This window comes from Homo sapiens, chromosome 10, assembly GCF_000001405.40.
Source record: "Homo sapiens chromosome 10, GRCh38.p14 Primary Assembly".
Lineage (NCBI taxonomy): Eukaryota > Metazoa > Chordata > Mammalia > Primates > Hominidae > Homo > Homo sapiens.
In genome coordinates, this window is record NC_000010.11 from 58,409,812 (window position 1) to 58,983,972 (window position 574,161).

Consider the following 574,161-nt stretch of genomic DNA (forward strand, 5'->3'; position numbering starts at 1 on the left):
AACACCCTTAAGCCATAAACTGGGCAACAAATTGTTTTGTGCTCATAAATTCATCTTTCTATCTGAATAAATCTGGGTGACCAGAAATTACCTCTGTTGTGGTTTTATTATAAGGATTAGAAAATGATATTGATAGCCTCATGCTCAAAGGAAGCAAAATATAAGCATCTGTGGAAGGGGCTCTTGCTTCCATAAGCAAATTTGGCAGTAGCCACGTTTCAGGGCCCTTTGAGCTTGATGTTGAAGCCAAATCACCCAGCTGGATTTTCCTCTCACAGATCCTGGAGCAGACTCAGTGAGGAGGAGGCGTTAGTTCACCTCAGGTGCTCGTTCCGTGGTCATTATATCATGGTTTCTCAGAGATTGGATCTGCTGCATCAGAATCACCTGGTGTGCTTGTTAAAAAAAAAAAAACACCAGTTCCAGAGCCCAACCCCAGACCTACTGAGTCACAATCTCTAAAGACAGATGCCTTAAATCTTCATTTTCAGCAACCATTCCAGATGATTCTCATGTTCACTAAAATTTAAAATCTACTGCACTAGAGTACATATATATGCTTCTTCCTCAGGTGAGGCTGCCCAGTTCAGGTACAGCTTGGTATCCAGTAGACTCAGGCTGAAGGCATGAGAGGCTGATGGCAAGCTGGATTAAACTGCTCACCTTTCACCCAGCAAATATTCTTTCTAGGTCCTCTTCTTAAATTATTAACCTCCAATGGTAATATAAAAATATACTGGGTTTTTTTGGTTTTGTTTTGTTTTTTTTTGTTTTTTGGTGGGTGTTATTGTTGTTTTACATATCGGGACATAGGGAGCTTGTATCTTTTTAAAGGCTGCATTGTATTCCATTGTATGACTATACCATAACTTTTTTTTTTTTTTTTTTTTTTTGAGACGGAGTCTCGCTCTGTCGCCCAGGCGGAGTGCAGTGGCGGGATCTCGGCTCACTGCAAGCTCCGCCTCCCGGGTTCACGCCATTCTCCTGACTCAGCCTCCCAAGTAGCTGGGACTACAGGCGCCCGCCACTATGCCCGGCTAATTTTTTTGTATTTTTAGTAGAGACGGGGTTTCACCGTTTTAGCCGGGATGGTCTCGATCTCCTGACCTCGTGATCCGCCCGCCTCGGCCTCCCAAAGTGCTGGGATTACAGGCATGAGCCACCGCGCCCGGCCAACCATAACTTTTTAAAAACAGGTTTCCAAACTTTTGGTATTATAGATAATGGTGCAACAAATAATCTTTTTTTAATTTTTTTCCTTTTTTAATTTTTTATTTTTATTATACTTTAAGTTCTAGGATATATGTGCAGAACGTGCAGGTTTGTTATATAGGTATACATGTGCCATGGTGGTTTGCTGCACCCATCAACCCGTCATCTAGGTTTTAAGCCCCGCATGCTTAGGTATTTGCCCTAATGCTCTCCCTTCCGTTGACCCCTACCCCACCGACAGGCCCCAGTTTGTGATGTTCCCCTCCTTGTGCCCATGTGTTCTCATTGTTCAACTCCCATTTATGAGTGAGAACATGTGGTGTTTGGTTTTCTGTTCCTGTACTAGTTTGCTGAGAATGATGGTTTCTAGCTTCATCCATGTCCCTGCAAAGGACATGACCTCATTCTTTTTTGTGGCTGCACAGTATTCCATGGAGTATATGTGCCACATTTTCTTAATCCAGTCTATCATTGATCGGCATTTGGGTTGGTTCCAAGTCTTTGCTATTGTGAAGAGTGTCACAACAAACATACGTCTGCATGTGTCCTATAGTAGAATGATTTATAATCCTTTGGGTATATACCCAGTAATGGGATTGCTGGGTCAAAGTGTATTTCTGGTTCTAGATCCTTGAGGAATTGCCACACTGTCTTCCACAATTGTTGAACTACTTTACACTCCCACCAACAGTGTAAAAGTGTTCCTATTTCTCCACATCCTCTCCAGCATCTGTTGTTTCTTGACTTTTTAATGATCTCCATTTTAACTGGTGTGAGATGGTATCTCATTGTGGTTTTGATATGCACTTCTCTAATCAGCAGTGATGATGAGCATTTTTTCTTGTGTCTGTTGGTCGCATAAATGTCTTGTTTTGAGAAGTGTCTGCTCATATCCTTCGCCCACTTTTTGATGGGGTTGTTTTTTTTTTCCTGTAAATTTGTTTAAGTTCTTTGTAGATTCTGGATATTAGCCCTTTGTCAGGTGAGTGGATTGCAACAATTTTCTCCTATTCCGTAGACTGCCTGTTCACTCTGATGCTAGTTTCTTTTGCTGTGCAGAAGCTCTTTAGTTTAATTAGATCCCATTTGTCAATTTTGGCTTTTGTTGCCATTGCTTTTGGTGTTTTAGTCATGAAGTCTTTGCCCATGCCTATGTCCTGAGTGGTATTGCCTAGGTTTTCTTCTAAGGCAAGGCAAATAATCGTATACATGTCATTTTGCACCTGTATGAACACACCTGTAAGATAAATTTCTTAAAGTGGAATGCTAGATTAGAGGTATATGGATCTGTATTTTTTTATCCATTGTGCCACGTTGCCCTCCACAATATGTGTGTAGTACATAATTTTTAAATGACTACATATTATTCTATGGTAGGGATTGCTGTAATTTGTTTAATTTATCTCTCATTTGTGAACACTGTAATCATTTCTCTATCCCACATTTATTTAGCTCTCAAAGCTATGCTATTTTATTGTACAATGACTAAACTACTCAACATGAGAGATTTGGGAGGATCTTTGTGGTCAGCTTATTATTCTTTTCATTACCACAACAACAGCACTACAAACTCTTTTTCTAAGTGTTTCTCCATCTATGATCTCACTTTTGTGGCTAGACCTCACCTCTAGCCCCTGGGAATTTCTTCTGTGAACGCAGCAGGATGACATCCCTCAAGTCAAATTCCAAAGCCTTAAAGTAGATCAGCAGATCAGGGCCCCCTAATGACTGATTACACACAGCTCTGACCCCACACTTAGCCCCGAGCTTGTTGTTTTCTGCAGCCTTTTATCCCTTCATTTTGAAGATGAGTCCATCTCTTCCCCAGTGAGAAAGCAAACAGTGGAGAGGGAGAGTGTGATGCACTTCCCCCAGGCCATGCAGAGGGCAGCATGCTCTGATCTCTGCCTTGCCTTATTTGCAAATACCTTTCCCTAGTACTAGAAGATTGAAGAGAAAGGTAGGAATGGTAACAGCTCTGGCACCTGGAAACTGCAGGTTGATCTGTACAAGCACAATATAAGTAGTTTTTGCTGAGCATCTCCAGCTTGTCATATTTTAGTTACTACTCTAGCCTCAAACTTGAATGGTTTGATACTGTTTGCCAAAGAGTTTGCAAATATTTAGAGGTTCTCAGAGATGGTGGTCTTGGGATGGAGACAATTCTCAGAAAAGAGTGCTGCAATTCCGGACATGATGGCCTTTGCTCATTAATCTACTTGGCTTCTCTAGCATGAATCCCATTAGGAATCAGAGTGAGATTGAGGGGCTATCGGAAATTAAGCCGGGCCCGGTGGCTCACGCCTGTAATCCCAGCACTTTGGGAGGCCGAGGCGGGCGGATCACCTGAGGTTGGGAGTTCGAGACCACCCTGACCAACATGGAGAAACCCCGTCTCTACTAAAAATACAAAATTAGCCAAGTGTGGTGGCACATGCCTGTAATCCCAGCTGTTCAGGAGGCTAAGGCAGGAGAATTGCTTGAACCCAGTAGGCGGAGTTTGCGGTGAGCTGGAGATCGCGCCGTTGCACTCCAGCCTCGGCAACAAGAGCGAAACTCCGTCTGAAAAAAAAAAGAAATTACTAGGCCCAGAGACCCATGAATATTTAAATCCTGCCAAAGAATAAATAGAAAAGGAAGGCATATACTGAAGGAAGGTTAGCAAAGGGAAACAAACTAACACAATAAATGTGCTTTTGACTTCCAACCCCAATAGAGACAACTCACATAAATTTGTCTACAGTGAAGCCTCTTCTAACCCACCTTCCTCCATCCAAAGATCCCAAGCCACAGTTCCAATTGGCCACAAAATGACCATGGGGGATAAAGGGGGAATAGAAAGATGTGACTGTGACTTAAACTTCTGTGAACATAGACCCTGGACCTTACCACTTTAGCAGCTTGGAAGGAAGATGAGAGAACACTCCTGTGGATGTGATATTGAGGGAAAGTGTGTTGCAAGCAGAGGAAAACGTAAGTGCACTGAGGCAGGAGCATGCTTGGCATGCCCAAGGGTCATCTCCTGATTCTTGGCTTTTATTTACTGTTTAATCTGTAACTCTGACAAGTGTTTTGTGTATCAACTGACAGCTAGAGATGTGATACTTTTAAACATTGTGACTTTCATTCCTTGGCTGTACTGGGCAATATTATATTCAGAAACAGAAACTTTGTTTGTTGACATAAAGTTATTCCCTACTGGCACTTAACATTCTGAAAATCAGTGATGTCACTCTTTTCCTAATCAACATTTATGATGGTGGTATGGTTGGGGGGACCTTGTAAAGACAGATTATAAAGAGAAGTGATATGAATAATACTGGCAATAAATTAAACGCTTTTATTGGAAGACTTCATTTGGATTCATAGTTTGTACAAATGATTCATAATTTACCATGTGCTTTCTGATCATTCCATGAACCATGAGGAATGCTTAAGACTGCCCCCACTCTGATTGTGGAAGAAAAGATAAGCTATACCTAGAGGTCTAAGTTAATAGCACCTCGGTAAAACTTGATCTGTATGGCAGTTGACCCAATCATTTGGAAGTAGTTTTGGTGCCCAGTTTGGTGGATTTTTCCTGGTTTCCATGAGGTTCAGACATCTAGAGCTATTTATCCCAGGAAACTACAGCTAGATTCATTCTCTTATGAGGCTGTTTTCACATTTCTCAAAAGTAGTTTATTCCACAAACATCAGAGGGCAGCATTTGATAGGGATTCCAAAAAGACAGAAAAGCTTGTCCACATCGGACCTGCTTGCATGCTCCACTGGGCTATGCTTTTCTCTCTCCTCTTTCCTGGTTCCATTTCTGTTTTCAAGCCAGGAAATGCCTTCACCTGTGGCTTTCCAGAAACCACTGCTCCCTTCTTCCTCATGGGACACGGTGAACTGGCTGAGGTACATGGTAGATTAGTGCTCCGCCTCCCTTCTCCCTCCTTCTTGGATGCTTTCTTGTACTACACAGGCTGGAAAGCCAAAAATTCCATGTCCTGATTTTCTTATAGTGAAGGTTCCAGATGTGGGAACCTCAGTCCATGATGAAGATCTGACAAAATCTCAGCCAACCCAACGGGGAGCTCCAGAGCAAAGATTGCTCATTAAAGAAACCCACAGAAATGGCCAGGCCCTAGTGTCCTTACTGTGCTCAGTCACTGGGTGGGGGTTACCTTGGAAGAATGCAGATTCGGCTTGAAAGTGAAGGCAGATCATGAATTCATTAACAGCTGAGGCTGCCAGCAAGTTCTTCCTTCAAGGGTGTTATGAGCAGTAAACCTCCATGGTTGCCACAATCCACCCTTGTGCTGTGTGGCTTCGTATCACCATATACACTTGCAGAGCAGCTTCTTTGGGGTCCCAGTGAGCCTCTCTTCCTAAGGGGAAACTGAGAAGAGGGAGCTTAGGGGCTCCAATTGGTATTCACTATCCCCACCTTCCCCACCCAATGTCCATTCTAAATTCCCTGCTTCCTCAGCTACCACCTCCGTGGCTTACCTACTGAGCTGACTCTAACTCCCATTCCTGAGGGGTCTGGACCCCTGATAATCACACTTTTCTCAGATCAGGATGGCTGCACTTGTCCATTCACAGTCACATCTGGATAAAGGAGTAACAGGAAGTGCCCCTGCAGATCACCTGAGTTCTGTAAATGTTCCTCTCAATTGTATAAGAAAGAGGTGTAAGCCTCACCTTTTTCTGCTGGTCAGGGCCAATGACACCTTTCAGGACAATGACTCCTGTTCTTGCCTGCTGGTCCTGAATATAAAGAGCCAAAGTGCCCAGAGGGCAGCTGAGGCTGGTAGTTTAATGGAAATCTTGCTGTGTCCCTTGGCAAGGGTGTGTCCCCTTTTGGAACTGGGACCTCTAATCCTGCAGAGCCCAGAGTTAAAGGGACAAAAAGAAAAGCCCCCTAGTGGGTCATTGAAAATGATGTTAGGTAGGGCCACTTGTGCTTCTATACCTTGGTTCCTACTGGAGACCCAGCAGCATATGGAGGTGTCTGATTCAGTATGTATACTTCATCCTATTGGATGCCTATGAGTTAGTGTTTCAGCTGTGCCTTTTTCAGAGTGTTGCCTGTGAGTTAGTGTTTCAGTTGTTTCTTTCCAGCAAATCATTTCATTACTCTAATAGGCTGGTAGTGTCTGGATGGGGCAGTATGTGATATGACCATTGGGTCTCCTGGTTATGGCTCTCACTCTCATACCTCCTTCTCTCCCATACCTTCAGTGGGTTCTCTGATCAGATGCTGTATTGTCTAGGATTCTATGACTATGGATCAGGCATTCCATAGCCAGACCCTCCAAATCTGATAAAATCCCATGCAGCTATCTTCTACTGTGATGCAGTAACAGAGAGACCCAATTAATTAATTTTATTGATGTAGATCCTGTAAAAATACAACTTAAGAGTGCAATTGGTACAAAGATAGAAACAAATCTACACATACTAGTCACCTAACTTATGACAAAAATGACACTGCTGTGCAGTGAGTGGTAATAGATGATTATGTTAATAAATGGTGCTGGTTGGGCAGGTGGTATGGCCCACACCTGTAATCCCAGCACTGTGGGAGGCCAAGGTGGGAGTATCACTTGAGGCCAGGAGTTTGAGATCAGCCCAGGGAACAAAGTGAGACCCTATGTCTACCAAAAAATGTTTAAAAATTAGATGGACATGGTGGCACACACTTGTAATACCAGCTACTTGAGACTGCAGTGAGCTATGATCATGCCACTGCACTCCAGCCTGGGAAACACAGTGAAACCTTGTCTCTAAAAAATAAATGCATACATACATACATACATACATAAAAATAAATTATGCTGGGCTGGGAGCAGTGGCTCATGCCTGTAATCCCAGCACTTTGTGAGGCCAAGGCAGGTGGATCACCTGAGGTCAGGAGTTCAAGACCAGCCTGACCAACATGGCGAAACCGCGTCTCTACTGAAAATACAAAAATTAGCCGGGCGTGGTGGTGGGCACCTGTAATCCCAGATACTTGGGAGGCTGAGGCAGGAGAATTGCTTGAACCTGGCAGAGGTTGCAGTGAGCCAAGATCGCACCATTGCACTCCAGAGCCTGGGCAATAGAGTGAGACTCTGTCTCAAAAAAAAAAAAAAAAAAAAAAAGGATGCTGGGCAACTGGATATCCACATGGAAAAAATGTATCTTGATCTTGAGCCTTCCTTACACTAAACTAAAAAAATAAATCCAGCTGGATTGTTGATCTAAATGTGAATGGTAAGACAATAAAGCTTTAGGAGAAAACAGAAAATTTCTGATACCTTGGAGTATGCAAAGATTTCTTAAAAAGACAACAAAGTACTTACCAAAAAGGAATATACTTATGAATTGGAGTTTAATAAAATTGAGAACTTATGTTTATCAAACAAACAAACCACATGGAATGTCAAAAGGCAAGCCAGGTCTAGGAGAAAATATTTGCAATGGCACCTGCTTAACAAAGGACTCCTACCCATTTATATAAAATTCTCTTATTTTCTTACAAATAAGAAAAAGAGATAACCCAACAAAAAGAGCAACAAGCAAGATTTAACAGGTGCTTTACCAAAGAGGATATCATTCATTTAATTCATTTGTTTCTGTTTATTTTCTTTTGTTTATTTACTTTTTATTTTTTATTATACTTTAAGTTCTATGGTACATATGCACAACGTACAGGTTTGTCACATATGTATACATGTGCCAAGTTGGTGTTACTGTACCTGTTAGCTCGTCATTTACATTAGGTACTTTTTTTTAAAATTATACTTTAAGTTCTAAGGTACATGTGCACAGCGTGCAGGTTAGTCACATATGTATACATGTGCCATATTGGTGTGCTGCACCCGTTGACTCGTCATTTACATTAGGTATTTCTCCTAATGCTATCCCTCCCTGCTCCCCCCACTCCACGACAGGCCCTGGTGTATGATGTTCCCCACCCTGTGTCCAAGTGTTCTCATTGTTCAATTCCCACCTATGAGTGAGAACATGTGGTGTTTGGTTTTCTCTTCTTGCGATAGTTTGCTCAGAATGATGGTTTCCAGCTTCATCCATGTCCCTACAAAGGACATAAACTCATCCTTTTTTATGGCTGCATAGTATTCCATGGTGTATATGTGCCACATTTTCTTAATCCAGTCTATCATTGATGGACATTTGGGTTGGTTGCAAGTCTTTGCTGTTGTGAACAGTGCCACAATAAACATACATGTGCAAGTGTCTTTATAGCAGCATGATTTATAATCCTTTGGGTATATACCCAGTAATGGGATTGCTGGGTCAAATGGTACTTCTAGTTCTAGATCCTTGAGGAATTGCCACACTGTCTTCCACAATGGTTGAACTAGTTTATAGTCCCATCAACAGTGTAAAAGTGTTCCTATTTCTCTGTGTCCTCTCCAGCACCTGTTGTTTCCTGACTTTTTAATGATTGTCATTCTAACTGGTGTGAGATGGTATCTCATTGTGGTTTTGATTTGCATTTCTCTGATGGCCAATGATGATGAGCATTTTTTCATGTGTCTGTTGGCTGCATAAATGTCTTCTTTTGAGAAGTGTCTGTTCACATCCTTGGCCCACTTTTTGATGGGGTTGTTTGATTTTTTTCTTGTAAATTTGTTTAAGTTCTTTGTAGATTCTGGATATTAGCCCTTCGTCAGATGGGTACATTGTAAAAATTTTCTCCCATTCTGTAGGTTGCCTGTTCACTCTGATGGTTGTTTCTTTGGCTGTGCAGAAGCTCTTTAGTTTAATTAGATCCCATTTGTCAATTTTGGCTTTTGTTGCCATTGCTTTTGGTGGTTTAGTCATGAAGTCCTTGCCCATGCCTATGTCCTGAATGGTATTGCCTAGGTTTTCTTCTAGGGTTTTTATGGTTTTAGGTCTAACATTTAAGTCTTTAATCCATCTTGAATTAATTTTTGTACAAAGTGTAGGGAAGGGATCCAGTTTCAGCTTTCTACATATGGCTAGCCAGTTTTCGCAGCACCATTTAATAAATAGGGACTCCTTTCCCCATTGCTTGTTTGTGTCAGGTTTGTCAAAGATCAGATGGTTGTAGACGTGTGGTATTATTTCCAATGGCTCTATTCTGTTCCATTGGTCTATATCTCTGTTTTGGTACCAGTACCATGCTGTTTTGGTTACTGTAGCCTTGTAGTATAGTTTGAAGTCAGATAACGTGATGCCTCCAGTTTTGTTCTTTTGGCTTAGGATTGTCTTGGCTATGCGAGCTCTTTTTTGGTTCCATATGAAATTTAAAGTGGTTTTTTTCCAATTCTGTGAAGAAAGTCATTGGTAGCTTGATGGGGATGGCATTGAATCTATAAATTAACTTGGGCAGTATGGCCATTTTCACGATATTGATTCTTCCTACCCATGAGCATGGAATATTCTTCCATTTGTTTGTGTCCTCTTTTATTTCATTGAGCAGTGGTCTGTAGTTCTCCTTGAAGAGGTCCTTCACATCCCTTGTAAGTTGAATTCCTAGGTATTTTATTCTCTTTGAAGCAATTGTGAATGGGAGTTCACTCATGATTTGGTTGTCTCTTTGTCTGTTATTGTTGTATAGGAATGCTTGTGATTTTTGCACATTGATTTTGTATCCGAGACTTTGCTGAAGTTACTTCTCAGCTTAAGGAGATTTTGGGCTGAGACAATGGGGTTTTCTAAATATACAATCATGTCATCTGCAAAAAGGGACAATTTGACTTCCTGTTTTCCTAATTGAATACCCTCTCTTTCTCCTGCCTAATTGCCCTGGCCAGAACTTCCAACACTGTGTTGAATAGGAGAGGAGGGAGAGGGCATCCCTGTCTTGTGCCAGTTTTCAAAGGGAATGCTTCCAGTTTTTGCCCATTCAGTATGATATTGGCCATGGGTTTGTCATAAATAGCTCTTATTATTTTGAGATACATCTCATCAATACCTAGTTTATTGAGAGTTTTTAGCATGAAGGCTGTTGAATTTTGTCAAAGGGCTTTTCTGTATCTATTGAGATAATCATGTGGTTTTTGTCTTTGGTTCTGTTTATATGATGAATTATGTTTATTGATTTGCGTATGTTGAACCAGCCTTGCATCCTTGGGATGAAGCCAACTTGATCGTGGTGGATAAGGTTTTTGATGTGCTGCTGGATTTGGTTTGCCAGTACTTTATGGAGGATTTTTGCATCGATGTTCATCAGGGATATTGGTCTAAAATTCCCTTTTTGGTTGTGCTCTGCCAGGCTTTGGTATCAGGATGATGCTGGCCTCATAAAATGAATTAGGGAGGATTCCCTCTTTTTCTATTGATTGGAATAGTTTCAGAAGGAATGGTACCAGCTCCTCTTTTTACCTCTGGTAGAATTTGGCTGTGAATCTGCCTGGTCTTGGACTTTTTTTGGTTGGTAGGCTATTCATTATTGCCTCAATTTCAGAACCTGCTATTGGTCTATTCAGGGATTCAACTTCTTCCTGGTTTAGTCTTGGGAGGGTGTATGTGTCGAGGAATTTACCATTTCTTCTAGATTTTCCAGTTTATTTGCATAGAGTTGTTTATAGTATTCTCTGATGATAGTTTGTATTTCTGTGGGATCAGTGGTGATATCCCCTTTATCATTTTTTATTGCATCTATTTGATTCTTCTCTCTTTTCTTCTTTATTAGTCTTGCTAGTGGTCTCTCCATTTTGTTGATCTTTTCAGAAAACCAGCTCCTGGATTCATTGATTTTTTGAAGGGTTTTTTGTGTCTCTATCTCCATCAGTTCTGCTCTGATCTTAGTTATTTCTTGCCTTCTACTAGCTTTTGAATGTGTTTGCTCTTGTTTCTCTAGTTCTTTTAATTGTGATGTTAGGGTGTCCATTTTAGATCTTTCCTGCTTTCTCTTGTGGTCATTTAGTGCTATAAATTTCCTTCTACACACTGCTTTAAATGTGTCCCAGAGATTCTGGTATGTTGTGTCTTTGTTCTCATTGGTTTCAAAGAACATCTTTATTTCTGCCTTCATTTCGTTATGTACCCAATAGTCATTCAGGAGTAGGTTGTTCAGTTTCCATGTAGTTGAGCAGTTTAGAGTGAGTTTCTTAATCCTGAGTTCTAGTTTGATTGCACTGTGGTCTGACAGACAGTTTGTTATAATTTCTGTTCTTTTACATTTGCTGAGGAGTGCTTTACTTCCAAAAATATGGTCAATTTTGGAATAAGTGTAATGTGGTGCTGTGACAAATGTATATTCTGTTGATTTGGGGTGGAGAGTTCTGTAGATGTCTATTAGGTCTGCTTGGTGCTTTCTGTCTCATTGATCTGTCTAATGTTGACAGTGGGGTGTTAAAGTCTCCCATTATTGTGTGGGAGTCTTAGTCTCTTTGTAGGTCTCTAAGGACTTGCTTTATGAATCTGGGTGCTCCTGTGTTGGGTGCATATATATTTAGGATAGTTAGCTTTTCTTGTTGAATTGATCCCTTTACCATTATGTAATGGCCTTCTTTGTCTCTTTTGATCTTTGCTGGTTTAAAGTATGTTTTATCCGAGACTAGGATTGCAACCCCTGCTTTTTTTTTGTTTTCCATTTGTTTGGTACATCTTCCTCCATCCCTTTATTTTGAGCCTATGTGTGTCTCTGCGTGTGAGATGGGTCTCCTGAATACAGCACACTGATGGGTCTTGACTCTTTATCCAGTTTGCCAGTCTGTGTCTTCTAATTGGAGAATTTAGCCCATTTACCTTTAAGGTTAATATTATTATGTGTGAATTTGATCCTGTCATTATGATGTTAGCTGGTTATTTTGCTTGTTAGTTGATGCAGTTTCTTCCTAGCACTGAGGGTCTTTACACTTTGGCATGTTTTTGCAGTGGCTGGTACCAGTTGTCCCTTTCCATGTTTAGTGCTTCCTTCAGGAGCTCTTGTAAGGCAGGCCTGGTGGTGACAAAATCTCTCAGTATTTGTTTGTCTGTAAAGGATTTTATTTCTCCTTCACTTATGAAGCTTAGTTTGGCTGGATATGAAATTCTGGGTTGAAAATTCTTTAAGATTGTTGAATATTGGTCCCCACTTCTTCTGGCTTGTAGAGTTTCTGCTGAGAGATCTGCTGTTAGTCTGATGGGCTTCCCTTTGTGGGTAACCCAATCTTTCTCTCTGGTTGCCCTTAACATTTTTTCCTTCATTTCAACCTTGGTGAATCTGACAATTATGTGTCTTGGAGTTGCTCTTCTCGAGGAGTATCTTTGTGGCATTCTCTGTATTTCCTGAATTTCAGTGTTGGCCTGCCTCACTAAGTTGGGGAAGTTCTCCTGGATAATATCCTGCAGAGTGTTTTCCAACTTGGTTCCATTCTCCCTGTCACTTTCAGATACGCCAATTAGACATAGATTTGGTCTTTTCACATAGTCCCATATTTCTTGGCGGCTTTGTTTCTTTTTACTCTTTTTTCTCTAAACTTCTCTTCTTGCTTCATTTCATTCATTTGATCTTCAATCACTGACACCCTTTCTTCCACTTGATCAAATTGGCTACTGAAGCTTGTGCATGCATCATGTAGTTCTTGTGCCATGGTTTTCAGCTCCATCAGGTCATTTAAGGACTTCTCTACACTGTTTATTCTAGTTAGCCATTCATCTAATCTTTTTTCAAGGTTTTTATCTCCTTTGTGATGGGTTCGAACATCCTCCTTTAGCTTGGAGAAGTTTGTTATTACTTATTGTCTGAAGCCTTCTTCTCTCAACTCATCAAAGTCATTCTCCGTCCATCTTTGTTCCATTGCTGGCAAGGAGCTGTGTTCCTTTGGAGGAGAAGAGGCGCTCTGATTTTTAGAATTTTCAGCTTTTCTGCTCTGGTTTCTCCCCATCTTTGTGGTTTTATCTACCTTTAGTCTTTGATGATGGTGTTGTACAGATGGGGTTTTGGCGTGGATGTCCTTTCTGTTTGTTAGTTTTCCTTCTAACAGTCAGGACCCTCAGCTGCAGGTCTGTTGGAGTTTGCTGGAGGTCCATTCCAGACCCTGTTTTTCCTGGGTATCACCAGCGGAGGCTGCAGAACAGCAAATATTGCAGAATGGCAGATGTTGATGCCTGATCCTTCTTCTGGAAGCTTCATCTCAGAGGGGCATCTGGCTGTATGAGATGTCAGTCAGCCCCTACTGGGAGATGTCTCCCAGTTAGGCTACTTGAGGGTCAGGGACCCACTTGAGGAGGCAGTCTGTCCATTCTCAGATCTCAAACTCTGTGCTGGGAGAACCACTACTCTCTTCAAAGCTGTCAGACAGGGACGTTTAAGTCTGTAGAAGTTTCTTTTGTTCAGCTATGCCCTGCCCCCAGAGGTGGAGTCTACAGAAGCAGGCAGGCCTCCTTGAGCTGCAGTGGGCTCCACCCAGTTCGAGCTTCCAGGCAGCTTTGTTTACCTACTCAATCCTCAGCAATGGTGGACACCCCTCCCCCAGCCTCGCTACTGCCTTGTAGTTTGATCTCAGACTGCTGTGCTAGCAGTTAATGAGGCTCTGTAGGCATGGGACCCTCTAAGCCAGGCACGGGATATAATCTCCTGGTGTACTATTTGCTAAGGCCATTGAAAAGCGCAGTATTAGGGTAGGAGTGTCCCAATTTTCCAGGTACCATCTGTCACGGTTTCCCTTTGCTAGGAAAGGGAATTCCCTGACCTCTTATGCTTTCTGGGTGAGACAATGCCCCACCCTGCTCCATGGGCTGCACCCACTCTCTGACAAGCCCAGGGAGATGAACACGGTACCTCAGTTGGAAATGCAGAAATCACCCGTCTTCTGTGTCGCTGATGCTGGGAGCTGAAGACTAGAGCTGTTCCTATTCAGCCATCTTGGAACCTCCCTTCTGTTTATTTTCAAATTTGAGTTTAGCTTGTTTTCTTTTTGTATTGATTTTTTAAATAACTAAAACATTAACATATTTGAAATTCAAAATTTATAGTCACAGCAAAAAACCTTTTTTTTTTTTGCAAAACTAAGCAAATATACATACATATTTTTATTCTCCTACTTTCTGACACAAAACATAGCAGCACATTATATACACTTTTTGGTACACTGCTTTTTTTCGTTTAAGGTGTTGTGGAGATTATGTCATATTAGTACATAGATATCTTCCTCATTCTTTCAAAAACCACTTTACATTCCATTGTGTGCAAAACTAAGCAAATATACATACATATTTTTATTATCCTACTTACTGACACAAAACATGGCAGCACATTATACATGCTGTTTGGTACACTGCTTTTTTTCATTTAAGGTATCATGAAGATTACATCATATTAGTACATAGATATCTTCCTCATTCTTTCAAAAACCACTTCACATTCCATTGTGTGGTTGTATTGCAGTTTATTCACCAAGACCCCTATTGATGCATATTTGGACTGTTTCCAATATTTTGTGACTGTGAGTGAGGCCACAGTGAACACCCTGGGATGTATGTTGTTTCATGTTGGTGGGGATATATTGTCTAAATACTTTCTTAGCAGTGGAGTTCCTGGATCGAAGAGTAAATGCAATTGTTTAGATATTGCTAGGTTACTCTTCATAGGAACCAAGCACTATTTTGTACTCTCTCCAGTAGTGTACAAAAGTGCCTGTTTCTCCACAGCTCCACTAACAGAGTTTATTCTCAAACTTAGATTTTTGCTAGTCTGATAGGTGAGGAATGGTAATTGCATTGTGATTTTATTTGCTTTTCTCTTGTTACAAGAAAGATTAACCATCTGTTCATATGTTTAAGGGTCATTTAATATCTTTTTCTATAAACTGCCTATTCTTATATTTCGCTCATTTTTCTATTAGAGTTTTTTTTTTTTCCTCTCCTTTTAAGAACTCTTTATATGTTAGGGAGGTAAGCCCTCTGTACTCTAGGTTGCCAATATTTTTCTGCTAATTAAGCATTTGTATTTTCACTTTACTTAGGAGATTGTTGTGATACAAATGTAATTTTTTAAAAAATATAACCTCTTTTGGGAGGCTGAGGTAGGAGAATCACCGGAGGCCAGGAGTTCACAACCAGCCTGGGCAACATTGTGAGGATTTGTTTTTACCAAAAAAAAAAAAAATAGTAATAATAGAGAAAGAGAGGAAGAGAGAAAGAAAGAAAGAAAGAAAGAAAGAAAGAAAGAAAGAAAGAAAGAAAGAAAGGAAGGAAGGTAGGTGGGAGGGAGGGAGGAAAGAAGGAAGGAAGGAAGCAGGAAGGAAGGAAGGAAGGAAGGAAAAAATTAGCCAGGTGTGGTGGTATGCACCTGTAGTTCAAACTACTCAAGAGACAAAGTGGGAGGATTGCTTGAGTCCAAAAGTCTGAGACTGGAGTGAGCCATTATTGCACCACTGCACTCCAGTCTGGGTGACAGAGAAAAACTTTGTCTCAAAAAAAAATTTTTTTTAATGTAAAAAAATTTCTCAAGTGTATTAGTCTCTTTTCACATTGCTGATAAGGACATACCCGAGACTGGGACAAAAAAGAGGTTTAATTGGACTTACAGTTCCACATGGCTGGGGAGGCCTCAGAATCATGACTGGAGGTGAAAGACACTTCTTACATGATGGGAGCAAGAGAAAATGAGGAAGAAGCAAAAGTGGAAACCCCTGATAAACCCATCAGACCTTGTGAGACTTATTCACTATCATTAGAATAGCACGGGAAAGACTGGCCCCCTGATTCAATTACCTCCTCCCGGATCTCTCGCACAACACATGGGAATTCTGGGAAATAAAATTCAAGTTGAGATTTGGGTAGGGAAACAGCCAAACCATATCATTCTGCCCCTGGCCCCTCCAAATATCATGTCCTCACATTTCAAAACCAATCATGCCTTCCCAACAGTCCCCAAAGTCTTAACTCATTTCAGCATCAGCCCAAAGTCCACAGTCCAAAGTCTCACCTGAGACAAGGCAAGTCACTTCTGCCTATCAGCCTGTAAAATCAAAAGCAATCTAATTACTTCCTAGATACAATGGGGGTACAGGTATTTAGTAAATACAGCCATTCCAAATGAGAGTAATTGGCCAAAACAAAGACGTTACAGGACCCAGGCAAGTCTGAAATCCAGCAGGGTAGTCAAATTTTAAAGCTCCAAAATGATCTCCTTTGACTCCAGGTCTCACATACAGATCATGCTGATGCAAGAGGTAGGTTCCCATGGTCTTGGGCAGCTCTGCCTCTATGGCTTTACAGGATACAGCCTCCCTCCTGGCAGCTTCCCAGGCTGGTGTTGAGTGTCCATGGCTTTTCCAGGTGCATGGTGCAAGACCATTCTGGGGTCTGGAGGACAGTGGCCCTTTTCTCAAGCTCCACTAGGCAGTGCCCCAGTAGGGACTCTATGTGGGGGCTCTGATCCCACATTTCCTTTCCACACTGCCCTAGCAGAGGTTCTCCTTGAGGGCCCCACCTCTGCAGCAAACTTTTACCTGGGCATCCAGGTGTTTCCATAAATCTTCTGAAATCTAGGCAAAGGTTCCCAAACTTCAGTTCTTGACTTCTGTGCACCCATAGGCTCAACACCACGTGGAAGCTGCCAAGGCTTGGGGCTTCCACCTTCTGAAGCCACAGCCTGAGCTGTACATTGGCCCCTTTCAGCCATGGGTGGAGTGGCTGGGACACAAGGCACCAAGTCCCTAGGCTGCACACAGCATGGGGACCCTGGACCTTGCCCACAAAACCACTTTTTCCTCCTGGGCCTCTGGGCCTGTGATGGGAGGGTCTGCCGTGAAAGTCTCTGACATGGCCTGGAGACATTTTCCCCATGGTCTTGGGGATTAACACTAGGCTCCTTGCTCCTTATGCAAATTTATACACCTGGCTTGAATTTCTCACCAGAAAATGGGTTTTTTTCTCTATCGCATAGTCAGGCTGCAAATTTTCTGACCTTTTTTGCTGAATGCCTTTAACAGTACCCAAGTCACATCTTGAATGCTTTGCTGCTTAGAAATTTCTTCTGCCAGGTACCCTAAATCATCTCTCTCAAGTTCAAAGTTCCACAAATCTCTTGGGGAGGGGCAAAATACCACCAGTCTCTTTGCTAATACATAACAAGAGTCACCTTTGCTCCAGTTCCCAATAAGTTCCTCATGTCCCTCTGAGACCACCTCAGCCTTGACCTTATTGTTCATATCATTATCGGCATTTTGGTTAAAGCCATTCAACAAGTCTCTAGGGAGTTCCAAACTTTCCCACATTTACCTGTTTTCTTCTGAGGCCTCCAAACTGATCCAACCTCTGCCTCTTATCCAGTTCCAAAGTTGCTTCCACATTTTCAGGTAACTTTTCAGCAGCACCCGACTCTACTGGTATGAATTTACTGTATCAGTTCGTTCTCTCACTGCTGATAAAGATGTTCCCGAGACTGGGACAAAAAAGATATTTAATTGGACTTACAATTCCACATGGCTGGGGAGGCCTCAGAATCATGACAGGAGGCAAAAGGCACTTCTTACATGGCAGTGGCAAGAGAAAATGAGGAAGAAGCAAAAGTGGAAACCCCTGATAAACCCATCAGATCTCGTGAGACTTATTCACTATCATGATAATAGCATGGGAAAGGCAGGCCTCCATGATTCAATTACCTCCCCCTGGGTCCCTCCCACAACACGTAGGAATTCTGGGAGATACAATTCAAGTTGAGATTTGGGTGGGAACACAGCCAAACCATATCTTCAAGTTTTTATTGTTTCCAGATTTTGAGTAATGAATTGAAAGGCCTTCCCTATTCCTAGGTTATAAAAGAATTTACCTATATTTTCTTCTAGTACTTGTATGGTTTCTTTTTTTGGCATGTAGTTATATGAATTGGAGTTTATACTGATACATGGTATGAAGTATGGATCCAGTTTTATCTTTTCTTCAAATGGTTATCCATTTGTCCCAACGTCATGTATGAAAAAGTCAATTTTTCCCACCCTCACATTACAAACTTAGTGATTTGAGATGTCACCTGTAGTACATATTAAATGTATATGTGTGTTTGAGCCTATTTAAATTTTTTTTCTTTGACATACTGATTTCATTTCTTTGGAATATATGCCCAGTAGTGGGATTGCTGGATCATATGATAGTTTTATTTTTAATTTTTTTAAAGACCATCCATAGTGTTTTCTGTAATGGCTATATTAATTTATATTCTCACCAACAATGTACAAGAGTTCCCTTTTCTCTACATTCTTGCCAGTACTTATTATCTTTCGTCTTTCTGATAGCAGCTATTCTAACAGTTGTAAAGTGATAGCTCATTGTGGTTTAATTTGCATTTCCCTGACTAGTGACATTGATCATTTTTTTTCTTTTTTTTATTATTATCCTTTAAATTCTAGGGTACATGTGCACAACATGCAGGTTTGTTACGTATGTATACATGTGCCATGTTGATGTGCTGCACCAATTATCTGTCATTTACATTAGGTATATCTCCTAATGCTATCCCTTCCCCCTCCCCACAACAGGCCCCGGTGTGTGATGTTCCCCACCCTGTGTCCAAGTGTTCTCATTGTTCAATTCCCACCTATAAGTGAGAACATGTGGTGTTTGGTTTTCTGTCCTTGCAACAGTTTGTTCAGAATGATGGTTTCCAGCTTCATCCATGTCCCTACAAAGGACATGAACTCATCCTTTTTCATGGCTCCATAGTATTCCATGGTATATATGTGCCACATTTTCTTAATCCAGTCTATCATTGATGGACATTTGGGTTGGTTCCAGGTCTTTGCTATTGTGAATAATGCTGCAATAAACATATGTGTGCATGTGTCTTTATAGCAGCATGATTTATAATCCTTTGGGTATATGCCCAGTAATGGGATTGCTGGGTCAAATGGTATTTCTAGTTCTAGATCCTTGAGGAATTGCCACACTGTCTTCCACAATGGTTGAACTAGTTTACAGTCCCAGCAACAGTGTAAAAGTGTTCCTATTGCTCTGCATCCTCTCCAGCACCTGTTGTTTCCTGACTTTTTAATGATTGTCATTCTAACTGGTGTGAGATGGTTATCTCATTGTGGTTTTGATTTGCGTTTCTCTGATGGCCAGTGTTGATGAGCATTTTTTCATGTGTCTGTTGGCTGCATAAATGTCTTCTTTTGAGAAGTATATGTTCATGTCCTTTGCCCACTTTTTGATGGGGTTGTTTGATTTTTTCTTGTAAATTTAAGTTCTTTGTAGATTCTGGATATAAGCCCTTTGTCAGATGGGTAGATTGTAAAAATTTTCTCCCATTCTGTAGATTGCCTGTTCACTCTGATGGTGGTTCTATTCTGTTCAGAAAATTCTGTTCTATTGGTCTGTCTGTCCAGTCGTGAACTATTATTATGCTAATTTAATTATAGAAGCTTTATAATATGTTTTCATATCTGATATGGCTATGCTCCCCTCCCCACCATTGCTCTTGTCTTTCTTGCTTCTTGGCTGTTCTTGCCTGTCCTTTTTTCTATGTGACTTTATTTTTTTAATTGTATAAATTTATGGGATATAAGTACAATTTTATTACATGCATAGTGGTGATGTCAGTGCTTTTAGGATATCCATCACCCAAATAACGTACTTTGTACCCATTAAGTGATTTCCAATTATCCATCCCCTTCCACTCCTTCACTCTTCTGAGTCTCCATTGTCTATCATTTCCCTCTCTACTTACATATACACCTTTTCTGGCACTCATTTATAAGTGAGAACATGCAATATTTATATTTCTGTGTCTGGCTTGTTTCATTTATGACAATGCCCTCCTGTTCCATCCAAGTTCCTGCAAAAGACATGATTTCATGTTTTTATGGCTGAATAGTACTTTATTCTTTATATATACCACATTTTCTTTATCCAGTCACCTGCTGATGGAAACTAGGTTGCTTCCATATCTTTGCTATTGTGAGTAGTTGATAAACATACAAGTGCAGGTATCTTTTTGATATATTGATTTCTCTTTCTTTGGCCAGATACTCAGTAATGAGATGGCTGGATCAAATGGTAGTTCCATTTTTAGTTCTTTGAGAAATCTCCCTACTGTTTTCTATAGAGATTTTACTAATTTACATTCCCGTCAACAGTGTATAAGCATTCCCTTTTCTCCACACCCTCCCCCAAATCTTTTATCTTTTGAATAATAGCTTCTGATTGGGGTAAGATGATATCTTATTGTGGTTTTAATTTGCATTTCTCTGATGATTAGTGACGTCAAGCATTTTTTCATATACCTGTTGGCCATTTGTATGTCTTCTTTTGAAAAAATGTCTATTTATATCCTTTGCCCACTTTTTAATGACAGTATTTGTTTTTTTTTTTCCCATTGAGTTTTTTGAGTTCCTTGTATATTCTGGATATTAGTTGCATGTAGGATAGTTTCCAAATATTTCTCTCATTCTGCAGATTATTTGTTCACTCTGTTGATTCTTTCTTTTGCTGTTCAGAAGTGTTTTCATTTAGTTATGTCCCATTTGCCTGTTTTTATTGCCTGTGCTTTTGAGGTCTTAGTCATAAATTCTTGCCTAGACCTATATCTAGAAGAATTTTCCCTAGGTTTTCTTCTAGTATTTTTATAGATTTGGGTCTTTTGTTTAAGTCTTTAATCCATCTTCAGTTGATTTTGGTATATCCATGCGACTTTAGAATAATTTTGTCTTCTTTATGAAAAATCTTATTAGCATTTTTGTTGGAATCACAATAAATAAATAAATAGGTTAACTTCGGGAGAACTAACATCTTTATGATAATGAATTTCCTTATCCAAGAATTTATTATGTGTCCCAATTATTCAAGTTTAACTTTGTGTCTTTTTGAAATGTTTTGAATTTTTCCTCATATAGGTTTTGTATGTTTCATGTTCCATTTTCTTCCTAGGTATTTTATGGTTTTTTGGTTGTTGGTTTTTTGTTTTGAAACAGGGTCTTGCTCAGTTGCCTAGGCTGGAGTGCAGTGGCATGAACATGCCTCACTGCAGCCTTGATCTCTTGGGCTCAAACAATCCTTCTGCCTCAGACTTCTGGGTAGCTGGGACTACAGGTGTGTGCCACACTTGGCTAATTTTTTTTTTTTCATAGAGATAGGGTCTTTCTTTGTTGTGCAGGCTGGTCTTGAACTCCAGGCCTTAAGTGATCCTTCTGCCTCGCCTTCCCAAAATGCTGATATTACAGGTGTGAGCTACTGCATCTGGCCTGTAGTTTTTTAAATGGGATCTTCTCTTTCATGATATATTCTAACTGGCTTACACTTGTGGATAGGAAAGCTATTGATTATTTCATTCAATATTAAATTTACTTTTTTGTTTTACTGAATTCTTTTTTATTGGTTATATATAATTTTTCATGAATGTATAGTATTGCATTATATAAAAATACTGTAAGTTAATTAACCAAACTCTTGATATTGAACATTTAGTTTTATGTGTGTGGGAGGTGGGTATGTTTTACATTTTCCCACTATTAATACAAAGATGTTTACATCCTAGTGGCTAAATATTTTTTGTTTCTTTAATAATTTCCTTATAATAGATTCCTGGAAGTGAATTTGCTGCTTCATTGGATGTCAAAACTGGAAAGCTTTAAGAAATATGTTTTGACAAATTGCCCTGGAGAGGGCTTGTACCCATTTATTCTCTAACAAGTTATGTCTGAGAAGGAACAGAGTTTAATTTTACTGGGCCAAGCAAAACATCAAGCTCATTAAAGGCCTAGGGCAATAACTTTCAGATTATTTAGTCACAGACTTTCTGTTTACAAGGAAGTTTATGTATTATATTGAATTATATGAAATTGACATTTTTGCAGGCAATATGGTTGAATATCAGCAGTTTCCTATTGTTCAACTTAACAGAAGCCTAACAGGTATAGCAAAAAAAAAAAAAAAACACAGCTGTTTTGACTGATGATGGAGTAGGGGTATTCAGAAGACCTCAGAGAAGGGCTTAAGAGCAGCTCTCTAGGCACAAAGCCCTGGGTGGGAAGGCAGGTGCGGGATCTGGGAACCCTCAGGGCTTCAGTCAGGGCGAGTGTGTGGACAAGGGTGGTGGACAGTGTGAGGGCCCTGATTGCCTGTGGGATAGGAGCTGGCAGAGAGGACAAGAACATCAACATCTGGCAAGGGAACAGGTGCTTTGGACATTTGCCTTTAACAGCAAGTCTGACCTTGCCCTTTTGTGGGATTGCAATGTCTGAGAAGCAGTACCAAGTTCCTACAGTGTCTCTGTGATGTGTGGAAAGATGTGGGTTCAATCCCAGATCAAGTATTTATTAACAATGTGACTTAGGGCAAGTTTGTAAGTTTTTCTATGAGTTAGTGTTCTTTTCTGTAAACTGTGAATAAGAATTCCTACCATATCAGTTTGTTGTTAAAATACGATGCTATGGCCGGGCATGGTGGCTCACGTCTGTAATCCCAGCACTTTGGGAGGCTGAGGCAGGGTGATCACAAGGTCAGGAATTCCAGAGCAGCCTGGCCAATATGGTGAAACCCCGTCTCTACTAAAAATGCAAAAATTAGCCTGGCGTGGTCGTGGGCGCCTGTAATTCCAGCTACTTGGGAGGCTGAGGCAGGAGAATCTCTTGAACCCGGGAAGCAGAAGTTGCAGTGAGCCCGAGATCGTGCCACTGCACTCCAGCCTGGGCAACACAGTGAGACTCCATCTCAAAAAAAAAAAAAAAAAAAGATGATGCTACAAGCTACCTTAGATACTTAAAGTATTACATAGTACACAATAGATTCTCAAAAATGTCAGTTGTAATAATAATTTCATTATCTTATATTCATTCCTTTTGCTCTCATCAAGGTTCAAAAGGACATCCAAATGTGTGTTTGTTTAGAGTTTATCTTAGGGATTCCACCTCCCTAATATGTCTGTGAACCAAGGAATAGAATAACAGTAATAATTCCTCTCATTTTGTAGAAAAGAAACTAGAGCAGCTTATTGTTTAGCTCCATGAGGACCATTAAGCACTGGGACTCATTTTTATTCTCAAAGACTCCCAGGTGAAAAAGACCTGGAAATCATCTGTTAGTTCAGGTTGAGTCTGATTTCTGATTCACATCTGCAACACTCTTGGTGAGACACGAGCAAGCCTAAGGATGGATAGCAAAACCCACAATACCCATGCCATCACGCCTCTTTCAAGGTCTCATGTAAATATTATTAATTTTTTTAACTTGTCCAAGTTCACAAAGCTAACTCTTTTTTAATGATATTTATTTTACTGCTGAGCCCTGATGGGCCTCAGAATCCTTTTCAACAAATTCTGGAAGCAGCTAATACTAAACAATTTGATCTGTCACATTGAGTTGAAATCTATGTGCTGTTCTGACCCAGCCTCTAGCCGAGAGCTAGCCAAAGGCTGGGAATGCATTTCTACTTGCAAGAGCTAGTTTCATCTCTGGAAAAACATGCTGTCTCATTTCACTTTTTAATTCCCCCAAAATATATGCATAAATGCTTAATAAAGATTTTTATAATGAATGAATAAATAAATAACTAAAGGAAAGATTTACAGAAGTGTTTCATAACTTGCCTCAGATCTCCTGGAAAATGTGTTGGTTCATCAGACATTTACTGAGAACCTATTATGTTAAGTACCATTTATGTGAGGTGATCAGGAAAGTCTGCAATGATATGACTTTTTAAGTTATGGTGAAATATACGTAACATAAAATTGACCAGTTTAACCATTTGAAAGGTACAGTTCAGTGGCATTAAGTACAATCTCACTGTTATGCAACCATCGTCCACATCCATCTCCAGAACTTATTCACGATCATAAACTGAAACTCTCAACTCATTAAACCCAAATCATCCACTATTCCATCCCCCCATCCCCTGGCAACCACTGTTCTACTTTCTGTATCTATGAATTTGACTACTCTAAGAACCTCATACGTGAATTCATGCAATATTTATCCTTTTGTTTCTGGCTTATTTTACTCAGGATAATGTCTTCAAAAGTTCATCCATATTGTAGCACATACGAGAAGATGACTTTTTAAAAAGTTTTTAATTAAAACATAACATAAAAAGTGAAAAGTGCATAACTTGCTCACAACCTGAACACATCAGGGTAAGTAGTGTCTACATAAGAAATGGAAAGTTACTAGAAGGGCAGAAGACCTCCCCATACTCCACTCCTAACCCCCGAGAATAATCTCTATCCTGACTTCTAACAGCGTAATTTTGCCTAGTTTTTAACTTTACGTAAATTAAAGCATACAGTATTTTTTTTCTATTTGCTTTTTTTGCTCAATATAATGTTTGTGGTATTCATCCATATTGTTGTGTGTAGTTATATTTCTTTCATTCTCATTGCTATACAGTATGTTATCATGTAAATATGCCACAATTTATATATCATTATATTGTTGATGGAGACTCAGGCAGTTTCTGGTTTTTTGTTAATATCAATAGTCTTGCTATGGCTAGGCATGGTGGCTCACACTTGTAATCTCAGCACTTTGGGAGGCGGAGGTGGGTGGTTCACTTGAGGCCAGGAGTTTGAGACCAGCCTGGGCAATATAGGGAGACCCTGTATCTACAAAAAATTAAAAAATTGGCCAGGTGGGCCAGGCATGGTGGCTCACACCTGTGATCCCAGCACTTTAGGAGGCTGAGGTGGGCGGATCACAAGGTCAAGAGATCAAGACCATCCTGGCCAACATGGTGAAACCCTGTCTCTACTGAAAATACAAAAATTAGCTGGGTGTGGTGGTGGGCGCCTATAGTCCCAGCTACTAGGGAGGCTGAGGCAGGAGAATCTCTTGAACCCTGGAGGAGGAGGTTGCACTGAGCCAAGATTGCGCCACTGCACTCCAGCCTGGCAACAGAGTGAGACTCCATCTCAAAAAAAAAAAAAAAATTAGCCAGTTGTGGTGGTGCACAGCTGTAGTCCTAACTACTTGGGAGACTGAAGCAGGAGGATTGCTTGAGCCCAAGAGTTTGAGACTGCAGCAAGCTGTGATTGTGCCACTGTGCTCCAGCCTGGGCAACAGAGGAAGACTCTGTCTCTATAAATAAATAAATAAATAAATAAATAGTACTGCTATGAACATTCCTGTACATGCCTTTTGGTAAACATATGAATGGATTTCTATTATATATATTATGTATATGCTATATGAATATATCATATAAATGTATATATGCATATATATATATTCAGAATTAAAAATGCTGGGTCACAGAGTATGCCTATATTAAGCTTTAATAGCTTTTCAATGTGGTTTACCATTTAGAAAGGGTCATTTAAGCTGTGGCCTGAAAAACGAAATGGAATGGAAGCTGCATTGAGATTTCCACACTAACATCTCCCTACTGCTATGACAAAAATGTGACCTTTTATAAAGTGGTTAGAGTCAAATGGGAGAAGTCCTTTGCCTCTTTTTTGCTGTGGTCTCCCAGTACACTTTAGTGTGAGGAGCCTCTGTCATTTTGGTCAGACCCAGGGAGTCAAGAGATGATGACTGATGACTCAGCCTCCTCAGCTCGGCTTCCCAGAGCTCCACTCACCACATCAGTGAGCCTGGCATGCAGGGGGAGACATAAACACAACCATGGTGTTGATATCAATCCTAGCAGAGATGTCACAAGCCAAGGTCTGGGAAGAGGAAGAATGAATCAGGATAAAACTTCAGTGGAAAAAAGACCAAGTGAGAGACTTAAAAGTCACGACTAAAGAATTGTGTAAGTAACAGTGGCAAATGACAACAAAAGGCCTCTACAGCTAAAATAATCAGTGGTACCTGTTTCAGATCCCCAGGCTTCTCTGTTTTTGGGAGGTCTTAGGATGCAGGGCTTTGCCAATTGTGTGGCCTGGGATGACAGCCAATTGATGGAAGCTGGAATTCAGGGCTTTCTTCTCAACAGAAGTTAAAGAAGGCAAAAAAAAAAAAAAAAACCCAAACAAAAAATCTGGCCACAAGTGATGTCTATCAGTGTTGTGTGGGTGTGAGAGCCTGCCCCTTTGTCTTAATAGAGAATAGAAACATACCTGAGGAGGAGCCCCAAAGGCCTGATAGGAATGGGTCATTTTGAGAAAAAGTTTCCAATGGGAAAGATAAAAATCTAGTTGTTTTGCCCTTCAATGTTTTAGAGTTTCCTCAGAGCACAGAGAAATCTTAGTTTGCTTCTCCTTAAGGTACTGCTCATAAAGTCCCGTCTTTTAAAGAAAAGGAACAGAGTGAAAAATGATTGATGCATCAAAGTGAAGTTTCCTTTTCCAAACATGTGTCCGTAAGTTGCTGATCTGGGGTCCCTTCAGAATTGCATGCTGTGTCTTTAACCCATTTCCTGTTTGGAAAAAAATGTGGCTCACTGCCAGCACAGTGTTCTTGGGGCAAACGGGAAGTGGCTTTAGGTAGCCAGACAGGTATGCAACAAACTACCTTTCATAACAATGCCTCAGGCCAGAAGGGATTGGGTCTCATGCCAAAAATATCTTTTGATTATCTTTCTTTAGTACGTACAAAAATTGAGACTTAAAAAGTATTTCAGGGCCACCATTTTAAATTTCAGTCGAATGTTCATGTTACTGATTAGAGTTGTGTCTGTAAAAAGTATTAAAGATTGAAGTGTGTTTCTATTCTGTAACAGTTGCATATGTGTGTATTCTAACAGAATTTCTTGTATGAAATAATTGTCTTTCATTTATTTGTTTCTCTTAAGAGTTCTCAAGGAAAATACAAGTTAAATTAGTTAAGAAAATTCTGATTGGTTGGGTTTCACCTACCTGCAATATTGATTTCTCTATATATATGGATAAAAGAAGTCAATTTAAATATGTTGACCCATGTGGTCCAGTTTATATGACATTCAAATAAACACAACTTTGAACACCAAGACTAATTGGAAAATAATTCAAATATTTACCAGGGACTCTTGAAGAATGTCAGAAGAATATCTAGCAGACATCCTAACAATTATTTCTGCATCTTTCTTTCTATTTCCCATCACTCTGAAGTTTTTTTTCAAAGACTTGCTCAACTCACAAAATCTCTTTCTCATCCCTGCATTGCACTCAGGGTTCTGGTCTTTTTCCTCCCTCTCTCCCAACAAAACACAAAAATAAATAAATTTGTCTCTTTATAAGATTGAAAAAAAAAATCCCAGTCTGTATCTTATCTTCCAGTTATCAGATCTTTCTACCCATTGGCCTGATTAGCTTCACAGAGTCCTGGAGACAAGCTAGCAGTCACAGAGAGGGAAGATTGTGAACCCTTATACATTCATGCTTATGGTCCCAGTTGCACAATAATTTTAAATACAATTCATACAACAGGCTATTTCCCAGTCACTAAATGACAAAACTTTCTTTGCAATAAGAGGCAAGGCCAACAGTGACCAAAATTCACATTTTTGAAGACTGGAGAAAGGCATGAGGGAAGAGGTGAAATGTGGTATAAAATGAATAACATCTTTGAGCAGAGGCGGCATTCTGCCTTAGACCCTCCTCTTCCCCTCCTCTCATGACATCACACGTGCCGATGCTTTTCCCTAGAAGCCCTATTTCTTGAAATCTGAGACCATAACCCAACAAATCATTCCCTTGAAAGTTTACTTACTTTTTGATGGTTATTTGATATGAAGAAGAAATCGAAAAGAGAGCAGAACTTCAAGGTTGAATTTGGCCATTTCCATGCTAATTCATATTGGTGCCTGAGAGTGTCCTCATTAGGATCTCATTTCTCTGTTAATGTCAAACAGTATCTGATCTCTGCCTATCCAAGGGCTGGTATGGGCTTAATGCCAGCATTTAATGCTGGAATCTAAAGCTGGGACAGGTAAGGTGCTTCGCCTGCAGCATCCAAAGATCAGAGCAGGCAGAGAGGAAGTCTAGGAGCATACACAGTAAAAACGTATAAATAATATGATTTGATAAGATACAAGCACAATAAAAAGTTAGAAAAGAAAAATACTAAATACACGTTAAATGTATACATGCTGAAGAGATTGCCAGATAAGAGTGTTTACATAGCGTAGTGGAACAAGTGAAGAAATGTTTCCTTAGAGAATAATATATTAAGAAAATGTCCATGTCACCTGTATTGGTTCAGAAAGAGTTATTTTTGAAAGCACCTGGTTGTCTTAGGATTAAACTGCCTAGCCCTTAGGGAAGGAGACAAGGGCCTGTTCATTCATTCATTAACTCATAATATATTAAAATTGTGCTTGCTATATACTAAGCACAGTATTAGGCACTAGAAATAGGGTATGGACTATGACCAACATGTTGCTTATCCTCTTGGAGCTTACAATATAACAGGGAAGATAGACCTTGGAAAGGTTATTACTCATTCAGACAATGAATGTGTGCAAAGACAGTGATGATGGAGAAATGCATGGTGCTATTGAAGGCATTATGGAAGAATATGACCAAAAAAGAGGACAGGGTCGCTTTCTTATCAGTGAATATCAGCTGAGCAATTCAGGTGCCACTGCTTCCACCTCTGGGCATGGGCTTTCTCCCTTGCTTGGAAAGAATACATTAACATCAGATTAAGCAAAGAGCTCATAAAATGCATGATGGCACACTGACCAATCAAAACATACCAAGCATTCTTTTCCAGAGGATTGGGAAAGAGATTCATTTTGAAATAATTAGCTGGCAATAGGTTCAACATGAAAAAAATAAACATTAAGCCATAATTATTTTTCAACAGAACTGGAGACTTATTCATCTACTTTCTGAAATTGTATATCTATTTCATAGCACTGGAAGCTCAATACTATGTTTAATGTTCTGAGGGTAAAAACACGATGTCTGTTTTATTTCACAACATGAATTGAAAGCGTTTGTGGGACAGGATGTTGTTTTGGTTCAATAGGTTGTTCAAGATTCCTTAGGAGTTTTATCCAGTAACTGCTTTCAGCTTTAAGAAATTAATGTTTCCATTTGGTTTTCAGATCCAAAAACTGCATAAGCAGATTTTTCTGTTTTTGATGCCTTATCCAATTGCTAGTGTGGTTTAAGGTAATCAATCATATAACTGAGAGTTAAAGAACTCTGGCTAAGAGTTTTTACACAAATAAAACTTGCATTGGTTTGATTGTGGATGGTGCTTGTTCAAGGACTGTAGGAATAGGTTGTAGTCAAACCTCAGAAATGTTCCAGATTTGCAGCCCATGCACTGGTTGGGAAGGCCATACCTTATGGTTCAGGTAAGATACAGGCAGGGCTCGTGCTAGGAAATGAGAATACCTGATGGGAACAATAAAGTTACTGATTCTCTTGGCTGCCCAGCAAGTCTCTACCTGTCCCTCATGAATCTTTCTGCCAAATTCCAGAAGGAAAAACTCTCTTTCTCTGGGATATCCAGGGAAGATGGAGGTTCCTTTCCAGCCTTCCTTTCATCACAAATTTACTAGTCATATACTGTGGCAGGCACTAACAGCACAAAGACATAAGATTATAATCCCAAAGAGCTCACTGTCTAATAAAGGAAAATTAGCATAAATAAAATACTTGCAATGCAGTATAAGTACAATGCTAGGAACATTCATGTTATATTTTCAACCAGGAGACAATGCAATTAGCAGTATCAGGATTCAGGAGAGAGAAGTGTGGCAAAGAATACTGCATAGAAGTGAACAACAAAGTGGGGAAGGGAAGGAAACCCTTCCCCAGGGTTTGTATTTAGGAATACAATGAAATTAGTCAAGGTGGTCACAGCCTATCTTCTTTCAGGACCCTTTTCCCCTTCATAGGTCTATCATGCCTATCTTCCAGTGCTCAATACTTTCCTGTTGCCCTCTAGAGGCCCAGAGTTCACCACTCTGGAGTCCTATCTACCTTGATCTGCCCTTACTCGGACCAGTATTGTCACCTGTTCTGATCTTTCTCCAAAATTTTATGCTGACTCACTGTATTAGTTTCCTTTTGTTGTGGTAACAATTACCATTAATGTAGGGCTTAAAACAGCACAATTTTTTTATCTCATTGTTTTGAAGGTCAGAAGTCTGAAATTATATCATTGGGATAAAAACCACGGTGTCGGCACAGCTGCATTCCTTTCTGGAAACTCAAGGGGAATCTATTTTCTTGTCTTTTCTAGCTCCTAGAGGCTGCCCACATTCTTTGGCTTGTGGCCCCCTCCCATCTTCAAAGCCAGCGATAGCCAGTCAAGTCCTTCTCACATTGTGTCCCCCTAGCTTTGCTTTTGCCATCACATTTTACCCTGACTCTTACACTCCCACTTCCTCTTTCACCAAGCACCCTGTGATGACATTGGGCCCAGCTGGATAATCCCGGATACTCTCTCTCTCTCTCTTTTACAGTCAGCTCATTAATAACCTCAATTCCATCTGCAACCTTAATTCTCACAGTTTCTGGGGATTAGAATGTGGTCATCTCTGGGGGTGACTGTTATTCTGCCTACTGCACCCACCTTCAATTCTACTATCAATCAAAATTTACTTGTATGTTCTTCAATGACTCCTCATTAGCTAAAAAGTGAACCTAATAATTGAACCCAAACAGAAGGTGTTAAACGGAAATATGTAGGACCTGTCCCTACTTATTCTCCTGTCCCTGTTTACATATCATGAGTCAAGCATGGTTCTCTTCTATCTGAACCCAAATGAGCCTTCAGAATCCTTTTTCACATCCTGGCAACCACTTCCTTATGACTCTCTGTGATCTCTACACCTTGCCCACCCCACTCTCCTCCTTGAGCAACTACCGATCTTTTTGTCACTATAGATTAGTTTGGAATTCCCAGAGTTTAATGTTAGTTGAATCACACAGTGTGTACTCTCACCCAAACTTCTTTCATTCAGTATAAGTAGTTCATGATTCACCCATGTGTCATTCAATAGTTCATTCATTTTGGATCAGTATTGTGAATCAATATTCCATTGTATGGATATACCACAATTTGTTTATATATTCACCTTTTGATGAACATTTGAGTTGTTTTACATTTTGGCTATTAAATATAAAGCTGCTATAAAAATTCAGGAATAAGTCTTTGAAAGGACATAAATTTCCATTTCTCTTGAGTAAATACCTAGGAATTAAATAGCTGGATATATGATATGTATATGTTTAACTTCTTAAGAAACTGTCAAAATATTTTGCAAAGTGGTTGTACCATTTTACATTCTACCTACCAGTGAATACAAATTCCAGTTTTTCTACATCCTCACCAATACTTGATAAGGTCAGTCTTTTTAATTTTAACTATTCTGATGGGTATGTATACAGTGATACCTCATTGTGGTTTTAATATGCATTTCTCTAATGGTTAATGCTGTTGAGCTTTTCATGTGCCATTTGTATATCTTCTCTGGTGAAGTGTCGGATTAAATCTTTTGCCTAATTTTTAATTGGAATGTTTTTTCTCTTATTGTTGAGTTTTGACAGTTCTTTATATGTTCCAGATACAAGTTCGTTATTAGATATAGGCTTTGCAAAGGTTTTCTCCTAGTCTGTGGCTTGCCTTTTAATTTTTGTTCTTTCATTTCATTTTCATTCTTTCATTTATAAAACAGTGTTATTCAAAGAGCAAAATGTTTTCATTTTGATGAAGTCCAATTTACCAGTGTGTTCTTTTATGAACTTTTTTGGTGTCATACCTAAGAAATCTTTGCCTTACCAAGATCATCATCATAAGTATTTCATATCTTCATTAATCTTATAAATGTTAACACTTCTAAATTTCAACTTCTGACACTTTGTTGCTAGTATATAGACGCCATGCTATTAAATTCCTCTCCATCATGTCCAGAGGCACACAATGCCTGGCTATCCCACTCTTAGTGATGTTAAATTAACCAATGAGTTTAGATAGTGTCAACATGATCTATTCATTAAAAAGGTTCTCCATCAACCTTTCACTTAATATTTTTGGACGATTCAAATTGCCTACATAAATTATTTCATTAGAGGTTCCAAGCTGTTGATTTTTTGATTCCGTTATTCTTCTTGCATTTACTAGCTGTGATTCATTTATGAAGAAATTTTCCTGGTCCCCTATTTTATTAGCCTAAAATATAGAATGTGGAAAAAGAAGTATAAATAATTGATTCTCTTTTTTACTTTATTATTTTTATAATACATATTTAATACTCTAGAAACGACTAAAAGTCGTCAATAATGTTTTATTTTTGGAATATCTTAATGAACACATGCATTTATATTTAGTTGATGTATTTCAGTTCATTGGAGCCCTTATTTTTTGGATGCTTGAATTGTCCATCTTTGGCCAGTATGAGCTCTTTCTTATTGGTCTTTTTTCAGTATGACTCTAGTAGCCATTCATAACTTTCTTGCTTTCAGGAAAGACAAGATGTCCCAGATTCATCCTGTACATTTCCTATTCTGGATATCAAATGGCTATTTCTATAAGGTGCTCTGGCTCCCGTCCTGGAGAAATGATATGAAGTGATCACAATCTACATGCTAGGGACACTAATGACTCCTGCACTCTGATTGTTTCTTTTAGTGGGGTGTATGTTCATAATCAGAACTTAGTTTTAATTCTGTCAGTTTAGCAATGTTTTTATTAATGATTAATCCTTTTTTGTGCCTTGTTTTAGGATATTTCCTTACTTGGAAGTTACAAAAATATTCTCCCATATGATGCTCTGAAAGGGTTGAATATTTTGCCTTTCCTATTTAGGGCTGTGAACTAACTGGAATTGATTTTGTTATATGGTTAGGGTTCCAGTATCATTTTCCCTCAAAATAATGCTCAACTTTTCTATAATTATTTATTGAAAGGTTCACCTATTTCTGACTTCTCTGCAGTACTATCCCTGTAGTAAATCAAATATCTTTATGTGTGTAGGTTGGTTTCTGGAGTATACATATTTTATTCTATTGGTCTATTTGCCTATCCTTGTATGAGTACCTCATTCTTTTAAGTTCTATAGCCTTTAATAAGCCTTAGTATGCAGTAGAGCCAATCTTCCAATTATAATTGTGTCTTGGCTATGCTTGGCTCTTTGTATTTTTATATATGTTAGAATTGGCTTGTCAATATCCCTCCCAAAAATCCTAAGATTTTAATTGAACTACATTGACACTAGATTAATTTGTGGGGAATTGCAATATTTATAATATTGAGTCTTCCAATCAATGTACAGTAAATTTCTATATTTGTTTAGGTCTCCTTTAATTTTCCTTGTTATAATTTTATAGTTCTTGCCATACAACTCTTGTATTACAACTCTTGCAATACAACACTTAAATTACAGTTAATTCTAGTTATGTAATATGTTTGATATTACAATAAATGGCATAATTTTTTCAATTTTGTTTTCTAAATGTTGCTTATATATAGAAATAAATTATAAATTGATTTATTTAGTAGACTTCTAAACTGAATTAATAATTTATCTGAATTATTTTGTACTTTTTATAAACATAATCATATCACCTGCAAATGATGCTATTTATATTTTGCATTTAATTTTTATATATCTTTTTTTTTACCTTGTTTTACTGTTTTGTCTAGGTTCCCTAAGGCAATGTTGACTAGAAGTGGGATAGTAACACCTTTTTTTTGTTCCTTATATCATAGAGAAAACTTTATGTCTCCTCATTAAGAACTGTTTGCTTGTGAAGTTTAAATTTTTATTTTTATTAATTTTTAGACAAAAATGATCCTCTCAATTCCTACTTTGCTAAGCTTTTCCTTTTTAATCACAAAAGAATTCAAATTTTATCTAATGGCTTTTTTTCTGCATCTATTGAATTGATTATATGATTTTTCTTTAACCTCTTAATATGGTAAATTACATTGATTAATTTTAAGTATTAAATCAACCTTGACTTGCTGGCATAGACCCTAATGATTAAATTACATACCTGGCAGGAAACAGTGGCTCATGCCTCTAATTCCAGCACTTTGGGAGGCCGAGGCGGGTGGATCACTTGAGGTCAGGGGTTCGAGACCAGCCTGGCCAACATGGTGAAACCATGTCTCTAATAAAAATACAAAAATTAGCCAGGTGTGGTGGTGGGTGCCTGTAATCCCAGCTACTCAGGGAGGCTGAGGCGGGAGAATCGCTTGAACCGTAAGGCAGAGGTTGCAGCGAGCCGAGATCATGCAATTGCACTCCAGCCTGGGTGACACAGTGAGACTGTCTCAAAAAAAAAAAAAAATTACATTACCATTTTGCTATGTTGGTTGATTCAGGTTGTCGCTTTAGTGGGATTTTAAGAGTGAGTGAAAGTAGGTTCACGTTTTCAATCTGCCATCTTTACTTCCATGTTAGTACTAAATAATTTTTTTGCCAGCTGATTTACTATATTGGCACCTTCACTCCATTCTAGTATTCCTTGCCACCTTTCTCTCTCCTAAATCCTGGTACTGCTAATTGCATTGTCTTTTGGTTGAAAATGTAACATGAATATTCCAAGCACTGTACTTATACTACATTGCAAGTATTTTATTTATGCTAATTTTCCTTTATTAGACAGTGAGCTCCTTGGGATTATAATCTTATGTCTTTGTGCTGTTAGATGCCTGCCACAGTACATGACCAGTAAATTTCTAATGAAAGGAAGGCTGGAAAGGAACCTCCATTTTCCCGGGATATATATTAAAAATCCCTTATTGCAACATCACTATTTGGCAGCTGCTAAGAATGACAGCTGCCGAATGGTGTAGAAGAATGTGTCGAAAGGCCCCATGGGGTGTGATAAATTACACTAGTATAAATCATTCTTTTTAAACTTTTAAAGCATTTTTATAATTATCCTATTTGACCCTCACAACTGAGAAATATGTAAATTAGTAGCTTTATCCCTGTTTTACACATAAGTAAACAAGGCCCAGAGAAACTAAATATTTACCTAAGACTATATGCTAGTTTGGGGCCAAATTTGGTCTAGAATTCAGGTTTCCAGATGTTTAAACCCAGGGTCTTTTTAATAGACCAGTGGTTCTCAAACTAAGGATTACTTAGGGACTGCTATTGAACAGGGATGGGAGAGAAGATAGAGGGTGAAAGATCAGGAATCTGGGCCCCCTACTCATGTTACAATTCTGCTTTTGTCTCTTCTACGTGTAAGTGTTCCATAGAATTTATCACTTGGAAAATAGCTCTCTTGCTGATAACAACACGCAGCCACTAGTCTTTAAGCACATACTTGCTTTCTGGCACCATGTGATGTTTCGGGCTTACTTTGTACATTCCGTGTCCTGGAATTGGTTTCAGCCATTTCTCCAAGGAGTTCTGGTTTCTTTAGGTGGAAATGAGATTTAGAATCCAGTATCTGGGCTCTAGGTGGGCTCGTCGCTACTGGTGCCTCATTGCTTCTAGCTCTTTACAGGAGACAGTGATAGGAAACTGCTTTTCTAAAATAAAAAATATAAAAAAAAGAAAAAAAGATAAAAGAAAAGCCTGAGTTTCTAGTAATACTTATAATTCACATGCATTACCACATGATTATTTCTTTCCTTCTCCCATTCCATTTTTGTATTTCCTTCTTCCATAGTGAAAACCCTGCTTCTCAAACACCACCACAAACAATATTTGTTCACTTCTATTCTGCAATGCACACAGTTTTTGAGCTACAACACCATACACCTGTTAAAAACAAAACTAGTAAATACAGTCAAATTTCTTTGCATTTCTCGTAATTCTTCAAAAATATTTATAATTTTATATGCTTTATTGGTGAATGTATGTGTATATATGCATATATGTTTGTGTTTGTGTATGTGTGTGTATATATATATGCATGTGTTTGTGTGTACTGAGAAAAACCTTAATTCCTGTTTATTCAGTCTCGACTTTGATCTCAACTACTCTATATAATCATTTTAATCTGTTGTTGGTTACATTTTTTTCACTTCTTTTTTGACAATAAATGCATATACACTTTTATTTTATCTTCTTTATTATTAAAGAGATAGCATATTGTATGCACACTCTATATTTTGCTTTAACTCTTAAAAATATATTTAAATTTATCAATTTACAATTTTATGTTTAGTATTCTCTTATTTTTTGTTTAAGAATTCTTTACCTGCCCAAAGATCACAAAAATTTTCCACTATATTGTCCTCTAAAATTTTTAAAAATCTTGCCTCTTACGGTTCAGCTTTTAATCTCTCTAGAGACAATTTTGTGTGTGATATGAGGGGGGTACCCATTCCATTTTTAAAATGAGTTTCCATTTATCTCATACACTTTGTCAAACAGTCTATTCTTTGCCCAGTGATATTTGGTGTCGGTTCAGCTCTACATCAAGTTTCCACACATTCATGGATCTGCTTCTGGACTTTCTATTCTGTTTTATTTGTTACTCCGTCTATTCCTGAGAAAATCTTCTGTCTAAAACTTTCAGACATATTTTTATGTTATTAACTTTCATTTTAGGTGCGGGGTACGCGTGCAGGTTTGTTATATAAATTGTGTGCCATGGAGGTTGGTGTACAGATTAGTTCATCACCCAGGTCCTCCCACACTCCACCCTCCACCCCACAATAGGCTCCAGTGTTTGTTGTTCCCTTGTGTCCATATGTATTTAATGTTTAGCTCCCACTTATAAGTGAGAACATGCAACATTTGATTTTCTGTTCCTGTGTTTGTTCACTTAGGATGATGGCCTCCAGCTCCAACTATGTTGCTGCAAAAGACACAATCTCATTATTTTTTATGGCTGTGTAGTAGTCCACAATGTATATGTCCTACAGTTTCTTTATCCAGTCCATCACTGATGGGCATTTAGGTTGATTCCATGTCTTTGCTATTGTGTATAGTGCTGTCATAAACATACACATGCATATGTCTTTATGGTAGAATAATTTATATTCCTTGGGGTATACACCCAATAATAGGATTGCTGGGTGGAATGGTAATTCTGTTTTACCTTCTTTCAGAAATCGCCCAACTGCTTTCCACAATGGCTGAAGTAATTTACATTCCCACCAGCAGTGGATAAATTCTCCCTTTTCTCCATAACCTTGTCAGCTGTCAGCAACTGTTTTTTTTCTTTCTTTTTTTTTTTTTTTTTTTACTTTTTAGTAATAGCCGTTCTGACTGGTTTGAGATGGTATCTCATTGTGGTGGTTTGATTTACATTTCTCTATATAATTAATGATGTTGATATGGTTTGGCTCTGTCCCTACCTAATCTTGTCTTGAAGTCCAAGGTGTTGCGGGAGTGACAGATGGGAGGTAATTGAATCATGGGGGCAGGTCTTTCCCTTGCTGTTCTTGCGGTAGTGGATAAGTTTCATGAGATCTGATGGTTTTATAAAGATGAGTCTCCCTGCACAAGCTCTCTTCTCTTGTCTGACCCCATGTGAGATGTACCTTTCACCTTCTGCCATGATTGTGTGTCCGGAATTGGTGGGTTCTTGGTCTCACTGACTTCCAGAATGAAGCTGCGGATCCTCGCAGTGAGTGTTACAGTTCTTAAAGATGGTGTGTCCAGAGTTTATTCCTTCTGATGTTCGGACGTGTTCAGAGTTTCTTCCTTCTGGCAGGCTCATGGTCTCGCTGGCTTCAAGAGTGAAGCTGCAAACCTTTGTGGTGAGTGTTACAGCTCTTAAGGCGGCGTGTCTGGAGTTGTTTGTTCCTCTCGTCTGGAGTTGTTCATTCCTCCCGGTGGGCTCGTGGTCTTGCTGACCTCAGGAGTGAAGCTGCAGACCTTCACGGTGAGTGCTACAGCTCATAAAGGTAGTGTGGACCCAAAGATTTACGGCAAAGAGCAAAAAAACAAAGCTTCCCCAGCGCAGCAAGAGACCCCAGCAGCTTGCCACTGTTGGCTGGGGCAGCCTGCTTTTATTTCCTTATCTGGCCCCACCCGCATCCTGCTGATTGGTCCATTTTACAGAGAGCTGATTGGTCTGTTTCATAGAGAGCTGATTGGTGTGTTTACAAACTTTGAGCTAGACACAGAGTGCTGATTGGTGTATTTACAATCCCTTAGCTAGACACAACCATTCTCCAAGTCCCCACCAGATTAGCTAGATACAGAGTGCTGATTGGTGCATTTACAAACCTTGAGCTAGACACAGAGTGCTGATTGGTGTATTTACAAACCTTGAGCTAGACACATAGTACTGATTGGTGTATTTACAATCCCTTAGCTAGACATAAAGGTTCTCCAAGTCCCCACCAGATTAGCTAGATACAGTGCTGATTGGTGCATTTACAAACCTTGAGCTAGACCCAGAGTGCTGATTGGTGTATTTACAATCCTCTAGCTAGACATAAAAGTTCTGCAGGTCCCCACTAGACTCAGGAGCCCAGCTGGCTTCACCTAGTGGATCCTGCGCAGGGGCCGAGCTGCTGGCTGGCAGAGCTGCCCGCCAGTCCCGCGCTGTGCGCCAGCACTCCTCAGTCCTTGGGCGGTCGATGGGACCCGGCGCTGCGGAGCAGGGGGCGGCACTCCTTGGGGAGGCTCCTGCTGTGCAGGAGCCCACAGCGGGGGGTGGGGCTCAGGCATGGTGGGCTGCAGGTCCCAAGCCCTGCCCCGCGGGGAGGCAGCTGAGGCCCGGTGAGAATTTGAGAGCAGTGCCAGCACTGCTGGGGGACCCGGCACACCCTCTGCAGCTGCTGGCCCGGGTGCTAAGCCCCTCACTGCCCAGGACCTGCGGCGCTGGCCTGCTGCTCTGAGTGCGGGGCCTGCTGAGCCCAGCCCACCGGGATCTCCTGCTGGCCCACAAGCACCCCATGCAGCCCCGGTTCCTGCCTGCACCTCTCCCTCCACACCTCCCCGCAAGAAGAGGGAGTCAGCTCTGGCCTCGGCCAGCCCAGAGAGGGGCTCCCACAGTGCAGCGGCGGGCTGAAGGGCCAGAGTGGAGGCTGAGGCCGAGGAGGTGCCAAGAGCGAGCCAGGGCTGCGAGGGCTGTCAGCATGCTGTCATCTCTCAATTGTGAGGCCTCCTCAGCGACATGGAACTGTAAGTCCATTAAACCTCTTTCTTTTGTAAATTGCCCAGTCTCTGGTATGTCTTTGTCAGCAGCATGAAAATACAGATGTTGAACATTTTTTCATATGCTTGTTGGTTGCATATATGTCTTCTTTTGAAAAATGTCAGACATATTTTTTAGTTCTAGAATTTCCATTTTAAACAACAGTAACTTTTTCTCTGCTGGAGGATTTTCTTCTTTAAAAAGCAGAATTAAAATTCATTATGAACATATTTTCTTCTATGCTTCTGAGGATAGTTTTAATAAAATCCTTTTCTGCTAATTCCAACATCTGTCCAGTTTCCACTGATTGATTGTCTCTGGAATATGCATCACATTATCCTATTTCTTCACATTATTCTAATTATTCTATTTTTTTCTTTATAATTTTGGATTATCCTAGACATTCTAAATGATATTTTGGATTCTGAATTCTGTTATATTCTTCTGAACAGTGCTGAATTTGCTTACAATTAACTTTGCTGGACTCTAACTTCTAACTCAGTCTACCTTGAAGGTGAAATCTTGTTTAACTCCTTTATCCTTAGCAGGCTGTTTAGGATTTGCACTACACACGCATAGCTTAGGGGTCAGCCAGAGATTTGGGCAGAGTTTATATGCAGAATTTGTGACTCTCCTTTCTGGTTGTCTCCTTTCCTGGACTTCTCCCCTCACTTTTAGCTGCTGTGGTGGTTCCCAAACTCTGTTATTTGATATTTCAAGCCACTAAGATTATAGACTTCTATTTGAGATTTAGCCAACTAATGCCTACCCTCAAATAAAGACCCATTAAAGAATAGATAACTCACCCAGTTCCATTTCCTTCATCTAAGTACAGGTCCCCCACTCCAGCTTCTGCCTGCTTTTAGTTGCTTTCCAGTTGTTCCAGGGAATTGGTTTTTTATATTTTGCCTAGATTTTTTGTGGTTATATGTGGAGAGTTAGTTTGATGGGAGCTACTGAATCATTACTGGGAGCAAATAACCTGATTATTGTATTTATTTAGCTTCTGATCAGTCTTAGATCTTGCATGACAAACGCTTACCTTATTTTAATTCTTCAGTGTCTTAGCTATTCTTGTGTAGAAGCTGAAGTCTTATCCAGTATACTTTTCTACCTCTCAGGTCCTTCTAAATGGAAGGAACTGCAAATTAGCCATACCAAAGAGAGGATATGTGGAAGAGAGGAAAGGAAGCTAAACAGCTTCCTTTCTGTGCTGTCCATAAATCCGTACCGCCAGGGATCATAACAATTTGAGGTACCACCATAATATACATATGCATGTCTGGTGTGTTTGGAGAAGGCTGTTTAAACCAGGACTGAACATTTGAGGATAAGAAGCTTGTGGTTGGGAGAAGCAACTGGGAAGTGTGGAAATGAAGACAGAGGTGAGTTAGTAGGCTACTTACTGCAGGAATCAGGTGAGATGAGAAGCTGAGCTAAAGCAACATTAATGAGAATGTAGAAAGGGACCAGATTGGAAAGATAATTAAAAATTGATAAACCGGCCAGGTGTGGGTGGCTCATGCCTATAATCCCAGCACTTTGGGAGGCTGAGGTGAGAAGATCACTTGAGCCCAGGAGTTTGAGACTAGCCTGGGTAACATAATGAAACCCTATTTCTACAAAAAATAAAAAAATTAGTTGGGTGTAGTGGCACATGCCTGTAGTCCGAGCTACTTGGAAGGCCAAGGCAGGAGAATCACTTGAGCCCGGGAGTTCGAGTCTTCAGTGAGCTGTGACTGCGCCACTGCACTTCAGCCAGGGTGAAAGAGAGAGACCTTGTCTCAAAAAACAAAACAAAATGAAAAAACAAGAAAAACTTGATAACCCCTGTGTACAGATTGAAAGAGATACTTATAAGGATAAGAAACATTTTCTCCCATCACTCAAATCACAGCAGGTGTCAACATCTTACTTCGCTGACACATGTAATAATATAGAAAGTCTAGAAAATAGAAAAAAATTATCAAAAATTCCACTATCTTTATATAACTAAAAATGTTTTATCTTCCAGGCCTTATTTAGAAACAAATGTATATGTTTTATAGCTACAACCACACACAAGTTTGAAGGTCTTCGATACATCATAATTTTGCATTATTTCTATCATCTCGCATGAATGAGCAATTTTCATCATGCTGATATCTGTAATTATGTCCTTTTAAATGTCTTACATAGTATTCCATCATTTCATACACCCCAAACTTTTAAACTATTATTCAACTTGTTGTACATTTATATTATTACAACTATAAATAATGTACCACAAACATGTTTATGTATATAGTCTTTCTCTTCTATGGGGGGTATCTCTTTAGCTGTAAGATATCCATGGTGAAAAGTAGAAACATTTAATATTGTTTTATGTATATTGATATTTAGTCACAAGAGCTCTGACATTGTAAAGCCCCAGAGTGATATGTGTGAGAATCTTTGAATTTCAGATAATTACTGAGAGAAAGGACTTTGCTTTGTAGCTCCAGGAGCTAGTACTGTGGCTAGGCATATTAGACCAGTAATAGCTGTGTTTTGAATATGTAAATCAATGATTAAATGAATGATTAATTCACTTGTCTTGTGATGAGAGTTTTAAGATGTTTCTTGCCATCTGGATGCAGTATGATTTCAAGTGTCCCCTCTGATACTGGCAAGGTCTGGAGAGCCATTAAGACAAAGAGTTTACTCCTGTGAGCTGGGTTCTACGGAAGTCTGGAATGCTGCCCTGAGAACACAATCTGCAACAGTATCTGTCTGAGATTTTTGGTTTTGTTTCCTCCACCACTATAAACCCAAGCATTTCCATGGGCTCCCTTCTGAAAAAGGGAAGGTGATATTTCCTGGCTGAAGGAGACTTTCCCATTAATGTTTTACCTCAGTGTAGCAAGCACGCTAAGCTTGGGTCAGAATGTTTGAATGTTTTGGCTCTGTTCTCTTGTGGACTTCAGAAAACAACTAAGTTCATTCTCAACTTAAACTGGATCACTGTTTTTGTTTTGTAATGATTTTTCTTGTAAAGGGAGAAAAATAATTTTGGTTCAGATCAAATTGTAAAAAAAAGTTTAAGATTTAGCTGATCAGAATAAGGCTTTTGAGATGGAGATTTTATATCAATATCATTTGTGTTTTTACTAGCACTAGTAATTACTATTTATAGCACTCTGTGCCTGTCCCTGCTCTAGTACATTTTTTTTTTACATTATTTAACTTACTTTAGTCATCTCAGCAATCCTATGAAGTAGATATTACTTTCATTTTGTAATTATCGGGAAAATGATGCTTACAGAACTTAACTCACCTGCCCATAAGCACACAGAATTGGTAACAGTCAGAATTGAAAACTAGATCTGTCTGATATCAATATGCTCACACATCCATTTGATTTTTGTTTGTTTATTTATTTATTTATTTTGAGACAGGGTCTCATTCTGTCACCCAGGCTGGAACGCAGTGGTACAATCTTGGCTCACTGAAGGCTCACAGCAACTTCCGCCGCCCAGGTTCAAGCAATTCTCCCACCTCTGCCTTCCAAGTAGCTAGGATTACAGGTGCATGCCACTCACTATGCTAGGCTAACTTTTTTTTTTTTTTTTTTTTTGGTAGAGATGGAGTTTAACCATGTTGGCCAGGCTGGTCTCGAACTCCAGACCTCAGGTGATCCGCTCACCTCAGCCTTGCAAAGTGCTGGGATTACAGGCATGAGCCACTCACACATCCATTTGAAAAGCACTTTCACATAAATTTTATTTTCTCATTCACAGTTGCAATACTGGGAAGAGGGCTGTGCTTAGTCCTGCCTGGCATAGGTAAAGACAGAGATTTACAGATTATGTGTTTTGCCATCCAAGGTCACACTGGAGAGAGTTATCAGAGTCAGGGCATAAATGAAAACCTTCTGGTCTTCATCCCGTACCCTTTCCACTCTTCTCACGGACTCCCTAGAGATTTTCTCTCTCAATCTCTCACTTTATGTTTGAGCAAATGGAAGCCCAGAATATTGCAATGATTCATCAAGGTCATACAACTAGTTAGCAAACTGATGCTAGAGGCTGGATTTTTTGCCTCCCGAGCTAGCGTCTTTTCTGTTAGGTCTATGTAGCAAACAAAACCTGATTGTTAAGGAATGTTCAATGTGAGTTACAATCCAAGCCAGGGAAGACATTAATATAGGCCATCCAGTACAGAGCCCTTCACTCATCATTTTCATTTTTAACAAATGTCCTCCCTCATTTGAGATACCCAGTTGATGTGCTCATCATCAAGTATGCACTGAAATGATGAGTATGAATGTGTCCTGCACTGGGGACCAGCCCCGAGTGGGTCCCCCATTGTCAGTATATGGAGAGTCTCAGGAATAGCAACTCTCCCTTCCTCAGTGTAGACCTCGAAACAGCCAAAGTAAATAGAATTTTCCACCTCAACAGCTGTATTTATTTTGGGCTGTTTCTCCACCTACAACGCCCATTTGCTGTTCTCAGAGCTTCTGAACCTGTTTATTTTCAACCTCCCAGAGGCAGCCAGCTGTTGTATTCCCATTTCAAGGCAAAAAGAAGTCAACATGTTCTTCTGGAGGGAAGCAACCCATTTTAAGATCTTAAAGGATATCACCCAAAGGAGAGTTTACCAGCTGTGGATATTTCCTGAGCAAGACACTATTCCTGCTCTCAAATATCTTATTCAAGTGGCTTAACAGATGTAATTGGAGACAGAGCTTGAGCGCTGAAAATTACATAGTAATATAAAAGAGCTAGGGAGCAATATGAGCTCGAGATTTAAGTGATGTCAAGTGAATGTGATTGAGCAGAGCCTCCCCATCAGTAGGCTGGATTAAGCCTATAGGAATATTTTGTTTGGGATCCAAGTTTGTTTGTGTATGTGTTTGTTTTTCAGTGAGCCAATATTTAAAAATTGAGAGACTTTACCTAAAAGTCTGATTTCTGGCTTCGTTTGAAATACCAGAAGATCTGTCAATACGTGTTTGTCCTTATTGGGGCACCAGTGGGCTGGTGTGGTGGGTGTGTTAGATAAAACACACCCTCCTCAGTTTGCCATAAGTACTCCCTATTTTCTTTCCAATGTTGAGGCCAACTCTTAGTTGCCTTGTACCTTCACAGTTGCAGTGTTGTTTTACTTATTCTCATTCACTTCAGTTTTGTGCTGGACCCCATGGGCATGTGAGTATTTCAACCCTTTTGGGGTCATTAGTGCCTTAAGGGCTGGTATGGATGTCGCCTTTGTTGAATGCCCATTATAATATAATAAGCACTGTACTAGACATGTACCTCATTTACTACTCACAGAAAACCCTACCAGGCAGACATTATCATTCTCACTTTGCAAATGGGAAAAATGAGACTCAGCAAGGGTTTGATATCAGCTAGAAGTCATCCAGTTCACGAATAGCTAGGATTCAAATGCTAGCTGGCTAATTTCCTCCTTCATAGATACTGCCTCCCAGAGAACTAGGAAGTGACAAAGTTGAGTCTTGAACTCCAGCCTAGTGAACATTCTAAAAAGTCATACTCTATCACAGGCACACATTTTGCTGTGTGCAAAGAGATAGCTAGCAAATACCTCATGATGAATCCAGAGGACCTAGAAGAAAAAAACCACTTCCACTAGGAAATGACTCAATAACCAATAATAACTTCTGAAAAGAATACACTGTAATTGTCCTTAAATTGTAGGTAGACAAACCCATCACCAAGGAGTTGGCATGTGCTTCTGGGATAGATTGAAAATTTTGGCAACAACAGGGTATTGAACTATTAGAAAATACCATTTGGGTATTTCGATGAGAAGAATGGAATCTGTGAAGATGCTAAACAAAGACCATAAATTCCATACGGTTTGGGCAGATAAAGAAGTAGTAAAACCTATATTCTAAATTCTAAGCCAACCATTCCTGGGCAGTGACCACTGGAAGCTGGACCTCAAAGCCTGAAGCCTGGATGTCAAAACCTATCACTTCCCATACAGCTCATTCTAGGTAGCAGAAATACAAAATATTTAAATGTCAGTTATTCTGTTTTATATTTTGAAAAAGAGTTTTGGAAAGTTACACAGCTTGAATTTAAATCCAGGACTTCCATTATATGCTACCTTGAAGAAAACAGATGGTAGAGAGGGGAGGGAAAGGCATTCCAGGTAGGGGATGTCATGTTAGAAAACTTCAGATTCAGCTTGGGTAGAGAAGGGAACTAAATAGCAGAGATTACAGTCTCTAAAATTTCTATCACCATGGTACATGATGACAGCAGCTACCTGTTTTATTACTTACCCTGTTACCTCAGATTGCAGATAACTGACCATGCTGGCCCTCACTGAAATTCCCAAGGGACATGTCTCTAATGACCACATGTCCCTTTTACTCTCCTTTCACCTAGCCATGGCCATTTACCCCACTTGCAAGATCCACCCTACTCCAAGGTTTTGGATCAATTCTCTTCCTGGTCAAGGTAAGTTGCAGGCTAATAGGTAAATCACAGGCCAGCTATAGGTTGAGTAATGTTTAACAGCAACAACAAAACCAAAAATAACAATTACTATAACAGTAAAAATGGTAGTTACTTTTCCTGAGCTATGTCTATGTACTAAACACTTTGCTATTAAATAAAATAATTAATTAAATAATAAATAATTTATATTCTTTACTCCATGTAATTATATCACTCTGTGAGTTATACATTATGGGGAGACAATTCTCTATGGGTCTCTTGCATTTCCGCACATCTTGTGAGTGAGGCATTCGCTCTTCTTTGTTCCAGACTTCTTTTTTTTTTTGATGGTAAGCAGTTTATTTTTTATTTATTTATTTATTTATTTATTATACTTTAAGTTCTAGGGTGCATGTGCACAACGTGCAGGTTTGTTACATATGTATACATGTGCCATGTTGGTGTGCTGCACCCATTAACTCGTCATTTACATTAGGTATATCTCCTAATGCTATCCCTCCTCCCTCCCTCCACCCCACAACAGGCCCCGGTATGTGATGTTCCCCTTCTTGTGTCCAAGTGTTCTCATTGTTCAATTGTCACTTATGAGGGAGAACATACAGTGTTCGTTTTTTTGTCTCTGTGATAGTTTGCTGAGAATGATGGTTTCCAGCTTCATCCATGTCCCTACAAAGGACATGAACTCATCCTTTTTATGGCTGCATAGTATTCCATGGTGTATATGTGCCACATTTTCTTAATCCAGTCTATCATTGATGGACATTTGGGTTGGTTCCAAGTCTTTGCTATTGTGAATAGTGCTGCAATAAACATATGTGTGCATATGTCTTTATAGCAGCATGATTTATAATCCTTTGGGTATATACCCAGTAATGGGTTGGCTGGGTCAAATGGTATTTCTAGTTCTAGATCCTTGAGGAATCGCCATACTGTCTTCCACAATGGTTGAACCAGTTTACAACCCAACCAACAATGTAAAAGTGTTCCTTTTTCTCAAACTTTAGGTTGCATCTGAAATACTAAGATACTTGTTTTAAAACGCAAAACTTCAGCCCTTATCCCTAAAAATGCTGAATCAGCAGGTCTAGGTTAGAACCAAAAATTGTTATTTAAAAAATAAGATTCCCAAGTGATTCAGGTGCATGAGGGTTGTAGAATTCTTTGAGAAGCATTGATCTATGGGGGTAAAATGAAGTTCCTTTACAAGGAACACAAGAATCCCCACTATATAGTCCTTACTTATATCTTATGCTGCCATTCCTTGTTTTGTGCTTTACATTCTAGCAACTCCTAACAGCTTTTTAACACTTTCTACTTCCATATTTTGACCACCTTTCTTCTCTACATAAACTAACTAACCTCTACTCATCCTGTAGCTCAGGTGTCTCCTCCTCCATGAAGCCTTCCGCCATCCCAAATAGGGGATATACAGTACTTCCTCTTCCCTCCTAAAGCCTTCTGTGCTTATCTCTATTATTCAGATCTACCTTTGATTAAAATTATCTGTTTATATGTCCGTCTCTACCATAAGACTATAAACTCCTTTAAGGTAGGCCATGTGTCCACTTTATCCTTATATGGGAAGACCTTTGTGGGATACTACAGTATCTAGTTTACAATAGGCATTGGGTTTCAAAATCAGTTTTTGTTGAATTAATAAAAGAATGAATAAATGGCTGAATGAATAAAGCCATTTCTTTGCAAGTAGCTTTCAGTATAAAATCTTGTTATGATATACTATTGATTTTCTTAAAAACATTGATTTCTTCTGATATAGGACCAGAAATATGAGAAAAATGGGAAAGAGCAGAAAGTTAAATTTTAGCATCATAGGGAGATTAAATAATTTACCCTGGCCAACTCTTTTTACAGATAAGGAAACTGAGGTTTAGATAGGATGAATGACTTACCCAATGTCACACAGCTTGTTAGGGGCAAAATAAGACTGGGAGTTTTTTTCTCTTGGTTCATAGTCCCAAGCTCTTCAGGCTAACCATGGTCCCTCCCTTCCACTAAATTCTGTACCTACTCAAAGCCCTACTGAAGTTTCTACCATCCTGGCTTTTCCTGAGCTCATCTGATATTGATCATGTTGGTACTTCATATTATCTGAATAACTCATATGCCATTTTTCCTTACATAAATTTGCCTTTGATATATACCCAGTATCGGAAGTATTTTTAAAAAACCTTTTGCTGTATTTATCTTTACTGTTTAGATTTTTGTTTTTATATGCTGTAAATCAAATTTGCCTCCTCATGTTGGCTGACTAATCTCTGATCAATAGATTTTTCTAGAGAATGTCTCCTTCACTAGTATTTAAGGGAGGGAAATGTGATATACTAAATAATAAACTCTCCTAGTTTTCCCAAATACATCCAAAGCACAATCATCTCCATCTGTGTTTCCTCTGTCACTTGTATAATCAGATGTGGAAAATATTTAACATCACATTGAGTCCTCCAGTTTGAATCAGTACACGTGATAAATTGCATGGGGGTGTTTCATTTGTCTTGCAACAGAAACCTTTATCTTTGCCTGGTGGCCTGACTGTAGTTTAATAAAAGAAAGGCCCTTTGAATAGATCTTGTGCAATATGAGTTCTCATCCAGGTCTATGAATAATTCATCAGGCAAGAATCTTGTTTCTGTTTATGAAATAATATTCTAAAGACCATTAAGGCTAGACCTGTGCTGTAGTCAAAAGTCCTTCTTGAGTTCCAGCTAGTGATATGCAGAAAATTATTGTTGCTACAACTCTTCAGACATATGGCTAAGTTCAAGGGAATTTGTTAACTTCTTGTGTTGCATCCAAAAGTTTCCAATTATCAACAAAAGATGGCATACCAATGCAATTACTCCTGATGTATTCCAGTTAGGGATTCTAAATAACCATAGTTGTGTGGGTGTATGTGGTCTGAAATAACAGGAATCAGTGAAAATTTCAAGTGTAAATACACCACAGAGACCACTTACATATCACAACCAGACAAACGTATCCCACTGAGCTGAATGTGCTTTCAACAGGAAGCAGGGATTTTTGGACCACCTCCCAAACCCTGATTCCCAGCCGTTGTAAACTGTTTGAGATCCATTTTGTTTCCAGTTGTGCAACAGACTTCTCCAACAGCTTATTTGCTTCATGTGTCAACAAAGTTGAAAAACAGTGCCTCTTACACAAGTTAGTCAGAAATGTATAAAGCTATTGTTAATGATGTGGTTACCACCAAACTTGGAAAAACAAATTACAGGCTGTGCCAGAGAAGCAGGCTTATCTTGCTGAGCCTTAGTATGCCTCCTTGATTCCTAGATAACTCTTATACTCATTGGTTTGGGATCTTTTTAAAGGTTATTTTTAGAGTAATTCTGCTAGCCAAGGAATAGCAAAGTAAGAAAGGGAAAAGACTTGTATAGCTTCAGGAAAACATACACTGCCTGTTTTGGAGGAAAATCATCCCTGGGGATAAGGCCAAAGGGAGATCCCTGAAGGCAAATTCTTGACCATCCAGGTCCTGTGGCCACACACACTATTACTTTTATTTATCCAAATATCAGCAGAAGCTACCAAGCCTGTAGGTGCAAGTGGCAATAATTTAGGTTTGATCTTCTTTAAGTGCAGCTCAGATCATGTCACTAAATCTTTACTGATTTTTGTCATTCATAAAATCAAGTGCAAACCCCACAGCCTGGCTCTCAGTGCCCTCCAAAAATAAATAATTCTCTAATATTATCTTCCATTAATTTAATAAAACCTTATTCCCAGGTAATCCCTGAAATAATCAGCCCATGATGGTTAATTTTATGTGTCAACTTGGCTGGGCCATGTTGATGCATATTTTAATAATTTTGAAATACGTGTTCAACATTATTCTGGATATTTTTTGTGACAGTATTTTTGAATGAGATTAACATTTAAATTTGTGGACTTTGAGTAAAGTAGACTGCTCGCCACATAACGTGGGTGGGTCTCATCCAATCAGTTGAAGGCCTGAATAGGACAAAAGACTGACTTTCTTCTGGAGGGAAATTCTGCCAATAAATGGCCTTCAGACTTGAACTGCAACATTGTCTCTTCCTGGGTCTCCAGCCCAGTGGTCTTCCCTGCAGATTTTGGACTTGCTAGCCTCCGTAATCATGTGTACCAATTCCTTAAAATACATTTCTTTCTATGTATATACATATCCTAATGGTTTTGTTTCCCTGGAGAACTGGCTAAAACATAGCCCCAGGCTTTTATGTTTTGTTGTCTTTGTTTATATGGTATTACAAACACTATTGCTAGTAATACTCTTATTGGTATTTATTGAATCTTACTATGTGCAAGGCACCATGCATTGAATTTCCACACATTGTCTCATTTAATTCTCACAACAACCTATGAGGCAAGGACATAGAGTTATTAATCAATTGCTTAAGATCATAGTACTAGTAAGTGGCAGATTAAGGGTTTTGATTTTATATGTTTCTGACACAAAAGCCCTTATTATAATGAGTTCGAAACCCCATGAGAAATTATATCTTTGAGAAAGTTAATTTTCTCTACCAGTTTTTAAAATGATATCTTAGCAACCTGTCTGATCCTCTTCCCGCTACATAGTGAACTTGTGGAGAACGGGAATCACGTCTCTGTGTTTTTGTATCCCATGCAACACCACAGTATTGTGCATAGTAAGTTTTCCATTTGTTCTAGGAAATTCTGATAACCTAAATATCAGAAGGATTCTGAAAAGAAAAACAGATTCAACCAAAAAGAGGAGTTGGTGAAGTTGGTCTCTGGCATCCCAGCCTTCTGTCTCTGTGCTCTCCTTTTCCTCTAGAGAGAACTCCCATTTCCCACGGCACTCACTGCTAGAACTCTAAGAGGCAGAGGATGCAAGGGTTCAGTGAGGGCCAAGCCATGATATGCTGGAGCCAATTTGTACCAGCTCATGAGAATCAATTACAAGCACTTTTTCTAAACTCTATATTCAATGATGTAACATTGGAAGCTTGAAATTGCCCATGTGTGAGTATTTACACCATGGAAATCAGTAAACACTACAAATCAGGGCTTCCCTCTCTCCCATCCAGAGAACTGGTTTATCATTAAACTAGTACCTGCCCAAAGAGGAGAGGGAACCATGATTCCAAAAGCCTCCTGCCTTTTCCCTGCTCCCTTTGACCTCAACTTCTGGATTCACAAAACTTTGTTAAGTGTCTTCTATAAGCGGTTGCTTTGCCAGGTGATATGAAGAATACCATGGTTAATGCCATCTGGTTCTTAGGAACTGGTTTCTCAGTGGGAAAATAACAGATACACAAATAACATGAATAATTATTGATTATCCCATTTAGTTTTTCCCTCTTATTTGTTTTGAAATTCAAAGTATGAATATTTACCCATATAAAAATGTAGAAAATGTAAGTGCCATGAGGACAGGAACTTTGACTTTTTATTACCTTTGCCGAGTGCTAGGACGGTGTGATGCATATGGTGAGTGCTAAACAGTCAATGAATAAAATTATGCATTAAAAAATGAAACGACTATATATAATAAAATGTTAGCAATGCTTATCTATACAGGACTGATAGGATTATGGCTCACTTTTCTTCCTTTCTTTTTGGTGAGGGCTTATCTGTAGTTTTCAAGTGTTTAATGATGGGCATATATTAATATTATGTTGGAAGCTGAACAAAAAATAAAAAATAACTAGAATTACATAAAGTAACCAATATTAAGTTACCAGAAGGTACATAAATATAAGCCTCACCAAAGCTAATTGCTGTGTAGTCTTCTGGGAGTGTTTCTTGAAGGAAATGAGGCTGGCGATATGTTTAAAATCCTCTTTGCTCAGAATCATTTTAAGCTACCTGTCATAGGAAAAGGACCAGGTAAAATAATTCACACTAAGGGATGACTGGCAGCCGATACTGTCATTTCTTTCAGGAGGCAGTCAGTTCACAAAAATCTAAACTAGTGAATTATGTAATACAAATCTTCCATATCTTTACTAATTTTTCATATGCTTTGTTTATCAATTACTGAGAAAAGTACATTAAAATTTCCCACTGTTGTGGTGTATTAGTCAGTCTCTTCATGTAAAGTGCTTCATTTTGTGTAACTTTTCAGGTGTATTTTCAAAGTCACTGATTTTCCCTTCAGCTGTGTCTAAACCAATATTTAAACCTTCCTTTGAGGTTCAAATTTTAATGATTAAATTTTATTTTTAGATACTTTATTTGTATTTTTTCTCTTTGTCTCATCAATGTTGATACTTCGACTACTTTTTGTGGTTTCTAAAACTTATTTTATATTTGCTATCTGATCATTTCAGCATCTGTTGTCTCAGGCTGATTTTGTAGCTTGTGATGACTTGTTTTCTAGTGCGCTTAGTGACTTTTTTAGTTGTGTACTCATATCCCTCTGGAACATCTTTGAGGCCTGTCTTTAAGTTTATTACCCAATAGATAATTGGCTTTTGCTTCTATCGGGTGTTTATGGCACCATCAACCTGAAGTCTTTTTAGCCTAATTTTTTCAGCTAGGTTTTTTTTTTTTTTTTTTTTTTTGGGCTGCTTTGGCAGTATGAGTTCTGGCTCCAGACCTGTGTGAGTTGGAAATTATCAGGGGATTTTTTTTTCTTTTATTCTGTACCATGTAGACCTAAGGCTGAGATAGCCAAGTGTTTCCACCATCTGCTTCTTCTTTTTTTTTTTAATTTGTAAGGTTTAAAAAATTTTTTTTGTGGGTATATAGCAGGTGTATATATCTATGGGGTACATGAGATGTACCCCATGTACATGCCTGTTTTGATACAGGCATGTAATGTGAACTAAGCACATCATGGAGAATGGGGTATCCATCCCCTCAAGCATTTATCCTTTGACTTACAAACAATCCAATTATACTCTTTTATTTATTTATTTATTTTGAGATGGAGTCTCACTCTGTCACCCAGGCTAGAGTGCAATGGCATGATCTTGGCTCACTGCAACCTCTGCCTCCTGGGTTCAAGCGATTCCCCTGCCTCAGCCTCCTGAATAGCTGGGATTACAGGTGTGCGCACCACGCCTGGCTAATTTTTGTATTTTTAGTAAGGACAAGGTTTCACCATGTTGGTCAGGCTGGTCTCAAACTCCTGACCTTGTGATCTGCCCACCTCGGCCTCCCAAAGTGCTGAGAATACAGGCGTGAGCCACCACGCCTGGACAATACTTTTTTATTTTAAAATGTATGATTAAGTTATGATTGACTATAGTCACCTTATTGTACTATCAAACAATAGATCTTTTTTTTTTTTTTTTAGATGGAGTCTCACTCTGTTGCCCAGGCTGGAGTGCAGTGGTGCGATCTCAACTCACCACAACCTCTGCCTCCTGGGTTCAAGCAATTCTCCTGTCTCAGCCTCCCGAGTAGCTGGGACTACAGGTGTGCGCCACCATGCCCAGCTAATTTTTTATAGTTTTAGTAGAGATGGGTTTTCACCGTGTTAGCCAGGATGGTCTCGATCTCCTGACCTCATGATCCACCCACCTCGGCCTCCCAAAATGTTGGGATTACAGGCGTGAGCCACCATGCCCAGCCAATAATAGGTCTTATTCATTGTTTCTAACTATTTTTGGTACCCATTAACCATCCCTACCTCCCCCTACAACCTCATGCTACCCTTCCCAGCCTCTGGTAACCATCTGTTTATTCTCTATGTCCGTGAGTTCAATTGATTTGATTTTAGAAATCAAATCAGTAAGTGAGTAAGTACGTGTGATATTTGTCTTTCTGTGCCTGGTTTATTTCACTTAACATAATGATGTCCAGTTCCAACTATGTTGTTGCAAATGACTGAATCTCATTTAAATGAGTAAGAACATGTGATATTTGTCTTTCTGTGCCTGGTTTATTTCACTTAACATAATGATGTCCAGTTCCATCTATATTGTTGCAAATGACTGAATCTCATTCTTCTTTATGGCTGAATAGTACTCCATTGTGTATATGTACCACATTTTCTGTATCCATTCATCTGTTAATGGGCGTTTAGGTTGCTTCCAAATCTTAATTATTGTAAACAGTGCTGCAACAAACAGGAATGCAGAGATCTCTTTGATATACTGATTTCCTCTCTTTTGGGTATATACCCAGCAATGGGATTGCTGGATCATATGTAGCTCAATTTTTAGTTTTTTTTTTTTTGAGGAACCTCCAAACTATTCTCCATAGTGTCTGTATTAACTTACATTCTCACCAACAGTGTACAAGGTTTCCTTTTCTCCACATGGTCGCCAGTATTCGTTATTGCCTGTCTTTTGGATATAAGCTACTTTAACTAGGATGAGATATCTCACTGTAGTAGTGGTAGTAGTTTTTTCACCACCCACTTCTGTGTGGTTTATCTTTCCCCTGCTTCATCCATTGACCTAATTGTCTCTTGGAGCTCCTGAATGTATTCAGTGGTCTATGGATCAACCTTCCATAATGCACTGATTTCAGGGTTTGCATTTTGTCACTTGAGCATGGGCCATTAATCCCAAGCCGTCTGCTACTAGAGACTTGTAGATGACCCCTAATAAACAATGGCTTTTGGGTTGCTTTCTGCTTTGAATGTACTCTTTCTTGTTATTTCTTTTTTTTTCCCACTAGTATAGACACACACTTAAAAATATTGATTTTATATTTTATAAAATTTTTACTTTATTGTAATAGCTTTTGGGGAACAGGTGGTTTTTTGGCTACATGGAAGAGTTGTTTAGTGGTGATTTCTGAGATTTTGGTGCACCCATCACCCGAGCAGTGTACACTGTACCTGATGGGTAGTTATTTATCCCTCACCCTCCTCTCACCCTTATCCCTGTGTCCCCCAAATCTATTATATCATTCTTATGCCTTTGTGTCCTCATATCTTAGCTCCCACTTATAAGTGAGAACATACAATATTTGTTTTACCATTCCTGAGTTACTTGACTTAGAATAATGGTCTCCAGCTCCATTCAGGTTGCTGTCAATGCCATAATTTCATTCCCTTTTATGGATGAGTAGTATTCCATGGTATATACATACCACATTTTCTTTATCCACTTATTGATTGATGGGAATTTAGGCCACTTCTGTGTTTCTGCAACTGTGAATTGTGCTGCTATAAACATGTGTGTGCAAGGGTCTTTTTCATATAATGAGTTCTTTTTGTCTGGGTAGGTACCTAGCAGTGGGATTGCTGGATCTAATTGTAGTTCTACTTTTAGTTCTTTAGGGAATCTCCATACCCTTTCTCTAGGTATGGGGCTTCCTGAGAGACAGACTGCAATGATTGTTGTTACTCTTCTGGGTCTAGCCATCCAGCAGGGCTACCAGGCTCTGGGCTTGTGCTGGGGAATATCTGCAAAGAGTCCTGTGATGTGATCCATCTTCAGGTCTCCGAGCCATGGATACTAGCACCTGATCTGGTGGAGGTGGCAGGGGAGTGAAGGAGACTCTGTGAGAATCCTTGATTGTAGATATGTTTAGTGTGCTGGTTTTCTCAAATGCTGATTTTGCTAGTAGTAAAGTTGTCATGTGGACACCCTCAGGATCTCTAGTTAGCTAGGAAGTTTCAGGCAGTTGTTTTAGCTATAGTTTTCTCCTTCCTGGACGGAAGGTTATTCTGTCATGAGTTGCTATAATGGCCTGAGTTGGTTGGCCTTCAACCAGGAGGTGGTGCTTTCAAGAGAGCACCAGCTGTGGTATTAGCAGTGGGATTTGGGTTTGCCCTAAATTGGCCAGGGGAAGTATTCTGGTTTCTCAAGCAATGGGTGGGACCATAAAGCTCCTAAGAGTTTATGTGTTTGTCTTCAGCTACCAGGGCAGGTAGAGAACTACCATTAGGTGGCGGTAGGGTTAGGCGGGTCTGTTCTCAGACTCTCCTTGGGTGGGGGTTGCCATGGCCACTGTGAGGGGTTGGGGGATAGTTCTCAGGCCAATGGGGTTATGTTCCAGAGGGCATTATGCCTGCCTCTGTTGTGTCATATAGTTTGCCACAGAAGTGGGGGATAGCTGGTAGTGAAAGGCCTCATCCAGCTCCCATGTAGTTAGTGAGGCCAGTCTTACTCCCACAGTGCCCTGCCAACAGCACTGAGTTTAGATCCAGGCAGCCTGCATGTGGAACTCAGACCTTCTCCAGGCCATAGTTTCCCCACTAAGAAGGCAAGAATGGCTTTCAGGCCTTGCCCCTCCCTTTCTGCCCACAATGTCAGCAGCAGCTCCTGCACTCATATCTGCAGCAATTCCCATTTGCCCGCACCCTGAATTCTGCTCAAGAAAATTCATGCCCAGTCAAAATTGTTACAAATTTCAGCTGGAAGATTCTTTCACCCTGTGACTCCTCCCTAATTCTGCAGGCTGCCTTCCCAAGGGCCGCTGGGAGACATAGTCAAGGATGGCTTCTCTGTACTGGAGCTGGAGACTGGAAGTTCCTACAAGGCTCTTCCCACTGCTGCTTCCACTTTTATATTTCACATGTGATATGGGTTTGCTGTGTCCTCATCCGAATCGTATCTTGAATTGTAGCTCCCATAGTTTCCACACGTTGTGGGAGGGACCCAGTGAGAGGTAATTGAATCATAGGGGCAGGTCTTTCCTGTGCTGTTCTTGTGACAGTGAATAAGTCTCATGAGACCTCCCAAGTAAGTGTCTTAAACTGAAATAAGTTTAGAAACTACAGTTAATTAAAGTTAAAGGGCTTTATTTGTGGAGAAATCTCAGAGCTTTTAATATATTCAGTGTTCTTTGTGAGTCTTTAAGGAACTAGATGGAGTGTGTAGTTTATTCCAAACTCCTTTGATCAGAGAACTCTCTTTCTGGAGGGCATTTCCAGTATCTGCTGTGCTATAGAACGCACTTTGAGAAATGTTGCTCCAAAATAATGAAATTTATTCCTCTCCTTCTGTAAACGTACACATCAAAAATTTTGAAAACACCAGAGAAACATGAAAAAGTCTTTAAACTTTATAGGAATGACTTTAAAATAAAGAAAAACAAATGGAGGTACTCAGCTTGATCATTCTTCCAATCATGTAAATTTGTCTTCAAATGACTCTTCCAATAATCACTACGACCCTCAGATGACTTATTATTACCAAGGACATTCCAAAGACAGAGTCACAGTCTACAGGGAGTGAGTTACCGAAGAGCAGTTCCCCAACTTCCTAATTTATGGGCAGCATTGTTGGTACATGTGCAAGGCTTGGAAAGGCTTTGAAGAGGCAACTCTCACTGGGAGATATATATTCAGTGATGCTAAAATCCCAAGCAGTCTCACCAAAAGGAATACATAAAAATGCTAACAGTGTCAATCATTAGGTGGTAAGATTGTGAATTATTGTTATTTTTTCTTTTAATTTATCCATACTTTTAAAAATGTCAACAGTGATTGTGTATTATTTATGAAATAAGAAAAATGTTTTTAAAAAGGAATCTTATAATCATTTAAAAGGGAAAATCCATTTTAAAAATGGAGGAATCTGAAGCTTGGAGAAAAATGAATTTTCCAAGGTCACATAGTCTGTCGGAGGTAAACTGGATTCTTGAACTCCTGACCAGGGCCCTCCTCAGAATACTCCACATTACTTCACAGTCACAGAGGAATAGCCCCTGCCAGGGCTGTTCCTTCTCAGGAAGGGAGTTGTCAAAAGAGGAGAAACATGCATCTTCTGGGTGGGTGAGCCCTTTCCCTCTTCGAACCATAGGAAGGCTGTGCTGACACTTGGACAGATTCTCCTGCTTGTGGTACAGGTTTTGCTACTATTTTTCTGGCTAGGAAATTGTCATGAAAGGAGGGAGAAGGACTTACCTTAGGAGTATGGGAGAGTTAAGTTTCCCTCAAGACACCATCCTATAATAAATGGAGCATTGTGGCTGCTATTTTTTTCCCAGGCTGCTTATTGCTGTTGAGTTCCCCTCTGCTCCCACAGAAGACAAGGAGAAGGAATGTCACAGGGGCTTGAGTATCCCTCTAGGGAAGAGTGGCTGGAACACCTAATGTGAAAGTTTGGGGAATCTTTGGCTGCTGAGGTTTGGAGATTGGGAGGTCTGTGGTGATTCTGGAACTAATTTTACAAAATAGACAATGAAGTAATTGATTGATTCACTGTTTTCCATTAAGATTGTGTTTTTGTGGTTTTTCTTGTGGAAATAAGAGCTCAGAGGGATGATGATATAACATTGGAGAAAGGATGTTGGAACCTCACCCACCTGTGTTTGCCTTCCCATGCAACTGGAGCAGTGGAAGTTAGAAAGTAGGGTATGAAAAACGACTGGAAGCAGAGATCCTCTCCCACAGAGGGGTAGAATTGGAAGACGCACTCAGAAAGCCTTACGGCCAACCTCCTCAGTTTTCATACAGGCAAACTAAATATTACAGATGGGAAAATGGTAAGTATTTAAATATTTATTGAGCATCTAGTATATGCCAAACACTGTGTTAAGCATTGAAGGTACAAGAGAAAACAACATAGATGAGTCTCTGCCTTCTGCAATGTAGAGGTCCTGAGAGGTGAAATGACAAAACAAACTCACAACAAGAATCTAGATCTCTTAGGTCTGAATTGGTGATCTTTCTTAAATTTTCCATCTAGAATACTTCAAGCACCTAGGAATTTCTATATGACTTTGGGCAACTCACTAAACATCTGTAGGCTTCAGTTTTATGAACATAAAAAAAGAAATTTGTACATTTACTCACTCATTCATTTACTAAAAATTTACTGATAACCATCTGTATTCCAGGCATAAAGCTCACCAATCTCATAAAACAGGAGCTTTTTTGCTGAGAGTAAACATCCATCTGTCAATAATTCTCTCCAAACAGTAACCAATAGGTAGCTGGAAATTCCAGAGTTAGCTGTAGTTTATTTTTTTGCCATTCAGAGTTGGCTTACTCCCTCAAGTGCCTTGAATCCGCACTTGGAGTTCTCCCTTCCTCCCTCACTTGCCTGCATTCTTCCTTTCCCTCCCTCCCTCCCTCCCTTCCCTCCCTCCCTCCTTCCCTCCCTCCCTTCCTTCCTTCCTAACTTCCTTCCTTCCTTCTTTCCTTCCTTTTTTCCCTCTCTCTGTCTTCTTTCTTTCTATCCACCCATCTTCTTTTCATTTGAAGTGTAAACCCTAACACTAGGGAATTTATTTACAAGAAGAGATTTAAAAGTCATAAAGCTATACACTTGGATTGGTACGGTTAGTATACTCTTGCTTTGTAGCTGCTCCACATTGAAACTTTTATTTATTATTCCTAAATGTGTACTTTTCCTAAGTCTCAAACTTTTATTTAACATAGGAAATGTCAATACTGGATTACATTCACTGCTGTATCAGGAAAACATGTTACTGGCATGAATCCCAAAGGGGGCAAGGGTGAGAGGAAGAAAAAGGAAAAATGCAAAATGACATGACTGATTCTTGACATGTCCAGATAAAAAGGAAGAAAAAAGTACTAGTCCTTATCAGAGCAAATAGTGTTATCTCCCAAAGTACACAAGAATTTCCAATATTAACCAACCTGTACCCTTTAGAAGACATTTTCTCATAGCTGAAGAATCACATTCATGTTGGCAGTTGATTTACAAGGGCAGGAATGTGGTTTCTTGGACCATTGCCTCATTAGAATGGAGAAAGTGTAGAAATAAATGGTGCTCATCTGTTTGTTTTTTCAGTTCACTTGCATATAATTTTTTTTTTTTTTTTTTTTTTTTAGTAGAGACGAGGTTTCACCACGTTGGTCAGGATGGTCTCAATCTCTTGACCTCATGATCCACCCGCCTCGGCCTCCCAAAGTGCTGGGATTACAGGCATGAGCCACCACGCCCGGCCCACTTGTATATAATTTTTTTCCTATCAAATTTGAGGAGATTAATGGCAGTAGTTTCTTGAAATTAGCAAAAGTTTATGGGCATACTGTGAGACACTGCATAGCAGTGCTTTCAAGGTTCTGTTTCAATAAGTGAACAAGGGGAATGTGCATGTTCTTTTTGAAGACTATTGTTGTATCAGCTCAAAGACTGACCATCTCATTGATACAGCCCTCCTGTTAAGCTGGGAGCTCTCTGCCATAGACACTGTGCATCCATTCCTGGCTAGTTGTGTGTGTGTGTGTGTGTGTGTGTGTGCGTGCAAATACAGATGGTGAATCTATGGGCTAATTTATGAAAAAGGCAGGTCCAGGCTGGAGAACAAAGCTCACTTTTGGTATTGGCAGGTTCTTGATTCTGCCATAACTTGGTTTTTCTCATGCTGGAAGCACTCCCTGGGAAACTAAATATGTATTGTTTCAGCTATTTTCCTATGGGTGGGGAAAAATGACAATTCTTTTAAATCCATTCTTCTCCAGAGCAGGAGGAGCACAACCAGGCTGTAGGCTGGGAAGAAAACTATTCTCCAGAAAATTCTACGTGGTACTTTATCTGTGTTTTTATTTATTTGTCTTATTGTCTGTATTTCCATTTACTCATGTATAAAACTGTACAGTGGTATTTCATATATTCAGTTCTTCGTGGAGTGCCACAGATAAGTACTTAATATCTCTTACCCACAAGTACTGTTACTCTACTACTACTAGGGCTACCACTGCTTCCAGGCTTCCTACAATTACTTCTCGGAGTCACTTCAGTATTGTATTTGGACACTCAACAGCTATAATACTATTTTGAGCTCCACAAACTTAACGGTGTTTTTAGAATTCTGAAACATCAAAATGTCCTCTGAAGGGTACAGGTTGGTTAATATTAGAAATTCTGATGTGTTTTGGGAGATAACACTATTTTCTGTTTCTTCACATAACAGAAAACTCAACTCAAATTGGCTTAAAAAACTAAACAGAACAACTTAGAGTTTCACTGCTGGTAATATATGAGCTAAGATAACCTGAAATCTTACCAATATAAACAAATAGAAATGCTGGATGAATTATTTCCAGAAGATTTTAAACTATGAATTCAATTTATTTAATTTTTTGTATTATTCTATTATTCAGATAATCTGTTTCATTATGGGTGAGTTTTGGCATTTTTGGTTTTCAAGGCATTTGTCCATTTTTTCTTTCTAGGTTGTCAAATTTTTGTGTGCGGAATTGCTTGTATAAGTTCTTTGTTTTTTTAATGTATGCTGGGGTCTAGGTGATATTTTCTTTTTAATTCCTGATATCAGTAGTGTATGTCTTCTTTCTTTGTCAATTTTGATACAATTTTAATTTTATTAATTTTTTAACAGAACAAGATTTTGGTTGTATTGACTTTCTCTTTTTCTGTTTTCAATTTTATTGATTTCTGCATTATTATGTTTTCCCTTCTGCTTGCATTGGGTTTATTTTGCTCTTCTTTTTGGGTTTCTCAAGGTGCTTTCTGTTAGCATTTGATGCTATAAATTCCCCGCTAGGCACTGCTTTGTCATCTGGCAAATTTTGGTATGTTTTACTTTCATTTAGTTCCAAATATTTTCTAATTTCCCTTGAGACTTCTTTAATGCATGGATTATTTAGAAGTGTGTTGTCAAGTTTTTGAGATTTCCTGTTATCTTTCTATCATCAGTTTCTAGTTTAATTCTAGTATAGTCAGAGAATAAACCTTGTATCATTTCAATTCTTTTAAATGTGTTAAACTTTATTTTATAACTCAGGATACTGTCTATCTTGGTGAATGTTCCATGTGCACTTGAAAAAAATATATATTCTGCTATTGGTCCTGGAATGTTCTAAAAATTTCAATTAGATCCAGTCAGTTGATAGTGTTTTACAGTTTATTAATATCCTTGCTGATTTTTTATTAGTTCTATCAATTACTGAGAAGGGAGAGTTGAAGCCTTTTATTATAATGAGGGATTTGTCTGCTTCTACTTTTAGTTTCATGCAACTTGAAGTTCTATTGTAAGGAGCAAACATACTTCGGATTTATTGTATCTTCTTGGTGAAATAACCCTTTTATCATTATATAGTGTCCCTCTTTATCCTTGGTAAATTATTTTGCTCTTCATTCTTCTTTCTCTGATATTAATACAGCCGCTCTAGCTTTCTTTTGTTAAAGATTTACATTGAATATGTTTTCGTATCCTTTATTTTTAACCTACCTATATCATTATGCTTGAAGTAAGTTTCTTAGAGACAGCATATAGTTGGGTCATGTTTTTCAATCCACTCTGAGAATATCCATCTTTTAGTTAGTGTTTCAATGCAGAATAATTTTGACATCTCCTCCAACCCATAATTGTGACAACCAAAAATGTCTTCAGATATTGCCAAATATATGTCCCTCTTTCCTTCCTTCTTACCTCCCTTCATCTTTCTTTCTCTTTTCTTCCTTTCCTTTCCTTTCCTTCTCTCTTTTATCAAATGCCTCTTTAGTGAAATTTCTTTTGTCAAATGCCTCTTGAGTGAAATTGCTCCAGGTTGAGAACCATTGCCCTAGCGATTTCAACATGCATCCTTAACTAGTTACAGTCTACCTTAACTAGTAATCTAATTCTACATAGAATGTAAGAATCTTATAACTTGACTCCATTTGCCCCTTTCTCTTACCTTTTTTGCTATTGTCACATATTTTACACTATGTTACATGTTCTAAGCTCCAAAAGATGCTATTGTTGTTGCTTTATTTGTTTATTTGTAGTTTCGAGACAGAGTCTTGCTGTGTTGCCCAGGCTGGAGTACAGTGGCTCAATCACAGCTCATTGCAGCCTTGACCTCCTGCCTCCTCAGCCTCCTCAGCCTCTCAAGTACCTGGGACTACAGGTACACTCCACCATGCCTGGCTAATTTTTTAGTATCTTTCCTAGAGACAGGGATTCATCATGTTGCTTAGGCTGCAATCAAACTCTGGGCTCAAACGAACCTACCTTCTCAGCCTCCCAAAGTTCTGGGATTACAGTCATGAGCCACTGTGCCTTGTTGCTTTAAATAGTTAGTATTCTTTTATATTTATTCACTGATTTATAGTCTTTTCGGTGTTTTTCATTTCCTTCTAATTTTCTGTGTTTCTAGCTCAGAAAATTTCCCTTCTGCTGGTAGAACTCCCTTTAGTACTTACTTCAATGCTGTGCAGCTAGCAACAAATTCTATTTTAATTTGAAGGAAATATTCTTACTGGTGTATAATTCTAGGTTGAGAGGTCTTGTTTGCCTTTTTGTTTTTTCATTTTAAAAATATCATGACATCGTCTCCTGATTTCCACAGTGTGTCATTTTGGGTTCCATGAGAAGCAGACACCAAGATAGGATTAAAAATATAAGAAATTTGTTCGGGGGAAATGCCTGTAAAGGATAAAAAAAGAAGGAGAGGAGTAGGCAGGGAGAACCTTCAGACACCAAGACAGGTCCAGCACCTGTGAAAGAAGACAGGTGAGGAAGGATTAGGCCAGAAGAGCCTCAGACTATCGACGGGTCTGTTAAATTCATGGCCAGGTCAGTAGAGATCTCCTGAGCCAAATTGCCTGTTAAAGAAATTCTGCATCTACCAATATAGCCTGATTTTCATACCCCCATTGAGCTAATTCATTGACTGGAAGCAGCCCAGGGGAAGTATGATTTGATATGAAAGTTTTAGTGGATCTAACAGTGCAGCAGCTGTCAATAAGATGAGCGCCCCACAGCATGATCTCTTGAAGGGAGATCTGAGGGGTGCAATTCCGTGGCTGCCACACAGTGTTTTTTTTTGTTTTTTGTTTTGTTTTGTTTTGTTTGAAGTTAGCTGTCAGTCTTATTGTAGTTCCCCTGAAGACTTGGGCTTTCCCCAGCTCTGGTTGCTTTAGAACTTGTCATTCTTTTTCAACAATTTCTACAATGTGTCCAGGTATGGTGGGTTTGTTGGTGTTACTGTTGGCATTGTACTTATTCTGCTTAGGGACTCTTGAACTTCTGGAATTGGTGGGTTTATATCTTCCATTACTATTAGAAATTTCTCAGTTGTGTGTTTTCAAATATTGCTTCTGCTCCATTCTCTCTCCTTTCTCTCCTTTGAGACTCTATTACACTTTATTAAACTGTTGGAGTATGTTCCACATTTGGACATACTCTTTCTTTCCAGTTTGGTTTTTCTCTGTGATCCAATTTGAATAGTTTCTATTGATCCGTCTTTAAATTAACTAATCCTATCATCTATATCCAGTTTGCTTTTAAACCTACCTAATTAGTTCTCAAATCCAAACATTATACTTTTCAGTTCTAAAATACCCATTTAAAAATTTGATAGAGCCCAATTATCTGTTAAAATATAATTTTCACTTTTTTTTAACATGCTTTTTGAAACTTTTTTTTAACATGCCATGGTTATTTTATTGTGCTTTTTCTCATCTCAATTCTCTTTGGGCTTGTATTTATTTTATTTTTTGATTATTATTACCTATCCTGATTGTTTTAATGTGCAGTAAATTTTGATTGCATGCTGGGCATTGGTATAAAATAACTGTAGACTTCTGATGGTATCTTCCACCAGAGAGGTATCTTTTTTTTTTCTTTTTTGTTAGGACCAGGAGCTAATTACCTCATTTCAATGGGAACTGAGTTGAAGTAGGGCTGCATTTACAATTTTAGCAAGATTCTGTCCACCCCTGGTTTATCCCTGCTTTTTAGATATAGTCTTTCCAAGCTTTTGATTGAGAGCCTGGAGTGTCTATTTCTTCTCAGCTTTAAGAAAATTTTTTCCTTTTTTAGTCTTTTTGAGACAGAGCCTTGCTCTGTCGCCCAGGCTGGAGTGCAGAGGTGCGATCTTGGCTCACTGTAACCTCCGCCTCCTGAGTTCAAGTGATTCTCATTCCTCAGCCACCTGAGTGACTGGGATTACAGGTGGCTAATCTTTGTATTTTTAGTAGAGATGGGGTTTTGCCATGACTGGTCTTTAACTCCTGGGCTCTAGTGATACACCCACTTTGGCCTCTGCAAGTGCTGGGATTACAGGCATGAGTCACTGTGCCCAGCGTCCTTCTGTACCTAGACATCATGTGGTCCTCTATAGCTCTTTTATAACTTTAACATGTTTCTTTCAATGTATTAATTTGTTACTAGTTGCTGCAGCAAGACCTTTGACCTGCTTTGACCTACTACATTCTACCTAGGAGCAGAAGTATATATAATCTGTTATTCTTACTAATAATATGGCAACAAATAGTCTTAAATATGCTTTATTTCATACAAATGCAAGTAAGGCTGTAGAAGAAATTCCTAGATCAAAAAGTATATGCATTTGTAATTTTGGCAGGTATGATAGTTAATACTGAGGGTCAACTTGATTGGATTGAAGGATACAAAGTATTGATCCTGGGTGTGTCTGTGAGGGTGTTGCCAAAGGAGATTTAATATTTGAGTCACTGGGCTGGGAAAGGGAGACCCACCCTTAATCTGGTGGGCACCATCTAATCAGCTGCCAGCGAATATAAAGCAGGAAGAAAAACGTGAAGAGGTGAGACTGGTCTAGCCTCCCAGCCTACATCTTTCTCCCGTGATGGATGCTTCCTTCCCTGGAACACTGGACTCCAAGTTCTTTAGTTTGAGACTAGGACTGGCTCTCCTTGCTCTGTAAACTTGCCAACAGCCTATTGTGTGACATGATTGTATAAGTTAATACTTAATAAACTCCCATATTTATATATGCCTACCATTTGCTTTATATATATATATAGTGGGACCTTGTGATTGTGTAAGTTAATACTTAAACTCCTATATGTGTGTGTGTATATATATATATATATATATATATATATATGCCTACCGTTTGCTCTTATATATACATCCTATTAGTTCTGTCCCTCTGGAGACCGTGACTAATACAGTAGGTGTCACCAAAACTCTCTCCTTAGAGATTATAGCAATGTATATTTCCACCAGGAATATATAACAATGCCTATTTTAACAGCAGCTTTACAAATACTGTGTGTTAACTTTTGAATGTTTGTGAGTTCAGGAGTAACATTATCAGAACTTTGCATTAAGAAGGTTAATGTAGTCATAATATGTTAGGTGGATTAGAAAAGACCAAGGACAAAAGTCACTTACCTCATAGTTTTGTCTCTGTTTCTAGTGACCTAAAAAGTGAAAGCAACTGTATTCGTGCTTGAAAACATTTCCCGAATTTTCTAATCAGGTCTCTTTTTAGCCGGAAAGTTGATGGCTCAAAGTTCTTCCACAGGTTCAGTACAGATGTTAGCAGATTTTAGTGGCTGCAGTGTAGTACATCTGTTTGTCACACCAAGCTCAGCATCTGTGTCAGGAACAGCCAGTTTTGTGATTCAAGAATAGAAGAGACAGAGATGGCTGTGGTTTCCCCTTAGGGCTCTAGCAGAGGAGACACTTTGGGGACAGTAAAGAACATGAGATGATGTTTCTGTTAAGAAGAAATCTGTTCCTGCTTCATTCTTGGTCAAAACAGCCGTAAGCCTGATAAAACAATATTGCATGCTAGTTTCAGGAATGTAACTCAGCCATTTCAGTGTTTCCTTTCCGGGTCCCTGTGGATTTCTAACCCTCACTTTAACAGTAAGGCTATATTATCCTCATTTTCTCCTGCCATCTCTCGGCTGTTTTTCTTTCTCCTGGGTTCAGTGAGTCATTTCCTCAAGTCCTCCCTGGTTTGGCTTCAAAAATTTAGGATAATCATCAAGAGCTGTCCTCTTCTCCCCTTCAGGCTTGAATTCCTCTTAGTGTTAAAGGCCTTTCACATTTCAGCGTCTGAGGTGGGTGGGCGTGAGTTAAGATCCTTTCTTAAATCTTAGCGTGTATGCTGGAGAAAGCCTAACAGATCACGAGAAAGAGGTAACAAAATGAACGTTCCAAGGAAACTGGGAGGATGTGGGGGAAGGTGCAGATTCATGCTTCATTCAAGTTGCTGATAATGAATGCATTACCAAAGTATTACACTACCAAGAGCTTCCTTTGTAATAACATGAAAAAGTCAATGCTTTGTGATAAACTTCATGTAACTTTATTTTTCTTCCTTACTAGTTGCATTTTTTTAGCTGGTATAGTTGTTAAGCACTTGACTCCTGATGTCAGATGGATCAAGGGTCAAAATCCTGCCACTACCACCTTCTAGCTATGTGACCACCCCCTGGCAGTTGTTTGACGGGCAGGTATTTTTGTCTTCTTATCTAACAATATGGGCAAGCACAATAGCATCCTCCTCATAGGACAGTAGAACAATTATATGAGGAAATCCACATAGGAAGTGCTTAATAGATTGTAGTTATTACTATTATCATTCCTATGGGAATTTAAATTGATGCCTACCATTTGCTTTTATGTTCTTCTGGGATGTTCATGTGGTAATAAATGACTAAGTCTAGATCAGGTCTTGACAAACTACAAATCTGGCCCATGCCCCGTTTTTGTAAATAAAGTTTTATGGGCACACAGCCACACCCATTTGTCTATATATTATCTATGGCTGCTTTTGCTCTACAACGTCAGTGTTGAGTAGTTGTAATAGACCATATGGCCCTGAAGGCCAAAAATATGGACTAGATGGCTCTTTATAGAAAAGTTTACCAACTCCTTGTTTGGAAAATCATACTTTTAAATTTTTCAATTAAAAAAGAAGTCATGGACATATTGTAATTCTGTGCCTCAGTTTCTCTAACTGAAAAAGGCATATATTATGCATATATTAGATGGCTCCTAAATAGGATCCATCTAGAATTGTTCGTCTATCATTTTTACGCATGGAGCCCAGGAATTTTTAATACATTTGGGCTTTCTGGTGGGTTCTTCCAAATGCTTTAATGAGAAAGAAAAAGCAGAAAGCAACCTTTAGTGACTTGAATGCCAAATATGTGAAGCTTTAATGTTTTTCTCTGAAGCCAGGTTCAGGAGATCTTGGTCACTGGGCCACTTCCTGGCTGATTTAACCATATTTCTAATTCTTTTTTTTTTTTTTTTTTTGTCTTTCAAAAAAAATCATTCTCTTTGTCTCCCCACTACCTCCTCTTCATACCACTTCCTCTCCAGGTTGGCCCCTGCCTTCTTGCCTTCCTCCAGCCTCCCTCCTTTCTCCAGTGGTTTCTTAGCTCTCCGTCCTCCCCCCAGCCAAATGTGAAGGAGAAAGTCTGCCAAGTCTCCCAGCCACTGTCAGCCTAGCTGACTGTAATGCTTCCAGCAGAACCTCCAGCTCAGGGCCCTCTGGCAGGGCCTGAACTCCAAGCAGCAGGAGGGACTAACGAGTTATAAGAAAGGGAAATACCAACAGTAATCTGCATCCTTTGAAGTTGAGGGTTGGGAAGCAGGGAAACTGAGAGATGTTTGACAATTTCCCAGGGGGTACCTGGGAAAGAGCCTGAGACTGGGGGTCAGGACTGTCTTTTCCAGCTCTGCCCCAGATTAAGTGCAGAGTCCTTGGGCTAGTCATTCATCATCCCTGAGCCTCAGTTTCTCTTTGTAAAATCAAGAAAATAATTTCTGTCCTGATTTTCCTGTAGGGCTTTCGTGATGATCATACATTTGTGATCATGTATGTGATTTATTTTTTAAATAAATATTTGATTTATATTTTTCCCATTTCAAAATTACCTCGTGCTTATGTGACAGAGGAACTTTTGTCAGTAGCATCTACCATCCTTCACAACAGAACCCCAATTTCCTTTGGGGAGTTAACTTACCACACCACTGCCTATATTTTACTGAGATGGAAAATCCAGCTGCCTGTGCCTCCTGTGGCCAAAGGTGGGCAGTCTCTTCAGCTCAACCCATGAAAGCTCGCTGCTGAGATTTTGACTTTTGAGCATATGAAATTGGGTGAGTGAAGAGGTTGGCATTCTTTTATCTTGGCAGGAATATCCCTGCCAGACTGTTCCACTGCAAGACTAGTCCTATCATTCCTGCTTTCCCGCCCCTGAAGCTGAATTGGTGTCTGCCTATTTCCAAGCCTAGTTCTCCAACTTTTGTGCAATGTTTTTAATAAATTCCCCTTTGTTTAAGTTGGCCAAATTTTTTTGTTGCTTGTAATCAAAAAACCCCAACTGACACACAAGCCTGATGTAGAGAACCATTTATAGAGCACTTATTTTGTGTGTGGAGAAGCAGATACTTTGCATACATTATTTAAATTAATCTTTACAAAAACCCTAAGAGGTGGCTGTAATTATTTCTAAATTACAAATGAGGAAACTGGGGCTCTGTGAGGCTCAATAACTTTCCCACATTTGTATGAGGAGCAAATGATAGAACTGAGTGTTGGAACCAAGGTTTGAACCAAGATGTCTTTGATTCCAAACATTTTAATATTTATGCCATGCTAAAATGATATAATAGTGGGCATTTTATTTTGCAGCCTGTGTTTTGGGATTAGGAATTTATTATGAACATCCTCATGTCAATAATATTCTTGAACAACATGATATATAATGGCAGTCTAATAGTCCATTGTTTGGATTCGCTACCATTTACCTAATCAAATTCATATTGATAGGCATTATGAAATGCACTGTAATGAATACCCTTGAACATTACATTTTGTACCTATCTCAAACTTTCTTCTGAAAATAAGTTACTGGAAGTGAAATTTCTAGGTTTAAAGCTCATGCATAATGTTAAGGTTTTTAATGTAATTGACAAATTGCCTGCCAGATAAATCTTACCAATTTTGTTCCCATTAATAGTGTGGATACCAATGTAAGCACTTTCTAAATGAAGAAAAATGCTAAAAACCTGTAAAGGGCTAATTAATTGAAGACATTCTTATTTATAGAAAAGGCAAAATGTCTTTCCAAATTACATCTATTACAATAAAATAATATATTTGGCCATAAAAAGGAATGAAATTGGCCAGGCATGGGGGCTCACACATGTAGTCACTGCAATTTGGGAAGCCAAGCCAAGAGGATCTTTAGAGAGCAGGAGTTCAAGACCAGTCTGAGCAACATAGCAAGATCCTATCTCTAAAAAAAAAAAAAAAAAAAAAAAATAGGCAGTCACAATGGCATGCACCTGTGTTCCAGCAACTTGGGAAGCTGAGGCGGAGGACAGCTGGAGCATAGGAGGTTGAAGTTAGTGAATCATGATTGCACCAGTGCACTCCAGCCTAGGCAACAGAACAAGACCGTGCCTCAAAACAAAACAAAACAGAAAAACAAACAAAGAAACAAAAGAGAAAATAAATCATGTAATTTGCAGCAACATGGATGGAACTGGAGGTCATTATGTTAAGTGAACTATGCCAGGCACAGAAAGACAAATATCACCTACTCTCCCTCATATATGCAAGCTAAAAAAGTTGATCTCATGGAGGTAGAGAGTATAATTGAATGATAGATATTAGAGGCTGAAAAAGGTGTGAGGGAGGAGGGGTGATGAACAGAGTTTGGATAATGGTTGCAGACATACAGTTAGATAGAAGGAACGAGTTCTAATGTTCATTAGCAGAGTAGGGTGACTATAGTTAACAACAATGTACTGTACATTTCAAAATAGCTAGAAGAGAGGAATTGAAATGTTCCGAATACATAGAAATGATAAATACTCAAGGTGATGGATACCCCAAATACCCTGACTTTATCATCACACATTCTATGCATGTAATAAAATATCACATGTATCCCATCAATAGATACAAATATTATGTATCAATAAAAATATTCAAAATTAAGATACAATTTGCAGTAAGATTAGTATTCAAATGTATAGGTATTGGGTTCCTATACACTTCCTAAAGAAAGGGAATTACTTTGGGCCAGGTGCAGTGGCTCATGCCTGTAATCCCAGAACTTTGGGAGGCCGAGACGGGTGGATCACCTGAGGTTGGGAGTTTGAGACCAGCCTGGCCAATATGGCGGAAACCCCATTTCTACTAAAAGTGCAAAATTAGCTGGGCGTGGTGGTGCATGCCTGTAATCCCAGCTACTCAGGAGGCTGAGGCAGGAGAATCACTTCAACCCAGGAGGCGGAGGTTGCAGTGAGCCGAGATCGCGCCATTGCACTGCATCCTGGGTAACAAGAGTGAAGCTCTGTCTAAAAAAAAAAGGGAATTACTTTGATTCCAAGGGTTTTTTTAGCAGCCAAGTCAAAGAGGGAAGCTAGAGATGATGATAGTGGTGGTGGTGGTAGTGATGATGATGATGATGATGAAGATGATAATGATGATGGAGAGGAGACAGAGGGGGAAGAGAAGGAGGAGAATCCCGTAGGGCATCTGTGGTGGTCGTGTTAGCCAGTTAGATTTACTATTTTTTTGAGACTTTGTTTTGGCATTCCTGCAGGAGACAAAAGAAAGGGAAGTTTCTCCTCAGACTTTCGGTAGCCTTGTGGTAAGAAGGCAGCTGGGCCACCCAGACTTACATATTTGAGGCAATAAACAGTGATCAAAGCAGTATGATTTCAGGGGAACAAAACTCTTCCACTCCATATACCTCCCTCTTTATTTCTCAATAAATGCACATTGGTTTCCTTTGTAAGAAGGCTACATTAAGATGCAATTTGACATCTGAAAAAGTTATACAATAAGCTATTTCCCACCATAAAAACTCTAACTGAAATTGGTTCGTAAATTTTATTCCAATCATTTAACAAAACCTAAGAGGAGGAAATACAGGACTGGACTATTTTCAAAGGGAAAAGTGAACTAGAAAAGTCACAATGATTGTGAATGGGGTAAGGGATGCTTCTAGGAAGTTTAGGAGACTTTTGAGCACCAAATGAGAGCTTGAGGCTTCAGATGGCCTGGAGTGAGCTTATAAAGAGCTATTGAAAGTGAGATATGTAATAGCAAGAAATGAAAATGAACTTTGCACTAAATGATAAGTACTAAAGATATGTTATAACAAAGCCAGTAATAGTGTTTAAAGTAAGAAGCGAGAGTTCCCCACCAATCAAACCCTCATGCGCACACACACACACACACACACACACACACATTGTATTTCATTGATTCTAGGACCCATGTTTTGCAGTTTAACATCTCTGAAACTGGAATGCGTTTGATAATCAATGGTGTGTCATGGTTAGTTGGCAGCATTTTTTTTTCTTTACTAGTGATACATAAAGAAATGGTGCATATTAAAATCTATGGTGTCTTCAATTTGAAGTGTGTATGAGAGAGAAGGGGGAAATACTGTCTTGTCATAGGAAATGTCTGGAAGTAAATTTTGATTACTTATACTATTTACCTTCCTAGTTTCTATTGTCTTCTCATTTATTCTTTTTCTTAATTTGAAAAAGGACCTTAGAGATGACTGAACTCAAAGTCTTCATTCTACTAAGGAGAAGATGGGCCTGAGGTGGTAGGTGACTGGTCCCCATCACAGGTGTTTGGGGTGTGGTGGGCCTGTGAGTATATTCAGAGCATATCTATATGTTCATTCTTTCCCAGAAATGATTTACAAATTACAGAGGGTTGGGAGCCCCAAGTGACAGGATCTGTTTGGAACTAGAAGGACCAAGAGTGATGAGGACAGAGTACTGCCCTTTGAAATGTGCTCCTTGATAACACCAACCCCAGAAAGGGAGGATGAGGGAACTGATCCTGGCCTGGGACAGCCAGTCAGTATTAGTGTGGTTTAGTTTTCCTGACTAGACGTCCTCCTTCCCTCTCTTTCCCTCCCCTCCCCTTCCCTTTCCTTCTCTTCCCTTCCCTCCCCTTCCCTTTTCTTCTCTTCCTTTCCCTCCCCTTCCTCACCTTCACTTCCCTTCCCTCTCTCACCTTCCTTTCCCTCCCTTTCTTCCTCCCCTCCTCATCCCCTCCCTTCCTCCTCCCCTTGCCTTCCTTTCCCTCTCCTCCCTCCCCTTCTCTACCCTCTACTATTCTCTCCTCTCCTCCCCTCCCCTCCCCTCCCTTTCCCTTCCCTCACCGTCCCTCCCTACCTCTCCCCTCTCCTTCCCTCCTCTGCCTTCTTCTTCTCTTTCCTTTCCTTCCTTCCACACTTTCTTCCTTCCTTCCCTTCCTCCCTCCTTCTTTCCACCTTTCAACTTTAAATGTTTGTGAGGCATGATAAGAGAGTGAATTTAATTATCCTATTGAGTGAGGAGGGTGCCCTGGCCTTCTTGGCAACAAAAAAGACACCTGTTGCCCTCTGTTCTCCCCCTACACATATGGAAATGAGTCAGAGCTGCATTATTATTTGCTACGGTTTGAACTCCTCCTCCAAAGTTTATGTGTTGAAAACTTAATCCCCAAGGCAATAGTTTTGGGAGGCAGGGCCTAATAAGAAGTGATTAAGACATAAGGGTTCTGCCTTCATGAATGGATTAATGTCGTTATCACAGGAGTGGCTTAGTTATTTGGAGGGTGGGTTTGTTATAAAAGTGAATTCTGCCTTCTCTCTTCCTCTTGCCTTCTGCCGTGGGATGGTATAGCAAGAAGGCCCTCGCCAGATGCTGGCATGTTGGTATTGGACTTCTCAGCCTCCAGAACTATGAGAAATAATTTTCTTTTCTTCATAAATTACATAGTCTGTGGTATTGTGTTATAGCAGCATTAAACAGACTAAGACAGTATTTAAGTGTAGAATTGGGTTCTAGAGGGCCTGGATGAGGCACAGTGGTTACACTTTTCCCTCCTGAAAGTCCAGAAATTGTCCTGCCTCATTTTTTTTGCTCCCTTCTAACCTCCCTTCTCTACAGTTTTCTTCTATTAAATGATAGCCTGATGATTGATCCTAAGGTCAGACTGAAATGCAGATAAAAATGTCCTCGCAATCTCTTCTCCAGTGACTCTCTTTTTTGAATGTTAGAGGGGCCATTTTAGCTGTGTGACCTTGGGAATCTCAAAATACAGTTTGCTCATCACACATAGGCACATTGAGAAGATTAAATGTGGTAATTCATGCAAAGTCTTTCCATTTCTTACTGTCAGACAAAAAACAGATATAAAAAATGTCAGCTATTTTTATTATTTTCTTGGAGTAGCACCTCTTCCCCTTTAGCAAGCATTGAATTACAATTCTTTCACCTTGATAACAAAATTTATTCTTAGAAATACTTTAATATTAGTTAATTACTGGTATTTGTGTGAATTTATGTTAACTGATATTCTCTCAATATTGTTTGCATTCCTCCATTTATTTTTGCAAAGTGTAAAGCCACTTCTCATATTGAAGGAAGTTTAATGAAGTCATTTTTTTGGGCAAATTGGTGGGGGGTAGGAAGGAGGGTCTTTTTATCCACTTTCTTTCCTACTTCCATCTTTATTTAAGGTTAATCCTATTGGCTACACAGGGATTTTTCCTGGTTCTAAGTGCTACTCTTGTGATAATCCCAGTCTTGTACACACTGATTCTACCCCTTGTTTTTCCAAAGTCTGCTCCCATTTAACTTCTCTGTTCCATTCTTGGCCTTTTTCTATTATCACCTTCTTCCTTTCCCTGGTGATAACACCCTAGCCAAGCTGCCACTCAGCTATTTCCACAGCAGACAACTCTCTCACATGCCTCAAATCCTCTTTAGTTCTCCATCCATTCAACTCTGCACATGAAAGTACACTCTTCCTTCTACTTGTGAATTCAAAAATGACTTTCATCATACAGGAGACTGTGGCAAGACAACAGTATCCAGGAGAAGGAAGCCGTAGAGTTTTTTGTATTTTTATTGCTTTTATTCTGATTATAAAAGTAATACATACTATCTTAAAAAGTTTGAACAGTATAAAAATATACAAATGAGAAAGAGAGTCAGTCTCATGCAATCTCACTTGCAAGAGGCAACCACTAATAATAGTTTGGGACACATTGGCCCAAACTTTTATTTCCTAATGGTGTTAAATGTTGAGGTATAATTAGGCATAACGGAGAAGAGTTGGTTTCCCGAAACTCTTAAAAAGTCTTTGAAAATAACCAGATCTGCTTCTAGGAATCAGCATAATACTTCCAATAAAATGTGTTCTTCCTCAAGCCAAACATTCACAATACATGAAACGAGTTCTTAATTCAATGCACTGTTTTGTTTAATAGCTACCATTGCTACAGTATTGTATCACACTATTTTCTTAATAAATAATGTGGGCTTCAGATTCTTGATAAGTCAAGCAGGTATTTGTGGCCTAATCTTGAAATTCAACTACCATTAAAAACATTATTTCTGTAAGGAAATACATACTGACAAAGTCCAGCAACGGAACTTGGAAACAGCCAATACTTACTTTCAAGTGAATGCAGCTTTCATGTAGATTTAGAGCAGATTTCACTTTCTTAGGCGGTAAAGAAAACCTAGTTGAGGACCCAGCGCTACCTCAGTTGGTTAAAACTTTCAGTAAATCATTGAACTTCATTTGGTTGCCTGGAGCTTCCTATGTAATATTATAGCAGATATCATCTCTATGCATGAACATTACATTGTAGCTAAAAATGAACACAAAAAATAATGACTTGAGAATGGAAAATGGGTCTATTGTTTTTAAAAATCCACTCAAGTTATTAAAACAAAAAGTTGATTTTAGGGCTAAAACTGGCAAAAGGAGGCACATTAAGTATAGCTGAGTTGAAAAGGCAGTGAAACTGAAAAACTGGGACCTGAGACTGTTCCACCTTGTGGTTCTTTCAAAGAACCACACAGCCTGCATCTGCATTCTCTGCATGTTGGCTATCCCTGGGGTTCATAACTTTGACTGACACATGATGATTTTGGCCAGGAGCTTTACACTGATCCTGACTTTAATGTCTCTGATATTCAGCTTCCCCAGCAAATTGAGCCAGAATTTCAAATTCTCAGGATGAAAAAAATCTGATTGGCCCAGATGGTGTCAAATATCTACCTGTTGTCTAATCAACTGTGATTAGGGATGCAGAAGAGACTGTAGGTGGGAGTAGATTCTCCTAGAAAAAGCAGTGGCAGTAATGGGCAGGACGCGGTGGCTTACATCTGTAATCACAGCACTCTGGGAGGTTGAGGCAGGTGAATCACAAGGTCAGGAGACTGAGACCATCCTGGCTAACACGGTGAAACCCCATCTCTACTAAAAATATACAAAATTAGCCAGGCGTGGTGACGGGTGCCTGTGGTCCCAGTTACTCGGGAGACTGAGGCAGGAGAATGGCGTGAACCCAGGAGGTGGAGGTTGCAGTGAGCCAAGATCGCACCACTGCACTCCAGCCTGGGCGACAGAGTGAGACTCTGTCTCAAAAAAAAAAAAAAAAAAAAAAAAAGAAAAAGAAAAAGAAAAAGCAGAGGCAGTAATGACGATGATATTTAAAATTAATACAATTTAAGAGAAAAAAAGAAACTTCATATCTCTCAGTTCTAATCCTTCTTTGGAGGCCCTTATTTTCAGTTTAATTCAATTCAACAAAACTCAAATCTCTTCAATTCTAAGACATACTTTTTCATAATTTAATGTGTCTGATATCTAGTTCTGCCTCATAATCAATGTGTTCATTTAATGATTTAATGTGGTAGTATTTCTTCTTCCCTCCTTCCCCTACAGCCAAAAACTATTATTAAACTGGTGAGGTTTTAAGACAGAGGAAATATGGTATGTATTATCAACAGGCATCAATTGCTTTCCATGGAGGATATAATTAAGGAGCCACTAGATATGGGGGTTGGTTGAAAGACAGGGAAATGTTCCAACATCTTTTTCCTACCACCCCTTAAATCGTGAACCAAAAGAAAAAGGAGGCTACATTCCTCTTCGCTTTAAAAGATGAAGTCCATTAAAGATTGTAAGGTGGTCTCAGGATTTATAGCCCTGAGAAGCAAATATTTATTTTATAGAATAATAACTATCAGTACTGACTGAGCAGGAAGTCAACACCAGAGCATGTGTGGGCACAAAATGTAGCTTCATATGCAACCAAATTCCAGGCAATTGCCTCGTCTAATTCACTCAGAATTTTTTAAAAAGAATGCTTCCTTTGAAACTGAAGTTCTTTCTACTTGGTTTCAGCCCAAAGGTGAGCATTTTTTTGAGAAGGTTAAATCTTTTCAGATGTTTTTGAGGTGCACAAAGAGGAAAAACTAAACCATTCTCTATTATGCATACTTCTAGCTTCACATTACCCAAATGGATTTGAGCTTTACTATTTTTATTCAATTTTGAGAGTCCAATGATCTGCGCAGAAAACTAGCTGATGGAAAAAAATTCATGTCAAATTAGTTCTGAAAATAGCTACTTTTATACTTGCTTAGAAGAGTAAACTTTTCAAACTATGTGAGAGGTACACTTAAGATAAGGCCTATATATAGAAACCCATCAGTTGGAAAACTGGCAGATAGAGTCTGTTAAAGTTCCAGAGAAAACTTGAATCAAGTTTAAGGAAATAGTTAACCTTTAAAGTATCAGTGGATTGGAAAAATAGAACATTTAAACTAGTAATTGAGGCTGCATAATGTATTGGTTGAGCTTTGACACTTGTATCAAGGACCAGTATGTCCTTGGTTATGTTGCTTCCCCTTTCTGTGTCTCAGATTTTATTTATAAGGTGGTCATGATAGAAGAACCTGCTTCCAAAGTCGGGGTGAGCATCAACTCAGGAATACAAATAAGACACTTAGAACCATGAATGGCACACTGTAAGCTATCAATGAATGTTTTCCACTAATTACATTGAAAACCACCTTTCAATAAAGACAAATATCATTTAATTTAGAAATAAACATTGCCATTTTAATGATCACTCCATTTTTAAACTCATTATTTTCAAACACAGTGGAACTGGTTTTCTTATTTTAGTGATTTCAAGTAATACATCAAGTCTTTCTTTGCAGCTGTTGCACATTCTCCCTGTCAAATTGGACAGACTGGACCATTTGGAAATGGGATAGTTTCTGAGTATGAGCTATTCAAAATGCGTAGTAAAAATTCCATGCTACTTATTAGATCACACATTTGGAGATATTCTCCTGACACTTGCAATGACTAAATAAAAGATGACTCATGTAAAAACTGTAGACTCTGTTGGCTCCAAGCAGCCCCAACTGGGCCCATCCATACCCCACCACCCCCACTGTTAGCCTTGCCTAAGAACCATAAAACATGGGTATCCTTGATGCTACAAGCAATTTTAAATAGCTTTATACATTTATTTTGTATGATGCTAATAATACATTCTGGGGTTTTCATTTTAAGACTGACTAGGCCATAGCTCCATGCTTATCATAAGTGACAATTTTGCAAAGTGCCTTGAAACATGGTAAACATTCAATTTGTTCAGTGTCTTAATAAAAATGAAGGGCAAATTTATACTATGAACAAATATTGATTTCCATATTATATGTGTTCCTAAAAATCATACTGTAGACTAATTTTTTATAAATAAAATATGTGTTATATTGGCTTTTCATATACTTACATTAGTATTTCTGATACTCTTCTACTTGTCTACAGACATTTAACACTTAAGGTTTAGGTGTTTCTTCCATCTTCCTATTTCACCACCTGCCAATACCTACTTCCTCCTCCAAGTCTCTGTCAAGTAGTTTATGATATGGAGACATCCCTTTTGAATTACAATAATCAGCCCTTACTCACAATTTACCCTTTGCAATTTTTTTAATTGAGAAAAAAATTTTTTTGAGACAGAGTCTCACTGTGTCACGCAGGCTGGAGTGCAGTGGTGCCATCTTAGCTCACTGCAACCTCCCACCTCCCACGCTCAAGTGATCCTCCCACTTCAGTCTCCCATGAAACTGGGACCACAGATGTGCACCACCACACCCAGATAATTTTTTATTTTTTTTGTAGAGACGGAATTTCACCGTGTTACCCAGGCTGGTCTTTATCTGCTTGCTTTGGCCTCCCAAAGTCCTAGAATTACAGGGGCCTCTTGCACATTTTAATTTCCATGTGACAGATTGTCTTTAAGTAGGAATGTACTTATAAATACATTTATTTCAACACCAAAATATAAATAGAAAAATAGAAAATAAATTTTAAAGATAAGTAATATCCCAAATGTTATAACCCCAGACTTAGTGATTTGCAACAATATCAATCCTAAGAGAAAAATTTGGGTTAAATCTCTTAAACGTAACAAGAAACCTTGTTATATTTATGACACAAAAACCAAGGTATCCATTTTCCCTTAGCACAAATAATGTGTTGGCTAGCTAAGAAGGGATGTAATTATGTGGTATACAATAAAGGGTTCCATTGATGCCAAAAACAGAAAAATGAGTGAACCCGACCAGAAATCATGTATTGGGTAAACAGCTTCCCAGACAAATGAATTTAGCTGATTTTTAAAAAAGCGTTTTGTTTTGTTTTAAATTTTCAGTTTTATGATCTTTATGGATAGATCTGAACTCTATATACATATATTTTTAATTGAAGTACATGGTTCAATATTACATATTTAATTCCATGAAATAATGTAGTTGCATGCTTGACGGAATAAATAGACGTACTTTGGGATACTACTTTCAGGACTTTACCAAGCAACTTAAAGCTAACCTTCATACTTTTTGTAAATAGGTGTTAGGGGCTGGTTGGATGACTCGTCATGAATTATGTAATTGATATCTTTAGTTTTCTTTTTTTAACTTCTCAGGAAGGAGAAAAATGTAATTTTCTTTGGTAGGAAGATGCATAATAGTTATAATTTTTAAAAATGTCTGTCTGATCATTTGGGATTATATATATGTGTGTGTGTGTGTGTGCTTAAAATTTTAAATTTAAGATAATTTACATTTTCTTAAAAGATAAAATAGAAAATACAGAGAAGCCAAAATTGTTTTAAATTTATAATCTAATCCACTCAGAGATAATCACTGTTAATTTTAATACATATACATCCAACCTCTTGCTTCCTCACATTTTTGCAATCAAGATTTTTAAAAACGGCATGTATTTATGACATAATAACATAAATATATTTCTGATAGCTGCTTCTCCAACCTACCAGTATATGGTATGGATATTTTCCCACATCACTTTATGGAAGCTTTGCCATTTCCTTTTATGGTAGGACCCAGTGAGTCACAGAAAATTGGCAGCTTTGGAGGCATCCAATTATTGTACTCCTGACGTAGACATTAGAATTGAGATGTTTTCAAAGCAGTTTTGTAAGAAGTGGATATGGATAAATGGGAGCTGGAATAGTACATTGTGCTTATAGACTAATAATGAATTGTTCTTATAGACTAATGTATGAGAAGATATAATTTTGTCTTTCAAAGGACCTTTTGAGATGGTACTAAATTCTTGCTTTAGCAGGTGAGGATGTGTTCGGTTAAATATAAATGTGAATTTCCTGTAGATAGTATGTAGTTTGGGTCTTATTTTTTAAATTCATTCAGCCACTGTACGTCTCTTGATTGGAGAGATTAATTCATTTACCTTTAAAGTAATTATGAATAGGGAAAAATTTACTATTGCCATTTTGTTGTTTTCTGTTAGTCTTGTAGTTCTTCTGTTAGTCTTTTCCTCTCTTTGTGTCTTTCTTTGAGTTTTCTAGATTTGCTTCCTTTTGTGCGATTTCTATAGGTATTCTTTGTATGTGGTTATCTTGGAGTCTATATAAAATACAGTCACAACAGTCTATGTTAAACTGATAACAACTTAAATTCAATTATAAACAAAAACTAACTTCTCTGCCCCCTACACATTTTACAACATAACATTATTGTTGTTACAGGTTTTATTTATTCATATTATGTACCTTTTAATGCATTTTTATTGTCATTTTTAATACTTTTGTCTTTTAACTTTTATACTAAAATTAAAAGTCACTTACCTACCACCATTATAGTATTATAATATTCCGTATTTATGTATTTATCTTTATCAAAGAATTTCATATTTTCTTACTATTGTGTTGCTGTTCAGCATTTTTTCATTTCAACTTGAAGAACTTTTAGCGTTTCTCATAAAGCAGCTCTAGTGGTAATTAACTCCCTCAGTTCTTGTTTTTCTGGGAAAGTCTTTATTTTTCCTTCCTTTTTGAAGGTCTGGTTTGCCAAGCATAGCACTCTTGGCAGTTTTTTCTCTCATTATTTTGAATATTAATATCTCATTGCCTTCTGGCTGGCAAGTTCTGTGCTAAAAAATCACTGATAATCTTATAGCCAATTCAATTTTCAGAAAGAAAAACAAAGCTGAACATGTTGCCCTTCCTGATTTCAAAGTACATTACAAAGCTACGGTAATGAAAACGCTATGGTACTAGCATAAAGACAGATATATAGACCAATGGAATGGAAGAGAGAGCCCAGAAATAAATCTATGCATATATGATCACCTAATCTTCAGTAAGGGTGCCAAGAGTACATAATGGGGAAAAGATAATTTATTCAATGTTGGGGAAACAGAATATCCACATGCAAAAGAAAAGAAGAAAATTATACTCTATTATATCATACTCGAAAATAAATTTAATATACCTAAAGACTTAAATATTAGACTTGAAGCTGTAAGATTCCTAGCACATGAGGAAAGCCTCATGGCATTGGCCTTGGCAATTATTTTTTGGGTAGGACAAAATACCCAAAAGCACAGGACAGGCAACAAAAGCAAAAATAAACAGTGGTACTACATCAAACTAAAATGCTTCTGGACAGTAAAGGGAACAATCAATACAGTGAAAAGACAAACTATAGAATGGGAGAAAATATTTACATAACAAATATCTGATAAGGGGTTACTCTAAAAAAAATAAGGAACTCCTATAAGTTAATAGCAAAAAAATCTAATTACCCGATTAAAAAATAGACTAAGGACTTGAATAGACATTTCTCCAAAGAAGACATGCAAATAGCTAACAGTTATATGGAAAAATGCTCACTGTCACTAATCATTAGAGGAATTCACATCAAAACCAGAATGAGATATCGCTTTACACCAGTCAGGATGGCTATTACATATATAAAAAAGACAACTAATGTTTGTGAGGATGTGGAGAAATTAAAACCCTTGTATGCTGTTTGTGGGTATGCAAATGGTACAGTTGCTATGGAAAACAGTGTGGAAATTCTTCAAAAAAGTAAAAATGGAGCTAGCATATGATCCAGCAATCCCACTTCTGAATAGTCATCCAAAATAATTAAAATTGGGATCTTGAAGAGATATTAGCACTCCCATGTTGATTTCAGGACTATTTATAATAGATGTGGAAGCAACCTAAATATTCATTGTCAGATAAATGTTTAAAGAAAATATGGTATATAGATAGAATAAAGTATGATTCAGACAAAGTAATAAAGGAAATTCTACAATATATGACTACGTGGATGAACCCAGGGGACATTAAGCTAAGTCACAGAATAAGTCACAGAATAAGTCACAGAAATATAATTACTGCATGTTTCTACTTATGTGAGGTACATAAAATAGTCAAATTTGTAGAATCAGAGTGGGATGGTGGTTGCCAGGGGCTGGCAGGAGGGGGAAATGGGAAGTTACTAATCAATGGGCATCAGGTTTCAGTTAAGTCAAGATGAATAAGTTCTAGAGATCTGCTGTACAACTTTGTACCCATCAATGACAATACTGTATTGTCACGAGAAATTTTGTTAAGGTGGTAGATCTCATGTTATCACACACACACACAGTATTTTTTTTTTTACAGATAAAACCCCTCAATTCTCCCAACTATAAATATGGTCCCCATTTGCTATTATAGTTTGCTAAAGCTGGACCAGCATTCTTCTATCCCTATGTATGATTTATACATTGACAAATCAAACAAGGCACCAGGGTCCAGTTATGAGAACAAAAACCACACTAGTTATTTTTAAAAGAAAGAATTTAATAAATGAAATTGATCAAACAGTATGACAAAAAGGGAACATTATGGTAATACATATAGATACATTCAGAGAGCAATTATGCCACCCATGATTGGGGGAACAAAGGAAAGAGGTAGATTATTAAAACCTGCAAGCTTGGGGGGGTCCTGTGAAGCTGGGAATAAAACCTCCCAGCGGTGGTGGTACCATCTTCTGAGGGCATGTGATGAGGCTGGTTCTGGCAGTGATGGAATAAGTGGGAAACCAGAAGTAGACTTTGTCACTGGGTTGAAAGGACATTGCTGGGCAGCAATGACAAGAATGGGAAGCACAAGGAAAAGAGCAAGTCCCTTCTTCCTCCTCTAATCTTCCTGTCTCTCTCTATTGAATCAATTTATAGAACCTAACAGAAGCTGCTCTCACAAAAGAGAAATGGCATTTGCAAAGCCCCAGTCCCAGTATCATAGTCCCAGTATATAAAAGGGTGGCTTGTAGCTGAGAGTCAAGAGCTTAATCCAGCACTAGTCTGCTTGGATATAAATGCAATTCCCATTTTGTACTCACAGGATGCTAAGAGAGACCTGGACATTTTTGTTTCTCTGGTTATAAGTTATTCAAAACCACAAGCAAAGAAGCCTATGAAAAAGACAAGTTGTCTAAGTAAGCATAAGTTTATGATATGCTATGTAAATGGAACATCAAAGCCTGGACAACAGCACATTCGTTTACAGCGTGGTTTTAAGCTCACTGTTGAGATCTGCTGCTCAAAATAAAAGATTCCTTTCCAAATGGTAACTGAATTATCCACTGATCTATACTTAATAAGTAAATTCAGGTGATTTGTCATAGACAAAGAGAAGTTATTTCCAAAGTTATTTTAAAAATCTTTTTGAAAAATAACTTAAAATTGAAGGACTTAATATGTAAATCCAATATTTCTAAAGCAATTGGGAAAAGGTCACATTATTTGATTTAATAATTTGAACACTTACTCTAACTCTGCATTCCACTGGACATATTTAGAACCAGCAGTAAGATGATAGTAAATGGCTGCAAAATGTGAACAGGCACCATACAACGAGGCCTATTTCTCTTTTTCTGCTTCTGTTATTTGATTCCTTTCTTGAAGTGCCTCTCCTTTTAAAGACTGTCAAAATAATGATATTAAAACCCTGAAAAAAATAATATGGTTTTGAAAAAATAAGAGAAAAGAAAAAATAAGATAAAAATTCTATTGGTTACAGGCATACTTTGTTTTATTGTTCTTTATTTTTTGCACATCAAAGATAACACATTTTTTAAAAATTGAAGATTTGTGGCAACCCTGTGCTGAGCTAGTCTATCGGCACCATTTTTCCCCCAGCATGTGCTCACTTCTTGTCTCTGTGTCACGTTTTGGGAAATCTCATAATATTTCATTATTGTTACATCTGTTGTGATGATCTGTGATCAGTAATGTTTGATGTGACTATCGTGATTGTTATGGAGCACCACAAACTGCAGCCATATAAGACAGAGAGCTTAATCAGTGAATGTTGTGTGTGTGTTTTCACTGCTCTGCTTACTGATTGTTCCTTTTCTCTCCCTCTCCTTGGGTGTCCCTGTTCCCTGCAATACAACAATATTGAAATTAGGCTAATTAGTAACCCCTCAATGGCCTCTAAATGTTCAAGTTGAAGGAATAGTCGTATGTCTCTCACTTTAAATCAAAAGCTAGAAATAGCTAAGCTTAGCTATTTCGTGTCAACAGCTAGGATAGGCCTAAAGCGAGGCCTCCTACACCAAACAGTTAGCCAAGTTGTGAATGCAAAGAAAACGTTCTTGAAGGAAATTAAAAGTGCTACTCTAGTGAAAGTACAAATGATAAGGAAGCAAGATAGCCTAATTGCTGATAGGGAGAAAGTATCAGTGGTCTGGATATAAGACCACACCAGCCACAACATTCTCTTAACCCAAAGCCTAATACAGAGTTAAGGCCCTAACTCTCTTCAAATCTTTAAAGGCTGGGAGAGGTGAGGAAGCTGCAGAAGAAAGTTTGAAGCTAGCAGAGGTTGGTTGATGAGGTTTAAGGAAAGAAGCTGTCTCTGTAACATAAAAATGCAAGATGAAACAGCAAGTGCTGATGTAGAAGCTGCAGCCAGTGATCCAGAAGATCCAGCTAAAATCATTGGTGAATGTGACTATACTAAAGAGATTTTCAATGTAGATAAAACAGTCTTCTATTGGAAGTATATGCCATCTATGACTTTCCTAGCTAGAGAAGAGAAGTTGGTGCGTGGCTTCAAAGTTTCAAGGGATAGGCAGTCTCTCTTGTTAGAGGCTAATGCAGCTGATGACTTAAAGTTGAAGCCAATGCTCATTTACTAATCCCAGGGCCCTTAAGAATTATGCAGAATCTACTCTGCCTGTGCTGTATAAATGGAACAATAAAGCCTGCATGACAGCACATCTGTCTCTAGTATGGTTTACTGAATATTTTAAGCCCACAGTTGAGACCTTGGACTAGTCCCTTCTCATACTGATATAAAGAAATGCCTGAAACTGGGTAATTTATAAAGAAAAGAGGTTTAATGGGTTCACAGTTCCACAGGCTATACACGAAACATGGCAGGGGAGGCCTCAGGAAACTTTCAATCCTGGTAGAAGGGGAAGCAGGCATGTCTTACGTGGCAGGAGCAGGAAGAAGAGAGAGAAGGGGGAGATGCTACACACTTTTAAACAATTAGATCTCATGAGAACTCACTCCTATTACAAGGAGAGCAAGAGGGAAATCTGCCCCCATGATCCAATCACCTCCCACCAGGCCCCTCTTCTAACACTGGGGATTACAATTCGACATGACATTAGGTAAGGACACAAATCCAAACCATATCAGACCTACTACTCAGAAAAAAAGATTCCTTTCAAAATATTATTGTACATTGAAGATGGCACCTGGTCACTCAAGAGTACTGATGGAGATATACAAAGAGATTAATAATGTTTTCATGACTGCAAACAACATTCATTCTGTAGTCCATGGATCAATGAGTAATTTTGACTTTCAAGTTTTAACACTTAAGAAATACATTTTGTAGGGCTAGTTGCCATAGATTGTAATTCCTCTGATGAAGCTGGGCAAAGTAAGTTGAAAGCCTTCTGGAAAGGATTTGCCATTCTAGATGCTGTTAGGAATATTCGTGATTCATGAGAGAAGGTAAAAATATCAACACTAACAGGAATTTGGAAGAAATTGATTCCAACCCTTATGGATGACTTTGAGAAGTTCAAGACTTTAGCAGAGGAGCAGATATGGTGGAAACAGCAAGAGAACTAGAATTAGAAGTGGAGCCTGAAGATGTGACTGAATTGTTGCAGTCTCGTGATAAAACTTGAACAAATGAGGAGATGCTTCTTATGGATGAGCAAATGAAGTGGTTTCATGAGATGAAATTTATTCCTGTTGAAGATTCTGTGAACATTGTTGAAATAACAACAAAAATTAAGAATATTACATAAACTTACTTGATAAAGTAGCAGTAGGATTTGAGAAGACTGATTCCAATTTTTAAAGAAGTTCTATCGGTAAAATGCTATCAAACAATATCACATGCCACATAAAAATATTTCCCGAAAGGAAGAGTCAGTCAATGCAGTAAACTTCATTGTTGTCTTATTTTCAGAAATTCCCACAGCCACCCCAACTTGTAGCAACCACCACCCTGATCAGTCAGCAGCCATTAACACTGAGGTAAGACCCTCCACCTGCAAAGAGATTGGGACTCACTAAAGGCTCAGATGATCATTAGCATTTTTTGGCAATAAAGGATTTTTTAACTAGGGTATGTAAATTTTACAAAACTGAATGCCACTTCACACTTAATATACTACAGTATAGTGTAGGCACAACTTCTGTATGCACTGGGAAACCAAAAAATGTGTGTGACTCACTTTATTGTGACATTCGCTTTATTGAGGTGCTCTGGAACCAAACCCCCAATATCTCCAAGCTATCCCTATATTTTGTACTTGAGCAGAATTCTTGATTGTTTTTTATTTTCACATTTTATTCAGCTTTGTTGGCAAGGAGAACATTAATTCATTCACTTTATTTAGTGCCTTCAGTGTGCCAACTTTGTTAAGTGCTGGGGATATAAAGATAAAGATAAATGGGATAGACCTTGCTCTAAAGGGATGTGTGATCTGATAGATGAAGATGGGTATGTATACAATAACTAAATTGTCAGAGGGGCCATGATACAATCAGGTAGACATATCGTTAATACATTAGGGAAGTGGTTAATTATGCCTTTGAGATAGGAATTGGTAGGAAAGTCTCCACTGAGGAAGTGCATCTTGTTGAGTCTTAAAAATGAGAAAATTTCTACCAAGTAGGGAGTATGCATACATAAATAGCCTCCACTGATGATTCTTCTTTCCACTACCTCTGATATGGTTTGGTTCTGTGTCCCCACCCAAATCTCACCTTGTAACTCCCATAATTCCCACATATTGTAGGAGGAACCCGGTGGGAGATGATTGAATTGTGAGGGCGAGTCTTTCCCATGCTTTTCTTGTGATAGTGAATGGGTCTCATGAGATCTGATGGTTTTAAAAATGGGAGTTGCCCTGCACAAGCTCTCTCTTTGCCTGCTGCCATCCACATAAGATGTGACCTGCTCCTCCTTGCCTTCTGCCATGATTGTGAGGCCTCCCCAGCCATGTGGAACTCTAATGCCAATTAAACCTCTTTCTTTTGTGCCCAGTCTTGGGTATGTTTTAATCAGCAGTGTGAAAACAGACTAATACACCCTCCCTTTTTTTGAGGTTCAGATATTGTATGTGGAAATGTCATAGATATTGCCTCCATTTAAGAGTAAGAACAAAACTACTGGATATCAAAGCCAAAAGAAAGAAGAAAACATTCAGAAATATGAAGATCTTTGCCAAGAAGAGCAAATTTTTATATTGTTGGTTTGAGCAATTTACTGTACTCAATTTCTTGGCATTGAAAAAAAAACAATCAAAGACAGGCTAAGCTTATGTCTGGCTTTGAGATTTTGTAATGTATCATTTCCTCTTCAGTTTAGCCAATCACAGGCTCCTGTTGAATGTTATTTTAGCCATTTTGCCTTTGGCCTTATAAAATGCAAATTATACTATGCAAAAGCAATTTTAATATAGGACTTAAATCCAGATTCCATTTGTTTTCACCAAGTACCCGCTGTAACCAGATAATATTGAACTGTGTGACTGTTGGTAGAATTTTAGCTAGGAATTAAAATGTGGCAGTAACTGAAAGATATTTAAAGAAGAAATTCAATCACAAATAATGTTGGATTTGGGTAGTGTGGATTTTTGAACGATTTCCTTGAGCATGTATTGAAAGATGGGTCTTGGAGTTTTCCTATTGATTTTCAAAAAGAAAATATCAAAGGATTTAATTTTCCTTTTTAATAAAAAAGAAGTATGTAATTTGATACCTTATTATTTTAATGAAAGACATATTACAGGTACTAATTATATTCCATTACAACTTGAGCTCCAACTAGCAAGACCTGGCTTTAGAGAAAGGGATTATATCTAGATGTTGAGATATGTTATGTTGGACTAAGAATTTAGAATAGTGATTTTTGAATAATGCTGGGCCTTCTGGAAAACATGATAATATATAGATTCTCAACAGTTTCTTTCCATCTCCCACCATAAGACTCAGATTCAAGTGGTTTGAAAAGAGTCCTGGAAATGTGCTTTTTTAAAAAATTAAAACGATATTTGGTAGACAGGGTCTTGCTCTGTCATCCAGCCTGGAGTGCAGTGGCATGATCATAGTAGCCTCAAACTCCTGGGCTCAAGTGATCTGGCTGCCTCTGTCTCCCAAGTAGCTGGGACTACAGGCATGCACAACCATACCTGGCTAATTTTTTAGTACAGACAAAGTCTTGCCATGTTGCCTAGGCTGTTGTCAATTTCCTGGGCTCAAATGATCCTCCTGCTTCAGCCTCCCAAAGTGTTAGGATTATAGGCATGAGCCACTGCACCAAGCTGACTTCTGACCTTTAGAACTGCTAAAAAATAAATTTCTGTTGTTTGAAGTCACCAAATTTCTGGTTATTTGTTACAGCAGCCACAGGAAACTAATACTACCTGGTTACCTCCCAAGGCAAAGAAAAAGCTAAACAATGTACGAGTGCTTTGTGAACTAAACTGTTATACAAATACGACATCTCTTTATTGGTCACTTTCCACAGGGATTTCTAATACCATGCACACAGCTGTTGTCATGGATCAGTCTTCATGGAAAAGACTTCAGGGGAGTTCCTGGAGCTTTCCTGTCTGATTGCATACCCTTCTCACTAATCCTTCTCTTTCCAAAACATTTTCAGTAGTGGTGTGGATATTGCTGACTGTAGCAACCCCAAAGAAAATGAGTTAGAACTACCTTAGCCAGTCTCTTCAATCTGGCAAGGAATTACTCTTCTCTTTATTACAAGATCCTATGTTAGTTCAGGATATAGAGCAGGTATTCTCAACAGCAGCAAGACTGATGTTTGGGACTGGACAATTCTTTGCTATGGGGGTGACTCTGCACATTGTATGTGTAGCAGCATCCTTGTCCTCTACCTACTAGATGCCAGTAGTACCCTCCCCAGTCATGACAATCATATATTTATCAGAATAATGCCAATTTTTCTGAGAAGCAAACTTGTCTGCCCTTCCCCCTTCTAACCAGTTCAAGAATCCCTGATTTAGAGGATGACAGGACGTGACTGGCCAAAGGTTTATCTCGTGTGACTGTGTTAGGGAAGCAGGAGTCTAGGAGATCCAGAGTGACACCATTTTAAAATCAACTTCATCTTAATACTGACAAGGCATATTCCTTCCTGGTCTTGATCAATAGTCCTGACTAGGTCATGACTATGTTTACAGCTAAGGAGAGAGTTGAAAGACACCGGCAAGGAGAAATTTCTACAACAGAAAGTCCAGGTGTCCCAACACCCATAATAATATATGCTTTCAAGATAATTATAGTTATGCTTTGATGTACTTACACACTAAGATGTCAAGGATAGATTTCTTTAAATTGATAAAGTACTAAATTTTGTCATGCTATCTGTCCATCCACCTGCAGGCACAGCTTAGTTTAGTCTTTACATAGACAAGATCCCTATATAAGAAAAACTTAAAGACAGTCCATTCCTCCTCTTGCTTTCTGAGGACGCCCTACTCTGTAATTAAGTAGCTTTCAATAAATATCCTTTCTCACTGCACTTTGCCATTTGCCTTGAATTCTTTCCTGTGCAAGATTCAAGCCTCTCTTGGGGTCTGGATCAAGACCCCTCTTTCCGGTAACAGCTCTCCTCCTGGTAGATAACCCCAGTCTCCATTCATTCATTAAGATTTGTCCTAGACGTCAACAGAGGACATATTTCCTAGTAGCCTGCTGATTCATCATGAAATTGGTCTTTTTGATAGTTTCATCAGTGTTTCTTAAATTACGATCAATATTCCATTTGTGGCAGAATCACTTGAGCTTCTTGTTGACCTGCTGAAAGAGATATCCAGGAATTTCCATTTTACATGTTTTGCAGATGATTCTTTTTTTAACTTTCTTTGATAAACACTAGTTTTGATTAACTTCAGATGCCAGGTAGATGACGTTATGTATTCTACTCTCCTGGTTCTGAAAACTGATCCCAGTTCTCCCTGACAAAGTCCTCCTTCACACTTGCTGTCAGTTGAACATCTGATTCTGGAGACCCCAGCCTAACTTCTGCCCTCATTGATATCTCAGGTTGTCTATCCTCACAGTACTGATGTTTCATCCTTCTCTCCCGTAGCATTGATGTCCTTGGATGTAAGCTCTGATTTCTGTGGATGCATTCAGAGCTCTTATGTTTGTCTCTACACAAATGAAACCTTGGCTATTCCTAATGTAGTAACTCTATCAACTCTTCCAGCTTTAACATATTTTTGTGTACATGCCTGCATCCTAAATCTTGGCCTTGTCCTACCTCTTGAGCCCTGGATACAATAGCCTAGAGGGACCAGAAATCTACAGGTATAGGCAGAGAAATGATCAACTCGAAGGAATTCAGCTCCTTCTTCAACATTCCCCATCTTGGCTGCTCAAAGAAATGTAAACATAATCTTTTCTATCTTTTTCTGCCTTGTCTCTCACACTCTATCAATTATCAAGTCCTGTGGAGTCAACCTCTTAAATATCTCTTGAATCAACCTAATTCTCTCCATCCCAACATGAGGTAATTGAATGTGCTGTTTCTCCTGCCTTTCAACAAATATGAAATACTATTAGTTGCATAATAGCCCCTCTCACTGGTAGGTTAGCCCGCAATCATGCTTCAATATTTTGTACAGAGAAAATTTATAATCTGCCATATGCAAGTTAATATGAAGATGCCGTTGATGACACAGAATACTAGAAGCTAGTATACAAAAGCACCAACTTTAACTACAGATCCAACATAATCCCTATCAAAACCCAGCTGGGTTCTTTAAAGACATTGATAAGCTGATCCTAAAATTCATATGAAAATAAAAGAGATCCAGAATAGCCAAAATAACTTCAAAAAAAGTTGGAGATCTCATATTTCCAATTACAAAACTTACTACAAACTACAGGAATTGAGACAGTGTGATACTGGCAATAAAGATGACATATAAATCAATGTAATGGAATTGAGACTTCAGATGTAAACACATATATCTGTGATCAATTGATTTTTCACAAGGGTGTCAGGATAATTCAGTAAAGAATAATCTTTTCAACAAATGGTGCTAGGACAACAGATATCCACAAATGAAAGAATGAAGCTGGACACCTATCTCACACCATACACAAACATTAACTTGAAATGCATTACAGACATCCATCAAAGAGCTAAAACTATACTTAGAAGAAAACACAGGAGGTAAATCTTCATAAACGTAGGTTTTACAATGGGCTCAGATATGACACCAAAAGGACAAGCAACAAAACAAACAGATAAACTGGATATCATCAAAATTAAAACTTTTTTCTTTTCTTTTCTTTTTTTTATGGAGACAGGGTCTCGCTCTGTCACCCAGGCTGAAGTGCAGTGGTGCAGTCTTGGCTCACTGCAACCTCCACCTTCCAGGTTCAAGTGATTCTTGTGCCTCAGCCTCCTGAGTAGCTGGGGTTACAGGCATGCACCACTATGCCCAGCTAATTTTTGTAAATTTTGTTTTCCTATTTTCTTTCTTGCACATCTTAGTTTTCTTCCTCTCGAATAACTTAAGTGTATTATTTCTGTGTCTTCTGGCATAAGTTTTGCTGCTGAAAAGCTAATGACAGTCTTATTATTTTTCCTTATAAGTGAGTTGATCTTCTTGCCTGGTAGCCCAAATAAGTCCTCTTTTTATTTAAAATACAATACTTTTGACTGGAACATGATTCAGGGTTGGCTATTCTGGGTTGATTTTCCTAGTATATAGATTTATGTCATCTTTTATTTCATTAAAGTTTTGTTCTTTTTTTTTGGTGAGACAGGGTCTCACTCTGTCACCCAGGCTGGAGTGCAACGGCACGATCAGAGCTCACTGCAGTCTCAGCCTCCTGGGCTTAAGTGATCATCACACCTCAGCCTCCTGAATAGAAATTTTTCTTAAGTTACAGTTTTTAGTGTTTGCTCTGTCCCATTGCTTTGATTTTCTTTGTCAGGGACTACCATTATACAGAAGCATCCCCACTCCCATGTTCTGTATCTACTATTTTCTCTCAAATCTTTTAAAAAAATCTTTAATTTCCTTTTCATTGAAAATATTTTTCCTCTTTCCATCTTTTACTTAAGACAGTATCCATTGTGTTTATTTGCTCTTTTGTTTCTTCCAATTTAGTGTTAATTTATTAATTTAAACTAGTTTAATTCTTTCCTGAGAAAGAATTCTTTATCCTTTCTTTCAAATCTTCATACTTTCCACTCAGATCAGACTATCCAATCCTGACTTATTTATTCTTTTATAGCTTCTATCATTAAAAAATGTCTTTTTATTTGTTTGGAAATTTAAGTTACAATTTTAATCTGTTTGGAGGGCATGCCTTTCTGTCATGTTTTTATTCTCTCTAGGGATATCTCCTCCATTATTCAATTTCTTGTTCCCTTTTTTTCATAATTCAACCTCAATCCATTTCTGTTGCTCATTTTTAAGTAAAAGTAGATTTCTTTACCAAAGAAATAAAACAAGATGGGCCTATGCTTCTAAGATTTGCTTCTCCCCTTCTTCCTCTTGTGTCTTGACCTTCTCCTACTTTTGCCCCTATTTCTTTATCCTCCTTGATTTTATCCTATTGCCAGAAGTTTCTCCTCAATAAAGATTTGACCCAGAAGAGAGCTTTGGCCTTTTAGTTTTGAGTGTTCACAGGGTCCAGATTGTTTCAGCAACAACAGTCAGAACTTATTGTCAACCACTGCACTTACCTACAAATTGGGTCCTGCAGGACTCCCACCTATTTTCAGCCGCTGTTGTCAGATTAGTTTTTTGTGCTTTCCAATGAATATCTGATGGCAAATTTGGGATTCTCCTGGATGCTGTCACCACTAGCTTCTATTCCGGAATTTGTACAGATACCTAGTTGTCTAATTTTCTTATGTATATTGTCTATGTGTTTTTGGTTTTGCAATCTATTAGGTTGGTACAAAAGTAATTGCTGTTTTTGCCATTAAAAGTAAGTGTCAAAAACTGCAATTATTTTTACATCAACCTAATAATCGTTCTGTCTGTTTTTTTGAGAGAATGGGCCAGGATTCAGGGATTTTCATAAAATACACTGCCAAACCTACCGCCACCTTCCATTATTTTTCTTTTTAGGTATATGAATATGTCTTCTTTCCTCGAGCAGATTTCTTAATTTTTCTAGTTAAGCACAAAACAGTTATTAAAAATAATAACCATTATTGAGTGCTTGCTTCAATAACCATTGTTGAGTGCTGAATGGATTAAATGTTTCATAAAATGTTCGTTAATCTTTACAAGAACTTTTGGATATAGCTATTTTATACCCATTTAAAAATAAACTGAGGTTTAGAGAAGTAAAATAATTGGTTCCAGTTTGGAGTAAGCAGATTCTAAAATGGCACCAATAATTCTTGCCTCCTTGTATTCACAGCCTTGTGTAATCCCTTCCCCTCCAGTGTGGGCTGTACCCAGTTACTTACTTCTAATGAGTAGAGTATGGAAAGTGTATGTTATGTCACTTCTGAGATTAGTTCACAAAAAGAATGCAAGTTGGGTACTCACTCTCTCTTGCTTTCTTGCCAGCTCACTCTGATGGAAGCCAGCTGCTATGCTGTGTGTTGCTCTATGGAGAGACTCAGGTAGAAGGAATTGAAGGAGGCTTTCGGCCAACAGTCAGCAAGGTACTGAGGCTTTCAGTCCAAGAGCCTATAAGGAACTGAATCCTACCAGCAACCAAGCAAGTGGCTTGAAAATGGACCCTCTCTCAGCTGAGTCTTTGAATAAGATCACAGCTCTTATTCAATATGACACCTTGATTGTAGTCTTGTTAGAGATCTTGAGCCAGTGGCACCCAGCTAAGCTGTACCTGTATTCCTGACCCATAAAACCCCACAGATAATAAATGTTTGTCATTTTAAACTGTGAATTCTTGCAGGTAATTTGTTATGGGGAAAGAGATAACAAATACACAGATCATATAAATAAAGTGGCTCAGTTGGCCTGGAACTCAGGGGATCTGATTCCAGGGTCTGTATTCTTTATCTCTGTGCAATGAAGACTTTGATTAGCCTGCACTTTTATAAGCTACTATTTCCACCACGTTGAATTTGATAGTCTTTCAGTTCTTCTTTGATTCTATTTGTTCTTCTTTGAAAGAACCTTTTCTAACCAGAAACAACCTGTTGCTGAAATGAGGTATTATTTTCCAAGTAGGCAATTTCTTTGAGTCATGGAAATTTAGGGTTAGAAGGAACTTAAAAATTCACATAGTCCAAATCAACCTTTTCCCAATTTTTACAGATGGGAAATTAGACCCAACAAAATTAAGAGCCTGGTCTAAAGTTACACAATTAGTGAAAGAATGAAGATTAAAATTCAGGTCTTCTAATATCCAGTTTAGAACCGATTGACAGCTCTACATGGCCCTAGCTCACTACCACATTGTGGACCTGGAGTAGCTTCAATTTGATTCCTATTCATTTTAGCTGTACAAAAACATAAGAATCTTGAAGGGAACAGCTGACCAGGATATTTATTTCCTTTGCTCTGAGGCTCACCTGCCCTGAAAAGAAGGGTCAACAGCCTGTGTCCAGTTGAATGACTGTTCATCTTCCAGTCCCTTAACCACAGCTCAGGATCCAACATGGCAATGAAGTTTCATATTGAGAGCCAACTCCAAATGATTTGTTTTGGCTGTTTGGACTGCTTATTGAGAAGCATTTCCTGAGCTGGAGTGGAAGAGAGCTGTGATCAGCTAGTAATGTCAGCCATAAGAGGAGGTTGGGGGTGTGGTGGAGTGCATGCCATATATTTGCCCACTGGGATTTCTGTGGATTTTGGTCCGACTCCTTCCTTTGATGACCCACTCTCTTCCTGTTATGACCCATTCTTCCCACACAAGTTGCCCAGGAAGGCTCACTCTCAAGGCTCCCTTGGCCCTAATTTCTGGAATCTTTTTCTCATTTGATGTGAGATTTAGCACACAAGTGGCATTGGTGGAATTTACCTTGTAACTGAGTGTGGTGTTAGAAACAGAGCCAGTTCTCAAATCCTTGTGGGTTGGATGCTTGTATGGCTTTGTAGTCTTTGTTTCTGGCTAGACCCAAAAATCACATTGCCAGCAGACTGTCAGTACATCAAATAAATAAATAAATAAATAATGCAGGGAGGTACAACTTTGCACATGCTTACTCTGTTGTCTTTTACAAAAACATTCCATCTTTCTCAGTCCCAGGGGGTCATGAGAATAAATTTACATGTGAGTGTTAGTCCAGAAGTAAAAGACAGGGTAAAATGCTGCTGCTGTAGATCAAAAGCACAATTAACATGTACCTTGAAATCTGGACAACTGAAAGAGCTATGGGGGGGTGGGGGGCTCAAATATCTCCATGGGTGGTAATTTCAACATTGTAGTATTGTTGTCTTTTAACCCTCTTTTTGGCAGAGTTCTATGTTAGGCAATGTTAGAATTCAAATAAGTGACTGGAAAGTGTTCATTTCCTTCTTTTATTCTTCTGCCTGCTTTTCAACTTTCTTCTTCCATATTCATCCATTTTATTTTCTTTTAGATGACCCAAATATTCCTCTATTATTACTTTTCAGCATTGAAGTGCTGAAGACCTCAATGAAAATGTTTCACTTTTCACAATATTTTTAATCAGAAGCTTATTTTATTGAAATAGTAAGAGAATTCAAGAACCCCCTCTGTTATCTAAATTTTCTTGCCCTTGCCTTCTGGAAAACACAAAACCCCTCCTCTTTTAATGGGAAAGCAACACAAACCTGAACATGACTTGATGCTTTGAGCTGTGTAATTTGAATAAGTCACTGTCTCTATATGCCTCATTTGTACCCAGGGATAAATATATGTGTGTGTGTGTCTGTGTGTGTGTGTGTGTGTGTGTGTGTGTGTGACAGACAGAGAGAGAGAGAAAGAGAGAAAGAGAAAGAGAAAGAGAGTGGAATGAGATCAGCAGTTTGAGCCCCTTTGAAACCCTGAGATTATGGGAAGGAGAAGATGAGCTAGTGAGAATTCCCCATCCTTCTTCAACCAGAGCCACTGTTACTAGTTTTGTGTAACGGCTTTCTGCATTAGAGTTAATTTGAAAGACAGTTTCTATTTTTTAAATGTGAAAACTACGTGAATCCATGAGCCTTAGGTTCCTTCTACCTCTAACATTTTACACTACCTACATGTAATCAGATGGTTCCAGGTTTACGAATGTTGTCTCTTCCTGTGTGCATGTGTTCTCATTGTTCAGTTCCCACCTATGAGTGAGAACATGTGGTGTTTGGTTTTTTGTCCTTGTGATAGTTTGCTGAGAATGATGGTTTCCAGCTTCGGAGGGGGGAGGGATAGCATTAGGAGATATACCTAATGCTAAATGATGAGTTAATGGGTGCAGCACACCAACATGGCACATGTATACATATGTAACAAACCTTCACGTTGTGCACATGTACCCTAAAACTTAAAGTATAATATAAAAAAAAAGAATGTTGTCTCTTTCAGATGTCTCTGTGTTTGACTTAGAACCATTACCATACTGCAGGTCTTCAGGCAAGTTATCCTCTCAAGGCCTTAGCTCTTCTCTTCTCTAAAATGGAGACAAGAGTTGTACCAACTTCAAAAGATTGTGGTGACAACCAAATGAGACAACTCATAGTGTCCAGCAAATTATAAATGCTCAGTAAGTGTTAGTCCTTATTATTAGTCTGAAGAAATGCTTGAATTACACATGGTAGGTTCACCTTCCTTTATTAATTTGACTTATGCTTATTTCAAATAAGCCTTCTTCTAGAACAAACTCCAAGGTCATTAAAATAGAATATCTTATATTTTGCTTCTGTTTTAACTTGACATTGCAGGGAAAATTTATTTATATGATTTTAGAGTATTCACTTAAGAGTAAAGTGATATCCAAAACATACTGCATCATATCATGGCTATGTAGATTTCTTCCCAGAAACCTTCAGTTAAAAGTTAAAATGAAAAAAATAAAGTTGAGATGAAATGAATTGTTTCTGTGGGTGATACTGTGCTGAATATCAGCTTTTTCATAAATTTTAAGCTTATATTTGCAAGATTTTATTTTTTATTTCGGTCTTTGGGTCTCAGTTTCCCGATCTGTGTAAGTCAAGGAACTGGACCAATAACTGCAGATTCAACGTTGATGATTCAAAGTTTATTTCAAGTACTGTGGCACTCTAATCAATTTGTCTCATTTCTCTGGACCTGTTTACTTAGCTGCAAACTGAGGAGAAAATGTTCTTACCTATCAGCTGCTTTTAATTATAATATTGGAGTTTTAACTCTTCTTTTCCTGTTCTTCCTCAACTAAGTTAGTATATGGTTATCTAATCATCCCAATTATAATGTATCACAAATTAATTTCTAATGTTTCCAGGTGCACAGTTAAAAGCTTGTCAACATATACTAGGCAACTGCTGGGTGCTAGAGACACAGTAATGAAAAGCCATGCTTCCTGCCTTCAGGAACTGGGACATCAGACATAGAATGATGATAATGATAAGGATGAGGATGATGATAATGACAGAGATAATAAATGTAAAGATAATTGCTTTAATAGGAATAAGTACAATATTCACTGGAGACAAAAGATCTAGAGAACCTAAATCAGCCTGGTGGCTGGGTGTTTGTGAAGGCTAGGGGAAAAAATGAGAGAGAATATTCCAAGCTGGAGGAATACTGTGTGCAAAGAGCTCAAGATGAAAAGACAGGACTAGACCAGAAATTACAAATAGTTTGGAACTGTTGAAATATGAAATGCAAAAAGAGGAGGTGGGAGAGACAAATGGGCCTGAGAGCTTTGTAAGCCATTTAATTGATTAATATCTGGACATATGTTGAGATTTTTCAAACATAATTGTAATGTTAAGGTTTTAAATTCAAATAGAAAAGCAGTTTTAATATAAGCTTCTGAAAGTATTACAAAAATACAAAAATTCAAGATCAATATTTTTGTAGGTAGCCTTGGAAGAAACAAATTCAGGGAAATGAAGAGTGCTTGGGAAAGAACACCAAACCATCTTGCTTTGAAGTGTATCCTGAGGAGTTTTTCTGTCAGATGACCACTGATTAAGGTTAGACATCTAAGGTAGATGTCAGATAACTAATCTTGTTTTGCTAAAAATCTCTTTTGGGTTTTCATATTTTGTGAACTTGAAGATTTGCTGTGATCTTAGTTATTTAAATTTTCTCAGTGATTTTTTTGTTTGAGAGCCTTACTCCATTAAAGAAAATCTATACAATTGATTACTTGGCATCTGATCTGTTCCTAGACTTCGAATGGATTGAAAAGTATTATTTTCTTGAATGAAGTGGAAAGATAAAGACAAACAGATATATATATGTATGCTCTATAAAAACAAAAAGATTGGTAAATATTCTAATTCTGGTTTGATTTTTGTAGAAAGAGCACCTGACTCAGAAGTCATGAATTCAAGGTTCTGCTATTTATTTATTATTCATTAATGATAATGATATTTATCATTATTAATAATGGTGTAATAAGCATGTATTACTTCATTTGCATTTCCAAAATTAAAGTTATACACCCATCAAATTGTTCTAGAAGACTTGTATAAAAACCAGAAGTACTGTATGCCTTCCCCCCATTTCCCATTTCCTACAGCAATGACTTCCAAAACGTTTAGCTTGATATTACTTTTGCCACTGTGTCTCCAAATAATATGCTTACATTTCTTCCTCCTGATTTTTGAAACATTTTAGCTATTATCTATTGATGTTTCCTTAAAGCAGATGAGGTTCATTTTTTTTCACCACTTCCTCCCCTTACACAAAGCCTCCACTACACACAGGCACATTTCCCAATCCCTCAAATTCCTATTCCAGATATGTCATAATTTAGGTTAGATCAATATGCATGGTTTACATTATTACAACTAAACAAATGCTAGTTACGACTCAGCCACGTTGCATACTCTGATTATTCTGAATTTTTCTGCATGTTTTGTTATACTTGGAGTTAATAATTGTCTTCTTTTTGGTACCACAGTTTTCTATGAACTGATTACTAATTTAACCACAGAGTCTTCATGAGCTGTCTCAGTATCCTCTATGTTCTTCCATTCCAAGAATTCCATTTAATCTAGAAGAAATCTCAACCCTGAGTTTTCTGACCTACTCCAATTTGAGTTCTCTTTTCATTATCATCTTGAGGAACTCTTTTGCCTCTATCATGTGCTAGCTTGCTTGTTTTCTATATTCTACATTTTCTCCTTATCTTGATTTAATCTTGTTTCGGTGGCAAGCAATCTTCAGTAGCTACCTCAGACAGGGCATAAATAAATAAAACTTTTTTTTTTTTTTGAGAATGGATTTTAGCCTTATGTTTGGTTGATAGTTTTGCGGGGTATAAACTTCTACCATGGAAATTATTTTCCACTGGGCATTGCTGCATTGCCATTTGGCTCTTGATGCTGCATTCATTTGGCAGGAGTCCTGTGTTTTCTCTGTGCCTGCATTCAAGAAGCTGAGTACTGTTGGAGAAAGTCATAGGACAAATTATAAATTTATGATTATAATTATAATTTTATAAAGTTATGATTACCAACATCAACTGGCCTCTCAACAGTGCCAACTCATCCTTTTACAGATGCAAAGGCTATATAAAAACCTCTCAACTACCAAAAGCAAACCCTACTCTCTTCAAACCTATGACTGCTCTCTTTCCCTCCTACTCTTCATAGATAACCTTGACTTTTACTCTTTTGGGAAAATACAATCCATCATATGGGAATTCCTTCCTGTTGTAAAAATGCAACCTACAAACTGACCTATATTTGTACCTATCTTGTTTACTTTCTGATGAGCTATTTGTCCTCTTATTATCTCTTGTAATCTATTCTGTTCATGCTCTCAAAACCTGATAATATTAATTCTTCTCCTTTTTGTTGAATACTCAATTTCTGCCACCTGAATCTTTTCCAGTCACTTTTAAACATGCTCAAACCTGGCAAACCATTAAATCAACCATCTAACCAACCAAACTACCAAACAACCAATGCCCACTTTATCCTTCAGCTATTGCTCCTTCCTCCCTTTCTCAGCCAAACCTTTTCCAAAGAGTTGTTGTTACTTCTCATTTCATTAGCTATACCCAGTCCTCAACCACTCCATTATGGCTTTCTTGCCAAGGTCTCAGCAATCTCATAAAAAAAATGTTGACTTCCCTTAGTAAACAAAGATGATCACACTTTCCTTTTTGTAATAGTCTTTTTCTGAGTTTACATGACACAGCTTTGTTTCTTCATTCTTCTTTCACTGCTGCTTCTATATCCTTTCACATTACACTGTCCTCTACTTGACCACTGTCAGAATTTTAAAAAGTCACATTCCTTGGTTCCCTTTTCTTCTAAGTCTCTTCTTTTTCCCTAGACAGTCTGACCCAGGTAGATGGCTAGAATTGTTACCTATAAACAAGTAACACATTTTAATCTCTAGCCAAGATTCCTTTACTGAATTCCAGACCTATTCAATTGCTAACACAACATCTCTTCTTGGAGATCTCAACATCATTTCAAACTCAAAATGCCGAATTCAACTTCATGAACTTTCTTCCATTGTGATTTTCTTTCAATATTCCCAGTTTCAGTTAATGACACCTATCTCTCTCTTATTATGTTAGCCAGAACCCTGGAGATATTCTCAACATTTCTCTTCCCATCACACTATTTCTAATTCATCACCAATCTACTTGGTGATACTTACTGTTTAAATATTTCTCAAATCCTCTCATGTCTCTCATCTTCACCACCTATGTAAGCTAGCAGCATTTATTATCTAAACTTCCCATATAGTCTCTTAATTGGTCCAACTGCTTCTATCTATCCTTGTCCCTCAGTCTGTTCTCCACACTAGAGCCATAGTCAACTTTTGAAAATGCAAATCTAAGCACATCTTTCTTTACTTACAGCCTCTATATGATTTCCTTTTATTCTAAGGATAAAGACAAAAACTCCTTAATTTGACCTATGCTGCTTACATATGCCCCCTCTTACTTATAACTCCTGCCCCAGTGAGTCCTAATTCCTTGTTTCCTTGTACCAGCTACGCTGGCCTTCTTTTAGTTCATCCAATGGGGGAATGCATACTGCCCCCTTCTGCTACAGTGTCTTTACTTGTGCTAATCTTATTGAGAGCCAATATAACTTATTGGCTAAGCATAAAGCACCTGAAGCCTAATTTTCAAGAGACTGCCTGGGTTCAAATTCTTATTCTTCAACTTAGTCGTGCAACCTTGAGCAAGTCATTTTACCTTTTGTGCCTCAGTTTCCTCAACTCTAAAATGAGGATAATTGTAGTATCTACCTTCAGGGATGTTACTATGATCAGATGATCATTTGCAGGGATGGCTCTTCCTTCCCTTGCCTAGTTAACTTCTCTTCCAACGTCTGTTCTGAGTTAGAGTCACTGTTTCGAGAAGCCTTCACTGACCTCTCTGACTGAATCCAATTACTCTATCATAGGTTTTCTCATATCTTGAGTCTCTTGTTTGTAATGCTTACTGCGGGCATGATTTTATATTTGTGATTTATTTTTTGGTCAGTATTCCTTCTCATTAGAATTTCAGCTCCAGGAGGGAGTACAGGGATGTGTCTGTCTTTGCTTACTATTCCTTGGGCTTAACAGTGCCAAGTACATAGTAGGGTCCCAATAAATATTTGTTGATAGAAAAACACAGTAAATGTCCCTGATGGAAAACAGTGGGAATGCTCCTACATAAACCCTTTGGGTGCTGAAACTAGTGCCTTGGATAGAAATTAACAGTAATTAACAAGTTTATAAAAGGAACACATGGTGGTGAATCAGAGCAGTTAAGTGTGCAGATGCTCTCAGTTCTTCAGGAGGTGACTCTGGGCAGGAGGGGTCTCCGCTCAAAAAGGTAAGACTTTATATAAAGACCCACAGACCTGGGTCTGATTAATTGGCTGTATTATCTGCTGCTGGACAACCTTAGTCAAGTTACTTTATTTCCCACGGTCTCAGTTTCCTCATCTGTACCCATCACAGGGTCAATTCCTGTTAACTAGGCAGCTGAACCTGAAATAATTTTGATTTACCTTCAGCATATTCCATGATTATCCAGAGGCCTGTGCCAGTGATATGGCTCTTCCTACATGTGAGCCAGGCAGCCTCCTTCTGTGGCGCAGTGACAAACTGCTATCCCCATCATTCCTCCCCGCAAGTCTTTGTACTTTGGGTCATAAAATAATAGGCTATGAATCTGTGTGAACTGGGAAAACAGAGTTCCAAGGGCACACCCAGTACGAGCGAGTCTCCTCTTCCCCCGCGCTTCATATCCAAGCTTGACAGAGGCCGTGGGTGGGCTGGCCCTCGGCAGTGAGGCTCAGAGGTTACTGGCCGTCATCTGTCAGAGACTGACCTTGAAAACAGAGAAAAGCCCTCAGTCCCTGACAAGACAGCCCTGCCCACGTGCCAGCTGGATCCAGCTCGCCAACACAGCGATCTCCGAGCCCCTTTTCTACTTAAAAAAAAAAAAAAGTCTGCTGAGTCCATTCCTTGAGAATCACAGAGAAAACAATTCCTTCCTTACTCCATTCAAGAAAAAAAAAAATTCCCTTTCTCAGAATAAAAAGAGTAAGCCTCTTGTCCACCTCTCGTGCAGCGGGCCACTTTGCTGGGAGGAGACGAGGTGTCTGGGTTTGAGCCCTTCCTGGAGGTATGAACTACATGCGAGCCACGTCCATGGCGATGCCTGCGAAAGACGGGCATGATTTCTTCTCCAAGCCTTCTTTTTCCTCTTCCTCACGTTCGAGCTTGTGGAACCAACTGGGGCTGTGAGTTTCAGGGTGTAGGGTATGTATGTAAACAGCGGAATTGTGTATGCGCTTAGTGTGCGTTCAGGACTCTGCTGTGCTTGAACTTGGCGTGTTTGTGTTTGTGTGTTTGGAGGATTATGAGAGCATGTAGGGGGAAGAGATTTGTATGTGTAAGTGCAGAAAAGTAGTAGTGTGTGTGATGTGTGTGTGTAGACAGGAATTACGTGGATACTCCATGTGCGTTCAGGAGTGTGTGTGTTTGAGGAGCTATGAAAGTGCATGTATGGAAAGGATTTATACGTGTAAGTGCAGAAAGTGGCAGTGTGTACGTGGTGTGTGTGTGCGCGCGCGAGTGTGTGAGCGCCAGGGGCCGCCCGCCCGCCGCGGCTCCCCGTGGGCTGGCCGGGCCAATGAGCGCGCGGCTGTAGGGGCGGCGGGCGGGGAGGGGGCGCCGAGCCCTGCGGATGGAGGCGCGGGCAGCGCGGCGCGCTCATTCCGCGCGGGCGTTGCTGGCGGGGGGCGGCGCAGCCACTGGACCCGGACCGGGGCCGCGACCCGGGGTGGCGGGTGGCGTGGGCGGCGCCCGGGGCTGGGATGCGCCGGGGGCTCAGTGGCGGCGGCGGCGTTGGCGGTGGCGTCGGCGGCTGCAGGGGGACGAGCTAGCGCCGCGGCGCTGGGAGCCAGTTGAGCCCGGCCGGCGAGCGGAGGCGGCAGCGCAGGCAGAGCGGCGGCGGCAGCGGGAGCCCGAGCGCTGCGCGCCCACCATGGCCGCCCAGGGAGAGCCCGGCTACCTGGCGGCGCAGTCGGACCCCGGCTCCAACAGCGAGCGCAGCACCGACTCCCCAGTGCCCGGCTCCGAGGACGACTTGGTCGCCGGGGCGACCCTGCACAGCCCGGAGTGGAGCGAGGAGCGCTTCCGCGTGGACAGGAAGAAACTTGAGGCCATGTTACAAGGTAGGCATCCCTCGTGTTCTCGGACTCTCCGACTGAGCCTCTAACTCCTTTTCGGACATCCCCACCGCGCGCTCCGGCGCCCGCTACTCCAGCCTACGGCCGGCCGGTTTAGCTCCAGGCCCGCTCCCCCGCGGAGCCGGAGGACACCCAGGGACTGGAGACTTCGCGGGACTCCCCACCCTTCCACGCCTCTCAGATTTCCAGGCGCTGGGGGCCCTGTGCGAACTTGACTGGCTTCAGAAAAGCCGAAGGCCGAGTTTGTACTGGCGCGCCCAAGTTGCGTTCTGGACTTTGGAGATGCCAACTTTAGCCCGGACACCTGGGCTGTGCCATCCGGACCACTCGGGCCGCACAGAGTATGCGTGACCCTCCCCATTCCCTGGCAGCCTCGAGTTCTGTCTCTCTCCGTCTGTTTCACTCTCTCCCCTTGTCAGTATCCACTTCCTCCAGCTGAGGGGCCTTGTCTCACTATTGGGAAACGCTCTGCAGATGTCAAGGCTTAAGACAGGAGCTCCCGCCCCCACCCCTGTGGTCAAGGAGGGCCAGGATCGGGGTGAGCAGCCAAAGCGAGGGGGGAGTGTGGAGGCAGTGCTGCTGTGTTTGAGGACAGTGTTCATCTCTTGACAGGCTTATAAAACACATCTTGAGTTACATTCAGTCCATAAAAATCTTCCTATGCTATGGGTGTCTGACTTTGTCTTTCACAACTTAGAATTATTTTTAACTCTTTAATTTCTTTGGGACTTTCCCAGGTAGAAAATCTTCAACCATACTGGACCGAAAACAGATTCTGATTTATAATACGAGTGTTGGAGTGAACGTCAAAACGTCCAAGGTCATTTTGACCTTTCTTAAAACAGATAATTACTAGCCTACCTGTAGCCACCGATGTGGCTCATTTCCCACATCCAAAGAGAGAAATGAGTTAGTTTGAATGACTGTTATTCTTAAAATACGTGTACGGGACCAGGCGTTAGTCTCACTTAGGGCGCTGGTGAAGATTCATTCAGTAGCTAGTGTTCTTTTATCATGGAGGAGTTTGGAGTTTTTCAAACGTTATTTGTGGCTTTATGCATAACTTACTTTGACTTTATCAGTCAATGCATCGCAGTATGGGAATGATTTAGCCCTCTGTGGAAATGCAGTGGCTTTTTAGAACAATTAAGCAGGTTATTTTAAGAGAGAACAACATGTTTTCCAAAACAATAACTTGGTGGAAACAAATAGCAAGAGTGTTTGGCAGACGTTTTTTGGATGTGCTACAGGCTTTCCTCCCTTGTTGCTTATTTTTATTGACAAACATCCCTAATGTGTGTCATGTCTTTCTCTGTCTCTCCCCTTCCCTCTCTTTTTTTCTCAAATTATGTAACTTTTGAGGACAGTTACTTCTGTGATAAACTCTTCAAGTAAGACCGTTATAAGATAGATTTGGAAATTAAAGCCCCAGTTGCATTTCAGTAACTCATTTCAGTTATTTCGTCTGTTCTGTGGTTCTTTTTGCCTAGTTTATGATTATAAAACAAAATATTAAATTTATGTCAGGCATATATTGTGAGATCGTTTGGAATGAACTGATAGTAGCACATACTCATCCTTTTCAACCAGCTTTCAGTTTTCTACATTAGTTTGGAGTGATATGAAAGAATGATCTGTTTCACCTGCGCACAAACAAGTAAGGACAGTGATGTTAGCTTCTGGGAAGTTCAAGTGTATAACCTGAGCTTTAGAAGTGAATTTCCTTTTTTGATTTAATTCATTTTCACTTCGAATAAAATGAAATTTTGAGGAGACTTTTTGAAAATTTGAAGGCTCTTTTGTATTAATAGATGTGATACTACGATCTGAGACGGTTTGAAATTGCTTTGCAGTAATAGTTTCTTTTACAGAAAGTCTTAACATCTCTTGAACAACCGATATACAGTCATGCAGTCCATGCTTAAGGACTACGACTGGGATACCTTGTTAGAAATGTGTCCTTAGGCATTTTCATTGTGCAAACATCATGGAGTGTAGTTACACAAACCTAGGTTGTGTAGCCTGCTACACCTACTACCTAAGCTATATGGTATAGTCTATTGCTCCTAGGCTACAAATAATGTTACTAGGCTACAAGGCGTGTTACTATACCCAATACTGTAGACAGTTGTGGCACAGTGGTATTTGTGTATCTAAATATATCTAAACATTGGAAAGGTAATGTGTTATGTTACTATGGCTATGACATCACTAGGCGATAGGAATTTTTCAGCTTCTTTATAATCTTACGGGACCATTGTAGTGTATGTGGTTAGTTGTTGACCAAAACACAAGTGTGAGCACTGGGATCACTAATACCTGGGTTCAAAACTCTGTAGGATCTCAGGAAAGTTGCTAGGCCTCTCTTTGCCTTCAGTTTGCCCATCTGTAAAATGGAGCTGATACTAGGACCTTTTAGGTTTTGGGAGAATCGAAAGAGATAATGCCTAACAAGCTAACATTTGCCCACAGTGTTTGGTCAATGATAAGAACTTAATGAATATCTGTTGTTATTATTAATAATAAATATTGCATCATGGATTAAAAGGATTTCCAGTGCCTACCACAATGTATGAAATATAGTATATACTTAATAAATAGTTGGGGAACAAAATAATTTTGCAGGTTCATAATTGCAGAAGTAAAATAGAAACTAAAGAAGTAAGTCTATCAAGTCAATAAGCATTCTAATATTGTTAGATATTCTTGGGTGGAAAGCTTTTTATTTGAAAAGTGCCAAGTAAGTAAAGTCTGTATTTGAGTTTTCAATTATTGTGAATTTGGGTGTGCTATTTTTCTATTTACAATTGACTTAAAATAGGTACAGGTTTCCAATTTAAATCAGGATAAATAAGATTATCTGCCTTTAAGTATTCAGAGTGCAAATTGGTGATTATAATGCTTGGAATTTGTTTCCAGAGAGACTGTCCTGGGGGCAAGTTAATCTTTAATGAGTTGTATTTTTATTAGTAGATAAATTCTTCTACGCAATGGACCAAAAATTCAGTGAGGTTAATATATGGGCAATAGGGTAGTAGTCAAATAAATGAAATACCATTCTTAGATGATCATTAAAACTTAAAAGAATTGTTGCAGATAAAAACCACCAGGCCAACAATGTAGGGAAATATCACTCTTTTTTCATGGTTTTTTACTGGCAGGTTGGGGTCTAATTACTACTTCGAAACAACCATGCAGAGTATCTGATGTTTTTGCTGTAAGTGAAGATTATCAGTTTTATTAGTTTACAGTTTTATAAATGGAAATTTATTTTCAAGTTTAGGTTTTTGATGGGTGTGGTAAGTCTTGGAATGAATACCATAGACAGCATTTTTAATGATAAAGAAAATCCTTATATAATTTCTTTATTTAATACTGATCTTCAAATGTAAATTTCATGCATCATGTGAAATAATAGTATTGATTTATGTAAGCCAATTAAATTTTAGTTAAATTAACTCAAAGTTATAAGTTACATATCATAACTCACATTAACTCAACTGAGTTATCAGGGAGGAAAGGGAGGAGAGTGTTATAGCAGGAAGTCTGGGAGAAAGTAAGAAATAATTGAGTCAAGAGAATCAGAGATACAGTCTTGGTGTTTGCCAGAGTACTGAGGCAATCACAGGATTCCTATATTAATACTTTTCTTTTTTAAAGTATTTTTCTTTGTAAAAACATATATGTGTACTATAAAATTAAAAATTCCCATATATAACACAGCACTTCAAATTATTATTTAAAAAAAATTTCCCATATAAAATTCAGAAGCATAGGTATTTTCAAAGTTTGGGAATCCCTTCTTTCAGTAGAGAAAATGGTAAGTGTTAAAAAGTGGGACCTGTGGTGGGGAGGAATGGCCTATTTTCATGAAAGGAGATTGACATCTGGTGGGATTTTATGATACTGCTGCCAAAGACTTTAAGAACCATGTTGCATTTTTGCAGTGATAGGCAGAACTGGGGTCATTTGCTACTGCTCGGTTGAGTAGCAGAGTTAGCCACTGAAACAGAGGTTGTTGTACATCATTGATTAACAGTAGGAGCAGCAACTATGTTATCTCTTTAATTCAGCAAACTTTAGTGGATTTTTAAAATGATTTGATGAACAGATAATAATTTAGACTTTTTTCATGAGAGCGGGAAGAAATATGAAGCCAAAAATGTGTGAAAATGGGGGAGTACTGAAAGTGAAGATAAAGAGTAAAGCTTAAATAAACAGAGTTTTCTAGCTAATGCTTGATCAAGGCTAATAAACAGCAAAAACAAATCAAATACATTTATGAGCTTAGAGATTAATAGCACAGGGCTGTGGGCCAAATCTAGATTTGAATCTTGATGCTACATTTTAATAGGGAGCTTGGGAGAATCCATCACTTGGCGACCTCATTTCTCAAATGGGGCAGTTAATGGTAGTACTTACCTCCTGAGGTAGTTTTGAAAATGAAGAGGAAAAAGGTGTATGTAAGTCATCCCAGTGCTGGCAACATAGGAAGTGCTGAATAAGCTAATAACAATATTCACAGTAAATCATTATGTATAAAATGCACTTTCTTATATTGATCATGAAAATCAAGTATATTGGAAACTTTAGTTTGGTCTTAAATTATCTTACGATTAATGAACATGCACAGCTATCTAAATATTATTATTGGCCTCCCTGGTAGCTTGCCATGTGTTGAGTATACTTGTAAAGGTGGGTGGGTAAATACTAAGTAAAGCTCCATTAGACATGAGTGTGGAGTTCTAGATTTTGCTCAGGACGAGAGGGCTTTTCACCCTTTTTAGTTGTAAATTGTTCTTGCTTTGAGTATTTTTCATTATTTGACTGGTCCTGAGCCATTCATTTCTAGTATGGTTTACTAAAGACTAGCAGCGAAATCAGTTAATCTCTCTTCTGGTTGTAAGTTGCTCTGAATTTGAGTCATTCATTGGTGTGTAGAAAGAAGGTTTTTTGAAGAAAATACTCTGCCTGGGTTAACATGTTTCATTTGCTCACCTGTAAAATGGGGATAATAATAGTCCTACTTTACGGTGATATTGTGAATGCTGAGTGTGAGAATGTATGTAATATGCTTAGTTCAGTGCCAGGTTGATGGTGCTTAATAAACATCAGTTCAGATGCAGCAGTACTGTCTCACATGATGGATAAAGATTTCAAAACACTAGAAAGCAAATACTTGCCAAGTCTTTTTTTCTTTTTTCTTCTAATTGCATGTGAATCCTTTGTGTATGTGTGTGTTGGGGGGGGGGGGGTGTGTTTGATGTGTTTTAGTGAAAGTCTTCCTCAAAAAATTAGAAAAGTTTGTTATGACAATTTATTTGATCCAGAGAGCATAGTTGCAATTAAAATTGCTTTATAGATTAAGTGAAAAAACACATCAGAGGTTGTATAGCTTGGCAGTAAAGAGCCCAGGAGCTGCTTTCAGACTAACTTGGATTGAGGAGGTCCTCACTTTGCTTCTCGTAGAGTTCCGTGAGGATGCACTGAGAGGGGCAGTAAAACCTCACGCTCACGGGCATGGAGCAAGCACTCTCAGTCACTTATCTCTATGAAGACTTGGAGGGTTTTGGTGAAGTTGATCATTGATAAATACATAGCTAGAGAGGTTTGTTATACCAATGACTTTTACAGGCAAGAATGTATTTGGCTGCGACTAACAGGAAACCTGACACAGAGTGGCTTAAACAAGCCAGGGGTTTGTCCTTCTCACCTAATGAGAAGTCTGGGGCTAAGCAGTCCAGGCTCCAAGAGCTGCTCAAGGGCATCAGGAGCCCCGTGTCTTCCCTCTTCCCTGCCTCCACCATCTTCAGCCTGTGGCTTTTTGCCTTATTTTTGCACTGTGGCTGTGGCTGTGTTTTGAGGTGTGTCTGGTTTATGCAGGAAAAAGGCGGAAGAAGAAAAATTATTTTCTCTTAGAGATTTTGCATTTTTATGTGACAAAGAATTCTCTCTCCTGGAACTTCTGTCTGTACTTCTTTGGCCACCTTTTGCTGCAAAAGACTCTGGGAATGTATCTTCTTTTTCCAGCCTCACTAGTGGAAGTAGGCAAAGAAGAAGGGGGTCAGAATGGATGCTGAATGTTTTACCCCATATTTTCCTCACAGTGGGCAAAGTGGAGGAGCATTAGGACTCAAAATTGCAAATTGTGACTGAAGTCAAAGCTTACCTGTATTGGAGACTTTGGACTGTGCTGATAATCTGTAGGAACTTATGTTATTCAGTAACATTATATATCAGTAGAATTTCTTTCTTTCCTTTTTTTAAATTATAATTTTTTTTCATCAGGCAGCCCCTGAACCAGAATAGGTTCTGAGAGGCTCCCTAGAATTTCTTTCTTGGCATAGTCCAGAAGTAAACCTAAATACCAAAGAGGAAACCAACTCTGATCATCTAAAGCTCTTCTCATCTTGTTACTCCTTTTATGAACAGAATCTAGGACCACTGAGTACTGGAACTATCTCTAAAAATTCTCCATTGTTTTCTCCATGTCAAATGTTTTTTTTTCCATAGAAAATTACATGGTACAATAAAAATGCTTATTTCACTTTTTATTATCTTAAGATATCTTTTCTGTCCTCCCTCCTCCCACTGTCCACACATGTCAGATTTGGTTTAGAATTGACAGGTTCAGTGTAGTTCATGCCTCGCCCTTTTGGCTTTTCATAGATTGGTCACTTAGGTATAATCTGGCCAACAAAGCCAGAATTTGTTCAGAACCGTTTTGGAGACAGTTTGATAGAATTATCATCCCATGTTTTGTCGTCTGAAATTGTCCAAAATAGTGAGCTAATAAAATAGACCAGTTGACTCATTCTTAGTTCGTTTTAAGATACTGTTCTTACTTAAAAAATACATAGGGTAATAGTGACCACATATATTCCTTTATATGAAATATTTAATAAACTACCAGGAATGAGGCGCAATTTTATTGCTAATTTATAGTGGTTTTGGTGTGTGGGGATGATCTTGGCAAGAAAATCTTGTTATGCTGCAAAAGCCACCAAATTCAATGTCTAATCCTTATCGTACTACCATCTAGGGCAGTCTCCAGAGAGCACAAAACCATCATAGAAGCATTGTGGGTGCTATACATTTGTAAATCCTTTTCCTACCTATCAGGCTACTAATAGCTGTGGATGATGAAAATGTTTGTATTTGTAACAAGTATTAAATCTTGTTCCCATTTATGATGCTGGCATATAAAAAGATAACACTTTCTAGGTATCAGGTGGTTTCCCTGTTATAGTGAGAATGATAAACCACATATTAGTCTGCATATTGAGTTGATCTGGAGCTTAACTGTATCTCTTATATAGAAAGGTGATTAAACATAGGATTTGAAAATTAGCCATTGCTGTTTTTTCCCCCTCGATTTTAAAAGTAATACAAACCTATATAGAATACTTGAAAGTATAAACATAAGTAAAAAAGAAAAACCAAGTCATCCCTAACTCCAGAATCCAGCAATAACCACTGATGATATTTTAGGAATTTTTTTCCTGGTCTTTTGAAAATATGCCCACACATAATTTATTTTTGCCATGCATTTTGAGTTTGTACCATATGTCAGGTGCAGTGTTGAGCTTTGGGGATGCAGATGAAACCAAAAGAGTTACTGGCCCTACCCTTCTGTGACTTAAATTCTACACTGGGATCATACCTCCTATCTTTTTCACTTAGCGTTGAATCATAAGTATTTTCTGTTTCATTAAAGGTTCTTGAAGAACATGGTTTCCGGTGTCTGTATAATTCTTTTGTTGTAGTATACTTTGTTTAAACACTACAACATTTTAGAATATTTTTAGGTGGCTAGACAGTGGAATGAGTCCAGTGTTTCTACTCAAACTGCCCGGGATTCAGATCCTGATTATTAGCCATGTGGCCTGGGACAAATTAATAACTCATTTGGCTTCTCATCTCTAAAATGGAGATAAAAAGTATCTATCTTCTAGGTTGTGAGGATTAGAAATACTGTATCCACAAGTGCCAGGTGCGGAGCAGGTACTCAAGATATGGCAGATGATAAATATTTAGCCCGCTGTCCCAACCACTTCTGCCTAAAAGCCTTTTATGCATTTTTTATTATTCTCATAGGAAAAACCTTATTAGTGAAATTTTGGGGAGCAAAGGACATGGAAATTTTAAGGTTCCTGATCAATTTTGCAAAATTATTTTCTGGGAAGTTTTGCAGGTTAGGCAGAAGAGACAACAAATCTGCAGGGTAATCTGCTCCTTATACCTGCGGTTCCCACAGTCCATTATTAGAAAGCAATTGAATTACCAATATAAAGTTAGATCTCCGTTTTGCCTTTTTTTGCTGAAAAATTGAAGTGAATTTTATCTTACCTGCTTAGCATGTTTGTGGATCAGTATTTTTTAAAAGTTGTGGGCATGAAAATCAGCCAGGGAATGTGGTGTTTTTTTTTTTTTTTTTTTTTTTTTTTTTTTTTTTTTTGAGGGAGTACACTTTGGCCTTCCCTCTCAGATTCCAACTTTGTAGGTTTGAGAGTGGTGTTGGCAGGATTGGCATTTTGGAAAGAATCTTTTGTGAGTCTAATGGAGATGGTCCCAGGATCACACTTTGAGAAACATTGCAAGGTGGTTAGAGGATGGTGAAATCATTGAAGTTAAGAATCAGACTCTTTTCTTTCTTTGATTTCCTTTACCCTTGAAGCTAGTACTTTTTCCACATTATTAAACCATCTTGAAGCATTTTAGTCTGGGAACATAATTTATAACTGGTATGTTGTTTATAGTGGCTTGTTGTAAGGGACTTGGGGGAGGAGCACAAATCTATATATTCTTGCGGAGGGCAATATTGTCATATTGCACAGTAGGCTCACAATGCATTTGGTTTTCCTGCAGACTCCCATTAAGTTAGGCATAATAGATACCTATGTAATATATTATGAAATAATTTAAAAACACACTTTTCATTGTAGAAATTTTTAAAGCAATACACTCCTTAGCAAATGTAAAAGAACAGAAATTATAACAAACTGTCTCTCAGACCACAGTGCAATCAAACTAGAACTCAGGATTAAGAAACTCCCTCAAAACCGCTCAACTACTTGGAAACTGAACAACCTGCTCCTGAATGACTACTGGGTACATAATGAAATGAAGGCAGAAATAAACATGTTCTTTGAAACCAACGACAACAAAGACACAACATACCAGAATCTCTGGGATACATTCAAAGCAGTGTGTAGAGGGAAATTTATAGGACTAAATGCCCACAAGAGAAAGCAGGAAAGATCTAAAATTGATACCCTAACATCACAATTAAAAGAACTAGAGAAACGAGCAAACACATTCAAAAGCTAGCAGAAGGCAAGAAATAGCTAAGATCAGAGGAGAACTGAAGGAAATAGAGACACAAAAAACCCTTCAAAAAATCAGTGAATCCAGGAGCTGGTTTTTTGAAAAGACCAACAAAATGGATAGACCGTTAGCAAGACTAATAAAGAAGAAAAGAGAGAAGAATCAAATGGACACAATAAAAAATGATAAAGGGGATATCACCATCGATCCCACAGAACTACAGACTACCATCAGAGAATACTATAAACACCTCTATGCAAATAAACTAGAAAATCTAGAAGAAATGGATTAATTCCTCGACATATACACCCTCCCAAGACTAAACCAGGAAGAAGTTGAATCTCTGAATAGACCAATAACAGGCTCTGAAATTGAGGCAATAATTAATAGCTTACCAACCAAAAAAAGTCCAGAACCAGATAGATTCACAGCTGAATTCTACCAGAGGTACAAGGAGGAGCTGGTACCATTCCTTCTGAAACTATTCCAATCAATAGAAAAAGAGGGAATCCTCCCTAACTCATTTTATGAGGCCAGCATCATCCTGATACCAAAGCCTGGCAGAGCACAACAAAAAAAGGGAATTTTAGACCAATATCCCTGATGAACATCGATGCAAAAATCCTCAATAAAATACTGACAAACCGAATCCAGCAGCACATCAAAAAGCTTATCCACCACGATCAAGTTGGCTTCATCCCTGGGATTCAAGGCTGGTTTAACATACGCAAATCAATAAACGTAATCCAACGTATAAACAGAACCAACGACAAAAACCATATGATTATCTCAATAGATGCAGAAAAGGCCTTTGACAAAATTCAACAAAGCTTCATGCTAAAAACTCTCAATAAATTAGGTATTGATGGGACGTATCTCAAAATAATAAGAGCTATCTATGACAAACCCACAGCCAGTATCATATTGAATGGGCAAAAACTGGAAGCATTCCCTTTGAAAACTGGCACAAGACAGGGATGCCCTCTCTCACCACTCCTATTCAACATAGTGTTGGAAGTTCTGGCCAGGGCAATCAGGCAGGAGAAAGAAAGAAAGGGTATTCAATTAGGAAAAGAGGAAGTCAAATTGACCCTGTTTGCAGATGACATGATTGTATATCTAGAAAACCCCATCGTCTCAGCCCAAAATCTCCTTAAGCTGATAGACAACTTCAGCAAAGTCTTAGGATACAAAATGAATGTGCAAAAATCACAAGCATTCTTATACACCAATAACAGACAAACAGCCACATCATGAGTGAACTCCCATTCACAATTGCTTCAAAGAGAATGAAATACCTAGGAATCCAACGTACAAGGGATGTGAAGGACCTCTTCAAGGAGAACTACAAACCACTGCTCAATGAAATAAAAGAGGATACAAACAAATGGAAGAACATTCCATGCTCATGGGTAGGAAGACTCAATATTGTGAAAATGGCCATACTGCCCAAGGTAATTTATAGATTCAATGCCATCCCCATCAAGCTACCAATGACTTTCTTCACAGAATTGGAAAAAACTACTTTAAAGTTCATATGGAACCAAAAAAAGCCCGCATTGCCAAGTCAATCCTAAGCCAAAAGAACAAAGCTGGAGGCACCACGCTACCTGACTTCAAACTATACTACAAGGCTACAGTAACCAAAACAGCATGGTACTGATACCAAAACAGAGATATAGATCAATGGAACAGAACAGAGCCCTCAGAAATAATGCCGCATATCTACAACCATCTGATCTTTGACAAACCTGAGAAAAACAAGCAATGGGGAAAGGATTCCCTATTTAATAAATGGTGCTGGGAAAACTGGCTAGCCATATGTAGAAAGCTGAAACTGGATCCCTTCCTTACACCTTAATTCAAGATTGATCAAAAATTAATTCAAGATTGATTAAAGACTTAAATATTAGACCTAAAACCATAAAAACCCTAGAAGAAAACCTAGGCATTACCATTCAGGACATATGCATGGGCAAGGACTTCATGTCTAAAACACCAAAAGCAATGGCAACAAAAGCCAAAATTGACAAATGGGATCTAATTAAACTAAAGAGCTTCTGCACAGCAAAAGAAACTACCATCAGAGTGAACAGGCAACCTACAGAATGGGAAAAAATTTTTGCAATCTACTCATCTCCCAAAGGGCTAATATCCAGAACCTACAATGAACTCCAACAAATTTACAAGAAAAAATCAAACAACCCCATCAACAAGTGGGCGAAGGATATGAACAAACACTTCTCAAAAGAAGACACTTTTGCAGCCAACAGACACATGAAAAAATGCTCATCATCACTGGCCATCAGAGAAATGCAAATCAAAACCACAATGAGATACCATCTCACAGCAGTTAGAATGGCAGTCATTAAAAAGTCAGGAAACAACAGGTGCTGGAGAGGATGTGGAGAAATAGGAACACTTTTACACTGTTGGTGGTACTGTAAGCTAGTTCAACCATTGTGGAAGTCAGTGTGGCAATTCCTCAGGGATCTAGAACTAGAAATACCATTTGACCCAGCAATCCCATTACTGGGTATATACCCAAAGGATTATAAATCATGCTGCTATAAAGATAACATGCACATGTATGTTTATTGTGGCACTATTCACAATAGCAAAGACTTGGAACCAACCCAAATGTCCATCAATGATAGACTGAATTAAGAAAATGTGGCACATATACACCATGGAATACTATGCAGCCATAAAAAAGGATGAGTTCATCTCCTTGGTAGGGCATGGATGAAGCGGGAAACCATCATTCTCAGCAAACTATCGCAAGGACAGAAAACCAAACACCGCATGTTCTCACTCATAGGTGGGAATTGAACAATGAGAACACGTGGACACAGGAAGGGGAATATCACACACTGGGGCCTGTTGTGGGGTGGGGGGAGGGGGGAGGGATAGCATTAGGACATATACCTAATGTTAAATAATGAGTTAATGGGTGCAGCACACCAACATGGCACATGTATACATATGTAACTAACCTGCACGTTGTGTACATGTACCCTAAAACTTTAATAATAAAAAAAATTTTTTAAAGCAATACAAGGAAGCTTTTTAAAAAGAAAAATAATCGTCAGTAATCTCACCATCCTAACAACCATTTTCATTTTTCTGCCTTGAATTAGAGTTTATGTAGTTGCTGGTATAGTATTTACTGCTTTGTATTCAGTATTTTAATCTATTAAATGTTTTCTGTATTTCTAAGCAGTTTTCAGAATTCTGTGGTTGAATAATAGTACATTTGGTTGAAAAAAATTTTTTATAGTTATGAACTACCTAATAACGAATGTGATTACATGGCTTTTTTTTCTTCGTGACTGTATTCTGAGGAAGAAATTTGAGGAATCTGAGTACTGAAGAATGATGGTAGTTGCAAAAGCAGCAGCCAATTTGTATTATCTCTTACTTTGTGTGGGACATTGTCTTTGGTGATTTATGCCTGTGCGGTCATCTCAGCTTCTCAGCAACAACTCATGACATACAGATGCCCATTGGGATCTGTACTTTACAGAGAAAAAAAAAAGCTGTAAACACTTTAAATTTGGAGCCCTGATTTCTTTTTGGAATTCCAAGTAGACCTAGACACTAGTTTTCCAATTAGGGTTGTTGTAAGGTCTAGACTTTTGTATGTTGTGGAGATGTATCATAGCTGAGTTTAGGATGACAAACCACCCTCCCGAATAGGTTACATTGTTTCTTTCTTTTTTTCTTAATTATACTTTAACTTCTAGGGTACATGTGAACAACCTGCAGGTTTGTTACATATGTATACATGTGTCATGTTGGTGTGCTGCACCCATTAACTCATCACATGTGTCATATTGGTGTGCTGCACCCATTAACTCATCATTTACATTAGGTGTATCTCCTAATGCTATCCCTCCCTGCTCCCCCCACCCCACGACAGGACCCAGTGTGTGATGTTCCCCACCCTGTGTCCAAGTGTTCTCATTGTTCAATTCCCACCTAAGAGTGAGAACATGCGGTGTTTGGTTTTCTGTCCTTGCGATAGTTTGCTGAGAATGATGGTTTCCCGCTTCATCCATGCCCTACCAAGGACATGAACTCATCCTTTTTTATGGCTGCATAGTATTCCATGGTGTATATGTGCCACATTTTCTTAATTCAGTCTATCATTGATGGACATTTGGGTTGGTTCCAAGTCTTTGCTATTGTGAATAGTGCCACAATAAACATACATGTGCATGTATCTTTATAGCAGCATGATTTATAATCCTTTGGGTATATACCCAGTAATGGGATTGCTGGGTCAAATGGTATTTCTAGTTCTAGATCCTTGAGGAATCACCACACTGTCTTCCACAATGGTTGAACTAGTTTACAGTACCACCAACGGTTTAAAAGTGTTCCTATTTCTCCACATCCTCCCCAGCACCTGTTGTTTCCTGACTTTTTAATGATTGCCATTCTAACTGGTGTGAGATGGTATCTCATTGTGGTTTTGATTTGCATTTCTCTGATGGCCAGTGATGATGAACATTTTTTCATGTGTTTTTTGGCTGCATAAATGTCTTTTGAGAAGTGTCTGTTCATATGCTTGGCCCACTTTTTGATGGGGTTGATTTTTTCCTGTAAATTTGTTTAAGTTCTTTGTAGATTCTGGATATTAGCCCTTTGTCAGATGGGTAGATTGTAAAAATTTTCTCCTATTCTGTACGTTGCCTGTTCACTCTGATGGTAGTTTCTTTTGCTGTGCAGAAGCTCTTTAGTTTAATTAGATCCCATTTGTCAAATTTGGCTTTTGTTGCCATTGCTTTTTGTGTTTTTAGTCGTGAAGTCCTTGCCCATGCCTGTGTCCTGAATAGTATTGTCTAGGTTTTCTTCTAGGCTTTTTATGGTTTTAGGTCTAACATTTAAGTCTTTAATCCATCTTGAGTTAGTTTTTGTATAAGGTGTAAGGAAGGGATCCGGTTTCAGCTTTCTACATACGGCTAGCCAGTTTTCCCAGCACCATTTATTAAATAGGGAATCCTTTCCCCATTTCTTGTTTTTGCCAGGTTTGTCATAGACCAGATGGTTGTAGATATAGACCAATGGAACAGAACAGAGCCTTCAGAAATAATACCACACATCTACATTGCTTCTTGAGTGCCCTGCTGAAATGCAGAGGAGCTTGGTGTCAGGCTCGGGTGGGTTAGAATTCTCAGTGAGAATGCAGGTGTTGCAAAGCTCTGCCTTCTACTAGCTTTGGTTATGCTTTCTCAGTTTCTCCCTTTACAAAACAGAATAATAATATGTCTCATGTAGGGTTATGATAACATTTGTAAGGCTGGCACACAATTGGTGCCCTGTAAATAGTTGGTATTTTTCAAATTCATATTCTGTTCCTCTGTGGCATCTGGCCCAGAGCTGTGAAAATATCTGGACTGTGTTTATAGAATAAATGACCCATGATGGATCTGGATTAAAAAGTTTGTTCATTTTGGGCTAGCGGACCTGGCATTGACCTCATGGAATGGAGCTTTAAAGCAAAGTCACGTGCTTGGCCTTAGGAAGTGCCAAACAGTTCTGCCTTACCCAAGTAAGGCAGAGCAGTTCTCCATATGCAAGATGATCTGTCTTCACCCTCAATCTAGGCCGTATGTAGAATGTTTTACTGTTAGTGATAGAACATTAGTGTGGAGTTTTGAATGAGGATATGCAAAACTTAATTCAAGCGAGGTTAATGTTAATTATATTTGTATCTAATCTGGATTAGTTTTATAAATCGAAATTTGTCAAGGTTAATATAATTTCAGTTTATTTCATTGCCGACACTGAATTATCTTGTTCTTAGAATAATATATCTCTAGATACTTGTTTAAATGTGATTTCAAATCTTCTCAGATAAGAGATAATCCATTCTCAAAATTAAGAATAACCTTTTATGTTAGCTTGCTCACTGCACTAAAATTATCATTGAGTTATTTTGAGTTAGAGGGAAATAAACCACTTCTCCCCACAAAATGTTGATTAGGAATTAGGTGCCCTGAGTTCATGACCCAGTCTTGCCACTGACTTCGCCACCTTGGACAGCCTCTCAGGGTTTTGGATTAGATGCCCCTTAAAATCTCTTTCAGTTCCAGTATTCCGGGTCTTCTGCACAGTAAACAATACAAACCCAATGGTACTTTGAACGTGGTGTTAGAAGCTGAGTTGGTTCTCCATACATGAGTAGCTTTGGTAGGGATTTGCCTTGATCTTTACCACACCTGAGCATTCACAGCAAATGGGAAATGTGGTAGAAAGAGAGGATAGTTAAAGTGTCTCGGCTTTGGAGAAGCAAGTACTTGTCAGAGAGCTAACCACAAGCTTTGTTTTCTAACATCTTGGCAGTCAAATTTGCAACACCCTGAATTCTGTGGGCTAGAGCTTAGCTAATTTAAGATTTTCTATGGTAATTGAGCAGAGATTACAGTGTAAATCATAGTTGAGACTTGTTGGTGTTAACATACTTGTCTAGGTGAACAACAGATTTTATGCGTCTTCAAGTAGGATCTTTTTGTCACATTTTCCTTTTCCTCTGCTAACATGTCCAGCTATCAAGCTTCATGTGCCAGTATTGATATCTAGCATCTAAACCACTAGAGTTGCAGGGCAGGAAAATGTAATGTTGTGCCTTAGGGTAAAATTTCAATAAAAAATACATCTGTATCTGTCCAGATTTCAAGTATTTTCAGAATTGTTTTAATTGCTTGTTGATTATTGAGAACTAACACAGTATTTCTCTTATTCTGCGCAGAAGACCACTAAATCTTGTATTATCTATGTTCTGAGTTGATCCCTTTATCATGAGCTTTTTCTTTTGTTTGTTAAAAGCATCACTTAAAGCAAAGGCAATGTTTTGGTAAGATTTTATCTTTTTTAGTTATTTCATATAATGATTTAACTTCAAGCCAGAGAAATGTGTGTTTGGCTTGAGTCTTGCAGGAGGAATCATGTAAAGACATGTTTATTTTAATCTGGGGGGAATTTTTTTTAATTAGAACTTTTTATATGGGAAAAGAAAACCTGAGATTGTTATAGATCTATAGCGTTTTTCTTCAGGGATCTATAATTTACTAAAACATTGTTGGCACTTATTACGTACACAGAAAGATCACCTTCAAAAATATATTTACTATCAGTAAATGGATATCTGAGATGCATTATCTAAATAGAGCATATTTGACCAAGTCTAAAAACTGGGCTTTAGCAACAAAACATTATAAAAATGGATCTGGATTTTAAAAGTTTTGCATAAATGATTAGCTTTCAAGCTTGTGAAAGTTTTTTTTTTTCATTTTAAATCATTTGGGACTAGTGAGGCCATCTACAATGGGAAATTGTTGCATGTATTGGACAAAAATCATGAGTGCATATTATGGGACTGCAGAATTAAATGAGGCCCTTTACCTTTAAAAGGAATATAATCTAGTGGAAGAGAGGAAACGTATCTGTATTTTTTAACAGAAAACAAAAGGAGATCACGTAGAGTAAGGCCCTGATTAATGTACATCATAGCCTGGGTCACGTACCTCCACCCCACAAGACCAAGAAGTGAAATGAGGGAATTGAAGAATCAAATAGAAAAAGGCAAAGCCAATACAATGATGCACTATCTAGTTTGTTACTTCTGAGGATGACTACTACTTCTGGTGAGGCCCAGAAGCTATATCCCTAAATTGTCCACCTAAGGAATTAAAAAGAGAGGCATTGGTCTGTCAGCTTCTGTTCCCTCCTTGAGGAGAGTCAAGGGTTGCCTTCTGGGGCCTGCCTTTCCTGCGATTCTGTGTTAATACACTTAAGACTTAGACGTATAGATATCTAACAAGCTCCTAGGGAAGTAATAAAGAAGTATGTTTAGTGTAAGATTGAGATGAGACATTGTTACCCCAAAGTGGGTTGATACCTATGCCGAACTGTTTACTGTAGCCTCGCTGGAATCAGAGATGAAGGTGAGATGGTATATAAGATTGTGTGTCCAGTACAATGTCTTTATATACTTTAAATGCAAAAAAAAAAAAAAAAAGAAAATCAGAAAGGGAGAGGCGGAAATGGACGTTTAAGATATTTCATACCTTTGTTCTAAATCAAAGAAACTTCCTTACTGTAAATTCTTCATGTAGAGAATGCTTTATGAGATTACAAAAATAAGCCTGTCTGCAGTCAGCAAGATGGAGGAATAGGGAGCACCAGACTTCTACCCCTACAGAAATACTGACTTAACAATATGTGGTCCAATAAAGCCTTTATGAGAAGGCCAGAAATCACTTATGAAGTCACAGAACTCCAGTTTAAAACCAAGAACCATGGTTTTGAAACAGGTAAGAAAAGCTGTTTCATTTCATCTGAGTCGGCCCCTTCCCCAAGCCACCACAGCTAATGATGAGGAAAAAAAGTCCAGTGACTGGTTTCTCCCTTGGGAGAAAAAGAGTAAAATGGAATTATGTCCAATGTGCTGGCTTTTTGAGACTACTCAAGTGACTGGTTTCTGCCTTGCTTGACTTGGAGTGCTGATGAGGAATAGGCATACTTTGATTGCCTGGGGACTGCTGAGAACAAGAGAGCTCAGCGGTTGGTGGCAGTACCAAAATACCCGTAGTACTGCAAACAGACACCAGAGGGTGCAAGAGACTGTAGACTCCTGAAAAAGAAACCAGAAAACTTTGTCTGGTTGTGAAATTACACACATAGGCTCAGAAAAAATTCATCTCTGTAAAAGGTTTGAGAGACCGCCAGAATCTCTAGCTGGGCTGATTGGTGAAGATCTTTTTCCATCCAAAACCAGTCTGTAAAGACTGGAAGAGGTGACCGTTTATTCAAATACAAAAATTACAACAAAATATAAGGCACACAAACAGGGAAAATATGGTCCAATCAGAAGAACAAAATAACTGTCCGTAAACTGACCCAAAAGAAATGGAGATCTGTGAATTACCTGACAAATAGTTTAAAAGGAACATTTTAAATTAGTGCACTACAAGAAAACATATACAATGAAACTGTGAATAAAATGAGAATATCAATTAAGAGATGGAAACTGTAAAGATCCAAACAGGAATTCTAAATAACTAAACAGGAATTCTGAAGCTGAAGAATACAGTAACTGATTTGAAAAAAAAAATTATAGGGGATCAACAGCAGACTTTATTAAGCAAGAGAAAGAATCAGCAAACTCAAAGACAGGTCATTTGAAATTATTGAGTCAGAGGAACAAAAAGAAAAAGGAAAAATGAAGAAAGCCTAAGGGACTTATGGGGCGCCATCAAGTGAATCAATATATGCATTACATGAATTTCAGAAGAGGAATATAGAGGAAATGAGGGACAGAATATTTTTCAAACTACAATAGCCAAAACCTTCCAAATGTGAAAAAGGAAATAGATATCCAAATATAAGAAGCTCAAAGGACTACAGTCATGATGAAACTAAAGAAATTCACACTAAGACACATTCTAGTCAACTTTCCAAAAACAAAAATCTTAAGGGCAACAGGAGAAAGGCAATGTGGTATATACAGAGACTTTCCATAAGAATATCACACATTTCTCAGTGGAAGCATCGCAGGACAGAGTGGAATGAGATTATATGAGGGATCTTCAAAAAGTTTGTGGACGGTATGTATTATGAAAAAAAAAACTATGCATGGATTTCAAACTTTTTTTTGGCACTAAAATAAATTCCTGCTGATTTGGGTAAGACATCAATTTGAAAAGAGTCCCTATCCAGAGCAACATGTATTCTGCTATTACTGAGGCAAGAACAAATACCAAATTTATGGTGAAGCATGGTGGAAGAATGGTGAAATTATTGATACTTTACAAAAAATTTATGGGAATAGTACACCAAAGAAATCAGCTGCTTCCAAATGGATAATTCATTTTAAGAAGGGACGAGATGATGATGAAGATGAGGCCCATGGCAGCAGACCATCCACATCAATTTATGAGAAAAAAATTCATCTTATTCATGCCTAACTGAAGAGGGCCAACAATTCACAGAAGAAGCAATGGCCAAACACCATAGGCATCTCAGTTGGTTTAGCTTACACAATTCTGACTAAAAAATCAAAGTTGAACAAATTTTCCACTCAATGGGTGCCAAAACTGTTGTGCTAAGATTAGCTGCACACAAGAGCTTTCAGTGAAAAATTCAAACAATTGGCATTGAGATCCTAAAGCATTTCTCGAAAGAATTGTAACAGCAGATGAAACATGGTTTTGCCAGTACAATCCTGAAGACAAAGCACAATCAAAGCAATGGCTACCAAGAGGGGCACATGGTGAAGAGCAAAAGTCATGGCAATAGTTTTATGAGATATTCAAGGCATTTTGCTTGTTAACTTTCTGGAGGGTCAAAAGAAAATAACATCTGCCTCCGTCCCAAAAAGAAAAATAAAAAAGAAAATAACATCTGGTTATTATGAGAGTGTTTTGAGAAACCCAAAGCTTTAGAAGAAAAACGTCTGGGAAAGCTTCATCAGCGAGTTGTTCTCTGCCATGGCAGTGCTTCTGCTCGTTCCTCTCATCAAACAAGGACAAATTTTAAATAATTTCCATGGGGAATCATTAGGCATCCACCTTACAATTGTGATTTATTCCTTTTGACTTCTTTTTGTCTTCTAATTTAAAAACATCTTTAAAGGGTATCCATTTTTCTTCACTTAATAATGTAAAAAAGACTGCATTGACATGGCTAAGTTCCTAGGACCCCCACTTTTTTAGTGATGTACTAAATGGTTGATACAATCACTTACAAGAGTACTGGAACTTTTTGGAGCTTATGACAAGAAATAAAGTTCATATTTTTAATTTTTATCTTTTAATTCAATTTTCCATGAAAGTTTTGATGTCCCCTCATCCATACAGAGTGCTGAAGGAAAAAAAAACCTGACAATCAAGAATAGTATATATGGCAAGACTTTTAAAAGTGAAGAATAAATAAAGACCTTTCTGGATAAACAAAAGGCGAGGAATTAATTACCATTATGCCTGCCTTATAAGAATTGTTAAAGGGAGTTTTTCAGGTTGAAACAAAGGGATACTAAACAGTAACATGAAAGGATATGGAAATATAAAGCTCTCTGGTGAAATACCCATGGTAGATGCACCAGAAAAAATGAGAAAGAAAGAAAAGCATGTCACTACAGAAGAATCAATGAAATAGAAAGGCAGCAAGAGCCGCAAAGGGGGACAAAATTACTACTAGCCATACAGAACACAATTAAATGATAATAGTAAGTTCTTACCTATCAGTAATTACTTTAAATGTAAATTGATTAAATTCCCCAGTCAAAAGACATACAGTGGCTGAATGGATTAAAAAAGAACAAGATCCAACTATATGCTGTCTACAAGACACTTTAGATATAAGGACATACTCGGGCTGAAAGTAAAAGGAGGGAAAAAAGATATTCCATGCAAATGGTAACCCAAAGAGATCAGAGGTGTTCATGTTTATATCAGACAAAAATAGACTTTATAGAAAATAGGTAAAGGAGGGCATTAAGTCTCCCCTTACCCAAGATAGCAGATTGGAGGTATTGCTAGCATGCCTCTCCCACTTAGACAAAGTAGTGTGTAGAAATTAATGCTCTGAACTTTTTTTTCAAGAAGCAACATAGGAACTAAACAGAAAAACTGAAAGGAACTACAGACCCTTTGAAAGAAGCAGTGGGCGGCAGCCTATACTGTGAACCAGACTGAAAACCCCCACAGGAAACACTGAACCTGCTCAACACCAAGCATATCACTACTACAACGAGCATCTGAGAAAAACATCACACAAAGATTCTCTATAACCAAGAAACTTATACAGAGTCTTCACCACTGAAAGCACCTAGAGCCAAAGCTAGGTGACAATAAATTATAAACATTAAAGTCATACCCTCAAGGGGAATAAAAGAAATAAAAACCCCAGTTAAATGAAAAATAAATTCAAAAATAATGAGAAGAAATAGTCTACCCAAATGAGAAGGAACCAGAAAAATAATTCTGGCAATATGAAAAAACAGGGTTCTGTAACACCTCCCAAAAAACACACTAACTCTCCAGCAGTGGATTCAAACCAAGATTAAATCTTTGAAACACCAGATAAAAATTCAAAAGGTTGATTATTAATTTACTCAAGGAGATACAAGATAAAGGTAAAAACCAACACAAATTAAAAAAAAATTAGGATATCAATGAAAAATTTTTTTTTAAAGAGATAGATTTTTAAAAGAAAACCAATCAGAACTTCCAGAAATGAAAGACACACTTAGGGTACTACAAAATGCAGTGGAAAGTGTTAATAATACACTAGATTAAGTAGAAGAAACAATTTCAGAGCTTGAAGACAAGGCTTTCAAATTAACCCAATCAGACAAAAATAAAGAAAAAAGATTTAGAAGAAACAAAGTCTCCAAGAAATATGGGATTATGCAAAACAGACAAAGAATTATAGGTTTTCCTGAGGGAGAGGAAAAAACAAAAAATTTGGAAAACCTATTTGAGGGAATAATTGAGGAAAACTTCCCTGTCCTTGCTAAAAATTTAGACATCCAAATAAAAGAAGCTCAAAGAAGTCCTGGAAGACTCATTACAAAAAGGACGTCACCAAAGAACATAGTCATCAGATTATCTAAAGTCAATGTGAAGGAAATAATTCTAAGAACAGCGAGACAAAAGCATCAGGTAACCTATTAAGGAAAACCTAGCAGACTAACAGCAGACTTCTCAGCAGAACAAACCAGAAGAGATTGGGGTCATTTTTTAGTCTTCTTAAACAGAATAACTGTCAGGCAAGAATTTTGTATCCAGCAAAACTAAGTTTCATAAATGAAGGAGAAATAACGTCTTTCTCAGACAAGCAAATGCTGAGGGAATTTGTCAATACTAGACCAATGTTACAAGAAATGCTAAAAGGAGTTCTAAATCTTGAAAGAAAAGATTGATACACACCAGGATAGAAACCTCTGAAAACATAAAATTCACACGGCTTATAAAACAATAACACAGTGAAGAAAAGAAAGTATCTAGGTAACAATCAACATTATGACTGGAATAGTATCTCACAATACTAACATTGAATGGAGATGGTCTAAGTGCTCCATTAAAAGATACAGATTGGCAAAATGAATAAAATCGTCACAAACCAAATATCTGCTGTCTTCAGGAGACACATCTAACACAAGGATTCTTATAGACCCAAGGGAAAAGGGTGGAAAAAGATATTTCATGCAATCAGAAACCAAAAGCAAGCAGGAGGAACTATTCTTATATCAGATAAAACAGACATTAAGGCAACAATAGTAAAAAAAAAAAAGACAAGGTCATTATACAATGATAAAAGGATCCAATTCATGAAGAAGATAAAATAATTCTAAATATATATGCACCTAACTCCAGAGCTCCCAGATTCGTAAAGCAACTACCACTAGACCTAAGAACAGAGATAGACAGAAACACAATAATAGTAGAGGGCTTTCACTCCACTGGCAGCACTAGACAGAGCACTGAGGCAGAAAGTCAACAAAGAAATACTGGACTCTAGAACAAACTGACCTAAGAGATATTTACAGAACATTCTACTCAAGAACTACCCAAGAACTGCAGAATATACATTCTTCTTATCAGCACATGGAACATTCTCCAAAATAGATCATATGTAAGCTGCAAAACAAATCTCAATAAATTTTTTAAAAATTGAAATCACATCAACCATATTCTCAGACCACAGCAGAATAAAATCAATTCCAAGAGTAATCCTCAAAACTGTATAAATACATGGAAGTTAATCTGTTCCTGAGTGATTTTTGGGTTAACAATGAAATCAAGATGAAAATTGAAAAATTTCTGAAATGATTGATAACAATGACACAAGTTCTCAGAACCTCTAGGACACAGCAAAAGCAGTGTTAAGAGGCGTTTATAGCACTAAATACCTACATCAAAAAATCTGCAAGGTTACAAATTGACAAGCTAATGTCATGCCTCAGGGAACTAGAAAAAGAACAAACCAAACTCAAAGCTAGCAGAAGAAAAATAACAAAGATCAGGGCAGAATGAAATGAAATTGAAAAGACAGTACAAAAATCAATGAAACAAAAGCTAGTTATTTGGAAAGATAAACAAAACTGATACACTACTAGCTAGATTAACCAAGAAAAGAAGAGAAAAGATTCAGATAAGCTCAATTAGAAGTGAAAATGGAGACATTACAACTGACACCTCAGAAATATAAAAGACTATTTGAGATTACTATGAGCACCTCTATGCACACAAGCTAGAAAATCTAGCGGAAATGGATAAATTCCCGGAAACATACGACACCCTAGCTTGAGTCAGGAAGAAATAGAAATCCTAAACAGACCAATAACAGGCTGTCAGATTGAATCAGGTAAACAAACAAACAAACCAAAAAAACAAACCTGTCAACAAAAAAAGCCCAGGGCATATGGATTCAAGCCGAATTCTACTAGACATTAAAAGCAGAACTGGAATCAATTCTACTGAACTATTCCACAAGATTGAGAAGGAGGGAAACCTCCCTACCTCATTCGACCCAGTCAGTATCATCCTGATACCAAAGCCAAGAAAGAACCTAGCAAAATAAGAAAACTACAGACCAATATCCCTGTTGTATATAGATGCAAAAATCCTCAACAAAATACTAGAAATGGAATGAACTAGAACAAAAAAAAAAATCATGATGAAGTGGGTTTTATTCCGACTTTTTCTTTCTCAATAGGTGCAGAAAAAGCATTTGATAAAATCTGGTATCCCTTTATGATAAAAATTCTCAACAAACTAGTTATAGATGAAACATACCTCAAAATAATAAAAGCCATCTATGACAGATTCACAGCTAACATAATACTGAAAGGGGAGAACTTGAAAGAATTCCCCCTAAGAATGGGAACAAGACAAGGATGCCCACTTTCACCACTTCTATTCAGTATAATACCGGAAGTCCTAGCCAGAGCAATCAGGCAAGAGAAATAAAGGGCATCCAAACTGGAAAAGAGGAAGTCAAACTTATGTCTATTTGCTGATGATGTGATCATATACCTAGAAAACCCTGACTCCTCCAAAGAATCCTAGATCTGATAAATGAATCCAGTAAAGTCTCAGGTTACAAAATTAATATACATAAATCAGTAGCAATGCTATATGCACTGAGAACCAAGCTGAGTATGAAATTGAGAACTCAATTCCTTTTACAATAGTTATACAAAAATATTTAGGAATATATATAACCAAGGAAGTGAAACATCTGTACAAGGAGAACTACAAAATACTGCTAAATAAATCACAGGTGACACAAACAAATGGAAATACACCTTATGCTCATGGATTGGAAGAATCAATATCGTGAAAATGACCATACTGCCCAAAGCAATTTACAGATTCAATGTAATTCCTATCAAAATAACCAACATCGTTTTTTCAGATAATTAGAAAAAAAATCATAAAATTCACATGGAACCAAAATAGAGCCCAAATAGCCAAAGCAATCCTAAGCAAAAAGAACAAATCTGAAGGTGACATCACATTACCTAACTTCAAAATACACTACAGGGCTATAGTTACCAAAACAGTATGGTACTGGTAAAAAAGTAGTTACATAGACCGTGGAACAAAATAGAGAACCAAGAAATAAAGCCGAATACTTACAACCAACTGATCTTTGGCAAAGCGTACAAAAACATAAATTGGGGAAAGGACATCCCATTAAATAAATGGTGATGGGAAAATTGAATAGCCACATGTAGAAGAATGAAACTGGATTCCTACCTGTCACCATATACAAAAATTAAGATAGATTAAAGACTTAAATCTAAGACCTGAAACCATGAAAATTCTAGAAGAAAAACTTTTCTGGACATTGGCCTAAGCAAAGAATTTATGAATAAGACATCAAAAGCAAATGCAGCAAAAGCAAAAATAAATAAATGGGACCTAATTAAACAAAAGCTTCTGCACAGCAAAAGAAATAACCATTAAATAGACAACCTACAGAATGAGAGAAAAAATCTGCGAATTTTGCATCTGACAACATACACGGAACTCAAATCACTAAGAAAAAACAAATAATCCCATTAAAGAGTGGGCAAAGGACATGAATAGACAGTTTTCAAAGGATGATTTGCAAATGGCCAACAAACATGCAGAAATGCTCAACATCACTAATCATCAGGGAAATGCAAGTTAAAACGCAACAAGATACTACTGTACCCCAGCCAGAATGACCATTATTAAAAATTCAAATAACAATAGATGTTGGCATGGACAGGGTGAAAAAGGAACACTTATACACTGCTGGTTGGAAAGTAAATTAGTATAACTTCTATAGAATACAGTATGGAGATTTGATCCATGAATTCCACTACTGAGTATCTACCCAATGGAAAGGAAATCAATATATAAAAAAGACATATTTATCACAGCACAGTTCACAATTGTAATGATACGGAATCAACCTAAATACCCATCAACCAAAGAGTAGATAAAGAAAATGTGGCATATGTATATTGTAGAATACTACTCAGCCATAAAAAAGAATGAAATAATGTCTTTTGCAGCAACTGGGATGGAACTGGAGGCTATTATTCTAAGTGAAGTAATTCTGGAATCAAAATCTAAATCCAACATGTTCTCATTTACAGGTGGTTTCTAAGCTTATGGATATGCAAGGGCATACAGAGTGGTATAATGTACATTGGAGACTCAGAAGGCTGGCAAGCAGGAGAGAGGTGAGAGATGAAAAAGTACCTATTGGATATAGTGTTCAGGTGGTGGGTGCACTAAAATTCTAGACTTCTCCATGGTACCGTTCATCCATGTAACCAAAAAATCACTCATACCCCTAAAGCTACTGAAATAAAAAAAAATTTTTGAAGTACATTATGTAATGATGAAAGGGCCAATTCACCAGGAAGGTATGACAATGATAAATGTACATGTACTTTACAGCAGAACACAAAAAATATATAAGGCAAACATGGACAAAATTGAAGGGAGAAATAGTAACATAATAATAATAGAATATTTCAGTGCCCCACTTTTAATAACCAGACAGAATATTAGTAGAGAAACAGAGCACTTGAATAATGCTATAGACCAATTGGACCTAACAGATACATACAGAACACTGCACACCAAAACAGCAGAATAGATAGTCTTTTCAAGTGCACTAGGAGCATTCTTCAGGATATATCACATGGTAGGCCACAAAACTAGTATTAAGAGAAGATTGAAGTCATATCAAGTATCTTTTTAGACCATATTGTAATAAAACTAGAAATCAGTAGCACAAGAAAAACTAGAAAATTCACAAATATGTGGAAATTAAACAACACACTCTTGAATAATCAGTGGATCAAAGATGAAATCATGGGAAATTAGAAAATATATTGAAAAATGAATATGAAAACACAACATAGCACAACACATAAGATGCAGCAAAAGCAGTAGTAAGAGGGAAGTTTATAGCAGTAAACATCCATATTAAGAAAATCTCCAATCAACAACCTAACTTTATACTTAAGGGGACTAGAAAAGGAAGAACAAGCTAAACCCAAAGTTAGCAGAAGGAAGGGAGGAATAAAAATTAGAGTCCAAATAAATGAAATAGATAATAGAAAAAGAGTAAAAAAAAAAGGCTATGAAACTAAGAGTTGGTTTCTTAAAAAGATCAACAAAATCAACAGTTCCATATTTAGCTAGAATAAGAAGAAAACAAAGACTCAAATAACAAAAATCAGAAAAGAAAGAAGAGACATTACAACTGATGCCACAGAAATGTAAAGTATCATAATAGAGTACTATGAACAATTATACACCAACAAATTATATAACCTTGAAGAAATGCATACATTTCCAGAAATGTACAATCAAGACCAAATTATGAAGAAATAAAATATCTGAGTGGACATATACTGGTAAGGAGATTGAATCAGCAATCAGAAGCCTCCTGACAAAAGCCCAGGACCAGATGGCTTCACTGGAGAATGCTTCTAAACAATTAAATAAGAATTAACACCAGTCCTTCTCAAACTCTTCCAGAAAACTGTAGAGGAGGAAACGCTTGCAAACTCATTCTACAAGGTCAACATTACTCTGATACCAAAACCAGGATATGCAAAAATCCTCAACAAAATTTTAGCAAACTGAATTCAACACCACATTGAAAGAGTGGTGCATTATGACCAAGTGGGATTTATTACTGAAATGCAAGTATGGTCCAGCATATAAAAATCAAGGTAATACTGATATGTTAACAGAATGAAGGAAATGTAACACATGATCATCTCAATTGATGCAGAAGAAGCATTTGAGAAAGTCATACACCCTTTCATGACAAAACACTAACCAAACAAGGAATAGAAGGAAATTACCTCAATGAAATAAAGGGCCATGTGTGAAAAGCCCACAACTGACATCATACTCAGTGGTGAAAACTGAATCCTTTCTCTTTAAGATGATGCACAAGGGAAGGATTCCTTTTCTCACCACTTCTATTCAACATTGTATTAAAAATTTTACCCAGACCAAGCAGGCAAGAAAAACAAAAAGCATCCAAATAGGAAAGGAATAAATATAATGATCTTTTCATAGGTGACATGATCTTGTACGTAGAAAACCCTAATGATTCCACACACACACATAAAACTGCTAGAACTAATAAACAAATTTAGCAAAGTTGCAGGACACAAAATCAACACACAAAAGTCAGTTACATTTCTATACTCAGCAATGACCAATCTGAAAAGGCAGTTGAGGAAACAATCACATTTACAGTAGCATCAAAAAGAATAAAATACTTAGGAATAAACTTTACCAATGAGGCGAAACACTTCTACACTGAAAACTACAAAACATTGCAGAAAAAATTGCAGAAAACACAACTAAATGGAAAGACCTTCTGTGTTCATGGTTTGGAATCCTTAATATTTTGTTAAAGTATCTCTATTACCCAAACCAATCTACAGATTCAATATAAGCCCTATTGAAATAGCAGTGTTATTTTTTGCAGAAATAGAAAAAAAAATTCTAAAATTCATATGGAATCTCAGAGGACCCAGAAAAGCCAAAAAAGTCTTGAGAAAAGAAAAACAAAGCTCGAAACCTCGTATGTCCTGACTTAAAAACATATTACAAATCCATAGCAATCAAAATATTATGGTAGTGGAATAAAGACAGACAGACATATAAGCCCAGTGTGGTGGCTCACACCTGTAATCGCAGCACTTTGGAAGGCAGAGGTGGGCAGATCGTTTGAGATCAGGAGTTTGAGACCAGCCTGGGCAACATGGCAAAACCCTGTTTCTACAAAAAATAACAAAAGTTATCCAGGTGTAGTGATGTGTGCCTTTGGTCCTAGCTAATCTGGAGGCTAAGGTGGGAGAATTGCTTGAGTCCGGGAAGTTGAGGCAGCAGAGAGCTGTGATCACGCCACTGCACTCCAGCCCAGGTGACAGAGCAAGACCCTGTCTCAAAAAAAAAAAAAAAACAAAAAAAAAAACCCAGACATACAGACTAGTGGAACAGAATAGAGAATCGAGAAATAAATCCTCGCCTATATAGTCAAATGATTTTTGACAAAGATGCCAAGGCTACTAGTAGGGAAAGGACAATCTCTTCAACAGATGATGTTGGAAAAACTGGATATTGGCATGCAGAAGAATGGTATAACCTTATACCAGATTAAAAAAAATTAAATGGATTAAGACCTAAATGTAATACCTGAAATTATTAAGCTCCTAGAAGAAAACAGGGGAAAAGCTTCATGACATTGGGTTTGGCAATGATTTTGTGGATTTAACACAAAAAGCACAGGCACCAGAAGCAAAAATAGACAAATAGGACATCAGACCTAAAAACTTTTGTGCAGCAAAGGAAAATCAACAGAGTGAAAAGGCAGTCTACGTAATGGGAGAAAATAATTGCAAACCATATATCTCATAACGGGTACATAACCAATATATGTAAAGAACTTCTGTAACTCAATAACAAACATCAAAATTTAAAAATGGGCAAAGGACTCGAATATATCAAAGAAGATATACAGTTAGCCAACAAACATGAAAATATAAACATCGGCATGAAAAGATCAACATCAAGTAATTGTTAAGGAAATGTAACTCAAAACCACAAGAGGTATCACCTTGCACTCATTAGGATGGCCATTATTAAAAAAAAACAAACTGAAAAAAACAAGTGTTGGTTAGGATCTGGAGAAATTGCAATCCTTTTGCACTGTTGGTGGGAATGTAAAGTGATGCCACTAGGGAAAATGATATAGAGGCTCCTCAAAAAATTAAAACCAAAATTACCGTATAATTCAGCAATCTCACTTCTGGGTTTATATACAAGGAATTGAAAACAGGACCCCATGGAGATATGTGCACACCCATTTGCATTGCAGCATTATTTCCAGTAGCTAAGAGGTGGAAACAACCTAAATGTTAATCAGCAGAGACAGGGATAAAAAAATGTGATATAGACATACAATGGAATATTGCTCAGGATTAAAAAAAGGAAATCCTGTCATATGCTACAACATAGATAAACCTGGAGGTCATCATGCTAACTTAAATAAACCAGTCACAGACACATACCACATGATTCCACTTACATGAGGTATCTAAAATAGCCATACTCTTAGAAACAGAAAGTAGAATGGGTAGTTACCAAGGGATAGGGATGAAGAAAGGGAGAGTTGTTTAGTGGTTATAGAGTTTTGGTTTTGCAAGATAAGGAAGTTCTGTGTTTCTTTTTTACAACAATGTGCATGTAGTCAACACTATTGTAATGTACACTGAAAAATGGTTAAAATGGTAAATTTTGTTACTCCTCCCATCCCACTTTTTTAGACAGGGTCTGGCTCCTGTCACCTAGGCTAGAGTGCAGTGGTGTGATCATAGCTCACTGCAACCTTGAACTCCTGGGCTCAAGCAGTACTCCTGCCTAAGCCTCCCCAATAGCTAGGACTATGGTTATGTGCCACTAGGCTCAGCTAATTTTTTTAGGTTTTGTAGAGACAGTCTTGCCATGTTGCCCAGGCTAGTGTTGAACTTCTGGCCTCAAGCGATCCTCCTGTCTCGGCCTCTCAAAGCACTGGGATTACAGGGTGTGAACCACTATGCCTGGCCTATGTTTTTTTTTTTAACCATAATTAAAAAAAAAAAAAAAAGAAACCACCTGTCTGCATTCTGATATTTTACCTGATAGGACAAATTTGCCTTAGGTAAACCTTTATAAACAGGCATGATCTTTTAGAAACTACTCAAACGTTTTAAAAGGAAGAGCAAGAGCAAGTGTCAGTTATGACACTTGAAGAGTCATAACTGGTTACCTTTGTTACAGTTTAAAAAAGGTAGCACTTTCTGTGTTTCACAGGGTGAATGCCTTCATCCATTGGAACCTGAACCATGAGTATTTCCTTCTGAGACTTTCATCAAACTAAGTCTGCATGAAGCCTGAGTCCTGTGGTAACTGGAACCTCATAATAGCATTTACATTTGGTGTTAAAATGCACCCAACAGGAAAAAGGATTCAGTTATTTTCAAGCTTCCAAATTCCAAATGTGCTGAATAGACATTTCCTTTAAAAAATAAATATACAAAATGGATTTGTGTGACTTGAAGTTTAAAAGAAATGTTCTTGCATGCCATAGTTAAGAATTGTAACAATATCACATTCTCAAGTTTACTTATTTTAAAAGTAGACTGTCATGGTTTGGCTCAGCTACTAAATTAAATTATTGCTGGCTTGAACATTCCTGTTGGTTACACTGTAATCTTTACCTCCCTTGGAAAATATGTCCGATTTTGAGTGTTTATTTCAGACTTGGCTTGAAACACCTCTGTTTAGCAGTGAAGTATGGATATATATGTGTGATCTGTGTTACGTATGTAGAAAGGAAAGAAATAGAAAAAAGTTTTACATTGTGTGTTACAAATACACACTAACAGGAATACATATATACATACATATATGCAACTAGAACCATGCTTATCAAGGATCAAGATAATATAACTATACTGAATTAATAGACATGCATACATACATACATGTGTATCCATTAACATGTTATTACAGGTTGAATTGTGTCTCCCTTTCCCCCAAAATCAGATGTTGACATTTTCACCTCTGGGAGCTCATTTGGAGATAGGGCTTTTGCGGCGGTAATCAAGTTAAAGCAAGATCATTAGGTTGGGTTCTAATCTAATATGACTGGTATTCTTATTAACAAGGGGAACTTTGGATACAGAGATATGCATAGAAGGAAGACAGTGTGAAGAGACACAGAGAAAAGACAGCTATCTACAAGCCAATGAGAGAGACATGGAACTCATCTTTCTCTCATACCCCTCAAAAGGAACCAACCCTGTCAACACCTTGCTTTTGTATTTACTGCTTCCAGAAATTGTGAGACAATAAATTTATATTGTTTAAGCCACCTAGTTGGTGGTACTTCATTACAGCAGCACTAGCAACTAATACAAGGTATTTCTCTATTATGCTAAGAATTCAGGATATACTCATTTAGATAGGATACACGATTAGTCTTTACATGTTTTAACTTTTCATAGTATCTCCTAAGCACTCTAAGAAACTAGTTTCCCTAAAAATAAAGAAAAAAGGAAAAAAAGAAATTAGTTTCTCAAGTTTGCAAAATTAAGAAATTAGTTTCTCAGTTTTGCAAATTGAGAAATTAACGTTGACTGTGATGATGAAGCAGTTAGATTTGGAAAGTGGATCCTACTTTACATAAATAATAATCAGACTTTTTCTTTTATTCAGGAGTCTGTGAGTTTGTGTAATTTGTAGTGATAGTATCAGAGTTTACCAGAGGCCTAATGGATTGGAAAGTCAGAATCAGAACAAGCAAATCTACCCTCATCCAGCACCAGAATTAAAAGTTCTCAAAATTGCGCACATGGGAATTAAATTTCTCCACATTAGAAACAGATGCCTTCAAATAACTGATTTTTCCATTGCCCCAACGTGTAAGTGCCTTTTTATTGTGCTCATTTTGTCATCAGTAGAAGGACGCTTGAGTTCAGTACTTGGAAGAGTGGAAGGGTGCAGTATTCCTTGGGCCCTGTCCCTTTACGTTTCATGGTATGCCAGGGATGTCTGTGTTTACTACCTCCAACCAATGCAAGAACATACCTGAACAACCCAAACTCCTGACTGGGGCTAATTGGAGTTAGTGACAGAGAAGAACACTATTTTACAGTGTTGGGTATTTTTGTTGTTGCTCTGGAGGTTGGGAGGGATTAGTCTTTGTCAGGAGATAGGATTTAGCAGAATATATCTATTTATATCTTGTTTTATCTATTACATCTCCATCCTATTGACTTCTTTCCTGAACCGGAATTAAGCAATGAATGCTGTTTGGGCATTTTTAGTGTGGCTGTTCATTATTACCTGGATAATTCAGAGTACTTCTAGGTCATGACATAAAAATGCTGTTATTTGTATTAGCTTACAGATACTGTTGGTCTGTCTCCAATGTTGTTGTTTTTCAAATTCCAGGAGTAACAGGATGGAAGGTTGCAGAGCTCTAAGTAATAAGTAAAGTGGCCTGGGATACTGAACATAGGGAGTGGTGGAGATTGAGGCAAACTAGACAGATAGCTATGCCTTGTTTAAAGGGGCTGCCTGTGTTGTATTACATCTGGTTGTTGTCCTGTGAAAATGCAGGCCAGATGTGGCCAAATCTTCCTGTTTTTCAAACCAAGTGGTAGAAATTTGAATTTTTACAAGCAGTCTCCCAATTTTTATTGTGACAACTAGTTCAGATTACGAAAAATATTTATGGGCCAAGTAAAATACCACCTGTTTTCAGCCTCTAGTGTAGGATATATGAAGCCAGCTTGTTCTTCAGGTAGCAGGTGGTGCTTACAGGTCATCTCTACTGAGGCATCGTTGGTGAAGTCCTCTAAGACTCAGCTCTGGGATCCTCTGTAGTGAATGGCTCTCATAGTTGCAGGAAAAACCCAGGTCCAAATGACACCCACAGTTGACCACAGTTTTACCTAATTAAGTAAAAAACTTTTTTTAAAAAAATAATTTATTTTGTTATCCTGTTACCAGTACTTTCAAATACTTAAGAAAAAAATCAATATTAAAGTATCAGTTTTGCAATCCAGAGGATATTTGTACTTTTTCAAAAAAATTTAAAAATTAGAAAAAAGATAACATATTGGCCTCCTGCCTTTTAAATATTTAAGGGATGAATCAGACTTTCAGATGTGCTTAAATTGGTACCTAGAGACCTAATGGAGGTTTCTTATTTTCTTCACTGGTAAGATTTTGTCATTCATTCCAGTAGATACTTTTAAGCAACCTTTTTATTTTAGAGCAGCTTTAGAGATAAAGTTATGAATATAGTACAGCGAGTCCCCCTATACGCCAAACCCAGTTTCCCCTTATTATTACCATCTTATATTAATTAATGAGCCAGTAATGATGCATTGTTATGAACTACAGTCCATACTTTATTCAGATTTCCTTAGTGTTTACCTGCTGTTCTTTTTCTATTCTGGGACTCTATCCAGAATATCACATTGCATTCATTGTCATGTCTCCCTTGGCTCCTCTTGGCTGTGACAGTTTCTCAGACTCCTCTTGCTTTTGATGATTTTGACAGTTTTGAGAAGTATTCCATAAAACATCCCTTAGTTGGGATCTGTCTGATGTTTTTTTCTCATGATTATGTATTTTTGGGGAGGAAGTCTAAAGAGGTAAAGTACCATTCTCCTCATATTAAGGGTGTACACTATTGTGTCAGCATCATGTTTTACTGTTGATGTGAATCTTGATCACCTGGCTGAGGTGGTAGTCATCAGGTTCCTCCATTGTAATGGTATTGAAGGCACTGCGTGCAGCCCATGTGTGAGTAGGAGTCATGCTGCACTTCTGTGAGAGGAGAGTATCTACATCAACTATTCGGAATTCTTCTGCATAAGAGATTGGTCTCTTCTCTGTGTATACATGCATGCATGTATGTATGTCAGTATGGATATTTATTTATTTTATACTTTGGATTATAATCTAATACTTGTTTATTTCATTGATCAGACTGTTGTAGCTTTGGCCATGGAAGCTCTTTCAGTTGGCTACTGTGTCCCTTTGATATACCCCCACTGTTGCATTGTTGTTGTTTTTGAGTACTTTCTTAATTTCTGGCACTACAAGATGCTCATGCACATCTTGTATATTCCCTGCTCCAGTGCTAGAATCAATGATTTTTTCCAAGGAGCCCTGGTTTCTTTTATTGGAGACTGTTACTAGAAACCAAGATCTGCTATGCTCATTGCTACTGGGATGTGTTGCTTCTAGGCTCTTTCAGCTGACAGAGCAAGGAAATATGTTGTGTATAATAATCTGTGTATGTTCACATATTTATAAATATTTGTATTTGTGTCTGTCTATATTAAGCCAAATATGTGTTTATACTGATGACTTCAACTCTTAATCTGTTACCACATGGCTCATTGGAGTTTTCTCTCATTGCTTCTCTGTAAACTGTCATTCAAACACTGAGAGATCTGGCTCCCAAGAGCCACGATCCATTTGCATTGTTCAACTCCAGTATACAGTATAATAGTGATTTTAGAATTCCTAACTAAATACCCTGTGAGAAACAGTTTTATCCACAGAGCTTATGCACAGTGCCTTTTGCCTTTAGTCTTACCTACTCCACTTATTTGTAAGGATGCTCAGGTCAGCATCTTTCCCATTCCATCACTGAGTGTATTTTATACATTTGCTAGATTCTTTCACCACAGCCTGCATTCCATCTTGGATTCTCCAACCTCCCAAATGATTTTTTACAATTTGCATACATTAAGGTTAGCTCTGTATTTTGTGGGTTTTGAAATTTACAATGTCATGTATCCCCCATTAGAATATCAAAGAGAATACTTTCATATCCTAAAAATCCAATGTGCTATATTTATTCAACCCTCACCCCTTCCGAAACCCCTGGCAATGATTGACCTATTTACTGTCACTGTAGTTTTGCCTTTTTCAGAATGTCACACAAATGTCATATAGTACATAATCTTTTCCTTGGCTCAACATCATATTTATGTATATGCATATAAGAGTTATCTATGTTGTTGTGTTTTTGGGGAGGGGAGGGGACAGGGTCGTGCTCTGTCACATAGGCCCTTGTTTTTGTTTTAGTTTACTTTGGGGTGTGTGTGTGTCAGGGTTTCCCTCTGTCACCCAGGCTGGAGTGCAGTGGTGCGATCATGGCTCACTGCAGCCTCAACTTCCTGGGCTCAGGTGATTTTTCCACCTCAGCCTCCTGAGTAGCTGGGACCACACACCTGGCCAACGTTTATATTTTTTGTGGAGACAGGGTTTTGCCATGTTGCTCAGGCTGGTCTCAAACTCCTAGACTCAAGCAATCTGCCCATCTTGGCCTCCCAAAGTGCTGGGACTACAGGCATGAGCCACCTCCCTCAGCCAGTTTTTTTTTTTCTCCTATGAATAGTATTCTATTATATGGATGACAACAGTTCGTTTATACACTCACCTGTTGAGATTGTTTCCAGCTCTTGACCAGTATAAATAAGACTTCTATAAACATTCTCATGCAGGTGTTTATGTTGACATAAAATTTCAAAGGAGCACAATTGCTATATTATATGATAGAGACTGTGTTTAGCTTTTTAAGACACTGCCAAACTGTATTCCAAAATTTGGAATGGTATACAGCTTTTGCATTCACTCCAACAATGAATTGAGAGCTCCTGTTTCTCTGCATCCTAGTCAACGTTTGGTATTGTCAGTTTTTAAAATTTTCGCCATTTTAATAGATGTCTAGTAGTATCTCATCATTTTAATTTGTATTTCCCTAATGAGATAATGATGTTGAGCATCTTTTCGTATGCTTATTTGTCATCTATGTATCTTCTTTGGTGAGGAGTCTGTTCAGATTTTTTTTTTTTGGCCCTTTTTTTTGTTGTTGTTATTGTTGAGTTTCAAGAATTGTTTGTTTGTTTGTTTTTTTCTTTTTTTTTTTTGAGATGAAGTCTCACTCTGTTGTCCAGGCTGGAGTGCAATGGTGTGATCTCGGCTCACTGCAACCTCCGCTTCCTGAGTTCAAGCGATTCTCCTGTCTCAGCCTCCTGAGTAGCTGGGATTACAGATGTGCACCATTGTGCCCGGCTAATTTTTTTGTATTTTTAGTAGAGACGGGTTTTTACCATGTTGCCCAGACTGGTCTTGAACACCTTTACCTCAGGTGATCCACCTGCCTCGGCCTCCCAAAGTGCTGGGATTACAAGTGTGAGCCACTGTGCCCAGCTTAGTTTCAAGAATTCTTTGTATATTTTAATTATTTATTTAGTTTGGAGACAGGGTCTTGCTCTATCACCTTGACTGGGGTGCAGTAGCATGATCATGGCTCAAAGCAGCCTCAAAATCCTGGGCTCAAGTAATCCTCCACCTCAGCCTTCTGAGTAGCTGGGACTACAGGCAGTGCCACCATACTCTACTAATATTTTATTTTCAAATATTTTTGTAGAGACGGGGTTTTGCTATGTTGACCAGGCTGGTCTCAAACTTCTGACCTCAAGCAGTCCTCCCACCTCAGTCTCCTAAAGTGCTAGGGCTACAGGCATGAGTCTCCCTGCCCCGCTGTATATTTTATATACAACTTCTTTATCAGACATGTTTTCTAAATATTTTCTCCGAATCTTTGGTTTGTCATTTCATTCTCTTAATAGTGTCTTTCACAGAGTAGAGTTTGAATTTTATTAAGTCCAATTTATCTATCTTCTTTCATAAATAATGTTTTTTTGTATTGTATCTAAAAACTCATCACTAAACCCAAGGTCATGTAGATTTTCTCCTATGTGTTCATCTAGAAATTTTACTGTTTTGCATTTTATGTCTAGGTTTATGATTCATTTTGCATTGTTTGTAAAATATAAGGTCCAAGTCCAGGTTCATTTAATTTTTTTCTTGGTGTATGAATATACAATTATTCTAGCATCATTTGTTGAAAAGACTATGCTTTTTTCATTGAATCGCCTTTCTGTGTTTTTCATAAATCAGTTGACTACATTGTATGGGTTGATTTCTGGGGTCTGTGTCTTGTTCCATTGACCAATGCATCTATTCTTTCTGCCAATTCTACAGTTTGGATGGAGTTTGATTTTAATTGGTATTAATTTTTATTTGGGGTTTGAGAAAGAGGTTCTCATTCAATTTTATGACAGTGCTTGTGTGTTTGGGTGTTTTTAAGATATTAGACATTTTATCTCCTTCATCTTGTCATCAGCTTTTAACATTCCACATCCTGTTTGTTTTTAAGTGACATTGAGAATGCACGTCTCTGATCTTCCTTCACATCTCAGTACTAGTAAATACAACCTCTTTCTGACATATGATATACTTGTTTCCTTTTTATCTGTTCCCCTGATCCTTCACTATTTCATAAAAGTTCATAAAAGCAGGGCTTTTAAAATTTGTTGTTCACTGCTGTATCCCCTTTACCTAGGACTTGCCTGGCATCTGGTAAGATCTCAATGAAGTAATGTGAACTAGATTAATGAAATATGAGGTCTCACATTTATAACATCTTTGAACAAGAGGTTATTATACAAAGGTGAATTTGCTAAATGGCTGAACTTTATACCTTTAAGCTGCAAAACTTTTATTATTTATTTACTTTTAAATTGACATAAAAATTTAATATGTTCATGGTATATACAACATGATGTTTTGATATATGTACATATTGTGGAATAGCTCAAATGAGCTAATTAACATATCCATTACCTTACATACTTAATTTTTGTGTGTGTGGTGAACACATTTAAAATCTGTTTTCTTCTCAGTAGTTTTCAAGTATACAGTACATTGTTATTAACTGTAGTCACAATGTGTACAGATCTCTTGAACTTACTTTTCTTGTCTGTGTGAAATTTTGTATCCTTTGACCAACATCTTCCTAATTCCACACCTCTCCTTCCCACCCAGCCCCTGGTAACCATCATTCTACTATTTGTTTCTGTGAGTTTGACTTTTTTAGATTTCGCATATAAGTGAGATCATACATAATTTCTCTTTCTCTGACCTTAGGACTTTTATGACTTCTGACCTCTAAAACTGTAAGACAATAAATTTGTGCTGTTTTAAGTTGCTAAGTTTGTATTATTTTGTTACAGCAGCATTAGGAAAGTAATACAGATGTTTAGTGCAAGGAACACCATGCAAGTTAATTTTAGAAATTAGTCTTCTGAAATGTTTATAAAATATATAAAGACAAGTTTTTTTTGGGGGGGGATAGACTCTCCCTTCTTTTTTTAGCTTTTTCTTTAATGAACATCAAGCAGATTTTAATGCTCATTTTGTGTGCTAACACTTCTTTGTCATTTTCAAGGGTAGCTTTTTGGAACTTTGTCAATAGAGTACAAAAATGTAAAAAAAACCAGTCTACTGGGTCTGGATGGGAAAGAGTTCACTCTTCATGTGTTAAGAGTCTTAACTTCTTGGTTACCTACAGTGTTTGAGGGGAATGGTGACTTATAGAACTAAAAACATTGAATAACTTATGTTTTACTATACAGATTTATAGTTGCACAAATCTGTAGTTGATATTTTCAAACTGTAATTACATTTTATTCTTATTTCTTTTTTTATTATTTTATTTATTTATTTATTTTTGAGATGGAGTCTTGCACTGTCACGCAGGCTGGAGTGCAGTGGTGTGATCTTGGCTCACTGCAAGCTCCGCCTCCCGGGTTCATGCCATTCTCCTGCCTCAGCCTCCTGAGTAGCTGGGACTACAGGTGCCCGCCACCACACCCAGCTAATTTTTTGTATTTTTAGAAGAGATGGGGTTTCACCGTGTTAGCCAGGATGGTCTCCATCTCCTGACCTTGTGATCCACCCGCCTCGGCGTCCCAAAGTTCTGGGATTACAGGTTATTCTTATTTCTTAAACACACCGTAGTGAACTTTTTTGTTTGTGCTATGTCATATAGTATTTTGACCAGAAATAAGGAAATTGAGTTAAAGTCCTGTTTCTGAAACTATCTAGCCAAGTGATCTTAGGAAAGTTATAATTTCTCTAGGTCTCAGTTGAACACTAGATTGGTGGTGAGATATCTTCAGATCTCAACAGTCTCTAAAATTCTGATTGATATTGACTGTATTCCTTGTGACGTTTTTTAAACAGGGCTTTCCTCACAATGATATTAAAGTATGTAGAACATTCCACGTAGGCATGGGCTTTCAGACAGATATATAATATTTTAGTTATTATTTTAAAGAAATTTTTATTCATCTGCCTTTGTTGCTAAGTGTTCCTGTGTTTATATATTTTTTCCTACTGAATTGTAGTTTTGTTCTTTTGTCTTTCCCTTTAAATTGACCCCCATAGGGCTTGTTCATCCCTATAATCTGTTAATAGACTCTCTCAATAAATGTATGACAGATGTAGTGGTGGAGAGAAGACAGACCTCCCAAAGATGTCCATATTCAAATCCCTGGAACTTGTGACTGTGTTACCATGGCAAGGGGAATTAGGTTGCAGATGGCTTTAAGGTTACCAATCAGCTGTCCTTAAAGAGGTTAGCCTGGGTTATCCAGGTGGGCCTAATGCAATCACATTGGCAGTAAGTGAAAGAGGGAGGCAAAGGAGTTAGAGTCAGAGGAATTCAATGTGAGAGCAACTTGATTGGAATTGTTGGACTTCAAGATGGAAGGAAGCTGCAAGGAATGTCGGCAGCCTCTAGAAGCTCCAAAAGTCAAGGAGACAGATTATCCTCTAGAGTTTCCAGTAGGATTGCAGTCCATCAACACCTGGATTTTAACCCAGTGAAATCCATTTTGGACTTCTGACCTCTGAAACTGTAAGACAATAAATTTGTGCTGTTTTAAGTTGCTAAGTTTGTATTATTTTGTTACAGCAGCATTAGGAAAGTAATACAGATGTTTAGTGCAAGGAACACCATGCAAGTTAATTTTAGAAATTAGTCTTCTGAAATGTTTATAAAATATATAAAGACAAGTTTTTTTTTCGGGGGGGCTAGACTCCCCCTTCTTTTTTTAGCTTTTTCTTTAATGAACATCAAGCAGATTTTAATGCTCATTTTGTGTGCTAACACTTCTTTGTCATTTTCAAGGGTAGCTTTTTGGAACTTTGTCAATAGAGTACAAAAATGTAAAAAAAACCAGTCTACTGGGTCTGGATGGGAAAGAGTTCACTCTTCATGTGTTAAGAGTCTTAACTTCTTGGTTACCTACAGTGTTTGAGGGGAATGGTGACTTATAGAACTAAAAACATTGAATAACTTATGTTTCAATTTATACTATTTGGATTCTGTAGAAGAAGAATTTTATTTAAAATAATGTTTTTGTTATGTTTATTTTAAATGATATTGAAAATGAATTACATTTTCTCAAGGTCATTTAAAATGAACTGATTCTTTATTGGGTGATAGGTGGAAGGCAGGAATTGATTGAATTCATACCTGTTAATCCCATATTAAATTCTTAAGGAGTTAGGAAGATCTGTGGTGGTTGTACTAATTCTACAGTTAAGGAAAGCTGAGAGTCAGAGAGGACAATTTAAGTGATGAGCTCTATTAGCTTATCTGTTTTATTGTCGAACCCTGAGCAGAACTTAGTCTCTGAACTTTAAATCCGGTCTTCTTTTCCTGTCTTGTAAGACAAAAATGGGAGAATTTCAGGCTTTTAAAATTGAACTTTAGTCAATGCTGTAGTTATGTAATTTTTATAAAGAGCCTACAATATATAGATTCTCTTATTAAACATGTTAGCCATTATAAACGCCTTAGGCAAACAGGCATTCTTATTTTATGGTTCAGTTTCTGAAGTTCCTACTCTTTTTTGTTGTTCTTCCTGTGATGTAAGTCAGGAGCAGTGGTTTTGGAAGAAAGTATAAAGAAGGTGCAAACATCAGAAAAAAAATGCTTGTGTGTTTACTAGAACAGCATTTGTATAATAAGAATTACTTTGTGTTTTTGATCCATGAAATATACACATTCATTATGGCTAAAAGGAAGGACCTAATTTAAACAATGTGATATCAATGTTGGTTTAATATCCTGATTTTTAAAGTCTTATATGACTTACATTTGATTTTTTTTTTTTTGCCTCTCTAGCCTTGTTAGAATTACATTTAATTTTGGTATAATAAATTCTGTTATATATACCTCCTTTTCTATTTTATATATTAATATTTTACTATTTTATTTTCTTGTAAGCTTAATTCTGTTTGTTTCTCTTTTGGCTCTGTGACTGATCAAGAACATATTAAATGTATAAAGTCTGAGCTTGTTATTTTAAATTTGTAATGTCCAGGTTTTGTTATAAATACCTTAGTGTCTTTCTTTAAAAAGAAAAAGAACAAGTAATAAGTAACTCACATAGTGGGGAGAGTAAAACCATTTTAGCTGAAATGGTTTAGATCTAGGATAATTATTTGGGGGAAAATACATTTTCGAGATTTTTTCATATTTTTGCTTGAATTACCTTTACTTTCAGTGCAAACTTCTGAAATTTGATGTAATGTACTCTTTATTCCTGTTGTAACAACCTCATAGATGTCAGGTTTTTATTTTACAGCTGAAGAGAATAGAGGCTGTTGGACATTTTTTTTTTTTTTTTTTTTTTTTTTTTAGGTGGCTGACCCTAGGACGTAAGCAGCAATACTAAATGTTGCAACTTGTGGTCCTATGTATTGTAACCTGTTGGAAGTAGAGTAATTAGTAGTACTGGTGGAAATCTTAAAAACATCAATATAAATAGGCAAAATTTCTTTTCTGATTATCAAGATCAAAAAAGGGAAGCTAAGGTCTAGGTGATGAGGTTCTCTATGTGAAGTCAGTTAATTTTCAATGAGCAGATCAGCGTTCTTATCTCTTCTCACAATAATGATTAGCAGTTCTTTGCAAAGGAAGTTTCAGTGAGTGCTTGAAAAATATGGGTCACTGAGGTCTGTCATGCGAAACTAAGTGTTGGCCTGGCATCTCTGGAACTCAAATGATGGCCAAGCAGGCTTGACTTCAGTGAAACAGGGTTTTAATGATTAAATGGAAATGGATGAAGTTGGTGAACAAATATAGTGACTTCAAAGCCTTTAACTTGGATTACTGGAGAATCAAGTGAAATATTTCACCACTGTGTTATCACTAAAGAGAATCAGTTCTGTGTGTGGTATTGGTTCTTTAAACATTATGTTCTACACTAAGGACCCGAACTGTCATTCCCAGTTAGATAGTGTTTGAATGGGAAGTAATGTTGAATTGTTTATTCTTAAAATTTTTTTTTATTTCCTTAATTATGGTTATTTAGATAATCCATCAATTATAGAATGAGAAGCCTATTTGTAAGATTGTGGAATTTCTAGTTTTCGAGTGTTGGGGGATAGTTAATATTATGACAAATTATTAACTTAGGGTGATTGCGAAAGTTATACCTCCTAGGTTGAGTTTAAAATGCTAGTCTCTTACTGTTGAATGTGAAACCTTGAATATGTCTAATTTTTATTGGCATGGATGTATGCATACAAATAGAGAAAGGTAAATTCTACTCATTTGCAGCTTCTCAGATATTCTGAAATTGCATTACTAGCTCTAAAATAAACATAATAGGTCAATTTGGTCTTGCATCGAAGCATTTTATGTAAGGAAAATGTATATTAAAAGTTATTGAATTTCTTGATGGGCCATAAATCCCCTTAGCATCAAAGTTTGCAGCTTGGTTAAGAGTATGAAGGAGAAAAGAAACTTGACCAAGAAATGTTACTTAGAAAATATTTGTATGGAGTTAAATTACCATAATTTCAATTCCTCTTATGCCAGATTTTGCCCTTAAAAGTGAAAAGCAATTTGATTGATAGAGCAGTTGATGCAGGCAGGCAGAAACCTTTTTTTTTAAAAATCACTCTTCAGATTGCTCATGAGTTTGTTTTTTTCTTAACATCACTTACAATATTATCATTATGTAAATATTTGCTGTGGAATCAAGTAGTATACTTGGAGTGATTAAGAAGAAAACAATCTTAAATTACTAAGTATGCAGTTCAAAAGGTAATGGCCTAGGCATCAAAGTCCGAAAGAGTGTCAGTTTTGTCCTTTTGTCTGTTTCTTCTCAGTCATATGAGGCTTCCATTTAAAAAGAATTCTCATATGTTTTTCTTGCATTACTATTTTTTATTCTAGTGTAACATCTTTTTAAGTGGTTTCTTCATATGAGGTGTGTGGTTAGTAGAATTATGGCCCCTAAAGGATGTCTACATTCTCATTCCAGGAATTCATGAATGTTACCTCGCGTTGTAAAAGGGACTTTGCAGATGTGATTAAGGATCTTGAGATGCAGGATTGTCCTTGATAGTTATTTTTTCTCTGTCTGAAGGATTTCCTTTAACATTTCTTATCCTTTAATATTCTCATTTTGCCTTTATTTTTGAAAGATGTTTTCGTTGAGTAAATAATTCTAGGTTGACGGTGTTTTAAAATTGCTTTTAAGATGTTCTACTCTTTTCTGGCTTGCATTGTTTCTGATGAGAAATTGGCCATCAACATTGTCTTTGTTGCCTTGTAGATAATGTGTATTTTTTTTCTCTAGCTGTTTTAAAGATTGTCTTTAACATTGGTTTTAAGCAATTTAGTGATATATGACAGCGTCTTTTTTTTTTTCATGTGTTCAGTGGAGTTCATTGAGCTTCTTGGATTTATAGCTTTATTGTTTTCATTAGATTTGGAATAATTTTAACCATTATTTATTCAAATATCCTTTCTGTTTCTCCTTCATTGGGAACTCCAATTACACATATATTCGACTGCTTGATGTTGTTCCACAGCTTATTGATGTTCTATTCAATTTTTTCCAGTATTTTAAAAATCACCATTTAACTTTAGATAATTTCTGTTGCTATGACTGTAAATCCAATCTCACATTTTTTTCTCACATAGACTAATGTGCTATTAATACTTTCAGTGCTTTTTTACCCCAAAGATGTAGTTTTCATCTTGAGAAGTTTAGTTGGGATCTTTTGAATATCTTAACACTTTTCAAATTTTTCTCTAGCTTTTTAAATACACAGTAACCTTTTTTTAATGTTCTTTTCTGTTATTCTAACATGTAACAATTCTATGTTGGTTTCAGTTAATTGATTTTTCTTCTCATGGCCTGTATTTTCCTGTTTCTTTACATGTCTAGTAATTTTTGATTAGAGGCCAGACATTGTAATATTACCCTTTTTGGTCCAGATATTTTCGTACTCTTGAGCTTGTTAAGGGATACAGTTAAATCACTTGGAAAGAGTTTGACCCTTTTATGTCTGTCTTTCTGCTTTCTCAGGTAGGACCAGAGCAGCATTTAGTTCAGGGCTAGTTTTACCTCCTACTGAGGCAAAAGCCTTCTAAGTTTTCTACCTGATATCCTGTTAATTATAAGGCTTTCTACTCTGACCATTGTGAACAGGAGGAGCTGTTCTAAAACTATGTGAGAGTTAGGATTATTTCCTATAATCCTTTCAGTTGGTTCTCTAGTAGTTTACTCATATGCATGGGTTGATCGGTACTCAGCTGCACACTCAAGGAGTAAGCCTGAACATCTCCAGAATTCTTTGTCCTTGCAGCTTTCACCTCTTTGCTATTCTGCCCTGCAAACTCTAGGCGTCTTGGTCTCTTTGGTTTCCAGGCCCAGTTCCTCTACTTAGAGAGACTTCTAGGTTCCACCTTGCTTCATGCTTTTCGCGTCACAATCTGTAAGTTCTCCTGGCAATAAGCTGGTTCAATTGTATGATTATTTTATTTGTTTCCCCCCAGGAATCGGCATGCTTTGTTGCTTGTTCGGTGTAAAACCACTCTTAAATTTATGTTTTCCATTTTTGAGTTGTTTTCAAATGTGAGGGTAAATCAGGTCCCATTTTCTCTATCTTGGCTGGCAGAGTATGTCTCTTGCCTATGAGATCTTAATCTTAACTCTAAGCAACATTCTTAGTTTCTTAGTTCACAGGTGCTGCTGTAACAAAAATTCCCTAGATTGGGCAGTTTATAAACAACAGAAAATTATTTCTCACGGTTCTGGAGCCTGGGAAGTCCAAGATCAAGGTGCTAACAGTATAGGTGTCTAATGAGGACCTGTTCCTCATAGATGATGCCTTCTAGCTGCATCCTCACATAATGGAAAGGGCAAGGCATTTACCTGGGTTCTCTTTTATAAGGTCACTGATCACATTTATGAGGGCTCTTTCCTTACACTTTAATCACCTCCCAAAGTTCCACCTCCTAATACAATCACCTTGAGAGTATGTTTCAAAAATGAATTTTGAGATGATACAAATATTCAAACCATACAAATATTCAAACCATAGCACTTAGGATTGCCTTTTGTGGTACTTGTTGCTGTTGCTAACTTCATGATGTGTTTTAATTAATAACCACCCCCCCAGGACTTTTACTTTCATAATTGAGCCCCGAAAAATAATGTATTTATATATATTTAGGAGATTTATAATGACTTATCTGAGAGTCTGTAAAATATAGCAGAAATCTCAGTGTTCAGTCACAATGCTGAGAAATACTAAAATTAAAGTTGTAAAGGATTTACAGAACTGAAAAATGGTAGCATGCTTACTCACTTTTTGCATGCTAAATTTATTTCTAGGCATTTGTGTTTTTTTTTTGGTAAGTAGATATTGTAAATGAGATTGCTTTCTTGAATTGTTTTTCAGCTCTTTCATTATTGCTTTATAGAAATGCTACCAAATTTTGTATTTTGATTTTGTGTCCTACACCTTTATTAAATTCATTTATCAGTTCTAAGAATTGGTGGAGACTTTAGGTTTTTCTGTATATAAGATTATATTGTCTGCAAACAGAAACAGTTTGATTACCTTGTTTCCAGTTTGGATGCTCTTTCTGTTCCTTAATTGTTCTGGCTAAGCCTTCCAGTACTATGTTGAATGTGAGTGGTAAAAGTGGATATCCTTTTCTTGTTCCAATTCTTAGAGGAAAGCCTTTCACATTTCCCTTGTTCAGTATGGCGTCAGCTATGGGGTTGTCATGTATGGCCTTTATTGTGTTGAGGTACATTCCTTCTATGTGTAATTTGTTGAGAATTTTTATCATGAAGGGATGTCGAATTTTATCAAATGCTTTTTCTGTGTTTATAGAAATAATCATTTAGGTTTTGTTCATTTTGTGATATATCATGTTTATTGATTTGCATGTATTCCTGGGATAAAGCCCACCTGATCATGTTGTGTAATTTTTTGATGTGTTGTTGGATTTGGTTTGCTAGTGTTTTGTTGAGGATTTTTGCATCTAGGTTTATCAGGGGTTTTGGCTTGCAGTATTCTTTTTTTTTTTGCAGTGTCTTTGTCTCGCTTTGGTATTAGGGTAATGCTGGCCTCATAGAATGAGTTAGGAAGAATTACCTCCTCTTCAATTTTTTGGAGTGATTTGAGAAGAATAAATGTGAGTTTTTTTATAAGTTTGGTAGAATTTAGCAGGAAAGTCATCCATTCTTGAGCTTTTCTTTGTTAGGAGACTTTATTACTGACTCAATCTCCTTACTCATTATTAGTTTGTTTAAGTTTTCTATTTCTTCCTGGTTCAATCTTGATAGGTTGTATGTGTCAAGGGATTTATTCATTTCCTCTAGGTTTTCTAGTTTGTTAACATAAAGTTGTTCATAACAAGCGCTGATCTTTTGTATTTCTGTGTTATCAATTGTAATGTCTTCCTCTTTTATTTCTGATTTTGTTTATTCGGGTATTCTCTCTTTCTCCTGGTTAGTCTATCTAGTGGTTTATTGATTCTGTTTATCTCTTCAAACAACTGTATTTCGATTTCATTGATCTTTTGTATTTTTTTAGTCTCTATTTTGTTTATTTATGCTGTGATCTTTAAATTTGTTTTTCTTTTACCGACTTTGGTAGAAGGAAAGATTTGCTTTTGCTTTTTAAATTCCTTGAGGTTGTTCATTTCAGGTCTTGCCACTGTTTTGATGTAGGTGTTTATTGCTGTAAACTGTTTTCTTAGTTCAGCTTTTGCTGTATCCCATAGATTTTGGTATGTTGTGTTTGTATTTTAGTTTAATAATTTTTTTTGTTTTCTTCTTAATTTTTCTTCATCACTCTACTGGACTCTACTGGTGTTCAGGAACATATTTTCATTTCCATTTATTTGTACAGTTTCCAAAGTTCTTATTTATTCCTAGTTTTATTCTATTGTGATATGATTTCAATTTTTAAAAATAGGTTGAGGCTTGTTTTTGGGTTATTATCTGGTCTATCCTGGAGAATTCTCCATGTGCTCATAAGAATGTGTATACAGTAGCTGTTGGATGAAATGTTCTGTAAATGTCTGTCAGGTCCATTTGGTCTGTGATGCAATTTGAGACTGATTTTTGTTGCTGTTGATTTTTCTATCTAGATGACCTGTTCAATATTGACAGTAGAGTGTTGAAGTCCTCAACTATTATTGTATTGGGGCCTGTCTCTCCCTTTTAATATAATAATATTTAGATCTATTAATTCATGCTTATGTATCTGGGTTTTCCAGTGCTGGGTGCATATATTTACAATAATTATATTTTCTGGCTGAATTGATCTCTTTATCATTATATAATGACTTTTTTTCTCTTTTTATAGTTTTTGACTTAAAAATTCATTTTATCTAATATAAATATAGCTACTCCCATTTAGTTTTGGTTTCTCTTTGTGTAGAATATTCTTGTTCATCCCTTCATGTTCAGTCTGTGTGTTCTTTATAGGTGAAATGAGTTTCTTATATGCATATAACTGGGTCTTGTTTCTTTTTTTAAAAAAATCTATTCAGCAACTCTATATCTTTTATTGGAGAATTGAAACCAACCATTTATATTCAGGATTACTATTGATAGGTGAGAGCACACTCCTGTTATTTTGTTGTTTTCTGGTTGTTTTGTGTATCATTTGTTCTTTTCTTCCTCTCTTATTGTTTATCTTTGGTGGTTTTCTGTAGTGATAGGGTTTGATTCCTTTCTCATCCTTGTGTATCTGCTCTGTCAGTTAATTTTATACTTTCATATGCTTTCATGATGTTAAATTTTGTCCTTTTACTTCCAGATATAAGACTCCCATAAGCCTTTCTTATAAGGTTGCTCTAGTGGTAATGGATTTCTTCAGTTTTTACTTGTCTAGAAAAGACTTTATTTCTTCATTTCTGAAGAATATTTTTGCTGGGTACAGTATTCTTTGCTGGCAGTTTTCTTTCAGCATTTTGAATATATAATACCATTTTCTTTTTGCTGGTAGCATTTCTGCTGATAAATTTGCTGTTAGTATGATGGGGAGTCCCTTTTTACTTCATGCTTTTCTCTTGCTGTTTTGAAAATTCTCTCTTTGTTTTTGACTTTTGACAGTTTTCAGTAATGTGCCTTGGAGAGAACTTTTTTGAATTAAATTTACTTAAGGATTTTTGAGCTATCGTATCTTTTCCATGACTTGGGATATTTTCAGCTAGTATTTCATTAAATATATTTTCAATACCTTTTTCCATCTCTTTGTTGAATTCCTATAATGCGAAAATATGTTCACTTATTTGTGTTCCATTGTCTTATTGGCTTTCTCCATTCATTTTTATTGTTTTTTCTTTTTATTTTGTTTGACTTGACTATTTCAAAAGACCCATTTTTATCTTTAGAAATTCTTCCTAGAAAAATCAGTCTCTTCTGCTTGATCTAGTCTATTGTTGAAGCTCTTAATTTTGTTTTCTTATTTCATTCATTGAATTCTTTACCTCAATATTTCTGTTTTGTTCTTTTTTATATCTATTTGTGTTGAATTTCTCATTTAGATCATGAATTGTTTTTGTTTTCATTGAATTCTCAGTCTGTATTCTCTTGTATCTTGCTGAGTTTTCTTAGGATCATCATTTTGAATTCCTTTTCAGGCACTTTATAAATTTCCTTTTTTGGTGTCAGTTACTGGAGAATAGTTTTCCTTTGGAGGTGTCATATTCCTTGCTTTTCACTTCTCTTGTGGTCTTACATTGATATCTGTGCTCACTGCTTCTGATTTTATGTAGTTTTTGTAAGGATAATTTTTTTTTTCTGTTTATGTGTCTTGTAGTGCTGGTTTGGTAGAGTGTTTTCATTTTAGTTCTGGATTGGAACAGTATTGTCTTCTTGTGCTTTCTTTGGCGTATTCAGTGTCAGCTGTGTCTGCAAGTGCCTCAGTGGCCTGGGCTGTGGGTGTTTCTGTAGGCAGTGGCACAGCTTTTTTGGTGTGGGGCCTGCCAGGCAGGCTGACTCTCAGGTCCTTGGGAGCGTATAGGGGCTCCCTTGGTCTTGAGGGTAGTCTCCTCTCTATGCTGGGCCACTGCTTCTTGGTATACAGGTTGCTGTATGGGCTTGCATGCCTGAGTCATTGCCGTACCACTGGGTTCAGGGTGGCATCATTGTGCTGCAGCCTTCTCTGTAGGCATGGTGAGATAGTGGAGGGGTCACAGGGATATGGAATTGCAGGGATATTAGGCCCCAGGGAAAGATGCACTCTGGTAGTAGCTCATCTCTCAATATGGCTCTGTGCCGCAGCAGCCTGGGTCCTGGGGGTTGCGGGGGAGACCCAGCATGAGTTTTCTCTGGGGAGCAGTGCAGCCATGTTAACTTTAGGCAGCTCCCTGTACCCTGACTAAAGTGTACTCCGCTTAGTCCTCTGTGAGGACTGTGGGGCTTTCCTATAGCAAGCATTGCAGGCATCCATGGTGGCAACGGAGGCTACCTCTTACCTTTTCTCCACAATGGAGAGTTCCTCTTGGTTCAAGCCAATCCTTGCTGGATGCTTTACTTCCTTCTCTGTGATACTATCCTGAGTTTTTGTGTCCAGAGGCTTTTTGCCACTTCCTTGCTAACTTGCAGTGTTCTCTCTTAGACATTCTACTCAAAGTGCAGTTATCTCTTTGTTGTTTTGGTTCTTTGTGGAAGAGGCTAGCACTGGACACCTCCACTCAGCCATTGATGATGACATGTTCTTTGCTTTTGACTACATGTACTTTGAAAATCAGAGACAAAGGGGTGTTTTAAAGTTTTCCTTTCATGTCTCTTAGCAACAGCAAATAAATTTTCTTTGGATTGCAATTTTATAAGTGATAAAAATGTTTAGCAATATGATGGGGTGATTGAAATTTCTTGATAAAAGTTGCCAGTTTTTCTAATGTTTGCCGTGAAAAGTAGATTGCATATTTGAGTACTCAAACACATATATTTAATTGCTGATAGTATCCTATGCCACATTTTATTTTGTACGGCTCTTTCTTTTGTCTTTCAAGTAGAAAAATAAAAGTCTTGTGATATTTTGTGATAAATATGTGACCAAAGTTGAAGGAGAGTGAAAGCTGAACACTATATTTTAAGCTAATCTTAATTTAAAATATTTTTTGTTTTAACTTTATATTTTTGTTATAAATTTACATACAACATAGTAATTTTGAGTATTGTTTTGGTCACTCTTCTTTTTCCTTTTCTTTTTCTTGACTGTTTAAAAAATTAAATGGTTTTGAAGGAAAGTCACAGAATGCTTTGCTCTCATTTATTGTTTATTTTCCATGGCTATAAATCAAGTCCATAAATGAGAAAATGGTTTTGGCTTTTTCAGTGAGGCTTGAAGTGCTTGCTGATCATGGTGTCTGAACCAGTGGGGCTGTCCTTGGCTTTACAGGTGGCAGGCAGTTAATATTGATCATCTCAAATATCAGCAGTATATCTGGCATTTTATGGATGAAGAACCTATTTTATGGATGAAGAACCTAATATTCAGTGAGATCACTGTAAGCTGCTCCTTGTCACTCAGTGAGCAAGAGGTTGATTTTTTGAACTTCATGACAACTATGACATTATGCTGTTTTCTACCTTTTCCCCTTGGACATGGGTAGAGACAACTATTACCTGTTCAATTGCCCCTTGTTCATTGTTATGGAGGTCAGTGTACCATCATCCAGAGGAATCACTGGCCTTTCAATTACAGTCCCAAACTAGTCTGTTGGGATGTCCCACAGCTTTATAAAAAGAGGCTATGAAACCCATTTGATATGAATTTGGTAAATATGGTTATAAATGGTTCTGGCTATTTATTTGAGAAAAATCTACAAAATGGGACACTTTTAGGAATAATCCCTTTTTTATTTATTTTGGCAATAAGTTAAAAATATGAAATAATATACTTTTAGGCATAATTTTGTCCTTTTCATTTTATATAATATTGGTATTAAAGAGGAATAGGAAAGAAGGAATTACTCAAGAATATGACGTCCCTTTTTTTAAAATTATTTGATTTACCTATTTACATTTTTTGCTTCAACTTACCTAGCCATCAGAGAAACTTTTATTGTAAGCCAAATCTTCCAACACTTCACACTCACTGATTCATCTCCTGGGTATCGTGAATATTCTGACCATTTATATCAGTGAAAAAATTTGTATGTTTGCAAATTGATAGAGATGCATTTCATATTTAGGATTTTATTAGCTTTTATGCTTCATCTATGCTATTTAAGCAGGTAGGCACATGTGAAAAACTGATATCAATTAGCCATTACATAATTATTTTGCATCTGTTATGTCCATGTGCCTAGGAACACAGTGTGAATAAGCCAGGCCTAGACCCTCATCTCTAAAGACTTGCAGTCAAGGAATTGCAGGAGCTTTTGGAATGTTGAACAGATGCTGAGCAGAGCCTCTTTTCATCCTGTCCTCAGAGGAGCTGGTCAGTCAAATCTGCCAAAATTCTCTGCCTCTGTGTAGCCTATTCCTTGGGGGTTTAGGAAAGAGGGCAATAATCCTCTGAGTCAGAGAGCAGACCATCTCTCATCCTTCACAGCAGCTGGATGCTACTGTCTCCCCTTGCCCCCCCGATGTATGCCCTGGGCGGACAGTACTAAATATAATGGAAAACCAAAATACTTAACTGGAAACCTTTATCATATTAATTAGATCTCTCTTTGCTTCAGGCTGTAAAACTGATTAGTGTTCTCAAAGTCCCTGAGAAGACTTTGCTATCTTCTTTGACTGATCTATGAAGGAAGGGGTAGAAGACTGGTTGCAGGGTAAGGCTGGCCCAGTCTAGGGAAAATCTTTTTTGTTTTTTTTGAAAGGTCAATATATTTTTTAAAAATCCTTTATTTCCATAGGTTTTTGGGGAACAGGTGGTGTTTGGTTACATGCATAAGTTCTTTAGTGGTGATTTCTGAAATGTTGGTACACCTTACCCAAGCACTGCACACTGTACCCAATTTCTAGTCTTTTATCCCTCAGCCCCATCCCACCTTTTCCCCTGAGTCCCTATAGTCCATTGTATCATTCTTATGCCTTTGCATCCTCATACGATGTTTGGTTTTCCATTCCTGAGTTACTTCACTTAGAATAATGATTTCCAATTTTATCCAGGTTGCTGCAAATGCCATTTTTTCATTCCTTTTTATGGCTGAATACTAATTCAATGATGTGTGTGTGTGTGTATATATACATATACACACGTGTGTATATGTGTGTATACACATGTACACACTTGCATATGTGTATATCTATACATGTACACACGTGCATATACATACGTGCATATGTATATATGTATAGATACAAACATGTACACACACACCACATGGTGTGTATATATATATTCAATTATATATATACATACACATATATATATACACACACATATATGTACACCACGATTTCTTTATCCAGTCATTGATTGATGGGCATTTAGGCTAGTTTCATATTTTTGCAATTGTGAATTTTGCTACTATAAACATGCATGTGCAAGTATCCTTTTTGTATAATGACTTCTTTTTCCTCTGGGTACATACCCAATAGTAGGATCGCTGGATCAAATGGTAGTTCTACTTTTAGGTCTTTAAGGAAACCACACTGTTTTCCACAGTGGTTGTGCTAGTTTAAATTCCCATCAGCAGTGTAAAAGTGTTCTCTTTTCACCGTATCCCCATCATCATCTATTATTTTTTGATTTTTTTGACTATGGCCATTTTTGCAGGAGTAAGGTTGTATCGCATCATGGTTTTGATTTGCATTTCCCTGATCATCAGCAATGTTGAGCATTTTTTCATATGTTTGTACCCCTTATCTTCTGATGTGTTTGTGAGAAAGGCCCTTACTTGGAATGTGTGTGCATTCTTCTGTTATTCACGATTTCAGCAAGCTTGCTTACCTGGTGTTTAAGTCCACAGCTAACCAGAAGTGACACAGTAGAGGCTTGGAGAAGGGATATTTAGGCCACTTACTCTCTGACATTATAAGTATACAGCACAGTTGAAACCTGATGGGAGAATAATAAAAAGGTGTAAAAACCTGAAAACTGATTGTACTCTGGTAATAGGAGGTAGAGAGGCAGCGGCAGCTGTGCAACTCTTTGGAGGCCTGCAGAATCATAATTCACGTGCATAGTGGTGGGTTAGGCCATGTCTCTTGTGCCTTAGGAAAGGTGGGGAAAAAGTGTTTTAAAATGTCACAGAAAGCTTTCTATGCTTAATGGTTTACTTACATTTTGTTGTTGTTTTGCTTAAGGGTATAAACTTTAGTTTTTTATGGTGGACTATTCCCAGACCTGAGGTTTTAGTGTACATGTCATTAATCAGCCTCTCCCATAAGCTCTCAAAAATTATTTGGATGATTTTTTCTCCCTTTAGGAAAGTTATGAAGAGAAAGAAAAGACAGTGATTTGTCATCTTTTAGGGGAGATATATATATATGTGTGTGTCTTTTAGGGGATATATATATGTCTTTTAGGGGATATGTATATGTGTTCTAGGAGATAAATACATGTATGTCTTTTGGGGTGTATGTATATGTATCTTTTAGGGTATATATATATATCTCTTTTAGGGGATATATATATCCCCTAAAATTATATATAAAATATATAATTTCCCATCCCCCAATTGGCTTATTTGACTTTAATGTTTCAGCATACTTTTTTGAGCCTCTGCTGAATGCTGTGCCTGTAATTGCATAGCTAAGACCTTAGACAGCCACTGTCAGTTTAAAGTCAATACTTAAATACTTATAGTTAATAGATTACTTATAATATAGCATTTATAAAGTTCCTGCTATCTAGAGACTCCCTGATCAATTGTGCTTGGAAGTGTGAATACCCAGGGAAGGCAGTGACGTCATCTGATTCTCAAGTAAGTGTCTTAAGGGACTTACTTACCTAGGGACCTGTAAGTGCAGAGGCTTCAATGTTGGAAAGGGCATGGTATATTTGGAGAAGACTGGGAGGTTTATGTGATCAAAATGCTCAGGGGACAATGGGGAGGGAATCAGAAAGAAAAAACAGTTAAAATCTTCTCTCCTGGAGTGATCATTTTGCAGTCAGTGGCATTCTACTCCCAACAACTTTCTGGCTATCTGAGTTTAGGTAGTTTACCTTGATTTCCTCATCTGTACAGTCAGTGGTGCTAACAGTGAGACTCCAGTCTCTAGGAGAGCTTTTCTAAGGACTAGATGAGGAGATACAGAGGTCTTGAGCACACTGCCTGAAATTAAGTGCTCTCTACAGGTTATTCTCTCCTTTTTCTCGTTCTGCTCAGGACCCCTGGTGACATCCTTGTTACTTTCATCCTGACTGACAGATGCCAAGTAGAGCCCTAGGATTTGATACGAAAGGGCTGGCTTGGGAATGCCTTTAAGTAAGCAACATTTGGTTTGCTCCTTCAGAGAGTTCTCCTTGAGATCACCACACTCTAAACCTGGGTCACATTTGTTCCAAGGCCTTCTAAAGCTAATTCTGTATTATATAGCACTTATTTTAATGTTCCAGTGGGTTATCTGTTCACCTCAAAGATTAAACTGAGAACTCCTTCTGGCAAGAATGAAAGGAAAGGAAGAGGGGTTGTTGGCCAGCAAAAACAGAATAGAAGAGAAACTAGTGCCCAGAACGCCCACATCAGCACACCACATCCACTCCAAGGAGGCTTTTCAACCCCAAACATCCAGCCAGGGTTTTTAGGTAAGGATTGGTCTTTGTGTTCAGTGTTTGTCTTGGACATCTTCACATTTTTTCCTACTCCTGTGCTCCACTCCCTTCTCCCCCTTGCCTTCCCTCAACTCAGTGGGTTATTGGAAGAAAGAAGGCAAGAATCACATCTGAACACCTTTTGTAAGAACGACATGATATTACCAAGGCCTCTTTAAGGAAGGGGAATTTGGCCTCAAAGCCAACTGGCCTCTTGGCTTGCCATGGAGTGGGTTTGGAAGCAGCTACTGCTCAGGCTTTCCCTCCTTTACCTTTTGTGTTCCTAAGGAAAGATTTTTGTAAAAAGACAAATGAAGACATTCTACTTCTTGGGGTTATTCCTAAGAATTTTCAGCTTGGGCCCTTTTAATTTTTCCCTTCTCTAAATAACAAAGGTAGGGAAATGAACCTGGACAGGTTTGATAAAAGTACACTAGAAATGCTGTTCATGTATGTTTAAAAGTTACATTGAAAGGGAGAAAACAGCACTTCAAGTTAAGTAAGTTACATGTAGAATGCAGTCTTTACATCTAATAATATTCATTTGGAGATGGTATGACTCAATGTTCGTCTACAGTTTCCTGGAAGTTCTTCAATCTCAAACCTCTTTAAATTATACAGTGTTGCATTTTTCTTCTTGTTGCAGTTCACCTCATCACAAGGAATATATGTACATGCCACAATACTTAAACATGCAATTAAAATGGAATGTCTTTTTAAAAAGTATACTTTAAGTTCTGAGATACATGTGCAGAATGTGCAGGTTTGTTACTTAGGTATACACATGACATGGTGGTTCGCTGCACCCATCAGCCCATCATCTACATTAGGTATTTCTCCTAATGCTATCCCTCCCCTAGGCTCCCACCCCCTGGCAGGTCCCAGTGTGTGATGTTCCCCTCCCTGTATCCATGTGTTCTTGTTGTTCACCTCCCACTTACGAGTGAGAACACGTGGTGTTCGGTTTTCTGTTCCTGTGTTAGGTTGCTGAGAATGATCGTTTCCAGCTTCTTCTATGTCCCTGCAAAGGACATGAACTTATCCTTTTATATGGCTGCATAGTATTCCACGGTGTATATGTGTCACATTTTCTTCATCCAGTCTGTCATTGGTGGACATTTGGGTTGGTTCCAAGTCTTTGCTATTGTGAATAGTGTTACAGTAAACATATGTGTGCATGTGTCTTTATAGTAGAATGATTTACAATCCTTTGAATATATACCCAGTAATGGAATTGCTGGGTCAAATGGTATTTCTGGTTCTAGATCCTTGAGGAATTGCCACACTGTCTTCCACAATGGTTGAACTAATTTACACTCCCAACAACAGTGTAAAAACATTTCTATTTTTCCACATTCTCTCCATCATCTGTTGTTTCCTGACATCAGGAATGTTTTGGGGGAAAATATTTCTGAGAGTATCCCTCAGATAAAACTTCGGGAACTATAAGTTGTCAGTTGCAGTAAGCAGTACATAAGCAAACATTACTGCCTAGTGAGAGAGCATGAAAGTCAATGAATTTATTTGTTCTGATGAAGAGCCTTCGTTGGGAAATTTATTTAAAGACAATAGATGTAGTATCCAGTTCTGATGTCAGGGTTAGAGAAATTATCTTTGGCTAAGGTTATCTCCTATTTTGCCCTGTAACATTGAAATGCATGCTGTTATGTGATGCCAGCATGTGCTTTTCCTGGCTTGCTGCCCTCTTAGGTTTGGCCCTGGCAGATTGAAAGGTTCTCCAAGTTGGCCAACCCTTGTGATGAACTCTTTGAGCATGATAGGCTGGAGGCGGTGGCAGGAGCAGCCAAGATGACTGGATTCTGGTGTTGAAAGAGGGTGAAGTGAAACTATTCATAACAGATGCAGAGTTACTTACTTCAATTGATCCCATCTTTGTAGGCTTCTTTTCAGCTTTAGAACTGCTTCTTACTTTGGCTTTGTATGTTTATCTTTCCCTTAACTTTCTAGTCATAATATATTTGAGTCAGCAGAGCTTGCAATTTGTGCCTAATTTGCACAAATACAGTTTGGAAACTTAAAGGTCAGGGAAGTTATGTGCAAATAGGAAATTTAACTTAAACCAGAACTGTGTATTTCCGAGACCTGAACCCGTATAACCTGGAATCACTAAGCCAACTGCTAATTTAGCATTGACACAGCCTAAACAGAAACAAATGGGTAGCAAGTGTAGTTTAGGGTGAATGTTTTGAAATCATTTCTGTTTGGGGTTTGTAAAAATAAAATGCTGCTGATCTTGTTTTGCTCTTTTTGGGTAGAAATGTTTGCTTGATTCTGGTCATTTTTAGTACCCAGCAAAGGTATCCACTTCACCAGTTGCTCATTTCTTTACCATTGCTGTGTATCCAGTGCATTCTAGACTTGGTTGCAGCTCTAGATCAAACAATTTGATTTGAGAATCTGGCTTCCCAGTTTTCTTATTTTTGTTTCATAGACCGCAAGATTTTAGAAAGGCATGCTGACCAGTTCTGAATGGTGTCCTAAGAATTCAGGGACTTGCATAATTTTATTGGAAGAAAACTTTGTTTTCCCTGGGCCTATCCAAATACCAAGCTCATGGAAGAGGCTTAAATACTTTTTCGTTGCAGTTAGATAATCAGGTTTTATATTTTTATTTATATAATTTTTATTTCCAACTTTTATTGTAAGTTCAGGGATACATGTGCAGGATGCACAGGTTTGTTACATAGGTAAACATGTGCCATGGTGGTTTGCTGCCCACATTGTCCCATCACCCAGGTATTAATCCCAGCATCCACTACTTATTCTTCTTGATTTTCTCCCTCCTCCCACCCCCGCCCTCCGACAGGCCCTGATGTGTGTTGTTCCACCCATATGTCCATGTGTTCTCATCATTTAGCTTCCACTTGTAAGTGAGAACATGTGGTAGTTGGTTTTCTGTTCCTGTGTTAGTTTGCTAAGGATAATGGCCTTGAGTTCCATCCATGTCCTTGCAAAAGACATGATCTCATTCCTTTTTATGGCTGCATAGTATTTCATCATGTATATGTGCCACCTTTTCTTTATTCAGTTTATCATTGACGGGCATTTAGGTTGATTCCATGTCTTTGCTATTGTGAAAAATGGCGCAGTGAACATATGTGTGCATGTGTTTTTATAACAGAACGATTTATATTCCTTTGGGTATAAAGAAATGGGATTATTGTGTCGAATGGTATTTCTGCCTCTAGGTCTTTGAGGAATCACCACATTATCTTCCACAATGGTTGAACTAATTTGTACTACCACCAACAGTGTAAAAGTGTTCCTTTTTCTCCACAATCTCGCAAGCATCTTGTTGCTTTTTGACTTTTTAATAATAGCTGTTTTGACTAGTGTGAGATGATATCTCATCGTAGTTTTGATTTGCATTTCTCTAATGATCAGTGATGTTGAGCTGTTTTTCATGTTTGTTGGCCGCATGTATGTCTTAAGAAGTGTCTGTTCATGTCCTTTGCCCACTTTTAAGTGGGATTTTTTTTTCTCGTAAATTTGTCTAAGTTCCTTATAGATGCTGGATATTAGATCTTTGTCAGATGAATGGATTGCAAAAATTTTCTCCCACTTTGTAGGTTGTATGTTTACTCTGTTGATAGTTTCTTTTGCTGTGCAGAAGCTCTTTAGTTTAATTAGATCCCATTTGTCAATTTTTGCTTTTGTTGTGACACGTCTTCATCATTAAATATTTGCCCCTTTCTATGTCCTGAATGGTATTGCCTTAATTAAAGACTTGTTTAATCGAACTGATATGGACAAGCAGTACACTATTTTTATAGATGATCTTGTTGGAAGCCAGATTTAAGGAGATTGCCTGGAGACTAAAAATACATTATTTTCATGGGGATTTCATTTTTAATCTAGTGTGAAAATAGTGTTGATATGAGCAAACTTTATTCAGTGTTGTAATTCCTCAAATAAAATATGCATGAAATTGAAAAGCACAAAAGTCTTCAATGTTTATCTCTGTCATCTATATCTATGTCTACCTGTAGATATATAGCACATATCTATATGTGAATATATAGAGAACAATGCTAGAATGATAAAATAGCAACAGGGATTATATCTGGGAGATGGGAAATGTGAGAACACCAGATAGCCAGAGGTAAACAATACTACGCCTTTGATCCCTCAACATGGAATGAAATGTGGTGAGCATTTTCCATTGTCATTAGGTAGTCTTCGATGGCATGGTTTTCTGTTATTATTTATTCTGTTATGTTGTTATGTTATTATGTTGTTATGTGATATTCTGTCATATAGGTATTTTGTTTATCTTGGTGCTTAAGAAAGCCAAAGTAGATAATTCATATTTGACTTTGGATCCTGTGTTTTCTAAGTTTTTACCTCAAACAAAATGATGACACAACACCTTGATGTGGCCTGAATTTTGGAAGCTGCATGTTCTTCCTGCTTGGCTCTCTCCCATTCTGCCTCTACTTTCTCTTCCCTCTCTGCTTTCTCCAGTTGTAAATAGGACTATCTTAGTGGTTATGCACTGCCAACTTTTGTAGCATTGGGTTCAGTTTATAGCATGTGTAAGTGGTCAATGAATGTTTCTTCCTCTAAATACTTTTCTTACAAGAAGAGGTAGTTAGATTTTCATCCAACACAAACTCCAATCTGGCTTTTGTCATTACTGAAGATACTGATTTTGCAAGGCAGAATTCCTGAAGCTTTTGAGCCCTTTCTAGGCAGTTCTTTGCGGTTAGATGACAGTGCTGGATAAGAAGGAATAGGTATTTCTCAGGCCCAGATGGTCTGAAAGAGGTTTTGCTAATGCTCCTAAACCAATTTGATGGATTATAATTCTTTGTTTCTTTTGGGTAAGCATGAAGAGTGTAATAGATGGCAAGGTAAGGGCTGTAGGGTTTCTCTTCAAAGACTTTATTAGGCGGTGTGTAATAACCAAAGCAAATCTCGCAATGAATTCTGCCTCACATGCAAACCCTTATTAATGAGCAGGGCCCAGTTGTATGACTGTTCTCTAATGTCAGTGAGGTGCCTGCTGTCTGTCCTTAGGGTACTCTAACAGATCTGTGCATGAGATGTTTATTTGAAGCAGAAAGGGAAGTTGTTCAAGCAGCGTGATTGACTTCTGATTATTCTTCAGCATCAAAGTCCTAAGCTTAAGGGTACTAATCCTAAGGGGTTGAGGCATTGGACATTTTTGGTTTGTAGACCCTGTTTAGTTAAAGGCAGGAGTACCCTATAGTATTTCTGACCACTCTACATCTGGCAAAATTCACATTTACCCATGAGAAATAATTTTTAGCATCCATTTTGCTAACTAACAAAGCCTCCGTTGTTTATGACAAATAAAATTTGGAGTCCGCTGACTCTGGAGTGTGAGCCTCCCTAGGAAGGCTTTCACATACTCATGAAGTACCTCTGGGGTATGTTCTCAGCTGGAATAACCCACCACTCCTGGGAGGAGGGTCAGAACCATCCTACAGGCATTTGTTACATGCACTGTGCTGAAGTGTTTTAAAGATAATTACAGACAGCACAACAGAAGGATGTTTTGTGATTCTTCTGTGTGAGAATCAGATTGGGAGATGGATTTGGACACAAAAATGTTGAAATATAAGGAACATTTTTGTGGTTGATGGGAAAAATTGGAAACACATTTGATGTTAAGACTGTCCTGGAAAACCCAGGACACGTGGCTACCAGAGAACAGGCTCTTTCAGTTTGCTTTTTTCTGGGAAGTGAGATAAAAATACCAAATGCAGTGTGATAAACTTTTCCTTCCCATAAAATATACATGTATTGATATGTTAAAGTACTATGTGTTCACAAATACAAGCTTAATTTTATACATATGCATAAGTATTAAAGTGTATACAGCTCTTTCACCTTCAGGAACAGTTTTCAAGCATTTTGATTTCAAGCCCCTTTTACATTTTAAAAATTGTTGAGGATCCCAAAAGAGATTTTATATGTTTGGTTTATAGCTATTGATGTTGACTATATTTTCAGTTAAATTGAGACAATTTTAATAGATTTATTAATATTTTTAAAAATAACATAAAACTTACTGCATGTTAATAAAAAATTGTTTCACGAAAAATTCCCTATTTTCTAAGACAAAAAATTCAGTGAGATGAATGATATTGTTTTACGTTTCTGCAAACTTCTTGTGTGTCTGGTGTACAAGAAGACAGCTGCATTCTCATTTCTTCTTCTGCATTCAATCTGTCCCTCTCACTCTTCAGGTAGCCTCTGAAAAACTCTGTGTACATTTGTGTGAAAACGAGTGAGCAAAAAATGACTCAGTATAATTTTAGAAATTATTTTGACCCCTCAAACCTTTTTTTTTTTTAATTTTACTTTAAATTCTGGGATACATGTGCAGAACGTGCAGGTTTGTTACTTAGGTATACATGTGCCATGGTGGTTTGCTGCACCTATCAACTCATCATCTAGGTTTTAAGCCCCACGTGCATTAGGTATTTGTCCTAATGCTCTTCCCTCCTGTTGTCCCCCACTCCCCAACAGGCCCCGGTGTATGATGTCCCCCTCTCTGTGTCCATGGGTTCTCATTGTTCAACTCCCACTTATGAGTGAGAACATGACCTTGCAAACCTTTTAAAGAGTATCAAAGATCCCCGGGTCCCTGGATGACACTCCGCACACTGCTCCGTGGTTTCAGTGTTCTACCACCCATTGTGTTATTTGGTCCTAATTGCCAGCCCTGAGAAGTCATTACTATCTCCATTTTATAGTCGAGGCAAACTGGGATTCCAGAAGGCTTGCCTTTGAGTATTATGAAAGTTCCACTAGTACTGATGCAGCCAGTTTTTATTTTTATTTTATTTAGTGTTTAAAGGTTACAGTCTTATTGCCTTGGAGATTTATGAAGTAGTTTTTTTTTGGTTGTTGTTGTTGGTTTTTTTTTGTTAAGAAATAGGGTCTCGCTATGTTGGGTAGGCTCTCCTTGGACTCCTGGACTTAACGCGATTTTCCTGCTTCAGCCTCCTAGGCAGCTGAGTCTGTAAGTGTGTGCCACTGCTCCAGGCTGCAACCAGTTTTTAAATGAGAGTCTTCTGATGGCTTTGTTTCTGTGATTGTTCCTTTTCAATGTATTACCATAAATTGTATTTACCTTCTACTTAGAATTCAGGGAGAGGGAAGCTTTTATCTTTTATTTATGCAAGTTCACAATAGAAGTTTGCAGAGCGTTATAGCTTTGGATGATTTTTCAGACATTTTCATATCAGGTTTTAATCTGTAATATTTTAATATTTGAGCATTTATGCTAAGAATAAGTGATAATATTTTACAATTTTTTGGTGTGTGCTTTAAATAGGTTATTTGAGGACAGTTGTTTTATTTTCTCACTTTATGTGGATTAAATGTCACATCTTTGAAGAGCCGAGTGGATTTGGCAGAGTGTCACCTAGCCCCTAATTAACTGTGTTTACACAGTCCACAAACTTGTGCCCTCCATGGAGGTCAAAGCAAATTTGCCTTCCAAACCTTTCAGGAACAACTCTGTTATATAGAATCTGAGTTTTAAAATTTCAAAATTCCAGTGGAATGATACTTTTTGTATGGCGTACTGATCCTGTAATAGTTAATACAAGTGAATAGTGAGAAAAATGATAATTACTAGAAAAGCAGCAGACATACAAAATAAAAGCCTGGATTTTTATTTCATTCCACATGCATACAACTACCTTTTCAAGTTACTACAAGAATTTCTAAATACTCTTTAATTTCTGTATCATTCTGTATTATCTGCTTGCTCTCTGGGAACACACGGTTCATGTACAAGCAAGGATCGCACTTTGAATAGCACTGATGCCCATTATTGCCACTGTGCATTCCTGCATAATTCAAATCTGGAATTTTAGCTGTCTTACTTCGTGCCTCCCATCCTCAACTTCAGTTTAAACTAGAGAATTATTTGTTCTTCTCTGCCTCCCCTCCCAAAATACTTAAATGGTGTTATACATTGTTACAAAAGTGAGGGAGATATGTATATACAAAATATACTGTTTAAAAGGATCAATACTGTTACAAAAAAACCGCACTCAAATGTAAGTTCAGATGACATTGTTCTGAATCTTATTTTCCTCACTTAATAAGGTATCACTTCTGGCTCACTTGCTTGAGGGGGACAAAATAATGAGAGAGAAAGAAAGTTATCCCAGATGTCTTGAGTTAAGGGAAAGGATGAGTGATTGCTTATTTTTTTCTTTATGGGATTCTTACATAGTTGTTTTAACGAAGACTTGTGGATGAGGGGAGGAACAGAGCAATAGCTGGTCAGAAGTGGGAGCAGCTGAGAAAATGAGGGAAAACAGAAACAAACTGTCGGGCCAGAGGCAGAGGGGGCTCTCAGAGACAGAGAAAGCAACTTTGATCAGATGAGGTTGGTTTCCACAATGTCCAGCTATCTGCTGGACCTGTGATCCTCACAGTCAGTGCTGGGTTTCCCTGAGCACTTACCATTCAGTGGGTGCCTACCATGTGCTAGACAGGGGAGGTTCCTTTTCACACACCTGCACTTAACCCTCACAACAGACCCAAGAAGTGGAATGAGAGAACAATGAGGCTCACAGGGGTAAAGTATTTGTTTAAGGGCACCAACTAGTAAGTAATGAGACTGGGATGGGAACCAACATCATTCTGATGCCAAAGCCTCTTGCTTTTTCCAGATTTGCTACAAATTTAAAAGATAGGGAGTCGAGACTGAGGAGGGCCCATGAAGGAGCAGTAATATGCCTGGTACATTAGCCCCTGTAGCTTCCTAACAATTCCTACAGTACTTCTCCAGATAAAGAATATGGAAGACAGTGAAGTATCTGTTTCCAGAAACATTTTTGAGGAAGTCAGAGAGAGGCCAAAAGGGACTTAAGTTTCTTCAGAGAGGAAGTTGAGAAACTCAAGTATAGCAAACCACTAATGCCAGATGTTATTTATCCAAAGGTTTTTGGCTATATTGCAATACTTTCTGGATCTCTGCTAGTTCTCTGCAATCTTTCTGAAGCTGCTTTGAGTTTTGAAAATATACATACCTGAATTTGAAACCATGGTCATTTAATCTAAAATATGTCCTTAAAATCCTAAACTCTTTGTAATAACAATGGTGGAAGCACAAGAGGAATCATTCTCAATGACTATTTGAAATATTATTTTATTCTAAGTCAAAGAAGTATTTCTGATTTGGTAACTGTTTCAGCTAGAGCAAGCTGTGTTTTTGCTTTAAAAATTGCATTTAGCCCTCTCTATGTGCAAATAGAGTTTCTTTCTTAAATTTTTAATTATTATTCCTCAATGGAAGGCTGAAAGGAGATTTCATTGTATTATAGCCCTCATTGACTTTTCTCTCTAAATGATGACAAAAGCTTTTAAATTTAGTTATAAGGCAAAAAATACTTATGGACCTGTAAAGTGTGTGAAGAGGTGGGTGGGGGTAAAGACAATTAACATTTTCCCTTATGAAAAGGGCTGATTTGTGATATAATTTCTCTATTTATCCTTCATTTCCTGTGTGTCATTTTCAGCAACATTTCAACTTTAATATCTTGACTTTTGATCATTTTTTCCTCTTCACTTGAGAGTATTTCCGAGTTGTTATTTTTTGTTCCTGAGACTTTAGTCAAAGAATCTCTTCTACTTGTTCTTTTTATTTTTCTACCAGTATACTGTGTGATCTACCTTTGTCTTTTCCAACGTCGGGCCCACATTGTATTTCAATACATCACCCTAATTGATAGAAAACTTGCGGGGATGTATTGTTCCGGCTAATCCATTTTTCCTCTTAATAAAGAATCATGAAGAAACTTTATTTTCTTTTTTGACTCTGACTGTTGAAAATGTTCCTAAAACAATAACCCACATTCCTGCCTTAGTAAGCACAGTGGATATGATTGACTCCTGATGGCCGAAAACCTTGTAGTGTTTGAGAGCAACTCCTGCAGATATCACTTCTTCCCAAATGTATGGTAAATTGAAATTTGAAAGAGGTGGAGGTAAACAGCTTCTGGCATAATTGCGAGAGAGGCACAGGATCTCGTTACCCTATCCCCTCGCCCCTCATCAGAGAGAAACACCATAACCCCTATAAGAGCCATGCCCCCTCTCCCACCTGTGTGTGCAGGAGTTCAACCTCCCTTCACTTGGAAGTGTGCAGAATTCTCTTCCTTTGCTGCTACTCCTTGAAAGCTAGCCCTCTGTGCCCTCACCTCTCGTACACATAAAGGGGGAAGGCATACCTTGGCAGTGCCTTTTAAGATAGTGAATGGCCAGGAAGTGGCTATATGAAACAAATCCTCATGATATCTAGATTTCTTATGAGTTGATTTCTCATGAAAGTTCTGGTTCATAATGTTTCAGACTTGTGCCCTGTTGAGAATTGATGAGGAATCTAAAGGCCCCCTTCATATATAATACCACTGGTGGTCAGCCCCACTGAAGCCCCACTGGGACCTAAGGCCATGTCCCTGTTGAGCTCACAGCTGCAACGCTGTCACCTTGGGTCAGTTGTGCCTCTGGCTTCCTTGCGACATTCCTTAGAACTGGCTTGAAACTGAAGCTCAGTGGGTGTCCACAAGGGCAATAGTCCGCTCCTTGCTGGAGAGAAGACACTTTAACTTTATTTTTGGGTTATGCTGCTTACGTAAGTAAAATTAAATATAAGTAATTATTTTTTCCTGCTGGTGCTGACGTGTCACACCCACAGTAAAACTAGAATTGTCTTCACCAAAGGAATGGCTTGTGTGCGTGCAGGCATTATTCATGGTGAACACCACAGCGTTAACAATCCACGTGTCACCATGATCAGATCCCGGAGCCACGCCTACTGGGGCATCGGTTTTTCCTAGCCTCACTAGCTCTGATTTTACAATCCATCCCCTGGCAGAGAAATTTGGGGCTCTCCCTGGATGTCAGCAAATCACTGCTGGCTTGTAACTACCAGGTGGGAAGTGTTCATCCCTAATTGTTCCTAATTTTTGAAGTAATGGGAGTTTTCTTTTTTCTCTCCTACTGCTGAGCCTGTGAAGTACTTCCCCTACTCAGTTGGCTGAGTTAATCTGCTCTCAGAGAGGATGCAGGCTAATTTAGCATAAAGGGAGTATGATTAGAAAGGTAAGTTTACAGGGCAAAGAAAGCACTGGAAGTCTTCCAAAGTAGAAAAGAACAGCTTTTTTGGATTATTCATTTTTTCCATAATAGAATATATACTCTAGCTTACTCTCAGTCACTCCAGTTTAGTTTCATGGCTATGTGAGAAATAATTATATTACATTTTGCCCTAAATTTTTTTTTTTTATTGTGTTTAAGAACACTTAACAAGAAAGCTGTCCTCTTAGCAATTTTTTTTTTTTTTTCCAGACAGAATCTTGCCTGTCATCCAGGCTGGAATGCAGTGGTGTGATCTCAGCTCACTGCAACCTTCACCTCCTGGCTTCAAGTGATTCTCCTGCCTCAGCTTCCCAGTAGCTGGGATTACAGGCACCCACCATCACACCCGGCTAATTTTTGTATTTTTAGTAGAGACAGGGTTTCACCATGTTGGCTAGGTTGGTCTCGAACTCCTGTCCTCAAGTGATCTGCCCGCCTCTGCCTCCCACATTGCTGGGATTACAGGTGTGAGCCACTTTGCCTGGCCTCTCTTAGCAAATTTTAAGTACAGGTTGAGCATCCCAAATCCCAAAATCCCAAATTTGAAGTTCTCTAAAATTCAAAACTTTCTGATTGCTGACATGATGCTCAAAGGAAATGTTCATTGGAGCATTTCAGATTTCAAATTTTTGGACTTGGGATGCTTAACTGGTAAGTAAATAATGCAGATATTCCAAAAATCTGAAAAAATCCAAAATCTGAAACACTTCTGGTCTCAAGCATTTTGGATAAGGGATATTCAACCTGTATATAATACATTATTGTTGACTATTGGCACAGTGTTCTACAGATCTCTAGAGCTTATTAGAAGCTCTTAACTTAAACTTCATGCTTGTTGATTAATAACTTCCATTTCCCTGGATATTATGCTATGGAGTTTTTGGCTCTACCTGCTACCAGCTTTCCCTTCCCAATATCAAGCAATATTTTTATTAAATTTGAAAACCTCAGTTACCAATGGACTGCAAACAAACTCAGTGTATGAAGGAGCTAGTGGTTTTTAAAGCTCAAACCATATCAGAGGAATTTCATGTTTAGTAAATTTTAAAGTCTCCTTAGGATGTCTTAATGATGGGAGTAAAAACAGAAAAAATTATGTGACAACCTTTGTATTTTATTTAGAAAAGGTTTTAATCAGGGAAGAGGGGTTGGTATTCAGGTTTTGAAGTTATTTGTGTGTGAAAACTTACTAGATATGTCTAAGAATTTTATTTTCCTTTTAAAAATTAAATGATGACTTTATTTCTTGGTGTTTCAGTTTTCCATACTTATAAAGCAAAGGAAATAATAAGAATCTCTTTGTAGCTCTGCTTTTATAAGGATAACATAAAGTCTCAGATAATTGTGCCTACTACTCCTGAAGGAATTATATGTTGAGGCCTCTTTTTAAAAGTGTTAACTATTTTGAATAGTAGTGCTTTGCTAAATTTTGGTACTTAAAACAGAGCCACAAAAATTAAGTGGTAATAGTAATATTTATATTTAAAATATGTCAGTTTATGATGATATTAAGTTATTCAGTGGTCAGTTTATTCATCTATATACATGCTTAATATTATTTTTAAATGTTGTAGTGTTTTTGATCCATAGGATTTTGACTTTTCACATGCCTCTGTTTTATGATCCTTGAAAAGAAAAGAAAAAATCAAGGCACAACAAACTTAAAAAGCAGGAATTTTGTTCTATATTGGTGGAGAGGAGCAAATAGACTGATGTGAGATGTTAGAAATATTTAGGTGTTGACATCAATTGATAGATGTTGGTTATTTATCATACTGTAGTCTTAGTTAACAACATTAACGATCCACGTGTCTGTGGTCAGATCCTGGAGCCTCGCCTGCTGGGGATCGGTTTTTCCTAGACGCAATCATACTGTATTATAAATAAGAGGGAGAAAAGTGCTAAGGGGACCCCCTCCCTCCAATTTGGGAAGATTGAGAAAAGCACATCTGTTTGTTTTCAATGGATGAAATATGCACATGGCAAATTTCAGAAGATTAAAAAAAATACTTAAAAGTATATTAGTATTTTTTTCTCCATTCCTTTAATCATCAAATTCCTCTCTATCTCTCCTCCCCCATGTTACGATAACGGATTTTTTCAGGTTATTTTGTCCTCTCTCCCACCACCCCAAGGTCATCTGTGCATATACATGCATATGTATGTGTAACCTGTTTTGTTTTTAAAGCAAAATTGTAGCATTCTCTGCACTCTTTCCCTAGCTCCTTAGCTTTCAATTTTTGAAGATTGCTCCTTCTTAGTACTCATCCTTTCCAATATCCAGCTGGATGTACTAATATTATTTGGCTAGTATTCTCTTAGTGGACATTTCTGTTGGTTTTAGTGGATGTTAGGTTATGTGTATATTGAATTTCAAATGATATTACAGAATTGCTCTCTGTAAACTCTCCACTTTATATTTACAGCAATAATGAGTCATATTGCCTAGTTTTCTACATTCTTACTAACATGATGTGGTCTTTTTGACCTTTGTTAATCTAATAAATGAAAAATTGTATTTTAATGTAGTTTAAGTATTTCCTTTGAGGGAGGCTGAGCATAAATGAATACCTTTAACTATCAGGGTATTAGACTTGATCACCAACCACTCAGGTCCTTTTCTTTCCAGTTTATATTCTCTGTATTGATGGTGTTATAAATTCTTATTAGCTTCAGTTACTATCCACTTAGATGTCTCAAGGCCACTTGTATTTCCTATTGTTGCTGTAATAAATTACCACAACCTTAGTGGCTTAAACCAATACAAGGTGATTATCTTAGAATTATAGAGGTCAGAAGTCCAAAACAGATCTCACTGGGCTAAAATTAGAAAGTTGACAGAGCTGCGTTCCTTCTAGAAGCCCTGGGGGAGGTTCATTTCCTTGTCTTTCTCCAGCTTTTGGAGGCCACCTGCATCCCTTGGCTTGTGGCTCCTTCCTCCATTTTTAAAGCCAGCAGCAAAGCACCTGATTCTTCTGCCTTTCTCTTCCATCTTTTTAAGAACTCTTGTGATTGCATTGAGCCTACTCAGAGAACGCAGGATAATCTTATTTTTAGGCCAGCTGCTTAGCAATCTTACTTCCATCTGCAACCTTTATTCTCCCTCAACATGTAACCTAACATATTCATAGACTCCAGGGATTATGATGGAGGGGCCGTTATTCTGCCTACCACATGGCTTAAACTCCACATATCCAACACAGAATTCCATCACCCCACCCTAAACTTAGTCTTCCTCTAGTGTTCTGTGTCTTAATAAATGGTTCCTCTATCAGTTGAAGAAATAGATGTCTCCGAGTTGTTATTGTTGATTCTATCTTTGTCTTCCTCGCTTTCTAGATATAATCTATCATGAACTTTTATGGATTCTGCTGCCAAGGTAGATTTCTTAAAATTTTTTTTTATTTCAATAGGTTTTTGGGGAACCTTGGTGACATTTGGTTATATGGATAAATTCTTCAGTGGTGATTTCTGAGATCTTGGTGTACCCATCACCCAAGCAGTGTGCAGTCTTTTATCCCTCATCCCCCTCCCACCCTTCCCCTCGAGTCCCCAAAGTCCATTATAACATTCTTGTGCCTTTGCGTCCTCATAGCTTAGCTCCCACTTATAAGTGAGAACATAACGATGTTTGTTTTTTTCCATTCTTGAGTTACTTTACTTAGAACTGTGGTCTCTAATTCCATCTAGGTTGCTGCTAATGCCATTCTTTCTTCCTTTTTTATGGCTGAGTAGTATTCTCTCTCTCTGTGTGTGTGTGTGTGTGTGTGTGTGTGTGTGTGTGTGTGTGTACATACACACACATACCACATTTTCTTTATCCACTCATTGATTGATGGGCATTTGAGCTGATTCCATATTTTTGTAGTTGCAAATTGTGCTGTTATAAACATGTGTGTGAAAGGTCTTTTTCGTATTATATAATGACTTCTTTTCCTCTGGGTAGATGCCCAGTAGTGGGATTGCTGGATCAAATTGTAGATCTACTTTTAGATCTTAAGGAATCTCCACACTGTTTTCTACAGTGGTAGTACTAGTTTATACTCCCACCAACAGGATGGCCTTAAGTCATCCTCCTGCCTTGGCCTCCCAAAGCTCTGGAATTATAGGCATGAGCCACTGCACCTGGCCACTTTTTCTTCATAGCTATTGTTATGGTTTGTAATTGTAACTGTTTTGTTGAGTAGTTAAGTATCTCTACTCTGAATGTAAACATGAAACACACACACACACACACACACACACACACACACACACACACACAGTTTTTCAGTATTTTTTCTCACCTGCGCTATGTTGACATTCCCATTTCTGTGAGGTAGAATGTAGCATATTTCTTAATGATATCTCAACCAGATTTTATAGCTTTCCTTTATCGTTTCAGCATTTAAGACTCAATCCTCTTTATTTTACACCTTCTGTCTTCAAATTGGGGAAGGGAAGAAATGACCTCTCCCATGAATTCTGTTGTCCTCCAAAGGTAACCATACCCTGTGTTCTGAGCCCCCTTTTTGGACTGACTGAGGTTTGGGTGAAATGATGGTTGGTGGAATTAGGGCCGGTTCTGGTGCCTCCTACTAAACTCTGGGAGGAGGTGACTTCGGCAATATCTGGTGCGCTCCTCTGACTGCTCTGTGAATGTATATTGTGATGTGCTTAGGTCTGGGCCTTTGCTATAATTTCAGGATATGAGGATCATGGCTGGGATGCTATTACATAATTTGTTTTTGTGATTGTCAGAGAATTTTCCTTTTCCTCATTACACAGAAAGGTTCGTGAGTACAATAATGTATATCTATCTTTTCCCTTCATTTGTTTCTCAGTGGAGTGTGACTAGCTGTTCCAGTTTGTCCAACACTGAAGGGGTTTCCAAAGACATGGGACTTTTAATGCTGAAACTAGGAAACACCTGGGTAAATTGGGATGAGTTCATTAGTGTATTGCAGTGCCTTTTTTTTTTTTCTTAGCACAATGACAGTGACTGACAAAATGGTTATACAACATTTTTTGAAAAAACATGAGTGCGGAAGAGTTTTACAAAGACTAACCAGTCAAGTTATAAATGATTATAACCAATATTAATGATTGTGTATTTTTGTTTTACTTCATTAATAAAAATTTAGCATAAATAAAATTAGTCATTGTGCAGCCTCAGCTGTTTAGTGATTAATTTCCTTCACTTTAGGTTTCTAATTTACAATTATACCTGGCAAGTGGTAGGGAGTTGTACAGGTAGAGTATGAAAAGCAGAATTCAGTTGACTTAATGCTTTGTGAACCGGATCAATAATTTATTTGTAGTGTTGAATAAGACTAACATATTTAGGTAGCATTTCAGTATTGCTATTTTTTTCCCTTTTATTTTGAAAAGTTGTTTACTTTGGCAAGCAAGGCTTAGGTAGTCTGTGTGGTCTGTTCCTGTCCAACTGTGACACAAATCTTTGTGTGGCCATTGTCAAGTCACTTTTAAAAATCAGGTATGATTCAGTTGGTTGGTGCTGGTCACTTTTGAACAGTTCCTAAGGACGGGTGCTATCATTAGAAGATCCAATGATGAATGGGCCTCAACTCACAGTAAGTTTATACTTAAGGAAGTGATTTATACTATTTTCTGAATATGGTGATACAAATTAGGGTAAAAAAGATCAATGCTTATATTTTGATAAATTGAGAACTATTTTCTTTCTAGTTTCCCCTCCTATTTTTCTTTTTCCGTGATTGCAGTCTTCGGCATATGTGTGTCATACACCTCACAGGGGACCAGTGGATCTCATTGTGCATTCTCCCTCCTCCCCCAGAAAAACCTTATACTTCCCCTTTTCTTTAATAAGAAAGCACTGTGGTGAAGTGTGCTTTATGTTTTTTAGTGGAGTAATCAGAAAATGGATTATCTCAGATATGGACTTGTGAATTTGGTATAATTTCTTAATAATTATTAAGTTCATTTAATTGTAACAACTTCATATATTGTAGTGTAGGTATTATTCTCCCAATGTGTGACAGATGATGACGTACCTTCAGAGAGGTGGCCAAGGTAGATTGTGGTTGTATGTTAGCAGAAGTAGCACTTTTATTCTGAAAGGTAGGGGCTGGTATTCTACACATAAAATACACAGTATGTTAGTAGCCACATGAGTAGCTAATACTCATTTTAAGTGTTTTCCTCCAGCTAAACTTTATCAATTAAGAGACACTCTCACCTTATTATTTACAATTTTCTACACTGGAAAGTGATAGTTTATACATGCCAGTAGTAGAAAAAAATGTAAGCATTTGTAGTTTCCTTCGTGAGGACTAAATCCATTCTAAGCAGAATCCTAAAAATGTGACTTCCTTCTTTGATTCTTTTGTTTCTTAACCCATTTATTCATCCATCCATCCATCCATCCAGTATTATTATTATATGTCTGCTACATTTCAGATATTGTCAAAGATTGAGGGATTGGTGGGTCAAAGAAATGAGGTGATTAAGACCCAATCCCTGTTTTATATGAAGTCAAGCTCTACAAGTTGCATGTTCTTGGTAATCTCTTACTGACTACCAATTGACTTTCTAAATATTTGCTGAGTACTTTCTCCGTGTCAGGCACTGCTGTTAACAGTGGAATACAAAGTGAATAAGATTCATGCAGAGTACTTCCTGTAATACCAGCTACTCGGGTGGCTGAGGCACGAGAATCACTTGAACCGGGGTTGGGGGCGGGGGGGCGCGGAGGTTGCAGTGAGCGGAGATTGTGCCACTACCCTCCAGCCTGGGCAACAGAGAGAGACTCACTCTCTCTCAAAAAAAAAAAAAACAAAAAAAAACCTCATACAGAGTTCCTATGTTCACATATACATACCCACACACACTATATCCACAGACATGCATACTACAGACTACATACATATACATGCAAATGAATATATGTATACATAGGCAGAAAGCATGCAGTTACATTCCCATAAACATATGGATATCATCTGGAAATATGTATGTTTATGTGTCTGCAAGTGCGTGTAAATCAATGAGCTCATTGAACTGAGGGTGATTTCAGGAATCAGGCATCAACCAATATTATGAACTTGTAGCCAGGTTCTTCTCTGGCCTCGTTTGCCCATTTGTTCTCTATGGGAGAGACACAGGGATTAGTTAGCCTGCTGACAGCTATGGGTTTTGTGTGTCCTGTGCTGAGGATAAGAATGTTCTTTACTGTGGGTGGCCTAATTAAAGCCTCATGAATATTGAGTGCCACGTATGTCTCATATATAATTTGTGCAGCATGAATATTTAGTGCCTCAGGTGCCTCATGCATATTTAGTGCCTCATGAATTTTAGAAGCTTCTTGGTCCTTCCGTCTTCTTCTGTGTTCATGCATACGTGTTCTGCTTGCTTTACCTAATAGGTTTCATTACTTATCTATGCTTAACACATTTTATGAGCTTCATCTATCCCATGTATTTTCCTGTCTTATTGATCATAGTTTCTTGTCCTATTAAGCAGAATTGAATTTTCTCCAGCACTATAGCAAATTTACATTACATCTGTCCATTTGGAAAGCCTATGGCCCAGATGCTTTATGGAAAAGAAAGCTATTTTTAATATTCAGAATTTCAAGTCAGTACATACACTTACAGATATTTTCCAGTGTAGGACTTTTCGTAAAATCTTTAGCATAATAAAGCTCAAAATTGATTTAACAATCTAGAAAAAGTATTCTTGAGGAATTCATTCATGCTAGTTTATGGTTTTGCTTAAAGCTTGTGGTTGGAGATGGTAAGGAAGGAGAAGGTAATATTCCTTACTGGCTTGGGGGTTTTGAACTTTAACTGGCCAGCTTTAGCCCTCTATGTTGTAAACATTTTTGATGTAGTTACAATTCAAAGTTATGGCATATGGAAATGTTCTATTGTAGGATAAAGTGGCGGAGTAGTATAAATAGGGTTTGGCTGGCTAAAAAGCTCCATTTATTCTGACTTTGAGTCAGTTACCCATTAAGCTTATGGGTTTCGAGTAACCTAGGGGTGTGTTTAAGGTTAGTAGTAATTGACAGGGTTGTTTGTATTTTCTGTGTATTGTGGGAGGAAGTTCATTCCATTTCATGATTAATGGTCAGGAAGGGACTTCTAGGATTTGGTGTTTCATCTTCCACCATTGAAGAGGATCTCATTTAGATTGTTGAAGAAGATATCTTTGAACAGACACATCAGCCATCCTGCATATATTTAGGGAAGTGGTACACAAAGTGGTTCATGTACAGAAATGCTTTTCCATTGTGATTGACACCAAAATAAACTTGCTGAAATTGAAGAATCATAAAAAATATATGCTCTATGTATCTTATTCCCTTCAAATATTAGTATGTATTTATTCATGACCCCTGCCCCTTTTATTTACAGGGACAAGGCCTTTTCTGAATATGAGAGGCTGACTAGAAATATGTATTTTGTGATTATTTATTTGACAAACACATTTGGGGACAAACACAGTTGAACCTTGGTAAGTAGATGATACATCTGGTGGTGGGAGCAGAGGTGCTGGCGGGTGCATGGGTGTATCTTGTTAAACCGAGTATTTGGGGTCCTCATATGCATCAGTCACTTTGTTTTACAGGAAGGGAGAGTGGCAGTGATGTGAAGGTTGAAACTGTGTTAGAGCTGCTTCTGCATTTCATACTTTCATTCTTTTTTGTCTACCTTGAATTCCAGCTTAGATCTCTACTGCATGCCAGTGATGGAGAGGGAAGAAAGGCATTTCTTGTATTGGAGGCTCTTGTTTGTGGCATTCTGGAGCCATTTAAACAGGCAGGGGCTGGCAGCCTGAGGACTGTTCTCTAGTGGATCCAGCTCCAGAGGGTGCTGTGCACACGATGTCACAGGTACCATGTGGCTTTAAGGTAGTAAAAACGCATCCCTATGTTGCTTTGAGTATACAAAAATAGTTAACATCCAATATCGAGTGCCAGGCCCCAGGCTAAGCACACTGCGTGAAGGAGCACATTTGATTTTCATGGCATTGGATGGCATAGCAGACTTGGCCACACCTCTTGCGACTCACCATCCTGTGTCAGGATGGCTACTGCAAGCACCAGGTAGAGTGACCAGCTGTCTCCCTTTGCCCTGATCTCAGGGTTGTCCAGAGAGTCTGAGTTTTTAGTGCTAAAAGGAGGGTGAGTTGGTCACCCTAGTCCCTGTGACTGCTGTCCAAGGACACCGGCAGCCAAGGAACCTCTCTCACAGTGGATGCTGCCCTCTACCGGTGACACCGGTGACGGTGATTGGTGGGTGAATACCATCTCTGCAGTCTCCGAGAGTTCCCCTGCAGAATTCGTCCTGTGGCCCACAGAGAGAACCCACTCACACGCTCATCCATGTAGGATTCCCTCTTTGCTCTTTTGCATTTCACTTTCTCACCTCCCTACCAGCGCCTCCGGGGATCACCTTCTGCATAAATGACTTTCACTCAGGTACTTGTCACAGGGTCAGCTTCTGGGGGAATCCAGTCTAAAACACATGGGTAGAACTGCTTTACTACCATTTCACATAAGAGGAAACTGAGGTGTGGGGAGGTTAAATAATTTTGCTCAAAATTGTACAGCTGGCACACAGAGCTAATAATTCTTAGTTATTAAGTTATACAGCTTTACTTTTTTTTTTTTTAGTTTTTAATTTTTTGAGACAAGATCTCACTTTGTCACTCAAGCTGGAGTGCAGTGGTGCAGTCATGGCTCACTGCAACCTTGAATGCCTGGGGTCAAGCTATTCTCTTGCCCCAGCCTCCCAAGTAGCAGGGACTAGACGTGCATGCCACCATGCCTGCTGATTTTGTTCTTTAATTTTTGGTAGAGACAAGGTCTCGCTATGTTGTCCAGGCCAGTCTTGAACTCCTGGTCTCAAGTGATCTTCATGCCTCGGCTCCCAAAACAATAGGATTACAGGCATGAGCCACTGTGCCCAGCCATTACAAATTTTTTAAATTATTATTATTATTTTTTTTAGTGATGGGGTCTCATTATGTAGCCCAGGTTGGAGTGCAGTGGCTATTCATAGGCATGGTCATAGTGCACTGCAGCCTTGAACTCGTGGCCTCAAGCGATCGTCCTGCCTCAGCCTCCCGAGTAGCTAGGACCATATATGCACACCCCTTTGCCTGGCTTAAGTTATACAGCTTTTGTTCCTATCCTCACCCATGTGTATTTATTTCCAGGAAATCTACAATTTCATTTATTCATATGGGATTAACAATAAGCTATCATCAGTCCAGTGGGGTTATGAATGGTATGTTATTATTCTATCTCTACTAAATTCATTGAGCATGGAGCAGAAGTCTTGATTTTAATGGACTTAGGGGAGTTTGATGGGACTGTTTTTATGAAGGAGAAATTTGTCTTTTATACATAAGTTGCCAAAACCAGTGCTGTTGCTGACTAAGGACTAAGTGCCTATCCCTTGCCTAGCTATGCGCAGTCTGGCCTTGACTGGAAGCAGGAATCGTGACATCTCTGACCAGATTGGATGTAAACTGCCTGCTTGTGCTAAGGAGTTGTGTCTGCTGGTTCTTGGCTCCCATCCTAGAGTTCTCTATGAAATGACTCATTATAAGGAAGTCTATTAAAAACAAATCTCTCCCCATTTTAGAGTATCTCTTAAAATTTCTTCTTAATAAGAGAATTTTGGTGCTTTCAGTTCCAGTTAGTGCCAAGAAATTTGAAGTGTGTATTGAAGAAGGCTATGATAATTACAGTACTTGAATTTCTTGTAAAGATAGATGCTTTGGGAAGTGAGTGTATTTCCCTTTTATTTGAAAGACAGAAGCTTGGAAATTCTACCAGACTTAAAAAAAAATTTTTCTCTCACTGCAAATCCACAGCCTAATGGAAAGTGCTCCAAGTTTCTCTAGTGAAAGTGGCTTCACTTACCTCAGCATTTAAGATCCTTCCCCATTGTTGTAGTTTTATAGGTATTTTAGATTATCTATTTAAAAAGGCAGCTGCCTGTCAAATGATCCACATAAATAAAATAAGATTGTGCAGAAGTGTAGAATATAACCACATGCCAATCCTTAGGAAACAGTGGGAAATGTTTTACTTTAAAAATGTAGGGTTTTGCTTTTACAAAACTGATCTTTGACCACCGGTTCTCTCAGGCTTTGCCTTTTCTAGTTCAATGATCTTTTCTACTAGTTCCCCCCTCCCTTCCCTCAAAGGCCTGAATAGACACTTCCCAGTTTGGGAAATAGACCTTCATTAGTTACACCTGGCTCAGCATTTTTTTTTCTTTTCTGCACATCTGCTTAGCATCATGTATTTGAAGGTGCCACATACATGTTTGCTAACGTTGCTTTAGATGCTGTTGAGTCATAAGAAGATAAGCAGTGCTAGGGAGGATTCAGTCCAGCTTGATATTCTTCTCCACAAGTGTGACTTGGGTAGGGAAAGGGGGACACTTTCTTTGGTCAAGACGGAAAAACAGATTCATGTTACCTGTCATTAGCATAGTAAAAACTATGGGAAATGTCTTAGTCCATTCCGGCTGCTATAACAAAATACCATCAACTGGGTGGTCTATAATGAACAAAAATTCCCACTTCTGGAGGCTGGGAAGTCAAAGATCAAGCGTCTGGCCTTCAAAGATGTGCCTTCTCTGTAACCTCACATGATGGAAGGGGCAAAGGACCTCTCTAGGTTCTCTTTTATAAGGGCACTAATCCCACTCTTGAATGCTTCCTCACATGACCTAACCACCTCCTGAAGACCCCACCTATTGATAAGTATCATTACCTTGGGAGTTAGGTTTTCAACATATGAATTTTGGGAGATACAGGCATTCAGACCACAGTGGAAAATTAAGCTTAACTGATGGGGAGATTTAGGAGATGCAGTGAGAGAGCTTTGTTGTGCTGTGTGCTCTGTTCTCTCAATATTATGATTTTAGGAAGGCCATTGCCTTCTCAAGAGTTTAGGTATGTGCTGCAAGCACTCAGCTTTTTATAATTTACATCCTTCCTCTACGGATGGTTGAATGAATGAATTGCTCTGAATTCTTGTACCTATTTCTATTTCTGGCCTGTGCAATTGAGTTTAATGTTCGCTAACCACATATAAAGTTGTGCTTAGCAATGTTTCTCAAGTGGTGTTGTTTATTGTTTTTCTAGATTATATAGAGTAATACAGAATATACTTTCCAGAATATGACACATCTTTGTATTCTCTCCATACCTTTTATAATTTTATAAATGTGATTTTATAATGTTTTTAACTTATCCTTGCTGCAATGAAAATTTCCACAACAAAGTTTATTAGAGGAAAAACATACATTTTACTTACTGTATTAATTACCCTTATTTGAAGACGGTTTTTTGTTATGTGTTGTGATGAGAAATAACAAGCAGTATTCCCTGTATAGCCGAGTATTACTTTTGGCTAAAGTTAGGATAATGTTCTTTGCCCTATTTTGTCATTGCCCATTTTTTCTTCTTGTTAGGGAGGCAGAGGTGGTGGTGGAGACAACTGGGAACAGCTAGAACTGAGTTAATATCTTTAGAGAATAGTCTGCTATGACATTGTTTTTGTTTCCCTCTATAAACCCTTCAAATAATTTTTAAGAAATTCCTCTGGGCCAGTCGCAATGGCTCAGACCTGTATTCCCAGCACTTTGGGAGGCCGAGGCAGGCGGATCACGAGGTCAGGAGATCGAGACCATCCTGGCTAACACGGTGAAACCCCGTCTCTACTAAAAATACAAAAATTAGATGGGCGTGGTTGGTGGCGGGTGCCTGTAGTCCCAGCTACTTGGGAGGCTGAGGCAGGAGAATGGCGTAAACCCAGGAGGCGGAGGTAGCAGTGAGCCAAGATCATGCTACTGCACGCCAGCCTGGGTGACAGAGTGAGACTCCGTGTGAAAAAAAAAAAAAATAGCTGGGCCTGTTGGCGTGCACCTGTAGTCCCAGCTACTCAGGAGGCTGAAGCAGAAGAATTGCTTGAACCCGGGAGGTGGAGGTTGCAGTGAGCCGAGATCGCACCACTGCACTCAAGCCTGGCCACAGAGCAAGACTCCGTCTCAAAAAAAAAAAAAAAAAAAAAAAAAAAATCCTCTGCATTGAGAGCCAAGTGTTCGGGCTCGGTGGGTCTTACCCTGACAGAGCCCAGCACACTAAGATCCACTGGCTTGAAATTCTCGCTGCCAGCACAACAGCAGTCTGAGATTGACTGGGACGTTCGAGCTTGGTGTGGGGAGGGGTGTCCTCAGCAATGGTCCACCATTGCCTATGCTTGAGTAGACTGTTTTACACTCACAGTGTAAAAAAAGCCACTGGGAAGTTCGAACTGGGTGGAGCCCACTGCAGCTCAGCAAGGCTGCTGTGGCCACACTGCCAGATTTCCTTTCTCTGGGCAGGGCATCTCTGAAAAAAAGGAAGCAGCCCAGGTCAGGAACTTACAGATAAAACCCCCATCTCCCTGGAACAGAGCACCTAGGGAAGTGGGTGGCTGTGGGCACAGCTTCAGCAGAATTAATGTCCCTGCCTGACAGTTCTGAAGAGAGCAGTGGACCTCCCAGCACAGTGTTCAAGCTCTGCTAAGGGTCAGACTGTTTCCTCAAGTGGGCCCCTGACCCCCTTGTATCCTGACTGGGAGACACCTCCCAGTAGGGGCCGACAGACACCTTATATAGGAGAGCTCTGGTTGGCATCTGGCAGGTGCCCCTCTGGGACGAAGCTTCCAGAGGAAAGATCAAGCAGCAATCTTTGCTGTTCTGCAGCCTCCCCTGGTAATACCCAGGCAAACAGGGTCGGGAGTGGACCTCCAGAAAACTCCAGCAGACTGGCAGCAGAGGGGTCTGACTGTCAGAAGGAAAACTAACAAACGGAAAGAAATAGCACATCCACTCAAAGACCCCATCCGAAGGTCACCAACACCAAACACCAAAGGTAGATAAATCCACAAAGATGGGTAGAAACCAGCGCAAAAATGCTAAAAATTCCAAAAACCAGAACGCCTCTTCTCCTCCAAAGGATCACAACTCCTTGCCAGCAAGGGAACAAAACTGGACGGAGAATGAGTTTGACAAATTGACAGACGTAGGCTTCAGAAGGTGGGTAGTAACAGACTCCTCCAAGCTAAAGGAGCATGTTCTAACCCAATGCAGGGAAGCTAAGAACCTTTAAAAAAGGTGAGACGAATTGCTAACTAGAATAACCAGGGTAGAGAAGAACATAAATGACCTGCTGGAGCTGAAAAACACAGCACAAGAACTTCATGAAGCATACACAAGTATCAGTAGCCGAATCCATCAAGCAGAAGAAAGGATATCAGTGATTGAAGATCAACTTAATGAAATAAAAAGAGGAGACAAGATTAGAGAAAAAAGGATAAAAAGGAATGAACAAATCCTCCAGGAAGTACAGGACTGTGTGAAAAGACTAAATCTACATTTGATTGGTGTACCTGAAAGTGACGAGGAGAATGGAACCAAGTTGGAAAGCACTTTTCAGGATATTATCCAGGAGAACTTCCCCAACCTAGTAAGACAGGTCGACATTCAAATTCAGGAAATACAGAGAACACCATAAAGATACTCCTTGAGAAGAGCAACCCTAAGACACATAATTTTGAGATTCTCCAAGTTGAAATGAGGGAAAAAATATTAAGGGCAGCCAGAGAGAAAGGTCAGGCTACCAACAAAGGGAAGCCCATCAGACTAACAGCGGATCTCTCCGTAGAAACCCTACAAGCCAGAAGAGGGTAGGGGCCAATATTCAACATTCTTAAAGAAAAGAATTTTCAACCCAAAATTTCATATCCAGCCAAACTAAGCCTCATAAGTGAAGGAGAAATAAAATCCTTTATAAACAAGCAAATGCTGAGAGATTTTGTCACCACTAGGCCTGCCTTACAAGAACTCCTGAAGGAAGCACTAAAAATGGAAAGGAACAACTGGTACCAGCCACTGCAAAAACATATGAAATTGTAAAGACCATCGACAACATAAAGAAACTGCATCAACTAATGAGCAAAACAACCAGCTAGCATCATAATGACAGGATCAAATTCACACATAACAATATTAACCTAAATGTAGGCTAAATGCCCCAATAAAAAGATGCAGACTGGCAAATTGGATAAAGAGTCAGACCCATCAGTGTGCTGTATTCAGGAGACCCACCTCAGGTACAAAGACACATATAGGCTCAAAATAAAGGGATGGGGGAATATTTACCAAGCAAATGGAAAGCAGAAAAAGCAGGAGTTGCAATCGTAGGCTCTGATAAAACAGACTTTAAACCAACAAAGATCAAAACAAAGAAGGCCATTACATAATGGTATAGGGATCAATGCAGCAAGAAGAGCTAACTATCCTAAATATATGTGCATCCAACACAGGAATACCCAGATTCATAAAGCAAGTTCTTAGAGACCTGCAAAGAGACTTAGACTCCCACACAATAATAGTGGGAGATTTTAACACCCTACTGTCAATATTAGACAGATCAACGAGACAGAAAATTAACAAGGATATTCAGGACTTGAACTTAGCTCTGGACCAAGTGGACCTAATAGACATCTACAGAACTCTCCACTGCAGATCAACAGAATATACATTCTTCTCAGCACCACATCACACTTATTCTAAAATTGACCATGTAATTGGAAGTAAAACACTCCTCAGCAAATGCAAAAGAATGGAAATCATAACGAACAGTCTCTCAGACCACAGTGCAATCAAATTAGAACTCAGGATTAAAAAACTCACTCAAAACCACACAACTACATGGAAACTGAACAACTTGCTCCTAAATGACTGCTGGGTAAATAACGAAATTAGGCAGAAATAAAGATGTTCTTTGAAACCAATGAGAATGAAGACGCAACATACCAGAATCTCTGGGACACATTTAAAGCAGTGTGTAGAGGGAAATTTTATAGCACTATGGCCACAGGAGAAAGCAGGAAAGAGCTAAAATTGACACCCTAATGTCAAAATTAAAAGAACTAGAGAAGCAACAGCAAACAAATTCAAAATTTAGCAGAAGACAAGAAATAACTAAGATCAGAGCAAAACTGAAGGATATAGAGACATGAAAAACTCTTTAAAAAATCAGTGAATCCAGGAGCTGATTTTTTGAAAAGATCAACAAAATAGATAGACTGCTAGCCAGACTAATAAGAAAGGAGAGAAGACTCAATTAGACACAATAAAAAATGATATAGGGGATATCACCCCTGATCCCACAGAAATACAAACTACTATCAGAGAATAGTATAAACACCTCTGTGGAAATAAACTAGAAAATCTAGAAGAAATGGACAAATTCTTGGACACATACACCCTCCCAAGGCTAAACCAGGAAGAAGTTGAATCCCTGAATAAACCAATAATAAGTTCCGCTCAACTTGTTTGAGGGATCAAGTTGGCTTTGCCCCTGGGATGCAAGGCTGGTTCAACATACACGAATCAATAAATGTAATCCATCACATAAGCAAAACCAATCACAAAAACCATGTGATTACCTCAATAGATGCAGAAAAGGCCTTCAACAAATTCAGCACCCCTTCATGCTAAAAACTCTGAATAAACTGAGTACCCATGGAATGTATCTCAAAATAATAAGAGCTATTTATGACAAACCCACAGCCAATATCATAGTAAATGGGCAAAACTGGAAGCATTCCCTTTGAAAACCAGCACAAGACAAGGATGCCCTCTCTCACCACTCCTATTCAACATAGTATTGGAAGTTCTGGCCAGGGCAATCAGGCAAGAGAAATAAAGCGTATTCAAATAGGAAGAGAGGAAGTCAAATTGTCTCTGTTTGCAGATGACATGATTGTGTATTTAGAAAACCCCATCATCTCAGCCCCAAATCTCCTTAAGCCGATAAGCAACTTCAGCAAAGTCTCAGGATACAAAATCAATGTGCAAAAATCACAAGCATTCCTATACACCAGTAACAGACAGAGAGCCAAATCATGATTGAACTCCCATTCACAATTGCTACTAAGAGAGTAAAATACCTAGGAATACAACTTACAGAGAATGTGAAGGACCTCTTCAAGGAGAACTATAAACCACTGCTCAAGGAAATAGGAGAGGACACAAACAAATGGAAAAACATTCCATGCTCATGGATAGGAAGAATCAATATTGTGAAAATGGCCGTACTGCCCAAAGTAATTTATACATTCAATGCTATCCCCATCAAGCTACCACTGACTTTCCATACAAAATTGGAAAAATCTACATAAAACTATTGGGGGAACCCACCCCCAATATTTCAATGTAAGTTCTTTCTATTTTCTATAAGTGTCAGCTGGCTGAGAAATAAAGACAGTACAAAGAGAGCAATTTTACAGCTGGGCCGCCAGGGGTGACATCACATATCAGTAGGACATCACATGTCAGGTAGGAATCACCATGATTCCTGCCTGAGTCTCAGACCAGCAAGTTTTTATTAAGGGTTTCAAAAGGGGAGGGGGTGTAAGAACAGGGAGTAGGTACAAAGATCACATGCTTCAAAAGGCAAAAAGCACAACTACTAGTAAGGGTCTAACACAGATCACATGCTTCTGAGGGAACAGGACAAAGGGCAAAAGCAGAACTACTGATAAGGGTCCAACAAAGATCACAAGGCAAAGAGCAAAAGCAGAACTACTGATAAGGGTCTGTGTTCAGTGGTGCACATATTGTCTTGATAAACATCTTAAACAGCAGAAAACAGAGTTTGAGAGCAGAGAACCAGTGTGACCACAAATTTACCAGGGCAGAGTTTCCCAACCCTAGTAAGCCTGAGGGTACTGCAGGAGACCAGGGGGTATCTCAGTCCTTATCTCAACCACATAAGACAGACATTCCCAAAGCAGCCGATTATTGACCTCCCCCCAGGAATGCATTCCTTTCCCAGGGTATTAATATTAATATTCCTTGCTAGGAAAAGAATTTAGCGATACCTCTCCTACTTGCACATCCGTTTATAGGCTCTCTGCAAGAAGAAAAATATGGCTCTTTTTGCCCAACCCCGCAGGCAGTCAGACCTTATGGTTGTCTTCCCTTGTTCCCTAACAATCGCTGTTATTCTGTTCTTTTTCAAGGTGCACTGATTTCATATTGTTCAAACACACATGTTTTACAATCAATTTGTACAGGTAACACAGTTATCACAGTGGTCCTGAAGTGACATACATCCTCAGCATATGAAGATAACAGGATTAAGAGATTAAAGACAGCCATAAGAATTACAAAAGTCTTATTTGGGAACTGATAAATGTCCATGAAATCTTCACAATTTATGTTCCTCTGCTGCAGCTCCAGCTGGTCCCTCTATTCAGGGTCCCTGACTTCTCACAACATAAAACTTCATATGGAACCAAAAAAGAGCCTGCATAGCCAAGACAGTCCTGGGCAAGAAGAACAAATCTGGAGGCATCACGCTACCTGATTTCAAACTATACCACAAAACGACAGTAACTGAAACAGCATGTTACTGGTACCAAAACAGAGATATGGACCAATGGAACAGAACAGAGGCCTCAGAAATAATACTGCACATCTACAACCATCTGATCTTTGACAAACCTAACACAAACAAGCAATGGGGAAAAGATTCCCTATTTAATAAATGTTGTTGGGAAAACTGGCTAGCCATATGCAGAAAACTGAAACTGGACCCCTTCTTTACACCTATACAAAAATCAACTCAAGCTGGGTCAGAGACTTAACTGTAAGACCTAGGACCATAAAAATCCTAGAAGAAAACCTGGGCAATACCATTCAGGACATAGGCATGGGCAAAGACTTCATGACTAAAACACCAAAAGCGATGGCAACAAAAGCCAGAATTTACAAATGGGATCTAATTAAATTAAAGAGCTTCTGCACAGCAAAAGAAACTATCATCAGAGTGAACAGGCAACCTACAGAATGGGAGAAAATTTTTACACTCTATGCATTGACAAAGGGCTAATACTCAGAATCTACAAAGAGCTTAAACAAATTTACAAGAAAAAAACAACCCCATAAAAAAATGGGCAAAAGATATGAACAGACACTTCTCAAAATAAGACATTTATGCGGCCAACAGACATATGAAAAAATGCTCATCATTACTGGTCATTAGAGAAATGCAAATCAAAACCATAATGAGATACCATCTCACACCAGTTAGAATGGCGATCGTTAAAAAGTCAGGCAACAACAGATGCTGGAGAGGATGTGGAGAAATAACCCTTTTACACTGTTGGTGGACGTGTAAATTAGTTCAACCATTGTGGAAGACAGTGTAGCAATTCCTCAAGGATATAGAACCAGAAATACCATCTGGCCCAACAATCCCATTACTGGGTATATACCCAGAGGATTATAAATCATTCTACTATAAAGACACATGCACACATATGTTTATTGTGGCACTGTTCACAATAGCAAAAACTTGGAACCAACCCAAATGTACCTCAATAATAGACTGGATAAAGAAAATGTGGCACATATACACCATGGAATACTAGGCAGCCCTAAATAGGGACGAGTTCATTTCCTTTGCCAGGACGTGGATGAAGCTGGAAACCATCATTCTCAACAAACTATCACAAGAACAGAAAACTAAACACTGCATGTTCTCACTCATAAGTGGGAGTTGGACAGTGAGAACACATGGACATAGGGAGGGGAACATCACACACTGCGGCTTGTCAGTGGGTGAAGGGCTAGAGGAGGGATAACATTAGGAGAAATACCTAATGTAGGTGATGGGTTGTTGGGTGCAGCAAACCACCATGGCATGTGTATACCTATGTAACAAAACTGCACGTTCTGCACATGTACCCCAGAACTTAAAGCATATTAATAAAAAAAATTCCTCTGAATTTTCTTTTACTTGTCCTCTTTCTCTCTCCTTAATCCTACCCAGAAAGGGGTTGGGGACAGTACCAGATCAGTGTGGATTACCTGTTCAAGGCACATCTCTATGAAAAAATTCTGAGACCAGTTTTTGTCCTTTTTAAGAGTGGGAGGGTGATGTAAGAGAGAGACTTTTTTCTTATGGGATCTGATTGTCCCCCAAACATCACTCCTGCTCTGACTAACATGATTTTAATTGTCTTTCACAAAATCTAACTAAAGAGGGTGTGTGTGTGTGTGTGTGTGTGTGTCAGTGGGAACATCTTGTGTTTGTATTCTGTGATTCATTACTTTTTGGAAGTTATTTGGACAAAGATTGTCAAGAATTGCTTCAAAATGCATCCCACTGATGCTCACGTTCTCGTTTCCTAATTGCTGATGGGGAAGCTTTTGCTCCTCCTGTTGTAGTCACTGCTTCTGCCCATGTGTGTTGGGGGCTCCTCACAGTTCATACAGCAGCACTGTTTTGAGACATCAGCTCCCAGCCCTTACTGTTACAACATGCATGTCACATAGCACCCCGTTTTTCAAAATCATTTTTGTTGGCTTGTGATTATCCTCATAAAAGGTGCTTAATTGGAAGCCTCACAGCTGTAGCTTTCTGTTTATAGCCACTGAGTAGGTACAGTTAAGCTGACTGCATTTTACGTGTTGTGAGCCACGGCCCGGGAATGGAGAGATTCAGGCTGTCTCTAAGACAGAGCTATGGGGAGAAGCTGTACACGACTTACTGGAAGGTAAGCATTCAGGCTTAGACAGTTGAAGAACTTGGTCAAGATGTGCTGTTTTGTACATTCATTTTGACTTTGTTAAACTTAAAATATCCTTTGGAAATGAAACTTTTCTTTACTAGATTTAGTTAGATATATGAGTGAATACAAATTCATATAATATAGTTGACTCTTGAATACTATGAGTTTGAACTGTATGGGTCCACTTATGTGTGGATTTTCTTGCACCTATGCCACCCCTGAGACCTCAAGACCAACTCTCTTCTTCTGCCTCCTTCTCAGCCTGCTCAGTGTGCAGGTAATGAGGATGAAGAACTTTATGATGATCCACTTCCACTTAATGAATAGTAAATGTGATTTTCTAATAATATTTTCTCTAGCTTACTGTATTTTAATAATACATTATATAATACATGTAACATAGAAAATATGTTTTAATCAGCTGTTTATGCTATCTGTAAGGCTTCCAGTCAGTAGTAGGGTACTAGTAGCTAAGTTTTAGGGGAGTGAAAAGTTGTACGTGGATTTTCTACTTCCAAAGGTAGTTGCTGACCCAACCCCTGTGTTGTTTAAGGGTCAACTAGAATCCTTTTTTTCTCACAAATGGATAATTTAAAATAGAATTAGACTTGATAAGAACACTTCACTAGTTTTTACTTGGGTATTTATGTGTGTACATACTTTTTAGGCAGTCATTTTAAAACTTATATATATATATATATATATATATATATATCTCCCAATAAAATTTGGAAAATAAAAAAAATTTAATATAATCATACTCTTCCCTGGCATACACATTTTGATCTTGTGATGAATGTTCCTAGTTTTTATGTGTTTATTTAAAGAATAATAGTTACAATCATGTTTCACATGTAATTTTATAATCCACTTAAAAATCATGCCTTATTTTCTTTTTTATGCAGTTTATCATAATCATTTTTCCTTATTGCTTCAAAGAGTTTTGCAAATCCAAATCATCTTTTCAAATGACCTTAAAATGTTTGAAAAAGTGTCTATATCTAAATTTTCTTAATTCCCATATTGGTTTTTCCTTGTTTTTGCTTATTATGTGTATTACTAAGATGACATGTTTGTGGCAGTAGTTTTTCTTCTTTCTCTTCTTACTTGGATTATATTTTTAAGACCTAGACTCTTAGAAATAGAATTACTGGATCAAGTACATGGAAACTATAGTTATTCTTTATATAAACCAAATTATTCTTCAAAATGGTTGTGTGAATTTACACTTCCGCCATTGTACAAACACTACATCATTACTAGTGCTTATGATATTACTGAATCTCAGGGTTATAATTATATAAATTATACAATCTTCAACTGAGGTAAAATCTTTTAAGTTACCTGGGAAAATACACCATTTAAAAAAGGATGGATTCAAGGGTTGTATCTTGAATTGAAGATCAAAAATTTATTTTCAAATCTTTCTCGAATTAATCTAAGCAGATTTAGCAAAATTAGAAAGATATTCTAGAGAATGTTTACATTATATATTTCAGGATAGGTGTCTCAGCCATGAAGATCCAGAACTTGATAGAGCATTGCCAACTATTAAAGAGAATAAACTTTTATTACCTTTTTAGAAGGACTTGAATATTTTGAGGCTGGTGAATAAATGAGGCCTGAAACATTTAAGTTTCTTGAATTTAAGAAGAAAAATGAGTTTAAGCTTTCCAAAGTAAACAAAGTAGGAAAAGCAGCTGAGAAGATAGAACTGTTCAAGATAATAATACTTATAGGACCACTATGCAACTGTAGCAGATTCATTTTAATTGAGATAGAATTTGACTCCTTAACCAAAGTTACAATTCTGGGAATAAGAATAAAGTTATGGCTTAGAGTATGACCAATGTGTTTGCATCATAAATGTACGCACATATTTTTTGAAAGGAAATCGAGGTAACATTATGTTATAACTTTTATGCTAGGCCAAAGACTATTACCTAAAAATTACTCTTCAAGCATTGTTTGAAATGAAAACCATATTTAAAGGTGGTTTGCTGCCTACTGATGAAAAATGAATTCATGTTAAGAAACCAAGGACTTTAAACGGAATAAATTATAATCAGATGTTAGATTTAGACCAGCTTTAACAAAAACAAATGATTCTTTTCAGAGATGAAAACTGATGGCTTAGCCCTCAAAGCATCTATCTTTTTTCAAACTAAATGTCTTGAGAGAAGGGGATCTGCTTAATTTCATAAAAGTAGGTGTGTGATTTATCAGCAGCAAATTGCTGAGTTTAAGAAATAAGAACTTCCCTAACTCCCCTAAATGTTTCCCTAGGCCTTCTAAATGAGAATACTTTGATTTGTAGTAACTTGATTATGCAAAGCTATATTTTGCAGAAGGTTAAAACAGGACCCATTGGGATCATAGACCAGATCCCTTCTGAATGATGACCCTTGCTGCCTTTGTTTGCATGTCCACACTTACTCCGTAAACCTCTGGATTATAGACTTGGTCTTCTTGAGTAAAGAAAATCCTCCAGTTCCACTGGACACCTGCTGATTTACTTTAGCACTTCAGGCCTCTTTTAATGAGATGCAGTATGAGACAGTCTTAGGGCTCAAAAGGCATTTAATAGATCAAGTTTAGAATATTTTAATGTTAAAATGTCTATCAGTGACTGCTTCTACCATCCTTCATTTCACCTTGAAAAACAGCTCTTTTAGGTCATAATGAGTTGTGCTAAACACTGAGAGCAAATTTGAATCTCTTACTTGCCTCAGAGTAATTAAAAGAGAGAATTGTTTCCTCACATTTCTCTGTAATCATGGGGTTAAGTTAAATATGGGATAGATGGTAATGAGTACAACTAGTTAGGATTATAGGAGGCCAACTTGACTGATGGTTTGGAAATAAGTAGTGTTGATTTCACCATGTGATTCCAGTGGTGTCACAATGCTTGAGACTTACCTGTGTGTAAAATTTACCTGGCATGCTTGCAAAAATGCAGATTCCTGGGATCCCAGAAAGATTAAAATTCAGTGGGATCTGTGGGTGGGGCATAAGAACTTGATTTTTCTCGTGAGCACCCCGCTACCTCTATGTATCTTCAAGTAAGTTGGTATGCCGTCAGTCCACTGTAGAGCGTAATAGTTGATACACTGAGTTAGTCAGTGTGTCCAATGAAAAAATATACATTTTGTGGTATAGTTAAATGTATTAGCAAGTTAAAAGATGGAAGGATCATGCAGATTAATTATCCATTTGGTAGTTCACAGGTCAATTTTGTGGGGAGGGTGAAATTATATAGAATGTACATTGATGGAGGTGGAATTCTACTTGCAGTGAAAATGCCAATCTTCCATAATAGTTATTATCAGGAGTGGGAGGCCAATAACATTCTGTTCGTTCAATTTCTAAAATCATGAAGTCAATAGAAAAGTGGGCAACTAGTTACTCATTTGGTACTTAAGTAATTAATGAGTAATTTAATACTTAATAGGTAATTAAGTACGTAATAAGTATTGCCAATATTAGTTAGGCCTGTGGAGTTTTTCATAACGGTCTTCAAATAAGTTCAGATCTATATTTCTGTTATGTGCAAGGGGGTCCCTCTTCTTTTTTGAATGCTTCATCTACTCACTGCCTTTCCATTTGTTTGGCCTTTCTTTGCTTCTGCTTTCTGACTAATTCTGCACTTCCAAGAAGACTTCAAAGCAATAGAGCCCTCCAGATTTTTGCCACATGGATGGTTCACTTAATTATCCTCTGATAGTCCTAGTATTGTGTGCCCAGTCCCACTGGGGAGAGGTGGGGCAGTAGAACTCCTGAGACTTGCTACTGCTGTATTGAGGGCCACAGTGATAAACACATTGTTGTCTTATAGTCTGTTTGATATTTAGACTACTCAAATTTAACCATAATCTTTAAAAATAAAATGTAAATATAAATACTATTAGGTCATGAACAAAAAAAATTAAGCGGCTGGGCGTGGTGGCTCATGCCTGTAATCCCAGCACTTTGGGAGGCCGAGGCGAGTGGATCACGAGGTCAGGAGATCAAGACCATCCTGATCCAACCCCATCTCTACTAAAAATACAAAAAAATTAGCCAGGAGTGGTGGCGGGCGCCTGTAGTCCCAGCTACTCGGGAGGCTGAGGCAGGAGAATGGCGTGAACCCGGGAGGCAGAGCTTGCAGTGAGCTGAGATCACGCCGCTGCACTCCAGCCTGGGTAACAGAGCGGGGGAAAAAATAAAATAAAATTAAGCAAAGCATAATTTCCATCTTTACAAATCCTGAATGAATATTAGTTCATGCTTTTATGTCTTTAGAAAACATAGTTGGAATGGTGTCTTAGTCTGTTTGGGCTGCTATAGCAGAATACCATATACTGGATAGCTTATAAACAGAAATTTATTTCTCACAGTTCTGGAGACTGGGAAGTTCATGATCAAGGTGCTGGCAGATTTGGTGTCCTTTGAGGCCCGACTTTCTGGATCAGAGACAGTGCCTTCTATTTGTTTCCTCATGTGGTGGAAGGCAAGAGGCACCTATCTATGTTCTCTCTTATGAGGGTGCTAATCCCATTTTGAGGGTACCACCCTCATGACCTAATGACTTCCCAAGGGCCCCACCTCCTAATAGCATTACCTTGGGGGTTAGCATTTCAGCATATGACTATGAAGGCAAAACATTTAGACCAGAGCAAATGGTCTAGGCCAGATTATCACACTTGTCCTTTGTATTCTCTTTGTGGTGTGAGTACTAAGCTAAAATAGCCTAGAATATTAAAAATCGTCACGTAATATATACGCATAGTTTAAAAATGAAATAGTATAAAAAGACTTATGATGAAAACACAATATCCTTCCCCACAAAACATACTCTGTTCCCTAGATGTAGCTGCTTTTTATTCCTTGAGCTGTTTCTTGCTGATTCTTCATTTTCGAAATCTGTTTATTGCATTCTCCCCATTCATTACCTTTAGCCATTGTCTGTTGTATTCTTTTGTGGTAGAAAGGATTTACCTTTTATCCTCCTCTGTTTTCCCAATAAAGTTTAATGACAAGTTTTAGCTTAATCAATATTCAGTGTGTATATTTTATTTGTCCTTTGGTGTCTATGGGGGATTTGTTCCAGGACCTCCTATGGATACCAAAACCTGATGCTCAAGGCCCTGACATAAAATGGGATAATATTTGGATATAACCTGTGCATATCCTCTGTACACTTTAATCTCTAGATTACTTACAATACCTGATACAATGTAAATGATATGCAAATAGTTGTTATACTGTATTGTTTAGAGAATAATGTCAAAAAAGGCTGTATTTGTTTAGTATAGACACAATTTTCTGTTGAATATTTTTGATCCACATTTGGTTGAATTCACAGACATGGAACCCAGGGAATGTGGAGCGCTGACTCTCTATCATCTATGTTGTTGTTTCCTGACAAGCAACTAATATACAAACATTTCTTTTCCTTTTTTTGTCAGAATTTTGTTTTTCCTGGAGTTGGTAATTGCCTTGTTCTTTTCTTCCCCCTTGGGTTTAATATTTTTTATACCTATCACAAATTCTTTCTACACTGTCTAATGCTCTCAGAACAATTTTCCACATGGTTAAGATTTCAGATAATTAATCAGCTTTTTTTTTTCCCTGACAACTTTCCTCTTTGAGGCCTGTTGGCCTGCTTCATCCTTTACTATTTGCCTTCTGGCCTGGCTTCACAGCTGTCATCATGGAATTTGCTCCCATCCTGGGAATTTCTCCTCACTCTTTTCTATATTCAATCCCCAGTTAATTATATAAGGGAAAGTCTCAGTTTCTTGGCTAATTTATTCAATTTGATACATACAACCCCTACTAATATATGGAATCCAAGTAGTAGGGAGGTAATTTTTTTCCCCTTGCAACTTAGCGTGCCTGAAAATTTCACCATATCCTTCTACTTAATTGTGGGTTTAGCCAGGTAAAGAATTTTGGGTTGAAAATAATTTTTCCCTGGGGTGGGGGAGGGGGGAGGGATAGCATTGGGAGATATACCTAGGGCTAGATGACGAGTTAGTGGGTGCAGCGCACCAGCATGGCACATGTATACATGTGTAACTAACCTGCACATTGTGCACATCTACCCTAAAACTTAAAGTATAATAATAAATAAATAAATAAAATAAATTTTCCCTAGAATTTAAAGCTTTACTCTCTTGTCATATACCATCTCATGGCTTGAATGAGAATTCTGACACTATTCTAATCGCCTGTGACTTGTTTTTTTCTCTCTGGAAGGTTTTAAGATATTTTTATTTCAAATGTGAAATTTCAGAAGCATATGCTTTGAGTATTTTTTCTTTCAGTTACAAATTGAATTAGCTCTACTAATATGGAACCTTATGTTTTTTGGTTCTGGACATTTTCTAGTATATTTCTTTGATTAAAAATACATTTTATAGTCTGTTTTCTTTTTCTGGAAATTCGGTTAGTTGGTCTTGGATTTTTTAAAAAGCTATTTCCTCCTATATTTTATGTATGTCTTGTTCTTTCTGGGAGAATTTTTAAAAATGTTTCAAATCTTGGATAAGATTGTGATATTTTTGTTCTCTAAATGTTTCTCTTTTAAAACTGTCGGCCTGGCGCGGTGTCTCACGCCTGTAATTCCAGCACTTTGGGAGGCCGAGGTGGGTGGATCAGCTGCGGTTGGGAGTTTGCGACCAGCCTGCCCAACATGGAGAAACCCTGTCTCTACTAAAAATACAAAATTAGCCGAGTGTGGTGGTGCATGCCTGTAATCCCAGCTACTCGGGAGGCTGAGGCAGGACAATCCCTTGAACCCGGGAGGCGGAGGTTGCAGTGAGCCGAGATTGTGCCATGGCACTCCAGCCTGGGCAACAAGAGCGAAACTCTGTCTCAAAATAAATAAATAAATAAATAAATAAAACTGTCATGCTACTGTTTTTTCTTTTGGGATGGGTGCATTACTTTTTCTTATCTTTCTAATATCAATTGTAAGTTAAAAAATTATCCCATCCTCCATTCTCTTTCCCCATTTCCCAGCCTATCCTTCCTCATCTTCTCCACCTCCTTTATCCTCCTTCTCCTCTCTTCTCTTTCCCTTGCTTTCTCCCTCCTGTCCTTTTCGTCCCCCTTCGCCTTCTCCTCCTCCCCATTCTCTTTCCCACTCCTCCCTCACTCTTCCCCATCGGCCTCCCTCACTTTCTTCTCTTTGTCATTTCCTCATCTCCTTCTCAATCTCTTCCTTCTGTTATTTTGTTTTGCTTTTGCTTATATTTTGGATTGAGGCAGTAAAACTGTTTCTGCTTTGGTGTGATTTGTTGACTGGTCCTCACCAGCAAGGGAATGACCTCGTATGCTGATACATTTCATAGTGAATAACTGCTACATGGCTGTCTTATGATAGTACAGTCCGTAACAGGTAGAGCATTGCATCAGCTGTGCACCTGAATTGGAATATGATGCCCTAGAACTGGACATGTGGAGAACCCAGGAGCAATCTTGAACTCGGAGGAAATAGCTGTCCTTCCTGGTTTTCATGGTAATGTATGGGACTTGAGCAAGTCTAAGTCACTGACACTGAAGCAGTAGTGTAGATATGTACTATTTTAGAAGATCATTTACTGAAGAAAGGACATTTCCTAAAAGAAACAATATATGGGTATCACTGGTATTATACTCCTAGTATTATACAACCCCTTTGTGGGTGTTCTGGGCCCTGAACACTAAATGTCTGTATCACTACCCCCTTTTCCTCCCGCATTCTATAACAACCATAAAACTACTCCCCACCTCTCCTGCTTCCACTGCCCCAAAACCACCTATTTCGGAACACCTGTGTGAAGAGTGGGACCTCCCCTGGTGAAGAAAGTGTTCGCCAGCTTACGGGATTCCCTTTCCCTTTCACCATCACTGGAGAGCTCCCCTTCCTCCCCTGGCCTGTACCATCTGGCTCCTTCTAGGCACAGGTGCTATTTCAAGTGCTCTGAGGCATTGAAAAAAGAAAACGCGTTTTGGAATCAGACATTCATGAGTATTCACAGCATTGTCTCTGCCCAGAATTCCCTTTCCCCATGTCCTCATGTCTACATTCTACATTAAATAATCAGTTCAAAAGTCTCTACAGTAGTTATTCTTTGAATTCCTGTGCTTAATCATCTGTGACTCTTCTGTAATGTTTTAGTCTTGTCGTTTTTATTACACAACTATACGTCCTTAGAGGTCAAAGTAGAAGGCTTCCATTTATTAAATGCTTACAGGGTGCTGCTTTGCATATTTCAGGGGTAAAACAGAGCTTGAAGGAGATTGAAGAATTTGCCCAGAGTTATGCCACTGGTAAATGGCAAACCTAGATTTGAACCTAGACTTTTCTGGTTCCATAACTTTTATCTCCTCTCTCTGTGCCTTGTTGCTAAATAAATTTGTATAAATAAATAAAGAAATACATAAGTATTTTAGCATAAAGATGAATAAGCAGCCCTGATGAAAGCAGGCATGTCTCTTCTTTGCCCTCTGTCAACTTCCAGTTTTGGTGGAGAAAATAGCAAAACAGACTGCCTGGTCATGGATTTCTGCATATAACCTGAACTTTAAACATGCCTGGAACACATTTGGTTCTGATTTAAAACAAGTTGGCTTGCACCATTGCCATGTTATTACAAATACAAAAGAAATATAAACTTCATTCCATTAAATAACCATCCACATAAACTCTTAAATACTTTCATGGCTTTGGGCTGGGCCAAAGCTGGATATTAAGGAAATGATTATTAATGTTACATATTTTATTCAAACTGCTCTAATTCTTTTAACCTTCCCTCCATCCCTAAAAGTACCAGTCAACCTTTTCCTTCCTCCTGCAAAATGTTCCCAGGAGGTTAAAACAGATAGAACTTTGATTTCAAGCTACTGACTCTTACTATTTGGAAATACTCTTTGTTTTCAGTTCCTCATAGCCTGTAGCTGTGTGCTCTACTTGAAACTTTTCAATCCTCCTTGGATGACAGCAAAGTTAGTTATTATTCCCTATAGCGGTGCTGTACAATGGAAATATGTGAACCACAAATGTAATTTTATGTTTTATTGCCACATTAAGAAGAGTGAAACAAAACAGGTAAGATTAGTCTTATATTTCTTTGTTTAACCCAATATATAAAAGTAACATCATTTCAACATGTAATCAAAACATTATTAAGATTTTTTACATTCTTTTTTTACTACGTTTTCAAAATCCTGTTTGCATTTTATACCACAGCATATGTGAATTCAGACTAGTCACACTTTCAGTGTTCACGAGGCACATGTGGCCAGTGGCTGTCATATTGGATGGCGTAGCTCTATAGGAAGATCAGCATAAGCTCACTGTGGTGTATTAGGTATTCCTAATTCCATTAAACTATGAACATTGTTTAAATTTTGGTAAAGGGTTAGGGTTGTTTTTCTAAAAAAACATTGAAATTATGTAAATACCCAAAGTCTTCAAATAGTGTTATGACCTCAGGCCAGACTAAACGATGCTTCAGGGATTGCTTATATAAGAAGAAATAGTGTCTGAAAGCAAGGCATTGGACATGACCAACGTTTCTGTTAATCAGTTGGACTGAAATTCCATTGACATATGTTAGGGTCATCAGTCCACCAGGAAGTCTTCATTGTTAGGCCAATAAATTTGAAGTTCGAATAAACCCTTAGCAAGAGTTACTGAAAGAGTTCAAGTTAAAAGTTGCTTAAAGCAGTGAGTAATGTAGATGTTCTCAAATTTTTGGGAATATATATTTCCCTACATTTGATAGCAACAGATGCTTTCTGAAACTAAAATCCCCTAGATGAGAGAATGCTGGCCTTTGCTTGCTTTCTGTTGTGCCCTGAGTGTGACAGGGTCAGCACTGTCTTAGATTGTTCCTGGCATTGGAATATTGGCAGGAAAAAGATTTTACATGTGAAAAAATGCCTTGCAATCCACATTTTGAGAAGTGTGTGTAATCTGCAGAGTCTTATGGAGCAGCAGTGGTCCCCACTGTTAGACAGATTAGGAATCCTCCCCCTAACCTCCATCATAATCTTTCTAATTCTTATTCTGTTAAAATATTTTGTGGGAAATGAAATTTTAAAACACAGTCTCAAAGGATGTCTTGGATGGTTCAATTATTGGCCCATCCTCTTGTCCCAAATTGCCATGGATAATCTATCTAGCTCTTTTTTTTTTTTATTCTGAGCCATAGAGCCCTTTTATAATGGGGTAAATTTCTGTTTTATTTCGTGTTTCATTTGATGTGACCTTTCATTGAAAGTGGGTTTTGTTTTTAAACAGCCTAGAATTGGAAATGTATGCATATACATTTTTCTTTTTGCGGTTCACACATTTTGGAGGGTGTCTATTTCTGTCTTCTTTGGCTAGCTATTGAGTTTGGATATAACTCACAGAGGTTTTCCAAATACTAGATTGTTTACTGTTTTCAGCTGTGAAGATTCTACTATAGGCCTAAATGATTAAAGCTTCTCCACTGAGAGCTGCACAAAATCAGTGTTTCATTCTAGAAAGTACTAGGTTGGTTAAAGCCTAAGATCTATACCTGGCATGATGTTATTGATTGTCCATTATCTATCTCTGATATTGCGTTAGTCATTGTGTCTCCTTAGGCAGCTTATATCTACATTTGATTTTCGTACTTTTGCCAATGATTGCCTTATACACTGTGGGCTGAAAATAATGCTGTGACAGACCAGTAATGGTGAAACCTTGGTTCATTCTCAAATAGGAAGGAAGATTTAAAAATAATTTTTACCTGAATGTTTTCTAATTAAAAAGCAATTCAAGCTATTTAAAGGTATGCTGAAAAATACAAAGAAAAAATGATAAACAGACCCAAGAATTCTACCACTCAAATAACAAGTGTTATTAATATTTTGGTATTTATCCTTTCAGTCTTTTTTCTAACACATTCACTATGTATCCATATATCTAAATACATGTTTGTTTATATTTGTGTCTGTATATGTACACGTACAGACTTTTATACAGAATTTAAGTCATTCTGTACATTCTGTTTTTTTGTTTCTTCTTTTTTTTTTTTTGAGACAGAATCTCGCACTGTTGCCCGGGCTGGAGTACAGTGTCATGATTTTGGCTCACTGCAACCTCCGCCTCCCAGGTTCAAGAGATTCTCCTGTCTCAGCCTCCCAAGTAGCTGGGATTACAGGCATGCTCTACCACTCCCAGATTATTATTATTATTATTATTTTGTATTTTTAGTGGAGACAGGGTTTCACCATGCTGCGTAGGCTGGTCTCAAACTCCTGACCTCAGGTGATCCTCCCACCTCGGCCTCCCAAAGTGCTGGGATTGCAGGTGTGAGCCACTGTGCCCAGCCTGTACATTCTGTTTTATACTTTAAAAAACCAAGTTAAGATTGCATTTTTGACCATGGGAATTTAACTGCAAAAATAAAACAATATTTAAGAAAAAATATTAAAGTGAAGAAGAAAGCCATCCTTAATCCAGCCACTGTTAAGAGAAAAATTATATTTATTTTTGTCTATTCTTAATTTTTCTCAACAGGCCTATTTATTTAATTTTTTACAGGCAGGTGAATTTGAATTGTTCACAGTGAAGACTGGTAATTAGAGAGGGAAAAGATAGGGTCTGAAAATTCTCACACTTATGAGATACAGCATTCAGATGATACTTTTCACCGTTGAAATTTAAAGTTAGAAGTGTTCTTCAGTTGGTTAGAGTATTTTAATGATGACTATGATTTTAATTCAGAAGTGGAAGAAACTTTAAGAATGAACCTAATGACTACTCTTTTCTCAGTTGGCTCTCAGAGCTTTGCATGCCATTCCAAAGTGCAAGGTATAATTCATGAACATAAAAAGTTTCTCTGGGAATGTATAGAAACTGCATCTTCTACATCTTTTGTGCTGATTCCTCTTTCACTTGAATTGGCTGGGTTGTCAGGGAAACAGTTAACATACAGTTTTCTGGAAACAGTTAATATACAGAATAAAATATATGGCATAGCTCTTTTAGCATATGGATTAAATTGATACAATAAGGGAATGTTTTAAATTTTGTGTAAAATATTTTTGCACAAGAATCAGGCTACCTGAATAATTGTTTATCTTTCAGGTGACCGAAAAGCACAGCAGCCCTCTTAGTTGCAAATGTGTTGAGTTGTGTTAAAAAAAAAAAAAAAAGATGGAGAGGAATGCCCTGATTCTTTACAGATTTGAAGAATTATATCTCAATTAATTTTATAATTTGAACTTGGTATTTTCTTGCTCAAATTCCAAAGGGGAAGAAACCCCATTGTTTATCAAGGTAATGTTTAAAGATGTTTCATACTATGTTATAAATATGAAGAACATAGTCCTTGTGTTTTTAGAGTTGGCTCCATAAAGCATCAGATGTTATAATAGAAAAGCATTTCAAAATGAAAAGGATATTTAAACAGAAGTTTCCATGTGCCCCAGGAAGAATTTAAAGTCAAGCTACCCCCCTCCCATTTAATTCAGTCATTAACTGGACTTGCTCTGTAGTTTGGGGGGATTGTAATAGTTTACACCTGTTTCAACTTTTGCTGTTTTTATTGGCAGTGGCTTTTGCCATCCCATATTTCTTGTGAAGCAAAAATATGAAATAAAATATGGCAAAGCATTGGAGAAATTATAATAAACATAAAAAATGAATCGTTCAGCTTAAAATATGAAATGCTTTACCTGCACATTCAGCCAGCCACGTTTCAGTAGTATTGAAGTAATTTATTCCCGGAGTTGTGTGTCATGAAAATAAAGACAATTGCTTTCATTGGCAGGAATAATCCAGGGTTTTTACATCCAAGCGAATAAACTTTGGAACATCAGGCAGACGTTATATTGTAAAGACAGTTTAAGGAAAACCTGCTAAATCATTATATCTGTGCTCATGTCACTGTGGAATAAAAAAGATGAAGGAGTATCAGTGTCTAAGATTGCAAAGACTCAATAGAAGTATTTTACCACAGAGTGTAATCAAACTTTAAAGGTCAAGCAATATCATGACATAAAGTATGGTTTGGCTCATTTCACAGGCTCCATTTTGCCCTCCAAATATAATGAAAAGGAAATGATTTGAGTCAATATATTATCATATCTCATATATATTTTTTTCTTCCGATCCAGCTCTCTAATGGTCTCCATATAAGTGCCCTTTGTTCTTCAGATCTAACGGTAGCTGTCCAGCTCCAGTGTTGGGTTCGGAGTGAAATAATTAAGTTTTTAGTGCATTGTCTAGAATGAGAATTGCTAAATTAAATTTATAAGTTTAATTTGGTTAGAATTGTGACTGTGAAAAACTCTCTGGGAAAGTTGCTAGGAGAACTGAATTTTAACTTTGGCTTAATCTCACCAGTTAGGTTGCTTTGAATATTTTACAGGTTGGGGTTGTAATTTGAATGAAGGTAGGGCCTTGCCTATTTTGATTCATTAGCATCGAACCTAAGTCCTAAGTATTTGCAGAATGAAAGTGTCAGCTTTTCTGGGTCTGTAAAATGAGCATTTTATTTTATTTATCTTATTTTTTTTAAATGAGCATTTTAAATGCCTAATTTTATATTGAGAAAAATGTTCTTCAGTGATACCCTTTTCCCCAATCTCTCACTTCTTGGAAAGACTTTATATTTTGATACTAATGAATGCAGACTAAGTGGGAGAAGTAGACTCTCAAATTTGGGCTCAGAAGAATCCGTGTTTGGGGGAAGAGAAGAAGACTTTTAGTGAAATGTCACTCTCTTAATAGGCTCTCATGGCCTTTGTTAGCTTTGTCTGCTTGGGGTCAGTGAAAGTCCTTCAGGTGACCTGGCATCCTGGGAGTGAATTGAGTATGCTTCTCCCTAGGAAGGGCTAATGATTGGGACTCAACACCGTTTGCACCTGAGACCATGATCTAACCAACAACTCATCAGCATCTTTTACCAAGGTATTTATGGGCTTGGGAAATGGATACATCAGAATTGAGGTAAAATCAGGCTCAGATTTAGAATTTCTTGCACACAAACACTTGGAATAAAAAAGTCCAAAGATTTTTGCTGCCAGTGAATGTAATTTGCCATTTCTGGCTTCTTGCCTGCTGTTTTCCCTCAAATAATAAACTTGCTAAAGGTGCAGGTTTCTGGTTAAATTTTAGTGATTTTTTTTCACCTTGGAACAGAGGTAATAACAGTTTAGGTCTAACTTAGGAAATCTTTCCCTTTTTATTCATCTGGAGGTTGAAGGGCCATTCTGTGAAGGGTGTTTAGTGTTTTGATGGACTTGGAATGAAGGGGCATGACAAAGTGTGATGTAATGAGTTTGTCTTGAGCAAAATAAGTCTCCTCAAGGAAGTTTGTGTAATAAATATAGTTGTATAATGAAATTTCAACAGATGAATTCTAAGTTGTGAAGGAATTTCCTGTGGTAAAAAGGGCAATTATCTACTTTGCTTGATAGACCTTTGAAAATATATTTGATTCTAAAAATTTCTTCTCACAGAAGAGTTTCCTCAATGTGACTAGATATTTTTTTGAATCTCCATGTCCTTATCTGCTACTTTCATTGCCATGTGAAAGTGGGTATCATTGAGGGTGGCTCTTTTAAAACTATTTTTAGCCTTAGACAAAGACAGCCAAGAATTGGCTAAGTGCCCCCCCGAGACACTTTTCATTAGGTTTGAGCACTGACCTTTTATCTTGCCTGGGTGTTCGCTTTAGCTAGGGCCACCCACACTTGCCAGTTTGCTTAGAAGTTTGTTCAACTTTACTTTTTATGTTTTCATTGAGCTTTAATATTGGCATATTTTAAAGTTACAGAATGAAAATCATTGTTTGCAGAGCAAACTACAGATAATTTATTTGTAGAAATGTGTGATTCAAATGGCCTCCATCAGTGTGTAAGGAAAATGGATGTGCCGCAGTCAAGAATACGTCGAGGCAGACATCCAGTTCAGCATGACCCAGCGAGTTTGGAGTGCAGGCTCCCAACTCCACTCATTATGTAACCACGCCACATGAGGCGCATTAGGTGTCCACCCACATGAGCTCGTGCTTTGCTCAGAGCCACTATTGTCTGTAAAAGGTATAATTACCCTGCTGACACTACATGCAGCTTGTGCCCCAGTCGGCTTGTTCGTGCCAAGAGACAGAATAAAGCCACGTTGAAACCCCCTACGATTCCTTGAGTGTTCTTTCAGCTGTCCACCACTCATCCACCCACTCCTCAGTCCTCAGCTTGGGCTGGAACCTAACACTTGGCATGACACTTGGCATAGTCAGCAGGATACTGAGGAGAGAGAGCCTTCGGTCCCCACTGATTCCAGGTTGGGCATGTGACTGCAACATGAGTTATGGTGCCCAGTGGCAGCTGTACTGCTTAATGGGCTCTGGTGGAAACCTAGGTGGTGGCAGTAAATCGGTCCCCCACGAGCATGGAAGAGGTGCTGAAGCAGCTGCAAGTGCAAAGCCCTGAGAAGGAGTGAGCTTTTGCTGGCAGAGTTGGATAGGCATTTTTGAATGCACTATGAAAAGTACACACCCAGTCCCTGAGGGATGCAGCAGAAGTAAGGGCCCTCCAGGTGCAGGCTGGGTGCCTGGAGGCCTGGCTACACAGCTCAGCAAAAGATTTAGAAGCTGCCGTAAGTGGGGACCTTCAGGTGCAGGCAGGGTGCCTGGAGGCCAGGCTACAGAGCTCGGAAAAGGAATTAGAGGCTGCTGTGAATGCAGGCCTGGGGCTGTCGTCTCAGCTGGAGACCCCCACTCTGATACCGAGGAGGCTGTTAGTGAGACCGAGGGGTCTGCTCCATAAAGAAGGGGAAGATGCCCTGCCTGCAGGGGTCCCCCCACTGGAGAACAGGGGGCCCCAACAAGTGACATGCTCAGAGATGTGGATTGATTTGGTTTTGGCCAGGATTGACTGAGAGAAAATTGATAAACAGCCAAATGAAGTACTCTTAACTTTGTGCAATTCCAGAAAATGCCCCAATGGGAGAAGGACATTGCTGCACAACCTGGTCCCACCTGGGCGCTTCAGCTCAAAGACTCCGTATGTGCTACAGCCAGGTGGGGGTGTAAAGCCTTTTCTGTATGATGAGGGAACTGGCTGAGGTTCGACTTAGGGGAACACCAGATGACTGGAGGCCACATGTGGAGTTGACAGTCCATTGTTACCCCACCAACATATAGCAAGTGCTGGTGCTGGTAGACACCAGCACAGATAACGTTTTGGGCATGGATATTTCACATGGCTTGGCAGCCATGCTGTCTATCAGTGGGCTTGACAAAACTGAGACAGTACCACTTTGTGGTGGACTTGGCCAATGCATTCTTTTCCAGAGAGCCAGGAGCAGTTTGCCTTCATGGGAGGGCAACAGTGGACTTTCACAGTGTTGCTGCAGGGCTATGTGCATAGCCCCACCATATGTCATGGTCTTGTTAATGATATTATGCTAACTTCTGATTCTCTTGCAGATTTAGAAGTGACAATGCTCCCCTTGCCTAGATTTAAGATGGTGCGGCTGAGACCACCTTCCTGGCAGCCAGGTGGGCTATTCAGCAGGCACAAGCCCTACGGGTAGTTGACCAGGGGTACCTGTTTGAGCTGGATGTGCATGTGACCACAGATAGTTTTGGCTGGGGCCTTTAGCAGCGCATGGAGCGCTTGAGAATGCCAGTAGGCTTTTGGTCCCAACTGTGGAAAGGAGCTGCGCTCCAGTATTCACTGTTAGAGAAGCAGTTAGTAACTGCATATGCTGCCCTTCAGGCTCGTGAGAGTACGGCAGGATGGGCTACAGTCGTCGTGCGGATGACTTAGCTGATAGCGGGATGGATGCATTCATGGATAATGACTCCCTGAAATGGGCTAGCACAGACATCCACTTTAGCAAAGTGTGGTGCCTACTTGGAGCAGCAGAGTACACTGAATACAAGTCCCTTAGCAGCAGAGTACACTGAATACAAGTCCCTTAGCAGCAGAGTACACTGAATACAAGTCCCTTAGCAGCAGAGTTGCAAGAGGTCTTGGGACTTGTAGTCCTAATGGAAGATAAGGCCATGGGGCCTGAGGCACCCCTCCATTCCTGATAGAGCATGGTATACGAATGGGTCTAGCTGGGGTGCTGCTATTGCCTGGACTGCTGTCACAGTTCACTCTAGTACTGACGCCATATGGTTTGATACCAAGTGTGGACAAAGTAGCTAATGGGCTGAAATCAGGACAGCATGAATGGTGATCACCAAGGTGGTGACACCTACGGTAATCTGCACCGACAGCTTGGCAGTTTATTGAGGCTTAGCCTTGTGGTTAACTATCTAAAAGTAACAGAAGTGGCCAGTTGGTCACTGGCCCATATAGGGCCAAGCCATGTGGCAAAACCTATGGGAGGAAGGATGACCTCCTCTGACCAGGTACAGAGATGAATGGTAACCTGTTGTTGCCTGCCCCAGTGCTCCTAAAGGCAGGGAAATAAAAGCTTGGCTAAATGTACAAAGCAACATTGGTGTAATGTCACCATGGGGTGGTTGCCCACCATAACCTGGAGTTGTTTTTCCCTGTATTACTGCTGTGGCCTCTGGGTCCAGGGTTTCACCCTTTGGGCATGTGTCCCCACTAGAAAAACTCCCTCTGCCTAGGGGGTGGAATGTAAGACCTATGTGTTGGGCCTGAGTGTCTGGGGCCTGTGTACCTAGAGCCTATGTGTAAGGTCTTGTGTCGGACCTGTGTGTCTGGGGCCTGGCTTGCATGCCCAGAGGCTATGTATGAGGCCTGTGTGTTGGAGCTGTGTGTCCAAGGCCTATGTCTCCCTTGGCCTAGGGGGTGGAGTGTAAGGAAAATGGATCTGCTGTGGTCAAGAATAGGCCAAGGCAGACATCCGGTCTTGCATGTGAGTCTGGAGTTTGGAGCGCATGTACACAATTCCACTCCTTACATAACCACGTCACGTGAGGTGCATTAGGTGATCACCCATGTGAGGTCGTGCTTGGCTTGGAGCCACTATTGTCTGTAAAAGGTATAATTATCCTGCTGACGCTGTACATATGGCTTGCGCCTGGGTTGGCTCGCGCCCAGGTTTGCACCCACAGTTCACGCCCAGGCTCACTCACACCAAGAGAGAGAATAAAGCCATGTCACAACTCCCCATGATTCCTCGAGTGTTCTTTCAGCTGCTCGTCATTCATCCACCCCCTCCCCTTGGTCTCCCGCTTGGTCTGGAACCTGACACTTGGCGTGACACAGTGTCTGGGTGCAGTTCATCCTATTGATGATGTGGAATTTGTGCAAAAATAAAAGTTAAAAAGACATTAGCATTATAGGTTAGTTTGCTTTTGCTGCTGTAACAAGTTGCCACAGTGTAGTAGCTTAAAACAACAGAAATCTTACTTTTTGGGTCTGAAATTTGAAGTGGTTTTCACTGGGCTGAAAGCAAGGTGTTAGCAGAGCTGTATTCTCTACAGAGGCCATAGGGAAAGATAATTTCTTTGACTTTTCCAGCTCTTAGAGGCCACCTACATTCCTTGGCTCATGGCCTGTTCCCCTGTCTTCAAATCTTTGTCATCTCTGATCTGTCCTTTGTTGTCATGTATCCATCTCTCCTTGTGCTTCCATTGTTACATCACTTTCTTGTACTCTGAGCCCCCTCCTTCTTTCATTAAGGACACGATTACATTGGGCCCATCTGGCTAATTCAATATAATCTTCCTATCTTTTTATTTAATCACATCTACAAAATCTCTTTTGCCGTGTAAGATTCCAGGGATTAGTACATGAACACCTTTGCTAGGAGTCATTATTCAGCCCTACCACATATTAGAATACAATTTTTAAATTCCTTTTTAGCCTTTGTTTTTATGTTTTCTCAGATTGCCCTTGGAATTTCCAGAAACATGTACTCTGCAATCTGTTGTTTGGATAAAAATGTGTTGGTAAAAAATACACATTTCTATAAAAATAGAGAAGATGTCTTATATTTAACTGTAAAATTTAAGTTGGTGAAAAAAGAATGTAAATACTTGTTATTTCTTTGAGGGCAGAGAGAATTTCTCAAGTTTTGAATCTTTTTTTTTTTTTTTTTGAGAGAGTCTTACTCTGTCGCCAGGCTGGAGTGCAGTGGTGCAATCTCGGCTCACTGCAACCTCTGCCTCCCGGGTTCAAGCAATTCTCCTGCCTCAGCCTCTCAAATAGCTGGAACTACAGGCGCACACCACCACACCCAGCTAATTTTTGTATTTTTAGTAGAGACAGGGTTTCACTATGTTTGCCAGGATGGTCTTGATCTCTTGACCTTGTGATCCGTCTGCCTCGGCCTCCCAAGTTTTGAATCTTTCACTTAACAATGTCAAAATTATGGTAGATGCTTGTCAAAACTTGCTAAGTGACAAATGTGATTCTTAAGTGATTGCTCTGCCACATTTCTTGGGTCTTTAGTCATTTTAACAAGTGTTCTGGACACACACACATATGCACTTCTGCACACAAACATGGCTGTGCTGAGGTATTACCTAGCAGGTGTTTGGTTTACCGTGGTCTTCCAGACTTTAATTTCCAGTAGTTCTCACTTCAGTACCTTTCTTTGTCCTGGCCAGGCTTCTCTCATTAATCACTATTCCACCTACACCTGAGTCAGAGTCCTGTTTGGCCTTAGAAAGATGCAGTCTGAGTCTGTTGCAAGCAAGATGCTATTGGCTCTTTATCACTTCTCTCCTTTTAGTCAAATTCCCCACCCCTCAAAACAAATGAATACAAAATGTTCATAGTCACAAGACTTATGAACACAGACTGAGAAATGGGTTTGTCTTGTATTTATGGGCTACCATTTATCTATAAAAATGATATGAAAATACAGTGATATTTTAATTAATGTTACATGCAATTTTATTGTTGGCTGTGACCGTCACCATTACTGTTTAATTCTCATGTTTTTTTTTCTCTCTTTGTATATACAAATGAAGGAGTGAATTAAAAGTATATGATGCCAGCTGAAATTCAAGTAGATTATATAGACTTTATAAAGCATAAAATGGAAACAGCTCAGAAGTAGGCCATATACATGAGCCATCTTTGTGCCTGGGATTGATCACAGATAGGAAGTGCTTGGAATGCTACAGTTGATTACTTTGAGAGTTGCATTTATTCATATAGTTCTTTAACTATGAAAGGACGAGATCACTTTCATCATCTAAGTGTGCAGGGGTTTGTGAGTCTTTCAGACAAAGCAAAAGAGTGTTAAATAATCCAGAGACATGTAATTGATGGATTGGATTGCTAGTCTTTACCAGTTTTGCATCCCAGTGAGGCATATTAGCAGGCACTGAGCTGTGGGAGAGCAAGGCTGGCATCTTGTTTGCTTTTGCATTCTCATATCTGATGCTCGAAAGTTTTTTGAATGCATACATTGAAAAAGTATTTTAAATGTGCACATTTTTATTTACAGCTGCTGCTGAAGGGAAAGGCAGAAGTGGGGAAGACTTTTTTCAAAAGGTAAGTTGTCTTTTACTCTTGTCATGGTGATAAGTAAGAGGAAATATACTTATCTCAACAGCTACCCTAGAAGCCACCGAACGCTCCCCTTCATGTGGAGGAGAACAGGTTTCTATACGGGAGCTGGAAACACTCAGAGCTAGCCAGGAAAAGAGGGGATGCTGTATGAAACTTAACCATTCCAAGAAGGCTCCTTCCAGGGAAAATCTAATGAAATTTTTGCTTAAAGGCAAATAAGCAAAATGTAAGAGGGCTCAGAGGTGGATCAATTCATGTGGCATTCACACTTCATTTGGCTGGCATGTGACATAGGAAGGGGTTATTGTGCAAGGTAAGGTACACTATCCTATATGGTGAATATGGTGGGGGAGCTTTTCTAAAGATATTTAAATTAAAACAAATTTTAAAATGTTCTACTGGCCAAATAGAATGTGCCAGACTGCTAGTTTTCCATCCTTTGCTAAATTTATAGGCTCAGGCTGATGCAGTTTAGGTACTGTACCCCCTGACTTGGTGTTATCTGACATTGGTTAATCTCCAACTTATACTGAATACCCGAGCATTTCTAAGTGCCCTGGCCTTAGCTGGGGCAGGCTTAGCAACAAGGGTAAGACAAGAGAAGACGAATAGGCTGGATGCAGTGGCTCATGCCTGTAATCCCACCACTTTGAGAGGCCGAGGCTATCAGATTACTTGAGTCCAGGAATCAAAGACCAGCCTGGGGCAGGGCATGGTGGTGTGTGCCTATAATCCTAGTGCTTTGGGAAGCTGAGGCAGGTGGATCACTTGAGGTCAGGAGTTTGAGACCAGCCTGGCCAAAAGCCTGTCTCTACTAAAAATATAAAAGTTAGCCCGGTGTGGTCGCAGATGCCTGTAATCCCAGTTACTTGGAAGGCTGAGGCACGAGAGTCACTTGAACCCGGAAGACAGAGGTTGCAGTGAGCTGAGATTGTGCCACTGCACTCCAGCCTGGGCAACAGAGTGAGACTTTGTCTCTAAAATTAGAATAGAATAGAATAGAATAGAATAGAATAGAATAGAATAGAATAGAATAGAATAGAATAGAATAATCCAGCCTGGGCAACATGGAGAAATCTCTCCTCTACCACAAAAACAAACAAAAAACCCAAATTAGCCAGGTGTGATGATGTGCACCTGTAGTTCCAGCTCCTCTGAAGGCTGAGGTGAGAGGATCACCTGAGCCCAGGAAGTTGAGACTGCAGTGAGCCATGATCGTGCCACTGCACTCCAGCCTGGGTGACAGAGTAAGTCCCTGTCTCAAAGAAAAAAAAAATGAAAAGAAAACAAATAGCAGAAATCATAGATTTCCCTTGGGTTGGCTCTGATGGTAAAAATAGATGCTGTCAGTGGAAGGATTCTTCTTCATTGTTCTTCTTTAACTCACAGATAGATGTAAAAAACAGATGCTCCACCTTTGTGATTTCAGACAATTTAAAAGCTGAGTCAAAATATGGTGTATATGATCATAAAGGACTTTCATTCTTAGATTTCCTAATATTTCTCACTGTTTGCAGAGACATATATACATTCCAGCAGTTTAAATGGAAACACATGTTTGAATCCAGGAACATGTGTGCGTCCCACAGACTATGAGTTAGAGTCATAGATTCTATTCTTGGTCACAGATTAATGAGGTCTCTGAATAACTAGATGGGAGTACATTTTATCTTCTCATTTGTTTCTTTAGTTCAATGGGAACTGTCTTTTCCATAGATAGGTGTCCGTATAGGATTTGCATACTCATCCAGCAAAAAATCTCTAACTTAGAAACAGCCCAAATTCCAGAGAGTCATTTTTCTGCTATTTTGACTGGACAGAAGTAGACATTATGGTTCATCTACAGTAGAATGAAGTAATGGAGAAATACTGAATTGTCCTCCAGGAACTTGCATGCAGTCACATGTATTCTAGTTTTACATGACATTTTGGGAAGCATTTAAGAAATAGGCTACATAGCTGTTCACTAGCATCTTCGTATTTTTCTCTCTCTAAAATAATGCAAATATGAAGGATCTAGGCTTGTGATTGGAATGTTTCTTAGTTTTTACTTTGAGGTGTGCATGACAAAAGTTAAAACCTCTCTTTAGCTGAGTTTAAACTTCAGCTACTCAACTTTTCTAAGCCTGGAAGGATATCTACCTAGCTTCATAGTGCCTCTCCCTATGTAGAGATTTGAGAAGGAGTGTGAGACTTTTCATATGTAACTTTATGTTTTTTTGTACCATAAAAATATATGTAAAATCATAATGACTATACTAAATTTTGCTCAATTTAATTAATTGCTCTCATTAAAGTTTTCGAATTAGAAAATAATAAAATTAATTTTAAAAATCTTCCAAAATAAGAATTGGTATATTTCCATAAAGAGCTTGCATTTCAGTTTAACAGATAATAAGATTGTGAAACATATTATCTCAAATTTGAGGCTGTAATAGTAGTTGTTAAGCTTATTATACACTTCTTCCATTGAGTCAACGTTACTGTTTTTTCCAGAGATCTACCCAGTTTTCTATACACTGTTTTGCTGCATGGGTTTGAAATGATATATTTCCCAAACACAATAAAGGATAAAATGTAAAAGCCTAAGATGTTATAGCAAAAAATCCCCAAAACCCCAACAATATAGTGTCTTAAAGAGCAGAGTCATTCGTTGTCCTCTTATGTAACGTTCTAAGGAGAGTCTTCCAGCTGGGTTGGTAGCTGTGTCCCATGCTGTCATTCAGTGACCCAGGCTCCTTCTAAGACATATCTGGATTGTCCCTAAGCATGACCTTCATCTCCGTTGTTGAAGCTTGGTCACAACCATGTCCAATTGTGTGTTGGTGAGGGAGATAGAATATTGAAGAGAGGCACGCCATGGTTGTAACGCCCAGGCCTGAATGTGGCACCTGTCACTTCCTCTCACACTCTATGGGAGAAAACTTAGTTATGTAGTCTTACCTAATAGCAACAATAGAGGGGAGGGAGGGGCTGGGACATTTGGAGAAAACAATTGATTTTGCAGGCACTATTCACCACAAATGAGATTGTTAGGGAAAAAAAAAAGTCTGTGATCAAAGTGTAATTTCTTTGTGTGGTGTACTTTGAAACTTTTTGTATTTGTTAGGGCTCCCATACCACAAACTGGGTGGCTTAACTGTGGGAGGGAGAATCTGTTCCATGCCTTTCTTTAGCTTCCCATGGTTTGCTGGTGATCTTTGGTGTTCCTTGGCTTGTGGAAGCAACACGTGGATCTCTGCCTTGATCTTCATATGGCATTTTCTCTGTGTGCCTGTCTCTATGTCCAAATAAAGACACCAATTATATTGGATTAGCAGCCCACCCTACTCTGGTGTGTGTTCATCTTATTATACATCTGCAGTGACCCTATTTCCAAATATCACATTCTGAGGTCCCAGGCATTAGTACTTCAACATACGACTTTTTGGAGGACAGTTCAAACTATAATACCTTTTAATGGAGAAAATAATTCTGTAGAAAAATTTACTAAGACTGTAGATGTTATTTGTCACATTTTGATACTCAGTCTGATCTATAGATATTTAACTGCCTAGTCATTTATACTAAATCTATTTTTTTAATCACAAGTCATTTCTAAATTGTCTACAATGAGTATATAATTGACATGCAAAAAGAGAAAAAAGTAATCTGTAATCTTGCCTTTTTGTTTTTGTTTTTTGTGTTTTTTTGAGACAGAGTCTTGCTGTGTTGCCCAGGCTGGAGTACACTGGCGTGATCTCAGCTCACTGTAACCCCTGCCTCCCGGGTTCAAGTGATTCTCCTGCCTCAGCCTCCCTGGTAGCTGGGATTACAGGCATGCGCCACCACGCCCAGTTAATTTTTGTGTTTTTAGTAGAGATGGGCTTTCACCATGTTGACCAGGCTGGTCTTGAACTTCTGACCTCCAGTGATACACCCACCTCAGCCTCCCAAAGTGCTGGGATTACAGACATGAGCCACAGTGCCTGAACTGTAATCTTGCCTTTGAAAGAGAACTATTTGTACACCCTTGGTCTTTTTTCTGTGTATATTAAAAATATATATAAAGTGATTTTTAATATTCCCTGTTTGATGGGATTACAGATTAAACTATGTATTTGCATTGGATCCATTCTGTGTTAAAACTTTGCAAAGTTATCCTGTAATAGTACTTTTTATTCTTCGGCTCTGACTACACTTATAAAAGGCGGGAATGGATATAACTTTATCAGTACTCTCCGTCCACTCCTGATGGCAGCTCTATCTAATGGAAACACATGGAAACAATCTTCCAGTTTTTTACAGTTCTTTGGGCAGTTGTTCATGGCTTACTCACTGTCTGTCCTATTTCCTTTTAATCAGTTCTTTTTTTCTTTCTCTTGTGAAATGACTATGGTCAGATCTTGGAGGGGAAAATGGGTTACAGTATTTTAGGTGGGGATAGGGTCAGTGATTGTATTACACATGTGACTCATCAAAGCAAACTGCATTAGGAATCTGTAATCCCAATGGTTGGAGAAGACAAAATACAGTCAGCATTGTAATTGATGAAAGCCAGGTTTTTTTTTGTTGCATTGGGTTATGTACAGTATTTTTCCTCAAAGTATACATCATTTATTTTAATGTAGGACTATGTTATATTCTTTGAATATATTGGATGTTTATTTGGAAAACTGACCTATAAACCATGGCTTGTCACAAAGGCTAACAGTAAGACTAAAACAATGAGATATTGATGGCTTATGTGGTTTATTTTTAAAACTTTCAAACTCATTGTTTTTAGACAAACATTACTTTTGGTGTTTTCAGACTGGAAAATAGCAAGTGTTGTCTTCTGGGGGAAATTCCTGGGATAAATAATTTGGTTCCCTCTGTACCTAAAAATGGGTGCATTAGATGGTCTTAGATGGGGACTAGGTGAGTCCTTTTATTGAGGGGCAGCAGAGTTAATAAAGTTACTCTGGCTTTCTCCACTAGCGATTATTTTTATATTTCGAGTGGGTTATTTCCTCTAGTAATGGATATAAGTTTTGGTTTAATTATTTAAAAGTGAATTCAGTTAACTCTGGCTCATGAATGTGCTTTTTCTAATACTGAGTCTGTGCTTAAACACAAATCAAATTTAATTTAAATAAGATCCAGATATTTTAAAGCTTTAATTTTAGTATTTATTTCAATAGGTAATACACGTACATGGCTCACAATTCAAATTTATAAAAGGGTATGCAGTGAAGAGTATTTGATATCTTGATGGTTTCTGAAGGTTCACTGAGAAAGCTGTGCAGCATTACATTGTTGGTCCCAAGCTTGGGTAAAGATGATCATCAATGTGCGTCATTACTAATGAAAACTTAGGGCCTAAAGCTAACATTCTGTGAGTTCTTATTACCGATCACTATACTATTGCCCTGAGAATGTTCCAGTGACAGAATCCGTGATCATGTTTTCTTTATACTACTGTCTAGATAGGAATAACTGGCTGCTTGTAAGACTTAGAAAAGAAGAGTAACTTTCCACCCCGTAAAGGTTGTTTAGTCATCATCTAGAAAGTTACTAAAGATGAGAATGGAGCTTATTTTTATACCTTATGATTTACTCACCTTCTATCAAGAATCTAGTAAATCAGGGTTAGTGAGAAGAGATTAAGAAAAAGATCAAGTAATTTGCTCATCATTCTCCTAGTCTTTCAAGTTTTGTTCTTGTGTTCATTTGAACACAGGAAGACTGGGTTTTGAGTCTATATTCTCTTAGCATGTTGTAGAGTCACCTGCTTCGAGTTGCATTGTAATGGTATATTCTTTTATTTCATCAGTCATTTCACACAACCTCTTTATGAAAACCACATTTCCTGTATTATTCCTTTTTCTAAAACCATGGAAGCAAGGAATGTCATTGAGATTGTTTAAAAATGTATGTTTAATGGCCAGGCACAGCAGCTCATGCCTGTAATCCCAGCACTTTGGGAGGCCGAGGTGGGCAGATCACCTGAGGTCAGGAGTTCGAGACCAGCCTGACCAACATGGAGAAACCCCGTCTCTGATAAAAATACAAAGTTAGCTGGGCGATGGTGCATGCCTATAATCCGATCTACTCGGGAGGCTGAGGCAGGAGAATCGCTTGAACCTGGGAGGCAGAGGTTACAGTGAGCCAAGATTGTGCCATTGCACTCCAGCCTGGGCAACAAGAGCAAAACTCCATCTCAAAAAAAAAAAAGTATGTTCAATGATAGTGAACGTAACTTAATTACTACTGCAGTTTGTTCAATTGAATAATCTTTAATCAACATCTGATGAAAGTTTAGTCATTATTGATTAAAATGGTTCCTTGAAACCAAACTCAATGCATTGGATCATGTAGAAAATGAAATTGAATTCATGAAAATAGGTCTTTTAAGAAGGGTCACAAGACAGGACCCTGGATTACACACTTGTAGTGCAAGTAACCATGGAAAGGTCTAGTTAAGAGACTTATTGGCATTAGTTTAAAAAGGTTTGTATATTATTTTGTAAAGTGTTCTCCCTTTATGACTTAAATGCCTACATTAATTCCTGTACTTGTCGGCATTTCCCTTAATCGAAAGATCTTGAGATACAGACTTCCTCATTTATGGTTGATATTAAGATTTTGGAACTATTTCGACATTATGTAGATAAAAATTACCCTAACTGATAATATGCAAACGTAAACATTTTTGTGTGGGTCAGAAGCAACTTTTGAAGAGGGTGGCATTAGCTGTTTGTGAGGAAGGAGTGCATTTGATTAGTTCCAATTTTAGCCTTGCCTTTGCATTGTGTGTCTATTTAATTGTCTTTTCAATGTCATGTGATTCAAATTGTTTTTATATCTTAGCGGGGGCATAGGACAAACTTGGTCTTAATATATTACGTAGAACATTATCAGAGATGTGTCTGAAAATCCATATATAAAGATATTCATTGTCACAATATTGTAATAATTAAAATAAAATTAAAAATAACCTAAGTACTCAGCCATGTAATATTTGAAATGTGGTATATCAGACATTGGATTATTATGTAGGCATTAAAAATCATACTTTTTGGAAATATTTAATGACATGTTGAAATTGGTTACTAGATAGGTACAAAAATTAGGACAAAAGGCATATAAATAGCTTGACTCAAATTTTGTTATATATGTTTATGCCTAATAAATGACTGGGCAAGAATTATGCCAAAATGTTAACCGTGACTCTCAGTGGTGAGATTGTGATTGGTTTTTATTTTCTTTCTGTACTTTCCTACAATGGACCTCCATTACTTTTATAATCAGGATTAAAAACAACTACCATCTTATGAAGAAAAACAGATAACAATAACTAAGATAGATTGAAGTTGTTAATGGATTAATTATTGCAGTTTAAGAGCATGCAGTTTTTTTGCTGAAAAACATTTAAGAAGTCAGACTTCCCATCATACTGAGGTTACTTCTGTGTCTTTTATATAACAGTTATAAAGACAGAACAAGTTTCAGATCATCAAGGTGGATCATTTCTAGGTAGTGTTAATTTTTAGAAAAATGTCCCCCCTTTCATCCATTTGCCCTTGTTTTGACATTCAGAGGTGTAAAATTTTTTTAAGATTTTTTTACATCTCTGTGCCTTCTTTTCTTCAGACCAAAGATACTTAGTTTCTTATTTATCATATGACTTAGTTTTCAGACCCTTATCATTCTTTTCGCTTTCAGTAGCAAGATCAGTGTCCCATTTTAAAAGTGGCAACAATATCTGGGTATAGTGTTTTGGATAGAGCCTGGCCAGTGCAATTATAATGAGGCCATAATATTCATAATATTAAGGTGATCCAGAAGTACCTAAATATTATATAACCTTTAGGCACTGTTACATTGGTCACTGACATGAAGAATCGACATTACTTGTCATTCTTCACCCAACTGAAGAGAAAAGGTTGGCTCCAATGTCATTGCTAGGTACATAACATAAAATGAGGATACTTCTAGACTGTTGACTGGCTGGTAAAGGCCTCCATAGATGTCACTCATATGTTGTGCCTGTCACTCTAAGCTCTTGACCTGACATGTAGCTTGGAGACAATGTGGCAGATGTGGTGGCTAGACTGTGAAAGTGTGGAAAGCCTCACTCTGGGAGATTTCACATGGTTTGGACATTGAATTGATAGTGAGAACTCCTGCATGCTTTTTTCTTCTCTCTGGACTCCTTGAGTTAGCTGGGGGAAAGGACTCAGCCACAGGGTGACAGTCTAAGATGATGGGCTGGGTGTAGTGCCTTTTAATCTGGCTAAAGTAACATGTAGTAAAGAACTTTAAGCTTTACTGATTTAAAATGACTTCACAGAAGAATCAATGCAGTTTAAAGCTGGATGTGGTATTGTCTTTTTCTTCTAGTCGGGGATATCGTGGTCTAAATAGTCGTAGATTGATTTTTTTTTTTCAAGTTTATACAGGTTGTTGGTGGCAGCCAGAACTTAGCGATATTCTGACTTTATGCTTGGCTACTATTAATACAAGATAAATGTTTTTATTTAAATCGGCAATTATCATGCCCACATTAATGGGCTATGCATCTATAGTGAGAGAGGTTCTGCCTAAAACTGTAAGTTTTGCTAAGTAGGGCTCTGAATTAGGGTCATTGTGGCATATTAGAGGGACAACCAAAAGGCTGGGGGCAAATTAATATACTAAATAAATGTATGGATTTTGTAGTACTTTGTATTTTGTTTAAATAGATTCAGAATCACACTAAGGTTTATCATTTTGAAGTTTGTACCTTTGGTACCTTACTTTTTAAATTTCATCTAGGAGATTTACAGTAATGATTTGTTGTCATCTCATGAATCGTTTCTAAATTTGAGTTTGGGAATCTTTCTGGTTTCTTAACAATGATCTTTGGCTTGATGTATTTGATGTTTTTGCATTTTATCTTGGCAAAGTATGTTGCGTTAAAATTTGTTTTTTGGCCAATTCAATTCTTTAACCTTTAGGCACTGTTATTCAATTCAACTTGCTTTCCTTTCTAAATAGCCCTTTTAAATTTCTAGGCTTTGTAGTTTACATGATTATAGCTCCTACCTTGCTGCATGAAAAAGGAGAGGAGAAGGCCTTATTTTGCACCACTCGACTCTGCTTCCCTGCTCTTCCAGCCACAGCTGCTTGGGCCAGGATGTGGGTGCCACATGCAGCAACAAACCTTCTCTATACAGTGTACGTGACCTATGTGGCATGCTCTGTGAACTCAGCTGAGCCAGACTCATCTCTATTGAGTTAGGAAGCTAAGATCAAGAGTGGGAATGAGAAGAGAATGGGGAGGGTCATGAGGTAGCATGGAGTGAGGGAGAGGCCAGGAGTGGTGCTGTTGATCATGGGAAAGCTGGGGTTAGGAGAGGGAGAAGCTGTGAATAAGTGGTGAAGACCCATCCACGGAGGGAAGCATGAAGCAGAAGACAGAGGGGGAAAAAGATGTTCCAGAGTGAGCGATGCTCCTACTTGGAGTTGGCACAGTTTGGGATGCATCTCAGGTTCTTTTCCTGTTTTTGTTTTGTTTTGTTTAAAGAGATGGGTTTTGCTCTGTTGCCCAGGCTGGAGTGTGGTGGCCTGATCATAGCTCACTACAGCCTAGAACTCCTGGGCTCCAGCCATCCTCCCACCTTAGCCTCCTGAGTAGCTGAGACTATTGACATGCGCCACCACGCCTAGCTTTCAGGTTCTGATCTATAGGTGTCCCTAGAGTCTTCCCCTTCTCCTGATGTAGTTGGGAAACTCTACAAGGCCTAAATCATGAATTCAACTGTGATGCATAAAAGACATTCAGTTAACTGGGATAATTGCATAATCCCCTTTTCTTCAAAGGGTTTATGCATTCACATGTTAACAAAATTTGGTGTTTGTAGAGTAGTTTAGCTCCTCAGTGAGTGCCCCAAATTAAGTTATATCTTTAAAGGAGCAGTGCTCTTTATATAAAAGGTATTTCTGTCAAATCTGTCATTTAAAATATGTATACTGCAGCAATACTACGGTAAAATATTAGACCATACTATACCAGTGTATGGTGAACTCTCTCCATATATTACATATATACTATAAAGTATATATGTTTCTTTTTGCTAGTCAGTTACCAGCATTATTCAAGAAATAATGGGGTTATTGACGTTAATATGTTAGGTGAAAAAAGTGAGTGCTGTCCTTTTATGTTACTGAGCTTTTATCCTGCATATCAGAATTTCCTTTCTCTTTGTCATTGGCATTAATATTGTTTTCATCCCTCTTACACTTCTGTGGGAAGTTTGTAGACAGCCAACATGCAGAAAGGTTAGCATGGCAGATAAATATTTTCTATTTTTCTTATTGATAGTTACGGAGAATGCTTTGTTACTCTATGCCTCTCTAAGTAACATGATCCTTGAATAGATGTATTAAATATCCTAGTGTTACTCTCTCATTTTATATGTTTAACAGTTGCGGCTTGTCCCAAACTGGCTCTTTGGCAGGTTTTTTTCTTTCTTTTTTTTTAAATTCATTGGATGTAAATTTCTTCCTAAAAGGAGTTGTCTTTTGGCATTTTAAGTAGTGGAAAAATAAATTTCATTATCTTTCTTCTTTCTTTTTTTTTGTGAAATCAAAATTATCAAGAAATGTGTACATATGGCTTTTCTTCTTAGCATTTGCTACTTTTGTTACTTTTGTCACCCTGGATTATCCAGTTATTCAAATTTTCTGCTTCTCAATGGGCAAAGTACCGATAAGTAGGGAAGGAGGGAATTTAGCCAAAGTTGTAACTGACAATAAGCAAAATATAGAGGCCTCTGTGTTTCCTGCTTGGTTCTCTTTCTTGAGTTCATCACTAATTTTATGAAAGAAGAAAACAAAACAGAAAAATAACCAGCTTCAATTTCCACGTGCCTGTTTATTCTGGAGTTACCAGGAAACCTTAATCTCCAGTGAATAAGAACACTTTAAACCCAAAGTTGTTTGGGTTTGTTTTCTTAAATAGAACTTCTTCCTGTTATGTTTTCCTATTGGCATTTGTAAAACAATGATTCATGTGTAAATCAGTAGGAGGTGCTCTTTGAGAAGCTTCCTAGGTTGGTAGGTTCCAGAGCCTAAGCTTTTCTTGGCTTCAGTCAGTATGTTGAGAGGGGAAGGTATTAACAAGATCAAGGAAGTGATAGTTTTCGGTATGTAGTTGGAAAGTGGGTATGTGTGTCTTCTCATTTGAATATCACTTTGTTGTCCTTTTCATATATTAATATGATGGGCTACCTCATAATCTGGGAATCCAAAAATTATCCTGCCTTCTTCTAAATTCCATGAGAATACTAAAGAAGAAGTAATTTTAACTTTCAAAGAGCTTTTATTCTGAAGGGAAAAGATGCTTGTAAGATGGTGTTAGCATGCATGTGTGCAGGCTTCACAGAGCTGCTAAGGACGCCATTCATGAGACATTATTGCCCTCCCTCTGAGCCAGACACTATACCATGTACAGTTCTACAGAGGGGGAAGGGTGGCCCTATGGCTTCTCTCCTCAAGAGGGGCATACTCCAGAGGAGAAGTGGCACAGAAGTGCCATCCAGTGTGGCGAGAGCTTTACAATGGAGGAAACGGAGGGAGTGATTTTTTTTTTTTTCCCCTATTCTGAGGACTCAGGGAAGATGGATTTCTTGGGAGAAAGTGTTTGAGGTGCGTTTTGAGGACTAGGTAAAAGGAATTTAACTAGTATGTTGGGTGAAGTGAGGAAAGGCTTTGTGGCACAGTTTCTGAGCAGGGGGCAGTTTAGATTAGATTAAGATGCCTTCCAGACCTGTGACTCCATGACCTGAATGTCCTAATGGAGACAAAATAGGCATTTCCAGCAGAAAGAACCAACTGATTGCCTTTGCAAAGGCAGAATAAAGGACAGAGGAGACTGTTTTTTTCTCATATAGCCCAGAAAACAGATTAAAGGTTTTACATAGATAGATAGATAGATGGATAGATAGATAGATAGATAGATATCACTTCATCTGAGCTAGTTATTTAAAAATTCTTTAAGTGAAAGGTTTAGAGGATATGTAGAAGGATTTGAAATCTAAAAGTTAGGAGATCATATTGTTTCTATTCATTATTGATATGGTTTGGCTGTGTTCCCACCCAAATCTCACCTTGGATTGTAATAATCCCCACGTGTCAAGGGTGGGGCCAGGTGGAGATAACTGAATCATGGGGGATGTTTCCCCTATACTTTTCTTGTGATAGTGAATAAGTCTGGGAGATCTGATGGTTTTTTAAATGGGAGTTCCCCTGCACAAGCCCTGTAAGACATGACTTTGCTCCCCATTTGCCTTCCACCACGATTGTGAGGCCTCTGCAGCCATGTGCAACTGTGAGCCAATTAAACCTCTTTCTTTGATAAATTACCCGGTCTTGGGTATGTGTTTATTAGCAGCATGAGAACAAACTAATACAATTGTCTACTCAAAGAGGATGAGAATTAAAAATGATAGCCAGGGTGACCAAACATTTTGCAGTATAGTTGCTTTGCAGCATCTGACTTCATTAGTGCCAGGTAAGGGACAAATTATTACTTTTTTCCACTACCTTCCTAAATGATAAATGCATTCCTAGCAAGATTAACTTTTAACTATGCTTTGAAACATGAGTTTTCAGCTATTGTGATGCCATCATTACATTCTGAATGATAAAATTGCCAAGTTCAGAATGACAGCTGTAAAATAAATGGCATCATTTAATTAAGTTCTGAACTTTTGATGATATGCAGTTTAAAAAAAATGTATTTTCCAGGAAAACAGTTGGAAGTTTCGACTTTGTGGTTTACTTTTGGCTGTGTTTTATGGAAATCACATGAAAACTTCTGAGAAAAAGAGACAAATGATTCAAATTTTGCAAGTAATAGAAAATTGGGTTCCATTTGTATAAAAGATTCCCTGAAATCATTCACTATCAGTTTAGCACACTCTGGTATTAGCATTTAACCACCAGTATATTGATGAACAAGTACAGAGGAGAAAGCCAAGGATATTTGAGATCCAGTATCATATGCAGAATAAATGTAATAACTTTTAGGGGCGGAATTTCTTTTCTTTTTCTTTTTTTTTTTTCTTTTCTTTTTTTTTTTTTTTTTAGATGGAGTTTTGCTCTCGTTGCCCAAGCTGGAGTGCAATGGCGCAATGTCAGCTCACTGCAACCTCCACCTCCCAGGTTCAAGCAATTCTGCCTCAGCCTCCTGAGTAGCTGGGATTACAGGTGCACGCCACCACGACTGGCTAATTTTTTGTATTTTTAGTAGAAACAGCATTTCACTATGTTAGCCAGACTGTTCTCAAACTCCTGACCTCAGGTGATCCACCGCCTCGGCCTGCCAAAGTGCTGGGATTACAGGTGTGAGCCACCACGCCTGGCCTAGGGGCAGATTTTCAGTTGAATTATTAACTGGAATTCATGTTCCTGTTCCCATTTCTCCAGTTCTACCGTCAGCCATTTTAGTGATAGTAAACTCTTAATCTAGAGCACCATTCTTAACCCCAGGTACAGGTTTGTCTGAGGAACTTTTAAAAATTATTGATGCTTTAACTAGAGATTCTGATTTATTTGTTCTGAAAGTAAGGCCTTAGCATTAGTATTTTTTGGAAAAGCTCCTCAGGTGACATTACTCTGTAGCTAAGGTTGGGAACTACTGATGTGCAGTATGGGTAGGTACAAAGAAAAGTTGTAAATTCTTGTTGGTCTCTACCTCTGATAAAAGGAAAGGAATTACATTTTACTCTTGAACAACACAGTGGCGAGGGTTGCCAGCCCCCACCCCACTGTGCAGTCAAAAATTTGTGTATAATTTTCTCTCCCCAAAAGCTGAACTATTGATAGCCTAGTGTTGACCAGAAGCCTTACTGATAAAATCATCAAATAACATGCATTTTGTATGTTATATATATGGTATAACGTATTCTTACAATAATCTAGAGAAAATAAAATATTTTTAAGAAAATCGTAAGGAAGAGAAAATACATTAATTATTCATTAAGTGGAAGTGGATCATCATAAAGGTCTTTATCCTCATCATATTCATGTTGAGTAGGCTGAGAAGGTGGAAAAAGAGGAGAGGTTGGTCTTGTCTCAGGGGTGGCAGAGGCAAAAGAAAATCTGTGGTAGACCCGTCACAGTTTAAACTCCTGTTGTTCAAGAGTCAACTGTATATGTATTTTGTGTATGTGTGTCAATTACTGATGGATTTAACTTTCTGTTCAGTTTCATTCTCTTAGAGGGTATACTGTGAGATACTAGTTCTGCACTATCTTAATAAATATATGAAAAAAGTTCCATGGTAAGATAAGTTTGAGAAATACAGGCATTTACAGTTAAAAAATAGTTCTTTCCTATAAAACTGGTTGCAAACTTAAATGTGCTGGTTATTTGCATTTTATGCATTTGTTACAGAAATATGTAATTTGTGGCACTTCCCAGTATTGTTTGATGAAATGATTTCTTTTTCTTGCTAGAAACTCCATTCTACAAAATTAAACAATCAGTGAATCAGTTGGAAATTCATTTTTTTCATTTACTGAGATCTGTGTTAGGAATGGATGTGATGTAGCTATACAACAGAGGCTCTCTTGAAAAGTTCCTCAGTGAGCCTTATCAGAAGGGTGAGAGTGTAAATTATTCCAAGGTACACAATTCTTTTCTAAAAGACAACTGTTACCTTTTTATATCCATGCTCAGAATTTCTCTGACAACTCACCATTGCCTTCCAGGTAAAATTAAATAAATATCCACCTTTGACATCAAATGTTTATTATAGTCTGATCCCTTCCTACTGATATAACTTTGTTTCCCATTGCCCCTCAACTCAAGCCTTTCTCTTGTCAACCAGTGGTATCCCCAAGCCCTGATCGTTCTTGACTCTAACAGCGATACATAAAAATATATCCCCAACTAGAACGTCTTTTTTTCCTCTTTGTCTCTGGCCCTCTCCATTAGTTATATATTTAAAAGTCCGTCATTTGGCATTTTCTGGACTAGCCCAGCCTGTGATGACAGTTCCCACTTCTTTATATGTTAAACTTACATATCTGTGGTCACTTTGTTTGGATTTTCTTAGAAAGTCAATTTTCTTGTTTTGTTCTCTTGTTATGAGTTGATACACTAATAGTCCAACTAGTTTCTGAATCTTGAATTGAGACACTCAAATGTTTTGGGACCTAACACATTGTTCTGTGTATTTGGTGGGGTGAAGTAACTCTGTAGAATTGTGATGTTGTGGGACTGTATGGGACCTTAAAGATTTCCTAGTTTAGCAAGTGTACAAAGGAGGATAAGACCTAGCATTTTTAAGTGATTTATCTGAGTCATATGACTAGCCATTTGTTGAATCTGGGGAGAAAACCCAATTCAACACTGTTTATTACACTGACAATTCATAACTTTAAAAAATCTGTGCTCTTTCAAGAGAAATTAAATTTCGTATTTGTCTTTCTTAATGGGAAAACACAGTAAATTAAATATTATTAAAGCAATAAGAGGTAGTGCTATCTTGTCCCATCCTCCTGCCTCCCCACCTCCTCCCCAACACACAAAAAGATCCTATGGGTGTTCTTAAGGAGCTGTTGTCTGAGATAGGGCCTAGGAAGTAGGTTTTTAAAACTTGGGTGATCCAGAGCGGATGATGATATGCATTCTTCCATACACATCATTGTCTCCTCCTCCTCCTCCTCCTTCTCCCTTTTTTCCTTCCCCAATTCATGCCAGGCTGTCATTTTGAATCAATAAGTGAATGTAACAAATAAGAGATGTTAATACTATGAAGAATACTGAACTAGGAGCCATGAGTTCTGGCTTTGAATTCCAGTACAGTCACCAGCTGTGAAATCTTGGGCAAGTCATTTGACAACTGAGCTTCAGTTCTCCTGCTTAGAAAATGGGGATAATTCCTCATAGAATTGATGTTAAAATTGGTTGAAATATGCACTCAAAAGTGCTTTATAAACAGTAAAGCATTGAGCAAATGCGAGAGATGATTTGATTCTTTAGAGAAGACCCTTTCATTCTAGTGTTTGCATCCTCTGGCTGGGGGGAAGGCTGTGTGGCTGATGTAGGATGAGGCACCTTCCATATCTTTAGTTGCTTGAAAAAAACCACACACAGTTCTATAATATTTTTGGCAATTTGTCTCAGTTTAAAGCTGTGATCGTAACTTTTATTTGGGGATACTACTTTCTTGATTCTTATATGGGGAAAAATTCCATTTGTTGGTTTCCTTTTATTTAAATATGTTTATGTATTTTGCATTTTAGAATAAAAACATTTCCTTCTCGAGTGAAGATTTTTTTTCTTTTCTTTTGAGGTGGTGGTTAAGTTCTCATGTAATAGGATAGTTGGTTGCTATTAGAAATATGTTTTTTCCTTTGTTATGAAATGGAAAATTGTCAGAAACTGATAGGCTGTGGTTAGATGAGGTTTGCTACCAATAAAGAATTATCAGGGTAAACTGAACTTTCATTTAGGATGCAAAAATATTTGTTTTGCTTGGCAGCATGGCATAAAAAGAAAATCCAAGAAACTTCTTGTTTCAGGAGCTGCCAGTTCTCTCTGTGGCTCAAAGAACGTTTCGTGTCTCAGCCACAAGAATTTGCCGCTGGTTCTGATGTTCATTGTCTTCCCTCCTCACGCACGCTTTGCTTTCAGCTTTTGGCTTTACAGCCCTTTGCTATAAGATGATGAAAGTCCTTCCAGGGCTACTCATTAACTTTCCCTTCTACATCTTACTGGTATGAATAGTGGGAGCCTTTCATCTTTATTGTTATGAAAGCTTTTATAGAATATTGAATGCAGGGCACTGTGTTAGAGCTCTGTAAAACATGATAACATAGTAGATTCTGTCAGTTATTGGCTGTGAGTAGAGGTAGTTTGTTGAGGATCAGTATAGGTACCAGTGGCATAACTTATAAATTGGGACAGGCATGGTGGACCAGAGGGGATCTAGTAACTAAGCACTGTGATAGCCAGGGGAATCACTTAAACAGGACCAGTAAGGTACAGAAGGCCTGGGAATTTGGGGGAGGTATGCGAACAGGAAGATAAAGGGACTGATATTAGGAAATTAGAAGGAAGAATCTTGGATGTAGGATGTAGTGGAATGAAGTGGATTTTAAAGTTTCTAATACTAAATGACAGACATAGTAACATCTAGCAGGAGGGCTGTTTTGGAGGAAAAAAAGAATGTAATTTTAACTAATACGATGACTTTTAAGTCTAGGTGGTAAGGTTTAGAGTAACAGAGCAGGGCTGGAAATAGTGACTTATTAGGAATTAACTTGCATTCCAGAAATTGAGGGTTCATGTAGAATTGCCTGTAAGCCAGGAGTTTTCTTATTCATCTCTTTAATGTTATAGAAAATAACATCTGTACTTTATGGTAAGTAATTACAGAGTTAAAAAAAAAGGCCATTTGAAAAAAACAGCTTAAAAATGTCAAATAGGAAATGTGGGGATAAGTGTATTCTTTTCAAAATGTGGTTCTGAATTGGACTAACTCAAGCTGCAGTTAAAGGAAAAAAGGCTCGTTTATTTGACTCTTGCCTTCTTTGCTTTCTCCCTGTCTCAGGCTCCTTTCCCCAACGCCTCTCCCCTTTTTGGTCTCAGTGCTTCTGAAATGTAGACACTGGTCTACACATGGGTCACCCAGAGTTCACAGACTTGAAAGTCCTCTTATTCCCAAGAGCTGTGTGTGCCTCATCAGCCTTCTCTGGGTTTTGTGGCAGGGGGTGATGAGAAAGGATGCCCAGAGGCTACTTGTACCAATAAGAGCCACCGCTTGTTGTGAAAAGAGCACCAATGAGGAGAAAGCAGGCAGAGATAGTCCCGGCACTGGGTATCTCTTCAAGGCCTCTGGTTCCGTTATTCGTCAAAGGAGGGGTAGAACTAAGCATATGGTCTCTAAAGCTTTGAAATTCTTTTTTCTTTTCTTTTCTTTTCTTTTTTCTCTTCTCTTTTTTCTCTTCTCTTTTTTCTTTTCTTTTCCTTTTTCTTCCCTCCCTCCCTCCCTCGTTTGCTTTCATCTTTTTCTTTCTTGCAGTTGACAAATAAAAATTGTATATATTTATGGTGTACATATTTCATTGTATATATGTACATTGTGGAATAGCTAAATCAAGCTAATTAACGTATGCATTACTTCATATAATTATCTTTTTTGTGGTAAGAACACCTAAAATCTACTCAGCAATTTTCAAGTATAAAATACATTGTTATTAACTAGTCACCATGTTGTATAATAGATCTCTGAATTATTCCTCCTAACTGAAAATTTTTTTAGTGTGCAGAAGATCCATATCTATACCCTAAGTGTTCCCAATAAATCAAAATAGTGTCCAAGAAGCAGCTCACAGAGCATATTTGTTTTCAATGTGAGATTTATGTAGCACTTTTATATTTGCCAAAGCTTTTATTTTCCTAAATTCCCCAGTGAAGTAGGGCAACAAGAAGATCATCAGTGGTGAGTCTGCCATTTAAATTTTTTTTTTTTTTTTTGAGACAGAGTCTCACACTCACCCAGGCTGGAGTGCAGTGGTGCAATCTCGGCTCACTGCAACCTCTGCCTCCTGGGTTCAAGCAATTCTCCTGCCTCAGCCTCCCAAGTAGTAGCTGGGATTACAGGCGCCTGCCACCACACCCAGCTAATTGTTTTTTTTTTTTTTTTTTTTTGTATTTTTAGTAGCGATGGGGTTTCACCATGTTGGCCAGCCTGGTCTCGAACTCCTGACCTCAGGTGATCCACCTGCCTTGACCTCCCAAAGTTCTGGAATTACAGGTATGAGCCACTGTGCCCGGCCAAATTTTTTTTTTTTTTTTTTTTTTTGAGACAGGGTCCTTCGTCTCCCAGGCTGGGGTACATCTTGGCTCAATGAAGCCTCAACCTCCCAGGCTCAAGTGATCCTCCTACCTCAGCCTCCCGAGTAGCTGGGACTAAAGGCATGTGCCACCATGCCTGGCTAATTTTTGTATTTTTTGTAGAGACAGGGTTTCGCCATGTTGCCCAGACTGGCTGCCATTGAAATTAATCCAGTGTAATCTTCTCAAATGCAGTGTAGTATTGAGAAACGGGGTCCAGTGCAACAAAGAGTTTATGATTTTCCCTGAGCCTCATCCCTAAGATCTTGTTAACCAAATTTTGGACAGAAATGGTAATTTTTCAGTAAGCATAAGATAACATTACTTTTTATTCTTTTTTTTCTGATGGGAGTACTGATCAGTAAATTAAGCAATATAAGCTTCTTAGAAAAGATTGGGTTGGAAAAAGAATTGAATCCACACTGTAGTTTTGTTCTGGATTTACATTATATGCCCTGCCTGTGTTTACTGACAACATTCCTCGAGCATTTTATTTGCTATTTGGATATAAAAAGGTGTCAGTTGTATAGGAAGAAACCAAAGTTATAATAGAGTGTTTGTACCAAAATGTTTACCTATAAACAGGTAGGGCTGTCATGAAATGCAATAACTAATCCTTATCCATACTGAAGAAAGCTGCATTGTGGCTTTTTTACATGCAAAGTCTTAAGGTGTTATAACTTAAGTTAGATTTTAAATAAATTATGGACTGCCCTTCTTCCCTTTGTGACCTCTTAAATCTCTGAGACCAAAAATATTTACATATGCAGCTTATAGACATTTGTTAAACCCTAAGATGGTTATTGCAGCCATGGGATACTCAATTAACTGTGCATTTACTCACCAAAAATTGTTTTTGAGCCCACTAGTGTGTGGCAGGTACTGAGTTGGGCCTTTGGAATACAGTGGTGAGCAGTTATGACATGGATTCTGCCATTATGGAGCAAACATAAATTTCACTGAAGAATGCAGACAAAGTATAGAGAAATGAGTAGATAGAATAATTACTGATTATAATGTGTCTACGAAAGAAACAACTTGGAAGGGACCTATTACATGGTGAACACATCAAGTAAAAAGCTCTTCAATTTTTAAACAAAATAATTTTGAGGGACAGCTAAATTTTCATCACTTGCTTTGGATAGATAAAAAGCTTTCTTAAGTGTCTATTTCAACTTTCAAAAGCAGTTCTTTGCTTTTCCACTTAGAAAAACACATTTAAAAATTCTTGCCCATTGAGGATATAATTGTATTTTCTTTCAATTGTCTTTATTGGAATTCTTTTACAATTCTTCCAAAACAATAATACATTCCTTAGAGCTGAGCCTCAGCAGGAAAAATGAAGCATCTCATTTGATGTATTATTCCATTACCTATGATGTCAAGGCAGTTGGTAAATAATTTCTTTTTATAGAGCAACCACAGGGGTTGCTAACAGTGCAATCCCCAGGAAATGATTTTGGGAAGCTCTATCATGCGATGGCTGCTATTCATTATCTACTCTGTGTTGGACAGGCTCGGGGTTTTGTTTGCCTTTTAAATCAGGGCAACACTTGCATTGTGGTTTTGCCGTCGTGCCCTTGCTTCATGTTGGAATTTTTCTAGGACTTATTGCAGATTCAGAGGCAGATGTTTGTCTTCCTGAGGTTAGGAGATGATTTGGCGCCATCTAGGTTGACTTCTTTTTTTTCTTTCCTTTTTTTTTTTGCTTTCCTGGAACAAACACTATTACCAAATACATTTCAAGCAATGAAAATAGCTCAGTAGAAATGGTATGGTGGTGCCTTCATACCCTTGGCTATTCGAGTATTGACTAGTCTTAGAGAGATTAATCATTTGTAATTTTAAGTTCTAATAATACAGCGAAGGTTATCATTTGTATTTTAGGAAACTTTATAGCCTCTGTACTTTGTAATGGAGAATGAGTTGGCTGTGGGGTTAACAATGTGGTTATATAGATAAAACCTCTTTTGAGAGATTCTTTTTTCAAGAAATTGTGGTAAAACACACATAAAAGTTACCATTTTAACCATTTTTAAGTATACAGTCTAGTGGTGTTAGCATTGTTGGGATTCACATTGTGTTAGGAATTCACATTGTGATTCACATTGTGTTGGAATGTGAATCACAGCAGTATGAATGTACCTAACGTTGCTATTTTGACGTCTAAATGGCCACATGTTTTCAGAGAAAATAATTTAACATTGAAACATAGTTACAAAATATCTTGCAGGGAAGACACAATTTGAAATTGTAATAGCAGTGCTGCAAGTTTATAGTAAAACTGGAATAGCCAGGTCTCTTCAAGGCCAGCTTTGCACATTTAAGTGAATAGTAAATAGTTACTCTAAAGCTGGCATTTAGAATTATTAATTAATTGGTAAGTGCTGAATACCTGGAAAATAGCCCAGGGAAGTATCTGCATTTTGTGAGGTGTGAGTTAGGCTCTGCACTTTCGGGGTGAATGAAAATGAACAGCAGCTACTCATGGTGGCTTCTTATTCCTGAGTTCCGAAAGAGGCTGGGGGTGTTTTCATGTACTGAGTACTGTCATTATGTAGATCTTAGCTTGTCTTCCCTGAAATGTTTATTAAATCTCTATGTGTTGTGTTCCAGGGTGTGGAAGAGTGACTTTGGTTGGTTAGAGGAAGAGGTCAGAATGATGAGTTCTAGGTTGGCATTATTCCTGGAATGTCATGGAACTTTTCCTGTAATGAGTTCCTGGTGACTTGAGAACATTTGCAAAACCGTGCCCTCAACGTCTAGCTGTGCAGTCATCCTTTCTGTTCCACTCAGCCAGTGGTCTCCCAGGAAAGTGTGGTTGACTGTACAACCCATCATTCTATTGCACCAGTCACCAAAAACACATATGCTCCTGACAATATGAACCATTTATTATTATTATTATTATTATTATTATTATTATTATTATTATTATTATTATTATTGAGGCAGGATCTTGCTCTGCCACCCAGGTTGGAGTGCAGTGATGTGATCACGGCTTACTGCAGTCTTGACCTCCTGGGCTTAGGCAATTCTCCCCACTCAGCCTCCTGAGTAGCTGGGACTACATGTGTGTGCAACCATGCTCGGCTAATTTTTTTTACTATTTTTGTAGAGATGGGGTCTTTGTTGCCCAGGCCAGTCGCAAACTCCTTGGCTCAAGCAATCCTCCTGCCTCGGCCTCCCAAAGTGCTAGGATTACAGGCATGAGCCACTGCGTCTGGCCCTGTCTTTATTATTCTTGTAAACTTAATGTCTGCAAGGTGTTATTTACCAAAGAGGTTTGTAAACCAGATGTCTCTTCTCTTGAACACTAATGAATAAAATCTTGTATTTTTTGGCTTTCTCAGCTAATCATTACTTAAACCTTCAGCTTAAAAACTGGGGAATTGAAATCCCTGTGGCTGGCTAGTCCTCTGAAGGCTTTGTGATGATGTCACTCTCAGATCGGGACAGAAGCATTCAAGAGAGGGATAATACTCTTGCTTATGTGACAGCTGTATGTGTCCAAGAGCATTTGGCTACATTCAGTGATTTGATGGCCTTGTTCTGATTACAGAGCTCTTTGCTATCTTCTTCCTTTGCATTGAATTTTGTCAAATTTCCCAGGTATTCTCTGAAGAAAGTTCCTCTTTAGTTGTCAATCACCACCTGTCCATCAGAGAAATCTTTTAGCTACCTCTAAATGTGAGCTTGGCTGGGCTAGGTTGAATGATAGAATTCTTGTATTTTTAGAGTGAATTCTGAATAGCAGAATGGTCAGGACTTACAGTACATTATTTTATCCTTTGTTCCAAAAAGGGGTTTGAAGTGGCTTAACAATTTACATTTAGTAATACAGACTGAAAAATAAATAGAAGAGGAAATTGTTGTGAAGGGAAAATAAGTGTTGGAAAATAATTTGAGAGGAGGAACAATAAGATTTGTACACAACACACACCAACAGGATCTGAGCTTCCTCCATGGCCACAGCAGAAAAGGAAGCCTGACCATTTAGGAGAACCACAAGGTCCATGAGATTAAAAATAAATTAGTGGCTCTGGAAGATCACAGGCTTTATTGCTACAGGAACCTTGGAGGAGCTTCTGTTAATTACCTAATGAGACACTGCAGTGTGTGTCTGGCAGAATATGTCCTCAACAGCACCTACCCTGCTGAAATATGGTTGTTTCCTGTTATGTGTCAGTATAGGAAATAATATAGTTTGCTTTCTATTGTGTGCTAATATGACTTAAATCAGTTCTAAAAAAGTTAGAAATTTTTTTGGAATATCTACGATGAGATATATACCTGTCAGTCCTCCATGAATTTCTCCCAGCTGAGTTAGATAAGGTGGTTATCTGGCCTTTAGAATATTATTATTGCTAATAATTATTACAGTAGCACCAGTTACAACACATAGCTACTCTTTCCCAAGTACCTATAATGTTTTAAGCATCATACTAGGGCACTTGCTACAGAAGAGATCTCTCAATTCTCAGGGAAACCGCGTGGCTTTATTCTTATTTTAGAGAAAGAAAATTGGCTCAAAGACTTTGACTGACTTGGCCAGGTTTGCCTGGCTACCACTCCCTGTGTGCCTGGCCCCGATTCTTCTACCTGAGACCCAGAAGTTGTGTAAGGAAGACAGTTTAGCTCTTTTGAGTCAACTCCCTAAAACAATCGATCCTTTTCTCCTGTTAGTCTGTGCAGCACAGAAACAGAACTCCACCCGTCCCCGTGCCTGGGAAGTCTCTGGTTTTTGTTTAAGGCATGTGTATCCTATACGTGCCTTGTGGCAATTCCACAGCTGGCTCCCTTTAGGCTCCATGGAATTGTACATCTAGGGCCACGTTAGAGTGATCGAAAAAACTAGATAAGGATAAGTATTTTCTTGTTTTAACTTTTTAAATGTTCTTAAGCTTCGAAAATTGAATTGAATTTAATTTGGCCAACGTTGTCAGGAAGGGCAAGCTTATAAAAAGAAAAAAATAACCTTTCATGTAAAGTTATTTGAAATCTCATAATATTTCTACTGTGCCTTTTTGATTAAAAATTTAAGTTAAAAGCAGTGATAGATTTTGCCTATCATTTTGATTTTTTAAGTTTATGTTCAAAAGTATGCCTATATATATTTTAAGTCAGAGCTGGGGTTACTTTTAAATACCGGTTCTTAATAACAATAAAAGGTCATCAAATAGTATTATGTTCACATTCTAAAAGGTTTAGTCTGTGTCTAAACAAAAAAAATTTTCTTTATATGGACAGAAAGAACTCCCCGCCCCACCAATACACACCCTCTTTCTTACACTTTGTAGTACCCTAGGTCAAAGTAGGGAAGCTCATGATATGTTTTAAAGAGGGAAAAGGTGGCCAGGCGCGGTGGCTCACGCCTGTAATCCCAGCACTTTGGGAGACCGAGGTGGGTGGATCACGAGGTCAGGAGATCGAGACCATCCTGACTAACTCGGTGAAACTTTGTCTCTATTAAAAATACAAAAAATTAGCTGGGTGTGGTGGTGGGCGCCTGTAGTCCCAGCTACTCGGGAGGCTGAGGCAGGAGAATGGTGAACCCGGGAGGCGGAGCTTGCAGTGAGCCGAGATCGCGCCACTGCGCTCCAGCCTGGGCGACAGAGCGAGACTCCATCTCAAAAAAAAAAAAAAAAAAAAAAAAAAAAAGAGGGAAAAGGTATGCAATTAGAACCAGATTGGCATTTTGGCAGGTATTTATTTTTCCAGGATGAACGTGCTTTCAAAAATTGCCAGTAGTTGCTAGGCAGACTTCAACAAACACAAAAGACATTTCCCAAGCATCTAACCTGGCTGGTTTCTCCATTTATATTTTGTGATCCTGGCTCGCAGTGTAGTAAACCCTATTACTATTTGAACTCGAAATACAGAATACTTCTGCCAGCAGTCCCATTGGCATTTTGCGGCAGTCATGAAGTTAAATTTTCTTCGCCAGGAGGCCAGTTGACTAACTTTAAACGAAGGCACATTGTCCAAGATTGTGGGCAGATCATTTGAACTGCCTTGAAGTTGAATAGAAACTATATAAAGAAAACAACTCCATCTTGCCAGAAGCAGTTGCCTTTTTATTTGGTGTTCTCCTTTCTGATCACTGAATTTTCCTGCTGAGTTTATGCTTATTGTATCTTTCTCTTTCCTCTGGCAAATGAACAGAACCCTCACATACGCAGTTATGGTCAGTCCTTTACTTAAATAACTTTGCTGGATGAATTTGGAACAATGCCAGAGAAACTGAAGAAACCCTTGTTTTTCTGGAATAGCAATTAGATTTGCAATGCTTTTTTTTTTTTTTCCTGAAGAACTGTTTAACCATAGATCTGTCCATTTCCTTATTTTTTGTTTGTTCATTCGTTTTTGTTTTCCACTACTTGTCCAGGCCAGCTTTTCCTAAGAATAGTATTATGCCATTTACTAATAGATGGGAAATGCAGACTAATTTTGAAGGCTAACAGTTTAAAAGTCAGCATCTTTTAAATGCGTTGATCATATTGGGGCAAAGTGCTAATAAATATAATTTTCCTTCCACATAGAGTAAGCATGCACAGCTGGGATAAGATTGCAAAATATTTATCCTGACTTGTAGTGGTAGTAAATGACCTATTTGTTTGGGCTAAAAGTCTCCATAATATAGTAACAGTTTTACCATATTTTCTAGTAAGTTATGACTATCATATATTCTTTAAAAAAGGTTTTAGGGTCTTGCAGGCTGTCTGCATTGTATTTGGATATTCATTACCTAAAAATGAGGGTATGGATTTCCTTCTGCATGTATAACCTCTTATTACTATTAACCCTTTATATTTAGTCTCATGTGTCTGGAACATTTTGATTGAGACTAGCATGATATCTCTGTGCCTCCTGTATAGAACTTCTTAGGAAACTCATAGCCGAAATGACGGGAGAAACAATTTTATTTTAGGCCATGGAGATTCTTGTGAAAAATGTTAACAAGTAGGTAGTGCTGTAGTTGGGAGATATATGTTCTTTCTTTCTTGCCTGTTCCTGATTTTTTTTAAATTAAATACTACAGTCAATTTTAGGGGGTTGACATGCTAGTTTTAAATACAACAGAAGGTATTTCTTTTCGTAGGTTAATATTCTATTTGGAAACATAGCCTTTTTCCTTCTTTCTCTCTTTCTTTCCTTTCTGTTTTTAAGTAAAAATGGTATATACTTATAGAAAGAAAAAAATTACAGAAAAATCCACAGCAGGAAGTAAAGAACAGCCAAATTCTCTCCCCAAAGATACTGTTATACATTTTGGAAGCATCTTTCTAATCATCTTCCTATGGTAGATATACCTGCATATACCACTTTAATTTAATTGTCATTTACTCTGTAAACTAGTCTGTATTCTGTTTTTTTCTAACCATCAACTTTTCTTGTTCGTAAATACAGATTTACAAAATCCTTTTTAGTTATAGTCTCACATCAAAAAATATCATTGTTTTATTTAGTAAGAAAAGTAGCATTAAACATTCACTATTTGCCTATAGTAACTATTGAAAACAGAATATTCCAAATTTCTACTGTAAGAAATTTAGTTCATAAAACATTGAAAGTGTATTATTTTAGGAAAGAGCATGAATGTCAAAATAACTTCGCTGCTTTGGAGAACCAAAAATCTTTGGCCTTTAGCTTATTTCAGAAGTTTGGAAGAACTTAAAGATAATTCATGAGTTTCAGAAGCATTTTAATACCATAAAATGCTACTTATCTGGAATCCAGAGAAATGAATCATAGTGGTTACAGTATCAAAGAGTGAGTGATTTTTTTCCCCAAGGTGATTTTTCCACACTCCTAAAAACCATCATCTTCACGATAACCTGTGTCTTTTCACTTGTCAGCACATTGAAATATAAGACTTTTCCAAATCCCAGAACCCTCTTTGGCTGCTCATAGCTACTTTTCAATCTTTTTGATGGGGTTTAAAGAGCTACCCTGCACCATTGCAAGAATGTGTGCTTAAGGGATTTGAAGAGGGCTTTCTCAGAAAAAAAAAAAAATGTGTATAATCACGTAAAGGAAGCATGGCTCTGCAAACATGAAACTAGCTGAATTTTTCTCCAGCTTCCTTCAGTGTTTAGCTGTGACCAGAATTACAGAGAAAGTTGATAAGCATGGTCCATCATCTACTGATTTTGTAAGTGTTGTAAACTGTTGGAGAATACACTGCATTAGTAATGCATTTTCCAGAAACCACATATTTTTTTCTACCTTTATGACATGCTAAGTTATTGTCTTAACTTGATCTGGTGGTTTCTTGCCTTACTTTAATTAGAAAAGATTTTCGGAAATACACATGACACAATCAACTGCATTTAAAAAAAAATGCTTTGCTTTTCTAGCAGGCCATTAGGCATAAGTAAGGGCAGTGTCTGCTCTTTTGACCAAGACTGTCTCCTCCGGTAGAGCATGGCTGAAGCCGTCTGCTTTAGGAGGGTGTAGTGTTTTGCAGCTGTAGATGCTGTTATATATAAAAATATTTTCACAACTGCCCTCTTTGAACTGTGTTCTCATATGTAACAGATTGTACACAACTCAGTGCTTCACCCTTGTACTGATCCTTCAGTGTTTTTTGTGTTCACCTATGTTAAATGTCATTTCTCTCTGTCCTTTGCCAGAGAGGCTTTTGAATCTAAGCCAAAAAAGGCATTTATTATACACAGAGTTATGTTCTCTGGCATGTAGAATACTCTTGTATGCTGGCCACTCCACTCGGACTTAGTGTATTCCTATAAATATGTCTGTTGCTTTCAAAGGCTATGATATGGAGGGAACAATGGTATGTTTAGTGCCTCTCTCTCTCTCTTTCTCTCTCTCTTTCTCTCTTACAGAGACACACACAGAGGATCTCATATCTTTAGGCATCAGAACGCTAAGGTACAGAATGCCTCTACACTGTTGGAAATCCTCTCTGTTGTTTGACCATAATGCTACTTGCTACTCCTGTCTTTTATCTTAATCATGATGACTCCTGATCACTCTGCTTTTCTCTTTCCTTTCTGCTTTTTCATTTTCTCTTGATAGTTGCACTATGCATGTTAGTATCACATGATTTGAGTAGGACCTTGCTTGTTATCCCATAATTGGCAACTAAGATTCAGAATGGAGAGCCATGTGGCCCTGGCATTCTGAAGAGTGCTTTGAAAGATCTGCCAACACTTGAAGGCATACACTTCTCCTTCACACTTAATGAGAGGTGGCAGAAACTTCTCTAATAACAACAGCCACTATTACAAACCACCCTACTACCCTGAACACCTTCTCCCCAATAAGAAGATTAAAGAGAGAAGAAAGAAGTACAAAGTCATTGGTGATAAAAGTGGTGGGAAATGGGTAGGCCCCATAAAGGCGAGTAGATGATCTCTTGGGAGAAAGAACTTTCCAAGGAAATCTCTCTTAAATATTGGGCATGTCTACAAGAGGAGGAGGCCAGAGTTTCTTTCCCTGGTTGCACAACTGCTTAAGTGACAGACTTGTTGATGTGCCCCAATGCCTATGAAAAGAGACTTGAAGAGAGAATTGGGGAGAAACTCTCCCGCAGTGTAGCATAAGTCAAGTAGGTATCACTGAATGAAGCTGGGCTTGTGCTCTCTCTCTGATAACCCACCCACGAAGCCTGCCTGCTAGGTTAGTAAAGCCCAGCAACTAGAGACCATCAGATATTCTGCTGGTATCAGAGGGTAAGGAGACATGGGAGATACCGATTTTCTCATGTTAGTGAAGTATGCAATGGGAACCCTCATGGGTGTCTTTTAAAAAAAACTCTTCAACTCCCACGAGAGAGCTGCACCTGTGGAGGCTGTCAGCAGCCAGTTAATATTAGAGAAGCACTGGGAAGCAGTGGAAAGAGAATTGTGACTGCATCCAGGTAAGTAAGGAGATATTTGCTTTTTCTTTGATCCCTTTTTCCTCTGAATAGCTAATCTCTATTGGTACTATTCCATGGGCTTTCCAGATATTGGCTCATCTAATCCTTCTAGCAACATGGGATTACATAGGTTCTACTGTTGTTCTTTTGCATGTATAGGAACTAAGGCACAGAAAGGTTTGTTACCTAGGATTTGGATTCAGGGGGTCTGGCTTCCAAGACCATGCTATCACTACCACATTGTACTTGTACTGCCCTACCACCCAATATTGAGATAAATCACTTTCAAATATTTTTTTGAATATAACCGTAAGAAATATATTGACCCACTACTTGACTCACTACGTAGCTACATAAAAATAATGAAACAACATTTCATGAAACAATACTTATATGTAATATAACCTTATCATTTTGTCTTGTTTTCTCTTACATTAACGATGCTAGTCACTATCTACTGAAGAGATGATCTGCAGCCCTGAAGAAGTTTGAAAGGAGAAAAGAACAGTGCCATTCCTAATGTATATTTCCTCTCTCTGTCTCTTTCTCCCTGTCTTCTTCCTTTACTCCACTGCCTCCCTTGCAAACCTGAGTTTCCTGAGCTGTTAACTCTAGCTGGTCATGTGGAGTAGGTTAACTTTGAATTAACTGGTTATGAGAGTGGAGTGTTACATTTCACTGGACTGAGTTTCTGATACTACAAGTGACCAGAACTTTATGGAATCTTACCTTAATGTTAATACATGAGAAAGAGGGATTCCAGAGAGCACAGTTAAAAACAGTGATGGTGTCCTATCCCCACCAAATGATGATTATTTTAGTGAGCTGGTTGTATCAGCCTTCAACTGTTTGGACTATGTGAGGGGCTTGCAGTCCAGTCAGGATGACCCTGTCTTCAAGGGGTTGTGCCTATCATCCATGGAACATTGGCTACACTATTCTTATTCATGGCTCAAATGGGGCTGTCAGGATTCTAATTCCAGACCTCAAGCTACTTTGTGTTACTAGCCTAGAGTAGGCTTTACTGAAATAGCTTATTTTGCTAAGTCAGACTTGTTTATTACTGCATTTATTATGTGCAGCACACTCATATTCATTCATTCCTCCTTGGCTTATAATTTCTTTTCAATAAAACTCAGGCTCCTCGTATCCTTTTTATAAGCTTTTCAAGTTAACCTGGAGCTCCCCTTGTTAAAAATAAATAAATAAGTCAAAATGAAAAGATGTCTTGGTAGGAGAAGGTGAAACCAACTGCAGTCAGTCTTTGAAAATTTACAAGACATACAAATGTTAATGGTAACACTTCTGTTAGAGTTTGTGGAATCATGCTTTTTAAAGACCAAAAAACTACTGGGCTCCCTCCTCACCCCACTCCCAGCTTACAAATTACTTTTGTAGACGATGAGGAATGCCTGCCCTGAGCACTTTCCAGGCTAAAATGATTGCTACCACGCTCTAAGCTTTGTGACCTTAATTGCCCATTTGTCTGGAAGTTGGAGTAAAGCCAGACTCTTCTCTAAGGGAGATTTTGGCCTTGTTCACAAATACTTCCTCTGCACAGTGAGATGGGTTGTCTGTCTTGGTTTTATTTGGCATGAGGCCATCTGCCTGTGTTGCGAGACAGTGAGCAGAAAAGACCCAGCACACACCACTATTGTGGAGGACATCACCCACCACATCACAGACTGGACTCTATGAAAAACCGCCGGGGAAACTGCCTGCAGATCTTCATACCAGCAGCATCTGTGCTTCCATCCTGAAAGAGTGGTTTGCTTTTTAGCTATGGACAATGTGAATCCTGTTCAGATGTTGTTTCTCTCTTTGCTTGAGGGACATGGGAGTAAAATTTGCAGCCCAAAATAGCGGCCATTCAAGCCCTGTGTAGTGAAATTCAGTGTTCCAATCCTAACCTTTGTTTTATTATTTCCCTATCCTGATTTTCCTTATGAGATTCTCTCAGTTCTTTATTTTATGTTTTTGTTTCTTTTGTGCTTTTTTAGACACCTCCAGTCCTCTTGGTGAAATACATACATCTAGAGTGCTGTTGCCAAGTAAATACAGTGTGTTTTTAAAGCTTTAGTCTTTTTTAACCTGCTACATAAAATAGTGATTCTATTTGAAAATAAGTTATTTCCCCAAATTTATAGTGGATGACTGAAATCATAACTTTTCTAGAAATCTTGAGATCTTGTTGTAAGCTTGGCAAAGGTAGACATGATTAAGTAAAAGTGCATCCTTTTCTTGAGATAACAGGATTAAGATGGTTGAAAAGTCATGTTAATTGCTCAATAGACCTTGTTGGTATTAAAATTTATGGAACCACCCAGAGGGCCATTCCAAATTCGGTAATGAACTGAGATAGAAAGCATATTTAAAGTTCATATTTAATAGTTCAGAAGACAAAAATGGAGTTGGAGGCATTGATACTGAGAAGCAAGAGACCTATTAGCTGGGTTACTTAGGTCATTTTACCTTTTTTTAAATTGGTCATTTCATCTATAACATGAAGAAACTAGATGAACATAACCAATCTATCATCTCTAGAGTTTTGTGATTTATTTTTCAAATGCAGCTGAAATAGACCCTCAAAAAGAAAATTTACTATTATTGCTTGGATAAGTAAAAATTTGGGAATCCTGAGTTTTGAGGTCCTTAGCGGTAGCCAAATTAATATGTTAATTCACAGACCCTCATTGCTGTCTCTTGGCACAGTGTCTGGGGCTCTAGACACAGTCTTTTGCTCGTAAATCTGAACATATAATAGTAATTTATAATAAAGCAAATTGAAGAAGTTCTGTATACACACACTTGCATGCATGTGTGATTACAGTAGTTACCAGAAAGATTACCTGCTCATAGTTCTCTTCTTGGTAAGTTTTAAAATACCCATCATTAGCATTCAATAAATATTTATTGTTTTGATTTGAAATTATACATCATTATCCACGTAACACGGTCAATTATATAATGTCTTGTTGCCTTACCTTGGAATTAATTTTCTTTTAATTTTTTAAGGATGATAAAATTTTAATATTGTTTACCTCGTTAAACATTTTTGTTTCATGATTTTGGGGGAGGAGATTGTTTAATATTATTACTGTCTAGTGGAATGTGGCTTCTTTTTACTTATTTTAGAACTCTTAAACTTATCTTACACGTGTAATAGAGGAAGGTAAGCACTGCACCTAGCACAGAATTGGAGTTCAGTAAATGTTCTTTTCCTCCTTTCTTTGAATCAGTGTTTGCTGTTAGTAGAAGTCTTCACAGCTAGAAATCTGTACACATGGAGGCTGAGCAGAGGTTTCCTTGATACCATGTTATATACACTGGAACATTTTGGGCATGCAGGTGAGGGGTTTAATCACCAACGTAAGAGACATACAGAAAACAAATTAGTACAAAGTTATTACCTTAGAGCTAATCATTGATTTTTTTATGAAGTAAATAAGAGTGTAGTATTTAAAAGTTAAGTTACTCTAAAATATGAAGTATATTTAGCTAGGTTGAATTGATTTTGATGGTTTATGCTGCTGATGGTAGCTGCCATATTTCACAAAAGAGAATGCTTTTTCACTGAGATGGGCAGAAGCAAACACTGCCCTGATTTTGGCCAAGTAACCAGAAATAGTTTTGGGATTCATGGAGCTGTCTCCAAAATTCCAGAGATATTGCATCATCTTGGTGGGTCTGGTTTGTTTTCAGTTCTTTTAGAAACTGAGCCCTGCTGATGGGACAAATGCTTGATAAATCACATTCACACCAAGACTGTGGACACCAAAGACAGTCACAGAAATTTAAAGCCCATTTCATAAGCATCAAACTGTGCACCCCACTTCTGAAGAGTGGCTTTATTTCAGTGAAAATGTGGTTCAGCATTTCTTCAAAATATGTGAAGTTTGGACTCAAAATAGTTCAACATGGAAAACTGCTGAAGTGTTGTCTTCATCTGCCATCTGTTCAATCCACACGTCTTGTTTGAACCAGGGCAGTGCACATCCTTTTACAAGTATTGTTCTTTCTTTTTTTTTTTATTATTATGCTTTAAGTTTTAGGGTACATGTGCACATTGTGCAGTTTAGTTACATATGTATACATGTGCCATGCTGGTGTGCTGCACCCACTAACTCGTCATCTAGCATTAGGTATATCTCCCAATGCTATCCCTCCCCCCTCCCCCCACCCCACCACAGTCCTCAGAGTGTGATATTCCCCTTCCTGTGTCCATGTGATCTCATTGTTCAATTCCCACCTATGAGTGAGACTATGCGGTGTTTGGTTTTTTGTTCTTGTGATAGTTTATTGAGAATGATGATTTCCAATTTCATCCATGTCCCTACAAAGGACATGAACTCATCATTTTTTATGGCTGCATAGTATTCCATGATGTATATGTGCCACATTTTCTTAATCCAGTCTATCATTGTTGGACATTTGGGTTGGTTCCAAGTCTTTGCTATTGTGAATAATGCCGCAATAAACATACATGTGCATGTGTCTTTATAGCAGCATGATTTATAGTCCTTTGGGTATATACCCAGTAATGGGATGGCTGGGTCAAATGGTATTTCTAGTTCTAGATCCCTGAGGAATTGCCACACTGACTTCCACAATGGTTGAACTAGTTTACAGTACCACCAACAGTGTGAAAGTGTTCCTGTTTCTCCACATCCTCTCCAGCACCTGTTGTTTCCTGACTTTTTAATGATTGCCATTCTAACTGGTGTGAGATGGTATCTCATTGTGGTTTTGATTTGCATTTCTCTGATGGCCAGTGATGATGAGCATTTTTTCATGTGTTTTTTGGCTGCATAAATGTCTTCTTTTGAGAAGTGTCTGTTCATGTCCTTCGCCCACTTTTTGATGGGGTCGTTTGTTTTTTTCTTGTAAATTTGTTTGAGTTCATTGTAGATTCTGGATATTAGCCCTTTGTCAGATGAGTAGGTTGCGACAATTTTCTCCCATTTTGTAGGTTGCCTGTTCACTCTGATAGTAGTTTCTTTTGCTGTGCAGAAGCTCTTTAGTTTAATTAGATCCCATTTGTCAATGTTGTCTTTTGTTGCCATTGCTTTTGGTGTTTTAGACATGAAGTCCTTGCCCATGCCTATGTCCTGAATGGTAATGCCTAGGTTTTCTTCTAGGGTTTTTATGGTTTTAGGTCTAACGTTTAAGTCTTTAATCCATCTTGAATTGATTTTTGTATAAGGTGTAAGGAAGGGATCCAGTTTCAGCTTTCTCCATATGGCTAGCCAGTTTTCCCAGCACCATTTATTAAATAGGGAATCCTTTCCCCATTGCTTGTTTTTCTCAGGTTTGTCAAAGATCGGATAGTTGTAGATATGCGGCATTATTTCTGAGGGCTCTGTTCTGTTCCATTGATCTATATCTCTGTTTTGGTACCAGTACCATGCTGTTTTGGTTACTGTAGCCTTGTAGTATAGTTTGAAGTCAGGTAGTGTGATGCCTCCAGCTTTATTCTTTTGGCTTAAGATTGCCTTGGCGATGCGGGCTCTTTTTTGGTTCCATATGAACTTTAAAGTAGTTTTTTCCAATTCTGTGAAGAAAGTCATTCGTAGCTTTGTGGGGATGGCATTGAATCTGTAAATTACCTTGGGCAGTTTGGCCATTTTCACGATATTGATTCTTCCTACCCATGAGCATGGAATGTTCTTCAATTTGTTTGTATCCTCTTTTATTTCATTGAGCAGTGGTTTGTAGTTCTCCTTGAAGAGGTCCTTCACATCCCTTGTAAGTTGGATTCCTAGGTATTTTATTCTCTTTGAAGCAATTGTGAATGGGAGTTCACTCATGATTTGGCTCTCTGTTTGTCTGTTGTTGGTGTATAAGAATGCTTGTGATTTTTGTACATTGATTTTGTATCCTGAGACTTTGCTGAAGTTGCTTATCAGCTTAAGGAGATTTTGGGCTGAGACAATGGGGTTTTCTAGATATACAATCATGTCGTCTGCAAACAGGGACAATTTGACTTCCTCTTTTCCTAATTGAATACCCTTTATTTCCTTCTCCTGCCTAATTGCCCTGGCCAGAACTTCCAACACTATGTTGAATAGGAGCGGTGAGAGAGGGCATCCCTGTCTTGTGCCAGTTTTCAAAGGGAATGCTTCCAGTTTTTGCCCATTCAGTATGATATTGGCTGTGGGTTTGTCATAGATAGCTCTTATTATTTTGAAATATGTCCCATCAATGCCTAATTTATTGAGAGTTTTTAGCATGAAGGGTTGTTGAAAGGAGCTGGTTTTTTGAAAGGATCAACAAAATTGATAGACCGCTAGCAAGACTAATAAAGAAAAAAAGAGAGAAGAATCAAATAGACGCAATAAAAAATGATAAAGGGGATATCACCACCGATCCCACAGAAATACAGACTACCCATCAGAGAATACTACAGACACCTCTACGCAAATAAACTGGAAAATCTAGAAGAAATGGATAAATTCCTTGACACATACACTCTCCCAAGACTAAACCAGGAAGAAGTTGAATCTCTGAATAGACCAATAACAGGAGCTGAAATTGTGGCAATAATCAATTGTTTACCAACCAAAAAGAGTCCAGGACCAGATGGATTCACAGCCGAATTCTATCAGAGGTACAAGGAGGAACTGGTACCATTCCTTCTGAAACTATTCCAATCAATAGAAAAAGAGGGAATCCTCCCTAACTCATTTTATGAGGCCAGCATCATTCTGATACCAAAGCCAGGCAGAGACACAACCAAAAAAGAGATTTTTAGACCAATATCCTTGATGAACATTGATGCAAAATTCCTCAATAAAATACTGGCAAAATGAATCCAGCAGCACATCAAAAAGCTTATCCACCATGATCAAGTGGGCTTCATCCCTGGGATGCAAGGCTGGTTCAATATACGCAAATCAATAAATGTAATCCAGCATATAAACAGAGCCAAAGACAAAAACCACATGATTATCTCAATAGATGCAGAAAAAGCCTTTGACAAAATTCAGCAACCCTTCATGTATTGTTCTTTCTTTGTCCCAGCTTGACCTCAGTAAAAAATATCATCCTTTAATCATAGAGGCTCTAATAAGTTCAGTTCTAAAATTTTATTCCCTAAGTTCCTTGATCTGAGAATACAACTCAATTACTTCATGTTTTTACAGCCAGCTGAAAGAATTTAAATGACACCTCCATACTCTACCAGCGGAACTTCCGACCTTCAGTAAATCACAGATGGTTAATTTTATCTCGGCATAACAGTTTATAATCTTGACAATGTCTCCATGACTTAGAAGGTCACACACTGGTTGGACATCTATTAGGAGATTGACAGTGACCCAGTCTGGGATTTGCTTGATTATTGAGGCACTTCTACCTTCTGCGCTAGCCTCCCTCCAGCCCCATCTTTCTCCATTCCTCTATCTTAAGTAGGTGCTGTTGTCAAAATGAGCTGCTAGCTTCTCCTCACGTGCGCCATTCCATCTACCTGAATGCTCTCCTACTATCCCTACTCTTGCCTGGGCGAGATGCATTATTCTTGAAAGGCCAACTCAAATGCCATTTTTTTCCATGAAGTCTTTCTTCATCACAGGGAGCTGGAAATGATCACTGTCTATTGAAATGTTCTGTGTTGTAGTGCACCATCTTCTCACTCATTGGCGTTTTTGTCTGCATGCATCACTGCTCTGCATTATAATAGGTGTGCTATAGTCAGGTAAAGGTAAGGATTGCTGTTTTTGCTTTTTTGTATGTTCCTGAGGAACGTGCACTAGTAGTTTTTGTGTATCTCAGTAGGAGCTCAGTATCATTGAGTGACTGAACATTCCCTTGATTGAACTGGCACCACCTGCAGGTACACTGTGATTGAGAGTAGTAGGAGTGGTCTGGAGCCACTCAAGTTACCTTAGGGTAGGAAGATTTTTCTGAAAGTGAAATTGTTTTGTTTACATGTTAATTTAAATTCTTGCTTAGTTAATGTATTTTCAAGATTCAGGATTCAAAATGTACAAAGGGGTATATATAATGTTAAAAGAGCTTCAGTCTCCTTTCTTTGCCTGGCATGTACTTAACATTTCCACTTTTGAATTTGCTTTTAACTTTTTGAATTTTTGTTAACTTTAACCATAAATCTAGAAACTTATTCCAATTGATATATAAAGATCACTCATATTTTTTTTTCTTCTTGCTGCATATTACATATTATTACAATGTGTGGATATAGCGTAAAGAATTCAACCAGTCCCCAGTTGATATGTCTTCAGTTGTACAACTATTTATTGTTAGAGGAGTGAATTTTCAACCATTTGCAAAACTGGAGGAGGATTCTGTACTCTTCTCAGTGTGTCACCTTAGGAAAAATTGTGTCAATCTGTCCTTCCACTAGTGGTAACTGTGATTACCTAACCAAGTTGGTGAATGATGAGTTTTTTCACTACGACACCACCATTATCCCCTTTGTAATTAATTAGCACCTTGTGCAGAGATGTTCTCATATTATGCCAATTTCTGTTCATCAAGTCTTCACCTACAAGCCGGAGCTTTCATTAACAGCTCTCTGCTTTTTTTTGAGACAGAGTCTCAGTCTGTCACCCAGGCTGGAGTGCATTGGTGTGATCTCTGTTCACTGCAGCCTCTGCCATCTGAGTTTAAGCGATTCTCCTGCCTTAGCCTCCTGAGTAGGTGGGATTGTAGGTGCACGCCACCAAGTCCAGCTAACTTTTTGTATTTTTAGTAGAGACGGGGTTTCACCATGTTGGCCAGGCTGTTCTCGAACTCCTGATCTCAGTGATCCACCTGCTTGGCTTCCCAAAGTGCTGGGATTAAGGGTATGAGCCACTGCACCCAGCCTCTCTACTTTTTAAATGTAGATTACCACTATGATAGTTGCCAAATGGTGATTAATTTTATTATGCCATCTGTGTTTGTTACTTAGCATTGTATAATAAAGAGCGCTCTTTTATTCCCTGTTTATCAAATTGTTTATTCGTTTAATGGGTTTATGGACTTCCATTTTATTCAGTGGATAAATACTGGATAATGGATAAATAATATCAGTATTTGATGCCCAAATTGTTCCAAATTTGGCCAGTAGGAGACCTTTCAGGTTGGCTTCTGTGTCCTTTTGACATGCTCCCATCATTCCTGGAGCATTTTCCTGGTTTCTGGCACAAGCAGATGTTCCAGGTTTTTTCTTGTACTTTCTGTGCCCCAGCTCTGATCCTTTTTGTGTAGTGGAGGATGGCAACAAGAAGTCATGATCTGGGCCTCAGTGGGTTAATTGGCACTAGAGTGTAATTGGTTCTGCACCCTCCCAGCAGATAGAACTAGGACATGTATCTGCATGTGTATGAATGTGTGTATGTATACACGTACGTATATCTATGACTAATTCTATATGTGTCTATATAACTTTTTTAAAAGAGTTCATTCTGGGCTATTAAAAAGTCAAAAAATAACAGATCTGGTAAGGTTGTTGAAAAAAGGGAACGCTTATACACTGCTGGTGAGAATGTAAATTAGTTCAGCCATTATGGAAAGCAGTTTGGTGATTTTTCAAAGAGCTCAATACCATTCAACCCAGCAATCCCATAATTGGGTATGTACCCGAAGGAATAGAAATCTTTCTACCATAAAGATGCATATGTATGTTCATTGTAGCACTATTCACAATAACAAAGACATGGAATCAACCTAAATGTCCATCAATGGTAGACTGGATAAAGAAAATGTGGTACATATACACCATGGAATACTACACACCCATAAAAAAAGAACAAGATTATATTCTTTGCAGCAACATGGATGGAGCTGGAGGTCATTATCCTAAGTGAACTAACACAGGAGCAGAAAACCAAACACCATGTATTCTCACTTATAAGTGGGAGCTAAACTTTGAGTACACATGGATGCGGCCTAACTGAGGGTGGAGGGAGGGAGGAGGGTGAGGATCCAAAAACTACCTAATTGGATTCTATGCTTATTACCTGGGTGGTGAACTTACTGGTACACGGAACGCGCATGACACACAGTTTACCTGTATAACAAACCTGCACATGTACCCCTGAAACCAAGTTAAAAAAAAGACTGTCTTTCAGAATTTCTGGGAAAATTTTATGTCAAGTGACTGATAAAAGTAGAAGCCCAGAAAATAGTAGTTATTGGTGAAAATTTCAGAGAGTAAAATAAAAATCTGAGAAACAGAAGCACTTGAGAAGAAGGTAAAAATATATTATTATAGCAACAAAGTAACAGTACTAATACTGTTATTATTATTATACTGTGCTGACATGTAGTATTATATTGTGCTGGCATGGAGGTAGTTTTGTGTGGTTCTTATAAGGAGGATTGTCTAAAAAGGACTCTGAGAGTTCTCTCTGAATTGCCTAAACAATGAGCTAGTTAGCACTGGGGCTTACCCCTTCTCCTAGCAAGAAGAGCTCCTCATTGTCAGCTGCCTGTGGGTCTAGGGGCCCTTTGCTCCAGCAGAAGGTGCTGCAGTGAGCCACAGGACTCCAAATCACCAGGTGCTGAGCAGCTAATATTCCCAGACAGCCCTTATAAACAGCAGCACCCAAACCTGGAGTACTTGGTGCTCAAGTAGTGTATTTGTCTTCTCCCCGACAACACAGGCAATTAACAAGGCCACCTTCCCTTGTTTGTCAAATAAGGAGAGTATAGTAATAGGGGACACATTTCCTGCCCTAAAATCATTTCTCCAGCAGCATACCCTGGCCCTGGATCACCTCTCCTCAGGAATAATGAGAGATTTCAGGATTGTGTATCTTCTTTTCTTGCTGTGACTCTTGTTTTATAAATTTCCTGAAAAAAGTTCATTCCTTAACCCATTAAAAAAAAAAAAGAGTTCATTCTGATAGTTCACATTCTAACCAAATACTTTAGTGTACTTCTAGCCCGTCTCTTCTCAGAAGGTGAGAAAGCTGGTTTCCAGGATCCTCAGTGTATTAACTTTATGCCTAATTAATTAGTTAATTGTGCTGAACATAACCAGTATTCCAACTACTCAAGACTCCTTCTGACATCTTTGTACCCTCCCATTACCTCCCTTCCTTGGCTACCAGTCTCATAGGACTGATGCCTCTGCCTGGCAACTCCACCCCATCCCATTGCACCTCCTCAGGAGGAGAGGAGAGAAAAGGGAAAGAGAAAGTCACCCCAGGCGACTTCATGTGCTGCCAAGGTTGAAAGCCACTGTATTTAACATTTACACACATTATGTCTCTTTAAATATTTCAAAGCCTAGATGCTTTCCACATGGAGTAGTAGAGATTTAAGAAAAGTATATTTTTATCAGCTTCTCTTTTTATAATTTGTCCATTTCTCCCACAAGTGGAATAGAGAGGTAAGTTCTCATTAATTGTGAGGCTGTAGTGGGGTGTTGATGGCTGGATTTTATTCGAATGTTTTCATTTCCTCTGTGGTTTTAGGGCAGTGGTTTTCCAAATGGTCTGATCTAGTGCATTGGTAGCAACCTGATGCTGTCAGGTTTTTTAAGGGGGAAGATTCTTATTTTCAAATTCGTAATTTTTTAAAGGGCTCGCATATCGAGCTTGAATTTTTTTTTTTTTTTTTGTCCCTGAAGTTCTCTCATGCCAATCCTTGTTTCTGCTTCTTTGCTCAATTCAGAATACTGGTATTCAGTTAGTTCCATGTCATTTCTCTCTGGAGTTTAGAAATGGCATTTTAAAGGCATCAGGCATCCCCTAGCCTAACCCCACCTCCTTTAGGAAAACTGGAAGGAGAAAAGGTAGAGGGTCACTGGCCTAGATTATAAAAATCAAAGCACCAAACCTGATTATAGTCAAAAGAATCCTAAGAGTGATCTGAAGCTAAATTCCATGGCTGTGTGATTCATGATGATCTAAGACCTTTCATCTGTTTTTCATTTTCTGAAGATTGTTAAGTTGGTTGCTATTATTGACAATGTTTAGGTTTAAACAATTAGAATTAAGGTATAGAGTTACCTACATATGCTGTGTTCGGGTTGTGCTCATTTGTTGGCACAAGTTGATTCTGCAAAGGTTATGTGGCAAAAGTTTAATTTAGGTCATCTCTTGCATAGTGGAAATAGCTGAAGTCATTGGAGGATAACAGTGCTTTAAGTAAATTTTTACTTAAAAATTTGATTAAGTATTATTGAATTTATACTTCAAATCTGATATAATTTGGCTTTTAACATATGAGGCATTGAAATTTGGTATAGTTTTAAAAGATGAAATCAAGAAAGTAAAATCAGAAAAATTCGAGTGTAGGTTGAGAAAAAATTGGAAAAATATAGAAAACTATACTTTTTAACCTTAGAACTGTCACATTTTGGAATTTAAAAATTGTTATGAAGAATAAAATGTTCCATCTCTTATGTTCTAAATTTCCATGTATTGTGTTTTCTCTGCAGTGAGGTCCTTTGAGAGGCACATATGGGCGTGCAGTTCCATTCTCTTAGTGTGTGCCTGTGTATTGAGTAGCACCTGCCTCTGGTGTACTTGAAGAAAACTTAAGTGGCTATAGAATTAGTAGTCCCTCCAGGCCAAAATACAAATGACACATATCTTGGACATCTTCTACTAGAAGAATATAAAAATCCCAATGGCCTTTAAAAAATTAGAATAATGTTAAAAAACACAATTTATAATTTCGTTTCTAAAATTATCTGAAGGAATTGGAAGGATATTCCATTTTTAAATGCCCAAATGAAATAATCCTTTTAAACAAGGGTTTTCCACCCATGATGAAGGAGGTTAAATTAAAAACTTAACTAAAATGAGAACAATTGTGTTGTTCTTTAGTTCTTGCATTAGGAATGTGAAACCAGAAGTCAGCTAAGTCTCCATAGCAAGCATCTGTATTTACAAGATGAGTAACACAAGTCTGAATGTTGCGAAAGCTCTCGAAAGGTGAAAAAAGTTCAGAATATCAGACGTTTTGACTAGAAACTCTGTCACTGATTATCTCGTATTACAATGAGAAGGGCATGACATGACCCCTGATTACTTTTACACCTTTCTTGCTTCTGAATCCTTGTTTTTGAAACATAGGAAAGAACTATTTTGTTGACAACATTGCAGTTTCATATAGTTCATCCTAATAAATGTATAACAAAACTATCATGAGATAATATAGGAGATTTTGTAACAATCTGGTAAGAAAGGAAAAGTATTGCGAGTTCTGAACATTCAGTTACATGTGGAAAACTTGTATAAAGTGAATTTATTGCATTTGTTGTCATCACTTTTCTGAAAAAGAGAACTCTTGCAACTAAAATAAAATTCTTTTTTATCCAGTGTCTAGAATAGTACCTGCCACACTGTAGGCACTCAATAATGTTTTGTTGAATAAATAAATGAAAGATGTCATTTTTATTTGTAGTTGGCTTTGAACATCCAATTTTTTTCTTTTTCTTTTTCTTTTTCTTTTTTTTTTTTTTTTTTGAGACGGAGTCTTACTCTGTTGCCCAGGCTGCAGTGCAGTGGCACTATCTCGGCTCACTGCAACCTTTGCTTCCTGGGTTGACGCCATTCTCCTGCCTCAGCCTCCTGAGTAGCTGGGACTTCATGTTCATGCCACCATACCTGGCTAATTTTTTTATTTTTAGTAGAGACAGGGTTTCACCATGTTGACCAGGCTGGTCTCGAACTCCTGTCCTCAGGTGATCCACCCACCTCGGCCTCCCAAAGTGCTGGGGTTACAGGTGTGAATCACCACATCCGGCCCAATTTTTAGGTTTTATTTAACAGACATTTTCTTCCTCCCAACTTCTAGCACTGGACAACCTCTGGTGTGTTTTCTCTTTCTTTTCCAACATGTCATTTAAATCAGGGGTCCCCAGCCCCCAGGCTGTGCACTGGTATCGGCCTGTTAGGAATTGGGTCACACAGCAGGAGGTGAGCGGTAGCCAAGTGAGCATTACTGCCTGAGCTCCCCTTCCTGTCAGATCAGCGGCAGCATTAGATTCTCATAGGAGCATGAACCCTATTGTGAACTGTGCATTCAAGGGATCTAGGTTATGCACTCCTTATGAGAATCTAATGCCTGATGATCTGCGGTGGGACAGTTTCATCCCGAAACCATCTCCCTGCCCCTGCATTCGGTGAAAAAATTGTCTTCCATGAAACTGGTCCCTGATGCCAAAAAGGTTGGAGATGGTTGGTTTAAATAGAATCATATGCTATAGTCTTTTGTCTTCTTTTATTTATTAAATCCTTTGAGATTCATCTCATTTGAGGTTGTTGGGTGTGTCAGTAGTTCATTGCTTTGGTTCTGAGTAGTGGTCTATTGTATGGGTATATCACATTAAAAACATTCATTCACTAGTTGATGGAATTTGAGTCATTTTTAATTTAAGGCTTTTATGAATGAAGGTGCTGTAAAATGCACATAGAGGTCTTTGTGTAAACATATATTTTCACTTCTTTTGTATGAGTGCCTTGGAGTGTAATTGTTGGCTCATGTAAGTGTGTGTTTCACTTTCTAAGAAAGTGCCAGATTATTTTCTAAAGTAGCTATGCCATTTCAAATTCCCACCAGCAATATAGGAGAGTTTTAGTTGTTTCACATCCTTGTCAGCACCTGTTATTATCTATCTTTTGAAATGTTAGTCATTCTGGTGGATACTTAGTAGTTTCTGATTGTGGACTTATTTGCATTTCTCTGAGAACCAATATCGAGCATTTTTTAATGTGCTTAATCATTGTTTCCTTTGGTGAAGTATATGTTTGAGATTTTGCTAATTTTTTATTGGATTAAAAAGCATTAAGAGTTCTGGATATAGGTTCTTCATAAGATATAGGTTTTGTAAATAGCTTTTTCCTCAGTCTGTGGCTTTGTTCTGCATTTCAGACATTTTTCATTGGATTATTTTATAGTTTTTATGTCTCTGGTAAAATTTCCCTTTCTATACAGACACATTGATAATATTTTTCATTAGATCCTTATATTAATTGTAGTTATTTTAAAAGTTCTATCTGATATTTACAAGTCTGGGCCATCTTGAGGTCTATTTCATTTGACTATGCTATCTGTTGATGATAGGCTTGTGGGTTTTTTTTTTCCCTCCACTTTTGTGTCTTGTAATTTTTTATTGAATATTGGTATTGTGTGTTAAAGAGCAATAGTCTGTGGTAAATAAAATTAATACCCACAATGGTTACTTTTTTTGTTTCTTCAGTTCGTTAATATAGGGGAGTGTGTCAGTAGTCAGTATTGTCAGCAGTTGAGCTGGGTTTGAATTTTGCTGTTGCTGTAGTTACCTTGAGTGCAAACAGACTTCAGATTTCTCCAGTGGTGGATGGATTGCTGCTGCTACATTGAGCTTAATATGAGTCCCGGAGTGTGGTACAGTTTTCTGTGTTCCTGATCTACCTTTGGCTTTCTGCCAGCTCTGTACAGCTGTGCCACAGGGGTCTGTGTTATTGCCACTTCCCCAGTAGTAGACTACTGCTTGTTATTACTTGGTAAAAAGTTCATGGAAGGGTAAGTGGGTGGTTTGGTAGTCTGTCACTTCCCAGCCTCAGTTTTAGTCAGGTCTTGTGTGCCGAAGCCTCAGGAAAGGGGCATTCTCAGTGTTCCCACCTCTCTCAAAAACAACCATTTTTGAAATCTGCAAGATCAATTTTAATAGTATCTTGTTCCCTTAACATACTTTTGATAACTTCTCTTGTGTTTTTAAGCATAAGTATTCTGTATAATATTATTATAGTGCCTGCATTATTTTAGTGGTCTTTTTCTGTTGACTCTCACTAATCATGGCTTTTCCTCTCATATCTTTGGTGGTTTGATTGTACTTGTTGAAGCCCGTATTTAAACTCCTTGGCCTCAGAGAGTATTTTTGTCTTTATCTGCCTGGGAATACAGCCATAACTAAATGAATCTGTTTTGCTTTGTTCATGAATTCTATCGCCAATAGTGCATAAATACAATCTTGTGTTTAGGAATTCAGAGGAGAGAGGTTTTTCATTCCCCTTGCTTCACCAAGGCAAAACCAGGCACTCATCTACACTGTGAATCACTAAGGGAAAGTTTTATTTTATTTCATCTTCTGAGACTTTATGTGTTTTGATCTGAAATTTATTTTCTATTCTTTAAACATTTTTTAAAACCCACGCTGTAGACCACCAGGTATTAGTGGACATTTTGCTGGCAAATGCTGGCTCTAGCCCTAATTTACCCGTCTATTTCTTTGTTATCATTTCTGATCTCTAATGAATTTTATAACCTTGCAAAAGTATGGTTTTATATTTTACTCAGCATTTTGAGATATTTTCTGTTTAAACATGTATAGTCGGTTTCATCTGAACATCCAGTTTACCCTCTTGCTAGACGTACAAGTTCCTTATGTTCTCATACTTCTGGCCAAGCAGTTGATATATTATATTGGTAAAATAAAAACTTCAGCCAAATTAAATTTAAAGGAGCTTAATTGAGCAATGAATGATTTGCAAATCGGGCAGTCCCCAGAATCACAGCAGATTCAGAGACTCCAGGGGTGCCTTGTGGTCAGAACAAATTTATAGACAAAAAAACGTAAAATGACCTACTTTCACTTTCAGAAGTGAGGTGCAGAAAGAGTGAGATTGGTTACAGCTCGGCATTTGCCTTGTTTGAACACAGGTTGAACATTCAGCAGACTGTGAGTGGTTGAAGTAGGCCACTGAGATTGGCCAACACTCAGCTATTGTTTCAGGTGCATATTACTAAGTTAGGTTTTCAATTTTGTCTCACTGTTAAGCTAGGTTATAGTTCATCTATAAGGACTCAAATATAGAAGTACTGAGTCCTTCTCAGGCCATATTTAGTTTGCTTTAACAATATCCTAATTATGTTCTTTTCCTTCAGCCAGCATTTTAATTCTAATAGGTTGCTGAATGTGACTTTTAATTTTTGAATCCTTATCCAAGCACACAGAAGGTGGGAAGAAGTGTGATGTAGTATAAAAGTGCTTGGATTTTTCATTCAAGTGTATATATGCTGGAAATACAAAATCAGCATTTATTAGCTGTATGCTCTTGGGCAAGTTACTTAGTGTTTGAATCTCTTTCTTCACCTGTTAAATGGAATAGTGAGGCCTTCCTTTTATGGGACTAAAGACAGAAAACCAATCTACCTAAAACCTCCTACCTTGCATGACCCCTCCCACCATGCATAGTAGCCATTCAATTGCTGATATGGCACTCTTTTTCTCTTTCTTAATTGAATTATTTAGGATATACTTGTTTTTTCCTTGAGTTCCTCCCTGGAAACAACTTTAAATAAGATACTAAAAAATTTCAGCTATTTGCTCCTATTTAACTTGTCTACTTAATATTTAAATTCCTTTGATAAATATATTAGACATAATGGGTTATTCTCACTTTTCAATAATGATCTAGATGAAAGAGGCTTACAATTTGGTCAGCTAGAAGGAAAAAATTTCAATTTAGTGCCACTGACAGTTTTAAGGAAGGCAAATTACTTACCAAACTAGGATTTCATTTTATTTTCAAACTAATTACTGTGTGTTTGTACCTCTGTAGATTATATAAGTAGGCTCCAGAAGAAACTACTTGCTTATTCTTCTTGGCCTTTTAGTCCTTTTAAAAGCTAATTTGTAAAGAATGACATGTAAGTTTAGATATACAATTTCTCATAGCTATTAATGATATTTCTTTACCAAACTATGAGAACACAGTAATGATTTTTTAAAGTGAAGGTATGAGGTATTTGAGGGAATTTTATGAAGTCTGGTCCCATTTGTTCACTGGAATTATGAAAAAAATATAGCAAAAGTAGAAGTCTTTGGATACTCTTATAATTCTTAGGGAAGGTAGTTTTAACCTTAATTCTCAGGGTTCAAGGAATTCTTATATTTCCCTTTCAAAGGTCTGGATGGTGTTACCAATACCAAAACACACTTTTAAGTACTCTTTTTTTTTGGCAGCTCCTTTTTTCTTAAACCATTCTGTGGAATTAGTAAAGAACAGTGAAATTGGATAAAGGCAAAGGCAATAGGGTAGAGGGGAGGAAGTAAGCCTGAACATCTATTACCAGTCTCTGAAAGATCAAATTTACCTTTTAAAGTAACTACAGGGTTCACTTGAGTCTATTTATTTTGTCTATGAGGAAATAGAGTGTCAGAGAGATGACATATCTATATGAACTAATAGCTACTCCTTGGAGAAGCCAGGACTGGAGGATGCTCCTAACTCATAGCTAGGTGATCTTAAATCTCTCTAAACTTCCTTTTCAAATGTTAAATGGGGAGCATGCCTGCTTAATCAGGTTAAGTAGATTAAGCAGAGGTAAAGCACATATTTATGAAGTGTTCATGGATACCAGATGTTCAATAAAAGTTTTTTTCCTTTGTCTCATCTTGGCTTACTGTAAATTTTTTAAAAAACATAATAAATTAAAAATTGGTAGTAAACAGTTTACACAGAATGAAATATTTCACGGTCATCCGGCTTTTAAGAAAATGCATAGCATGCAAACTGGAAGCAAAAGTTCTTTGGGAAGAGTCCTTGAGTCATTTGAATTTGGAAAGGAAAGGAAGTTTTACGTCATCTGTAGATGCTCTGATTTCAGTTGGTGCATTATTGCCTTGGGCCAGGTGCACCAATTTATACAAAAAGTAGTTTTAAAAACTTTTCCTCTCCATTTCTTTTATGAATTCATCTTGTGTGAGCTTTTGATCCTCACTGAATGACCTTATAAAATAAAGGGAAAAATCAATAAAGCTTAAAACTTATACTTTTCACTCAATTTTTTTTTCCAGATGAATTCACAGTGCTCTGAATCTCACCTTTAGGTTTGACCCTGACTGAAAAACATCTCAAAATTTTACTTTTGCACAACAACCTGTATCCCAGTAATCATATTTGAGCTGCACTTTTACTTCATTTGCCCTTTTAAAGAACACACATTGCAAGGATTGCATCAATTTAAATGGACATAGCATGTGACTAGAAATTATCTTATTTGGGAAAAGTGTTTTATTGATAACAGAGAGTTCTGGTGTTGGTTTACTCATTTGTTGATGATCGTTACTTCATTTTGGGCCAGTTACAGTAAACCAGAACCTAGGAACTTGCAAAGCCAGATTATTTTTCCTTCTCTTCTACTAATGGTGCATCTAGTTCAGTATTTTTCCTGATCAGATTAAAGAAAAACTTAGAAACTCAGGAGTTGGGACCAGCCTTGAGCTCACTTAGCTTTTTCTCCCTACCATCCAGCCCCACTCTGTCTTTAACAGTGGGAATCTAACAAGAAATAGTGCCTATTTGAGGGATGTTTATTTGAAGGATTAATAAACATTTATTTTGAAATCTAAAAGGATTGTAAAAAGTTTTTGAGCAGTTAAAGCCCATGTTTTTACTGTAGTTTGTATAGTAAGAGAAACTAATATCTAAGAATATTTCCCAGATTATTTGTTAAGAATAAAACCTTATCTACTGAAAATAAGCAATAAAATATAGTTTCTTAGGTAGTGTATATGAATAGGCAATTAAAATACTTGTGCTACTAAATGACAGTTCTTTTTTTTTTAAATATACCCAGTTGAGCATCTCAAACCTCAATCCAAAATGCTCCAATGAGCATTTCCTTTGAGCCTCATGTAAGCGCACAAAAAGTTTTGGGTTCCAAAGGATTTTGGATTTTGGATTTTGGACACTTAACCTGATACGTATACAGGAATGCTTGCCATTTAATAAACTCTATGTATTGGTTGAGAATGATGAGAGTCTATTTGGAGCATCTGAATTTGTAGTTGGTTTTGAAAATTCAAATTATGAGTTTTAATTAAAAGGACAATTTGACCCTTATATTTTGAAGATGAATTTTTAGTAAAATTTAACTAAGCTTTTAATAAATTGTAGTTGCTAATTTTTGCAAAGAAAGACCTGGGGTGTTTTTATGTACAAACTATTGTATTTGATAGTGGAAATTAAGGCTAGAAACAATATTCCTAGGGAAACATGCAAAAATACGTTGAGTAACATAATGTGACATTTGAGATGCCAGTGATAGTTATCTACTATAAAATAGGTCCCACATAGCTGCCAGAGTATAAAAATAACAAAACAGAATCCCTTAAAACGTTACATAATTCAGAATAACTGTTATTTTCCCTAATGAGCTAGAACTTTACCCATATATTTTTTTCTGAATTAACATGGTGTTAAAATATTTCTGTTTCACTCTTTTGCTGCAAAGTAAATGTTTTGGGCTTTTGATAATGATTTCAAACGGCATTAAAATTCTTTGTCATTGCATTGCTCACAAATCCATTAGTAGTAAACATTCATGAATTCTTAATAAAAGTGAAGATGTGAAGGAAAGGAAGAAGAATGTGCTCTGTTTATGTTATTGTAAAGTTTTAGATCGTGCTTTTAAAGAAATGCAGCTTGGTTAAAGTTTTTTTAACATTCTAATGGGAAAATGCACAAAAGTTGAGATAATTTTGCATGGAATACCAGATATCCACTACCTAAATTCTAAAATTATTTTTAAAAATATTTGCTTTATCACATATCCAATCTTCTATCTGTTCATCAATCCATCTTATTTTTTGATGCATTTCAAACTAATGCGCAGAAATATCCCTACACTTCACCTCATCAGCGTGCATACCAATTACTAGTGTCAATATTTCTTACATAGCTTTTTTGGGGGTGGTTGTTGTTAAACATTCATAAAGTAAATGTAGCATTCAATGTGTTTCTACAAATGTATATATCTATTTCACCCAAACTCCTATGACGATATAGACCATTATTATCACATTATCATCCTACGCCTTCCAAAAAACTCCACTGAATATCCTGTCCCCATCTGCCATGGCAACAAAAATACCCCTATGGCACTAGGGCAAAGTGAGTAAATGTGAAGAAGAGAATACTGGCAGGACTTTGGGTCTGATCACATGGGAGGAGTCAGGGACAGGCAGTGGTCAAGGATGACACTGAAGACTGTGACTTGAACAGTAGAGGGAATGGCAGTGCCATTTACTGAAATAAAGACTTGTGGAAAAGATATACATTTAGATGAGCTCAATTTTGAACATTCTGATTTTTAAGTTCCTGTGAGATCATCAAATGGAAATACCTAGCAAGTAAAAGACTTGTTTTTGGCATCTTTATTCATGAAAGCCAAAAACTGAAAGCATCCAGGTGTCCATAGAGTGGATAAACAAACTGGTGGGTTTCATACAATGTAACCATACTCATTAATAAAAAGGAAGGACCTACTGACACATGCAACAATATGGATGAAACCTGAAAAAGCGTTATGCTGGGTGAAAGAAGCCTCACCCCATAGAGCAGGCACTGTATGTTTCCATTTATATGATATTCTAGAACAAGCAAAACATGGCTCTACGTGGTTTGCCTTCTCTCTCGTCTTCCCTTTTTCTTGTCTTTCTAACCACATGGTTTTGCATGACCCTCGTCCTTCCCATGTAAGGCGGTTTCCCTCTGCCTTGTCTCTTTAATGAGATCATTCCCATTTCTACAGAGTCATATTCTAGTGTCTCCAAGAAAACCTTCTTATATTAGTTGGGATTAGAATTGTCTGCAGACATAGAAAACCAAAGCAAAACAAAATAACCATTGTTTAAATAAGTTGGAAGGGTATTTGTTATGAAAAAACTCTGTAGCAAGGTAGTCCAGGTCTGGTGTGGTGGCTGTTTTCCAGAGACCTCAGTAACCCAAGATTCTTCCACCTTTACTGTTCCCATCTGGAGGGTATGGCCCTTATCTTCATAATCCAAGTTGGAACTGTGGATATCACAGTCCAGTTGGCAGGCTGGAGGGAGACACAAAAGACATTGACAAGCTGAATGATGAGATTTCTTAGAATCTGCTAAAATTTCCCTGGACAGAACTTAGTTATGTGCCTTGGGTGTTACCTGTCTTCAAGGAAGGCAGGGTACTTAAGTGTCCATGTGTCCAGCTAAAAATGGGGTTCCAATTGGGACAAATTGGAAATTAGGGTGGGCTGCTTAACTACTTCCATGCTTCCCTTGATTTCACATTATCCTCCAGCCATTGTCCTGTTTCTCTGCTGCTTGTTAGAATTGATACTTCTTGAAAGAGTTATCTACTCATAACATTCTATTATACTTCCCAAATTGCCTTGTTTTTTCAACTCACTCCAGCTTCTGCACTCACTCTTCCATGTAAATGGCTATCAAGGGTACCCATGATCTGTTTCAAAATGTAAGAGATACTTTAAAGTTCTCATCTTATTTGGTTTCTCATCAGCATTCAATTCTTTTCCTTTTCTTGAGATTCCCTGTAAAAGGAACAGCCTCGAGTTTTTCATTTGTCGTCTATGACTTTGTTGTTGTCTACCACCATTCTGGAAGCTCGTTCCCTGTCATTTTTCTAGCATTTCCTGTTCTGTGCAGTGTCTAAATGTTGGAATTTTTTAAGGTTTAGTTTTTATTGTGGTAGCATATACATAACATGAAATTTACCATTTTAACCATTTTAAAGTGTACATTTCAGTGGCATTGAGTATATTCACATTGTTGTGCAACCATCATCACCATCCATCTCCAGAACTTTTTCATTATCCACAACTGAAATTCCATACCCATTTAACAATAATCACCCATTTCTCCCTCCTCCCAGTCCCTAGCAACCACCATTCTACTTTCTTCTCTCTCATTCAGACTTACTGGAGTAAGTCTCTCAGTAGATTTACTTTTTAAATTCTATTCACTATTATATACCTAATGCTTAACATAAGGACGGGCACTTATTTAGTATGCAGTAGATGTTTGTGAATTGAGTGAATGCTAATCTCCCTGGCATGTTTTGTGTTACCCCATTTGATGGAACCATGCTTCATATTGCAGCTTAGAAAAGGTAGCCTTTTCTGATTATTAGACTAGTTGGGGTCTGTATGTCAGATGATATCATTGCACTTTGTAAATTTTTCATGACACTTAACTTTGTAATTATATATCGGCAAGTGGTGTTTGACAGTTTGTTTCCCTGTATGTACTATAAGCCTCACAAGAGCAGGGACCAAGGCTGTCTTGGCCACCATCCTTTCCCCGGTGGGAAATATAGTCTCACACTCACCTTGTTTTATAAATGAATGCTCAGTGATAAAAATAAACCTCTTTAACTGGTTACATTTCCTAATACCTGAAAACTGTATGCCATTTTATTCTTTGTGACTAGGTGTTGGAAATTGAGGTTATATTGAGGGAATTTGAATTTCTTGAAACCAGAGTTTGGAAAGTTTAGTGGTTTTTAATTGGATCCTCTTTAAATGTTGAGAAGCTAAAGATTCACCAGGGGAAAGCCATTTTGAAACTTTTACTATAAGAATCACATGAAGAGGTCTGATATATTGCCAAATCTAATTCTGCACTGTTGCAGATGAATGCAATCTTAGGACATCTGTGTGTTTGTCTTTCTAGCTCTCCCTTGTGACATCATTAGTGCACTTAAGCCTCCAGAGTAGCTTCTTTGGAAATTTTCATTACCAATTAAACTCATTTTTGAAATGTATAAATTCTTTGAATATTACTAATAACTTTTTATAGGCTCCACATTTTTTTCCTATATCAGGAAGATTTAAAATTACTTTTGCAGAAACATACATGTAGAGTGCAGTAGGTATTTTCTACCATGCTGTACCAAATTCAATAGGGTAACAATTTTTCTGGCATCCTCTGGGAAGGAATCAGTTCCAATATTTATTCAGGAAGTATTATTGAATTCCTACCATGTGCAAGGGGATTTACATATAACCCTTGCCTTAGGCTTAATTGGACTCAGTTTTCTAGCAGCCTTTAGCCCTGTGCCTCCCCACCAAATGCTTTAGCCTGTAAGACAGGTGCTGGACTATAAAGCTGTCTGTTCCTTCTTCCTAAGATCAAAATCCAGCTAGTTATAAAATGCCGTGGAGCACAAGCTTTTATGATTCTGGTAGTAGCACCATCTACTCACTTTGAGTATTACCACATTCTTGTTATTTTTTTCATTTTTATTTTTTGTGATTGAGTCTCCCTGTGTCACACAGGCTGGAGTGCAGTGGCACGATCTTAGCTCACTGCAACCTCCACCCCCTGGGTTCAAGCGATTCTCCTGCCTCAGCTTCCCCGAGTAGCTGGGACTACAGGTGTGTGCTACCACGCCCAGCTTTTTTTTTTTTTTTGTATTTTTAGTAGAGACGAGGTTTCACCATGTTGAGCTAGGCTGGTCTCGAACTCTTGACCTCAGGTGATCCGTCTGCCTTGGCCTCCCAAAGTGCTGGGATTACAGGTATGAGCCACCATGCCCAGCCTATTTTTCTTTTAATCTATCTCAGGTAAACACTCAAGCTAATAGCTTGCTGGTTGTATTTGTCATACAAGTTATGTTCACTGTAGGCCATATTGTGTTTGTCTGAATAATGGTTTTGAAATAAATCATTTAGCTACCAACATTTTAGAATTAAGGAGATTTACATACCAATTTGGTTTTGTAGCTTCTCTTGGAAAATCTGAATGTCTGGCTATTTTGTGCCAGCATTTGCACGTGATAGCTGGAGCTGGTGTTTGCAAGCTTAGGCAGGGACAGTCCCTATCCTATTTGCTGCACCTCTGACCACTCTTTATTATTTCCCTGAAACTCAGATCAAGTGTCAGTTACCATTTATCCTTGTCATTGTACTATTGGTTTTTTTTTTTCGTGGTAGAGTGAAATAATTTTTGTACCATGTCTGCAGGTCAAGGGGAAATATTAGTGAAGGGGTGTTAGTGAATGCCAAGAAAATGAGACAATATATTTCTTTGGGCAAATGAGTAATTTTCCTGTGTCTGTGTTTTTCTTTTGTGGAACATATATTTATGTTAAAACCATGCACTTCTGCCCATTCATTCCTCACTGTTCTTTCTCTGGCTTTTCTAGACATCTGAGTCAGGCACTCTTGATTAGATGCATGATTGTACAAAAGGAAAGTGATTCTACCTGAGGGCCGCTTGAAGGACCAATTCAAATAGAGTAGTAATACATCATAACTATCATAAGAGGTGATATAGCAGCTCAGAGGAAGGAGAGATTACGGGAATCTTGATGTTGCTTTTATAGTTGCTGTTGAACAACATGTAGAAATTCAGCAGCAGGAGACAGTGGGACAAAAGGACAGTTTGAATAAAGCAAAAAAAGAAAAAAGGAGGATTGGGTGAGGATAGGACAGTGGCTAGTTATAAGTAGGGAGCTCTGAGAGAAGTAAAACTTAAGAGGCTGGTTGTGGCCTGGTTATGGATAGTCTTAAATGTTAGGCTGAGAGACAGATAACAGTTAACCTCTGAGAGATGTTGTAATTAGGGGAGGGAAATATCAAATTAACGACTTGTATGAGAAAAGGCTGGATGTGCCACCATCAAGCATGAAATCCTCTGTGTAAGTACTCACGGATGGTAATTATCTGGATAGAAGATTGTCTTGGATTATGGACATGGTTTTGGAGAGGGAATTGCTAGGTCTGTGCAACTTATTAGATATGGTTGTGGTGGGGGTTGAGGACAGTTGGAGGAGAAGCTGGGAGAGAGGAGAGAACAAGGATTTGAACACAGATATCTGAGGAGAGCATGGAAATCAAAAGGAAGACCTGGTTTGGAAGGAGTATCCAATAGGATGCATTTAGCCTCAACTAACAGGCTGGCATCAACAATATGCATGTGTATTGGCTCATATTACTGAAAAGTGCAGAAGTACAGTGGGTTTTGGAATAGTTAATCAAGAAGTTCTGGAAGATGAATGGATAAAGAAATTGTGGTATATATATATAATAAAATAATATTTAGCCATAAAAGAGAAGGAAATCCTGCAATTTGCAACAACAAGGGTGAACCTCTAGGACATTATGCTAAGTGAAATAAACCAGACATGGAAAGGCAGATACCATCTGTTATGAATTATATGTGGAAAATAAAAAAAAATCAAACTTACAGAAGAGGGTAGAACCATGGCTGCCAGTGGGGTGGAGGAAACGGTGAAATTTGGGTCAAAGGGTACAAACTTTGAATTATAAGAGGAACCCAGTTCTGGTGTACAGCATGAGTGGCGATGGATGTGTTAATTAATTAGATTGTGATAATCATTACAGAATGTAAACATATACCAAATCATTATTTTGTACACCTTGAATATATCCCATCTTTACTTGATAATTAAACATTTTAAAATTTAAAAAGACATGAGGGATTCCTGGGCAAGATGGCTGAATTAGAATAGTTCTGGTCTGCAGCTCCCAGAGAGACTAACGCAGAAGGCGGGTGATTTCTGCATTTCCAACTGAGGTACCCGGTTCATCTCAGTGGGACTGGTTAGACAGTGGGTGCAGCCCACGGAGAGTGAGCAGAAGCAGGGTGGGGAGTCGCCTCACCTGGGAAGTGCAAGGGGTTGGGGAACTCCCTCCCCTAGCCAAGGGAAGCTATGAGTGAGGGATGGTGCTATCTGGCCCAGATACTACATTTTTCCCACTGTCTTCACAACCCGCAGACCAGGAGATTCCCTAGGGTGCCTACACCACCAGGGCCCTGGGTTTCAAGCACAAAACTGGGTGGCTGTTTGGGCAGACACCGAACTAGCTGCAGGAGTGTTTTTTCATACCCTAGTGGCACCTGGAACTCCAGTGAGACAGAACTGTTCACTACCCTGGAAGGGGGGCTGAAGCCAGGATGCCAAGTGGTCTTGCTCAGCAGATCCCACCCCGATGGAGCCCAACAAGCTAAGATCTACTGGCTTGAAATTCTTGCTGGCAGCACAGCATTCTCAAGTCAATCTGGGATGCTCGAGCTTGGTAGGGGGAAGGGCATCCGCCATTACTGAGGCTTACGCAAAGCTTCTGTAGCCAGATTCCTCTCTAGATTCCTCCTCTCTGGGCAGGGAATCTCTGAAAGGCAACAGCCCCAGTCAGGGGCTTATAGCTAAAACTCTCATCTCCCTGGGACAGAGCACCTGGGGAAAGGGGTGGCTGTGGGTACAGCATCAGCAGGCTTAAATGTTCCTGCCTGCTGGCTCTGAAGAGAGCAGCGGATCTCCCAGCACAGCGTTCAAGCTCTGCTAAGGGGCAGACTGCCTCCTCAAGTGGGTCTCTGACCCCCCCGTGCCTCCTGACTGGGAGACACCTCCCTACAGGGGTCGACAGAAAACTCATACAGGAGAGCTCTGGCTGGCATCTGGCGGGTGTCCCTCTGGGAAAAAGCTTCCAGAGGAAGGAGCAGGCAGTAATTTTTGCTGTTCTGCAGCCTCCGCTGGTGATATCGAGGCAAACAGGGTCTGCAGTGGACCTCCAGCAAACACCAGCAGGCCTGCAGAAGAGGGGCCTGACTATTAGAAGGAAAACTAACAAATAGAAAGCAGTAGCCTCAACGTCAACAAAAAGGACAACCACACAAAAACCCCATCTGAAGGTCACCAGCATCAAAGACCAAAGGTAGATAAATCCCTGAAGATGAGGAAAAAGCAGCGCAAAAAGGCTGAAAATTCCAAAAACCAGAATGCCTCTTCTCCTCCAAAGGAGCACAACTCCTCGCCAGCAAAGGAACAAAACTGAACAGAGAATGAGTTTGATGAATTGACAGAAGTAGGCTTCAGAAGGTAGGTAATAACAGACTCCTCCAAGCTAAAGGAGCATGTTCTAACCCAATGCAAAGGAAGCTGAGAACCTTGTTAAAGGTTACAGGAACTGCTAACTAAAATAATCAGTTTAGAGAACAACATAAATGACCTGATGCAGCTGAAGAACACAGCACAAGAACTTCGCGAAGCATATACAAGTATCAAGAACCAAATTGATCAGTTGGAAGAAAGGATATCGGAGATGGAAGATCAGCTTAATAAAGTGTGAAGATAAGATTAGAGAAAAAAGAATAAAAAGGAATGAAGAAAGCCTCCAAGATATATGGGACTATGTGAAAAGACCAAACCTACGTTTGATTGGTGTACCTGAAATTGATGGGGAGAATGGAACCAAGTTGGAAAACACACTTCAGGCTGTTCTCCAGGAGAACTTTCCCAACCTAGCAAGATAGGCCAACATTCAAATTCAGGAAATACAGAGAACACCACAAAGTTACTCCTAGAGAAGAGCAACCCCAAGACACATAATTGTCATATTCACCAAGGTTGAAATGAAGGAAAAAAATCTTAAGGGCAGCCAGAAAAAGGTTGGGTTACCCACAAAGAGAAGCCCATCAGGCTAACAGCAAATCTCTCTGCTGAAATCCTACAAACCAGAAAGAGTGGAGGCCAATATTCAACATTCTTAAAAGAATTTTCAACCCAGAATTTCGTATCCAGCCAAACTAAGCTTCATAAGTGAGGGAGAAATAAAATCCTTTACAGACAAGCAACTGCTGAGGGATATTGTCACCACCAGGCCTGTCTTACAAGAGCTCCTGAAGGAAGCACTAAATATGGAAAGGAAAAAACGGGACCAGCTGCTGCAAAAACATACCAAATTATAAACACCATCGATGCTAGGAAGAAACTGCATCAACTAACAGGCAAAATAACGGGCAAAATAGCGTCATAATGACAGGGTCAAATTCACACATAACAATATTAACCTTAAATGTAAATGGGCTAAATGCCCCAATTAAAAGGCACAGACTGGCAAATTGGATAAAGACTCAAGACCCATCAGTGTGCTGTACTCAGGAGACCTGTCTCACGTGCAAAGACACACATAGTCTCAAAATAAAGGGATGGAGGAAGTTTTATCAAGCAAATGGAAAGCAAAAAAAAGCAGGGGTTGCAATTCTAGTCTCTGATAAAACAGACTTTAAACCAACAAAGATCAAAAAAGACAAGGACATTACAAAATGACAAAGGGTGCAAAAAGAGGAGCTAACTGTCCTAAATATATATGCACCCAATACAGGAGCACCCAGATTCATAAAGCAAGTTCTTCAAGACCTACAAAGAACTTAGATCCCCACACAATAATAGTGGGGATTTTAACACCCCACTGTCAGTATTAGACAGATCAACGAGATAGAAAATTAACAAGGATATTCAGGACTTGAACTCAGCTCTGGACCAAGGAGACCTAATAGACATCTACAGAACTCTCCACTGCAAATCAACAGAATATGCATTCTTCTCAGCAGCACATCACACTTATTCTAAAACTGACCACATAATTGGAAGTAAAACACTCCTCAGCAAATGTAAAAGAATGGAAATCATAACAATCAGTCTCTCAGACCACAGTGCAATCAAACTAGAACTTAGGATTAAGAAACTCACTCAAAACTGCACAAATACATGGAAACTGAACAACCTGTTCCTGAATGACTACTGGGTAAATAACAAAATTAGGCAGAAATAAATAAGTTCTTTGAAACCAATGTGAACGAAGACACAATGTACCAGAATCTCTGGGACACAGCTAGAGCAGTGTTTAGAGTGAAATATATGGCACTAAATTCTCACAGGAGGAAGCAGGAAAGATCTAAAATTGACACCCTAACATCACAATTAAAAGAACTAGAGAAGCAAGAATAAACAAATTCAAAATCTAGCAAAAGAGAAGAAATAGCTAAGATCAGAGCAGAACTGAAGGAGATAGAGACACTAAAAACCCTTAAAAAAATCAGTGAATCCAGGAGCTGGTTTTTTGAAAAGATCAACAAAATAGATAGACTGCTAGCCAGACTAATAAATAAGACAAGAGAGAAGAATCAAATAGACAAAATTAAAAAAGATAAAGGGGATCTCACTACTGATTGCACAGAAATACAAACTACCATCAGAAAATACTATAAGCACCTGTATGCAAATAAACTAGGTTATCTAGAAGAAATGGATAAATTCCTGGACACATACACCCTCCAAAGACTAAACCAGGAAGAAATCGAATCCCTAAATAGACCAATAACGAGTTCTGAAATTGAGGCAGTAATTAATAGCTTACCAACCAAAAAAAGCCCAGGACCAGATGGATTCACAGCCGAATTGTACCAGAGGTACAAAGAGGAGCTGGTACCATTCCTTCTGAAACTATTCCAAACAATGGAAAAAGAGAGACTCCTCTCTAACTCATTTTATGAGATCAGCATCATCCTGATGCCAAAACCTGGCAGAGAGACAATAAATAAAGAAAATTTCAGGCCGGTACCCCTGATGAACATCAATGCAAAAATCCTCAATAAAATACTGGCAAACCGGATCCAGCAGCACATTAAAAAGCTTATCCACCATGATCATGTTGGCTTTATCCCTGGGATGCGCAAGGCAGGTTCAACATATGCAAATCAATAAACATAATTCATCATATAAACAGAACCAATGACAAAAACCACATGATTACCTCAATAGATGTAGAAAAGGCCTTCGATAAAATTCAACACCCCTTCATGCTAAAAACACTCAATAAACTAGGTATAGATGGAACGTATCTCAAAATAATGAGCTATTTATGACAAACCCACAGCCAATATCATACTGAATGGGCATTTCAAAGTATTCCCTTTGAAAACCAGCACAAGACAAGGATGCCCTTCGTCACCATTCCTGTGTATTGGAAGTTCTGGCCAGGGCAATCAGGCAAGAGAAAGAAATAACAGGCATTCAAATAGGAAGAGAGGAAGTCACGTTATTTCTGTTTGCAGATGACATGCCTGTATATGTTTGTATATTTGGAAAACCCCGTCATCTCAGCCCAAAAACTCCTTAAGCTGATAAGCAGCTTCAGCAAGGTCTCAGGATACAAAATGTGCAAAAATCACAAGCATTCCTATACGCCAATAACAGACAGCCAAATCATAAGTGAACTCCCATTCACAGTTGCTACAAAAAGAATAAAATACCTAGGAATACAACTTACAAGGAATGTGAAGGACCTCTTCAAGGATAACTACAAACCACTGCACAAGGAAATAAGAGAGGACACAAACAAACGGAAAAACATTCCATGCTCATGGATAGGAAGAATCAATATCATGAAAATGGCCATACTGTCCAAAGTAATTTATAGATTCAATGATATTCCCATCAAGCTACCATTGACTTTCTTCACAGAATTAGAAAAATCTACTTTAAATTTCATGTGGAACCAAAAAGAGCCTGTATAGCCAAGACAATTCTAAGCAAAAAGAACAAAGCTGGAGCGTCATGCTACCTGACTTCAAACTATACTACAAGGCTACAGTAACCAAAACAGCATAGTACTCATACCAAAACAGATATATAGACCAATGGAACAGAACAGAGGCCTCTGAAATAGGTCCACATGTCTACAACCATCTGATCTTTGACAAACCTGACAAAAACAAGCAATGGTGAAAGGATTCCCTATTTAATAAATGGTGTTGGGAAAACTGGCTAGCCATATGCAGAAAATTGAAACTGGACCCCTTCCTTACACCTTATGCAAAAATTAACTCAAGATGGATTAAGGTTTTAAATGTAAGACCTAAAGCCATAGAAAGCCTAGAAGAAAACCTAGGCAATACCATTCAGGACAGTGGTATGGGCAAAGACTTCATGACTAAAACACCAAAAGCAATGGCAACAAAAGCCAAAATTGACAAGTGGGATCTAATTAAAGAGCTTCTGCCTAGCAAAAGCAACTGTCGTCAGAGTGAACAGGCAACCTACAGAATGGGAGAAAATTTTTGCAATCTATCCATCTGACAAAGGCCTAATATACAGAATCTACAAGGAACTTAGACTAATAAGAAAATAACTCCATCAAAAAGTGGGTGAAGGATATGAACAGACACTTTCAAAAGAAGACATTTATATGGCCAACAGACATATGAAAAAAGCTCATCATCACTGGTCATTAAAGAAATGCAAATAAAAACCACAATGAGATACCATCTCCAGTTAGAATGGTGATCATTAAAATGTCAGGAAACAGCAGATGCTGGAGAGGATGTGGAGAAATAGGAATGGTTCTATACTGTTGGTGGGAGTGTAAATTAGTTCAGCCATTGTGGAAGACACTGTGGGGATTCCTCAAGGATCTAGAACTAGAAATACCATTTGACTCAGTGTGCCTGGAATTGGTTCCTTCCGGTGGGTTCTTGGTCTCACTGACTTCAAGAACGAAGCCGTGGACCCTCGCGGTGAGTGTTTCAGTTCTTAAAGATGGTGTATCCAGAGTTTGTTCCTTCAGATGTTCAGAGGTGTCCAGAGTTTCTTCCTTCCGGTGGTTTCGTGGTCTTGCTGACTTCAGGAGTGAAGCTGCAGACCTTCACAGTGAGTGTTACAGCTCTCTCTTTCTTTTTTTTTTAAATTATACTTTAAGTTCTAGGGTACATGTGCACAACGTGCAGGTTTGTCACATATGTATACATGTGGCATATTGGTGTGCTGCACCCGTTAACTCATCATTTACATTAGGTATTTCTCCTAATGCTATCCCTCCCTCCCTCCCCCCACCCCATGACAGGCCCTGGTGTGTGATGTTCCTCACCCTGTGTCCAAGTGTTCTCATTGTTCAGTTCCCACCTGTGAGTGAGAACATGCAATGGTTGGTTTTCTGTCCTGGCGATAGTTTGCTCAGAATGATGGTTTCCAGCTTCATCCATGTCCCTACAAAGGACATGAACTCATTCTTTTCTATGGCTGCATAGTATTCCATGGTGTATATGTGCCACATTTTCTTAATCCAGTCTATCATTGATGAACATTTGGGTTGGTTCCAAGTCTTTGCTATTGTGAATAGTGCCACAATAGACATACATGTGCATTTATCTTGATAGCAGCATGATTTATATTCCTTTGGGTATATACCTAGTAATAGGATGGCTGGGTCAGATGGTATTTCTAGTTCTAGATCCTTGAGGAATTGCCACACTGTCTTCCACAGTGGTTGAACTAGTTTACATTCCCACCAGCAGTGTAAAAGTGTTCCTGTTTCTCCACATCCTCTCCAGCACCTGTTGTTTCCTGACTTTTTAATGATTGCCATTCTAACTGGTGTGAGATGGTATCTCGTTGTGGTTTTGATTTGCATTTCTCTGATGGCCAGTGATGATGAGCATTTTTTCATGTGTCATGTGTCTGTTTCATGTGTCTGCATAAATGTCTTCTTTTGAGAAGTGTCTGTTCATATCCTTCGCCCACTTTTTGATGGGGTTGTTTGATTTTTTCTTGTAAATTTGTTGAAGTTCTTTGTAGATTCTGGATATTAGCCCTTTGTCAGATAGGTAGATTGTGAAAATTTTCTCCCATTCTGTAGGTTGCCTGTTCACTCTGATGGTAGTTTCTTTTGCTGTGTGCAGAAGATATTTAGTTTAATTAGATCCCATTTGTCAATTTTGGCTTTTGTTGCCATTGCTTTGGTGTTTTAGTCATGAAGTCCTTGCCCATGCCTATGTCCTGAATGGTATTGCCTAGGTTTTCTTCTAGGGTTTTTATGGTTTTAGGTCTAACAATTAAGTCTTTAATCCATCTTGAATTAATTTTTGTGTAAGGTGTAAGGAAGGGATCCAGTTTCAGCTTTCTACATATGGCTAGCCAGTTTTCCCAGCACCATTTATTAAATAGGGAATCCTTTCCCCATTTCTTGTATTTGTCAGCTTTGTCAAAGATCAGATGGTTGTAGATGTGTGGTATTATTTCTGAGGGTTCTGTTCTGTTCCATTGGTCTATATCTCTGTTTTGGTACCAGTACCATGCTGTTTTGGTTACCATAGCCTTGTAATATAGTTTGAAGTCAGGTAGTGTGATGTGTCCAGTTTTGTTCTTTTTGCTTAGGATTGTCTTGGCAATGCGGGCTCTTTTTTGGATCCATATGAACTTTAAAGTAGTTTTGCAATTCTGTGAAGAAAGTCATTGGTAGCTTGATGGGGATGGCATTGAATCTATAAATTATCTTGGGCAGTATGGCCATTTTCACGATATTGATTCTTCCTATCCATGAGCATGGAATGTTCTTCCATTTGTTTGTGTCCTCTTTTATTTCGTTGAGCAGTGGTTTGTAATTCTCCTTGAAGAGGTCCTTCACAAACTTTTAAGTTGGATTCCTAGGTATTTTATTCTCTTTGAAGCAATTGTGAATAGGAGTTCACTCATGATTTGGCTGTCTGTCTGTTATTGGTGTATAGGAGTGCTTGTGATTTTGCACACAGATTTTGTATCCTGAGATTTGCTGAAGTTGCTTATCAGCTTAAGGAGCTTTTGGGATGAGACGATATGGTTTTCTAAATATACAATCATGTCATCTGCAAACAGGGACAATTTGATTTCCTCTTTTCCTAATTGAATACCCTTTATTTCTTTCTCCTGCCTGATTGCCCTGGCCAGAACTTCCAACACTTTGTTGAATAGGAGTGGTGAGAGAGGGCATCCCTGTCTTGTGCCAGTTTTCAAAGGGAATACTTCCAGTTTTTGCCCATTCAGTATAAAATTGGCTGTGGATTTGTCATAAATAGCTTTTATTATTTTGAGATACGTTCCACCAATACCTAGTTTATTGAGAGTTTTTAGCATGAAGCGCTGTTGAATTTCGTCGAAGGCCTTTTCTGCATCTGTTGAGATAATCGTATGGTTTTTCTCTTTGGTTTTGTTTATATGATGGATTATGTTTATTGGTTTGCGTATGTTGAACCAGCCTTGTATCCCAGGGATGAAGCCAACTTGATCATGGTGGATAATCTTTTTGATGTGCTGCTGGATTCAGTTTGCCAGTATTTTATTGAGGATTTTTGCATCGATGTCATCAGGGATATTGGTCTAAAATTCTCTTTTTTTTGTTGTGTCTCTGCCAGGCTTTGGTATCAGGATGATGCTGGCCTCATAAAATGAGTTAGGGAGGATTCCCTCTTTTTCTTTTGATTGGAATAGTTTTAGAAGGAATGGTACCAGCTCCTCTTTGTACCTCTGGTAGAAATCGGCTGTGAATCCATCTAGTCTTGGACTTTTTTTGGTTGGTAGGCTATTAATTATTGCCTCAATTTCAGAGCCTGTTATTAGTCTATTCAGAGATTCAACTTCTTCCTGGTTTAGTCTTGGGAGGGTGTATGTGTCAAGGAATTTATCCATTTCTTCTAGATTTTCTAATTTATTTGCATAGAGGTGTTTATAGTATTCTCTGATGGTAGTTTGTATTTCTGTGGGATCGGTGGTGATATCCCCTTTATCATTTTTTATTGCATCTATTTGATTCTTCTCTCTTCTTTATTAGTCTTGCCTAGTGGTCTATCCGTTTTGTTGATGTTTTCAAAAAACCAGCTCCTGAATTCATTGACTTTTTGAAGGGTTTTTTTGTGTCTCTTATCTCCTTCAGTTCTGCTCTGATCTTAGTTATTGCCTTCTGCTAGCTTTTGAATGTGTTTGTTCTTGCTTCTCTAGTTCTTTTAATTGTGATGTTAGGGTGTCCATTTCAGATCTTTCCTGCTTTCTCTTGTGGGCATTTAGTGCTATAAATTTCCCTCTACACACTGCTTTAAATGTGTCCCAGAGACTCTGGTATGTTGTGTCTTTGTTCTCATTGGTTTCAAAGAACATCTTTATTTCTGCCTTCATTTTGTTATGTACCCAGTTTTCATTCAGGAGCAGGTTGTTCAGTTTCTATGTAGTTGAGGGGTTTTGAGTGAGTTTCTTAATCCTGAGTTCTAGTTTGATTGCACTGTGGTCTGAGAGACAGTTTGTTATAATTTCTGTTCTTTTACATTTGCTGAGGAGTGCTTTACTTCCAACTGTGTGGTCAGTTTTGGAATAAGTGTGATGTGCTGAGAAGAATGTATATTCTGTTGATTGGGGGTGGAGAGCTCTGTAGATGTCTATTAGGTCCGCTTGGTGCAGAGTTGAGTTCAATTCCTGAATATCCTTGTTAACTTTTTGTCTCATTGTTGTGTCTAATGTTGACAGTAGGGTGTTAAAATCTTCCGTTATTATTTTGTGGGAGTCTAAGTCTCTTTGTAGGTCTCTAAGGGCTTGCTTTATGAATCTGGGTGCTCCTGTATTGGGTGCATGTATATTTAGGAGAGTTAGCTCTTCTTGTGGAATTGATCCCTTTTCCATTATGTAATGGCCTTCTTTGTCTCTTTTGATCTCTGTTGACTTGAAGTCTGTTTTATCATAGACTAAGATTGCAACCCCTGCTTTTTTTGTTTTCCATTTGCTTGGTAGATCTCCCTCCATCCCTTTATTTTGAGCCTATGTGTGTCTCTGCACATGAGATGGGTCTCCTGAATACAGCACACTAATGGCTCTTGACTGTATCCAATTTGCCAGTCTGTGTCTTTTAATTGGAGCATTTAGCACATTTACATTTAAGGTTAGTATTGTTATGTGTGATTTTGATCCTGTTATTATGATGTTAGCTGGTACTTTTGTTCATTAGTTGATGCAGTTTCTTCCTAGCATCAATGGTCTTTACAATTTGGCACGTTTCTGCAGTGGCTGGTACCAGTTGTTCCTTTCCTTGGTTAGTGCTTCCTTCAGGAGCTCTTGTAAGGCAGGCCTGGTGGTGACAAAATCTCTCAGCATTTGTTTGTCTGTAAAGGATTTTATTTCTCCTTCACTTATGAAGCTTAGTTTGGCTGGATATGAAATTCTGGGTTGAAAATTCTTTTCTTTAAGAATGTTGAATATTGGACCCCACTCTATTCTGGCTTGTAGAGTTTCTGCCGAGAGATCTGCTGTTAGTCTGATGGGATTCCCTTTGTGGGTAACCCGACCTTTCTCTCTGGCTGCCCTTAACATTTTTTCCTTCATTTCAACTTTGGTGAATCTGACAATTATGTGTCTTGGAGTTGCTCTTCTCGAGGAGTATCTTTGTGGCATTCTCTGTATTTCCTGAATTTGAATGTTGGCCTGCCTTGCTAGTTTGGGGAAATTTCCCTGGATAATATCCTGAAGAATGTTTTCCAATTTGGTTCCATTCTCCCCATCACTTTCAGGTACACCAGTCAAATGTAGATTTGGTCTTTTCACATAGTCCTGTATTTCTTGGAGGCTTTGTTCATCATGTCTTTTTACTCTTTTTTTCTAAACTTCTCTTCTTACTTCATTTCATTCATTTGATCTTCAATCACTTATACCCTTTCTTACCCTTGATCAAATCGGCTACTGAAGCTTGTGCATGCGTCATGTAGTTCTTGTGCCATGGTTTTCAGTTTCATAAGGTTATTTAAGGTCTTCTCTACACTGTTTATTCTAGTTAGCCATTCGTCTAATCTTTTTTCAAGGTTTTCAGCTTCTTTGCGATGGGTTCGAACATCCTTCTTTAGCTCAGAGAAGTTTGTTATTACCAATCGTCTGAAGCCTTCTTCTTTCAACTCGTCAAAGTCATTGTCCATCTAGCTTTGTTCCATTGCTGGCGAGGAGGCGCGTTCTTTTTGGAGAAGAGGCGCTCTGATTTTTAGAATTTTCAGCTTTTCTGCTCGGGTTTCTCCCCATCTTTGTGGTTTTATCTACCTCTGGTCTTTGATGATGGTGATGTACAGATGGGGTTTTGGTATGGATGTCCTTTCTGTTTGTTAGTTTTCTTTCTTACAGTCAGGACCCTCAGCTGCAGGTCTGTTGGATTTTGCCGGAGATCCACTCCAGACCCTGTTTGCCTGGGTATCACCAGCGGAGCTGCAGAACAGCAAATATTGCTGAACAGCAAATGTTGCTGCCTGATCCTTCTTCTGGAAGTTTTGTCTCAGAGGGGCACCCGGCTGTATGACATGTGAGTCGGCCTCCACTGGGAGGTGTCTCCCAGTTAGGCTACTCAGGGATCAGGGACCCACTTGAGGCAGTCTGTCTGTTCTCAGATCTGAAACTCCATGCTGGGAGAACCACTACTGTCTTCAAAGCTGTCAGACAGGGACGTTTAAGTCTGCAGAAGTTTCTGCTGCCTTTTGTTCAGCTATGCCCTGCCCCCAGAGGTGGAGTCTACAGAGGGAGGCAGGCCTCCTTGAGCTGAGGTGGGCTCCACCCAGTTTGAGCTTCCTGGCCACTTTGTTTATGTACTCAAGCCTCAGCAATGGTAGACACCCCTTCCCCAGCCTCGCTGCCACCTTGCAGTTCGAGCTCAGACTGCTGTGCTGGCAGTGAGTGAGGCTCCGTGGGCATGGGATCTTCCAAGCCTGGCACGGGATATAATCTCTTGGTGTGCCATTTGCTAAGACCATTGGAAAAGCGCAGTATTAGGGTGGGAGTGTCCTGATTTTCCAGGTACTATTCTGTCACGGCTTCCCTTTGCTAGGAAAGGGAATTCCCTGATCCTTTGTGCTTCCTGGGTGAGGCAATGCCCCACTCTGGTCCGTGGGCTGCACCCACTGTCCGACAAGCCCCAGTGAGATGAACCCAGTACCTCAGTTGGAAATGCAGAAATTACCCATCTTCTGTCGCTCACGCTGGGAGCTGTGGACTGGAGTTGTTCCTATTTGGCCATCTTGGAACCTCCCCCGAGTGTTACAGCTCTTAAAGGTGGCGCATACGTAGTTGTTTGTTCCTCCCGGTGGGTTCGTGGTCTTGCCGACTTCACGAGTGAAGCTGCAGACCTTTACAATGAGTGTTACAGCTCTTAAAGTTAGCGTGGACCCAAAGAGTGAGCAGCAGCAAGATTTATTATGAAGAGTGAAGGAACAAAGCTTCCACAGTGTGGAAGGGGACCCAAGTGGGTTGCCGCTGCTGGCTCGGGTGGCCAGCTTTAATTCCCTTATTTGGTGCCGCCACGTCCTGCTGATTGGTCCATTTCACTGACCACTCATTGGGCTGTTTTACAGAGTGCTGATTGGTGCATTTACAAACCTTTAGCTAGACACAGAGCACTGATTGGTGCGTTTTTACAGAGTGCTGATTGGTGTGTTTACAAACCTTTAGCTAGACAAACAGCACTGATTGGTGCGTTTACAATCTTCCAGCTAGACAGAAAATTTCTCCAAGTCCCCCCCTGACCCAGAAGCCCAGCCGGCTTCACCTCTCACCGGCAATCTCATTACTGGGTATATACCCAAAGGATTATAAATCATTTTGCTATAAAGACACATGCACACGTATGTTTATTGCAGCACTATTTACAATAGCAAAGACTTGTAACCACCCGAAATGCCCATCAATGATTGACTGGATAAAGAAAATATGGCATATATACACCATGTAATACTATGCAGCCATAAAAAATAATGAGTTCATGTCCTTTGCAGGGACGTGGATGAAGCTGGAAACCATCATTCCCAGGAAACTACACAGGAACATAAAACCAACCACCACACATTCTCACTCATAAGTGGGAGCTGAACAATGAGAACATATGGGCACAGGGAGGAGAACATCACACACTGGGGCCTGTTGGGGAGTGGGGGGCTAGGGGAGGGATAGCATTAGGAGAAATACCTAATGTAGATGTCGGGTTGATGGGTGCAGCAAACTACCATGGCACATGTATACCTGTGTAACAAACCTGCACATTCTGCACATGTATCCCAGAACTTAAAGTATAATAACAACAACAACAACAAAAAACAAGAAAACATGTATTAAGAAAGAAAGAAAGGTTTTTGGTGCTAATGATCAAGAACCTTTCTGCGATATCATCTAGGATCTAGGATCCAGGATCCAGGTGTTTTCTGACTCTGTCTTTCACACTGATGGTTGGTACTCCTTATGGCTCATGGGTGGAGCCTGTGGCATCAGGGCTACCTGTGCCTTTGTTCACATGTGGTAAGAGAAAGAGAGAACTTAGTAATTCTCTTACAAAGCCAGAAAGCTTCATTCTCAAAAGCTTCCATGAGACCTCTTCTCCCTTGTCTGTGGCCCAGATTGGATCACGTGCCTATTGGTAAACCAACCTATGGGAATGGGAGTGGCATCCCTTTTAGATAATCAGGTTGATTCCAGGATTCTGGGTAGACAGCTTAAATGTTCACTTGTGCACAGAAGATTGAGTGCAGTTTAAACATGTCAAGGAGCTGGTGGCATAACAAGGTTGCAACTTGCTTCAGAGGTTACATTTATGAGTCTGGATTCTGAAAGGAGCAATATGTGTTTTAAAGGAAAAAAGCAAGAGACAGTGTTCTTGAATTCTTCAGTGTTTTCAGACTCTTTCTGTGAATGTGTTACTCTGAAAGTTTGTAGTAGTACAGACCTGGCCAGTTTTGTACAAGCAAAGCGGAGCAAACATTCAGTCCACTGATTCCCAAGGTGCTGAGGACAGAAGTTAGTGGAACAGTCCACGGTGGTGTAAGCTGAGTACTGACACTTTCCTCATTTACCAGCTAATTCTCCCTTTTACCATTTGATTTGACTTTGCCGAAATTGGTCAGATGGGTAAGGTTTGGGTGGCTGAAGCATATGACACTTTTCAGTTTTAGAGCTCATTAGGTGTTTTTTACCAGTATTTCAACTTGATGCATTACAAATTTGATATAATTCAGGGAAAGGACCTGTATGGGATAAGAAGTAATCAAAATTATTCTGACCTTTTTATGTAGTGTTTCACCATAAACATATTGTTTACTTTTGTCTCTTCTTTAAGGAATATATACAGCATTAAAAGATGAGAGTTAAGTAAACTCTGGGCTATCATACAGTGGAATATGAATAAAATACATACATACACACACCCCCTTCCTTAATCCCTCCCCACACCCCTAAACTTTTCTGGCAGAGGCAGTCGTGCCCACCAAATATTCTAATTGCTTTCCGCATTTCCCAGCCACCTTTCAGTTGCGTGGGCATGTGTCTCATGATGGACAATGGGCTGTGAAAGAGATACATTTTTCTTACAGGCCATGGCAGTAAAAGATCCATGCAGAATTCTTCCTGTTTTTCTCCCATGAGGAGACTGAAGGGACCATGGATTCCAGATGGGCAGCTATAAAATGGAAGGATCTCTGTTAGTTTGAGTCGCTGAGTGACTGTGTGAAGCCTGTGTGGAGCTGAGCCTCTTGTTGACCCTTGTAGGCCATTTAACATGGGGGAGAAATGAACTTTTGTTCTGTTCATCCACTGGCATTTGGAATTGTTACAGGAGCACAATGAATACATACCTCCTTTCAATATTTACTCTTTGTCTGGAAGCACCTTTCTCAAACCTAATCCTTACCTCCTTGCCTGCTCACCCAGTAGAGCCTACATAAAAGTTTCTCTCTTTTTGATATCTCAGTGTTGCCATTATAGATCTCAGTTATTGTGCTGATCTGTTATTACTCATCAGCATAGATGCCATCAGGACCTACTAAGCTAAGTAGGGTCATTTGCTTTAAGAGATGAACTGAGTTGAGTAGTAAAATGTATTCCCTAAAAAAGCATGTGTGAATCTACAGTAACTGGAGTAACTAGTCTTATGAAAAATTGGAGACTAGAAAATTGCATTCAAGGTTTGGTAGCTTGATATTTTGTTAAATCAGTACTATTTCCGTTCCTCCCCCAAGTTTGTTTAGTTTCATTTTTTAAAAAGACTTTATTGAGGATAATCGACATAAGAAGGTGTACATATTTAATGTATACAACTTGATGAGTTTGGAAATAAGTATATATCCAAGAGACCATCACCACAAGCTATCCACCCTCTCTGAAAGTTTCCTCCTGTCCTCTTTATTATTGTTTTTTTCCTGAGAAAAACACTTCATATAATATCTACCCTCTTAGCAAATTAAGTATACAGTACAGTGTTGTTATCTCCAGGCAGTGTGCTTTACAGTAGATCTCTAGGAATTATTTGTGTTGTCCAAATTATACACTGTTGTATTCAAGTTATATACAAGTTGTACCTTGATAGTTCAAGTTTAATAAATCTCTTTGTAGTTACCCATGAGATCTGATAGAAGATCTGGCTAATATTTCTGAAGAAATTATTCCTTGGAGAATGAAGTAGCTTTTAGAAACATATTTTTATGTCCCAGAGGAACCCCAAGACCTGTTCTTCACTAACATTATAGGCCGTCATAAATAACCTACCCACACACCACGAAAATTGTCTTTGGTTTGGAGCAGAGGTCAAAAAGTGGGACCCATGCTTGCTTTGGCCCACAAAGTGGTTTTTGCATAAGGAAAATAGGTGCCAACATTTAGAAATCAGGAAATTTAACACAAAACTCTAGATTTCTGGCTGCTCTTTTAAAATGGGTGGATGTGGCCACTCTGAGCCTGTGTTAGCAGAAGGTTGGAATGGAAACAACAGAACTGAGGCATCCCATTTTCCACAGCCCTCGCTTGGCTCGGTTTGCCTCTCACTCACTGCACTCACCCCACTACTGCAGGCATTTTGGTTGGAGGGTTTTTTTCTCCATTATCATGCACATATTTCCTGGGAGAATCCTGCCAGTGATTTAGGACTTACTTTCATCTAATAAATATTCACTTAGTATTCACTTAGTTTCACTTACTCTGGTAAGCAGTCCACGTGACATATAATTGGAAAGCCTTACATAATTGTTGCCTCTTCTGTTCTCTTCATGTTATCTCCTTTATCACTATAGCATTAAATTTACTCTAATGATACTTATTGAGATCCTATGTGCTAGATTCTAAGGGTTTAAAAATGAATGAGATACAGTTGTTGGCCACCAGGAGCCCAGCTTGTTGGTGATATTGTTAAAGAAATGAGCACTATAATGTTGCCACAATATACTGAGTATGAGAGAGAGAAAGAGAGAGAGAGAGAGACAGGTGACCTCTGATGGGGAGAGTTTTGGAGGAGTTTTCTTAGTGGAAGGCACATTTGAACTAGGTTTTCATTGATAAGTAGGAGTTCTCTAAACTTTTGAGATAAATTAGCTAAGCCTGCCTATAGTGTGGACCAGTTTGAAACTTTTACTAATTCTTAGTGAAGCATGAAAGGTAGTCTTCACTTTGCATGGCCTATGGGGACATCAAAATGACTACGCAAGTTGAAACTGTGCAAAACACTTTCATCAATCAATGGGAACATTAATTGATCTACAGCCTTTAAAATTTTTTGTCAAAATATTTAGTCTGTTTTATTGTCAGTCATAAATGTATAGGAAAATGAAAAAAGTAAAACTAATATTTATTCAGTACACTCTATTTAAATGTTGGAAACACTGAAAATTAACACGTATTATTTCTTTGTAAAAACTTGTTAAGTTCGAATAGTGCTTTCTTTTTGTTGTATAATTTACAATAAGGCGAGAGCATCTTTTGTAAGCCTTAGGGAATTGTCATACTCAGGAGTCTGGATCAGCTTCCAGTGTTTCATCCTGTGTGCTTTCAAAGTTGTGAAAAATCTTCTAGAATTTCTTTAATGTGAAGTTTTTTGTGGCATCACTTCCTCAGGGATATCTCCATCTTTTTTTTTTTTGATTTTTTTTTTAAATTTTATTATTATTATACTTTAAGTTTTAGGGTACATGTGCACAACGTGCAGGTTTGTTACATATGTATACATGTGGCATATTGGTGTGCTGCACCCATTAGCTCGTCATTTAGCATTAGGTGTATCTCCTAATGCTATCCCTCCCCACTCTGCCCACCCCACAACATTCCCGAAGTGTGATGTTCCCCTTCCTCTATCTATGTGTTCTCATTGTTCAATTCCCACCTATGAGTGAGAACATGCGGTGTTTGGTTTTTTGTCCTTGCGATAGTTTGCTGAGAATGATGGTTTCCAGTTTCATCCATGTCCCTACAAAGGACGTGAACTCATCATTTTTTATGGCTGCATAGTATTCCATGGTGTATATGTGCCACATTTTCTTAATCCAGTCTATCGTTGTTGGACATTTAGTTTGGTTCCAAGTCTTTGCTATTGTGAATAGTGCCGCTATAAACATACATGTGCATGTGTCTTTATAGCAGCATGATTTATAATCCTTTGGGTATATACCCAGTAATGGGATGGCTGGGTCAAATGGTATTTCTAGTTCTAGATCCTTGAGGAATCGCCACACTGACTTCCACAATGGTTGAACTAGTTTACAGTCCCACCAACAGAGTAAAAGTGTTCCTATTTCTCCACATCCTCTCCAGCACCTGTTGTTTCCTGACTTCTTAATGATCGCCATTCTAACTGATGTGAGATGGTATCTCATTGTGGTTTTGATTTGCATTTCTCTGATGGCCAGTGATGATGAGCATTTTTTCATGTGTCTTTTGGCTGCATAAATGTCTTCTTTTGAGAAGTGTCTGTTCATATCCTTTGCCCGCTTTTTGATGGGGTTGTTTGTTTTTTTCTTGTAAATTTGTTTGAGTTCACTGTAGATTCTAGATATCAGCCATTTGTCAGATGAGTAGGTTGCAAAAATTTTCTCCCATTCTGTAGGTTGCCTGTTCACTCTGATGGTAGTTTCTTTTGCTGTGCAGAAGCTCTTTAGTTTAATTAGATCCCATTTGTCAATTTTGGCTTTTGTTGCCATTGCTTTTGGTGTTTTAGACATGAAGTCCTTGACCATGCCTATGTCCTGAATGGTACTGGCTAGGTTTTCTTCTAGGGTTTTTATGGTTTTAGGTCATATCTCCATCTTTTTTGTCACAGCCCCTTCCTTGCTCATATCAATAAATGTATCTTCACTAAGTTCCTATGGCTGAGCATCTGGAGTCACTCAAATAATCAGCAATGTCAGCATTCCCACAATCATCTCCTTCTCCTGTTCTCATTGACTTCTGATTCAGATTTCATTTCCAGCATTGTCATTTTTTGTTTCCTTGCTGCACTTTCACCTTTGTTGGTCAGTTTCCCCTTTTGATTTACCCATTTTTGTAAAATGCCACGTGGTTTTATGACTGGGAGACAAGGAGTCATCATGACTACTTGCGTTGCCATCTGTGCAGAACTGATAACAGCCATGTCGTGAGCAGTCACCAACAAACTTCAGAAGAGAAATGTGATTGGTCACTGATCCAGATGAGACCTGTTATTTATGGACTGAAGAGCTGGCAGTGAAATTTGTATTTGATGCAACAACTCACAGTTTGTGTATCATGGTAATGGAAATGTAAACTTGTGTTGTTGAGGGATTGGTGGGTTTTCAACCAAGCTGTGGTAACTGAAATTCATGCGTAGTGGAACTTTGTAAAGCGTGGACTATCTGTATTGACATTTTGAGTGGATTTGTCCTGTCCTCTGTTCAGAGTTTAGCAAGTATAACCCTGGCCACTTGACGGCATTCCATTAAAACCTCCTAATCGCTGTTAACAACCACAATGCTTCCCATATTTCCCATATGTGTTTGGGGGTGGTGGTGGGGACACTAATCTAGTTTGGGAACCATTTGGGGGCTATCTCTGGGTCATTTCATCATTAATAAGGCAGGGAGTGTTTGGAAATAGCCACTCTGCTGCTGCTCAGTTACTTCAGCATTTATGGCTGAATTCTGAGAGGTGGAGCTTTCAGAGTGACCTCCCCTTAAGTATGTGGTGCCTTCTGCTTCCTTCATAGGCCAAGGGAGGCAGAAAGAGCCTCCTCCACAAGGAGTCACATGACCTGGATTCTAGCTGGACTTTGCCACATATCTGTCTGCCATATAACCTTTTTGAATCCTAATTTTCACAGCTATACAGTAAGTTTATCTGATTTACAAATTATTGTGAGGAATAAATGGAAAATGTATGTAAATACTGGGTGCACATGAGGAATTGTTCTGATGATGATGAATAACTGAATCATTGGTAGGCCTTTCTTGGACTACAATGAAATATAGCAGAACCCTCTAATGTCTCAGCAAAATAAACATCCTCAGCTTTTAGACGCCGCCTCGAGTGAGAAGTTCACAACTTTCCCATCTCCGCTTAGTTGGCTCTTTTCTCACTTAGCTCCCTTCATGGTGAAATGCAGCGAATAGACTACCAGTCCATTATTAGTCCATGAAATAACTTTAAACAGCCTCCTCCATGAGGGACAGACCTTATTTCTCTATTAATATAAGGAAAATAGAGCACAAATTAGTTGGTCTTTTAGAGAAACAGGCTGCAGATGGCTCCCAGCTGGTAGCCATTTTGAATGATGAATTTTGAAGAGAGTATAAATGTTGAGTTAGAGAGTTCAGTGTTCTTTTCCTGGTCCAAGAATAAATATTTTTAGTAAAGTTAGTATAAATAGACCTGTCTTGGGGTGATCTGAGATGCTGATTACTTACCTGTGGATTTTTAACTTAACGTCGGGAGCGAAGAATTTGGTGAAATAAGCATGTTAGTAGAATATTGCTGGCTTGGCAAAGGTTTCCTTCATCTGTAAGATATTATCCGGTAATTGCTGCAAACCTGCGACATATATGGTTTAGTGAACATTGGTAGATATGTTCTCTTTCCACATGGTATACTAATCTGGAATTTGTTGGAGATGAGATAAATCTATTATGACTTGAGGATTGAAGAATATGAATGGAAATTATTTTTATCATGGATGAAACTACTTGTAGAATTTGATTAGATTTTACTTGTTTATTTTATTCTAACTTTAACAGTTTATTTCAAGAAAGTGAAATTACTTAAATGATTCAGTGTAAATCTCTGAAATTTTTTCAATAGCTTACAGACTTTCTTCTAATTACAAAAAATTTGTAATTCTAGCTTTTGTAAACATTACCTTCCCTTCCTATCTCTACCTGCCAAAGCCCCACAGAAACTGAAAAGAAAACAGGTACATGCAATTTTATATTTATTTGGTACCTTTTTAATGTGGAAAAGAAGTACTTAAGTCTTGGATCAGGGAACATTACTTCCTATTTATAAAATTTAAATATAAAGTGGAAAGTTAAGATAACTATTTAACTTCCAAAGCTGTTACATATCTATAGCATGCTATCTTCATCAGATTTTTCATGATGAAAAAAAAACTTTTGCAGATGAAATATAAAAAAAAATTTTCTTACATCAACAATCTTAATTTTAATTGTTTCATATATTTTAAAATTGATATTCTTTGGGCAAGCCCTTTTTTTACTATGAATATTTGCTATTCATCAAATCTGATATTACCGTAAGAATGAAGTTACACTTCAATTATTAGTTCCCTATAGGAAATGAGCACAGTAAATCTAACAACAGAAATTTAAAACAATTATATATTCAAATAATTACATTTTTAGATGGACTCCTCCAAAACCTCTTCTTTTCTTATGACATATAAGATTGCTAGTATAAGAGAGCAGCTAAGGAACCCTAACAGAGATTGGTAAAATTGAGAAGAGATTTCTTTTGTCAATGAGGATGTCCGGAAGTTGAAACTGACTTACCTGAAATAGCAAAATCATACAGCATCCAGAATTATGAGTTAGAACAAGAGTTTTAAAATACTTAATGTGTGTTTTAATGTTCATAGACAATGATTCAACATCAGATGTTTGTTCTTTGAGCTTTCTTTTGGTTTTGTGGTGGTGAAAACAGGGACAATAGTAAGATTTTAAGAAACTGGCTGGAATTCACTCTAGGGCTTCCCCCACCCCCCTGCTGAGACGACATCATTTTCTTCGTGGAGATTTTGTGGCTTTGCATAACTTGGCATTCTCTAATTTAACTGACAGCATGATATTTATAGTTTTGTTACCATAAGGAAGTACTAATTATTTTAAACGTGTTTCCCAACTTTCAGGTAACATTTCACACAACTGGGAGGCATCAGCGTCATATTTTGGGTGGGGAATGACCAGAATGATCCGCTTAATTGAATTATTCCTTGAAAGCAAACTAAACATTTTGGACAACATATTGACTCACTTAAACATATCACATGTTTCTTGGAAGTGATTTTCTTGTCAGATTTTTTGGGAATTAATTGGATTGTGAGAAATGTACAATATCCTCTTGAAAAAGTGTCAGTGTCTCTGTCCATAGTAGCATTCATAAAATTATCTCTTTATTTCCATGATGTTTTTGAAAATGTTACTTTAATGTTTATAGAAAATAATTCAAAATCAGTAGTTTATTCTTTCAGTTTTGGTTTTGTGAAGGTGCAAATAGGGACAATAATGAAATTTTTTTAGAGATCAAAAACCAACTAGTTGAAACTCACTGTGGAGTTTTTTATTTCCCCTGAAACAAATAGTCATTTTCTTCTCAGCGGTTTTGTAGCTTCTTTGATTTCAGCCACATCTTCCTAGCCTTACCTTTTCCAGTTCCCTAATTTACCTGCCTTGATGAACATTTAGGACATATTTTTGCATAGCTTGTGGATACAGAACCTCTGACTTGCTTACTGCCCTATCTCCTGCCTTTGTGCCCTTTCTTCCACCCCATGCCACTTGCAGGAGATGTGCTTGTCGGCCCCCAGATCCAGTAACCTAGCTCCAGTACTGGGGTTCCTGGACCAACCTCCACCCACACCCCCTGCAGGAGATGTGCTTGTCAGCCCCCGGATGCAATAATCTAGCTCCAGTACTGAAGTTCCTAGACCAAACTCCACCCACACCCCCTGTAGAGACCTTGTGCTTCCTCCCCCACCTCCCACCCCCATGACAGAATGCGTCACACTCCACTACTCCCATCACTGGCTGAGGCTGTCACAAATTAATAGTGTGCCATATCAAAGCTGTAAGAATAGACCTGGAGTCATTGTAGATGATGGTTTTAAAAGCTTCATTGATCACATCCTAAGGAAAATTTTGACTTCCCGAAAGTGAGTAAGTGTGGCCCCTTCCTATGTGTAATCACTGCACTGGCCAGAATTTATTTGTAGGGAGTGTCAGTTAAGCACAGGTACTTGGTGGCTTCTCTTTCTGTCATGAATTCAAGTCAGTTTGAAGGGTATTAGTGTGCACAGCCGTAGGACAGTGGGGATGACAAGAGACACGTTACCTGTCCTGGATGTGTGGGGTGAGCCTTGAAGCCCTTCGGCTGCACTGAATCACCCTCAGGGCCTTGCAGGTACCAGCCCTCTCTTCTTTTTCCAGACCTTTCCACATGCCCTCCTCCTCTGCCTGGGACACATTCTTCACCTTTTCTCCAGTGAGCCAACTTTTTCTCCTCCTTTAGGTCACGGCATTAGTAAGCATTTTCTTGAGGTAGCTTTCCTTGACTACCCACGACCGGGTTAGGATCCCCTCTGTACATGCTCATATTGCACTGCCCCATTCTGAAACATGGCACACAGTACCATGATGGCGGTTGGCTTATCTTCTCCCTTGTTAGATTCTGAGCTCCTGCAAGGTAGGAATTATCTTGTTTGCTGTTGTATCCCTAGTATCTAGGACAGTGCCTGTCTGACCAAAAGTTATTAATATCATCATAAATACAAGGGCTAATATCAAGCACTCAGTACGTGCCATGCTATGTGCTTTGGGTTTTCTTAAGTTCTCACAACAACTTTAGAAATAGATACGATAAAGGATTTTACAGAGGAGGAAATTGAGATTGATAGAAGTTAAGTAATTCGCTCAACACAGCACCCCTAGAAAGCAGCAGAGCTGGTATTTGTCTCCGGAGTCCCTGCTCATAATGGCTAGATTACACACAATGATGAACAAATAAAGGATGTCTGCAAAGGCATCTGGCCAGAGCTCTGTGTGGGGCCAGCAGCTTCATGAATGATCCAAAGAGTTGGCATTAGCTGGCCACAAATGGTGTTCCAGAGAGTCACTTTTTTTCTAGTCATATAGGAGAGGTCAGCTCCAGATGTCAAATTCTAATTACTGGCAATTTGTTTTCTCTAAGAGGTTTGGCATTTACTGTGGCTCATAGAACTTTAGAGGTCGTGTGGTACAGTATACAGAGCTCTAGTTTTAGAATTAAGGATTGGAGGCTTGGGCTTACCCCACTTTCCCTTAAACACAGTGTTGATGTGAGTAGGTTGAGAGTGGTCTTTGTGAACCCACTTCTCTGCACGGTATAGACAGGGAGTTGTAGTGTGGCTTAGAGGGAGTGTGTATAAAGCTGTCTTCCCAACTTGATGGCAGTTACCTGCTGCTCTTAGGATATTTTCTCTGGCATATTATTTTCTGTCATGGGCATCTATTGGTGCTTAATAAAATAAGTGTACATGCAGGGTTATTTCTGGGCACTTCTACTAATGATTTAAGATTTCAGAAAGTTAGGTCTTCTACACATATGTCAAAAGGCAAACTTATCTATTACAGTATCATAATATGGCCCTTGACTTCATTTACTGGATTAAGCAACTGCATTATTTAATTCAGAAAAAGAAAAGCATGTAGATTGTTTTCTTACTGCCTCCCCACCAATAGCAACATTATAGTAAGATCTTATTTTTCTATCTTTCTTTCTTTTTTTTTTTTAAACAGTGTCTCAATCTGTAGCCCAGGCTGGAATGTGGTAGCATGATCATTGCTCACTACATCCTTGAACTCCTGGGCTCAAGTGGTCCTCCTGCTCCAGCCTCCTGAGATGGGACTACAGGCATGTGCCACCACATTCAGCTAATTTTTGTATTTTTTGTAGAGACGGAGTCTCACTATATTGTCCAGGCTGGTCACAAACTCCTGGCCTCAAGCAATCCTCCTGCCTCAGTCTCCCAAAGTGCTGGGATTATAGGCATGAGCTACTGCATGCAGCCTTATTTTTCTATCTTATCTCTTTGAGAGTCTTAAGTAACTTAGGGGAAAATTCTGAAACTAGTTAAATCCGGGGCCTGCTGTATACAGGGCAGAGAACTTAGTTTCTGTTTTGCAGAAACAGGTTGTAAATAAGTAAGTTCAGAAAATAAGAGGATTTCCACTTGCAATAAGGGTTAGGAGGGAAATAAACACAGTGAGGTGGGAAAAATAATTGTGGTTGGGTTGGTGTGAGAGTAGAAAAGGATGGGGAGTTGGACAAGATGGCAGCTGAAGTCTGAGCATGAGAAGGGGCTGGGACAGGAAATTCTGAGGAAGAGATAATAGTGAATGCAGGGACTCAGAAGGGGAGCCTGCTGGGCATGTTTTTGGGGTGGCATCATGGCTGATGCAGAGGGAGTTGAGAAAGATAACATTTTTTCTTTTTTACTAGTGGTTTAGACTTAACTAACCAAGTTAATGGTGCAAACAGTAAACACATTAGCAGAGACAGGCATGAATGAGAGAAGCAGCAGCCGGGGCCAGGTGCTGTAGGATTAAGGTAACGAGCTCACCTGCCTTCAGGGCCAGACCAGTACCTTGACTTAGTGAAGACAGTGTGGGCTTAACTTTTGTTCAATTTTTAATAGAGACATAAGTGTAGAGAAATATTGCTCTGAGAAAAACAGCAAACACCATGATAAATGGCAAGTGAGCAGTACAATGCCATGATGATGATGGCAAGTGGCCTTTGACCTCGCAGTCAGAGAAGTAGTAGGGACTGGGAGCAGCTCAGAGCCTGCTGGCCCTGACTCAAGGGGGCAGCTGTTTCTCAGTGCCAGCCAAGCATTGCCATGTGGGAATGTGAGTGGTCTGTGCTAAATTTGCCAAGTTTTCCAGAGAACCAGAAATCTGAATTGTTCTATGAAGTTCCCAGATTTAAAAATGTTGGCTCAAACTTTAAAAAACCTTACAATGAATAGACAAAATGCATCTGTGGGCTTACAGTCTGAAACATCTGCTGTAAGCCCTTTTATATTATGATAAAGGGGGCTCATGAAGTTTGATGTATGTGAACCATTTCCTTGTGCCCGGTACGTAGCCAGTACTGAGGAGAAAAAGGTACTTATTATTGATTGCACCCTTGATGTGTTTAGGTTGTTTTCACCATTAATATATTTAATGAACTCTCAATCCATATTAAAGATAAATATTATCCCAGTCTAATTCAAGTGATTAAATTAATACATGATTTTTTTTTGCTGTTTGCATATTGGTTAGTAGTTTGCTCTATTAGTTTGGTTAATTCTATGTTTGTCTTACATGAGCAAACATTAATCTAGTGTAATTCACGTAAAATTAGTGAGGAACAGAGGACGCACATTTTAAATCCTGTTCTTTTCTTATTTACCGTCCATTTCCGTTGCTGGGCAGTCGTTGCTTCCCTCACTTGTCCTGGTGCTTCCACTCATTCAGGTCTTGAGACCTCCTAGACAGTGTTAGCTGCATGTGCAAGTGGGAAGGACCTTTGGCAAAAATGCCATTCTGAACCAGGCAAAGGATGATGGGGAATGCAGTCTTACGACGTGATGTCGCGTTTAGAGGGTTTTCATCAGTTTTAATGAAATACAAATGCACCCAAAGCAAGTTATTTTTTCCCCCAGGGAAAAAAATCTTCATTTAGTATGGTCTAACTCATGCAGTTTTGTATTACAGGAATCATGTTTGGTGTGTTGCAATCCCTTGGCAATTGTCTTGGGGAATTTTATTCAGCACAAGCATCTCTGATGGTTCTGGCATCAAGTTGGGTTAATTACTTGTTCATGTACTTTTTGGTTTGTGTCTATGTTAAAATTCTGAAGCATTGTGGAGAGGAACACTGGGAGTAACAAAATATATTTGAATATTTCTAATAGATTAAAGGCTTATAAAAACATCTCTTTTCCCCCCAGGGTTTTTTTTTTCTTTGCATTGTTTTCAAATGAGATCATTTTGTATGAACATGAACTTAGGAACTTGAAAATAAACTTTTTTGTGTGTGAAAAATCTTATCTGTAAATACAAGTTTTTAATTGAGTCAATATTTCTCTCAATTTTTGTTACAGATCATGGAGGAAACAAATACGCAGATTGCTTGGCCATCAAAACTGAAGATCGGAGCCAAATCCAAGAAAGGTAAATTGTGAGAGGGCAAGAAATAGGTGGTTTTGATAACTGAGATTATGGAATTACTGCAGGTTTGCTGGGGAGAAAACTAACCTTTATTCTTAACACTTTTGTCCCAAAATGTTTGTTAAGTAGCAGTCTTTCAGGAGGATTTTCATAATTAAAAATTATAGTTTTTATCCAACAACAGAAAAATATTAACTATTAACATTATGATAGAAATGTAATTATGAAAGATATAGCAACCTGTGATTTCAAGGATGCTTATTCGATTGATATCCATGAGTCATGGTAACTCTTCACATGTTTTTAACACATAAATTTCTATTGTTTATATTTCAGGGTTCTTTTTTATGTACTACACAGATTTAATAGCTGGTTTTTTTTTTCCCTCCAGTATGATATGAACCTTAGATTTCAGGTCTCGAGTGCTGCTTGTCTTCATCTATCAGACAGCAAAGAACCCACTAGATTTCTCTTTTAGGCTGAGTGTTTCCCTTGCCTGGTTTTACCCTATGGGACACTACCCAGTGCATAGATGTTCAGAAATGAAACTAAAGGCCTCCCTAGTTTTCTCCCTGGATTACATAGTGTTTTCAAATGTGACCTGCCAATATATATTTTTATGGATAGTTTTTAAAGTATGACCTTAGTCTCAACAAACTTTGTGGAGTATATTTCATTAGAAGAATGCAGATGCATGTAGTTGTCAGGATGTAATGACAAATACCATCAAACAATTAAAAAATAATTGCAGTCTGAGCTGCAATTATCCATCATGGTCTGGCATTGTTATTGCTGCTGTTTAGTTTCGTATTTGCTGCCCCTTCTCCCCATGACTTACTACTAAATGATAACACTGTAAGATTTCTCAGTTTCCTTTCTTACTTCAGTCCAGTTTGCCTTCTTTTAATTGCATTTCGTTAGAGTTACTCATCACATGGAATAAAAATTATTTTAGTTATTTAGTGAGTGTTGTTAGCTGGACTTGAATTGACTGGAATTCCTGTAGAAACTCCTATCTTGCTACTTTTTTTTTTTTTTTTTGGAGACAGGGTCTCACTCTGTCACCCAGGCTGGAGTGCAGTGGCACGATCATGGCTCACTGCAGCCTTACCCTCCCAGGCTCAAGCCATCCTCCCACCACAGACTCAAGTAGCTGGGACTATAGGACACCACCATGCTTGGGTAATGTTTGCATTTTTTGTAGAGATGGAGTTTCACTATATGTTGCTCAGGCTGGTCTTGAACTCCTGAGTTCAAGCAATTCTCCTGCCTTGATCTTCCAGAGTGTTGGGATTACAGGTGTGAGCCACCGCACCCAGCCTTGTTACCTTCTTAATTGTTATCATGGGCGGCAAGGAATTGGGAACTTATATGCTAAATAATCATAAGAAGACATGGTGAATTTGCAAGTGCAATTCTGTATCTTTGTATAAGCCTGTATTTCTCAAGTGGTGTAGAATATATTCTTAATTAATCTTCAGTAATTTTTGTGGTATGTTGGAATGTTTTGTACTCATTATGCAGAAGAAGAAACTGCCGTTCATGGATTATCTAGCTGTTTGCAGCATTTAAAAATTTCTGTCCTACTACTTGAATAAATTGGAACTTGAACATAGACTAAATCTTCTTTCCCTGTTGTCAGGCATTTTTACTTAAAGAATAAAATTAGCTTTATTACTAGCCTAATAAAAATGCAACTTAATCAGTCTCCAAAGAAAATCCCCAAGGAAACATGAACATTTAAACAATGCTAGATAACTTTTTATGTCTTATTCTCTTGCAGTATCCATGCTGTTGTTTTCCTCTCCCCATGCCATTATCCTGAGAAACTGAGAACTGATTAGTTTTTGTTCAAAATGTGGTGGCAACATTAGACATTTCAGAAAATGTGGAGCTGAATAGATTTTATTCATTGGTTTCTTGTCATTGACACTTAACCCATTCAAAATGGCCAACTATATTGCACATTTTGATTATATATTTTGCTTTGGAATTAAGAATATTTCAGCAGTACATTCGAGGGTGTTTGGCATAATTTCCACCTGGTTAAAATTAACCTTTGGAACTATGCCTAAGAATTGATCCCTTCAGGCCTGGATCTATAGACATCATTTATTTTGTATTATTTATGAAGTGTTATGGATGTATATAGTACTATATGATGCGCAGAATGCACTTAAAGAGAACATGGAAGGGAGAGAATCAGAAGTTTGCCTCAGAGGAATTTACTGTTGAGAATTTACTTGAGTTGCTCTTATCATTTAAGCACACAGCTGCTGAATCAGTTCTTGGCTAACATCCCTGGTATGTGTATACCTATATTATTTTTTAAATGATTCACTTCAGAGATGCAATTTTTGGACCATAATTTGTATTTAATAAAAGTGAAATGAAAATGGCAGGAAGAATGTTAGAAGGTAATTATTTGCTCTTTGATCTGATGTGGCTTTTCCTTCTCACCCCTGAGTGTTGCAGAGGAAGGAATTGTTGGTCTTTAGAGCTTTTTCATTCCAGACTATTATTATTCAAGAGACCCAAGAATATAAATGTATTTAGGGACTCATGCCGTGTTTTGGATGATTATTACATTCTAAATCCCATGGTGATGTGAAACTTTGGAATATACACATAATCCCCAGGCTGAGCTAGAGAGACAGTACAGCCATAGGTTTGTGTTGCATTTCACTTTGGAGTTTCTAAAATGCATGTTGGCTAAATATTTGAGCCTAGACAAACATTTTTCGTGGTCGCTGTTACCACAGTTTGCCCCCTTCTTTACCTTACTGGAATTTAGTCCTGTGTTTCCTAAATTAGCTTCCATAGCTCTGTCTAAACTTTACTTTTTAAGCCATTAATCCTTTATCGAGAGCAGCTGTGTGAGTGGCCGTATGGCTCACTTGCTTGAAGAGCTGGAAGGAAGCTGCCTGGCAAGAAGGCAAGCAGCCAACAGCCTGAATTTGCCATCAGTTAGAGAGTTCAGATTCTTCTCCTCTAAAGATGTTGGCTTAGTAGTTCTGAGGCTGGTACTGGGAGCTGCTATATTTAACAAGTTTCACTACTTGTTCTTATGGTCAGACTGAGTTTGGGAAACACAAATCTCACCATCTGATATGGAAATATCACTAAGAAGACCATGTGTTCTGAAGGCAAAGGGTGACCACTACTGAGAAACAGCAGAGTCCTTCTACAGTCGCTTCTGGATAATGCCCATCTTGGCATCTATAGAACTGCATTTTTATGGATGCATTAATTTCATTTTTCTATCATCTTTGTAGTCAGTTAATGTGGATTAGTTTAGAGTGATGACAACCTCATTGTTCTGTGCCTGTGCTAAATGTTGGATAAAAGACCATCTAATTTTTGTCCATTCCCTTTCCTCCTCCCTTTCTTATCATCTCACTTTTCTTTCTTACCTTTCACTCCACTTTCATTCTTCTGTGACCGTATTCTAGATGGAATATAGTAGGGGCAAAAGTAATAGAAATATTTTCATGTGCACAGGGCATTTTAGGGAAGTGCATGTTTTGTGATATAAACTAAGGAACTATAGAATTATTTAAACTTTTTTTAATTTTAGATTCAGGGGTACATGTGCATATTTTTTACATGGGTTTATTGCATACTGGTGGAGATTGGGCTTTTAGTGTTACTGTTACACAGATAGTGAACATGGTACCCAATTGGTAATTTTTCAAGGCCTTGCCCTAGAATTTTTTAAAACATCTCTAGAGTATTTGAAATTATTGGAAGGTTGAGTCATCATTAGAGCTGGAGAGAACTGAGAATTTAAGGTTCAGTATAATGGACATTTAAATGGGTGACTGTAGAATTGTCTTAAAGAGGGTCACGATTAAGAACAACAAAGCAATATTTGATATTTCTTCTGTATCACGTAAATTTATTTTGAGTGGATAAAAATTTAACTCCTTCTGACTCTTAGATTGAGAATACTAGAACAGTCTCCTTTACATTGAAAAATTTGAGGTTTGTGCCTGTGAAACCAGTATTTAGGGATTAAGGTGTTTAATACCATACACCCTTACCAACAGAATAACTTCAAGGACTCATTAAAATTTTGAACATGCTATTCTGAATCATAGCCTTAATATTTTAAAATAAATGCAGCTTCATTAAAGTACAAATTGCATTCTTAACAAATTTGATTGTTTTGCCAAATAGAAGTCCTGCCAGACCTGCTTTAAGAAATACATAAAAATGATTTGCAATGAGCATTTATCACACTGGTATATTGTGCTGTGAGCTTCATGATGCTAGATAAGTTTGTTTTCTTAAACAAGGTAAACATTTTTCTCACAGTCTTCTTTTGCTCTTAATCTGCTCATCAGTCTCTTCTTAGACTGGCGAAGGTGAACGGTAAATGATATGGTTTGGCTGTGTCCCCACCCAAATCTCATCTTGAATTGTAATCCCCTTTATCCCCAGATGTCAAAGGAGAGATCTGGTGGGAGGTGATTGGATCATGGGGGTGGTTTCCTTCCACGCTGTTCTCATGATAGTGAATGAGTTCTCACAAGATCTGATGAGTTTAAAACTGTTTGAAAGTTCTTCCTTCCCACGCCCTCTCTCCCCTGCTGCCATGTAAGATGTGCCTGCTTTCCCTTCTGCCATGATTGTAAGTTTCCTGAGGCCTCCCCAGGCATGCAGAACTGTGGGTCAATTAAAGCTCTTTCCTTTATAAATTACCCAATCTCAGGTATTTCTTTATTGCACTATGAAAACAGACTAATACAGTGAGTAAAAAAATGTTTAAAGTTTTTAAGCCAAATTTCAAATAACTGAGGTCAGCATGAGTGAAGCTTTATTGCAGAGTTAAACCAAGTGATAGGAACTAATCCCTGCAAGTGGTCCTTGCATGATGACTTAGGAAACCCCAGGACTAGCAGGAATGAGAGGCATTGACTGGGTTACTTGATGTTTCCTGGTTTGGAGACAATTTGGCACCAAGTTTAGCCATTCTCTTCCTCCCAGAATCAACAAAAGAATCTTCGTAATTCCATGAGGTTTTATTGTTTTTGGTTACATTTTATCAGAACAAGTAGGTATCTAATAGAAAATGTTAGCATGAGAAAAATAGTAGACAGTTCGTTTTGTTTTTTCCAGAAGAAAATGTTTTGTTGAGTATGCTTACACTTTTATTGGGTGTTCATAGTGAACTAGTTAGTTGAGGGCTTTAACATAGTTGTACTTAAAGGGCTGAGGGCACGGAAGAGGCATGGCAGGGCATGGCATGCTGGACCAAAGTGTTGCTAATGGTGGGTTGCAACCTATTCGTGTGTCAGGTGTTAGGTTAGTGCGTCGCAGCCAATAGTAAAATAACCCAACTAGGTTAAAAAAAAATAGAGTGTAAGGGCATTGTTTGTTATTAAATTTTTATTTTATATTTTTTGAGACAGAGTCTCACTCTGTCACCCAAGCTGGAGTGAAGTAGTGCAATTTCACCTCACTGTGACCTCCGCCTCCCGGGTTCAAGCGATTCTCCTGCCTCAGCCTCCTGAGTAGCTGGGACTACAGGCACACACCACCACGCCCAGCTTATTATTATTATTATTATTTGAGATGGAGTTTTGCTCTTATTGCCCAGGCTGGAGTGCAATGGCGCAATCTCGGCTCACCGCAACCTCCACCTCCTGGGTTAAGCGATTGTCCTGGCTCAGCCTCCCGAGTAGCTGGGATTACAAGGCACCTGCCACCACGCCCGGCTAATTTTGTATTTTTAGTAGAGACAGTGTTTCTCCATGTTGGTCAGGCTGGTCTCGAGCTCCCGACCTCAGGTATTTCAGCCACTTCGGCCTCCCAAAGTGCTGGGATTACAGGTGTGAGCCACCGCGCCTAGCCAGCTAATTTTTTTTTTTTTGTATTTTTAGTAGAGACAGGGTTTTACCATGTTGGCCAGGCTGGTCGTGAACTCCTGACCTCAAGTGATCTGCCTGCCATGGCCTCCCAAAGTGCTGGGATTACAGGTGTGAGCCACCGCGCCTAGCCAGCCAATTTTTTTTTTTTTTGTATTTTTAGTAGAGACAGGGTTTTACCATGTTGGCCAGGCTGGTCTTGAACTCCTGACCTCAAGTGATCTGCCTGCCATGGCCTCCCAAAGTGCTGGGATTACACGTGTGAGCCACCATGCCTGGCCAATATTTAATTGATAGAATACTTTACATATTTATAGAGTACAGTATGATATTTCAATACAAGTATACCAGATGTAATGCTCCAAGTGAAGCGGCATCATTGTCTGGGGTAAATTCCTGAGGTTCGTTGTCTCATGCCAAGGAAATCAAGGACACGGACACACATGGAGTGAGGTTAAGAGCAGAGGTTTAATAGGCAAAAGAAAGAGAAAGGAGAACAGCTCCCTCTCCTACAAGAGAGACTTCCAGCCTGCAGTAGAGTGCACAGGGTTTTATAGACAGGCTTGAAGAAATGGTGTCTGATATACATAGGGCCCGAAGATTGGTTGGACCAGGTGTGATGTTTACATAGCACGTGAAGAAGCTGGCCACTCCACCCTAATCTTTTACTATGCAAATGGGGTCTCTACTTGGCCTGTGCCATGTTGCCTGCTTACTTACTGTGCACGTGGTTGACAAGGAAAGGGGAAGATGGAGCTGCCGTGTTGGACCTACCTAGCCCCCAGGTGGTCTTTTCCTAGTGGCACAGTTGCTGGCATTCACCCATGCAAGCTTCCAGCTTGCTTGTCTATGTTTGCAGCTCGATTTTACTGGCTGCTCTTTGTTAGACAAGAAAATGATTTGGGGGCTACTTTTCCTTAAAAGGAAAACCTTACTGAGGACTTCTTACCCTTACTATCTGCCTAAATAGTATTCTCTTAACTCCTATATCACAAGCAGGGTAATTAGCATATCCATCACCTCCAGCATTTATTATTCTTTGTGTTGGGAATATTAAAAATCCTCTCTTGTAGCTATTTGAAAATATATAATAAATTATATTTAACTGTAGTCACCCTACAGTGCTACAGAACACTAGGATTTATTCTTCCAATCTAGATCTTACCTTTGTAACTGTTAACCAACCTTTCTCTATACCACCGTCCCACACCACACCTTTCCCAGCCTCTAGTACTCATTGTTCTGTTCTCTACTTCTGTGAGATCAACTTTTTTCTCTTCCACATATGAGTGAGAACATGCAGTATTTATCTTTCTGAACCTGGCTTATTTCAGTAAGGGTATTGTTTAGTAAAACTTTCATATGCGTCTGTTTATGTGCAAACATACACCTGTGCACAAATATATTAGTAGGTCATGATATAAAATGGATGACAAAGGTTGTAGAACACTGTGCTAGGTGGTCAGCTCTCCAAAGGGTAAGGAGCACGTGGATTTTGTGAATCCGTCTATCCCTAACACTGTAACCAGTTCATAGTTGGCACTCAGTAAGTGTTTGTAGATTGAGCCCTCAACTCAATCATGGAAACAGTGGAACCACTAATACAGATGGGAATGTATATCCCTAAGGTGTGTCATGTAGGAAAAAGATTTAGAATTATTGCCTTCCCAGATGAGTGATAATCACTGTTATGAAAATTATCCACTACTGATATCTTCCCTATAGACCCCTTAAGTAAAAAAATGTGGGACATGATTGTGACTAAACCTTCTTTAGTGGTTCTGAATAGTCCTAATGATGACTGCCTGCACTAATGAGGGAAGTGGAAGGAAACTTAGGGACAATGACCTGATCATTGTCATTCACAGGACACCTGAATGAGTGAAACTCCGGTGCCATTCTCAGTAAGCTTTTAAATGAGACTTAACAAGACACAGCCTCCTGGTAGACCTCCAGACTATAGTTGTTTTGGTTGTGGTTATTTTAATTAGTATTTATTTACATAATTAGCGATTATGTAAGTGGGTCCTACCATTTGTTGAAACCTCCTGGGGTCAGGCACTGTGCTAAATATTTTATGTACATAATCTTTTCAAATTATCAGTGAGTGATACCACCAAACTCTATGAGTGAGGTGGTAGTATTTTCATTTTCGGATGAAGAAACTAAAGCCAGTAAAGGTAGGTTAGTTTGCCCATGGTTTTCCAGTTGGTAAGTAGCAGACCTCAAACCCAAATTCAGGTCTGTTTGTTTCCAGAACTCCAAATCACTGTACTCAAATGCCCTTTCACACCCATACCTTCCATGGTGCTTTTCCCTATTCCAGGAAGTTCCATAATGTATAATAATATCTCTTCAGCAACCATTGCCAAGATTAGCTGATGATGCTCAGTCCAGTTTCATAATGTCTCAGTCCTTGCAGATTACAGAGATTACAGAGATTTGAAGGTAGGCTAAGGTTAGCATTTCTTGTAGACAACACCTCTTTTTTCAGGGGAAATTAGATTTTACCGTTTAAAAAGATGAAACCACTCAAAGGTGTGTACATTTTTGAAAAGTGCTTGCCTCTGAATTTTACCTTGCTATTTCATGCCATGTGTTATTTCCTTAGGCAGAGACTTTTTGATATGTCATTAAACAACTTTGAAAAAATGAATTTGGAAGGAAAATAAACCCAGAATATGTTATAAATTGCTTGTTGTGTTGGTTTTCTTTTACATGTATATGTGTGTGTGTGGTTTTTTTCTGTATGTGTGGTTGAAATCTTCGAAAGTACTGTTTGTCACATACCTGAGGACCTGTGTATTTCTTCTGGGTAGAAAAATGTGTGGTTTTGTTGTTGTTGTTCTTGTTTTTGAGATAGGGACTTGCTCCTTTGCCCAGGCTGGAGTGCAGTGGCATGATCATAGCTCGGTGCAGCCTTGGCCTCCATGACTTAAGTGATCATCTCACCTCAGCCTCCCAAGTAGCTGGGACTACAGGTGCAAGCCACCATACCTGGCTAATGTTTAAATTTTTGTGGAGTTGGGGTCTCGCTGCATTACCCAGGCTGGTCTCAAACTCCTGGGCTCAAGCTATCCTCCCACCTCAGCCTCCCAAAGTATTAGGATTACAGGCATGAGCCTCTGTGCCTACAGAATATTTTGTACTTAAAACTTTTGTATATATTATTAAGATCATCACTTGGTGAATGCTAATCGAGGGCCAAGAGTAGAAATTCACCCAAAGAGTTGAATAAGTTGTATGCAATGTACCAATAGTCACTGTGGCTAGAGAGAGCATGGTCTAAATAGGACCACTCAGAGGAGAACAGAGACCTGGGCCATTCCAGTTCTTGAAGATCCCAGTATACTTCAACAATAAAAATTTTATAAAACGACTACTTTTAGATATTCAGTTTTTCAGTGCATCTCTTTCTACATGAATAACTGTATTTGTAGATAGTGCCAAACATGCACATTTGAGATCCTTTTCGAATATGTATTTTCTCACACTCACAGACATACAGCGCACACATCATTTTACAGGTGAGACAGCTCATGTTCGGTGACCTATTAGCAAGACTGAGGACCTGAGCTTGGGTTCATTTCTTGATCTCCAGCTAGTTCCGCCTTCTTCTCTTCTGAAGGTCCCAGGTATTGGCTTGTTTGCTTATCTTATAACTGCTGCAAACTAGCTGTTCTTTCCAATCTTTTTTCTCTCTCTCCTGTACCAGGGTCAGAGAGGAAAATGGTCTCAGCTTTTCAGTTATCTTCTCAAGCCTAAATAAGCAAATATATCTGGTAGTTTTTTTTTTTGTTTTTTTTTTTTAAAGATATTTTCCCTTAACTTAGAAATGAAACAAATTTTCAGTGGAATAGAGAGGTGAGAAAGTAAGTAAAAAAGTGAAAACATCAACAGAAAGACAAGCCAGAGACGGGGAGAAAATATTTGCAAAAGACACATCTGATGAAGAACTGTTACTCAAAATATACAAAGAACTTTTTAAAACCTAACAATAAGAAAACAACCTGATTTTAAAAGTGGGTCAAAGATCTTAACAGACACCTCACCAAAGAAGATATACAGATGGCAAATAAGCATGTGAAAAGATCCTCAACATCATGTACCATTAGAGTTGCAAATTAGAACCGTTAAGATATCACTACCTACCTGTTAGAATGGTTGAAATCCCAAACACTGACAACACCAAATGCTGGTGAGAATGTGGAGCCATAGGAACTCTCATTCATTCTTGGTGGGAATGCAAAATGGTACAGCTACTTTGGAAGATGGTTTTGCAGTTTCTTGTAGAATTAAACATGCTGTTACCATATGATGCAGCTGTCTCTCTCCTTGGCATTTATCCAGGGGAGTTGAAAACTTATGTCTGCACAAAAACCTGCACATGGAACAGAAGCTTATAGCAGCTTTATTTGTAATTATCAAAACTCGGAAACAACCAAGATGTCCTTCAGTAGGTGAATGGATAAATGTGGTACGTTGACACAATGAAATATTATTCAGTGCTAAAAAGATATGAGCTATCAAACTATGAAAGGGCATGGAGGATTCAATCTTAAATGCATTATACTAAGTGAAAGAAGCCAGTCTGGAAAGGCTACATACTTTATGATTTCAACTCTATGTCATTGTAGAAAAAGCAAAACTTTGGAGACAGTAAAAAGATCAGTGGTTATCAGGGACTTCGTGGGAGGGAAAAATAGGCAGAGCACAGAGCATTCTTAGGGCAGTGAAATTATTCTGTATGATTTACAATGGTGACTATATGTCATTGTACATTTGTCAAGGCCCATAGAACAGGTTTTGAAGTTGATGTGATGTTGACAGTCCCCGGGGAGGCTGTGCCTGCGTATAGAAAGCAGCGTATGGGAATTCTCTGTACTTTCCACTTGATTTTGCTCTGAGCCGGAAACTGCCCTGAAAAATAAAGTCTATATTTAAAAGAATAGTCGTAGATACTAGACACAGCATTTTTATCAGCATTTTAAAATATACTATATGCAAAGATAATATTATATGGTCAAGAATAACTCCTTAATGTATAAATTTAAAAGCACCATGAAATCTCTTAAGAAACAATCAGAAGTTTTATAAAATTTTAAAAAAGGAAAGTGAGGAAAATGCCTAAATTAAACAGTAAAACACACCCAGTTATTCAACACCAGGTGGCGACTGGACTGGGTCTGGATTTTTCTTAGCTTGCCTGACTCTGTGACTGCTGCTCTCTGCTTTCTTGGGCTCCTTCTCCCTCAATCTTCCTGTTTCCAGAACAGATGCTTTTTATGTCCTCTTGCCTGTGGTGACATCCCAGGATCCCTTCCATCTGCAGTTTTTTCTTACCTGTTAAACTTTATGAGGAGGAAAGGAGAAAATATTGATTATTTACCTGTTTTGTAATAGGCATTATAATAGATGCCTGTTGTAATCTCTTTTAATCCTCACAATAACCCACATGAAGGAGTGTTATTCTCCCCATTATATATATTAATAACTAATGTGAAAGATGATATAATTTGTTGAAGGCCAGTGAATTGTAAGTGATGTAGTTTGGATATAAACCTTGGTTTCAAAATTCAAGACACGGTAATCTGTCCATTCTGTAAGAAGCAAGCACATAAGTGCTAATGATGAGTGTTTGGTCACACACAAAAAATAAAGATTTACTAACACATTTATTTAAGAAAACTCAGACTTAAGCTACATTTGGTTCTTAAGTGTCTTCTTCAAAAAGAAAGGCAATCTTGGGTAATTCCTCACCTGACTTTTAGAAGTGTGCTAGACCTCTGTCTTTTAAAAATGTTCAGCCTACGTTTATTTTTATTATTCTTGTTCTTCATGGTATCTTTCTTTCCTTTTCTCCTTTTTTGAGATCCATTAAGGATTTTACTGTGATTTATAAACTTTCTTCTGGAATGGTGGTTCTCCACCTGAGGTGATTTTATTCCACAGGGATCATTTGGCAATATCTGGAGACATTTTTCATTGTTACAGCTGGGAGAGGGTGCTACTGGCATCTAGAGGGTAGAGCCGAGGGCCGCTGCTAAACATCCTACCCTGCAGAAGACAGCCGCCTCAACACAAAATTATCTAGCACAAAACGCCAGTAGCTCAAGGTTGAGAAATGCTGAACTAGAGGTGTGGGCTTATTATCAGGATAGCATAGCACTGGATTCCCATTAGAATCCATAGTGTCTTCATAGCACTGGATTCCCGTTAGAACATTTCATGCAGCCTGGTGCTTCAATTACCTGGCTTCCCTTTTTGTAGCATTGGCATTAGAATATAGTTTAGTCTGACTACAGAAGGGAGAAAATACCTATGTAACAAAATAGGTGAACTGACAGAATTTTGGTAAAAGAGATAAAACATAGTAGGGTGATAGGTCTACACATTTTAAAAGCCAGTTTGCAGTCAGTGTTGAATTTTATAGTTTAATTGTGCAATTTAAACTGTTTGTTTATTCTCCATGAGTGTTTCACGTTATGCCTTTGTGCCTGCTTCAGTGCTGGGGGACAGACCTTCTACCCTCCTGGTTCATGTTGCCTCTGTCTTCCATTCCTCTTTGCTGGAATGTGTAGTTGTGGTAACTGTGACAATTCCTAAGGTTTCTGACAGTTTTTGAACACCACAATGGTGCTGTAAATTCCTGTCTTGGCCAGGAGATGGACACCACATTTTGATGGTTTCTCAAACCGTGTGTGACCTTTTCCTGGTTTCTCTGTTCTGTCAGTCATGGCATGGCTGGACAGAATTCAGGGACATCTATCAGGCCTCTCAGGAGCAATTAAATTATTTTCATGAAGGCAATTTGCAGTTGTAAACAATATTGAAGACACTGTGTGGCATTTCTCATTAGCTAAAAAAAAAAAAAAAAAGATAGTGGCAACAATACAGGATTATCTGACTCGATAATTAGCCAGGCATGGTGGCACACGCCTGTAATCCCAGCTACTCAGGAGGCTGAGGCAGGAGAATTGCTTGAACCCGGGAGGTGGAGTGAGCCAAGATCTAACCACTGCACTGCAGCCTGGGCAACAGAGCAAGACTCTGTCTCAAAAAAAAAAAAAGATTAAAAATAATAATTAGGAGGGAGAATAAACGACATCTTGGTTTTTTAAAAGTCCTTTTTATGCCATTAAAGTGTGGCTTGTGGTTTATTATTACATTTGTATGCAACCTTGGTACTGACATTTTTATCAAAAGATATTGGAGAGATTTCAGGAATGAGGAGTTACATTCCCTTTATATCTTGTTGCCAGAAATTACTCTTAAGCAAAATAAATTCTGCCTGAAATAAAAATAAAATGAGAACACAGCATATGCGTGTTTTTGGCTCTGTGATCTATGCAAATAGTTATGTATTAACTCATTAATTAAAATGGGCTTATTCTACACACACATTTCTACCATTGGATTTTTCTTCTTAAAAAATAAGCAGAGCAGAGTGGGGAGGCGGCAAGAGGACCTGTGGCAGGCCCTCTTCGGCCATCTCTCTGGCCTGGTTTCCCTCGGCGTGCCACTGTGTGCTCAGTCCAGCACCATGGGGAAGCGGGACAATCGGGTGGCCTATATGCACCCAATAGCAATGGCGAGATCAAGGGGTCCAATCCAGTCTTCAGGGCCAACAATACAGGATTATCTGAATTGACCAAGGCCTACCTGGGAAGAAGTAAAAGAGCAACTAGAAAAGAAAAAGAAAGGTTCCAAGGCTTTGGCTGAATTTGAAGAAAAAATGAATGAGAACTGGAAGAAAGAACTGGAAAAACACAGGGAGAAATTGTTAACTGCAAGTGAGAGCTCATCCAAAAAAAAGACAGAGAAAGAAAAAAGAAAAGAAGAAATCTGATAGGTATTCATCTTCTTCATCAAGCTCTGATTCTTCCAGCAATTCTTCTGATTCTGAAGATGAGGATAAGAAACAAGGAAAATGAAGAAAGAAAAAGAAGAACCGTTCACATAAATCTTCTGAAAGCTCCATGTCAGAAACTGAATCAGACAGTAAGGATAGTTTAAAAAAGAAAAAGAAGTCAAAAGATGGAACTGAGAAAGAAAAGGATATTAAAGGACTCAGCAAAAAGAGAAAGATGTATTCTGAAGATAAACCTTTATCATCTGAGTCCTTGTAAGAATCAGAGTATATTGAGGAGGTGCGAGCAAAAAAGAAGAAAAGCAGTGAAGAACGAGAAAAAGCAACAGAAAAAACAAAAAAGAATAAGAAGCATAAGAAACACAGTAAGAAGAAAAGGCTGTTAGTTCAAGTCCTGACTCACCATAACATTAAGAAAAATCAGGATTCCCTTATAAAGAAAGTGCAATGTCTGAGGAAATTTCAACTGTGAAAACTACAACATATTTACTAACATGCATGAATTTTCTTGTTTTTAGAATTATTCCTGGACTATTCAGTAGCCACTCAGATGCTACTGTGTGAAAGGGCCATAAATGTTGCCTGCTGCTTGAACATCTATTTTTTTCTCTTCCAGTGCTTGATAACTCTGGGAGATAATACACTGCAGTCATACTAGTGGTTAAGATATTTGGGAATAAAATTAATACTTTTGACTAGAAATGTCTAAGGATAAACCAACAGAAATTGAATCTGGATACATCTTTAAGATGTAATCAGAAATGACCAGATGACTCTAGTTAAAATTTTTGAAGGAGGGATTACATTAATATTTCAAAACCCTTACTCTGTAAGATAAGTGTAGTTTAATTTTTTTCCCCTCGTATACTTTTATTTACCTGGGGAAGGAGCTTTTAGGGTTGGGGGGGTGGTTTGCTATCTCTTTAGCTAGCAGAATAGTGTGCCTTTGATCCTCACACATCCTGTATTATGAACACAGTAGCCATACTTCACGGGGAGGTCAGAGCTGGCTACCAGCAGTCTTGCCCTTTACTGAGCTTAGTGTCATCCTTGGATGCTGTCATATGCTGCTTTGAGTGAACCAGAGAAACAGCCATTTGCAGCATGAGAAAGCCCCAAAAGCTCTGGGATTTACCTCCACTTCAGTAATAATGAATATTTTTTAGCATTAGAATGTGTTAGGTCATTTGAATTAATTTTTACTACACTTTGGCTTGGGAGAGGAATTATTTTAAATAGACACTGGTACTTTTCGAACTTGATAGCTAAAGATTCTAAAATGCATGTTTTATACTAAGTTTTAACCAGTCAGGAAAATTTTATGTAACCAGTGATAGTTTATTTTTTTGTATGAATTTTGTTTAGGCTACAATGTTTAGCTTTTGTTAACTCCTCACTCTTGCTGTCTTAAGTTCATTACTATGTTTAATGGCGTACTTGCCAAGATATTTAGCATGTAAAAAGCAGGGTTTTGATTAAAAAAAAAAAAAAACAGCTTCATATTGAAGCTGAGACTTACAATAACAAGTTGAGTGGCAAGCCTGGTATGCTGTGTCTTATTGCCAGAATCTTAGTAAATGTAATGTTTTAAAAGTTTATTGTCTTTGTATATTAATAACAAAGTATGACAAGTTAAGTTTAAATAAGAGTTAAAAAAATAAGCAGAGAACTTCTTCTATATAAGCACGTAAACAGTAATACCATTATTTTTGTAGCTGCATGAAATACCATTGCATGTATATGTAGGATATGGCTATAATATACATTTCAACAGATTTGATGACATTGGGTTGTTTTCTCTTTTGTCTACAATGAATTTCAAATTTAGTTGCCTACTTTTACACATTTTTTATGTTGCGTAAATTCTTAAAAGTAGAATTTTTAGGTCACAGGATATGAGTAACTTTAATATTTTTTAGGATTGTCACCTTGTCCTTCCAAATGACTCTTGAACTCCTACTAGGCAGGGGCTGGATTCTGGAAAGAGAAACAATTGTTCTTGCTCCTCTTTGCCAATACTGTGCTTTCCTGTCCTAGGCCAATCTAAATGGTGGAAAAAAAAAACAACAACAAAAAAACAAAAAAAACCTCATGTTGTCATATGCACTTTCTTAATAGAAAAGTTGAGCATTGTTTAATCTGTTTGTGGAACACTTATTTATATCACTCTGTGAATTGTTTGCCCTTCCCTTTTGTTGGTTTATTCATATTCTTTCCCTATGTTAGTGAGTTGTTGTCTTAGTTCATTTTGGCTACTATACCAAAATACCTTAGCCTGAGTAATTTGTAAACAACAGAAATTTATTGCTTCCAGTTCTGGAGACTGGGAAGTGCAAGATCAAGGTGCTGGCAGATTTGGTGTCAGGGCCTGTTCCTCATAGGTGGCACCTTCTATGTCTTCACATGGTAGAAGGGGCAAAAAACCTCCCTCACATCACTTTTATAAGGGCACTAATGCTATTTAGGAGGATGCAGCCCTTATGACTTAATCACCTTCCAAAGTCTCCACCTCTTAATACTGTCAGCATTGGGGGTAGGTTTCAACATAGGAATTTTGTGGGCATATAAACATTCAGACTGTAGCACTTGTTCATCTTTTTTTTCCTGGTAAAATTAGACTTTTAAATTGTTTTTTCTATTGTTTGTCTTGCCCAAACTGTTCCCTCCTCGCCACCAATGCTTATTTACAAGTAATTGATGGATAATTTCTATATCAAACTAGAATGAAATGAATTGACCTTAAATACTAATAATGTGTTAATTTTTGAAGGACTATAGGAAAGTATGTATTAACATTAAGGCCATTGGATTTCCAAAATAAATTATCTAAAGACTAGGTCCTCAATATTAATAGCATGGAAATGTGTGTGTGTGTGTGTGTGTGTGCGCGCGCGCGTGCGCGCGTGCGCACGCCCGCGTGCTTATGGGTATGTGTGTGTGCGTGCATGTTTGCCCTGATATGAGAATTACTTACTGTATTATACAATAGTCATTGAATTTCTGAGTTTTCTTGGTGTAACAGAAAGATGATACAATAAGTTGTTTGGTTTTATTTCTATGTGTTGGGATTTGAATTCTAATTTTAGGGTAAAATTTCTGAATTTTTTCTAATCCATTATATTCAAGGGAAGGAGGACATATAAACTTCAGTATGTTATTTTGAATTGGCTCATATTCCATTTCTACTTTGTCTCCATTTCTAGAATGGTATCCATATGTAAAAGTATTTAATTTTTGGTATGGTTTACTTTCTCTTTAACACTCAGTTTAATTAACTGAGAACAAAATTCACCTTCTGTGCTGTGCAACTTCAGAGGTGCCAAAATAGCACCTTATATTAAAAAATATCTTGGAAATATTTTTGAGTGCTTTGAATAAAGTTTTTCCAGCAACATTGATTTATATTTTGTTCCTCAACTCATTATGCTACTTTACACCTGGGTTGTGTCTGCTATGGAAGGGCATCCTCCATCCTCCCTTTTCCAACTGGCCAACTCCTACTCATCCTCACACATCCATCCCAGGTGGCATGTCTTCCTGGAAAGCTTCACACACACCTCCAGATGGAGCCTAACACTCTCTTTCTTGCACCAGCTCAGCACCTTATTCATGCTTACATTTGGGCACTTTTCTTTTTTTTTTTTGAGACGGAGTCTCGCTCTGTCGCCCAGGCTGGAGTGCAGTGGCGGGATCTCGGCTCACTGCAAGCTCCGCCTCATTTGGGCACTTTTCATGCTTGTATTGCATCAGCCTAGACATTTGCCTTTTCTTTGGACTTTGAGCTCATGGACCTATGTCAAAGACCAGTATGTCTTATTCCTTTCCATGTGCGCAGTGCCTGCCAGAAAGTTGGAGTGATAAATTATGAGTTAAAGTTTACATTATCATTAGATTTAGGATAAATTTGAAGTTAATTCAACAGTTATTTAAGTTATTCTGTTATCTTTTGAATAACTTTTGAGAAAGTAAAAAATGGCCCTGGCAGCTGACAGGCCACATAATGTTCCCAACTGAACATAAATACCTCTTGCAGAATATAAATAATCAGACAAGCCTACTTCTTGAGTATGTCTGAAACAAGACTGAGAAAGGACCCTTTCCAACTACAAAAGTAATTAAACATCCCTCTCTTATGACTGACATGAATGATTGCTGCTTCTTTACCGATGATGACTCCAACTCAGCTTTAATCCTCTGCTTTCTAGATTAAATTTGCCAAGATAATCAGTGAATTGTCCCTACCTCCTGACAGCTCCCAGTCCAAACCTGGCCTTTAGTTTCTTAAACCTTTCTTGGAATCACCCAAAACAAACTGAAATAGTATCCTAAGTATCCACCAGTTTCTTAAAATTCTCCAGTTACTTTGGTGTACTCTTTCTTGCTGTCGTAAGTGAATGAAAGCTCAATTTATTTACTACAAGAGTGTTCCTGGTGGTCTTTGATTAGTGGGCACTAGAGTGAGTGTTGGAGTAATTTAAGAAAGAAACATTTATCTCAGTCTCTGCCCTTTGGATACTTAGAGTTTGCCTGGGGATTCTGGCCCTACTTGCTTTAAATAAACCTTTAAAGTGGCATTGTTTGCTGTCAAGACTAGAGTAGAGGAGAAGAGTGCAAGTCACAGCTAAGGAAAATATTCCTTAAGTATTGATAATTTCTAGTGTGGATCTCAAAGGGCTGGGGCATTCTGTGTGGGAAAGGCTGAGAGCTGGGGAGAATCATTATGTGTTACAGGAAGAGAGGAGACTATTTTTTGAAAGGGAAAGTATTTGAAGACTTGGTGGCCAATAAGGTTGGACAGGTAGAGGAGATCGGTGACAGCCGGTGACCTTGTGAGAACTCATCTACAGACAGTGAAAATCCCGGGGTTCGGGGTGGACACAGGAGATAATTAGTAGGAAGGGGTTAAAATACTGAAAGATGAGTATAGTAGGTCGTATTTGATGACAGGAGGATCAGAGAGTCTTTTTTGAAAGATGAGTCAGCAGGACATGGTAACTTGATAAGAGCAAGGAATTGGGTGGTGGGCTGCTGTAGCAGATGCTTTTGATATGGTCTTGGCCCACCTGTGAGTTCACCCACAGTGGACATCTCCCATGCATGCCAACAGCTTTCCATCTCAAGGGCCTGATCTGTGCTTCTCTACCGGAGCACATTGTCAGCCCTGTGGAAATTTACTCTTGCTGCAGAGCAGCCTCGAAGTATAACCTTTACTCAGTGAAGGGCTGGAGTCAGAACACAAATGCCCATTTTCCCCTTCTCTTCGTGGGACAATTCTGAAGCACATTATTTATGTCTTTTCAGAACATCCTAGGGACATTGACCCCCAGCAGGAATGTGGCATACCACCCCCTTCCATGGTTTTTCTCTCTCCCCAGTCAGGCTTTCCTCACTTCCTAACTTATGCTCCCTGGGATCACCTCCCCAGTTCACTATGCCAGACTAACCAACCCAAGTTCTTATCTCAAGGTGACTTTTGGGGGAACCCAAACTAAGATGGGTATCTTGGATAATTGGGTTAATTATTATGCCATGGAAAAATGGAATTGGGATTCTTTCCCAGGTTAATTAATGACTGCTGTCTAGTGAAAAAATGACTACAGTCATCTCAAGTGTATTTTATATATCAGTGCAGGAATATGGCAAAATGCTTTAGAATTCGTGGCTTGTTTTGAGGAAAAAAAATATGCTCCAAACCATCTGCAAAAGTATTACAGTGATCTCAAGTGGAACATAGGCACTTGAAGCAGTTTCCAGGCACATTAGATTGTTGTCAACAAGAAGAAAAATATATGCCATGGGGAGGAGCAAGAAGAAAGAGAGGGTCTAGAAATCCATGATTTTAGCAAGTCAGGAAAAATAATTTTCAGCACGTAAGCAGGGCAGGATCCCTGAGCTCCTTCACCTGGAAGTCATCCAGGTGGTTTAAGATTCTCAGGCTATTGGCAACTATGATGTGGCTCCTGCCAGGTTAAGGAGCATTGATGATTGATCACAAGGGAAAGGACCCAGCCATATGATTGTTTCTGTCAGCTTGTACTCTCCTGAAAGTCATGGTTAATGACTTGAGCCAAGTTAGGAAAAATATTTCCGTTACTAACAATATAGTTGTTAAGTATGCTCCATGGGGATTCTGAAATATTTACTTGACAGTAATGAGCTTTAGAATTTCATTCTTTTCCTATGATTCTTCATGATCACATTTGCATCCAGATCTTTGAACACTCAGCACTTGATGGAGTTTAATAGACTAATGGCAAGAAAATTGCTCATAAGTAAAGGAAGCAGTGAATCCATCCGGTTTCCATGAGCAGTCATACCTGAGTTCTTCAGCAATTGGAACAGATGCGTCACTGAAAAGATGCCTGCACTGGGGTGGTCCTATCCATTACATTCTCTTAGGAAATGAAGCCCTGGCTTTCCTTAGCCCTGTGATCTATTTTGAACCTTATTCTAGCGGAGAAGGAATAGTGTTTATTGATTTTTTTTCTCCTGTTGTCTATTATTTAGAGATTCTTAATTCTACTAAAATAAGTTGGGAGAACACATATTGTTTGTTTAGTATTTAATAAATTTTGGAGAATCCATATAATCACTTTACAGTATTCTCATCAATCACATGAATTAAGTAATAAAATAATAAAACATTTGAATTCTTAGGAACATGTATTTTTTAATCAGAAAATATTCACCTCCGTGGTTAGCAAACCTCATATACAGGAAAATAAAATTAGGCCATGATCACGTTAGTTATCTCTGAGAGAGCACTTTTAGAAATAATAATCTAGAGGACAATGATCAGAAAAGGAAGAAGTAGCAACTAATACTTAAGGATACCTACCTATGAAAGAAGATGGTAATAGATAGGGTAGTTTCTTGGTGCATCAGTGGGTTGAGGTGAAATAAGTTTATTTTATAGTTTTGTTTTTGTTTCCTTTAAGAATAAAGGAAGCTTATTTGAGTGAGCTTCTAGACTGAGGAAGTGTAGATTGACAATAGAGGAAATTAGAGGGTGGTGTTTAACCTGGAGCGACCCCTTGCAGGGGTAGATTTAAGGTAACAGGTGTTAAGGCTGTGGTTAACTAGTTTTGGGCTTGTTCACCTCACTTTGTGAATTCTTCCACTGACACTTTGCTCATTTTATTGAAATAACTGATTTCAATTTCTGGTTTCTAGTCTTCAGTTCTGCTAGGTATGGTCTCAGACTTAATGATGAAAACTGTTGATTCTGCCAGACACATGCCCAATAAAATGCTTAGCTTTTAGCAGATCCTCAATAAATATTTATTAAAACTAATTTGAACATATTTTCCTGAGTTTGGGAAGAAGGGAGTGAGACAAATAAAAATTATAATGTATTTGATGTAAACTGGAGAAAATTCAGTGTAAATTCCCTCTACTTTCCTCAGTCTGTTTGGAGATAAAGTCATCTCCTGGGAGAATAAGGGGATGGATTAGAGACTCGAAGACACTGGGGAGTGTTCAGAACAGCTGCTTATGGAAAATGCATGGAAAAAAATTAAAAACTTGCCAAGATGAACTGAATATCCAGCTGAGGCTGCATGGTATGAACTTGTTGAGTTTCTTAGGATAGTTCTATGCCTTTTTCTAGTTCTTTGGTCACTCAAAAGTGGAGAAAGCAGAGAGGGGTTATCTTTGGTGAGACGGGTATGGCAGAAAGCCTGAGGACTGGGGATTTTGGAGTGTTTGATAAAAAGATGAAATGTTCAGCTGAAGGTTGTGATGGCACAGAGAGAATTTCAAGCCAGCAGGAAGGCTAGAGAGGGCAGGGGCTGGAGTCATAATAAGCTAGAAAACTTATTATGTGTTCTCTAGCTTGTTGCCTGTGGGGTTGAGGACATTCAAGATTGTGTTGGTAGGAGGCTGTAGCCACAGAAGGAATGATAGCTTAAAAATCTTAAGAGGTTGAGTGGTCTGGATTGTGATAAAGTGCAATTTACAGCTGGGCTTATGGGTTGCTAATGTGTAATTACTCTCACAATTTGGCAATTCTCAGCATCTTTAGGAGTGTTGTCTAGCAAAATTAAATTAGATTCTTTAAACAAGCAAAAAGAAACTTGTTAATGAATTACAACCAAGTAAGATGGAAACAGTTAGTGTCAACATGATGAGTTTGTGAGATTCTATGTGACTTTAAGACTTTGAGCAGCCAAGCTAATGTTCAGTTCAAAGTAATTGAATTTCATGTATGGAAGAATGCCTTATGAAACAGCCGATCAGTGCTTTTGCTAGCCAGTTTTGAAATGTTACATGTCCAAACACCTCATAACTTATGCATGTTCTCCAGTGAGAATTACATCATAGGTTGAAAGAAAATAAATGCATCCATGATTCTTAGATGTTACATAATCTAAGCACTTAATAACTTCCTAGTTACATAATCTGTAGTTATTATATAATCTCATGGCTCTTTACAAAGGGGGAAATCAAACTATTCTCAGAGAAATTCAATTGGATGATTGGATGAAAGAACTCTGTGTCTGTGTGTGTGTGTATATGTGTGTATGTGTGTGTGTGTGTAATTTTGCACATATACAAATACTTAAGTGCTGGTTAGAATTGATCTGACCCTCTCCCTGACTGCTTTTCCCAGCCCACTCCAATGAACAACTGGGTCATCTTTCAGCTCCAGAACATTAAAAGTTGTGACCTGTGCCATCCCAGGACTATGTACAGGATTCCTTGGAGTCATAAGGAATGTTCTTCATTCTTCCAGCCATTTCACTCTGTTCCTGGCTTTTGGCTCTGCCCCAGTAGTTATGCTTAGCCCTACTTGCCCTGTCAGCAGCTCCTGAACCAGTTGCAGGTTCAGTTGGTGACTTCAAGATGGGGACACTGGCTTACAGACTGGCAGTCACCAGAACACATCTGTCCAGAGCCCCGGTTGCCCCGGTCCTGTTGAAACAGGCGCTGCACCTTCAGGTCTCTATTTTCCTTGCACCTCCGATTACTCATCATGGTGGAGTCTGGGTAAGAAGGAAGTTGAAGAGATGAAAGCAGATAGAGTTCCTGAGGATCTCATTGCCAGTCGTGGCTGTCTATTCCCTCCCTTGGCAGCCCAGTGTCTCATTTGAGGTTAGACACCTGTCTGGTGCAGATGTAAACTGATATACCTACCTCCCCATTTGCAGCAGGAATCTGGAGTCTCCTATGGCAATTTTGTGGGGGTTGATTTTGGGAGACTTTTATCTAGACATTTCTGCCTTGTTTAACGTGTGGCTTACTTTCCTGTTCTGTGCATGTTATTATGTATTACTGGCATAATAACATGCACAGAATGCATGTTATTTCCTTTTGGAGCACATTGTTGCAAATATCGATCATGCAAGACATGTACATTTGTGGCAGACTCTTAAATGTGTAAGGATGCAGTGAGGTTTTACTTAGCCTGATCGTTCCATCTGTGACTTCCACTTCCTTGCCGTCCCTGCCCTACTACAATTCCCAACTGCAGACTCTGCCCAGATGTAATTCAGCAAACATTTTAAAATACCAAATTTTCTCTCTACCTCTGTCTTGACTGTGGTCCTCATTGTGCTTCTTTCAAGTATGGATCATCTAGTCTCCATCCTTGTTTGTGAAGTTGTCCTGTCCTTCACATATTTTTAAGAGGGGAGAGGAGCAACGCGGAACTGTATTTCACCGCTAGAGTGAACATACCATATCAGAAGGCAGAAATGTGTATTTTTGTAATTACACAGCATGTGTTTTTGTCTGTGGGTTTGCTTATTTTGCAAACAAATCCACATGGTTTACTTGCTAGTCTTCTTGAATTTTTCAGATGGTGAGCCTGTGGATCCTCATCTCATCCAAGATGACTTCCTGGCCACCTCAGGCCATGTTAAACAACCTGGAATGCTAGTATTACTACCAGCAGTGTCTGAGGGAGACATCCCAGAGGCTGATGGTTTTCTAGAATCATGTTTTCAGGGAAAAGGGAATAATTTTTTTATGATGAAGTAAGTTCTTAAAAAATTGCCTTATTCTTTTGGTTAATGTTTCTTAACAGCTTTGTGGGGAATGGTTGCACACTTTATAAAGTTTCCTTTACAATTGGGGAACTTGGAGACCAACTTTAATGTTGATTGTTAAGGCTATTTCACTTATAAAATTTAGCTAGCTGTTAAAAAATTTCTCTGCTGTATTTCTTATATCCACAAGGGATTAGAATCTATTGCTTTTGCAATGTAATTTTAATTAGACTGCAAATTCAATCATCTGACTAACTCTTCCCTTGTCATTTAAAATTGTTTGCAAGCTTGAATGGGAAAAGTTAAAAATGAGACCAGATAAGCATGTGCATTTTCATTCAGATAAGACTACCCACAATGGATTTAATCATTTAACCAGTTTTAATAATAATAATAATAGTGAAAATTACATAATTTATTGAACACTCACCTAGTCAGCTGTTGGATTTTACATGTCTTATAATTTATCTCATTCTTCTGAATAGCTATTCAATGAGATGAGCATCGCATCTCAAAGTCGAGAACAGGCTTAGAGAAGTTAAAGGAACTTCATATGTTTCCATTAACTTGTAGGTTCTTTGGCTGGGATTTGCACCTACAGTTCATCCATCTGGGCAACCCATCATCTTCACAGTGCTTAGAGCTTCTAGAATAGGACCCTGGCACTGCCGTTGTATACTCAAGTATCACATGTATATTTTTAAGCACTTTAATTGTTAAGTCTTTCTGATTTCAACAGGTAATGTTGCTATTATATGTCATGCACAAATAGGAGACAGCTGTTAGGCCTCCATCCATCCTGTGTCTGTTACTTACATACTGAAAAGAAATCAGCTGGTTGTGTTTTATTTGGGAGTGACTGGAATTGATCTGTGCCCATTTTTGTGTGTGATCATCTTAAAAATATATCTGTTACTATGGAATGTTCTGCAGTCACTTCTTAAGGTTGAATACACAGTTGATGGGAAATATCTTTTAATCTACATACAAAGGAGGAAGTTTACCACAGTGAAATTCAGACGTATAGACTGTTGTTGTACAAAATGGAACTTTTTCCTCCTAGAATTTGGCAGACTTTTGAGTCCAGGAGGAGGAGGGGTATATAGGTGGATGGAAGATTGAGGAAACATGAAGTTGCTTTAGAAATGTAAGGAGTTGATTAAAAAGTAAGTATAGATGCTTATTTTACAGAGCTTTGTAACTTTGTCTCACTAATGTTAACATTGGCCTTTAAAAAATGATAGAATTTAGTGTTGCTCTTTTCTTTACAAAGAAAACTATACCATAGAAAATGGAATTTTCTAGGGGACAGTAAGAAAATAATATATATATGATTTAAATTCTTTATTTTATTCATTTAATTCTCTTTGAGAAAACTTAGTGCATATGTATCCAAAGTCTGTAACCAGATTGTTAAGTTAAAAAATGGTTTTCAGGCTGCGCACAATGGCTCATGCCTATAGTCCCAGTACTTTGGGAGGCTGAGGTGGGCAGATCACTTGAGCCCAGGAGTTCGAGACCAGCCTGTGTACCATGGTGCAACCCCATTTCTACTAAAAATATAGAAATTAGCAGAGTGTGGTAGTGTGTGCCTGCAGTCCCAGCTACTTGGGAGGCTGAGGCAGGGGAATCACTTAAGCTCGGGAGACTGAGGCTACAGTGAGCCAAGATCATGCCACTGTTCTCCAGCCTGGGTAACAGAGCAAGATGCTGTCTCAACAACAAAAAAAAGGTGGGGTGGGGTGGGGGCGGTTCATACTTAAGAATTACAAAAGGATTTCTGGCAAAGTTGTACTAAAAAATAGATTTCTTTTTGTATTGAAAATATAATCTTTAGAAACTGGATTTATATTCCTTTAGCAGCAAACCTGATTAATGTCAGTTAATAGCTTCTTCTTAATCAAGTACAGACATACCTTGGAGACACTGCAGGTTTAGTTCCAGACTACCTCAATAAAGCAAATACCTCATTAAAGTGAGTCACACACATTTTTAGTTTACCAATGCATATAAAAGATATGTTTACATTACATGGTAGTTGATTAAGTGTGCAATAGCATTGTGTCTTTAAAAAATGTACATACTTTAATTAAAAAACCTTTTTTGCTAAAAAATGCTAGTGATCATCTGAGCTTTCAGTGAGTCTTAATCTTTTTGCTGGTGGAGGGTCTTACCTCAGTGTTGATGGCTACTGATTGATCAGAATGATGGTTGCTGAAGGTTAGGATGGCTGTGGCAATTTCTTACGAAAGTCAACAATGAAGTTTGCCCCATCAATGGACTCTTCCTTCCATGAAAGATTTCTCTGTAGCATGTGATGCTGTCTAATAGCATTTTATTCAGAGTAGAACTTCTTTTACAATTGTCATCAATCCTCTGAAACTCTGCCACTGCTTTATCAACTAAGTTTATATAGTATTATACATTTTTGGTTTTCATTTCAACAATCTTTGTAGCATCTTCATCAGAAGACAAAGAACCCATGTTCTTTGCTTATCCATTAGAAGCAATGTCTCATCCACTCAAGTTTTATCCTGAGATTGCAGAAATTCATTTATATCTTTAGGCTTAACTTCTAATTACAGTTCTCTTGCTGTTTTCACCACCACTGCAGCTACTCTCTTTACTGAAGTCTTGAACCCCCTCAAAGTCATCCATGAGAGTTGAAATCAACTTCTTCCAAACTCCCGTTATAATTGCTATTTTGACCTCCTCCTATGAATCATGAATGATACATAGAATAATACATCCTTTCCAGAGGTTTTCAATTTACTTTGCCGCAATCCATCAGAGGAATAACTGTGTCAGCTATAGTCTTACAAAATGTATTTCTTAAATAATAATAATAATAATACTTGAAAGTCATAATTACTCCTCTATCCATGGGGTACAGAAGGAATATTGTGTTAGCAGGCGTAAAAACATTAATCTTTTTGTACATCTTCATCAGACCTCTTTTGTGACCAGGTGCATTGTCAATGAGCAGTAATATTTTGTTTTTTATTTTAATATTAAAAAAAGGAATCTTTTTTTTCTGAGCAGTAAGTCTCAACAGTGGGCTTAAAATATTCAGCAAATCATACTGCAAACACATGTGCTGTCATCCAGACTTTGTTACATTTATAGAGAACAGGCAGAGTAGATTTAGCATAATTCTTGAGGATTCTGGGATTTTGGGAATGGTAAATGATCATTGGCTTCGACTTGTAGTCACCAGCTGCATTATCCCCTGTCAAGAGCATCAGTCTGTCTTTGAAAGCTTTGAAGGCAGACACTGACTTCTCCTTTCTAGCTAGGAAAGTTCTAGATGACACCTTTTTTTCCAACAGAAGGCTGTTTTGTCTACGTTGAAAATTTGTTGTTCAGTGTAGTCACCTTCATCAATTTTCATAGCTAGATCTTCTGGATAACTTGCTACAGCTTCTACATCAGCACTTGCTGCTTCACCTTGCATTTTAAAATTATGGAGATGGCATCTTTTCTTAAACTTTATGAACCTGTCAGTCTTAGCCTCCAACTTTTCTTCTTTAGCTTCCTTACCTCTCTCAGCCTTTAGAAAATTGAAGAGAGTTAGGGCTTTGCTCTGGATTAGGCTTTGTTGTGGCTTCTTACATTTTCTATTCAGATCACTAAAACTTTCTTCATATCAGCAATAAGGCTTGTGTTTGTTCCCACACAGCTTTAAAGAAATACCTGAGACTGGGTAATTTATAAAGAAAAGAGGTTTAATTGGCTCATGATTCCACAGGTTTTACAGAAGGTATGGTGGCATCTCCTTCTGGGGAGGCCTCAGGGAGCTTTTACTCATGGTGAAGGCCAAGTGGTAGCAGCCATCTTACATGACAGAAGCAGGATGAAGAGAGTGAAAGAGGCAGAGGTGCTACACACTTTTAAACAACCACATCTCGCAAGAATTCACTCACTATTGTGACGACAGTACCAAGGGGGACGCTGTTAAATCATCCATGAAGAATCCACCCAATGGTCCAGTTGCCTCCCACCAGGCCCCACCTCCAACATTGGAGATTACAATTCAACATGAGGTTTTGTGAGGACACAGATTTAAACCATATCTTTCTCCCCTGACCCCACAGATCTCATATCCTTCTCACATTGCAAAATACAATCATGCCTTCCCAACAGTCCCCCAAGTCTTAACTCATTCAGCATTAACTAAGATGTCCAAAGTCTCAGGTCTCATTTGAGACAAGGCAAGTCCCTTCTGCCCATGAGCCTGTAAAATCAAAAACAAGTTAGTTACTTCCAAGATACAATGAAGGTATAGGCATTAGGTAAAATACTCCAGTTCCAAAAGGTAGAAAACAGCAAAAAAGGGGGTTACAGGCACTATGCAAGTCAGAAACCCAGCAGGACAGTCATTAAATCTTAAAGCTCCAAACAAAATAATCTCCTTTGACTTCATGTCCCACATCCAGGGCACACTGGCATGAGAGGTGAGCTCCCAAGGTCTTGGGGAGCTCTACTCCTGTGGCCTTGTGGGGTTTAGCCCCTGTGGCTACTGTCATGGGCTGGCATTGAGTGCCTGTGGCTTTTCCAGTGCAGGGTGCAAGTTGCCAGTGGTTTACCCTTCCAAGGTTTGGAGGACAGTGGCCTTCTACTCACAGCTCCACTAGGCAGTGCCCCAGTTGGGACTCTGTGTGGGAGCCCCAACCCCACATTTCTCCTCCACACTACCCTATTAGAGGTTCTCAGTGAGGGCTCTGCCCCTGTAGCAGGCTTCTGCTTGGACATCTAGGCTTTTTCATATATCCTCTAAAATCTAGGCAGAGGCTCCCAAGCCTCAGTCTTTCTTTCTGTGTCCCTGTGATCTTAACACAGTGTAGAAACCACCAATGCTTCTAGCCTGCACCTTCTGAAGCAGAGTCCTGAGTGGTACCTTTGCTCTTTTGAGTCAGGGCTGCAGCTGGGGCAACAGGGATACTGGGAGCAGTGTTCTAAGGCTGTGCGGGGTTGCAGGGCCCTTGGCCTGGCCCAGGAAACCATTCAGCCCCCCTAGGCCTCCCTGCCTATGATGGGAGATTATGCAAATTCCTGCAGCCTGCTTGAATTCCTCCTTTGAAAATGGGCTTTTCTTTTCTAACACAGAAGCAGGCTGCAAATTTTTCCAAACTTTTATGTTGTGCTTCCCTTTTAAATAAGAGTACCAGTTTCAGATAACATCTTTGCTCATGCATATGAGCATATGTTATTAGAAGCAGTCAGGCTATATACTTGAATGTTTTGCTGCTTAGAAACTTTTTTTACCAGATACTCTAAATCATCTCTCACAAGTTTAAAGTTCCACAGATCCCTAGAGCAGGAGAACAACCAGGCAAGCTTTTTGCTAAAGCATAACAAAAGTGACTGCTGGAGTTCCCAAAAAGTTCCTCATCTCCGTCTGAGACCTCCTCAGCCCGGACTTCACTGTCTATGTCACTACCAGCGTTTTAGTTACAACCACTCAATAAGTCTCTAGGAAGTTCCAAACTTCCCTTCATCTTCCCCCTCATCTTCCTGTCTTCTTCTGAGCCCCCCATACTCTTTGAACCTCTTCCTATTACCCAGTTCCAATGTTGCTTCCACATTTTCAGGTATCTTTGTATTAATACCCCACTCCTGGTAGCAGTTTTCTGTATTAGTCTGTTCTTGCACTGTTATAATAAAAAAATACATGAAACTGAGTAATTATTAAAGAAAAGAGGCTTAATTGTCTTGTGGTTGACAGGCTGTGTAGGAAGCTTGGCAGCATCTGCCTCTGGGGAGGCCTCAGGAAGCTTGTACTCATGGCGGAAGGCAAAGTGGGAGCAGGTGTCTTACATGGGAGGAGCAGGACAAGGGGAGAGAGAGAGAGAGAGAGAGAGAGGGAGGGAGTGGGGGAGAGATGCTACACACTTTTAAACAATCAGATCTCTCAAAAACTCACTCATTGTTGTCATGACAGTACCAAGAGGGATGGTGTTAAACCGTTCATGAAGGATCCACCTGAATGATCCAATCACCTCCCACCAGGCCTTACCTCCAACATTGGAGATTACAATTCAAAATGAGATTTTGTGGGAACACAGATCCAAATCATATCAAGGCTATTTCTCTTTCTTATCATTTGTGCGTTCACTGGAGTGGCACTTTTCATTTCCTTCAAGAACTTTTCATTTGCATTCATAACTTGGCCAACTGTTTGGTTTAAGAGGCTTAGCTTTTGGCCTGTTTTGGCTTTCAACATGCCTTGTTTACTAAGCTTAATCATTTCTAGCTTTTCATTTAATGTGAGAGGTGTGTGAATCTTCCTTCTGCTTGAACATTTAGAAGCCATTGTAGGGTTATTAATTGTCCTAATTTTAGTATTGTTCTTTCTTAGGGAATAAGGAGGCCCAAGGCGGCGGGTGGGGATGGGGAGAGAGAGAGAGAGAGAGAAAGAAGGAGAAGAGAGGAAAGAGAGAGGAGAAGAGGAGAGAGAGAGAGAAAGAAGAGGAAGAGGAGTGTATGTGTGTGTGTGTGTGTGTGTGTATGTATATATATATATATATATATATATATATATATATATATATATATATATATATATATATATACTGGTCAGTGGAGCAATCAGAACACATACATCATTTGTCAGTTAAGTTTGCCTTCTCAGCCAGGCACATTGGCTCACACCTGTAATCCCAGAACTCTGGGAGGCTGAGGCAGGAGGATTCTTTGAGCCCAGGAGTTTGAGACCAGCCTGGGCAACATGGTGAAACCCTGTCTCTACAAAAAATATGAAAATTAGCCGTGTGTAGTGATGCACATCTGTAGTCCCAACTACTTGGGAGCCTGAGGTGGGAGGATTGCTTGAGCCCAGGAGGTCGAGGCTGCAGTGAGCTGTATTTTGCACCACTGCATTCCAGCCTGTGCAACAGAGTGAGACCTTGCCTCACACACACACACAAAATTGCTGTCTTATGTGGTTTGGTTTGTGATGCTCCGAAACAATTTACAATAGTAACATCTTCTGATCACAGATCACCATAACAAATATAATAATAATGGAAAAGTTTGAAATATTGCAGGAATTACCAAAACATGACACAGAAACACAAAGTGAGCACATTGCTTTTGGAAAAATGGCACTGACAGACTTGCTTGATGCACGATTTCCACAAACCTTAAATTTGTTTAAAAAAAAAGCCCCCAAACAAAAAATACAGTATCTATAAAGCATAATAAAGCAAAGCACAATAAAATGAGGTATGCTTGTAATATTTATCACTGTTACTGTGTAGGGAGATTAAACATGATTGTAGCTAATAAAACATGATTTTGTAAACACCTGTAACTCTAATTTCCATGAATCTCTAAAAATAGAACTTTGTGAAACAATCACTAGCCCTTGAGGCAATACCTAGTGCATAGTAGGTGTTCAAAACTTTTTGTGAGTGAGTGAATGAATAATGAATGGAAGCGTTTGTGATTATGTGAGCTTTAACATGTCCTTTCACTGCCAATGCAATTTCTTGTGATTCTAATCTGTAAAAAAAGTATTCCTCTCTTACTATTCCCTGTTGCCTTACTTGGGTATACTTAGCTTTATGCTCAGAGAACACACTTGCTTAAAACTAGAGTAATAATCACAGGTACAATGTCCCCAATACATTTCTGTGGAAATTTTTGTAATCTGGGTTGCATTGGTAGTAACCAAGTTTCATCTAGGGTAGCTACAGCACCTCAGATACTCTCCTTCACCAGTGCCATCTGCTCAAGCCTGTTTCTATGGTTTGCTGTTGATGCAGCTGTTGGAGCTACTCTCTTGGTCACTTGCTTACCCGGCTTCTGAGATTCCTCTAAAAATCAATCACATGGCTAATTGGCTGCTGCTGTTGATCAGGGCCAGTTGGCCTAGCATCATAAATGCATTGCTGGTTGGCATTGATAGTCTTGGAAGTGGTTTTCTTTCTGATATAAGTCTCTTTCACTCTAGTATAGGATAGTAGTTAGGAGCATGGTGTCTTGATGCAGAACTATGAATGTTGTCCTGGGTCAGCCAGTTACTAGTTGTAATTTGAAATTATGGGCAAGTTATTGTACCTCACTGTAAACATCTCAGATTTCTAATCTGTTAAATGGAAAGACAAGTAGTAGCCACCTCTTAAGGGATTTGTATTGATCTCTGCCCTAGGTAGTGTAACATACACTTCCATCTGTGGGAAAAGTCTGTGACTGTTGTCACTAACCTGCACAGGGATCTGGGCAAAAATGAGGAAGACTTTAACACAAAGCTGGGACTGTGTTTAAGATCTGCCACCCTGCCTCTGATTATCTTCACCTAGTGGAGGGTGAGCACCCCCTCTCTGTGACTTGCCGACTTGGCAAGGATTTTAGGTCACTGTTTCTACCCAGATGCCAGTATCCAATTAAACTCTTGAGAGTCTGTGATCATTATGATAAAAATGTTCATTCTGGAAAAGTTTGAAAATGCTTTCTGGTTAGAATGAGATTTTTGGCATGTTTTAATTGTGGTCTTTGGCTATAAATTCCTGAAATGCTGACATGGTTGAATTTATTTTTGCTTTAAACAAAATCGTTAACATTTCCAAGTGTCCATATGAGCTCGATAAATACTTTGCCTCTGCTTACTGCGTATGTGAACCGAGTGAAGAGGAGCCATCATGATGTGGGGAATCTTGAACATTTTTCTTCATTTAGCTTGATGGGGAAGTGAATTGAAAATACTTCTTTGTCAACATAATTTTGGGGTTTTGAAATTGTGTTTGGGTTTTCAGGAAATTGGTGGTAATCTTGTATTAGCTGAAAAAAAGTGAATTTTAAAATTCTCAGTGAAGAAGCAAATGATTTATTTTTCATAGAAGAAGCTGCTTTTTTCAAGGGAATTTGCTGCCAAGCTGTCTGCAGTGGCTTCAGACATTACTTGACCTTTTGGCATATCAAGAAATTGTGGTTTTTTGGTCTAAATATTAAATACCTATTTTAGGAAGGCTGGGTACTCTATGGTATATAGTGCAAGAGCAGCAGAAAGAGTCAGCCTTGTGCATTTCCACATCTGCAAGCAAATTTGGTTTCTGTACTGTCCATCAAGCAGATCTTACAGAATGAATTTTCATCCCCTCACTAGTTGCCATGCAAATTCTATTAATAGTTCTCCAAGAAATAAATCACAGTGACCCTTCTGACAAAGGTAGACAGTGAAAAATAGTACAAGGATATAGTACATCCACCCTTAACCAGAAGCAAATTGTGTTTTCCCTTTTTATACTACAAAAAGAGAAAACAATTTACAAAAACAGTTTCTTCCACACATGTGTTATCTATGATGTGATAGACTGTTCTTTTCATAGCCCTTTTCTGTTTTGGTGACTGCAACGGGGTATTATTTGGAACATGTAGTCTTCTGTTTGGACACCATACTCGGGCTGTTTTTCTTCTCGCAGCCTGTGCTGCTGGAAATATTCCCCCGTCTCATAGCCATCATAAGTAAAGGACACCTTCCACTGCGACATGCTGCATGCTGTTAAAGCCCTTCGATGCCAGCCAAATGTTACACCGTGCCTTCCAGGATATCTTTAATTAAACCCTTATATATGCATTTATAACCATCTGATGAGGGGATTAATATTACTTGTGCTTAACAAATGTGTTAATTGAGAAAGGAAAAAGAATACAAAATAAACATTTTTAAGTACCTTCCCTATCGTAGTCACTGGGCTAAGTTCACAGCCACCTTGCCAGGCAGAAGTTACCATCCCCATTTATGATTGGGAACTGAAACTTGAGGCACTTTTGGGAAACTCTTCAACTGATTATTCGATCGTGTGAAACTGAAGCCCATGTGCAACATCAGCTGCCTCCCTGAGTTTCACAGTGAAATGTGAAATATTTAAGATCCTCAGTGAATATTGTTGAATGTGAAAGATATTTACTAAATTGTAATCAGTTTCTCAAACTATGTTCTTTATACTACAAGGTAACTGGATTAAAATGGACTTTCCATAGGTACCTCATTCTTAGCTCGACCCCAAATAAACTTGGGATCTCCTCCTAAAATTGTCCCCACTTCAGTGTTCCCATCTCACATGCTCCAGCCAGAATTGCAGGAGTTTCCCTTGAGCCCCATTTCCCTTTCTCTTTCCATGTTTTATCAGGCAAAAAAGTATCACGATTACCTACGAAGCATCACTGCCAATTGCAGGGGTGCCTGAGAGAGCAGCAGGACAGAGCCCAGTGCAGCCCCACAATTCAGACCTGACACCTGTGGAAGGAGATGTGTGTATTGGGGCAGGGGATGAAATGGAGCAAGATGGGGACAGGAGAGCTTCAGACTGTGATGCAGATCAGTTCTATGTGGTCAATAAGTAAATCTGCATATTATCATTATATTACAATACACTAGCCACTGGAGATGCAGTGGGATATACCACCTTATGTAATGATAATAAGGGACACCCAACAAATAGCTGATGACTCACTAAAATGAGCAGTACAAATTTTATTTTGTTTATCAAATGTTTCTTCTCTCAGAAAAAACAACATATGTAGAATTTTGTGATTAAATTTGATGCTTGTTTTAATTACTACCACATTTAATATAGTGTGCTGTTTTTCCTTGCACTTAGTCTTTTTGTGAAAAATCAAGTACCAAATATCTAAGGTGAGTCATCAGAGGTAAAAAGATTGGTCCTTCTGGAGTACTTGTGACCGACTCATTTCATGAGATTTAAGAAACACTGTAATGCCGTCTTTCCATTGGGTATCTCCATGATTTATTGATATGTTTTTAGAAAATGAAAACAAGTAAACAAATTTTAAAGTTATCCCCACTCTTATTGAAGAAAGTCTGTGTATAAAAATACATATGTATTTAAAAGTAGTTAAAGTCATTGTATGTTATCAAATTCTTGTATTACCAGAAGACTTACTAAAGAACAGTAGTCTTTGTGATTACCTAATACTGGATGGAGAGGTGAGCTGAGTAGTGCTAGGGGAATCTAAATCTAAATTATTTGTCGTATTCAGCCAGGATGAGAAACGTTGATTTGATTGAACAAATAAAGAAAATAGAACTAATTTTATTTTATTTTATTTTATTTTTTTGTCTGGGGCATAGAAATTTTATTTTCACAAAAGTATGCTTTATTACACTAGAATATTTAAAAATGAAATACTATATATGTCAACATTTGAAAAAAAATTTTTTTTGAGACAGTCATTTAATATCATCTTTATTTTGTACTTTCTGTGATTTTTTAAAATTATACTTTAAGTTTTAGGGTACATGTGTACAACGTGCAGGTTTGTTACATATATATACACATGTGCCATGTTGGTGTGCTGCACCCATTAACTCGTCATTTAACATTAGGTATATCTCCCAATGCTATCCCTCTCCCTTCCCCCCACCGCACAACAGTCCCTGGTGTGTGATATTCCCCTTCCTGTGTCCATGTGTTCTCATTGTTCAATCCCCACCTATGAGTGAGAACATGCGGTGTTTGGTTTTTTGTCCTTGCGATAGTTTGCTGAGAATGATGGTTTCCAGCTTCATCCATGTCCCTGCAAAGCACATGAACTCATCCTTCTTTATGGCTGCATAGTATTCCATGGTGTATATGTGCAACATTTTCTTAATTCAGTCTATCATTGATGGACATTTGGGTTGGTTCCAAGTCTTCGCTATTGTGAATAGTGCCACAATAAACATAGGTGTGCATGTGTCTTTATAGCAGCATGATTTATATTCCTTTGGGTATATACCCAGCAATGGGATGGCTGGGTCAAATGGTATTTCTAGTTCTAGATCCCTGAGGAATCGCCACACTGTCTTCCACAATGGTCGAACTAGTTTACAGTACCACCAATGGTGCTATTTCTCCACATCCTCCCCAGCACCTGTTGTTTCCTGACTTTTTAATGATCACCATTCTAACTGGTGTAAGGTGGTATCTCATTTTGGTTTTGATTTGCATTTCTCTGATGGACAGTGATGATGAGCATTTTTTCATGTGTCTTTTGGCTGCATAAATGTCTTCTTTTGAGAAGTGTCTGTTCATATCCTTCGCCCACTTGTTGGTGGGGTTGTTTGATTTTTTCTTGTAAATTGGTTTGAGTTCATTGTAGATTCTGGATATTAGCCCTTTGTCAGATGAGTAGATTGCGAAAATGTTCTCCCATTCTGTAGGTTGCCTGTTCACTCTGATGGTAGTTTCTTTTGCTGTGCAGAAGCTCTTTAGTTTAATTAGATCCCATTTGTCAATTTTGGCTTTTGTTGCCATTGCTTTTGGTGTTTTAGACATGAAGTCCTTGACCATGCCTGTGTCCTGAATGGTATTGCCTAGGTTTTCTTCTAGGGTTTTTATGGTTTTAGGTCTAACAATTAAGTCTTTAATCCATCTTGAATTGATTTTTGTATAAGATGTAAGGAAGGGATCCAGTTTCAGCTTTCTCCATAAGGCTAGCCAGTTTTCCCAGCACCATTTATTAAATAGGGAACCTTTCCCCATTTCTTGTTTTTGTCAGATTTGTCAAAGATCAGATAGTTGTAGATATGCGGCATTGTTTCTGAGGGCTCTGTTCTGTTCCATTGGTCTATATCTCTGTGTTGGTGCCAGTACCATGCTGTTTTGGTTACTGTAGCCTTGTAGTGTAGTTTGAAGCCAGGTAGCATGATGCCTCCAGCTTTGTTCTTTTGGCTTAGGATTGACTTGGCAATGCAGGCTCTTTTTTGGTTCCATATGAACTTTAAAGTAGTTTTTTCCAATTCTGTGAAGAAAGTCATTGGTAGCTTGATGGGGATGGCATTGAATCTATAAATTACCTGGGGCAGTATGGCCATTTTCACGATATTGATTCTTCCTACCCATGAGCATGGAATGTTCTTCCATTTGTTTGTATCCTCTTTGATTTCATTGAGCAGTGGTTTGTAGTTCTCCTTGAAGAGGTCCTTCACATCTCTTGTAAGTTGGATTCCTAGGTATTTTATTCTCTTTGAAGCAATTGTGAATGGGAGTTCACTCATGATTTGGCTCTCTGTCTGTTATTGGTGTATAAGAATGCTTGTGATTTTTGCACATTGATTTTGTATCCTGAGACTTTGCTGAATTTGCTTATCAGCTTAAGGAGATTTGGGGCTGAGACAGTGGGGTTTTCTAGATATATAATCATGTCATCTGCAAACAGGGACAATTTGACTTCCTCTTTTCCTAATTGAATACCCTTTATTTCCTTCTCTTGCCTAATTGCCCTGGCCAGAACTTCCAACACTATGTTGAATGGGAGTGGTGAGAGAGGGCATCCCTGTCTTGTGCCAGTTTTCAAAGGGAATGCTTCCAGTTTTCCATTCAATATGATATTGGCTGTGGGTTTGTCATAGATAGCTCTTATTATTTTGAGATGCGTCCCATCAATACCTAATTTATTGAGAGTTTTTATCATGAAGGGCTGTTGTATTTTGTCAAAGGCCTTTTCTGCGTCTATTGAGATAATCATATGGTTTTTGTCTTTGGTTCTGTTTATATGCTGGATTACATTTATTGATTTGTGTATGTTGAACCAGCCTTGCATCCCAGGGATGAAGCCAACTTGATCATGGTGGATAAGCTTTTTGATGTGCTGCTGTATTCGGTTTGCCAGTATTTTCTTGAGGATTTTTGCATCGATGGAGCTGATTTTATAAAACTTTAGTTTAATTTTTTTTTTACTTTCCTTCCAGATCTAATTTCTCTCCAACAATTCTTACATGGAAGTATAATATTTTTCTCCTCATTTGTTCTTGAGCTATTATAGATAAATTTTAACTGAACACTTTTGTTGTTAGAACCGATCTAACTTGGGTTTACTGTTTTGTCAAATTAAAAATCAAAATCTATATATAGATATATGTACACATATCCCTTCCTCTAGAAAATTGGTAGTTTTTCCCTCTGTTAGGAAATAAAAAATATTTTAATAATATCACTTATCAGTTTGGGAAATTAGTATATAAATCTTAGATGAATGGCTTATATCTCCACTGGTCAAAGAAGGTTGCCCCTTTGAATTTGACAGTTGGAACAAGTCTTTATTTACTCTATAGAGAAGTCATCTAATCTGTTTAGCTTTTTGGTAATAGACTTTAGCTTATAGAATATATACATGACCTTGTGGGTCAGATTGTCTGTATTTGAGTCCTTGCTTGATGATGTCTAGCTGGGTTTACTTAATCTTTTTGATCAGTTTCCTTATATGTAAAACAAGAATAATGGTTCCTACTTCATAGGATGGCTGTGGGATTTAAATGCAGGAACCTGCAGGAAGTGCCTGGAGTAGTCCTGGCACTAGGCTCCCAGGGAATGGTAGCTATTACTATGACCAGTGCATGGAAATAACGTGTGTTTTTATTTCCCAAATTCAAAGTTAATTTTTGAAATGAAGGTTTATTTCCCTGTTGAATTCTAAAAGATTTGCACATGTATAAAGAAAAGACGATTATAATTTAGAAATTATATTTTGGAAACTTATCAGAGTCTTAAGGTTTTGTGCTGTTCCCTGAAACTCCTTTGACATTTAAAAGTTGTCAAGACACCATCAGGTATTTCAAAATGAGATCAGCTCTGATTCATTTGGATAAATCAAATGATTTATAAAGTTTATTTGATTGTGTTGGGGCTTTTGTTTCCATATTTCCCTGGATCTTATTTGATGGGTGTATATATGTGTGTGTGTTTAGTCAAGAGTCATTATGGAGTGGCTTGGATTTGGGTGAAAAGAAAAAAAACCTCTTTGGAAATTAATAATTTCTACATCACTGTTTAAATCTTTTAACTCTTATTCCCAAGTTTTAACAGCTCCTTAGGACAGAGTTTAAAACAAAGTGTCATGGGAGTCCACATGAGGAGTGACTAACTCATTCTGGAAGACCTCCTAGAAGAAGTGACATTTGAGTTGGCCTTGAAGGATGAATTGTTCGCCAGATGGAGAAAGGGATGGGTGTGGGGTGGCTTTGGCCGACCAAAGGCGTGACACGTGAATGGTGTGGCTTTGGCAGACCAAAGGGGTGACACGTGAAAAGGCAGAGCTCTGAAAGCCCACATATTTCATTAACCGTGGGAAATTAGGTGCCTGGACTGTGAGAGATTACAATGTGAACGCTGTCCCTGGAACCGTGAAAGAGTGGTTTCAAATGGTGAGGAGCATGGTCAAGAGACTGGAAATGGATTTGGGACCAAATTGAGACGGGCCTGTGTCCTAAGGAATTTGTTCTTTACATAGAAGGCAGTGCTCACATTTGTATTTTAGATTTCTGGGTGGAGAATCACCTGAAGAGGGCAGACGAGTTGTTGGAAGGTGTTGACCGTAATACAGATGAGAGATGAACTGTTGTAATGGAAATGGCAACCCAAGGAGATTAGGAGCAAGATATTTAGGCAATAGAATTGATTTGCAGAAGGAGAAGGGATTTGAATTAATTTTTATGGATTATATATGATCAATGTGAGCTTTAACCTTGTAACAGCCCCATGAAAGAAGTTAGTATTTTGTGACTGATTTTTTCGGGGGAAGAAATATTAATACATTTCTCAAATAAGGATACTGTAGTCCAAGAAGTTTGGGAAACAGTAGATTAAACAGAGTGAGATCATTTTTGCTCTATTTATATTATTTCTCATAACCTTTAATTTGGCAATATGTTTGGCGAATTCCCAAGAGAGCAATATAGAATGACAGAAATACATCTCAAAAACTATTTGTTAGTTGAAGCTTACTTTTTTATTTTAAAAAATTTCTTATAAGACTCATGTTGAGAGAGGTCTTATATCTTTGCATTACAAACGGGAAACTGAGAATAAGATTGAGTATCTTGTCCAAGGATTGTGTACCTAGTAAGAATCCCTTTATATTTAAACCCATGCCTTTTATTTTTCATGATATTGTAGTTCTGTTGAAATTGTTGGATTTAGGGTTTGAGCCTAGGAGACGAGACGAGTCAAGACTGACTTAGAGGCTTTAGTTTGAGTGACCATGGCTGCTGGCACTTTGAACCAGCAATAGGAAACTTGAATACCGAAGCAGTTTTGGTTTTGTTTTGTACATGTAGGAATGGAATGGATAATCATTTAAGCCTTGGACTTGTTGGATTTAAGATACTTGGTGGAGATGCCTCGTAGGCAGTTGGAATATCAAAAAATGAAAGGTATACTTTTGGACTTGACACAACTATAACTTTTTCTGTTATAAAATTGGCCATTAAAGTTTGGATGTTCAATTTTATTATGACTTCATTTATAAGTTGATGTCTGAAACTGCCAAAGTAGGCAGTTTGAAAACTTGTTTTTTTCCTAAGTGCAAGTATTACTTCACACCCAAGTGTCATGTTTCATTTTACTTGTGTATGTTTTGTCAGAAAGCTGTCTGAAGAAGTCTTTAAAGGGAAAATATTTCTACTCATTTTCTTTTCAGAGAAGTATACTGTCTAGCTCTTACGGCATATTTTAAGGATTTCTTGACATTAACAACTGTCCATGTGAATGAATTATTATATCTCAGTGGTATTCTCAAGAGTTAGTCACTTCTGCCATGAGGTCATGTGTATGCTTTAATTTTTTTTTTTTTTTTTTTTTTTTGAGATGGAATCTCACTCTGTTGCCCAGGCTGGAGTGCAGTGGCACAATCTCAGCTCACTGTAACCTCTTCCTCTTGGGGTCAAGCAGCTCTCCTGCCCCAGCCTCCCAAGTAGCTGGGATTACAGGTGCCCATCACCATGCCTGGGTAATTTTTGTATTTTTAGTAGAGATGGCGTTTCACCATATTGGCCAGTCTGGTCTTGAACTCCTGACCTCAAGTGATCTGCCCACCTCAGCCTCCCAAAGTGCTGGGATTACAGGAGTGAGCCACTGTTCCCAGCCAAAATTCTCTGGTCTAACTGTGTGTCAACAGCTTTGGCTTGATGTGCTTAAAGGTTTCTACTTTAATATTCTTAAATATTGATTGATTGAAGCTGATATTCCTTAATTTTCTACCATTCCATTATCATTATTGTCATTCAGGTTACTAGAGAACTAGCTATTAGATTCAGAGCCATTGCCCACACCTTAAATGATCAATAGTATCCTGGAGAAGTGATGCAGACACCTGAATACTTTGGTAGGCATGAAGTAAATGTCAAGCAATGTGAATAAAATAGTTAATGTAAATTCATAAGTCATTTTTGCCAGGTGGCAATTGAACCTGGTTTTATAGATTATTTACTCCTTGTAGGATGATGGCTCAAAAGGCATTCGGGTGGTGGTGGTTGTTCGGGAAAGTCAGATATTTAGCTTATTTACAGAATGACAAGCAGACATATTTGGCTGGAATGCAGAATTCATGGAATTGTATATTTGGACGTTGGCTTAAAATTAAGTGGCTTGGGGCCAAATTGTGGAGGACTTTGTGATATCTGATTTCTTAAGAAAATACTATCTCCAGGTCTCTCATCAATACCAGTCTGGCTGTCACTTTTCTGTGGACTAGTTTATCTTGTAGGCCAATGAAACTTGAGCTATAGAATGGCACACACATGCATCCAACAAAATGGGACCAGGGCCTCTTCCCCTCTCTCTAAATTTTTATTTCTCTACCACCATTTGCTGGGATTTTTTTTTTTTTTTGGATATTTTGATAGTGAGCTTTAGGTAAGTTTAAAGGAAAAGATGAAGTTAGTTGAATTTCCCTTAAAATACCAGCAGAAATAAAGCAAGGAGACAGCAGCTGTGAAAACATACACCAAACATCTCAGTTATGGTCTTATCATGCTAGCTTCAGTGCAGGCTCACAGTGTGTGCTTCTGTTTCCATGGTTACCTGCTAGGCAGCAGAATCCCCCAGGTTGGTATGCTATAGAGTCAGGATTTTTCATGGAAAGGAAATTCAAGTCTTTTCAGAGTGAAGTTAATAGTTTTCTTTTCTTTTTTTTTTTTTTTAAAGCAGATGGGTTATACATGTTTTAAAAATAAAAATGGTTACTGCAGGTTTGATTTCCAAACTGTAAGTGAAGCCAGACTTTAAGGCAGTGTTTTAATGGTTTGGAAATTCTAGTTTTCAAATGGTTTCTCCTAGATGGTTCCCGTGACAACACAACTTAAGCAGGTATCGAGTATCATCTTTGCTGTGAAATATTCATGCCACAAAAATTCCTTTCATTTTTAATTCCACGCTAATGAACTAAGGCAGAAGAAGTTAGCTTATTCAAGGACAAATGGACAAATATTTCAAAATCATTGTTGAGCTTAATAAAATTGCAATTCTAAGTGAGCTTTTAAAAAATTGAATGATGATATCATACTTTATTATATTCTTAAATTGATGTTTTGTTCCCTTGAAACAAGTATTATTTCAATTGCTACCTGGAAAAAATAGTATTGTTTTATGATAGAAAAATTTGAATTTCATAGTTGTAGCAGAAGATTGCTGTTTTAATAATGCCTGTTTTGTAGTGTAGTTAAAAAGCTCTCTCAGTGTTTTGGCATATATCTTTCCCCACTCAATTTTTCTTCCAAAGAAAAATTTTATTGTTAAGCTAATACTTGATAAAGCCATTCATTTGTTAAAAGATATGATTTTTTTTAAAAAAATAGCTTTCATGCATGCATTTTAAAACTTTGTTAAAAAATTAGAATGAGGTGCCATTTAAAGAATAAGCTTCTAATTCATTAATAAAAATTCATTAATATTTTTTAATTTTAAAAAGAATAATTTTTTCAAAAGTGACAATTATTCTTTATTTGTTGTTTAATATTTTATTTTATTAGCCATTGAAGAGGAAGCATAAAATCTTACATTCCATGATGAAACTTTTATGATTTGACATCTTTATCCTTATCTTGAGATTTGCTGATGAGACCCCCTTTATCAAATTCAGATGTCTCTCTCTGATATTCAGTACAATATCTGCCTCTGGACCAGGGTTCAAGGAAAAGGATGGATACAGGAGGTCATTGTGAAGATACTGGGTAATAGAGAACATCTGGAGGTGATCAGAGATAGCCTTATAGGAACTGAACCATAGAAAGGAAGTTCATTACAGCAAATGGATGAAGTTGATGGTCCAGAAGAAATGAGAAAGATTGACCCATGTTGAGAGTTCTTATAAGAGTGTTTTTATTTGGGCTACTTCTGCAGATTCAGTCAGGCCTTAAATTAGATTTTCTATCTCCTGTTATGACCCTGTTCTGCTACATTCACATTCTTGATTAAATGTTATAGTAAATAACTTTATTTCCTTTAACCACATGATGACTCTAATCTTCTAAAGACTTTCCATCACAAAACTTCAACTTTTAACCACAGGTTATGGCTGTCCATAAAGTATTTTTCAGTAATTTTCAGTCTTTCACATCATAAAGTCCTGGCTTAGGGGATTGGGCTCTGGAACTTGACTAACTGGGTTGAATGCTGGTTCCGCCACTTATTGGCTCTGTGACATTGGACAAGTTAATAACTTGTCACAGTATCTTCAACTGTGAGATGGGAATGATAATAATAATCCCTCACAGGATTATGCAGGAATTAATATATCAGAAATATCTAGTGTTAGTTTTCTATTGCTCTAACAACTGACCACAAACTTAGCTGGCTTAATACAGACACAAATTTATTATCCTATATTTTTGTAGGTCAGAATTCCAGCAGTCATATCACTGGGCTAAAGTCAACGTGAAAGCAGAACCATGTTCCCTTCTGGAGACTGAGAATTTGTTTCCTTGCCTTTCCAGCTCTAAGAGCCCCCCACCGCCCCCCCCCCACATTTTTTTCTGATGGCTCCATTCCTCTGTTTTCAAAGCCTTTTCTTCTGTAGTCACATCTCTCTCTGCTTCTTCTGCCTCCCTCTTCCACCTTTAAGGAGCCTTATGATTACATTAGGGCCACAGATAACAATTAGATAACTTTTTATTTTGAGATCAGCTAACTTTTTATTTTGAGATCAGCTGATTAGCAACCTTAATTACCTTTTGCCGTGTAGCCTAACACAGGATTTAAGGGTTAGGATGTGGAGATCTTTGGGGGATCATTGTTCTGTCTGATTTGTGTTTTTACCTCATGCTATCCTATTATAGGGTAGATATTTGTATATTTCTGCAATTCTAATATTCTATCTATTTTGGAGCATATATATTACCACAGGCAGATGAGAGAGGTTGAAGGAAGGGAGAAGTAGGAAGAATTATGTCCTGGTATTATTTTTTGCAGCCACAAAGAAGTAATTTATTTGTCATATTTTTGTAGCAATCCAAATTGGCCTTCCCATTTGGTTAGTGCCTCTGAAGTTTGCTAAAAGCAGTTATAACGATGTGGACAGAATTTAATCTACTTAGCTTTGAGACATCTTTTTCCTACTGAAACTTTATTTTGCTTACATCTATAAAGTATGGCCTAACTACATCAAATATTACAATTTAGGGTGAGCAAAGACTTAAAACAATGTATTAATATTTGTGAAGTGCCTCAGCATTTACAAATGTTTTCATAAAAATTATTTTATGTAGCCTGTCAGCATTTGGAGAACTAAAGCAGCTCAGCTCTTTCAGACAACAAGGTGTCTCTGAATATTTGCTCCCTCATTGCTTCTGCCAAAGAGGACAGGGGTAAGAAAAACACCTACCTTCTTCCTTAATTAAAATTTGGCAGTGGTATGATTGGTAAGAAGGGGGAAAATGATTGAGGAGGTGAGTTCTCAGTTTCATAGCTGAGCAAACTAAGGTGAGAAACACTAAGGCTGCTCATTGCTATGGCTGAGTTTCTATCCCAGACTGGTTACCTTTGTCCTTGGTGTGAATCAGTTTGCAGGAGTAGGCTAGGAGAGGCATTCTTTCCTTTTCCTAAAGCAGAGCATGAATACAGGTATTCATTAAGCCATTGTTTCCTAGCTGGGTGTTCATCTACTGGCATTGTCAATGATTGCATATAACAAAAAGGGAATGGAGAGAAAAATCTGTTCTGAGTTCACAAAACTCACTGAAGAAAAAATGTAAAGTCAGCTGATATGTCAACAGCAGGGAAATAATTCATTGTCTCTTAGAAAAGCGAATGCCAATAACAATAGCCATGATTCTGGCAACAGAGTAGTACTTCAGAGGGTCACTTTCAGCTCTTGGCTTTCTCCTTTCCCTCCATTTCCAAAGGACATTCTCCCCAGCAACAGAAACCAAGTGATTTATCATGGCTCATGTCAGCTGCTGAGGTTCACGGGACCACACAGAGTGGTTGGTCAGCCAGGTCTGTCTTTCCATGGCTGTTATTACAAAGGAAGTATTCTTTTATAAAAAGAGAAATATAAAGTGATATATTTGTTTGTTATTAAAGCCTTTTTGGATGCCTTAGAGAAGATTAGCTTCAGCTCCAGGGTGCCAGAGTAAACTTGCATTTGATAAAGCCATGGTCATTTCTACTGCTGTCTTTATTGCACCCAAATCTTACAAGGTAAAAGATGTGAAGAAGACAGCCTTTCCTTAATTGTCCATTTTGATTATATCTTTGTATTTAAAAAAATACAGAAATGAACTTTAAGACCAACTTAAATAAATAAGCAAATAAATGATGTAAGAGATAAGTATGCAGAAATAGTTATTCATTTCTTAGGGGTTTATACATTTTATTTATACCTATTATTATTTTTGATTGAAAAATTATCGTATACATTTATGGGGTACAATGTGATGATGTTTTGATATATGTATATGATGTGGAATGATTAAATCAAACTAACATGTCTATCACTTCATTTACCTATCATTTTTTATGGTGAGACATTTGAAATTTACTCTTTCAGTTATTTTAAAATATACATTATGGAGTATATACCTTAGATAACATAAACCTTTATATGCTCTTTCTAAAAATGGCTATTTGAAACCCTGTGTATAGCCTTTTGTCTGTATCTGTCAACTTAGTTTTTAAATATAAAACCAATAATAGTTGTTAGCTCTCTTGCTTTCATCAGGGATTGGCAAACCACATTTCACAGGCCAAATCTGGCCAGCTGCCTGTGTTTGTAAATAAAAAGTTTTATTGGAATACAGCCTCATCCATCATTTACATATGGTCTTTGTATGCTTTCGTGTTACGGAGGCAGAGTTGACTAGCTAAAGCCAAGTCCAAATGGCCTACAAAGCCTAAAATATTTACTATCTGGCCCTTGCAGAAAAAACTTTGACAGCTGCCAGACAGGTAAGTTACATTATATCATACTAGGTGATGTGGGTTCAAAAATTATTTAAGACTTAGTCTTTAATAGTTTATAACGTAGCTGGATAAAAGACATACCAAAGTTTAAGTGATAATACAAGTCAGTTTTAAATTTATGTTTTCATTGTCTCAAATCGAGTGACTTTTGAGAGTGTCCTATATGCCAGGCAGTGTTCTAGGGACTGGGATGTAGATGTAAAGAACACAGAATTTTTGCCTTCATGGAGCTTATAACCTGGTGGATCAGGCAGATAATAAAGAAAGAATATATAGTATAATGCTATACTATACATTCTTGATACATTGAGATTTAGCCCAGGTCACATTAATAGTCTTGTCTGCCTTTAGCAATAAATTGGTTACTTTTCCTAAATATCTTTTTCTCCAGTAAGATTCATATGAAAAAGTGGTGGGGGGTGGGGAGAATGAAAATACCTCAAACCAGTCATTGTTTCTCTAAGTTTGTACACGTGGTTCAGAATTCGATTTTTATCTTGACGTAGGGTGGAAAATATTATAAACCTGTTCTGGTATAGTAGAAGAATATTTGATTGGGAAACAGGAAACCTGTATCTTAGCCCTAGTTTAGTCTCTTCGGGCTGAGTGGGCTTGTAAAGATTCTTAACTTCTCTGGAGCATGTAGGGTATTGTACTCGGTCAGTATTTCTCAAACTCGAATGTTCGTCAGAATCACTTGGAGAGTTTCACATTTTTGAGCCCTACCCCCTGAGACTCTAACTAAGTGGGGCCTGAGAAATTTCATTTCCAGTGAGTTCCCAGGTGAGGCAGCTGCTGCTGCTGTTTTGGGAACCTGCTTAGAGAAGGATTGCACTCCATCATTGTGGAGGTCCTTCCAGTTTCTCCATTATTTTTAAACTCCCTGGAGAAGCTTTACAGCTCTTTGAGCTTGCCTAGGAAGATTCCACTAAATAATGGTTTGGTTAAGTTGTCTACTTAATACTCAGGGCTATTTGCTGAGGAAGAGATTTCAAAGACATAAGAGTTTTTAAACACTTGCTTATGGTCACATGGATTGATATTCATTTAATTGATATTATGTGGTTTCTTTGGGAAAATTAATGTTTGCTAATTCTAAGGGCAGAGACTATTGTTCATGATTTCTTCTTTGTATCCTGAGTCCATGGTATGCGTTAGATGCTCAATACTGATCTGTTTAATTGATCTAAACTTAGAGAAGCACAGAATACTTCTGAAGGTCATCTTCCTGAGTTCCTGTTGGGTTTCTGTTATGCTCTATTTAGAATTAAGAATCATGAACTCTACTGGCTGTCAAAACTATACGCATTATTGTATTTTTGCAATGTGTATTGGTATTATTTCTATAGAAATTCCAGTAAGAACTTCATATTGATATTCAGTCTGTCTCCTCCTTTGAGTCTGAATATACAGCAAAATAAGCAGAAACAAGACAAACAGTATAATAAATAAAAGTTATCCACATTTTCTGTTACATATAATGTATCCACTTAATTTCGTATAATTCAGATGTTTTTGTTCAAATGTGACTTTTACAGAGCATCTCTTAAAACTGTAATGTTATTAAAATAGGTTTAAAAAGTAGATACTCATTTCAACCTGTTTCTCAAATGCCCACTGTGGATCTACAAAGATGCATAAGATAAAATTTCTGCCATTAAGTGCCCTCCAGACCCTTAGTTGAATAAATCAAGGATTGAAGAAATGTCCAAGGAGCCAGGCACCCAGTGCTTCAAAGTTGGGATTTTTATGACTTTTTAAAATGTTGGCTCAAGTTAAAAATAATCAAAAATGAAAACAGTGTGGATCAACAAAACCTAGAGTTAGTTACCAGCTGAATTCTAACATCAAGCCTTCAGTTTATAAGTTTTGAAACATGGATGCACAGACATAATATTTGGGGATGTTTCATATGATCTGGAGTGAGAACAAATCTAAGTGCAGAGATTAGAAAAAGTTGCTTAGAGGACCTGGTGTTTGACATGGACTTTGAAGGATAAATAAAGACTCTAGAGCAAAATCTAGAGCAGTGTGAGGATAATGAGTCCTAGCAGAAACAGACCATGAGAAACTTCTAAGGCAAGTAGATGGAGTCAATGTTCAGGGCATTGTGAATAGTTTATTGCTCACAGCAGGAGTAGAAAAATGGTAGCGAGTGAGAGAGAAGACTGTTAAGTGTAGTTGGGATTCTACTGTGTGGACCCATGATGGCCAGTTGAAAGTTTTATACTCAGTGTGTTAGGCAACTTCAATCACCAGCCATAGACAAGCATTATTAATCTGGATTATATTTATACCCTATTTCATCAAATCTAAAATGCCATTGATTGTTAGAAACATATAACCACTAAGGAAGAAAAAAAATGCCACTGTTAAACTATGACAGAATGCTGTGTTGTCATTTGGAATTATTTTAAGTTCATAAGAACTCTAAGATTTGTTTTGACACAAGAAATAACGAACCTTTGTGTCCCAGTTTGTGCTTGCATATAGATCTATGTTATGACCGCTACCAGACCACTAGCTATTGCAGCTATCAGTTTGAAGATGCATCACCACTTCATAGAAGTTGAAAGGTGCATCCTACAGTCAATAAAATATGATAGGTGAAAAAGTCTACATGTTGGATATTATACATAATGGATTGAGTGGAAGATTTTTTAAACAAAATGCCTCCCATCTAGGTCATAATTACCATTATAATCCAGCTATTACCATTTTCAAGTGAAAAGCTTGTTAATTGTGACTTAATGTTCCAGAAATCGGAAACCTGCTTTTTAATTGGAAGCAGTCTTTACTCTCTTGAAGCCACGAATATTTTCTTACCTGAAGGGTGCTCATTGAAAACAGCTGATTCCTATTTCGTGTTTGTGTTCTTCCTTGGGAAAGTCTTTTGCATCCCAAGCTTTGTTTTTCTTTTTCTCTTTCTCTGTTAAAAAATGTTAAGATTTTATGAAACGGAAGAACAGCCCTAGGGAATAAACTCTTAATCACAGAGCTGATTGAGTGGGTTTGAAACAGAAGATGCACACACCCAAATCAATAGCCATAGAAGGATAGCAGTTCTGCAAGTCTCCAGTAACTATTCTTAATTCAGAAAAGCCAGGAAAGGTCACAGGCTCCAAATAAATAAGGTTGTTTTTCTTGCTCCTTTAGTGTTTTGTTTTTAAATCACCCATGCCTGTAACTTAACTGAAACGTTCCTTTTTATTTCTATACTACTAAAGTGATTCTAATATAAATGGTACAGTTGTTGAAACACTGATCACTGCCATTTCTTAAGGTTTTGATGTGGTGTTTCTGACTGGTGTCAGCCTACCATGCTATCCTTTTTGAGATGTTACTAATAAATATTTGTAATAAAATATAAATGTTAAAAACTATCAGCTGTTAATTTCCTTAAAACCTAATGAAGTCCTTTATTAATAATACCTGGGATATGTTTTGTATTTAGGAAGTAACGTGCCCAGTGGGAACTATTTCATTTGTTCTCTCTGTGTGTTAGGGATGTCTAACTTTATCTGTTGAGATGCAAAATATTTCACTGTTAAGCAGATAATATTACTGGAGAAGAATAATTTAACATCCAGGAAATGTTATAGCCCAAAATATAACTGTTTCTTACTGCTAGTCAAAATACATATTCTGCTTTTATATTTTAATTTTTTCTTTATTGAACCATTAAAAACTTCAAATTTTGTTTAGGAGAGACAAACTTTAATTTAACTTCTTTGTATTTTTAAAGTGCCTGAAGCATATATCCATTCACATGTAGGTTTGGAACCAAAAACCACAGGCTCAATATTTTTAGGGAATCTAATGCATTTGGAAATTGAGACTGTACATATAACATACCTATAGGGTGCATTTATTTTTTTCCAGAAAACCAAGTTTAATAATGTGTTAAGATGAAAACAAGCCTCCCTTTCTGTTATAACCTTCTCTACATTATACCTCACTATGATTTCACATGAGCTATTGAACTTCTACAGTTTTTCTTATTTTTAGACATAAAATTGGATGTTGTATGCATTTTTAAAATATCTCTTCAGCTAAGGAGAGAATGTGGAAAAAACAAAGAGCAAACCCACTTTGCTATAATTATATTGCTGAATCTAAAGGATTTTTCACTGGCACCGCAAAGTGTAAAAGAGCCTCACAGTGTGACATTTGTGCTGTTGTGGAGTTGACCTAAGTATATAAATCTAGGTTTTTGTCATCAGCGCGTATTGATGGCATTTTAAATATATTGGCATGCAGTTCTCTGATATTAGGCATGCCCAGGGATAGAGTTTGAGTATCTGCTTGCAAAACGTCTCAGTAGAAGGATCTAATTCTCTGGCACAATTGCAAGATTTGGGCCTTCCTGAACAATCCTACTGTCTGTCTGGGGCTGATTCTTCGGAATGCCATCAGAACCTGGGTTAGCAGCAGTTGAACCAGGGCTCAATAATGGGTGAAGAGAGAAAGAACAATTTTCTTTTAGCATCTTTATCCTACTTGGCTGCTAGGCTGCTGTCTTTCTTCTCATTTCTCTTCTTCCTGAATCTTCTTCTGATCCCATCTCCTTAGTTGAGTATCTTAGAGGCACCGTTGATTCTAGAAATAGTTTTGATTATTTTCAAGAGCACATCTGCCCTGAATGCTAAAGGACATTTCAAAACCATAGTGGTGGGCAATGTTTTGTTACTTTGGGTATACAGCATTTACTTTACCATGCACTTTCATTCGTGGCTGCAAAGAACAGAAAACCCAACCAGTAGTAGCTTCCAAGAGCAAAGGTGAATTTTCCCACTTAGCACAAAAGGTCTGGAGGTCAGCAGTGCAGGCTGGTTCCATTGACTGATGATGCAGGTGACCAGGGACCGAGGTGCCTGCTCTCTAGAGAGCTGTGCTGGCTTTCTTTATGCTTCCCATAAAGAAAATGTGGTCACAACTTTGTAGCTGCATCTGAGTAATCAGGAAAAAGTGGGGCGATTGAAGGGCTGCAGGGTGTTCCACTCTTCCTTCCTCTGCAAATGGGTATTTACACTGCCTCTGCTGGGCTCCCCAAAGCCTAGTGTCTCAAAGTCAACTTAATATTTTTCTATTTGATTTTACGTTGTTGTTGTTTTTGTTGTTGTTGTTGTTGAGATAGGGCATCCCTTTGTCACCCAGGCTGGAGTGCAGTGGCATGATCATGATCATAGTTTTCTGCAGACCCAATTTACCAGGCTTAAGCGGTTCCCCCACCTCAGCCTCCTGAGCAATTGGGACCCCAGGCACACACCATCAGGCCTGGCTGATTTTTTATTTTTGTTAGAGACAGAGTCTCGCTATGTTGTCCAGGCTTGTCTCAAACCTCCAGGGCTCAAGTGATCCTCCTGCCTTGGTCTCCCAAAGTGCTGGGATTACAGGTATAAGCCACCACGCCTGGTCAGTTTACCTTTCTTATGTAGACCTTTGATCCATCTGGAATATGTTTTTGTATATGATGAGAGGGATCCAATTTTTTTCCACAAGATGAGTCAGTTTTCCCAGCATCAGTTTCTAGATAATCTGTCCTTTCTCACAGGCTTATGATGCCACTTCTCTGCATCGGCCACACCTGCTTTCTTTATGATGCCACTTGTTAGCTAAGTTGGAAAACACACACACAGACACACACACACACACAGTCTCTTTTCTCTCTTTCTTTTTCTTCATCCCTCCTTTATATTTTTCTGGAATTTCTATTCTTTTCCATTTTTCTCTTACACTTTGTAATATACCTTGATATATGCTGGACAAAGGCCCTTTTTGCCTTGCCTTGCCATTTTTCCCTATTCCGTACTATATCATTTGTCCTGTTTCATTTTTCTTCCCCCCCTTTACTTTTCTTCTCTTTTTCTTCTTAAAATTGACAGTAGATGATATCTCTGCATACTCACCATATGATAGGACTTAATTTTTGTGTTTCTCTTTCATTGACCACCAACTGTAAAGCAAATTTTGAGGTATTAGGTGTATAAAAAGGCTACATTCAGCAATAACAGCCTAAAAACAGCATACTGTGTGTTTCTAAAAACTGTATGTTTTTGGCCACTACAGAAATTTTGGGTTTGTTTTGTTTTGCTTTGGTTTTGACTGCCAGATGGAGCAAAGTGTTCATGTACAGCTCAAACATAGCTCTGTATAATGTTGCCTTTTTTTACTCTTGTCTCCTTACAGTCATTATCTGACTAAAAGTAATTAGTGTGTTGGAAATTTAGAGTGAATAACTTTGAGAGGAAGCACTTATTTTCTTTTATTGCAAGTAAAAGATGTTTTTTGATTCAGTTGAATAGTACTTGAAAGACTGAACGAATGTAGCAAATTCTGTCAGCAAACTGGATAATCCAAAAGTTGAAAATGTGGGGGTCTGCAAAAATCAGTTACAGAAGATTAAAGTACCTTTGGTAGCACATTATTAAGAAAATCCACAGCTGTTTTAAAGTGGGTGTTTCCTCATGGAGAAAAGTCTAAAGTCTCTTGCAGTTACATTCTGATTTCTTCGTAGCTTGCCAAAGGTTGGCAACCTTTGCTCAGTACATGCCTCACACGGCAGGGAGCAGGAGTGTCTCATCATTTCTGGGGTGGGTGGTCTCCTTGGGGGAGCCCAGGGATGCCTTATGCATGGCTGAGAAATTTTCTTTCTGTGGCCCTCTGTACTGTATGGGCTTTAGGGACAAACTTGTGAGGGGGGGTGTGTATGTGTGTGTGTGTGTGTGTGTGTGTAAAACACTCTTCTTGAGCTCTGACTGCAAGAAGAAATGGTTTGAGAAGACAGAGGAAGGCTGAGAAAGGACTTTGAATGTGAAAATGCTATTCTTGTAGCATCCTTAATGCCATTGGTCCTTAGCTTTATAGATCAAGATTGCGAGTGAGCCCCTTATAGGTCTGGGGTTTATTGTTGCTAATACCAGATGAGTTACAGTATGTATTGCAGTCCTTGTATTTTAAGTTACATCTGGTTTCTCTTAAAGTTCCTTAGTAAACCAAAACTGTTGGTGAGTGGAAGCCTGATGCTGAAAATTTTGAAAAGCAACTGTGTCAGATCACAGGATTTTTCTTTGTTTTTTGTTTTCATAGAGTTGTTTTGGGCTTGGTGACTGTTTCATTTAAATCAAGTATAAATGCACAGAGGTAAACAGACACTCCTATTTAGTCTTAAGAACTTGGTTTGATTTGGAATTTTAACTGCCAGGGCCCACTGTTTAGTGTCTAGCCTGCTTTCTATTTCCTGCGCTATTGTTTTGCTTTTGGTCACCTTAGGGGAAAGGCTACAGCTTCCATGGTCCCAAAGTCAGTGGCGCTGTCAGATTATAAACTGAGAAGAGCTGATTCCTTGGTGGACAACCAGAGTTCTTCATGTGATTTTAGTTTACATTTAGTTGGATTTCACATTACAGTACATTTGGTGAATTATTTCCTGAATGAGACTGAGAAATCACTGGGCTCTGGCAACTCTGTACTGCTTCCTCTGCTTTAGGGATTTTCTGTCTGAAATCTTCAGAAAAAGTTGCAATAGAGTTCATGAAAACCCTCAGTTCTAAATGGACACATGAAGAAACACCTTAGGTTTGAAAGGGTGTTTTAAAATTACATTCCTGTCTTGTATTTTTTTTTCTCCTTTTTATTTTTTTTTTCTTTTTGGCCTAAGTTTCAATGACATTCTGGAAGATGAATTTCAGTTGGGTTTTGGGAAACTATTTCCAGCAGCGGTTGAGTCTGGATTTGATTCCACAGAGTTACAGCCGAGGCTTCTCTGCATTGGCCACACCTGCTTTCTTGAGCAACCTGAGAGACACTGCCTGTGGACATTTTCCACTACTTAGTGATTAGTCACCTCACAGTTCTGCTGTTTTTGCCGTGAGATAATTTCACTTTCTCCTTCTGCTCCTGCGTGTTCTATGTCTGTTTTCACCCATCTTTGCTTTTCCCATTTTCCTCTGGATTTATTTATTCTGTCCCTTACATTTCTTTATACATTTGCCTCTTCTTATCCTGGGAACCTCACACCTCTGCTTGTTCCATTTTCACTTGTTTCTGGATGTGTTGTATCTATTCCTTTGAAAAACGTTGCTCTTTTGTAACATGACCTGTCCCAGCATCATCAAGATAGAGACTTTTAAAAAATACTCCCTTTCGTATCTTAGAAGGCAATAGATCTTCTTTCCCAGCCAACCAGCTGGAAAGGCTTTTTTTTGCTTTTCCGTTTTTTGCATTTCCACGTAGACTGCGTTGCTCCTTGCTAGAGAAACCACAAGCATTCCTGTGTGAAATGAAACTCGCTGTTTTGTGATTTTGTGTGTGGGGGTGGAGAGGGGCATGGTAATATTTAGAGTCCCTGGCCTTTGCCTCCCAAAGGTTTGTCATTAACATTTTGTTGATTTTTAAGCTTGCTCTTATATTTAGGACCAGTTTACTGAGTTTACCTCCCATTCCCTTTCTAGCAGGACACCCAAGAGTCCTGTTTGCTCATTTCCTCTTGTCCTGGTCCCACCCTAAGGGTTTTCCATGGGCTCGCACTTCTCAAGGAGTTCTTGGGATCCAGGACCCTTTAGCAACTACTAGCCTTTTTTTTTTTTTTTTTTTTTTTTTTTTTTTTGCCAGAGTCTTCTCCTTAGCAACTGTAATGGCATATTAAGTTACCAGTTAATTCCTTTGTGAGGAAGCGTAGCAGTTTAATATCGAACAAAGGCATGTTTGAGCAAATATTGACAATTGAACACTTTAGCAACATTAAGATGCCTTTTATAATGGATCTGTCTTACAAAGAAAAGCGATAACTTTCTAGTCTCTTATGCTGTCCAAAACTCAGGGACTTCGTAGATTTAGATAACATGATTTCCTTGGTAGTTGGATTTCAGCAATATCATAGACTTTGATAGTGAAGCATGCTTGTATGCTATTTTCAAATAATTTTCATTGGTGCTAACATTTTTAAAAATTCAATTATTGTCTCACTGCTTTAATTTCTTAGTTACTCTAATAACAAAGCCCTTTTATTGTGCAGAGAAGTAACCGTATGTAATTTATAATACGGGATGCTGAACAGGACTTATCGTGTAACCCGCTACAAGACTTTAGAATATACAAGGACTGTATATAAAATAATGAGACCAAGTCTGTGGCTCAGGCATGAAATCAGCCACCTTGTTGAATGTTAAACTACTTTTATATAATGTTCTGTGGATTTGTATTTGTTCATGAGTATGTGAACATTTCTCCTCTATGAAATAAAGCTGTCAATGAGTTCTATGAAATCGTAACACATTTTCTATAGGACGAGTATTTGACGTTATGGTTAAATATAGTACCAATTTATCTACCCAACTATTATCATGTTTCTATGTTTCTACTGGAAAATGCACTCCTAATTGAGATGTCAGAGGTGAGAACTAAAGCCTCTGTGAGACTAGCATTTAAGAATGCAGAAGTAAATATCAGTGAGTCCATGCCAGAGTGGAGCTTATCAGTAAGTGATGTTATGGAGAGTATATATTCAGAGTCTCTGACTAAGGTTTCAGTTCCTTTAAGAGATTGAGTCCGTAAAAAGGGACAGGAAGGGCACAGGTCTTTTAATGCTGTACACCTATGTAATTTCACAAGAGCCAGGACCCCCCATCCAGGTCAGCCACTCTCAAGATATTCAAGACATAACTTCCTTCAGTGATTATTTGTATGTTTAGGTTGTTCTTGGGTAAACTGTGTTAGAACCAGAGATGCCATAAATATCAATGCAGTCTGTCCTTAAGCCTGTGGCTGCCAACTCAGATCAGCTGTGTACAGCTGACCTTTACATCAAAGGCTTCTCTTTTTGCTGCCACAGCAAAAGGTTTGAAGTTCTTGGCAGTCAGCAACACTGTGAAGAACACAAGGGGAAGATGCATTTCCTATCTCAGAAACAACCCATAGGAAGCAACCTTAGCAGTGGTGCTTGGTTTCCTAAGCCATTCTGCATAAGACATAACATACTGACACTTAACACATTTGCAGTATTTTTCCTTCTACTATCTTAAAAAAAAATATATGTAGTTTTAAAGTCATCCTATGAATGATTAGGCTTCTGTGAGCCAAACCTAGGTCAGTAGCCGTCATTAAAAATTTTTTTTGGTTGGAAAAATATGTTGTATATTTCACATAACCAGTTCATATAAACACTTACAGAATATAATCCATTCATAAGTTTGCGGTTCCCAAGTGTGTGTTTAGCATGTGCCATATATACTTATAGATTTGACATTATATAGGAGCCCCTCACTATAAGTGCCTAAAGGTTGCTAGATGATTACTAATGTATTCTTCCCCTACCAAATTGACAATTCTCTGCTACTGAATAAAAAATGGAACTTGTGATGTATCCTAGAACAGGCTATTAAATCACTGCCATGAGTATGACATTCACTAAGAAAGGAATTCCTGGCACATAGTTCATCTAGTTTTTCTCCTCTTCCCTATAAGGTCTGTGACAAAAAGGCAGTTCACTGTTCTTCTTGTCCCTGCCTGGTTACAAGGTTAGTTCTAATAACCAAACTGTGGGTCTAGATAGTAATTCTATTTCAACCCTGTAAATAATTACCCAAAGCTGCCAAGCTTAAGAAATGTTTTATCAGACATTTCTTCTCATCATCGGTAAGTCTAAGATAATGAAACAAATGGCACTAACTTTTTTTATTTTTTACTTGTGAAACATTTCTGTTTTGGGGAATAAAAGAGCAAGAGATTTTTAAAGCTCTGTTAAGTTCTGTAAAGTCTGATCAGAAAATGGAATTAAAATTAATAAAAACTGAGCTTTTGTTCTAATAAGATTTTTTTTAAGCTGGCCACTTGCTTAAGTCCAATTTAGCTTCCCAAGGACAGTATCTTTGATCATTAAAATATTTATTTATTTATTTATTTATTTATTTATTTATTTATTTATTTTGAGATGGAGTCTTGCTTTGTCACTCAGGCTGGAGTGCAGTGGCACAATCTCGGCTCATTGCAATGTCTGTCTCCCGGGTTCAAGTGATTCTTCTGCCTCAGCCTCCTGAGTAGCTGGGATTACAGGTGTGTGCCACCACACCCAGCTAATTTTTGTATTTTTAGTAGGGACGGGGTTTTGTCATGTTGGCCAGGCTGGTCTCGAACTCCTGACCTCAGATGATCTGACCACCTCAGCCTCCCAAAGTGCTGCAATTACAGGAGTGAGCAACCACACCTGGCCTGATCATTAAAATATTTAAGAGAGTGGCAATATAAGCAAAAATGATTCAATATAAACAAATACAAATTTCAATATAAACAAAAAGATTTATGAAACCTAAAATATTTGAAACTTTTCTAGAGAGAGAACACTAGTCTAAATATCTAGGAAGCAGGCATTTAAGTCCTTGTGCTGGCATATGAAATGGGTTAATTCCTTGATACAAACAGCTCTGGGTATTTATTGTATGTATTTGTATAGTGGCATAAAACATTCTTTACTAAGTTACAAGTCAAAACAGTAAAGGAATGAAAATGACTAAATTGTTCATTTGTTAATACAATATTTCCTGTTTACTCTTTTTCTATGGTGTAAAAGAAACTGAACATTGACTTTCTGTTTTGTAAAACCTAAAAATATAATTAAGAAGAAGAGAGCAGGCCTGGCGCGGTGGCTCACACCTGTAATCCCAGCACTTTGGGAGGCCGAGGCGGGTGGATCACGAGGTCAGGAGATCGAGACCATCCTGGCTAACACGGTGAAACCCCGTCTCTACTAAAAACACAAAAAATTAGCCGGGCTTGGTGGTGGGCGCCTGTCGTCCCAGCTACTCAGGAGGCTGAGGCAGGGGAATGGCGTGGACCTGGGAGGCGGAGCTTGCAGTGAGCCGAGATCGCGCTACCACACTCCAGCCTGGGCAGCAGAGTGAGACTCGTCTCAAAAGAAAAAGAAAAAAAAAAAAAAAAGAAGACAGCAAAGAAGTGAGAAAGGAGTTTTGGAAGGGGTTGTGATCATTTGCAATGTGACACGATGTTAGCTGCTTTTCATAAGCGCGTTTTAAGCAAATGTGTTCTTAGCTCTGTTTTTGGTTTTAATAGTAATTCCACTGTGAATTTGTATGTTGTGGAATGAGAGAATAGTGTTAAAAGGTGCCTGGTTGTTGCCAGATCTAAGAATGGGAATGATTTTCTCAGGCAACTCTTATTCCATCAAGTGTGTTAAATTACTGTAAATTACAATCATGCAGGAGATTGGTGGTCCCCAAATGACGTTTTCCACTATTTGCAGCTCCTTAGTGTATCTATACCTAACAGTTTTGCATCTTGTTAAACCGCAGCATTCATATATTACGCCTCTTCCACAGAGAAGCTCACATGTACATTCCAGGTGGAATCCCACCGTAATATATACATCACAACCAAACACCATAGAGTAGGTTTTCTGAATCATTTATTTAATTGGTATTTAATACAGAGGAATTTCTGTTTGCCAAAAAATGTTTTTTGTAATCTACTGTAAGCAGACTTAAATTGTCCTTGTTAATGGCTTTGAGAATTATTTTTTTTACCATTAAAGAATAATTTTCTGGGAAAATAAAAAATGATGAGACTCATACAGACATAAATTGAACACGTGTTAAAGATTTTATGAATCTTATTAATGGAGAACTAGGAAGATGTCATAACCATTCAAAGGAGAATCATAGATTTATATGGAATAAAGAAATGTGAGATGAATTTACAAATGGATCTGAAGCTGGCTTTTTCTAATGGGAGGAGGAATGTAAATTGAACCTCCAAGGGACAGAATTTATTTGTATTGTCTATAGAAAAGACTTACTTTGCTTTGGTCTCATTTATCTAAAACAGAGCTATGAAATATTTCAGAGGCAGTAAAATGCCAGAATCAGAGGACCCCAAAGGGTGTTCTCTAGACAATGCATTGTTTTCCATTGGAAACACCTAGTAATCCTTTTTGTTTATCACCCTGCCTGGCAAAATTTTTGTATATTTTTTTTTAATAGAGACAGGGTTTCACCATGTTGGCCAGGCTGGTCTTGAACTCCTGGACTCAAGTGATCTGCCTGCCTCAGCCTCCCAAAGTGCTGGGATTACAGGCGTGAGCCACTGCACCCAGCCTAAGAGACCAAGAATTTATGAACAGAATGACAAGTTTGTGTGAAAGTACATGATGCTAAGATACAGATGAAGGCTACCCCACCTCTGTGCTAGCTGTCTACAAAAGGAGCCGAGTGCGGCTGGAAAGAAAGTTGCTTCCTTTCCAATTCGAAGAGGAGGTATACAAATCCTAGAGCTGGGGGCAGTGACAAGGTTTAAAATCGATGTGAGAGAAACACTAAGGAATGAGTCAGTGAAAGATTTTAAACTCCATCACACCCAACTCAGTTTCTCTTTAAAGGAAATGGCAGAGATGCCCATCAATGTAGATTTTTAGAGATGGTTTATTGTGATTTCCCATTTATGTTAATTAGCTTTATCTGTCCCCTTTCATTTCTTTTGATAAAATCACTTAGAAAAATGTAGACGTAGTTATGTGTGTTAAATAATATAATTCAGTGTGACAAGGAGTTGCGTCCCTGAAGATGTGTTGTTGAGAATGGATGACAAACAGTTCAGGTCAACCTTGAGTAAGTGTGAGGAAAAAATAAAAATAAATAAATGAAGGATGTAATTGGGCTCCTCTCCTGGAGACTGAAAAGTAAGGACTGGCATGGAAATCTTTGATTTTTGGCAGTATATCATTATCTTTAGAGGTCTAGAAAAAGTGCCTACGTCATCCTTTCTATGAACACATTTCAGGAGCTGAGAAGTTCCTATCCATCATGAATAAAAGCAACCACTTGCATGTGGCTTTTCTAGAAAAAAATTCTTATAAAACATTTTCATCAGGAAAGAACCAGGAGTCTAAAGTCAGATGAAAGAACGTCAGACTGTAGAAATCAGCTTTGTAGGTATGAGTCCAGGATCAGTTTGAGGTCAAACCCCTTTGCACATGTTTTTAACTTTGCACCGCCCTCGCTCTCAGTGCTGGCTCCTCCACTCATCTTTGTTGCTAATTCATGTTTGAGAGAGTCTGCACAAACTCCCCACCCAGGCTGGTATGGGCCTTAATGCAAGTTTGTGTGTCCAGGAGACTCACAAATCTGATCAATTTCAAGGGCAAGTAAGTGAAAGCTGGAGAATGTACAAACAGAAAATCGAAAGCTATGGAAACTTGAAGAGACAAAACGAAAATGTAAGAAATGCCACTAAAATGAGAAAATATGGTCAAACATTGAGAACTGATTTGCAGATAAGCTTTATGGGAATGTCTGTGAAATATTGGAGAGTGTAGGTGTCAGATTTGCTGAGTACAGCAACAAAAAATATCTAAAGCATATAGTGGTAGTACCAAAATCAAGATTCATAAGGTTTTACATGATGTAGTATCTGGCCAAAAATGTGGTCAGCGTTGTTTTTTGTTTGTTTGTTTGTTTGTTTCCACACTATGTGGTAAAAGGAAGAAGAACAGGTTATTAAGTGGCCAGCATTCATCTTTATAATCTGTGGTGTCTGTGGTCAGTCCTGCTGCAGGGAATATCCAGCCTGTATGCTTACACATGTGGACTGGTTTTCATGATGGACCATTTCAGTGCCAGGTGGTGTACATGACATTAAGCTTCTGTACACACTCTTTTCAAAATTTTCTTTACATGAAAATTAACATCAGTTTTTATTATGAGATGGAAGTTAATAGTCATTGACAAAACTTGAAAATGTACTTTAAAAACTTTAAAAAACAAAGAGTTCTCTCTCTCCAGATCAACCTTACAAGTACATCACAGGATTTAAGCAATTTCATCGTAACACAAAGGAGGCCCAGTACATTCTTCAGTGCCAGAGCCAATCCACCTGTGTTGGTTAGACTCAATGAAACAGAAAGTTTATAGGTTCTAAATGTAAAATGGAGCCAGCCCTATTATGTTTGTTGTTTTAAGGCCCTGTGATATATTGTTTTTGTGAATGGGGGAAATATAGGAAAAAAAACACTGAGTTTTGAATTATTAACATACTATGATTTGCTTCATAATTCTCAGATGTAGTTCTGTCAGATCCTCAAAATGTGCACAAGATTGACCATCCCTTCCAGGAAGAAAAATAATATGCTTCCAATAATGAATACACTCTAAAAATATATGGTAGTTACTTTAAAAATATTGGAGATATTGGGAAAAATTATTAATATATATTTTTTCTTTTAAATGCTGTTAAGACACTAGTCACTGTAGCTGATAGCATGGGTTAGTCAACCTTCACAAGTGATTTTAAAACTGTGAGAGTATAGCCATAGCCCTGAGCTTTTCCCAAGACAGCATCCCAAAGAACAAGTTAAATGTGATTTAAATGGAAGAAGAAAATATTTTGAGGTACAAGTGGACTCAATAAATTTAGGAATTACTATATTTGAAGGAAAAAAGAAAGCATAGTGGTTCCTACTAATGGATTGTGCCTCACTGACCATTAGAATTACATACACAGGAGAGATCCTTGAGGAGTTAAGTTCTGAGTACAGACTAGTGTTTATATTAAAGGACAAGATCACATGCTGGTGATCTGTTAACCTTTGGATTGCTTTTTCTACAGTGTTCTTTCTTAAACTGTGGAGATCCCCATTGCACCACCCAGAAAAGAGAGAAGAGTAATGAATTTTGGACCTGGCACGTTGAAATTAAAGAGCATGAAGAAAGTGAGAAGTTGTTTACTAGGCGTTTGAGACTAGCTGGGAGGCTTGGAATAGAGGCCTAAACTAGGAAACTGGAATTGGAAAGAATCACAATACTAGATAGTAAAGTTACACAAGTAGACGCCCTAGGCAAAAGGCCTGGAAGAGAATAAAGCCAAAGGGATCACTTCTAAGAGCAGAGGCAGAGAAGACAGGAAACTAACAAGGAATATCAAATGAAGACTCACAGGCATGGAATTGCTATACATTTAGTGGTGTTTGGGGGCCCTCAGAAGGTACAGGTACAGGTACAGTAACACATACTGATGTTTACTTACACTTAAAATGAAATAGGCACTATTGTCAAAACCATTTAATGAGTGAGGAAACTGAGTTCACTTCAGTAGACCCAGGACTCATACCTGTATTACTCTGAGAATAGCCAGTTGCCTACATTAGGCTTTTGAAAGCTTAATTAGACAAATGATGAAACAGAGAACTAGACATGACAGTGAATTGGCAGAAACACTGTTTCTTCAGAGGCCCATAATCAGCTTACATACCTAGAGACCCTAGACTGAGCCATAGAAGTGGAAACAAATCTGATTTATATGACTGTGGAGAAAATCTTGTACTTGGAATGCTGTACCCTGTTCTCGACACATTATTGGCAGAAAGATACATATCAAGGAAAGGACCTGGAATTCACTTGTGGATGAAAAAGCAAAAGAAATAAATGTGTAAGGCAGTAAAAGTATATAGAAAGTGAAGGTGATACTCATGTATGTGCTGACATAACAGAAGGAAAATGACCTGAGTAAGCATAAAACTGATGCCAGAGTCAGGAAGAGAAACATAGAGCCTGGAAATTGATCACTAATTTCCTTCTTTTTTTTTTTTTTTTTTTTGTTCTAGGCTTGACATTTTCCACTTTCTTTCTCCTAAAACAAGAAAGGGGACAGGTTGTAGATTTTATGTCTTTAATTTTCTTTAATTCTTGCCTAACAGTGATAAAAACATAAGATCAGTGGGCTGAAATTTAGGGACACTGAGGGAATGAAAATAGAAAACTAAACCTGGATAAGTTCATCAGCATGTCTGGGAATAATCAACAGGTTATATGAGAAACAGGTTTTAGTTAAGTTACTAATCTGGAATAATCAAGGTGATAACTGTAAATTAGGAGAAAGTTTGAATCTAAGAGCTTGTATTAAAAGAAAGTTTTCTTTTCCTCTTTTGGGTTACATAACCAAATTATGGTCTAATATTCCTAGGGAAACTAGCTTAATAATTAGTTGCTGCAGTTTTGTAGGTAGTATGGGTTTTTTGTTTGTTTTTTTGTTTTGTTTTGTTTTGTTTTTGAGACAGTCTTGCTCTGTTGCCCAGGCTGGAGTGCAGTGGTGCGATCTCTGCTCACTGCAACCTCCGCCTCTCCGTTCAAGCAATTTTTGTGCTTCGGCCTCGCAAGCCTGGCTAATTTTTTTTTCTATTTTTGGTAGAGATGGGGTTTCAACATGTTGGCCAGGCTGGTCTCGAACTCCTGACCTCAGGCCATCCACCCACCTCAGCCTCCCAAAAGTGCTGGCATTACAGGTGTGAGCCACCATGCCTGGCCTGGTAGTGTGTATTTTTAAATGTGTGCAAAGTGGGCTTCCACAGGACCTATGTTGTTTGAATAGGACCTCTCTTGCCTAAACATTTTTATTTACATTCATTCATCTATCAAACATGTTCTTTAAAGTAACGGTGAACTCCAGACTTGCACAAAATTTTTATATTATTATAAATTAGTGAAGTTCACATTAATAAGGTTGTACGTGATAAACTCCACTGTAAATCCTGAAACATGTGCCCTGTCAAGACGGGAGAATCCCATTAATATCTAAGATTTCAAAACTTAGCAACAATTTTGGACAGGCCAAATCATAAATGAAGTAGTCTAACATTTTACCAACTAAAATTTTGTATTCTAAGATGAGGACTCACAGGGCAAAAAGGCCTTTCCTCTTGTTCTGAACAGATACCTCTGGTGCTCTGCACTTACTAATAATCATGTCAAAAAAGCTGATGCCAATTTCATTTTTCCTCTTAAAGTCACTCTATTAAAGGAAAAAAGGTTCTGTTAAAATTTAATCAACAAAAGCAGGTGTTACAGGGAGGGGTAGATTCGTTGAAAGCTGCCAGTGAATCCAAATACTCTCTCTTTTCCAGGCACACAATAAAGTTAGTCCACAAGGGCACATGAAATCTTTCCAGCCCACAATCATATTAGAATTTGCATTGTGTTACTGGAAGCAGCACAGAAATATTCCCTTTTGGCTCACTTCAGTTCTTCGTCACCCCCTGAAGCTGCCTCCTGCTGATTCGAAGGTCTTGATAGTTTCTGGCAGGACAGTGGTATCACTCTCCAGTTATATTGCTGCTTAGCATCTGGTAGTTGCAGAGGAGGTTTATACTGCATTATGTTCCAAAAAAAAACCCAATCTGTGAACCACATTAAGGCCAAATCTAGTCTTGGATATAGTGCCATGGGGTGGGGATGAAAAGGGGATGGCAGGGATACTGACTGGCAAAAAAACTGGAACTTGATGGAATAACATATTGGAAGAATGACCCCCATGTGTGTATTTTTGTTTTGTTATTTCCCTAGAAGTATGTGGGAAGGGAGAGTAATTAGGGGGCGGGCACGAGAGAAAAGCATACACTTTTTTATTTAGTGATATAAATAATAGTAAAATTTGGATAATCTCCTGAACTGAAGGATCTAGTTCTCTTCAACAACAAATGCTTATCAGGAATGATTTCAGCAAGATAGCAGAATAGAAGTTTTCTATCATTGTCTCCCTGTAGAAGCACCAATTTTGACAATCACTCATGGACAAGAGTACCTTTGTGGGAGTCTGAGAGTCTAGCAGAGAAGTTCCAGCTCACTGCTGGAGCAAAAAATTTAAGGAGAGATGCATTGAAGAGGTTAAGAAGAATAGTTTCATTTTACCCATGTCACCTCTCCTGTAAAGCAGCACAGTTCAGTGCCAGGAGAGACCCTCTTTGCCCATGATTCTTCTCACAGGGGGAAAGTTAGTGTTGTGAATACCCAGCTTTACCAGCTGTGTAAAATGCTGTCCAAGAAGCCCACCTCTTTTTTGACCCACCGAGAACACTGGAGGAGATTAGCATGTCTGAGTGGCTGAAAGTAGGGAAAGGTGGGGATGGGGGTGGCGGAAATCACAGCAGATAGGTCTTAGAATTCAACAGCTGTTTGTATCTGACTGACTGCATCTCAGACTCCATTAGGAGGCCTGCCCATGAGCTAGTTGGGATGCCTGACCTATAAACCCAACCAATTCCATGGGTGCCCCCATGCCCCACATGCTTCCTCCCCTACCCCTCCTGTGGCCAATTCTGATGCACATTCCTTGGGTCATGAGTACAAGCCTTTACAGGTGGTTTGTAGTCAGTTGGCTTGACTCTGGGATTGGAGGAAGGTACATAAACTGAGCATTTCAGGGCACTGCCCTAGGGAAAGCAAATGAAAGGCTCTCAGCACAAAGCCTGGCTTTGTGAGATTGAGAGAAGGTACACAATCTTAAGAATTACCTCCCAAGAGAAAGCAAAAAGAGTGGAGGGAGTGCATTCATAGAAAATATCGAGAGTGCCTCAGAATTCTAGCCAGGCTGACTGGTGAAGGAGTTCCTCTCCCCAAAGCTAGTCAGTAAAGACTGGAGGAGATGACTACTACTTCAGATGTGAAAACAGCAACACAGGACTTCACAGAACACACACACGCAGAAACCCGACACCAGCAAAAGAACACAATAATTTCTCAGTAACCATCCCCAAAGAAGTAGAGGTCTACAAATTACCCGACAAGGAATTTAAAAATAATTGCTTTTTAAGGACACTTAGCAGGCTACAATAAAACTCAGTATAAATCTAAATAAAATAAAATCAGTGTAAATCTAAATAAAACTCGGTGTAATCAGGAAAACAATATATGAACAAAACTGAAAGCTCAACAAATAGATATACATCGTAAAATAGAACCAAACAACTTCTGAAGCTGAAGACTGCAATGAATGAAATGAAAAATGCATCAGAGAGAGTCAACAGCAGATTCGATCAAGCAGAAGAAAGGATCTGTGAACTCAAATACAAAGCATTTGAAATTATCTAGTCAGAGAAGGAAAAAGAAAGCTTATGGGATTTATGCGATACCATCAGGAGAAATAATATATGCAATATGAGAGTCTTCAAAGGAGAAAAGAAAGAAAAGGGTAGAAATCTTACTTAAATAAATAATGGCTGAAAACTTCCCATATCATGGGAAAGATATGGACATCCAGGTTATGAGGCTCAAAGGTCCTCAGGCAGGTTCAACCAAAATAAAACTTCACCAAGACACATAATCTTATTGTCAATAATCAATGACAGAGAATTTTGAAAACAGCAAGAGAAAAGAGACTCGTCACACATAAAAGAAGACTGTCAGTTAGACTATCAATAAGACTATCAGTTGACTTCTCAGCAGAAATCCCACGGGTCACGAAGGAGTGGGATGATATACTCAAAGTGCTGAAAGGAAAAAACTGTCTTTCAATGGTACTTTACTCAGCAAAGCTGTCCTTTGTAAAGGAAGGAGAGATAAAGATTATCCCAGACAAACAAAAGCTAAGAGAGTTCATCACCACTAAGACTGCCTTACAAGAAATGGTAAACGAAATTGTTCAAGCTGAAATGAAAAGACACCAATTAGTAGCATGAAAATATAGTATTTTTACTCCCTGGTAAAAATAAATATGTAGGCAAATTCAGAATACTCCAATATCCTAATGATGGTGTTTAAATTCATTTTAACTCTAGTATAAATGTTAAAAGACAAAAGTATTAAAAATAACTATAGCTACACCAATGTTAATGGAGACACAATATAAAAAAAGTAAATCATAACATCAAAAAAAATGGGGAGTAAAAGTGTAGAGTTACCAGCTTCAAATAGACTCATAACTATAAGATGTTTTGTGTAACTCCATTGTAACATCAAAACAGAAATCTATAGTAGATACACAAAAGATAAAGAATCAAACCATACCACTATTGAAAATCATGAAATTACAAAGGAACATACCAAGAGAGGTATAAAGAAACAAAACAACTGCAAAACAATCAGAAAACAACAAAATGGCAATAGTAAGTCCACAATGGAATGTTATTCAGCCTTAGAAAAAAGGACATACTGCCATTTGTGACAACATGGATGAACCTGGAGGACATTATGTTAAGCGAAATAAACCAGACACAAACAGACAAATACTGCATAATATAACTTATATGTCAAATCTAAGAAAGTTGAACTCATAGAAACAGAGAGTAGAATTGTACTAACAGGGATTGAGTGTGAGGACAATGGGGAGATGTTGGTCAAAGGATACAAACTTTCATTTATAAGATGAATAAATTTTGGAGACCTAGTGTACAGTGTGGTGACTATAGCTCATAATATACCCTTGAAATTTGCTAACAGGGTAGATTTTAAATGTTCTCAACACACACACACACACACACACACATGCACACGCACAGAGGTCAGTATGTGAAGTGATAGATATGTTGATTGTGGTAATAGTTTTATAATGTATGTGTGTGTGTGTGTGTGTGTGTGTGTGTATATATATATATATATATATAATCACAGTATATATCTTTAATAGATATACTTTTTATTTGTCAATCACTCCTAAGCTTGAAAACTCACCATTTTCAAAGCAGTCACTCCTTTCATGTCCACATTTCATCAGGGAATGATTTTGTCCCATTATTAATATAAGTACCATTTCCCATATATTGTTTGATTTAAAGATTTCTGTTTCTCCCATGTTTTCATTGTGCAGTCTGAACTACTATTGGCACAACTATATTTACATAAACAGTTCTAAACCTAGGGATCAATTATTGTTATTTTTGTTTAGAAAATATTTTTATGAATATCAATGGCTTTTTCTTTTGAGATTCTACTGTATTCATATAGTGTACTTTACTACCTGTACCTTATTTATATTTTACCAGCTAGGGAGCTGAGGGGAACTCAAAATATCCAAGACTTTGGGCCTAAATTTCTAAAAATGGTCATTAAAATAGGAAGTATTAAAGGAGTGTGGGTTGTGGACTTTCGTACTGATTAGCATGAACATTTGAAAAGCGTAAAAGTAGTGCTACAAAATATTTCAGGTTTACATATCTTTATTATATGTTCAGTCAAAGCTGTCAAAATCGGTTCTTACAGTTTTAATTATAATTGCAAAATAAAAATTTTATAAATTTCGGTGTAATCTTTTATAATCTTTAGCAGATATAAGTTCATTTAATTTATTTAGAAGTGTTGCATAAAACTCCTTTGCTATATTTTCTAATATGTAGGTATCATTGAGAGGCTCTGCTGTGAAAAAATATATATTGTAGAAATGTTAGGAATTTGTGGTAAATTAGTCTTCATTGATTTTTCAGGTTTTAGAATTTCTATTGAGTCATAATATTCTAGTCTGACATTTTTTCTTTTTTTGAGAAACAGTGAGATGATGGCAAAGTGAATATGTCCCATTTTTTATTGCTTTTCATCAAATGTTACTTTCTCATAAACTGCAGAGTGAACCTTTCTCCACCAAGTAATTATGCTGATATGTTGTACATTCTTAATACTCCTTAAAAGTGAGGGAAAATAAACATATCAAATGTCAAATAGTATAAAAAAATTTCTCTACTAATCTGAGAATAAGAATTATATGTTTGGATTCCCTTGATCATATATCTCTTTATGAGGATGGTACCAACAACCCAATAGGAATTTACCATAAAAAAAAACACAAACACTGATATAATACAACTAATATAAGACATTTTATTATAATTTATACTAAAACCATAATAAAAAGGTTGTTTATACTTAATGGGACAATCCAGGGAGGGGAGGAATACAAGGCTGAACACCAGTTGATATGAGAAGGCTCTGAGATTTTGGTTGTTAAAAGTCACTCTGCACCAGCATGTGATGTGTCTGCAATGCTGTTATAAATGCCATCTTAGGCAGATTTGACAGAGGGATTCGGAGATTATGTAGACCTGTTGGGCTCTGCTAATCAGAAAACATCTCTAAAAAGATATAAGAAGAAATAAGAGCTGAAATGGTAACTATTGTCGTAATCCTTCATTTAGTTACTAATAACTAACATTTATGGAGTATTTACTGTGTCAAAGACACTGCTAAGCCCATTATGTTATCTTACTTACTATGATTTAATCCTTACAACAATCTATTTCTATGGACACCTACTTTATTCCATAGCCTATGCTAGAGATTGAGGATTCAAAAAATTAAAGTTGCCTGACTTAGAGTGAGTTCACAGAAGGACCCACTGAGAGAAGTAGGGTGATTGATTGCCCAAAGAAAAAGTGATTGAGAATGTAACAGTTGGTGGCTGTGCCAGAGTCTGAAGGGCTGTCATGGATATGCTAAGGGGATGACATTTTTAATATAGAGGAAGGGGGAATAAAGGCACAAAAATTATGAGGAAATAGATATCAGTCACTCTAGTGAAATCCAGATAGTTATCTAATGCTTGTGTTCTAAAACTTGATACATAGTCTGTTTTGTGAGGGGTATAAAAACTGGGCACAGTGTCTCCCATTAGATCACAGGGCCTACAGACTGATGAAAGCAGGTATATGGATAATGGGGTAGCATGTAATAGGCCTTTTAAGGGAACAAGCAGTGTCACGGGAAACCAGCGGAGGTAGAGATTTACTTTGCACTGGAGGGGCCTGACAAAACATGACATTTGTGTTAACCTTAATGTGGTGAGGATTGGACTGATGGAGCCAAAATAATAGTACAGTATCCAGTGGTTTCAGGAACAGAAGCATCAAGATAGGAAATTATAGGACATTTTGGTGCAATGGTGAGTATTTTGGTTTGGTTGTAGTGTGAATTTTATGAAGGGAAATAATGGAAGAGAAAGCTAAACAGCTGGGCACAGTCCTGGTCATGAGGTCTTTGAAAACCACAGCAGACAGTTTGCAATCTTAATTCTGTGTAATTGGGAAATCATTGAAGGCTTTTGGGGAGAAAGATGGTTTTAAGGAAATGATTTTTTAACAGCTCACCTTTGCTTTTTGATAAAATAGTTTTCTCTCTGTCACTAAAAATGTGTCAGTTTAGATGATAGTTTAGGAGGAATGTTACATAGAAGAAAGCATGCCAGGAGTGGGAAGTTTTTACATCTGTGCTCATTTACTGGCTTGGATCATGGTGTCATCTTCACTGTGACTCCAGTTTCTAGCAGTGTCTGGCCCACAGTAGGCATTCGGTGAGCCTTGGGGAAGGATGTAAAAGACAGATAGAACTTCAAGTTCCATTCCAGGTCTGAAGTTCTTTGATATAATTCCAGAAGTTAACATAGCTTCTAAAACAAGATTTCATACAAAGATCTAATTCTGTAGCCAAAGCATAACAGTTGTAGGATTTAAACTCCAATAAAATACACAAGATTTTTTTTTAAAAAAAGAGCAAGAGTTAAACAACAATTAGATTCAGTTGTGGCTTCTCTCACTTGCCTCTATTGTTACTGTTTTCTCCTGTGTCTCTTATAATAGTAACTGAAAGGAAGTAATGATTATCTCAAATTTGGTGTTGTCCTATTGATTAGCATTCACGTTTTAAATATAATTGCTGACATTATATTAAAAAATATAATTGTTGAAAATTTCTGAACCAAAGATAAATACCAGCTTGTAGTAATGCCAAACCAAAATTGAATCCTTTGAAGGTTTCAAAATCTGTTCCCTGAATGTCTGCAAAATTCCACACTACTTACAGCAGGACTTAGCTTTCTTAGCCTTTCTGAAAATCAGTAGATACACTCAGAAAAGTTTACCAATGCACGTGTACATAGTCTTTGGATGCAGTTATAGGCCGGTTTGTTTACAGGCCCAAGAAGATAATCAATAGACATCCCCACCCCTCAGTTGGAAGCAAATTCAGTGGTTACAGAAATCTCACTTCAATGTATTTGAGGTTTTCGCAAAAAAGATGTGTACTGCATATATCTTTAAAGCAATGTTTTTTGAGATGGAACATACAAATAAATGCCTTTAGAGGTAAAAGTTGTATGGAAGCCAAGAAAATATTAAAGAAATTCAAAAATGCTGCTGATCCACACATATTTCTCAAAGGTCCTATAAGCATTACAACACATTTATCAAAGAACATTTGAAGGTGCCAAGATACTTCCAGTAATAAGCGTGATTATATGATTAAAATGCATTTGCATAGCCTTTGGGGAAATGGAGGAGGGAGACAAGGAGAGAGAAAATAAAGAGGAAACTGCATTAGTGATTCTCTGCCGTTGTTGTGAAGTTGACTTGTAGAAAAACACCAATTTTTCTAAAAAAGTGTATGCTAAGACCTAAGGAATATTATTTTTAACCTATCTAACGTATGGAGTTGACCCCCTAAAAGTTAGTGCTTCTGTGGAGAAAGGAGACCAACACAAATCTTCACCACCCCAACCCCTGCCCACACACTTTCTCGTTAAAAGAAGAAAGGAATTGGTGGAATGGGTGTTGTGTCAGTCTCACTCTGGCAGAAAACAGAGTTAACTCCAAATGGTGTAAGAAACTCTAACAACGGGGCTGTTTACAGTAGACAGGGTTAAGTGAGCAAGCAATGGATATTAATAGATGATGAGGCACAAAAACTGGCAACAGCTGGAAGCCATTATCATCACCTGAGGGCTGATGGGGCAAGGGGAGGACAAGGTATTGTGGGAGCCCAGTGAAAAAGGAAACTGCCAAGAGACTACTCAGTGGAATTGCAGTCATGGAGCCATGCAGCCACTGCCAGGGGTGCTGGTCCAGCTTGCTGGGCACGAAGCAGGGCAGAGCCAAAGACAGAATAGCCCCAGGGCAGGGGCAAATGGCGCATAACCAGGTACCGTTCTCAACTCTTTGACTTCTCTGCTGAGAAGACAAAACATCTTTTAAGTTGCCATCCTGGTGAAACTATTTGTTACGAGGGTACTGTTCTGTGAGGTTTTTATTGCTTAACGTTAATAGGCGGCTTAATCACACCCTGAGAATAATACCCAAATATTGCTTTTCTAAATGTCCTTGTTTGGGAGACATTGGAAAATTCTTTAAAGAAAGAGCAGTATACCCCCACTACCCAGATTGTCCTTTTTTTCCATTTATTCCAGAAACCTTTACTGCAGGAAAAGAGAGATGTTGCCATAAATGTTTGAAAGAATTCCTTGTGTAGTTAGTGGTGGCCATAAACATATGGCCTTCACTAACTATTTGCCCTCTGTTCCAACCTTGTCTTTCCATGACAGTTAACCCCATCATTACGTATTCCTGCTCCAGTTTCACTGGGGAATTCTGTATTCAGAGCCAAAGTATGTCAGTAAAATATTAAAAGTAACAGCACAACAAATAAAAAGAGATAAAGTTGAGAAACTGCATGGCAAAAAGCCTGTCACAGAGTTGTAGAGAAGAAAGAAGGAACTTTTTTTTAGCTAATTGAGAAAGCATTGTTGTCATTATTGCTAACATTTAAAGTTCTCAATTTTTAAGGGAATTCTTGAAACATTGTACTGGGGAAAACAGGAAGTTCTGACTTGAATACATTTTTTAAAGTAAAGGATGTAATTTGAGTGAATTGATCTCAGACTTTACAGATGATCTTTTAAGATATGAGTATTTTTTGTGCATTATAAAAGTATAGTTGTTCATAATGGAAAATACAGAAGCGCTTAGAGCATAAAATAAAATAGAAATTACCTGTGACTCTGTTGCTTAGAAGTAATCACTATTAATTTGGTTTTCTTCTCTTCTTAATATATGTGTATTCTTAAAATTATGATATTGTGATCCTTCATTGATATTTCCAAATGACTTTCCAGATTTTCTCCACTGGTTTTTATTTCCACCAAAAGTATGGGAATTTAACTGTATCCTTCTTGGGCTTGAAATTTTGAAGACCTTTGCCGATTTTATTTTAAAAAGTGATTAGTAAGGTTGAACTTTATTCATAGTTATATATTTATCATTTTGTATTGAATTATTTATCCATGTCTTTTGCCCATTTCCTTAAGGGACAATTAGTATTTTTTAAAATTATTTTTAGGAGCTCTTTGTATGGGAAGAAATTTCAGAAGATCATCTTTCTTGTTAGAAAGGATAGGACTAATTGGTCACCCTTATCAGGTGATTATTTGATGCAATTTTTGATGCCTTCTTGCTTTTAGAAAAAACAGTTTTAAAGGACTAAGCTCAAAATTTTTGTTATTTAAGATATTTAAGGGCTGGGTGCGGTGGCTCATGCCTGTAATCCGAGCACTTTGGGAAGCCAAGCTGGGAGGATCACTTAAGGCCAGGAGTTCGAGACCAGCCTGGCCAACATGGAGAAACTGCATCTCTACTAAAAAATACAAATATTAGCTGGGCATGGTGGCGTGCACCTGTAGACCCAGCAACATGGGAGGCTGAGGCAGGAGATTCACTTGAATCTGGGAGGTGGAAGTTGCAGTGAGCTGAGATCGTGCCACTGCACTCCAGCCTGGGTGACAGAGCGAGACTCTGTCTCAAAAAAAAACAAAAAACAAAAAACAAAAAAAAACAAACAAAAAAAAACATTTAAGCAGGAACTTTGCCTTTGAATAAGTGCTTGATGAATTCTGACTTAGAAATTGTTAGCTCTTAGGTAACTTTTAAGATATTATTCTTAAGAAAAATAAAGGATTGTTTTGAAGTTATTTGACAATTAAAACTTTATTCCCATCTCCTCGCCCAAAGATATAAATCTCTTAGGACTGAGAGATTAGGATCCTTCATTTCTACTTTATGAGAAAAACAAATAATACACAGTTGGGGTGAGGAATAATGCACAGTTGGGGAGAGGAATAGGCATATTGTGCCAGTATATGTGGCTTCATGAAAAAACTATTAACAGCTGTTGTTAAGCTAGTCTGTAGAAAGTAGAGTGAGAAGAAGGCAGATAGGCATTTTGCAAGTGATAATTTTCTTTAAGGACCACTTACCTAATATTAGGCCTTTTTAATTTTTGTGAATATTACCAACTTTGAGATCACGAACAAGCTTGAAACACAGTCTTTAGCACACAGAGTCAATTGAACCTATAATTAGCTGCTCTTTAGTGTAACATATAAAAGTTATATGTAACAAGTGTAACATACAAAACAAAGATGAGAAATGTAAAGAATTTTAATGCCAGTCTCAAGTTGCTAAGTTATTTTTAGAATCGAATTCCTAAAAGTTTTGCTGTTTCCTGCATGTACCTGTAATTGTTCCTTGAATCTCTTCAAGAGACAGGTTTTCCGGTTTCTAAATTCTTATCTGAGTAGCTCAGACATAAAGAGATCATGTATATGGTATGATGTGGTCACCTTTTTATTTACGGGACTTTCTTAGTCTAATGTGTGTGAACTCTTAAATGCATAGTGTCTTACTCTGTAACAGCAACCAGCAGTTGTGTGTTAAGATTTTTCACGAAGAGTCCCAGCTGTTGTAAAAAGGAACAATCTGCCCTGGCTACAGATTACAGTGCTTTGGGTTTAGACTGCAGGCAATACCTCTGGGACCTGTCATGCACACTGTGAACATCAGTATTCCTGGGAGAGAGAAGGCAAATTAGTCACTTCTGGCTCTTAGAAGTTCTTGCATAACTTGCTGTTATCTCAGTACAATTTCCTGGGGATGCTTTATCCTGGCATGTGCCCCCTCCTTTATCAAAAGGACCATTGAGTATTGGACTGGGATGCCATTGCCATTGCAGAGGGCTGGTGTTGTTTCCTCCTCTTCATCCTGGATCCTCGCATTATTGTTTTTGCCATGTGGGGTGTCTTGGCTTCGTCTCCACCATCACAAGAGTTGCCCATCTCCCTCTCATACTTATGTCAACGACCTCCCTTGCAGTAATCTAGCACTACCCATGCTTTCTGTAGAACTGTTATATACAAACCATTCTAATGATTCCAGATTTCCTCCTGGCACTTCATTTTCTTTCCTCCCCTTCCCAGAATCCTCTTCCTTATCTCTGGAATATAGAGCTCAGATGCCAAGAGGCTGCGGGAAACTAATTGAGTTAGGCTTTTTGTTTCTTTCTTTTTCCACCCTCCGTGTTCCAAAGCTGGATTTCTCTTATGCTTTGGATTTTTCCCTGCCCTCCTCCTATCTGAACAGCAGCTTTCAGATTATGTCTGGGGTGTAGTTTACACTATATAAGAGAAAGTGGTTTATAAGATAAGGTAGTTTATCCTTTTCCAATTCTCACACTCCTTAAATACATCTGTTGTTGATTATTTCATCTGGTATGCCTTGATTTTTGCTTTCTACTTTGTTTGCATTTCATTGTTCTTCTCTGAGATTATTTCTAGACTTTTTTGCTGAGCCCCCATAACTCTGTTTCTGATTAAGTAAACAGCTTTGATAAGTCACAGTGGAATCTTAACACAAACTGGCATATGCACAATTTACCTCTTCTCTCCATTAAGCTGCATTTCCTCCTGAAGTTGAAAAGTCAGTGGAGAATAGTTCTAATAGCCCAGCATCCTTGTATTTTAAACTCTTCCATCGCTGATTATATTGGAAATACTGGTATTCCATCACCAAAAGCTCTTACTTATCTTCCAGCTAGTTTTGAATTTTCTCAAGTTGGTAGCTCTTTTTTATCCAATTGGTAAACCATTCACAGGCTCCACCTTGGTATGTGAATGGACCTCCCACCCTTTCCTTGCATTCAGCAAGAACCTGCCTGAAGTATTCATTACTGTAGCGATGAGGGCACCTGCTCCCCAATCATTGCCAAAGAGAGCTGAAAATGCCTAAGGAATTTGCCATACTTGGTTTCTTACAATTCGCTCACGTCACTCCTGCCATTATCATGTCAAAAATACTCTTTCTCTGTTAAATATTAAGTTTCATTTGGAAAAAAAAAGAATCTTGATATGAAGTTGCCATGGGACCTCACTGTGTATAGGTTGATATGGATACTAATGGTAACATTAATCTCATGAAAATTAGGTTTTTGAATTTAAAATACATTTGTTTTTGCACTGCTTGCTGTCTGTTCCTCTTCTCTTTTAGTTGACTAGTAAGGAGATTATTTTTTCAGTTTTAAAATAAGATATTGGCTGGGTGTGGTAGCTCATGCCTGTAATCTTAGCACTTTGGGAGGCCGAGTCAATGGGTTTCTTGAGTCCAGGAGTTTGAAACCAGCCTGGACAATGTGGTGAGGCACCCCATCTCTACAAAAAATTAGCCAGGCATGGTGGCCCGTGCCTGTAGTCCCAGCTACTCAGGAGGCTGAGGTGGGAGGATCGCTTGAGTCTGGGAGGCGGCAGTTGCAGTGAGCCGAGATCACACCACTGCACACCAGCCTGGGTGACAGAACAAGCCTCTGTCTCAAAAAAGTAATTAATTAATTAATTTAATTTAATAAGATACATAAAGATGATTTTATGCTTTATCCTAAAGCAATGTTCAGGTAAGCCTTGAACAAGTGGGGTCAGGGATGTTGACCCACCACACAAAAATACACGCATAATTTTTGACTCCCCAAAAACTTTATTAATAGCCTGCTATTGACCAGATGCCTACCAGTAACATAAAAGGTTGATTAGCATATATTTTGTGTGTTATATGTATTATATACAGTAGTCTTAACAATAAAGTAAGCTAGAGAAAAGAAATTTTATTAAGAAAATTATAAGGGGGAGAAAATAGATTTACTGTTAAGTGGAAGTGGGTCATCAAAAGTCTTCATCCACATCGTCTTCACATTGAGTAGCCTGAGGAAGAAGAATGAGGGGGAGTTCATCTTGCTGCCTTAGGGGCAGCAGATAAATTCTGACTAAGTGGACCTACACAGTTCAAATCCATGTTGTTCAAGGGTCAACTGTATTTAGTATAGGGAAGGCCTAGAGCAGATGGGTTTGTTCTTTATTCTGGTTATATCACCTGACATGTTATGGCTGCCCACTAACGTTTTGCTTTAACTATGTGTGGCTTGGGCTCTTTTACTCCCCTCTTGAAATATACTTTGCTCTTTTATTAGAATTCTTACTGTCAAAGAACATTCCTTGAAATAATCTGGAATCCATCTCACTGGCCACAAAATAAATGTAAAGTGCACAGGCTTCTAGTCGTCCTGTTTGCTCTTTCAAAATCATTTCTAGTCAGGCTTAATAAGTCAGTTCAGGTGTTCTCCATCTCTTGGTAAAGTATGTATTTTCACCGTAAAAAAAATGTGATGTTGGTATGTTATTTGGCCCATGTACAGTTTTTGTTTAAAAAAGAAAGTCAATTTCTTAAGAAGCCAGGGGGAAACATGTTTCACCATAAAATATGGGCAGTGGCCAGTTGACTATGAGTAGAATTCACTTTTGCTGATTACTAAAGTGACTTGCCAACCTAATAGTCATCAAAATAGAAGCCATATTAGATGGCTCAGATAGGGTTTGAAGTAGACTCTCGTCTTTGTATGGGGTTGTCAATGCATTTGTTTTGTGCCTAAAAGCACATTATTCAGGAAATGCCACTGGGGTGAACACTGCCTTTCATCCACTTTGATACAAAAATCACAGATTCTTAAAATGTGCAAAATAAGAGGAAAGCCAGTTGTAGATATGTCACCAGATTTAGGCTAGTTTAAGCTTCTTGGAAACATTTTAGATTTTAAGTGAGCTACCTACCATGAGTTATCAAAAATTGTAAAATAAAGTTGCTTATTAGTTTAAGAACCTTATAGTACTATTTTATACCAAAGAAATTTGCATTTATACAGAAATACAGCAGTGATCTAACTGAATTTCCTCATTTATTTTTTGAGGAAACTATACTTGAGTGATTCAGTGACTTTTCCAAGGTGACAGAGTTTGTTTATGGCTAAATTGCGATTAACTGTAGACACCACATATTTTTACCACATCATAAAGGAAATCTGTAGTCGATTGCCACGTTAAAGGCATTAAAAAGTAATAAATTCTGTGTGATACATTCTGGCTTTTCCTAGCTTTTCCCTATATGATTCCAAGTGAACTAACGCCCTTGAGAAGCCTGGGGCTTTTTCTGACACTTTTTTTTCTTTCTGAGATTTTTTTCACAAAATTGTAAGCCTAGGGCTACATTCTTTCTTACATAAAAATTTTGGCTATTATTACTTTGGAACTACTTGCCGACTGTTGACATATTCCCAATGGTTGCAAAGAATCTCAGAAGAAGTTGGAGCTGCGCCTCAGTGTTTGTCAACACTGGCCACTCTTGACAGATCCAGGCCCCAGGTAATGCCCGTCTTGATTATATTGTTTCAGAAGTAAAGCGCTTTTGGAAGAAATTAACTTGAAACAAACGTGAAAGAGCTCCACGCCAGGGGAAAGTAAATTCTGTCCACTCATCTGTTTGACAGTTTTGTTTATGTACATAAAATGTACCACAGCCATCCAGATTTGAAGCCATTTATAATATATGGAAATTTTCCCTGTAAACAGAAGTACAACTCTGATACGATAACTTTTGTTTTGTTTTTATTGTGAGTGGGAGGCGGGGAGGTAGTCAAACAAGGGATTTTTCTGTTGTTTTCTGTCTCTAAATGTACATGCCGAGGGTGGAAGACATACTGTGAATTTAGGGGGTTGAATCCTGTTCTCAGCAGCACTTAATCATGGAGACAGGAAAGTGGCTACAGATTTTTGATGAAAGATTGGCCTAAATTCATCATGTGTCTATAGCACATTACTCTCTGTAGCATAATAAATGCAAATGGCTGACATGAGTATTTTCTGCAGATTTTGCTGTGGAATAGGAATGAAGTGGGAAGGAGGTTTAGGGGCCTGAAGGAAGAAGGAAGAGGCAGTAAAATATTCACTAATGTTTCCAGGGGTGGGAATGTTTCCAAGGATGGAAAACCACAGAGTAGAAACCAGAGTACCAAGAGATAATCTTTTAAAAGCATAACTAAACTTCACATTAAGTCATAAAAACATTCAGTATTCTTACAATAGAGTAAGGTAGAGAAAATAAAATTTTAATTTTAAATATTGAAATACTTTATTTTTATTGAAAATATGGTTTTTAGCGGGTGTCCTTACGACAATTGTTGCCTTGTTAAGTCCTTACAGATATCCATATGAAAGTCACAAGAACCTTTATGTTCAAAGGTTTAACATTTTTAAAAAGGGGCATTTTTTTCTCTTTGGCATTATTCACATATAAAATACCCATTTCATATGCATTTCCATTACAGCTTCCTATTACTTAGAGAAGGTTGGATTACCATCTGGTCACTTTCTCTTCATTAGGATGACACCAGAGGGATGTGAGCAGACGGGTAGGACAGGAATCTAAAAACCAAAAATTGAGATGAATATCTGACAGTTTTTTTGTATTTTTAAAGAGGTGCTAAGATCAGAATATTTGAACTCAGAACTTTTTTGGAAAGTACCACACACACAGTCACCTAGGATATGAGCTTTAGACTCTTTCTATAGACTTCCATCTCCTCTCTCTGTATTTAGCCATTTCCTAAATTATAGGTGCCATCCGTTCATTCAGCAACAGCTTATTGAGTATCTACCACTTGTTTGGCACTGTGGTAGTTACAAAACCAAATTAAACATGACCCCTGTGTTCAGGGAACTTGAGGATTGGTTTTAAAGTAGTAAATTTTTTTTTAAGAGTAAATGTCTCAAAACCTTTATGCCTAAATTGAGTTCTTCAAAGCAATTAATTTTGGGAGGGAGAAGCTCTACGCTTATTTCCTATTTTTCTGTTATGCCATCTTCTAACCCTCTTTATAGCTGACTTTTTCCTCAATTTATGTTTATTAATGTGGTTAATACTTTGACTTTTCTCTGTCAAGTATTTGCAGAGTGGGTCTAAAGGAAATCTTAATCCCTTTTGGTATTACACAGACATGTTTGAATTGTAAACTGTTAACAGTCATTGAAAAACAGAGACCTGTATTTCAGGAATTGAAATGAATAAATTAAGATCAACCTGGAAAAAAGGACACATCTTGTATGCATCTTTTAAGCAAGAGCCAAAAAGGGAATGAAAAACACAATGCTGCTAGCCACTTTAGCAATCTAAACCAGAATTTTGTCATGTTTGTTTTTCTCTGTCCTTATTAAGCTTGACTATTTGAAGAACCACTTTCCAAAAAAGCACTGATTCAGACCCTGGAGGTAAACGTGTTACATGTTGGTGACTGTCTCTGCATGCATGCTCATGTGTCTTTGTGCCCACTGATAATTTATATTTTTGGTCACTAGATGGTGCCCTTTCACTTTGAATGAAAGTGTATTTTCTGTTGAGGCGTTTGCTTTTTATTTTGCTTGTTGTTCTGTTGATGCAAAGATGGTGGAAAATCATCTTATTTCTTGATTTAAGAAAATCACATTCTCTCTTAAATCGGATACGAGGCTCCCTGTCCCTCTATGTATGCATAGGAATTTTAATGCGATTATCCAACCTGTAAAGTCACACATTTGTAGATTATCATACCACTCAAAACTTACTGTTAATTTGTTTTGTGGGAAAAATACAAATTTATCCTATAGAAGCATTTTGTATAATATATATAGGACCAATACATAAATGACTACAATTGAAATATCTATGTGGTTCAATCTGCTGTTTCTGTACTTGAGTTAACCATCACTTGGAAAGCCAGTGAAATGCCAGTTACTGAGTCCTGAAGGCCCAGAAACCTGTATTTTAACAGGCATGTTTTGAGACACATTGGCTTCTAATCACCCACAGTAGTAGTGAACATTTTCAGTAGAGGTTAACTTCATTGTCAACCAGCAGTAACTAAAACCAAAGTTAAGGATAGTTGAGAGTGAAATTTTGAAGGTAGACAGCTCTTTAAAACCTGATTGAAGGTAGACAGCAACTGGAAAACCTGATTGAAGAGGGAATTAAGGAGGCTAGTCCCCACCCTGAGGCTTTGGCTTGGTATCTCCCTCTACCTGGAAGGTTCCAGCTCAGCCAAGTATCCTACCTCCTTTAAGCCTATTGCCTAGCCGAGCTATTATGGATGAAATAAGAATTATTGAATAAAATGATCTGTCTGTTTACATAAGTGTGGTAAAAGTTGGCTAGAGTATAACAGAGAAAGGGCAGTCCTGGTTCTTGTTAGGATGCATTAGAGAGCAAGCAATGGGAATGAGATGCTGTTGGGCTCTCTCCCAACTTGGGTTGGTCAGACGCCCCTTGTGCCTTGCTGTTAGGCCCCTCATTTCATAATAACTGATGCTTAACATTTTGGCAAGTTTTAACCACTCTTAAGACCTTTGACCTTCACAGTGTCCCTGTGACAGGTTAAGTGTCAGGGGAGGGATTACAAAATAGGATAAGGAAGGGTGCTTGAGACCAAGAGCAGCCACCAGGAGAGGGTGGGGGCTGGAGGTGGTGACAGAGACTCAAATTAGGCACAGCTGCTGGACATCTCCCCAGGAGGCCAGAGGCATTCCTGAACTCTGAAGCTTGGTGCACTGTTATTAACTGTGATTTCACCATCCTGGTCCTAGCAGTGGGTAGCTTTAAGAAAAATCGTTTCCTCCCTTCTTTCCTTCCTCCCTCTTTTTTGGTGAGGGGAGTGGCAATTGCCCAATTGCAACATAAGAATATGATATGCTCTCTGTGGCGTTTTCACCTAGGCTGTGGGATGGGGGTGGGAGATCACAGTGTCAGGGGAGTATGTGTGGTTTAGATAAAATCCCCACCCAGTGATTCTCATGCCTTATCCTAGAGAATAGATGCTTTAGGAGTTAAAGGATTCAGGCGGAACTGGTGGTAAATTGTGAAAGGTGTGAAAGGTGTGAAAGGTGCTCAGTAAACATTTACTGACTCTTTACTGCCTGGATGCAAAGTACAGGATATAAAAGACTTAGCCAGTACTAACTGACTTTCTTAGAAGTCAGTACATTGTAGACACTCAGTAAGGTTGAGACATGATCAATGGTTGTGATAATCATAATGAATTATCTCTATGTTATTCAGTTTTATCATAAAGCTGATGGGTATAGAACTTTTGACTTATCCTAGAATGATCTTGATCTGTGTCAAAGGCTGACCTGTAAAATAAGAGAATACCTGGATTGCTGGGCAACTTGAAAACCTGATTGAAGAGAGAATTAAGGAGGCTAGTCCCCACCCTGAGGCTTTGGCTCTGATATCTCCCTCTACCTGGAAGGTTCCAGTGTCTTACCTCCTTTAAGCCTTTACTCATATCTCCTTTTCTCTATGAAGTCTGATACTCCTCAAGACTCTCTCATAGCTGGTACTTCCTCATCTTTTTGTGTTACTCTTCTTTTTCTTTTTTCATAACATGTATGTTCTGATTAATTATTAATTAGATAATTTATTTGATTAAATTATATTTTGTCTCTGCAGAAGAGCCAAGTTCTTTGTGGACAGGACTCTTGCTTCTTCACTTATCTCTTCTCTCTAGTCCCTGGAACAGTGCCTGGTACATAGTAGAAGTACAGAAAAGATTTGGTGAATGAATGAATGCTTTCCTGTAGAAAGTTTAATGGCAGTAATAAACAATATTAGTCACTCAATACTAATTCTGGATAAATATTGAATTAAATATTCCTGAATGAAAGTTAAGGTTTTTTTTCTATTAGCCTTCACTGTGGTGATGTCTTTTAAATGAAGTTATTGCATAAAGTGTGGATCCAGAGTTGGAAGACATTGGATTATAATGTCCAAGCTTCTGAGTGGTTTTCTGGGAGAAGTTACGAAACCACTCTGTGCTTTAGTTTCCTCTGTAAACAACGTCATGAATCTGTGCTGTGGATTAAGTGAATTGATGCACTTCAACCCTTAGAACAGGGCGGAGACTTGTAGCAGAAGCTCAATTAATAAATCCAATTTATAAAAAAAAATTATATGATATTTTTATTTTGCAATTACGTGATATACTTATTTTGTAAAAAGAAATGTAAATTTAAATGGTTTAGCCAATTTTAAGGAAGAAAGTCACAGATAAATGAAAACGTGGGCATTTTCCATATTCCTGTTGTTGTTACAATAACACACCTAGAATTTTATTATAATAATAATCTCCAAATGTTGAGTTTATTATGGAACCTCTTATGTTCTAGAGTCAATTTTAAAACAGAGTTTTTAAAACAATTTTAAACAGAGTTTGGGAGTTTCACACAAGCCTTTTATTTCTTTCTTATAGATCCCCATATTAAGGTTTCTGGAAAGAAAGAAGATGTTAAAGAAGCCAAGGAAATGATCATGTCTGTCTTAGACACAAAAGTAAGTGAATGTTAAGGACACTCAGATGTCAGAACCTTGTCTCTACAAGGGCTACTTCATGCCGTTATGAAAGAACCATTTGGAGAAGAAAAACCAGGAGAAAGTAATGGTGGGTTTTAAAATAAGCACATGTGATTCTACAGTGGATGTAAAGTTCTGTTTAATATTTGAATAGGTTCTTTCATGCTGAGTAATTGAACTATACATACACACACACACACCTATATGTACCTACATCTACATACATATATATGTATCGTGTATGTATGTGTATATATGTATACATGTACATATATACCATCTTCAGAAATAGAAATTGGCCCTGATTAATATAGGGTAAGTAATAAGGATTGTAGGAATTAGATTATTTGCTTTTATGATGTCAGTAGAATACCAGAATGATCTTCTATATAGCTCTGTGTTGGGTGTGTGTAATGGCATGAAATTTGTTGCTTGCTTTTGTGTGATCACGTGATGTCTCTCTCTCTCTCTCTCTGTAAGTATATGTATAGAGAGAGAACAGGGAAATTTCAATATGTAAAAATTTATACTCATTTGTGAGAATTTATTTTCTTTAACAAACACATCTAAATCACTTATTGTATACCAGGCACTTCGCTAAGTACTCTACATTTTACACTTATTAATTTGTTTGATCCTCGTAACTGACTCAGCACAAAGGTATTAAGTAATTTGTTCAGGACCCTAGAGCCGGTTAAGTGGAGAGGTGGGATTCAAATCCAGGCTGTCTCATTCTTAACCACTTTGTCTTGCCACCTGGCATTTCATTAGAATGATCTCCCTCTGATCGCTTTCTTGTTTTCATTCTTCCTTTCTGTTCTTTGTTGGTTTTCTTCGTTTTTAAAAAAATTACTCCCCTGATAATTATTAAATAGTTTAGAATTTTCTTCAGGAAAGGGGGATTTTTTTGTGTTTTAAAGGTTAAACTGAAAGAACTAAACTTAAAAATCAAAATATATTTAATGGGCATAAATTTAAAACTTAAGAATTCACAAGGTATAAAAATATTTTTGACATATTTTGATATTTCGATTTTACTTTTTAAAGACTGAATAATTTCAGTAACAGTCTTCTAAATGAGAAGGGATTTTATGCCAGTCTTTATGATTGTACAGCACTAAATTCCTCAAATATAGTCCAATATGACCACAGCATTTTTATTTATTATGTCTTAGAATTTTACATTTTGCTTTAATATAACTAATGTACTTTGAATTTCTTTATTTAAGCCATTTTGTGACCAGTTATCTGCACTTTATGATCTCTTTCTCCCTTCTTTCTACCAGCAAGAGTAATAGATCTACTTTGTAAAGTTCAATATATAGTAATACAGGAGTTGGGAAAGCAGTGATTCTAAAAACTTTCTTATTCACAGTTTTGAGCTTTATTATTTCTAATTTTGTATCATCTTAGTTATGCAGTCCCACTAGCATGCATATCTTCAATCTTGTAATTGTGTTTTCATCTGTTTTTAGTTATTTGAATTAAATGTTTCGTGAATAATGTCTTTAAAGACAAATTGAGTAATTTATTTAACTGTAGCTGACTTTGTTTAAAGACTTCTTTCCAAAAAAATTATCTTGGTAAAGAATAAATTTTTCTATTTCTTCTGACAAATCTTTCTTAAAATGAGAATTTCTTTTTTTATAATCAGAGAAATTAATAGCAGGAGAACACTTATAGATTAAGATGATCTTATTAAGAAATAAGATTTCCCACTGACTTGCTTTTTGTTAATACCATTCCCTTGAGGGAAAGACATTTAGGAGGTCATTCTTTCCTTTTGCATACATCAAGTAATAATACATTATTTTCACATAGAGCAATCGAGTCACACTGAAGATGGATGTTTCACATACAGAACATTCACATGTAATCGGCAAAGGTGGCAACAATATTAAAAAAGTGATGGAAGAAACCGGATGCCATATCCACTTTCCAGATTCCAACAGGAATAACCAAGCAGAAAAAAGCAACCAGGTGGTTTGTCTTTTCACATGAACTTTTATGGGATGAATTACAGCCTTAATTTAATTTTCAGTTTGCCTATCTTTTTTTTCTGAGAGGTGAGACAAAAAAAAAATCACATAGATGACATACAGTGTAGATTGTACAACTTTCTGCAAGGAAATTGAAGGTGCTTTGCTTTTTTGAGGAGATGAGTTGTAGATGGGCCCTAAACTCTTGATCTTGAAATCATTGATAAAAAATAGCGGAAGATGTAATGGCCACAAAACAAAACCTTAAAGAAAGGCTGAGAGAGCATATCGTTTAGGACCTGGAAGCTTGCCTAGTCCAGGAACCTATCCATTGCCTGGTAGAGACCTGGAAGTAAATACCTTTGTGGCACACCAGATCACCTTCTGAGGAGCAGTGCATTAGTGCCTGACTTCTTACATTGCCTTAATTATGTCTCTCTCTAGTTTATACACATTTGTGCTTGTTCTTCTGTTTGGCAGCAAATGGAACTCACCTGTCCTCATGCAAGCGGTTTCAGTACTTGAAGAACAGATAGTATTATTTGTGATATTTGGAAGTATTCTCTCTTCTAAACTAGTTACAATACTAGAAACTGTCAGCCACAAAGATGAATAGTCTTTTCTCTACAGGGACTAATGGTGACAGTGGGATGTGCACATAAGGGACTAGACAGAAAGCTATAGTAAAAAGCAAAGACAATATTCAGAATATTTAAAAACTGGTACGGCATGACCATTGGCCCTAAGAACAGTGTCCTGGAGCCCCTGTACCCCCCACCACAATGCCAAGACTAACACCTTGAGTCAGTGGGTCATGGGAATGCCCAGGAGATTTCAGAAGTAAGCTCGAGGTAGATGTTGGAGCAATGATTGTGTACCATCTGGTATGGAAAATGTTCACTATTTTCAGAACCTAGTGTAGCTCTGTCATTGAATATTGATAAGTATCTGGTATGCAAAGAGCTTAAACAAAACGGAGAAAATGCAGTGAACAAGAGTAATTATAAAGAGGGCAGGATGATCTCCTGGGGGCTGTGGGGCTTTCAGTAAGTCCAGTGGGTGAAACAGATCAGTTGACACAAATTACCTGAGGATCTCGTTAAAATGCAAATTCTGATTAAGCAGGTCTGGATGGGGGCCTGAGATCCTTTATTTTTAACAAGCTTCTGGATAATACCTCTGTATTTGTCCCTGGATGACACTTTTAGTAGCAAGCATATAGATGAACTGGAAAAGAGATGTGAGTTTGATTAAAATAAATCTAACTTTGTATTTTCCTCCTCTTATAGGTATCTATAGCGGGACAACCAGCAGGAGTAGAATCTGCCCGAGTTAGAATTCGGGTAACTATTTATTACTTTAACATTGTAAATTGATGTCAGCAACATTTGCATTATAAGGCACTAAAAATATAATAATTTATCATTTTATAACCGAATCATGTTCAATCAGTAGGAAATAGTGGCAAAAGTTATTTTAGTGTCTATCTTAGCATTCATTATCTAAATATTTATTGTATATGTTCAAAAAGTGAGTTTCTATGTTATTTATAAAATTTTTTCACTGAAAATGTTTCTCAGAGATGTTCTGGATTTTATCTGACTCAGTTTTTCTAGTTTTTATTCAATGATCATAAAGAGGCCTAAGGAAAAATGCCACAGGCAATGTGAGTTAGAAACTCTCAGGTTTCACAAAAGGCTCCCATCATTTAAAAACACTTGTAGGCCAGTTGTGGTGGCTCACACCTGTAATCCCAGCACTTTGGGAGGCCAAGGCAGGAGGATCACTTGAGGCCTGGAGTTCGTGACCAGCCTGGACAACATAGCAAGACCCTGTCTGTCTCTACAAAACATTTTTAAAAATTAGCCAGGTATGGTGGCACATGCCTGTAGTGCCACTAATTCAGGAAGCCAAGGTGAGAGGATCCTTGAGCCCAGGAGGTGGAGGCTGTAGTGAGCTGGGATGATACCACTGCATGCCAGCCTGGGTGACGGAGCAAGACTCTGACTCAAAAAACAGAAAGGAAAAAAAAAAACTTTATATAATGTAGCTAAACTTAATATCTATAAGGGCAGTTTATGCTTTAAAATCTATCTTCAGAAAAGAACCAATGAATGATACACATGTCTGAATGTCTAATGCTTTAACTCTCTGCTTTGGATTCTCATCATTTCATTTTAGGAGCTGCTTCCTTTGGTGCTGATGTTTGAGCTACCAATTGCTGGAATTCTTCAACCGGTTCCTGATCCTAATTCCCCCTCTATTCAGCATATATCACAAACGTACAATATTTCAGTATCATTTAAACAGCGTTCCCGAATGTATGGTGCTACTGTCATAGTACGAGGGTCTCAGAATAACACTAGTGCTGTGAAGGTAAATTATTCAGATAATTCTGCACATCCTATATGTACAAGTTACATGAGTTTCATTTTTAAAGAATATTAGACTAATTTGATTTCCAGAATTTTCCTTCGTTCTACATTTTGGTTTGCAGAATATGCTGTATTTTTCCATAGCTGTTAGAAATGCAATAGAATCTTTCCCCGTATATGAACAGTTAATGTATAGGATTATTTCTTTCCCACCCTTTTCTCTTAGGAAGGAACTGCCATGCTGTTAGAACATCTTGCTGGGAGCTTAGCATCAGCTATTCCTGTGAGCACACAACTAGATATTGCAGCTCAACATCATCTCTTTATGATGGGTCGAAATGGGAGCAACATCAAACATATCATGCAGAGAACAGGTGCTCAGATCCACTTTCCTGATCCCAGTAATCCACAAAAGAAATCTACCGTCTACCTCCAGGGCACCATTGAGTCTGTCTGTCTTGCAAGGCAATATCTCATGGTAAGGTTACTGAAATAAGTGTTACAATTTTTTTAAACCTCTTTGGATTCAGTGCATGTTTTTCCATCCACTGTACTAATGTGATATTTAGGAAAGCACTTCGGAAGCCTCGTCAAATAAGGAAGTTTCTTGCTAAAAGGAAATAAACTGGAAGAGTAATAAGGTTCATAGTGCCTCAACAGGTTTAATTTCATTGCATATGTAATTTTATTTCAGTGTTTTCTTTTTAACTTAGACTAAACACAGAAGAGAATTATAGTGAAATAATTGACTGCATTTTGTGGCAAGGATGGAAGGTGACTGTTTTCATCTGACCTGTAATATTAGTGTGCAGTTTGTATTTGGCAAAAAAAAAAAAAGTCCTCTGTTTAAACAGAAAAGTAAAAATACTATTTAAATTTCACCATCAAAGACAAATTTTGTCAGCCCAAAACATTTGTACATTTCATAAATCTTTGATCCAATTAAAAAATACTATTTAAGTCACAAATTCGAGCGTCACTTATTGAAGGAAGAAAAGCAAAGTTATATATTATAATTCAATACTACTTTACTACTTCTAATTTATAATTGCAATATTTCTATCCTTCCCATATTTGTTTAAAACCCCTCGGCCAGGTGCGGTACCTCATGCCTGTAATCCCAGCACTTTGGGAGGCCAAGGTGGGCAGATCACTTGAGGTCAAAATCAAGACCAGCCTGGCCAACATAGTGAAACCCCATTTCTACTAAAAATATAAAAATTAGCCAATGCGGTGGCAGGTGCCTGTAATCCCAGTTACTCAGGAGGCTGAGGGAGGAGAATTGCTTGAACCCAGAAAGCAGAGGTTGCAGTAAGCCCAGATGGCACCACTGCACTGCATTTCAAAAATGAAATAAATGAAATGGAATGAAATAAACTATCCCAGTGTATGGGTTGATAATGTAGTAACAAAATGGATGGACATGATGCTGGGCTTACAAATATTTGTATTAAAAACACCATTGTATTCTCTCATTCAGTGCTTGACCTTTAGTGGCATTTGAATCAGTAAGCCTCAGGTGTGACATTTACTATTATTAACTTGCAGAGTTTATTTTTGAGAAACTTTCAGAAAATCTAAGTTTTTATTGTTGATTCCATTCCTCTGACAGACAAGAACTTGTTGGAATCAGTAAGATTGTAATCCACGATTTTAAGAAATTTGTCATGATTTTTTTTAGCCGAGCTTATTTTATCAGGTTATTTTTAATATACTGTACTACAAGTCAGATTTATATTTATATCCAAGAATTGTTGTAATCTTCATTTTTTTTCTGCTTTACAAGTTCTTTAGATGTTATTTTTTAGTTTAGTGAAATTTTTCAAATATTCTCTACAGTTATTAATGCACATTTATACTTTGACCATACCTGCCAAAAATAATGACTCATATTATTGCACAACATTGAAATAACTGAAGGAGAAATTAAAAGGCTTTAACCCGTATTTTAAATACCATCACCATTTTGTATAGCACTATTCTTATAAAAATCACTTCCTGGCTGGGCGCGGTGGCTTACACCTGTAATCCCAACACTTTGGGAGGCCGAGGCAGGCGTATCACAAGGTCAGGAGTTCAAGACCAGCCTGGCCAATATGGTGAAACCCCATCTCTACTAAAAATACACAGAAAAGTTAGCCGGGCATAGTGGTGAAGGTCTGTAATCCCAGCTACTCAAGAGGCTGAGACAGGAGAATTGCTCAAACCGCGGAGGTGGAGGTTGCGGTGAGCCGAGATCGCGCCACTGCACTCCAGCCTGGGTGACAGAGCAAGACTCCGTTTAAAAAAAAAAATCAATTTCTTCCACAGGAGAAATGGAGCATAGTATTTTATTTCTTTTTCTTTTTTTAGTTTAGGTGAGGTCTTACTCTGTTGCTCAGGCTGGAGTGTAGTAGTGTGTTCTCAGCTCACTGCAATCTCTGCCTCCTGGGTTGAAGTGATTCTCATGCCTCAGCCTCCCGAGTAGCTGAGATTACAGTCATATGCCACCATGCCTGGCTAATTTTTTTAGTTTTAGTAGAGATGGGGTTTCACTATGTTGGCCAGGCTGATCTTGCACTCTTGGCCTCAAGTGATCCACCCACCTAAGCCTCCCAAAGTGCTGGGATTACAGGCATGAGCCATGGTTCCCGGCTTAGTAATTCATTTTAATCCTAGTGTGCTTAATGGTAACCTCTCCTGATATCCATTTACAAATTCCAGCACCCAGTGGGCTAACACTGGAAATTCTGTGCATCAGAGAAAGTATATTACATTGTTCCTAGACTCAGTAGATCAGAGGCTGTGAGTAGAGCATTAGAGAAAAAAAAAAAATCTAAAAAATGAGGTAGTTAAAAGAAGGGACAGTAGTAACAATTTACTCCAGGAAGGAGGAAAGGTTTAAACTGCATTAGGTTAAGTAGGATTTATATTGGTGAAGAAGCTTTTGATGAGTTAAGGCAGGGGTCCTCAATCCCCGGGACAAGGACCGGACCAATACTGGTCAGTGGTCTGTTAGGAACTAGGCCACACAGCAGGAGGAAAGCAAGGGAAGCTTCATCTGTATTAACAGAGGCTTCCCATCACTCACATGACCGCCTGAGCTCCACCTCCTGTGAGATTAGCAGTGGCATAAGATTCTCATAGGGGCATGAACCCTATTGTGAACCGTGCATGCAAGAGATTTAGGTTGCATGCTCCTTAGGAGAATCTAATGCCTGATGATCTGTCACTGTCTCCCATCACCTCCAGATGGGACCGTCTAGTTGCAGGAAAACAAGCTCAGGGCTCCCACTGATTTTACATTATGGTGAGTTGTATAATTATTTAATTATATATTACAATGTGATAATAATAGTAATAAAGTGCCGAATAAATGTAATGTGCTTGAATCATCTGAAACCATCCCCCTTCCCTCCCCCTCCCCTGGTCCATGAAAAAATTGTCTTCTGTGAAACTGGTCTGTGGTACCAGAAAGGTTGGGGACCCCTGAGTTAAGATACCAAAGTACAAGATCCTCTTAAAGGATCGTTGGGAGGCTGGCCTAACCTGGAGGAAGGGGAAGACATACAGATATAAATCTGTGGTTGAACAAGCAAGTCTGGGCTAAAATGTGGAACTCTTTAAATGCTCGATCATGTTTAGTTTTCATTCAAAATACAATCAAAAGCTGCCACTGGAAGTCATTGAGCAAAGGCAAAGATTAGTACCCTTGATATAGTCGAGAATCTAGTTTCTAGCATAACTTAACAAAACTGAAGTTAGAGAATAAAGGAATTTTCCAAGGTGCACAGTGGATAAAAAAAGTCCGGGGCCAAAAACAGAAACTTAAGACATATAATTTCGTCATCCAAAAATGGTTTTCTCCCCCTCAACGTTAATGCCACACCTGTCCTCTAAGCTATGTGAACTTATATAATTCAGCTTTAATACTTCAGTTTAGTCTTTAAATCTGTAAAATAGTGCATTATTTGCAGGCATGTTAAATTATCAGGTGTTTAAATGATTAAATTTTTACCTCCTACACATTCTATTGTGACATTTTCTAGGGTTGTCTTCCTCTTGTGTTGATGTTTGATATGAAGGAAGAAATTGAAGTAGATCCACAATTCATTGCGCAGTTGATGGAACAGCTTGATGTCTTCATCAGTATTAAACCAAAGCCCAAACAGCCAAGCAAGGTTGGTTCAGAGTCTGAATCCAGAGAATTATGTATCATATCATATGCTGTATAGTTTTATTTTGCATAGAAGTATTTATTTGCATATACATGAAACTGTTACTCTATACAGGTTGAATATCCCCAATCCGGAATGCTCCAAAAGCTGAATCTTTTTTAGCACTGACATGACAGTCAAAGGAAATGCTCATTGGAGCATTTTAGATTTTGGATTTTCATATTAGGGATGCCCAACCAGTGCAGATATTCCCAAATCCCCCAAAACCCCAAATCTAAAACACTTCTGGTCCCAGGCATTTCAGATAAGGGAAACTCAACTTGTATAATATATATGTCATTATATATTTAGTTATCTAATATAAATTTGTAACAGTATTCATTATAGATCATCATTTTCTTTATATATGTGTTGGTTTTTGCAGTCCATTTAGAGTAACCATTATTTTTCCATAGTTAAATGAGAAGGAAAGAACATTTGTTCTTAATTTAGAATCTGGTAACTTGAAGCTTTTCTAAGTTACCCAAGAGTTGATAAGGCTACTTACATGTTTTGTGTGTGTGTGTGTGTGTGTGTGTGTGTGTGTGTGTGTGTGTGTACATGCCCAGTGTAATTCAGAAATTGTTTAGACTACTTACTATATGCCATCTCCTGCGCAAGCTGGAGAGTTAAAGAAGAGGTGCCTGTGCTTTTTTGTAAATACTTTAAGGACTGAACTGTCTCAAGTTCAGCGTTCTTGGAATCTCTCCTCAGAGTGTTGTAAAATTTCAGTAACTACATGTAGAGTAAAAATTTAATGGAATAAATGTTTTTTTTTTTTTTCTGAGACAGGGTCTCACTTTATCACCAAGGCTGGAGTACAGTGGTGTGATCGTGGCTTACTGCAGCCTCGACTTCCTGAGCTCAGGTGGTTCTCCCACCTCAGCCTCCCGAGTAGCTGGGACCACAGGCATGTGCCACCACACCTGGCTAATGTTTTGTACTTTTTGTAGAAATGGGGTTTGGCCATGTTGCCCAGGCTGGTCTTGAACTCCTGCGCTCAAGCAATCCACCCACCACAGCCTCCCAAAGTGCTGGGATTACAGGTGTGAGTCACTGTCTCCGGCTCAGAATAAATCTTTTATTAAGTGCTAGTAAGAATGAGGAAAGAGGAATGTTTCTACATTAGTATTGTTGTTTAAACTAGCACAGCCACTTTGAAGAGCGATTTCTGATCATCGCATTATTCTAAGATATTGATTACCCTACCTGCAGTAGTTCTACTTCTGATTATACACTCTGAAAACACCTTTGCACCAAGAGACAACACGAGAATGGTGTTGAGTAAAAAAAGTATATTGCATCGTAGTATGTAGTCAATGGCAGCATTTTTGTGTATATATATGTCTGTACATTTTTAAGTATAAAGCATTGTTTAGAAGGATGCACACAAAAATCATGATGAGTTGCCTTTGGGGCAATAGAAAGGAAAATGGAACAAAGTAAACAAGGGAGATGTTCTATTTATTTAACAAAAATCCGAAATAAGAAAATAACACCATTTTTAAATTTTGAAACTATAAATCTTATATGCATAGAATGGTGTATATATAATATGTATTTTATATAATTTGGTATATGTAAATAATGTGGTAATCGCTGTCCAACTGAAGAAAAATGATCTTGCCTTCTCCCAAAGAAAACTTTAAAGGAAAAGATAGCATTGATTCTAAGTGAACTTGATATAATTAGTTTAAAGTTAGGGAACAGGACATTAATTTTATGTATCGTGAAGCTTCATGTGTGACTAATTTGAGTTGACCAGAGTCACTGTAGATACCAGGACTAAAAGATAAAGACAGGAGAGACATTAGAGGGCTTGTGCATATTAAGATGGACAGTCAGAAGAATTCCAGGAGTTCAGTAAGAAATGAGCAGAAGTCAGGGAAAAATAGATTGTAAATGAGAACTCCAGAGCCTTGCAGCATCCCAGGGCCATTTAATTATGCCCAGCTGGCCCACATTCTAACTACTGCTTTAACTGCTTTCTCAGCCACAATTTTTTTTTTTTTTGGTCCATTGAGGGCTTTCCCCTTTGAGTTCACATTTCAAATTTTCTTGATGAGTCCATTGTGAAAGAAAAATGATTTATTATTTAGAATTTTTTTTACCATAAGCTTTGCCATAGATATGTCACCAATGAGGGATAGTCATACCTCAAGGTCTATTAGCTAACTAGTAAACCATAAATGTCAAACATAAGTGATGATGATGATGCAGTTTATATGTGGTCACAAGTTTGATTTGGTATGTAATGACAAGATGCAAGGGGGAAGCTTTAGTGTAAAGATGAGGGGCTGTAAAAAGGGAACCCAGGTTCCCATCCTCTTGCTGTCTCTTCACAGCTGTGCCTTGACCTGGGCTAAGTCCCTTAACTTCACTGAATATGAGTAATGATTCCCACCCTATAAGGTTTTGCTGAGAATAGGAACATATATGCAGCTACTATCACAGCTCCTGGAACCCAGAACATGCCCAATAAATGGTAACCAATAATTTAGGGTTTTGCCAGAAGGAGTAATCTTAAGCACGAAGTGGTTAGAATTTGCAGATGATTTAAAAGCAGCATTGATATGTCCCCTGAGTGGAATTCTTATTAGCGTATTCATTTTCCACCTCCCTCCCCTCCCCCATTCATTGTAGACTACTTGCATGTCACCTTTTTTCCCCCATTATGTGTTTTCATAGTCTGTGATTGTGAAAAGTGTTGAGCGAAATGCCTTAAATATGTATGAAGCAAGGAAATGTCTCCTCGGACTTGAAAGCAGTGGGGTTACCATAGCAACCAGTCCATCCCCAGCATCCTGCCCTGCCGGCCTGGCATGTCCCAGCCTGGATATCTTAGCTTCAGCAGGCCTTGGACTCACTGGACTAGGTATACAATTTATTATTACAGCGCGTCTCAGTCACTGGGGAAATGCTTGTCTGGTTCCCTTTCTTTCTACCATTCGGGTCTACATTTAAAGGCTATTTTTTTTTCCTTTGGGCTCTAAGATCAGATGAAAAGCCATACAACCTGAATCAATCCATTTTGGGGTTTCTTAGTCTCTGTGGATTTGTTACCCAGATTCTTCCCATGTTTGCATAAATAATCAAGGTCTGACTATTTTATTTTCGGTGGCTGTGTTTGTTCTAAATTAAGAATGCCATTGAGATTGAAGTAAGCATGCTGACTGTAATTTATGTTTGTTCTCTCCTGCATTTGCAATATTGTCTTCAGTCCCTAGAGATAAAGATTATCCAGTTTGCTTTTTAAAAAGTAATTGCAAATCTGTATGAGGGGTGGGGAGGGGGGTGAAAATAAGCAGAACCCGCATCTCCAGTGGTTAGGCCTGCCTTGCCTAGATACAAAGGAAATCTAGTCAGAGGCCAGACCTGTATTTCTGTCTAACGTGAGGAATAGAAAATAGAAGAATGAACAAACGTCATCATCTCAGAGCTTCAGTCGAGAAAGTAGAATGAGCTGTTTAATAGTCATGGTGATATTTATGTCCTCATCTATGGATTGCTATTTTATAGGCTGAAGTTAATTGCTGTATTACAGTTTTGCTAGATTTATTTCTTTCCTGCACATTTCTCAGTTGCATTTATTTTCCTTAATCAGTACTCCTAGAAAATCATCCTGGGTCATTCAGTGTTGATTTGAGACAAAAAAGAATACTCTCAGCAGTCTTTAAAATTTTTTTTCCAATAGCTATTCTTGCAGTCTTTAAAATTTTTTTTCCAATAGCTATTCTTGCTTTTAACTTTTAAGAAGTTTAATGCTCTTATATGATTGATTTTCCAAGTAGCCCTGCCTAGACATCATTAAAGAAAGATTTTTTTTGTATCTTGGCCCCTAATCTACCAAAGTTGTTCCTTCCACTGGGACCTGAACAGAGTCATAACAACATAGCAATGACTGTGAGTCAGGAAATGCCAATTAGGTAACTTAGCAGGAACCTAGTTCATCCTGCACTACAGAGAAAACAAGTGAGCAAAGATTCACTAACTGAATTTTTAAAATGTTTTCATTGCTATACCTATCCTGTTATATACTTTATGCTTTATATGTATTCCTGGAAACTTGTATACAAATCCACATTTCATTCTAGAACATATTTTAAATGCCCAAAGGAAAATTTCATTATTTAAATCAAGCATTGACTCCTTAGAACAACAACAACAACAACCAAAAAAAAACAGTATTTTTTTCTGAGGAAATTTTCATCATTGAGATGGAGCCCAGGGAAGTCATGTATATGTTTTGAGATACATTTAGGAACTGTTCTGGTAGCCTACCCTATCTGCAGCGGGGACAAATAGATCTATCCTACCACAGGAAAGCATTCCCTAGTCGCTGCTACATGTGAGTAGTTTGAAAAGGGTTTGTTTGTAAGCAGATGACAAATGAGTTATGCAGAAGAATAAAAATGAGTTTCCACTTGAGCAGAATTTTGTTCATCCTGGGTAGCTGACATGAATGCAAGCACCTGGTGATGTTCAATGACCCTAACTGCCATCCTGGTCTGGGCACACCTATCTTCCATTTTCTGATAGCAACTCTTTGTGGATAAGCTGCTTCCTCTGTTGGAGCTGTATGATGCAAAACTCATGTGAGTATTTGAAAGAAAATCTGTCATCCATATTTTATATTTAGAAAATATCAGATTATATCATTGTGCATTCCCAATGGCAATATTGGTGCCATCTCTATTTTAAAATCTTAAATTTATGTGAATTGACTTTATATATTCATTTATTACAGGTCTTTTGGGACCCACCACCTTATCTCTGAACACTTCAACAACCCCAAACTCACTCTTGAATGCTCTTAATAGCTCAGTCAGTCCTTTGCAAAGTCCAAGTTCTGGTACACCCAGCCCCACATTATGGGCACCCCCACTTGCTAATACTTCAAGTGCCACAGGTCAGTATCATTTAAGTATATTCCAAGTTGTGTATTCTTAGGTGTTACCAGTTTTTTAAATAAAATTTACGAAGGGCTCAGTTTTCTTAAGGCAAAATTAGGGTTCAAAGCATACTCCATTGAAACAGAAATTCCCTGATATGTAAATTAGTTAAAATGAAGAACAGCAAAGCAGTTTGAGTTTTTCATACAACTGAAATACCATCTTCAAATGTGATAAACAGACCTGGTAGTTAGGTTCTAGTTGGAGTAACTTGCTGGTAGTCATTTACATCTGTACAATGAGAGGGTTGGATTAAATATTCTCTATGATATTGTCCGATTTTAACACTCTTTTGTGTTTTTATAGTAAATAGTACCTCTGTTTACAGAGGTGTCAAAATTGAATTCTTTTCTGAACTTGCAGCAACAAAAATGATATTTTTATTGTTAATAAAAATAATAGTTGAATCTGAGTTTCTTCCTAATATCTGTCATCATAAAATGTTGTTGTAGGTTTTTCTGCTATACCACACCTTATGATTCCATCTACTGCCCAAGCCACATTAACTAATATTTTGTTGTCTGGAGTGCCCACCTATGGGCACACAGCTCCATCTCCCCCTCCTGGCTTGACTCCTGTTGATGTCCATATCAACAGTATGCAGACCGAAGGCAAAAAAATCTCTGCTGCTTTAAATGGACATGCACAGGTAATGGCCTTCTGCCAGAATGTGTGTGTGATCTGTACTGTTTGTAAGAGACAAACCCCTGGTAAAGTTAAAACATGCTAGAATGTGTGTGTGTGATCTCTGCTGTTTGTAAGAGATAAACCCCTGGTAAAGTTAAAACATGTTTAAACTTTCACCTAAAATGAATTTTATTTATTTTTTTCAACTTTTATTTTAGGTTTAGGGGGCACATATGCAGGTTTGTTACATGGGGAAATTGCATATTTAACCAATCTTGAGTTAATTTTTATATATGGTGAAAGGTAGGGGTCTGGTTTCATTCTTCTGTATATGGCTAGCCAGTTTTCCCAGCGCCAGTTATTGAACATGGATTCCTTTCCGTATTGCTTGTTATTGTCGACTCTATTGAAGATCAGATGGTTGTAGGTGTGCAGCTTTATTTCTGGATTCTCTATTCCGTTCCCTTGGTCTATATTTCTATTTTTTTTTTATGCCAGTACCATGCTGTTTGGTTTCTGTAGCCTCGTAGTATAGTTTGAAGTCAGGTAGTATGATGCCTCTAGCTTTATTCTTTTTGCTTAAGATTGCTTTGGCTATTTGGGCTCTTGTTTAGTTCCATATGAGTTTTAGAATAGTTTTTTCTATTTCTGGGAAAAATTATGTTTGTAGTGTGATAGGAATAGCATTGAATCTGTATATTACTTTGGGCAGTATGGCCAGTTTAATGATATTGATTCTCCTGATCCCTGAGAATGGGATGTTTTTCCATTTGTTTGTATCACCTACAATTTCTTTCAGCAGTGTTTTGTAGTTCTCCTTGTAGATATATTTCATCTCCTTAGTTAGAAGTATTCCAGGGTGGTTTTCTTTTTCGTGGCTGTTATAAATGGGATTGTGTTCTTGATTTGACTCTCTGTAAAATTGTGACCATATTTATACATTATTTTCTATTATTATTTTAGTCTCCAGATATAAAATATGGTGCAATATCCACTTCATCACTTGGAGAAAAAGTGCTGAGTGCAAATCACGGGGATCCGTCCATCCAGACAAGTGGGTCTGAGCAGACATCTCCCAAATCAAGCCCCACTGAAGGTCGGGAACTGTACCCTTCTGAAATTCATTTTGGTTGTTATTTGGAAAAAGGAGGTTGTAGAGAGTCTATGCAGTGATTTTTGAGTTGGTTTTGCTAAACAGCTATCATTCATCCTACCTCAATTATGTGGAAAGACAACATCCTGAATAAAATTTCAAAGAGCATGGTGAAAGATTAACTGAAAAGCACTTTCCACAGAAATAATCATTTCCCCATTACATTGTAAGTTCCTGAATTAAAGTGAAGGTAATTGTGCAGCAGAAAAGCATCAACTTACTAAATGTTATATATATAGTTCCCCCAAGTAGAGTATCTTTTTATAACCTTTTTACCCACCCCCTGCCCCACCAAATCTTTAAAATATATGCGGGTCTTCTCTTCAAATTGAGTTTTTGTGACAACCTGAACTTGTTAAGGTGTTTCTTTGCAGATGGAAGAGGTCTCTGTCAGGTTAATCATGTCTCCATAGAGTAGGGTTCTGATTTGTTTCCATTGCAGATAATTGTCAACTGGAAGGTGATGTTGTTTAGGTGTTTCACTTTTTTTTCCTTTTCCTCTGCAGGTTGTAATGATGCTTTTGTTGAAGTAGGCATGCCTCGAAGTCCTTCCCATTCTGGGAATGCTGGTGACTTGAAACAGATGATGTGTCCCTCCAAGGTTTCCTGTGCCAAAAGGCAGACAGTGGAACTATTGCAAGGCACGAAAAACTCACACTTACAGTATGTATTTTAATCTTTAAAGAGCCCTTGATATTTTGAAATGATATATATTTGTTCTCAACTCTATAGTTAGTACTCTTTGATTCAAGTCATGTTTGATCTCATCCATGGGTGTTTTCATTTTAACTTTTTTAAAAAAAATATTAAGGAATAATATCTGTTAATTTTCACCCTTCTCTGTCTTCTCTATAGTCCCTTCCCCATTTAATGAATTGATTTATATCTGTGTCCTCTAAACCGTCTGTATTACTCTGAAACTGTAGCATTCTCTCTGCTCTTCAGTAATCAGCAGGGCCATTTTTATTCTCTGATTTTTGCTGTTAGAAATTTTCCCACTGTGAATTCTCCTTCATTTGGCTTTGAATTTCTTTCTTACTGTGGCTCTCTTTTTTCCCAAGGTAGTTAATTGCAAACTTTTAAATAAATGCTTGACATTATCATGACTTTGTTTATTCCAAATCACTTTGGTTATAAATACATAAGTTGTATTAAATATTAAATATAACTCTTCCTTACCATAGCACAGTTAAAGTATGTCATCCTTACTCTTTTTTTTTTTCCTCCATGTATTTTGGACAGTCTCTACAATGTAAGGTTTTGTTCCCACCTATTCCGTCCACCTGATTTCCTCTGCTGTCTTATTAGTTCCTGGTATACCCTTCTAGAGTGTCTTTATGCAAAGATTAGCGTACATGGTTTTATTTCCTCCCATTCTTATTAAAATCCATTTTCCTTTATAAACTCTTTGGTCAATCATTATTACCCACCGTTGTCCAGTTCTCCTTTATCTGTGTTTTTCTTTACATGGAGCTAATACCCAAAATTAATGTTCTCATTATAGGCTAGAGAAACAGTTTTACTTCCTTGAAACTATTGAAGCATTTAAAATAGATACGTATTCTTGTCATCACTGAGTATGTCCTGAACCTTCTTATCATCATCTTTTGGCTTAAGCTGCAGCCTCCAGAAAGGTCTCCCTGCCTCCAGTCTTTTATTAGCTTGATCTATCCTTTATTTTGCTTCAGCAATTTACTTTCGAAAACAGGTCTAATCTTGTCACACTCTGGCTTCAAATCACCAATGGTCTGTGTTGCCTGCTTCCTTTCCTTTACTTATGCTCTTCCCTCTGAGTTGCTGTTCTCCTGACCTTTGGCACCAGACAACTTGCAGATGCTCTTAAGTTCCCAGGTCAAATGTCCTTTGTGTAGCCTCTGTCAACTTTTGTCAAGCAAAGTTCATTGTCCCTCTTTTTGTATTCCCCAAGTACTTTTCTAAATTCCTCTAAATTCCCTTGGCACAGCAGCTGAGTAGTTGAACAAATAAAATCATGAATGAATAAACAAAACAGTACTTGATTGATATTGCAATCCCTATTTTGAGCCTAAGGTGCAGTTAGATTTGAACTTGTGGTGCATGCATTCTGTACATATCATGTGTTGTAATTCACATATTTGCTGCTCTAAGAAGCACTTTTACGCTCTGCCTGTCCCCCTCAACAGACTTTGAAGAATATTTCTTATTTATCTGCTACATTTTATTTGTTACCATCATATACATATTTCATACACACGAATTGGATCATCTACATCCCTTCAAATTGACTGGATCTCTGTTTGGACTTTGCATGGATGAATCATTGATATCTCCTTGATGTATAAAAATTAGAAATCTCATCTGTACATCTATTCCACCTATATCATATGCAGTATACCATATATACTATATATACTGTGTTTGAATGTGCATCATGAAATAGTTTCAAGCTTTAGCCCTACAGTCAGAGTGCCCAATTTCAAATTCCATCTCTACCATTCACATTAGAGGTATGACCTTGGACAATATACTTCCTTCATCCACAAAGTGGGGATAACAGTAGTACCTGTGTCATAGCATTGTTGTGAGGATTAAATGAGAGACTACGTGTAAATAGCTGATGATGATAAACATGCATAGTAAATGTGGCATGTAGGAAACATTCAGTACATTTGTATATATAGTGGAGTGTTAAATTCCACACTCTTATTTCACAGCAGCACTGACAGGTTGCTCTCAGACCCTGAACTGAGTGCTACCGAAAGCCCTTTGGCTGACAAGAAGGCTCCAGGGAGTGAGCGCGCTGCAGAGAGGGCAGCAGCTGCCCAGCAAAACTCCGAAAGGGCCCACCTTGCTCCACGGTCATCATATGTCAACATGCAGGTAATGGTAATAAAATAGGAAAGCCACTCAAATGTCATATGTTTGGGTTCTGGTATGGAGAATTCAGTGAGTGTTCAGCAGTAGTGCAGAAATTAGGTTTTCCTTCTGTGCTACATTCAAAATGAAATTTAAATATATATGTAGCAGTTAGTTTGCTATAAACATTAAAAATGAAAAGCAGTATTTACCTTAAGTGAGAATTCTTTAAAATATATTAAAAATGGTGCAGAATGGTCTGTGTCACTGTCTTATGCAAATAACATTATTCATGTGTTACTTAAAAAATTTTCAGATGAGTTTGCGGGACTGCATTTCTAAGTATTCTTGCTTCATGACATAGTCTTGGATAAATAGATATACTATTTTCTATGTAATGAAGATGATGAATGTGTTTGGTGCCATTTAAAGATAGTTATGAGAATAACGAATGTGGAGTGTTCTTTGAAACTAGATGATGAATATTATTGATGATTGTGTTGGTTCACAGATTTTTTATGATTATAAAAACAACTTCCTTTAAATAATTTTTATGATTAAACAACTTCCTCAATAGGAACTTTCTGTGTTTCCATTTTCAAACTATTAGTCTAATTACTCAGAATAGACTATTGACCATGAAAATGCAGAAATTATAGATGACAATATGAAAGATAAGGATTTGTGCTTTGTGCTTTTAGAGATGCCTACAAGCATTTGATGTCAGACCAGAATTGCTGAGTAGACTTACCTGTTTTATCTTTCACCACCAAAAAAGAGGAAGAACGTTCCACAAAATCCTAGAAACAGAAAAGCTGTCATAGATGTGTCAAAGAAATTAATTCATGGAGCTAAACTATATTACTTTAATTCCAGTGCAATCTGCAGTTTAGTCCTCCTTCTCTATTTTTTTAATCCTTTGCATTGGAACATTTTCCTAAGTTTTTCGATGAATTTTTTTTTAAATAAAAGCTATGGCCTTTATAATGTGTCAGTGTTTAAAAAAGACATTTAAGGCCGGGCACAGTGGCTCACACCTATATTCTCAGCACTTTCAGAGGCCGAGGCAGGTGGATTGCTTGAGTCCTGGAGTTTGAGACCAGCCTGGACAACGTGGCAAAACCCCATCTCTACAGAATAATTCTAAAAAATTAGCAGGGCGTGGTGGCATGCACCTGTAGTCCCAGCTACTTGGAGGCCGAGGTGGGAGGATCACCTGAGCCTGGGAGGCAGAGGTTGCTGTGAGCCAAGATTGCACCACTGCACTCTAGCCTGGGAGAGAGAGCGAGACCCTGTCTCAAAAATTAAAAATAAATAAAATAAAAAAGACATTTATTACATTTTCTCTGGTGGATGTATTTTCAGTTAATATGAATTACAATTTATTTAACAAATATCAAATCCCCTTTATAATCTTTTGATGGTTTTTGTCTTGTGGTTCTTGTCACCTTTTCCATCAGATTTATACCTGCAGTGAACCAGTTTCTTGTTTCTTTCTTTTAGGATGGATGAGCATGTTCTTAATGTTTGAGTTTCAGCCTAACTCGATGTATTTATGTTGTTAGTGAACAGTTGACTCTTAATAAATCACTAAGAAATCAATGATAATATTCACTGAGCATTGACAGGGAGAAAGATTGAAAACTTGGCCTGATTTCCTTGGCTGAAAATGATCTGTATCTCCTGATTGCTCTTGGAGTGCTATATCCCCAGCTCTCTTTTTATGCTTATCTCAGTTTCTAATTTATTTTATAGTTATTTCTTTTTCCCAACCCTCCTAAGACTGCAAGTCAGCCAGGCATGGTGGCTCACACCTGTAATCCCAGAACTTTGGGAAGCCAGGGTGGGCAGATCACCTGAGGTCAGGAGTTCGAGACCAGCCTGGCCAACATGGCGAAACCCTGTCACTACTAAAAATACAAAAATTAGCCCAGCTTGGTGGTGGGCGCCTGTAGTCTCAGCTACTTGGGAGGCCGAGATAGAAGAATCACTTGAACCCAAGAGGTGGAGGTTGCAGTGACCTGAGATTGCACCACTGCACTCCAGCCTGGGCAACAGAGCGAGACTCTGTCTAAAAAACAAACAAACAAACAAACAAAAAAACTGCAAGTCATCGAGGCTGTAGCTTATTTTTGATTAGTTGTTGTATTCTTCCACAAAGCTGAGCATAGTCTCTTTAACCAGTAGGCCCTCAATGAATATTTGTTGAACAAGTAAATTTAGGTTCTCCGTATACCTTGCCTTTAGGCATTAATAATTAAAAATTGATTTTAACTCCCAATGCCATTTTAGTCCTAGGATTTAAAAACTTCATCAAAAATATTATCTAAAAATCTGGCTTTCCTGACACATGGCTATGTTTTTAGTTATCACATGTCCTTGTTTGTCTGGGACAGCCTCTATTTACTTTTATTATCTTGGCCTAATTGTTATTCACAGCACATTTCACCTTCAGAAATGTCCTGTTTCAGACCACAGATTATATAGGTACCTTATATATGATGGTATAGTCTTTCTGGTTAAAGAGCTCTTGCCAATTGGCCCTTGGTCCTTGTGGTAGGCCTTTGAGACATGCTTAGATCAAGTCTTAGCTATTTCCTAAATTGGGGAGTTGATAACACTCAGAAAAGATTTGAAATGTAGCTGTATCTGCACTACTTTCTTCAAAATGATCTATCTTAGTCCTCACATACACTTGACTACATCGTAGTTACTCATTCAGTTTTAATGGAATGAATCAATGGTGCTATCCTAGCCCTGTGCAATAAACAGTAACTAGGTTTAATTTTATGGCATTGCTTAATGTCATTATAAATTAAAGTTAGACATCTGCCATTTATCTCACATCTCACTTCAAAAGCAAAGACTATGCCAGTTAGGTTAAATAATTTCTTAAGGTATCTTGACATCATACCACTTCAGGCCACGCTTACCTAAATGAAGAGGGGATTTTTGAGACCCTAAGGGGGCCAATAGATACATGACAGCATTTTGGAAATGTATACTTTCAAAACCCACATTATTATTATTAGGCTGTTCACTATATTCTAGCAGACATTGGCTCTGGTGTGCTAGGTATTTATGGTAAATAAGATTTTTTTTTCTTTTTTTAAGGAAAAATTCTAACTCTTAAAGTCAACCTTAAAGTCAGAAGTGGTGATTTATTATTACTAATTAATTAGTGTTGGAAACATGTTTAAACTTACAGACATACCTTGGATTTCTGTGGCATTATTGTGCAAAGCTTGGTGTATGTCTCAGGCAGATTCATGGAACACAGTCAAAACCTTTGTTCTCTAACCATGGAGTGTTGGCATGACATTTGGAGAGACTGTCAATAAAGGTATTTTCTGTTTCATTTTCAGGCATTTGACTATGAACAGAAGAAGCTATTAGCCACCAAAGGTATGTAATACACTAATAACTTACACTTGACTATATTTTAGTACACTCATAAATGTTTTTTGAGTACTCATGGTGAATCGAGAACTTGAAAACTCAGAAAAAGAAACCTAGAATATTTGGGTTCAAGTTGCATACATTCTGTTGAATATATTTTGTTGAATGGTTTAGCATTAGACCAATTAAGAAATCATTTAGCATTTTTTCATTTATCATTACTTGGATAAAATATTTCATTAAGATATTTTTAGACATTTTGTGTTAAGAAATAACATTCAGTGATAATTTCTTCACATATATCAAAGAAACGACACTTATCATCAGTATTTTATTGAAGAAATGCATTAAACATACCAAGCATTGGTTTTATTTTGTTTCCAAAGCTATGTTAAAGAAACCAGTGGTGACGGAGGTCAGAACGCCCACAAATACCTGGAGTGGCCTGGGTTTTTCTAAATCCATGCCAGCTGAAACTATCAAGGAGTTGAGAAGGGCCAATCATGTGTCCTATAAGCCCACAATGACAACCACTTATGAGGTTTGTAGAGTCATGTCCTACTCATTCTTCCTGTCTGTTCTTTCAGCAAAAGAGGACAGTCCTTCCCCCACCCTCATTCTTTATGTACCTAAGGGAAAATGATTAGTGGTGACTTGTTTTTATTTCTATTCTTGTAAACACACTGTTATAAAACTGATGCACTCTTGTGTATTATGATCTTTTATCTGTATTCTCTCAAAGTTGTTGGTCAGCTCTTAAAGAGATGTAAATTTGGATGTGAGTTTTTGTTGAGTGTGGGATGTGTCATAAATGATAAGCGTAGGGCTGAGATTAAGCAAAAGGGAGATGTAATATTTCATAAAAATGTCTAAAGAGTCCTATTATCCAAGGGTTTCACTAGCAAGGTCACGATGGGGGAAAAGGCAAATATTCAACAAAAATAGGTTTTCAGATATGAGTTAAAAATTCAGTGTGCTCAGATGTGCCAAGAACACAGCAAGAAGTATCTGAAACAAGTGCTCCAAAATTTTTATGTTTCCCAGATGTTGGCTGCCCTGCTCAGGGTGAGACTGGGAAGCTGGCATTCCTACCATATGGAAGGGATGGAGAGTTCCATACTCCACAGCCAGGCTACACGCGATTCACCAAGCAGGCCTTTTCCATTTCAAAGTATCAGATTTTGGCTCTAAGCCTTTGGGAGTCGGGGTGGGTCTAGAGAGAGCGTGCACACATACACAATGCTGGGAGACTGTACACACCCAAACATGGATGAAAATGATTAATCCAGGAGTCACAGTGTTCAACCAGAGAGAGCACTGTAGGCCAAAAAACAAACACTGGTTAAGGGTTTCATAATTGTTAGTCTAATAACTAGCATTTGTAGATTGACCTTTTCTCCACCCATTTGCTTTGTAATAAATTAGGCTATTGATGAAACACAAAAGCAAACATGCTGCTTTTTTTTTTTTTGTCTCTTTTGAGTAAGTGAAAAAGAAAATACTATTGAAATACTAAAAGAGTCTCCTGTGAATTTCATTTTGGGAGTTATAGTAGCAACATGGCAGGCTGTGTTTTAAAGATTGAAGTTACCTTCAGCAGCAGAATGTAGGAACCATTATGAAAAATGTTGAGGCTCTAGGAGGTACACTCTTCTTTCTTCCATTATAACACAGAGAGAAAATAAACATCTCCTTTTGTTAACAGAGACCATAAAACTGCTGTGCTCATTCTTAGAGTTTCACCTGATGTACGGTATGGCTATTCCTTTCAGCCCATCCTTGCTTTTGACGGAGTGAAGTGTGCCAGATTGTTGACTGTGTTCCTATAGTTTCAAAGATGAAGTATTTGCTTTAGAAATGCTCATTCAGTTCTGCTTTCTAAGACCAACAGTAGGACAAGTTGAAAATGATGTTCATTTCGGTAATGGAGTGGTCAAGTTCAGGGTTCTGATAACCACCTCTGACCAGATGTATAGCTTTGGTGAGGGACTTCACTCATCTGAGCTGTGTCTCATTCAGGTTGTGCTGAGAAGGGCATTGGAGAGGGCATCCAGTGATTAGCATGATGTGTTGTCAGTTCTTAGTGATATTTAAAAAAAATTTTTTTTTTTTTTTGACGTGGAGTCTCACTCAACCCCCCTAAGCTGCAGTGCAGTGGCACGATCTCGGCTCACGGCAACCACCATCTCCTGGGTTCAGGCAATTCTCCCATCTCAGCCTCCCGAGTAGCTGGGATTACAGACACCCACCATCATGCCCAGCTAATTTTTGTATTTGAGTAGAGACAGAGTTTCACCATGTTGACCAGGCTGGTCTTGAGCTCCTGACCTCAGGTGATCTGCCCACCTCGACCTCCCAAAGTGCTAGGATTACAGGTGTGAGCCGCCATGCCTGGCCTAGTGATATTTTAAAAAATTTTACTTTATTAAGAGTCTCACTCTGTCACACAGGCTGGAGTGCAATGGCAGGATCTCGCCTCACTGCAACCTGTGCCTCCCAGGTTCAAGCATTTCTCTTGCCTCAGCCTCCCAAGTAGATGGGATTACAGGCATGCGCCACAACGCTCAGCTAAGTTTTGTATTTTTTTTTTTCTTTTTTAGTAGACACAGGGTTTCACCATGTTGGCCAGGCTGGTCTCAAACTCCTGACCTCAAGTGATCTGCCCGCCTCGGTGTCCCAGTGTTGGGATTACAGGTGTGAGGTTCTTTTAAGTTTTTTACATTTTTTTCATTTTTAAATTTTAATCTATATACTTATTTATTTTGAGACCAGGTTATGAGACTGGCTAGTCTTTGTATTTTTGGTAGAGTCGTGGTTTCACCATGTCGCCAAGGCTGGTCTCAAACTGCTGGGCTCAAGCAATCCACCTGCCTCAGCCTCCCAAAGTGCTGGGATTACAGGAGTGAGCTACCACGCCTGGCCAGTTCTTACTGATATTGAGTGGCTATTATTATTTCCAGTGGAGGACTTACTTTATCCTGAAGAAAACCAAGGGCTTGCTGAAAGATGAGATTATGTTTATGAATGCTCACTGGTGGAAATATTTCTGCACACTCAAGCTAGTTATGCTTTTTTATATTCAAAGGAATATCTTAGGGTATTATGTGAACACATAAGAATTTAAGGTAATAGTAGTAATTATCTTAAATCATATTCATTTAGTTCACCCACAATTTTATTCAATCCCCACAAACTCCTAGTAAGGAAAGAGGGGCCCAGAATGGCTAAGTGTCTTACTCAAGGTTACTTATACTCCTCTTCCTAATGATTTAACCCAAGAGAGTCCATAGCAAAGGGTGGTATGTAACTGATCTAGAGCCATGTTGCCATAGTTTTATGAACATAAGAATCACTCGGAGAGCTTAATAATCCAGACTCTTCTCCTAGGATCTCACTCAAAAGGTAGGGAGTGAGGACCAGGTATCTATTTGTGTTTTCAGCAAGAACCTAGTATAATTGTGATGCATGTGTCCCACAGGAAACTCTGCTGTAAAGGGATGTAACCCTATGGGGATAAGGGCAGGAATAGGCATAGGAGCCCAAAAGGCTCTTCTGCTCCAGCACTTGCCCAAGGACAGGTAGATCACAGATCACTTTCTGTGGGCAGAAATGTGCAGGGCCCCTGACACCATGGTTGAACTTCTTCCTATGGCTTTTCTTGCTTTGGCTATCTTGGGCTAGCCTGCCCCATCATCCTGGCTGGTGTTTAGCAGCACATTCACATTGAAATTTGGGAGGAAGGGTGGGTGAGACCTGCTAGATTCCAGCATGGACATTAACCATGTAATCTGCTTTTCTTCACTGCCTCTTTAAGTGCTACTAATGGAAAGATATGATCTTTTTTTTTTTCTTTTTTGTGAATGGTGTTCTAGATTCTCCCTGGTATATAAGTTAGACTTGAGCTTTTCCTCATGTATCCCAAATTCTTTGAAATGTAAGAAAGGGCCCCTCACATAGCATGGTCTGATTTTCTGCAGCAGTGGCTGTGTATGTCTTTTCCTTTATTCTTCTATAGCTCAGAAGGATCAGAAATAGGGCATCCAGTGAGTATTGCCTCTATAGATTAGGAAGAGGGGAAGGGCCTGGGGAAAAGTAGAGAGGGAGATTTTTATTAAAATAGAGACCACATCTATGCTTATGGCACTAATATTTTTAAGTTGGAGAGTAGCTAAAAACACCTTCCTTTTTCTTACTTTTTCATTTTTCAAAAGAAAAATAAAGCCAAATGAACAAGGAGAATGCCGATCTGTAAAAAGAGCAAGCATGTTTGACCAATAGGTCCTGACAGGTGAGGGCTGCTCACTCGGTGTGCCAGGGACCAAATGTTTCCTGCTGTAGCAACTTTGCTTGAGGCAAGAATCTGATACTTCAAACTCTGTATTCAATATTATTGAGAAGCTCAGCTTGAGCAGTTTTTTCCAGTTTTAGGGCAGCTTTGAGAAATTAATCTACTTCAAAGAGATCCCTTAGATAAGAAGCAGGCACTTTGAAGCTTTTTTTGTTTTCTCCAAGATTCTAAATTATGACCCTGTCCCCATATATTATATTGGGATACCAAAAGTCAAACAAAAGGCTGCTTTGACCTGCAGTAACTGTGTCACATCAATAAAGCTACAAAGAGGTTTGGGATTTTCTTTTCCTTTTTGCCACCCATCTCTTAAAAGCATGAGTAATGGTCACATATTCTCGGAGCAAATAAAAACCTGCACTGAGAATCAAAGGTGGTTTTAAACTTCCCTAGCACTGATAGTAACGAGGTTGTCTGATTATTTTAAATCTTACAAATCTAGGAGTAGAAATATTAAAGATATTTTATCAAAGATATACAAATAATAAAGATACTTTGATTGGAAATCCAGTTTTTGGTCTCAGAAAACTTCATTTCCCTATACCCATTGCCAGAAGTTAGTGAAGGCGTCCCATAGTTGTAGGGAAAGGAGTCCTTGAGATTAATTCAATAATTCCACAAATACTAAGCACCTTATGTGTTCCAGACACAATTTTATACACTGGTAATACAGTGTTTGAATACAAGGTTCTTACTTTCTCAGATGGAGCTTTCTTGTGGGTAGAAGGAAACATAAAACAAACAAGAAGTCATTAGTAACAAGAGTCTCTGTTACATATGAAACAGAACCACTTTAGATTGGGTAGTCATAAAGCAGACCTTATGAGCAAATGACATTCAAGCTAAAACCTAGATGCCAAGAAAAGGCCATGAAGATCTGGGGAAAGAGTAGTAGGCCAAGGGAACAACTGGCACGATCACCCCAGAGTCAGAACCAGCCGGTGAGTTCCTGAAGCCGAGGTGGGTAGGGTGGGGGACCATCAGCATCAGAGAAGAGACTGGAGAGAGGCAGAGGCTGGATTATGGAGCCTGTCAGTTTATGGTAAGGCACAGTGGAAATACATCACAGGACTTTACACAGAGGCATATTTGTTTTAATTTGCATTTTAAGAAATCAGTCTTGTTGCTTCATGGAAAATGGATTGTAGGGAGATAAGCAACAAGAGTAGAATTAAAATGGCCCTTAGGGAGGCAGTTGGGACATTGTGGAGGTGCATAGAAGTGAGCAGACTTGGGGTATTAAGATGACACTGATGAACTTGCTGAGGGATTGGCTGTGTTGAGGGAAGGAGGAACCAAGGATGACCCTTGGACTTTTGGCTGGAGCAGCTGGGTGAGTAGTAGAGTCACTAGCTGGGATATAGGAATTCTGAAAGAATAAGTTTGAGGATAGCTGATGGGGATGGGTAACAACAACTTGGTTTCAAGCACACTGAGTTTAAGATGCCTATCGGACAGGAAAATGGCAGTGTCCGACTGGCACCTCTGTGATTCTAAATTTCTTTTCTTTTCTTTTCTTTTTTTTTTTTTTGAGACAGAGTCTCACTCTGTTGCCCAGGCTGAAGTGCAGTGGCATGATCTTGCTCATTGCAACCTCCGCCTCCTGGGTTCAAGCAATTCTCCTGCCTCAGCCTCCTAAGTAGCTGGGATTACAGGTACGCACCACCACACCCAGCTAATTTTTGTATTTTTAGTAGATATGGGGTTTCACCATGTTGGCCAGGCTGTTCTTAAACTCCTGACCTCAGGTGATTCACCCACCTTGGCCTCCCAAAGTGCTGGAATTACAGGTGTGAGCCACTGCACCCGGCCTATGATTCTTAAATTTCAACAGAGAAATCAAATCTGGAGTTAGAAGTTTAGGAATCACTACTGTCATTACTTTTTGAAAGGACTTGAGATTACTTAAGAAAGTAGACAGAGGGAAGGGAAGAGATCCTAGGACCAGGTACAGGGTAATCTGACATTTTAGAATGTAAAATAGGAAGATCCTCCAAAGGACACAGTGAGGTAGGTGGAAAACTTGGGGCCTGGGGTGTCAGGATGCCCTAAAGAAAGAAATTTTTAAAGGAGGGCATAGTGAGCTGTCTTTATGCCATTGCAAGATTGAATTAAGTAAGTTTATTGAAGTGAACAGTAAAGGATTCTCTTGGAATTACCTAATGAACATAATATTTTGAAAGTCAGAGAATCTTGACTTTAATACTCTAGGTAATAGTAGGGTGTCTATAATATAGTGATTAAATAAATACAAAGATGAATAAATGCAAGTTCAGTGCAAATTTTAAATTATTTTTGTTTTTATTGTGGAGAATTTAAAGAGATAAATTACTCCAGGTATGTAATTTGTTAGAGAGATTGTATCCTTGTTTGTTTAGGGGAGGGTAACACAGGGGAAATGACAGCTCCCCTTCCAACCTCAGGCTCTATTAGCATTTTGAGAAGCCAGCTTTGCCACATCACCATTTCTCTTACTTGTGTAATACAAGGCAGAGAATCTTTGCTCTACCAGGTGGAAGATTTGCTTTTTGGTCTCCAAAATTGGAAGGAGTCTCAGCATCCACTCTTCCAAATTTTATAGAAGGGATTATTTATCCCGGAGGCTCTCAGAACTCTCCCTCAGAATCTACTCCCCATAATGAAAGAAAAAGACTTCACTGTGCAAATTACCAAGTGTCCTTGGTGCTGCAGGGCAAAGGCTGTAGGCAGGTTCCACAGCCTTCCCGAGAGTCAACACTCATGAGTAACTGCGGTGGTTGGCAAGAGAAGTAAACGGCAGTGGTGTAATGTGGATTCTTTTCTCCTCCCACCCTGAAAAACCCACCTGATTAAATATTTCCTTATCTGGCTTTGTCTGTTTACAGGGCTCATCCATGTCCCTTTCACGGTCCAACAGTCGTGAGCACTTGGGAGGTGGAAGCGAATCTGATAACTGGAGAGACCGAAATGGAATTGGACCTGGAAGTCATAGTGAATTTGCAGCTTCTATTGGCAGCCCTAAGCGTAAACAAAACAAATCAAGTGAGCGTTGTGTTTTATGCACACTTTTAGGTATCCCCAGATTAGAATGTGTTTATTTGGGTTGGAGTATCACTGACTGTGGCCTCTCTGACTTCAAGTGCTTGGTGTAATTCACATGCCATCTCCTCTGTGAAGCCTCCTTGTTTCTCCCAGTGAAGCAGGCCACCTGGTTCTCTTTCCTCTCACTCCATTTTGTGCGTGCTTTCACTCTAGCACTTGCCATACCAAAGGGCAATTATTTATCTACCTATCTGTATCTCCTTGTGAAATTTGTGCTCCACAAACCAAAGACTGTATTTGTTCATTTTATAAACATTTATGAAGTGTCCATGTGTCAAGTATTCTGTTATGCTCTGCCTTATTGGATATTTCTTCCCAAACGCCTAGTGAACTGTCTGACACCTAGTAGGTAGGTGCTCAGTAAAAGTTTGTGAAATGAATGCATGAATGGGTAATGTACACACATGCATCCAGGTGGTGACAAAAAGACAAGGACATAAGAAAGTGGTTGAGGCCAGGCATGGCAGCTCTCACCTGTAATCCCAGCACTTTGGGAGGTGAAGGTGAGTTGATAGCTTGAGCCCAGGGGTTTGAGACCAGTCTGGGCAACATAGTGAGATTTCATCTCTACTAAAAAAAAAAAAAAAAAAAACAAGAGGCTGGGTGTGGTGGTATGCATGCGCCAATAGTCTTAGCCTACGTGGGAGACTGAGGTGGGAGGATCGCTTGAGCCCAGGAGTTTGAGGCTGCAGTGAGCTGTAATTGAACCACTGCACTACAGCCTGGGTGACAGAGCGAGACCCTGTCTCAAAAAAAAAAAGTGGTTGAGAAAAATGTGATTGAATTAGCATCTTAGACCATTGAAGAAAGACTGTCCAGCGGGTGGCTACTAAAGGTGAATAGCAGGGTTTGATTTTGTAAATAGACAAGATGTTGCTGAATTCGCATAAACAGGAAAAAATTAACTTATTACAGCATGGGGGTTCTGGCTTTTAGCAAATCTGGCTGAGACTCAGCATAAGCCCATTGTTTTATCTACAACAGCACCCATACTCCTGGGCTGTATAAACAGATGAGAGCTGACATTGTCATCACAAGATATGCCCCAATGCCTTTTTTCAGGGTTTTTGACAAATTTGGAATCCTGAAACATGTAGAATATTTGAAGACTCCTTGAAGCTAGGCAATCTAGATGAGCATGGTAGACACTCAGTAACAGTCAGTTGTTACGTTACTATCACTCATGTCAGCTGTATTATCAGGAGTCTCAGATTTGAAAGGAGTAATCAGGTTGTTGGCCAAGTCTAAATAAGAAAGCACGGACAACTATTTCATTCCTAAGTACACTGTCAATAGTAGCCTGGAGACTTCCCATTAGTTACTGGCTGGACGCTCCACCACTGACAGTATGATCAAGATGAGAGTCAGGCTGATGCCAGGCACAGATGGAGGGGTGTAAATGATGTCCAGTCTCTAGCCCAAGATACATTCATTTGGTGCTTCTCTTTTTCTATCTTTATCTCCTTTCCCTTCATTTAACATTGGATAATTAAATTGACTGTACTACTCAGTTGAATAGAAGTTCAGGATTAAGATGGAGGATACATTAATAAAAAGGAATGATTAATGAAGCACAGTTATTTGGGTTTTGTCACTTTTTTTAGGGTATAGGGAGTTTAAGAGAGACTATAGAAACTACAAGTAGTTAAGACCAAAAAAAAAAAATTTAAGTAAAAGTACGTTATAGGCTACTTTGAACATTTATCACTATGAACATTTTATTTTCAAACATTTGTTTTTAAAATTGTTAATAATTTAACATATGTAAGATTCCTTTTAAATATGTAATCAATATAAAAATTATTGGAGATAGCTTACATTCTTTCTTAGGTTGTACAAAGGCTTTAAAATCTGCAGTGTATTGTGTACTGACAGAGCATTTTCATTCCCACTAGGCTCATTTCAGGTGCTCAATAGCCATGTGTGGCCAATGGCTACTGTATTGAACAGCACAGTTTTAGATAATTTCTCTTAACACCCTTGTCAAGGTCACCAATGTTTCCATTTTCCTGGGCATCCCTATTTATACCAGTTGCTGCAGCATAATTCTCAGTAACTCTTTTACTCTCGAAAAAAAAAGTAAATCTATCATTTGGACCATAAATTATATGGGCAGCCTTTCAGCCACTTTGATGTAGTCACATCCCACATCTGGTGGTCACTCACCCCAATTTGCTTATCGCAGTCCACTTTGTGGCTTTGTGTCACCTTTGACCCGGTACCTCAATAGTCACTCCTCCTCAAACTGTTTTTATGACTTTGGGGCCTCTGCTTCACCTTTAAATGGTGGAGTGTCCCAGGACTCAGTATCTTGGGGTTTGGTTTTGGGTCCTTTCTCTACACATTCACCCCAAGAGATAAACAGCAGCTATCCTTAAGAGAAAAACCTTTTCAGGAAATGCCTTCTGTTTGAGAATCATAGAGGACATCTCAATTGGGAGATGAAAACAACTGGAGAAAGTGATCAATGACACCCAAAACAGTGCAGAACAAGATTCCTAGATTTGGCAGACACATGGATCCCCAGAGTAGACTAGATGGATCTGATTGGCTTTGGTCAGTGTTGTCCTCCCTCACCTCTTTGGGGATCTCTCCTGAAGCCACATCCTTGGTGTAAGAAGACAGATTTCCCACACAGGCAAGAGCTCATTATTGGTCTGGGAGGTGGAATGCCTGCACTCTGCTGAAATCTCCAAGGCTGTGTGTGTGTGTGTGTGTGTGTGTGTGTGTGTGTGTGTGTGTGTGTGTGACTTACTTGGCTTGGTTCAATAGTCCGTCACCAGCGCTTGCTTGTCACTGGGTCTGAGAGCCACAGACAGTTTGTTGAAACCTTTGCCCACCAAATCAGTTGCAGAACCAAGGAAAAGTTCAGCATTGCTGTCTTAAAAGTTTTCCCCAGAGACAGATTTATTTTTGTCCTAAATTAAATCCAGGAACCCCAGCATCATTCTTATCACTTTATACATTACTATTAATCTTGGAAGTGTGCTGTTTTGTGACCTTGCTACCCAGTTATATTTTTTAGGGAGCAGGATTTATGTGTTGCAATACCATACAATTCCTTTGACCAAAGGAAAGCACAGGTGTAGATACAGAGAGCCACCCTGCCATCCAACGGAGCCTGGACTTGTAATAACTTTCCATACCTTTATTTTGTCCCAGGGATCCTTTTTACAGCTCCTCATTTAATTCACATCCAATCAATTTTAAACAACAAATGCTTCTGACTACTCAGGGAGAATATGATGAATGATTATTAACTACAGAGGCACTGTTGCTGAATTTCTGCCTCCCAAGTGTAACCTTTTAAATGTCAAGAGCCTCCCTGAAAGCAATAACCAGCATTTCCTTAATGGAAAGCCAATATTTCAGTAAAGGATTGCTGTATTTCTACAGCTACTGCCCTATTCAGCTGAACAATGGAAGTTGAAATATTTAGGTGATTAAAACTTTTAATTAAACCATGTTCTCTCTGGGCATTTACACTTCAAGCCTGTCTCTCCTTTGCCTTTCAGCGGAACACTATCTCAGCAGTAGCAATTACATGGACTGCATTTCCTCGCTGACAGGAAGCAATGGCTGTAACTTAAATAGCTCTTTCAAAGGTTCTGACCTCCCTGAGCTCTTCAGCAAACTGGGCCTGGGCAAATACACAGATGTTTTCCAGCAACAAGAGGTCAGTCATTATTTATTTTCCCAAGTATCTTTGTTTTGATTGTGTGTATGATGACTTCTAGAATGAAATCACTTATTGACCTATGAGTATGCTTTCACTGAGCATTTATTCAAGTCTCATAGCTTGTCCTTGCTACTAAGAAAAATGTCATCTCATTTCTTATTTAGTGCAGCTAGTAAACACGGGATAGCAGAAATAGAGAAAATCATACTTGCAGAAAAATGTACAATAGCTGTCTAACAGTTTTAGCAATAAAACCCAATCGATATATAGATTCCTAGGAATTTTTGTAGTCACAGCTCCCTTAAGGTCAGCAACAAGTCTGTATTTAACATGATTTCATTTTGAATCTGTTGTTATCTTTATTTGTGGCACTTAAAAGTAAATAACAGCATCTGAAATATCTCTGGCTGTTTTTGACTCATCCTGGTCATGCTGAAGTCTGTTCTTACAGAATATATGTTTTTTTCAACATGTTAATTTATTCATTAACTTATTGTTTGGGTTTTACCTGAACTGAGACAGAACTGAGATGTCTACTGAACAATCATGACCATGGATTTTGGTCAAACTGATTAGCCATATCCTATTATGTACTGGCATAAAGAAAAGAGGCCCCAGGCATGATTCTTCCTAACAGTGCTCTCATATTACTGGGGCACAGCTAACTCAAAGTGTCAGAAAATTAAAATGTTTCTATACATTTGTGTCTTTTTCAAATCAAGACATGGTCCATGTTTGATGCTAGTTGGCTTAATTTTATGTTAGAGAACATCTGATTTAGTCAGTAATTTCTAGGCACGTGTCAGTTAATAAAGAATCTATAGTTTTTACTAGGCACTTTGTATCATAAATTCAATGTACTGCCCATGGTCCAATAAATTATTAAGTTTAAATGCTGAGCATTTTTGTTTTTTACACTGAAAGGGCAATTGTTGTGTGTATTAAATTTCAGGGTATTGATTTTTTTTTTCTGTTTCCCCTACATCTGAGTTAGTGTTCATTTAACCAAGAATTTTCTAAGCTGAATAAACCTTTCATAATCAGTGCATTAAAGAATATATCTCCTTATTTTGTCTTGCTGGTTAGATGATGGTAGCTGGAAGCAGAAGTATTTTAATGTGTCCAGGCACAGAAGGTCAAAAAGCAAGAGATTGAATGTTAATTCAATGATATTCTGGGTTTGTTTTCATCTATGTTTCCTATTTGAAGAAGCATAGAAATTGTAGGTATTTCTTATTCCAATTACTCCAAGAAGGAAAAAAACATGAAAGTATAAAGCCAGAGGGACTTAATGTAATATTTTATTAACTACAGCAGGGGTCAGCAAACTGTGGTCTGTAGGCCAACTGCCTGATTTTGTAAAGTTTTATTGGAACACAGCCACATTCATTTGTTTACATATTGTCTATGGCTTCCTTCCAGCTATAACAGCGTAGTTAAGTAACTGCAACACTGACATTGTGGCCCACAAAGCCTAAAATATTTACCATCTGGTCCTTTAAGAGAAAGCTGGGGAACACTTGAGCTGAAGAATCTCTATTATAGAATTTCTGAAAACATATCTTTAGAACTGTGATAAATGATGGCCTAAGGTTTTCTAAGACCTGGATGTACCTTCCAAATCAAAACAGGACAATTTAAATTATCTTCAATATCATTTAATGAAAAGTTTTACCTGTTTATGGCATGTTGAAATTTGGTCATCTGCTTTTTTCAGTGTAGGATATTTTCTAATACTCAGATGTGATTTAACAAGAATCCCCCATAAGTAACTTCATGAGATTTAATTTATTGTAAGCATGTTGAAGATTCATTTAGCAACTTTCACAGGTGATATATCAACATGCATTATTACTAACCATACCTGCCAATTGTCTTATTTGGTAAGCCCAGTACTTTATATCTATAGTTATAGTGAATGCTTACAACAGTTCTGCAAGATACAGTATTGTCAACCCTCTGTGCCCACAGCTAGTAATGGCAGAGTCAGGATCGAACCCAAGTCTCTTTGGCTTCAGAATCTGTTGTCTTTCTCTTCTTACACACTATCTTTAAAGGAAGGTGGGGGATCCTTGGGCAGTTTCCCTTCATGCTTTGTTCCTGATGCCAGACAGTGCAGTTTTATAGTTCCTGCAAATACTTCTTTTGTGTCCCTTTCAGTGATAGTTTGCTGAGTTGAGCCAAGTGAACTGTAGATCTGATTGTGTCTGGGAATTCTTCTTTCAATCCTTTCAATCCTGTGTTGAACACAAAGGAAGATGCCATCTGTTTTATTATTTAGTTTCTTCTTATAAAGATAAAGATACACTTAACCAATTTAAAATCCCAACCTAAGAAATATTTTTCTCTTCTCTGAACAGATAATGCTCTTCCTTTTATCAGTTCACAAAAATGGTACAATCTTTGTGTTTCCTTTCTTGCTATAGTTGCCGGGTTGCTCAGAGCTAAGTCTTCTGCTAGAATCATCATTTCCATTTCACCACCTTTCTTAATTCTTGTTTCTTAGGTTTGTGCTACCACCTTTCTTTTCTGGAAGTAGGCAGAGCATAATTAATAAATAAGTGTGACAACAAGTTGATCCTACAGTGGGAAAGAAAATAAGTAATTAATACATTGGTTATAGATTGACCTTTCTACCCACAGATCGATCTTCAGACATTCCTCACTCTCACAGATCAGGATCTGAAGGAGCTGGGAATAACTACTTTTGGTGCCAGGAGGAAAATGCTGCTTGCAATTTCAGGTGAATATAAATATTCAACTCATATGTTAAAATCTGAATAACCTCTGCCAGTGGTCTCAGCCATTGGGTTGTTTCTACCCATTAACTGCTGGCTTACTAACCTAACACCTTGGTTGTGGTTTCAGAGGGTTTTCCTGTCAACAGTGTGACAGATCCTGAGACTGTCTTACTTTTTCATCAAGGCATTGCCTGAAAACCTGCCTTAACAAGGGTCATATATGAAAATAGATCTCTTCAGAAAGATCTAACCAAAATCGCCCTATGCAGAACATGAGAAGTTGGGGAGAAAGTTTAATTCTCCTCTTTGCAGTTGTGTTAAACAGTAATCATTACATTAGTGAATAATTATTCTTGATTGGCAGTTATGTTTCAAATGTTTGTGTCCTTGCACACCGACTGAGTTCATTGCACTGAGAAGAAAAGAATGCTGGTTGAATCTGGCAGTGTTACTTGTCTTAATTCTTCTTAGTCTTCCCACTGTCTTAATAGAATTTATGAGTCACAGGACATAGTATCCTGAAGATAGTCACAGAATGAAGGAAAATAATGTCTGTCTCCCTAGGCCACTTTCTTTGTGCATCTGTTGCATATATATTTTAGAAAATGCTCTATACGTATTTATTGGGTGCCACTCATTTGAAAGGAATTGAGCCAGATGATGAGTCAGGAGTTGGCAAATACATAGTAATGAACCTCAAAAAAGCGTTTAGAAAAATATGCGGAAATTTTAAGGAGGGAATGGGATTAGTTTTTGAAGACTTGCCAATAAAGTTCTTGAATGTCAAGTTTATATGTGTCCCAGTCTCAGAAAGACAGACACACCAGGGGCAGAAGCCAAGTGTCATGTGCTGCGGAAAAATGAATGCTTTTTCAGAACACTGAATTTGCAGGCTATGCCTCAGTGAAGCCAGCAGTTACATCCAACTGGTGAAAGTCCATTCCAGACAACATTCACTAATCAGATCAGCAGATAAAATTTAAAACCTCAGTGGTTTTCCATTTTATTTTAGCGGCATGTTGAATGCCCCACCCATCTTCCCATAGGAAATCTTTATCTGAAGCAGATACAGGCAAAGCAGCTTTGAAATAGGAGTGGAAATCCAGCCATTGAGCTTCCTGGTGGCAGCCTGTTAGGTTCTTCTGTGGATAGAGTTCTACACTCATCAGTTTTCCCAGAACTTCTTCTAAAATTTCTTCTCGGATATACTGTGTGTACCCAAGAGGCTCTATTAATGGAACTCCACAGGGAAAATGCATAATTCCTGCTCATAAGATCATCTTGGTATAGTGGAAAGAACACTGGATTCAATTAGGAGATCTGGGCTTTACTTATGCTAAGTCATGAGTCCTTGAGTGAGTTTCCAAACCTCTCTTGGCTTTGGTTTGTTAATCATGAAGGTAGATTGGAATTTGTGATTGTACAAAGGTCACCTTCCATTTCTAAGATCTGTCCTTTCATGTGATATCATCAGGCTTAGTGAAAATGGACAAAACGATAGTTTTATTACTTGTTCTTTTTTACCATCTATGATAATAGAGTAATTTTTAAAATTTGTTTTCTGTAAAGCTCATCCTCAGGGGGCTATCCCTAGACTCAAGCTAACTTTAAAAGTTTTCATATTATTTTATTAATTTGCAAATGAAATTTATTTGCAGTTTGAAACGTGATTAACTTATGCATTCACCATACCTGTACTGTTGAAATATGCCTGCAGGCCAGCAATTTTCTATCAGTGAAGTGTGTAGTCCAGAGCTCCATAATCTTTCACTAGAGATTCATGGAATAGCAGTGAGGATATAGTGAAAACTAAGTTCATTTTTTGGTGTCCCAACCCAATTCTGAATTCTGTAAAGATTTTAGCAACAAGCAGATAGCTGTAAATACATTCACAGGTTGTAGATAGATCATCAATACCTTTCCTCTGGAATATATCAGTATCTTTTGGGGGAGGTAAGATGGGAATCAGAAAGGTTTCAAGCTCTCTATTTTAAAAAAATAATATTTTTTCTAATCATCTTCTTTGTCATTCTGTTGAGGTTATATAGTACTTTTGCAGACTTCCTCTCTCAGTGGGGTTCACCAGGTCCTCTTGCTTTTAAAGGGAGTTTGAGACTGACTAAAATACTTTATGGCTGCTCTGCACAGCATAAAGGACTTGATTATTTTAAGAATAATTTTGTCTTACTTTGTTGAGTGCATTTGTTTGAACCTGGTAAATTATTTTCTCTGAAAGCAATACATTTTTATTGAGAAAATTCTTCATCAAAAAGCTTCTTTCTCCAGTTCAACTTATCTCATAACAAAGACATCCATTTATAGTCCCAGAACATTCTGTCTCCCTATGGATGCAGTATAGCTGGGCAGTCTGAACTCACATTTGTCTTATGGTTATAGATTGGTTAGGTCCAGAGTTTGCTTAAAATTCCTTTTTAAATTTTGTAGATTTTAAACTTATAATCTGAGTGATTCTTTCAGTATAAGGTTTTGTTTTATTTTTAATCTCAGGCCAAAATACATTTAATGTTATAGCAGTAGATGAAATTTATCTCCAATGGAGATGGATCAAAGTATAAATTTGATCTCTTTTTCCCCAAATCCACTTTTTTTTTTTTTGGAAAATTCACAGATTTTTCTCAGAATATTTTCATGATTGGTCAAATGTACAGGGACTCAGTGAAAGGACGCTTAGCATCCTGTTGACAGGCTTCCCACCACGGCCTCAGGTAGATCTAACATTTCCCGACCTATTCTTTTAGTTTGTGACTCTGTTCAGATCCGCAACAAGATCCTGAGAGCTGCCAGGATTGTGTGAACCTTGGAATTTCAAAGAAAAAGGTTGGTATTTTCCCAAACCATCCCGTAGGCTTACTGAAAAATATTAGAGGAGTTTGCCTTATCATTTAAACAACAACAACAGCAATTCTAAAGTCTCTTCAGTAGGACTTGACCTTGATAACCTCTCTGGAAGATTTATCTCTGTGCATCACATTTAAAAACATATGTATGTACTCTCTTAGAAACTGTATCGATTAGGGTTGGATTCCCTTGTGATCATTTTACTGTTTCAAAGATCTAGCTGATGTGTCTTTTCAGAATAAAGTTTTTAATATTTATTTTGAAAAACTTTGTCTTCATGGCCCAGTTGTTGTCATGTGCTCAGTTATACATGTTATATATGCTAAAGGAGAATGTTGTTTGGCCTCATTCCTTTTTTTTCTTTGCTGTAAAGTGGGAATGTCTTCCTGAATTGTATGTTATTCCCCCGTGAGAAAATGGAGGCCGAAGATAGTCCCTAGCTTGAAGATGATAAAACTTTTCCAGGCTGTGTACTTAAGGGGATTCATTTATTCTTAACGCTTCTATAAGTTTGCCTTTAAATATATTCAATTCTGTCTTGATTTCTGAATTTTGAAGTGCTGTGTTTGTTTTTAACAAGATACATGTATTCAGCTTTTAATAACTGTGTTTCTGGAGGAACTTGAAACAACAGCCATCTGTATGCATGCCTGCATGTGTCTTTTGCTTGTAAAGATACCTTCCTTGCTTCTTCAGAGTGAAGCTGGGTTTTTCTATTTAAAAATTAAATTTGGCATGTTAAAATAGCAAATAAAGCTCTGTTATCTGGCATACTTGGAACTATCGATTTCTCAGATTTGTATTCCTGATGCCTTGGTTGGTCTTCTCTGTCCAGTGGGTCACTGAAGGCCAGTGCTCAGGGCATTGACCTTTCCATCAAGCATGTGAGGTTTCACCTCTGTCACTTAGTACCTGTGTGGGCAAGTGACTTAGTCTATTTTTTCAATCAGTTTTTTCACCTATAAAATGGAGAATGGTAATATTATCTATCCCTTAAAGAAGACTTGAATAGGGCAAAATAAATGTAAAGTGCTTGTCATACAATAAGGCTAATGAATCATTGTTATTTTTCTTCTCTCCTAAGACCTATATATGAACAAAAGAGAGATGTCTCCAGTGTTGCTTTGACCATATAGGGGCAGGCGTTTACATTTTGGAAGGCAGTGGGGTAAAATGTGAAGGGTATTGGTCATCCTCCAGAACTTGGCCATAGGAGTGTGTCTGGTCATATGGTCATCCTTAACACCATGCAGTCTGTTACAACCTGAATCTGTGTCGTCAGCATTACTGTAGATGGCCATATCTTACATTGTAACTTCACAATTCAAAAGGGGATTGATTGTGTGTGTGTGGTTTAAAAAGTACTGAGTACCATGCAAATATAAGGTGAATCACTGCTCTAGCCCCTCAAAGAGACAACTTTAAGCAAATCAGTTACATAATCCCTCTAATCTATTTTAAACTGAATAAATTTGAGGGTATTTGCATTTGTTTGGTATCAAAACCCTAATTTCCATAGTCTGATGATTCTGTGTACTTGCATGAGTTTGTCAGAATGAGTTACATCAGTGATTTTGAGGTGGGGGCGGAGGTTGATGCATACTCATAAAACAACGTAATCTGTTTCAATTAACTTTTTACCTTTCCAGTTAATAATTTTAGTTGGCAAAAGACAAACCAAAACAGTGTTTTCAGAGTACTCTAATTTCTTTACCATTCAAATAGGGCACCTCAGGTTTTCCCTGAAATTTTAGATTCAAGTATTTGTTGTTTGTGAGTATTAATTTTCTAAGCTGATATGATTTTTTTACTAGATTAATTTTTTATTCAAAGAAACCTACTCATATGCCTCTTTCTAAAACTATTTCTGACTCAAGAAGTATAGGGTTCATGAGTTGGCAGAGCCATGGGGGCTGTGGCTTAATACAGTTGACCCTTGAACAACATGGATTTGAACTGCACAGGTTCACTTATACACAGAGGTTTTTCAATAAATATATTGAAAATATTTTTGGAGATTTGTGACAACTTGAAGAAACTTCCAAACTGCATAGCCTGGGAATATTGAAAAAATTTAAGAAAAAGCTAGATATGTCAAGAACGCATATGTATGAAATATATACAGATACTAGTGTATTTTATCATTTACTACCATACAATATACACATCTATTATAACATGTTAAAATTTATCAAAACCTCACAGACCATATATGGCACCACTGGCAGCAGAGAGAAATGTAAACAGACAAAGACATTTTAAATCATAACTGCATAAAATTAACTGTGTTATATACAGTACTGCTGTAATAATTTCATAGCCACCTTCTGTTGCTATTGCAGTGAGCTCGATGTTACAAGTATCCGCTTAAAGCACTATATGACACTAATTTCCACCTGAGCAATTAATCTCTCCAGTAAGTTGCATATAACAGTTACAAGTGATCTCTCACAGTTCTTGAGTATTTTTCATTGTGTTTAGTACAATACCATAGACCTTGAATAACACCGTAGGACCCACATAAAGTGCCGCTAATGCTCTCAAAAGCAAAGTTATGACATCATGGGAAAAAGTTGAATTGCTTGATATGTACCACAGATTGAGGTGTGTAGCTGCATTTGCCCACCACGTCAAGATAAGTGAATCCAGCATAACAACTATTGTTTAAAAAAAAAAAAGGAAAAGGAAATTTGAGAAGCCATTGCTGCAGCTAGACCTGCAGATGCAAAAGCCTTGCACTTTTTGCAAAATACCTTTTTTATCTTGCATTGAAAATGCAGCTTTTAGAGTGGGTGCAGGATTGTTATAAAAAAGCATACTTATTGACTCCATGATTCAAGAAAAAGCAAAGTCATTATATGACAACTTAAAGCAAAATGAAGGTGAAGGATCTAAAGTTGGAGAAATTAATGACAACAAAAGATGGTATGTTAATTGTAGAAAGAGGTTTGGCTTAACAAATTTGAAGATAACAGGATAAGGAGCTTTTGTCAACCACTAGATACCACATGAGTTCCCAGACACGGTTAAGAAAATCATTGAGGAGAAAGACTATACACCTGAACAGGTTTTTAATGCAGATGTAAGTGTCCTATTCTGGAAAAAAAATGCCACAAAGGATTTTTATTAGTAAGAAAGAAAGGAGGCCGGGTGCGGTGGCTCATGCCTGTAATCCCAGCACTTTGGGAGGCCAAGGCGGGTGGATCACAAGATCAGGAGATCGAGACCATCCTGGCTAACACGGTGAAACCTTCTCTCTACTAAAAATACAAAACAAAAAAAAATTAGCCAGGTGTGGTGGTGGGCACCTGTAGTCCCAGCTACTCGGGAGGCTGAGGCAGGAGAATGACATGAACCCGGGAAGCGGAGCTTGCAGTGAGTGGAGATCGCACTACTGCACTCCAGCCTGGGCTATAGAGCGAGACTGTCCCAAAAAGAAAAAAGAAGAAAGAGAAACAAACACCCGAATTTCAGACAGGAAGGGATAGGCTGACTGCTGTTTTGTGCGAATGCAGTCACGTTTATGATCAGGACTGCCCTTATCTATAAAGCTGCCCACCCTTGAGCCTTGGAGGGAAAAGATTAACACCAGCCGCCAGTCTTTTGGTTGTAGCACAAGAAGGCATGGATAACAAGAATGTTTTCTCTAGACTGTTTCCATTGATACTTTTTCCCTGAAGTCAGGAAGTAACTTGCCAGTAAAAGACTGACTTTTAAAGTTCTTTTGATGTTGGATAATGCCCCTGGCCACTGAAAACCCCATGTGTTTAACATCAGAGTCGTCAAACTAGTTAACTTGTCTCCAAACACAAAGTCTCTAATTCAGCTTCTAGATCAGGTGGTCATAAGGACCTTAAAGGATTGTTACACATGGTACTTTATGGAAAGGATTGTCAAGGTTGTAGAAGAGAACCCAGATAGAGAAAACATTATGAAAAGCTGGAAGGTTTACACCATTGGAGATGTCATTGTTGATACAGAAAAAGCTGTGAAGCCATCAGGCCTGAAACAATGAATTCCTGCTGGAAAAAAACTGTGTCCAGATGTTGTGCACGACTTCACAGAATTTACCATAGAGCCAGTCAAGAAAATCATGAAAGAAATTGTGGATATGGCAAAAAAAATAATAAATAAAGGTAAAGGGTGAGTGAGGGATTTCAATATCAGATCTTGGAGAAATTCAGGAGCTAATAGATACCACACCAGAGGAATTAATAGAGATGACTTGATGGCGATGCATGTTTCTGAACCAGTGCCAGACGATGAGGAAGACATAGAAGAAGCAGTGCCAGAAAGCAACTGATGTTAGACAGTCTGGCAGAAGAGTTCCGATTATTCAAGACTACTTCTGATTTTTTTAATGACATGGATTCTTCTATGATAAAACAGTGGAAGAATGACTAGTACCATATAGAAACATTTTTAAAGAAATGAAAAAAGCAAAAATGGCAGACAGAAATTATGATGTATTTTTGTAAAGTTACACCAAATGTGCCTGCCTCTCCTTCCACCACCACTACCTATTGAGCCTCTACTATGCCTGAAACAGCAAGAGCAACCCCTTCTCCTCCTCCTTCTCAACCTACTCAACGTGAAGACAACAGGGATGAAGACTTTCTGATGATTCACTTGCACTTAATGAATAAGTAAATATATTTTCTCTTCCTAATGATTATCTTAGTATTTTCTCTGGCTGAGTTTATTGTAAACATGTAGTATAAAATACATATAACATACAGAACATGTGTTAATCAACTTACTGGTAAGGCTGCTGGGCAACAGTAGGCCGTTAGTAAAGTTTTGGGGGAGTCAAAAGTTATACATGGATTTTTGACTACATGGGAGCAGGAGGGGTTTGGTACCTCAACCTCTGCATTATTCAAGGGTCAGCTGTTCTTCAGGGTGCTCCTCCAATATCCCTGTGCTTAGGTATGGGGTCTTCTTTTTCATATCTGACTTTAATAAAACTAAATGATTGCCATGTTTGACATGAATGAGTTCAGTAGCTGTAATAATTTTCTGTGCCATCAGTCATACGTCCTTTCACGAGCTTAGCTTGTTCTCCTTGCCTCTGAAATGACCTTTGGAGTAGGTCAAACTATTTAATTTGGTTAGAGCGTTCTGAGAATGGTATATCCTCCAATACAGTTTACAAACTATAATAGAAACTGTTTGCTGTCAGGAGTTTATGAGTTGCAACAAAAACTATTTGCTGTCCTTTGTTCTCTAGACTATCAATATGCTATCTTTAATACCATACTTTCTAGTATTTCAGAAATGCCTTGACCATCAACTAAAAGTTTTCCTTTTGATACCAGACTTGACTTTCCTCAAAAAACCTACCACGTCACCATTTTCTGAGCTCTAGTGCCATGTCCTGTAGTATACATAGAACTTCTCTTGAGCTCCTAACAATTCTCTCTTTCTCTCTCTAGAACTAAATAAAAACCGAAGAAAGCTTTTTGAATCGCCAAATGCACGCACCTCTTTCCTGGAAGGTGGAGCGAGTGGAAGGCTACCCCGTCAGTATCACTCAGACATTGCTAGTGTCAGTGGCCGCTGGTAGCAGCACCCTCTTGGCACATGCCCGCTGACTAACTGTAAAGTGGACACAGGAGATGTATGAACAGCCTTCACAGCACACCATCCTTAGCACTCTGGGTGTCTGGTATCAGGACCAAAGCATTTTATTCGCACCTGTACTTTATGGCAAAAAGGAAGAAGAGAGAGAAGATGTTCTTATGATGTCATACAGAACACCAAATATGGATTACTTTTTTAAAATGGCAGTTGGACAGAATTTGCAATATAAGGATAGGGCTTTATTTCCTGTTTTTATTTACCTATATAACATATGCACTGATGATTTTTTTTTTTTTTTTTTTTTTTTTTTTTTTACTTAAAATGAAGGATGAATTGACATCTGGGATGCCAGAAGACTTAGAAGTTATTTTGTTTGCTTGTTTTGTTTGGGTATTTGGGGATTTTTAAAAAATAATCAAAGTGGAATTTTCTGGTACTGCTTTAAAATAATTATTGTGGTCTTTCAGCACTTTACACGTTCTAATTTCTTGTCCTATGGAAGTTCTCGCTGTCTCCATCTCTCTCATTTTTGTGTCACCTAATATGTTGGTACAGATAAGAGTTAGTCACATTTTTCTGACTGCATCAAACTTTTATTTGAAATGGTACTGGATCTTAGTTTCTGTGCAGAATATTCTGTGATTTTGGGAAATGTAAGTGAGTCCACTTGCTTCTGGACCAATTCTGTTTCATGTATGTTAGCATCCTAGAAACACCTAGCAATGGACCTAGTTCACAGTAATAGGTGCAAAGAAAGACCAAATGGACTTTGCAGTATTAACCCTTTGCAGTCGTCATACTTAGCTGCTGCCTGTAATGCTAAAATGATTTTAATGGTTGTCTGGAGGCAAAGGGCTGTTTTTTAGTATATTGCCACTAAAGGACATTTATTTATATCAAACTTTTATTTTTAGATATTATAAGCATACAGTACATAATTGATGAAATTGATATTTACTAGAGATTTATGGTAGAGAATGGACGACATTCAATAACTGGAGCCCGAGATTGTCACTTTATTTAAAAAGACAAATAATCATCTGACAAGACAGCACTGTTGCCATTATAAGGAGAAATAGATTACAATCCTTATCATGTACACGTTAGCTATGTTCCGTATGGCCACAGGACTTTCCTGAAACCGTATCTGTCTGCTTGAAGTAGACTTATGTTTGTTGAGAATGAACAGGCTTATTTGAGCCTCCAGGGTGGCAGTTCATAAAGACAGCTAAGTTCTGAAGGAAAAAAAAAATATATCTTTTTAAGTGGCTAGAGTCATTATTACAATCTTATACTGTGAAAGTCCAAGAAATCAGGCAACATTGTTTCCTGGGTCTTTTCAGAGATCTTATAGATTTATGAAGTGTTTTTAATCCATGAAGAAACACTAAAGTGCCTTTCTTTCTTCAAAGCAATATTATTTCCAAGTATATTAATTTGTTAGAAAACTTTCCCATAGGAAATGTTGTCAAGTTACCTGTACTGTAAAGAGTTATTTATGTTCAGTAGTCAAGATTTTCTACATGGACATAAACCACTCTCACGTGCTCTCAGCAGAAGGCATTAGATAAGCATATACAAGAATTGGGTACTTTTATACAAATATGGGATAAGAAATACTTGCCTGACACTTTTCCATGGCTGAGTCTGACCATTACAGTAAGAACAAGAATTGAAGAGGCATTTTGCACACAGAAACATTCTCACTTTAAAAAATGGTATTGGTTACCTTGAAGGCATAGATAATGGGCCTGTCATAAAATTATCAATTATAACTGGCACCGAGGGACTGCCCTTTTTAAGCTAAACTAAGCCTTATCTGCTTAAGGATGTTGAACTGAATCACTCCCTTTACTCATCCTGTGCATATGTGTACAAATGGTCATGTGGATCATGTGATGATCATCCATCTTATTTGATTGTATTAATGCATCATGCTAAACATGTAGTACAGGTTAACAATACCAGATTTATGTCCTGTTCAACAACTCAGTACTCTAAATGTTGTTATGCTTTTAATAAGACCTTCCCAGATAATAATCTTGGAGCTCTTTTCCCAGCTGTCTACCATGCATTTGCAACAGGAGGAAGATGTAATGAATATGCAGTATTAAGTTGATTTATGAACAGTGCTTTGATATGCCAAAGGGAAAACTGTCCCACTTAAATTAGATTAAGTAGGGTGGCTAAAAATAAATAAAAACACTGGAAATTCTTTCTCTCACTTTCTCTTGATGCAATGAAGGGAATATGACACTACAGTATACAGAGTTGTTGTTATATGATGCACAAAATATTTTGATGATTTGAATAAATGTTAACTTTTAATCTGCGCCTTAATAATGACTGGTTATCTGTAAATATAGAACAGATACAGATTGTATTTTTCTGTGGGTTTTTGTCCTTTTAGTGATTTTTTTCCAAAAACGAGAGATGGAATTAACATTGAAAATGGGAAATTTTTCTAACTGAATCAATTGTTACATGAAAAATAAATTTATATAACCCCTTTGTATTGCTCTTGCTATATGAAGCGTGTCTTTTTTTAAAAGAAAATCTTTATGCATAAACTCTATGCCTGTCTTTGTTTTCTAAGAAATTTTTTTTTTTTTTTTTTTTTTGCCATTTTTGGCAAAGTTGAAAGATGTTTCTTCAGTAGAATTGAATATGCATTCTGTGTTCTCTTGTTTTGCATTGACATTCCTCATTTTCAACCAGAAACTAAAGCACTTTATTTTAGGCAGTGAATGCAGGACCAGTCATCAATCATTGTTTCTTTGGCCACCCATAGGTACATACAAAAGAGTACCATTATAGAACAGGTTTTATTCTTGTTATTTCTTTCTTTTATAAAGACTCAAGTGTATGACCGCTTTGACAACCTCATTTATCAGCAAAGAATGACGTGATACTGGGCTTTTTGATCCAGGTTCCCCTTTCAGAGACTGCCATTGTGTTATCTATCACACTGTGTGTTTACCATGCCATGCACTGAGATGCTCACTGGACTCATGCTAAATGGAATGGACGCTCTTACTTATTCTGAGATTTTGCTAAATCTTAAAGAAAACCTAGCCCTCCACATACTATGCCCCCAGGAATATTTCCACTTGAATTATCTATGCCAGTGGTTCTTAAACATTGTTTCTAAAACAAAAATTCTTTTGATAATTGGAATCTTACCTGTGACCCAATATTAAATTATTCATTTATTATTTATTTGGTTCATTATATACATATTAATGACACATAAATAGTGTCAGGCTCTGGTCTAGGAACAGTAGTGAATAAAACAAAACCCCTTGCCCTCCTTGAACTTGAATTCTAAACAGAGAAAGGTGGCGCTAAAGAGGGAGAGGTTGGAGGATGGAATATCCCCACCCTTCATGTGGGCCTCCATATGTTTACCACACTCCAAGGGAACTCGAGAGAGCTCTCTAGAAACCTGTTTTTAACAAAACTGTTAAAAGTGGCTGGGCATAGTGGCTCATGCCTGTAATTCAGCACTCTGGTAGGCTGAGGCAGGCAGAGCACATGAGGTCAGGGGTTCAAGACCAGCCTGGCAAACATGGTGAAATCCCACCTCTACTAAAAATATAAAAATTAGCCTGACGTGGTGGTGCACACCTGTAGTCCCAGCTACTCGGGAGGCTGAGGTAGGATAATTGCTTGAACCCAGAAGGCAGAGGTTGCAGTGAACCGAGATCACAATAATTGCACTCTAGCCTGGGCAAAGAGTGAGATTCCATCTGAAAAAAAAAAAAAAAAAAATCCTGTAAAAAGTACCCACCATGTTGAAACAAGCCTGTGCTTTCAAATGCAAAATATTCCTTCCTTTCATTCCCCCTCCCTCCCTATCTGTAGGTTCCACAGGTTTAATCACATTCTGAAAAGGAGTGTGTGGCCCAAAGTGCTATGTTCCACTGCTTTATAGCTATACCCTAGGATGATAATGGCTGAGGACTCATCACTTCTTAGACTTGACTCCAGGTGACTTCGCAGTTTTTAGAAATCAAGTTTGCCTTAACGTGATTTTTGTTACCAAGAATACTCCAAAGAATGTATTAATACTTGGAAGTTAATTTCAAACGTAGACCTCCCACAAGACAATAGTGCAATAAATAGAGTCTCCTTAGATGACTGTTTCCAAGGGAACTTCACTCCCTTGGCTATATAAATCCTGGTATATACTGTTAAATTAGCTCAGAATTTATCCTGGCTTAGATACTTAGTAATTTTGTGAATTCAAATGAACTGAAGTGCATTTAACCTAATTTTGATAATCTGATGTTTAGTGAATGTATTAAATATTCCGGTCATCACCAGAGGCCATGATTCTCCTACAGTCCCACTCCAGGTAAGTCAGCTTCCTTTCTTCTCCTCAAACAGCCTTTTGGATAACTTACAGGTCATCTGGCTGAGAAGTAAAGAGGTTGGACTTTTTGTCATTTTACAAACATGCATTTAGATCTTGTCCGTAGACCTCGGGAAAATTTCTCTGTGTCTAGGAGTCCTCATCTGTGAAATGGAAATAATACTTACCTCTGAGAATAGTTGAAAGGATAAAGAGAAGCTGTGTGTAAATTTTTCTGCACAGTACAGGGCACAGAGTGAACAGTGAATTAATAGCAGCTACTATTATGAATAACAGGATTTTCCTTTCACTGCATGGGCGTATCTTTGCCCATCAGGGATCTTCACTGTGTTCATCATTCTTCTGTATCAGAAGGAGGAAGCCCATTTCCTGTGCCTGAATGTCAGAACTGTAAACTCCAGTCTCAGGGACCTACCTCCTGGTTAATAAGGTTGAAGTCAGAACACGGTCCTGAAAGTCAGGGTCAGATTTCCATACCTTATTTGGTTGCTTTTTATTTTATTCTTTTAAGTCTCTGATTCACCAGAGTATTGAAAACTGGGCTCTCCATATGGGTGGAGAAGGTTAGTAGCCAATTCTAATAGTCATATATTTTGTGCCTAATGGCACTATTCCCCGAGAGTTCTCATTACTCTAAATGGTATTCACTCCCTGTCACCCACAAGGTCACCTCCATCCTAGCCCTGGTTGCTCAGTTTCTCCCACTTTTATTTCTCTCTGCCCACCACTACCACAGGATCCAATACAAACTCCCTTTGTGTGTGTATAATGAGCTTAGCTTTTCTTTTGAAAGGAGCCATTTGCCTGTATTTGTGCTGTTTAGTTGTTGTTTTCCACTTTAAAAAGTGAACAGAGTTAGATAATATTTGACCGTTCCTACAGACATGGCCAAGACACTTCAAAAACACTTCATCAAGGGATTTCACATTTTTGTTGCTTTTTAAAATACTTTGACTCACTCTGAAAGGAGGCAAGTGGAGCTTGAAGTTCTCTTTCTCAAGGGTTAGGCCATGAATGTGTTTGGAACAGATTTTGGGAATTGGAGTCTGAATCTGATTTAGGAGGCAGAATTTCAGTGTGGGAACCAGAACCTTTAGGAAAAAATTACAGTAACCGAAATGTTTCAACTTCGTAATAGAATGTTTGGATGAGTTACAGGAGGGAAAAAAGAGTAGCTCAATAACTGGGTGTGTGTGGCCTTTTTTTTCCAGGCCAGAGAAAACAAACGACTCTGAACTCACTGTCTTCAGTGCTGCTTAATCCCTCATAGAGAGGCTGTGGGAATTAGACATTAAAAGACATCAGCAAAACATCCAGAAAACAATTTATGTTCAAACAAAATTTTCACCCAGGCAGAATTGACTCTTTGTCCAAATTGCTGATACAATTTGATTCAAAGTCGCTATGGATAAAATTTTCCAGTTTTCTAAGATTGGGGATGTGGGTGGGTGACATTTCCTTATTTTTTCCCCTCTTTAACAGAATCATAGACTGATACTAATAACAGCCAGGCTTGGAGTGGTGGCTCATGCCTCTAATCTTGGCACTTTAGGAGGCTAAGGCAGGAGGATCGCTTGAGCCCAGGAGTTCAAGGCCAGCCTGGGCAATGTAGGGAGACCTCATCGCTATTAAAAAAAAAAAAGAAAAAGAAAAATTAGGCAGGTTTGTGGCGCATGCCTATAGGCCCAGCTACTGTGGAGGCTGAGTTGGGAGGATCACTTATGCCCAGAAGGCCAAGGCTGCAGTGAGCTGTGTTTATGCCACTGCACTCCTGCTTGGGTGACAGAGCAAGACCCTATCTCAGAAAACAGCCAAATGAAGTTGCTGTAGGTAAATTTTTCCTGTGGATTGAAAAATATCCACAAAGAAAAGTTATGCTACCTTCTGTTTCATGAATCTGAGTTAAATTCCTAAACGAGGAGGGGAAATTCCATCTTGTTCCTTTCTTTATACATTTAAAAGCTTTTAAAAAACACATAAAACTACCTTAAATATTGTCATGGTGAAAATGGGAAGATGGGAAGGCTTTAAGGCAAGTTACAGCTTTGCCTGTCATATAATAAATTTTATACCAGGCACTCCTAGTATAATGAGGATGTCTTTAAAGAACTGACTTGCATAAAAAATAGCAAAGAACATGAAATTGAGTTAGAAAAGAGTATCATGGGAATGATGATGATAATATTTGCCTCCCATGTGTCATCATAAGCATAGTATAAATGCAAACTTTTTGGAATATCCATGTGATAGGAAATGTAAATATGAAAAGTGGACTCATTACTTTCTAGTCACAATATTTTTCAACCAGTTAAGGAGAAGCCAGTTAAAAAAATAATTCAAAATGAAAACGTTTTGATTTTGAGCCTTTTAATTTTTTAAATTTTAATTAAAACTTTCACATCTTTAATTGCCTAACTTTATGTCCTCTACATACAGTATTTCTGTATGAAGGATTCTGTATTTCTGCCAGTTTGTTAACAACAATTAAATTTAGGTGGTGCAAATACAGGTGTTCATTATACAAGCATTTCTCAAACCATATGCGCTGAAAAGCCAGTTTGTTTGTTTTTCAACTTATTGCAGACTAATATATTTGTAAAATATAGTAAAAATGTTGTGATCATATAAAATTGCTATGAAGTTTTTAAATGCTTACTCTGACTTTCTGTAGTTACCGTGAACCAGGAATAAATGCTTCTTGTAGACATATATGTATACACACATACATGTCCACAGACCACTCCTTGAGCAGTACTGAATTATAAATTTTTCATAAAAGAAACTTTAAGAATGTATTCAACAATATATGGAATTATCAAGTGCCATTGCATGTTTTATCAGCTGTGCCAGCGTAGAGAGAACTTAGATGTGCTTTCAAGTATCTTTAAGACAGAGTGAGTTGTATAAATCTCTTGGAGACAAATCAAAGTGTGCCTCCCATGTGTGCTCAATGTAAATGTGCTTTTCTTTTGATTTTTGTTTTTGGGCCAGCCCTGTGGCTGCTACTGCAGCTCCCTGTGTGTTTAATGTATCAGATTCCCCCTGTGCTGGTTTCTCCATCTCACTTTGTCCCATTTATTTATGCTTTCCCACAATTGAGGGAAAATAACATTTTCAGTCACTTGGAGGAGGATTGATTTTGTGTGGCAGGACCTCTAGATTCTGGCATGCTTTGGAAGTGGAAAAAATTTTCTTTGATGTTCTCAAGATGGTAGTTTGCTGAGTTCCAAGGAAAGGCCAGCAGGGCACACATGTAACAGTACAGCATTTTGGAGGCAGGCCCACTGCCATTTTCACCCTTGGAAGGCTAATACAGGCCACTTTGAAGCCACTCTTTATTAGTAGATGTTAAAACGTTACCTCCTTAAGATGCTCTTAGAAATTGATTTTAGTGCGGGCGCAGTGGCTCACCTCTGTAATCCCAGCACTTTGGGAGGCTGAGGTGGGTGGATAACGAGGTCAGGAGATCGAGACCATCCTGGCTAACACGGTGAAACTCCTCTCTACTAAAAATACAAAAAAAAAAAATTAGCCAGGCGTGGTGGTGGCCCCCTGTAGTCCCAGCTACTCGGGAGTCTGAGGCAGGAGAATGGTGTGAACCCGGGAGGCAGAGCTTGCAGTGAGCGGAGATCACGCCACTGCACTCCAGCCTGGGTAACAGAATGAGACTCAAAAAGAAAAAAAAAAAATTGATTTTAGCATTCTGCTAAAGTAGAGGAATCCTCTTACCATCCACAGCAGGCAGTGGTAAAGATATATTTTTAACAGCAAAAAGGAAAACCAAATCCCAAACAACTGTCACTCCAGCCCACAGCCTAGAGAAATGAGTTGACAGCTCTGTGAAGAGGATGTCCAAACCAGTGTGCCTGCTAGAATTGAACGAAGCACCCACGTGGAGTGACAGTAACAGACCAACTATCCGCTGGTTGAGGATTATGAAGACCAGCTGTCCACACATAAGGCATGGAAACAACATAAAACAGCAGGAAGGGAAAGGAAGAGGTTGGTGGAACACACTGCAGCAAGGCCTGCAGGCCACGGCACAGAAGACTGACATCCCTGGGTTTGTGTCTGCAGAACTTGAACGTGTTCTGGATTCAGTCCCTCTAGCCATGTAGTGGGAACTGCTTCAGCCAAAAAGGGACTCCCGAAACCGCAAGGCTCCATAAAGTGGCTTCCTTTCCAAAACCTGCTCAGGCCTTCTAGGATTTCTACTAGTTAATTGGGAGGTGAGGGGCAGAGAGCAGGACCACCCTCCCCACGATGGAAGGAATGGAGGGGACTCCACAGCAAGTGTGAAGGTGAGCTGTGACCAGAGCTGAACACAGAATCTTGCTTTATAAATGAATATGCAGCCCACAGCTGTATGCCTGCAGCCCTGCCTGAGTGCATGGGCCACTGTGCATAAGAAGCCTGTGCCAGCTTGGAGGGACTCGAACAACGACATTCTCACTCCCTGCTCTTAGCCCAGGGCCATATAAGAGTTACAAAGATTAATTACTGTTTTCTGCTTGGTCTTTTGTGATGCTGTAGTTCACATTATTTTTAATGCTTTTTAAATTACAACCAATAAATTTCATAGAAAGAGACTCCCCATCTCCACTCTAAATGAAAACAAGTTTCTTGGGAAAGTTTCAGAGAATCTTTCTTTTTCTAAAATCTTTCCAGATGGTTCTGCCGCATCATGGCTGGAACACCTGAGCAGGACCATTGTTCAATGTTCATTTCCAATTTAATATTTTTCCGTGATTCTAAGTTTGAGTCTAACCCCATCTTTTAGATACTATTTAAAGACTTAGGCAGGAGATGAGTTGTAATTTGCTTTTGTCTGGCAAATCCATTATTCTAAGTATAAATTTAAAAGGACATAAAGAGCTCCTAATAAGGCAATCCTGAGTAAAACACACTTTAACCTCTGCCAGGCTTTGAGAATATCTGCTACCTGTAGATCAGTTGCATGCTAATTCGATATTAGTCACAAATTTCCTAAAGATTTGTATAATGCAATGGTTTAAAGAATAGATTAGCATGTTGGACCTTGTACGTAGAAGGAATAAAATTACATTGCTAGAATTCTGCCTTTCGGAGATGGAAATCCATACTACTCTGCCTCCTTTATGCTTCCTACCTTACTGAATCTCTTGCTTTGGGGCAGGGCTGGCTTCGTGGGCATGTGACCAATGCAGTCGCCCAGGGATCCACGCTTAGACGGGCCTCGTACTTGGTTTAATGCGCTGGGTTTTGTTTTTTTTTTCACCTTGAAACTCTTGATCTTCTAAAAAGAGAGCTTACATTTTCATTTTGCACAAGGGCCCACAAATTCTGTAGCTTGTCCTGCCTGGAAGGTGATTCCAACTCCCTACTAATAATCAGAAATTCTCAGCCAATCCAACTTCCTTTCCATTTTTGTGGCTGTCATATTAAACTGTGTATCAAGATGAATGGGGAGAGGTGGCTTGTTTTGGGAGATTGGACATAGATCTTCTCCCTGGAACAGTGATGGGAAAAATACTGCCTGTGTTTGGCCCATTGCCCCTTCCTAGCAAGACAGACTAGGCTTCATTCAATGAACAGGGAATTCAGCATATTACTATCACTGTTACTTTTGTGGAGCATCATAGGGAAGCCAGACTCAAAAGAATCCTTTCTCCCTTGCCTTCTGCTAGGGCTGGGCCTTGTACATATGTGTGAAGTAAATGGCTAACTTAACGGATGTGTGGTCTAGCCAGCAGCTGCCATTCAACTTCCCTCTCTATCAGCACAGTGCTGTTTGCTAAGGAACCTGGAGGTCTACTCTTCTTCCTCCTTGGATCCTCTGCCTCACTTGTGGTATTTAATTTATTACTTAGGGCTTTTCTTTTTTTCCCTAACCAGCCTCATACTCCCATCAAATGGGACCTCAGCAATAAAATTAGAGGTGGGTGGACAAGGGGAAAAGACCTGATGGACTAGGACAGAGCAGGTCAGGGAGAAGGCAAGTTATTTCTCCAGGACTTTGAAGAGGAAGGAGGTAGTGTTTTGCTAAGCAAGATGAAGATTAAAACCTTCAGCATTGCCGGGTGGTAGTGGCTCACACCTATAATCTCAACACTTTGGGAGGCTGAGGTGGGAGGATCACTTGAGCCCAGGAGTTTGGACCAACCTGGGCAAAATAGCAAGATTCTGTCTCTACAACATTTTTTTTCTTTTCTCTTCTTTTTTAAGTAGCCAGGTGTAGTGGCACATGCCTGTAGTCTCAGCTACTCAGGAAGCTGAGGTGGGAGGATCACTTGAGCCCAGGAGGTTGAGGCTGCAGTGAGCACTGTTTGTGCCACTGCACTCTAGCCTGGGCAACACAGTGAGACCCTGTCTCAAAAAAAAAAAAAAAAAAAAAATCCTCAATGCTTCCTGAACCCTGTAACTAGATAACTGGCCCACAGTTTATGTTCCAAGATATCCTGGATTTGGCATGACTTGTGACAGGGAGGAAAGAGGTCAGATGAAATCATCAACATGACATGTAGGCAGGGCACCTGGAGAAATAATACCCAGCTAAATTCTGAAAGTTGCAAAGATTCAAAAGAGAAAAGGATGGCATAGGTGTTTTGGTACTTACCAAGGGCAGAGGGTTTTATGGCACAAATGGCCTACAGATGGGAGCCAGTCTCTTACAAAGGGCTCTGCATTCATCAGGATGTGGAAATGGGCTGGCTGGCTTTCAAATATGTATTGAGCCCTTGCCTTGTACCATGCACTGTACTAAGAGCTTCACATAGATTTTCTCATTTACTTCTCACAATAGCTTTAAGAGATAATGCATTAGTCAGCACACCTTAGGTTGCAAGCAACAGAAACTCACTTCAAATGTATTTAAACAAAATGGGGAATGCATTGGCTCATGTACCTGAAAAGAAAAACGGGATACTTCAGGCATGATAGATCCTTGTATTCAGTATTCTTAGGAATCTATTTTTCTCCAACCCTGTTTTGCTTTCTCTGTTGCCTCTATTCACCATTTGACTCTCTGTAAGATGGCTACTAGTAGCTCCAAGCTTACAACTGATGGAAAGAGTGCATCTTTCACAATATTCTAACAAAAATCCTGAAGAAGACTCTCACTGGCTTAAACTGAATCACATGCTCATCGCTGACTTAATCTTTGATTAGCCAGGCTTGGATTACATGCCCACCCATGAAGCCTGGTGTGGGTGCAGCTCAAAGAGCCACATAGACTGAATGGAAGAGGAGTACCTTCCCAAAGGAAAAATAGGGGTTGTTAGTGGAAGAAGCTGGAATAGATGCTAGTAGGGAAAACAAAACAAAAAAATACTCATTACAGGGAGGCACTATTGCCATCCCCTCTTACAGATGATAAAACTGATACAAACACATGATATCTAATTTGCTAAACATCATATAGCCCGTAGGAGGTCAGCTGAGGTTTAGAGATAAGCTCTTTGACTTTAGAAAGGTAACTTTCTTCACCACTATGCTGAGCTGCAAAGAATCTGGGGCAACATGGGCAGATTGGCTGGTCATACATTGCCTATTTGTGTTTTGAGGAGGACTGTGATCAGAAGTGGGAAATTGACTTGAAAAGAGAGTACCTTTCTGCATATGCTAGCAAGCAGGAAGGTGGAATTCCATGCAGGCTGCCCACCTCAAGCAATGCAGAGACAGGTTGAGAGCATCTCAGGCAGGCAAGGTTCAGAGCTGAGAGTACACAGTTTATAAGTGGCAGCACCTCCTCTGGGCTGTGTGTAGGAAACACTTGACCTGGAAGAGTCACATGGGGTGTAAATCTGGAAATGCACTCTCCTGGCACTTCATCTGTCTTGGGGGATTCACATGCTCTGATTTTTCCAATTTCCATGGAACTTAAACCTTGATGCGAAAAACAATGTAAGGGCTGTGACTCCTACATGAACTGTTTTCAACCTGTCATGAAAATATTGTCATTATCACAGGAGGGGAGCTGATGGCAGGGAATGAGCCAGGTCTTCCCTGTTTCATTTCTACTCCCACCCACCATTCCCACCCCCTTTCCAGGGTAAAGAACATGCTTGATTAATGTTTGAATTTCTCCAGTGACATTGCTATAAAAGTGTTTGATTGCAAATATTCTGCTGTGCTTCTCCTGGTGGTCTAATGGTATTTGCTGCTGACTAAATAATGACTATTGTATTTAGCCCACTTACCAGCTCTTCATTACTTTGGGCAAGTTATTTGGCTTTTCTGACATTCTGTCTTCTCATTTGCAAAATGCAGTTAACAAATTTCTACCTCCCAGGGTTATCCTGATGATTAAGTAAAATAATTTGGATTAAGAATCTCACCCAGTGCCTTTTAATTAGGACATGCTCAATAAATACTCATTTCTTCTTCTCTCATGTCTCAGATCAGTGCTGTCTCTAGGACAACACTTCAAAAACTGTTGAGAAAAACAATTACTAAAGTTATTTGCATACGACTGTTATATTTCATAATCTTATATACAGAATTCCTTGCCTCTCCCGAAAGGAATTTTCCACATAAAGTGGTTGGTGATGCCCTCCAGTCAGAGTTCACCAAGAACACACCTTGAGTGGACACCTTGGGGATACCCATTGCAGGTAGAACATACACCATGGGGGACAGTGGAATGTCTCAGTAAGTGGGGTGTCAGAAAGGACCTGTAGGATTCAGGCTGGTGTTTTGGGGGAGAGATTAAGCAGAGAGGTTTTACAGTGGCTTGGATGCCTGCATTGCCAACACTGGAACAAATGAGATGAGGTGATCACATCTCAGAGAGCTCTGTTCCAACTCCAGAGGTTGCTCAATCAGAGCAGTAAAGTGGAAGATAGACTGATCAAATTGGGCATGGCAGATGAACTCTCACTACTGTCTTGATGTTGGCATCCAAGATAGTGGAAAGAGTCAGAAAAGGCTTCCTGCATGGCTAGTTTATGGAAGCAGTGGCATTTGTTTGAGATTTCTCTTGGCAGTGCATCCTCCAAAGGAGTTATAATTGAGACTCCTCCTGAAGTTATGGTCTAAGACCACCAATAATCTCTGTTGTTTCTAGCATTTCTCTAAAACAAAAATGCAAGCAAGTACCCAAAAGAAAATAAGAAATGTATGTGAAAATGGAGAAGATAAGCTCAAGGCTGGTAGAGACTTGTGATGACTGCTTCCAGGGGTCAAATATCAGTGAACAGAAAGCTTACTCTCCCTCCAGAAGCCCATCTAGTAGCAACTACTAGCAGAGAATTCTTTTATCCTTAAGTCTCCCATGCTATAGCTAATCAACCTTCTCTATGCATGCTGAGTTATTGGAGAGGAGCAAGGTTATCTGTAGGAAAAGTTGTGGAATAAATATCGAATTCCTGACAGGCTCTGCACCCGGATCTCCTCGGCCTTCTAGGAGCCTCAAGTTTCCCCTCCTAAATCTACTTCCATAGGCTCCCCAGCCCGTGTCCTCTTTCTCAACAAATTAGTTTTTCTTTCAAGTCAAATAAGGTTACTTGGGAAAGGAAAAAAATCCTGCTTAGGTTTGAACAGCAAGAAATGCTTTTAATTCTCAAAGTGGTTATTGGTATCTTATCCAGAAATAATGATTTAATCCAAAGGAATGAAGAACAAATGGTGGAATATCAGGCATCAACTGTTCTCCTTTCTAGAAAAGTTTTTAAGTCTGATTTTTAAAAGCCTTTGTATGATACCAGGTAATCAGGTGCCTGTTCTGTCCCCTTAAGGGGCATTCTCTGTAGATGATTGATGATCCTCTTTAAGTTAAATAATGAAATATATGGGACTTTTCAGTTTGTCACATCATAATGCTTACTGACAGGTAGTTGTAATTATTATAATCTACTGAATTGTTTTTTACATACTTTGGCTATTACTAATGTGGGTAGGGTGATCTCAGCCAGTTGAATATACAACTTGAGATCACGATTTTGCACCGGAAGAGATTCAGGCTGGGTTTAGTATCCAGAAGTGCCATTTATCTCTCCCCCATTTTGGAGTATTCGGTCCTCACAGGACAATGGGGTATATGTTTGGGTTTTGCTATGCCGTCTGTAACCAACCATGGAAATCCAATTTGCTTTTTATTAATATGTGGCCCTGGCAACTTCCACTTTGACAATCTGGGCTAAAATGTTTTGTGAACTCCATCTAGGACAGAAGTTGAGCAGAGCCTCAGGGAACTCACACTGGACATATACCAAAGATGTCCAGAACCAGACATTTTATACAGAGCTCTGTGGATTTGGACCAAGTCATGACCCAATTCTGGACACAGTTTTCACAAATGTGAGGTTGTCAGTAGATGGCTTTGGGGGAAGTGAAGCCCCACTTACAGCTCTCCTGGGTGTTGTAGCAGTGACCCTGAGCAAGACCCTCAGGTCACTCTAGAAGGACAAGGTGGATTTAACTGCAGATTGCAACGTGGAAGCCCCTGAGTTAAACCTGATGAGGTATGGAACAGGCTCCTTTTGGGGGTGATTATGCTCCTTACATAAGTTCGCATTTGAGGACAAATTTGAGTGGTCCTAGAGGAAAGATGTTTAGGGATATGGCAATAAAGCATTTACACAATATATTGGTGACCACAGTAAGAAAGAGTGATATAACATTACAAGCAGCAGAGGCGCTAAATCCCCAGTGTTTAAAGCGGTTGTTGTGGCTCCTTTCTTAGCTTGGGTTCCCTGGAAACCAATTAGATGCAAACCTTTCGAATTAACATTTTATCAGGAGTGCATTCACAGGCAAAGAGGAGTGAAGATAAAAGAGAAGTAAGGCTGGGCACAGTGGCTCAAGTCTGTATTCCCAGTACTTTGGGAGGCTAAGGTGTGAGGATCACTTGAGCCTGAGTTTGAAGTCAGCCTGCACAATACATTAAGACCTTGTCTCTACCAAAAATTAAAAAAAAAAAATTAGCTAGGCGTAGTGGTGCGCACCTGTAGTCCCAGCTACTTGGGAGGATGAGGTGAGAGAATTGGTTGAGAGGTTGGTTGAACCCAGGAATTCAAGGTTGTTGTGAGCTATGATGGCACCAGTGCATTCCAGCTTGGAGCAAGATCCTGTTTCAAAAAATAAGGTGGGGTGGGGGAAGGTAAGTCAGAGAAGGCAGAACAGCAAAGAACAGGTGGTGAATTCTCAAGCTGACCACTGCTTTGTGGCAAGATGACCATGGGGTCTTGCAGGAAGTCTTCTGAAAGGCCATATATATCTCTTGCCTGAGCTATCCTTTGAAGATAACAGGCTGAGAAACAGAAGAGTGCATCCTCATCTGTGTCCAGCTGGCCAAATTTATACTCTCCTGTGCATCAACTTCCACATACTTCTGGGTTGCACACATGTGGATGCTAGGTGGGTCCCTTGGTGTCTCACTCCTCAAGGGCAATAAGCAGCCCTCAGGCAGATGGTGTACAGCATGGGCATGAGGCAAGACACTGTCATGACGTACTCAAGAGAGACCGACAGACCAGCTGGCCCTGCAAGATGAGCAGTCTAGCAGAAGAGGTGGTAGCAGCAGACACCTGGCTGCTTGACAATGGGACAATGCAGGCTACTGGAAGGGCTGCTCAAGTCAGAGAGCAAGGCAAGGGCATGGATTTAGGGCAGTACATTTCCTGTTATCTCATGACACTCAGTAGGGCAATAAAACAAAAGGAAAACAAGAAAGTTTGCTTTCAGCGCCTGGGGAAGCCAAGGGTCAAGACAGCTTCAGTTCAGAAGAAGTGACCCAACAACTAAAAATATTCTGGGTGGTGGCAGTATTTTCACTGTTTAGAACAATGGAATAAAGAAATAGAATAACACTGTGGAAGCCAAAAGACATCACTTTCAATGCAACAAAAGGGTCCACAAAAGATGTCACCATTTGGAAGAAGGGATTGGGAAAGTTAATATTGTAAATCGTTTAGGGGGGGGATTATAACAGGATATTTATAATTCTCCTATTAGTTATATATTCTTTTTACAATGTAATTAGTATTATATTCTTTTTATGGTATAATTTTACAATGTACTATCAGACAAGAAAGACAAAAAGAATTGATAGGAAAGATTATCATAGGCACCTTTTTAGAAGCCAAGATGTTTGGGAAGACAGGTGGGGACAATTAAGATGGCAATATTGATTAGACAGGTTACTCTCTGACTTGGAGGGGGAAATGTATCAGGGTTAGCAAGAAGAAATGCAATAGGTGAAGTCAGTGGATTCAGAGTACTGTGTATGGATTACGAAAGACCTTGTGGAGAAACAAAATAAGGAGAGGGATCTGCAAATGTTCGAATCCTCTTATCACAAATTAAGGTCCAAGAACACCTCCTACACATCTTACAGCAGGGCTCCTCTGCACAGTGTGGACATTCTCATGAGAAAAATACCCACGTCCAAATGAGTAAGAATAAGTAATCATTAGAGGTGTCACCACAGGTGGGGATATCTAGTAACAGACCTGAGAACTGTTTATGCCCTAGATACGAAGAATGAGGTTAAGGGGAGGAATATGACTTCTGCATGGCAAGAGAATGGCTTCAGCCTAGGAATTCGAGCCTGGGAATTGGAGCCTGTGCCATCAATAGGGTTCCTCGGTACATCTCATAGCCTGGTTTTTGCCACTTTCACAGAAGTCAGAGTAGGTATTAAAAATATGCAGTTGCATCTTATTCCCTTCTTCTTAACACTGGAGGGCTGAGATGATGGAGCAAAGTCTGATTTCATTTCTGGAGCCCAGACCCTGGGTACTGATCACATGGAAACAAGAAGCAGAAAGAGGGCCCACTGGGCAGGGACCAGAAATGACAGGGGGCAGGCTGAGGCCTGGATTCTGTCTGTGAAGCTCAGCACCTGCCCACTAGAAAAAAAACAGACCTAATGAATGTTGTGGGCTCTGCCAATTAGATTTGAAACTTTTCTTTTTGTCAGGAGAAGGTTTAGAGAGGGACGGACATACGGGAAGGAGCATCTAATAACACTTCTCCCCTAGATATGAACCTGCCTAGAAATATGAGGTGAGGAAAGTTGTCCCCACCTCAATATTCCTGGCCCTCTCAGATCAAGGTCCAAGTCCCTTACTACAGCTTTCAAGACCCTCCACACTCCATTTCTAGCCTCACCTTGCAAGATTAATGACACACACACCCTGTCCAGCCTAATCAAACCGTGGGGCCTTCCTTGAGCATGTTCCGTGTGTCCCTGTCTCCATGCATTTGCTTGTGCTGCTCCCTCAGCCTGGAATGCTCGCCCTGAAACTCACTGGTTGCAGAAATCCTTTCCATCTTTCCCAGCTCAATTCAAGTAGCAGCTCTACCATGGACTTCTTGATTACCTGGGTGGAAGCATCTTATTCCTCCTCTGAACTCCTGTATCCCTGCGTAGCTCTCTCATGTGATTGATCAAATGCTACCTTGTAACAGAGATATTGAGGACAGAAACTAGCTTTCATCCATCCTTCTTTCTATCCTCTCATTGGTGCCTAGGCCTAGGATGGTGTCTAAGATAATGACGAGGAAACAGTGAGTTCAGCAAATATTTGCCAGCCTGAATTGAGTTTAAGGGTTCTTGATGGAAAATAAGGAGACAGCTCCAGAAGTGGAAGTGACCAACATTTCTTTCTCCTCTGCTTGCAGCTTAATAACTGTCATTTCATACCCAGTGATGGTGGATATCCTGGAGGTGACTGAACTGAGAGTCAGGAAGTGGAAGGATGGGAGACATGAATCCAATTTTTTTTCCAAATGCGAAATATGTTGTTCTTGAAATGGGCAAAAAGCATGCTATGCTGCAGCACAGTGTCATTTCACAGCGTGACCCATCTGCTATAATTGCTCTGTGCACATTTGTTCTGATATCTGGTCTGATTTGTGTGTCAAAGACCGAGTGATGAAGCCAATGAGAATTAGTGAGAATAGCCTCCAACTGAAAGGGGAAAATGGCACTGAGAACAGAAATGAAATGTAAGTGGGAGCAACTGGGAGACTAGCTAGCAGTTAAAGATCATTCTAGATTATTTTGGAAGTCAGATTGCTAAATAACACACTTAACAATGTTCATTGTTCATTCTCATTGGCCTGAGAAGAGATTAGAACTGGAAACCAGGAAATCTAAGTTGTTTTCATAGTTCTATCTCTTCTAACAATTAGCTCCAATTGGCCACAAATTTTGCATGTATGAAATGGTTCTGAGATACCTCACCAGCCATGTCCTAGAAAGTATGGAGCACAAGAAAGAAAGAAAGACACTTCTCTTCCAATTCATGTGCTGATAACTCCTGGCCTTTAATTCTATAAGAGGATTAGCTCATCCCGGATGACACAATTTGTGTCCATCCATCCCCAGATCATTTAATAGGCATCTCCTGTGTGCCAGGCTCTACAATATGTTCTGGGAATGGAAAAATGAACATTAAAGATAACTTATAATGTAGTTTAGATATTTGTCCCCTTCAAATGTCATGTTGACATGTGATTCCCAGTGTTGGAGATGGGGTTTGATGGGAAGTGTTTGGTTCATGGGGCAGATCCCTCATGAATGGCTTGGTGCTCTGCCTACAGTAATGAGTTCACATGAGATCTGATTTTTGCAAAAGTCTGGGACCTTCTCTCCTCCTTCTTCCCTTTCTAACTTATGTGACATGCCTGCTCTTCTTGCACCTCCCTCTATGAGTAAAAACTTCCTGAGGCCTCACCGGAAGCTGAGCAGATGCTGGTACCATGCTTTGCAGCTTGCAGAAGCATGAGGCAAATAAACCTCATTTCTTTATAAATTACCCAGTCTCAGGTATTTTGTACAGCAATGCAAAATGGACTAATATACCTTCTGTGGCAAAATAGCGTTCAGCATGGTTCTAGCCAAGTCCATGTTAGGTGTGTGACCTTGTGCAGCTGTCTTTCCATCTCTAAGCCTGTTTCTTCATCTGTAAAAATGAGATGACAATAGAATCCAACTCAAAGGATTGTCGTGAAGATCATATAAGGTAAAAATGTGCAAAGCTCTTAGCAGAATGTCTGGAAAACGGGAGACTTTCAACAAATGTGAGCAGTGATGACCATGATAATGATAATGATTTGACTGCCTCAGAGTAGTAGACCAGTTGGGAGTGGGAGCCAATCACATGACAGCTAATACAATTAAAAATACCCAATGTCTTGAGTAGAATCATTTTCTTGGGTTTGGTAGCTTAGAAGTTCCAAACATTTCTATTCTGTCCCTTGCAGATTCTCTGTTCAGTATTCCTGAGTTCCAGGCCTCAGTGCTTTAGTGTTGAGCCTCTAGCTTCTGCTTTTGGGACTCAGGAGTTCTGAATAGATGTGGCTATGACTCATGGCCCCTTCCCATATCATGGGAAGGGTGAAGAGGAGGCCTAGGCCAGCGCATGAGAAATACATTTGTTTTTGGTTCCCAGCTTCCCCAAAGTGCCATTTTCTGTATTGGAGAAGAGTAGATTCCCAGGAGTGACAAAAACTGAGGTTCTGAGAGAGTAAGTCACTTGGCCAAGGCCCTTCCTTGGTGTTAGGATTGGAACTCCAGCCCTAGCTTGCCAACTCTCACTACAATGCTCTCTCCATTGTGGCATTTTTCACTGAGCTTTGCATACTGAATGATGGGAAAAGAGCAAGGAGAGTTTGGTGGCCTTGAATCCATATCCTTCTTGATATGTTCTTTTCATCAATGAGTTCAAACAACTTCTGAGGTGAACTTTGCATAGCATCCCAGATTATCTTTTTCTGCTCTGTATGCTAGAGGATCAGCCCCAGCCTCCTTCTCTGTACTCCCAAAGCACCTGTGCTTTTCTTTTTATGGGGCAGCAATGTGCTAAGATAAAGTGAGATCCTCCTCCAGGCCCAAGGAATGACCCATGATACATCTAAAGCCAATCGCAATAATCCCGAAGATTGGCTAATTCTGACCAATAACACATAAAGATATATCTATTATGGCCAGGTGCGGTGGCTCATGCCTGTAATCCCAGCACGTTGGGAGGCCGAGGCGGATGGATCACTGAGGTCAGGAGTTCAAGACCAATCTGGCCAACATGGTGAAACCCCATCTCTACTAAAAATACAAAAATCAGCTGGGTGTGGTGGTGCACACTTGTAATCCCAGCTACTTGGGAGGCTGAGGCAGGAAAATCGCTTGAAGCCAGGAGGCAGAGGTTGCAGTGAGCCACTGCACTCCAGCCTGGGTGACAGAATGAGAATCTGTCTCAAAAATAAATAAATTAATAAAGATACATCTATTAGGGAAGGATGTATTCTCCTTGGGAAGGAATTTCCTCTCTGACAAGGAGAGGGGCTTTACAATACTATAAAGCTACAGTAATCAAGACAGTGTGGTACAGGCAAAAGAATAGAGAAATAAATAATGGAACTGAATACAGTGCCAGATTTGGACCCATATAAATATAGCCAACTGATCTTTGACAAAGGAACAGAGTCGATACAACAGAGCAAAGATTGTCTTTTCAATAAGTGGTGCTAGAGCAACTGGATATCCACATGCAAAAAACAAAAACAAAAACAAAACAAAAAAAAGATCTAGACATAGAACTTACCATACATTTTTCATAAAATTAATCCAAAATGGATTATAGACCTAAATGTAAAATGAAAAACTATAAAGCTCCTAGAAGATGACATAAAAGGAAAACCTAGAAGACATTGTGTATGGTGATAACTTTTCAATGCTTATATCTTACTTCTTTAATCAACTTATTTTAAGTTCCGGGATACATGTGCTGGATGTGCAGGTTTGTTACAGACGTAAACGTGTGCCATGGCGGTTTGCTGCCCAGATCAATCCATCATCCAGGTATTAAGCCCAAGTGATAAATTTTAAGGTACAATACTAAAGGCATGACCCATGAAAGAAAAAATCGGATCAAATGGATTTCATTAAAATTTAAAATTTCTGCTCTGCAAAAGACAATGCCAAGAGTGTGAGAAGATAAGCCACAGATTGTATAAAATATTTGAAAAAACACATCTGATAAAGCAGGGGTCTCCAACCCTCAGTACCTCCCCATGGCCTGTTAGGAACTGGGCCATACAGCTGGAGGTGAGCTGCGGGCAAGCCAGCAAAGCTGAGCTCTTCCTCCTGTCAGCTCAGCAGAGGCATTAGATTCTCATAGGAGTGCGAACGCTATTGTGAACTGTGCATGCGAGAGGTCTAGGTTGCACGCTCCTTATGAGAATCTAGTAAATGTAACGTGCTTGAATCATCCCCAAAACATCCCCCCACTCCACCCCAGTCCATGAAAAAATTATCTTCCATGACACAGGTCCCTGGTACCAAAAAGGCTGGAGAATGCTATGATAAAGGACTGTTACCCAAAATAGACAAAGAACTCTTAAAACTCAATAATAAGAAAAACAATCTGATTTTAAAATGGGCAAAGACCTTGATAGATACCTTACCAAAGTGTTGCTAAGATATCTATCAAGGTCTTTTCCCATTTTATACAGGTGGCAAATAAGTATATGAAAAATGTTCCACATGATATGTCATCAGAGAAACGCAGATTAAAACAACAATGAGATACTACTACACACTTGTTAGAATGGCCAAAATCGGGAACATTGATGTTACGGTTTAAATGTGTCTCATCCAAAATTCAGGTGTTGAAACTTAATGGCCAGTGTGATGGTATGAAGAGGTGGTGCCTAAGAGGTAATTATGCCATGAAGGAGGCCTCCTCTTTCATGAATGGGATTAAGATCTCTATAAAAGAAGCTTCACGCAGCATTCAGCTTGCTTGCCCTTCTGCCTTCCACCATGTGAGCTTGCAGCATTCCTCCCTCCCAGAGGGAGGGAGCAACAAGGCACTATCTTGGAAGCAGAGAGAAGCCCCCATCAGACAGCTCAACCTTCTGGTGGCTTGATCTTGGACTTCAGCACCCAAAACTGCAAGAAAATGAATTTCTGTTCTTTATAAATTACCACAACTACTCAATCTGTGGCATTCTGTGATAGCGGTACAAACAGAGTAAGATAATTGACAACACCAAATGCAGGTAAGGCTGTGGAGCAAAAGGAACTCTTGTTCACTCCTTGGGGAGTGCAAAATGGTACAGTGACTGGAAGACAGTTTAGTGGCTTTTAAAAAACTAAACATTATCTTACCATACAATCCAGCAATCACGCTCCTTGGTATTTACCCAAAATACTTAAAAACGTATGTCCACATGAAAACCTGCACATGGATGCTTACAGCAGCTTTATAATAATTGCCAAAACTTGGAAGCAACTAAGATGTCCTTCAGTCGGTGAATGGATAAACTGTGGTATATCCAGATGATGGAATATTATTCAGAACTAAAAATAAATGAGCTGTCAAGCCATGACAAGAAAAAAAGGAAACTAAAATGCATATTATGAAATGAAAGAAGCCAATCTGAAAAGGCTGGACATTGTATGAATCCAACTCTATAACATTCTGGAAAAGGCAAAACTATGGAGACACTATAAAAATCAGTGGTTGCCAGGGATTAGAGGGGGTGAGGGGAAGGATGAATAGGCAGAGCACAATGAGTCACCTGAGGTCAGGAGTTCAAGACCAGCCTGTCCAACATGGTGAAATCCCCTCTCTATGAAAAATACAAAATTTAGCCAGGCGTGATGGCATGTGCCTGCAATTCCAGCTACTCAGAATGGTGAGGCAGGAGAATCACTTGAACCCAGGAGGTGGAGGTTGCAGTGAACCGAGATTGTGCCACTGCACTCCAGCTAGGGCAACAGAGTGAGACTCTGTCTCAAAACAAACAAACGAAAAATAGGCAGAGCACAGAAGGTTTTTAGGGCAGTGAAACTATTGTGTATGATACTATAATGATGAACACATTTTATTATGCATTTGTCTAAACCCATAGAATTTATAAAACAAAGAGTTAACGCTATTGTGAACTATGAACTTTGGGTGATAATGAAGTGTCAATGTAGGTTCGTCAGTTGTAAGAAATGTACCACTCTGGTGAGGGATATTGATAATGGGGGAGGCTACGCATGTGTAGGGTCAGGGAGTATATTGGAAATCTCTGTACCTTTCTCTTCATTTTCTTGTAAACCTAAAACTGCCTGATAAATAATGTATTTAACAAAGAAAAATATAGAGGCTTCTAATTAAATTTCTTCTTGTGCCTCCAGCAAGAGAGAGGCAGAACATCTCCTCCTTACTCCCTGGGCCTTTGGGTGTTTTCATGATGATGAGGTGCTGTGGCAACCATCTTGTGACTCTGAGACAAAAATCAAGAGAATTAAGGAAAAGTCCCTGAGCTACTGAATCGCTTAATTTTGGAACTCTCTACCTTCAGACTTTTTTTTTACATTAAATAATAAAACTAAATTTTAAAAAATTCCCTCACTAATAGCTAAAAGCATTCTAGCTGATTTCAAAACCTTCCCGAAGGAGATGAGAACTAGGCCTCGAAAGATAATAGGATTTGGGTAGGCAGAAAGGAGGCAGTAGACCTTCTATTGGAGAATAAGTGAAGGCAAAGGAATGGGAGTGAGCCTGGCTAATGTGGCTGCTGGTGAGGGACCTCCAGCCTGCTGTGGAAAATGTCAACTGGAATAATTGGGCCTTTCTCTGAACTTATAGTACTTAGTCCACCTGTATTTGTGTATACATTTTAAAATATTTATTTGCATGCAGATTGTTTTCTATAGGAGGAGAAAAGTGGTTGGCTCAAGTGCTTTAGATACAAAAGGACAGAACAGTCTTTTCCTAGCTCTGTGGTCTCCTGGCTGGGCCCCTCACGCTTGTATTGGAGCATTATAGATAGCAGCTATAGGCAGAAGCTGGAATAACTGCTCTCACAGCGTACTCCATGAGACTGACCAATAGTACCTCTTTGGTTTCCAGGTAACTAAATGAGACAGAGGTGGGCAGGGGGTTCTCTCTAAGCCTGCAGAGCCATGGTGGGATGCCCTGAGAACTGTGTTAGCTAGCTCTGGGCACACCAGGGACAGCACACTTGGCCTCATCAGTGTTTCCCTGGAGGGTGCAGGCATCTATGCAGGGTGAGTTGCTGCTCCTAAGGGACTTCTCTTGCACGTGCCACCACAAGGGCAGGAGCGGAGAGAGAAAGACTACATGAACTGTGTGAATTCACTTGAGACAGCTCCAGGACACAGAAATAACAGCATGAGACCTAAAAAAATTTTATGAATACATAATGTACATACTGATGGGGTACACGTAATGTTTTGAAACAAGTACACAATGTGCAATGATCAAATCTGGGTAATTGGGATATTCATCACCTCAAGCATTTATCATTCCTTTGTGTTAGGAACATTCCAAATCTACTCTTCTAATTATTTTGAAATATACAATAAATTATTGTTAACTATAGTCACCCTATTGTGCTACCAAGCATTATATTTTATTCCTTCTAACTATTTTTTTTTTTTTTTTTACTCATTAGCCAATTCCTGTTTATATCTCTTCACCACACTACCCTCCCAGCCTCTGGTAACCACCATTCTATTCCCTACCTCAACAGTATGAAATTTTGAGGGGAACAAAGCCTTTCATTATTCAGGTGGCAGCCTGATTCTAGGAAATGGCAGCTATTTTAGTGAGTGTGACTCTGTTGGAATCCCTGGCACATGAGTCTAGGTCAAGATTTCTCAGTCTTGGCACTCTTGACTGACACTTTGGGCCAGATGACTCTTTGTTGTGAGGACTGTCCTGTGCATGATAGGATGAATATTCAGCAGCATCCTTGGCTTCTACCCACTAGATGCTAGGAGCAAACTACTCCCGAGCTGTAACAATCAAAACTGTCTCGAGACATTCCAGAACCACTGATCTAGAGAATCGTGGGAGGTGTGTGTGTATAAGGATATATATATACCAGCCATTTAGATTTCTACCTTTTCACTTTTAAAAAGCTTCAGTGAACTTTTTCTAGCTTAATTTTGTCACATCTTTATTTTCTTGGTTTAGATTCCTAGACACGGAGTTGCTTGGTGAAAGAGTGGCACACTTCAAGGTTTTTTATATATATTGACCAGTGGCCTCCAAAAAAGTATTTAATTCTGATTCCTACCAAATTTGACACTTCCTTTTCATCTTTACAGAGTTCAGTCTGGTTTTGCACATGGTAGGTGCTCAATAAATATTGCTATTTAGGTGATTGAATGTTAGCTGTGAGTATCCCTCCCTTTTTTTCTACTAAATATGTGGGCATGTTGGTATATGGCACTTCACAATAATTTTTATAAGGGCTGAGTCTGGAGAAGATGTTTGTGATATGGGATTATTCCCTGTAAATAAGTGCTTCTCAAGCATGATCCCGGAACTAGTAGCATCTGCATCACTTGGAAATGTGCTAGAAATGCCAATTCTCAAGCCCCACAAGGACCTACCCTGTGTTTTAAAAGTCCTCCAGGTGATCTTCTAAAAGCTAAAGTTTAAGAACCACTGCAATAGATAATAAAGTAAATCAACACATGCTGCTTTTATCAGCAGGAAAATAGCTGTTCCCTAAACACTCTAATGTCATTTCCCTGGTGGGAGTTGGCCAGCCTGCCCTTGGTTCATAAGAGGTTATGAGACTCAATCTAAATGCAAGTAATGCTTTCTAACTCCATCTGGTGCCTTGGTTGGTTTGAGAGGCCCATCTCATGCCTATACTTTATGCTCAGGCCCATCTCAGCCTGCTCCATGGCCCACAGCCTAGGAGCCAACAGCTGGGACGTTTAAATGCAGAATGATACTTGCATGTTCAACCTCATTTGCTAGATTGCTCATTAGATAGATAATGCTAGATAATGCTGTTATCTTGGCCAGATATGAAGTCCAATGTGAGCAAGGTGGCCATCTGTTCAGGGCTGGATCCTTTTGGTATAATCAGAGACTATGTGGCTCCAGTAGGCACTTCCACCAGAGACAGCAGCGCAGTCTCTGGGGCTGAACCATAGGGTTGGTCATGTGCTGGATAGAGGAGGAGGTGGGAGGGCACACAACTTCCAAGAGCCTTTCTTCTAGATGTGACAGTCTCAGGGCACCCATTGGCCTTCCCAAAGGAGAAGAGACACAAAGTCAGGGGATTACTTTGGAAGGATGCCACACTGCAGTCAGCAGGGACTTCTGTGCTTGAACTCACACCTGGTTCCCCTCATCCCCTGTGGGTCAGAAATAAATCCATAATAACAGCTCCTGACATCTGTAATCCCTGGGGCTTACAGGATTCTGTGTTTGCAGTTCTCTAATTAGACTGAGACCTTTTTGTTGTTGTTGTTGAGACAGAGTGGTCTCACTCTGTCACCCAGGCTGGAGTGCGGTGGTGTAATCATGGCTCACTGCAACCTCCCATCTCAGCCTCCTCCGTGGGCTCAAGCCATCCTCCCATCTCAGCCTCCTAAGTAGCTGGGACTACATCATACCCGGCTAATTTTTGTATTTTTTGTAGAGACAGGATTTCGCCATGTTGCCCAGGGTGTTCTTGAACTAGTGAGTTCAAGCAATCTTCTCACCAGCCTCAGCCTCCCAAAGTGCTGGAAACACGGTCAGGAGCCACCACACCTGACCCTCGACTGAGGCCTCTCTTAAAGGCAGGGGCTCAGCTTGGCTTATAATGGTCATTTTTAAATGGGGCTGACTGCACTTTAAATGCTCATACGCTAAATTGCTTAATCTTCAGGATTCCCAAGGAACACCAGGCCCTGCCCACAGACAGATACATACTCCCAAGAAGCTAATTATATACAGGGGTTGAAAAACTTAATGTGAAACAATTAGTCAAAACTCTTCTTTGGAACCAGTTCCAGGTACTGCTTTGTAACTGAGAATTTTAAAACTGGTGAAATGCTGCTGGGCGCAGTGGCTCATGCCTGTAATCCCAGCGCTTTGGGAAGCTGAGGCGGGCGGATCATGAGGTCAGGAGTTTGAGACCAGACTGGCCAACATGGCGAAACCCTGTCTCTACTAAAAATACAAAAAATTAGCTGGGCTTGGTGGCAGGTGCCTGTAATCCCAGCTACTTGGGAGGCTGAGGCAGGAGAATGGCGTGAACCTGGGAGGCAGAGGTTGCAGTGAGCCGAGACAGTGCCATTGCACTCCAGCCTGGGCGACAGAGTGAGACTCCGTCTCAAAAAATAAAAATAAAAATAAAAATAAAAATGATGAAATGCATCATCATTCATATCTGATCCCTCTATCCCAGATTGATAGCAGTTTATTCTGTGACCAGTTCAGAGGTTCAGCAACTCAAGGTGATAGAGTTAAATTCTAAACAAGCCATCAAACTCTGCCTCTTCTCTGGCTGTGAGACAGCAACTTGTGAAAATAATTTCATCTGATTTAAGCAGACCAGGGCTGCAAATAAAGCAGCTGTTCTAAGGAAGTGGGTGCTGCAGTTATAACAGTAAGCGCTGAAGTGGGTGTCCAAATGCTGACAGTCAGAACATGTGTGCATGACTGGGCAGCTCTGTTAGCTGTGAATGGTATAGCATGGCATGAATGGAATGTGCTGGAATGCAGAGGACTCCCTGGGGTTCTTGTTGACCATTACATGGGTGGAGGGTGACCAACTGGTTTTTAGCACTGAAAGTTCTAAATAGAACTTTCTGGGAATGAGGGGACAGATATGAATGATGATGCATTTCATTATTTTTATTTTTATTTTTTGAGACAGAGTCTCACTCTGTCGGCCAGGCTGGAGTGCAATGGCACTGTCTTGGCTCACTACAACCTCTGCCTCCCGGCTTCACGTCATTCTCCTGCCTCCGCCTCCTGAGTAGCTGGGATTACAGGTGCCTGTCCTGGGAAGCCCCCTCAGTCCTTGGCGAACCAAGATGGTTGCTCACTCACCCTGTGTGGCTTTCAGATGTTTCAGCTCACTCTGTTCCCACGGCAGCCCGTCCTTCAGAGGTGGCTGAGTTCTTCATGAGACACATTGCAAGCAGCCCTGGAAAGTAAGGGTGCCCCATTAACCTTTCAGATCTGAACTATTTTCTGCCTATGAAGTGCATGTTCGGTTTTTATAGATTTTATATGTTTTCCCATCTTTCAGATCTAGCGCTGGCAAGCAGGTGGTATGGGAGTCCTAAAGTGGGGCAGCTGCTGATGTTGGAGGTAGATCCTGCCTCAGCACTGAGGCCAGGCTTCTGCAGAATCCTTTGAGGCTTCTGTCCTGAACTTCCAAAGTTCCAGCAGGAGGTGTTGGGCTAAGGTCAGGTGTCACAGTGGGAGTACGTTGCAGAAGCATAATATTCCAGAGGTTTCAGGGGCTTTCCCATTCAGTTAGTCAGTTTGTCACATCCCTCATCCCTAAGACTGGCCAGGCACATTTCCCTTTAGATGCTTATTGATGCCATTTTGGATTTTGTGGCATTCCCTAGAATGTCTAGAATGTTTAAAGTTCTGAAAAGCACTTAGTTCTCAAATATTTGAAAACAGAGGCAAAAGAATGTGTTGAGAGTGTGATTTCTGGAATCAGACTTCCTGTATTTAATCCCAGATCTTCCCTTTAATATCTATGACCCTGGGCATGTTACTTCAATTCTCTAACCTCAGTTTCGTTACCTGTATGTGTATATATATATACACACACATATATATATACACACACATATATATACACACACACATATATATATACACACACATATATATATATATACACACACACACATATATATATACACACACACACTTTGAAGAATGGGTATCCATCCCCTCAAGCGCTTATTCCAAGTTGCAAACAGTCCAATTACACTCTAAGTTTTTAAAAGATGTACTGTTATTATCAACTATAGTCACCCTGTTGTGTTATCAAATAGTAGGTCTTATTCATTCTTTCTACTTTTTTTGTTTCCATTAACTATCCTCACCTCCCTCAACCCCCTATTACCCTTCCCAGCCTCTGGTAACCATCCTTCTACTCTCTATGTCCATGAGTTCAATTGTTTTGATTTTTAGATCCCACAAAAAAGTGAGAACATGTGATGTTTGTCTTTTTCTTCCTGGTTTATATTTCACCTAACATAATGATCTCCAGTTCCATCCATGTTGTAGCAAATGACTGGATCTCCTTCTTTTTACTGGCTGAGTAGTACTCCATTGTATATATGTGCCACAGTTTTTTTTAATCCATCCACCTGTTGATGGACACTAATGTTACTTCCAAATGTTAGCTATTGTAAACAGTGCTGCAACAAACATGAAAGTGCAGATATCTTGTCGATATACTGATTGCCTTTCTTTTGGGTATATACCCAGCAGTGGGATTGCTGGATCAAATGGTAGCTCAATTTTTAGTGTTTTGTGGAATCTCCAAACAATTTTCCACAGTGGTTGTGCTAATTTACATTCCCACTGACAGCGTACAAGTGTTTGTTCCCTTTTCTCCACATCCTTGCCAGAATTTTTTATTGCCTGTCTTTTGGATACAAGCCATTTTAATTGGAGTGAGATGATGTCTCATTGTGATTTTGATTTGCATTTCTCTGATGATCAGTGCTGTTTAGCACCTTGTCATATACCTGCTTGCCATTTCTATGTCTTCTTTTGAGAGATGTCTATTCAAATCTTTCGGCCATCTTTTGACTGGATTATTAGATATTTTCCTATAGAGTTGTTTGAGTTCTTTATGTATTCTGGTTACTAATCCCTTGTCAGATGGGTAGTTTGCAAATATTTTTTCCCATTCTGTGAGTTGTGTCTTCACTGTGAATTGTATCCTTTGTTGTGCAGAAGCTTTTTAACTTGATGTGATCTCATTTGTCCACTTTTGCTTTGGTTACCTGTGCTTGTTGGGTATTGCTCGAGAAATTTTTGCCCAGATTAATGTCCTAGAGATTTTCCCCAATGTTTTCCTGGTGTAGTTTCATGGTTTGAGGTCTTATATTTAAGTTAACATATATTAAGTGTTTTGAGGACAGAATAGTGCAAATGGAAAGAGTTTAATAGACACAGCTACAAAATATACCTCTATTACTTCCTAGCTGTGTAGTCATGGGCAATTTAATTCACCTCTTCGAGCCTCAATTCCCTCATCTGTAAAGTCTTATCTCATAGATTACTTATGAGAATTAAATGAGATGACTAGGTAAAATTTCCAGCATATTGCCTGGCACCCTGCTTGCTTAATACATATTTATACTTTCCTATACACGATAAGTTAACATAGATTTGGTGCCAAAACAATTTAGTCATGTTCACCAAATAATCATATATGAGGCACTACTGGTGATTATTGAACTTGGTCCTTGGACTGTCATTGTTCTTGGTTAAGGTGCAGCAGATGTTAACTTTAAAATAGACATTTGGGTTCTTTGGTATTTCAACGGCAAGGGATGCTGTAGCAAATTTCTATGAACCCGGTAGCTGAGCAGATACAGTCTCACTTTATAACAAAGCATATTTTCATGAGACTCATGGAAATGGTTTACCAACTCCCAGAGGATTTGGTTACAATCACAATATTGCTTACCAGCTGTAAATGAAGGCTTTTGCCTGTCTGGAGCCAGCTCAGCACCATGAAGTATCTGGAGAAGAGCCAACAGGTCATGGAATTCTTTCTTCAGATGCTGCTCATCACTGCTTGCCTGGTCCCAAAAGATTTGTCCTGTGTCTTTTGTCCCTTCTATCCCCTGCTTGGATAGCATTCACTATCCTTCTTTTTTCATCTGATACCTTCTCTGGCTTGCAAAGGCCTTTCTACAGTCTTCCCTCCCTCTCTTTCCCACACAAGGCATGCTTCCATACAGCATTACATTGTCTATTTGCTCCTCTTGCCAGAATCCTTGGAAGCACCTATCCTTTGGGCTCGATATCTCACTCCCTGAGTGGCCAAACAATGAGATTCTTCCTGACTCACAAGCAAAGTTCATGGTTCCAAGGAAAAGCCAATGTTATCCATGGCAACCCTGAAAGATGAGTGAGCCCCATGCCAGCCGCTGCATGGGAAAGGCCAACAGCAAAATATCTTTACCTGACATATACACTCACATTCTTTTCACTACCTTCCATTTTTACCAGAATCCAGGCAGACTGATAATACATTCTAGATAATTGTTCTAAGCCATTCTTGAATATTTAATAGAGTAGATAATGTATAGGTGGTACCATCTGCATCTTTTTGTTACCTTTAACTGTTCATACTTCTGGTTATCCGATATTTGATATGAACATAAAGCTGAATGAACAATGTGGTTGCTTTGTGAATATGAGTTATTCATTCCTAACCTCACTGTTGGAATACCTACAATATGCCACGCCTGTGCCAAGCCCCATGATAACAGGTCAAATAAGACATAACATATTTGCATGACACTTACATTATGATGAGTGACAGAGAAATACATCAGTGATGACAGGACTGCATAGTATTAGGTTGGTGCAAAAGTAGTCGCGGTTTTTACCATTACTTTCAATGGCAAAAACCATGATTACTTTTGCACCAACCTAAAAAAACTATGACACAAGCATGGATAAGGAAAGCATCAAACCCTACTGGGATGGTGGGGTAGGGATAGAACACGGAGGAGCGTTTGGAAGACAATCACACTAAGCTCACTGCTGGAACAATGGGTAGAAACCAGATAAATGAAGACAGATTGGAGGGAGACCTGTGTCTCCTTCAGCCCTCAGTGTCTGCTGATTTTGTCACTGTAGACAGTACTTTACCCCTGCTCTCTCTCTCTCTGCATTAGGGACTCTGGAACTTTCATATAAGGAACAGAAATCCCTCAGTTTTTTATAGTGCAATTAAAAATATAAAATCTCCCTTTCATGCGCGTCCGTGTGAAGAGACCACCAAACAGGCTTTGTGTGAGCAACATGGCTGTTTATTTCACCTGGGTGCAGGCGGGCTGAGTCCAAAAAGAGAGTCAGCAAAGGGAGATAAGGGTGGGGCCGTTTTATAGGATTTGGGTAGGTAAAGGAAAATTACAATCAAAGGGGGTTTGTTCTCTGGCGGGCAGGAGTGGGGGTCGCAAGGTGCTCAGTGGGGGTGCTTTTTGAGCCAGGATGAGCTAGGAAAAGGACTTTCACAAGGTAAAGTCATCACTTAAGGCAAGGATCGGCCATTTTCACTTCTTTTGTGGTGGAATGTCATCAGTTAAGGTGGGACAGGGCATATTCACTTCTTTTGTGATTCTTCAGTTACTTCAGGCCATCTGGGCGTATTCGTGCAAGTCACAGGGGATGTGATGGCTTGGCTTGGGCTCACAGGCCTGACATTCCTGCCTTCTTATATTAATAAGAAAAATAAAACAAAATAGTGTTGAAGTGTTGGGGTGGTGAAAATTTTTGGGGGGTGGTATGGAGAGAGAATGGGCGATGTTTCTCAGGGCGCTTCAAGTGGGATTAGGGGCGGCGTGGGAACCTAGAGTGGGAGAGATTAAGCTGAAGGGAGGCCTTGTGGTAAGGGGTGATATTGTGGGGATGTTAGAAGAAACATTTGTCATATAGAATGATTGGTGATGGCCTGGATACGGTTTTGGATGAATTGAGAAACTAAATGGAATAACAGAAGGAGAAAAACAGGTATAAAAGGTCTAAGAATTGGGACGACTCAGGATATCTGATCAGGGAGTGCCTAAGGAGACTCAGCATAGTCCTGCCAGCAAAGATTATTTATTTACTTCAAGAGTTAAGAGTGGCAGTTTGGGGATAGCACCAGGAGATATCAGCTGTGATGGCTTGGAAAAACAGTGTAAACCAGCAGTGTAAACAAGAGCAGAGCATGTATGAGTAGTTGAGAATGGTGAATAGGAGTATGACTAGACAGAAGATAGTAAGGATGACAAGTTTTTTTGGGGGGCACAGTGTAAGTTGGTCTGGTGTCTGGAATGAGACTGAGGCCTAATAAAAAGGAGCGTCTATACAGGAGCTCAAATGGGCTGTACCCTGTAGCATTCCGAGGACAGGCCTGAATTCTGAGAAGGGAAAGTGGTAAAAGTATTGTCCAGTCCTTTTTAAGTTGGTGGCTGAACTTGGTGAGATGTGTTTTTAAAACACCTTTAGTCCATTCTACTTTTCTTGAAGACGGAGGACCGTAAGGGATATAAAGGTTTCACTGAATACTAAGAGCCTGAAAAACTGCTTGGCTGATTTGACTAATAAAGGCTCGTCTGTTATCAGACTATATTGAGGTGGGAAGGCTAAACTGAGGAATTATGTCTGACAGAAGGGAAGAAATGACTGCGGTGGCCTTCTCAGACCCTGTAGGAAAGGTCTCTACCTATCCAGTGAAAGTATCTACCTAGACTAAGAGGTATTTTAGTTATCTGACTCAGGGCATGTTGAGTAAAGCTAATTTGCCAGTCCTGGGTGGGGCAAATCCTCGAGCTTGATGTGTAGGGAAGGGAGGGGGCCTGAATAATCCCTGAGGAGTAGTAGAATAGCAGATGGAACACTGAGAAGTTATTTCCTTGAGGATAGATTTCCACGATGGAAAGGAAATGAGAGGTTCTAAGAGGCGGGCTAGTGGCTTGTACTATAGCATAACCTGCCTTTGCTGGTGTGTGGTGATTAGGCCAGGTGGAACTGCCATCAACAAATCAAGCATGATCAGGGTGAGGAACAGGAAAGAAGGAAATTTGGGGAAATGGGGTGAATGTCAGGTGGATCAGAGAGATACAGTCATGGGGGTCAGGTGTGGTATCAGGAATAATGTGGGAGGCCGGATTGAAGTCTGGGCCAGGAACAACGGTAATTGTGGGAGACTCAACGAAGAGTGAGTATAGCTGAAGGAGCCGGGAAGCAGAAAATATATGCATCAGGTATGAGGAAGAAAATAGATTTTGGAAGTTATGAGAACTGTAGAGAGTGAGTTGAGCATAGTTTGTGATTTTGAGGGCCTCTAAAAGTATTAATGCAGCGGCAGCCGCTGCACGCAGACATGAGGGCTAGGCTAAAACAGTAAGGTCAAGTTGTTTGGCCAGAAAGGCTACAGGGTGTGGTCCTGGGTCTTGTGTAAGAATTCTGACCACGCTAACCATGCCTAGGAAGGAAAGGAGTTGTTGTTTTGTAGAAGGTGCTGGGATTTGAGAGATCAGTCGGACACGATTGGCAGGAAGAACACGTGTGTTTTTATGAGAATTATGCCGAGATAGGTAACAGATGAGGAAGAAATTTGGGCTTGATTGAAGTAATGGGGGCTGTCTGTGAAGCTTTGCAGCAGTACAGCCTAGGTAATTTGCTGAGCTTGATGGGTGTCAGGGTCAGTCCAAGTGAAAGTGAAGAGAGGCTGGGATTAAGGGTGCAAAGGAATAGTAAAGAAAGCATGTTTGAGATCTAGAACAGAATAATGGGTTATAGAGGCAGGTATTGAGGATAGGAGAGTATATGGGTTTGGCACCACGGGGTGGATAGGCAAAACAATTTGGTTGGTAAGGCGCAGATCCTGAACTAACTTGTAAGGCTTGTCTGGTTTTAGGACAGGTAAAATGGGGGAATTGTAAGGAGAGTTTATAGGTTTTAAAAGGCCATGCTGTAGCAGGCGAGTGATAACAGGCTTTAATCTTTTTAAAGCGTGCTGCGGGATGGGATATTGGCGTTGAGTGGGGTAAGGGTGATTAGGTTTTAATGGGATGGTAAGGGGTGCATGATCGGTCGCCAAGGAGGGAGTAGAGGTATCTTATACTTGTGGGTTAAGGTCGGGGGATACAAGAGGAGGACACAAAGGAGGCTTTGGATTGGGAAGAAGGGCGGCAATGAGATATAGCTGTAGTCCAGGAATAGTCAGGGAAGCAGATAATTTAGTTAAAGTGTCTCAGCCTAATAAGGGTACTGGGCAGGTGGGGATAACTAAAAAGGAGTGCTTAAAAGAGTATTGTCTAATTTGGCACCAGAGTTGGGGAATTTTAAGAGGTTTAGAAGCCTGGCCGTCAATACCCACAACAGTTATGGAGGCAAGGGAAACAGGCCCTTGAAAAGAAGGTAATGTGGAGTGGGTAGCCTCCGTATTGATTAAGAAGGGGAGGGACTTACCTTCCACTGTGAGAGTTACCCAAAGCTCGGCGTCCGTGATGGTCTGGGGGCTTCTGAGGCGATCGGGCAGTGTCAGTCTTCAGCCGCCAAGCCGAGAAGATCTGGGAAGGAGTCAGTCAGAGAGCCTTGGGCCAGAGTTCCATGGGCTCTGGGAGTGGCTGCCAGGTGAGTTGAACAGTCCGATTTTCAGTGGGGTCCCACACAGATGGGACGTGCCTTAGAAGGAATCCTGGGCTGCGGGCCTTCCTTGGCCCAGTGGCCAGATTTCCAGCACGTGTAGCAAGCTCCTGTGGGAGGAGGTTCTGGAGGAATGGCTGGCCGCTGCGGTTCAGGCGTTTGGAAGTTCCTGTGTGCTGGAGATGTGGCTGGGGTTTGTCTCACAGTGGAGGCAAGGAATTGCAACTTTTTTCTATTATCGTACACCTTGAAGGTGAGGTTAATTAAATCCTGTTGTGGGGTTTGAGGGCTGGAATTTAATTTTTGGAGTTTTATTTAATGTCGGGAGCAGATTGGGTAATAAAATGTATTTTGAGAATAAGACGGCCTTTTGACCTTTTAGGGTCTAGGGCTGTAAAGTGTCTCAGGGTTGCTGCCAAACAAGTCATGAACTGGGCTGGATTTTTATATTTGATGAAAAAGAGCCTAAACACTATCTGATTTGTGATAAAGAAAAAGGAGCATTAACGTTGACTATGCCTTTGGCTCCAGCCACCTTTTTAAGAGTAAATTGCTGGGCAGGTGGGGGAGGGCTAGTCATGGAACGAAACTGTAAGCCCGACCAGGTGTGAGGAGGGGAGGCGATAAAAAGATTATAGGGTGGAGGAGCGGAGGCTGAGGAAGAATTGGGACCTAGCTCGGCCTGGCGAGGAGGGGAGAGGTCAGATTGGTCTGTAGAAAAGGAAGATTAGAAAGACTCAGCGACTCTTGGGATTGGGACTGAGGGGACAGGTGGGAGGGAAAGAAGATTTGGGACGAGTTGCACGGGGCACAGAGACTAGGAAGGGACTGATGTGTAAAAGAATGCCTGGACTTCAGGCACCTCAGACCGTTTGCCTATTTTACGACAAGAATTATTTAGATCTTGCAGGATGGAAAAATTCAAAGTGCCATTTTCTGGCTATTTGGAACTACTGTCAAGTTTGTACTGGGGTCAAGTGGTATTGCAGAAGAAAATAAGGCATTTAGGTTTTAGGTCAGGTGTGAGTTGAAGAGGTTTTAAGTTTTTGAGAACACAGGCCAAGGGAGTAGAAGGAGGAATGGAGGGTGGAAGGTTGCCTATAGTGAAGGAAGCAAGCCTAGATAAAAGAGAGAGTAGAGAAATGGAGGGAAGGGGTTCGGGGGTTCTTACCTTCCAGAAAAGTGGGAAAAGGTGTTGGGGCACAGAGATAAGAGGTCGGGGCACGGAAATAAGGGATGGGGTGTAGAAATAAGGGGTCGGGGCACAGAAATAAGGGATTGGGGTGCAGAGATATGAGGTTGGGGTGCAGAAATAAGGGATTGGGGGTTCTTGCCCCTAGGAAAGCGGGACTTGCCGCTAAGGGTGAAAGAGAAGGGGTTGAGGGGTACTTGCCCCTGCCCCAGGAAAGCGGGACTTGCCACTAAGGATGAAGGAGAAGGGGTTGAGGGGTACTTGCCCCTGCCCCAGGAAAGTAGAGAAGGGGTAGAGACAAGGAGAGAAGGGGTTGGGGTACTTGCCCCTTCCCCAGAAAAGCAGGATTTGCTGCTAAGGGTGAAGGACCAAGGCAGGCGTCCCTGCGTGGTCTGACACCTTTGTTTTTTTTTCTTTTTTTTTTTCTTTTTCTTTTTTTTGTTAATATTATACTTTAAGTTTTAGGGTACATGTGCACAATGTGCAGGTTAGTTACATATGTATACATGTGCCATGCTGGGGTGCTGCACCCATTAACTCGTCATTTAGCATTAGGTATATCTCCTAATGCTATCCCTCCCCCCTCCCCCCACCCCACAACAGTCCCCAGAGTGTGATGTTCCCCTTCCTGTGTCCATGTGTTCTCACTGTTCAATTCCCACCTATGAGTGAGAACATGCGGTGTTTGGTTTTTTGTCCTTGCGATAGTTTACTGAGAATGATGATTTCCAATTTCATCCATGTCCCTACAAAGGACATGAACTCATCATTGTTTATGGCTGCATAGTATTCCATGGTGTATATGTGCCACATTTTCTTAATCCGGTCTATCATTGTTGGACATTTGGGTTGGTTCCAAGTCTTTGCTATTGTGAATGGTGCCGCAATAAACATACGTATGCATAGGTCTGACACCTTTGAAACGTGGGTGAATAATCAGAGAGGTGTCCCTGCAATGATTAAACGCCAAGGGAAGGCTGCCTTCCCAGTCTGTGACCGGCGCCGGAGTTTTGGGTGCACAGATAAAACGTGTCTCCTTTGTCTCTCCCAGAAAATGAAAGGAATTGAAATTAAGAGAAGGGAGAGATTGAAGAGTGGAAAGAAGAAAGTGGTTGAGGGACAGTGAGAGAGGTTGGAGAAGAGAGTAAGAAGATGCCGCTTACCTGATTTAAAATTGGTGAGATGTTCCTTGGGCTGGTGGGTCTGAGGACCTGAGGTCGTAGGTGGATCTTTCTCACGGAGCAAAGAACAGGAGGACAGGGGATTGATCTCACAAGGGAGGTCCTCCGATCCGAGTCACGGCACCAAATTTCATGTGTGTCCATGTGAAGAGACCACCAAACAGGCTTTGTGTGAGCAACATGGCTGTTTATTTCACCTGGGTGCAGGCGGGCTGCGTCCGAAAAGAGAGTCAGCAAAGGGAGATAAGGGTGGGGCCGCTTTATAGGATTTGGGTAGGTAAAGGAAAATTACAGTCAAAGGGGGTTTGTTCTCTGGCGGGCAGGAGTGGGGGTCGCAAGGTGCTCAGTGGGGGTGCTTTTTGAGCCAGGATGAGCCAGGAAAAGGACTTTCACAAGGTAATGTCATCACTTAAGGCAAGGACTGGCCATTTTCACTTCTTTTGTGGTGGAATGTCATCAGTTAAGGTGGGACAGGGCATATTCACTTCTTTTGTGATTCTTCAGTTACTTCAGGCCATCAGGGCATATTCGTGCAAGTCACAGGGGATGCGATGGCTTGGCTTGGGCTCAGAGGCCTGACACTCCCCATTTAGAAAGTAGTGACTTGCTGTTTGGGGTAAGTTTCTCTACCCTATATTCAGGCATGACCTATAATTTTAGTTTTTGGTTTGTTCCCCACTAGCCCCTCATAATACCAGCTTGCAGCCTGAGTAGGTTACCCTGGATCTCTGAGTTAGAAGACATACAATTTTTACACTGCCCCACGTCCTCACCTTTGGCCCTTCTCAAGGAGTCTGTAATCATGGGAAAAGGGCAAATGAATTTCAGGATGGAAGAGTTTTCTGCTTACAGAGCTCAGGCCTGTATAACTGCCCAGGGGAATGGTTGGGCAGTCAGGGAATGGTATTGAAGATTCTGCATGCCAGGAGAATAAAGAGGAAAAGAAGGGGAGATTATAAAGCAAATAAGATAGGCACAAACATAAACTTGGCCTTCCTCAGGGTATTTTTGTGGAGTTCTGATTATGTTGCTTTCTAAGTTGTTCTGGCCAACAAAGAATGAGGGTATAGTGTCTTCTGAGAGATAAGAAGGCATTAGCAAAACATCTGCATTTGCATATGGACACACATCTCAATCACTTCCTCTTTCCTAGGGAAGCACCTTATTCTCCAGATATATCTTCTAGGCCTGGTCCTGATTGGGTCTGCAGTTTCAGTGCTGCAGGTCATGATGCTATGGGCCTTGCCTAGAGCCTGAGGTGTGGGACACCACTATCCCATGGGATTTAATTTTGCTCAAAGCCCTTTAACACCAGTTTCTGGCCAAGGCTTTACTGGCTGTCTGTGATTATAACCAACTATTTTCTGGCTTTGAGAACCTCACATAACCTCGCTAGTAATTCATAACTGGCATAGAATTTTGAGTCTAGCATTAGAATTTAATACAAGGGCCAATTAGAAAAAATGTTGCATTGCCCCTCACAGTTCATGCTTCAATAAAGTCCAAAAGGAAAACCATAGATTGTGATTATTTAATATTGTTTTGGTACATGGTCTACTCCAAGGCAAAACAAAATGCAATTTATTCCATACACTGAGAAATAAGGTAAAGCATGTTGTAATTTTATCAGAATTTTGTAGGGGACAAGATAATTTAAAGAAAATGTTTTCTTCTGGTCAAAGTCACCTTTTTTCCCTATATGTACTTTGAACTATGTAACTGATAGCATTCTCATTCTTTCAAGCAATATAGGGAAGAAATAGTGGATTTAAAATTTTCCCTTTTGAAGAACAGTCCAATCAAAAGAATGTTGCATTGATAACACTGAAATCACTTGGAATAATAAATGCAAAATGCTGTAAATGTAATGTGGTATGATTATGCAAGAAAAAAATAAGACAGTTAAAGAAGTTCTATCTTTCTGTAAGAAATTTTCAAAGGATGTTTCAAAGGCAGAATTATAATCTTCGGTGTAAGGGGGTAGTGATAACCGACATGTCATGCCTCCAGAACCTATTCTGCTTTGTTTTTGCTTCTGTCAAAACACAGTCTGTCATTGAGATTGAATTAAGATTTCATCTCCTCCTCTAATTATCTATTCATTTATTTAAAGAGGAGTCAGGAGGCTAGCCGAACATTAAAAGCTGACTGTGACCTCCTAAAAAGATGAGTCAGGAAATAAACTGGGGAGCACCATGAATCATGGCAGAAATATATTGACTGGGGAAATATAAGCTGCTCTTGCTCAGACGCTGAAAACACCAAGCCCTTATCTTTTATGGTTGGTGCCACGGTTTCTCAAATACAGTCTGATGGATCTGGGAGAGCAGAACTCTTAGCGGAAGTTATTTCTTTCCTTGTTATGGATCCAGAATTCTCTTGGGCATAAACTACTTTCCTTCTTGGCTGGTGACCTCAGGCAATTATGAGGACTTGAGGATGATGGAGCTGGGGTATCTGTCAACTCACCGGTTGCCAGAGTCCATGTGACTAATATGGCTGGCTTGATGTTCTCTTCCTCACTCATCACATAGTGAGGAATCCTCCTGAAATTCCGTGCCTGGTCAGAGAGAATGATGTTCCCTAGTAGAGAAGAACTGTTCTTCAATCAAAAGTAAGCTGTCACAGAACTCCCCTGCAAGAACCTTTGTACCAGTTAAACTATTACTGGCGAATTTAAGCAGAAAATGAGGATTATTATAAGGGTAGTGGGCATATTTTTAGAAGAAAATGTAAAAAAAAAATTATGACCTTGGTAATGATGAGGAAACATTTCTTACACAAGATGAAAAGCACAATCTATGCAAGAAAACTGATAAATATGGCTACATTAAAATATAATTAAAATCTATGCATCAAAAGACACTGGAGACAAAGTAAAAGCACCTAGGGAAAATATTTGCAAAACAAGTATATTTTTCATCTCATGTATTGTAATTTTCACCTCTAGAATTTCAATAAGGATATTTTTATATCTTCCATATTTATAATGTTCAATCTTTCCTCTAGCTTTTTGAACATATGGAATATAGTTATAATAATTTTTAAGTGCTTGTCTGATAATTGAAACATTTATACATCTGAGTCAGTTTCAATTGTTAATTTTTATTCTTGTTGAGGGCTACTATATTTTCCTGATAAGCTTTGATAGGAATGGCAGACATTGCAAATTTTACCTTGTTAGGCATTGAATACTTTTGTATTCTTGTTGGAAATAGTTTGATTGCTTGGGGCAATACTTTTATTGTTTTCAGGTCGGCCATAACTACATTTATTGTAGGGATAATTAAATTCATTGCTGAGGTATGTGCCTTCTGACTACCAAATTTCCTCTGAATTATAATGTTTTACAGTTTGGCTGGTGGGAACAGAGTAGGGGGGCAAGGCGGAGAGTAGGTTTGGAGGAATGAACAGAAGGTATCTAAGAGGCATCCATTGGAGATTCTGAGACAGGAATGGCTGGGATGGAACCTAGGAGTTTGTACTTTTAACCGTAAACCAAATGATGTTTACCAAGCTTGAGAAACACTGTTCAAGGGTAAATGGCTAGAAGTGAAATTGCTTGATCATAGTGTGTGTGAGTTATTGATTTTTAAGCTAAATTATTTTGCGTTGTGACCATGTCAATTTAATCTACAACCTGCCGTATAGAAAAACAACTAATGTCCTCCTCAATCTCACCAAATACTTGATATTGTTAAACTTTTCAAAATTTGCTAACTTAATTAGTAAAACATGAAATATTTTTTGTTGTATTATTATTGATATTTATCTGATTTCCAAGAAGATGAATATATTTTCATATATTTGTCATTTCAATATCCCTTTTTAAATTTTTAGTGATCTTTACCCATTTTCTATTGTATTGTTTTTCTTTTTCTTATTAATTGGCCAGAATTCTTTATATATTCTGGATACAATCTTATGTCTAATATATGCTGCAAATACCTTTTCCTAGTCTGTGGCTTATTTTTTTCACCCCGTGTATGTTGTTTTTTTGCCATATGAGATTTGAAAATTTTTATGTGGTAAAAATTTTAATTTTTTATTAATTTGTGCTTTGTATTGTTTCTGACTTTTTCTATCAAAAGTTCATTAATATATGTTCTTTACTTTCTTCTAGCAATTTTGTAGTTTTATTTTTTATACTTAATATATTTGGAATTTGAATTTTTTCCTCCAAGCATAACAATATACAAAATGCCTATAAAATTATACTAAATTACACTGTGTATAAGTTAGTATATCTTGGATTTAAAATTCATTTAAATAAATTACATTTTTCTTAGGGCCAACATGAATGAATTGTTAGACAGTAGATATTTGAAAGTGCCAATACAGAGAATTTTGAAAGAAAGGAGATTTCAGCTTTGGCAATCTTTGATTAAAATAGAGTATTGCACAAAGGGCAAAGAAAGTAAAAACACTAGTCTAATTAGTATTAATAATGAAAAAATATTTCTCAGTGTAACATTATTACCATGTATTCTTGTAAGAACATTAATTTAAAACATGTTCAAGTTTAGCCATTTGGCTAATAACCAACCTGTTATTTCTGTTAGAAGTAATGGCAAGAGGGTGCTTTTAAGAGATGGAAAATAATATGAAGATAATATTTTTGAAATCTTGTTCAAAAGGTGGCCTGAGTACATATATCTACCTCAAATATCCCCAAATTTCTTCTGAAACAAGAGAAATTAATTAATTGAAAATATGGGTTGAGTGTGGTGGCTCGTGCCTGTAAGCCCAGCACTTTGGGAGGCCAAGGGAGGAGGATTGCTTGAGTTCATTAGTACAAGACCAGCCTGGGCAACATGGCGAAACCCTGTTTCTACAAAAAAAATACAAAAATTAGCTGGGCATGGTGGTGAACACCTGTGGTGCCAGCTACTTGGGAGGCTGGGGTGGGAGGATTGCTTGAGCCCAGGAGGTGGAGGCTGCATTGAGCCATGATTGTGCCACTGTACTTCAACCTGGCAGGTGACAGAGTAAGACCTTGTCTCAAAAAAAAAAAAAAAAAAAAAGAATTAACTATTTGATAATGAGAGTCTGGAATACAAAAGGACAACTAGCAGCCAGAAAATTTTGAGAAAATCATGGAAATATATGAAATAGTTGTAATCAGATTAATGGGATTAAAAAAGATCAGACGATGCCTACTTTCCCTTAAACAGAGGCTTAGACACTCCTTCCCTGAGGAGCACCCATAAATAAAGCTCCAAACTTGAAGTCAGAAAAGTGCTGGTAATTATTTAGAGACCCACAGTGTGAAGGGCCAGACCAGTAAGGCCTTTCACCTACCCTCTACCTCCTACCTCCTAGCAGAGGCCTCTAGGACAAGGCCTTATTATTAACTTAACTAGGCAAAAAGTTAAAGCTCCAGGCTTATTCTCTAAAAAATTGGTTAGTCAGCCTGAGGAGTATTTCTAGAGTGGATATTATGGCCTGAGAGAAAAACAAACAAACAAAAAACACTTGAGGAAATTTAAGAGCTACATATCAGAAATTAAATTTTTTTAAAAGCCGATTTTTTTTTCAAAAGTGAAATACTTTAAATTTTTCTACTACAGAGTAAAATGCTCCTTGCATTGGCAGTTTTGGGATCCAGTCTGTTTTCTCCATGCCTGTTGATATGCCCTGCCACTCACAGTTCACAATGAGCCAATCATTCATTCAACAAACATGACTTGAGTGATTGTCAGGCACAGAGCAGGAAATGAGATGAACATGTCCCTGCCCCCATTGTGCTAATACTTTAGAGGTGAAAGACACACAATAATCAACCAAGTATATAACATAGAACAAGCCAGTATATAACATAGAAATTCAAATTCGGAGAACTGCTAAGATGAAAATAATCAGGAAAATGTGTGAGGTAGTAGGGGGCTACTTCAAATTGCACATCAGAACAGGCCTTTCTGAACTAAGATCTGCAGCAGGAAAAGAAATCACTTATGAGAAAAGCAGGGTGACAGAGCATCCTGCACAGTGGGAGAGAACACAGCTAACCAGCACTCCTGTTTTTAGGGTTGCTGATAATTGATTGCAGAACTTCACACTGATATATAAGTAAGCATTTATGTAGTTTTGTGTATGTGCATGTTTTTGCCACAAAATTACAAAAACGAAAAGAAAAAGAAACAGACCTAGATGAGTGGAAGGGAAAAGGTTTCTAGTGGACTTCTGTTTGTTTGCCAGCTTTTCTTTCTGCCCCCTTTTGCTTTTCCCTTTGGGGAACTCTCACTCTCCCACTCATTGGTTCATGGTAGAATTGTTGACCACAATGTCTTCTGCCCCTGTGAAGAAGTGAATATACGGCCCAAATAAATGCTTTCTCTAGGAGTTTGAATCTTAAGTGGAGTGACTTAATGAGAAAAGTGTTGGGAGTTGTGTCATTTTGAAGGAAGCTCCCTAAACAGACTGCACATTGCTTTCTGTTCTCTGTCTTCTCCACTCACCTGCCCCCAGCTGCCTGGTACTTTTCTTTCAGAGGCAATTCTCTGTTTTCAATTCTGTATGTCACTCAAAATCGTTCCAGTGAATTCCTTCCCCTTATCAGCTCAGGTTATACAGAGTCGATTTCTGTTCTTCACAACCAAATTATGCTAACTTGACAGAAAACCAGTGCAGGCACCCACAGTAATCAACCTAGCTCTTCAATCATAAAAGGAACTGACAACCAAAGATCACACAATATTTGGAGAAAACAGCAGAAAAGATAATAACCAAGATGAACAAACAGAAAAACTGACCTCTGAGTTAACAGAAGCATAAAGGACAAAGTTATGATTATGAAACCTAAATAAAGATTATAAACCTTGACCAAGAAAAAATAAATCTAATTTATAAAACTGAGGGTAGAGAGATGAAAACAGTAGAATGAATGTGTTCAATTTCTCATCTTTCACAGTGATAAGTCAACAAACTCCTTAATAATTCAAGCCAGAGTGGTACAAACATATTATTCAAACTTTTAATAGTCAACATCAAAAAAAAGGAAGAAAGAAGAAAAAGAAAGAAGAAAGAAAGAAAAGAAAAAGAAAGAGAAAAATTAGGATGTACTTAAAGCAACTACTTCAGGATTTGAACATTAAAAAAGAGAGATTTTGAATTTTAGATTCTTCTGCATGGTTTGAGGTTTTTAAACTTCATCTGGGTATTACTTTGATTAAAATTAATCCTACTTTAAATACAAAATAATTTGTATTATACAAATGATGCATATTATTAGTTAACACTTGCTTATGTTTAATTTTTAAATAAGAAACTATATCCTTTAGGCTGGGGTATTTAGGACCCTCCAAATCTCATTCTTGACCAACGGCTCTCCCCCAAGGGTCTACAACATGAAGTGTGTACACAGGAGGAAAAGCAAGGTAAACAGAAGGTAAAGGAACACTTTAGTCCTAGCTGTGTCGTATTTGACAACCCAGTGCTCAACACTGTGAACTAGTTATCTGGGCTGTGACACACCTGACAGGGACTTTATTCCTTAACCTGGGAGCCAGTCAAGCAGGCCGTGAAGCAGGCTCGGTCTGTTTTCCCCATTTATGCCAGAATCAGATCATGCACCCTAATGGAAAAGAAGTCCAATCAGAGAATTTGAGGCCTCAGAGACAGAGCCCAAGAGAGAATTTTTCTCTCCTTCCAAATTGATGCAGAGAAGGGAATATAATCCAGGGACACTGAACTACCTGTTCCTTCCATGTTGAAGCAGGCCTGAGCTCTCCCCATTTTAGTCACATGGAAGTAAACAGGGAGAGATGGGCAAGAAAAATTCTATCCACATGTGCTGACCTTTTGACCCAAAGGTTCTCAGCCTGCTTATACATTGAAATCACCTGGGCAACTTGAAGACTTCTAAGACCTGGGCTGCATCCCCAGAAATTGATTTAATTGCTCTCAGGTACATCTTGGACTATGAGCATTTTAAAATTTCCCCAGGTGGGATATGGACTAACAATTCTGAAATGACATTTTCTGTATACTGGAGTAAAAAGATCAGTAAATGGGCAATGAATGGTGGGAGTCAGGTTTCTCATTGTCGGGGGCGGGGAAGTTACAGATTAGCAAGAAGGGAAGGCTAGAATGAACCGTGTAGGCTGGATTAGAGTTTGGACATCAGTAAGAACTCATGTTTAACTATACACACACAAACCCAAATACATACAGAAACAATTACAGATATGTGTGTGTATACAGGCTAATATACAAATATGTATTACCTAGCTCTGTGCTAAGAGCAATGACACTTCAACAGCAATTAGCATTCCCAGTTCCCAGATCTTGGTGACTACTTATCATTTTCCAATAAAAAGAACCAGGTTTATTTGGAGAAATGGCTGATTCTACTTCCAGGGCATGAAAAATACAAGATGAACTGGAAGCATCTTGTGCTACCAGAAACTAAGGCAGTGTAGAAAAAAAGAAAAGGATGGTATATGTCAAAGGGACACAGGAACCAACCCGAAAGAACTCCTAATGGCCAAAGCTGGAAAGATTTGAGCAATAAAATTTAAAAATATGGTACTGTGTTACAACTCAAAGTATAATATGAATACACTTAAGTCCATACTGTTATAAATAACTGAATTAATAGGGATAAAGAGACAAACATTTCTTACAGAATAATCTCAATTTATGAACATATTTCCCTTTCCAGGAGATGGAGCTTAATTCTTCCCTCATCTTCCTTAGCGTAGGCTAGACTTTGTAACTTCATTCCAAAGAATAAAGTAGGAAAAGGGAAAAATGTAATAGTAACTTATGGTGGAGAAATCTGGAAAACATGACTTTAACAAAGTGATGAAGGTTGAAGGTTAACATCACCTGTGATACCATGTGGTCATCATGGATCCCCTGGTGTTATGTGATGAAAAAGGCACTTCACCTTCATGGTACTATTCCCGTAAACCCACAATCCCATTCTAATTATGAGAAAAACAGGCAAATCCAAGTTGAAGAACATTCTGTAAAATACTTAACTGTACTCCTTAAAGCTGTCAAGGAAAGCAAGGAAAGACTGATAACATGTTACAGACAAGCGGAGACTGAGAGACATCTAAATGCAGTGTGGTACTCCGGACTGCATCTTTGAATGGAAAAAGAGCATAATAGAAAAACTGGGGATATCTGCATAAAGTCTGGATTATAGTTAATTGTAATGTAGCATTGCTGATTTCTTAGTCCTGGCAAATACACCACAATAAAATAAGATGATAACATGAGGGAAAACTGGGTGAGGGATATATCGGAAATCTGCATTATTTCTGCTGCAACCTTTCTATATATCTAAAATTACTTCAAAATAAAAGTTTATTTAAACAAAAACAACAAATCAAGCAGATCAAATATTGGGCAAGAATTCCCAGGACAGAAGTAGAGAAGTTCAAAATGATCTAAGTAAAATAAAGCTCTCATAATACGTGAAGAAACTTCCCAGGTGATTCTAATTACAATCAAATTTGAGAATCACTTTTTAAATCCTTTGAAATCTTTGTTTCTAGAACATGAGACCAAGTAGCAGTCTTTGATTTTGACCGGAGGTCTCCCCTCCTGTTGAGGTAGAGAGAAGAGGAAATTTGAAAGCAAGGTTTTTAAACTATTCACCACAGAGGCCAGGGATCTGTATCAGGGTTGTGGGGAAATATAGAGGATTGTGGATATTTAATTGTTCTTAATTTTCACTAAACAGGCTTTTCAGGCATATTTAGGAAAACAAGGGAAAACTCAGAATTAAATCAGCACTGTCTTGTAGTGGGAAACAGTGTTAATAGTTAGGAGATGTTCATTTCAGCAATTTAAGTAGGTTCTAGATAACCAGAATTCAGGGACATCCTAGGCATATACACTTGGTCAGTGTTTTCTTGTCTTGGTGCATGTAGGCATTCAATTCTTTTTTTTTTTTTTTTTTTGCCTCATTTTATCTATTTATTTACTTTTTTTGTACTAATCTTTTTTCTTTTTATTTCTAGTTGCCACATAATAATTATACATATTTATGGGATACAGGGTGATATTTTGATATGAGAATCCAATATGTAATGATCAAATCAGGGTAATTAGCATAACCATGACCTCAAACATTTATTATTTATTTGTGTTGGGAACATTCCAAATTATCTCTTCTAGCTTTTTGCAAATATGCAATAAGTTATTAATAACTATATTCACCTGCCAGTTCTATAGAACACTAGAACTTACTCCTCCTCTTAGCTGTAACTTTGTATTTGTTAATCAATCTCTCCCTATGCTTCTCCCTCCTCTTCCCAGACTCTGTCTCTACTCCTATAAGCTTAACTTTATTTTAGCTCCCACATATGAATAAGAACATGTAGTATTCATCTTTCTCTGCCTGAATTATTTCACTTAACATAAGGTTCTCCAGGATCATCCATGTTGCCATGAATGACAGGATTTTATTATTTTTTATGTCTAAATAGTATTTCAACCACTTTTTTTATTCATCCATTTGTTGATGGTCATTTGAATTGATTCCATATCTTGGCTAACAGGAATAGTGCTGTGATAAATATGGGTGGGCAGGTATCTCTTAAATATACTGATTCCCTTTCCTTTGGACAAATATCCAGTAGTGGGATTGATAGATCTTAGGTACTTCTATTTTTAGTCTTTTGAGAAGCCTCCATACTGTTTTCCATGTGGCTGTACATATTTACATTTGTACCACAGTGTATGAGTTCCCTTTTCTCCACATCCTTGCCAGCATTTGTTATTTCTGTCTTTCTAATAATAGTCATTCTAACTGGGGTGAGATAATATCTCATTGCAGTTTTTATTTGTATTTTCCTTATTATTAGTGATATTGAATATTTTTTCATACACTTGTTGGTCATTTGTATTTCTTCTTTTGTGAAATGTCTATTCAGAGCTTTTGCTGATTTTTAAAATCGGATTATTAGGTTTTTGCTGTTAAATTGTTTGAGTTTCTTGTTTATTCTATTAGTCTTTTGTTGGGCATATAGTTTGCGTATATTTTCACCCATTCCACATGTTATTTCTTCACTCTGATGATTATTTTCTTTGCTGTGCAGACTTTTTAGTTTCATGTGGTCCCATTTGTCTATTTTTGTTTTGGTTCCTTGTGCTTTTATAGTCTTACCCATAAAATATTTGCTTAGACCAATGTTCTGAAGCATTTCCCCTATGTTTTCTTTTAGTAGTTTTGTAGTTTTTAAGCTATACATTTTTAAATCCATTTTGAGTTGATTTTTGCATATGGTGAGAGATAGGGGTCTAGTTAGTTTTATTCTTCTGTGTATTGATGTCCATTTCCCCAAGTACCATTTATTGAAGAAGGTGGCCCTTCCCCAATAAATGTTCTTGGTTCCTTTATCAAAAATCAGTTAGCTGTAAATACATGAGTTTATTTCTAGGCTCTGTATTCTGTTTCATTGGTCTATGTATTTGTTTGTAGACCAATAACATGCTGTTTTGTTTACTATATCTTTGTAGCATATTTCAAAGTCAGGTAGTGTGATGCCTCCAGCTTTGTTTTTATGCTCAGATTGCATTGGCTATTCAGGGCATTTTGTGGTTCTATATAAAATTTAGAATTATTTTTTCTATTTATGTGAAGAATGCCATTGGTATTTTGATAGCAATCCCTATCAATTCCTAGCAAATCTGTAAACTACTCTGGGCAGTATTGATATTTCAACAATATTCACTCTTCTAATCCATGAGCATCAGTTGACTTTCCATTTTTGTGTCCCCTTCCGTTCCTTTAATCAGTGTTTTATATTTCTCATTATAGAGATCTTTCATCTCCTTGGTTATATTTATTTCTTAATATTTTATTTTTATAGCTATTGTAAATGAGATTGCATTCTTCTTTTTCAGCTAGTTTGTGATTGGCATGCAGAAATGCTACTAATTTTTGTATGTTGATTTTGTAGCCTGCAACTTTACTAAATTTGTTTATCAGTTCTAAGAGATGTTGGGGAAGTCTTTATGTTTTTCTGCATATAAGAACATGTCATCTGCCAAAAGGAACAATTTGACTTCCTTTTTTCCAATCTGATTGCTCTTTGTTTCTTTCTCTTGCCTAATTCTTCTGGCTAGGACTTTTAGTACCATGCTGAATAGGAGTGGTAAAAGTAGATATTGTTGTCTTGTTCCTGTTCTCTTTCAGTATGATGGTAGCTGTGGGTTTGCCATATATAGCTTTTATTGTGTTGAGATTTGTTTCTTCTATACATAATTTGTTGAGAGTTCTTTTCATAAAGCAGTGTTAAATTTCATTAAATGCTTTTTCTGCATCAATTGAGATAAGCATAGGGTTTTTAATCCTTCATTCTGTTGATTAGTTTGCATGTGTTGAACAGTTCTTGCATCCCTGGAATAAATCCCATTTGATTACGAGGTATAATCTTTTTGATGTGCTATTGGATTCAGTTTGCTAGTATTGTGTTGAAGATTTTTACGTCTATGTTTATCAGGGATACTGGCCAGTAGCATTCATTAATTGCGTCCCTATCTGGTTTGGTTTCAGGGTAAAATTGGCCTCATAGAATGAATTAAGACAAATTTTCTTCACTTCAATTTTTTGCAAGAGTTTGAGAAGAATTGGTGTTAGTTCTTCTTAAAATGTTTGGTAGGATTCAGTAGTAAATTATTCAGTCCTGGGCTTTTCCTTGTTGGGAGACCTTTTACTACTGATTCAATATTGTTACTCATTATTGGTCTGTTCAGGTTTTCTATTTCTTCTTGATTTAATCTTGGTGGGTTATATGTGTCCAGTAATTATCTGTTTCCTCTAGGTTTTCCAATATGTCAGCATATAAAACTCATACAATATAGACATAATAGTCATGCAATATTGTTCATAATAGTTTCTAATGATCCTTTGTATTTCTGTGATATGTTATAATGTCTTTTTCGTTTCTGATTTTATTTATTTGGATCGTCTCTCTTTTTTCCTAGTCTAGCTGATGGTGTGTTGATTTAACTTCTAAAACCAATGTTTTATTTCATTGATCTTTTTATTGCTTTCTTGTTTCTATTTTATTTAGTTTTGGCCTGTTCTTTATTATTTCCTTTCTTCTACTAATTTCAGATGTAATATTTTCTTTGCTCATTCCATGAGGTTCATAAGTAGGTTGTTCATATTTAAAATACTTTTACTTTTATAATGTGGACATTTATTGCTATAAAGTTTCCCCTTGGTGCTGTTTTTGTTGCATCCCATTGGTTTGGGTATATTGTATTTTTATTTTCATTTGTTTCAAGAAATTTTTTCATTTCCTTTTTAATTTCTTAATAGACCTATTGGTGATTCAAGCACATGTTGTTTAATTTCCATGTATTTGTACAGTTTCCAGAGTTCCTCTTGTTATTGATTTCTAGTTTTATTCAATTGTGTTCTAAGATACTTGGTATGATTTTGAGTTTTAAAAATTTGTTGAGACTTTTTTGTTACCTAACATGGTGTATTCTGAAGAATGTTCCATGTGCCAGTGAGAAGAATGTGCATTCTCTAGCTGCTGGATGAGATGTTCTGTAAATGTCTGTTAGTTCCATTTGATCTATAGTGCAGTTTGAGTCTTATGTTTGTTTGTTGATTTGCTATCTAGATTATCTGTCCAACGCTGAAAGTGGGGTGTTGAAGTCCCCAACTAATATTGTATTGATATCTATCCCTCTCTTCAGCCCTAAAAATATTTGCTAGTCTGCTGCTCTGATGAGGGATTCATGTACATTTACAATTGTCATATCCTCTCGCTAAATGGATCCCTTTATCATTATATAACTTGCCTCTTTTTATGTTTTTTGACTTAATATCTATTTTGTCTAATATAAGTATGGCTACTTCTGCATGCTTTTGGTTTTCATTTGTGTGGAATATCTTTTGTCACCCCTTGGCTTTCTGTCTATGTGTGGCTTTACAGGTAAATAAATTTCTTGTAGGCAGTATATAGTTGGGGCTTGTTTTCTTGTCTATTCAGCCACTCTATGATTTTTAATTAGGGAATTTAAACCTTCCATTCAAGATTGTTATTGATAGATGAGGACTTACTCCTGTCATTTTGTTAATTGTCTTCTGATTGTTCTGCATGTCCTTTGTTCCTTTCTTTCTCTCTTATTGTTTATTTTTGGAGATTGATGGTTTTCTATAGTAAAAACATTTGATTCCTTTTGTTTCCTATTTGTGTATCTGCTCTTCCAGTGAGTTTTATACTTTCATGTGTTTTTATAATGGTATGTGTCATCCTTTTGCTCCCAGATATAGAACGTGCTTAAGCACTTCTGGTAGGATCCATCTAAAGGTGATGAATTCCTTCAGTTTTTCCTTGTCTGAAAAAGACTTTATTTCTCTTGCATTTCTGAAAGATAGCTTTGCTGGGTATCGTATTCTTGTCTGTAAGTTTTATTTCTTTTTCTTTCAGCATTTTAAACATATAATTCTGTTCTCCTCTGGCCTGCAAGATTTCTGTTGAGAAATCTGTTAGTCTAATGAACATCCCTTTATATGTGACTTGATGCTTTTCTCTTGCTGATTTTATAATTATCTGTTTGTCTTTTCCAAAGTTAAACTTTTGACTGTTTATCTGTAATGTGCCTCAGAGAAGGCCTTTTGAGATGAGTCTATATTGGTACTTTGAGCTTCCTGTATCTGGATGTCTATATCTCTCCAAAGACTTGGAGAATTTTCTGTTGTTATTTCATTAAATAAGTTTTACCTGCATTTTTGTATCTTTTCTACTTTTGGAACTCTCAAAATGTGAATGTTTATTTACTCAACCTTTTTCCCATTTAGAAAAAAAAGTGCAGCTTGCTGCCAGCGCTCATTTAATTTTACATACTCACATTCTTTGAGGCTGAAGCAAATCTGACTGATTTTCAATGTGAAAATAAAATGTAAAAACTGCTCTTTGAGTTATATTTCTAAACAGAACTAATGTCAGAATCATCTGAATCATCAAAATCATCTATTTTGGAAAAATCTAATCCACCAAATGAATCTTTGGCTAACAACTGTTAGAGAACAATGTTAACATCACATGTAGGAATGCTACATTTTCTAGGATTTGACATTTTAAGCAATCGAGAATTACTATACTTTGTAAATGGAAACACTACTACTAAAAACAGAATGCTATAAATAGAATGATGTCTTTTGTTTCCAAAGTTGGTATAATAGAGTGATGCAAAAATAATAATAAAAGTGAGATACTTCATGGCTAAATTGTCTCAGGGTAAATGCTGCCACCACAAGTGTTGCTGACAAGTATTCTTGGGGCAAATGGGAAAAGGGTTAATAATGTTCCATATGTCATATAGGCTTTCTATTTTCATGTTTCTTTTTTTCCTTTTTTGGTTTGACTGAGTTATTTCAAAAGACTTGTCATCAAGTTCAGAAATTCTTTCTTCTACTCAATGTAGTCTAATGTTGAAGCTCTTGATTGTATTTTTAATTTTATTCATTGAATTTTCAGTTCTAAGATTTCTATTTGGTTCTCTTTTTATAATATCTGTCTCTTTGTTGACTTTCTCATTCATATCATGAATTGTTTTTCTGATATCTTTATATTATCTGTCTTCTCTTGTATATCACTAAATTTCTTTTAAATTATTATTTTGGATTCCTTTTCATGCATGTCATATATTTTGTTTTCTTTGGGGTCTGTTAGTGGAAAATTATTGTTTTCCTTTGGAGGTGGCATGTTTCCTTGCTTTTATATTTCTTGTGTTCTTACATTGATATTCGCATGTCTGGTATAACAGTCACTACTTCCAATTTTATGGGGTAGCTTTCATAGGGAAAGCTTTCATGGGGACTTTTTCCTGTAGACATGTCTATAGTGTTGGTTAGGTGAGGTGCTTTGGCTTTGGTTCTGAGTAGGTGCAGTAGGGTAATCTCTATATGGTTTCTTTGGCTGTAATCAATGTAAGTGGTGTCTGTGAGCTCCTCAGTGGCTCAGGCTACAGATATTTGTAGAGGCTGTGGGGTGCAGACAGGGATAAAAGGAGGCTAGTCTTTGTGACCCTGGGTGGTACTTGCAAGTGCCAGCAGTAGCAACAGTAGGACCCCTGGTGGGTCTCTTCTCAGGTCCCGGATGTCCCCATCCCTGGGGGCAGAGTTGTCATCAATATTGGTAACTCTGGGAAGTCTGCTGTCAGCTTCTGAGGAGCACATGCTTGGGCTTTTTATGTGCTGGGGCAGCATTCTTGATGTGCTAGACCATCTGTTTTCCAGGACATAGGGTGCGGACTAGGCTCAACTGCCAGCAATGATGCTGCCTCTCTGTGTTCACCTGGTGCCGTGACACTACAGCCCTCTGGGTAGATGTCATAGGGGTCATCTCAATGCATATTTATTAAGTAGATTAATAAATGTCTGAATATCTTCCAATGGCCAGTACAAGGAATTAGAAAACATAATTCTTGCTCCTGAATCACAGAGACATTATTTATGAGATAAAATGACTGCATACGCCTTAGAAACTTGAACAGATATACACTTCTGGCATAAATTAAAAAGGCATAATAACGCCCCATTTATACTACTTCAACCAACTTTTGTAATTATGTACTGTACTGCAGGGAAAAGAAGAAATGCTTCTAAGATGAGAAAAGCCTACTTTTTGCTTTTTAAACATTTATTTAATTTAGCTTCCTGAGATGCAGAAGTATTGTCAGAAAGCCTGACCTTCCCTGTTTACACATCAGTGAACAACACACTTTCTTATATATCAAGAATTCTTACCATCCCCTGGGAAAAGTGGTAGGGCACTTAAACACTTTATCCCTATGGCCAAACCCATCTTGGCAGATGATCTTATGGCTTAGGTTTTCTAAGGGCAAAACAGGACTAAAAATATATCAGAGAGAGGAAAGAAGAAAGAGAAGGGAGAAGGATTAGGAATGAGTGGTGAGCTGTAAAGCAGGAAGAAACTGATGGTTCCAAATGAAAACAAAGAGTCTGCCTTTCCTTCCAATGTCAAGAAAATTGCCCCGGCCTAAAAAGAGGTCTGGAAAGGATGAGGGGCAAAGAAACTGCCTTGTGAAGACATGGTCCAGTACCTCTCCAAAGAAAATATTTTAGAAAAGTTAAACATAAAAAAAAGAGATCTAAGATTTGTCGTGCCCCCAGAGATCTCTCCCCCTCTTTTATTTTCTGACTGAGAAAAAAAGGATTAGATGAGGTAGGGTCACCACAAATGGAAGTGCACACATGCTGCCCATTTCCAAAATTCCTGAGCACTTAGGGCAAATACTGGAGTGATGGGAAATGTAACCCAAAGATGAAATGAGGGGCTAAGGGGTGCATTTATCAACCTCAAACTATGCATTTTAAAATTTGTCCTCCCAGATTCTGACCATAATGGAAAAAGCTTACATCAAATTGTATAATAAGTGATTCTTTATAGGCCAGAAAACTCTGTTAAATGGAAAGCTAAGAGACAAACGATTCTGTTAACCACATGGAAAAACTTGTGGAATCTGAATGACAATGTATATTTTATGGGTGTCCATTAGATCTGAGACCAGTCTCTTTCAAACCAGGCAAACTGAAAGAAGATAATTTCTTTCCTAAAATGAAAGTTAAGAACTCAATTCCTTGGTTCATAATACGCTATCCTCTTTTTTAAAGGCAATTTGGCATGTTTAAAATTCAAGAAAAGATTATATTAAATCACAACACCACTCTGAATATGTTAGGTTTCATTAATCAACAATTATTTACTGAACACTCTTTATGTATGAGGCACTGTGTGAAGCACTGGAGATACCAGGACAAACAACAACAAAAAAAAACACATTACCTCTGCATTCCCTAGCTTGTACTTATCTCTAAAGTAGCAATAGACTCTTTGAGAATAACATGGATTTAGCTTTCATTTCAGAATATATAGAAAGCAGAGCTCCAAATTTCTGTTAATGCATATCTAGGGTTCTTACCTAATCACATAAGAGGACAGAGACAAGCATTATACTTGGAGAGATGCTATAAGTTATAAAAAGATGAGAGAGATGCTTCTATTCATCTCCATAAAGAACACAGACATGTTGGAATTGTGCTAGTTATAAGAACAAATCTATTAAACTTGACCAATCTCTGACATTTTAGATTAAGTCCATAGTTTTATTTCCCAGTATATCAATCACTTTTGGAGATCACTGCTATTTTCAGTAAATCCGTGGGGGCTTGTAAAATTATTCATTATCTGATCCTCAATTTCCCAGTCTGTAAAATTGGGATAATAATACCTACTTTGCAGAGTGGTTATTTAGGTAAGTACAATAATATCTGTATAGTGCTAGACACAGTTGATCCTCAAAATGGTTGATTTCTCCCCTTTTCGTTTTTCATAATGAAATGGCTGACTGATGAAGTGGCAATTCCTCTGTATTCGAAAACATTCATACCTGAAAGCTGTGAGGAGTTGCAATTGACAGAGATGATGTAGAGCTAAATCATTCATCGGGAAGATGGTGGGGACTAGAATGCAACTGTTTTCCAACTCTGAGATTCTACAAAACCCTTGATTAGATGTTGCCATGGAGCTTCAGTTTCCTCTTTCTTAGTAAGCAAGTCTGGATACCCAATCTGCCTTAGAGGTTCAGATGCACTTCATTGTTTATTAGGCACGTCTGATGTGGGAGACACATTCCAGGTGCCTCCAACATGTTATAGCAGTCAATCCTTTCAACACTCTAGTGGGAAAGAGATTTTAAGGATGTGACAACAAAGTCTCAGCAATGTAAAAATTCAATATAAACTCAATGAGTGAAAGAGTCAGGGTTCGAATTCAAGACTTTCTACTAACTCAAATCCACATCTTTCATCCTCAACAATACTCAGGTTTGGATGTGGTTAAATTAGAACTTGATTTATCTGGCAGAAAGGGCCATGGATAATGGGTGTTTTTAACTTTTGGCTGCTACTAACCAAGCTCTCATATCCTCTGTTAATTTTAAAACTTCAGCAAGGGCTGCCTGTGTTTCTTGTTATTGCTGGGGATGCTTGGACAGCATTTTACCCTTTGGATTCTGGGAGCACAGGTGTGGAAACTAGAGTAAAAGCCAAAAATTTAATGATTTTGAACTCCCAAAGCATGAGGCTCTGGGCTCTCGAGCCCTCAACCGAAGACACAGTGGGGGAATAATGAGAAACAGCTGCATTGCTTTTCATCTTATTTAGGATTTAGGGAAAGAGAAGTTATTGTAAATCACATTTTTTGAAGTCACTGGAGTATTAGGAAATACCTTTAAACATTTTATCACACCACAGTTGAATATGAAATATGAGTTGCATTTAAAATTTCTCATCAAATTTGAAGACAATTTTGCCCAGAGGCATCCATCTGCAAGTTTAGCAAACCAGGTATCAGCTATATTTCATAACAGGCTGGAAAGATACCCCAGAAAATAAGTGTTCTCTGACAGAAGTACTGTTTCCATTAGGTCAACTGTAGACGGTAAGAATTTCTCTGTGAGCCTTTGCAACCCATTTATCCACAAAGGAAGCTCAGTCTAAAATTCTCTTTTCCTAAATGACCAATAGAAACTGAGAGTCAAAAACAGAGGAAACTAGCTCTCTTTTCAAAAGTCTGTTGGATTCTGGGTTAAACACAACATCCCACAACATCTAGCAGATTATTTAGACACTATTTAGCATCTCGAATCCAAGCCCTACATTAAATATTTGCAGCATGGAAGGCATTATGCATAGAAGATGAAACTCCCGAACAGAAAATTATTGGCTGTCATCTAAGAAATAAATGACTCCTACTTCTGTATTTGCTATGATCAGTGTGTTGTTGAGATATTGTGCAGTTACTATGGAGATGGCAGGTCTAATAAAAAAGCTGTAATCTCCATTAGCACTGCAAAAATGACTCCACTCAGCCCCATGAATTAAATGAACCCTGCCTTGCAATTTGGTAGAAGGCACTAAGTGCTTCAACCTCTTTTACTGCTCTTATAAGAAGCAGTCGACTCCAATAGGTTGTGTTAGTATTGGAGAAATGCAGTGGTTTAGCTAAAAGCTACAGCATATATTTAAGGCAGCATATTTCTTTACAATTATATCCAATGATTCATTTATATTGGAAGTTTATGAATGTGAAATGGTTAGCCACCCTCAACTGATATGCTATTTAATTTTGTTTTTCAATGTGAAAATATTATTTATCATCCATTGCAAAGTTATTCTGAGGCTCCAAGGTAAGCAGAGAAAAAAATATTTAGAGTCTGGGTCACTTTTGAATTGGCCAGGAAATAACAGAAGCAAAATAAATGAGTTTTTATCAGATTTGCTATTTTCGTCATTTGAAATATGTCTCAACTCATTACTGTTCTTACTGCACTTTTCATCAAAGGAATTGACACGTAGTTTATACATCACAGTGATTTGAATATTAGAGACTTGAAATCCACTCTTCCCTATTTGCTGGTGGGCAATGAGTTGTCAGAAAAGCAAAGAATCCTGCCAGAGAATTAGGAGAGTCATATTTTGTTCCAAGTTAAACTTTTGTTTTGTTTTGTTTTGTTTCCATACCATCCATACCTGGGCTACCAAATTACTCTCTGTTGTCCGGGACAGCCTTCCTGCTTGCTTTAAAGATGTGATCCTTCTTGGCCTATTGTTTTATCATAGCCCCCCACTCTCATCCACATACCTATTCAAATTCTACCCTTTCTCTGGCAGCTGATTAGATGGTGCCCACCCAGATTAAGGGTGGGTCTGCCTTTTTCAGCCCACTTACTCAAACATTAATCTCCTTTGGCAACACCCTCACAGATACTCTCAGGATTGATACTTTGCATCCTTCAATCTAATCAAGTTGACACTCAGTATTAACCATTATATTGTCTTTCTCAGAGGCCGTACACAGTCTGACCCTGACCCCCTTTTCTCTGACTTCATTCCCTGTGACTCTCCTCCTGATCATTGCTCTCAGCCATTCTGTGCTTCGTGCTGTCCCTGTGACTCAGCCCCTGTGCCAACATCTGAGGGTCTTTCCACATGCTCTTCCTCTTTCTGGAGTGCCTTTCCCCCAGATTTTCACATGGCTCTCCCCTTTTCTCCTTCAGGTCTCTGCTAAGGGCAATTAAGCTTTTCCAGAAAATCTTGTCTACAATTGCATCTCTCTTCTCTCAATACTCCCTCCACACACAATTACTCTTCTCCCTCCTTGCTTTATTTTTTCTCCTTGGCACTTATCCCAAGCCAACCTATTACATTTTACTTACTACCTTCTTATTCCCTGTTCTCTGTCCCTACTAGAATTGGGCTTCCCTTCCTCACATGGCAGAAGGGGTGGATGAGCTCCCTTGAGCCTCTTTTATAAAGGCACTAATCCCATTCATAAGGGTGGGGCTCTCATGACCTAATTACCCCCAAAAGATCCCACCTTTTAATACCACCGCATTTGGAATTAGGTTTCAATATATAAATGGGGGGCATACAAACATTTAGGCCATAGCAGTATTTTTACTTCCAGATTTCTATTTCAATGTGATGACCTGGATCTACCTCCCTAGGTGGCAATCATTAGCTAGAGCAGGGCGGCAGCTGCACAGCCCTTTTAAGAAGGATATATGATCCAGGTTACCACAGACCTCACCACTTCTCTTACTATGTCTTAAACACTACATTCATCTACATTACTCATAATGCTAAGAAGGCATTTGAGTCTGGAACCCCTGGCCTAGACCTTCCAAACCAAGACTGGGATGGGGACCATGTCATGTTGGCACAACTCTATATACATCACCGTACTCAAAAAGGCTGTTCCTCCTGGAATCAGGAATCCAGGAACAGGAAGCACAAAGCCCAATTCTGTTAGGGGGGATGAGGAGAGAAAATTACCTTTTTATTATTTTGCTAATGATTTTGTTCTAGAGGAAAAAAAAAACCACAGAATAATTTCTATATGAAACTTTTAGCATCATTCAGTAGTTTTACTGCTAAGAAGCAATTAGTTTTACATAAAGATAAGTCCATTGAATTTTTCATCATTCACCTGTAAGAAATGCCAGAGGATCGGTTGTGGGCCCCTCAGAAGAACTTGGCTCAGTTCACCAGGAGAAAGCCAGACACAGTTTGAGAAGCAGGCTCCAGAAAGAATATTCTGATTGAATCAGGCACATGCTGTCTCCTGGGACACTCTATCATCATCAGCTTGGGGATACAGTCTTGGTTATGATACTCAAATATAATCCAACCTAGTCCTGAGTAAATTTGTCCCATTTTCCTCAAAAGTTAACTAAAAGAAAACAGACAGCCACCCTTTGGAGAGCCCAATAAACATGCATAAGCCCCAGTCTTCAGAGATGCTTTCCCAGACTCTGAGGGAGTGGCAGCCATACAGCAGTAAGAGCCACAGTTGTGACATTGAAGGACCATTATTGGCAGAACTGGCGACTCACCCATCAGGCAGGCAGGCAGTTTGATGAAATGTGACTTTGAAGTTGACAGCAAACAAATGTAATGGGCTCTCAAGGAACACACCAAGACATTTGCGACGTTGCTAAAGGAAGGAAGGAGACTCTAGTTTCTAGTAATTATAATTGGTACAGACTTATTCAAAGATATTTACCACTGTCATTGTTACTTCTGGCTTTGTCTCCCTCAGCTTCTAAGGCATAGGAAGCAGTGGCTTTACAGTCCATATAACCAGCATTAAATATGATTTCAGACATCACTCTTTCCCTATTCAAAGGTAAAAACACATAAGACTCTTGATCCTTCATTTTTATAGGAACTAAAAAAAACCTGTTGATTCATGTCAAGCCCACTCACTACATTAAAGTGGTTGTTTACATTTTTCACCATCCAATTGTCTGTTGTAAGATCCTCTGGGACTACTAAGCACATGAGATGAGTGTCCAGAGAGATGTGATCCTCGACCGTGGCTGGTAGCTCAAGCCCAGTCAACCCATTTGCAGATGGGTGCCATTTCTATATTGCTGTTGGTCACAAGAGGAACTCAATATGTGATTACAGACTAACACAAGGAAAGACCTCCCACTCCTGGAAAACTATCTGAGAATGAGGAACTTGTCTCCTGTTTCTATATAGAAGGACAGCACATAGGAAAGAGCATTGGCTTTGAATTTAGAAGGACTCAGGTCAAGATTCAACCTCTGCCTCTTCCTGTAAGTATAGCCTCTAGCACTTGCTTAGTTTTCTCATGCGTAAAATGAGGATGATAATGCAACCCAGTAGTATTGTGGCTCAGGTGAAAAATAATACAGGTAAAGGACCTAGTCCACCACGGGCTCACTAAGAATCAATGAAGGGTCATTAATTTGGTGGTGGTTGTTGTTCCTACACAAAGAATATTGTAGAGAATCAGAGAGCCATAGAACTGAAAGCAACCTTGAGGTTTTCTAATCCTACTGTCTTTGAGAAGCATGAAGCATTTCACGTAAGGGATTGTCCAACCTTTGCTTCAAATTGTCATTTTCCATTAGCATTATGTTTTATTTCTATTTTCATTTTTTTTTATAGAGAGAGACAGGATCTGTCCCTGTTGCCCAAGGTCTCGAATAAATTCCTGGTCTCAAGTGATCCTCCTGCTTCAGCCTCCCAATGTGTTAGAATTATAGGCATGAGCCACCATGCCCAGCCTCCACTAACATTAATAACAAGATTACCTAACACTGAGTAGTATGTGTGAATGCTTACTTTGATGTTTAATGCTCACTCTGAATGTATGGCATAAGTACTGTTATCATCATCTTCTGCTTTATAACCAAAAACTTGGAGGCTTAGAGAGGTTCCATAACTTGCTCAAGGTCACACTGTGGGCCTTGAACCCTGATGCTCTCAGTGTCATTCTATGTTGTCTCTCATGTTCATTCTTTTAGAAAGTCAGCCTTGCTGCTGAAATAAGCCTCTTTTTTGTCTTCCTAAATAAAAACCAGGCTAATGGAACACACATACCTTCCAGACATAGGAAGTCCCCGCTGTTAGAAGAGCCACAAAAAGTAAACACACCTGACTCACCAGACTTCTCTTTCTGTGACCTCTTTTTACCCTGGCTCTGTCCCACCAAATTCAGAAGCTAAAACCATTTAAACACCCCTGGCTTCTTCCATAATGAAGTGTAATAGAGCACCTTTTCTGAAATCTCTGTCCTAGAAATCAGGGCCTAAGGGTTCACTTCATAACCTTATATGTTAAGGAGCTACATGACAATTTTTGATTGGGTTATTCCAACTTAAGTGACGAAACTGGAATTTGTAAATTTGAGGGACAAGGTAAACCTGGTAGAGCCCTTGAGGTTCTGGTTAGATGGCATCCTAGAAGTCAAATCAGTCTGGAAGGCAGGTAACCTCTGAGGAGCTGTTGCTGGTACACAGGCAGAGTCTTGGCAGTAGAAGGGTAGGCAGATCTTCTGTAGGAACCTTCTGTGTTTTCAATCTTAGGAGTTCAGATCATCAATAGGGGTGATGATCTGGTACTCTGGAGGCAAGAGAGTCTGTCTGGTTCATACCAGCAATGTGTGCTCTATAAATACTTGCAGGTTCAATGAATAGGAGTAGCTGAGGAAGGGAGGGATGTGAATGAAGACAAGGAGAATGGACTTACCAGCACTGGCAGCAAAAAAGGGACATGTTTAGATGGTAAGCAGAGAAGAAAGTGACTCTTCAGGTCGGGTGGCCAGTTATAAATGAGAGATTTACTATAACATGTGACACAAAATTCCATAGTAAAATAGGTGAGTGGATTGATGAATGGATGGATCTATGCCTAAAATGTGTATAATGTTTATAACTGTGAAGTGGGGATAATGGGCTGTTTTATTTCCTCCTTTTTATAATTTTGTTATTTCATTTTGTTATTCAGATTTCTCAGAGTTTATTAAACATTATGCTTAGATCTGTCACATCTTGCAATGAACTCTGAAAATGCCTTTGTCATTTTCCCTGATGGTAAACTGATGAAAATCCATAGGTCAGTTGAAGCTTAATGAGGAGAGCTTTTCTTAACTTATCTAAGGCTTGCTTAACTCCACCTGCATGTCCATATCAGCCAGCCATCGACGAATGTGCCTTTCCTTAATGAATCTTTCTGTCACTTCTTCACAGTCTTTGTTGCGGGTGCTTTTCTTGGCTCTCTCGGATATCAGTCAGAAAAGGGAGATTTATACTATCCCTTTGAACAGACAATGCCCATGTTCTTATATACAACCCCATGGATACTAAAAGCCCATTAATTTCAATAGCTATTACAGATACTTACGGCAATATTATAAGAATTCCTGCTTCCCAGCCCAGATGACTGGGGAATACCATTGGTTTTGCTAGTGGAATGTATTTAGCACAACCTTGAATTTGTATTTTCTTCCTTCTTTGTCTTGCTTTTCTGCCTTTAGCCCTAGAGAGGGTGTCACTCAGGGCTTGGTGCCAACCTTTTGGTGCTCTGCAGGATAAAGAGGCCTGAGGAGAATGTTGCTTGCCATTACAGAAAGTTTATTATTATTGAATGTGCTATTGTGTACCGAGCATTTACGCTACACCCTGCTGACTCCTTTTTTGCTTGGATTGTGTCTGGGCTCTGATTTGGCTGGTGTTTATCTTTATTAAGTCAGTCTCTCTCTCTCTCTCTCTTTGTCTCTCTCTCTCTCTCTTTCTCTCTCCCCCCTCTCTCTTAATTTTGCTCTTGTTTCTTTCCTAAATAAAATACTTGAAGAAAACAGAAGTGAGGATAGGAATGTGAGGAACGTGTCTGGAGAGTTTTCTGTATTACTCTAATGTGAGGAACAGATGTGGGGGAAGATGCTCCTGTTTTCTGTTGAGTTTAAAATTCAGGCTTGTGTATAAACAGTTTAGAACCTATGCAATTTACATTTTTAAATAACAAAGTCCTGGTGTGGTAACCAGCCACATTTTCTGGTGAACTCTTCATAAGCTATGCCTAGGGTTGGCCAGAGTCCAAATTATAAAGTAGTAGGTTTCACTGTTTGCTTCTTTTTCTTCTTCTTCTTCTTTTTTTTTTTTTTCTCTCCTGTCTTTCCTTCCTCAAGGTGCTTCTGCTTTCATCAAAACCTGTCCCTTGGAAGGAGTTGGCATCAGGCATTTTTATGTTAATGTAAATGGAAGTTTCGGTGTTAGCATTTGTGGACATTTTGAATCTCACCTCTCATTTTGTATCAAAAGATGGATGGTCCTCTGGAAAGCATTTGGGAAAAATAAGGGTATAAGTCAAATCTGATGAGACTTCCAAGACCCTGTATTTGCTAAAGTGGCATCTTGCAAAGGTACCAAGGAAGCAAGGGGTAAGCCCTATTCAGGTGTGGATAAGTGAGAAAAGTGAGGCCATAACATACTGTCATGTTTTTTTATATAAAATCATTGCATATTAAGAAAAAATACATTTTTATTAACTTATATTTCCTGATCACAAGCCAAGTGCAAGAGCAAAAATTAAAGGAAATTTAAACTTTTATGTCCAGACTAGGGTTTTACTTCTATTTGTTTGTTTTGTTTTTGCTACTTCAAAGAGATGAGCTCCATAAGGCTAAATATTTCTTTCTACCTAAAAGAAGGCTATGATTTTATATGTACCTCTGTATCTTTGTTTATGTTTTTTCGGGGATAATAATTAGTGTATTTCCCTTTCCCCTCACCTGCTGAACACATTTTGATATCCAACTGTCTCACTTCTCTCTCTAATCAGATCTTTATTGAAAATTATGTTTTTGAGTGCTGAGTTTCTGGATCTTTCTAATGCTAAAAGTAATGCAGCAGAAATGTAAAACATGCCCAGTTTTACTCTCAAGGGTAGTAATTTCAAGAGGAATGATGGGAGCTAAAGAAATAAGTGAGGAAGAGTTTTAAAAAGGAATAGGGAGGAGTTGAGAAAAAAGTTGAGAAGTATAGAATGGAGAAAGGATTTAAGAAGTAAATTGAGGTTATAAATTGACATCCTTTGAGAAAATGGAATGAAAATTTTGATTAGTTTTGATTAATAGGGTGTTTTTCTTTGAATACAAAGTAGTGATGAGAGAGCCATAACAAATCCCCCCAAATAAAATTAGGGCTTCACAAATGCATGCATATATATTCTGTATTTTCTCTAATTTGAGATACACATCTAACTATAATTATTGATTTTAAGAAACATTGCTATTTCATATACCTACTTTTAACAAAAACACTTTAAATTATTATTTTAACAAGTTTTCAATTATGAGATAAATCTGTTTCAGAGATGTTAAAATATAAAAAAGTATAGTGATAAAATAACATGCATAATATTAATAAAATACAATAAAATGAGGAGAAGATTCGGGAATTGCAAGTTATTGTTGGTTTTTTTTAAACTTTTATGAATTGTCATAGTGTTTTACTATGATCATGAGTTACTTTTGTAATTAGAACCAAAAACATGGTTTAGATGTATTTTTTTTTGTTGGAAATTCACAGGGAATGAAGCTCTTTGCTTCTGGTAACTTCTGGTCTCATTGACCAAATCCTACAACTGCTACCACCATCAGATAACTCTCTTCCAAGGTCCAGCACAAGAGAGTTCAAAATTATTCTAACAGCTTGTTGTCTGGATTTCCCAGGACCTATTGAGTCTCCCTGCCAATGAAACAAACATAACTTTACTTAGCATAAATTATTTGTGCATCTATAAATGTAGGCATATCCATTTACAAAATGTAATATTGGGACAATTTCTAAACTATGCAGTGCACAATTTATTTTCAATGGCCAGTAAAATGCTAAAGTCCATCAGTGTGCCTCAGGCTTCTCTATCTCTCATGCTTTCCTAAGTTCATCTGATTGTCCAGTGGATTCAAGGTTTGAAGATTCTGACGTGTAACCTGAGGGTTTAACTCCAGCCTCCATCTATTCTGATGCACTCTACTGGAAGGCTGAGATCAGACGGTTAAAGGCTACCTGTGCCCTCTACCACCTTTCATTGTATAGCCCAGTGCTAGAGAAAAGCTTAATCAGAAAAAAAGTTTTCACATTTTCTATGACAGAGTTTCTAGCTTGAGCCAAGCCATTTTACCCAAGAATACAGATGAATTTGGGTCAGAAGTGTTGCCTTGGAGGAAAAGAGTAAAAGAGGGAGGAGGATGGTGACTGCATTTCTGAAAATCTCTCTCCCAAAGCAAAATATTTTAATAATTTTTAAAACTATAATCAAATAAACTCTAGAGAAACCTATGTGAAATATGCAATAAAACATTAATGGTCAGACAGTGAGACATGTAGTCAAAGGATGGTGGCTGTTTCCTGTGTTTTCTCCTCATCAAAAGTGCTCTCACTCCCAGGAACCCAGCTTTGCTGATAGTCCGGGAATGTCTGGAGGGCTGGAAGGCTTATCCCCAAAGCACTAAAGAGGAGAGACTTCTCCATCCAGAAGAGGGAGCTGGGTTCACAAGTTCAAGCCAAGAAAAATATGTCAGAGTCAGAGGGCAAAGGTAATTTTGAGTACAGCACAGTGTCTGTCTCTCAATATGTCCTCTGGAACATCCTTTTCAGAGTCATAGATTGTTTCCGGAAAGAGGCAACTTCAGTTAAGAGGAAGTTAAAAAAGAAAAAAAAAGCTTAACAACTTTATAATAAAGTCTCAGTAAAACTAGGAGAGCAGAGGTAAGGCTATGTAGCAGAATATAGCACACATGGAGATGAAAGGAAACTTCTTGACTTGAGGAGGCCTTTGGATCACAGAACAGACAGGCTTAATTTGGGCTGGAGATGAGAAGCTAGGGAGCTGAGAATCAGAGCAGCCCATGCACAAGAAGCTTTGGCAGAAAACAAACAAAAAAACAAACAAAAACAAACAAACAATAAAAAACAGAATTTATATTTATGCTCCGCCCCCCCCCGCCCCCCCCCCCCCCCGACAGCTTGAACAGGAGCAGAGAGAGATGACAGAACTTAAATTGTATGCTAAGGAGCATGCAGTGCCTTCCCTAAGGAAGTCTGGAGAGACAGAGGTGGCCAGGGCAGGCTGGTTTCACGCCAGTATCAGGAAGGGCAGAAGCGAGAAATACTGTGTTGTTACTACATAATGATGCTATTGTGATACATAGAATTTGAGTTATACACTTAAACTTGATGCAGAGTGACTCCTGACTTTGCCTGTAATCACTTAGGCGAGAGACTGTATCCATCCATTGACCATCCCTAGGATGGTGCTCTGCATCAGCGATAAGACTCATTGCTGGTACTGCCCCTCTTCTCATAGATGGATGCTGTGGAACTTCAGGGTTCTAATCTTGGCCAACTTCACACACTTAAGAGTGCCCCAGATTTCCATAGGTTCTCTAGTCTTCAGAAGGAACCTTTCCCACATGCCACTATTCCAAATTCCCATCTGTTGAACCCTGGGAAGTCTATTTTTTTTTTTTTTCAAGTGGGTTCCTTTTTCTAAGTGTTTCATGGGAATTTCCAAGGAACACTTAAATATTATAAAATTTGGCTCTGGTTGTTTGTCACCTGAGAAGAGAACTACAATGTGGAAAAGAAAGCTTGGAACTGGATATAGATGTTACTCCCTCTAGAGCCCTTGGAAATGCCCCTCCACAGGATTCTTTCCTTGCAGTTGACCTGCCACCATGTCCCAGAGCTAAGCCTACCTCCTCTCCCTGACGATGCCTTTCAGCAGAAGTTCCCAGTATTCAGACTCACCTGCTCACAGCCCTATGATGTCATTTCCTCCTCCAGGCTATGGCCCACCCCATTTTTCTCTCTTCAGATGATTGACAGAAAAGGTACAGATTTTCTAGGTGGGAAAGTCCCACTTTTGTTTACAGGATGTGACCTCTGGACCCCAAGGCATGGGATAAGGCAAATGAAATATTTGACCAGAGTTACTTCAATCAGAATTATGCCCCTTTTTCCAGGAAGGGAGAAAGGAAGAAGATCAGCAGAGAGTGGGCTTTGGCAAATCCTATCTTGTCTGTTTTATGACGCAGCCTCTAGCACAAGGTGAAGACATGCCAGATTTGCTACCTCATCTTTTCTGCCATCAACCAGTGTCAGCTTCCAATTTTTTGTGTGTTGTTCTTGGACATAATATGTGTGTGCATACACCCACATCCACACATGCACACACATCCCTCATAAGAACACTACAATATTTTTTTGTAAACAGAGATGTCTAGTGAAAAAAAATCTCAATCTGTAAAGATACAATCACATACCTAGTTTGTATTACTAAACTGAACCTTTAATATCTAGTTGGAAGCAAGGTTCTCCAAGAGAAATGGGTGTGTACTTGTGTTTTATCTGTGTAACTAAAAGTACCTGCCCAAATGGCCTTTCCCAAAGACTAATACTAGCTTTTACTGCACAATAAAAATTTTGCAGACAGTATTCAAGGGAGTAGCTTCTAGCTTTGATAATTTAAATGTTCATTCACCACAGGCCCCTTTTAACAAAAATAATAATACAATTGAATAAGACCTTGAGAGTATATATGTTTATGATTTTGTCAAACAATGTTAAAGCATATTTGAATTATTTCAGTTAAGGACACTCTACTAAGATAAATATTTGGATAAAAGTGGTGTTCTTGTGGCCTCATTTCCAGAATATTCTGAGTTAGGATCTATGAGAAGGAAGAGGATAATTACTTGGATTTCATTTTGGAATAACTTTCTTACAAGCCAGCAGAACTCTGTGAACTAATAAATATTTCTACAGCCACTACTTTTACATCAGAAAAGAGCTTTCTTCTTGTTTTTTAAATGTTTCTTTGGAAAAAATATTTCAAACCCTCCTGAGTGCTTTAAATATTCTAATTCTTAGCTTAACCTTTTGAATCACTACTTTCTGGCTTTTCTTTGGGATCACATTTTTCTGTTTGACTGTCCACAGTTCCAACCTAATAAAAGATTTACCCAGGCTGAACTTAATTTAAACTATAGAGAGGCTACCTTGGAAGAGTTCAACTTCATGCTTATCTGGACAGGAAAGAAACTTCGGAGGTTATGCCACCTGTACAACACCAGGGACTTGGTAATAAAATCTCAGAAGAGAAAACTGCCTGCATCCTATTTCCAATTCTTTCTCCTAAATTTCACTTTACTTCCATTTTTTTTCCTTTGAGTCTTTTCTGTTTCTCTGGGTTTTGTCTATTACCAATATTCTCCTATGCAATGATATAACTGCCTGACTTTATTGTACTAGATAAACAATTACACAATGTTTTTGTAACATTACACAATGTTTTGCTCACTCCCCCTTCCTCTTTCTTGTTTATTTCTTTCTTCTTTTTCTAGTAAAGGCCCAGATGGGGCAAGGGAGCCAGCCATATGGGTATGTGGTGAAAAGACTTTCCAAAAGGGGACATAGCAAATTTAGAGCCTTATAGAGGAGCATGGCATGTCTGGGATGAATGGAGTGAAGGCAAGAGGATAGAAAAGATGAAGTTAGAGCATGAACCCCATCAGCTAGACCCTTGTAAGCTATGGAAAGGGTTTGGTTTTCACTCTGAGTGAGATGGGAAGCCATTGGAGGACATTAAACAGATTTATCCTCCAGTTTTAAGAAGCCCACAGTAGCAGATATCTTGAGAATATACTATGAGCAACTAAGAGAGGTACAGAGTGGGAGCCAATTGTAATAATCCAGGCAAGAGATGATGGTGACTCAGATCAGGTTAGTGGCAGTTGAGATTAAAGGAGTGTTTGGATTCTCTGGATATATTTTGAAAATAGAGGTTGCAAGATTTAATGACTGATTGGATGTATGGGGATGAGAGAAAGAGAGACATTGAGGATGAATTCAAGAATGTTGCATGATAAACATCTAGGACACAGTGAAAAGAAAAAAATGGAAAAGAAAGAATTTTGCATGAGAAACTGGAAGAATGCTGTTGGCATCAATGAAATGTTAGCATTTCAGTTAATGGCTGAGGGTACAACAAGTTTGGGAGTGAGATCATGAGCTCAGTTTCTTTGAACATATTCATGTTGGGATTTCTAATATTCAGATATAATTGCCAGGAAGACAGGTGAGTTTATAAATCTGAAATGCAGGGGAGTGTTCTAGTCTGCATATACAAATATGAGAATCCTCATTACGTAAGTTGTTTCAAGATGGGTGCATGAATGAAATCACCAAAAGAATAAGAGTATGGATAAAAAGAAAAGGAGGATGTGAACAGTAGCCCTATGTATCCAGGTGTTTTTGTGGATTCTGTCCCATTATGATGAAAATGTCTCACTGGCATGACAGTCTGTCCCTTTTCAAGGGAAAATGCTCAAAAAATGAACATCATTCAAAGATTTTTTGTTTGTTTGTTTCCTCCCCACACATTCACTGGCAGGGATCCAAAACAGGTGTGTGCTTATGTGCGAGTCTATGTGTGCATTCTTTTCTGCTGATTTTGAAATATGTCAAGTGTAGCAGCTTGCTTGGAGGAGAAAAACATATCAAGATTTGTTAAAAAGAAATCAATTAAGTTACCTGATAAATCTAGAGTGAAGTGTACAGTTCCTGAGTCCTTGTAGAGAAACTGATGACACAGAAGGATTCTGCTGAACGTGTATTTTTTTGCTGCCATGAGAGTGAGGGGCAGTGAGCAAGAATGCCATTGCAGCCTGACCAGATGGAGAAAAGATTGTTCCATTGACGGTACAAGTACCACTTCTGGTTGCCTTGGTTACAGGAACCTCATAACACATGCAAATGAAGTAAATGGTAATTAGCAGTGGAGCAACAGGTGACCTAGCTTAGTGCTACCTTGGGGGAAGATTGTGTGTCTGGAAACAATGAGACAGGAGACAAGGAACTCATTGTGAATAACAAGCGTGACACTGGCGTTGCCTGTTCAGGAACCTCTCACTGAGGCAGACCTTTTTATATCTTCCATTAGCTCTGGCCAGTGATACAGTTCATTTCTGTGGCCCCATCCAAATATCATGTCAAATTGTAACCCCCAATGTTGGAGGTGGGGCCTGGTGGGAGGTGATTGGATCATGTGGGTGATTTCTCATGGTTTAACACTCTCCCACTTGGTGTTGTCGTGGTGATAGTGAGTTCTCATAAGATCTGGTTGTTTAAAAGTGTGTGGCACGCTGCACCCCTTCTTCCTGCTCTGGCCATGTAAGAGGAGCCTGCTTCCCCTTTGCCTTCTGCCATGATTGTAAGTTCCTGAAGCCTCCCCAGAAGCCAAGTAGTTGCCAGTATCATGCTTTCTGTACAGTCTGCAAAACTGTGAACCAATTAAACTTCTTTTCTTTATAAATTACCCAGTCTTGGGTATTTCTTTACAGCAGTGTGAGAAAGGATGAAACAGTCAGTCTCAATGCAAATAACCCATAGCGTTGCCACCATGGTCCTGTCTGATGTCATTGCTGAATAGAAGGACACCCTGGGGACAACAAGGCGAGTGGATGAACAAAATAATTGTTATAAATCCTTTTTCTCACAAATGGGAAGAGTACATTTTGAAATGCACCTGAGCATTTCAGCATTAATTTCTGCATAAATCTCTGTGGGTATGTACCTCTAACATTAGCGACACATTATTCCGAGATAAACTAAAATGTAAAAAAATTACTTAATTGAATCTATTTACATTGTTCTGTTTGTTCAAAGCTTCAAAATAAATCCAAATCTCACAGGTCATATAAGGTAAAAATTAAGAAATGAGAACGGTACTCCCATTTTTAGGGTTTGATAGGTTGATCTGAAACAATTTGGAATTTCTTTGGCAGTCTGGGCATGAAATCGACCCCCTCTTCCCATCTGTCAGGCTCCATTGGGTTGATGAAGCCACAGAAGAAACCTGCACACTTACTGTGAGAGGAAGTAGCACAGCCTTCCAAGTTGGAGTCATCACAAGCCACAATAAATAATAGTATTATAGCTGCGACTACTTCTTTTTTATTTTTATTTTTTAGAAATAGGGTCTCACTCTGTTGCTCAGCCTAAAGTACAGTGCACTTATAGCTCACTGCAACCTCAAACTCCTGGGCTCAAGGGATCCTCCCACCTCAGCCTCCTGAGTAGCTGGGTCTACAGTTATATGCCACCCTGCCCAGATATTTTATATTTTTTTTATTTTTTGTAGAGATGAGGTCTCACTATGTTGCCCAGGCTGGTCTTGAACTCCTGGCCTCAGATAATCCTCCCACCTCAGTCTCCCAAAGTACTGGGATTATAGGTGTGAACCACTGTGCCTGGCCTAGGGGCTTCTTCTTGAAGCAATCAAAGCCCATCTGATTTTTACTCTGCCTCCTGGCACAAAGGTACTTTGGAAGTTATAATTTGGACATTTTAATATTGGATTTATGGGACTCTTAAAATGTTTTGAGGGTTGGATTGAAGAAATAAAGGAGCCAAGGAAACAAAGGACTGTTTTTCTGTTTCTAATGTTGATCTTCTGCCACCTGGATGTAACACCTGGAAGCGGGTGGGGAGGAACACATAGTGTATATTTGGACCAGCAAAATTGAGAAATCTATTATTTTGTTCCATGTGGTTTAATTTCATTCAGGGAGAAAGATCAGCTAGGCATGGAGCACCAGGAGAGAATGCCAGTCCTGAAAGATGTGTCCATGAGTGATGATCACATTGGCCCCATTGTTTGAACAAGGGCTCAAGCTCCAGCTATAAGCATAAATAGATGGGATTTCAATTTCTATTACTGGCAAGATAATAAACTCAATGTTTCAAAGATTTAAAAGCTTTTCAAATTATTCAGCATCCCCAAGTACTCATCCAAACATCAATTTTTCTTGTTAATGTTTGTGCTGATGGGAAGAAGTACCAGGAGCTAAATATAACCCACAGATAGGCAATTACTATAGCACATTAGGAAAGCTCTGTTTAATGGAGTACTTTAAATAACTGGTGTCCCTTTGCTATGTGATATGGTTTGGATGTCTGTCCCCTTCAAATTTCATGTTGAAATGCGATCCCCAATGTTGGAGGTGGGGCCTGGTGGGAGGGTCATGGGAGCAGGTCCCTCATGAGTGTCTTGGTGGCCTCCCCATGGTAATAAGTGAGTTCTTGCTCTGTTAGTTCACATGAGAGCTAACTAAAGCTCTAGTTTAGTTAAAAGGAGACTGGTTGTTTAAAGGTGAATGGCTCTCCTCCAATGTTGCCCCCAATCTTACCATGTGACACACTGACTCCCCCTTTGCCTTTCACCATGACTGAAAGCTTACTGAGGACTCACTGGAAGCTGAGCAGATGCCAGCACCATGCTTCCTGTATAGCCTGTGGAACAGTGGGCCAATTAAACATCTTTTCTTTATAAATTACCCAGTCTCAGATATTCCTTTAAAGCAATGCAAGAATGAACTAACACATCATGATACAATATATATTTTTCTCCCATCCAATCTGAACAACAATACCAACAACATGCTGTCTCACAAACAGCATTAATAACTTAAAAGGGAAATCCTTATAAGCAGAAACTAACTACTTTTGGAAGACTCACTCTTACACAAAGCAAACCACAGCATTAGGAAATGAAAGGTGGGGTCTTTTTCTCTTTAAATGAGATGAAAGGAAGCATGGGGTATTTATGTAAAGATTGGCTTTGTTGCATATGTATTTTCAAGGAGAAAATGTTGAAAGATGCCATTCCTTTGTCTAGACATTTTAAAAATAGAGATGGCACACTCATGTATAACCCACATTTTTTAATGCAGCAAGCCTTGATTGACTGTTTATTATTCTTTTATTAAGGGTCTGCACCATCTACTTTACAATATGGTTGACCCAGTCCCTGACTCTTGGATGTGTGTAACCAAGCTAATAGCACCTTAGTGAGGCATAAGCTTTCATGCTGGTTGTCTTCTTTCACCTTCTTGCTGCCTGACAGTACTCTTAGCCTACTTAGCTTTCTGACTAACTGAAAAAGATAAACTTTTACAAACTTTTAATACTTAGAAATTATGTAAAATTATGTAGATCTTGTTACTTAGCATGTAATAAACATATCACTATATAATGAATTTGGTTTTTAAAATAATTTGTATTTGAATAAAATTAGCTTCCTTTGTCATTTTACATATTTTATTTTGTATATTTAATAACCTTATTCTGAGAAAGTGTTCATAGGTCTCATTAAAGTGCCAAAGGGGCCATGGTGCAAGAAAAGGTTAAGAACTCTAACAGTCTGTTTTGCAGTATTTGTTTGTCTGAAAAATATGTTCTTTTTGCTTTCATTTTGCTATAGGTTGCTTCTTATTTTCTTTTCAGCATATTGAATATGTGTATCCATTGTCTTTCGGCCTTCATCATTGTTGTGAAAAAGTCACTGCTAATCTGTCACTCCTTTGAAGATAATCTCTTCTAACTTTTAAAGATTTCTTTGTTTTTCAGCATAATGGGCTCAGATACATTTTCTTCTTATTTATTTGCTTAGCTTCCTGAAGCTGTGGCATAGTATCTTCCAATAATTCTGGAAAATTCTGTGAAAACTCTCTGCTAATGCTGCCTCTTCTTCATTATATTATCTCTTTCTGGGACTGTTTCTCTCTACACTTTATGTCTTTCACTCTTCTATATTTTATAGCTTTTTGCCAACCCTTACGTTATTTGAGTATTTTCTTCTGATCTATTTTCCAGTTGTCTAATTTTCTTTTCATCAGTGACTAATCTGCAATTGTGACTATTCACTGAATTGTTAATTTAGGTTATTGTATTTTACAGTTCCAGAATTTCTATTTGTTATCTGCTGTGTCACTATTCCAGAGCCTGTGAGTTAGTTTTTTTATCCTTCCACTTTTTTTTCAATCTCCTACATTATTGATAACAGTCAAATGTAGATTAAAAGACACAATTAAACTTTAATTTGTCATAAATTTCAAAGCATTGAGGCATTACACTAGGTAGAACCTGGGTTGATTATTCTTCTCTCTGGGCCTCCATTTTTTTCATCTGTAAAATGAAATTGGGAAAGATGAGTGACTTCTAGAAATTTTGGATTTTACAGGCAAGTAATTTTTCCAAAACTAATTTAGTATACATTAAAAGGTTGTCAAATTTTTATGTTTCTAAATGAGGACATTAGTTAAACAACCATCACCATTATTTCATAAAAGAAAGACATTTAATACCACCAAATGTTATAATAAAGAAAAGGGGAGTTGGCCAAGATGGCCGACTGGAAGCAGTTAGTGTGCACAGCTCTCATGGAGAGGAATGGAAGGGACAAGTAAATACAGAACCTTCAACTGAAACATCCAGGTACGCATTTTCACACTAATCAAGGAAACAACTCAACCCATGGAGAATAGAGAAAAGCAAGGTAGGGTGACTGCAACCTGGGAGCAACATGGAGCCAGGGGAACCTCCACTGCCCAGGCAAGTGGTGAATGAGTGAGCAATCCTGAGAATCCACACTTCTTTCACGGATCTTTGCAACCCTCAGGTCAGGAGATCCCATCATGAACCCACTCCACCAGGGCCTTAAGTCTGACATGCAGAGCTACATGGAGTCTCAGCAGAGCAGCCCCTCAGCCACACATGAAGCCCAGGGAGCCTTAGATACTCAGGCTTCCTGGAAGAAGCAGCAGCAACTCCGGAAAAGCAGGAGGTGAGACCTCTATTACATACTCCTAAGAAATAGACTGAATCCAGGGGGCTGAGCAGTGACTGTCTGCAGGTCCTGCTTTCACAGCACCTCGCAAGATAAGACACACTGTCTTGAACTCCAGCCAGACACCAGAAGCAGCGTTACACCTCCCGGAGATGGAACTCCCAGGGTTAAGGGCAGGCCACCATCTCTGCTGTTTCACAGCTTTAGCCATTTGTTGCCTTAGGGCTCTAGGGAGTTGAAGGTGACTAGGGACTGGATTCGTCCCCCAGCACAGCCTAGCAGCTCTATAGAGAAGCAGGCAAACTGCTTATTCACACAGACCCCAAATCCCATTTCTCTTCACTGGGCAGAATCTCCTGACTGGGGTTTCCAGTCGCCCCTGCCAGTGTTTTCTTGCCAACAGCAGTTTCAATCCTCCCTGGGAAGGAGCTCCCTAGAGGAAGGGGCAGGCCACCGTTTTTACTGTTTGACCACCTTTTCCCTTCTTGCTTTCGGGCTTTGGAGAATCTGAGGTGACTGGGGACTGGAGCAGACCACAAGCGCAGCACAGCTGCTCTACAAAAAAGTGGCCAGACCGCTTTTTTACATGGGTCTCCAATCCCATTCCTTTTCACTGGGCAGGATCTCCCAACCAGGGTCTCCATCCACCTCCTGCAGGTGCATTCAGGCTGGCAGCAAGTCCTTACCTTCCTAAAATGAAGCTCCCAGAGGGAGGGGCAGGTTGCCATCTTTCTGTTTCACAGACTTCATTGTTAATATTGTCCAGTATTGGAAAATCTAAGGTGACTAGGGACTGGGAAGGACCCCCACCATATTGCAGCAGCCATTAGGAAAAGTGGTCAGATTGTATGCTTTGTGGGTGCCCATTCCAATATATCCTCACTGAGTGGGTCCTCCAGGCCTGGGTCTCCTGCCACCCTCTGCTGGGGCTATCGAGCCAGTAGCAGCTCTGCAACTCCCTGGGACAGAGCTCCCCATGGGAGGGGGAGTTGCTATCTCAGTTGCCTTGCAGCCCTTGCCTTTGCTGTCTCCAGGCTCTGGAGAGTCTGCACGGACCAGGGGCTGGCCCGGACCCACAGCACAGAGCAATCACCTCACAGAAAAGTGGCCAGACTGTTCTCCATACAGATCGCAGTCCTTACTTCTCACTGGGCAGGGTCACTTGACCTGGGACTCCAGCATAACCACCCTGCCTCTACCTGATCACCACAATCAGGTGCAGCCTAGCATTTCTCCAAGGAAGAAATCCCAGAGTCAACTCACAACTCCTCTGCCACTACAGTTGCAGTGGCACCATCCTAAGAGCCCTTGGGCTGGGGAAAGAACAAAGGGCCTATTCGTTACACTGGCACTTCCAGCACACCATAACCAACATATGGAGAGGAGTCCAACCCCTTTTCCCTGCGAACCTCCACCCTCCATTTTTCACCAAACAGGGCTCCTGTCTCATGAACGCAGAACATTTGTGTACCTACAGCTGAGTATACCCACAGAATTTCCCTAGGGAGAGGCTCCCAGAGGCATCTGGCAGCCCCTCTGCCACTGCCACAGCAATAGTTCTATCCCTGCTGCCCTAGGTCTGGGGAAGAAACAAATAGCCTGAGGGCTACACCTGAGCTTACAGCATGCCACAGCCATCATACAAAGGGTGGATCAAGGCCGGGCGTGAGGGCTCATGCCTGCAATCCCAACACTTTGGGAGGCCGAGGTGGGTGGATCACCTGAGGTCAGGAGTTCGAGACCAGCCTGGCCGACATAGTGAAACTGTATCTCTACTAAAAATACAAAAATTAACCGGGCATCGTGGCGTGTGTCTGTAGCCCCAGCTACTCGGGAGGCTGAGGCAGGAGAATTGCTTGAACCCTGGAGGTGGAGGTTGCAGTGAGCTGAGATTACGCCACTGCACTCCAGCCTGGGCGACAGAGTGAGATTCCGTCTCCAAAAAAATAAAAAATAAATAAATAATAATTTATCATCCAAAGGTTCTCTGGCATATAAAGAACAGAAACAGGATGTAAACCCAGGCTGGCTGGCTCTAGCCCCTGTGCTCTGCGTATGTCAGGACACCAGCGTGACAACTCAGTCCTGGTTTGGTTAACATTCACTCCCATACCTTATTTTGTAATCTTAGTTGTTAACTCTTAGAAGAGTGAAATGCATTTCAAGCCAAATTGTGCAAGCTAGATGAAAATCTGACATACGAGTGGACCCAGACATGGCGTTTGGTGAGGCAAAAGTTCACATGATGGAGCTGATCTAGGAGAATTCTTCCTCTTCCCATCAAACAATCCTTCTACTAGGACCTCTTCTCCACCACATTCTCATGGATTTCTCTGATAACTAAAACAAAATAAGAGGTTGTTGGGCAGCAGTTCAAAATTTCCCTTTCCAGGTGTAGTGGCATTTGAATAGGGGATTCACCAAGCTTGAAATACCTTCAGGACCCAAACAAATGAATCACCTGTCATGAAATTTTAGAAACTATGGTCAGCAGCTGGTGAAGATATTTTAGGACAAAACACTATTATCTAGAGCCTCTGGAATCATACACCTGAAATATAGAAGAAAATGCACAGTTTATTTCTATTAATTGTGGTTTGGTAGAATAAAAAAGAAAGTTGGCAGCATTTCAGTATTGCACATTCAGGAGTCAACAAAAGCAGAAACATTACTCTTCACAATTCAGATGCAGGAGTAGCCCCAAGAGTCTGATGCCAGTGACGTGATCTAAGACCCAAATGGCCTTTGAAGCTCTAGAGTTAACTCTTCCCTCTTCTGCCAGTCTCCATGGGTTTCTTTCTACTTACTACCCTGTTACCAACTAACTCTCCTAATTATTTTCCTCTCTACTCTCTACTTGCTACTTTCCCTCTCTGAGATTTCCTATTTGACGCTACTTTCCTCTCTGCTTACTTTTGCTGTAAATCTCATTAAAATTTCCAAAAGATGATTAGATTGGGTTGAACTGCAGTCATCTGGTATGAAATGTTCCTGCTTGGGAGAGGTCTCAAGGTAAACCACACCAAGGTCACAGACCAGACTGAGAGTAGTGGCTTATACCTGTACTAAGAGCACTTTAGCAGGCTGAGGCAAAAGTATCACCTGAGGCCAGATGTTCAAGACCAGCCTGTGCCAGAGAGTGAGAAAAAACAAAACAAAACAAAAACAAACAAACAAACAAAAACATTAGCATGGTGGTGTGCATCTATAGTCCTAGCTATTTGGGAGGTGATGCACATCTATAGTTCTAGCTATTGGGAGGCTGAGACGGGAGGATACCTTGAACCCAGGAATTCAGTGTTACAGTGAGCTATGATTGCACCACTGCACTCCAGCCTGGGTGACAGAGTGAGATCCTGTCTGGAAAAAAAAAAAAAAAAGGAAAAAAATGTAGTATACCATAGAGAATTGCCTCTAGTTCAGACATCAATCCCTTGTCAAATTGGTTATGACCAAGTTAGCTGGGACCTATGGTAAAAATTGGGTGACTTTTGGGTAAAGAACCACTGAAAAGAGTATTTTAAAAGTAACAGGTGCTTAGAATGAACTATTAAATAACACTCCATGTAGGCACAAGCCTTTTCTAATTCATATCTGATTCCCGTTCAAATGTACTCCTGAGTGAGGCTGGGACTAGGTGAGAGAGGCTTGGGTGCAGAATATTAGGAAGGACTCATCTTCAAGGTTGTGCCAGGGAAGGGTGGGCACTGGAGTGAATGCCTCGTTAAATTTTACATCGTAGGCCCCTCATTTCTCTCACTCTAGGTCTGGTTCTGCTCCTGGGAGGCGATTTCCTTTGTTTTGACTTCCTTTCACCTTCTATTACTTGAATTTTAATGCTATGTCTACCACTAATATTGCTATTTCCAGTATGAAAGTCCACAAGAGTTCTAAAAACCTGTCCACTATTGCATTTATTATGAAGGTATAATACATAGTTTTCCTAAAGGAACCCTAAAATTAATAATAGTAAGGATCTATCACAGGTTTTATTTCACCTTAGGAAGGGTTAGTTAACAATAATAGACAATTCAGGCATTTGCCATTAATTTTGTTTCCTCTTATATTGAAATAAATATTAGTAGCCCATGGAGTTATTTTCCGAGCTGAGCTCCAGTAAACTGCACAAATTTGAACTCTCATTCAAAGGTGAAGAATAAAATATCTTGTGGGTGGAGGGTCAACTGTTTTTCCAGAACAGAAAAACAAGGATAAATGTTTTACCCAATGAATTGCTTAAAATATTTGAATCATGTGGTCTGTGAGTAGAATTATTTACATTCATGCTATAAGCTATTTGCAATATCTATTGTATTCCCAAAAGAGATGAGCCATTTATGATAACCTAAATGGCACACCTCAAATACAATGAACTTGAAAGTACAACAAATGGCAACTGTAGGGCAAACACTAAGGGTAAATGGCAATTTTTTTTCCTAGTAAATTAAATGCGGATCATAAAAATCTTTATTTAGTAAAATACACCAAGACTTGTAGTTTTATGGTACACCAACCAGATCCCCTTATCACACTTGTTCCTCCAGCTGGCAGAAGTGTTAGCTGCTGAAGGCTCATAACTATGTCCCTGTTTTGGGAATTGCCATCTGTCTACCATTACTGCCTTGCCCAAAGTTACATCCATTCCAAGGGAGCAAATGACCTGTATTCAATAACTGGCCAATGCAGGGATACAAAAGCCAGACTGAACCTCTTGCTTCTATTATAGGCATCTCTAAAGGCAGCCCATCTTCAGAGTTCCCTGCTGGATCCACTGAGAGTGTCACAATTGCATCACAGTTTGACCTTTTTCCTCTGCCCCATCCTTCTTACCTAACACCTTCACAGGCATTGTTCCTGAAAGCATTCCTCAAAAAACGTCTCACATGCAATTTTCAGAATTTCAGTATTTCCTGGGAACTCTAATCTGCAACATTTGGAGCCAGAAGTGATCCTAGGAGCAAATCCTAAAATAAGATTTTGAAGTTGGATAACCCACCCGTGGAAGGAAATGAGAACATCATCACTAGTATTTGGTGGAGGATGGATACCTCCTGGCATTCTATAGGAATGCAACTACCAGCATTTTCATATGTGGGGAACTGGGATGTGATGCTGGTAGAAAAAAATGCTCTGAGAGGTGCATTATCTCAGGTGTGTAAAAGATATGGGGTGTGGTGTCTATAATAGATGGCTGCAATTTTTTAAAATATTCCTTCCATTAATAGGAAAGAACTATGTCCACTGTCCATGAATTTACAGCTTGTAACTACTTTGACAAACAGATTATGGTGGAAGTGACCCTATGGGACTTCTGAGGATATGTCATAAAAGGCGATGCAGCTTTTTCTAGAGTTTTTTTACCCTTTTTCTCCCAAATAATAGATTATTATTATTTCTACCATTTTAACCATTTCCACATGTACTGTTCAGACACAGCCTTGTTTGCTATTAAAGCATTGTAAAAAATCACCTTTAAAAAATCATGTAAAAGTCTACTACCCTGAGACTGCCATTCTATGAGGAAGCCCAAGTCATATAGAGAGGTCCCAGCTAAGCCAGCTTTTGTGCCATCCTACTCCAAGCACTCTATAGTTGGTAGAAGAAACCTCCAGATCAGGGTTTCTCAACCTTAGTACTATCCACATTTTGGGCCAGATGATTCTTCATTGTGGGGAGCTGTTTTGTGCATTGTAGAATGTTTTGCAGCATCTCTGGCCTCTGTCCACTAGATCCAGTAGCACTCCCTTCCTCAACTTATGAGAAACAAAAATGTCTCAGAGATTACCAAGTGTCCCTTGGAGACAAAATAACTCCTTTTAGGAACTATTTCTTAGGATAAATTCAGTTTTCGGTCCTGTGAGTAACCCTAAAGACATCTGAGTCATCCCAGCTTATATCCCAGATCATCATGAACCAGAGAAAGCAATTTCTCCCTCCTGTGCTATGTCCAAATCTGTGTTCTGTAAAATCTATAACTATGGCAGGTACGATGGCACATGCCTGTAATCTCAGTAGTTTGGAAGGCCAAGGCAGATGGATCACTTGAGGTCAGGAGTTCGAGACCAGTCTGGCCAACGTGGCGAAATCCCGTCTCTACTAAAAATGCAAAAATTATCCAGGCATGGTGGCATGCTCCTGTAATCCCAGCTACTCAGGAGGCTGAGGCACAAGAATTGCTTGAACCCTGGTGGAAGTTGCAGTGAGCCAAGACCGTGTCACTGCACTCCAGCCTGGGCGACAGAGTGAGACTTAGTCTCAAAAAAAAAAAAATCTATAAATATGTCCTTAAATTTGTTGTTTTATACTAGTAATTTTGGTTTTTTTTTTTTTAATGCAGTACTAGATAGCACAGCATGGAAGAAAATCTCATAACAATGATGACTATTACTAGATACAATCAACGTGTTTAGAGAAAATAATACAAACTGAGGATGCTTAATCACAAGTTAAAAAGAGAATGTGAAAGCCATAGGCTCTTCTTGGCAGCATATAAAGAGACTCTCGTCTCCTGAATGCTGAGGATCGGGTCTCAGAACTTCATTATAAAAGTGGCATAGCTATAGAAGAGGTTTAATTCTCAAATTTGGCCAAGGCAAGGGCTATATTTGGAGAAGTAGGGCCTTAGAGTTCCTGGCATCTGTAGAAATCTGGGTTGATGATCTCAAAAATATTGAATCCTCAGATGCTCTTTAACCTCCTGGGCCCAAAAAGGTGGCCCAATTATCTCTGTTAAGTTTTAGTTGTCTCCATTTGCTTGAAGATTATGTAGAGTCCTCTGCCTTGCAAGATAATGTGGTTTCCCACTACCTTCAATTCCTTTCTTGGTTACCAGGCCAGTAACTAGGCTTAGGTCACAATTCATTCTAAGTATGGAGTTGGGGGGACTGATAAGAAAGGAAAATATTACACATTGGAAAGCTGCAGGTCCTACCTAGCCAATGTGGACCAGCAGGAGTTGGGAGAACATGTATGGGACTGGATCCTGAGGCTGCTGGTTCAAGCAGGGAAGAACATAAACGTAGATAAGGAGAGTTTATATAGGAGCACTTTGGAATAATAAATTATTTAGCACCATGGAAAGTACTCTATGATACAGTATTGCTGCTGTCTGTGATGCTGCCTGTGATTGCTGTCTTGATGATGGCTCTTAGAAGTTTGGAGGAAGACAACACTAAAGATGCCATACCTGCCATGGCAGATAACAGCAGAGAAACTATGTGAACTGGACCTGTGAGAGTAGCTATACCACGTCATTTAGGAAAACCCACCAGCCCACCATGTTCTGTTGGAAAGCCCAGAAGACACTTTACTTATCAATGAGATACGAAAGGCATCATTGAGAGGGGACCAGCATTGATTAAACACTTAGTAACAACTCTCTCTGTAGGCTGTGGCTGATGGTAGGAGATGCTGTTATAGAACTGGATTCACTGACGGGGTGATGGTATTGATAGCATAGTGACTTCTGGAGAGTGGTTAGTATATTACTAACTTCCACTCAATGTCAGTGATAAAGAATTACTGCAAGTATTAAATTAAACATTTCAAATTGTTTTGTAAGCAATTCATAAAATGTTATTTATATAAATGTCCTGGATGCCACTTATCTATTAAGTTCTGAGACTGAGTCATATTAACTCTGCTTCTCAGTCAAATTGCAAAGTTCCTAGAATGTAGAAGGTGCTTAATAAATGTTTGTTGATTAAATGATTGTGAAAATTGACCTTCAGTATGACAAAAATCTCAGATATGTACATGACATGAAAGTAAAATACTTACATTTTACTGTAAAGTTAACTAGCAACAATAAATTCACATGCTTATCACTGTGGAATAATAAAAAATAAACATGAAATTTTTAATCCCTTTCTTTAAAGACCAGCTGTCTAGTGGAGTCTATAATTAAGGAGACTAGACTCACAGCAGAAACAATAAAAGAAAAGACAAGTGATCACATCAAGTGTTCTTTAGTCTATATACTATGGAGATATGTTGAAATGACCATGAAGGCTTCCAGGAAGAAGTGGGGTTAGGGTTGAGTTTAGATGAGCAGAGAGGAGAATACTGAGCAGAATGGATGGCACTGCAGAAGTGGTGGGGAAGACATAGGGTGTGAGACGTCAACCAGATTGGAGGCCTGGTGAGCTTGTGGACAGAGAGGAAATAGATTCAACCAGAACCTGGCAGAGTATGTTAAATAATAGTGGAGGGTTTGCTATGGTAAGAAACAAGCAGCCATTGAAAATTTCTAAGTACTGGAGGTAGTCATGTGTGGTTCCCAGCTTAAACAAACATTTACTTCTGTCCCTATACCATGATTCTCAGGGATTTCCAGTCACCATGATAAATCTTTCAGTGTGTTTTAATATTTCTCTGTATTTTTCCTTTATGTGCGTAGCCTTTATGATGGTGTTTAGTCCTATATAATTTGAGGATAAAATTAATGTGTTTTCTTTATTTCTTCTGTATCTCACAGCTCATCTATAAAGATGTGACAGGAAATGGTTCACAGTATCCATCTTTGTCCCACTTCAGATGATTCTCACTGGCTGGGTACCTTTCTATTTATAATTATCATCCCTCTGCAATGCCAGTGAGCTCTTTTTTGATGTAGTCATTATTTCTTTCTAAGCATTTTCACTAAACTTTTCTGAGGTCAAGCATAAAAGGGCTTACTGAAATTTAGAATGGTCGATGTCTAAAACAATTTTTAGACATTTTATCAGCCAAATTGGTTCCTTATTATATGTTAAAATATGCACCTTATTAAATCAACTCTCCAGGCTTGCATGTTCTATAGAATATGTAATTTATATTCCTTTTAAAATGCCCAGAAACCTAACAGCAGATTTTGCTTAAAGGAAAAAAAGTAAAGGAAGGATGGAAAGATGCAAGGATGGAAAGAGGAAGGAAGGAAGAAGAAGGAAGGAAGGAAGAAAGGAAGGGAGGGAGGGACAGAGGGAGGGAGGGAAGGAAGGAGGCAAAGAAAAGGCACAACATGAGCTCAGTCAAGCTCCTGTTAACTTTTCTTATGTGTGACCGTGTGTTGGTCATAATGTGATATTTTACATGTAGAAGATATATCCTTTAGTGGTTAGTTCTGCTTAGGAAATATTCATGGGGTTTGGTTAAGAGACATCTGGCACAAGGTTCTGTTTTTTTAGTGTAGAATATATTTTCCATTTCAAATTATTTCAGGTGTGAAATGTACCAACAGACACCAAAATGTGCATGTCTGTGCCTGAGTATACTTTTAAAAAAATTGGAATGTTGCCCTTTATTCTTTTAATACTTATTGAACTGAGAAAAGATGGAACATGACTTAAAGAAATGCCATGAGGAGGCACAAATTGGAATATTCTTTAATCTCAACCACTTAAAATTTTTGATCATCTGAAAATGGTAGTATCTGGTTTCTAACCTGTAAACTGCTATAACATCTTTATGATTATTACACTTTGAGATAGGTTTTTCTCAATGGGGAGGTGGCAGAAGTCTTTCTGCCCGCTTGGTTGTTGCATCTCACTTATTTACTTAAATCTCCTTGTTGAGACTCTTATTTCTCTGTGTCACATTAGTGTGGATAGTCTCATTGTCTACTAAAGAGAAATGAGTTTTTGTGAGTGGCCTATTTCTGCAAACTTGGACTAAAATTTTCCATTTTGAAAGCTTGCCACCCCTAATGAGATGGCAGCTCACAGAAGCAGAGAATAAAAAAAGACGTTTAGACGTCACAGAGTTCACATCTTTTATTTATGATGACAAATGAGAGACTAAGAGGTCTGGAGATCATCACAGAGATGGGAGAAGGACTTAGAGTCCTTAACTCTTGGGTTACTTTATCTTTTCTGTCTTTACCTTCTCCTCTACACACTAAATGTTTCTCCTTTCTTTTCAACTCACAGTCAGTAGCTTCTGCCCTCACACATAGACAACACCACCGGGATGATTCTGTCAAACGTTAATCTTCACACATTCTAACTTGGTCCCACCAAATATCAGTGATCCAAATAAATTTTTATTAAGATATTTTCTGAAAAGTGCTACCATAATGTAATCACACACCAAATAATTTATAAGGGGCTACATATGGCTTTTTTTTTTTTTTTTTACAATCGTCTACTCCTCACAGATAACTCTAAATGTAGTTTTTGATTCTGGAAACTTTAGATGACTTTTTAAATTTGGGGTTCTATATTAACTAATATCAGAAGTTTCATATCTTTCAAGTTATCAAAACTAAAATGTTCCTTTATTTAAACAACTGCCTACCCCTGACCATCCTTCCCTACCAATCATAAACTTTGAATCATTGGTTTTTGTCTGTTTGTATCTTTTTCTAAAACTTCCTCCCATCTCAACTTTAACCATCATTTAGGACTGGTTAAATATATGAATCTTTGGAATTTTGGTGCTACTGACAAAAGACAGATAGCTTTTCATTAACTCCACTCTTCTGGAATAGCTCCTTTGTGGTTGCCTTTCTGGTGTGCCAGAGAACTTCTTTTTCATTTTGACTTTTAGTCCTGTTAACCTTGAATCACACTGGCCCAGGTCAACCATGTCAACCATTCAATGAATTCCAAATTATAGCTAGCAGTCAGATTGAAAAAGCATTAACTGAAATAAACTGCCCCAAGAATATGGGTAGTATAGGGGAGACAAAACAAAAAGCCACAACTCTATTCCAGGTTTAGGTCCAAAGAACCTCTGTGACTGAAATTCCATCAGGTTGTTTCACCCATATTGAAGACCATTTGGTTAGGGGAATTAAAAAGCTAAAGAACATATAAAGTCATATTTTCAAATGCCTCCCTGTTGTCTAATAGTTTAACACCATGATGTCTTTCTGTAGAGTTAGAGGTTTCTCTGAGTTAAAGTTTTACTAATTAGTTTCACCGGTATTTCTATTATTACTAAAGCAAGATGTTTTCTTTTTGAAATACATATAATTTACTAAAAAGTATAAAATAAATCACTTGTATTTCTAATATTTTGGTGTACAGTGTTTCAGACTTTTTCTATAAACCTACACATATATATGCATGTTATAAAATATTGAATTATACTGTAATAATGCTATTTTCACTCGTGCATCCTTCTATATCGAAATTATCATCCTCCTGAATGATTCCATTGATTATGGACATGGCCCAGTATCATCACTTTGTACTCATTTCTAAGTAACTTCCAATTTGAGGCTCTTACAAATAATACCGTGGTAACCATCCTTGTTTACCATCTTTACCCATTTGTCTAATGCTGCCTTAGAATTAATTTTGCATGTTAAATTTCTGAATCAAAGGGAATATACATTTTAACAGTTTGTTTGCATGTATACTGCCAAATTGTCTTTTGGAAAGTTTGTGCCAGTTTAGACTCCTGCCAATAGTTGATGAGGACCCTCTTCCCACAGTACACCACACATTAATGAGATTTTAGCATTCCTTTTACATTTGCTAATTTGAGAGATGAAGGAGGAATTTTACTTTTTCAATTTGCTTAAATATTGGTAAGGCTGAACATGTTTTCATGTTGTTTTGGGTTAAGTCTAACTAGAAAGCAAAGCACAACTTAAGTATAAATTGGGTCTAAAATTGATTTTACTTAACTGAAATAAGAAAGGCAGTAAATGCAGTCTTTGAGAACATCAAATTTGCTGAAATTAGAAGATCATTTTACTGCTGTGCCTTCTGAGCCTCTTATAATAAGGAGTGATGTGTATCAAGTACTTGTTTTATACCAAGCATTTTTCCACATGTACTGAATTTAGTCTTTATAATAACACTGTGCAGTAGGTAATACTTTTTAAATAAATTTTGTCAATGAGAAGACAGGAATAAAGAAGGTAAGTAACTTACTAAGTAAGTGGCAGAGCTAAGATCTGAACTTAGATACTGCCTCTAAAATATGCTCTTCAGCTCTGTGTTATTCTGCTGTTTTCTCTGTGCACATACCTAAGACATGTTGAGGGAAGACTGTTTATAGTATCTTCCTCTATACTATATAAACTATTAATGAATATTACTATTAAAATAAAACTAACAAGATAGGTTTCTTCTGGAAAAACTGTTTTCAGAATATCTTAAACTATTTTACTTAAAATCCTGATTTAAAAATGTGTACGTGGGCCAGGCATGGTGGCTCATTCCTGCAATCCCAGCACTTTGGGAGGCAGAGGCAGGCAGATCTGAGGATCTGAGGTCAGGAGTTTGAGACCTGCCTGGCCAATATGATGAAACCCTGTCTCTACTAAAAATACAAAAATTAGCTAGGCATGGTAGCGCCTGCCTTAGTCCCACCTACTCAGGAGGCTGAGGCAGGAGAATCACTTCAACCCATAAGGTGGATGTTGCAGTCAGCTGAGATTGCACCACTGTACTCCAGCCTGGGCAACAAAGTGAGACTCTGTCTGAAAAAAATATAAAAGTATATGTGGGCTGGGTGCAGTGGCTCACGCCTGTAATCCCAACACTTTGGGAGGCCCAGGCGGGTGGATCACCTGAGGTCAGGAGTTTGAGACCAGCCTGGCAAACCTGGTGAAACGCATCTCTACTACAAATACGCACAAAAATATTAGGTAGGTATGGTTGCAGGCACCTGTAATCCCAGCTACTCAGGAGGCTGAGGCAGGAGAATCACTTGAACCCAGCAGGCGGAGGTTGCAGTGAGCTGAGATCGTGCCATTGCACACCAGCCTGGGCAACAGAGTGAGAATCTGTCTCAAAAAAAGAGAAAAAATAAAAAGGTATATGTGTAGCTAGAATTGGTGGTCTATATTTGGGGTTGAATACCAAAAGTTTCAGAAATACAGATTTAAACTTCTTTAAATTTAGATATAATAGCTTAGGCTAAATGCTGAAGTTCCCTTGGAATAATAAGCTCTTTGTTTTTTTCACTGACTTCCCTTCTGCCCACTAATAAGCTAGTTTTCTCTTTTCCTAAACTCCTGAATTTTCAAGCTGCACTGCTATTTCTTAAGATTTGGACAGCATACCCAGAGGTACAAGGTTGGATGTGAATATATTAAACAAGTTGATGTTTAAAACATATTTAAATGCATAGGCTAATGCATGTGAGTTGCTTGTGATACATAAGTAATGAAAAAGCTGCTGCCCTGAATGACAGGAAACGTCAGGATGAAAAATTACATGATATTGGCTTATGGTAATGAGGATTAAAAACATGAAAATCATGGTTTTGAGTTAGAAGGCCAATCATCCAACAAATGCCAGGAAATACTAATTATTTGTCCTAAACCAGTACAAAGTAAGATACCTGAGTTCCAATGGGCAAAGCCCTGCTTATCTTTGATGCGATGAAGCTGTTCATATCATTCAAGCCTCACTAAGTGCATTATGTGCTTTCCACACTCATGGAAATCAATCTTTTCTTTGGATTTAGGAGGCTTTGATCCCACCTCTTGCCTCACCTTGCTGGGATTACAATTCACTGTGAAGTATCTGTGCCAGTGATGTTATCATTTTTAAAGTTTGATTTACAGATCTGAGGAAGGAAGCCTATGATATCTTTTGAGCACCAAACAGTAGGATATTTAGCCTACAGTAACTCCATGGGCAAGTCATAGCATCCTCACTTTCATATGAAGACACACAGACTGGGAAAATGAGGTTCCTGTATTCAAGGAGCAAAAATATCACTTGGGAGACTGTCAGGCACTCTCTCTCTCTCTGAGACTCTTTTTTGTCAGCCCTTTTCCTGCTAACTTCTTAAATATTTAATGCTAAAAAGCTCAGACACAAAAATGTGGTAAGAATAATCATAGCAAAGCAAGCAAACAAACAAAAAAGTTAATTCCTCTACTGATACCATTGGAGATATCCTAGTATCTTATTGGCCCAGAGGAGGTAAGATGGAAGGACGGACCCTGCGCAGTGGCTCACGCCTGTAATCCCAACACTTCGGGAGGCGGAGGTGGGTGGATCACAAGGTCAGGAGATCGAGACCATCCTGGCTAACATGGTGAAACCCCGTCCTTACTAAAAAAATACAAAAAAAGTTAGCCGGGCGTGGTGGCAGGCGCCTGTAGTCCCAGCCACCCGGGAGGCTGAGCCAGGAGAATGGCGTGAACCCGGGAGGCAGAGCTTGCAGTGAGCAGAGATCGCGCCGCTGCACTCCAGCCTGGCCGACAGAGCAAGACTCCGTCTCAAAAAAAAAAAAAAGATGGAAGGAATATCATTTTAAAAATGCATTTTCTATGGGATATAAATTTCAGTTAAGATGTAAACTTTTACAAGTTATCTTCCAAACTCCAATTACTTTTCAATTCTTCACACCACACAACTAGTTCAACTGTGACAATTTACATAGTCATCTTTTGCTCTTATTTTATAGATAAAGGAGTTATTTTTCAGTATTAATATTACAAAATAGTTATTTGTTTTTCTTCTATTGTTGCAATGAGATAAACATGTACAAGTTGTGAGTATTAGACTCAGCAATGTCCCCCTTCATGCCAGAGGACTAATAGCAATAATCCCAACAGTGAAAATACGAATACACAAATGCCACTGCTTAGATCACTGCAGCTTCTAGGGCCCAATTTCTTTTACTGATTTAAAAACAAAACAACAAAAAAATTAAAAAGTTTGCCTGACATGAATCTTGATGTTTTTGTTTTTTGTTTTTTAATAAGTAGCCACCAGAGTCCTGTAGAAAACAGACATTAGACCCTTGGTGTAGCTTCTGTTCAACTTTATATCATGGGAACAGATGGGTCTGATTTTTTGGCCCTCATCTTGAATTGCTCATATACAGGGTCCCTGGCCAGTGGACTGAAGGCTATGTCTGTGATGACAAGGCTCAGCTCAGGGGATGTGGGGGAGGGCATTTTCATTTTCACACTTGTTTGAGGTTTCGGTCCCTGGGTAAAGAGGCCATTTATCTTTGTAAATGCAAAACATTTTTGCTTTTTCCAGTTTTCTGTTAATGGCGAAAGAATGGAAGTGAATTAAGTTTTACTGATTTTTGAGACACTAAAACTATAAACAAACAAATAAATACCCAATAGTTTTATATGCAGCACTCCTCTGCCCAGGCAGTGTTCTAAATGTTTGATTTATACTTCAAAAGCCCTATCTAATGCAATTATGGGGTACAAATAATTTAAAATTCTGGTGAATCATTATTGAAAAGTTATTGTTAGCCAGCTAGGAATTCCCTGGGACAATTCTAATCCATTCTTGTTCTGGCTATGGATTGATGCCATCTGGGAAGAGCCATTGTGAATCCTGAAAGCCTAGCCCAGACTTCCAGGTCAGCATGAATGATTCCAGGGATCTGTTAATTAGGTGGCACGCCTTTCTCTCGCATAGTCCTGGGATACAGAGTCAGTAGAATTCTGGGATGTGTGCTGGGTAGAGGGTGGGAATTAATCAGGTTGTATGTGAATATGCATTATCATGGGGGAAAGTTATTCCAGATATTGTTTTCTATATTAATGCACTACAAGGTAAATCTAGGGTAAATACTACTATTTTCATCTGCATTTTTAGATCAGAGAACTGAAGTTTTGGAAATTGAGCTATGCCCACATAGTTCATAAGTGGAGGAGCTAGGATTTGAACTCGGGCAGTCTGGCTCCACTTGGATGTCTCTCTCATCTTTGACACCCATGGGCAAATCATGCATTTGCCTTGTTAGGGATTATTATCCAGGACCAACCCACCAGTGTTCTTCAAGTGTTCTGATAATGGTGGAGAGATTTATTATTGATTTAGACAACAAAAGAAGATAATTGCTTCTCTGAAAGAAGACGGAACAGAGGGAGAAATGGCCACCTCCCTATTACTCATACCTGAGTGGAGCTTCAGGAGGGCTAGCATTAGTGAGAAGTGACTCAGAAAGTCTATAAAAGCCAGCCTGCTGTTTGAGAGGAGTCATGAACCTGTCATTGGTTGACCAAAGTTACTAGTCAGACTCATCAATATTCCTGCAGCATCACAAATCCAGCAAGGTTGCAGAATGCTAACCAGGTAATTATTTCTGTGCTAGGGCTATTCTTGTTTCCTTTCTTTAACTGCAAAAGGTAAATGAAATTACCTTGTTGCTTCTTTTATTCCTTATGTTCTCTTACTGTTAGGCTCTTTCATTCTATTCTTTCCCTGCTGTTAGCAAGATGAAAAAGGCATCATATGCCAAGGCTTTCTGTTGACCTTTGGGACTTAAAAGTCTCCCATGAGAAAGAAAGCATCCTTGAAATAAATGTGGTTTCACGAAATACCTCAGGCTTGTGGAGGAAACAAATGACTCGGTTCTTTTCAACTCACAGCACTCAGCAGGCAGAAAAGCAGCAATTTGAGATTTCAGTGAGTCTGGGAGTCTCACAAGATAATGCTCAGAGTCAGCAGTCAAAGATACTAGTGAAGTATCAGTGCTGCAAGTTTAAATTGTTCTTCCTTCCCAGGGTTTGAAAAAATAGGACAGCCACAAGCTTATTAAATTCAGTGGAATTTCTTTTTCTTTTGTCAGTTTGGGGGGATTTTCCTTGTTTTTCCTGTTTTGATTTGGCAAAGAGACATCACTGATTACTCATATTCATAAAGAGCTCCAGAGAAATGAAAATGTCAAGCTGTAAGGGAGAAGCAAATGTCATAGAGCAAAGATCATCAGCTTGGGAGGAAGACAGATTTAAGTTTGAAGTGCAGATTGAGCAGTTAATTTTATCTTATTAGGAGAATCATTTAATACCTTTATTTTTCCTGAATTAGTACACTAGATTCCTAGCTTGTTTTTCTTCATCCACTGTTACCTGCCACACTTACAATTACATCTAACATGAATTACAAATTCCTCACTATGGACTATGAGGGTCTGTCTCTCGCGTTATTCCTGATTAATCTCCCTTCTTCATTCTCTTCCAGCCACACTAGCTTCCTTGTTGTTCTTTACATATACCAAACATGGATACACCTCGGGGCCGTAGACTTGTTGTTTCCTTCGCCTGAAGTCTTCACTGGGCTTGCTTCTTCCCTGCATTCAGTTCTCTTCTCAAATTCATCTTTTAAGAGCAGGCTTCCCTAAATGAATGGTCTGAAAAAGCACCCCTCGTCATTCTTGATTCCCTTATTTTGCTTTATTTTTCTTCTCAGTTCTTATCTACATCTGATGCTATATTGGCTTACATGTCTGCCAGTCTCTCCCTACCAGAGTGTAAACTCCATATGGGCATAATCTGTTTTTGTTCACCACTCTATCCCTAGTGTCTGGAGCAGTGCCTGGGCCATAAAAGGCACACAATAATTATTTATTGGATGTGTCTTGGTTTCTTTCTAAGAAAAAAAAACCTCTTTGTAGTATTTGTGAAGCTTATAAATAATGCATTAAATGGATCTCAAAATCCCCTAGTGCATCGAGGCATAATCCATCTGTGCCTCATTCTTTATCAATTGTGTGTACTCTGGTGGACTTCCAGCTTTCAGTGTATGCCACTTTGTTCCTGAGGGCTATTTCTGAAGACTTGGAAGGACAGAAGTACCCGAGAGATAACACTCCCTTCCCAGAAATCCTCAAACTCTGACTCTTAAGTGTTGGTGCATAAATATCCCAGTGCTCTTGCCTCTCAGGATAACTCTGAGATATGTTTTGCACCCTTCCCAGAACTTCGTAGGATTAAGGTCCAGCTGATCACAGTGGTAGCTAGCTACGACATCTCCTTTATTGGGTGCCTTGTTTCAGGGGTTTCCCAGTAAAATAATTGCATTGAATCTCTGTCAGGATCTGCTTCTGGGGGATCCCAAGTGGAGATGTTTAAAGAGTGGTAGTTATTAGTATATAATAACTTTTTCTAGCTCTCAAAGTGAAGGTCAGATATTTTCATATCAATTTTCTGTATCTGAATAAATGTATGTAATTGTATACTTCTTAATAATTATTAAAAATAAAGGTGTATTTCTGTGATATTTAGCTCATTCCTTAATATCTTACAGCAGTGCAGTCCTCATCTCTGTATTACATACTTGTTTTGTTCTCTTCACAATGATTAAGCTTGTTGATTACTTATATCTGGAATATATATTTGATCCTCAAACATAGCCTTGTTCCAAAACAGTCCATATATTTGGGGGTGGGGATCAGGCATTGATACCCTAAAAAATTTATCCAGTGATCTCCTGTGCACCTCATATGGCAAACTCTGGTAAATGTTCTATAATTTCTCCCTTTTTCTCAATTTCACTAGCTTTCTCCAGAGTTCTCTGCAGTTCTGTATCATCATGGAGTTTTATTTTCATCTTGAAGGTCTTTCTTCCCTGTGTTGTTAGCATTTGCTTATGGGTTCTCAGAGTTTTACATTTAGCAACTTAAAAAAATTTTTTACTCATTTAAATCTTTAAATCTTAAGAGTTTATAAACCAATAAATGATTAATTTCAAAGCATGGATGTGAAAAGTATTTAAAGTTAATTTATAGCCATTTTAACCTTCATTTAAAAATATTAAGCATTAATACAGTGTAGTATTGGCATAAGGATAGAAATATAGATTGACAGAATAGAATAGAGTCCAGAAACCAATCAATGTGATATTCGAAAAAGGTGCCAAGACAAAGCAGCAGAGAAAGAAGTCTTTTCAACAAATGGTGCAGGAACAATTGAATATTCACATTTAAAAATTATGTCAACTTTGATTTATACCTTGCACCAAACATAAAAAATCAGCTGAAAATGAATCATAGTCCTAAATATAAGAACTTAAACTATAAAACTTCCAGAAGAAAACATTGGATAAAAACTGTGTGGTCTTGGGTTAGGCAAAAGTGTCACAGATACACACCAAAATTATAATCCATAAACAAAAAGTGGTAAGTTGTACTTCATCAAAATTTAAAATGTCTGCTTTTCAAAAAACATTATTAGGACAATGAAAAGACAAGTCACATACTTGAATTGGGTATTAAAAATACAAAGCAAATAAAGGACTTACCCAGAATATATAATAAATTTTTATAACTCAATAATAAGACAAATTAATACAAAAATTGGGCAAAGAAATGTTCAAGAATCAATTCTTATGAATGACCACCACCTATCTTCACCTGTCAGTGTCAATATCATCATTTCTAAATTAATTATTGTGGTTTTCTTGTGGCAACTGCTTCTGGGGAGGCCTCAGGAAGCTTCCTATCATGGTGGAAGGCACCAACCAACCAACTAAACAAGCAAAATTCCAAACAAAAAGATCCACCTCAAACCCATGTCTTGTATCTTACACAACTGTTAACTCAAAATGTACTAAACACATAAATGAAAACATAAAACCTCTAAAGGAAAATTGAGGAGAAAACCTTTGTTATCTCAAGTTAGACAAAAGATTTTTAGATACCACACCAAAAACATTCACAAAAGAAATATTTCTAAGTCGGATATTATTCAATTTGGAAAACTTTGGTCTGCAAGATGCACTGTTAAATGAACAAAAGGACAAGGTCCAGTTTGGAAAAAATATCTACAAATAACATTTCAGACAAAGGTCTTATATCCAGAATACATAAAGAATTCACGAAACTCAAAAATAAGATAAGCAACAATCAATTTTTTTAAAAAATGCCAAAAATCTGAACAGGCATTTCATCAAACAAGATATATGGATGAAAATAACTATATAGAATGGTGCTCAACGTCATTAGTCTTCAGAAAAATACATTTTAATACCATAATGAGACACCTTACATGCACATTAGAATGGCCAAAAACAAACAATCAAAAAAAAGTGACCATGCCACTGGAACTCTTATACATTGCTGATGGGAATGAAAAATGGCACAGCCACTATGGAAAATATTTTGGCAGTTTCTAATAAAATTAAATATATGTTTCTCATTTGACTCTGCAATCCCACTCCTAGAAACTTACTATGATGGATAATTTTATATGTCAACTTGGCTAAGCCATGGTACTCAGATATTTGGTCAAATACCAGCCTAGATGTTGTTGCTAAAATACTTTTTTTTTTTTTTTTTTTTTTTTTTTTTTTTTTTTTTTGAGACAGAGTCTCACTCTGTGGCCCAGGCTGGAGTGCAGCAGCCTGATCTCAACCTCCTGGCTCAATGCAACCTCCGCCTCCCGGGTTCAAGCGATTCTCCCGCCTCAGCCTCCTGAGTATCTGGGACTACAGGCATGTGCCACCACGCCCGGGTAATTTTTTGTAGTTTTAGTAGAGACGGGGTTTCACTGTGTTAGCCAGGCTGGTCTCAATCTCCTGACCTCGTGATCCACCCACCTCAGCCTCCCAAAGTGCTGGGATTACAGGTGTGAGCCACTGCACCCGGCCCGCAAAGGTGCTTTTTAAAGATGAGATTAACATTTATGTCAGCAGACTTGGAGTAAAGCAGATTGCCCTCTCTAATGTAGATGGGCCCCATCCAATCAGTTGAAGGTCTTAAGAGAAAAATTGAAATCCCTGGAGGAGGAGGGAATTCTGCCTTTAGACAGCCTTTGGATTCAAGCTGCAGTATCAACTCTTCCATGGGCCTCTGTCCTGCTGGACTACCCTACATGTAGATTTTGTACATGGCAGCCTCCAAAATCACATGAGCCAATTCCTTAAAATAAATCTGTTCCTGGCCGGGCGCAGTGGCTCACGCCTGTAATCCCAGCACTTTGGGAGGCTGAGGTGGGCAGATCACAAGGTCAGGAGATTGAGACCATCCTGACTAACACGGTGAAACCCCGTCTCCACTAAAAATACAAAAAATTAGACGGCCGTGGTGGCGGGCACCTGTAGTCCCAGCTACTCGGGAGGCAGAGGCAGGAGAATGGCGAGAACCCAGGAGGTGGAGCTTGCAGTGAGCTGAGATGGCCCACTGCACTCCAGCCTGGGCGAGTGTGTGAGACTCCGTCTCAAAAAATAAATAAAGAAATAAATAAATCTGTTCCTGTCCCATTCCTATTCATTCTATTTCTCCAGAGAAGCATGACTAATAAGATTTTGGTACCAGAAGTGAGATACTACCATCATAGTATTCCACACAGCACTGCTTCTGATCAAGGGACTCACTTCATAACAAATAAAGTGCAGTAATAGATGCATGCTGTTGAAATTCACTAATCTTTCCATGTTTCCCACCAACCTGAAGCAGATGGCTTGATGGATTTGAGCTGCAACATCAACTCCATCCTGCCAGCCTATCCTGTAGAGTTTGGACTTGACAACCTCCAGAGCTATATCTCTCTTAATATACACATCCTACTGGATATCTCTTTCTATATATACACATTCTGTTTCTCTGTATAACCCTGACTAATATATTTGCCCAAGAGAAATGAATACTTACTTTCACGCAAAAACCTGTACAAGAATACTTCAAGCAGATTTGTTCATACTTGCCCCACTTGGGAAACAGCCCAGTCCCCTTTAATCAGTGAACGAATAAACCACTTAACTGTACATCCATACAATGAAATACTATTCAGTAATAAAAATCAATAAATTATTGATTCATGTAACAACATGTATGAATCTTAAATGTACTTAGCTAAGTAAAAGAAGCCAAATCTAAAGGGCTGTATGTTAGGTGATTCTATTTATATGACATTCTGGAAAAGGCAAAACTATAGAAATGTCAAACAAATCAGTGGTTTACTTCGGTAAGGGGCAGTTGGAAGGGTTGATACATAGGGGCAGTTCAAAGGAAGTGCAGTGATGGAAGTGTTCTCTGTTACGGCTGTGGTTGTGGATATACAATGCTAAGCATCTGTCAAAACCTGTATATTACCTTAAAGAGTGAGTTTTACTGTAGGTAAATATTTTTAAAATCAACCAGGATTTGATGGGAAACTAAAATGGAATATAAATATTACAAGTGAGCCTGTGTTACAAATGAATAACATAACCACCCTGAAAGGAATGAAGAAGAAAATAAGTCAAATTACTTCAGAAAACAGCATTTTTGGACTGTATTCTATAAGACTGAGGACAAAAAGAACTATATGTAAACACTGAGTCTAGTTGGCAAATTGTTTTTCACATGAGCACCCATTAACAATTATGAAACTTTATTGGTATATACTAGACTTGAACAAATAAGTAAAAATATTGCAGATAATGGGATCAAGTTTTTCACTGTGGAGAAAAAAGTTATAAATAAGGAAAGTGGAACATCTAGAATAAACCCACGTTGTTACTGGAATCACAGGTATCAATCTGAATGCACACACATACACACACAGATAAATACAGAAATAAACAAAGATGTATATGTAATCATGGCATAGCATACATACGTGTATTTTCTGGTTCTGACTTCTGAGAGGATAATGGCAAATCAATGGCAATGAGCACACCTAGTATCCAGATCTTACTTTCTAAATGCTACTTTACAATCAGAATTCCTTGGAGAAAAGTGGTTGATTGCAGAGCTGGGAAAAGATGGAGAAGATTATGATTATGGTGCCAAAAAGTAAAGATGTGTTCAGAAAAAAAAAAAAAATTGAGGGCTTGTCAAAGACCACAAGCGCCAACCTGACAAAGCTCTCAATGGCCCAAACTGGAAAAATTTGTACAATGAAATTGATAATGATAATATTATATAATAACCCAAAGCATACTGATATAATTAACTGAATAAATAAAAGAGGGAAAGGGAAGTTCTATCTCATAGAATTCCAATGAATAAATGTAGAAGAAATGAGGGAAATAGGAAATCACCATGATAATGACATTGTAATAATTGTTTTAGGCAAGATCCCCCCATGGATGGTAGATTTAGTGGGCAAAAGTCTGAGGAGACACAGGATATTTTCATACACTCAAAGTATCTCCTCCACAATATTTATTAATTACAAAGGGAGAGATAATGACTTCATAATAGAAAAACCCAGAACATACCATCATAATCATGTGATCAAGGGTAACGTCACTAGGAATAAAACACAAAAACATTACATACTGCCTGATATAATATACCAAGAAGGGAATATCATCTGTTTATTTTCTCACCAAAAGTGCCTAGCGTCAATCTAATCATGAGAAGACATCAGGCAAACCAAAATTGAGGGAAATTCTATGAAATAGTTGCTCGGTGTTTTTCAAAAGTATATCAGTTCATTCTCACGCTGCTAATAAAGACATACCTGAGACTGGGTACTTTACAGAGAAAAAGAGGTTTAATGGGCTCACAGTTCCACATAGCTGGGGAGGCCTCACAATCACAGTAGAGGCAAAAGGCATGTCTTAACATGGCAGCAGACAAGAGAGAGAATGAGAGCCAAGAGAATGGGGTTTCCCCTTATAAAACCATCAGATCTCATGAGACTTATTTACTGCCATGAGAACAGTATGGGGGAACCACTCCCATGATTATTTAATTATCTCCCACCGGGTCCCTCCCACAACACGTGGGAATTATGGGAGCTACAATTCAAGATAAAATTTGGGTGGGGACACAGCCAAATCACATCAAAAAGTGTCAAGGGTATAAAAGACAAGAAAAGACTGAGGAATTGACACATCCCAGAGGAGATTAAGGAAATGTGACAACTAATTGAAATGTGGGCTCTTGGACTGAATCCTGGAATAGGAGAAGGACATTAGTGGAAAATCTGGTGAAATCTGAAAAGCCTGGAGTTTAAATAATAGCAATCTACTAATACTAATTTGTTAGTTTTGATAATTGTATTATGGCTATGCAAGATGTTAAGATGAAGAGAAGCTGTGAGATGGGTATACAGGGACTCTGTACTATTCTTGTAACTTTTCTGTAAGTCTAAAATTATTGCAAGATAAGTTTAAAAATTGCATGACCAGTATTACTGCTAACAAGAAATATCTGTGAAATTTGAGAAAAAGGAAGAAACAAAAAAAGAAAAGTATACCATGCAAAAACTACACCCTAAAGAGGATTATTAGAGATAAAGAGGGACACTTTGTAAGTCAAAGGAATCAAGGGAAGATATCACAATTGTAAACCTACATGTACCAAATAATATAGCTTTAAGAGTATATATATATTTGGGAGGCCAAGGAAGGTGGATCACGAGGTCAGGAGATCGAGAGCATCCTGGCCAACATGGTGAAAGCCCGTCTCTACTAAAAATAGAAAAAATTAGCTGGGCATGGTGGCGGGCATCTGTAGTCCCAGCTACTGGGGAGGCTGAGGAAGGAGAATTGCTTGAACCTGGGAGGCGGAGGTTGCAGTGAGCTGAGATCAAGCCACTGCACTCCAGCCTGGGTGACAGAGCAAGAGAGCGAGACTCCGTCTCAAACAAAAAACAAAAAAAAAGAATATATATATATATACACACACACACACACACACACACACACTCTCTACACTATATCTATACATGTATACACGTATATATACGCATATATTATATATGTATATATACATATATATGTATATACACGCATATACGTATATGTATATATGTATATCTATAAGGATATATGCATACGTATATATGTAGTATAATGTGTGTGTGTGTGTGTGTGTATATATATATTCTTTTTTTTTTTTTTTTTTTTTTGAGACAGAGTCTCACTCTCTTGCTGTGTTGCCCAGGCTGGAGTGCAGTGGCTTGATCTCAGCTCACTGCAACCTCCGCCTCCCAGGTTCAAGCAATTCTCCTGCCTCAGCCTCCTGAGTAGCTGGGACTACAGGAGCCCACCACCATGCCCGGCTAATTTTTTCTATTTTTAGTAGAGATGGGCTTTCACCATGTTGGCCAGGATGGTCTTGATCTACTGACCTCGTGATCCACCTGCCTCGGCCTCCCAAATATATATATAGTCTTAAAGTTGGATTATTTGGTACATGCAGATATACGTATATATATACACACACACACACATATGTACGTATATATGTGTATATGTGTGTGTGTGTATATATGTGTATATATATGTATATATGTGTATATATATAGTGTAGCATGTGTGTGTATATATTCATATATATATATGTACATATTCTCCAATCCTGTCCTGTTCCATGGCTAATAGAGCGAAGATACACCACATACTCAGAGATGACATCTATGGCATTTAGGATCAAGAAAAAAATCTGAAAATTAAAAAGTAAATATCAAATTATAATAAAAGATTTGTATACTTTCTACTTGTAAAGACAATGCTTCAAAGTCAACAGTAATAAGATAAATTTTGAATTATTTTTCTAGTAATTATGATCAGGTTGTGCTAAGCCTTTATTTTCAAAGTATTTCAAAGTAGGCATTTGAGAATCACCTAAACGTTTCTAAACTGCAGCTCTGTGCACTGTTTCAATAATATTGAGTTGAGGCTTGAAAACGAGGGGTTTCTTTTTTGCTTTTGTTTTTGTTTTTTGAAAATTCTCTAGGTGATTCAAACATTATACAACCAAGTTTGGATACCACTCTTCTATGTCATCCTCTCTTATTTATCAGAGAAATATGATTTGCCCTCTGTCTTAGATTCAAGTTGGCTATGAAACCTGAATCTAAACCCCAGGCTCACTCACATTTCTGTGAATTCATCTGAGTAGCTTTCTGGTGTGTGCATTGGCAGCCTACAGGCAGCTGCGCAGGTATTTCACTTATGGTCCTTCTGTCTATGCTATTCTTTACCAGCACCTACAAATTTAGATATGGCTTTAGATTTTAGGCAGGCATATTTATTGAAAGGACAAATATAGAATGAATGTAAAAATCTGATATTTAATTTAAGAGATCCGTAAATGAAACTTCAATGTGTCCTTGTCACTTCTAAGTTAATGGGGCCAAATATATCCTTGAGCACCTCTCCAGGAACACCTTGGATATGCCTCTTTTCATTTAAGATAGACCTTCTCTGACAAATCCACTGACAGTGGATGAGTTGGGGCAAGTTAACTCTTCTAGTATTGAATTTTATAATTTGCTTATCATCATTTTGTTTTTATGGAATTTCTTTTTTTGAAAATTTAGAACACTAATATTCATTCAGATTTTAGTGGTCATAAAAATCAACCAGAGAAGAAATTTTTAAAAGTGGAAATTCTTGACTACCTACCTTGAGATTGCATATAATTAACTTTGAGGTGAGTCCCCAAAACCTATGTTTTTAAATAAGTATCTTTTCATGATTCTCATGCAGATCATGAAAAGGGGTCACTAGAATACTCCTTAAAAAATCCCAAGTAAGATAATCTCTGAGAATTTTATGTGTTTATGGTTACTCTGTAGCTGAAAACTAGTACAGGCATTGAACTTCATCAATGCAGACATTGTAAGGAAAAATAGAATGTGCTAAAGTATAAAGGGGAAAAAATCTAGTTTTGAAAATGAGCCTACCTCTCATTAGTCATTTGAAAATGAGCCTACCTCTCAAAAAAATCAACTAATCAACCTCTCTGATTAGTTGATTTTTTTATAAATGACAATTTTTGTGAAATGACTCACTTGGGTATTATTACAGGCTGAGTATGATAGTAGTCATTAATATTCCGGCCACACATGCAATTAATTTAGCAAATGCTTTGCTCTTTGAATCGTGAAGTTCCTAATGTAATTGCATCCAGCAGCTAGTACGTGGCAGTAGACCCCTGCATGGCTATGTGGATCTCTCCTTTCAAATATTGTATCGAAACCTCTATGTGTGGCCCTGATGCAGGGTACTTTCAGCTTCCATCTGTCCTTCTGCCTCATTTCTAAAAAACTACTTAGTTGTATTTAGAATCAAAGAGGAAAGAATTTTTTTTCATCTTGTGGTCCTGGCTGAATGTGAAAATACTCTGAGCTGCTTTGAAGGTTGGCGTAAAAAAGAAAAAAAAAAACAATTTTACTCTAACACTTATGCAGCAATTGTTATGAAACCAGCTCAAGGGGGAATGTGAAGGCAGTTTGGTTATCATCACAGTATTATATTGCCTTTTGCTTTTCCCTCAGACTTTAACCTTTTCTTAAATGTTGAATCTTGGGCTATATTGTTCATCATATCCACCCAAGAAATGCTTTTCCTGTCAAATGAATTTTCTTTTTTACTTCATTTGCCATTTAGCTTTTGCTAAGTACAACTGGCAGTAGCATTATGGTCTCAGATAACAGAAGAAAAATTAAATGTGTTAAAAAGCTGTCTGGTACTTTTTCTAGGGAGGTGAGGCCTCATTGTCATGCATGAGCCTATTGGTTAACTTCTAATGGACGACATAGGAGTGTGATTCTAGAAAATCCTATTGTGGGTTTTGGGAGCTCATGCGAGCCAAACAGTCCTTACTGCTCAGGCATCCTATCCTTCACAATTTGTTAAATTGTATTTCTCATCGGAGACTAGCTGATAACACTTGCAACGAGCCAGGGGAAAGTAGGTTTTGCGGTATCTTAATTTGAGAAAATTGATTAAGGTATATTTAAGATTGTGCCCATCTTAGGGAAAAATGAAATAACTCATTATGAAGAGAATGGACAGCTTGTTATTATTCTGATAGGGGACAATTTGATGAGCAAATTTTGAAGTGTCATAGCCAACTTCTTGGGCTTTGCATTTTGTTTGGTGGTTCCTAAAGAAAAAAAATTTAATCAACTTTAGGAGGTGAGCAGATGTTGACATAGAAAACTTTCAAAAATACACAAACTTGCAAAGGAAAATTAATATAATTGTTAAAATTTTGATGCTTGTGCTTCCAGCCTATTTTCTTTGTGTACACGTACATGTTTGTGGCATTGTATTTTATCAACTTCTCTGAATACCGTCTTTTTTTCGCCTGCTCCTTAGATTGTAAGCATTTCCCATTGCTATTAAATTTTTTTCACAAACATAAATTGAATATTTTTAAAATGCAACCTTTATGCACTATAATTTAATTAACCATTCTTTAATAATTGGACATTAAGTTTATTTATAATAATCTTGACCCATGATTGGAGGCCTAAAATATTTGTCAAAAACTCCATATTTCCACGAGTAAATTAAATGGCAATGTTGGATTCTGGATCTCTCTATTTGTAGTAACTAATTTACTTCTTGAGAAAAACAAAAAATGTTGAATAGAATCACAGGCCTTAAAACTGGTTATCTGGGAAATGTGTTTTGGTTATATTGGGGGTTGATTAATTGTTTCCTAAGTAGCAGAAGCTACTTAGGAATGTTTGTGGTCAGTAGATTAGAGCAAGAGTCTCAGTCTTTTGTTCAAGAAAGGGACTAGGCTTATAACTCCAAATCTGCCAGATTGTGGCAATTCATTATGAAGTGTCTGAGTTGGGTGTTAGGAACTCTACGCTCACTAACTTCTCTGACTGGGGAGGGAAAGAAAGCAATCGCCTATGGTGAGAAACATGGAAGGCTATGAAGTGACTAGTTGCTTGAAATAGATTATTTGGGAAGAGAAATGATAAAGTCAGCTTTTTAACCAGATAAAAGTTTGACATCTTCTGACTCAAATTTTGTCTGGCCAAGTCAGAGACTAATTTGGGGGTAGGAGGAGGATTCACCTAGAGTTTAAAACTGAAAGTCTGAGTGAAGTGTTGAGCATCATGAATAAATGAATAAGTAAATGAATGTCTCTGATTCTCCATTCTCTGACACAAACTGGGTGTCTACCAATTCAATTCAATTCAATTGAAGGCTCAGTCCCGCAAGACTGCTCCCCCTTCAGAAGCCAGCCACAATTGAGTGTGCACGCTTATTCTTCTGTCTAACTTGGCTACAAATGTGGGAGTCCCCATGACTCCTCTTTCTTTGTGTTCAGTAATTCACAGAAAAATGCTATATTTACTATTACAATTTATCATAAATGATACCAGTAAAAAAAAACAGTTGAAGAGGTACATAGAATGAGATTTGAAAGGGTCCCTAGTGCGGGAGCCTCTGTCCCTGTGAAGTTGGAATGCATCACCGTCCTGGCACCTCAGTGGGCTCACAAATTTGGAAGCTCTCCAAACTCCATTGTTTAAGAGTTCTTAGGGAGGTCTCATTACTTAGGAATGACTACAGAAATCGTTACTTGGTGAATGAACTCAATCTCCATTCTCTCTTTGAGGTAGGGGGATGGGGCTGAAAGTTCCAAACTTCCAATCATGGCTTGGTCTTTCTGGTGGCCAGCCCCCATTTGAAGCTGTCTAGGCCCCTTCTGCCAAAAATCATCTCATTAGCATACAAAGGACACTAATCACTTAGGAGACTCCAAGGGATTTTGGAACTCTGTGCCAGGAACCAAATATATATATTTTTAACCTTACCACAGAATGAATGAATGAATGGTTGGATGAATTAATGAATACCAGTTACTGAGCACCTCCTATGTGTAAAGCAATACACAAGACACTGTGAGAATATAGCAATGCATAAAAGTGGTTTCTAATATTTGTTGTATAGTTCATTTAGCCTCACAGGAGACGGAAATTGTTGTAAAAGCTGCAGAAGGATATATAGGATCTCGATAGGTAGAGAAGTGGGGAGGAAAACAACTACAGGTATACAATTCCTCGAAGCGCAGGGATCTTGTTCCTCTCCTTCATTGTTGTAATGCCTAGTGGAGGACCAGTACATAGTAGGTATGCAGTAAGCACTTTAAAAAAAAAACAAACCTTGGGGTAGGATGCTAGATGGCTGAATGATGGGAAAAAGTGGAGAATGTGCAATTGTCCAGGGATGGTTTCAGAGGCTGTGTATGTCATGCTCTGGGATTGGCTATTAGAAATCTACTTCATGGGATTGATTGGCATGTGCAAGGAGCAGGGGCTGGAAACAGTTTGAGACCAGTTTGCAGAGGTCTATGACTGACAGACTAAGTGTGGACCATTTGTCCATTAGTCACTGAAAGTGACTGATGGTTTGGAAGTTAAAAATGATAAAACTGGCATTTAAGAAGAAAGATCTGGCATGGGTATGCAGTAACCGGGAGAGAGTAAAAAAGGTATGATGTTGAGTGTTCCAGGCACTCAACACCATGTGATATGTTCAGTGTGAAAGTAAAAAAAAAAAAAAAAAAAAAAAAAAAAAAAAAAGAGACAATATTGGTGATACCTTTAATAAATCAACCTCAATGACTAGGCAACCGCTGTATAGTTTGCCCTATAAACTTAGGGACCATATACACGACTTAGGGACCATGGGCCATCTCTTCAAAGAGATTTTATTTTTATTGAGTCCTTGAGCCTGTCTTATAGATATAGAGGAGGTATCTTCAGGCCTGGCCTGCTGTCTTTTCTTCCAAATCCATTTGCTGTACCCTAGAGACAGCAGTTCCTACTCTGACACATCTCAAGTAGGCCTCTTGATAATAACACTTTGATCCCAGTCCTGATTCATTTCACATGAGGGCTCCTTGATCTGCTTTTGGCCCACATTCTGCAGCCACTAGCAAGCTCTGTTCCACTCTTACCCCTGTCCCACAGTCCTATAACCCCCACCCTGTTTCAGTGTCTGGGATTAATTATTGCAATGTCCCTATAAGTTGTTATCACTATTTTCAGATGGGGAAACTAAGTCACAGAGAGGTTATTCAGATGGAAGGTGGAAAAAAATAGAATTGAAACCCAGCCATTTTGGCTCCAGTGTCAAAGCCACATGAGGTTACACTGGTAGATGAGAAAAGGGAACACATGAATTAAGGATTTCCTAAAGAAGGTTTGAAATTTCTCTAAGCAAAGAAGAATATAAGTCTGAGGACAGGATGAGAGGGGCACTCAATGTCAGGAAAGTGTTGTGGATCCCAGTTTCCAGAACCAAATGTGATTTCTCACATCTTCATGTCTTTACACGTGCTGGTTTCTCTACCTGGTATGCTTTCTGCCTTTTATTCTTTTGACTAGCTCCTGTTCATCCTAAAAAAACCTAGCTCAGATACCACCTTGTATTGAAGGCTTCCTTACATGCAATGCTTTTGGCTTATTGGTCTCCACTCACTCTGTGCTGATTTCTGTCATAGCTTGTGGTAGACTGTAAAAAATAAAAAGTTGCCCCCAACTGTTCATCAATTTCTATATCCACACACTTTGCTATATTACTTTGCAGCCCCATCAAGAGGCTGTATGTATTCCTCCCCGCTGCCCCATCCCACCACATTCTTGAGTATGGGCTGCCTGTGATTTTCTCTGGCCAACAGAGCATGGGAGGAGTGATGCTGTCCCAGGTTTCAGGCTGGACCTCCAGAGATCTCATGACTTCTGGTCTTTTGGAGCCTTTCCTCTCCCATGAGAACAAGGCTGGGTTGACCTGATAGCATGGTAAGGAAGCATATAGAGGAGAGGTGAGCCAACCCTTAGAAATAGAGCCCTTTGCTGGCCCCTGCCTGGTCACAGATGCATGAGGGATCCCAAAGAAGAAAGGTCAAATCTGGCCCAGATCAGCAAAACTGCTTAGTCAACCTGTGGACCCATGAGGAACAACAAAAAACACTGTTGTTCTAAGCTGCTAACTTTTGGGATGGTGTATTGCACAGCAATTACTAACTGATACAGAAATTGATACCTAAAACAAAATCCTAAAATATGTGGCATTAGCTTTGTGTAGGAGTAGTGACTACAGACTTTAAAAGCTAAGCCCAGAAAAATGGTGAGAAAATTTTAAGGGGAGGCTGGAAAACTGGCAATCCATGTTTAAAGTAATGAAGTGACTAGCAAAGTGTTATTTGTGGCAACTTGGAGGACGGAACATGTCCCTAATGAATATTTCAATTTGGCTAAGAAGATTGCTAGGCACAAGAATGAAAGTGTCAATTAGCTGCTGCCTGATGAATATGACAAGGTACAGAAAGCAGATGATAAACTAAAAAAAAAAAGAACTAACCAGTTTGTGAAATGCAAAGTTTGCATAAAATTTGTTCTTATTGCTAGCCTCTCAAAGCAGTAAAAGATCAAATACAGGGCATGCCAGAAAGGCATGGCCATTAGGTGAAGATAGACATGGAAATAGGGAAGCAATTTATAGAATCTAGGCAAATAAATGTTGATCAACTAAGCAAAAACATATGTAATTAGTAGTGAGAAACTGATATGCAGGAAATATAGAAAGCTTTGAGATAAAAATTTGAACACGTGCTCGTTTCTAAACCTGCCAACTTCTTTCCCTTTTATCTCTATAATTGTCAATCTTTTCTCCTTCTTCATTTGCCCTTCTGATTTCTTTTTTGCTACTGCCCTTCCTATCTTTCAATGATGGGAACGATTAAAACATACCCGGAAAGGAGGGAACCTTGGAAAACTGAGCCCAAAATTCAGCATGAAACTTCTCTTTGAGGCATCCACTAACTCCTAGCTGGGCTTACATGAGGCAAAATCAGGCAAATCTCTAAAGAAAATCGCAGATTGTAGCAACTGGGGTGCTGAGTAGCTGAGCAGGGATTTTTGGCAGTCATCTAGCACTGGGTAGGCAGAAGTTGGAGTTCATGGTCCAACACAGTGGAGAAGCTGTGTGAAATATCCTCATGCTTTCAGCTGAGACTCCAGATGGGGAATTAACTAAGGGCTAAGCCACTGCATTAAAAGCCGCTCTCTAGTAGACCGTGTTCCCATTATCTGTTACTGTTTTGCAAACCATCTCAAAATTTAGAGATTTAAGAGGAAAACTTACTATCTTTCATAATTTTGGGGGTTGACAGACTCAGCTGGGTGGTTCAGTGATCTTCACGTGCAGCCAGATATTGAGACTGCAGTTGTTTGAAAGTTTTTTTGCTCAAGTCCCTAGAGCCTGGGCTAGGAGGTTTAAAATAGCTGGGGAGTGGTCAAGCATTTATCTCTATAGGAGTCTTTTACACATGACTGGTTTGGGTCCTCACAGCATGGAAGTCTCAGTGTAGTTGCACTTCTCATATGGTGACTAGTTTCCTCCAGAGGGGGCATTTCAAAAGACAAGGCCATTCTCTTAAGACCTGGACCACAAATTGGCACAGCATCACTTCTGAGACAGTATGGAGAAGAGACTCTATCCTGGCAGACAAGAAACTTGGTAACCAAGATCTCAATGGGCCTCACATGTCTTGGATATATTCCCTCCCCCAGCCTTCCTGCTACCCAAACACATAGTCTCTCCTAACTTAGCTGATTAGGCTGAAATCCAAACCATAAAAGAAAGAACCTAACCATTTAACTCCTTGAGTAATATCTTCCAAGGTTGGTGAAGCAGGACTCTGGTATTCCTTAGAGTAACTGGACCAGATCCAGCGGGCTGAAGACAAGATGAAATCCGCCACTGACCTTTCATGACTTTCTTCTCACTGTAATCTCATTGTAATACTAACATCTCTGCCCAAGGCGGGGCTTATCCGCCATTTTCTGTACATGGGCCTGTCAGGGGATGACGCCCCCCTGCGCAGGCACAGGGAAAGCCCAGTCTAATCAGGCCAGCGGGTGACTACTTTTCCCATGTCAGCTTCCTTAAAATGAGAAGAGCCTGGCTCCTGCAGGAGCTAGCACCAGGAGCCCTTTCCAGTATGCTGCTCCCTTGGGAAGCTCAAGCAGCAAACCTAGCCTGAGAAAATTTATCTTTGGCCTGGTGTTAATTTCTGCTTAGCCGAGAGCCAAAGAACTCGGAGTTCCTGGTGCAGTAACGCTTCTGCCATATTAGATTGGTCAAAGCAGTCCCAGAGCCCACTCAGTTGTAAGAGGAGGAGCAACTCAACGAAAGGAATGTCAAAGAATTTGAGGTTATCTTTATTATGCCCCAAACTAGCTCTCCCAAAGCTTTAAGTCCAGCTTCAACTGGATGAAGCAGATCTTCACATGGTCTATTTGCCTGTCAGAAAAACAATTTAATCTTCCAGGAAGAAATGTTACTTCATCCAGAGACCTCTCCTGTCAGGGGCAAATTAGCTTCGTTGTGCTATCTCCGACTGAGGGGCAGGATGTTTCACAACGACTTTTTGACCTATTAAATGCCTTCAAATACATGGTTTATTATGAGGTTTTCACCCAACAACAGTCGTGCAAATATATTTAATACCCACAGGCAGTATTAAGAGAGAGGGAGACCTTAACCACAGTGAGTAGCTCAGGAGACCAGCACGCTGGCTGACCAACTGGGCAGGTCTGGCTTTCCCAAGGTGGCAGAGGGTGTTGCCACTTTTCCCCCAGCAGTGCTTCCAGCAGCTGCTGCCTATGAAAAAGAGGTCTCAGAGTTATCGTGGGCAGAGCTTCTGCAAGCATCTTGGCCATGGCCAGTTTCTTTGCAGTTTTTATGACCCTCTACAGGAGGATCCATAGCCATGATCTCAGCTGACTTTTGGCTTCACTTTCTTGTTAGGTCTTGGGGTTGCCTGATCACAGCAGGTGGTATCCTATCACTTCAGTCCACCATATATATGTTTATCACTTTGAAGGGTCAACAATTTCACTGTAGGCTGAGTCACTTATCATAAGTGACTCCATTATGAGAAACTTAGGATCACAAAACATTATTATTTATCAAGACCCTACAAGTTGTTCATGTACAATGTTTTACATTCAATGAAAAGTTATTAGAAATGCTTAAAAATAGGACCAAATGTCCAAAAGCCAAGAAAAAGTAAACAATAAAAGCAGGACCAAATGTTAGATTTATTATTTCGGGAATTTAAAATCATCATTAGTATAATCAAGAAAAATTTTTTAAAAGATGGAGAGCTTTGCCAGAAAACTGGTATCTATATAGAAGAGTAGAATCAAATAGAAATCCTAAAACTTAAAAATACAACATCAGATATTAATTCAGCAGATTAAAAATGGAATAAGAATGGATCACTAAACTGAAATATAGGTTAGTAGAAAATATTCATTTCTAATGATACAGAGAACAAAAGGATTGGAAATATAGAATGAGTGTAAGTAATATATAGTAGATGGTGAAAAGTATTAGTATATGTAACTGGAGTTCCAGCAAAAGAAGAGACAGGAGGAAACAGAAACAATACTTCTGAAGGAATATTGGCCAGGAATTTTTCAAAGGTTGGGAGATATCAAGCTTACAGAGTCAAGAAGTGCTATAAACCCCAAGCAGGATTAACACAAAGAGGACCACATCTAAATACAATGTATTCGAACTAACAAAATCAAACTACAGAGAGAAAAATCTTTAAAGTAGCCAGAAAAAGGATACCCTCATTCAAAGCAATGAGATTGACAGTTGACTTTTCAACAGAAATGCACTGAATGCCAGAATTCAACAAGACGATTAATATCTTTAAAGAGTTGGAAGGAGATAACTGCCAATTTATTATTCTATATATAGTGACAATATCCTCATAAAATACAGCAACATAAAGACAGATTTAGACAAACAAAAAATGAGAGAATTTGTTTCCAGGAGACTTACACTAAAAAAAATATTAAAAGGAACATTTTATGCAGAAAAAGAGAGAAAAGACCTTAAATGGAAACAAAATAATGCAGGAAGGACTGAAGATCACTGTGGAGGAGGGAGAGCGAGGAAATCTAAATAAACTTTGATGATTGAGAATAACAATTACAACATCTTTTGTGGTTTAAAAATATAAAGAGAGTTATAATACAACAGAAAAATAACATAGAAGGCAATAGGGAATGGTAAAAAGAGTTGAAATGCTGCAAATTGCCTGGGAAGCAGTGAAAAAAAATAATGTTAGGAAGATTCATACATTACGAATGCATATTGAAATGCCTAAGATAACCACTAAAACCACTATTAAGGGAGAAAATAGAAAAATAATTTTAAAAATACTTGATTAGGCTGGGCGCGGTGGCTCATGCCTGTGATCCCAGCACTTTGGGAGGCCGAGACAGGTGGATCACAAGGTCAGGAGATCGAGACCATCCTGGCCAACACAGTGAAACCCTGTCCCTATTAAAAATACAAAAAAATGAGCCGGGCATGGTGGCGGGTGCCTGTAGTCCCAGCGACTTGGGAGGCTGAGGCAGGAGAATGGCGTGAACCCGGGAGGCGGAGCTTGCAGTGAGCCGAGATTGCACCACTGCACTCCAGCCTGGGCGAAAGAGCAAGACTCTGTCAAAAAAAAAAAAACTTGATTAATTCAAAAGGCAAGATAAATAAAAATTTAAAAATAGATATGAAAAACAGAAAATAAATAATCAGATGATAGGTTTAAGCCCAAATGTATCTGTAAGTACATTAAATATAAAGGAACTAGAGACTTCAATTAAAAAGCAAATATTGTGAGAGCATATACAGAAAAAACATATCCAACAATATACTCCTTACAAAGTTTAAGCTTTAAATGTAAAGCACAGAGGGCCAGAGTGAAAATATAGAAAAGACTGTCTCCTGCAACACTAACCACGAGAAAGCTGATATAACTATTCTAATGTAAGGCAAAGTAAACCTTAAGGCAACAGCATTGCTAGAAATAGATATTTTGTAAGAAGATGGACATATGTTATTTAAAGTAAAGCACAACAAATAAAAGAAGAAATTGACAAATTCAAAATCACATTTGGAGGGCAGGCGAGGTGGCTCAGGCCTATAATCCCAGCACTTTGGGAGGCTGAAGTGGGCAGATCACTTGAGGCCAGGAGTTTGAGACCAGCCTGGACAACATGGCGATCTCCACTAAAAATACAAAAAAATTAGCTGGGCATGGTGGCACGTGCCTGTAGTTCCAACTACTCTACCTGGGGGCTGAGGCATAAGAATTGCTTGTACCTGGGAAGCAGAGGTTGCAGTGACCCGAGATTACACCACTGCACTCCACCCTGGGTGACAGAGCAAGATTCTGTCTCAAAAAACAAAAACAAAAACAAAAACAAAAAACAGAAAACAAAAAAGTCACGCAGCTGGAGATTTTAACTCAATAGTCTCAGTAATAAATAGGATAAGCAGATAAAAAATAAACATACAGCAAAACACAAAACAAAAATAAATAAGGATATAGACAATATGAACAACATGTTAACAAATATGAACTAATTGGCCTATATACAATAGTCCACCACAAAACTAGAAAAAAAGAAAAAAATTATTTTTCAAGCACACATGAGATATTTGCCAAAATAGACATATGTGAAGTTGTAAAGAAAGTCTTAATAAATTTCAAAAAGGCAAATATTTGATACTATGTATTCAAACAGGAGTGAAATTAAGCTCGAAACTAAAAACAGAAAAATAACTAGCAAAAAAATGATTAGACTTAGGAAATTAAGTAATACACTTCTAAAAACCCATGGGTCAAAGAAGTCACAGATATAAAATATTTTAACCAAATAACAATGAAAATATGATATATCAAGATGTGAAGATATAGCCAAGGCAAAACAAACAAACAAAAAACAATCTTAAATGCCTGTCTCAGAAAAGAAGACATGCTGAAACTCAAATCATCTAAGCAAATATCTCAGGAAGAAACAAAACCAAAATTAAAAAAAAAAAACCCTTTAAGAAAAGTGAGAAGAAGTAAATAGGAAGGATGATCAATTAATCAATTAATAATAAATATATAATATGAAAAAATTAACAAATTTAAAAATGGGTTCTGTGGAAAGATTAATAAAATTAATATGACTTTAGCAAGACTGATCAAGAGAAAACACAAATGATTAATATGAGAAATACAAAGGGGGATATCAATACAGAACCTACAGACATTTAAAAATAAAGAATACAATGACAACTTTGTGCTGCGAAATTTCACAACATGGATAAAATATACAAATTTTTATGAAATGTTCCTTGATAAAAAGAAATAGAAAATCTGGACACTCCTGACACCAAAAAAAAGAAAATTTCAGAGTCAGATGATTTCACAAACGGAAAAGAAAATCGGCATCATTCTTACCCAAGTTCTTCTACCAAAGTCTTCTTTTTTAGCCCACTAGTCTGTTAAATGCTAAGTATACAAAGAAGAGTAAGACAAGGTCCTCATCCTCAAAACTTGAATGGGGGTGACAGACTTGCAAGCAAAGACAAATTACAATAAAATAGGCAGGGCACCACTGTAGGGGCATAAGGATTTGGTTTTGGTTGCATATAATTAATTTGTTCAGAAGAACTCTGGGCAGCTTTGTAGAGAAGGTACATTTGAGTTGAGTCTCTAATATTAGGTAGGAGAACCTGCCAGACAGAGAAAAGGAAGAGGCACTGACGTTCTAGGAAGGGAAAATAAGTGCAAAAGGCTCATCTTAAGTGAGTATGGTATATTAAGGTCAGGGTGAGCAGCCTGGTTGGTGTAGCAGGCATAGGTGCATGAGACGGGGTTAGTAAGGAAAGGTAATCTCTGAGCTGCCCTCTGTCTTATTTCCTTCACTTGTGATCTCTAGATTACTAAGTTAAGTTAATTGTGCTTTTTTCTATGCCAGTTCAAAATAACCTCGCCTGGGCTGGGTGCAGTGGCTCACACCTGTAATGCCAGAACTTTGGGAGGCCAAAGCGGGTGGATCTCTTGAGGTCAGGAGTTCGAGACCGGCATGGCCAAGATAATGAAGCCCTGTCTCTACTAAAAATACAAAAATTAGCTGGGTGTGGTGGTGCATGTATGTAGTCCCAGCTATTCAGGAGGCTGAGGCAGGAGAATTGCTTGAATCTGGGAAGCAGAGATTGCAGTGAGGCAAGGCATGGGTGCAGGGAACAACTGAGGGAAGAGTATGGGATGAGGGTGGAGAGATTCTAGGAAGTAGGGAGAGGAAAGACAGCTTTGCTACTTTCCCAGATATGTGAGCCTGCTGCCCAGTGATGACAAATGTACTCTCATATTGATCCAGAGTCCTAGCTATCCCAACTCCTATGTGTCCCAGTTTCTGCAACCTGGCTTCTGGTTTTGTTCTTCCTACTGACTCTCCTTTCATGCCAAGTCTCCTGAGTACTAGGGTACAATCTACCAGTGTCAGGGATAAAACTGACCTGTTATCAGATGGAGTATTAAGATGACAACATCCAGGCTCCCATATTGGAACAAAGCCATCTGCACTTCATCCTGAAGGCACTGCAGGACAATCAGACATGCTGGGGAGACCTGAATAATAACTGTTAGAACACAAAACAAGGTAGCATATAATTATGATATTATATTGTTGGTATAAACGTCCAAGTAGGTGGAGCAAAATCACAGAGGAAAACAATAAAATTTTCTGAAGTAGGGGAAGACATTAAATGGGTATTGTTTTTTATTATGGCCATCTAGGAAAGAACAGAGCAGAAAAAATTTTGAACTATAAAGAAATGTAGTAACACAGTTAGAAAAACCTTGGGAAAATACTCAGAGGGGAAAATATTGACTGTTCATGTTACTCAAGCTATATTGATAGGAAACCAAACCAACCAACCAATGCGGTTAGACAACCAGATGATACAATGGTAGAAGAATGCTTCAAGCTTGTTGCTTAATCACAATTTTGTTTTTTGACAAAGTTTGACAAAGTGGGAAAGAATCTCTTGTCTTCAGAAAATTGGGGAAGGTTCAATAGTCATTCACAGGGATTAGTTTCAAACAAATAATTTGAAAGTCCCAAAAGTAAGACTAGAAGTAGGGCCAAAGATCTTGAGTGCTCTCTGTGATTTTTCTCTTGATTAATTGGCCTCTGCCAGACTTTTGTTGCATTTTTGTCTAGAGTTATTTTGGATGACATTCCTCTTGTCACATGTTGAGACTTGCTAGGGGGCTGCTGCTGGGTTCTTACAAGTACCTCCTCAAATGCCTTCTATTTGACATCATTTTATCCTCCTCCCTGAGATGAAAACAAGCCAACTGAAAATGTAAAGAGTGTTGGGTTGGGTATAATTGATATTATACTTTCTTTGACTAGTTGGCAGTAGATTTTGGAACAAAGTAGTGTATTTACTGCCTGTAAACATTTTGTTGACCTGAGAAAAATACGTTCATGAAATCTATTTGCATTTTCTGATAGAGAAACACTGTGGTAAAGGGTTTTGTTGGGTCATTTTGAAAATTTTGGCTCTCATTCACTGGTCAAACATTTATTGAAAGCCTACTACATTTCAGGTATTATATGCTTTGGAGGAATGTTTAGGGGAGTGTTTTTCAAACTGAACACCAAGATATTAATAGATGTTCCTTTGACAAAATTGTTTCTGGCCAAGTGAGTTTGCAACATAAACTCTTTCTTTGAATCTTAGCACATGTTAGGATGATAAAGTTCCTAAGTCTTGCAGCAAAGAAGCCTGATTAATTTTGTTTTGCTTAATCCAGTGTTTCCTTTTCTTAATTTTTTTCTGACCATGGAACCCCTTATTCTAGAACATTCATTATATCTCTTGAGATAGCAGGGTGTTCAGCTCTCTCTGCCCTCCCTGTATCTTTTGAGGAGTGGAAATGAAAGAACCTTCACATCATATCATGTATTAGACAAGTGCTGAACAGAATGTGCATGTTGTAAGGAATCTGGTAATATAGCGTGTCAATGGCAGAAAAAGACCCATGTAAACATTTTGCCAAAGTACTTTTCTCTCTCCTTTACTCCCTCTTTGTTCCTAGTCCTGATCTCTGTTACCTTTCTTGAGCCTCAGGCACAGAGAAGCAGTAGTTCCTTTTCCTTGAACTCTCTTTTTGTAAGCCATACTCTTCCTTCTGTTTCTGCCAGTTTTTTCTTTTTCTTTTTTTGTTGCTGCTCATACAACCTGTGTTAAGAAGAGGTTTGGCTTTACATTCTCATTCAGTATGTACGATCAAGCATCATCAAGTCAAAAGCTGACTAACACATGTGAAGGAGATAAGTCTGGAGATAGATTCTCAATGTGGTTGGTGGATGCACAGCCAGGAATCCGTTGTAAATCCTAAGTGTCCTGAGTGTAGGCAGATAGCCAGAGAATTTCCCCAAGTACAGGGTCAAGTCAGTCATTTGTAAGAGTCAATAGGATTAGTAAATCCTAGGCAGTGTGGGTCAAATAGTCTGCTGAATATACCCTGGGAGTCTGAAACATTGAATGGAGAAGAGAGTCTGCATTGAAAAGACGAGCACTGGTAGCCATCAGAATTGGGACAGAATGAAGAAATTCCTCTGGGAAACAAAGTAGCTAAGTTTAATTCTTCTCCAACTTTGAATTTCAAAATAAACAGTAGGAAAACATCTGGTCATAAGAATGTTCTGTGTTTTCAGATGCCTCCAGATGTAGAGGGTGGTGGTATCTTGTCTCCTAATGGAGTTCAAAGCCAAATACCATAGTTTCCATTTATCTGCAGTTTCACCTTTTTATGGTTTCAGTTACCCATAGTCAACTGCAGTTCTGAAAACATTAAATGGAGAATTCCAGAAATAATTTAGAAAAATTATAAGTTTTAAATGATGCATCATAATCTCACTTTATCTCGTCACGCAAGCATTTCATCGTCTCACATCATCACAAAAAGAGTTCAGTACAAGAAGATATGTAGAGGGAGAGAGAGAGAGAGATCATATTCCGATAACTTTTATTAACAATATATTGTTATAACTGTCTTTTTTATTATATACTATTGTTAATCTCTTAATATATCTAATTGATGTATTAAATTTTATCATAGGTATGCATGTTTAAGAAAAAACATATTTGTAGGGTTTTGTACTGTCCATGGTTTCAGGCATCCACTGAGAGTCTTGGAACATATCCCCCACTGTTAAGCTAAAACTACTGTAGGGCTGTATGGAACAAGTGTTTTGAAAAGTAAAAAAATACAAATAAAAATGCTCCATTAATAAAATGTAATATTGCTAGTAAATTGGGAGTATTTCATATTTGTTATCCCATTTGGTTTGGGAACATAATTAAAGATGTGTGTTGCCCCAAGCCTTTGTTCACATCCGTATTTTCATCAAAGACCCACTGATGGGCACTTCAGTAGGAGTCCAGACCTTAAGGGGTATCCATACCAAGAAGGGGTGACAGTCTGTAGACAGACACTTTCAATACAGTGCTGAAATGGGCATCTGCACACGGTGTGATGGGAGCATAGAGATGGGAGCAATGGAGTCTACCCTAGGTTTGGGGAAGAGGGAGATTAATTTGGGTATTTAGAAAAGGCTCTCTAGAGGAAGGGATGCTTGAACTAAGTCCTTATCAAATAATAGTTAGCTTCAGGTTGCATGAGGGATAAGATGGGAGAAAAGAGACTAGGAAAGACATTACATGTAGAGGAAGCAATGTGGACCAAGTCACAAAAGCAGGAAACCTAGCTGCTCTATAAGGTGTCTGCATAGAATGTAAGTAGAACAAAGGGTAGACAGTGCATTTGTTTTCTAGTCTTTGCACAACAAAATACCCACACTTAGTAGCTTAAAACAACACAAAGTTTATATTGTATAGTTCTGGGGCTCAGAAGTTGACAGGGGTCTCCCTGGGCTAAAAGAAGGTGTGGTGAGGTGGCATTTTGTTCTGGAGGCTCGGCGGGAGAATCTGTTCCCTTGTGTTTTCCAGCTCCTAGAGACTGCCCACATTTCTTGGCTAGTGGCCCCCTCCTTTCATCTTCAAAGCCACCCATATAGCATCTCTGTGACCCTACTCTTTCTTTGACCAGAACTGGGAAAGTCTCTCCACTTTTGATGATTCATGTGATTAAATTGGGCTTACCTGGATAATCCAAGATAATCTCTCTATGTCAATGTCTGTACCCTTAATCACATCTGCAAAATCTCTTTTGCCATGCCAGATAACATATTCACAGGTTCTGGGGATTAGGGTATGAGTATCTTTGGAGGATGACTATTCTGAAACCTACTGCAGGCAGGGATGGCTTTGGCAGGCAAGGACCACAGCATGGATGGAAGGCCCTGAGTGCCTGCTGCTCTCAGGAGCTAGGTTCTGACTTCTCTCTTCCAGTTTGGATCGACTCCCTTGCCAGTGCTCTGCTATTTTGGGACTGGAGCCAGTTTCTGGTCTCTATGGCTCATTGATAAAAAGAGTGATTGAGGAGTAATTACTTTTCATTACTCTGAATGCTGCCCCTGACCCCAGGAAAGTTAACCCCTGCACAACAGTAATTAAAAAGCTATTTGTCTCCTTTTTCTACTTATCTGAAGATACACACTAAGATAAAAGGGACTTTAACTTCTTATGGATTCTACCAAGCCTCTGTTTCTGCCAGCTATTACCATCCTTCCCTTTATATTTGATTTTCAGTTAAGTGCACATTAAACAATATATGACAGATTCTACATATATTCCCTTCAATTGACCTAATTATATGAATTTATAAAAATAAAATTAATCCTGAGACAGTTCTTTAAATTATATTATTTGATATCTTTTTTTTTTTTTTTTTGAGACAGAGTCTCGCTCTGTTGCCAGGCTGGAGTGCAGCGGCATGATCTGGGCTCACTGCAACCTCCGCCTCCTGGGTTCAAGAGGTTCTCCTGCCTCAGCCTCCCGAGTAGCTGGGACTACAGGTGCATGCCACCACACCTGGCTCATTTTTTGTATTTTTAGTAGAGATGGGGTTTCACCATCTTGGCCAGGATGGTCTCAAACTCCAGACCTCATGATCCACCTACCTCAGCCTCCCAAAGTGCTGGGATTGTAGGCGTGAGCCACCGCACCCAGCCATTTGATACCTTATAGAAAAAAATAATTTGAGAAAATCCAGTATTGCTCAAGCTTTTATCCTCTTTCCATACTGTTATGCTCAGTTAATCTTTCTTAGTAATATCTCTCATTAAATTAAGTGATTCTTAATGGAACATAACCTATAGTTTCACAATAATTGATCTAGTCAATTTCCATAACGTTAAGAACTAGGTAACTGACACCCAGATAGGTGAAGCATGACTTGCCCAACATCACATAGCTACTTAGCCAAAAATCTAGGATTTGACCCTGATATCACTTCTGTCTATACTTTTAAGCTTTAGATTTTATATCAATTTGGTTTCAAATTTATCTCAGGCTTTTCAAAGATTCCTTTGTTAAAAGCAAAATCATTTTTGCTTTTCAGATTGTTGGTGTTTTTGGCTTAGCCCCACATTTTAGTAGTTTTACTATCTTTGCTGGAAAAATAATGTCTAAGGACAAAACATGGACACGCAGTCTCTTTCTATGCCCCACATCACCTCCTTTTGACAGAGAGATTAGCTTTGTTGACCTATGTTCTTTTTGCAAATCTTGTTCTTGTTCTCTTTCTCATAAAGCTCACCGTCCCCTTACTTCCCCTCTGCTTCTAGTTCTCTTTCTTTTCATAACATCTCACACTCAACATGCCTCCTGGGTCTAATACTAACAAAGGGCAGACACAAATAGCTGTAGCAGTGGATGTTGATTTAGATGCTTGGCCACGTTTTTGCTTGGGTCTTCTCTGAGTCTTTCCCCCAGATGCTTAATGAATTTTCCTCCTTCTCGATCTATTTTTTCGTTTCTGAAGAAAATGTGCTCAGCTTCATCCACATCACAGTTATCTGTCAGCACACGCAGAGAATGAGCTTCCCAAAAAAGATGGCTATATTGAGCATTTATGTAGCACCTTCCCCCTCAACAATTGAAAAACCTTCCATAGGGGAGAGATTTGCCATCTTTATTACATTGCTGATGAGAAATGGAGGTGGGGAGTAGGAGGAGAATGATCTTAGAAGGTGGGAAGAAGATATATTATCAGTTACACTTTGCAGATGGAGCAACCAAAGTAGAGATTAGGTCTATCCAGCTATTTCCCTTTATCATTTGGGGCCTTAGGGGAGGTCATAATATTGGAGCATTGATCAGCAGATTGGCTTGCCAAGAAATCAACCCAATCCTCTAGTGAAGATACCTAAAATAGAGTATATTCACAGCCCACAGATGAAAGCATCTTAATATTTAGGCAGGGCAAGCTGCTGCAGAACATAGTGTGGCACTTTAATGAAAGGCACTGTGTATGACCACAATGTCCTGGGCTCAAACCCTATTCTCCTCTTTCCTCCTAAATCTCTAAGAGCCTCTATTTTCTCATCTGTGAAGCAGAAATAGACAAATATGATTTTCAGGTTTAAGAGAGGAAAAAGGTTTTAGTATATTAGAAAGCTGATGAGAAAGATCCAATATAAAGCAAGAGATTTAAGACAGGAGAGAAGGGATAATTTGTAAACCAAGATCTCTTCCCGATGAAGCAGGGCAGGGGACTGGTGGAGGCATAAGTCTTGATTAGAAAGAAGGGCCCCTCTTCCGCAGTGGCAGGAGGCAAGATGGAAGAGTGGCTGTGTAAGTGCATGGGTTTGTAAATGTGGTGGTGGAAAGTTGGAGGATCTCCTCTCAGAATGTCTCTATTTTCTCTATGAAGTAGGAGTTGATGCCATCTGCCTTGAGTATTGGGTGGTGTGAGGAAGTTGGAGGATTGAAGATAGTGAAAAAGTATGGAATCCTCACCATGGAGAATAGGAGAGCTGATGAAAACTCAGTAAATTTCTTGGCAGTGTTTTATGTCCTATTGAGGATGTTGACATGAACACACCATGGCAACACTCTGCCCTGCTGCATTTTCTGCAGTGATGCTCAGCAACTTTGGTCAATAGTTGGGTTCCTGAGAGAGGCCAGGTAAATGGGATGAAAGGATAGTGGGCAAAGGAATTGAAGAAACTGATAAAAGAATGGTTGAAGTAACAGGATATTGAATATAAATAGGATAGGGAAGGAAGCAAAGGAAGGAGGACACTGATATTCTGAGTCAGTGAGATAAGTGAGAAATTGTAAAGGTAGTCAAATGAATTCAAAGAGCTGGTTTAATTGAAATAACTCAAAGAGCCATCTAAAATGATAAGAATTGGGAAATGTCTGAGTTCTTGATTTTGAAGGTAGGACAGTGGTTCTGGGTGCTGTCAAGGCCAAAAGAAGGGCAATGAAAACACATGACCAAAGGAGAATATCACTAGAGATGAAGAGTTCAAGGAAGTGAGCAGCCAGGATGTTGGGTATTACCATAGATAATAAAGTCACACAGCATATTGATATTAGGATCTGGATAGGAGCCCAAGATTTTGTAGACAATAGTGACAAAGAGGGATTGAGGATGTTAGAGCCAAAAGCATGAGTCTCAATGAGAACACTGCCTCCAGACTCTACGATATGTGATTGAGCAAATGCTCCTTGAAAAACCTGGACAGAAAGTTATGTCTACAGGCAAGCCAACATCCTACGAAATGGGGATGATAATACCTATACCTTAGGGTTGTCAGGGTTAAATGAGAGCATGTATTTTGAAATATCTTATATATATATATATATAATGGTAGTTTTGTATATTTAAAAACAATACAATCAACAATGCACAAGACACTATGCTAAGTGTATTTTGTGTATTATCTCATTTAATCCTAATGGTCTGATGGGGCAGGTACTATTATTATCTGCATTTATAAGTGAAGAAGCTGGGTTTTGGAAGGGTTAACTTGAACAGGCCATTCAGCTCAGAAGTGGCGAATGTGAACTCAAGCAGTCTGGGGCCAGAGCCCACACTTAAACACTATTACATGCTTCCTATGTTTTTTTTGTTTGTTTAGTTTGCCTGGTTTGAAACAACTGTATCAGATTGCCCATATGAACAAACTCAAGATATGAATTTATTTTGAAATAATGTAAACTAAACCTAAATTAAGTCAGGCTCTAAGCAAGACAGAATTTTGGGGTAAATGTGAAAATTCCCTAAACTGTAGTGTTTATGCTATTTTCAGCATGAAAATCCCACTACCATCATACCCTACTTGTAGGGCCAGGCAAGGGGATAAAGGCCAGTCAATAACTATTGAGCTGTGTCTCAAGTCAAATCTACCAGGCTATTTTGGACTGTTTGATCTTGACTGATGACTAAGAAATAACAGGATGAGTCAGGGAAGAGATGAAAATGAATTCAGAGTAAGTGCAGCAGCTAATAGTAGAAGTAGGTGGAAATAAAAGGAAATATATTGGCAGATGTGGAGTGATGAGGGGCGTAGTGAGGGGAAACCATGGGCTCCAGTCACCTGCATCTCCTTGATGTGAAATTGAGAAGGGATGGTGGAGGGGACTGTTACATCTCTCATGGGTTTTGCAATGAGAGAATTGTCACTTGCATTGAGCAGTGTCTCTGAGCCATCAGGGGACAGATAGAGCACAAATTAGAGTCCAGATTTTCCAAGAACTCTGAGTTCTTCCCTAAGAGAGAAAAGAGGGCAGTAGTAATGTCCAAATCACAAGAACCTTGGTCTGGCCTTGGATGTTTCATTTGGACCTCCCAGTCCTCATTTAAACCACACACTAACATTCTGAGTAAACATGAACATTCTCATTTTTTCTGTCACTGAGGAGCAAAGGTCTCTGGTACCTTGATGCAGTCCTCTGTAATTTTGACGTCCAGATGGTGCCATTGTCCATGGGGACTGTGTTGAGATGGAAAGGGTACACAGGGATTCAGGTGTAAACCAATGACATTCCAGATCATGTCTGTGGGCAATGGTGAGCATCAGTCTCCTAGAGGTTGAGACTTGAAGGGAGATGATCATGAGAAGGGTTTAATTGAATAAATATTAATATTTCTATTAGCTAGTTCTTATTTTTGTTCAAGAGGAAACATGTTTTTATTACAACCCTGAAGGTACTAAAATAGTACCCCGATTGATCGGAAACCCCCTGGGACCCGACAGTATTTTCCTTTGTCAGATCGCTGGACAACAATGGTCCCAGAGATATGAAGTAAAGGTGTTACTTTTCCAAATTATGGAAGCAAATGACCAGCCTGGACCTGTTCATTAGCTGGCGGTACTGTTTTGAGTAAAGAAAAATTTTAAAGATACACTCCGAGCCAAAGAGTTCCAGGGAAATTTTTTTGAAGTACCCAGTGAGAACTTCCCGGCAGCCACATCTTCTTTCTTTCCTTTGTTTTAGAAGTTCAGTCCCTAAAGTGCTCTGTTCCAAGAATTGTTAGGGAAAGATGAAACTCTTCTGGCAGGTACTGGGATGTTTGGTTTGTTTTGACTCTGCGTTGATCTCAGGAATGTTAACAGGCGTGTTTCCATGCAAACCACACAATAAAAAGATGACTATGGTTAAATCTAGTCCCTTGGGGTAGCTAAAAAAAATTTTTTTAAAAATGTACCTATTGGAAAACCTAGTGCTTCTGTAGCCAATTCTGCCAGATTAACAGAGGAGGCCTTTCTGGAAGGCTCTACACTGATCCTGTCAATTCTTATTAGGATGGCAGTTCCTAGCTCTTTCCATTATGGTTTGTCAGTTTTTCCATTAAAGATCATGGCTTTTCGGAACACAAACATCTGGTGTGTTTCGAATCCCTCAGGATCTTGCTGATGGCATACAATTTAATGGCAGGCAGTGCACGTCTTGCACCACATCTTTGCCTAAGTTTCTGGTGCGAAATTCCAAGTTTTGTAAATCTAGTCTTTCCCACACAATCCTGTACAGCTGTTTTCAGATCCAGGAAATCCTTGGACAGAAAGCAGATATGCTTTCTGGGATGTGATGAGCTTTATACAAGGGGGTAAGAGATTCCTGGCGTGTAAACTTGAACAAGTCTCAATTGTTCCATTTCCTTTTGGAAAAAGTCAAGGTCAACACTGTTGACCAGATGTACTTCAGTTAGTATCCAGAATTACGATGAAGAATAAGAACCAAGAGGCTGATTTTGTCAGGAGGCCTAGGTTAGAGTTCAGACCTTCCACCGATTAGCTGTATGGCCCAGGGTGGTCATTTATACTCTGTGGGAAATGGTTTCCCTTTGGGTAAAATGAAATGGTTGGGCATGTTGGAATCTATGCCCCTCCTAGCTTCTGGAACCCAGAAGATTCCAGAGAAAATGAAAATGCTTGTCAGAGGTTTCATAGTACTACCCCGTAGCACCAGTAGATGGCAGACTCGCATTATAGTCTGAAATTGATACCACAGTATGATACTGGTCACATTGTGAAGGTAGGTACAATTTAATGATCATTAAAAAAACCAAAAGAATGAAAAAAAAAAGTGTTGTTCTTAACCAGCAGGCTCATGTAATCCTAGGCAAAGTTCTCTGTTTCTATTAACCTTAATGAGGACTCCATACTTGCCCAATGACCATCTTTTAAACTGTGCTTGGAAAGGCAATATATCTCCATTGGGGCAAACCATGCATTTCCTCTCTCACTAACTCTGATTAATTCATTCAACAACGATTTGTCTGATGTTCAGTGTGTTCCAGGTCTTGGGCTCAGTGCTGGGGATACAGAGATAAACAAAAGAGACAGTCCCTGCACTCAGGAATCTCATCCCCCAGAGGAATGAGACAGCCACTGAACAAGTAGTTGTCACTGTGGTGCAAGTCTACTGAGAAGTACATACTAGACAATGTAACATGGATGCTAGAGGAGGAGTGACAGGGATAACTTCCCTGTGAAGTACTGGATGTATGAGAATGAGTGAGGGCTGGCTTAGCAGACAGGAAATTAGTTGAGGAGAGAAGTTCAGGCAGAAGAAACAGTAGGTGTGAAGCTGCATAGGGAGAGAGAGGGAAAAGATCAGTGCAGGAGCTAAAAGAAGCTGGAATGACTATGGCATTGAACCAGGCAGGGAGTAGTATGAGATGAGGAAACCAGATCTCATGGGGGCTATCGACCATGCAAAGGAGAACGCTGATTTCATAGAATTCTTGATTTCTCCATGATGTTGTTGATAAGGGTGATTTTTATCAGATTTGTTAGCAGGCATCTTGGTGAGTAAAGAAGCCTGTTATGCTGGCCAACATGGTGAAACCCCATCTCTACTAAAAATACAAAAATTAGCTGGGCATGGTGGTGCACACCTGTAGTCCCAGCTACTCAGGAGGCTGAGGCAGGAGAATCCCTTGAGCTCAGGAGACAGAGGTTGCAGTGAACCAAGATCTCGCCATTGCACTCCAGCCTGGTGACAGAGTTAAAAAAAAAAAAAAAAGAAGCCTGGTATGACAGTAAAAGAGAGAATAGGCTCATTTTGACTGGGAAGTTGTAGGAGAAAAAAGGTGTGATGCCTTTCCTCACCCATCATAAAGGTCACGGCTGACACTCCTATAACAAAAGTCAGATTAACAAGAGAAAATAATAATAAATGTATTTAATCAAAGTTTTACATTATAGGAGGCTTCAGAAATGAAGACTCAAAGACCCAGAGAAAACTGTTTCTATGCTTAGGTTTATTGAAGAATAGACAGCCATGTAGAAATGTGATTAAACAAAAGGGTATGATCTAATGGTAATAGACTCAGGTGGAGAACCCAGCAAGGCCTGTCTGTTCAGATTCTTCTTGGCCTCTCTGTGCAGCATTCCTTCTTCCCAGGTATGGGGCAGGACCCTCTGGAATGAGGGTCTTTAAGATGTTTCAGTAGGTAGCTAGTCAGGCATAAGCAGGGCAGGAGAGGGTTCAGCCTTCCCCACATACACACATGAGGAATGGAATGTCAGGTGACCATCAGGTGATGGTGAGGCAACTGTTAGCTCTCTCTATAAAATAATTTGTCAGAACCGGCACCAGGTAAGGGCAGTTTCCCAACAGATAGAAAAAATCTGAAACTGGTGAGCGGCAGCTTCTCAATAAGATTTCAGGAGTTTGGTGAGTGGGCTCAAACATGCACATTAAGAGGTAAAATGGCAGAGTTTAACTGGTATATGACTTTCCTCTAGGAATGCTAGACTGGTAAGGGAAGAATACCTCAAGTGAACATGCGTACAACTCCAGTAAACACACTGCGCATGTTCCCCTCCCAGGTGCTAGCAGGCTACTGCACACCTTGGCAGCCTGCTCCAAAGGAAGAATCAGGGGAGAAGTAATGCAAGACACCAGAAGTATGCCAATGCATAAAACCCCAAGTCAAAAGGTCAAACTGCACACTTGATCTCTCAAGTCACCTGCTTGGCCCTCTTCTAAGTATAGTTTATTTCCTTTTATTTCTGATCTAAAGCTTTTTAATTAACGTTCACTCCTGCTCTAAAACTTGCCTCGGTCTCTTCTCCTGCCTTATGCCCCTTGCTTGAATTCTTTCTTCTGAGGAGGCAAGAATTGAGATTGCTGTAGACCTGTATGGATATGGATTTGACACCAGTAACAAAGGGAGAAGGGAAAGAATAACTTTTCTAGGTTTTATGGCTTGCTTTGGGGAGAGAAGGATTCCAGTTCCTATAACTCGCCTTAGGGAAGAGGAATTCTGGTTTCTACATCTTTCTTTTGGGGAGCAAAAGGGATAGGAGAAAGGACGGCAGGAGGAGATCAGAGAGAACTTGCTTCTGAGACCCTTCCAATGTCCTTCATTTAGTTCAAAGGACTGGAGTACAGTGTGCCAAGGTGCCATACTTCGGAGTACTGTGTTCTGAGCCCCAAAAAAGTGGATGAGCAGAAAATGATCATCAATATTAGCTTTGATTAGTTTAGATCAAAAGAATATTCACTGCATTTTGGGGATTAATTATCCATCCTTCACTAGCCAACACTTAATATGGTGGCAAGTAGCCTGTCAGTGACACAACAGCGTCTCTCACGTCAGTGTACCATTTGATTTATTCTCCTTAACAGTAATCAGAGCTAGCTAGCTGTGTGTCACACACTGGGATTGCCACTTTTTAGTGCAAGAATTGGCAACACTATGAACCAAAAGAAACATGGAGCTGGCTGAAGAGGCCTGTGCCACCCCTTACTTTGTCTACCAAACCCTCACTCATCATGGTTCCCTATCAATTAAGCAATCATTTTTCTCTGAATATCTGGGCTCTTCAATAACATGGCTGCTTAGCAAATGACACTATGAATTAGCTCCCAGAGTGTTTCCACTTAGTAGAGGGAACAAATAACATGCCATTATGGATTTTCTGGCTGTAAAACCAAGACAGGTATTAGGTTTCAAAGAATTACAGTCTGAAGACAAGCAATCACATAATTTTAAAAGCGAGGTTAGGTCTGTAATCTACTGAATATCTTACAGTGGCCATGAAGTTGAAGGTAGACAAAGTTATATCTGTGAACTCACATGACTAGTTCATACACTGTCCCCCTGCCCAGTTTTATTTTAAATGCCCAGAATAGTGAGTATTATGTGCCTAGATATTTGCTCAAAGCATGCAAAATGCAGAATTAATGACTCTTTTTTTTACTGCCTTTAGGTAAAGCTAAGCACATTTACATAATGCATTTCTGTGTGTGAGAAATTAGAGATACTTTGGGGCTACTGGGAATTTTTCATTTAGCTTGTAGTGACATATATAGCACCCAGTCAAAAAAAAAAAAGAAGGAAAAAAAAATCACGAACTGTTTATCTTCAGGGGCCTGGCTGCAGTTTAGCAGAATACAGAGGCCAGGTATTTATAATATTTTTTAGCCATCTCCTTGCTTGATCTAACCATATGTCTAACTGTAGGTTGTGATAAATATAATGAGGATCTGTTTGGAGATGTGAGGCCAGAGTTGTAGACAGTTTTACTAGTGTTCATAAATATTTATGCTCCAGATGTAATCATATTGTTACAGTTTCATACATACTCACACATAAAATTCACGAGATTATTTATTTTAATAACTCGGCCATGCCCCCATCCCTAGGCAGCAAAATAAATTAGAGATGATAAAAATAAGGACTCAACAGTGGGTTGGCCAGATTCCTTCAACTAGAACCCATTTCAACTAGAATCAGAGTGCTTAGAGCCAGCCCAACCCATCAGTAGGTCAAAATGCTCCCCCACACCACACTTCACACTTTCCTGGCCTGCAACGCCCACCATTGGAGACAATCATGGATGATGCTATCAGTCATGAAATTTTTCCTCTGGAAGAAACAGGAGAGATGACTTTCCTACACATTACACATAACCACTAGCTCCCAGGACAACTCTCAGTGCATTAATTAAACTCTACCCTCTTCTCCACTCAAAAAATAAAATTGTTTCCATTCTGTATAGAAAGTGAATGATTAGCCAACTAACACACAAAGTAGTAGTAGTGAAAAAAATCTCTGGTATATCTCATGTTACTAAGGCCAGATCACAGCTTCCAAGAGGTCCAAGGAAAGATTCCAGAAAGGAGCCTAAAGGGTTCTTTGGCTATCTGAAGAATAATGAATTTCAGAGCAGTGACTATTGTCACTGGAATGCTGAGGGGAAGGGAAAGAAGCAGTAGAAATGAAGATCAATGAAGATCACAACACTTTCCCAGTGGAACTGTGATCATCAGGACAATGGAATTTCCTCTGCACATGCCCAGGAGCTTCTAGATAGACAAAATGGGAGCATGTGTATCTGCTAGATGACTTCAAAAGGCCGGCTACAGAAGGGACCAAGGAGAACCATTTTCTACATCTCGTTCCACTGAAGCAGAAAATGTTAGTGCTAGGAGACACTTATTTTAAGAAGTCTCCCTCAGTTCCCAGATAACTGAAGCAAACTCAGAACAGCTGAAGGTCACGTGGGAGCTGTGGCACAGACCTACCAGGGCAGTGAGTTGAACCCACCTCTAATTACCAGTGAGATCTAATTTCCTCTACACTGCATATTAAAGCAAGCAGGAGAAGCAAGGTGAATAAAGAAATAACTATCTACTTGAATGCCCAGGAATTTCTTAGCCTGCTGAAATGTATTCTTTTAGGAAAGTCAATTCCCTTGAGAAGAAACAGTAAAATGCTATCCTCAGATTACCCTTGGCTGAAAGATATAATGGACACTTAGCCTTTGGTGTCACCTGCTGGATACAGTCCTTTCTCCAAGATTGGTCATAGTCTCAGGTTACTTTTTTTTGGTCCATGTGCTTCATACACACACAATTCTAGACCTCATGTGCCGATCAGAATTCCCTACCCATGCCTGATCTTCCTCTTCTGGCCAAAATAAATAGATACTTCCATAGAAAATATACATCCTTTTTCCCTTTGTCCTTTAAGAACAGATTTTTTTTTTTTTTTTTTTGCCAGTAAGTCTCTAGCTATCTAATCTGCTAAACCTGTCCAAGTTACCATGCTGAGGGGAGTCTACAAGGCACACCAGAGCCAACCTTCCCTACCTAGCCATTGTACCTGCCTGTCTATCAAGCAGCATAATGGAAAGAGGAATTGGAAGATAGAACTTGAGTCTTGGCTATGTGACCTTGGGCTTTAAGCTTTAAGATCCTCATTATAAAACAGGTTTAAATCCCCACTGTTTATACCTTACAGAGTAGTGAGGTCCAGATGTGGAAGGGTATGTGAAAGTGCTTGATAAACTTAAAGCACTTTATAAATTCAATGCATTGTTAGTAATCCATAGGAGTGATGCTGTAGTGGAAATCTAAAGCCAAGGATGGAGAATTCTTAAGCATTCTTAAAAATCCATGCCCTGGTGGTTACCTGTTCAACCTGTGCATGAAATCAGCTGTGCCTCTAGGTTTTCTAAGAGAATCACCATCTTCATGGAAAAACACAATTTTTACACCATCCTTAAGGTGTCAGACATCCTCTTTCCACTACTGTTACCCAGAAGCAGAAGGTAGTTCAGGAAATAACTAACTTTTTCTCATTATTAGCCAACCATTCAGGGTTGTTCTTATAGTGTTTTTCCAGAAGATGTTTGCCTGATATCCCAAAACTTTCCTGCAGCCTCCTTAACTATCTTGCTAATTCCTTGACAGAAACTTCATCTGGTACCCCTACTTTTTATCTGCCATGTACACCATGTAACCGAAAAATGTTGTTTCCCTATTGCCTTTTGAGCCAAGAGTACCAAAATTTGGTGCCCGCAATTTCTGAATGCACTTCCTCTAAAACAAATCTTCGTAGTAAATCTCTCTTGAACCTGGCATACCCTTTTCTTTTCACACATTTACGTTATAAATTCACATCTTTGCTTTCTCACCCCTCTGACATCCTGAGAGACAGTATAATCTACACAGTGAGTTAAAGCTGCTCTGCCTTTTGCCTCCATGGGAAGTTATCCAAGAACAGGCCAGGCACTTGCCCTTTCTCACCTGTGACATTTATGGCAGGCACTCTATCAATGAAGCTTCCAGACCCAGTTTATGCTTGATCATCCTGGAATGCAAATCAGATCAAATGTTGATCATTTGGCAAATCATTTGAGCTACCAATTAGCTTGTGCAGAAGCCTTGGGAAATAGGTATTTCCAGGCAGTTGAAAAGATTTTAAAAGTAGTGCAAATTTTAGGTAAGTGGAAGTTTATGTATTTCCAGTAAATGTTAGATGGGACCTGGTTAAGTCAAAGCAGTAGCCCAGCAAGTTGCTACCTTTGACCAGTGTTCTTCTGAGATAATTTTTAATTTTTTTTTGCCCTTTCAAAAGAATGAAATGAACAGCTAAACACATTTTATAATAAGGAATCTATGGCGGAACTGGACATTCTTACATGTGACAGAGTAAGTAGAATGTAGTATTGATTTAAATTTCCCATTCCTCTTATTGAGGAAATGATAGCTAAGAGAATAGTTTTGTTTTTGTTTTTGTTTGTACTGTTTTGATGATTTTTTCCCTTCTCTTACTTTGAAAATTTTCAGATCTACAGAAAAGCTTATAAAAGCTACTATCCTTCCCCTAGATATACCAATTATTAAATGTTGCCTCACATGCTTTTTCTCTCTTTATATCTGCTTCTTTCCTCCAGAGCCATTTAAAATAAATTTCAGGCATTATAATGCTTCACCCATCAATATTTTAGGGCATATCTCCTAACTACAATATTGTTATTATATCCAAAGAATTTAACATTGATACAATTTTTAAACAGATTTTTAGATATTCACATACAGTGAAATATACCAATTATGAGTGTATGGTTCAATCAGTTTTAACCAATGAATATACTTGTATAATCCATGCCCCTATCAAGCCAAAGGGCATCTCCATCATCCCAGAAGATTCCCTCATACACCTTTCCAGTCAACTCCTCTTTACTCCCAGAAGCAACCACTGATCTGATTTCTATCACCACCAATTCATTTTGCCTCTTCTAGAACTTCATATAAATGGAGTCATACATTTTGTATATTATAGTTAAACTTTCTTCCTGTCATAATATTTCTGAGATTCATCCATGTTGTAGGGTGTATTAATTCATTCCTTTTTATTGCTGATTATTATTATATTATCTAAATATAGCTCAGTTTGTTATTCATCTCCTCTGGCTGTGTTGAGTTTTTGGCCCTTATGAACATTCCTGAACAAAGGTTTGTGGACATATTAACACAGTAATATTGCCTAATACATAGTTCATATTTAAATTATGCCGATTGTCCCCAGCTTTTCTTTTTTTTTTCATTCCAGGATCAAATTAAGTGTCATGCATTATATTTGGCTGTCCTTTCTCTTTGGTGTCCTTTAATTAACAACAATCCTGCTTTTAAAAAATATCTCTCATGACTTTTTCTTTTAAAGTTTGAGAAGATTGTCTTGTGGAATGTTCTTCATCCTGGGTTTGTCCGTTATTTCTTTGTGATTAGATTGAGTTTGAACGTTTTTGTCAAAAAAACCAAGATGATTGATTTCAAAAGCAGCCTCTAAATGGTTCCCAATGATCTTCACATCCTAGTGGCCATGCTTTTGTGGTAACATGGCCATGCTGATATAGGAGTTAAAAAGAAATTATTTAGGCAGATAGTGAGGGTAAGGAAGTCCTTGGTAAGGTTTTCCTTTTAATGAAAAGCAGCCCCCAAATTATTTTCTTTTCTAACAAAGAGCAACCTGTAAAATCGAGCTGCAGACATAGATAAGCAAGCTGGAAGCTTGCACAGGTGAATGCTGGCAGTTACACCAATAGGAAAAGGCTACCTGGAATTAGGCATGTTCAAAATGGTGTCTCCATCTTCCCTTCTCTTTGCCAGCCACATGTACAATAAGGAGCAGACAAGATGGCACTGGCCAAGTGGAAAGCCCATTTATGTAATAAGATTAGGGTAGGGCAACCAGCCTTCCCTGCCTGCTATGTAAACATCACACCTGGTTGAACCAATCTGTGGGCCCTAGTAAATCAGACCCCACCTCCTCAAGCCTGCCTATAAAATCTGCTGTGGTCAGCCACAGGCCAGCTTTTCCCTTTTGGTTGCCTCTCTCTCACAAAAGAGAGAGAGCTGCTCTCCTCTCTCCTTTCTTCTGCCTATTAAACTTTCTGCTCCTTAACCCACCCAAGTTTCTGTGTTTTTAATTTTCTTGGTGTGAGATGATGAATCCCGGGTATTTACCCCAGACAATGATGTCACTTCAATGCCACATTAAAACAGGTCTGGCCTGTATGACCAATAGAATACTGTGGATGTGATGATTTGTAATTTCCAAATCTAGATATAAAGACATTGTGGCCTTTGCTCTGAGCTCTTGGTTCACTAGATCTAGGAGAAGCCAGCTGTGATGCTGTAAAGGCACTCAGGCAGCCCTGGGGAAAGGCCCAGGTGGAGAAGAACCAACTTTCTCAGACCAAATGTCCAGCCATGTGGCATTTTGAAAGTCAGTAAGCCATCCCCAGTCAGGCCTTCAGATTACTGTAGTCCTCACTGACCTCTGATTACAATCTCATGAGAGACCTCAAGCTAGAACTTCCTAGCCAAAACCTTAATAATAAATGATTACTATTGTTTTAAGCCACCAAGTTCTTGGGGTATTTATTATGCAACATCAGATAACTAATATAGTGACATCATATACTTCCCACTGAATGACAACAGGCATCATATTCCACTATTGGTAATGCTAAGTTTGATCATTTGGTTAGGTTAGAATCTACCAGGTCTCTCCACCATAAGTTTACCTTTCCCCTTTATAATAAATACATGGGGTGATGTTTGAGACTATCTAAATATGCTGATCCCCAATAACTTTTGCCCAATAGCATTAGAAACATTGATAATCCATGTCTGAATCAATGATTACACTGATATTTGAAAGTGGAGATTTTCCTAATTCTATCATTCTATTTACTATCTGGCATTCTTTTATAAAGAAAAAAAGAGCTTTCTCTATATTTTGTTCCATCTCTCTTTTTTCTCCTTATCACTGTGAACTTATGGATTAGTTTTTATTCAATGTACATATCCAATATTTTCATTTGCCCCCTCCATTTGTTTAAAATTGGTCATTAGAATCCCCTTCAAGTTATCTCATGAGTTATGTAGACATATGCTTACTGGTCTTTGAGCATTTTGAGGTAATAATCTTAGTGCTAACATAGTCTAGTTCTTCTCTGTGGATCCCATAGAGTATAGACAACACTTAGGTTTCTTATTTCAGGTCCGTTATTAATAATTGCAGAATTCATTTAACAAATATTTATTGAGTACCTACCAGCACCAGACATTGTTCTAGACACTAGGGAGAAAGGCCTAGGTAAAGATATGAACAAAAGAGAAGAAAGAATCTCTGCCCTTGTAGTTTACATTTCAGAGAATATTCTTACATTTTTGCTGATATAATTTTTCAAGTTGTTCAAAAGACCAAGGCTTCATCTCTTGCTTCTGTAGGATTTTGTTTTCTGCTTTCTAAAATGCAGACTGCTTGATATTCTTCTTAATTAAGTTGGCTGCTTGTTATTGTAGATCTGCCTGTCTTTCTGTTTTTCTGTCTCTCCCGGCTCCTAAATTCTTATATCTGGGTTCACTTTCACAGTTATGCTTTCTCTGTGTGATCAGCCATATTTTGTGCATTATGACAATGAGAGAAGTATTTTGAAACTTTGGGGCATGGAAAAAGTCATTTCCACCTCAGGGTCCAGCTGAAAATAACTTCTGTATTCTACAGCTCCATTATTTTCCTGCGTAACACCATTAAAGCCCTCCCAAAGGCAATCTTTTGGGCATTATTGTTTAATCAAATTATTCCGACAGTGTGTGGACTGCACGAGCACCTAGAACAATAGTGAGCATATAGTTGAAGCGAAGACAATGTCCAGTGAACATCAACAAACTGTTGGGCTGATTTGACTGAATCAACCAATGGTAACTGTGGCTTGCTGTTTTCTTATTATGTAGGACTTCTATTTTATGTTGAAGGTAAAAATCCTATGCAACTCTACGGGTATTGAAGACTTCATTCCTGTAGGGAAACTACTAATTGTAAGCAACAAAGACTAACAATTCCTCTTTTGTTCTCTTGAAGGATTTTAAAACAAAATCTTCTTCCACCTTTCCTCTATACCAATGGTTCCTAACTGAGGGCAATTTTGTCCCCAGAGAACAGGTGGCAATTCCTGGAGATATTTTCAACAGCATGACCAGGAGGGGCGCTATTGGCATCTACTGAATAGAGGCCAAAGATGCTACTAAACACATAAAATGCACAGAACAGCCCCTACAACAAAGAATTACGTTGTGCAAAGTGTCAACAGTGCTGAGGCTGAGTAATTCTGTTCTGTATGCATAGTCTAAGTCACCATATAATATGTAAAGGTGCTAATACCCAGAGTGCCATTGGGGGTGCTGCTCCATGATGTCAGAACATAGCCTTTGGGTAATATAAGCAACCATATCACTGGCAACTACAGCAAAATCGAACTTCAAGAGCAAATTGACAATATCTGAGTTATGGGGAGAACTGAATTTCACAAAGAATGTTCTAGAAATGGTTTGATTTTCTGCTGCTTTCTGTAAGCCTTTTAAGGTTATTCTACCTGCAACCCATGTTCTTTTTTCACTACCTCCCTCTTGGGTACAGATGGGAGGAATGTCCCAGAGATTGCAGGAAAAAAAATGCTTTTATCCTCCTCTTGCCTTTCAAAGTCTTTGCTTCCTTTACATGGCTTGGCTTCACATAATCCTTACCTGGTGGGTAATAGAGTACAGACTGTATTCCTGAAGAGCTGCCACCCCTGCTCTGTTTAGGGACCCTGCCTCAGCAGGCTGGGCTATCAGCTGCCCCCACAGCCAGCGAGCAAGTGAGGTCACACAAGCTGTGGTGGCAGAGATTACACCAGCCTTTTGCATTTGGCCTGGAATCCCATGGGGCATTCAATCCCCTCTCCTGTGGTGCCTTTGTGGGCCTTCCCCTAACAAATGCCTACTTGTTCTTCCTCAAAGCTCACAGGGTGTCAGAAGCCAAGACCGAGCCCTCGTTTGCATTCCTGGGGCCCACTGGCATGGCCTCAGGAATTCTGCAGCTGCAGCATGAATGGGGCCATTTGATGGCTTAGCTAAGGGCTTAAGTGGAGTTGGATGGCACAGAATCCTCCCATTAAACGGCACTGTCAAATTTTCAACCAGACTCAAACTAATGCTCTTTAGAAAAATCACTTGTTGTCTGAGTTCCCCCAACTTTCAACTCTTTGCTAAGGGAGGGCATCAGAGATCTGGATTCAGCTTCCACAGCAGTGGGCTTGGTACATAATGCTCAGTAAATATTGGTTAAATCAAACAGTGAAAGCCAAAGTGCCAAAATGAAGCCTTATAGATTGGTTGGTAGCACAGGAGAGGAAACAACATCTTCTTCCTCTACCCTGTTTGGTTCTCCTTCTGCAGGCCTGTAAATGAGACTGACAAAAGTCAGGTTAACTAGAAAACAAAACAAAACAAAACAGAAGTTTGTTAGTATATTCAATGCCCATGGCCATGGGGGTACTCAGTAGCGAGTGACTTAAAGGGGTAGTTAAAATTTCAGCTTCTATAGCATCTTGAGAACAATGAATTAGGAGAGAAGGGACAAGACAAGGGAAAAGGACTTAGAGCTTCTAGGCACTGGTAAATTGTGGAAAGGTAAATATATTGGGGGAACTAATGGAAAATAAGGGTTGTTTTTAGCAAGGTCTGCCTCTGGGCTGATAAAGGTCTAGAGTTGTCTTCAGTGATTAATTTCTGTCCTTTCAGGTAGAGAGGGGAGGGGGAACACCTTTACAAACTTATGTCCTGCTTTTAGGCAGAGAGCTTTTCTTGTATCTGCTTCTTCTCAATGAAGCTTCAGCTCAAAATAATCCTTATGTTAAAGTGGCATATTTTGGGGTGGCATACTCTGCTACCCTTCAGCACTGCTTTTCTTTGCCTCCACCCCTATCCTTTAGCCCTTATCTTTAGTTTAAAGAGCACTGTTCCTGGAAATGAATAATTCTCAGTAAGAGCAACAATAAATGTTTCTATACAGTCAAAATTTCAACCTTAACACCAGGCACATTGTTTCCACACCCCTAGGCTTATTTCCACATGGCCAACAAACTGTTCATTTTTAAAATGCGAATCTGAGTGTGTTCGATCATCAGGGAAAAACCTCTAGCCTCAAAACCCATCACTTTCCCTCTCTCTAACTACACTCTGAGCTCAGTGCACCCCCACCCTCCTTTCACTAAACCACTTTGTTCTGTCTTGCCACTGAGCCTTTGCACATTCTGTTGGCCTGTAACACTCTTCCTGCCTTTCTTTGTGGCGCTCTTACCCAGGATGCATTTAGCTTAGGTCAGTGGTTCTTAAAGTATACCACACATTAGAAACGTCTCAGAGAGCTTTTCATCCCCTGTACCAATTAAATCAGAATCTCTGGGAATGGAATCCAGGGATGGGGATTTGATTAAACTCCCCAGGTGATTTCAATGTGCAAGCAAGTTTGAGAACCAGTGTTTTACTGTGTATAAGTATTACCTGGTAATCTTGATGCAGATTCTGACTGAGTACATCTAGGATAAGACTTGAAATTCTGCATTTCTAATAAGCTCCTAGGTGAGGCTCATGCTGCAGGCTCATATTGTTCGTCTGCAGACCATACTTTGGGTAGCAAAGGCTGAGACTTCAGTTCCTCTAAGACAGTGGTTCTCAAAGCATGGTCTCCAGACCTGCAGCATTAGTATGGCCTGGGAACTTGCTAGAAATGCAAACTCTCAGGTCTCAAACCATACCTATTGAATCAGAAACTCTAGGGTGAGGGCCAGCAGGATGTGTTTTAAAAGTCCTCCAGGTGATCCTAACGTTTGAGAACTCATGTTTGAGAACTGCCCCTGCAGGAAGTGTTCCTGAGACCCCAAAACTAACTTTATTTTCCTCTTTCTAGTCTCTTCTGCTTTTCCAGAGTATCTTGTGTTTCCCTCTGCTGCAGCAGTTTCACTGTCTGCGTACTAGCCTATATCCCAAACTGGAGGGCAAAGTCTGTGATTGTTGGGCCCATGGGATCCCAATGACCTAGGACAGTGGCTAGCATCTACTAAGCACTCAGTAAATATTTGTTGAATGCATTAAAGAAGGACAGGGAGTTAAGCTACACCTTGTTATGTGATTCTTTCCAGGTTATTTCCTCTGTGGCTAGCATAAAGAAAAAAGAAGAAAGAACAAGGATATAAAATACCATCAAGGCCACCTGGTGCCTGAACTCTGTCCCTCACAGTGAGAAGGTCCAGGTTTTGATGATTCTTCTCTCTAGCAAAGCTAAAAATGAGAGTTTAATAAATGTCTTTCTGTGGAGAGGCTAAGCCTAGCACAAATAAAATGAGGGAGAGGGAAGGAGGAACGCAGAAACAGTTTTCTGCAGAATTACCTGGCAGTAGTTTCTTCTCATGCTGCAACACAGTGAAAAAAGAGTAATTCAGATTCCCTTCACATTCTACTCTCCCAGCTTTTCTTTCTTACCTGATAGTCTCCCTAATAGTCTCATCAATAGGAACATCTCCATTTCTTCCAGGGAACAGAGGTGAAGGTATGCCACTTACTAGGGCCCATAAGCACCTTTTGTTTGGCAGTAAGATAAAGGGAGAGAGATTTTTGCCACCCCTCGGACACAGCTATCAGCAGATTTCACGGAGTACCCCTAGCAAATTCATATTGGTTTATATAAATCTGTTGGAAGATGTAAAACTGCTTATACCCAGGAAAGGCATGGTGGGCATTGGAAATTCTCCTTCCAGGGATCACAGAATCCGGAGGGGGTAGGGTTCTTAATCCTAGTTGCATATTAAGACAACCTAAGGAGATTTCTAACAAAAGCAATGCCCAGCCCAACCCTACACCAGTGCCATCAGACTCTCCGAGAGCAGAGCCCGGGTGCCTGCATTTTTAACATCACCTGGGCACCCCAGGTGATTCTAATATGCAGCTTAAGGACCACTGGCATAGTGTTAAGGCCAGGTGGGGACTTAGGAATCATGGGACCCAATGCCATATAATGGATAAAATGAGTGGACTAGATCTCTATAGAAACAATAACGTGGAATCAGCAAAACATCACAATATGGAATGGAAAAAAACAAGTCTGCAGAGAAGAAGCTCAGAATGATACAAATTATTAAATACATGCCCCCAAATTACATATTCTTTATATTGCTATATTGATTATATGGGTAGAAGTCTAAAAGTGGATTAGAAGGAAGTGAGTTCAGGTCTTACAAGTGGTGTCTTCTGGGCCCAGGGGAAGGGACTAGGGAGGGAGGATAAAGGGAGCAAAGTGGGGTCCACCTTCTTGTGTTGTGCTTTCCTTCATTTATGGTTTCAAAACAAGACTTGAAACAAACATTGCACAATGTTAGTAGTGTCTTCTGACTGGAGGGTATGCACAGATTTATATTTTTGTGCTTTCCTCTTTTTAAAAAAAATCTTAAAACAAAAATAATTTTAAGAATAAAGATCTAGCACCTCGGGTTGTCTAATGATAAAGCCTGAATGCATAAATGCCATAATAACTCTGTCAATGGCTCTGGACTCACACACCTCAGGGAACTGCAATTAAACTCTGCTGAGTCACAGATGCCCTGCCTGGAGAGTCGTGTGCCTTCTCAGCATCCCTGTAACCTCCTCTGTCCCCAGGTTCACAGCTCCCCTACTCAGAGGCTCTCGGCTCCTCCCTCTGCGGCTGCAGGCTGCTCTCTCTGTCCCTGCCCGCTGGCCTAGTGGGTGGTGACACAGCACGGTGCATTCCTGCAGGCAGGCTCAGGCCCCTGTGTAGTTGGCTTGACCCAGGCAAGCTCCTGCACTTGTCGCTGAAGAGCAAGGGCTCAGGTGGGCGTTCCGGTGCGGGAACCTTGCAGGAAGGCAATCAGTCGGTTTGTATTCAAGCTGAAAAGCCCCCTCTGAAGCCTGCGATCCAGACACAAAGCGGGATGAATGTGCTTCGCTGCAGAGCGTACAGCTGGGTTATTGACTGGGACTGAGAGAGGCGTTGAAATGAAATAGGGAGACTGAAGAGATCTGCTCTTTTGATTCGGTCTCTTCCAGGATTTTGCAAGCTCCAGATAGCTTTGGTCCAAAGTGAAAAATCTCCCTAAGATCCTATCTAAAATTTGGGGGAATCAGCTGCGTAAATCATTTTTCTTTTGATAAAAAGCGTGCTGTTTTCTCCCCCTCCCATGTTCTGATGTGGCTGGCTCACCTGTAGCTGAGCTGTTTGAATGAGCTGGGTTTTCCTCCTTCCTGGCAAGCTTAGGTGTAAAGCAAGCCGGTTCCTGAGAGAAGTGGAGGAGCCATGTTTATGGAGTCTGAGGACAGTCCCTAATTATGCCAGGCAATCAGAGGCTTTAATGGATGAATAACTGTCAAAGTACAGTGGGGTGTTTGATAACCTGTAAGGCTGCTTATTGTGAGTGGAAATCACAGGGTGAAAAAAAGAAACAGGGATGGATGAGCTTGTGTTTCTTACCCCTCCTTGCCTTTGAAGAATTTGACAATACTGTCATCAAGTGCTCCCTGGGGAGGGTGCTCTTGGGGACCTAGGAGGATTCTGGTTCGAGGAAAGCAGAGGAGAGCTACATAATTAAGGAAGAAGAAGCAGAAATTGGGGGTAGGGCTGCACATTTAATGCAAGAATTCAAAGCATAGAAGTCCTGTTGAAGAGAAAGGGGGAGAACCCCCCACTATCCAGTACCTCCAGAGGAGGAGCTGGAGGCACAGACCAGATGGGATCACCACACAAGTTCTTCATATAGAAAATAGGAAAACTGAGGAATCTGCTTCACTGTTGAATAAGTCTCTCCAAGGGTTTTGCCAGCTCCAGAAATTGAGCTTAAGTGGTGTTCTAGACATGAGATCATTTTATTGCTAGGTTGCAGTAGGAGGAATTTTCCTTAATGTCTGGAAACAGGAGGGCATTGACTCTGTTTCTAATGCAGGGACACCTAATAGAGCTCAATTTGCTTGCCAACTCTGCTTGAGTGGTAGTGGCTACCTGGAGCACTCAGGAGGGGCCTTAAGGCCAGAGCCAGGCTCTGGTGGAACAATGCTTGATTGATTAGTGATGTCTGTCTTGGGTGTGTAATGGTAAAGGCAGCATGTGTGCCTCCTATTTGGAATTTTTGCTTTGGGATGCTTTTCCTTCTGTAGGTGTATCACCACCACTGACATCCATTTAACAATCTATGCATTAGACTCCAAGTCTTTTAGCTCTTCTGCTAAGGAGATTTCAGCCTAAAAGGGATGGCAAAACAGTTCATCAATCATATTTTTTTCTAGGTCCTTTGGAATCGGCTAAGTTTACAATTCAAGGGGCATTGGAATACTTTTCCACTGGCTTGCCTCACTTACCAAAATGCCTACAGAAGTTATGCCGGAGAGAACAGACCTTAATTTTTAGGTTTATCCTCCCCAAATTTACAATCAGAAATTTGCAATTGTATGGTGAAAATAAATGTTCAGTGACTAAGTCTCTTTTCAAGGCCCTGATATAAGTAGCTTTGAGTCTAAATCCAATTTCCAAATAGATGTTGGAGCATCTTAAGTGGTGACAATAGTTATGGTGTAATGAAACTGGAAGAGTATCTGGGAGCAGAACTCTGACACCAATGTCTTGTTGCCTATGGGAGGAAGGATAAGCCCAGAAAGGATGACTCAGGTTTTGAATCCTGATAAGGAGCTGAGAAGAGGGACAGGAGAGGGATTGTGGAGAGAGGAGAGAATGTGGGAAGGATTCAAGTCCCTGTTGCAGACAGCCCCAGCTCACCAAAAACATGAATTACTCATTTGTCTTTAGAGAGTGTGGTAGGCTGAATCATGTCTCCAACCAAATATGTTCAAGTCCTAATCTCTGGTCCTTGTACACCATAAAAGAGACTTTTTGGACGTGATTAAGACTTTCAAGATGGTGAAAACATCCTGGATTATCTAAATGGGTCCAATGCAATCACAGTGGTTCTCATAAGAAGGAAGCAGGAAGGTCACAGCCAGCAAAGGAGATGTGATAATGAAAGCAGAGGTCAGTGACATGGGGCCATGAGACAAGGAATGCAGGCAGCCTCTAGAGCAGCGGTCCCCAGTGTTTTTGGCACCAGGGACTGGTTTTGTGGGAGACAATTTTTTCATGGACTTGGCAGGGAGATGGTGGTTTGGGATGAAACTGTTCCACCTCAGATCATCAGGCATTAGGCTCTCATAAGGACCACACAACCTAGATCCCTTGCATGTGCAGTTCACAATAGGGCTCATGCTCCCATAAGAATCTAATGCTGCTGCTGATCTGACAGGAGGTGGAGCTCAGGCGGAAGTGCTCACTTGCCTGGTGCTCACTTCCTGCTGTGCAGCCCAGTTCCTCACAGGCCATGGACTGGTACTGGTCCATGGCCCAGGGGTGGGGACTCCTGCTGTAGAAGCTGGGAAACACAAGGCCAGATCCTTCTCTAGAGCCTCCAGAAGGTACACAGTCCTACAAACCCATTTTAGGCTTCTGACCTCTAGAACCATAAGAAAATAAATTTGTGTTGCTTTAAGCTACTAAGTTTGTGGCAATTATAGCAGCCATAGGAAATGAAGACAGAGCCCCTCTCTGACTTACAAAGCCTCTCCTCTATCCCCACAGACTTTAGGCTCCTGGTAACCATACCCCCATAAACAGCTGTTCGTAGGAAAGGAGGCCCTGTCCTGTGTGGTTTAGAATGAATTTTAGTCACACATTTCAATCACCTCAGCAGCTTGACTAATGGCAAATTTTGTCCATGCTACAGGAATTCCAAGCACAAAGACCCCTTCCTAATCCCTCTACACATAAGGCTGCCAATTTAGCATCAAGGGAAGGTTTAATGTCCTAGACAGGAAGAATTTTTAAGGTAGGGAATTCCTAAAATCTCAACCTTGCTTTTTTCTCCCTTGATAAGAAATCATAAGACCTGCAATTTTAAGTTCTTTTTTTCTTCCTTCATTTTCTTTTTTATTTACTTTTTCTTTCATCTCCCTCTATCACTTAGGCTGGAGTACAGTGTTGTGATGACAGTTCTCTGCAACTTCCAGTTCCTGAGCTCAAGCGATCCTCTCACCTCAGCCTCCTCAGTAGCTGGGACTACAGATGTGTGCCATCAGGCCTGGCTGGTTTTTAATTTTTTTGTAGAAACAGGGTCTCACTATGTTTTTCAGGCTGGTTTCAAACTCCTGCCTCAAGCAAGTCCCACTTTGGCCTCCCAAAGCACTGAGATTACAGGCATGAGCCACTGTACCCAGCCCAATTTAAAATAATTTCTAATTGCTCTGTGTCAGTTAAGATACCATAAGACTTCTCTTCATATCAGCCTTCATCTATCACATTGAAGGAAAAAATTACTTTAGCTGGACATATGACTAAAAGCATCTGTATCTTTTGAGGCTAATTAAGGTGAAATTCACTGAAAATTTATTTCAGAGAAGTAGTCTGTAGGTTCCATGAGGCCAGGACCAGGGTGTATCTGTCACCATCAATGAGTTATAGTAACCAGCAGAGTGTCTGGAACAGAGTAGACATTCAAGCAATAGATCTTCATTGAATAAATGAATGAACTAAAGTAAATAATGTTTGATAATGGTGGTTCACTAAATGAGTATCCCCAAGGAAAGTAACCCATGTAGAAAATACTAAAGGCTATTGCCAAATTTTGCAAGGAATGTAGTGGTCTTTGAGATAGAAGTATGAAATACAGATTTTCTTGCATGTGATTCTTGGTGTAATTACAGGAAATTTTAATTTTCTTCTTTATGCTTGTCTGTGTTTTAAAATTTTGTGTACTGAATACGATTTACATTTGTAATCAGAAAAAAAGTAATTTCTCAAAATGTTCTTAGGGAGTATGATGAGATGGCTAGAGTTACATGACTTTCCTTGGATGTAGCTTTAGCTGTTAGAGGGAGGTATTAAACTCATGAATGCAGTTAATTATTGATCCCTGGTTTTCTTACAGGAAAGAGCTACATGGAAATAGCCAGCAAATAGGGTTTAGAGTTATGGTAAGAAGCAATAACCGTGAGTCAAATCCTCAGTCTGTCCTTAGTATTTGTTTGACTATAGACAAGTTACTTAGCTTCTCTCAGCTCTGATGCTTTATCTGTAAAATGGGGTAAACAACCACACAGGACTATTTGGGAGTTAAGTGAGACACAAGTTGTAAAGCAGCCCCATGCCTGGCACATGGTAAGTGTTCAATACATGTCAGCTCTTATTATTTTTATTATTAACAAATTGAACATTCTTGGCCTTGATGCTGACATTTCCTGCTGATAGGCAAACTGATTTTTTTCAGTGCACACAAATGGAGGGCACTGGGAATCTCTGGATTTTTTCCTAGCAATAATTAGAAATGACAGAGTGATTAGGTGGCTAGAGGACATAATTAACCTCTCTGGTTCTCAGTCCTCTTTTCTGTAAAAGGAGGGGATAGAATTATAAGATCTTAAAGGTTCCTCCCTGCTCTATGATGTTATGTGTATAAGATTTATTTTTGAATTGGAAACCATCATTTGAAAGATAATGACTTTCTTAAAATTTCATGTATTTATTTATTTAGAACCACAATCTATTCCCTTCTACAATCTATTGTACTAGATGAGTATCTGGGTACATAATAAGAAAGATCCTGGTATCTGGTCAATTGTCTTTGTATTCCATATACAAGGCTGGAGGCTGATTTCAATTTTTTTTGTTGTTGCTCAGGAAACTTAAATTACATTTGTCTTGGAAATGGACTAGAGGATGAAAAGCCTGAGATTTTTTAAAACCCATGCATTGTTAAAGAGAACAACAGCCAGCCATTTCAAGGTTGCAATGCCTAACTTGGTGATGGAGAAATTTAAGATTGTACCTGACTAAAATGAAAAGAACCTTTTTGTTTTTTAGATGCCTGCCCTGTGGCTGCCCAGGGCTACCAATTATGGTGCCACCTTGTCTAACTTCTCACTCTGTCCATTTTCCTCTTCATGAAAATTTACCTGCACAATGTTTCATCCCCCCAGGGCCTTGCTTCTAGTTGCTATGGCAACAGTGAGCTAATCCGCTTAATGTGCCCTTCCTACCGTCTCAAGCAAGGGAGACTTTAGGAGACAACCTCTTCCTGGAAGTGAAATGACATTAATGGGGAAATCTCAAACTAATTTTTAAGACTGATTGTTTGAAACAAGCAATCTGTAGTACCCCTCAAATTAAAACATGGAAATCATCTTCCTTCCTACTTACATATAGAGCCAACCTGATGCCTTGTTATTCTTATTCTTTCCTTTGCTAAACATCATGTCCTATTCGCTGTGATCATAGTGACATGCAGGCTGTGGTCTGTCCTGATGAGTGCTGTGACTGCACAGGTGATATCCAAATTCAATCATCTAGCACTTTTCATCGACTTTCACTAATGCAGGAAGAAATAACACTGGATTCAACAACAGCAACAACAACACCACCACCAACAAAACAACCTCTGCCAATTCCTTATCCTGTTTCTGACTGACCTCTTTTACACCCAAGGAAAGTATTGTCAAACCACCAATCCCCCAGAGCTGCACTGTCTTGGAGATGCTAAATTACAAAGAGAAAACATCTCAGCATTAAGGAGGAAGAGAGCTCTGGCTGTGGAATGATTAGAGGGTGGAGCATCCTTGGGCAAAATGCTGCAATATCTCCTTGGGCTTATATGCTATTATCCTGATTCTAAGATTTTCCATCTCAGGTATTCAGACCTCTAAACTCTGTCTCCTTCTCCCCAACCCTATTTACAAGTTGACATGTACCAAAAAGAATAAATGAATAACAACAGTTTACATTGTTACTCATTCTCAGAGACATTTTGACATGAAATACAGATGTAATTTAAACTACAGTAGAATTTAAGTATAGAATCAGGAAGGGGTGGTGGGAAATTAGAGGTCCAGATGATTATATAGTCCAGTAACCTAGGATTAATTGCCTCTGCACTTCTGCCTTTGGCAGAACCTTAACCTCTCTAAACCTTAGTTTTCTCACCTATATTATGGGATCATAATTGTTCCTATCTCATAAAGGACTGCCAAAGAAAAACTAGAGCTGCATAGTAATTAAAGTGGTAAAAGCAGATTTTGATTAGGAACTATTGCAATAGGGGAAAATGTGTCTAGCCTAGTATAGCACTAGGCTCAATTCTGAATACAGCAAGCACAGGTGAAGATTTATAGCCAAAGAGCAGGGTGGGAGTCAGTGGATAAAAAATTTCTAAGAGGAAACATCGGGGGTGTAAGCCAAAAATAAAATTGTAAGCCCCTCAACCAACTGAATGGAACCCCCTCTTGACCAAAGGCATTCCAAAGTAAACCTGAAAAATGAGTTCAGGCCATGATAGGAAGGGAGGATCAGACATACCTCATTTTTATACCCTCCCTGCTTTGTAATTCAGACACAATTTACCAGCATTAACATTAAAACACAGATCTTAAGACTGACAAAACAGACTCTTTGTAGCTATAAGATACCAAATTCTAACCTGAATCTAGTATAGCATCACATGATAGGTAGCAAGCCCTGAAAGAAATAGAAACATTCAAAATATAGTTCTTTTTTTTTTTTTTTTTTTTTTGAGATGGAGTCTTGCTCTGTCACCCAGGCTGGAGTGCAGTGGTGTGACCTCAGCTCACTGCAACCCCCACCTCCTGGGTTCAAGTAATTCTCCCTGCCTCAGCCTCCCAAGAAGCTGGGATTACAGGCACCTGCCCCATGCTCGGCTAATTTTTGTATTTCTAGTAGAGACAGGGTTTCACCATGTTAACCAGGCTGGTCTCAAGCTTCTGACTTCAGGTGATCTGCCTGCATTGGCCTCCCAAAGAGCTGGGGTTACAGGCATGAGCCACTGTGCCTGGCCCCCAAATATATTTATTTGACATATTTTGAAATGGCCCTGCAAAGCTATCTCTTGTGGGGAAAATCTACATTCTGTAGAGAATCCCCTTCCCTTTCCATGTCTTTTCCTGATCCAGGAGAGAGTTAACTAAGAGTGTAGCACCTTTAAGGGTCTGGCAAGAGATATTTACCATCTACTCCCTGAAGCCTGCTAACCTGGAGGCTTCATCAACATGACAAGAACCTTGGCTTCCACAATCCCCCTATATCAGCAACAAACATTTCTTTCTGCAGGCCTCAATTCCTCAGGCAGTACTTTTTTAACCAATCGCCACCAGAGAAACTTTTAACTCCACCTATGACGTGGAAGCCCCTGCTTTGAGATGTCTCACCTTTTCAGGCCGGATCAATGTACACCTTACATTATCGGTTTACAACTCTGCTTGTAGTTTCTGTCCCCCTGAAATGTAAAAAATCAAGCTGTAACCCAGCCACCATGGGCAGATGTTCTTGAGACCTGTTGAGACTATGCCTTGGGCCCTGGTCACTTGTATTTGGCTCAGAATAAATCCCTTAAAATATTTCACAGAGTTTGACTATTCTTTTTTAACACCAGGAGTAAGGGAGGATTATGGCTAAATGACCTAAGAGCATTCTTACTGAACGCAGATCAAGGTGATCAGATATCACTTGGGGATAGTGGGAGATAAGGAATTTGATCAGATATCAAGGATGATCAGATATTAAGGGTGGAGGATTCTCACTAAACTGACCTAGCAGTTTTAAAATTGGGCAATGCAAAGATGAATACTGAAGGTTGAGGCCTACAGGGCTTAGAGGAGCCTAGAGTTAGGTCAAAGAGAGACTCTTTGTCAAGGTGTTCAGAAGATTAAATTATCCACATAAAGTGTTAAGGGATCAAGTAAGCAATGGATATATTACAGTTCCTGTTAAAAATAAAGCATTAAGAGAAGGAAATTAAGGCTGGTTGTAGAATTTAAAACATCACTTGTTTGTAAAAATGTTTATTCAAGTCATTTGCCTATTTTTTAAATCAGGTTATTTATTTTTTGCTGTTGAGTTGACTGAGTTCCTTATATATTTTGGATCTTAACCCCTTATCAGATATACAGTTTACAAATATTTTATCCCATTCCATAGGTTGCCTTCTCTCATAGGATTGTTTCCTTTGCTGTGCAGAGCTTTTTAGTTTGATATAGTCCCACTTGTTTATTTTTGCTGTTGTTGCTTGTACTTTTGGTGTCATATCCAAAAAATGCATTGCCAAGACCAATGTCAAGGAGCTTGTTCTTGGCTGGGCATGGTAGCTCATGCTTGTAATCCCAGCACTTTGGGAAGCTGAGGTTGGGGGGGTTACTTGAGCCCAGGAGCTCAAGACCAGCCTGGGAAACATGGCAAGGCCCCATCTCTACAAAAATAGCAAAAAATTAGCTGGGTGTGGTGGCACCCACCATAGTCCCAGCTACACAGAGGCTGAGGTGGGAGATGGCTTGAGCCCAGGAGGTCAAGGCTTCAGCAAGCCATTTCATGCCATTGCATGAACTCCAGCCAGAGAAGTCAGGGCTGCAGCAAGCCATGATTACACAACTGCACTCCAGCCTTGGTGATCGAATGAGACTCTGCCAAAAAAAAAAAGAAAGAAAGAAAAAGAGAGAGAGATCTTGTTCTTTTTGCTTCTTTTAGGAGTTTTATGGTTCTAGGTCTTGGCTAAATAGATATATGAGAAGGTACTTAACATCACTAATCATCAAATGCAAATCAAAACCACAATGAGATATCACCTCACACTTGTTAGGATGGCTGTTATCAAAAAGTCATAAGATAACAGGTATACAGTCATTATGGAAAACATTATAGCAGTACCTCAAAAAATTAAAAAGAAAACTATTTTCATCATATGATCCAGCAATCTCACTTCTGGGTATATATCCAAAGGAAATGAAATCAGTAAGTCAAAGAGATACTAATATCTGCATTCCCATGTTGGTTGTAGCACTATTCACAATAACCAAGACATGGAAACAACAAAGTGCTGATAGATGAGTGGATAAAGAAATTGACATGCACACTCTCACACACATACACACACACAGACACACACAGAGACACATACATACACACTGGGATATTATTTAGCCTTAAAAAAAAAAAGGAAATCTTGCCTCTTGCAACAACATGAATCAAGCTGGGGGACATTATGCTAAGTGAAATAAGCCCTACCCAGAAAGAAAAATAGTGCATGCTTTCACTTATAGGTGAAATCTAAAAAATTCAATTTCATAGAAGCAAAGAGTAGAATGGTGCTTACCAGAGGTGAAAGATGAGGGGAAATGGGAAGATATTAGTCAAAAAGTACAAAGTTAGTATGTAGGATGCATAAGTTCTAGAGAGCTAATGTATTGCATAGGGAGTATAGTTAGTATTGTATTCTAGAAATTTGCAAAGAAAGTAGATTTTAAGTGTTCTTACTACACACATAAAATGTTAATTAGCTTGACTGCAGTAATTTCCTATGTATATGTATTAATATATCAAAACATCACAATTTACACCTTAAAAATACAATTTTAATAAAAATTTTTTAAAAAAATAACTTGTTTATTCAACAAATACTTATTAAGCACCTATCATATGTGTTCAGGCGCTGCTTTATTTTATTATTTATTAATTTTTTTGAGGGAGGGTCTCGCTCTGTTGCCAAGGATGGAGTGTAATGGTGCACTCGCTGCTCACTGCAGCCTTGACTTCCTGGGCTCAAGCAATCCTCTTCCTGAGTAGCTGGGACTAAAGGCATGTATCATGTGCATAGCTTTTTTTTTTTTTTTTTTTTTTTTTTTTTTTTTTTTTTGGTAGAGATAGCTGTTGTCATGTTGCTGGGGCTGGTCTCAAGCTCCTGGGCTCAAGTGATCCTCCCACCTTGGCCTCCCAAAGGGTTAGGATTATAGGTATAAGCCACCATGCCTGGCCTCTAGACTGTTTTGAATATTGTGCTAGGAGAACAGCCATGAACAAGACGGACAAAATTTTTGCCATTGCTGAGCCTACATATTAGTGGAGGAAGGTAGGAAATAAACAAATACATGTATATTAATTTCAGGTAGCAATAAATGCTGTGAACAAAATAAGCAGGTTAAGGAGATAAAGAGTGATATGGAGTGGAATTATCTTACACAGGGTGAGCAGGGAAGATGTCTCTGAGGAGGAGGCCATAATCACAGAATTTTAAATGAAATAAAGGAGTGAGTCAGGTGAGTGACCGATGGAAAGAATTAGCAAATCAGCCATGATTTGGTAGATTGTTTTGTTTTTCTGGGAATTTTCCATTACCTATAAAATTATATCAGTGGATGCAAATTTATTTGGCTAGAAGTAAAGTTGATCTTGAATGTGAGATTAGGGCTAGAGGAAAAAGGAAACCAGGGTTTGCTGAGCACTTACTATGTGCCGGGGCTATACTCCCTGCTTTAAACAGGTTTGTTATGTCCTCTAATGCAGCAGTCCCCAACCTTTCTGGCACCAGAGACTGGTTTTGTGGAAGACGATTTTTCCACAGACTGGGAGGCGGGGATGGTTTCAGGATGAAACTGTTTCATCTCAGATGATCAGGCATTATTAGTTAGAGTCGCATAAGGAGCGGGCAACCTCGATCCCTCGCATGCGCAGTTCACAATGCGGGGGGGTGGGGGGGTGGGGGGGGGGACGCACTCCTGTGAGAATCCAATGCTGCCACTGATCTGACGGGAGGTGGAGCTCAGGCGGTAATTCCGCAGGCCTGCCGCTCACTTCCTGCTGTGCGACCTGGATCCTAATGGGCCACGGACAGGTACCAGTTCATGGCCCGGGATTTGGGGACCCCTGCTTTGATGAACCAACCAATCACGCTGTCATTTCTCATAACAGCCCAATGAAGTTATTACTCTCCCAATGGGAAAACTGAGCCTTGAGAATTTTCAGCAACTTACCCCAAGATAGTTAGAGGCTGAAATGAAATTTTCCACCTATCTCTGGTAAGCTCTCCAGATAGTGCCAAAACACAACAGGACTATGTCCTGAAAAAGCAGTTCCCTTGCCCTTCATTAAATCTTTAAAAGGTATTAGCCCTCGTGTGGTCACTGAGGATGTATCCAAAAGCTCGAAACCTAAATTCTTCACCTACAACAAGCGTGGATTTCACCAACCTGAACTTGACCTTAACTTATAAGCAGAGAACTGCCCATACCTAGATTCACCCAGGGGAGATCTGGGATGCAGGCTTGATATTTTACCAACATTTCAGTTCCAGTATTCAGGGGCTCAAAGAATTTCAGCTCTTCTGCTTTGTGGGGAGCTTTCAGATCAGTTAGTGATTTTTTGAATGTGTAGTTTAATGGCAGATTGACAACATATGGGTTTTTGGCCACTTGTAGGAGGCATAACTACAAAGAAATATCACCTTTTAAAAGCTGTTCTTAATCCAGGTGCAGTGGCATGTGCTTGCAGTCCTGGCTGCTCAGGAGGCCAAGGTGGGAGGATTCCTTGATTCCAAGAGTTTGAGCTCAGCCTGGGCAATATAGAAAAATTATTGTTTAAACAAACTTACAAGGACATAATTGTAAAAAAGAGGGAGGGTCAACTAAGGAAACTATACTTATTTAAGATGCTGAAATATTTTGTTAAGAAAGGGCATTACTTGAGACACTTCTATGTGCTGTTAAACCTTTTATATTTAATCTATGAGGTGGGTAATTTTATTCCCTGTACACAGATGAGAAATCCGAGACTTAGAAGTATTTTAAGTCACTTAACATTAGCCATCTAGCAAACTTAGATTTCAGCCCATCTGTCCAGATGTGCCAAAGCCTGTGTTATTTCAACTAAAGTGATTATCTCCGTTAGAATTTACTTTCAGAATTGGCAGCATGTTCATTCAAGTAACTCCACTGGTAGCAGCTGATCATCCAAGGTAGATTTAATATTGGAGAGTCAAGTTCATTTGAAGTCAAGACCGAGTGGATGATCACATTGCATGATGTCATTTTGTTACTTTGACTAGAAAAAAAAATGAGAGAGAAAGTCAGAACGACCTCTCATTCATCCTGCTTTCCTGTAGCCACAAATATTTTGTTTTACACAGTCAATCAGTGGGGTTGTTTTTAATGTAAAATTATTTGTTGAAATGTAACACAGTGATCTATCACCAATGACCTATACTAGCATTAACTTATTGGGCAGATTTTTCTGTTAGTGAGGAGAATCTGGAAAGAATAGGATACAGGACAGATGAGTTTTGTTGGTGGGGTTAGGATGCAGGAAGGTCAAGATTTAAGGGACTACTTGTGGGAGGGAGAATGGGGGTCCTGGGGGCTGGGGTGTGAGGGTGAAGAATAGAGAGGCTGGGGGTGGGGCAGAGGTTGAGAAGATTGGGGAGTGGAAGTGGGCAGTGTGGCAGCAATAGAAACCTGAGATACAGGATTAGACTCTGAAATGGTGCAGAAGGGGAGAGAATAGGCATAGGAAGCCTGCTTAATAGTCTTAGGAAAGACAAGCACTCTGGGAGTAAAATATAATAAAATGTTACATAAAATTATACTTCCAGGAACCACTTAGTGACTTGGAAGAGGTCATAGTAACCTCGTTTGCCTCAGGGAGAGCTGAATATTTTTCTCACTCGATTCACCATGGAATTAACTCCAGCTAAAATATAAACCCCTCTGGTTTTTTTTGAAAACTTTAATCACCTCCCTTATTCAAATGGAGTTGTGGCTATTGTGAAATGATGACCTACCTTTAACCCTATCCATCACCAATTACCAGCAAAGGCAAAGTAATTAATAAATGTATGAATATGCTTTAATTTATTCAGGCTACTCAGCTTCATGAGATAGAGACATGAGAGCTTATCTGTTCAGTTAAATGTTTACTGAGAGCAAGTAAGTAAGTGTTAAATCACGGAATTTTAAAAACATACATGTGGAAACATGCATATCTTACCTTCAGTAGGGGATATTTCTCAGGATTGGAACTTCAATACCACAGCCACACTCATTTATGTATCTATTAAAAGCAGCACCAATTTTAATGAGGCACCTAGAATGTTATAAAATGCCCGTGTATAATTAATTCAAAATGCTCTGTGATTAAATCACATAATGACGCTTTGTGAGCATACATCAGCTTAATTGGGAGTAACGTAACTAAGAGATTGAGATCCAGAGTGCTGTAAATAAAAAAGCTGCTTGGGGCTCCTGCAGTGTAAATTTAGATCATCAGGAAATCTTGCAAAGGCCCCAAGGCTTGTTGTGGGTTAGCGGCCTCTCTCTGCTATGTGAAGACAACAGAAAGATTACTGAGTCTCCTAACTGGAAGGCCTGGTGCAGGTTTTGCGATTACTCCAGTATTTGCAGGGAGAGGACTTGTATGTCAGCTGACTCAGTACTCAATAAGCTCCTCTAGGTTTGCAGTGGAGGAATGGGTATAGCACAGTCAGAGGCCCCTTGAGGTTGAGACATTTCACTTTTCACTGTAGTGAAAAGAGTTCTGCATTTGAAGTATAACATATTTGACCTCAATAATTTTAGTTTCCTTATTTGTAAAATGGCCAAAATAAGACTTGCTTTGTAGAAGTTTTTGAGGATGGTCGGGGGTGGCGGGGGGGAACAACTCATGGAGTATCTGACACAGTGCCTGGCACATAGGAGGTATCAAATGCCATTGGTTTTCCCATGCCCCCAGCACAGAGTATCCTGAACATTGTAAGAACAATAGATCATTGCTGATGTGACTGAAATGTGCCCATTGAGATGAATTCCCCAAAGGGGTGGCCTATATTTCTAGTCAAAGACTGAAGGAACAAATGAAACTGAAATCTGTATTAAGACACAGTCAGGCTATGGCAATGGAGAAAACTGGAAAAACATCACAAGGTCAATAGCAGTAGCAGCTCAACTACTGCTTTCCCATGAAGCGAACCCAAAACAGAGGACAGAAAAACAGACATGTGGCATTAGTTCTGCCATCTCTCCTTGTCATGCTCATGCACCATTACTAACTGATCACAGACGTCTGCCCTCTCTACTCAGATGGGTCCTCAGACCCCTAACACAGCGTTCAGGCAGGCATTCATAATCGGTTTAGCATTGGCACTCGTGACAATGCCTATTTACTATTCTTGACAGAAGAATGCAGCCCATGGCCTGCCTGACCCTATCAGTTGAATAACAAAAGGAGAACAATTACTCCCTCGTCTGTCACCTTTCTGAATCCATCCTAGAGTAAGAGAGAAAAGAGCTCTGTTCCTTTCTCTTTGTAGAGTGATTTTCAGTCTGTGGGTTATTCCTTACACTTGATATTTGGATACCACTTTATAGTTTAGATATATTTTAAGGAATACTTAATCCTGACAATGACCATGGGTGAGAGGTAGGTCACATATTACCCTCACTCTACATAGGAGAAAAACCAAAGCTCTGAGGAGCTAAAGAACTTAATCTAAGCTGAACTTATCCTGTAATTTGCATAGATGGAACTTGAAGATTGGAATGTTCATCTCCAAAATCTGGTAATTATTTGGATTACTCAGTAATTTGCTACAATTACTGAGTAGTCTCAGGGAGAAGACTATGAATAGTGAGCGTACACAAATGCATCATAGAGGAGACTTAGCAGGACCCTGTCCTAGGCGAGATACTACCAGCAATTGTACACAAGTGCAGCTTTGAGGGCACACCAAACAGTGGTAGCAGGAATCAGGCATAGGAAAGAGACCACTATGACTGGCATGGGAGGTGATGCAGGGAAGCTGGAGTGTATTAGGAAATGAGCAGGCCAGGAAGCTGGGCCCTCCAAGGGAACACTTCAAATGCCAGGCAAAACACATTACATCACTTTTTTCTTTATTGAGCTATAATCTGTGATTTTGTCTAAACCCTTTGTCTAAACCCTTCTTGTTCTGAGCTCCAACAATTTAGTTTGTCAAATAAGGTTACTGTCTAAATTTTTTTTGCCTTAGTCCTAAAAAAATACCTTTTAAGATTCAGGGTCTGAAAGAGAAACCTGATATTCTTAAATTGGCAAATATGTCTGTATCCTTTCCTCCTACTCCCCTTGTGACTTTCTATACTGCTTTATCTTGGGGCCATCCATTGATCTTTCCTAGAAAAGAGAATACTGAATACATATTTAACACACAAAAATCAATAAGGCTCATACATATGAATCTCAGCAAGTTAAATTTTATAATGGAAGAAAACATATTTTTGCAACCATCAAAGAAAAAACATGAAATAACTAAAAACTAGGCTTAAACAACAAATGTGCAAGATTTGTGTAAAGAACGTTTTTAAATGTTAATGAGAGATTCAAAATATGAATTGACCAAATGAAAACATACTTTATTTTTAGAAAGACTCATAAATATATCAGTTTTCCTTCATTTAATGTAGGCAGTTAATATAATTATAATTAAAAGAGTACCAGGATTTTTTTTTTTATTTTTTTGAGACAGAGTCTTGCTATGTGGCTCAGGCTGGAGTGCTGTGGCACTCTCTTAGCTCACTGCAACCTCTGCCTCTTAGGTTCAAGTGATTCTCCTGCCTCAGCCTCCTGAGTGGCTGAGACTACAGGCATGCACCACCACACCTGGCTAGTCTTTGTATTTATTAGTAGAGATGGAGTTTCACCATGTTGGCCAGGCTAGTCTTGAACTTCTGACCTCAGGATGGTCCATCCACCTCAGCCTCCCAAAGTGCTGGGATTACAGGCATGAGCCACAATGCCTCAAGAATTTTTTATTAGAGCTAGATAAACTGATAGAAAGCTCATATGTAAGAACTAGGAAGAAATAATGGCCAGGGAAAACTGTGAAATAGAAAAGTATTGAATGAGATATAATTGTATTGGATAATAAACTATGAAAAGATAGAAGTTAAAATAGTGTGGTACTGGCATATCAATAGACAGACAAATTAATGGGCTACAATTCAGTCCAGAAATACATCCAAATATATACATATTTAGTCTACAATAAAAGTGGCATTGCTGATCAGTGGCATAAAATGGATTGTTCAGTAAACATTTTTTAAAAAGTA

The 574,161-nt window shown here is 38.6% G+C and overlaps 1 protein-coding gene, 2 long non-coding RNA genes and 2 pseudogenes across 21 annotated transcripts, besides 9 other annotated features; 4 read left to right on the forward strand and 1 right to left on the reverse strand.

Moving 5' to 3' along the window:
* Window positions 1-24,114: 24,114 nt before the first annotated feature.
* On the forward strand, window positions 24,115-93,668 carry LOC105378316 (uncharacterized). 6 transcript variants are annotated; one of them, XR_945981.3, is made up of 6 exons: window positions 24,115-24,230; window positions 25,603-25,846; window positions 57,374-57,527; window positions 57,603-57,871; window positions 71,612-71,673; window positions 93,326-93,668. It is a non-coding gene; the product is annotated as an uncharacterized LOC105378316 (long non-coding RNA). The 6 variants fall into 6 exon arrangements; XR_945982.3 differs by having other exon boundaries at window positions 57,637-57,871; XR_945983.3 differs by lacking the exon at window positions 71,612-71,673.
* Window positions 37,818-37,980: a silencer, noted in NCBI's record as "fragment chr10:60207389-60207551 (GRCh37/hg19 assembly coordinates)". NCBI's record gives its function as "represses an EF-1alpha promoter that drives an FKBP-Casp9 reporter gene in an ReSE screen in phorbol 12-myristate 13-acetate-treated (for megakaryocytic differentiation) K562 erythroleukemia cells {active_cell/tissue: K562(+PMA)}" and the evidence as "EXISTENCE:reporter gene assay evidence [ECO:0000049][PMID:32094911]".
* A 4,531-nt stretch (window positions 93,669-98,199) lies between the features above and the next one.
* LOC124902427 (uncharacterized) lies at window positions 98,200-102,241 on the reverse strand. The gene is made up of 2 exons (XR_007062147.1): window positions 101,849-102,241; window positions 98,200-99,265 (listed from the first exon to the last, which is right to left on the reverse strand). It is a non-coding gene; the product is annotated as an uncharacterized LOC124902427 (long non-coding RNA).
* Window positions 102,409-421,624, forward strand: BICC1 (BicC family RNA binding protein 1). Of its 13 annotated transcripts, XM_047425778.1 has the most exons (27): window positions 103,061-103,522; window positions 178,404-178,503; window positions 178,713-178,882; window positions 180,211-180,281; window positions 202,903-202,928; window positions 204,482-204,563; window positions 207,085-207,156; window positions 211,044-211,090; window positions 292,263-292,332; window positions 375,190-375,269; window positions 377,112-377,270; window positions 378,559-378,612; window positions 379,451-379,645; window positions 379,871-380,122; window positions 383,673-383,804; window positions 386,529-386,715; window positions 388,588-388,749; window positions 389,245-389,441; window positions 390,383-390,515; window positions 391,079-391,235; window positions 393,266-393,431; window positions 396,773-396,812; window positions 397,193-397,347; window positions 404,019-404,175; window positions 407,751-407,911; window positions 410,558-410,657; window positions 418,950-421,624. In XM_047425778.1, the coding sequence occupies exons 7-27, from the start codon at window positions 207,099-207,101 to the stop codon at window positions 419,078-419,080; spliced, it is 2,793 nt and encodes a 930-aa protein (XP_047281734.1). In that variant the 5' UTR covers window positions 103,061-103,522; window positions 178,404-178,503; window positions 178,713-178,882; window positions 180,211-180,281; window positions 202,903-202,928; window positions 204,482-204,563; window positions 207,085-207,098; the 3' UTR covers window positions 419,081-421,624. The 13 variants fall into 13 exon arrangements, with proteins under 13 accessions (XP_047281736.1, XP_047281737.1, XP_047281734.1 ...); XM_017016678.2 differs by lacking the exons at window positions 202,903-202,928; window positions 204,482-204,563; window positions 207,085-207,156; XM_047425779.1 differs by lacking the exons at window positions 178,713-178,882; window positions 180,211-180,281; window positions 202,903-202,928; window positions 204,482-204,563; window positions 207,085-207,156.
* Window positions 121,541-121,600: a silencer, noted in NCBI's record as "silent region_2380". NCBI's record gives its function as "represses an Ori minimal core promoter by ATAC-STARR-seq in GM12878 lymphoblastoid cells {active_cell/tissue: GM12878}" and the evidence as "EXISTENCE:reporter gene assay evidence [ECO:0000049][PMID:35858748]".
* Window positions 305,204-307,723, forward strand: FAM133CP (family with sequence similarity 133 member C, pseudogene; annotated as a pseudogene). Its single transcript, NR_027508.1, has one exon. The product of NR_027508.1 is annotated as a family with sequence similarity 133 member C, pseudogene (transcript).
* Window positions 397,071-398,270: an enhancer, noted in NCBI's record as "MED14-independent group 3 enhancer chr10:60566642-60567841 (GRCh37/hg19 assembly coordinates)". NCBI's record gives its function as "activates an origin of replication core promoter dependent on BRD2, BRD4, P300/CBP and CDK7 cofactors, and independent of MED14, by STARR-seq in HCT116 cells {active_cell/tissue: HCT116}" and the evidence as "EXISTENCE:reporter gene assay evidence [ECO:0000049][PMID:35650434]".
* Window positions 446,374-447,573: an enhancer, noted in NCBI's record as "MED14-independent group 3 enhancer chr10:60615945-60617144 (GRCh37/hg19 assembly coordinates)". NCBI's record gives its function as "activates an origin of replication core promoter dependent on BRD2, BRD4, P300/CBP and CDK7 cofactors, and independent of MED14, by STARR-seq in HCT116 cells {active_cell/tissue: HCT116}" and the evidence as "EXISTENCE:reporter gene assay evidence [ECO:0000049][PMID:35650434]".
* Window positions 446,711-447,327: an enhancer, noted in NCBI's record as "H3K27ac-H3K4me1 hESC enhancer chr10:60616282-60616898 (GRCh37/hg19 assembly coordinates)". NCBI's record gives its function as "activates a minimal SCP1, AML or CMV promoter by ChIP-STARR-seq in primed H9 embryonic stem cells {active_cell/tissue: H9 hESC(primed)}" and the evidence as "EXISTENCE:reporter gene assay evidence [ECO:0000049][PMID:30033119]".
* Window positions 459,373-459,717, forward strand: RN7SKP196 (RN7SK pseudogene 196; annotated as a pseudogene).
* Window positions 509,663-510,862: an enhancer, noted in NCBI's record as "CDK7 strongly-dependent group 2 enhancer chr10:60679234-60680433 (GRCh37/hg19 assembly coordinates)". NCBI's record gives its function as "activates an origin of replication core promoter dependent on BRD2, BRD4, P300/CBP, MED14 and CDK7 cofactors, with strong dependence on CDK7, by STARR-seq in HCT116 cells {active_cell/tissue: HCT116}" and the evidence as "EXISTENCE:reporter gene assay evidence [ECO:0000049][PMID:35650434]".
* Window positions 553,664-554,165: an enhancer, noted in NCBI's record as "OCT4-NANOG-H3K4me1 hESC enhancer chr10:60723235-60723736 (GRCh37/hg19 assembly coordinates)". NCBI's record gives its function as "activates a minimal SCP1, AML or CMV promoter by ChIP-STARR-seq in naive H9 embryonic stem cells {active_cell/tissue: H9 hESC(naive)}" and the evidence as "EXISTENCE:reporter gene assay evidence [ECO:0000049][PMID:30033119]".
* Window positions 554,166-554,665: an enhancer, noted in NCBI's record as "OCT4-NANOG-H3K4me1 hESC enhancer chr10:60723737-60724236 (GRCh37/hg19 assembly coordinates)". NCBI's record gives its function as "activates a minimal SCP1, AML or CMV promoter by ChIP-STARR-seq in naive and primed H9 embryonic stem cells {active_cell/tissue: H9 hESC(naive and primed)}" and the evidence as "EXISTENCE:reporter gene assay evidence [ECO:0000049][PMID:30033119]".
* Window positions 557,498-558,411: an enhancer, noted in NCBI's record as "NANOG-H3K27ac-H3K4me1 hESC enhancer chr10:60727069-60727982 (GRCh37/hg19 assembly coordinates)". NCBI's record gives its function as "activates a minimal SCP1, AML or CMV promoter by ChIP-STARR-seq in naive H9 embryonic stem cells {active_cell/tissue: H9 hESC(naive)}" and the evidence as "EXISTENCE:reporter gene assay evidence [ECO:0000049][PMID:30033119]".

Bases quoted from the DNA above. Each gene is read 5' to 3' on its own strand.
- BICC1 (XM_011540185.3), top strand. From the start codon at position 103,333: ATGGCCGCCCAGGGAGAGCCCGGCTACCTGGCGGCGCAGTCGGACCCC. The intron at 383,805-386,528 runs GTTGGTTCAGAG...GTGTTTTCATAG, and splicing joins AGCCCAAACAGCCAAGCAAG to TCTGTGATTGTGAAAAGTGT. The intron at 389,442-390,382 runs GTAATGGCCTTC...TTATTATTTTAG, and splicing joins CTTTAAATGGACATGCACAG to TCTCCAGATATAAAATATGG.